Consider the following 576,716-nt stretch of genomic DNA (forward strand, 5'->3'; position numbering starts at 1 on the left):
TATAAACATTAGAGGCTCTGGTAGAAACCCGTTTACAAAGTATGTATTCTTCCCAATTAATATTTCCAAATTAATAAAGTCTTTTTGTTTATTTGTAAATGGGCTACCAGAGCCTTTAATTCAGTAGCATAATTAAATGATTTAACTATTTCTGTAGTTTATAGGGATGGGTGGGGAAGGGTGGGATTTCTGTCCCCGTGCAACTCTCTATACATAACTTCATGCTTTTTAGGATGGGGCCAGAGAGCTCAACATACATTAAGAAAAGTGCTGGCCTCTGTCTGTATAATCTCTTTACTGTATTTCCAGACAATATAAGGTTCTTTTTGGTTTGCTTATGCTGCTATAATTTTTTATACTAACAATAAAAGTGGGACTGGAGACTGCCAACATTTCATATCTTTCCTATTCTCCCTGAGCCAGAATTTTTCACCTAATCACTCCCCAGCCAGCATCTCCTACTCTCTCCATGAAGCTGCAGCTTTGCCTCGAGCGGCTTGCTAAATACACAGTCTGCTCACCAGGACCCAGACCAGTCTTATCATGACATTTTATTGGTTCTGCTGCGGCACAGTGGGCCAATCTCAAACGACCTCATAGTTCCTAAGGTCATTTGTGATTGGCCTGTTGTGCTGCAGCAGAACCAATGAAAAAAAATCTGCAAACTATGTTACAGAATACCGCCCAAAATAACTCATTTGCAAAAGAAACTAGCTCAAAAACCCACCACCCGCCCGAGACCTTTATTTCCCGCCATGGGGCTTTAAAAGTAACCCAAATGGGTGGGAAAACTGCCCAACTGGCAGTACTGTTTGGCGCTGGAGAGTGGTAGGAGAGAGCAAGGAACAAGAGTAGGGTTACCATATTTGTGAAGACAAAAAAGAAAATACATGGCCATAACCCTAAGCTATTCCCCTGGCCACACCCTTAGTCCACTCTTAGCTTTGCCCCTTCCCTAGGCAGTTGCCTGCTGTGTGCAATCAGGGCTGTAGCAAGCTATAATTGCACCTCATTCTTTCTTGTACTGCCCCCATCCAGTAGCATACCAAGGGGGGGGGAGGTCCACCCCAGGTGCAAGCCCTGAGGGGGTGCTCCCGGCCTTGGCGTTCAGTCCCCCCCCCCCCGAAGGACCGCTCGTCCCCCCTGGCCTCCCCGCACCACCTACGAAGCAGCCCACAGCGGGATTGCGATGCCAGCGATCCCTGCGCTGCTTCGGCGCTGCTTCCTCCGCCATGGTCCCGCCCCTCCTCTGACATCAGAGAAGGGGCGGGACCGCGGTGGAGGAAGCAGCTCTGAAGCAGCGCATGGATCGCTGGCATCGCGATCCCGCTGCGGGCTGCTTCGTAGGTGGTGCGGGGAGGCCAGGGGGGCGAGCGGTCCTTCGGGGTGCGTCGGGGCATCAGGCCTTCAGGGTGGGGCGGGAAGGCAGGCAGGCAGGCCTTCAAGGGGAAGGGGGGTGACAGGCAGGAAGGCCTTCAAGGGGGGGGACAGGCCATCAAAGGGGGGATAGGCAGGCAGGCCTTCAAAGGGGGGAGGACAGGAAGGCAGGCTTTCAAGGGAGGGACAGGCCTTCAAGGGGGGAGGACAGGCAGGCAGGCTTTCAAGGGAGGGACAGGCCTTCAAGGGGGGGGACAGGCAGGCCTTCATGGGGGGGACAGGCCTTCGGGGGGTGCAGGCCTTCAAGGGGGGACAGGCCTCGATGGGGGGATAGGCCTTCAAGGGGATCAGGCAGGCAGGCCTTCAAGGGGGGGAGACAGGCAGGCAGGCTTTCAAGGGAGGGACAGGCCTTCAAGGGGGGGACAGGCAGGCCTTCATGGGGGGGACAGGCCTTCGGGGGGTGCAGGCCTTCAAGGGGGGACAGGCCTCGATGGGGGGATAGGCCTTCAAGGGGATCAGGCAGGCCTTCAAGGGGGGGGAGACAGGCAGGCAGGCTTTCAAGGGGGGTGCAGGCCTTCGGGGGGTGCAGGCCTTCAGGGGTGGGATGCAGACCTTTAAGGGGGGGACAGGCCTTCAGGGAGGGGGGGCCCTGCTGTAGAAATACATGGAGGGAATGGGGGGTTCAAAGAGACGCGCATATGCAGGACTTTGAGTGGGAAGAAATAATGGGTCTGAAAATAGAGAAGAGGGAGAGAGATGATGGACCATGGTTTTTAGAGAGGGAAGGAACAGAAAGGGAGAGAAGTTGGACACAAGGGATGGTGTGGAGGGGGGATAGAGATACTGGATAGGAGGGTAGTTGGGAAAAGAAAGGGAGAGATGGTGGACCCTGGGGTGGTGGGGAAGGAGGGAGAGATGCTGGATGAAAGGGTAGTTAAGAAAAGATGGATCTGTGGAGGGAGATGAAAAAAGGAAAGAAACCAGACTTCCTGGGGAGAGAAGGGAAACGGGGAGGACAGAGATGGCAGATGGATGGTTAGCATGAAGGAAGAAGGAGACCCTGGCAAACAAGTTATGAGAAGACAACCAGAGCCTTGGACCAACAAGATTTGAAAAATAACCAGACAACAAAAGGTAGAAAAACTAATTTTATTTTCTGTTTTGTGATTACAATATGTCAGATTTGAAATGTGTATCCTGCCAGAACTGGTGTTAGACCGCAAACATGAGCTAGGATTTAACAGAGAGGAAAAGTCCTTTTTGTTTCTTTATTTTATTTACACCACAGCGCCAGTGTGGTTAGGAGAAGCCAAAGGGGGGTGAAAAAGCTATAAAATAAACCCACCAGGATGTTTGAAAAAAAAAAAAAAAACAACCAAACACCCAATTGGGCAGGAAAGTTGAATCGAAAAACCAATTCAATAGGCTGAATCGAATCAAAATTTATTTATTTATTTATTTTTTCTTGAATCGGGCAGCACTAGTTTGCGCTACTGTCTTAGACTTTAGGACCTGGGATTGGGGAGAGATGGCATCCTCAGTACTTTATAATGCAAGTGAAACGAAGATTTGGTCAGATTTTTGAAGGGTCTGTAGAAGAAAAATATTGTATAGGCCGGGGACATGAGATAGCAGGAAACGGGAACTTTTCTTCCTTCTATTTTTGTGAATGGCAAGGCTGAGGATGTCAGAGAGTTCAGTTAAAATATGTGCTATATAAGAAAATATAATAATGTGTTTTATAAAGTTTATAAGCATTGCTGGCCTACCCGGTGAGGTGTTCCTAATGGTGGTGGTGGTGGTGGTGGCAGCGTGTCAATGTGTTGAGAGGAAGAGGTGGTCTGGGAAATTTTGCTGAGCAAACTCTGGGCCCATTTCCACCCCCCAGTTAGTCCACTCCACTCAACTGGTTCACACACTGAGTGGGTCTTTGGGTGTTGTGCCTGGGTAGTTGTTTTGGGATCTCTTCCAGTGGTTTGTCAGTATCTCCTTGTATCTCCTTGTGGTCCAAGGAAGGAAACTTTGTTAACCTTAGAACTGACCTTCAGAATATGTTTGTAACAGCGCTGCTTGTGTGGCATTAGGCTATGTAGTGATCGAAAGAAAAAAACAGACCTTTGCACATTTTTGCACTATATGGTGGATGTATGAGGAGATTCACATTTCCTGCACAGCTAAGTCCTTGTGAAGTTACCTTGTTCTTTCTGTATTTGACATCTAGCAAGGTCTCTGTTTGGAAGGAAAGATCTAAGCTTAAAAATGAAGTGGCCAGAAGTTATGGTAAAAGCAGATAGCGTTGCTGATTTTAAGAAAGGTTTGGACAAATTCCTGGAGGAAAAGTCCATAGTCATTAAGACATGGGGGAAGTGTCTGCTTGCCCTGGATCCGGAGCATGGAATGTTGCTACTCTTTGGGTTTTGACCAGGTACTAGTGTCCTGGATGGGAATGGGCTACTGGGCATGATGGACCATTGGTCTGACCCAGTTAGGCTATTCTTATGTTATGTTCTCATCTGTAGGGGCCTTTGTTTTCACTTCTTATTTTAATGTATTTTTTTTTCTGGGAACTTTTCAGTGTTTTTTAGAATGGGAACAAAAATGGAAGAGAATTAATGTGTGTAGAATGGGGGGGGGGTTACTAATTTCTTCAGCTAAATAATTAAATCCACCTCAACCAGACATAGGAGAACTCATGCACCATTCACACACCCTCCAACCAAAATCGTCAAAAGAAAAAAAACTGTTCAACAACCTCCTAACACTCGACCCCCAACTCTACAACCTATTGACCTCGACCACAAACTACAAAACCTTCAAAAAAGAAATAAAAACCCTTCTATTCAAAACACACATAAAACCGAACTAACACAATCAGAACTGTCCCAAGCATCACCTGCAACTACTCTTCTGATGTCATGACAATTCAGACATAATTTATGTTATGTTTGGAATAATGGTTACATATAAGAGGTTCAATAAAAGAAAATTTTCAGTGCCTGTTTCTATTATGACCATTTATTTTTCATGGTTATTACAAAAAATATTTTTTTTACATGGGGGGGTGTCAAAAAATGATGGGCCCCGGGTGCCACATACCCTAGGTATGCCACTACCCCCACCCTCTTCCCAGTTGTGAGTTTTGTACTTTATTCAAAATTAAAAATGCAATCCTTTTTTCTGCTTTTCTAATCATGTTGGTCTCGGTCTCTGCTTTCCTCTTTCTTCTCTTAACTCTCATACTGGGGTTTTGTATTCATTTGTCATTTTTCTCTCTCCTCCTGGCTTCTTCATCTCCTCTACTACATCCATCTCTAACATTGGGTTTTTTCCTGTGTTCTTCAGTTTATTTTTCTCTCTGTCTTCATTGATTCTTACTCTATATTCTTCAATTTCCCTCTTTTTACTGTCTACCTACAGTTTTCTCTCTCTTGTCTCACACCACACTTCTCATTTCCCTTCCTCTTATTCCCCAGTCTTTCACTAACTCTACCCTATATCCCCTTCCATCCAACATGTCCTTTCTCTCCCCCCATGCCCTCGTCACCTCGTGCTTAGATTACTGCAACTTGCTACTCTCAGGTCTTCCCCTTCAATATGTCCAGAATTCAGCTGCATGACTCGTATTCCGTGAAAGACACTATACTCACGTTACCTCTCTTCTAAAGTCACTTCATTGGCTTCCTTCCCATCCATTTCTGAATACAATTCAAACTCTTCTTACTGACTTACAAATGTATTCATTCAGCTGCCCCTCACTATCTCTCTTTACTTATCTCCCCCTATGTTCCCCCCCCTCTGAGCTCTGCTCAGCTGATAAGTCCCTCATATCTATGCCCTTCTCCTCTTCTGCCAACTCCAGACTCTGTCCCTTCTATCTTGCTGCACTGTATGCCTGGAACAAACTGCCTGAATCCCTACAACATGCTCCGTTGCTGGTAGTGTTCAAGTCCAAGTTAAAAGTCCACCTCTTTGAGAGAGTGCTTTCAACTCCTAACTCCTCTCACCTTGGGTTCTGCATCCACACAAACACCCGGTCCCTCCAGCCTCTGAAGTGGCAGCGGTCCTGACCCTCCAACACCCCCCCTCCCTTCCTCACCTACTTGAAGTAGCAGTGGCAGCCGGTTAGCAGAGGCAGTGCTGTAAACATCACTTTTGATGCGGCAAAGGAAAGGCTCTGCCGAGGCTGATCGTGAGCAGCCTGTTTACAGCGCTGCCACTGCTGCCCTGTGGTGGGGGGGGGGAGTGCAGAAATGTGTGTGAGGAGAGGATCCAGCAGGGTGAAGAGCAGGGGAGGAGAGATGGATATGCTGGACCCCATAAATTGGGTGGGGGCAGGGACGGTTTTAGACATGCTGGGGCCAAGGGCAGAAATTAAGGAGGGGGGCCCCTGATCTCTTTTCCTCCCTGCAACCCCCACCCCCATCTCCCCATCTGCTATTAGTACCACACATAATACAATTTTAAATGGCTTCTTCGCAACAAAACTCAGACAGACCTTTACCAAATAGAGAACAAGGGATCACAAATAGAAACTGAACTGGGAACTCCCAAGAAATTATATTTACAACAATAGAGAAATAAAAACAGATATGCACATCTTTTAGTACTGAACACACAGGGGTCCTGGGTGCAGAGCCACCAAAAATGAGCCACCCCCTTGTTATGGCTGTTGGGGATCCCGAAGCCCTGCCGGTTGAAGACCACCTCCTCCAGTCTGGCAACCAGAAATCTCCAAACTCTGTAGTTAACAAGAATAGTCCCTGAGCTGCCACCAGCTGCAGAGCTTGGAGAGCTCTGGCCGTTTGAACTGGAGGAAACTGGGATCCCCACAAGCTTAAGTATTTATTTGCATTTGGGCAAGGAGTGTGAGAGAGGACAGGAAGAAAATTTAGTTCCCACCTACTTTGGGCTCAGGGCCACTGCTCACCCTCACCCTTTACTCCCCCATCAGCTGTCTGATAAGCCACTGGATACAATATAAAGATCTCTGATGCGCATATCCCAAAGCTAACTTATTCCAGGCAATAAATTTAAAATAAAACACTTTCTTCTACCTTTGTTGTCTGCACGATGGACTGTGGTAAAAGGGAAAGACATGCCAGACAGTGGGGAGCATGGAAAGGAGAGAAACACTGGATCAAAGGAGGTGGGAGAGAAAAAAAAATGCATCTCTACCTACCAGAAGGGGGGGGGAGGTGGAGGAATGTGTTGACCCCACATTCCATCCCTCCCCCCTCCAAATTTAAGGCTGTAATCCCTTCCTCCCATCATCCATCCCTCTCTCCCAACCCCGTTTCATAAATTTGTTTTTCTGGTCACCCACCACCTGTGGCCTGCATTTTCCCATCTCTCTCATCCCTCCCCCACCCCCATCTCTGGGCTGACTTAAAACACCTCCAGGAGGCCCCGCAGTCCAGACATTTATTTCCCTTTAGTCCATCTCCCTCGCTTCCCCTCACCTTCCCAATCTTTGAATATCCAAATGCAATGGCATACCTAGTATATTTGATACCCAGGTTGATCATTTTTTTAACATCCCCCTCCTCTATATAAAAAATATATTTTTAGTAATAATCCATGAGTCACACAACAAGGGTACACCCAGGAAAAGGCAGCATCAAACACTGCAGTGAGCACTAGAACATCAATACACCCATTATAAAACTAAAGCCAGATTAAAACAGATCGATCCTGCACAATCAGTGCTAAAAGAAAAGAGTCTTTTTCATACATACAGAGCACAGATACACCCTCACCCAGTATGAAATAAGTAATCACAAACTAAAAATAAAAATATGTAGATAAAGGTTAAACTGAACTGCCAAGAAGCCAAACTCTTTATATAGTGAAACACCACAGAAACATAGCCCCCTAATACTCTATAAAATATAAATATAGCAGATGTAAATTTGAAAAAACTAATAAATTACAATCACCACTTTACAAATAGAAATAAAACAAAAATTTAAAATAAGAATATACCATTTTATTGGACTAATCCATTTTTCAATTAATTTTCAGAAGCCATAGCCTCCTTCTTCATGTCAGTATAGTATACTGCTGTTACAGTATCATATTCTGACCTGAGAAAAGGGGGTTTGGTCTCTGAAAGTTAGTTTAAAAAATGTATTAAAATTAGTCCAATAAAAATATTACCTTATTTTCTGTTTATAAAAGTTTTATCAATACAACTACAATACTATTTTATTCTAAAGCAACAAAAAAATCTTTTTTCTATCTTTTGTCATTTCTGCTTTAATCATCTTATCTTCACTCTCTTCTTTCTATCCAGCATCTGTCCTCTTTCTCTCTCTCTCTCTCTACCCCTAGAGGTTTTCATGTGGTTTGCCAAGTTTTAATATTATTTTAATATTAATAAAGTCCATCTCGGGAACATCATTTCTCCACATTGTTTTTTAGCTCTGTCACCTCTCCATTTTTCTTTCACCGCCCTCTCCCCTATGCTCTGCCATCTCTCCTCCTTTCTTTCCTTCCCATCCCACGGTCTGGCATCTCTGTCTTCCTTTCCCCCTTCCTTCTTCCTTTTCTCTTGGTTTGGCATACCTTCCTCTTTCCCTTCCCTTCATGCCTTGGCATACATTCCTCCTTCCATCCATGCCCTGGCATCTCTTCCTCCCTTCCCTCCATGCCCTGGCATCTCTTCTTCCCTCCCATCCCTCCATGCCTTGGCATCTCCTTTCATTCATTCCTTCCCATCCCTCCATGCCCTGGCATCTTCCTTCCTCATCTTCCTTCTCCCCCTCTCTATCTCCCTCCAGTTGGGTGCAGCAGTTCTCCCCCCCCCCCTCTGCTCCCTTTCCTCCTTCTGTCACCTCGTCCCCGGTCGGCAGTGCAGCCCCTAAGTGGGTGCTCCAAGGTCTTTCGTCATGAACTTCTTTGGGCAGCAGCATTCAATATTTGCTGCTGTTGCCGGCTTCGGGCCTTCTTCTCTGTCAGCTCCTGCCTTCATGGAAACAGGAAGTATTCAGGACCCGGCAGAGAGGAAGGCCCAAAGCTGGCAACAGCAGCGAATTGTAAACACTGTTGCTGCCCGAAGATGTTAATGACGTCAGGCCTTGGAGCACTCGGGGCAGGCTGCTTCTCCTCCCCCCCCCCAGTACACCACTATCCAAAATGTTACTTTTCAGTGGGGTCCCAACACAGCAGCCGTTCTCACAAGCTGCCCCAAAGCTTTCCCTCTGCTGAAACTTCCCGTTTCCAACAGGGCAGATTGCCGCATAGGGAAAGCTTCGGGGCAGCTGCTGGCAGCTTGTAAGAAATGGCTACAGTGTCGGGGCCCCACTGAAAAGTAACATTTAGCTGTTTAATGAAGATTGGGAAGGTGAGGGGAAGCGAGGGAGATAGAGAGAAGGGGAAGAAAAGTTCGGACTGCGGGGCCCAGTTTGCCTTCCCCTAACGCTGGCCTTGGGGGGTGGGGGAGGAAGAGAGTTCTCGCCGATCTCATGCCTTCTGTCTGTGTGTGTACGAGGTGGGAGGGAGAAGAGGAGAGAGGAAGTTCCAGCGCAGCATCAGGTAACCAGCTGGCACATGTTGATGAGGCTGTGTGTCTGCACGATGACTGCGACAGCTGGGTCCTCTGGAGCAGTGCAGCGCTGATTTTTAATTTTTGCTCTCCTGCTGCTTCCCCCCTCCCCCGCCACTGCCGTCACCCCCCGCAACGTTAAAACCCGGACAAATGAAGCCTTCTGAGGTCAAATTCAAAATCCACCTGGATGCCCTGAGTCATCTCCAAAAGGAGGACATGTCCGGGGAAATCCTAAGCAAGAGGAGGAGCTAGGCTCCATGAAGTCACTTGAGTGGCAATCGCATTGGCAAGTAGTGCTGTGAGCCTGTTGAGTACACAGGACAGCAAGAGATGACCTCAAATTGCAGGGAAAGAAGCAGTAGGAACGACCTTCACTTTTTGTAGCTGTTCTCTCTTTCCTTTCGGATTGGGTATCCTATTTGGCTGGTAAGAAATTTCCTCTTTGATTTTTGTTTGGTGTGTATTACTTTCTTTCCTCGCTCTTCTTTGTGTGCTCTTTTCTACTTGCATCAAACACTGAAATCCATATCTGGTCAAAATATTTAGCTGCCACAATGTGGGACTGAACACCATGGCTTCTCTATAAATAGAAGCATGAGCCAAGAATTCCAGGATGTTTTCTTTTTCTTTTATTCTTTCTTGCTAATACGGTTTTTCTATTCCCCTTTACTTTTTGTTGTCTTCCTTTTTATTCTTCCCCATAATATATTGTAAATCTTTCCTTCCTTTTATAGCCAAATTGTATTTGTTTTGCCATGGTTGATTTTCCCTGTTTATCCTTATTGATTTTATAATTTTTAACCCTTTTCATTGTAAACAGCTTTGGTTATAAAGGAGTAGGACTGAAAAATGAGGGAAAGTGTGACTGCGAAGAATCTGTTATCAGCTGAGGAAAAGGAATGGCAAATTTTACATAATGGTAGGCAGTCCTGGCAGGGGGGTGGGGGACACTGCTTGAAGGAACACATGAGCAGCAGAACAGCACTAAAAATTTCACTAGTGTATGTTTCTATATACCTGGTGAGAACAGTCTCATAAATAAAGCTTCCTTTTGAAAATCTGGGCTGGAGTGAAGAAGTTAAATGAAGAGAAATTTTCAGCCCAGGGAATTTACAATGTTAGTTGGGTGAATTCCTATCCTTATGTATTATCCATTACTGTTTACTATCTTATAAATTGATGTAGTTCTATCCCCTCTCCCTCTTGTCTCAGTATGTCTGTTTAGTTATATTTTATGAAATACCCCTTTTTTAATTATATGTACTCCGCTTAGAAATTCGATAAATAAATCCGATAAACAAATTTTAAATACAACTTTGAAAACTTTGAACACTGTTGTAAATTCTTTCAGAAGCATCAAAAAAAGCTACAATATTTTATATTGATCTTTCCATTTGTGAACATTTTTTTCACAAGTAAAGCTTTGTAAATGTATATCTTGGACACATTTACCCATAAATCTCACTCTTTCAAGTAGTCCATGTTTGGAATTTCTGGTTTGTATTGGAGAAAATAGAGAATGAAAATGTCTTGGCCAGCTTCTGATTTTCAGCCCACTGCTGTACATCTGCTAAATTATCCAGGTCCAGGAGGAAGACTGGCAGTTCTGTTCTTGAATTTACATCCCAATTCAGTGTTATATATGTAGTCCCTGATACTACAAATTGCAATCAACACTTCAGGTCCCATAATGTACCAGGATAAAGTTGCAGAAATCCAGGACTGGCTCAGAATTTCCCTCCTGGAACTGGGTGATTTGATAGCTGATGTATTTCCTGTTGGAAAATGCATGTAAGATGGATTTCAGTTTTGGACATTGTGAGCTAGATATCTCTATTCCGATTGGACATCCTTTTGAAAATAACCACCTGTGTTATTATGTAATAACTGAACTACACCCCCTATTCCCCTCCTCTGCAATTTTAGACATTTTCCATGCTGATCCCTACTCAGACTTTTGAAGAGGTAATTCAGGAGTATGAAAACAAATATCTAGATGTCAGGTTCAGTCTGGGTTTTATTTTTTCAAAAAAACTAAGAACACTATGGGGCTCATTTTCGAAGAGAAAAGTGTCAGGTGTGTGTTTTTGTCTGCAAAATATCTAAATCGTTATTTTCAAAACACATTTTTAGTCAGTTTTCTCTGCAGTTTATATGCAGTGCTTCTAAATCTCAAGGGGGGGTGTTGGAGGCATGTTTTGGGTGGGACTAGGGCGGGCTTATGATTTCTATGTTGTTTTGCAATAATGGAACATTATAGCAAACATTCAGGGCAAAAATTGGATGCTTGAGACTAGACCTTTTTTAGTAGCGAGTAAATGCCAAAATTGTGCCCAAATTGACCAGTAGATGAATTAAGGCATATGCCCCCCATCTTACTACCTCTGTAGTTATTGACCCACTCCTACCCCCCAAAGTTGCAAAAGAAATAGTACATATCAGCCTGTACGACAGCTTCAGATGTTATGGCCAGTCCTATTAGAACAGCAAGCAGGTTCCTGGAATAGTCTAGTGGCTGATGCAGTAGACTGCAGAGAAGGAACCCAGGCCTGTATTTCACTCTAACTAGTACACTTGTGGAAAGTGTAAGCCCTCCAAAACCTACTGTGTCTACATATACAGTAGGGGACACTGCAGGCATTAGAACATAAGAATAGCCTTACTGGGTCAGACCAATGGTCGATCAAGCCCAGTAGCATGTTCTCACGGTGGCCAATCCAGGTCATTAGTATTTGGCCAAAACCCATGGTGTAGCAATATTCCATGCTACCGATACAGGACAAGCAGTGGCTTTCCCCTTGTCTTTCTCAATAACAGACAATGGACTTTTCCTCCAGGAACTTGTCCAAACCTTTCTTAAAACCAGCTACACTATCTGCTTTTACCACATCACCTGGCAACGCGTTCCAGAGCTTCACTATTCTCTGAGTGAAAAAAAATTTCTTCCAATTGGTTTTAAAAGTATTTCCCTGTAACTAGTCTTTGTAATTTTTGACAGAGTGAAAAATCAATCCACTTGTACTCGTTCTACTCCACTCAGAATTTTGTAGACTTCAAACATATCTATATTTCACCTCAGCCGTCTCTTTTCCAAGCTGAAGAGCCCTAACTGTTTAAATCTTTCCTCATACGAGAGGAATTCCATCCCCTTTACCATCTTGGTCGCTCTTCTTTGAACCTTTTCTAGTGCCACTATATCTTTCTTGAGATAAGGAGACCAGAATTGAACGCAGTACTCCAGATGAGGTTGCACCATGGAATGATACAAAGGCATTATAACATTCTTAGTCTTGTTAACCATCCCTTTTTTAATATTTCCTAGCATCCTATTTGCTTTTTTGGCTGCTGCCACACATTGGGCGGAAGATTTCATTATATTGTCTACGATGACACCCAGATCCTTTTCTTGGGTGCTAATCTCCAAGGTGGACCCTAGCATCCAGTAACTGTGATTCAGGTTATTCTTCCTAATGTATATCACTTTGCATTTGTCCACATTAAATTTCATTTGCCACTTGGACGCCCAGTTTTTCACAATCCGCATGCGTTTTAACAACTTTGAACAGTTTAGTGTCATCTGCAAATTTAATCACCTCACTCGTCATTCCAGTTTCCAGATCATTTATAAATAAGTTAAATAGCATCGGTCCCAGTACAGACCCCTGTGACACTCCACTGTTTACTCTACTCCATTAAGAAAAATGACCATTTAACCCTCCTCTCTGTTTTCTATCCGATAACCAATTCCTAATCCACAACTGAACTTTGCCACCTATCTCATGACACTTTAATTTTCTCAGGAGCCTCTCATGAGGAACTTTTATCAAAAGCTTTCTGAAAATCTAGATACACTATATCAACCGACTCACCTTTATCCACATGTTTATTCACATCTTCAAAGAAGTCAAGCAAATTTATGAGGCAAGATCTCCCTTGGCTGAACCCATGTTGTCTCCGTCTCATTAATTCATTAGGGCTATTGTGGTGTAAAGTTGGGTCCACTAGATTTTGTGTGGGTTTTGGAGGTTCCCATAGAATATATGGAGGTAATGATGAGATGTGTACCTCAGACCTTTTATGTAAAGTCCACTGCAATACCCCCAAGGGTGCCCCTTTGCTCTTCTGGGATATCTGTGTGGCCAGGTTAATAAGAATACTGTACATTTTAATGGCTTGTTTTTTGTGTATTTTTCCCTTGGACTTTTTTTTAATGGTCCTTAAAGATAGATGCAGTGAGCTCAAAAACATCTAGCAAAATGTCCATTTTGGTTTGAAAATGGATATTTTCTGTACAGGAATTTTGATTGTTTTTCCCCAAATGTCCAAAATCAGATTTAGACATCATATTGAAAATACCCCTGTATATTGCACAGAATTCTTAGAGCTGGATATACAAAATAAAATACTTACCATCCAGATTCAGTTGGAATAATACCAAGGTACCTATCTCAATATAGTGTCCATGTAAAATGCTAAAAAAACAAACAAGCCCTATATTGTAATTGTCAGAAAGTAAAAGATATTATTTTAACCAAAAGATGAAATTATATTAATAAATGGATACTTAAATTTTTTTCAAATCTATTCTTATAAAATCTAAATACCCAGTCTTTAATATAACTACTACATATTTGAAATGAACATGGTTATTAAGAGTGGCTATAAAATATGTTGTGCTTAAGGGTATATTACTGTAAAACAATCATAAAAATGTGAATAAAACTCCAAATCCACTGTGAAGGAGTGCCGAAATATGATGGCACATAAAGGCCAAATGGTCCATCCAGTCTGTCCAGCCAAATTAACCATTATTTCTTCCTCCTCCTAAGAGATCTCGCATACCTATCCCACGCTTTCTTGAATTCAGACACAGTCTGTCTCTACCACCTCTTCCGGGAGATTATTCCTCGCATCTACCACCCTTTATGTAAAAAAAAGTATTTTCTTAGATTAGTCCTAAGCCTTTCACCTCTTTTTTTTTTTTTTTTTAATTTGTTACAGTTACATAACAAAAATACAAGTATATCAACTTCAAACATAGCATACAAATGCTCAAAAAGTCCAAGGCAATAATTTGTCAATGATCAAGTCCACATTAATTGGCCAAAAGTGCCAGAGCTTAAAAAAAAAAAGGAAAAATTTTTGAGTTTTCAAAAAGTTACATGAGAACAAAGAACTATAACAGAACATCGTTGATCTTCACAGTACAGCAGTACAGATATCAGTATAGAGTGTATAAGTACAATATATATGTGCATGCTTACAATTTGATACAGAGGAGACAAGAAGAGTTGCTATAAGTTGAAAAAAGATCATTAAACACTATTTAGCAGTGATTGCAGATACATTTGTAAAGGAGACCAATGTTTATTGAAGAAAGTCGTGTTTGCAAATCTTGTTGCAAGGGTCAATTCATACTTATAATACTGTATAACTAATTGCCACCAATGGTGGTGAGGAGAGAGAGTTAGCCGATTTCCAGTTAGAAAGAATATTTTTAAATGCTATGGAGAGAAGAGCATCTAGGAGTTTAGTATGATTATCATTTATAACTACTCCTGGAGCTTGAGATTTGAATATTATTGTGGAGAGAAAGATATCAAGTTGAATATAAAAAATTTTCATAATGATCTCTCACACTTCTTTCCAGTATTGTAGTACATATGTGCATACATATATCATATAAAGTAATGAGCCAGCAGCTTGTCCACAGTCCCAACAATTGTTGCTCTGGAGAAGATCTGCCAATGAAAGTTTATGGGGAGTCCACAGGGCTTTATGATACAAGAAAAACATGGATTAAGACATGTTAGCGGAGTCTAGTGGCTGTGCAGATTTCTTCCAAACTACAGACCAATCTTGTTTGCCTAAAGAAAAACCACAATCTTTTTCCCAAATGTGTTGTAGACTCTCAACAGATAAGGTATCTGCAGGCATTAGCATTTTGTATAAATTTGAGGCCGTGTGACCATTGTGTAATAGAATATGGTGGCTTGAGTTGAAATAGAGGGGAAATGGGTGTGGAAAACTTGTTAAAGATTTTTGTGATGCAATTGAGAATTTGTCTCTTAAACCGGAAAAAGGAATTAGTTTTCGCAGGGGTTAGGACATCTTGAAGTCGAAGAATACCTTTGTCAATCCATTCCTTCCAGAGGAATGGAGTTCTGTTAATAAATATGCTAGAGTTGAACCAAAGATAGGAATATGTGGACGTGTGAAAAGGAAATTCAAACGACTTATCAAATTCTTGTAAATATTGATATGTAGAAAGTTTTTAATGAATGAGGTCGTTGCTGACAAGAGTGTATTTAAGGGGATAGGTTGAGATAGTTTTTCCTCTAGTGAGTACCAAGAAGGGGTGTAGTCAGAGTGCTCAGTGAAGTAATGAAGGCTTTATGGTAACTAATAAAGCCAGGAAAGAATACCCCTTCTTGTTCTCTCTTCAGTTTTAGCTTTTTCAAAGCCAATCTGGGTTATTTTAGTTTCCATAAAAAAGCTGAGAGAATACGATCTATGCTTTTATAGACGGAGACATGGAATAGCACAGGGATCATGAGTAAAATGTAATTTATTTTTGGCGCAATCAACATTTTTATTGTTTCTAACCGACCCCACCAGGTTAGATTGAGTGGATGCCAAGGGTGGGTTATTGTTTTAATGGATGAGATCAGTTTATCACTATTAATGGCAATTGTATCAGTTAGGGAGTGAGAAAGTTCTATGCCAAGATACTTAAGCTGGTTCAGCACCCATTCCAGCCCATGTGAAGTGGCTGAAGCAGAATGGGCGAGCAAATTTTGAGGTAGGGATTCCGTTTTTGTTGGTTTATTTTGTACTGAGAGAAAAATAGAGAATTCTTCCATAGTGTTCAAAATCACAGGGATTGACATGACAGGATCCGAAACATACAAAAGGACGTCATCTGCATATGCGGATAATTTGATATCGAGAGTCCCTTAAAATCTGCATTCATTCGTAGTGCAATAAGTAATGGTTCAAGAGCAAGGTTAAATAAGTATGGACAAAGGGGGCAAACCTGATGAGTACCTCGTAAATGAAAAGGAGGAGATAGGAATTGTTCACTATAATTGTCGCAGATGGATTAGTGTAGAGGGTTTGTATCATTTTGATGAGATTAATCGGAGCATCAAACCATTTAAGAACTAAAAAAAGGTATTTCCATTCCCTTTGCTACCGGAGTCCTTGCATCTGATGTAACTCCCGGTTTTGCAAAACCAGAAGTTACATCCAAGGACGCCGGTGGCAGAGGGAAATCCTGAACAGGTTTCTGGTGCAGATCGGCAGCAGCAAGGCTCTCTCCTCTCCTCCCTAGCCAGGCAAAAGTGGCGGTAGCGAATGCAATTCACTATCCTGCCACTACTCTGGGCGTTTTCTCTCCATTCGGCCACCCAAGTGGAAACAGGAAGTTTTCACTGAGGGCGGGCTGCAGTGGAGACAAGACGCAAGGAGTGGTGGCAGGAGTGGATCGCTACCGCCACCAGCAGACCTCTTTCCAGATGCATCCCGGGAAAGGTGCGGGGGTGTGGTGGTGGTGGGGTTTAGGAGTGCCATAAAAAATAAAAAAAGGTAGATGAGGGGAGATGGGGAGTTGGTGGACTGGAGGAGAGATGGGGAGAAGATAGATGGGAGAAATTAACTTGGTGGAGGGGGAGATGGACTTGGGGGAGATCATGGAGAGGGGAAATGGGGGAAGGATAGAAGAAATAAGGATCTAAAAACAGGAGAGGGAGAGAGATGGTCGACAATGGGATTTAGGGAGGGAAGAAACAGAAAGGGAGAGAAGTTGGACACAAGGGATGGTGTGGAGGGGGATAGAGATACTGGATAGGAGGGTAGTTGGGAAGAGAAAGGGAGACATGGTAGACCCTGGGGTGGTGGGGAAGGAGAGAGAGATGAAGGATGAAAGGGTAATTCAGAAAAGGTGGATCTGTGGATAGAAACGAAAAAAAATAAAAGATACCAGCCTCCGGGGGAGGGAAGGAAAACGAAAGGGGAGGACAGAGATGGCAGATGGATGGTTAGCATGGAGAAAGAAGAAAGAAGGAGACCCTGGCAAGCAAGTTATCAAAAGACAACTAGAGCCGGGGACCGATAAGATCTGAATAATGATCAGACAATAAAAGGTAGAAAAAATAATTTTATTTTCTATTTTGTGGTGTTAGACCACAACCGTGAGCTAGGATTTAAGAGAGAGAGGAAAACTCTTTTTTGTTTATTTTGTTTACACCACAGCGCCAGTGTGGGTAGGAGAGGGCAAAAGTGGTGAAGAGGCTATAAATTAAACCCACCAGGATATTTGAAAAAAACATCCACTTGGGCTTGAAAATTGAATCGAAAAATCAATTCAGTAGGCTGAATCGAATCAAATTTTTTTTCCTGAATCTGGCAACACTAATAAGGATTGGTGAAATGCTCGATGAGGTCACTGATTGTAATAGGGAGTGGGAAACAAAAATATAATCTATATGAGAAAAACAATGATGAGGAATAGAGTGGTGGGTATACTCTCGAGCATCGGGATATTGAAGTCTCCAGGGATCCGCTAGAATTAATTGCTATAACATGGAGTGAAGAGCAGATGTGGATCTCTGTTGAGAGAGCTTATGTTTAGATTGTCTATCCAGGACATGGTCTACTAAAGTATTTAAATCTCCAGTTACTATTAGTGGGTGGGGTTCAAGCTCTTGGATCTTGGTGATAAAATTGAGAAAAAATTCTGGAGAGTCTGAGTTGGGAGCATATATATTTACCAACAATAAGATGACATCATTCAATATAACTTGTGCTATTATCCATCTGCCCTCTGGGTCTATAAATTGTTGTAGAATTTGAACATTAAGGCCCTGATTCTGTATAGGACACCCAGGAGAGGTGTCCTATACAGAATTGGTCCTACACTAAACCCCGATTCTGTAACCGGCGTCCATGGTACAGACGCCGGTTAGAGAATAGGGTTAAATTAGACGCGGCCGCTATTCTTATGGCAGCGAGGGATCTCCCTGCTGCAATAAGTATAGCGGCCACGGCCGCCTGTCCCCAGGCTAGGCACCTTAGGATTAGTGGGGCCTTAGGATTAGTGGGGATGGGCAGCCCGCTATGCCTAAGGCCTGATTGGTCCAGGCTTCTAGAGCCTGGGCTAATCAGGCCTTAGATTTAGCGAGGATGGGCCGGGAAGGGGCGGGACCGTCTCATTTCCACGAGGTGGGCCTGTCGGCTGGACGGCAGCAAGACCCGTTCAGCCGACCAACATTTAAAGGTTAGTTGGGGGAGGGAGGTTAGTTTGGGGGGGGGTCGTCGGGCTTTCCGGCAGGAGGATTGGGCATCCTCCTGCCGGCGATTACCAGTTTGGGGGGAGGGGGGGTTCCAGGGGGGTTCTGGCAGGAGGATCGGGCATCCTCCTGCCGGCGATTACCAGTTTGGGGGGGGAGGGGGGTTCCAGGGGGGTTCCTGCAGGAGGATTGGGTATCCTGCTGCCGGTGATGGGACAGGCAGCTGCAGCCGCTATACTTATTGCAGCAGGGAGATCCCTTGCTGCCATAAGTATAGCGACCGTGTCTACTTACAATGTAGACCAGCATTTTGCTGGCCTACATTTTAAGCATCTCTTCCTCTACTAGGGAGATGCGTAGGACCGCCTAGGTTCACCTAAGGCCTGCATAAGGCCCTTAGGCGAGCTTAGGCGTCTTGCGGGCCTCCCTAGGCTCCCGGAGGCGCCTTAAATATAGGCGGCCTACCTGGGGAGCATTTTTTAAAAAAACGTGCATCCCGATTGGCTGATTAGACAGCTGTAGGAGGCCTACAGCTGCCTAAAATCAGGACGCACTTTGTAGAATCAGGGCCTAAGTGATTTGTGGAAGAGAATAGAAACTCCACCTTTTCTACCTTTAGAGGGAGAATCAATACATGTTTTAATCCATTTGCTTGTTTTGGTGAGATAGGAGTATCTGGCACATGGGTTTCTTGTAGGTGCAAATTTCTTAAGATGAATTAGAATTTTTTTTCCTTTTAATGGGATTTTTAAGACCATTTACATTCCAAGATATAATGTTGATGTGTGAACGATTCAAATTAGTCATTAGAGCTGCTTAATGAGGATTTGTGAAAGTTGTTATTGATGTTGTTATGTCAATAATGTATAAGCACGACAAACGCATATAAGGAGCATTTAATATCGTAGTGTACTTGTGAGTCTCAAAACAAATGGTAACAGGAACACCAAAGATTCCAACCTCTAGGGAGAACTATGCAATGAAGTCAGTAACTGAGAACAGAGAATGGAACACACAAGCCATTCCCTCTGGCTATAAGACTAGAATGAGTGAATTTGAGCACCTAGGAAACATAGAGATGATATATGCATAAATAATATTAAGAGAGGGTGTAACTTTGGCGAGATATTATGATGCTTAAATCATTTGAGAGCATGATAAGAGAAATGCTTATAAGATAAGCAGTTGGGAGAACTAGTTTGAGCTACTGGTGATAAAAAGGGATAGATTCCATACAAATATAAGGAAGTTCTTCTTCACTCAGAGAGTGGTAGAAAACTGGAACGCTCTTCCGGAGTCTGTCGTAAGGGAAAACACCCTCCAGGGATTCAAGACAAAGTTAGACAAGTTCCTGCTGAACCAGAACGTACGCAGGTAGGGCTAGTCTCAGTTAGGGCGCTGGTCTTTGACCAAGGGCAGCCGCGTGAGCGGACTGCTGGGCACGATGGACCACTGGTCTGACCCAACAGCAGCAATTCTTATGTTCTTAAATAGAAGAGAGTGTTGAGTTTATATGCAGTGTGGGTGTAGTCAATAAAAATTATGTAGTTCAGACAAGTCACAAGGTTTCTACATCTAGAAGTGGAGAATGGTCTCCACTTTTTCTATCCTGGTGGGGTAGAATAACAGCCGTCAAAATGACTTTGGCCCCTCAAATCAATTACATTCTCTCTATGCTTCCTCTTCTATGCCGGAAGTCATTTTTTCAATGGCTAAATAGGAAGCTATCTGAATTCATTTGGAACAAGAAAAAACCTCGAATTGCTCTCGCCAAGCTGAAAGCCTCTAAGATTAATGGTGGTCTTAATTTTCCGGATTTTTATCATTATTATATTGCTTCACTAGCTAAATATGGTGCTTACTGGCTCACTGACTCCCTGTTCCAAGATCCTCCTGCCTGGTTTGAAATGGAGAGCTTTTTATGCATGCCTTTACACACCTCCTGCCTACTAACAGTGTCAATACCCAGACACTTGAGAAGGTACTCTTTGCTGAGTTCAACGCAACATGCTCTTCATCTTCTAGATAAATTGGCTGAGATCTCAGTTTATGATAGTCCACTCATGTCCCTTTGGAATAACTTTAAAATTCAAAACCATGGCAAATCCCTTTCATGGAAAAGATGGCAGCGGGCGGGTCTATGGTTTGCCCATCAATTGTCTACTCCAAATCTGTCTGTTCCTTTTGATATTATTTGCTCTACATATTCGCTGCCTCCTTCTGTTTATTCACAATGGCTCTCACTCACTGAAACACTGTCTTCTATGCATATACGTTTTGACTTCATGACTTCCACTCATACTATTCGTCATTGGTCTATACTGTCTCTACTTAAAGGCAAGGCGATATCTCTTTTCTACAGTATTTTAAGAGATCATTCCTTCACTTTTACACCCCAATCTATGAAACACTGGGAAACTATACTCACTATTCCGCTTTCTGACATTGATTGGGAACTTTTCTGGTCTTCAACAAATTGCCCACTTTTATCTTCTAGAGTCTCACAATCAATGTTCTTTATTATGTGGCATGCAGTATGGACTCTATTTCGCATGTGGAAAGCCAATTTAAAACAAGACTCTGTTTGCTGGAACTGTTTAACCCTTTCAGGACCATAAGGATCGTAGGCCAATTTTTGTGGTTTTGACGACATTTTTATGGTAAAAAGGGCTTGCAAATGCCAAAAAATTGATTTTTTTTTGTGAAATATCATTATTTTTTTTTTTTTTTTAAATCACACTTCTGGCTTATGGACAGTGTGGCAAGTGAATCTTCTCGTCAATCTGGCAACGACGCTAATGAATGAATGTCGGAACCAGTTTGTTTACATAAAGGCAGTATCATATGGAATCCGTACATATCAAATTTAGAACTGTAGACTATCCCAATCAAAATTTATAGGATTTTAAAGTTATGGGACAAATATGTCCCTTGGTCCTGAAAGGGTTAAAAGATGTAGGAACTCTCGACCACATGCTTTTTCACTGTACACAGGTCCGATCCTTTTGGACTCGCATTTGGAGCACCATACAATCTATTACTAACTGCTCGGAAGAGATCTCTATGGACATTGTAATCCTTCGCTCTCAACATCCCTGCTTTGCACAATCAAATTGTCCTCCTAAACTCATTGATACCATGTTTGTGACTGCTCTCATGCACATTCTGAAAAACTGGAAATCATCTTCGTTATTAGACTATACTTTTTGGTGGAACTCTCTGTGTATGTACCATAGATTTGAATCATATGCATATGAGAAAAAAATTACATCCAGAACCCTCACGAACTTGAAGTTTAACAAATCACCTTGGTCATTCCTAGATACCTATGTACGTTCTGCTTCGTAGACACTCCTGTCTTCCTTTTCTTTATTTTTCTTTCATCTTTCTCCCTTTTTTCTGTTGTTCTCCCTCACTTTCTTCTTATATTCTCTTCACATGCAGTTCTAATAGTAGGAACCTTTCTCACTGTTATGTTCCTCTATAGTTAAATATAGATTTATATGCTCTTTATACAGAAAGCTTTATTTTGACTTCATGTATTTGAACTGCTTCCTGTATTTTCTAAAAATACTCAATAAAAAACTATTGAACTCAAAAAAAAAAAAAGAAGTGGAGAATGAAGAGGAGGTGCACTTAGTTACTTATAGCTGAGAAAGCAGTTTGTGGGGTGGATGGCCAGTATATTGGTTAGTAAGCATCATGTATATACTATATATGAAAATCATGCTTTTCAATTATACAGTACTAATAAAGACAAGTATAAAAAATGTTATTTTCACATATTATCTTTGTAATTATCTTTTTATGTTTCAGTTATTTTCCATATGTTGTTTTTTGTAGATCCTTTATTTTGTTTGTACTCACCCTTTTCCAAGTGATATAGGTGTAGACTAGAGCAGCGGTCTCAAACATGTGGCCCGCGGGCCACATGTGGCTCTCCAGGTGTTATTTGCGGCCCGCGGTCTAGATGCGATCAACAGCATTTCTCTTTGCCTTTCCCTTTCTTTTGGAGCAACAGTGTGTCTGGCCAGCTCGTTCCGTTCAAAGCCGCGGGTTGGCGGCTCCTCGTGCTATCCACTCCTGCATCGGAAGCCTCTCTGATGTCACAACATAGAGCATAGAGAAGGTGGAGAGGGACAGATTCTTTAGACTAGCAGGGGCAACTAAAACAAGAGGTCACTCAGAAAAACTGAGATGAGACAGATTCAAAACGAATGCAAGAAAGTTCTTCTTCACTCAACGGGTGGTAGACACCTGGAACGCGCTTCCCGGAGAGGTGATAAGCCAGAGTACAATTCTGGGGCTCAAAAAGGGACTGGATGACTTCCTGAAAGCGAAGGGAATAACGGGGTACAGATAGAGGTTTATCTCACAGGACACTGAGCAAATAGGGTATGGACTTTTTAGGTTAGGTAGGGAACATTTTCAGGTTATGGACCTGGAGGGCCGCCGCGGGAGTGGACTGCCGGGCGCGATGGACCCCTGGTCTGACCCGGCAGGGGCAATGCTTATGTTCTTATGGAGGGCCGCAGAAAAATACTATTTTTTCTGCGGCCCTCCAAGTACCTACAAATCCAAAATGTGGCCCCGCAAAGGGTTTGAGTTTGAGATCACTGGTGTAGAGTGAGAACAAAAGTACAGGAGTGTAATGTACAATTAACTATTCCAATAGTTAGAATGAGAGAAAAAAAAAGGTAACCATAAGTATATTTTAGAACATCAATTCTGACTGACAATGCTATGTTTTGGCATACATAGAGGGATCAGAAACCAGAAAGGCTATTCCAGGAACCTGTCACAGGTAAACTCTGTTTATCAAGATAATAAGGACATAAGATACTGTAGATGCTTGATTCTCTACTGCAAAGTGTACCAGTGAAAGTTAATTTTAACATCTAGGCAGGAAGAAAGATGTAGCACATTCTTTAAATCATCAATTATCCTCTCCAGCAAATAAATAAAAATTTTTAAGAAACTATCTGCAAAGGTCTATCTCTAAGAAAATCTTCTAACTGGGCTGGATCCAGAAACACATAATTGTCACTTGCAAATGAAACAAGGCATTTACAGGGGAATTTTTAAGAAGAAGGTCACACCTATCACTAAAATGTGCCTTTAATGTGCTCATTAAACTGGTTCCAGCTGGTTTAGCGTGCATATATATTAGCAGCGGATTATCAAAACGGCTAATCGTGGTCTTTTCCGAGTCTCCTAGCAGTCTCCAATACTGTGCAAATGTAGTACAACAAGGCCATTAATATTAAAATGAGCACTCTGAATGATTCTCTGGCATCACCTAGTGATTCCCTAACCTCGTTCTGCCACATGAGCATTTTTTTAAAAAAACATGCATCCCGATTGGCTGATTAGACAGCTGTAGGAGGCCTACAGCTGCTTAAAATCGGGACGCACTTTGTAGAATCAGGGCCTAAGTGATTTGTGGAAGAGAATAGAAACTCCACCTTTTCTACCTTTAGAGGGAGAATCAATACATGTTTTAATCCATTTGCTTGTTTTGGTGAGATAGGAGGTATCATAGTCTTACTTTCTGATCAGTGCCTGAGTGCTGATTGGCTCAGGCACTGTAAGGAAAGTAAGGTTTGACAACTCAGAACCCCCCCATGTAAATTTTTTTAAAAAACAAATCGAAGTTTGGTAGGAGATATGCTCACTCTATCCCATTGCGTCGCACAGTCCACCGACACTACTACCCACCCTCCTCCCCACAGAGGAAGAGTTGCCTACTCTCTCCTGCTGCATCGCACAATCCTCCGATACTACTACCCACTAGTGCTGCCCGATTCAGGAAAAACAATTTTGATTCGATTCAGCCTATTTAATCGATTTTTCGATTTGATTTTCCTGCCCAATTGGGTGGGGTTTTTTTCAAAACATCCTGGTGGGTTTATTTTATAGCCTCTTCACCCTCTTTTCCTTCTCCTAACCACACTGGCGCTGTGGTGTAAACAGAATAAACAAACAAAAAAGACTTTTTCTGTCTCTGTTAAATCCTAGCTCACGTTTGCGGTCTAACACCAGCTCTGGCAGGATACACATTTCAAATCTGACATATTGTAATCACAAAACAGAAAATAAAATTAGTTTTTCTACCTTTTGTTGTCTGGTCATTATTCAAATCTTGTTGGTCCCAGGCTCTAGTTGTCATCTGATAACTTGCTTGCCAGGGTCTCCTTCTTTCTTCTTTCATCCATCTTCTATCTCTGTCCTCCCCTTCTGTTTCCCTTCCCTCCCCCGGAGGTCTGGCATCTTTCTTTTTTTTTTGTCTTCATCCACAGATCCACCTTTTCTCAACTACCCTTTCATCCAGCATCTCTCCCTCCTTCTCCACCATCCCAGGGTCCACCATCTCTCCCTTTCTTTTCCCAACTACCCGCCTATCCAGTATCTCTGGATCTTTGCAAGCTGCCATAGGTCTTCGGAGCTGTTTCCTCTGCCGCGATCCTGCCTCTGACATCAGAGGAGGGGTGAGACCGCGGTAGAGTTAAGACAGCTCCGAAGAACTATGGCTGCTTGCAAAGATCGCTAGCATTGTGATCTTCTCTGCAGGCTACTGATTATTAGGTAAATGGTGTGCGGGAGGCCAGAGGGGAAGCCGGACACCAGCACTTCCCGACTGACTCTCGCCCTCTAAAGCAGGTGAGGCAGCGGCAGGCCAGCAAGAGGCAGCGCTACCACTTCTGCTTTAGGGAGCGAGCGGGGAAGGTCTGTTACCGAATCGGGAGGCTGATTGTTGTTGTTGTTTTAAATCGATTTGAATCGATTCACCAGAAGTGAATCGATTCGAATCGTGAATTAGGCAGCATTGCTACCCACCTCCACCTCGCAGTGTTGCACAATCCCTTGACACTTGTACCCACCCCCCTACCTTACAGCGGGAGAGATGCCCACTCTCTTGTGTTGCACAATCCTCTGACTCTACTACCCACCCACCCTGCAGCGAGAGAGATGCCCATACTCTTCTGCCACACAATCCCCTGACACTACTACCCACACCCCAACCCACAGTGGGAGTGATGCCCACTCCCTCCTGCTGTCGCTCAACCCCCCCGTGCTCCCAACATCCCCTCCAAACCTTATTCAAGAAGTCCGGCCGGAAAGACGCCTACTCGCTCCGTCCGCCAGGCCTTCCTTTTACAAAATCTATGTTGCCTTCGGTCCTGTAATCCACCGGATTCCAGAAACTTCACCATTTTCTGTTTTAAAAGCGTTTCCATTAATTTGCTTACCACAGAAGTCTGTAATTCCCTACTTATTGGCCTGTAATTCCCTACTTCTTCCTTCCACTTTTGTGGAGAGGACCCACATCCACCCTTTTCCAGTCCTCCAGTACAACTCCCGACTAGAGAAGCATTGAAAAGGTCAGTAAGTGGAGCCACCAGAACTTCCACAAGTTCCTTCAACACCCTTGGATGTACACCATCCGGCCCCATCACTTTGCCTACCTTTAGCTAACTCCTTATGAACACAATCTTCTGAAAATCTATCAGGGTCTGCCACGTCTCCATCACTATTCACTAGTGCTGGCCGATTCAGGAAAAAAAATTTCGATTCGATTCAGCCTATTGAATTGGTTTTTCGATTCGATTCGATTTTCCTGCCCAATTGGGTGTTTGTTTGTTTTTCAAACATCCTGGTGGGTTTATTTTATAGCCTCGTCACCCTCTTTTCCTTCTCCTAACCACACTGGCGCTGTGGTGTAAACAGAATAAACAAACAAAAAAGACTTTTCCTCTCTCTCTTAAATCCTAGCTCACATTTGCGGTCTAACACCAGCTCTGGCAGGATACATGTTTCAAATCTGACATATTGTAATCACAAAACAGAAAATAAAATTAGTTTTTTTACCTTTTGTTGTCTGGTCATTATTCAAATCTTGTTGGTTCCAGGCTCTGGTTGTCTTCTGATAACTTGCTTGCCAGGGTCTCCTTCTTTTTTCTTTCTCTGTGCTAACCATCCATCTGCCATATCTGTCCTCCCCTTTTATTTCCCTTCCCTTCCCAGGAGATCTGACAGCTTTCTTTTTTTCGTCTCCCTCCACAGATCCACCTTTTCTTAACTATCCTTTCATCCAGCATCTCTCCCTTTTTCCCAACCACCCTAGGGCCCACCATCTCTCCCTTTCTTTTCCCAACTACCCTCCTATCCAGTATCTCTACCCCCATCCATACCATCCCTTGAGTCCAACTTCTCTCCCTTTCTGTTCCTTCCCTCCCTAAATCCCATTGTCCATCATCCCTCTTCCTCTGCTCTATTTTCAGACCCATTTTTCTCCCCCCCCCCCCCACCATAGTCCGGCATATGCACGTATCTTTGAACCCAACCTTCCCTCGTTGAGAAATGTAAAGTATTGCATTTTGGAAACAGAAACCCGAGGTACAACTATACGATGGGAGGGATATTATTGAATGAGAGCAACCAAGAAAGGGACTTGGGGGTAATGGTGGACATGACAATGAAGCCGACTGCACAGTGCGCAACAGCCGCTAAGAAAGCAAATTGAATGCTAGGCATAATCAAGAAGGGTATTACAACAAGGACAAAAGAAGTTATCCTGCCATTGTATCGGGCGATGGTGCGCCCGCATCTGGAATACTGCGTCCAATATTGGTCTCCGTACCTTAGGAAGGATATGGCGTTACTCGAGAGGGTTCAGAGGAGAGCGACACGCTTGATAAAAGGGATGGAAAACCTCTCATACGCTGAGAGATTGGAGAAACTGGGTCTCTTTTCCCTGGAGAAGAGGAGACTTAGAGGGGATATGATAGAGACTTATAAGATCATGAAGGGCATAGAGAGAGTAGAGAAGGACAGATTCTTCAAACTTTCGAAAAATAAAAGAACAAGAGGACACTTGGAAAAGTTGAAAGGGGACAGATTTAAAACGAATGCTAGGAAGTTCTTCTTTACCCAACGAGTGGTGGACACCTGGAATGCGCTTCCAGAGGGAGTAATAGGGCAGAGTACAGTACAGGGGTTTAAGAAAGGATTGGACAATTTCCTGCTGGAAAAGGGGATAGAGGGGTATAAATAGAGGATTACTGCACAGGTCCTGGACCTGTTGGGCCGCCGCGTGAGCGGACTGCTGGGCATGATGGACCTCAGGTCTGACCCAGCAGAGGCATTGCTTATGTTCTTATGTTCCCTCCCTGCTTCCCTCCGTGTATTTCTACATTAGGGCCCCCCTCCCCTGGTCTGTCCCCCCTGAAGGCCTGTGCCACTATCCATGAAGGCCTGTCCTCCCCCTTGAAGGCCTGCCCCCCCTTGAAGGCCTGCATCTCCCCCCCAAAGGCCTGCCTGCCTGTCCCCCCTGAAGGCCTGTCCCACCCCCCCACCCTGAAGGCCTGCCTGCCTGTCCCTTCCTTGAAGGTCTGTCCCCCCCTAAGGGCCTGCACCTCCCCCTGAAGGCCTTTCCTCCCCCCCTTGAAGGCCTGCATGTCCCCCCTGAAGGCCTACAACCCACCCCTGAAGGCCTACACTCCACCCCTGGAGGCCTGCACCCCCCGGAAGGCTACACCCCCCCCCCCGAAGGACTGCACCCCCCCCCTGAAGGCCTGTATGTTCCCCCTGGCCTCCCGGAATCAATTTTCCTAATTTTAGCAGCCTGCAATAAGATCACTGGCGCTAGCGATCTTTGCAAGCTGCCGTACGGCTTCAGAGCTCTCTTCTCTCTGCCACGGTCCTGCCCCTCCTCTGACATCAGAGAAGGGGCGGGACCGCGGCAGAGAGAAGAGAGCTCTGAAGCCGTATGGCAGCTTGCAAAGATCGCTAGCGCCAGCGATCTTATTGCAGTCTGCTGAAATTAGGAAAATTGATTCCGGGAGGCCAGTAGGGAAGATGGACAGCACAGCAGCGGGAGGCCAGCGGGTAAGCCACTTCCCGACTAACCCTCCCCACTCGTCCTCTAAAGCAGGAGCGGCAGGCCAGCAAGAGGCAGCACTGCTGCTCCTGCTTTAGGGGAGAGGGTCAGTCAAAGAATCAGGAGGCCAATTTTTTTGTCTTGGTGAATCGATTCGAATCGAATCGGGCAGCACTACTATTCACTTTTGTCTTCTGTGGTCCCACTTCTGACACTTCAGCTGTGAACACAGAACAGAAATATTTGTTAAGCAATTCAGCCTTTTATTTATTAGCTTCTACATATTTCTCCCCTTAACCTTTGAGTCTCAGAATGGCACTTTTGCACTTCTTCCTGTCACTGATATTATCTAAAAAAATGTCTTGTTTCCCTGTTTTATCGTATCAGCTATTTTTTCTTCCATTTTCATCTTTGCTTTCCTAACTACTCGATTAGCCTCTTTTAACTATTCCAGATATTTTTGCCTGTCTTCCTTTTTCTGCGATCTTTTGTAGCTTATGAAAGCTAACCTCTTATTCCTTACCTTGTCAGCTACTACTTTTAAGAACGGCCTTATTTTCCTCTTACTTTTACTTGCCTCACAAAAAGGTCTAGCACACTTACAATATCTGCTTTGTTTTACCCACTGCATTTCTACTCTTTTAAGACGTTCCCATCCAGACAACAATTATTTGACATAATACCCCATCTGAACAAAGTTCATTTTTTTAATGTCTAGAACCTTTACTTTTGAAAGAGCCCTCTCTATACCAATATTAAACCGTACTATGCAGTGATCACTTGATGCCAGATAATCACCCACTGTAATATAAAAAAAACTTTCCCCTCTTGTAAGTACCAAGTCCATTATGACCCCATTCATGTGGGTTCCATTACCAACTGCTGGAACAGTTCTCCTTGTAGAGAATCCAGGATCTCCCTACTTTTAGATGACCATGCAAAAGGGATACCCCAATCAACATCTGGCATGTTAAAATCACCTATTAGTAAAACTTCCCCTTTTTCTAGATATATTATGAATATGTATTATTAAATCTCTGTCCACTTATTCTGTCTGTGAAGTAGGCCTGTATATCACACCAATGTAAATATATTAATCATTCCCTCTTTACAAATTGATCCAAAGTGCCTTTCTTTGCCCTGCAGATCCAACAATTGTGTTGCTTTAATAAGATCTTTAACATATAATTCTACTCCCCCTCCTTTTCGTCCTATCCTGTCTGTCCTGAACAGATTATAGCCCAGTATAACTACATCCTAGTCATGGGTCTCAGTGAACCATGTCTCTATGATCACGACTATATACAACTCATCTTTTTCCATAACAGCTTCTAGATCCAGAATCTTGTTTTGCATACTCGAACATTTGTATATACTGCTTTCCAGACATATAGGCCTGGATTCTATAAACGGTGTCCCGATTGTAGGCAGCAGTAGGTGTCCTATTGCTGTCTAACCAGCCAATTGGGATGTATGTATTTTTTTTTTTCAGTTCAAAAGTTTTATTGGTTTTGTAATAAAGTAAAAAGCATACAACAAGATCGAAGGATGCATAATACAATATAGTGAATAGACATATTATAGCACGATTACATCCAAAGATCAAGAACAAGAAAAAAGGGAAAGAAATCATACAAAAAGTGAAACATGGCTCATCAAATATCTATAAGCTCTAGAAAAATATAACGTAGAGCCATAAGAGTAACAATAACTCTAGCAGTCCAAACTGGATGTCAATAGAAAAGAACAGACAAGTAGCAGCAGGAAAAAGCAGTTAGAAAAGGGAAAAAGAAGATGGTGACACGAATAACTGATCATAGTCCGAGGCTGATTAACCAGTAGTTTGATATGGCAGTATTGAGTACTCCAACAGCGGGGACCACATTTTGTTAAATCAGTCAAGTGCAGCTATACGTTCAAATTTAGCTATCAAGCATACTGAATTCCACCAGATACCACGTTCCGCGTTAGCTAAATTTTCCAATTAGATAGGATAATTTTAATAGCTATCAAAAGCAACAAGTGGAGTAAGTTATTTGCATCGTCAGAGAGCCCTAGGTGGCCAAGTTCATCCCCAAGTATCAGTATGGAAAAATTAAGGGGCGATGATATTTGTAATATCGTGCAGATGTCGAGCCAAACTGCCCTCCAAAAGTCTTGCAATAGTGGGCATTCTAGCAGCATATGACGTACAGAACCAGTGTCTTGACTACAGGACCAACATTTGCTCTCTGTATTAGTATTAAGTTTAGCTAATTTCTGTGGAGTCCAATACGCTCTGTGCATCAGAAAGAAAAACGTCTGTCTGTATGTAGAAGAACGACATACTTTTCGAGCTCCTGGTCCAAATATTAGGCCACACATCAGTAGCGATTTCCACATCCACATCCCGCGACCAACTGGACTCAAGAACTGTTAATTGCTGGATTTTCTCTGATCTTATCCACCTATACCACTGAGATGCTGCTTTACGATGTTGTGACACAGTGGAACTAACTTGAAGAATATCAGGGGTTGCGGCTAGCAAGGACTTATTTTTTAGTACAATCTTCAATGAATGTTGTAGTTGAAGCCATTGGCAGTGACAAGTATGTGGTAAATTGTAGAGCGATGCTAGCGTATGAAAAGGAATCCACTCAACTCCATCCAATAATTGGTGAATTCTCCATATGCCCGCTTGCTGCCAGCGCTTCCAAGCAATAGAGGTATTCTGTATTTTAATATCAGGATTGTGCCAGATTGGCGCATGAAGAGTCGACAGCAAAGGAACTTGTAATGAACTTTCAATGATGTGGACAACTTGTTTCATGGAGGTGAATATGTGATTGTTAGCACATGTTATCTTGTCTATCTTAAGAAAAGGTAGTGAGGGCAAGGAGAAGAGACCATATTTCTCTTCTTCGAATTGACACCAGATAGTGTTGAGATCAGGTGAAACATCGTGAAGAAACCAAAGAACAGCTTGAGGAAGGCACAATGACAGTCGTAAAAGTCCGGAAAATTCACTCCTCCATCCGCTTTACTATTCCTCAACTTCTTCAAGGCAATCCTCGGAGTACTTTTTTTCCAAAGAAACTGAGACAGTGCCGTATCTACCTTTTTGTAGAAGGAAACCGGCAAGAAGAACGGAAGCATGCTTAGAGTGTAAATAATCTTGGGTGTGAGAGTCATCTTGATAGCATCCAATCTCCCCCACCAAGTAAGATTCAGAGGCGACCATTGAAGAGTGAGCGACTGAATCAGTTTCAATATGTGGGACATGTTTAGTTCAATAGTTTGGTCTATCGTGTTTCCAAATTGAACTCCAAGGTATTTTAATTTATGTTTCTACCACTGAAAATTGAAAGCCGCAACATCTGATTTCAGGGTGAATTTATTTAAGGGCATAAGTTCCGTTTTGGAAGTGTTAAGTTTGTAGCCAGATTCCTGCGCATAGTTCTCAATAGTTGACATCTGGAGCGCCAAGGAAGCAGGTGTAGTGTATAAGAGAACGTCATCCGCATAAGCGGAATATTTAACTTCGGTGAAACCACACTTGATTCCTACAATATCAGTATTGTGACGTATGGTGAGTAAAAGGGGTTCTAAAGCCAGATTAAAAAGTAATGGTGATAATGGACATCCTTGCCTCATGCCTCTCGTGGGATGAAATGAAGAGGAAAATGTCCCATTAATTCTTACATTAGTAGTAGGGGCAGAATACAAAACTCTGATCATTTTAATGAATTCCTGCCCAATTCCAAACCATTGCAGGATATCGAACATAAAGTCCCATTCAACTCTGTCAAATGCTTTCTCTGCATCTAAAGCCAAGGCTAGCATCGGTATATTGCTGTGAGTAGCACATTGAATTACATTAGCGAACATTCTGGTATTATCACTAGAGAGTCTTCCGGTCATAAAGCCATTTTGTTCTATCCCGATCAATTTATGCAGTATATTTTGCAATCTAGTGGCCAAAATCTTAGCATATATCTTAGCATCCACTTTGATTAGTGATAGAGGACGATAGTTGGATACATGTGGTGGATCTTTTCCAGGTTTAGGGAGAACAATTATGCTCGCCTCTGTGAAGGAGCCAGATACACTACCCGACTCTATGAAGTATTCGTATAAGGCAAGTAAATGAGGAATCAACAAATCTTGAAAAGTGCTATAGAATTCCGAGGTTAGACCATCCGGCCCAGGTGATTTATTTTTTGCCATGGATTTGAGTGCAAGCCGGATGTCATCCATCGAGATAGGTACAGAAAGAGCACTGTTATCCTCTGTCGTGATAGTGGGGTGTGGCAGATTCTGATTCAGCATAGTCAACGGGGGCACTAAAGCTCTCTCAGAGGTATAAAGGCATTGATAGAATTGCTGAAAGCAGGCATTGCCAGCTTTTCTGCTGAGGATCAAGTTATAATTCAGACGAGCTTGGTGTAATTTTGATAGTATTCATGTCTGATGGGCTGGCTTGATGACATATTTCTAGATCCTTAATCTGTTTGACACAATCATTAAGTTGTTTGTCTAGATCACAGGTGTCAAAGTCGGTCCTCGAGGGCCGGAATCCAGTCGAGTTTTCAGGATTTCCCCAATGACTATGCATGAGATCTATGTGCATGCACTGATTTCAATGCATATTCATTGGGGAAATCCTGAAAACCCGACTGGATTACGGCCCTCGAGGAGGGACTTTGACACCCCTGGTCTAGATCTTTCTTTTTGGATGCCTGAAAAAATATGATGACACCCCTGATATAAGCTTTAAACGCATCCCATAAACACGTCCAGGATGTATCCTCAGGCTTGTTAAAGAGAAAGAATTCAGGAATAGTCTTGCGTATGTGCTCTATGAAGATAGAATCCAAAAGAAGAGAGTTATTAAATCTCCAAGCGTTGTTTTTGTTGCTGATATTGAGATCTGACAAGGTTAATTCAATATAAGCATGTACCCCTCTTCTCAAGTTTTTTTTATATTTCATGAACGCCAATTCTTCTGCCTTTATTTTTTTCCTCCACTAGTTTGGAGAACCATATTGGTTTCCTTTTTCTCTTGTTTTTATTTATTTTCTTCACATAAATGTCAGTAGCTCTATTTATTGCACCTTTCAACTTGGACCACAGTTTTTCTACTTCCCTTATTTCTTCCCATCGAATCAACTCTTTTCTTCAGGTACACTCCCATGGTACTAAAGTCCATATGTTTTAAATCCAAGACTTTGAGTTTTGTGTGGCAATCCTTCATTTTGGCTGCTATATGATGATTGCTACGTCCCAGGTTGGCCCCCACTTGGACATTAGAGATACTTTCTCCATTTATAAGCACCAGATCCAGTATCACTTTTTTCCCTCATGAGTTTTGTTACCATTAGAGCTAAAATCACCCAGCAACTTCACCTCCTAAACTAAACTAAACCTTAGGTTTGTATACCGCATCATCTCAACATTCGCAAAGCTTGACACGGTTAACAAGGGTTAAGGTAGAAAGGAACTCCCAACTTTTGAATATCCATATTCAGATCTTTGTCAATTTGCTGCGATCGAGTCAGAGATCTGTGGACAAACACCCAAGTGGATAGAAGTTCCATCTTTTCTTTTCAAAACAATCCATATTGCTTCTTCCTTTCCTCAGGTCCCCTGCATTTCAGTCACTTGGATATCTGTCTTTACATAGAGAGCTACTCCTTCACCTTTTCGACCATCTCTATCCTTCCTAAAAAAATTATAGCCCGGGATGTTGGTGTCCCATCCATGGGAATCAGTGAATCATGTTTCTGTGATAGCAATGTTATCAAGTTTGCTTCTAACATCAGGGCTTGCAGATCCTGATTTTTGTTGCTTAGACTGTAAGCATTTGTGGTCATTGCTTTCCAGCTACTATTCTGCAGCAATCTCAAATTTTGCATAGTTTTTAATTTCAGCTCATTTCCTGTTACATTGCTAGGAAGTGAATTGCTAATGTTGTTTTCTTTGCTATCTATATCCTCATCAAATCTTGTCTTTTGCTGGGGATGACCACGGGAAGTAATCTCTATATATATGCCACCCCCACCTTCTAGTTTAAATGCCTAGAAACATATTGCCTGAATTTCTCAGCTAGGATTCTTTTTCCTGCGATGGTAAGGTTTAGCCCATCATTACAATTATAGTCTCTTGTTTTTCCATGTATTGCCCCATCCTCCTAAAGCCTTCTTGATGACACCAGGCTTTGAGTTACTTATTGAAGTTCTCAGTATTTTGTACTCTTTCCACACCCTTTCCATAAGTAGGCAGTACTTCTAAAAAAGCTACAGTCTTTACAAAAGGTTTCAACCCCTCCCTCAGCAGAATCTGTGCTGCAGTTAGGTTATTGTTGGCTAGGTCATTTGTTCCAAGGTGGATAACAACATCGGGGTTCAAAATCTTTGCTTCTTCCCTAATTACAGTCAGTATTTGTCTGGTATTCCTGGTAGTTGATGATCCTGGAAGGCATGTTACTTCTTTGAATTCCTTGTCCTGTGTTCCAAGGTTAATCTCTCTGATGATAGAATCCCCTAGCAGTAATGCTTTTCTGATTTGAGCTTTTTATATGTGCTTTGGGGATGCTTTCCGTCATAAGTTATCTTCACTGGTTCTAGTTCCTTGGTTCTTTTATCTTCAGAATCACACTGCTCTAATGGAGCATAGGGATTCTTTAGAGGTAACAATTGTGAAGGTGGATGTTTGTGTCACATGCCGTAGTCTACCTAAGCCTACTGTGATTCATTTATTCCTGGGTTGTTTTATTCTTTGGGGGAGTGGTGGTAAATTGGTATATTTGTATGGGGTGATTGTAGCTGCTTTAATTACCTCCAATTCTTGCTTAAGTTTACAGAGCTCCTCTTTGATACTATCAAGTTGAAGACAGATGGGGCAAGCCTTGAGTCTCCAGATGGTGTACCTGGGAACTAAAGCACCACAATGATTGCACAGTATAGAGGTGCAATTCCATCTGTGTAGAGGTATTCAGTGATTTACTTACCTGAGTGCTTATACCCGACCATGTGCCTCAGGCCGCGCCCCCAGGTGGGACCTAAGGCTCCAGGGCCTATTCTGATTGGCCCACGCGCCTTAGGCCCCACCAGTAGGCGGAGCTTTAGGACGGATGGGCCAATCCGGCCTCATTCCTTCGTTGGCTGCCTGCCGGACAGGCGGGTTTGGCTCCCGTCTGTCCGGCCAACTACCAAAGGTACGGGGAAGGGGGGTGGGGGGGTCGTGGGGGTCGCCAGGGGGGTCGCGGGTCGGCTGGGGGAGCGGTCGGAGGTTCTTGGGGGGGGCGGTCGTTGGGGGGGAGGGGGGTTTGCGTCGAGGGCAGGAGGGCCTGGGATCCCTCCTGCCCGTAATGTAGTGCGGGGTGGGGTTAGGGGGTCGCCGTGGCCAGGAGGGTTTGGGCTCCCTTCTGGCCCAACTACCAAAGGTACGGGGAAGGGGGGTGGGGGGGTCGTGGGGGTCGCCAGGGGGGGTCGCGGGTCGGCTGGGGGGGCGGTCGGAGGTTCTTGGGGGGGGGCGGTCGTTGGGGGGAGGGGGGTTTGCGTCGAGGGCAGGAGGGCCTGGGATCCCTCCTGCCCGTAATGTAGTGCGGGGTGGGGTTAGGGGGTCGCCGTGGCCAGGAGGATTTGGGCTCCCTCCTGGCCCGATATTGTTGGGGAGTCGGCGGTCCTTCGGGGGGAGGGATGTATCGGACGTCGGGGGGGGGCATCAGGCTTTCAGGATGGGGACAGACCATCAAGGGGGGACAGTGCACGGAAGTCAGGGGGGGGTGAACGGAGAGTCGGGACAGCGCACGGAGAGGCGGGGCAGTGCACGGAAGTCAGGGGGGGGGTGAACGGAGAGTCGGGACAGCGCACGGAGAGGCGGGGCAGTGCACGGAAGTCAGGGGGGTGTGAACGGAGAGTCGGGACAGCGCACGGAAATTCAGGGCAGTGCACGGAAGTCAGGGGGGGGTGAACGGAGAGTCGGGACAGCGCACGGAGAGGCGGGGCAGTGCACGGAAGTCAGGGGGGGTGAACGGAGAGTCGGGACAGCGCACGGAGAGGCGGGGCAGTGCACGGAAGTCAGGGGGGTGAACGGAGAGTCGGGCAGCATGCGCGGTATAATCGTGAGCGCGTTATACCAAAGTTTTTGTGCTTATCATCGTGATTTCTGCGCGCTATACACGTGTGCGCGTTTTATACGGGTGCGTGTTATTTGCGTGAAAATACGGTACTTACCTGAGGCTTTGATCACCCTGCCTAATTTAAAGCCTTCTTCAGTAGATTAGCTATCCTGCCGCCGAAGACACTTCTTCCCATCTTTGATAGATGGATACCATCTATGGATACCAGCCTTTGGAAAATCATCCCAAGCCAAAACACTCTCAACAACACAATCTACGTAGCGAGCTTCTCTTCCCTGTCTTTACGCTGTTCAGGGAAGATGGACGCAAATACTACCTCTGCATCTGACTGCTTCACCTTCTCTCCCAGAGTTATTAAGTCACTTTTGATGCTTTTGCAGGGGTACCTGGCAGTATCATTAGTGCCAATGTGGATGAGCAATGTGGATAATAGTCATCAGGCTTGATGAGTCTCGGCAAGCTCTCCGTAACATCTTGGATTTTGACACTAGGCAGACAGCATACCTCCCAAGACGCATGTCTGGTCTGCAGATGGATGCTTCTGTACTCTTCAGAAGGGAATTACCAATCACCTCTACATTAATTGTCATGGGTCCAGTAATTTGGGGGATTTCAAGCTTTGAGCCTTCCTCTCCCTGTGATTCTCTCATCTCCTACACTTCCAGGGCTGCATACCGGTTCTTCAGTTCAAGGGCGGGTGGAGTCACAGTACCAATCTTGCAGGTTTTCCATAATCTGAGTCCAGCTGTCTTCCCTCAGCACAGCCTCTTCTTTCCCACTGCTAGAAATCTTTGATGCCTTATGAACCATTTCACCTTTCACTCTCATGGATGCTTCTTAGTCTTGCCACCTCCTCCTCATTTCCTTTACTTTCTTCATGAGAGATTCAAGTTGAAGACAGCTTGCACATGGAACCACTCCCTCTGCTTGGGTAACATTTTCTGTCTGCATAGACACTGAAGCTTTAACCTGAGCATCAGCTTTGGTGACACAATGTTTCTTTTTTTTATATATTTATATATATATATATATATTTATTTATTTATTGAAAAATAATACAATTACAAAACATCTAGCTTATACAGTTACATACAATGCAATATATTAATACATTATATATCTTACTTATAAGAAATACTGACAGTTTCCAAATTATCAATGATATCTAATATACTTCAGCCCTCCCTCCTTCCCCCTGCCCCCAACCTTGGTGGAAGGATGTGTGCAGGCGATTCATAAAATATAGGAAAAAGATTATATAATAAGGATAAATGGAACTATCATTCTGAGAATTAGTCCAAGTTTCATATGCACTCCAAATAATGTTATAACTCTGTATCTAGTTTCTCCGGAGAGCAGTTAATTTAGACATCTGCTGTATATATTGAACTTTAGCCAATAATACTCGTAACACTGGTAGATCTGATTGTTTCCAGGCAGATGCCAGGACAAGTCATCCTGCTGTCATTATCATACATATCCATTTCTGATGTTTCAAAGGCAGGGTATCTAACCCCTTATTCAACAGGCAGCACTCCATGGTTTATGGATCAAAATACCTAGTACTGCCTCAATAAAGGAAATTACTTTGTCCCAATAATTCTGTGCTTTAATACAATACCACCAAATATGATCAAAAGTATCTACTTCTGCACATCCTCTCCAACATTTATCCGATCCATTCCCATACATAGCTTGCAATCGTGCTGGTGTATACCACCAACAAAAAAACATCTTATATCCATTCTCTATCATATTACTAGCTATAGTACCATATAAAAGAGAGTGCAGTATTTTAGTCCATTCCTTATCAGAGTATGATTTACCTATTATCTTTTCCCGACGTCTATATTTAAGAGGGGGATGAAGATGCTCCAATTGTGCATTATATAATCTAGTGATGCTTCCTCTCCTACTCTCTTTTATCATAGCCTTCCCTAACTCCAACTGTTGAGCAGTAGCTAATTCTTTAAGAACCACTTTTCTAATAAAACTTTCAATTTGTCTATAATGAAACAAATCACTTGGTGCAAGACCATATTCTTCTGTGAATAGTTCAAAGGGGACAATTTTCTCGTCCTCTAACAATTGGCCTAATGTTTTGAGACCTTTTTTCCCCCAAAGTTGAAAGGCCACTTCAACTTCTCCTGGAGTAAAGTTAGGCATATATATAATAGCTGCCCCATAAAATAGTTTTTATTTCCATAACATCGCCTACGTACCTGAATCCACAGATTAAGAGCATGTCGTATTACAGATTAGCTATCCTGCCGCCGAAGACACTTCTTCCTATCTTTGATAGATGGATACCATCCCTACCCAGCAGCCTTTGGAAAATCATCCCAAGCCAAAACACTCTCAACAACACAATCTACATAGCGAGCGTCTCTTCCCTGCCTTTACGCTCTTCAGGGAAGATGGACGCAAATACTACCTCTGCATCTGACTGCTTCACCTTCTCTCCCAGAGCTATTAAGTCACTTTTGATGCTTTTGCAGGGGTACCTGGCAGTATCATTAGTGCCAATGTGGATGAGCAATGTGGATAATAGTCATCAGGCTTGATGAGTCTCAGCAAGCTCTCCGTAACATCTTGGATTTTGACACTAGGCAGACAGCATACCTCCCAAGACGTCATGTCTGGTCTGCAGATGGATGCTTCTGTACTCTTCAGAAAGGAATTGCCAATCACCTCTACATTAATTGTCATGGGTCCAGTAATTTGGGGGATTTGAAGCCAAGGTATCGACCATAATGGAAGCGCACCCAATATCTCCTGTGCCATACATACCCAAGATTTTCCCCTATCCCATACAAATTCATTAAATTTTGTAATTGGACTGCTTGATAATAGTATTGAAATTGTGGTACTGCCATTCCTCCCAATTTTCTAGGTTGGTACATCATTGCTTGAGAAACCCTTGGAGTTTTATGCTGCCAAATAAAAGCGAACATCTTCCGCTCTAATTGTAAAAAAAATTTTTGGGATAAGAGGATTGGTAGGGCTGAAAAAAGGTATAACAATCTCAGGAGCACCACCATCTTTATTGTTTGTACTCTGCCCAGCCAGGAAATATTTAGATGTTTCCATCTCTCAATAACCTGCTGCCAAATAAAAGCGAACATCTTCCGCTCTAATTGTAAGAAAAATTTTTGGGATAAGAGGATTGGTAGGGCTGAAAAAAGGTATAACAATCTCAGGAGCACCACCATCTTTATTGTTTGTACTCTGCCCAGCCAGGAAATATTTAGATGTTTCCATCTCTCAATAACCTGCCATATCACTTTCAAAAGAGGGGGATAGTTAGCGGCATATAACAATTCCACATGGTTCGTTAAATTAATCCCCAAATATCGTAATGATAGTTGTGCCTATTTAAAAGAATAATTACTAGAAATCCATCTACGATCTAAATCTGACAGAGTAAGATCCAGAATTTCTGACTTAGACATATTTATCCGTAATCCTGACATCTGTCCATAAGAACATAAGAATTGTCGCTGTTGGGTCAGACCATCGTACCCAGCAGTCCACTAATGCGGCGGCCCTAACTGAGACTAGCCCTACCTGCATACATTCTAGTTCAGCAGGAACTTGTCTAAATTTGTCTTGAATCCCAGATTCCAGAAGAGCATTCCAGTTTTCTACCATTCTCTAAGTGAAGAAGAACTTCCTTACGTTCGTACGGAATCTATCCTCTTTCAATTTTAGAGAGTGCCCTCTCGTTCTCCCTACCTTGGATAGGATGAACAACCTGTCTTTATCTACTAAGTCTATTCCCTTCAGTACCTTGAATGTTTCGATCATGTCCCCTCTCAATTCCTCTGTTCGAGGGAGAAAAGGCAGAAGGCAGAGAGGAGGTAAGGAGACTTCAGGAGCGAGGCAGGAGATAAAAGGCAGGGAATTAGAAGCGAGCCAGAGCAGGGGCAGCGGCGAGAGTTAGCTCCGCCCACCCCAAGCGTCAGCGAGGTCAGAGCCCGAACTCCCCCTTGATAGGGGCGGAGCCAACGGTGCGAGGCACACGCTGACCTGAACACCGGCTAAGAAGCAGGCAGAAGGCAGAGAGGAGGTAAGGAGACTTCAGGAGCGAGGCAGGAGATAAAAGGCAGGGAATTAGAAGCGAGCCAGAGCAGGGGCAGCGGCGAGAGTTAGCTCCGCCCACCCCAAGCGTCAGCGAGGTCAGAGCCCGAACTCCCCCTTGATAGGGGCGGAGCCAATGGCACGCAGCCATTCAGCGTGCAGCGAAGGCGAGCAGCAAAGGCGCTCGCCTTAACGAGAGCGCCTTTGCGAAGGGCCGTCGCTACACCCAGGGACACCAGGGAAGGACAACAAGAAGGCATAGAGAGGACACTAGCAACAGGCAGAGAGAAAGAGAGAGAGGACACCAGCAGTAGGCAGAAAGAGAGGACACAAAGCAGTTACAGAGGGCACTTACAGGTCACACATAATCTGTTAACTGTTATCTTAAAGTAGGAACAACAATGGAAGTAGAGGGAAGGCAGAAGATGAGCTTTCCAGTGTTCTGCACAGACTGTCATATGTATGACTACCTCCCCTCGGGGAGACAGTCATATATATGCGGTCGGTGTCAGGAGCTGAAAAGCTTGAAGAAAGAAGTCAAGCGACTTGAAGACAAGATACAAAAGCTAGAAGGACTTTACACCACCGAGGACCCAACCGGGACAGCTGAGGACTTCATGAGTGAGAGACACATTGAGGAGGAAGTCAAGGAACTCGAGAAATTCATTGAGGAAGCATACAGGAAAAGGGTGGAAGAGAACGACCTTCAGATGAAAGATGGAAAACACCAACATGGAAGGGAGAACAGGAAGCAGATGACTTCATAGAAGACACCCACAGAGGAATACCACATGAGAGAGAAGAACTGACTATTCGATGCCCAGAAGAAAGAGTGCAGCACACCGAGGACATTGACCTGAGACCGAAGCGAAAAATGAAGAAGGGAAAGTCAGCGATCCTAGTGGGAGACTCAATCCTGAGGCATGTGGACAGCCACATAGCAGGAGGGAGAGAGGATCGACTGGTGACCTGCCTCCCGGGAGCGAGAACAAAGGACATCGTAGACAAAATTGGGAAGATCCTGGAAGGAGCGGAGACAGAAGAGACCGCAGTAGTGATCCACATCGGGACGAATGATGTCAGTAGGAGAGACTACAGGAGAAGCACGCTGATAGTACAGTTCAAGATCCTGGGAACGAAGCTGAAGATGAGGACCCAGAAGATAGCGTTCTCAGAGATCCTACCGGTACCGAGGGCGGATGTCAAGAGGCAGGAGGAACTACAATCAATAAATGCGTGGATGAGGAAATGGTGTGAAGAAGAAGGTTTCTACTTCGTGAGAAACTGGACAATGTTCTGGGGCAAGAGCAAGCTCTACAGGAGAGATGGACTGCACCTGAGCACGGCGGGAACTAGACTTCTAGCAAATAACGTCAGGAGAGGAATAGAACAGACTTTAAACTAAGAAGAAGGGGAAAGCCGACAGTTGACCAAGTGTCAATGATTCGGAAGAAAGTATCCCATGAAGATACTGAGGGGAAAAATGACTGGGAAGAAACAAGGGACAAATTACAGGAGTCAACTAACCCAGAAGAGGAGGTTAGGAAGATTGTAACAAAAGAAAAGAAACCAAGGACCGAAGCACAAGGAAAGGAAATGAAGATAAAGAAATACCAGGATCTAAATTGCGTATATACTAATGCAAGGAGCCTAAGAAATAAAATGGGGGAATTAGAAGTCATGGCCAATGCAGAGGACATAGACATCATTGGAGTCGCTGAAACATGGTGGAATGAAGAAAACAAATGGGATACAGCACTGCCGGGGTACAAGCTCTATCGCAGGGACAGATCAGGCCAGAAGGGTGGTGGAATAGCCCTATACATAAAAGAAAGCATACAATCGACAAGAATGGACACAGCAGAGATGACCAACAAGCTGGAATCGCTATGGGTTAAAATACCGGGAAGGAAAGGGCCTGAAATAAAGCTGGGCCTATACTATCATCCACCCGGCAAACTGGAGATATCGATGAAGAAATGGAAGCCGAGATGAAGCGAGAATGTAAAAGCAGTAACACGGTTATTATGGGAGACTTCAACTACCCCGAGATAGACTGGAGTCTTGGAAGCTCAAGATGCGCTAGGGAGACAGAATTTCTGGAGGCTACACAAGATTGCTTCATGGAGCAGCTTGTTAGAGAACCTACGAGAGGAAATGCCACTCTGGATTTAATCCTAAATGGGTTAAGAGGACCTGCAAAGGAAGTAGAAGTAGTGGGACCGTTGGGAAACAGCGATCACAATATGATCAAGTTCAAGGTTGAGGTTGGAATACCGAAAGGAAAGAGAACCATAGCGACAATCTTTAACTTCAGAAAAGAAAACTACGAAGCAATGAGGGAAATGGTAAGGAAGAAACTTAGGAACACTTCCAGGAACTGGAAAGCGGTAGAAAATGCCTGGTCTTTTTTCAGGGACATGGTGAGCGAGGCGCAAAATCTGTATATCCCCAGATTCAGAAAGGGGTGCAAAAAGAGTCGAACAAAAGACCCAGCGTGGATAACTAAAATAGTGAAGGAAGCGATAGGAAATAAGAAAAATTCATTCAAGAAATGGAAAAAGGACAAAACTGAGGAGAACTGGAAAGAGCACAGGAAGGATCAAAAGGAATGTCACCGTGTGGTTCGAAAAGCCAAAAGAGAGTATGAAGAGAGGCTAGCCAGGGAAGCACGGAATTTCAAACCGTTCTTTAGATATGTTAAAGGGAAGCAGCCGGCTAGGGAGGAGGTGGGACTGCTGGACGACAGAGACAGGAAGGGTGTGGTGAAGGAGGAGAAAGAAGTAGCAGAAAGACTTAACGTGTTCTTTTCGTCCGTATTTACAAATAAAGACACATCCAACATACCGGAACCCAATCAATTCTTCAATGGAGATCAAGCAGAAAAATTAACATCCATGGAAGTGAGCCTTGAAGATGTACGCAGGCAGATTGAAAAATTAAAAACTGACAAATCCCCGGGTCCGGATGGAATCCATGCAAGGGTTCTGAAGGAACTAAAGGAGGAAATAGTGGAACTACTGCAGCAAATTTACAATCTATCCCTGAAAATGGGCGTGATCCCGGAGGAGTGGAAGATAGCCAACGTTACACCTATCTTTAAAAAGGGATCAAGAGGAGACCCGGGAAACTACAGACCGGTGAGTCTGACCTCTGTTCCGGGGAAAATGGCGGAAGCACTGATTAAAGAAAACATCGATGATCATTTTGAAAGAAATGAACTTCTGATAACCAGCCAACATGGTTTCTGCAAGGGGAGATCGTGCCTAACGAACTTATTGCACTTCTTCGAAGGAATTAACAAACGGATGGACAAAGGAGACCCCCATAGACATCATATATCTAGATTTCCAAAAAGCCTTTGACAAGGTGCCCCATGAACGCCTACTCCGGAAACTGAAGAACCATGGGGTGGAAGGAGACGTACATAGATGGATCAGAAATTGGTTGGCGGGTAGGACACAGAGGGTAGGAGTGAAGGGCCATTACTCGGACTGGAGGAGGGTAACGAGTGGGGTCCCGCAGGGCTCGGTGCTCGGGCCGCTGCTATTTAATATATTCATAAATGATCTAGAATCAGGGACAAAGTGTGAGATAATAAAATTTGCAGACGACACCAAACTATTTAGTCGAGCTCGGACTAAAGAGGATTGCGAAGAATTGCAAAGAGATTTGAACAAACTAGGAGAATGGGCGACGAGATGGCAGATGAAGTTCAATGTTGAGAAATGTAAAGTATTACATGTGGGAACTAGAAATCCGAGGTACAACTATATGATGGGAGGGATATTAGTGAAAGAGAGTACCCAAGAAAGGGACTTGGGGGTAATGGTAGACATGACAATGAAGCCAACGGCACAGTGCGCAGCGGCCGCTAAGAGAGCGAATAGAATGCTAGGTAAAATCAAGAAGGGTATTACTACCAGAACGAAAGAAGTTATTCTGCCGTTGTATCGGGCGATGGTGCGCCCGCATCTGGAGTACTGCGTCCAATATTGGTCGCCGTACCTTAAGAAAGACATGGCGTTACTAGAGAGGGTTCAGAGGAGGGCGACACGTCTGATAAAAGGGATGGAAAATCTTTCATACGCTGAGAGATTGGAGAAACTGGGCTCTTTTCCTTGGAGAAGAGGAGACTTAGAGGGGATATGATAGAGACTTACAAGATCTTGAAGGGCATAGAGAGAGTAGAGAGGGACAGATTCTTCAAACTTTCGAAAAATAAAAGAACAAGAGGGCATTCAGAGAAGTTGAAAGGGGACAGATTCAAAACAAATGCTAGGAAGTTCTTCTTTACTCAACGTGTGGTAGACACCTGGAATGCGCTTCCAGAGGACGTAATAGGGCAGAGTATGGTATTGGGGTTTAAGAAAGGATTGGACATTTTCCTACTAGAAAAGGGGATAGAAGGGTATAGATAGGTCCTGGACCTGTTGGGCCGCCGCGTGAGCGGACTGCTGGGCGCGATGGACCTCGGGTCTGACCCAGCGGAGGCAATGCTTATGTTCTTATGTTCTCTAGTCTTTCACTGTACGGCAACTCCTCCAGCCCCTTAGTCACTTTTCTCCAGACCCTTTCGAGTAGTACCATGTCCTTCTTCATATACGGCGACCAGTGCTGGACGCAGTACTCTAGGTGAGGGCGCACCATGGCCCAGTACAGTGGCATGATAACCTTCTCCGATCTGTTCGTGATCCACTTCTTTATCATTCCTAGCATTCTGTTCGCCCTTTTCGCCGCCGCTGCACATTGCATGGACGGCTTCATCAACTTGTCGATCATAACTCCCAAGTCTCTTTCCTGGGAGGTCTCTCCATGTACCGCCCCGGACATCCTGTATTCGTGCATGAGATTTTTGTTACCTACATGCATCACTTTACACTTATCCATGTTGAACCTCATCTGCCATGTTGATGCCCATTCCTCGAACATGATTATGTCACGCTGCAGATCTTCGCAGTCCCCCTGTGTCTTCACTACTCTGAATAACTACGTATCGTCTGCAAATTTAATCACCTCACTTGTTGTATCAATGTCTAGATCATTTATAAAGATGTTGAAGAACACGGGTCCAAGCACTGAGCCCTGCGGCACCCCACTGGTGACGCTCTTCCAGTCCAAGTAATGTCCATTTACCCCCACTCTCTGTTTCCTATGATCCAGCCAGTTTTTAATCCACATGAGTATTTCACCCTCGATTCCATGGCTCGCAATTTTCCGAAGTAGTTGTTCATGCGGAACCTTGTCAAACGCCTTCTGTAAAGACTGTTATTTTTATTTTTATTTATTCATTTTCAAGATTACATTAAGTGTTAAAATATATTCAATCATATAAATAATGAATACATCACTTAGAAATAATCATTGGCATAACTGTTATAACTTCTACTATAGCTTTCAACGAGGTGGAGGGATCCCGTATTGTAAAAAGAATATCGTCTGCAAATAGTAGTATTTTTGTCTCCAACCTACCACATCTTATACCAAAAATATTTGAATTTTGTTTCACCAGTTGTGCAAAAGGCTCCATAACTAATGCAAAGAGAACAGGTGACAAAGCACAATCTTGGCAGGTCCCCCTCCCCAAAGTAAAGTATTCAGTATATCCTCCATTGATACTGATTGAAGTTAAGGGGGCCGAATATAACAATCGAAGCCTGTGTAAGAAGGTTCCAGATATTCCCATCTTTTCTAATACATGAAATATAGGGCACCAGACCCTATCAAATGCCTTCTTGGCATCAATACCCAGAATAAGGGTTGAATTATTTCCACCACTAGCTTGATACAATATATGACACACTCGGTGGATATTGTCAAAAGTCTGACGACCTCGTACAAATCCAGATTGATCATCTGCTACTAGAAGTGGCATATATGTTTGTATTTAGCTAAAATCTTTGTAAGCAGTTTATAATCCACATCTAGTAGTGAGATGGGTCTATAAGAGGAACAGGATATCGGATCTTTGCCTGGTTTTAGTATCAAGGTTATACCCGCTAAGCGCCAAGAATATGGCAATTCCTGTCTAGTAAAGTGTTGAAAAATTGCAACAAAGGGGGAATCAAAATCGTTTGAAATCCCATATAGAATATAGCAGTAAAGCCATCATCCTGGTGATTTTCCCAAAGGCATATCTTTAATAGCCCATGTTAATTCTTCCACTGTTATGGGAAGGGTAGGTTCCTGAGTTTCTCCAGAGGTGAGGTTAGGTAACTGTATAGGATCCAGATAAGCAAGGATATCAGCTTCTTCCATTATATGTTCAGGTTAATATAACTGTTGATAGAAATGAATAAAAGCTTGCTGAATCTGGCCTAAAGTAGTACAATCTCCAGTCGGGCCCTGGACACGGGTGATAAGATTGCAGAGTTGTCTTTTTTTTTTTTTGCTTATGGGCCTGGATTCTACACGCTCTGTTATTTGTTTCAAAATATTCCTGGCGTAACCATTGGAGTCTAATACTTATTATCTCTAAATCTAATGCCTGTAGATCTAACTTAAGTTGTTGTAATTTTAATTCTTTTTCAGGGGGTAAACAATTCCATTCTAATATATAAATCTGATCTCGCAGATCCCAAATCATAAGCCTATGTGTTCTCTGAGCATGTGCCCCCAGGGCAATAATTTTACCCCGCATTACCACTTTTAAACATTCCCAGAGAGTCAACATAAGAACATAAGAAGTGCCATCTCTGGATCAGACCTTCGGTCCATCAAGTCCGGCGATCCGCACACACGGAGGCCCTCCCAGATGTACACCTGGCATAATTTGTAGTCAAAAAGTATACAAGCTGAATATCCAAAAAACTCAAAAAAATAACCAACAAATATTCAGAATAAAGCTGCTAATAGTGGAAGGAAACAGGCTGAAAGGCAAGTAACTAACATGGAGAAAAAGACCTCAGTGTTTCAAGGAAACAACCAAGAAACTATATGTTCAGTTATAAACTGCCATACAAAACACATCCCTGGTCAAAAAACTCCATGGAAAAGATTCATAAAGATACAGTTTAAAATACACAAGTTAAACTGCAAAAAAATAGCAAAAAACTGTAAAAACTTGCACTTATCTTCCATTCATCTCCCACAAGCAGTGGAAATAAATATCCGTTGCTTCAATATGGAACCAGACACACTTTTCAAAGAATGAACTCAGTATTCCCGACAGGCCCTGTTTCGCCAAGTGGCTGCGTCAGGGGAATATCTTTAGAAAGAGAGCAACTGCTTCAAAAAATCTTCCCGGGAAAATGGCAAGTTTTTACAGTTTTTTGCTGTTTTTTTGCAGTTTAACTTGTGTATTTTAAACTGTATCTTTATGGATCTTTTCCATGGAGTTTTTTGACCTGGGATGTGTTTTGTATGGCAGTTTATAACTGAACATATAGTTTCTTGGTTGTTTCCTTGAAACACTGAGGTTTTTCCACTATTATCAGCTTTATTCTGAATATTTGTTGGTTATTTTTTTGAATAATTTGTAGTCACCCATATCCTTCTATGCCCCTCATAAGGAGATGTGCATCTAGTTTGCTTTTAAATCCTGAGGTGTCTCCTGTATCATTAAATTGTAAGTATTCTCCCAAATCCTTACCCAATTGTTGCACATGTACAGATTCTAACAGGATACTATCATCTAATTATTTCCTTCCAGATTGGGCAGATTGCATCACTAAATTAAAACAGATTGGAGCATGATCAGACCATATCCTAGTTTCTATAGAAGAGGAATTAACAGCCCCCATCAAATCTTTCCCCACCAGCCAGAGCTCGATTCTTGAATATGAAGAATGGACATCTGAATAAAAAGTATAATCGATCTCTGTTGGATGTTGATGTCTCCATAGAAAACCAAAAAAACTCTGTGGAGTGACAATGTTCCTAATAAAATCCCATGACTCCATGAGTAGACGTAGTTGACGTCATTCAATTTTACCAAAATTCACTCCAGTGTTAGAATTATCCATCTTCACATTTAAAGTAAGACAGAAGTCACCTCCTACTATAATTTTGCCTTCTGCACATTGTGTCAGTATGTCCCTTACTTTATTATAAAAAACACCTTGATTTGCATTAGGGGCATACAAATTTAACAGAGTGTATAATTGACCCTCCATAAATATTTTTAAAAGTAAGAACTGGCCTTCTTTATCACGAACCACCTCTTTAACATCTACTGGTTAGCAAATACAATAGCAACTCCATTAGTTTTAGATTTCAGTTTGTTAGAAGCAAAATAAATTTCTTTATAACGAGCATGATGAAAATATTTCTCATGAGTTGGTAATAAGTACGTTTCTTGTAGGAAACCAATTGCCATCTTAACTCTACTGGCCTCCTGAAAATATAGTTGTCATTTTCGCTGAGAGTTCAATCCCTGGACATTCAAGGACATAAAAACTCGTTCAGCCATATATTAAACATGGAATTGCCATAAATATACTCCATATTATATATTTTCCCCCAATTACTTATCATATCCAAACAATTTTCCCACCAATCATATCTCATCAATACCTCTCTGCACACATCCTCCCACCCATTTACCCCCTAATCCCCCTATCCCACCCTCTTCCCCTTCTCCCCTCTCTCCTACCCCTTCCCTCCTCTCCTGTCCTCTATCTCTGAACCCAGATCCAGTCTCTAGTCGATAAGATCAGGTACCAAATTCATTTCCAGACATCAGAGTCGAAGAAGGTTAACCCTAACCCGGTTCTCCACAACTTTTCCTATTATCTACCCCTTTGCAGCATCTTATCTTTGTTTTATCTAACAATTATAAAATTATTAATATCCTCGATTCTTCTCATTATTATTATAAACTCTTTTGAGGAGTTTTTTTTTTAAATTATTCTGGTTGTCTCTGTAGTCTCTTTTTTTGATCCACTCTGTCATCTCTGGCTCAGCTATCCTGTAGATGGAGGTTATGATGGATTCTTCTGCTGTTTTTCTTCCTCAGTAGTCCAAAGTTTGGCCTGTATAAGTAACTGTTGAGCCTCCAATGCTGATGTAACTTTATGTTGTTTGCCTTCTAGCACAAAAGAAATCCCAAAAGGATAATACCATTTATAACGATATCTGCAAACAATTCCACTTTTGCGTTATTCCACATAAAATAGCCAATTCTCCGAGCTGCTTGTAGCACTCTCTCTTTCTGTGGATATCTCATAAAACATACTATTATGTCTCTTAGCCTCTCCACTTTACGTGGTCCCAGAGCTCGATGTATCCGTTCGAATTTCATAGTTGGGAGTTCTGCTTCTGGATTTTCCATTTGTAGAAACTTATGGCATATAGACTGTATAAGGGCTGTCGGGTCTTTAAGGTCTTCCAATTCAGGAATCCCATGGAATCTCAGATTATTTTGCCTTGCTCTATTTTCTCTGTCCTCAACTTGAGAAGTAACTCATCTATTAAAAGATTTATTTGTTTGCAGTGTTGTTGAATTTCCGTTATCTTTTGTTCATACGAAATAACCCATTCTTCAAATTATTGGAGGCTCTGACTCATATCATCCATTTTTTTATGTAAGCCATCAATATTTACATTAATATCTGATGTGAATACTGCTAATGAGAGTTTAATGTTGTAAATACCCTTTACTAGCCAATACTGAATTTGCTTGTGGAGAATCTAATAATAATAATAACAGCTTATATACCGCAATACCGTGAAGTTCTATGCGGTTTACAGAAGATTAAGCAAAGGTAACAAATTGATTGGCTTTAAGAGGGGAGGAAGAAAGAGAATTAATAGGACAGGAAATTCATTGTTGAGGAGAGAGTGATCAATAGGATAAGTTAATCACTATAGAGGGGAGAGAAAAGAGAGGATCAGTTGTCTAGATGCTTTAGGAACAAGTGTGTTTTTAGATTTTTCCTAAATTCCTCATAAGTAGTGGGCGAAAGCAATTGTTCTAATGTCTCTAATGTTTCTTTTCCAAGTATAGTTGACTCCTCTTTTTCCTGTGTTAGGTTTTGATTCGAAGCTGGCATTTCTGTTACATCTGGCATTTCTGTTATATTTAAAAAATCATTGATACCATACTGGGATAAAAAATTGGACTAATTTGAAAAAGAACGTGGTATTAGCCATACTCTAAGAAATAAACAAATAAACAAAATATATATATATACATATATATATATATATATATTTTGTTTATTTCTTAGTCACCTAATTTCTTCCGGGAAAGTAAGATTTTAAAAATCTATTATTTTATTATAATCGAGTCTTTTCATTAACAATCATCATAGAAAAAAGAGAAGAAAGCTCTTCCTGTCCCGGCTTATACCATCTGAGATCTCCGCAGAAGTTCCTCAGGGATAATTCTCCTTCAACACTGCGTTTACCACCTCAAAGCAATCTTGCCTTTTCTTTTCTTTCCTGCAATAGGTTGTCAGGGCTTGAACATGTCTCCTCTCCTGCTCTTCTCCTAGCCCAACTCAGCCCAAATGCCCCCACCGCTGGGAAATCGATTAAGAGTCCTTCCACTTTAGCAAAATGCCGCCAGCAAGGAGGGTCCTGCCACTCTGTGGGGCTGCTACCGGCTCCCTCTGCAGTCCACTCGCTCCCAATGGGTGCACTCTTCCCGCAATGACACTCGCACTCGTCTCCGCCCCGGCAGAGCACATCGCAGTCCACTGGATACAGGACACCCTCTGCTCCTATGCTCCTCTCTGCCCTCAGCTGGGCCTGGCAAAGTCCATTTGAGGGAAAGTACCCTCCTCCACTGCTCGCTGTCACAGCATGAACACCGCGGGGTAGCCACTCCTCTCCACCCTTAGCAGAACCCGTCGCAATCCGCTGGATACAGGGCGCCCTCTTCCTTGGTCCGTGCACTCCCCCTCACAGCTAATTTGATCGTTGCTAAGGCACCACAGAGACAATTCCACCCACCCCTCTGATGTCAGCCAGGTACTGATCAGGAGTTTCACCTTAAAAGGGGAGGAGCCAACAGTGCTCAGCTGTTCGGCACATGTCAAAGGCGTGCATTAAAGGCGCTCGCCTTAGCGAGAGTGCCTTTGTGAAGGGCCTTCAGAAGGGGCAAGTCACTGCTCGAGCAGCAGAGAGGACACCAGCAGCAGACACAGAGGACACCAGCCGCTATGGAAGCAACAGACAGAAGCAGGAAGATGAGCTACCCAGTTTTCTGCACCGTCTGCCATATGTATGACTACCTCCCCTCTGAGAGGTGGTCTTATATATGCACTCGATGCGGAGAACTGGAGAGCCTGAAGAAATAAGTTAGACTCCTAGAGGGCAGAATACTGGAACTAGAAGCATTTTGAGAAGTGGAGAAGCAGGACAGAGATGCAGAGAACGTCAAAACAGAGGAAACCATTGAATATGAAGTCCAGAAGCTGGAGAAGTTCATCGAGGAGGCATAGAGGGAGGTCGAGGAAAATCACCAGCAACAGTGGAACTGCCGAGATACACCTACAGGGAGTGAGAATCACCCGGAGAACAGCCACAAGGAAGAAATGGATGACACAGCAGTGAGATCTGGAAGCAGTGGAGTGAACCCACAAGATGATGAGTCCAGTGCAAGCCAATGCCAGGATGATGGATGATGGAAGTGCATGGAGGACATGGACCTACAGCTGGAGAGATGGCCACACACCAGGGAAATGGACCTGCGCCTAGAGAGGCAAGAGAAGACATAGTGAGCCGCATCGACAGGATCATCAACAGCGTGGAAGAGGAAGATACAGCGGTGGTAATCCATATGGGGACAAATAACGTGAGCAACAGGAAATACAGCAGGGAAGTACTGAAGAACCAGTTCCAGATGCAAGGAAAGAAGCTGGTTAAAAGCGCTGCTTTCACTGAGCCCCAAACCCATATTCCCAAGTGTGCTTGAATGCATGTGAGGTGGAGCTCCGTTTTTCTCACACGCTAATCTTCATTCTAAGCACTGTACTAATGCATATATGACTGTAAATAATCTGTTCCGTTTAGGCGTTATTTGTGCTGCAATTCTTTAATACATATTTGATATTTGTTTTCTACTTGAAAACTTTCCAAATCTTTAGGCATTCCTTTGCTTAAACTTATTTGAGTTCATCCTGATATGATACCTAATGAAGCACAGACAGCTCAGTCAAGCAGCTGTAGCTCTATGGGTTAGGAGCCAGCCTGTGCTCCTAACATCCAGAGGTTGTGGGTTCTACACCCAGCACATCTTTTAATTGTGGCATATTACTTTGAAGGTGCAGATTGATGAGGTCACAATGAGGTCAGTTTTGTGCAACTGAAGACCTCCATTTTGCAATGAGGGAAGCTGGAATGTTAAGGTGTGTATCTGTTTATTCTCTTTTTAAGTGCTGATAATGTGTGCTGGTTTTTCTTTGCTTTCAAAAGAGAGCCGATTGCAGTGCTGTTTGTTGTTCACTTTTGTTTCCTTGCATCCTAACAGTTCTCAGAAGTGGTGGAATTTGCTGTTTCTCCTCAGCATTCTGCAGCCACAGGTGCATGAGATACTTTCATTTACTCCTAACTACAAGCCATTCTAGTAGGAATGTGTTTCTTTTGATGCAATATAGGCATTGGCCAACAGCTATGAGTTAAATCAAACTTTAGAGGGCTTGGACAGGTGTTGAAGAATGATCCAGTTAGGGGGGGGATGTTTTTGGTGGGGGAGGGTGTTCAGCATGAGAGAGAACAGGTTGCATTAAATATTAGACAATGGGCTGCACATAATAAAAGCTGAAGCAAAATATTGATATGTAAAGGCAAGGCTAAAGAGTTACCAGGTGTCCTGGCTGAGAAATGAATATAACCTATTTGCTAACCTTACTCAAGACTTGAACCCCCTGATGTATGGAAGATGAAAAGCAATGCCTTAAGGCATAGAGCTATAGAGGTACCTTTGTTTAGAGCATAGAGCTTCATATCAAAGCTTAGAGATGTGAAGGAAATGACTACAACGTCACTACAGCTGTATATTGCAAAACCACATCCAATTAGATTTGAATCCTAACGGTTCCATATCTGCAACTCTCCATGCAAGAAATTCGATTTCCGTTTTGGAGCCATGTTGTAAGGTGAAGATATCTTTTCAGGCTACTTGTAGAACACGTTCAAACACCCCCCCATAGGATAGCCAATGAGGTGTGATGGGCGTGGTTAGGAAGCGGGCCAAGGAACCGCACCCGAACGGTGCCCAATAGGCATTGAGAAACTTTTCCTGCCCTACTGACATCAGACGCTAATTAGGCGTGCATGGATATAAGAAGGTCCAGGTGAGCAGTGTTTCTTTTCTATTCTGTCCTATTCCTTATGCAGATGTTTGAGACTTTACTCTGTCTTAGTCTTTTACTTTTTTTTTTTCCTATCTCTGCCTCCCATTTCTCTCTATTCCACAGAGCCATTAACAAGCTACATGTCATTCTAATATGTTGTTTTATCTTTTCTAGAAGCAGCTCAGATAGTAAGTCCAGGTGAGAATTATATTTTGTAAGCTACTTAGGTGTCCTTATGATAGAACTAAAGAAACCAACCAGCAAAAACTGACTTCTCTTTATGGGCTTTCATTGTGTGCAATTGTTTATAATAGTTATTTTATTTCTGATATCTCTTACTCTCCATTCCACAGGGCTGACAAAAATGACTGAGAAGACTGATAAAGACCATGCTGGTAGATATTTTGCTGGTAGAAATATGGATATGTAAGTAAAATGGATGTGTTCATACATCTGAGAGGGTTTACTCATAGAGCTAAAGTTAATTCTTTGTAGAATCAAATTACAGGCAAGTTAAAATCAGGTGAGGAATGGTTCTGTGTACTAACTCATTGATAAGAATAGGTTGGGTGTGTTGGGGGGGGGGAACACTGCCATTCAGTGGACATCCAATCAGTGTACATGGTTCAGGTGGAAAATTCCTAATGAGTGGCTAATGGCTGCCATTTTTAATAAGGAGTCTAAAGGTATGTTAGCACCTCTGTTACTTCTAGGTGTGTGTTCTGCCACAACTTCAGTTTTTAATTTTGGAGACATAGGTCTTTGTTAACAGTTTCTCTCTATTCTTCATTTCAGGTTAACTATGCTCATCAGCTCAGCACACCAGCTTGCACCTAGCCAAACAGTTGTAGGTGAGAATGATATATGGTAACCTTTATTTGCTTACTCTACTATTCTTCACTTGAGTCACTCTTCTGATGAGTGAAATAAATGTTTCACACTTCTATTGTTCTCTTCACACAGGTATCCTTGATGACTTTCAGGAACAATAGTAAATTGATAATGTTGGCCTCATAGAACAAGTTTCAAGTTTCAAGTTTCAAGTTTTATTGTATTTTGATTAAACGCTTAATCCAAATTCTAAGCGATTTACAAATTACTAAAATTACAAATATTGAGGGAAAAATACATTAAAAGACAGACAATACATTCGCAAACAAGATACATGAGGAATAATATGGGGAAGAGTTACAATATATTTGAAGAGTAAGAAACAAATAAGGGAAGCACAAAAGGGGAAAGGGAAAGACTTAAAGCTTCAATGAAGCTTATGAATAAATATTATACTGTGATAAAAATTAGAAGATTAATTAGCAAAAACATTCCTGCTGTTATATGCACACAAACTTTTTGTTTTCAGTTAGTCTATTCCTTCACATGAGTTCTAAACAGTAGCAGTGGAGGATTACAGGTGATATTAACCCACACCATCAGCGAGTTAAGGCTATTGCTTTAACAACTCTACCACGGTGACATCTAAGCAGCTCAACATAAATGAGGTTAACACATTGCTTCAGGGAAGGGAGGACAGATATGGACCTTGGGGGTTGAACCCCCTGTTTGTGAACCTTGTGTAAACCAGCTTCTCCTCTTTTCTGTTTTCAGGTGTCTTAGACAGGCAACTGCAGTATTGTCAGATGGAGTTTTGTATTACTGAGAGCAGTGCAGCTGTGAGCATCTTTGTGGTTTCCACACCTGCTTAACCAAAATAGTGCAGCTCAAGAACCAGGAGGATAGATTGAGGTATGTGGCCTTTACTTCCATCACCTTCCGTGAAAGGAAGAAAAACCCACATGTCTCATTTGGATTCTCCTGGTGTGGAGCCAACTCTTAGTAGCAGTAACCCTATTCCTTAACAACAAATCTACCACAGTGACTTATATTCTCTTCCTTATGTAGCCATTTACTTTGGAACAGGGACTGCCTTATTTTGCACATCATAGCTGAGATGTCGTCATCTACCTACAGTTGCATATACCCTTGCATTCACTTACTTTTTTCCTAGATTCTGCAATGATTTGACATCAGAGTGGCTAGCAGGTAATAGAATGAATGACAGACCCCAATAAAGATTGTCAAACTTTCTATATGTCACCTTGTTATATTGAAAAGGGCCCATTCAGCAGTCCCTCCTGAACCCCTATCTACCTTGGGACTCTGTCCACTAAACTGCTGATGCTACAAGGTTAAAACCACACAGGAAAGTTTAAACTATAAAAAAAATTTTTATTCCAATAGAAAACTTTTTTAAAAATGTAAACTTTAGAAAAAAATAACTATTTACATAACACATAATGCAGGGAAAGAGGGTGGGTGCCCCCCAAGAGCAGCTTGAGCTACCTCAGGCGAGGGGGGCGGAAGAGGTGCAGTTATTGAGAGGGTGTATGGCTGCTGGCACCATGCCCTCTTTCGGCTACCAGCCGCAAGAGGGCATGTTCCATCCTCTCAACACACCCTCTCAATACCTGCACCTCTTCCAAGATGGAAGAGTAGGCCTCCATCTCCCTGCCTGCCCCCTCCTGAGGCTGGTCGGGCTGCTCCTGGGGGGGAACAGCAAGGAAAGGGGGTGGGATGGGAACAGGAAGGGCAGGAGAGTGAGGGGAAGGGCTATGGGTGGGGGAAGGGGAAGGTCCAACAGGGGATGGTGGTGGTGGTCCTGGAGGTAGTGGTAGGGCAGGCGGTGGGGGTCCAGGGGGCAGTGGTGGGGCAGGCAGTCCAGGGGGCAGTGGTGGGGCAGGCGGTGGAGGACCAGGGGGCAGTGGTGGAGGTCCAGGGGGCAGTGGTGGGGCAGGCGGTGTGGGTGGTCCTGAGGGCTGCCAGGCCTCTTGCTCCTCCTCCTCCTCCATCTCCTCCGCTGAGGACCAGGGTGGGGCTCCCTCCATTATTTGCGGGGCTTCCTGAGGGGGTGCCTGCGCTGCTGCTTGACAAGAGAGAAATAGGATCCAGTCAGATATGTCCACAACACTTTTGAACATGACATTCTTTACTACGTTATTTTCTTCAAATGCTAATAACAGGATGCAAAGCATCTACTCCACTGTAAACATCAAAATGTAGCGTAAGTAAGTGAGGCAAGTAGAACACCATAACGCCATTGTGACATGATATCACAATAGCAGCTTTACTGCAGATTTTATGATAAAGAATGGTTTACAGCTACTCAAGCATTTTCATCTATTTATTCTGGTAGGCTGATCACAAAGAAACACACGCTGGATTCATTACTCACCGGCTTCAGTGCCCAATTCCTCCCTCACCCCCTCATGGAAGGCCCGCTCCTGGCGCCTCAGCAGCCGCCCCCTTTTCCTGAGATCCTCAACCTGGATAATAGAGAGAGAGAGAAAGAACAGAGAGGGAGGGATATGATGAGTGCCATCTAGCACTGTGGCATAACATGTTTACTTAAGTATTGACCTCTATAAGCACATAAAAATGGAGTATACTGCCCTCCAAGAGCCCCTATCCGCTTTGCTGCCTGCCTCCACCCCCTTCTGCCACATGTTTTACATGAATGTATTCACGTACTCCAGCATTTTCCCCTTTCTGTGCTGGAGGCATCGCTATCTCTCTACTGTACCTGGGACAGTGGGGGGGGGTTGAGGTGACATGGGCAGCATCACAAGGAGGAGTGTGGGATTGAACTCACAACCCCAGGGTGCTGAGACTGTAGCCTATCAGCACTGCCCCACATTACAGCATGTCCTGGTGAGCTTACAATCATGCAGCAGGGGCAATAAAATAGTTTGGTCAGAAGGAGCAGCGTGGCTTGAAACCCCTGACGTCAGGGTACTGACGCTGTCACTTTAAACGTCATGCCACTATCTCCCTAGACCAGCAGATTGATACAGGAAAGGTGAAGGTATTTGTTTTCCTTTGGCAAAGTTGATTTCAAGATGTTTCTATTACAAATGCGAAGCTTGTGACCCAAAAATTAGTTGTGTGCATGTTGTGAATGGAATAAATGCCTTCTAGGAGCTGAATTTGTCATTTGAAATCCTACTACTGCTCCTTTGGGATGTGCTTTAATTTCAGTATTCAATGTAAAAGATTTATTATGCACAATTGTAGTTTTTAAAAGGAATCAAGATTTACCCAGAAAAACATGACAATTTGATTGAGACAGGTTTCCATCATCATTACATTTGACATGATTATTTGTGAGGGCCTGACTTGGAATACTTACTTCCCTGGGATATGAGGCTCTTTGATTGTACTGCCGGGTCAGGCGGGTCCAGGACTCTCTATATTGCAGGTATGTCCTGCGATGTCCCGGTATCACAAAATAACGGTGCTCGCGCACCAAAAACAGCCTTGCCAGGAGTTTACTGTCAGCAGTGCTGAAGTTGGGCTGTCTCCTGGCAGCCATTTTAGGAGAAATAACTGCGTATGAAGAACGGGTGATTCTATGACGTCACAACGCAAAACAACGCGATGACGTTTATGTGCCGCTTGGGCGTGCTTGCAGCGGCCGACCCGCGCTACATCACACTGTTGATTACATCCTAAACCACGCCGATATCGCTGTTATACAAAAAAGTATAGCAGAACGCTTTGAAATTTACCATGTAAACCTAATGAAACTTCACCTCCCCCAAACACAATGACAAGTTTAGCTTAGCTATGCATGTTTGGGTGGGTGGAAAAAAAAAGAATATTATGTCTTTGGTAACCTTAGTCAGGACTTGAACCCCTGACCTTTGGAAGATACATGCAGTGCTTTTAAGCACTGAGCTATGTTGGGGATTTGGGAATAGGAGTCTCCAGAAATGGCTTTACGTACAAGCTATGACGTCAGACGCTACTTTATGGTTAGGGTTAGGGCTAGAGTTAAGTAGCTCAGTAGCTCAGTGAATAAAACGCGCTGTACTAATCATCCATAGGTTGTGAGTTCAACTCCTGGCTTGTCTTTTACTTGATTATAACATGAGGGGTTTATGCTGCAGGAGTGTGTTGTTGGGGTGTTGTAGGGGTGTCTAGGATGACAGAGGACAGTCACTTGCGTTTTCAACAACGCATTTGAATTTCTTAAGATGAAACCTTAGTGAGCCGGGGGAGGGAGGTCACCGCAGCCTCGCGCCTCAGATGAAAAGGTTCATTTTTTAGGGACCGTGTAAGCTGATCTGGGACAGTCTTCAGCGACTCGGAGCCCTCCTCCCGGCTGGGCAGAAGGAGGAGGCTTTGGCGGTGGTGGTTTGGTGGTGAGTGAGGGGGGGAAGGGGGAGTCGCCTGGCTGCTGCATCTGCACTCCTGCTAGCCACAGACCTACTGATCACAGAGCAGAGATCACAGAAGCACGCAGGTATGTGCGCATGCGCGGCTAGGGTTTTATTATATAGGATATACACCTATCGCATCTCATTTTCATCACAAACACATTAGCGAGACTATACATAATACATTACAAAGTTGAGCTTGGGTTTGATAAAATAAACAGCATAATTTTTACTTTGTATTACATTTATTGAACCATACTTAAGAATATGGGTGTTGCATCCGTGACAACAGTGCTTTACACCATTGAGCTACCAGTCTTTTGCCTCAACTGACTGTGATATGATAGCTAAGTAGAGTATACTTTAGCACATCACTAAGGTATGCTATGACAGGGGAACCAGAGACACAGGTGTAGGTCAGTGAGTAAAAGCACTATATCGATCATCTGTAGGTTGTGAGTTCAACTCCCGGCTTGTCTTTTACTTGTGGCATATCTACATTCCAGGTGCACCTTGATGATGTCACAATGAGATCAGCATTGTGCTGCTTGCTACTTCCTCTTCCTGTGAACTGGAAGCCACATTCAGGTTTAATCTGTGTTTTGTTTCTTGTTGTGAAGAATGAGCTGATTGTTGCAATGTTTTAAGACCAGGAGAGTGTTCTTTCGAGCAAGATATCACTTCTAAACTATCCTTTCTGAAATAATGTCTCTGGAAAATTGAGAGAAAGCTTATTGGATGACTTAGGGTGCCTTTCCTGCCAGTCTTTGTGGAAGTTAAACAAAGTTTATAAAAAGTCTATATGGTGTTCAAAGTCCTATCCTTTCCACTTCTAATAGGAGGTGAGTATGACATTCCTGTACAGCTTTCTGTGTAGCACACATCTACCGGTTCCCACCTTCCATACTGATAATGTAAGTTCAACACCCACTCGGTACGTTTCATCTTCTAGTTCTCCTTTGAAACATAACATATTTTTTTTTCCTTGTATTAATGGTAAACTGTACAATTCTGATATCCTAGAGGAAAAAGATACAACACAGAAGTGTTCTCTGCTAGATTAACTAATATATAGTTTACAAAATGGTATACTGTGTTTTAGTTATGGTTTTCATCATCCTATACTTACAATGCTGAATGTGTGATAATGAAGAGTATAAATAAAGTATAATTTAAAAAAACAAAAACAAAACAAAACCGTACCCACGTCTAAAACCTGCGTCTAATTTGCGCGAAGAGGTTGTAGGGACGTCTACCGCACGCCTAAATACCGTTAATTGCCAATTACGTTTACCGGACGTCTAAAGCACGCCTAAGTTAGACGTACTAATAGAGAATTTACCCCTAAATATTTTTTTCTGCGGCCCTCCAAGTACCCACCAATACAAAATGTGGCCCTGCAAAGAGTTTGAGTTTAAGACCACTGGTCTAGAGGAAGTCTACTAAAATGATATTTGGTCTTCATCATAAGGCATATGGGGGACAAACTTAAAGATCTCAATCTGTATACTTTGGAGGAAAAGCAGGAAAGGGGAGATTTGATTGAGACAATTAAATACATACATGGCGTTAATGTGCATGAGTCGAGTCTCTCATTTGAAAGAAAGTTCTGGGCATAGGATGAAGTTGAGAGGTGATAGGCTAGGAGTAATATAAGAAAATACTTTTTTTATAGAAAGGGTGGTGGATGTGTGTTCCGCCACTAATTTCTGACAAGTAGGATGATCAGTGACACTCAGAAAAGCACACAGACAATATAAAGCATAAACAATAACACTTTATTATACACATATAAGAATTAAATATAAAATAGCATCACCTTGACCCCATATAACGACCATCTTCACCATTGGGAATCCCTGCAATAGATAGATGGGTAGACCAAAGGACTGTCCCGTGAGACGTGGACAAACGTCATGGATTCTGATGTCAGGGTCAGAATCCCGGTCTTATATAGGATGCACACTGTGGAGTTCATAGTAAAAGCATAAACAGCTGGTCCTGCTGTTACAATTAGTCCTGCCCTTTTGTTCTGTGTTTTGACAACACCCAGGTCAGGATGTCAGAAGGAGGTGTTTGCAGAAAACCGACTTTCCATCTGGTTTCACTCTCCCTTTGATGTGGTTTTGTCAACATTCAGGTCCCATCTGGCATTACTGTCCTTTTGAGGTTATGAATGAGGTGTTTGCAGAGATTGTTTTCCCATGAGACTGGTTTCACTGTCCCTTTGAAGATCAAGGAGGTTAGGATGTTTACTGTCCCTTTGAGGCTGTTTGGGCAATTCCTAGGTCAAAAAGGTCAAGTTAGCAGATACTTGTCACTGTCCCCTTCCTTTTGATATAGTCTTTAGTTATTTGAGCAGCTTGCCTGCAAAGGAAGTCAGGTTCTCAAATGAGCAAACTTTACTGCCCCTTTGAGATCAAGGTAACGCTCATGATACGAAGGTCAGATAAGCAGACTTGAGGAGACATATCAGTAATATTCTGAACATGTCAGTAAGTAATATGCTGAACATGTCAGTAATATGCTGAGGTATAACATTCCACTCCTGGATACTCAAGTCTGCTTCTCCAAATTAAGAAGTCCTCCGAATTAGGGGAGAGAGTGTCCGACAATTAAGAAATGTTAACATAAAGATAGCTAAACAAATTTATAGAGTACAAAATGAAGAAACACCTTTTATGCCATATCACTGCCTCTAGTAATAGCATCCCACCCATGGAGTGCAGTGGTAGTTTCAATATGATCTGCCACAGAATGCAAGTTAGTATTTCAATTACATTATTTGCTCACTGCAACACACTAACATTCTGTAAACATACTGAAAAGGGAGCTTGACTAGCAGGAATCACAAGTTTAACAGTACTAAGGAAACATTGTTTCATTTCAAAATTTACACCATTTTCTATCTAAGGGTACAGAATGTGATGTGGTTTTTAAATCAATGCGATAAAGTTAATTCTTTGTGATATCATTAACGACATGTAACATTAACTGATCATATCGTAGCATTAGTTCATAATTATATACAGTATTTGGCACCCATTCACCTTCCCTTCTAAATACATCTGCTACTCTGGAGCCAAAATATGCTTGTTTGCCAGCCAGTATTTCAGAAACAATAGTATTTATTCTACTTTTAAGCAAAGGTAAAATGGGAAAATTAATTTTCCCTTCATAAATTATTTTCTTATGTGCTAAACCTGGTATTCTTGCATTCCCTAATATTTCTTGCTAATTAGGCATTTTACTTGAAAGTATCACGTATAGGGAATCATGGAAATTAATAATCTTATTAATATTATATTTGTGCTCTTACTCATGGCTTACATACATTTAGGGTAGCTTCATAGTCACCATCGATCACTGCAGTTATCTGGTATCCTGTTTTTCTTAGCAGCTTTGGTTAGGGTCTGGCTATGCTCCAGTTTCAATAGGCTTGCTATGCTACTCACATGCCTTCACTCATGTAAGATTCACGAGCACCGCCCCCAGAGACCAGCCCTAATGTGAATCACTTCTATTCCCAAGTCGGTGTCACATAATAGCTTCATGGCACTGTATGTCTGGTTGCGTGTCATCATCTTCTCGAGCTGGTGAAATTTTCTCTTAACCCAGCATGTTAGCCAAATCATCAGAATGAGAGAGCAGAGCTGACCAATTTTATCACAAAAGGATGAAAGTCTATATGGAATAACATTTCCCAGTACGTGATTTTTCAAGGAAAATATTTCCTCATGACTATTTAGCTTCAATGCTTTAGTTACAATAAACACCCCTAGTGGTAAAAGAGAAGATAAGAGAAAAAGGAGAAAAACCACTTTATGTACAGAAGGTGAGAACATGTGACACAATACTTGTGTGTAAAGTAGTATTTGTGTGAGATGAGAGAAACAATACTAATGCACTTAAAGGTCTTCTGTAGGACATTCAGAAAATACACCTTTTTATGTTCTGGACATAATTATTATGTCATTTAAGAGAGACCATACACACGTACAGAATGTGATAACATTTGACACAATACTTGTGTGTAAGGTAGTATTTGTGTGAGATAAGAGAAACAACACTAATGCACTTAAAGGTATTCTGTAGGACATTCAGAAAATACACCTTTTTATGTTCTGGACATAATTATTATGTCATTTAAGAGAGACCATACACACGTACAGAATGTGATGCCAAAATAACTTATGTCAGAGATGTGCACTGCACTGTATATACCTGGTAAGTTAAATAAAGAGAGACCATTTTTTTTAATTTTATTTAGCAAATATCAAATACCAATGAACACCATTTTACCAGGTATAAAGCTTTCTAATTATTTCTCTTCAGATATCCTTTTATAATATAACCCCTAACTAAATTATCATTGGGCTGTATAGAAACATAGAAAGATGACGGCAGAAAAGGGCCAAGGCCCATCAAGTCTGCCCACTCTATAGACCATTTGCCCTGACCCACGTAGGGATCCCACATGGGCGTCCCCTTTATTCCTAAAATCTGGCACGCTGCTGGCCTCGATTACCTGTGAGCCATAGCATAAAATCATTGTGAGCATGGTTTTCATAAGATACTTTCTGGTATGTGGGGGAATCCTTTTTTTTTTTTTGGAAAGGGATATGGTACCATTTGGACTAATAGAAGGGGTGGAATAACTTCTGGAAATGGCCAATGTGCAATGTTGGGGTACCCCTTAAGCTAAAACAGACAACACATAACAGAAACAGACAAACACAGAGCTCCGGCATGCTTTCTTCCATCGGTAATGATTCAGGGTTGAATTTAATCTGTAAATAAGCACACTATTAATCAAAAGAGTCACAAACAAATGTGGTATCCATTGGATTCCCACTATCAGGTCACATTGCTGGAAGTATTTTAAATGTGGCACAGTGAAATTGGTTCTCCGGACCATGTCTGGATACTAAGCTTCTAAAAGAAAGAGAGATAGAAACTTAAGTTAATTGCTCCATATAGTTTTACTGGTCTTCTTTTCTATTTTTCTTCCATTTCAAAGCTCTGTCACACAATCGTAAGAGAATGCAAGCAGGGAAGTATTAATCTATAAAATATACAAGAGAGGTTTACGTGCAGGTACAGTGGTTCACAATATTAGTGTTTGAGGTAAAAGACACATTTGCAAAATTACTTGGAGTGCAACTTCCTTATACTATCTAACAAAACTTTATTCATTATAAAGATCACTTAGCAATATTTCTACTTTTTTATTGTCCTATTTCTACATTTTTATGGTCCAACCTACCCCATATGTTACCCCAGATGTGAAATATGTTGCCTCCAAAATCCAAAAAGGCCCAAGTCTGTTTTTTACTTTGGGGAGAAGGGAAGTTTAGCTTTCTCTATCACCTCTCGGCATCCTTTTGCCCACTTTCTGCTTTAATCTTGTGATAGAAAGTGGGACTATGTAAGTATTTTTGTGATAGTCTGGTATATGTATATTGCCTCCCTTGCCAAGTGAATGCAAATTGTTCTGGGCATTGCTCCACTATAGGAATAGTAAAAATGCATTGGTTCATGTTTACAATTTTTGTGGAGATCGGTACTACTATTGGTTTCCCCACCACTACTGATCTCATAGGAATGTCTGGCAATTTACCAAAACTATAGATTCCATCGGAAAGCTATCATGTTAACCCTTTTTGGATATCTGGCAAGGAATCCCATAGATTAATACAGTATATTCCCAAATTGGTAATTGTCCAATTTTAAAATTTGTAAAATTTTTTCTTCCTGCTTGTATAATTTTCCCCCCAATCCTGATATTTATATTCCTACACCCCAGCGTCCACTACAGCTTGTACCTGTTGCTCCCCAGGTTTCTACTAAATATTTATCTCTACCTGCGGACACTGTTCTAATTTGGTCCAGGCACACACTGAGGCTCGGCATTCACATTATTGATCCTCCCAACACTTCCACCCTTTTAAATCAGGATAAAGAATGGAAGCAGTTTCCTCAGGGGGAGCCGTTGGCACCCAAATATCCTCCCTCTCTCCTTTGTTCACTTGTGCTTGAGGCATAGATTTCTTTCCCAGTCCTCTACTTTTGTACATTCCCCATAATGTCCTTGTATCTTTTCCATCTATTTCTTCCCTCTTTACACCATCTTTTATTAATGCCAAAAACATATTCCTCCGAGACACCCGCTTAGCCCTGTTTGAATTTGATTGTCCTGTTCTCTTTTTATCAAAAGTATTTTGAGGTCCCCAGTCCCCCCGATCTCCTAACTGTCGGACCGCTTCTAAGGCTTCCAAAATAGTCCTGTCTATTTGATTGATCAACAAAGTTATCATTATCTGTTTGTATGCCGGTGCAGCATACTTAATAATTTTATTTCTCATCGACTCAGTAAAAGGTAATGACATATATGTGTCAGCGTGACCTATTACTAAGGCTGCCTTCATAGACTCCTCCTTAATTCTCATTTGAGCATCTTTTAATGTATACCAAATCTTATCATTTGAGGGCCAATCAGATTCAAGTGGATATCGCCTCGTGACACCCCTACTAATTATCTCTAATAAAGACCATTGGGCAATTTTTGCAGGATAAGGATCCTCCCGCACGCATGTTGCACTGCTACTTCTTGACTAATTTGAACAAATTTAGGGGCATTACATTACATTACATTACATTAGGGATTTCTATTCCGCCTGTGCCTTGCGGTTCTAGGCGGATTACATTATAGAAGATATCTGGACATTTCCAGTAGAATTACATTTCAGGATAGGAGTATATTACAGTAACAGTAAAGAGTTATGATACTTCAAGTTCACAGAAGATAATACTTGTCACATAAGTTATTACATATAACAGAAGATAGTGTATTTTGCAGAGGTAATACATGGCAACTCGATCGTTTAAATCGGGTGTAAAGTAGAAGAGTTACATTACATTTTAGGTCACAGACAAAGAGATAGTATAGATGGGTGTTTCCGAAGTCGTTGGTTGGGAACTCATTGGGTGGTGGTTAGAGTGATGGGAGATATTTTTTGAACAGTAGTGTTTTTATTTTTTTGCGGAACTCTTTTATGTCTGTTGTTTTGGTCAGTAATTTTGAGATGTCAGAGTCTATTTTAGCTGCCTGTGTCCCCAGGAGGTTGTCGTATAGTTTCTTACGACAAGTTCCGTTGAGTGGTGGATAGGTGAAAAGGTTCTGTGTTCTCCTTCTTCTTGGTGGTTGATAGTGATGGAAACGATTAATTAGGTAATTGGGTGCCGTGCCATGGGTTACTTTGAAAATGAGACAGTAGAGTTTGAATTGTGTTCTTGCTTTTATTGGTAGCCAGTGAGATTCTAGGTATGCATTGGTAATGTGGTCGTATTTGCTGAGTGAGTATATGAGTCTGAGGGCTGTGTTCTGGATGGTCTGTAGTTTTTTTATTGTGTTGGTCGGGCAAGGTAGGTAGAGGCTGTTGCAATAGTCGACAATACTTAGCACAAGGGATTGGACAATGATCCTGAATTGGTCTTTGTTAAAGAATTTCCTGATTTTTCTTAAATTTCGCATTGTGAAGAATGCTTTTTGGGTGACTTTTAGGATTTGTGTTTGCATTGTGCAACATCTGTCTAAATGTATTCCTAGGATTTTAAGGGAGTTCTGTATAGGGTACTTGATTGAGTTTACTTCCAGTTCTGTTAGGGATGGTTTTTTGTCCTTCTCTAGTAATAAGAATTTGGTTTTGTCAGAGTTCAACTTCAACTTGTGATCTGTCATCCATTTATCCACTGTTTCTAATGTAGTTTTCAAGCGTTCTGTGGAGATTGGGTTGTGTATGTCGAATGGAAGGAGGATGGTTATATCGTCTGCGTAGCTGAAAGAAGTAATATTTTGGGTGTCTAGGGTGGTGCCTAGGGAGGATATGAATAGGTTGAAAAGTGTGGGAGAGAGGGGAGAGCCTTGTGGTACTCCACATGGATTGGACCATGATTCTGATAGAATGTCTTTAGATTTGACTCTGTATGTTCTAGTTTTAAGGAAGCCTTGGAACCAGTTATGAACTTTACCTGAAATTCCTATTGCGTCTAGTTTTTGGAGAAGAATGGAGTGGTCCACTAGATCGAATGCAGCTGAGAGATCAAATTGGATGATTAGCAGTCTATTTCCTTGGCTGAGGTGACTTCGAGCTATATCTAGTAGAGATACCAGGAGAGTTTCTGTACTGTAGTTGGTTCTGAATCCGGATTGGGATGGATGTAGGATATTGTGGGCTTCAAGGTAAGTGGACATTTGTTGTGCAACTAGTCCTTCTATTATTTTGACGTATGTTGGGATAGAAGCGATTGGTCTGTAATTTGATGGGTTATTTGTTAGACCTTTGGGATCCTTCAGTATAGGCGTGATTATAATTTCTCCGAGCTCTGGTGGGAACTGGCCTTCCCTGAGTGTGGTTTGTAGCCATAATGTATAGCTAGCTTTGAAGTTTATGGAAGCTGTTGCTAGTAGGTATGGTGGGCAGTTATTCAGGTCACATGATGATTTGCAATATTTTTTGTATAGCCTGTCCAGTTCAGTCCACTGGGTTGTAGGGAAGTCGGTCCAGAACCTGTCCGCTGATATTGCTTCATCTGATGTGGGTTTTGTTAGAATCTTGTCTGTGTTGTTTTGTGAGTTGTTGAATGTTGTTCTAATTGAGATGATTTTATTTTTGAAGTGGTCTGCTAACTGAGAGGCTGTAGGTGTTAGGTTTTCCTGGGTGGCTAGACAAGGTTTAGTGTCGGTAAGGTTTCTTACTAGGTTGAACAGTTTTTTTGTGTCTGGTTTGTCGGTGCCTATGAGGTTGGAGTAATAGTCTTTGCGTTTTTCCTTCAATTTGATTTTGTATTGTTTGATTTGGATTTTCCATTCTGTTTTAGTAATTTCTTGTTTTTGTTTTATCCATGCCCTTTCTAGTTGTCTACATTTCCTTTTTAGTTGTAGGAGTTCAGTGTCAAACCATTTATCTGATTGTCTGTGTATTTTGTTTTTTTCTTTTAGTGGTGCTAGTTTGTTCAAGGTCGATTCGCTGAGAGAACGCCAGGTGTTTATGAATTCACTAGGGTTGCTGGAGTCTATTTCTGGGTCCACTGCGTTCCAGAATGTGTTCGGTTCGATTTTCTGTCTGGTCATGGAGCTTGTTTTGAGGGGAGTGGGTTTATTTTTGTTATGTACCCAGTTGATAGTGAAGTTGTATTTAAAGTGGTCCGACCATAGGGTGGGTTGCCAGGTGCCGTTGGTGATTTGGATGTTTTGTGAATTGAGGTTTGGGGGATGAGTATGCTGCAATATCGAGCTGATGACCTTTTTCATGTGTTGGTTCCGGATTGAGGATCTGGTACGATAGAGTACTGAGGTAAGATATAATATCTACTACTTGTTTTGAGGTGTGGTCTTCTAGATGGAGGTTTAAATCACCAAGGATCAGATTGTTTGTAGAGGAAAGAGAATTCTGGAGGATGAACTCTTCTAGCTCGTGTTTAGTGTTGTTCCATTTTCCTGGGGTGATGTAGCATAGAAGGCAGTTTAGATTTCCTGTAAGGGTGGTGTCAGAGAGTTGGCAGGCTAGAAGGTCTAAATGGGGGGTGGAGTGCTTGGCTAGGACTTTGATGTTGAAGTTGTTTTTTGCTATAATTGCTAGCCCTCCTCCTCTTCTGTTAGCTCGGCATATTAGTTCAATTTTGTATCCTTTGGGGCAGATTTCAGTAATGTGAGGGTCTGTGTCGGATATGAGCCAGGTTTCAGTAAGGAAGAGGCATCCTAAGTTGTCTTTGATTAGCCAGTCTTTGATTAGTTCTGTTTTTGGACCTACTGATCGTATATTTAAGTATGAACATGCTATTTGTGAGATTTTTGTGAATGGGAAGGGGGTAGGAGCTATGTTTGATTGTATTTTTTGTGATGTCTGAGGTCTTTGAGAGCTTATCTTGGGTTTTGGGCATCTGTGGCATCTAACATAATCCCTGCTGTGCCCAGCTCCTGCACCCGAACTACCCACTGTATTAGTGGTTCTCCAGGCTGCTGTGTAAAGCGTGCCATCATATCCATGATTTCATGTGGAGTAACATCCTCCCTAACATTATCTCTAGTTAGATTTTCTCCTGTTTGCAGATTTCCCTGTAATCTTTGTCTCCTCACAGGCTCTGCTTCTAAACTTTCTGCCTGTTCTCCTTTAACACATATAGCCTCCTCACTGTTATTAGAATTTGAATCCCAAATATTCCCATCCCGTTTGTTTGGATTCCAATCATTCGGCAGATGATAAATTAAGATTTTAACTTTTCTGTAACTCACTTTCCACCTCCGTTTCTTGTATTTATATCGTGCATATTGCATAGCTGACTGTTCTATTACATTTTGATAGGTGTCTACCTTATCCATTAACAACTTATTCTGACATTGTAGCATTGTAATGGCATGCTGTTGTTTATTCCTTTTCTTTTCCAGCTCTTCTAATTTCAATTGTAATTCCTGTAATTCATGCAAATTCCTCCAGTCTGACAAAATCATCCTTCCTTGTCTAGAAATTACTTCTTGCTCTTCTCCTTTTGAGATTTTCACCTTTTGTAAGGAGGCACATAATTCATGTGGATCCCCACTTCCAAAAGTACAGGATTCACACAATCCTGCTTCTACAGACCACTCAGTGGCCATTAATTTTCCCATAATTTCATTCCCATTTGGAATGGAGGGATTGGGAGCCTGCTCCTCAACCCCTTGTTGCCTAGTTAGCTTTCCTGACGTCATTAGATCAACCCCACTTCTGGTGCCAATTTGTTCCGCCACTAATTTCTGACAAGTGGGATGATCAGTGACACTCAGAAAAGCACACAGACAATATAAAGCATAAACAATAACACTTTATTATACACATATAAGAATTAAATATAAAATAGCATCACCTTGACCCCATATAACGACCATCTTCACCATTGGGAATCCCTGCAATAGATAGATGGGTAGACCAAAGGACTGTCCCGTGAGACGTGGCCAAACGTCATGGATTCTGATGTCAGAGTCAGAATCCCGGTCTTATATAGGATGCACACTGCGGAGTTCATAGTAAAAGCATAAACAGCTGGTCCTGCTGTTACAATTAGTCCTGCCCTTTTGTTCTGTGTTTTGACAACACCCAGGTCAGGATGTCAGAAGGAGGTGTTTGCAGAAAACCGGCTTTCCATCTGGTTTCACTCTCCCTTTGATGTGGTTTTGTCAACATTCAGGTCCCATCTGGCATTACTGTCCTTTTGAGGTTATGAATGAGGTGTTTGCAGAGATTGTTTTCCCATGAGACTGGTTTCACTGTCCCTTTGAAGATCAAGGAGGTTAGGATGTTTACTGTCCCTTTGAGGCTGTTTGGGCAATTCCTAGGTCAAAAAGGTCAAGTTAGCAGATACTTGTCACTGTCCCCTTCCTTTTGATATAGTCTTTAGTTATTTGAGCAGCTTGCCTGCAAAGGAAGTCAGGTTCTCAAATGAGCAAACTTTACTGCCCCTTTGAGATCAAGGTAACGCTCATGATATGAAGGTCAGATAAGCAGACTTGAGGAGACATATCAGTAATATTCTGAACATGTCAGTAAGTAATATGCTGAACATGTCAGTAATATGCTGAGGTATAACAATGTGTGGAATGGTTTCCTGTAGGAGGTGGTGGAGACAAGAGACTGAATTCAAGAAAGCCTGGGGTAAGGACGTGGGATCACTTAGAGAAAGGAACAGATAATGGTTACTGCGAATGGATGGACCATTTGGCCTTTATCTTCCATCATGCTTCTATGTTTGTTCCGCTCTTTTGTAAAATATGTAAACAAAAACTGAATCATAAAGAAGTCAGGCTCTGCATAATACCATAGAAACAGTGGTGCATATCTCCTAATACTGTACAAAATATAATGATAGCATATGTACATTTGAAACAAGAGAAATAACAAATCACTTTACAAATTAACAAAAATAAAACAAAAAATGGAAAATAAGATATTGGTAATACCATTTTATTGGACTAATACATTTTTAAATTAGCTTTCAGAGGTCAAAACCTCTTTCCTTAGGTCAGTAAAGTATACTGCTGTTACAGTATCCTTTCCTGACCTGAGTAAGAATTTGGTCTCTGAAAGTTAGTCAAAAATGTATTAAAATTAGTCCAATAAAATGTCCAAAACAGCTACAATACTACTTTATCCTAAAGCAATAAAATAAAAAAATAGAATTTTTTTTTCTACCTTTGTCATGTGGTTTCTGCTTTCCTCATCTTGTCATTCTCGTCCTTCCATCTACTGTCTGCCCCTTCCAGAAACCCTGTATCACCTTGCCATCTCTCCTCCTGCCCCCCCCCCCTTCTTTGGTCTGGCATCCATCAACTTCCCTTTGTTTCCTGCATGGTCTGGCATCTCTTTCCTTCCATCTCTACTTCCCTCCCCCCTGTGGTTTTTAGCATCTCTCTCTTCTCATTTCCTCCACTCATATCTGCTATCGCTGTCTCCGTCCCCGTTCTTTGGCATCTCTCTCTCTCCTCTCTCTTCCCTTTCCTTTTCTTTTCAGGTCTTCCTTCTCTATTTTTTGCCTCCTTCTAAATTAAATTCTTACTCTTCAGTCCTCAGTTTCCCTCTTTTCACTGTGTCTACTCATAGTTTGCCACTCCTTTCCTTCACCCCTCTACTATCTCACTAACTCTATCTTCTTCCTCCCCATCCAGCATGTGGGAAAGCAGCAGCAGTGGTTAGGAGGTGAGGGCCCCACCTCCTCACCACTGCTGCTGCTTTCTCATATGCACTTGACACTGATGGCACAAGTTCTCCCCACTTCCATCATCTGACCTGTTCTCCCCATTTCTATTATCTGCCTCTTCTCTCTCTCCACCCCAGGTAATTCCATCACATTATCCTGCCCCCTTCCCCCCATCCAGCATGTTTAAAAACAGCAATGGTGAGGGCCCCTCACCTCACCGCTGCTGTTACTTTCCCATATGCACCTGACGACAGCACAAGTTCTCCCCACTTCCATCATCTGCCCCTTATCCCCACTTCCATTATCTGCCCTGTCCCCTTCTCTCCCTTAAGTTCTCCCCACTTCTATCATCTTCCGACTGCCAGTGCCACTGTCTCTCTCAGTCTAACTGCTTCTTTGAATTGCACAGCCCTACAGGTGCAATCACACTGTGCCCCTAACTTGAGTTTAAATTCTACACTGGGATTTCTCAGGTAGCTGGGCTCTGACCAACTTGCCATCTACTTCACTTCCGATCAGTAAATACATGATACCCAGCCTTAGATTGTGGGAGTAAAGATGACTGGTGAAGTCTGCTAAGAAACTATCAAGCAAATGGTAGCCCCCCAGAAATTATAGGTGTCCTGCATGGTTCAAACCATAAATCAGGCCCCACTTACTTGGTTTTGCTACTCTCAGTGCCAGACCAAGGCCCAAGCAGCACTCCCAGCTCCACCCCAGGCCCATCTCCCTTCCTTCCCCTCACCTTCGCACTGGTCAGTCACCAGTACTCACCTTTCTGATGGTTTTTTTGGGGGGTTTTTTTTTTTCAAAAGAAGATGTGCCCCGGCATCGATGTGGTGCTCCTGTTGCTCAGTCAAAGCTGCCCTCTGATTTGCCTCTCCCCACCCGCTTGATACCAAAACCCCACTATGTATCAACGAACTTAGTTACCCTATTCAGTCCACCATGAAGATATTGGGTGTAACTCTGGATCAATGCCTAACCATGAAAGACTTGGTGGACTCCGTAATCAGAAAGGGTTTTTTCACCCTCTGGAAACTTAGATCTGTTAAATCCTACTTCGATATGTCAGCATTCAGAATCCTAGTACAATCCCTCGTACTAAGTTAACTTGACTATTGCAACATCGCCTATTTAGCAATCTTCCAAAAGAACATGCGACGTCTTTGAATTATGCAAAATGCAGCTGTCAGACTTATCTTCGGGCTAAAGAAATTCGATCACATGACACCTTATTACCGGCAGCTGCACTGGCTGCCGATGGAAGCACGCGTAAAGTTTAAATTCTCCTGCATCTGTTTCAAAGTACTTTATGGACTAGCCCCCAAATACATAACGGACCTTTTCTCCTTTTCCACTAACAGACACAGGAGAAGCACACATTCAATCTTCATTTCCCCTCCAGTTAGAGGTTGCAAACTGAAAAAACACCATGAACACCTTCTCTCACACCAAGCAGCCGTATGGGGTAAAGACCTAGACTAATTACTTTCGCCCACTACTTACAAGGAATTCAGGAAGCACCTAAAAACATACATGTTCCTGAAATACCTAGACAACTGACCTGTTCCTCTCTCTCTCCTCAATAACGGTCCTCCTGACCTCTTACTCACTTCTTCTTTCCCCACTTAAGTCCAACTATTCTGTACCTTTTTAATCTTTTGTAAACCGCATAGAACTTCACGGTATTGCGGTATATAAACTGTTATTATTATTATTATTTGAACCACCCAGGCAGAAGCAGGAAGCTGCATCAGAGGGGAAGCTTTGAACAAGAAATCTAAAACTGGTCTAAAAGACATTTGGAGCATTGAGATAAACCAGCAGATTTCTGCTATTCAATGGCCATAGATTTGGACTTGGAGGATGAGATATACTGCATCAGCTTCTATGAGACAAACTTGTTTTTTTCTGTTACATAGAGTTTTCTGGACCCAGTTCATTTGCAGAAGTTAGATAGTTCTAAGTCTAATAGATGCTGGCACTGTCATCTTGTAATAAGGACACTGGATCATTTGTTGTTCTATTGCCCTTTGATATTCAATTTTTGGAAATTGATATGGAGACATTAATAACATACTGGAATCATTGATTCCATTAACCTATGATGTTGTAATCTGTGGGACATTGTTGCATACTAAACCCCTATTAGACCGGTACAAAAGCTGGCTTTTCATCATTATGACCGGGATTGCCATGCAAATGGTTACTCAGAATTGGAAAAGCTGGGATCGGCTTAATTTTTCCTTTTGGTGGGCGAATTTATGTTTATGTTATAAATATGAGAAAATGACTCAGATATGTTGGGGCACAATAAGTTATTCAGATTAGTTTGGGGTCCATTAACGACTTTTGTTACTTCGGTTTAGTTGTCTCTTACCTTTAATTTTCTGTTGATTTGCACACACATTCGGGGAAGGGTGGGAGGGGGGATATCTCTTTTGTTTTATTCCTCGATTGGATATATTGAAAGGGAGGGGAGGGGGAAATCCATTTTGTATTGTTACTGATTGATTTTAAGTGCTGATTCTGATTATTAATGTATGTATAATTTTATGCACTTTGTATTAGCATTGAAAATTTAATAAAGATTTTTTTTTTAAAAAAGGGTATCACATTCTCACCCTTCTTCAGCTGAGTCAGCGTCCGATGGTGATGAAGCAATTCCTCTTCAGGGCTACAAGCTTTGCAGTGTACCCCTTGGTTCTAGTATAAGTAAGGTCCAAATCCTTGTTCTTCCACAGCAGTAGGATTCTCCGTCTAATAAAAGCCAGAATGACCAGCTGCAGAATTCTTCCTGGTGCAGATCTTAGCACATAAAGAGACAAAAACCAGGAAATCTCTTTATTTTCTTCCTTCTCCCAAAACCAAACCCAAACTGAGCAGCCTGGTGCAGATTCTTTCCAGTCACGCCCAGGTGGCAACATGGGTCATTCAGAATTCATCCAGCTGGCCATGGTTGGTCACACTTAATGAGGGTGAATGGGCTTCTAGATGGACCCTTCTTATCAGGACTGATACAGAATGTCTCACCAAGATGATAACAAGATAAACATCACTGCAATGCCTGTAAAGCTCACTCCACAGTTTCTCAAGAGTTAGGCTGGCACCCGCTGCAGGTAGCTGACCTTGTCTTGAACAAAACAGCTTGTTTACAAGTAGCAGGTAGGATTCATGATATCTGCTTCAAAAAAGGTGCTTCATGGCCTAACAAGGTCTCTAGCCTTCAAAGGGCGATGCAGGGATACCCCTAAGCCCCTCTGTCTTTAATATCCTCAATCTTTCACGTCCCACTGCAATTGTTTCTGATGTTTTCAAACATGCCATAGTTATACCACTCCTCAAAAAACCCTCATTGGACCCTACCTGCCCTTCCAACTATCGTCCCGTCTCCCTCCTTTTCTTATCCAAGCTACTTGAACATGCTGTTTTTCTGTTACTGTCTTGACTTTTTCATCTCAAGCTATTCTTGACCCATTTTAATCAGGCTTTCGCTCTCTGCATTCTATGGAAACTGCTCTTGCTAAAGTCTCCAATTACCTGTTCCTGGCCAGATTCTTGATCAATCTGCTGCTTTTGACCCTATTGACCACTACCTACTCCTTGATACACTGTCCTCATTTGGATTTCAGGGCTCTTCTTTCTTGGTCTTCTTATCTTTCCCATTGCACTTTTAGGGCCGGATTCTATAACCAGCACCGATATCAGTGGCCACCTTAAAAGCGGCTGCCAATCACGTGTTAATCACACATCGGAGAAGACCAATCACACATCAGTGCGAGTTTCAGAATTGCGCATGTGTGAAAGATAGGCACTGGAAATGTAGGCCTACATTTCTAGCACCTATATCTGTGAATCGCACCTATGTAGGCACTTTGGGTCACCTAACGCCACTTTTGACATTTGGCAGCCGTGTAGATGTGATTCTGGTGCCTTTGATTTAGGCACCATTTTTTGCCATTTCTAACAGCATTTTTCAAATTAACTTAGGCGCCGATGGGCCTAAACTGATGCCTAAGTTTAGGCGCCTGTTAGTCTATGCAATGGTAGATCCTTCTCCACTGTGATCCCACTATCATTCGGTGTACCTCAGGGCTCTGTTTTAGGAGCTCTTCTTTTTTTCCATCCATACTCATTCCCTCAGTGCTCTCTTCCTATGGTTTTCAGTATCACCTCTATGCTGTTGACTCCCAGATCTACCTGTCTACACCAGAAATATCTAAAAGAATCCAGGCCCAAATCAGACTGCTTGTCCAACACTGCCGCCTGGATGTGTCGTTGCCATATCTGAATAAATTCAAGTAAACCGTTCTGAGCTCCCCTGGGAGAATGGTATAAAAAATTGAATAAATAAATTTAAAACTGAACATGGCCAAGACTAAGTTTCTTATCTTTCCACTTAAACTCACCTCTCCTCTTTTCTCATTCTCTGTTTCTGTGAATAACACTCTCATCCTCCCTGTCTTGTCAGCTTACAACTTTGAAGTCATCTTTGACTTGTCTCTTTCTCTGTACAAATCCAACAGACCGCTAAAGCCTGTCATTCCTTTCCTTTTTGAGCAAACTACCAAACCCCCTATCCACGCTCTTATCACCTTTCTTCTAAGTTACTGCAACTTTCTTCTCACAGGTCTTCCATTAAACCATCTCTCACCTATTCAATCCATTTAATGTGTGCTGCATGACATATTCCACCAGTGTCGCTATACTCACATTACCCTTCTCAAATCACTTCATTGTCTCTCTATTCATTTCCACATACAGTAGTTAAAACTCCTCTTATTGACTTACAAGTGCATTCACTCTGCAGCTCCTCAGTATCTCTCTTCTCTTATCTCTCCCTATACTCCTCCCCAGAAACTGTTCAACTGGTAAGTGTCTCTTATCTGTACCCTTCTCCTCTACTGCCAGCTCCAGACTCCGTCTCTTCTATCTTGCTGCACCGTATGCCTGGAACAGACTGCCCGAGTCAGTACATCTTCTGTCTCTGGCAGTATTCAAATCTAGGCTAAAAGCCCACTTTTTCAAGGCTGCTTTTAACTCCTAACTCCCACTCAGTTATAAAGTACCCACGTCTGGTTTATCATTCCCTCTGTGAAAAATTCCCTAACCCCTATTTATTTTTGACTCTGTCTCATTGGAACATGATGTAGATCAAGCTGATTTAAATCTACTACATATTGTTATAACTGTTGCCATAAAATCAATATTGACCAACTGGAAAGAGAATTCATTTCTCAGGCCCTTATTCTATAAATTGCACCTAAAACATAGATGCTGAGCATATGCACAGCATATGTCAATCTTAATAAGTTAGGCACCATTTATAGAACTGCACCTAGCGATGCCTAAAGTAGACTTAGGTGCACCCTATTTATGCCAGTGTTTTCTTGGCCTAAATATCGACACCTAAGTCCATTTTAGGCACCTTCATGCAAAACATACCCATGATCGCCCCTAATCATAACAAACTTTCTGATAGGTACCTTGGACTAGGAATCCACCTGAAATAGGTAGGTGTCTACCACCCAATTTTAATTCAAGCCAATTTTTAAGTACTAATTGCTTATTATGGGCAACAATTAACCTTTTTAAATAATTACCCTTCCCCCTTTACTAAGCTGCAATAGAGTTTTCTACTGCGGCCCGAAGTGCTAAATGCTACAACGCTCATATGAATTCTATGAGCATCGGAGCATTTAGCACTCAGAGCTGTGGTAGAAATCTCTAGTGTGGCTTAGTAAAAGGGGAGTAAGTTAAGTGCCTAGACTGAAGGCGCGCTGTTCTAGGCACCTAACCATAGGCATCTTTTATAGAATCAGAGCCTCAATGTACATTTATGGTGGCAATCAGTTCTACAGATCCACAAATTAACACTGTCTATTACAGATAAGTTTGGAACAGTCCAGAATTTTTCAAAAAGGTGGTCTAGTCTAGATAAATGCATGTATGCCAGTTAACTATGATACTTGTGCTGTATCTGATCACTCTCAAAATGTTTTTTTTTTCTTGTTATAAGATGCTGTTGTAACATCTGTATACCAAGCAATATATTCTGCCAACATTCATTGTGTGTTGTCATTTTGGTATGAAATGTTCTTTGTTCTATATATTCTAAAATGTTTCTAATAAAAAAAATTCATGGACAAAAAAAAAATGCAACTGATGAAAACTTTCTGATTTCAGTGATTATATTGGTTTATAAAATTTTTCAAAACTGTATTTATGTAATAAGGAATGTCCTCATGCAAAACCCAATGAATTAACGTTTTGCATAGTCTCTAGGTTATATAATAGTTTCTAACATTTTGCCCAGTACTGGGCCACCTAAAAACTGGTGTAAATTCTGCTGCCCAACTTTTGGCATATGGGCAAGGAAATGGCATTATTCTGTAATTCAATACACAAGTTTTTGGAACAACCCTGCCATGCCCACTTTTGAGTTGCATGGTAGAGGATTTAGGCACGTGGGTCTATAGAATAGCATCCAGGAAGGTGCACATGTAAATATAATGTTAATAAACTGCAATAATTGATTTTTAAAATCAATTTATTGCAATTAATTGGCTCATGAATCAATTCAAAGATTTGCATATATTTTATCAGTGTCCAAATTGCCAGGAGGTAAGTCTGTTACTGGAGCAGTGCATTCTACATATTCATATACAAAAGCGTAGCTTGGTTTTTAGTGCCAGCTGTGGCGGTAACAGCTCTGATGCTATGAGCGTCATTGCTGTTACCTTAACGGCCGGCACTAAAAACGCTAGTGCAGCTTTGTTAAAGGAGGGAGTTAAAGAAGAAAAGAAAAAAATAACTGACCTGTTTAATCTACTTGGCTTCGTTCTTAGAGTGACCATATTTAAGCCAATAAAGATGTATAAGGGACAAAACAATCTACAATGTGTTATGTAAGTTAAATTTTGTTGGTAACCCCAAATAGAAACTGATCTTTGAGGTAGAATAAGGACAAACCCTAAACCAGAATATATGTCTCTTTCAGTCTGTTTGGCCTTCCAAGAACTAATACAGTTGTACCACAAAGAATTGTAACAATTTTTGGCCTATTCTCAAATCCAGTCATCATTCACAATTTAAACTTAGGTTCAGTGTACTTTCTACATGAAAACAAACTCATACTATGATCTCCATATCTCAAATACCAATAAATATGGAAAATCTGAGATGTTAGCACAGATTCCATTATGTACCCTTAAAGTAAGATGTAAATGTTATAATGCCATTGTATCATTCTTTGGTACTTCCACACTTCAAATAATGTGTGCAGTTCTGGTCACCGTATCTCAAAAAAAATATAGTGGAATTGGAAAAGGTACAGAAAAGGGTGACAAAAATGATAAAAGGGATGGGATGTCTTCCCTAAGAGGAAAGGCTAAAGTGGCTAGGGCTCTTCAGCTTGGAGAAGAGACAGCTCGGGGGAGATTTGATAGAGATCTATAAAATACTGACTGGAGTGGAAAGGATAGATGTGAATCGCTTGTATACTGTTTCCAAAAGTACTAGGACGAAGGGGGGCATACAATGAAGCTACTAATTAGTAGAATTGAAAAAAAAAAACAATGTAGAAAATATTTATTTACCCAATGTGTAATTAAACTCTGGAATTTGTTGCCAGAGAATGTGGTGAAATCGGTTGGCATAGCAGGGTTTAAAAAGGGTTTGGATAATTTCCTAAAGGAAAAATCCATAGGCCATTATTGAGATAGCTTGGGGAAATCTGCTGCTTATTCCTAGGATAAGCAGCATAAAATCTGTTTTAGTACTTGGGACCTCTGCTGGCCATTGTTAGAAACAGGATGCTGTGCTTGATGGCCTTCGGTCTGTCCCAGTATAGCAATTCTTATGTTATATATAATAATCCCACAAAGGGTTTTCCTGAGCTGATATACCCATTAGTCATAGTTCATACATAGCATCAGCAAAAGTTTTGCTTTCAAGTGTGTCAGACATATCTATTAACAGATCTTGTTTTTCTGTTCATTTACAGATTTCCATTTCATATACATCTGTGAGAGCAGGAAGACAGATTTATCTAGAATGTCATATAGACACGAACTAGAAAAATACCGGGATCTGGATGAGGATGAAATCCTAAGTACATTAACAGAAGAGGAGTTGAGAACATTAGAAAATGAATTGGAAGAGCTGGATCCTGATGTTAGTCCTGGCTGTCTTGAGGGTCATGTTTTACATTAGAAAAACAATTGTTTGATAGATGCTTTTGTGATTTATCATGGGCCACTGATATAATTTCATCTCCATTTTCTGTTGCAGTCATTTTTGTCTAATTTTTGTTTTCCAGGGAGCAATTTTACATCTGTATTTTACAGTCAGCAATAATTAAACATCTAGCCAATACAAGCGCTATTCAGTGCTATTTAGCCAGCTAGGAAAGTCTCCTGTGTTCTGCTAAGTATGACTGATTCACCAAAAGTGATCAGAAATTTATGTGCAGAAACTCATTGTGGAGCCCCACCCTGAAGGCCTGATGCCCCGACCCACCCCGAAGGACCGCTCGCGCCCCAACCCTGAAGGACCGCTCATCCCCCTGGCCTCCCTGCACCACCTACGGTAGAGAAGCAGCACACAGCGGGATCGCAATGCCAGCGATCCCTGCGCTGCTTTGGCGCTGCTTCCTCCGCCGTGGTCCCACCCTTCTTCTGACATCAGAAGAGGGGCGAGACCGTGGCGGAGGAAGCAGCGCCGAAGCAGCGCAGGGATCACTGGCATCGCGATCCCGATGCAGGCTGCTTCTCCACCGCAAATGGTGCAGGGGGGCTGGGGGGAGAATCCAGACGTCGGGGGGGAACCGGACACCAACGGCTTCAAGGCCGGGAGCACCCCCTCAGGGCTTGCACCCGGGGCGGACCGCCCCCCCTGCCTCCCCTTGGTACGCCACTACTTAACCCTATTTTACCATCTAATAGGCAGTCAGATCTGTATACCGAATCTCTCACCCCAGTACCAGCACTTTATTGTAATGCTAGATCTGTATGCAATGAGCAACAGATTATTAAGAATTTACTTTTAGATACCGACCCTGACTTAATGTTTATTACTGAGACTTGGTTGGATCAGAGCAACTCTTTTACCCAAAATGAGCTCTGTCTGTATGGTTTTAATAGTATTTTTACCTCTAGGAGGGATAAGCAGGGTGGGAGATTAGGATTGAGCTATAGATCATTTTTCAATGTCCTTTTGACTGATAAGGCTAGCTATCCTAAACTGGAATATATGATAGTATCACTTAGTGATGAGCTATCTCAAGAACCTTTAGGAATTTTCTTGTTATACCACTCTCCTGTGCTCTGGAAGGACTCTATAGACTTATTTCTCATATTATTTCTGATGCTCTATTAAAGTACTCAAGGCTGTTGATAATTGGTGATGTTAACTTATATTTAGATGACATCACAAACAAAGACACTTTACATTTTATCTCCTTTTTGAATTCACTTAATCTATCACTACCTACAAAAGCTACTACACATGAAAAAGGCCATATGTTAGATTTTATTAGTTTTATGGATTATATGCACCAACAAACTAGGTTAGATGAGGTTCACTGGCGGAGAGTTCCTTGGTCAGATCATTTTCTTGGGGAATTCTGTCTCCCAATTTTTATGTCCCCTATTAATACTTATGTACAGCAGAAACAAACTATAACTATTAGGAAAAAGATCAGCTCAGAGTTTTTCTGGTTCAATCTACTAAAAGTACTACCTTGCATATCTTCTGATAAGCTGTCAGAAAATCTAAGGAAAGACTGGAAGGGATTATCAGAAAGTACCTTTCAAGCTCTCTCCCCTTTAACAACCAAATCAGTGAGCTTTGCAAGGAAGGCGCCCTGGTTTTCATCTTATCGAGTATTAAAACAGGAATGTAAAAGATTGGAATGGAAGTGGAAAAAAACTAATTCAGAATCTGACAAGAAGATTTGGAGAGTTAACATTAATAAATATAATTTAGAAATTAGAATTGCAAGAAAAAATTACTATGGGGTTAGGATAGCTAGTTCAGATAATCAAAGTAAAATACCCTTTTTAAGCTCTGGCATTCATTAACCTTAGTGAGCATAAATTCAGAACAAAACTGTATTCCAACTGCAGAGGAGTTAGCAAAATTTTTTTAATAGTAAAATTACACTCAGAGATACATTTCCGGTTGTAAACCCTGACGACTTCCTTTCAAGTCCCAATAGGCTGACGGTAATTCCAGTGGATCGTTTATGGAACCTTTGATCCTGTCTCAGAAACTTATGTTTCAAAATTATGTGAAGAGTTGAAAAAATGCAGTTGTAAATTGGACCCATTTCCTTGTTATCTTTTCAGGGATACTCCTTTACAAGCTATTATATGGCTGACTTCATTATTAAATCATTTTCTTGAAAATGGTTACTTTTCGTTGAGTATACCCCTTTTGACAAAAATGATGGAGTCAATTATTTCTAGCCTACTTTCCAACTACTTGGAGAAATTTTCTATTTTGTTACCATTTCAACATGGGTTTAGACCAAACTTTAGTACGGAGACTCTCCTATTATCGTTAATCTCAAAGATTCAAAATTTACAGATACAAAATAAATGTGCGGTATTGTTGCAATTTGATCTATAGGCTGCGTTTGTCATTCATCATGACATCCTGATTCGTATGTTATCAGATATTGGTTTAAACCAGGGGTGTCCAACCTGCGGCCCAAGGGCCACATGTGGCCCCGTGAAATATTTTGTGCAGCCTTGGTCAAGGGCGATGCAGTGTTTTCCTCTGCTGCCCCCGGGTGTTTACCGTCATGCTGGCTCCCTCCTCTGTCTTGCTTCAGCGTTTGCGCATTTGTGCGGCCCCAGAAACATTTTTTTCAGCCAATGTGGCCCAGGGAAGCCAAAAAGTTGGACACACCTGGTTTAAACCAAGTTGTACTGAATTGGTTTAGTAGATTCCTCTCATTGCGATCTTATGAGGTATATTGGAGGGTGAGACTTCCTCCACTTGGAAATCCACAGGGCTCTCCGCTGTCGTCAACTTATTTAATGTATATATGACTTTTCTGAAAAATTTTTGCCTTTCATCAGCAGAGACTATATATACCTATACAGACGATATTTTCATTTTATTAGAAGTTGATCCTGATCTTAACAACTTGGTCCCTAGTATAGACTGCTGCATTTCTAAACTTCAACTTTGGGCTTTGTCTATTCAAATGAAACTGAACGCTGCCAAAACCAAATTGCTTTGGATTGGGCCAAAATTAGAAAACCTCCCTTCCTCTGTTACATTAAAAACAGGTATCACATTACATATAGATTTTTCATCTAGAATCCTAGGTATCATCTTGGACTCATCACTTATATTTCATGAACAGATAAGTTCCTTGACAAAAAGTGTTTTTTTTAGTCTGCGCATGTTGAGGAAGGTCAGACCACTATTCCATCAAGAACATTTCTCAGTATTGGTACAATCCACTGTGCTTTCTCAGCTAGATTATTGTAACTCAGTTTATCTGGGTATTAAGCAGAGCAGTTTAAAATGGCTTCAGTTAATACAGAATACTGTAGCTAAGTTCATTTTTGGGAAACGAAAGTATGATCATGTTTCCCCTTTGTTGATAAAGCTTCACTGGCTCCCAGTTTGTTTTAGGATCCAGTTTAAATGTTCAAGCTTCTCTATGGAATATTTGATCCTTTTGTCCCCTTATGTTGGAATACCCTTAGAGTTTTCCATTTGAGAAACACATAAAGATATTCCTTTAAGGGAATTAAATCTGCTGGGAAGCTCAGTCGATCTTTTGTTTTCAAGCTTGTAGAGATCTGGAATGAATAACGTGACCATTTATTTTTTTCATCAAAACGGGACATCTATTAATATTCAGTCCCGCCCCAATCCCGCCCTAGCCCCACCTCAATCCGGCCTAGCCCCACCCCAATCCCACTCTAGCCCCGCCCCTAATTTCTTCCATTCATTTTTCATGTTCACACAATATCTTATTTCATAATGTTAACCATAAAATTTAAAAAAACACAAAGCACCCTATACGAAGAGAAAATGTTAATTATCATTTATATTTGGGGGGTTTTCAAAGATGTCACCTCAGTAACTATAGAAAAATAGATAAATATAGTGCAAAATATAGACAGCAAATATAAATTCTCAAAACTGACACATTTTGATCACTAAATTGAAAATAAAATCATTTTTCCTACCTTTGCTGTCTGGTGATTTCATGAGTCTCTGGTTGCGTTTCCTTCTGACTGTGCATCCTTTTCTTTCATTTCTTTCTGCACTCAGGTCCAACAATTGTCCCTTTCGATATCCTCCCTCCTTCCTTCCTATGTCTCTAGTGCACCCAGTGCCTCCTTCCTATGTTCTTAGTGCCCCAGCGCCTCCTTCCTATGTCCTTAGTGTCCCCAGCGCCTCCTTCCTATGTCCTTAGTGTCCCTTTCTATGTCCTTAGTGCCCCCAGCGCCTCCTTCCTATGTCCTTATTGCCCCTTTCTATGTCCTTAGTGCCCCAGAGCCTCCTTCCTATGTCCTTAGTGTCCCCAGTGCCTCCTTCCTATGTCCTTAGTGCCCCCAGATCCAGTGTCAGTTCTCCTTTGTACCTGTGTTCCTGGTCTCCCTCTCTCTCCCTCCTCTGTTATGATCTTGCCTCTCTCTGCTCTTCCTCAGGGGCTCTCCCCCTCTGTCTGCACCTCCCAAAGTCCTGCTTCTGCCTCCTGTCTTTCTCCTTTGGTCCAGGCCTTTATCTCTCTAGTCTTTCTTCTACTTACAATCCCCCTACCTTCTCTGCCTCTTTCTATCCTTTCTTCATTCCTCCTTCCTATGTCCCCCTCACTGCCTTCCAGCCTTTGTCCCATCCCTTCCCAAAAAGCCTGCCGACCTACCTCCCCCAAAGCCAGCCTACCTCCCCCAAAGCCAGCCTGCCTGTCTCCCTCCCCCAGAGCCAGCCTGCCTACCTCCCCCAAAGTCAGCCTGACTCCCCCTAAGTCAGCCAGTCTGCCTGCCTTACTCCCCCAGAACCAGCCTGCCTGCCTTCCTCCCCCAAAGCTAGCCTGCCTGCCTGCCTCCCCCAAAGCCTGCCTACCTACCTACCTCCCCCAAAGCCTGCCTGCCTGCCTCTCCCAGAGCCAGCCTGCCTGCCTACCTCTCCCAAAGCTAACCTGCCTGCCTACCTCCCCCAAAACCTGCCTACCTACCTACCTCCCCTAAAGCCTGCCTGCCTGCCTGCCTGCCTACCTACCTCTCTGCTGCGCAAAAGCCAGCTTGCCTGCCTACCTTGGGAAAAAAAAAAAGCCTCCCTCCAGGCCCGACTTAAACTTCACTCTAATCCACCGCCGCTGCTCCTCTGCTTACCTTCCTGCCTAACCGCGCCCAGAAGCCTTCTTCCCAACGTCAATTCTAACGTCGGAGAGGATGTTCGGGCCAGCCTGGTTTTTGCAGCCCAAACGTATGACTTTGCATTTTTTAGCACTAAATTTTAGCTGCCATCCTAATGAGTTTTCCAATGTGTTACTAGAATTATCTGTTTTGGTTAAAGAACATTTTAGCGCATATCTCCACGTTAGTCCACCCCCAACCTCTTCAATGGCAAAGAACTATGGCCCTCTTCTATCAAACTGTGATAGCAGTTTCTAGCTCGGGGAGCTGCGCTGAATGGCCCATACTGCTCCTGATCTCAATGAGCATCGGGAGAAGCGCCCATTCAGCATGGCTCGCCGCACCATAAACTGCTATCGCAGTTTAATAGAAGAGGGCCTATGTATTTATTTGCATCAGTGAGAAGGGTTTGGAAATGGATCTGTAAATTTCACTCGGTGGACTATTGCTGCACTCCATTCCTACCTATTCATCACAATGGGGTGTTCCCTGCCAGGATGTGATAGCCCAGAGTTCTTGACATGGGAGAGGAAAGGCATCAAATATCTTTTCCAAATATTAACAGATGAGGGCACAATGAAACCTTTTCAGACACTGAAAGAGGAATTCCAACTTATGACCAGTGACCTTTTTGCGTACTTTCAGTTGCATCATTATATCAACACATTTGAGTTGGCCTACTTGACCTCAGAGACCCATGAACTGTCATCATCAGCATATATGTTGGGTGCTCAGATGCAGGTTCCATTGCGATTTCACCACATGCACCTTAAAGAACACTCATCACCGACTGAATACTTTCAGATCTTGAATTGTTGGACTAAAGACTTGGGATTTCCAGTGCCTGAAGATCTTATTGAGAATGCATTGGGAATGCTGAAATCGCTTCACTGTAATATGACTCTATGGGAAATACAATGCAAGATTATATTACATCTTTACATTGCGCTCCGGAAAGCATCTTAACTTCAGATCACTGCAACAGGGTCTTGTTTTAAATGCAGTCATCTGAATGCATCATTAGGACACATGTTCTGGACATGCCCACTCATAGCGACTTTTTAGAGTCACATCTTTGCCTTCATATCCAACATTTGGAGGTCTCTGGTCAAGCCCAAGTTCCACTATATTTTTGGAAGCTTCTCGGAGACCAAACCACTCAAGAAAGAATTGAAGAAATTTATCAAATGGGTATGTATAGATCAGCTCTGGCCTGTTTTCGCACACTATGGGAGATCTATAGACCTAGAAGAACTTTGAGGTCAGAGGGAGGTATGAAATTAACAGCAATTAAGGAAATGGGAATGCACTATACAACTACAAAAATGAAAATGTTTTTTGATTGCTGGTATGCATTTATGGAATAATCTCCATGGACACTTAAGACTAGGTATTGATTGTGCAACCTTAAAGAAATTATTAAAGACACAATTGTTTGTTGATGCCTACATGTAGTTTGGATGGGAAATCCCCTATGCTGGATTGGGTACTCAGCCAGTATGTTTGAATGTGAAGGTAGAGATTGTTGATTTTATGTCTATGTGTTGTTATGGTTTTATTTTTATGAATGTTTGATATTGGAAACCACTTAGATATTAGGCATTATATACATTTTTTTAAATAAATAAATAAATACATTTTACTTGGGATTTCACCAGCTACTCCTTTTCTACAAACTTGGAGACCTAACATGATAAACCTGCTACCCATGGAGCAATGCTTGGTACCAAACTTCCAATTACAAAAGGGGAAATAGTTTCAAGTGACTTGGGATCCTTTTTGGTCCACTTTGTAGTCAGCACCAAGCAACAGAATACTGAACATTTGAGGCCTCTTGTCTAAGTAGTAGCACTCTCACATTGAATGCATACGTTTAATGGATGAGTATTGCTGCTTGGAACATTGTTAGATGTTTACATGTCTGTGCCCTATAATGCCCCAAATCCTGTCCTCTTTTCAGATAGATTATTGTAGTTCTATAAATTACTTATTCAAATAGCCTTGAATTTAAGAAAGCACTTATGCAATCTTCCCTACTGCCAACCATATATAAATGCTTTTGAATATCAACCTCACAGGGTAAAAAGAGTTTTCTCTTTTTATTTCTAAAATAAATACTGAACATAAACCATGCTTAAAGTTAGGTGTGATTTATTGAATAGCACTTATGGCCAAAAACATGGTACAAATTCCTGCACCTTTATTCTATAACTATATACGTAACTTAAAGGAACTCCCCTGATCCACCCATGAACCACCCATTTCTGTGCTCCTTTTTTGACACATGCCAAAATTTACACATGTGGAGGTGCATTTAAAAAAAAAGTCTAAGTCCAACTTGGACATTTCTAGCTAAACATCCAAAGTTGGAGGAACAAAAATGGCCATTTTCAAATAGCAAACTGCTGGACGTCCAAATATAATATTTTTATGAAAATAGTTTACTTAGATGTCTTGGCCACCAGGATGTCTAACTTTATACCCCATATTCTACCATAAATGTAGTGGTTAAAGTGGCTTATGGACCTACTATGGTTCACTAATCTATGGTTCACTAGCCCACCTACCAGGCTACTTGAGACACCTTTGTGCAGCTCTACTAGACTTCCCCTTAGCAGATGCTGCTGTTTTAGAGACAGGTATGTACCTTTTTGTTCTCATATTGTTGTGTGGTGGAAGGGGGTCATTGAGCAGTGGGGGGGGGGGGGGGTCTTACATTGATACATTCAGTGGTCATCTGGTCAATTTGGGTACCTTTGTGGCACTTAGATGCTTCTAAAACAGGTCTAGTTTCAAACGTATAAGTTCCATCCAGGATGTCTTGCAAAATGTGTGATTACTGCTACAAGACATTCATGTCTAACCCGCCCTTAGGAATGCCCAAACCCTGCCGATAGCATGCTTCCACCACACCCATCTCGTGCTCTGGATGAACAGAGGCTGGGACACCTCGCCAGATGTACATTAAGACAGTTTCGATTATCGGCACCTGAATGTCCTGGCAATTAGGATGTCCAACTGCTGATTTAGGATGCTTTTTGGACATCTATGTTTTTTGATTATGAGCCGGTTAGTATAATTAATTCTAACTAGTGCCAATAATTGCTTATTAAAATGCCAGTTATTGGAGCTAATTAGCTTGCAATTCAATTAAATTTGGTTTTAAATCCGGTATATACCCAAATTTGCACATGTAATTTTCAGTGCTTATTATAGAATTAGCGGGTTAGGCATAAAGGTTCGCGGGGAGAACCGGGAAACTACAGACCGGTGAGTCTGACCTTGGTACTGAGAAAGATGGTAGAGGCGCTGACAAAGGACTGCATCATTGATCACCTAGACGGACACAATCTGATGAGGACCAACCAGCATGGCTTCAGCAAAGGAAGATCTTGGTTGACAAATTTGTTGCACTTCTTTGAGGGAGTAAACAGGCAGATAGACAAGGGTGACCCGGTCGACATTGTATATCTGGATTTTCAGAAGGTATTCGACATAGTCCCGCATGAACAACTACTTTGAAAAATTGTGAGCCATGGAATCGAGGGTGAAATACGGGGATTAAAAACAGGTTGGCGGATAGGAAACAGAGAGTGGGGATAAATGGACAATACTCAGACTGGAAAAGCTTCATGAGTAAAGTGCCGCAAGGTTCAGTGCTTGGACCCGTGCTCTTCAACATATTTATAAACAACCTGGAAATTGGTACGACAAGCGAAGTGATTAAATTTGCAGACAATACAAAGTTATTCAGAGTAGTGAGGATGCAGAAGGAATGCAAAGACCTGCAATGTGACATAAACATGCTCGAGAAATGGGTCGCGACATGGCAAATGAGGTTTAACATGGATAAGTGTAAGGTGATGCATGTCGGTAAGAAAAATCTTATACACGAATACAAGATGTCCGGTGCAGTACGTGGAGAGAACCCCCAGGAAAGAGATTTGGGAGTAGTGGTCAACAAGTCAATGAAACCGTCTGTGCAATGTACAGCGGCGGCAAAAAGGGTGAACAGAATGCTAGCAATGATTAAGAAGAGGATCACAAACAGATCAGAGAAGGTTATCATGCCGCTGTACCAGGCCATGGTATGCCCCCCACCTGGAATACTGCCGTACATGATGAAGGACACGGTATTACTCGAGACGGTCCAGAGAAGAGTGACTAAAATGGTTAAGGGACTGGAGGAGTTGCCATACAGTGAGCGATTAGAGAAACTGGGCCTCTTTTCCCTTGAAAAGAGGAGACTGAGAGGGGACAATGAAGGGAATAGACTTAGTAGATAAAGACAGGTTGTTCACCCTCTCCAAGGTGGAGAGAATGAGAGGGCACTCTCTAAAGTTAAAAGGGGACAGATTCACCCAGAGAGTGGTAGAAAACTGGAACGCTCTTCTGGAGGCTGTTATAGGGGAAAACACCCTCCAGGGATTCAAGACAAAGTTAGAAAAGTTCCTGCTGAACCAGAACATATGCAGGTAAGGCTAGACTCAAGGCCACGGACTGCTGGGCACGATGAACCACTGGTCTGACCCAGCAGCGGCAATTCTTATGTTCACATAGGACTATACAATCACTTTTTGCTGACGGTTGCTTTTAATACATTTTAACTGGGGGGGCGTGGCTTGGAGCGCGCACGATATGGCAGCTTAACCGCGGCGCTCCTTAGTCCCAGGCAACAAACTGAAAAAAATAAACTGTTTATTTTGCTCACCCGACCTGAAAATAACAAAAATCAACGTCGGAGATGGCAGCGATACGGCAAGGAAAGAATGAAAAACCTTCTACATCGGGAGTTTCGGCGAAAAGGTCGAAGGTCACTCCCGTGTCACCGTCGAGTGTACCAATTCCGCTTGAAGCTGAAGAATTTAGTGAAAAATCTGATATCATGGCGGAATTATTTAATATCAAACTAATGCTAACTGATAATGCTAACAAAATATCAGAAGTAAAGGAAGAGCTGATCAATCTAAAACAGGAGATCCAAACTGACAGACAGAGAATGTCTGTGATAGAGGAGAGAATCTGGCAGTTGGAAACTATCACACAAAAATATGAAGAGGAAAAGAAAGATGTTACTACCTTAAAAAATCAACTAATTGATATGGAGAATAGAGGAAAAAGAAAGAACATTAGAATCCTTGGTTTAGCTGAAAATCTTGAAGGTGGGGACCCCATTCAGTTTCTGGAAAATCTTTTGCCTAAACTGCTGCAGCTAAATTCTAAATGGCCGTTAGAGATAGAACGTGCCCACAGAATCCCCACAAGAAAACCAACAAACCAGACAGCTCCTAGACCTCTGATCTTCAAAGTATTAAGATACCAACAAGCATTTGAGATCTTAAAACTGGCAAAAGCAAATAAAAACCTAAACTATAAAGGATCTAAATTGATTTTGGTCCCTGACTTTGCTAAATATACTGCAAACATAAGGAAACAATTCCTTACATTCAGACAGCAATTAAAAGAAAAGGGTTACATGTATGGTCTATACTATCCGTCCACAATGAGAATTTCTACTGGGAATAAATCTATCTACTTTCAAGATCCTGCAAAACTGAAAGAATTTTTGACACAAGAAGAACCAATGTCTACTTGATAAAACAATATAAAGGAAATTTTATCTAATAAAAGTAGATGGAAACAAAAAGAAGAAAAGAAGAGGAACCAATGTATATTTAAAATCAGAATAAAAGGAAAGTATCATCTGAAGATAGAAACACATACAAGACTTTGCACTTTCTACAAGCACATACATTTGAATGCTAAAATGCAGCTTTCCAGTAATGCGGATGAGACTACACATCTGAAGATAGAAGATAGAAAATGCAAGATAAAACAAGAAAATAGAACATGATTAAAAAGAAAGAAGAAGACAATGATTACTAACAGAATGAATTATTTTTAAATGTTTCAAAATCTTTGATTTAAGTAATATTATAATATATTATTATGAATTAAATTATTTTAAGATTTTATTCCATCCAAATTTTAAAAAAAACAAAACATTTTATAATTTTTAATTAAATTATTATTGATATATTGGTTGTTATGATATATATTATCTTTATAATATATATCAAATTATTTATAGAATTATTGCTTTCATATTTATTATTGCTAATATTAATTGGGAAAAAAAAAAAAATTTTTGGAATTGTTTTAATGAGTGGGAAATCATTATAATTTAGACATTAATTATAGAATTTTATAGATATAAATATATATTTTATTTAATAATCTATTCATATTATAATGAATGATGAAACTTTAAAATGTTAAGAATGAATTTATTGAAATTTCTAACACTATCTTAATAAGAACTGATATATTTAATTTATATAAACGAATATTTGATATATGCGAAATAGAGCTATATATATATATATATTGAATTATTATAGGGGTAACATATTAGTTATATCTAAGATTCAAAATATTAATATTAATTGATATGAATTATAATATACAATGGAATTATTAATGAAGGGAAAATGAATAATAAGGTGGGTAAGAAATATCGAATATATCCAATCAAAGATTATATTTAAAATAATATATGAATGATTAGTTGCCTAGGGGAAGGGAATTAGGTTTTGCATGACCAATGTGTGTTCCAGGTCAAACATTGATAATGGGAGGGTGGGGTGGGAAAATAAAGGGTGGGAATGGGGATCAATATATATTAATTGTGCTAGGATCTAATCATGTATATTATTATAGAATATTGGTTAAAATTTAATTATAAATAAGATGGATATTAAAATTTATTCTATGAATGTCAATGGTTTAAATCATCCTATTAAGAAGAAGAAAATATTATCGTTCCTTAAAAATCAAAATGCGGACATCTACTTCATTCAAGAGACGCATCTTTCTGAAATTGAATCTAAAAAACTATCTGGGGGTTGGATTTCTAAATGTTTATTTGCACCGGCTTTAAAGAAAAAAGCTGGAGTGGCTATTCTGATAAACAAAAAATGTAATGCGAATTTCAAATTAATAAATTATGACCCCTTAGGTAGATGGGTGCATATCAAAATGGATCTGGGAAATACTACCATGGATTTATTCAATTTATATGCTCCTAATACGAATCAAATGGAGTTTTTCAAACAAATTCAACAATTACTTTTACCACTGGCTACATCTAATTTAATAGTAGCAGGAGATTTCAATGCTGTAATGGATCCAATTTTGGATAAAAAAACAAGTAGAATTATGAAATCATTAGGTTTAGATAATTTGATTCAATCTTGTGACTTAGTAGATATATGGCGTATCCTTCATTTTAATGATCAGGAATTTTATTTTTGTTCTCAGGTCCACAAATCCTTTTCACGAATTGATTATATATTTGTTTCTAATAACTTAGCGCAGCGTGTGTTAAAAGCAGTTATAGATCCTATTATAATTTCGGATCATGCTGGTGTGTGGATTAATCTTCAAAATTATGATATTGAACATTTCAATTCAATTTGGAGATTTAATAATACTTTTTTAGCGGATTCAAATTTCCTCGAAGAATTTAAATTAAAAATACAAGAATTTTTTCAAATTAATGATTCGGATAATATTAATGTTGAAATTTTATGGGATGCTTTTAAAGCAACAATGAGAGGAAATATTATTTCATATTCAGCATATATTAATAAACAACATAAAAAACAGTTTCTTGAATTAGAAAAACAAATTAAGATATTAGAAAATAAATTAATTGAAAAATGGGAAAATAATACATTACAAGATTTATTAAAACTAAAAGTTAAATATAATGAGATTTCTTCTCAATTTGTGAGAAAAGATTTATTCAATAGACAAGTTCAATTTTACGGAAATTCAAATAAAGCTGGGAAATTATTAGCAAATTTTCTTAAAGCAAAAAAAAGAAAATCCAAGATTATTGCAATAAAAGATATACAAGGTAATACACACACTAACAATAAAGACATTTTAAGACAGTTTCTTGATTTTTATAAAGATTTATATTCTTCTGAATCTTATGAAAATAAAGAACCAGATGGAATTAATTTTTTAAATTCATTTATTGGACCAAATGTTCCAGATCACATAAAAAGAAGTTTAGAAGAACCTATATCTTTAAAAGAAATAGAATCAGCATTGAGGTCTCTTAGAGTTGGATCCGCTCCGGGTGGTGATGGTTATACGGTTGAATTTTATAAATCATTTCAAAACATTATTTTACCATATCTATTAAAATTGTATCAATATCAAATGAAAAATGGAAATATATCAGGTACTATGGCAGATTCACTAATTATTGTCTTACCAAAACCAAACAAAGATCCTACCTTGGTTTCAAATTACAGGCCTATTTCTTTATTAAATGTAGATGGTAAATTAATTTCTAAAGTACTAGCAATAAGATTGGCAAAAGCTCTTCCTTTCATTATTGATGTACATCAAACAGGATTTATTGCTAAAAGACATTCATCACACAACACTAGACTAGCATTTCACTCTTTAAATTTAGCAAAAGATATGAATGATCCAACTTTTATGCTATCTTTAGATGCAGAAAAAGCATTTGATAGAGTAGAATGGAAATTTATGTATCAAGCTCTAGAATGGTTTGGAATAGGACCCGATTTTATTAAAATGATTCAGACTTTGTATAGCTCTCCTGGTGCAAGATTATATATAAATAACAATTTATCAGATAGATTTAACTTGCAAAGGGGAGTTAGACAAGGATGTCCTTTGTCCCCCTTACTTTTTGATATTGTTTTAGAACCCTTGTTAATTGCAATTAATCAAACTAAGGAGATAAAGGGAATCCCATTTTCTTACTGGGAATATAAACTTTCTGCATATGCAGATGATATCTTATTATATTTGAGAGAACCGGGGAATACTATTCCAAGTTTACTTAATCTTCTAGAGGAATTTGGAAAATTTTCTGGATATAAAATTAATTGGAGTAAATCAGAAATTCTTCCAATTAATGTTCACTGCACCAAAGGATTATTTGATTCATATTCATTTATTTGGAAAGAAGAAGGATTAAAATATTTAGGAATTATGATCAAAAATACAATTGATGATACAGTCAAAGAAAATGAAAAACTTTTATTGAAAAAAATTACAGAAATGTGTGAACAATGGAATCCTTTACATCTTTCATGGTGGGGAAGAGTTCAAACAATTAAAATGATGATATTGCCTGTGGTTTGTTATCAAATGAGTATGATACCAATATTTTTTCAGGGGTCCTTTTATAAAAAATTAAACAATATTATTACAAAATTTGTTTGGTTTGGGAAAAGACCCAGAATTGCTTTAGTATCTTTACAAAGACCAATTACGGAGGGAGGGGTAAATTTTCCAAATTTTTATAGGTACCATCAAGCCTATATTCTAAGACAGGGTATGTATTGGATCCTCCCAGATCTCATGGAGAATGTACCAGATTGGCTATATTTAGAATGGCGGCTCCTGTTCCCATTACATTTAGATCATTTAATTAGTATAACAATGCCTAGAAGATACAAAGATAACAGAATATTATTAGACACTTGGAAAACATTAAGATATATAAGTAACCTATCACCAGATCCAATTTGTAAATCACTAAATCAATCTATTTGGGTAAACTCCAGGATCAAAATTGGCGGATTTAAGATCGTCTGGAAACAATGGATAAGTGCAGGTATACGAACATTAAATGATGTTATTTCAGAAGGTTCACTGCTTAGTTTTTCACAATTGCAAAATAAATTTGGCTTAAATAAATCACAATATTTTAAATGGATGCAATTGAAGCAGGCCATTCAGGTAGGGTTCCCTGAATGGAAAAATCTTAATACTCAATATAGTCTGCAGGTTTTATGTTTCCAGGCGGATTTCTTGGGTCACCAAGCCGCAAAATGGTACAAATTGATATATGGATTTTTAAATAAAAAAAAGAAAACTGGTCTTAGGGATATTTGGAGTATTGAGATTGGACAGACAATTTCTGTGTCTCAATGGCCACGATTCTGGTCCTGGAGATTAAAATCTACAAAGTCAGCATCTATGAGTCAAACATGGATGTTTTTATTACATAGAGTGTTATGGACCCCTACGCGCCTGCAAAAGATAGATAATACTAGATCCAATAGATGCTGGCATTGTAAAATAGAAATAGGGACGTTAGATCACTTAATTTTTTTTTGTCCCTGTGTAAATGCCTTTTGGAAACTAATTTGGCCCCAAATTATTAAATTACTAGAAAATCATGTAGGACTCTCATATGACACCATACTATTTGGAACTGCAATGAGAACTCAGAGTCCGATCTCAGCAAATAATAACAAATTACTATTAATATTGACAGGAGTCGCCATACAACAAATCACTCAAAATTGGAAAGACTATACCAAATTAAATTATACGTTCTGGTGGAACTCTGTCTGTTATATATATAAAATGGAAAAAATACTAGCATTACAAAATGGGAATCTTCATAATTTCAAGAAAATTTGGCAACCATTGACTAATTATTCTAATGATTAGACTTCTTAGCACAATTGCAGTACTTATATAGGAATGGGGTGGGTTATTGTATAATTTTTGGAAATAATATTTGTAAAAATGGGGAGGGATTTATAACTTCTGATTATATATAATTTATAATATATACTGTTTATAAATTAAGTTTTATTAATGACAGATACAATGATATATAGCAATTAATTATATTACTTGTGAATCAATTATTGTAAAGATGAAAATTAATAAATAAAAATTAAAAAAAAAAAAAAAATACATTTTAACTGACTTTTCAGCTACTGGCTTGCTCTTTTGGCTGCTTTTTTCTTCTTAAGAACATAAGAACATAAGCAATGCCTCTGCTGGGTCAGACCTGAGGTCCATCATGCCCAGTAGTCCGCTCACGCGGTGGCCCAACAGGTCCAGGACCTGTGCAGTAATCCTCTATTTATACCCCTCTATCCCCTTTTCCAGCAGGAAATTGTCCAATCCTTTCTTAAACCCCTGTACTGTACTCTGCTCTATTACGCCCTCTGGAAGCGCATTCCAGGTGTCCACCACTCGTTGGGTAAAGAAGAACTTCCTAGCATTCGTTTTAAATCTGTCCCCTTTCAACTTTTCCAAGTGTCCTCTTGTTCTTTTATTTTTCGAAAGTTTGAAGAATCTGTCCTTCTCTACTCTCTCTATGCCCTTCATGATCTTATAAGTCTCTATCATATCCCCTCTAAGTCTCCTCTTCTCCAGGGAAAAGAGAACAGTTTCTCCAATCTCTCAGCGTATGAGAGGTTTTCCATCCCTTTTATCAAGCGTGTCGCTCTCCTCTGAACCCTCTCGAGTAACGCCATATCCTTCCTAAGGTACGGAGACCAATATTGGACGCAGTATTCCAGATGCGGGCGCACCATCGCCCGATACAATGGCAGGAATAACTTTATTGTGCCTCTCTTTTCTTTTTGACTTTTCATTTAAATTTGCATAACTGTCCAGGGAGAAATAAGAACATAAGCAATGCCTCTGCTGGGTCAGACCTGAGGTCCATCGTGCCCAGCAGTCTGCTCACGCGACGGCACAACAGGTCCAGGACCTGTACAGTAATCCTCTATCTATACCCCTCTATCCCCTTTTCCAGCAGGAAATTGTCCAATCCCTTCTTGAACCCCAGTACCATTTTCCTAAAGACCTAAACCATCTTTTAACATCAAAGAATGGTTTATTTATTTATTTGGATTTATTAACCACCTTTATGAAGAGATTCACCCAAGGTGGTAAACAGCAAGTAGAAATCAATCAGTAAAAATGTCCATTCAAGAAATCTGAGGAATGTACATTGATGTCTTGGTATTGTTTTTTCTAGAATGCATTATTACCTGCTGGATTAAGACAGAAGGATCAAACCAAAAAAACACCAACTGGTCCATTTAAACGAGATGACCTATTGGATCACTTAGAAAAGCAGGCCAAAGAATTGAAAGACAAAGAAGACTTGGTACCATACACGGGAGAAAAAAGAGGTATCCTTCCATCTGTCAAACTATATGTATTCAGTGCCAAACAACAGTGCACAAATCATCTATGAAGCTGCCATACTTCATAGCTAACCTTTTGTTAGGTCTGTTAACTGAGACAATTGATAATCATGTACCAAAATCATCTTGAGAACTCCACAGCCAATTGGGTTTTCAAGATTTCAACATTAATATATATGAGAGAAATTTGCATACACCGAAGGGAAGATTAATTTATATATTCTTTATTGAAAATCAATGAGGAAGTTGAGAAAAATCTGCCTATTCCAATCAGGTTTTTGTAATTGGTAGTGGGATATATCTTGCAGCATCACTGGAATAAAAGGGTAAACTAGAGAGGCCAATTGAACTTTTATCTCCTGTCATCTACAGTGTTTCTAGGCTTCTGTATTCTTAACCTAGAAGTTCTTACAGGACATCTCTTAAAAGGGCAGGCATCTTTTAACTGTAAAAGGTAACTAGAGCATCTCCCAAGTCATAAGCCTGTCTAGGTCCCTTCCAAAACTGAAACCTCCACCTGATTTCCCAACATGAAGAGATTCCCTATTGGTAAAGCTTCCCCAGGAAGTCTCTTCATCCCGTCCAAAAAACCCATCCTCCTCAAGTCAAGATTCCATCACTCTCCCAAAGGCCTTCCCCATAGGCAGCAGAATGCTTTTTTTGTTTGGGGGCCCCGCAAGCTCTGCCCAAGACCCCGCCCCCATAATAGTACTAATTGTAATACTATTTTTTCCATTCATTTTTTATATATACACACAATATAATCTTATTAACAATACATAATGGTTAACTACTAAATTAAACTACACAAAGCACACTGTATGTTTCTCAACATTAATTTCTACCAGAACACCTGGCCTTGGTCACACATGCAGATCACAGAAAACCCCTATGCAAATACAGGACCAGAAACTAAAGTACTATATAGAAACAAAATCCTAAAATGCAAGACTCTGCATGCAGTACAACCCCCAGAAAAATAGAAACAAATGTATTTCTTCATGAACAGTGCAAAATATAGACAGCAGATGTAATTTCTCAAAACTGACACACTAAATTGACATTACTAAATTGAAAATAAAATCATTTCCCCTACCTTTGTTGCCTGGTGATTTTGGTTTTCAAACCATCTTTCCCGGTCTCTGGCTGCACGTCCTTCTATCTGTGCTCTTAACTGTGTATCCAGGGCCACCTTATCCATTTGCTGTATTTCTCTCCTTTACTTTCTGCCATACATCCATCTTTTGGTAAAGTCAGGGATAATAAGTAACAAAAGGAAGTCAGAAAAACGTATATCAGAAAACACAGAAACTGACTTCTTATTAAGAATGCTGCCTGCAGAGAGTGATCAAAAACAGTTTTTTGAGCGCTCAGAGATATGAAACTCCAAAGGGTGAACTAATGAAAGCCACCCTGCACAAGGAGTTCACCTTCCAGTCATAGCAACTTCTTGAAACATTGATCACTCTCTGAGCCTAGATGTTAAAGTCATGTTGATCCAATTCAAACTGCAGTAAAGCTTTTCTTCTAACAACAGTATATGAAATGCATAAGTCACTGAGATGACAGTTAAATTGCTGATCACTTAGCTTTGTAAAAGTTCTTTAGGGGGTCCCAACGTGGCCCCGTTTCGAGTTCTGCTTCAGGAGACCTGATAATGAGTATTAACAACACTTAGTGCTGTAAAATTCAATTAACTTCGTGGTATGCACTCGCGTCTGCAGAGTAAAAATAAATATTTGACTCATAACGAGTATAAACCAAACTTGCAAATACATGTTATAAATGCTAAGTTGTAATGATATAAGGCAAACCATGAGGAGGCAAGCACTAAAAATAATGGTACATACCGCTGCTGAGCTTCTAAAGATTCCAATGGACAGGAGAACGCTGTCTGCCGCTACATATTTTAAAGGTGTAAGAGGAGGAGCCTCAACACGCCATACCGTGATGACGTCTAGATTGAAATATGATGTTGGTGGAAACTGATATTGTGAATGAATAAGGGAACAGGGAAAAAATCAAAGGAACGCCAGCCACTCAATTTCATTATTAAGTCTGTGGGGGTGCAGTGTGTTAAGAGTATAGATCCACTTCTGTTCTTTTCTCCACAAAGTTTGTGCAGAGTTTCCTCCTCTAGTGGTAACCACTGAATCTAAAACAGAGCATTTAAGAGCAGCTAGATCATGTTTATGCTCAAGCCAATGAGAAACGAGTGGGGCTTCCTGAGTACCAGACCGTATTCTGCTGATGTGTTCTCCCAATCTGGTCTTAATGCTGCGGGTGGTGCATCCAACATAGTACAAGTGACATGGGCATTGAATTATATAAACAACTTGCTTGGAGTTACAATCAGTTGCAGGACAGTTGTGCGGAATAGTAATATTTAATTGCATTTGCATATCTTAAACCAAATCTCCACCTCAAGACACAGAAGAACCTCGAACCCTTTCGCCTTCCCCCCACTCAAAGGCACACAATGCAAGAAAATGTTTGACAACCTTCTGGCAACACAAGCAGCAAAAATCAACCATTCCATCTCCAATCTTATGACAATATCAGACAACTTCAAAACATTCAGAAAAGAAATCAAAACCCTGCTTTTCAAAAAATTCATCCAAATATCTTAACCCCTCCTCTTTTACCTCCAGAAGATTCACCTACCTTCAGATAACCTTCCCCCAAATTACCCACCTTAACACCTTCCAATTAAACAAATACCATAAATAGATTGTAACTCTAACTGCATTCCATATGTATTTTTCATACAATTCTTCACTGTCAGTTTAATTTCCATCCTATAAGGTCACATAGAATTTTTCTTTTATCAACTATCTTTATTTTCTCTTCTTTATTAATTTCCAGGTACTTTAGTTAGATTGTGAGCCTTCGGGACAGTAAGGGAATTTTTTAAGTACCTTCTTACTTCTCATTTATAATCTTAATGTATATTTTCTTCAAACCGCTTAGAACCTAACGGATGTAGCGGTATATAAGAAATAAATTACATTACATTTGTTGTAACGTGACACTGTGCGGGCACATTTTGCAATGTCCACAGGGGCTGTGTGCCCCTGACACATACATCCATCTTTAGCATTAACTTTTAACATTCAGCTTTCTTCCATATTTCTACTTTCTTCTCAAAATCTACTTTTCCATGCCTTCCCATCTATCCAAGAGTACCACCTCCTCCCTCTTTCTTCTCCCATACTCCCATCTATCCATAAGAAGCATTTCTTCTTATCTCTTCCCTGTCGCACCCATCGCTGTGCACCATCTCCTCCCTCTGTCTCCCCTTCCCCTCCATCCCTATGCACCATCTCATCCCTCAACCATGGTCAGACAACTCTTTCTTCCCTCTTCCCCCCCTCATATTTGTCTGGCATCTTTCTCCTCTCCTTCCCATAGCCTGGAATCTCTCTCCTCTCCCATGGTCTGGCATTTCTCTCTCCTTCCCTTCCTGAGGTCTAACATCTCTCTCTTCTCTCTTCTCCTGTCTGCGGTCTGGCATCTCTCTCTCACCTCCTTCCCTTCCATTTTGTGATCTGGTATCTCTCTCTCTCTCTTTCTCTACTTCCCATTCCAGTGGTCTGACATCTTTCCCTTCTTTGGGTTATCTCTCCTCCCTCCCAGTGTAACATTTCTCCCACCTTCCTCTCCACCACTATCATGTCCAACAATTCTCCCTCTTTCTTCTTTTCCTCATATACATCATCTCTTTCTCTCTCATGCCACACACCTATGTCCAACAATTCTCTGTTCCTTTTCCTTCCCCCACTGACAGCATTTCTTTCTCTCCCTTCTCACTACTCCATCAATGTAACGTCTCTTTTCCTCCTTTCCTAACCTCCTTAGCCCATGCATTTGTCCATCCCAACCCTCTCCCAGTATGTGCAGTATCTGTCTTTCCCAAACCATTGAGCATCTTTCCTCCCTGTCTTCCCAACTCCCTACTCCCTGCACTCAGCCCCCCTCCCTCCTCCACCAGACTCTAAACTCAGCCCCCTCCCTCCTCTGCCAGACTCTGCACCCCATCCCCCCCGATCAGGCTCTGCACCCAGCCCCCTTCTTTCCTCCCTCCCCTGTCTGGATCTGTACCCAGCCCCTGTCAGACTCTAGATCCAGCCCCCCATCAGACACTGTTCCCTCCCTTCCTCCCATCAGACTCTGCACCCAGCCCCCTTCCCTTTCTCGCTTGCTCTACACTCTGCCCCATCCTCCTCCTCTGGCCTGATGATCCAGAGGTGCAGTGGGCAGGAGCGAGCTTTCCTTGCTGTTGCTCCTGCCCCACAGCTAGCCCGGTTGGTCCCAGCTGGTTTCTTCTGCCACTGAGTGTAAGCGGCAGTGAGCAAGAGTGCACTTTGGCATTCCTACTTGGCACTCAGCGGCTTCTTTGACTGGCTCCAGCGAATTCTTGCCACTAAGTGCCGCTCATTCTTGCCTGCTCATTGCTGCTCAGCAGCAGAAGAAGCCAGCCACGACCAACCGGGTTAGCAGCAAGGCAGGAGCATGAGCAAGGAAAGCATGCGCTTGCCCGTTGCACCTCTGGGCCACCAGGGATAAAAGTAAGTGGCAATTTTTGGGGAGGCCACGGCCCCTGTGGTCCCTCCCGTTCTGACACCTATGGCCTTTCCCCAGCCTTCTATTATAGAATCCCTGGCATCCTGCCTGCCAGCCTTTGCCAAACTCACCGCTGCTGGGGATCCCATGCCCTCCTTCCTGCCTGCTCCCCTCCACCAAAGCTGACCTGGAAGGCTTCCCTACGATGTCAGAGCTGACGTCGGAAGGAAGCCTTCCGGGTCAGCGGGGGATCCCAGTTACCTCCTTGCAGGTGGGCTGCTGCTCCTTCCTGCCTTCAGCGGCACTTGTTGCAGGGATGTGGGCAGGCGCTGCATGTGGCTGATGGAGAGAAGGCTTGTGATCAACCACGTGCAGCGGCTGCCTGTGTTCCTGCAACAAGTGCTACTGAAGATAGAAAGGAGCAGCCCATCTTGATGGCCCTGAAGGAAGCGAGTGTGGCCCTGGAGCAAGCAAGTAGGGAGAGAGGGGACATGATCTGCGAGAAAGGGGGGTGGGGAAGGAGCGCGTTAGGACATGGGAGGGGTACAATTTTGGGACAAAGGCTGGAAGGCAGGGAGAGGGGGCATGAACTCAGGACACAGAAGGAAGGGAGGGGGCATGGACTTGGAACACAAGGGAGGGAAGAAGGGGCATTAACTTGGGACATAGGAGGGAAGGAATAGAAAGAGAGAATTGTTGGGCATGAGTGTGTGAGTGAGAGGGAAAGAGAAGGAGAAAGGAAGAAAGAGGAAAATTGGGCATAGAGAGAGGAGTGAGGTAGAGGTGCATGGGGAAGAGGATGAGAGGGAGAAATGTTGGATATGATAGATATGGTGGACAGATTGAAGGGGATGCAAGGGGGAGGAATGTTGGACATAGTAATGGAGGGAGAAATGTGGCATTGTGCTGGAGAGGGGTGATAGGAGGAATGGGTATTGGGGCTGGTGGGCAGTGATGAAAAATGCTGCACATGATCTGGGTGATGAGTGTGGGAGAAATGTTGCCAATAGGGGTGGAGGAGAGAGGAAGAAATGTTGGGCTCATGGAGGGACAAAGAGATATATTGGTTGGGGAAGGGAATGAGGTCCGGAGGAGAGGAGCGTGCAGGAGGCAGAAAGAAATAAATATTGGATTAACAGTCAGAAAGAAGTGCAACCAGAGACTCATGAAATCACCAGACAACAAAGGTAGGAAAAATGAAGTTATTTTAAATTTAGTGATCGAAATGTGTCAGTTTTGAGAATTTATATCTGCTTTCTATGTTTTGCACTATATTTGTCTATTTTTCTATAGTTGTTACTGAGGTGACATTGCATATTTTAAAGTCATCTGCCTTCACCTCTTTGGAAAAAAACCCCCATATAAATGATGCTTAACATTTTTTCTGCATACAGTTTGCTTTGTGTTTTTTTAAATTTTGTGGTTACCATTATGTATTAATAAGATTATATTGTGTGTATATGAAAAATGAATGGAAGAAATTGCATTACAATTGGTACTTTTATTATGGGGTGGGGTCTGGAGCGGAGCTTGGGCGGAGGTACTCTGGCTTGAAGAAGTTGAGAAACACTGGTTTACAACATGCATGAAATCCTTTTCCAGCACCAAAACTCAAATGAGTCAATCTTCTTTCTTTCTTGTTTCCGTAGTGTCCAGCTTTTGTATCCTTAATTGACCACTGAGATATCTAGTATGTGAACAAGTCTGATCTTCGTTTGGAGTGTTATTTCCTTGCGTTTGAATACTTTGTTGAATACGTTGAAGAGAGACCAAGTGCTAGTTGCTTCTTTGTTTATGAAAGAGCCCAGGAGATTGAAATCTTTTACAACTTCTATTCTATCGACTTCAAACTCAAAATCTTCATTTTCCATGTTCATGATCTTCATCTCTTTTATGTTCAGTTCTAATCTTTGACTTTTCTCAGTAGATACAGCATGTCGTCTTTACTGCTGGTGATAAGTGTTGTATATTTTGGCCACCAACTTTGAAACTGACACTCTCTTCTTCAAAATTTGCCTTTCTGAAGATAGCTTTGCCCTTAAGGTTGAACAAGTAAGGTGACAAGATGCATCCTTGCCTGATTCCACATTTTATTGATAACCAATCAGTATTGCCATATTCAGTTTTCACTGCAGCTTCTTGATTTTCATAGAGGCTCTTTATTAGCTGAGTATAACATAACATAATGTAAATATTTATTTATATACCACAAATGCCTTTCAGTTTGAGGCAGTTTACAAAGGAAAAACTGAAGGGAGGCAGAGAACTACAACATATGAGGGAATATAAAAAATGATATGGAACATATAGAGGGAGATATAGCAGAGTTGTATAAGCAGGGGGGGGGATCAATTAAGACTGGAATGTCCTGTTTGGGGAGAAGTAGATCGAACCAGTTGACTCCATTCAGGATCTTTGGAAACTGCTTGGTAGGGTAGTAGTCTAGTGATGAATCTGTTATGGGTGTAACCTTTAATTGAAGGTTAGGCAAAGAATGATTGAGGTCAAGTGGATCATCCAGGTCTGGAAAATGAAAACTGGTGAGATAGTTGGGCAATAGACCATTTAGAGGTTTATAGAAGAGACAACCAAGTTTGAAAAGTACTTGGATTTCGATTTAATTTTCAACCAATGAAGTTTATGATAGAAAGGTGTGTTATGGTTGAATTTTTTTAGGTTGAATATGAGCTTTACAGCAGTGTTTTGAATAATACATAGTTTCTAGAAGTGTTTGCATAGTCCTGCCAAGTAGATGATGTTACTGTAATCCAGGATGCTAAGGACTAGTGATTGGACTGAGAATGAAAGAAACATAGAGTATGACGGCAGAAAAGGGCCATCGGCCCAACAAGTCTGCCCACTCGAATAACCCTCCCCCTAAACGTTCCCTCAAAGTGACCCCACATGTTTGTCCCATTTTTTCTTAAAATCGAGCACGTTGTTGGTCTCAACTACCTGAAGTGGTAAATCATTCCAACGATCAACCACCCTTTCGGTGAAGAAATACTTCCTAATTTCACCATGAAATCTCCCACTCTTGATTTTTAACGGATGCCCTCTTGTAGTCGTAGGTCCTTTGAGGAAAAAGATGTCTTCTACCTCAATACAGCCAGTAACATATTTGAATGTCTCTATCATATCACTCCTCTCTCTGCGTTCCTTGAGAGTGTATAGTTGCAACTTACCTAGGCGTTCTTCATATGAAGATCCTTGAGTCCTGAGACCATCCTTGTGGCCATTCGCTGAACTGAATCCATTCTCAGTGTGGCCTCCAAAATTGAACACAATATTCCAGATGGGGTCTCACCATAGACCTGTACAACGGCATTATAACTTCAGGCTTTCGGCTGACAAAACTTCTTTGGATACAACCCAGCATTTGTCTAACCTTGGATGAAGCTTTCTCCACTTGATTGGCAGTCTTCATATCTTCACTAATGAATACTCCCAGGTCCCGTTCTGCAACAGTTCTTGCTAAGATCTCACCATTTAGGCTGTAAGTTCTGCGTGGGTTTCCACTACCAAGGTGTATAACCTTGCACTTTTTGGCATTAAAACTCAGTTAAATATGCTATATACCTCTTTTAAATATTGTCATTTATGGTTTTATTACTAGAGATAAATTTCTCGTCCGAATCACATTTCTTTGGCATCTGCAGTAAATCATTCTTCTCTTGGGTTCCTTGAAAAAGACCTTCGAAACATGGTCCATGTCGGGACCTGTAAATACTTTTTCAAGCTAAGTGAAAACATTTTTTCCTTCGTTGCCAATGAAAAATCTAACTATTAGTACCTACGAGCATTTTGCCTTAGTCAGCATTTTTCACACTAAAGTCATACACTGTGATGGGACGGTGTGGCCGGCTATAGGAGTCTCGGCTCTTGGTTGGTTCACACATTTTCTGAGTGTATGTGAAGATTATATAAATGTATTTCATATATTTATACTTGAGATCTAATATATACTGAGAAGTCTTGTTTGCATTTTTATTATTTTTTTTATTAAAACTCAGTTGCCAAATATTAGACCATTTTTCCAGTAAAAGTAGGTCCTGCATCATAGTGTCAGGCACAGTTACTCTGCCCACTACATTTGCACAGTTTAGCGTCATCGGCAAATAACGCAATTTTGCCTCGAAGTCCTGAGGCAGGTCCTGTACAAAGATATTAAATAGGATTGGACCCAAGCCCGAGTCCTGCGGCACTCCACTGATCACTTCCGACGTTTCGGAGGGAGTACCATTTACCACAACCCTTTGAAGTCTGCCACTGAGCCAGTCTTTAGAACATAAGAACATAAGAATTGCCGCTGCTGGGTCAGACCAGTGGTCCATTGCGCCCAGCAGTCCGCTCACGCGGCGGCCCCCAGGTCAAAGACCTGTGCCCTAACCGAGACCAGCCCTCCTTCTGACATGCATTCATTCTGGTTCAGCAAGAACTTGTCCAACCTTATCTTGAATCCCTGGAGCGTGTTTTCCCTTATAACAGACTCTGGGATAGCATTCCAGTTCTCCACCACTTTTTGGGTGAAGAAGAACTTCCTTACATTCGTATGGAATCTATCCCCTTTTAACTTCAGAGAGTGCCCTCTCGTTCTCTCTACCTTGGAGAGGGTGAACAACCTATCTTTATCCACTATGTCTATTCCCTTCATTATCTTGAATGTTTCGATCATGTCTCCTCTCAGTCTCCTCTTTTCAAGGGAGAACAGGCCCAGCTTCTCTAATCTCTCACCGTACGGCAACTCCCCCAACCCCTTAACCATTTTAGTCGCTCTTCTCTGGACCCTTTCGAGTAGTACCATGTCCTTCTTCATGTATGGCGACCAGTGCTGGATGCAGTATTCCAGGTGAGGGCGTACCATAGCCCGGTACAACGGCATGATAACCCTCTCTGACCTGTTCATGATCCCCTTCTTAATCATTCCTAGCATTCTGTTCGCCCTTTTTGCTGCTGCTGCGCATTGTGCAGATGGCCTCATTGACTTGTCGACCAGTACTCCCAGGTCTCTTTCCTGGGAGGTCTCTCCTAGTACTGCCCCGGACATCTTGTATTCGTGTGTGGGATTTTTGATACCAACATGTATTACCTTACACTTAAAATATAAATAAATTGGAGAAATAAATAATAATAAACAATTCACCAATTAAATAATGTATCAACTAAAGTAAATTGAATCTTATATTATTTAACTAAATAAAATGCAATAAAGTTTATATTGAAATTAGAGTGCTCAGTGTGATATCTCATTCAAAACCAGCAGGTTTGTAGAATTAAGATGTATTGTAACTGCATCATTGCACTCACCTGCCTACCAACCCTTCAAAAAACTTATTAAATCTGAACTGATCAAGCTGACTTATATAGATATAGCATTGAAAAAAGTACTTAGCTTGATCCAGATGAAAACAATTAACAGATAAAGTCCATTATCCTAGGATACGTCTTCTCAAGATGAAAATAGAGGTATGTATTCTCTTCAATTGCAAGCAGGAGCTGACATTCGTACAATGAGTTGTTCCATTTTCATATAGCTGGTTTTAAAACTATAAAGAAGTGAGTCCCCAAAACAAAACAAAAAAACTGCTCGAACTCATTTAACAACAATCACCATGTGACCAAAGTTCCTCATCGTGAAAGGATAAAATGTCCAACATTTCCTCAACACTGATCGTGTTTCACCAAAAATTCAGCTTCTCACTTTGAAATTCTTTGGTGACGTGTTCCTTCCATTAGGAGACCTGAAGTTTTCTTTTTTCCTCCTGATGATGCAATTTTTGGTGAAACACGATCGGTGTTGAGGAAATGTTGGACATTTTATCCTTTCATGATGAGGAACTTTGGTCACATGGTGATTGTTGTTAAATGAGTTCGAGCAGTTTTTTTGTTTTGTTTTGGGGACTCACTTCTTTATAGTTTTAAAACCAGCTATATGAAAATGGAACAGCTCATTGTATGAATGTCAGCTCCTGCTTGCAATTGAAGAGAATACATACCTCTATTTTCATCTTGAGAAGACGTATCCTAGGATAATGGACTTTATCTGTTAATTGTTTTCATCTGGATCAAGCTAAGTACTTTTTTCAATGCTATATCTATATAAGTCAGCTTGATCAGTTCAGATTTAATAAGTTTTTGAAGGGTTGGTAGGTAGGTGAGTGCAATGATGCAGTTACAATACATCTTAATTCTACAAACCTGCTGGTTTTGAATGAGATATCACACTGAGCACTCTAATTTCAATATAAACTTTATTGCATTTTATTTAGTTAAATAATATATGATTCAATTTACTTTAGTTGATACATTACCTTACACTTATCCACATTGAACCTCATTTGCCATGTCGCTGCCCATTTCTCGAGCGTGGTTATGTCACATTGCAGATTCTCACAATCCCCCTGCGTTCTCACTACTCTGTATAGCTTCGTATCGTCTGCAAATTTAATCACTTCACTCGTCGTACCCATTTCCAGATCGTTTAATGATGAAGAGCACAGGTCCAAGTACCGAGCCCTGTGGCACCCCACTGATGACATTCTTCCAGTCCGAGTATTGTCCATTTACTCCCACTCTCTGTTTCCTATTTGCTAGCCAGTTTTTAATCCACCTGAGTATTTCACCCTCTATTCCATGGCTCTCAATTTTTCAAAGTAGTCGTTCGTGCGGAACCTTGTCAAACGCCTTCTGAAAATCCAGATATACAATGTCGACCGGGTCTCCCTTGTCTGTCTGCTTGTTTACCCCCTCGAAGAAGTGCAGCAAATTCGTCAAGCAAGATCGTCCTTTGCTGAAGCCGTGCTGACTGGTCCTCATCAGTTTGTGTCCGTCAAGGTGATCAATGATGCGGTCTTTTATCAGCGTCTCTATCATCTTTCCCAGTACCGAAGTCAGACTCACCGGTCTGTAGTTTCCCAGATCTCCTCTAGAACCTTTTTTGAAGATTGGCGTAACATTCGCCACCTTCCAGTCTTCTGGAATCCTTCCCGATCTAATTGACAGATTGGCTATTAGTTGAAGCAGTTCAGCTGTAGTCCCTTTCAGTTCTTTAATGACCCTTGGATGGATGCTATCCGGTCCTGGGGATTTGTCGCTCTTAAGCCTATCAATCTGCCTGCATACTTTTTCTAGACTAACTGTCAACCTTGTCAGTTTCCCGTCTTCACCTCCAGTGTATAGCCTGTCGGGTTCCGGTATGTTGTGTATGTCCTCTTTGGTGAATACAGACGCAAAAAATGTGTTAAGTTTATCGGCGATGGCTTTGTCCTCCTTTAGCACTCTCTTTATTCTATTATCATCCAACGGTCCCACCACTTCCTTTGCGGGTCATTTCCCCTTAATGTATCGAAAGAAAGGCTTGAAGTTTTTCGCCTCCTTCGCTATTTTTTCCTCGTAGTCTCTTTTGGCCCTTTTTACTGCTTTATGACAATTGCGTTGATGCTGTTTGTGCTTTTTCCAGTTTTCATTCATTTTTGACCTTTTCCATTCCTTAAACGAAGTCTTTAACCCATGCAGTCAATGTTTCTCCTAATCCCAACGAACTCATCTTGTTCAATAACCTACGGTGTGGAACACTATCAAAAGCCTTACTGAAGTCTAAATACACGACATCCAGGGACTCTCCCTTATCTAGCTTTTTCGTTACCCAGTCAAAGAAGCTAATTAGATTGGATTGGCAGGACCTTCCCTTTGTAAAATTGTGCTGGTGGGGATCCCTCAGCCCCCCGTTGTTTAGAATCGTATCTAATTTGTGTTTAATCAATGTTTCCATAAGTTTACACACTATTGATGTGAGATTGACCGGTCTGTTATTTACAGTCTCTGACCTGCAACCCTTTTTGTGGAGCGGAATGACGTCAGCTGTTTTCTGGTCCAATGGGACTTTTCCCGTGCTTAGGGAAAGATTGAAGAGCGCAACTAATGGCTCCGCCAGGACATCTTTCAATTCCCTAAGCACTCTGGGGTGTAGTTTATCTGGTCCCATGGCTTTGTTCACCTTGAGCCTTGATAGTTCTTGGTAGACGCTGCTGGCGGTAAATTCAAAGTTCCGGAATGGGTCTTCTGAGCTTTCCCTTGTCTGCAGCTGTGGACTGAAACCTAGTGCCTCACAGGTAAAGACCGAGCAGAAGTATCTAAGCTTCCAGAGCATACAGAATCCTTTGCGTGTGACATGGTTGATTTGGGTAGACATGGACAGTTGTCTATCTAGATCAGGGGTGTCAAACTCAGTCATATTAAGGGGCCGAAATCCAAAACACAGGCTAAGTCGTGGGCCAGACCTTGCCCAATCTCCGCCCCAGACCCCACCCCATAATAGTACTAATTGTAACACTATTTTTTCCATTCATTTTTCACATATACATACAATATGATCTTATTAACAACACATAATGGTTAACCACAAAATCAACATTCATTCCTACCAAAACACAAATAACCCCTATGCAAATATGTGACCAGAAACTAATAGTACTAATATATGCAAATGAAACCCTAAGATTTAAGACTCTGCATGCAGTACAACCCCAGAGAAAAAGAAACAAATGCATTTCTTCCTGAACAGTGCAAAATATAGACAGCAGATGTAAATTCTCAAAATTGACACAATTCAATCACTAAATTGAAAATAAAATCATTCCCCCTACCTTTGTTGTTTCCCTCCCTCCATGCTGTGCCTCCACTAGGTGCCTCCCTCCGGTGGGTGTCTTACCTTCTGGCCGGCTCTTGTGGTGCGGCGTTTTAATTGCCACCTCTGGTGTTATCTTTTGGCAGGCTCCCTCCTCCTCACTGCCGCAGTGTGCACAAAGCCATGGGTGGTGGCCAGAAGATAACACCAGGGGCACAATGAAAATGCCACATTGCACCGTGGGCCGCATAAAACAGCCAGGCGGGCCGAATTCAGCCCAAGGGCCTCAAGTTTGACACCTGTGATCTAGATGCATGCCCAGGATTCTGATTGTGAGTGAGATGGGAAAGATGGTTCCCCTTAAGGATATGGAGTTTATCAAAGAATTGGAGGCTGTGACTAGAAATAATTTTGTTTTCTCAGTGTTCAATTTTAATTTGAAGTGGGACATCCAATTTTCTATTGTAGAGAGGATAGTGTCTATGGGTGTCAAGCATGTGACAGGGAGGACAATTGTAATGGGAGACATTCAGACTACTCCAATTAAACAAATACCATAAATAGATTGTAACCTACCCTCTCTAACTGCATTCCATATGTATTTTTCATACAGTTCTTCACTGTCAGTTTAATCTCCATCCTATAAATTCACATAGAATTTTTCTTTTTTCAACCATCTTTATTTTCTCTTCTTTATTAATTTCCAGGTACTTTAGTTAGATTGTGAGCCTTCGGGACAGTAAGGGAATTTTTTAAGTACCTTCTTACTTCTCATTTATAATCTTAATGTATATTTTCTTCAAACCGCTTAGAACCTAACGGATGTAGCGGTATATAAGAAATAAATTACATTACATTACTACTGAGTTGATCTCCTAGGGAAGGTAGACTTTGAAGAGCAAGGGCGATAACGGGGAGCCACAGTCACTGTTCCATGATATAGATAGTGTTTCTCCAATCTTGACTTGGTAGCTGCAAGATTTCAGGAAGCCTTTGAACCAGTTCAATACTTTTCCAGATAGTCCATAGGCATCTAGGCAGAATAGAAGCAGGTCATGATCTATAAGGTTGAAAGCGCTGCTGAGGTCCAGTTGGAGAACAAGTGCATTTAGACCCTTGCTTAATATGTTGTATAAATCAGTGATAAGAGATACAATAACCGTCTCAGTACTGAATGATTGTCTAAAGCCTGATTAGCAGTCATGGAGTAAAATGTTCCAAATGATTCATTCATTGGATTTGCACTACTCCTTCCATTAGTTTTATGAAAAGAGAGATTAGTGCAATATGTCTGTAATTGGTAGGCTGAGAGATGGTACTTTTTTATCTTTTACGATGGGTCTGATAATGATGTGCCTTTTATTTGCAGGAAAAGTTCCTTTGTTTAGCGAGTCTGTTAACCAGAAGTAGAAATCAGCCAGGAACTTGTCTGAGGCTTTAGACATTAGGGCAGGTGGAAAGGGATCAATGTGCGAATATGTTTGGGCATATTTTTTAAATAGGAAATTGAATTGAGACCAAGTTGGGTTGGTGAAGGAACTCCAGATCATGTCAACTCGGGAAGCAGGGATTCTTGAGTTCAGTATCTTAATTAGGTCAGTGAAGTGGTTTGTGTTAAGGGAAGCTCTTGCGGTTTGAATTTTGGATTGAAAATGGAGGGCGTTGGCAGAGGGAGAGCTGTCGTGGAAGGGGTTGGTTAGAGGTGTGACATTAGTCAGATTGTTAACTAGTCTAAATAGCTCCTTTAAGTCAAGGCCAAGTACCCAATTCCAAGTCTATAAATATCAGAGCATGATCAGGTATGGCCATCGGACCAATAATAGAAGAGAGTACTAGGGAAAACAAGGATTGAGACACAAGAATATAATCAATTCGAGACCAAGTGAAAATGAGAGAGGTGTGTGTAGTCTCGTTTAGTGGGGTGTAATAATCTTCAACTATATCTAATGTAGAACATAAATAAGGAATTCCCTTATGAGGAATAGAGGTCTGCTGCCCTGGCGAAGACCTGTCCAAAGAAGGATCTAATATTTGATTCAAATCTCTAGCCAAAATAAGGGGACCAGTTTCAAAATTCAAAGTAATTTGAACTAAAGAATGAAAAAAAGGCATGTTCATATATCGTGGGAGCATAAACCACCAATATTTTAAAAGAAAGGGAACTCAGATTCACCTGCAACAAAAGAAAACGACCATAAGAATCCTTAGCCAGAAGTTTAGTATGGCATTGTAAGCGTTTACTAAGTAAAATGGCTACTCCTCCCTTTTTACAATTAGTTGAAGAACAATAGACCTCTCCCACCCAACCAGTTTTAAGCTTCATATGTTCTATAGCAGACAACTTTTTTTCTTGTAAATAGGCTATGTCTATCTCCTGACGCTGGATATAAGAGAGTAATTTAGCATATTTAATAGTTGAATTTACCCCTGATAGATTCCAAGATACTCTCAATGAGGAAGATGATTTAACCACCATCATCCCAGACAAAAAAAAATGTGTAATTTGCAATGAAATAAAGCAAAAACATTTGGGGGCCCAGCCCTCTCCCAGATGTACATATATCTCAAAGTCATGTAAGCAAAAAATAAAGGGGTATGGCAAAGTAAAAGCCAAGAAATAAAAAGGGGTAAATTAAACAACAAAAAATCATGCATATAAGCCATATAAACAGCCAAACCCACAAATATGCAGTCCTGGACACCCTCCCAACCTTCCCAATTTCTAAATCCTCCCACCCACCCCCCATTACCCCCCCCCCCCCACAGCTTCTCTGATCTCCTTACTAAATTCATAGGAAATCAGGGAATTCTAGTCACCAAAATGTATCCTGTCCCCCAGGTCCCAACCGGCCAACATAGATTTCTCAAGGACCATAAACAAAAGCTCAAACTTTGAAAAATAAATATAATAAACATCTGAAAACCTGGCTTTTCTCAAAAAATGTAAGTCTCCCTCCAACTTAGGAATCAAGGAAACTCTTATATCTTGGCATCCCAAGTCCTCTAAATTTTCTTCACACTTCTACCTCTAACTCTCTGTTGTAGTTCCTTCCTATTTCTCCTACTGTAAACCGCGTCGAGCTCTACGAACGTGGAGATGATGCGGTATACAAACCTAAGGATTAGATTAGATTAGATTAGATTAGATAATAAAGCCTCTCATTCCATTTTAAGTACATATAAACCATTTAATATCGCCAAAAGGTTCTTAGTATTTTTATTAGCTTTTATCTTTATATAACCATATATAAACATACATATATACATATATGCGCACATTAATAGATCAATAAATCTATTAATAACTATATAAATAACAAGTAAATATATAAATAAAAATATAAATAATTTACAGTTTTGCAATAGATAAATAGATCAATTAATAATTAATAATTGATCAACAATGGAACAAATAGATAAATAATCGGACAAATAAATAGACAAATAGATAAAAATAGCCTCTTATAATAAAACAAATAAAGCAGAAAGCAAAAAACAAGCACTCCGTAGAATCGTGCTCCGCAATCCCGGTACACATTCTGTCTCACCAGATTGTCTTGTTCCCCCGCATTCAGAGTGCCAGCACCCTCCATAACCCTTCCCTGTAAAGGAGGATTGGAATAGCAATCTCCACTCACAAGGTCCGCACTTGCAGAGGCATTGCTAAAAAGCATATTCCCCCCCTTGGTGCACTCCCTATATCCTCACCCTTCCCTCCACTGTCACCTTTATGTTAATTCTGCTGGTAATTATGTGGAGTATTCCTACAACATTAATAACACATATAATAGTTCCAGTCTGTCATCCACTTGCTGCCCTGCACTAGAGTTCCACCAGGTCCCATGACATTTTCTCCTGCTCACTCTGTTTCCCATCAGCCTTCATTTAAGATATTTCCCAAATCTCTGCATTAAAGCCTCCTGCATGTCTCCACCCAGTTTATTCACTTACAGCACCAGTCATTTCTTTATTTAAATAATCTCAACTAAAAAGAAGTTTCATAAAAAACAGAATATATAAAAGAAACAAAGAAATATAAAAATATAAAAATAAAATAGTTATAATGGTTAATAAAAATAATCCACTTCAGTGAAAATACAGTACTATGCACTTCCGGTTGTACTCAGGAACTCGATGTTTATTGAGATGAGGGCAGAGAGTTCAAATACTCCCCAGCTGCTGCAGGAAAATCAAATACCTGCCAGCCAGCATTAGTGAAGATTTTCAGAGTTGCCGAGTAAGCCAGTGTAAAATATTGCTTACGCTTTACCAGGTCAGTGCAAATTTGTGAATTGACTACGCTTTTCTGCTACAGAAGCAGAGTAGTCTTGGAACAAGCGTATCTTAACTTCTTCAAAGATAAGTGAGTCCAGATGTTGTCGGTACTGTTGAAATAGGGCCATTTTGTGGACATAATTGTGAATTTTTGCTATTACCACTCGAGGACATTGTTGTTGTACATCAAACTTGTGACCCACCTGGTGTCCTTTTTCCAGGCGAAGGGGCCCAATTCCAGATGGTAGTAGGAGTTTCTCATGTAGGTATTTTTCCAGTTGTACCAATAGATGAGAATCTAAAATAGTCTCAGGGAGACCTATGAAGCGGACATTGTCTCTGTGGGAACGGTTTTCTAAATCTTCAATTTTAGCTCCCTGCAAGTGAAGCTGCTCTCGCAGAATTGCCATTGATTCTACAGTCACTTGTGTTGTATTTTCAACCTCTGCCACATGGACCTCCAACTCCCCAGTGCGACGAGAAAGATCTGACAATAGGGACTCTACCCCAGAAATCTGGTCAGATTGAATCTAGACTGCAATGCTTTTATTGCCGATATAAAATGAGGCACCAAAGCCTGCACCACTGTAGTTATAATCTCCTGCACAGAACTGACTGATGAACTGTCAGAATCAGCCATATAAACAGCTTGTTCCTGAGTCTTTTCATGATCTTTCTCTCGTGGTAATTGCTTTGAACTCATCATAGATTTTTATTAAATTCTATATAATGTAACAAACAGCCTATGGAAGATCAAATTCAGGCAAATTTCAGAGTTAAAAGGAAAGATGAGGCCCAGGGACAGGAGCTCAGCTCAGACACATCCAGCTGAACTTACCAACATTCTGGAACTCCCTATACTTGTATTTTAAAAACTCACTTTATTTTGGATTGTCAACAATAGCAAATTCCATAAATGAGACACCTGAGTAAAGAGATTGTTTGGAGTTACTATATCAAGTGGGCAAAATCTAAATTAATGCATTTACAGGATTCAAAGAGCATTTCAGTCAACTGTTTGAAGGCTGAAATGTCAGCCTTTGGGGCCGCGTGTTGGAAACCACTGCCCTAAACTGTATGATTTCAGGGTTTCCATAGTGAACATGCATACAGGGGAAGCAGAGTTTGCAAATCTTGTCTCATGATATTCATTATGAACATTTTGGAAAAGAGACTGGCCAAGATGTACTCCAAGACCGGCTTCAGAAACAGTTAGGCCTCTTTTTACAAAGCTGGAGTAGTGATGCTGCTGCGGTAAATGTGCCAAAGTCCATTCAGTTCCTATGGGCTTTAGTGCATTTACCACAGCTTCATCGCTGCCATGGCTTTGTAAAAGGGAAGTCTGGAAGAGAGATGAATGCAAAAAAAAAAAAAAGAATCATGTTCCCATCCAACTTATCCATGAATAGTGAGAATGATTGAAAGAAGTCTGAAACTGAATGATAAAATATAAGAACATAAGAACATAAGCAGTGCCTCCGCCGGGTCAGACCATAGGTCCATCCTGCCCGGCAGTCCGCTCCCGCGGCGGCCCAAACAGGTCACGACCTGTCTGCATCACCAGAAGGGGCTCCCTTGCCACCTTGGTTTCTCATTTAAGTCCTATCTTCCCATCGTAGTCCTAACCCTCCGGTCTTGCACATGTACGACCTGTTGGGTTTCTATACTTATTACCTGGTTAGCTTTCTATACCTGTGTTACATCCCAGCATCTCTCTCAGTATCCCACGATCCCTTTATCCCTCAGGAATCCGTCCAATCCCTGTTTGAATCCCTGTACCGTACTCTACCTGATCACTTCCTCCGGTAGCGCATTCCATGTGTCCACGACCCTTTGGGTGAAAAAAAACTTCCTTGCATTTGTTTTGAACCTATCTCCCTTCAGTTTCTCCGAATGCCCCCTCGTACTTGTTGTCCCCTTCAGTCTGAAGAATCTGTCCCTATCCACCCTCTCTATGCCCCTCATGATCTTGAAGGTCTCTATCATATCTCCCCTGAGCCTCCTTTTTTCCAGAGAGAAGAGCCCCAGCCTATCTAATCTCTCGGCGTATGGGCAGTGTTCCAGCCCCTTTACCAGTTTCGTTGCTCTCCTTTGGACTCTCTCAAGTACCGCCATGTCCTTCTTGAGGTGCGGCGACCAGTACTGAACGCAGTATTCCAGATGTGGACGCACCATCGCTCGATACAATGGCATGATGACTTCCCGCGTCCTGGTTGTTATGCCCCTCTTTATGATGCCCAGCATCCTGTTGGCTTTTTTCGAGGCTGCTGCGCACTGTGCAGATGGCTTCAGTGATGCATCCACCAGCACACCCAAGTCTCTCTCAAGTCTGCTGTCTCCCAACAATGCCCCCCCCAATTTGTAGTTGAACAACTGGTTCTTTTTCCCTATATGCATGACCTTGCATTTTTCCACGTTAAAGCGCATTTGCCATTTGTTTGCCCAGTCTTCCAGCTTGTCCAGGTCCCTTTGCAGGTCCTCACACTCCTCCCTGGACCTAACTCTACCGCACAGTTTGGTATCGTCTGCAAATTTTATAACCTCGCACTTTGCCTCCTTTTCCAGGTCATTGATAAATATGTTGAAGAGTAACGGCCCCAGCACCGATCCCTGCGGCACACCGCTCGTGACTCCCTGCCAGTCAGAATATTGGCCCTTCACTCCGACCCTTTGCAGTCTACCCGACAACCAGTGCTTGATCCATCTGTGCACATCCCCTCCAACCCCGTGGTTCCACAGCTTCCTAAGCAGCCTTTCGTGTGGCACCTTGTCGAAAGCCTTTTGAAAATCGAGGTAAATGATGTCTATAGGTTCCCCATTGTCCACCCGACTGCTTATTCCCTCGAAGAAGTACAGAAGGTTCGTTAAGCATGACCTTCCCTTACAGAATCCATGCTGGCTTGTTCTCAGTAGGCCATTTCTCTCGATGTGCTCGCAAATACTGTCCTTGATCATAGCTTCCACCATCTTCCCTGTAATTGAAGTCAGGCTCACCGGCCTGTAGTTCCCGGGGTCACCCCTCGATCCCTTCTTGAAGGATGTTATTTTGAATGTAATAAACAGCTGTCCTGCCTCATACACCAATCTTCAGGGATAAAGAATTATGAGAAAAATAAAAAATAGCAGAAAATAATGTTCTAACAGACAAGAGAATGTTGTAAATACCAAACCCCTACAGTTTATCATTTACAAGATATCAAACTGGCAGGAAATCCACATATTCCAAAAGAAAAAAAGTCATCGGAGCAGAAATGGTGGTAGAAGGAACAAGAAGCTTTATTAAATATAAAATTTTAAAATGTGCCCTGCAAGGACTGCATTATCATATAGCATAAACCATTCACTTCACCATAGGCAATACAGAACCACTGAACTGCCAGAAGTGACTCCCCTGGAGTTTGAAGATTATGGATTGTCTATGGTGAAGTGAAAGATTTATGCCATAGAGTAATGTTTTGCCCCTGAAACATTCTTTGACAGGTGAAACAGAGCCACATCAGACACACTTTTTAATTTTATATTTAATAAAACTTCTTGCTCCTTCTTCCTCCGTGCCTGCTCCAATTCTTTCCATTTACAAGGTATGACATTGCACTGCTAGCAAAAGAAAAAAAAATGAGTTCTTCATCTTGTTATTGTTTCTGCTACAGGAAACAGCTGTGGATAATTAGCTTCATTTTATTTTTTAGGAAAAGCATGGGTCCCCAAGCAGCAGCCTATTGATCCTGTTCTAGAAAATGTGACTCTAGAGCCGGAGCTGGAGGAAGCCCTAGCGAATGCTTCTGACGCAGAACTTTGTGACATTGCAGGTAAGTTAGTACTGGAAGCTTTAATTAAAGGAAGTTCTGTATTTCTCCTCTTGCAGCAGTTTGCTATTAATGGCTTGTACTGAAAAATGTTATGCTAAAATTTGTTAATCAGATGGAGTGGAGGAGTAGCCCAATGGCTAGTATAGTGAACTGAGGTCGTGGGAAACTAGATTTAGTTCCTACTACAGTTCCTTGTGACCCTGGGCAAATCACTTACTCCTCCATTGCACCAGGTAGAAAAACATAAATTGTGAACCCACCAGGGACAGAGAAATTACCTGCATATAAAGTGTACAGCACTGTATATGTTGAGTGGCACTATAGAAATAATAAGTAATAATAATAATAATAACAGTTTATATACCACAGGACCGTGAAGTTCTATGCGGTTTACAATGATTAGAAATGTTACAGATTGAGTGAATAAACAAAGATACAGATTGAATGAATAAACAAAGTACAGATTTAGCGACAGGTGGTTCTTGCGCTCGGTTGTTAAGGACTAAGATTGAATAGGTTGGTTTCCTAAGTATTTCAGGAATAGATGTGTTTTCAGGCGTTTCCTGAATTCTCCATAGGTAGTAGGCACAAGCAATTGTTCAAGGTCTTTACCCCATAATGCTGCTTGATGTGCGAGAAGATGTTGATGATGACTTTTAAATTTACAACCTCTAACCGGTGGAGAAACGAAGTTCAGGTGTGAGCTTCGCTTGTGTCTGTTGGTTGAGAAAGAAAAAAGGTCTGTTATGTATTTAGGGGCTAAGCCATAGAGTATCTGGAAGCAAAAACAACCAAACTTGAATTTCACATGTGCCTCCATCGGTAGCCAGTGTAAAAGTCAATAGGAAGGTGTCGCATGATCAAACTTCTTCAGTCCACAAAGTAGTCTAACTGCTGTATTTTGAACTAGTTGCAATCGCCACATATATTTCTGGGGGAGTGCCAAGTAGGCGATGTTACAATAATCGAGTTGACTCAGAATAAGGGATTGTACTAGAATTCGAAATGATGAGGCATCGAAGTAAGCTCTGATGGACCGAAGTTTCCAGAGGGTGTGAAAGATTTTTCTGATCAAGGAGTAACACAAAGGGACCTATTTTTTGCTTATTTTATAAAGATAATATAGGCAGCTTTGTCCCTTTATAGAAGATAAATAGTCAGAACCAGACCAAACACCTCTCAGATTGCCTCACACATCTTTTTACCTGCTCTGAAAAAGGTGCATGTGTTCATGTCTTCCAGATGTACCTATGCATTTTTATAAAATATGCAGGTACATTACAGTTCTACCCAAAGTATGCCTGAGAACACCTGTGTGACGTACAGATATAAATATGTGCAGTCCTTTCAATGTGTGAACAAAGCTATGCAATTTTATAAAAACCTATTTCCACATGTAAAATAGGCATGTCATGTGAAAAAAAGAAAGCTTGATGAAATTATTATCCCTATGGATGCTCATTTTGTGACTCAACTTGTGAATCAAATATACGCATAAGTTGCAGTAGTTTTCAAAGGGAAAATATGCATGTACTTTGAAAATCATCTCATCAAAAAAATGACCAGACATTTACAGGTTCTATTTAGTTCTCACAGAATTTTCAAGGAAATTCCCATTCATACTTTTGAAAATCAGAAGTATTCAAGAAGTCATAACCCTACCTCCCAGCTTCATATCTTGGAATACTTCAGCTTAAAAACATAAGAACATAAGAATAGCCTTACTGAGTCTTACCAATAAGAACATAAGAATTGCTGCTGCTGGGTCAGACCAGTGGTCCATCATGCCCAGCAGTCCGCTTATGCAGTAGCCCTCTGATCAAAGACCAGTGCTCTAACTGAGACTAGCCCTACTAGCATACGCTCTTGTTCACCAGGAACTTGTCTAACTTTTTCTTGAATCCCTGGAGGGTGTTTTCCACTGTGACAGACTCCAGAAGAGCATTCCAGTTTTCTACCACTCTCTGGGTGAAGAAGAACTTCCTTACGTTCGTACGGAATCTATCCCCTTTCAAATTTAGAGAGTGCCTTCTCGTTCTCCTTACCTTGGAGAGGGTGAACAACCTGTCCTTATCTACTAAGTCTATCCCCTTCAGTACCTTGAATGTTTCGATCATATCCCCTCTCAATCTCCTCTGTTCAAGGGAGAAGAGGCCCAGTTTCTCTAATCTTTTGCTGTACGACAGCTCCTCCAACCCCTTAACCATCTTAGTCGCTCTTCTCTGGACCCTTTCAAGTAGTACCGTGTCATTCTTCATGTACGGTGACCAGTGCTGGATGTAGCACTCCAGGCGAGGGCGCACCATCATCCGGTACAGCGGCATGATAACCTTCTCCGATCTGTTCGTGATCCCCTTTTTTATCATTCCTAGCATTCTGTTAGCCCTTTTTGCTGCCGCCGCACATTGTGTAGACGGCTTCATCGACTTGTAGATCAGAACTCCCAAGTCCCTTTCCTGGGGGGTTTCTCCAAGTAAATATCTTCTTCATACTAAAACAAATAAAAGAGTACATATTATAATAGTATTATAATAACTTATATTAATTAATTAATTAACTCAAATATACTGTATCAATTCAATATACTATAGTATATTATATCCTCATGAGTAATTCTATATCCAATTAGATTACAATATATTAATTAAATATAATATATATAATATAATTAAAATATATCATCTCAAACAAAATTAGCTTAATTTAATAAGTTATATCTTATTCTTAATACAATATGGCCTATATTTTGAATAGTGCGTCTAATGTTAGGTGTGCTTTAGACGCCCGATTTAAGTAGATAATAAGCTATTTAATTGTCTTAACAAGCGTTAATTGGAATTTAGACATCGGTTAGACGTCCATAGCTCGCAGGCGCAACCTAGATGCAGACGTAGCACTTAGACGTGTCCAACCTTGAGACGTGGGCGTAATCTGGGCGTGGTTAATGATAGGCACAACTTAGACGCTAGTTAGGTGCTCCAGTGCGTCTAACTAGCATCTAACATATAAGTGAACGAAAAGCTGGTCTAACTGTAGTATTTTCTTCATTTCAACGCAGTTTCAGCTTTCATCCCGCTGATTCCTTTAGACGCAAGTTAAGCGTGCTTGTTGCTTCCGTCATGATATTCCTATAGTGACTTTGAATATGGGTTGTTTCTTCTTTTTTCTCCCTCCTAATAGATTTAATAAGCCACCATATCAATAGAGCACATAAATATAAGCATATTGCATGGGAAACATAGTACTTTTCTGCCCAAACAGTTTGCTCATTACACCACCTCTGGTTTTCCAGCTTAAAAAGAACCCCTTTTTTTTCTCAATAAACAGTCCTGCAATCAGCTCTTTCTTGAGAGCAAAGAAAGAAGATGAGACATATATCATTATTGCACACATTACTTCATTTCTCAGTGCTTAAAAAGAGAAAAACCAGATACAGACCTTAACATGCATTTTCCTTCATTGCAAAATAGCTGACCTCATTGTGAGATCATCAAGCTGCACCTTCAAGGTAGTATGCCACAATTAAAAGATGTGCTGGGTGTTGAACTCCCAACCTCCGTATGATTAGGACAGGATTTTAATCCATAGAGCTACATCAGCTTCTACTCAGGTGGATCTCACTGCCCTTCATATCATACTTGACTGACCTGCCTATGTTTCATATGCTTAGGAAGGATATTACAATTACCCTAAAGAAAGCATTTGTGGCGCATTAGGTTAACGTGCCTTGCCCGTCTTCTCAAGCCCCCCGGTTCAAATCCCACCTTCACTCATTTTAACAGCTTCCTATTAGCTGTTATATGAGGGTCTAGATGGGGGGACTTTGGCATTTTTATGAGTGCATTTCCTTTTCCATGCACAAATATATTTTCTCTGTCCCATGGCTAAGACATCCTAATCTGTCATGGGAGCAAACTTCTCCTTTGCCAGGAAGATGCCATTTGTGGCGCACCAGGTTAATGCGTCTTGTCCGTCTTCTCAAGCCCCCCAGTTCAAATCCCACCTTCACTCATTTTAACAGCTTCCTATTAGCTCTCAAAGGAGCATATATATATGGTGGACTTTGCTGTGTTTCAACAGCATTCTGCAATTTGCGATCACTTTTATTTACATCCTGCCATGGCTAACATACCCTAAGCTGTCATGGGAGGAAATCTCTCCCCTGTCTGAAAGAAGCCATTAGTGGCTCACCAAGTTAATGTGCCTTGTCGAGGTCTGTCTTCTCAAGCACCCTGGTTCAAATCCCATCCTCATCTTCCCTCTTTTTAATAGCATCCTAACAGCTCACATAAGTGGTAGAATTTGCTGTTTTTCATCAGCATTCTGCGGGCACAGTTGCATGAGATACGTTCATTTGCTCTCAACTAAAAGCCCTTCTAGTAGGAATGCATTTCTTTTGATGCAATATAGGCACAGGGCAACAGCTATAAGAGTTAAAGAAAACTTCAGAGGGCTTGGACAGGTGTTGAAGGACGATACATGTGTTGAGATGGATCCTAGAGACATTAGTATTGGTAAATGCAGTTTGGCTTGAGAGTTTGGGGGGGGGGTGTTGGGGTGGGGGAGGGGGTTTAGGATGAGAGATAACAGGTTGCATTATAAATTAGACAATGGCTGCAGATAATAAAAGGTGAAGCAAAATATTTATAAGCAAAGGCATGGGTAAAGGGTTTCTAGGTTTCCTGGGTGAAAAATAAAAATAAACTATTCACTAACCTCACTCAAGACTTGAACCCCTGAGGTATGGAAGATAAAAGCAGTGCCTTAAGGAATAGAGCTATAGAGGGAACTTTGTTTAGAATATAGAGCTTCGTATCAAAGCTGAGAGATGTGAAGGAAAGGATTAAAAAGTCACTACAGGTGTATTTGGCAAAATGACATCCAAAGCACGTCCAATCAGATTTGAATAATTTTGGCGGGAAGTTCTAACGGTTCCTATGACGTCAGACGCTAATTAGGCGTGCATAGTATATAGAAGGCTTTGCCACACCAATTTTTGCCTTTTAAGACCCCCCATGTGAGTTGGTGATTGTGGTGTTCCATTTCCTCTATGATGAAACTTTGTGCTATCTCGCTGTTGTCCTTTGTACTCCCTTCTGCCTTTGCCACTCCTCCCCACCCCCATTATCTGTATTTGTTTTGTCTATGGATTTTTCTGGGTGTTGGTGTGAGCAATTGTTGAGAACTTTGCTTTTGTGATAAGTGTTGAGGGGAATCAATTGTTAGAGAAAAGAAGGGGCCAGGCCAGGTTAGACACAGATGGCCACACCCACCACTCTCTCTGCTTTCATAATGTCATAGTCTGCCCCTGCAATGTCTCCACCTCCATTTTCCATGTCAGCAAAGTACATCAAAAAGAAAGAGCAGAGGGGGCCCACAGCTTTCAATTAACTCCAAGTGAAAAGGATGTGAACCTGTGTTTAGACATGGGAAAAATGTTATGGACCAAGGCGGCTACTGCATCAAATGGGATAGATATTTATGATTTTCTTAAGTTGAATGCAGGAGAGGTGTCTAGAAATGGCCAGACTTGGGGAATGGGGGAGTGACGGGGACCAGAAACAGAGGTTAGGGGAGAGAGAGAGATGCTGGAGAGTGGTCTGGAATGAGAGTGGATGTCATGGAGGCAAGGAGAGATCTGGGATGGGAGGGCATTTAGGAACAGAAAGGGTGAAAAGCTGACACTGGGGATGGAAGGAGGATAGGGAGAAACGCTAGGTTTTGAGGTGGAAAGGAAAGATGCCATGAAGGTTTCCCCCCCTCATTGGTATGCATCAAGGAGAAGAACAGAAAATAGAGGGACAGATGTTGATGCATGGGGAGCTAGGTTGTGAAAGGTGGGATAAGAAGATTGTAAGGGATAGCCCTAATATGAGTATGCATGAGAGACCAGCATCTAATGGAGGTGTCAGGCATCCAATCTACCCTCATGCATATCCATTAGGGGTATCCTCAAAACCTAACTGGCCTGGTGGTGGTTCATGACAAGGTTGGGACAGACCTCTGTAAAGCATACGATACAGCAATGTAGCTCTGTGAAGCACCTAACGAATAAAATATATGCAGAAACATAAACACACTGCCAGCTATATATGTTTAATTTATTTGCTTGATTTTATTGTAGAACAAATATCCATTGGCCTGCCGTTTTACATAATAGATGGAAAATGCATAATATAGGGTGCAAATAGATGGCACAGTTTCCACCTCTGTGAAGTGAGACAAATGTCCAGGATGCAAATAGATGGCATTGTTTCCACCTCCAAGGCAAATGTCCAGGGTGCAAATAGATGGTACTGTTTCCACCGCTTGCTATTGGAGTGGTGAATGAAGGTGGCAACATGGCTCCTGGAGAGTTGCGGATCCTTGAAAGGTTGTAGTAGTTATTATCCAACTATGATGCCCTCGATGGGAGTTGAAGCTGATGAGGATTGGCACTCAGGCCAGGAGGATATCTGGATGAAAGATCTGCAGTGACTGAACCGTGATATAGATGCTGTGGCGTGTACATACAGAGGAGGTCCAGCGGAGCCATAGGGTCCATGCGGCATGACTGGCCTGGGAGTGTTAAAAGGACATAGTGGGTCCTAATGGGGGCCCTTTCCTTTTCCCTTTCCCCAGCCACGGCTCCGACCCCGGGCACGGGCACCAGGCCTGCCTGGTGGGGGCCTGGCTGGAGAAGGGCTGGGAGGTGGCTTGAGCTCCAAGATCCCCAGGGGAGTGAGTCTGGGTGATGAGCTGGGGGAGAAGGTGTCTAAGAATGCCACACATGTCCTCCAGAGCACGGCGTGTCCCAGCCTACTCGGCTCGTATCGCAGCCTGCTCGGCTTGTGTTGCAGCCTGCTCTGCTACCAGAGAGGCCAAGTGCTGGTTCATAGTTTGGGCCTCGCTGGCGAGGACACATGTGGATTTTTAATCTCAGCCACCTCCCTAATGAGCAAGCCCTGTCTATGGTGGATGTTGTTCCCAACCTCCACCATTAGATGGGCGTGCTCATTAGGGGGGCCTCCAGCTCATCACCCTGATGGAAATCCACCTCCCCCGGGCTCCAACCTCACCCACCTCTTCGTCCCCCTCCAACTCTTCTCCCGCCTCTCCTGCCCTGTTGTCATCGTGGGAATGAAGGGGGGGGGGGTGTTGGTGCAGGTTCAATTTCAGTGTTTTGAGGAGGAGGGGCGGCACACGATGGCCTGGCCTCTTCCTCCTTCTCCTCTTCCCCTTCATCCCTATCAGCAGCAGAAGGAGGATGGGATGCCTCTGCAAAAAGACAAGAAAATACACATTGGTATCAGTTGAAAGCGGTAACATCTGATAGCCTCATTTGAATTGCATCTGGTCATTTACAAGGTATCATGCAGGCTAAGATATAGAACATTGGCAACTTATTCTAAATGTTAGGCTGGCAAGAGTATCAAAACAGGCAATGGCTTTTATTGTATTACTATGAGTTGCATTGGTTGTATAGCACTGTTGTAGTTTAGAAAATTTATAAAATATGAGTTAAAAAACAAAAGGCAATGGCTTCTATGAAAAATGTTTTTACCTTGGCGCCCCAGGGAAGTATCAATGCCTCCCACAACAGGTGCTATTCCAGGACCCACTATGTCCATCACCTCACTCTCCAGGACAGTCAGTTGGAGGTTGCTGCAAGGACACTGCGCATCGATCAGTTCTTGCTTCCACCATACCTCTCTCCACAGGGCAAGCCACCGTTTTTTCAGAGCCTCTATATCACGGCCCTGATGGTGAACTGCATCCATGTCACTGCAGATCCTCCTCCAGATAGCCTGCTGGCCTTCTGTGCCAATGCTATCAGCTTCCCTCCCAAAGAGGGCATCATAGTTGGCCCCGACTTGGGCCACAAGGATCTGCAACTCTCCAGGCAGAAAATTAGATTTCCTCTTCGGAGCCATGTTGCAAAGTGTGGCCAGCTTTCCAAGCTACTTATAGAACACTTTCACACACACTCCCATAGGACACCCAATGAGGTGTGCTGGGTGTGGTTAGTAGGCGGAACAAACTGCGGGCCCTCAATGCCAGCCAATAGTCGTCGTTAACGCTTCCCGCCAAAACAAGTTACTTAATTGTTCTCCTTATATCTCTCACATCTCTCTCTGTTCCACAGGGCTGACAAAATGAGTGATAATAAATAAAGTCTAGGTGTGTTAGTTGCAACAGCACCGATGCTGTTAGAAACTTTGGTGCCAGCAAAATGGATATGTAAGTAATATGAATGTGCTCACAAACTTGAGAGGTTTTACTCATAGAGCTAAATCTAATTCTTTGTAGAGTCAAATTGCAGGCAGGTTAAAATCAGTAGAGGAATGGTTCTGTGTAATAACTCATTGATAACAATAGCTCAGGTGCATTGGGGGAGGGAAGGGAGGGAAACACTTCCTTTCAGTGGACATGGTTCAGGTGGAAAACTCCTAATTGGTGCCTAATGGGTTAGGCATCCTTATTATAAAAAGGGGTTAGCTGCAGCTGCCTTTTCTAATAAGGAGTCCAAAAGTATGTTCCTGCTTCTGTTAAGTCTAGGTGTTATTTGGAGACTGTGATGTGACATTCTGCCACAACTTCAGTGTTTCATTTTGGATACATAGATCTTTCTAACATGTTCCTCTGTACTCTTCATTTCAAGTTGACTAAGCTCATCACCCCAATGTGTTTGCCAGAGGCTAGAAGAGCAGCTCAGCACACCAACTTGCACCTGGGCAAAGAGTTAAGTGAGAATGATATATGGTACCCTTTGTTATGTTACTCTAGTATCCTTCACTTGACTGTTATAACTATACCTGAAGTACACCTGACTAGCTCTTCTGATGAATAAAAGGAATATTCACAATCCTAACATGTGAAACACTTATTTTTCTCTTCCCTCAAATGAGCTCTAAACAGGTGCTGAAGAATTTATCACAATTTTATGTAATAGACCTGGAGCAGTGTGGATTACAAGTGATTTGGTGAGTTTTGAACCCACACCATCAGCGCGTTAAGGCTGTTGCTCTAACCACTACGCCACAGTGAGATCTAACTAGTGTGCCACCCCATATTATTAATGTAAGCTAACCAGCTCAACATAAAGGGGGGTTAACACATTGCTTCAGGGAATGGAGGGCAGATTTAGACCTTGGGGTTGAACCTCCTGTTTCTGAAGCTATATATCAGTGGTTCCCAAACCTGTCCTGGGGGACCCCCAGCCAGTCAGGTTTTCAAGAAATCCCTAATGAATATGCATGAGAGAGATTTGCATATAATGGAAGTGACAGGTATGCAAATCTCTCTCATGCATATTCATTAGGGATATCTTGAAAACCTGACTGGCTGGGGAGTCCCCCAGGACAGGTTTGGGAACCACTGCTATATATATAGATATAGATATAGATATGGTAAACCCTAGGAACATCTCCAATGTGTAAATCGGCTTCTCCTCTTTTCCATTGTCAGGTGTCCTGGACAACCAAGTGTAGTTCTTGCTGCGGTATTGTCAGATCCAGTTTTATCTTGCTGAGACCTGTACAGCCGTGAGCATCTTTGTGGTTTATAGGGAAGTACGTTCCTGTTTCCATACCTGGTTTACCAAAACAGTGCAGGCTGCCTTTTTTTAGGGTGTAGTTACCATACAGCTCCAGAACCAGGAGGATAGATTGAGAAATGTGGGCTTTACTTCCATCGCCTTCAGTGGAAGGAAGAAAAACCCACATGTCTCATTTGGGCATCCTCCTGTTCCTAGCAATAGCCCTTTTCTTCAACAACAATTCTACCACAGTGTCTTATTTTCTTTTCCTGATGTAGGCATCTGCTTTGGAACCAGGAGTGGCTTACTTTGCAGATCATAGCTGGGATCTCATATCGTATACCTACAGTTGCATACCGTTACACTCGCTTGCTTCTTTCCTGGATTCTGCAATGATTCTACATCAGAGTGGCTAGCAGATAATAGAATGACAGACACCAATAAAGATTGTTAAACTTTCTATATGTCACCTTGTTATTTTGAAAAGGAATGGCAGTACCTCATGAACTCTATCTACCTTGCACTCTGTCCACTAAACTGAAGATGGTACAAAGATAAAACCACACAGGAAAGTTATAAACAAATATAAACTCTTTTAATTTTAAAAACATTTAATTTTTTTTTTAACTATTTACAAACATGTAACTCAGGGAAAGAGAGGGTGGATGCCTCCCCAAGGGCAGCTTGAGCTACCTCAGGAGAGGGGGCGGAAGAGGTGCAGTTATGGAGAGGGTTCATGGCTGCTGGAACCATGCCCTCTTTCAGCTATCAGCCGAAAGAGGGCATGTTGTAGCCTCTCCAAGCACCCTCTCAACAACTGCACCTCCTCCCAGACCTGCCTGGCTGCCCCCCTCCTGCGGCTGGTTGGGCTGCTCCTGAGGGGGGGGACAGCAAGGAAAGGGGTTGGGAAGGGATCAGGAACAGGAAGGGCAGGAGAATGAGGGGAAGGGCTATGGATGGGGGAAGGGGAAAGTCCGACAGGGGATGGTAGTCCGACTGGGGGAAGTGGGGGAGGTGGTCCCTGTGGCAGTGGTGGGGCAGGTGGGGGTGGCCCTGGGGGCGGTGGTCCTGGGGGCCGCCACAGGGTATCTGGCCCCGATTCCTCCTCCTCTTCTTCTTCCTCCTCCTCCTCCACAGAGGACCAAGGTGGGGCTCCCTCCATGACTTCCGGGGCCCAGGTGGAGTTGCTTCTGCCACCTCCTGAGGAGGTGTCTGCACTGCTGCTTGACAAGAGGGAAAGAGGATACAGTCAGGTATGTAAACAACACTTTTGAACATGACATTATTTACTACTTTTTTTTTACTTCAAATGCTAATAACAGGACCCACAAAGCACGTACTCTACTGTAAACATCAAAATGTAGCGTAAGTAAGTGAGGCAAGTAGAAGACCATAAAGCCATTGTGACATAACAGAGGAGGATGACTGTTCTGATATCACAATAGCAGCTTTTCCACAGATTTTATGAATAAGAATGGTTTTCAGCTACTCAAGCATTTTCATGTATTTATTCTGGTAGACTGATCACAAAGAGCCACACTCTGGACTCATTACTCACTGGCTTCAGCGCGCATTTCCTCCCTCGCCCCCCCAAGGAAGGCCTGCTCATGGCGCCTCAGCAGCCAACCCCGTTTCCTGAGATCCTCAACCTGGATAATAGAGAGAGAGAGAAAGAAAAGAGAGGGAGGGATATGATGAGTGCCATGTAGTACTGTGGCATAACACGTTTACTTAAGTATTGACCTCTATAATCGCATAAAAATGGAGTGAAAGATATGCTGGCCTCCAAGAGCCCCTATTATCTTTGATGGCTGCCTCCACCCCCTCCTGCCACATGTTTTACATCAATGTATTCACGTACTCCAGCATTTTCCCCTTTCGGTGCTGGTGGCCTCCCTATCTATCTATCTACTGTACCTGGGACAATGGGTGGGGGGGGGGGTAGGAATTAAGTAACTTGGCTAGCATCACAAGGAGCAGTGTAGGTTTGAACCCACAACCCCAGGGTGCTGAGGCTGTAGCCTTTCAGCACTACCCCACATTAATGTTTGCATGACTTTATTAATCTAGTCAAGCAATATTTCCTGTCCTAGGGTACTGATGCTGTCACTTTAAACGTTATGCAACTATCTCCCTAAACCTGCAGATTGATACATAGATATGGCAAAGGAAAGTTGTAGGTACTTCAAAGGATATAGGAGCACTTTAATATATTTTATTTCCTTTGGCAAAGTTGATTTCAAGATGTTTCCATTACAAATGCCATGTTGTAAATGGGAAAGATGTGCTATAGGAGCTGAGGTTGTCATTTGAAATCCTACTACTGCTCCTGTGGAAAGTGCTGTAATGTTTAATATTCAATGTGAAAGATTTATTTGGCACAATTGCAGTTTTAAAAATGAATCAAAAGTTACCAAAAAAAAATGATCAATTTGATTGATACTGGTTTACATCATCATTACTTTTTACATTATTATTTGAGAGAGCCTGACTAAGAATACTTACTTCCCTGGGACAGGACGCTCGGCGATTGTGGCGCTGAGTCAGGCAGGTCCAGGACTGGTGGAACTGGAGTTAGGGCCTCCGGTGGCCAGGCACCACAAAATAATGGTGCTCATGCACCAAGAACAGCCTGGCCAGGAGTTTGGTGTCAGCTGTTGAAAAATTTGGCTGTCTCCTGGCAGCCATTTTAGGAGAAGTAACTGCGTATGAAGAACGGGTGATTCTATGACGTCACAATGCAAAAAACGCGATGACGTTTTTTGTGCCGCTTGGGCGTGCTTGCGGCGTCCGCTCCATGAACTTTGTATATTACATACTTTACCACGCCGAAACCGCAGTTATAAAATCAAATATAGCACAACGTTTAGAATGAACCTTAGCATGTAAACCTGATGGGACTTCAACTCCCCCCATGTATTGAAGTTCACACAATCTACATTTGATCAAATACAATGACAATAAATTAAGAGTGGGAAGTAATAGGCATAATCTCAGGAGATTCACACATATTTTAGCATAGCAAGTTAAGGCACTTTCGTGCGGCAGCTCTCCAATTCAAGTCTCAGTCTCACCTGCATTTCTTTTAACAACCCTATCCCTAATCCTAACCCTAACCCGCGTTCATGTAAAAGCCCATATATCGTCTAATCAGATTTGAATGTGTTGGCGGGAAGTTCTAATGGCGCCTATGACGTCAGACGCTAATTAGGCGTGCGTAGTATATATAGGGCTCTAAAACAGCATATTTTTGTCTCCTTTAGACTCCTGTGCGTTCGTTCTTCTGGTGCTTGATTTGTGATATTGTGACTTTGTGCTGTGATCTCACTGTTTCTCCTTTCCCCCATCTTCTCCCTTTTGTTGTGTACTTGTCAGTTGGTGTCTTTGGTTGGTGTTGGTTTGAGAGATGGCTGACTACTTTGAGTTTGTCTTACGTGTGGATGCCCGCCATAGATTGTTGCACAGAGGAAGGGGTCTGGCTCCGGCCCTGGGGCGTGGCCAGATTAGAGGCCCAGGCCCCTAGGGTATATAGGCCCAGGGCGAACTTCCTTGATATGACAGATGAGCGGTGTATTGGTCTCTTTCGATTTAATCGGGAGACCATAGTTCATCTGTGTGACCAACTGCAGGAGGATTTGGAGCACACCACTCTTAGGGGACATCCCCTTCCGGTTTATGTACAAGTAACTATAGCCCTGGGGTTTTTGGCTATAGGAACCTTCCAAAGACCCCTGGGAGCTGGGGCTGACATCAGTCAACCATCTGTATCCAGGATCATCAATAAGTTTTTGGATGTCTTTTTAAGGCATACTGCTATGTATATACAGTTTCCGATGAGTGAGACAGAGCGGCAACGGACAATGAGGAGTTTTGATCAACTGGCACGTTTCCCCTCAGTCCTGGGAGCTATAGACTGTACACATGTAGCCCTCAGACCACCTGCTGAGACTGAAAGGCAATTTAGGAACCGGAGGGCATATCATTCGATGAATATGCAGGTGGTCTATAGTGCTACCATGGAGGTGATAGATGTGTGTGCCAGCTTCCCAGGGTCCTGCCACGACGCTTATATCCTGGCCCACTCTGGCCTAGGTGGCAGGTTCCAGAGGGGAGAAATCCACAGTGGATGGCTGGTTGGTGAGTTAATATACTACTGCAAATAAAGCTTTGCTACATTAACCACCTTTCTCTCATTTTACCACAGTGTCATCGCAAACTTTGGAGGATGATGCAGAGCAATGGACAACAGATATGTGCCTCTTTTCTAATATTGTTTCTTCTTGCAGGTGATCGTGCCTATCCCCTGAGAGCGTGGTTGATGACCCCAGTTGTGCATCCCCAACAGCCGGTGGAAGTGCGGTCTAACCGGGCTCTGAATACCACAAGGGCCATCGTTGAACGTGTGTTTGGGTTGCTCAAGTCCCGCTTTAGATGTCTACACCGCTCAGGAGGGCAACTGCTCTGCAGCCCCGACAAGGTGTCCAAGATGTTTGTTGCGTGCTGCATGCTACATAACCTAGCGATGAGAAGAAGGATTGCCAGACCCAACTGAGCCGGTCCAAGACGGTGACGAGGACATCCAACCTAGACAGAGGCCGCTACCTGAGCAAGAGGAGCGTAGGAGAGGGCAGGTGGTCAGGGACAACCTAATAAGAGCCCATTTCTTGGGATAATGGTGAGTATATTTATGTGAATCCCAAAAAGCTTCTCTCTCTGTCTCATGTGACTGAATGTGATCATGCCTCTTTCTCTAGGCAGCAATTAAAGCTCAGATGTCCCTGACCACCAAAGCAAGAAGTAATTGGTAGCAGCTCAAGTATTAAAGGTGGAATAATAGGTGAGAATCGAATGTAGCTATGTTTGTTTTTGGCCTGATTCACTATGTTGCTCCTGTATATCATTCCATTAGCAGGCTTTATGATGAATTGACCACATTTCAAATAGCTAACAGCTTTCATACTCTTGTTGCAGGTTGGATGTCCAAGACTTTCATCGTCACCATACAAGGGCATCGTAAAGTGCTTCTTGATGGCCTGGTAAGAGCTAGCAGTTTAGGACCTCTCGGTTTTTTGGTTTTTTTTACCAGCAAGTCCTAAATCAACGCATGCTGGTGTTAGTTTAGCATATGTGTTGATTAAACATCCACTTAGTTTTAAGTATAAATCACATCTATAGTTCTAAAAGCCCTCTCTCAATGAACGTCTTTGGGAAGCTCAGAGAAAGCTGATTGGATGACCTATACTGCTAAAATCTTAAACTACGGCTATCAGAAGCCTATTTGGTGCTCAGCTTTCCACTTCTTACAGGAGTTAATGATGGTATTGGTCTACAAGTTTCTGTGTAGCATAAGACTAAAGCTCCCCCCTTTTCCATGCTCATAATTCAAGTTCAACTGAAGCTATAGGGTAACTGTAGGTGTTCTGACAGTTTGAGGTGGGGGACTTTTCCAATGTATTAACATGCTTCCCCTCTTTGCAGGTGTTTGGGCCCAGCTAACCTCCTCCTGTGGCTAGCATCTCATCGTGAAGCTATTCCTGTGATATGGGCGGATCCTGTGACCTATTCCTGATACTTGTGCATAGGTAGGTACGAAACATTTGTGCTCACTTCCACTAACCTTCAACATTCCAAAATGTGTGTAGGTTCCTAGCTCTCATATGGACTCTGTAACAAGGAGGATGGCATTTATTTCCCTTGCTTTCAATGGCAGAAACCTCTGGCTTTTATTCTCTGACCTCCTTACTTCCCTTTCTTCCAGTGCAACGAAGAACATCCTACATCTCTGAATCCATCTTCCTTTACCTACAACCTGCCTTATCTTACCGGGGGTCCATGAGGAAACTTTAATAATTCAAGCGCACTGACATTTTACCCTTTCCTCCTTTAGGCTGGCAGTTGATTTGGACCTAGGAGTGGCTTACTCTGTAAACCGGTGTAGCTGTGATCCATCTCATCGAACTGCAGTTGCATGATGTTACACTTGCACACCGCTTTCCTGGACTGTGCAAGGATTGAACATTTGAGTGTCAATGAAATGACATGATATTCTACAATAAAAATCTTAAACCATTTATGGATCTTGTGATTACTTACCAAAGGAGTGCCAGGGCCCATTCTGATACACTGAGTAGTGCACAGGCATTAGTGTTTCCTTAAGTACCGCTGAAAATTGATCAATGTTATCACACTGATCTTTGTCTTAACTAGTGTTTAATGAGGGCCAGGTTGCAAAGGAAAAAAGTGGGGTAGCAAACAAGGTAGGTGTGCTATTGGGGGGAACTAGGGGTTGTTATGTCTCCCATTTGCTCACCAGTTCAATGATACTACCTCAGAGCCTGAAAATAGCATAATTAAGAAGATGGCATTACTAGAGAGAATGGACAAGGTGGTATTGTTCCATCTTGTGGTTTGTAGGGAAATATTTTCCTTTTTACACACTTGGGTTTCACGTCTCTTCCCTTCCACACATAGCCTTCTGCTTACATTGCATATCATCTCACCTCATCTAGCTACAGTTGTATAACATTACTCTCGCCTGCTGCATTCTTAGATTATACATCCGAGAAAACCACACAGGAAACATATAAACCTGTATAAACTTTTTTTAAATAAAATCTTTAAAATATATATTAAAAACAAAGTGCCAAAGTGAAATTATAGGTACATATGTGTAATCAGACAGGCACTTCAATATTTTACATCTTTTGTCTTTTATATTTTTCTTGCAAAGTGGATTTCAACAGGTTTCTATTATAAAAGAGCTGTTTGGTAACACATGCATGTGGCACAAAGATTAAAAGCAACAAATTGTGAAAGAACGTGATGAAGGATTAGAGGTTGTAAGTTAAAATCCTACTCTGCCACCTTTGGGGGGGGGGTATTTGTAAAAAGAACTATTTTGTACAAGTTTATATACACAAACTAATTTAACATTATTCTTAGTGATCACCTGAATATGAATAATGATGTTCCTTAGGGTGGAGTCCTCTGTGGTAAAATAAGGATTTCTCCTGGTGCCATTTTCTCTTAATAAAATGTGTTATAAAACCAGTGGCGTACCAAGGGGGGGGGCGGGGGGGGGCGGTCCGCCCCGGGTACCAAGCCCTGAGGGGGTGCTCCCGGTCCGGTCCAGTTACCCCCCCCTGCGCCGGGTGTCGCGTCTGGAAACAGCCTGCAGCAAGATCGCGATGCCAGAGATCTTTGACTGCTTCGACTGTTTCCTCCGCCACGGTCCTGCCCCTCCTCTGATGTCAGAGGAGGGGCGGGACCGCGGCGGAGGAAACAGCCGAAGCAGGCAAAAATCTCTGGCATCGCGCGATCTTGTTGCAGGCTGTTTCCCCAGGGCAGTAGCGTACCAAGGGGGGCGAGGGGGAGGTCCATCCCGGGTGCCGCCTTAGGGGGGGGTGCACAGCTGGCCCGGTCCCTATCGCGCTCCTACCCTCCCAGCGAAAGCAGCATCGGCGCCATTATCGAAAAAGGTAATGGCGCCAGGCCTTGGAGCACCAAGGCAGACCGCTTCTCCCCCCTCCCAGCCGAAACCCCGCTGACCATCCTATCTCTCTCCCCCCCCCAAGTGAACCTTTCTGACCCTCCCAGCGAAAGCAGCAAACCTCCCTCCAGTAGCGTCGGCTTTATCCTCCCTCTGCCGCATCACTGATGACGTCATCAGTAACGCGGCAGAGGGAGGAGAAAGCCGCGAAGGAGGTTTGCTGCTCTCGCTGGGAAGGTCGGAAAGGTTCACGGGGGGGGGGAGATAGGAGGGTCAGCGGGGGTTCGGCGGGGAGGGGGGAGAAGCGGACTGCCTCGGTGCTCCATTACCTTCTTCGGGCAGCAGCAGCGTTTACAATTCGCTGCTGTTGCCGGCTTCAGGCCTTGTTCTCTGCCGGGTCCTGCCTACTTCCAGTTTTCATGAAGACAGGACCCGACAGAGAGGAAGGCCTGAAGCGGGCAACATCAGTGAATTGTGAATGCTGCTGCTGCCCGATGAAGTTCAGGACATCGGGGAAGGAGCAGGGAGAAATCGGCTGCTGGCTTGGGGGTGAGGGTAGGGAAAGAATCGTGGAAGTGGAGAAATCGGCACGATGGCTTTGTGCAGGCTAGGGGGGGAGAGAAAGAAAGGAAAAAATAAAGAGGGGGGGCCAGGGGGAGAGAGAAAGAAAGGCAGAAAGAAAGAGGGGGACCAAGGGGAGAGAAAGAAAGGCAGAAATAAAGAGGGGGACCAAGGGGAGAGAAAGAAAGGCAGAAATAAAGAGGGGGTCAAGGGGGAGAGAAAGAAAGGCAGAAAGAAAGAGGGGGGCCAGGAGGAGAGAGAAAGAAAGGCAGAAATAAAGAGGGGAGCCAGGGGGAGAGAGAAAGAAGAAGGATCAGAAGAAGGACCAGAGACTCATGAAATCACCAGACAAAAAAGTAGGAAAAATGATTTTATTTTCAACTTAGTGATCAAAATGTGTCCGTTTTGAAAATTTATATCTGCTGTCTATATTTTGCACTATGGCCCCCTTTTACTAAACCGCAATAGAGTTTTTTAGCGCAGGGAGCCTATGAGCGTCGAGAGCAGCGTGGGGCATTCAGCGCAGCTCCCTACGCTAAAAACCGCTATCGCAGTTTAGTAAAAAGGGAGGGGGAATATTTGTCTATTTTTGTATAGTTGTTACTGAGGTGACATTGCATAAAGTCATCTGCCTTGACCTCTTTGAAAACCCGCGGAATATAAATGATAATTAACATTTTCTCTGCGTACAGCGTGCTTTGTGTTTTTAAAATTTTATTGTTGGTAGATCATTTTGACTTGGCCACAAAGGTAAGGGGGAGGGAGGGAGGGGAACTGCTGAAAGACATCTAATAATCCTTGCAGGCTTGACTGCAGGGAATTATTTTTGTAAAATCATGTTTTGTTATGTGACTGGCATTATCTAGACTTTAATTTCTATGAATGAATAGAATGAAAATGATATAAAATTACTTGCTTGTTTTTATGTGCGTGCGCTGAAGGAAAGTGGAGAGAGAGTGGGCTGAGGATGCTGAAGGGAAATGGGGAAGAGAGTGGGGAGAAGACGCTGATTTATAAATTGACAATTGTACAGAATATTGTTTCTTTTTATACTTTAATATAAACAATTCAAGGCTTGTGTGGATGGAATCAGGTGGTTTGCGGGGATGGGGACCGAGCTTACGGGGATTAGTCCAATAAAATTGTATTTTTTTATATCTCATTATTTGTTTTATTTTTATTTGTTAATTTATAAAGTGGTGATTGTTATGTATCAGTTTTTTCAAATTTACATCTACTGTCTTTATATTTTGCACTGTATTAGAGGACATGTGTTACTGTTTTTTGTGGTGTTGCATTGTATCCAGGGTCTGGTTTCTTGGCGGATCAGTTTAACTTTTGTCTACATATTTCTATTTTTAGTTTGTGATTATTCCATTTTGGGCGAGGGTGTATCTCTGTTCTGTGTGTATGAAAAAGACATAGTTTTCAGTTGGCATTGACTACAGGACCAATTGACTGTGCGGGATCTGGCTTGTTTAGTTTTACAATGTATGTGTTGGTGTTCTAGTGCTCACTGCAGTGTTTAAGATGCAGCCTTTTCCTAGGTACACTCTTGTGGTGCGATATGTAGATTGGTACTAAAAATCATATTTTTCATATAGATGGGGGGGGTGTCAAAAAATGATGGGCCCTGGGTGCCACATACCCTAAGTACGCCACTGCCTGCAACTACTCCATATGTACTTCTAATCTCATGACAATTTAGACATAATTTATGTTTTGTTATGTTTGGAATAATGGTTACATATATGAGGTTCAATAAAAGAAAATTTTCACTGCCTGTTTCTATTCTGACCATTTATTCCATTTCATGGTTATTGCAAAAAAAAAAAAAAAAAATTTTTACATGGGGGGGGGGGGGGTGTCAAAAAATGATGGGCCCCGGGTGCCACATACCCTAGGTACGCCACTGTATAAAACAAACAAAAAAACAAAAGGTGAATGTATGATGTCAGAACGTTAAAACAGCATGATGGCGAACAGCTTTAGGACACAGATAAGAAGAAAAATCACTACTGGCGCCTATAATTTGCATACGATGCCTATGCGGGAAGATCCACTATGATGTTCATATGACATGAAAAGGCTGCCGATATATCGCATATGACGCCTAAACGGAAAGGTACAATTGAAGAATAGCTTCAATTTTATTCCTCATTCAGTAGCCCAGTGGTTAGAATGAAGGTTAGCGTGGAATGGGTTCGACTCCCTCAAGTCCTTCAGCTGACACAGTACTCATTTTAATAACACTTACAAGATACAGAGAAATTCCATCTAATTTTCATCTCAAACAGTACAAAATAGGGGGATCACCGCTAGGGGTGAGCAACCTTGAAAGAGACCTGGGAGTGATGGTAGACACAACCTTGAAGGCGTCGGCACAGTGTGCGAAAGCCTCAAAGAAAGCAAACAAAATGTTCAGTATCATTAAGAAAGGTATCACGACCAGGACGAAGGAAGTCATCCTGCCACTGTATTGTGCAATGGTGCGCCCGCACCTGGAGTACTGTGTCCAGTACTGGTCGCCGTACCTCAAGAAGGACATGGCGGTACTTGAGAGAGTCCAGAGAAGAGCAACTAAGCTAATAAAGGGTATGGAGGACCTCTCATATAACATAGAAACATAGTAGATGACGGCAGATAAAGACCCGAAAAGTCCATCCAGTCTGCCCAACCTAATTCAATTTAAATTTATTTTTTTTTCTTCTTAGCTATTTCTGGGCAAGAATCCAAAGCTTTACCCGGTACTGTGCTTGGGTTCCAACTGCCGAAATCTCTGTTAAGACTTACTCCAGCCCATCTACACTCTCCCAGCCATTGAAGCCCTCCCCTGCCCATCCTCCACCAAACAGCCATACACAGACACAGACCATGCAAGTTTGCCCATTAACTGGCCTAGTTCAATATTTAATATTATTTTCTGATTCTAAATCTTCTGTGTTCATCCCACGCTTCTTTGAACTCAGTCACAGTTTTACTCTCCACCACCTCTCTCGGGAGCGCATTCCAGGCATCCACTACCCTCTCCGTAAAGTAGAATTTCCTAACATTGCCCCTGAATCTACCACCCCTCAACCTCAAATTATGTCCTCTGGTTTTACCATTTTCCTTTCTCTGGAAAAGATTTTGTTCTACGTTAATACCCTTCAAGTATTTGAACGTCTGAATCATATCTCCCCTGTCTCTCCTTTCCTCTAGGGTATACATATTCAGGGCTTCCAGTCTCTCTTCATACGTCTTCTGGCGCAAGCCTCCTATCATTTTCGTCGCCCTCCTCTGGACCACCTCAAGTCTTCTTACGTCTTTCGCCAGATATGGTCTCCAAAACTGAACACAATACTCCAAGTGGGGCCTCACCAATGACCTGTACAGGGGCATCAACACCTTCTTCCTTCTACTGACTACACCTCTCTTTATACAGCCCAGCATCCTTCTGGCAGCAGCCACTGCCTTGTCATACTGTTTTTTCACCTTTAGATCTTCGGACACTATCACCCCAATGTCCCTCTCCCCATCCGTGCATATCAGCTTCTCTCCTCCCAGCATATACGGTTCCTTCCTATTATTAATCCCCAAATGCATTACTCTGCATTTCTTTGCATTGAATTTTAGTTGCCAGGCATTAGACCATTCCTCTAACTTTTGCAGATCCTTTTTCATATTTTCCACTCTCTCTTCGGTGTCTACTCTGTTACAAATCTTGGTATCATCTGCAAAAAGGCACACTTTTCCTTCTATCCCTTCAGCAATGTCACTCACAAATATATTGAACAGGATTGGCCCCAGCACCGAACCCTGAGGGACTCCACTAGTCACCTTTCCTTCCTTCGAGCGACTTCCATTAACCACCACCCTCTGGCGTCTGTCCGACAGCCAGTTTCTGACCCAGTTCACCACTTTGGGTCCTAACTTCAGCCCTTCAAGTTTGTTCAACAGCATCCTATGAGGAACTGTATCAAAAGCTTTGCTGAAATCCAAGTAAATTACATCTAGCATATGTCCTCGATCCAGCTCTCTGGTCACCCAATCAAAACCAATTAGATTCAAGGAAGTAAACTATCCTTTCTTTCAGCAAAATTCCATTATTTTTCCAACAACTGAAGTGAGGCTCACCGGCCTGTAGTTTCCTGCTTCATCCCTGTGACCACTTTTATGAATAGGGACCACATCCGCTCTCCTCCAATCCCCAGGAATCACTCCCATCTCCAGAGATTTGTTGAACAAGTCTTTAATAGGACTCGACAGAACCTCTCTGAGATCCCTTAGTATCCTGGGATGGATCCCGTCTGGTCCCATCGCTTTGTCCACCTTCAGTTTTTCAAGTTGCTCATAAACACCCTCCTCTGTAAACGGCACAGAATCTACTCCATTTTCTCATGTAACTTTGCTAGACAATTTCAGTCCTTCTCCAGGATTTTCTTCTGTGAACACAGAACAGAAGTATTTGTTTAGCACCTTCGCTTTCTCCACATCACTTTCCACATCTTGGTTCCCAGCATCTTTTAGCCTAGCAATTCCATTTTTCATCTTCCTCCTTTCACTAATATATCTGAAAAAATTTTTGTCTCCCTTTTTTACATTTTTAGCCATTTGTTCTTCCGCCTATGCTTTCGCCAGACGTATCTCTCTCTTGGCTTCTTTCAGTTTCACCCTGTAGTCCTTTCTGCTCTCCTCTTCTTATTTTTTTTTATATTTCACGAACGCCAACTCTTTTGCCTTTATTTTCTCAGCCACTAGGTTGGAGAACCATATCGGCTTCCTTTTTCTCTTGTTTTTATTGATTTTCTTCACATAAAAGTCCGTAGCCATTTTTATCACTCCTTTCAGCTTAGACCACTGTCTTTCCACTTCTCTTATGTCCTCCCATCCTAACAGCTATTTCTTCAGGTACTTTCCCATAGCATTAAAGTCCGTACGTTTGAAATCTAGGACTTTAAGTATCGTGCGGCCGCTCTCCACTTTAGCCGTTATATCAAACCAAACCGTTTGATGATCGCTACTTCCCAGGTGAGCACCCACTCGAACATTAGAGATACTCTCTCCATTTATGAGGACCAGATCCAATATCGCTTTTTCCCTTGTGGGTTCCGTCACCATTTGTCTGAGCAGAGCCTCTTGAAAGGCATCCACAATCTCCCTACTTCTTTCTGATTCCGCAAACGGAACATTCCAGTCCGCATCCGGCAAGTTGAAATCTCCCAACAGCAGAACCTCCTCTTTCCTTCCAAACTTTTAGATATCCACAATCAGATCCTTATCAATTTGCTACGATTGAGTCGGAGGTCTGTAGACTATACCCACATAGATAGAAGTTCCATCTTCTCTTTTCAGAGCAATCCATATTGCTTCTTTCTCTCCCCAGGTCCCTTGCATTTCGGTCGCTTGGATATTGATCTTTACATAGAGAGCTACTCCTCCACCTTTTTGACCATCTCTGTCCTTCCTAAAAAGATTATATCCCGGTATGTTTGCATCCCATCCATGTGATTCACTGAACCATGTCTCTGTGATAGCGACAATATATAGATCTGCCTCTAACATCAGGGCTTGCAGATCATGAACTTTGTTGCTTAGACTGCGAGCATTTGTGGTCATCGCTTTCCAGCTATTTTTCAGTGATAATCTCCTTTTTCGTATGGATTTTTGTTTCGTTTCACTTTCCGTTGCAATACTAAGAAATGAGTTGCTGATATTGCTTATGTTGCAGTCTTTACTACTATCACATCTTTTCTTTTGCCGGGGGTGGTCTCTATAATTGTCCTTCGTACATACACCACCCCCACCTTCTAGTTTAAATGCCTAGAAAAATATTGTCTAAATTTCTCTGCAAGGTTTCTTTTTCCTGCTGTAGTAATATGTAGCCCATCAGTGCAATATAGCTTCTTGTCCTTCCATGTATTTCCCCATCCTCCTATGTACCTGAAGCCTTCTTGATGACACCAGGCTTTGAGCCATCTATTAAAGTCCTCTGTGTTTTTCACTCTTTGCTCCCCCTTTCCATATGCAGGCAGTATTTCAGAAAAAGCTGAAGTGTTTACAAAAGGTTTCACGCCCTCACCAAGCTCCCAAAAAGCTTTCTGTGCTGCAAGTGTGGAGTTGTTGGCCAGGTCATTTGTTCCCAGATGGATGACAACATCAGTGTTAAAATCCTTAGTTTCTTCCTTAATTATAGTCTGTATTTGCCTGGAACGCGTGGTAGCTGAGGATCCTGGAAGACATTTCACTATTTTGGTCTCCTCGCCTTGTGTTCCAAGGTTAATGCCTCTGATGATGGAATCCCCCAACAGTAATAGTTTTCTGTTTTTGGCCTTTATATTTGTGCTTAGGGTGTGCTTGCTCTCTTGAGTTACCTTCATTGGTTCCAGTCCCACTTCCCTTCTGTTTTCTTGAGTATCGCAGTGCACTAGTGGAGCGAAGGAATTCTGTAGAGGTAATATTTGTGAAGGTGGATGTTTCTGTGTTACATGTTGCAGTCTTCCTGAGCCTACTGTGACCCATTTATTCCTGGGCTGTTTTATTCTTTGAGGTAGAGGTGGTAAGTTGGTATGATTTTGTGGCGTGATGAAAACTGCTTTAATTGTATTCAATTCCTGTTTAAGTTTGCAGAGCTCCTCCTTAATACTAGCAAGTTGAAGACAGATGGGGCAAGCCTTAAGCCTCCAAATAGTATGTCTTGGAATTAAAGCGCCACAGTGATTGCATAGAATAAAGGTCATCTTGATTGGTTGTGAAGTGACTTGATTTGAGTAGTCCTGATTATTTGGGTCTCTATATATGGTGGGACTATAAGTCTTACCCTTATTCCTATGAAGAGGAAGAGGAAATAAGATTTAACAGAGGAAAGAGAAGGGTTTATTTTTTTGTGCTTTTTTGTTTTTTTTAAATTAAGAAACAGGGAGGAAAAGAGAAATTAAGCAGATATAATGCTGAAAACCAGTGAAAAGAGCAGAATATGAAATGTTGAGCAATTTATCTTATTGAAGTTCACAGGACAGCCTTGTTCACAGAATATGAAGTAAACCTCAAAACACCATTCCATCAATAAAAGAACAGAGTAAAACATTTCCATATCTTAGGACATTTGATTATGCTGTTGATTTATAAAATCCTATAAGTTATCAGTATCTTGGTAATGAACTGTTTTGTTGTTATAGGTAATTCGCATTACTAATGGATATAACAAGCCATATTTCGCTCCCATCTCTCGTAGTTGTGGTCTAAGTTGCAGGAATTGCTTCCTTACAGACGCTGTTTCTTTAGCAAAGCTTAGCTGCCGATATCTCCATAACTTGCTGAAATCACAGGAGCCTAAATATAAGCAGTCTGGGGTTAATAATAAAAAATTTAAAAAACGTCTAAAAAGTGTCCTAAATGGCTACTTGGACGATCAAAAAGCCTGATCGTCCAACTACCCATAACCAAAGCTGGTTTTTAGACATATCTAAAAACATCTTAGGCCTTTCCCCTGCCACTAAACGCACAGAGAGAAAAGAGGTGTGTTTAGAGGAGGGGAAAGGGCGGGCGGGAGGTGGGCCGACCTACACCTAGGCGTACAACAGGTATAACCAAAACATTAACAGGTTGCCTAGTCGGCACTTAGACCTTTTTGACTTATATAAAGTCAAACCAAGTCTAAGTGCCGAAAAAGGGGCCGCTGAGCTGATGGCCGCTGGCGCCATCAGTTCAGTGGCCAGGCAACCTACCCACCGCAAGCATTGCGGCAGGAGAGATGCCTCATCTCCCCTACCGTGATGCCATCCTCTACCCGAACTGCCGTGACCCTATTCTGATTAGCCCAGGCGCCTTAGGCCCCACCTGTGGGCGGGGCTTTGGGACGGCTGGGCCAATCCGGGCCCATTCTGGCATTGGCTGCCTGCCAGACAGGCGGGTTTGGCAACCGTCCATCTGGCCAACTTTAAAAGGTACGGGGAAGGGGGTGGGGTTGGGGGGGTCGTGGGGTCGGCCGTGGGGGTCGTGGGTTGGTAGGGGGGCGATAGGGGGTTCTGGGGAGGTGGTCATTGGGGGGAGGGGGGTTACGTCGAGGGCAGGAGGGCCTGGGATCCCTCCTGCCCGTAATGTAGTGGGTGGGGAATAGGGGGTCACCGGGGCCAGGAGGGCTTGGGCTCCCTCTTGCCCCGATGTTGTCGGGGGGGGGGGGGTCATGGTTGGATGGGGCATGAGGGCTTGAGCTCCCTCTTGCCCCAATGTTGTTGGGGGGGTCACGGTTCGACAAGGCAGGAGGGCCTGGGCACCCTCCTGCCTGGATCGTTGTGGGAGGGTTCTGTAACCGGTGTTGTTTTTGACAGACACCGGTTACAGAATCCAGCTTTTAGGTGAAAGATTGGCTCCTCCTTCGCCTAAAAGCCCTTCTGTTGGACGTTTGGGGCTTAGGCGTTTTTTTGGTTCATTATGGCCAAAAAGTGTAGATGTCCTGGGGGTGTACTTTTAGACGTAGTGGTGATCTGGGCATTTAGTAGAGGCAGGCCATAATCAAAACAAGGACGTTTGTTTTGGTTATGGACACTTTCCCTGCTTCTGCTTTGAACGTTTAAGGACTTAGGCCAAAAGGGGTCTTAGATGTTTTTTTTTATTATGCCCCTCCACTGGGTCCACTCTGTTTATTCAGGGAGCACATTGAAATTTGGTGGGCCCTCTCTGTTTCTATCAGAAAGATGGATTTGAGGGAAAGTATTTTTGGAATAAAATCCGCCAGAAATTCAATTGAGTTAGACCAGACATAGGCAACTCTAGTCCTCGAGGACCGGAATCCAATCGGGCTTTTAGGATTTTCCCAATGAATATGCATGAGATCTATTTGCATGCACTGCTTTCAATGCATATTCATTGGGGAAATCCTGAAAACCCGATTGGATTCCAGCCCTCGAGGACCGGAGTTGCCCATGTCTGGGTTAGACTCTTCAACTCCCTCTGGAACACCCAATAGATGGATGTTATTATGCCTACTGTGATTATTGGCTTCCTCCAACTCTTTGGTTAAATGTGTGACAGTTTTGTGGTCAGAGCGGCATTGATTTAAAATGTCTTTGATGCCAGCCACACGCTGCTCCAACTGCTCTGTACGTGTATTACACACTGCCAGTTGCTGAGATAAACTGGAGACTTCTGAACCAAATTAAGTTTTATCATATTGTCTTGAAGTATTTCTTTTATTGTGTGTAGCTCTGCCATTATTTGTTCTAACAAATCTGTTGAGTCTTTTGGGAGCGGCACTTTTGATGGCATTGGGCGATTTGGCTTAGACCTCTTAGCCTTTCCCGCTACTGCAAAGGCTGTGTCCAGTCTAGTTTGTCTCCCAGATGCCATAGCAAACTTTTAAATAATGTAGTTATCCTACACAGGGGAGAAATATGCTCCGGCTTTTGAAAAAAAAGAACGATAATGCAGGGTGGGAGAGGAGCTGTGCATTCACGTGTCCATCTTGTCCGGCAGCCAAGTTCTGCCCCCCCCCCCTATACAGACACTTCAAATTGTAGCCTTGCAACTACAGGCTTTTAAAAAAAAAAGGAAAATTTGAGTCTTTTACTCTGCCGTCCTCTTAAACCCTCCTGGCTTTCTTTCACCATTATTGGAACCTCTCTACTGGGACTCCCTAAATATCTTGTTTCAATAGTATCCTCCAAGGATACCTCTCACCGAACCATCCGCTCCTGGGCGACTGTCAGCTTTCCCCCACATCTCAGTTTAAAAGCTGTTCTATCTCCTTTTTAAACATTAGCACCAGCAGCCTGGTTGCATCCCGGTTAAGGTGGAGTCTGGTCTTTCAGAACAAGCTCCCCCTTTCCCAGAAGGTTGCCCAGTTCCTAACAAATCTAAATCCCTCATCCCTGCACCATTGTCTCAACCACGCATTGAGACTTCGGAGCTCTACCTACTTCTTGGGTCCTGTGTGTGGAACTGGGAGCATTTCTGAAAATGCAAACCTGGAGGATCTAGATTTCAGCTTTCTACCTAAGAGCCTAAATGTGGCCTTCAGAACCTCCCTCCTACATTTCCCTATGTCACTGGTAACTACATGTACCAGGACAGCTGGCTCCTCCACAGCACTATCTAAAATCTTATCTATGTGATGCATGAGATCTGCCACCTTCACACCAGGCAATTCTCACGCCCACCAGCCACCCAGCTATCTACATGCCTAATAATTGAATCACCAACTACAACTGCTGTCCTAACTTTTCCCTCCTAGGCAGAAGCCCCCAGAGACACATCGTTGGTGTGAGAGGATATTGCATCCCCTGGTGGGTGGGTCCTAGCTACAGGATTATTTCCTACTTCACCAGGGTATGGTCTCTTTCTAGTAGACCTATCTCCTCCAAAGCAGCACAGGGGCTACCAGACTGGAGGTGGGACTTCTCTACAACATCCCTGTAGGTCTCCTCTATGTATCCCTCAGCTCCTCCAAGTCTGCTATTCCAATCTCAAGGGAATGTACTCATTCTCTGAGAACTAGGAGCTCTTTGCAGCAAGCACACACATATAACTTCTCGCCAACCGGGAGAAAGTCATACAGGTGATACTCAATGCAAAATACTGGATAGCAACCCTCTTGCTGCTGGACTGTTGTCTGTATCTTGTTATTGAGCTAATTAATTAACCTTATTAAGCTACTAGGAATATATTAGACTAGTATAGAGAGCCTTAGGATTTTATTAAAAGTTTGTTCCTTTAAGATCTAAACTGTCTTTAGAAAGGAACCTACAATTGAGCTTTCCTCCCCAAAGCTCTTTAGAAGGGAACCTACAATTGAGCTTTATCAAAGCTCAATTTATCAAAGCTCAGAGAAAAATAATGTATACTTACCCAAATATATGTTTTCTACTTTTCTCCTCTCAGAAAGAGAATGTTCTCTTCCCTCCTTCTCTAACAGACAGATAGTAGTTCACAGGTTGCTGTGAAAACTATCTTTAATGCAGATCCTCTACAACCTCCCTCTTAGAACCAGGTTTAAGTCAGCATTCCTCCCCTCAAGGGTCACCAGTGGAATCTGATCTCTTAAGAAAGTCCTCAGAGTTCAGTGAACATCAGGTGAGTTATTACAAGTATTTTTTAGGACTGTTTGTTGGGGTCAGAGCAATGGGATGTGATATACTGCCTTTCTGTGATACAATGAAAGCAATTTACATTTATTATATGCAGATACTTTTTTTTCCCTATTAGGCTCTTAATCTAAGTGTTGTACCTGAGGCAATGCAGGATTTCCTAAGTTACAGAGTTACAAGGAGCTGCAGTGGGCAGTTCCCCAGGTTCCCAATCACTGCACTGACCACTAGGCCACTTCTCCAGCTAGAAGGCTAAGTGGCACAGTAAATCTACTCACACTCCACACTTCTTTCACACAATAATGTAGTCCAGACCCCAGTGTGTGTTAACTCCAACCAAATATCTACTTAACTTCGGAGATGAAAGATATCAAGTATTAGTGTAAAATATTCTTCTAAAAATACTGTAGTATAGTAACATAACATAGTAAATGATGGCAGATAAAGACCTGAATGGTCCATCCAGTCTGCCCATAAGTTATACTCATTAAAAAATATATGATTAGATTAACTTGTTTCTTCTTTGATATTTCTGGGCCATATGTAATAGTTTCAGTTACTTCTGGATGTTGGTTCACTAAAGGTGTATTAAAGATTTGCTGTAGAAAGCTCTTTCTAGTTTTAGAAGGTATTGCTTTCAGGTAGATGGATATTATTTCTTGGTATATTATCCTGTTAGAGTCTCCCTTCCCTACTGAGAACACCCTTCTGGATTCTCTGCCCTTGTGCTCTGCTTAGAGAGATGGTACTCACACTTCTCTTCTTATTTTCTCCTGTAAAAGTAGTGTGGAGATCTGGTCCCCTCTCCAAATTCTACTTGGACTCAATTCAGCAGCTTTGTAGGTTCTGCCAGATTCCCACCTCCTTCCTTCCTCTTTGCACTGGCTGTGTTATTCAGTCACCAGCTCCCCCTTGCATTGAGAGATGCACTGGCTGAAGGAGCAGAAAGCCAAAGCTCAAATTCGCCCCGATACCTCCAGCAACACCAGGCTTTCCTAACAGCCTCTTCCTTCCTGCCCAAAACTTCTGTGACCCATAGGCGCTGGAATGGGGGGCCACAGCGACCGTAGCCTCCCCAAAAATTTGATCCCTGGTGGTCCAGGGAGCAGCAGCCAGGAGTAAGCTTTCCACGCTCCTGCCTGCTGATAACCCGGTTGGTGGCAGCTGATTTCTGCTGCCAATGAGCAGCAACCAGCAGGAGCACACTTTGACGCTGCCTGTTCGATGCTCAGTGCCTTCTTTGCGCACACAAATCCAAATTATTGCTAATAATTTATTGGTGGTAATTGGCTCATTATGCAATTAAATTGTGCACGCAAATTGGGCGTGTGTGATTTTGAGCTCTTTATATAGAATCTGGGAGATAGTACACTTAAAATATTTTATAGGGGTTGAAAGCAATTCTTTCTATATGGATAGGGCCTATGGGACCAAATTATGGTCATTGGAGAGCACAAATGTTATTTTTAGTGCTAATGGAGGCTATGTCTATTTCTGACTGAGATATTTTGAAGCCATTTTTAGAAACATTGATTCCAGCTGCTCGCAGTCGTGTTTTTTTAGGAAAGCCTTAATTTGGTAATTTTTTTTAAAAGTTCAATATGTTTATTAATGTTTTCAACAAAACATAAAACAGTATAGTATTCAAGCAGTTACAAATCCAGTAATGAGAAACAGTTGTTGATCTAATCTAAGCATGTAAAATGTAGCAACATATAACCAGAAGAAAAGAAACACATCAGACGACAGCCTCTGTTTAAATATATACTTATATGCCTATATAGAGTAATCAATATAGAACATGGGGTAGTTCAATTAATCTTTAACTATGAGGATTGCAGTGAGTCGCAATACATTGCCAACGGATTCCAGGTCTTATTAAACTTCAAGATATGTCCAAATTTCACAGTGTGATACCTTTCATATCTTGCTACCATACCAGGCACTGTGAGATAAATTGGTTGTTTTTTTCCAATTAACCAGTATAGACTTGATAGTGATTAGTAACAAACATTGTAGAAATTTTCTCGTGTACTCATCAACGGTAGAAATGAGACCATGTTTGCCATACACTTGTACGTCAACTTGTACGTCAACTCAACTTGTACTCCACTAATCTTCTGTAAACCGCATAGAACTTAACGGTATTGCGGTATATAAACTGTTATTATTATTATTATTATTATACACAACTATAGCCAAGGTAATGCTCTCTGTGATTCCAGTTATCTTTTTGTGTCCCATGTAGAAAGCCAATATGCTTGAGTTAAAGAACAGTAGAAAATCATATGATCAAGTGTTCCCCACAGCAGCATGACAAGACCAATATGTGTTTTGACTCGCTTTTGGCAATTTTGATAGTTTGTACGGTGTCTAGTATGCCCTGTTCAGCAGAAGCTGGAGAAGTTCATCGAGGGACGAGCAACAGTGGGACTATCAGCCAGCACCAGATACACCTACAGGGAATGAGGATTGCCAGGAGAACAGCCACAAGGAAGAAATGGGTGACACAGCTATGAGCTCTGGAAGCAGTGGAGTGAACCCACAAGAAGATGAGTCCGGTTAAAGCCAACATCAGGATGAGGGATGATGGAAGTGCACGGAGGACCCGGACCTATGGTTGGAGAAATGGCTACACACCAGGGACACAGACCTGTGCCTAGAGAGGCAAGAAAAGATATAGAGGACAGGAATTGTTGTGGGGGACTCCATCATCAGACAAGTCGACTGCCACATAGCAGGAGGAAGGCAGGATCGGCTGGTGACCTGCCTACCGGGAGCTAAGGTAGCAGACATAGTGAGCCGCATCGATAGGATCATCAACAGTGTGGAAGAGGAAGATCCGGCGGTGGTGATCCATGTGGGAACTAACAACATGAGCAACAGGAATTACAGCAGGAAAGTACTGAAGGACCAGTTCCGGATGCTAGGAAAGAATCTGAAGACCAGAACGCAGAGGATAGCGTTCTCAGAGATCCTGCCGGTACACAGGGCTGATGAGAAGAGGCAGACGGAGCTGCAAGAAGTCAACGCGTGGATGTGACACTGGTGTGAAGAAGAAGGATTTCACTTTGTGCGCAACTGGACGAAGTTCTGGGGGAAGAACTAGCTATTCAGGAAGGATGGACTCCACCTCAGCAGAGACGGAACAAAGCTTCTTGCAAGCAACATCAGGAGAGAGATTAAGAAGTTTTTAAACTAGGAAGAAGGGAAAAGCCGACAGTCGATGGTTCGGGAACCAGTATACCCAGAGGATACTGTGCAAGAAGTTAGCAGGGAAGACTCAGCGGATCATGGACAGGACAGAAATCTGGATGGATCAAATGGGATGCAAGAGGGAAGAAAGTGCAAGAAAGTAACATGCTACAAACTCAAATCTATATACACGAATGCAGGGAGTTTAAGGAACAAGATGGATGAACTATGGCACAAAAAGATAACCTTGACATCATCAGCATCACGGAAACATGGTGGAATGAGGAAAACGTCTGGGAAACTGTGCTACCAGGATACAAGCTATACTGCAGAGACAGAGTGAGTTAAAAAGGTGGAGGCATTGCCCTGTACGTCAAAGAGGGAATAGAGTCTGCTGTAGAGAACATGCCGGAACCGAAGAATAAGTTAGAATCTCTATGGGTCAAAATTCCGGGAACAAATGAGAAAGAAATGAAGAACGGCATCTACTACCGACTCCCAGGGCAGTCCGAAGAAATTGTTGAAGAAATGACGACTGAGATTAAATACAACTGCAAGGGAGGAAATGCAATTATCATGGGTGACTTCAATTGCCCAGGGATAGGCTGGAACCTAGACACCTCTGGCTGCAGTAGGGAGACCAAGTTCCTGGATACAGTGGGCGATTGCTTCCTGGAACAACTTGTCAAGGAAAACACGGAGAGGAAATGCAATTCTAGACTTACTTTTAAATGGACTTCGAGGACCGGTGCAAGATGTAGAAGTAGAAGGGACGCTGGGAAGCAGTGATCATAATATGATCTGCTTCAACCTGGACACGGGGTGAAACAACAATCCAGAATGATGGCCACTTCCAAAAAGGGAATTAAGAAGGGATGAGATTCATTGTGAGGAAGAAGATTAAGAAAAGGATACTTGCTGTAAAAACACTGGAGCAAGCATGGTCCCTTTTCAAGGACACAGTCACCAAGGCACAAAATCTATATATACCCCTTATCAACAAGGGATCAAAGAGGAAAAAGGAAAAGGCGTGGCTCACTGTAGTGGTGAAAGAAGCGATCAGAGACAAGAAGATTTCTTTTAAAGTATGGAAAAGGTCAAAAACGGACGAAAACTGGAAAAAGCACAAGCAACATCAACACAGGTGCCATAAGGCGGTAAGAGGGGCCAAAAGAGACTATGAGGAAAGAATTGCCAAGGAGGCAAAAAACTTCAAGCTGTTTTTCGATATATTAAGGGGAAACGACCTGAGAAGGAAGTGATGGGGCTGTTGGATGACCATGGAATAAAGGGAGTGCTAAAGGAGGACAAAGCCATAGCCGGCAAACTGAACACGTTTTTTGCATCTTTACTAACAGAAGAGGATATATGCAACATACCGGAGGCTGACAGGCTATACCTAGGAAACGAAGATGGGAAACTGACTGGGTTGACGGTCAGTCTAGAAGAGGTATGCAGGCAGATTGACAGGCTTAAAAACGACAAATCCCCGGGACCGGATGGTATCTATCCAAGGGTAATCAAGGAACTGAAAGGGGTTATATATAATATATATATATATATATATATATATATATATATATATATATATAATAATATTATATATAATAACCAATCTGTCGGTCAAATTGGGAAGGATTCCGGAAGACTGGAAAGTGGCGAATGTTACGCCGATCTTCAAGAAAGGTTCGAGGGGAGATCCGGGAAACCACAGGCCGGTGAGTCTGACCTCGGTACCGGGAAAGATGGTAGAGGTGCTGATAAAGGATTGCATCGTTGACCATCTTGACGGACACAACCAGCCAGCACAGCTTCAGCAAAGGAAGATCTTGCTTGACAAACTTGCTGCACTTTTTCAAGGGAGTTAACAGGCAGATAGACAAAGGTGACCCAGTCGACATTGTATATCTGGATTTTCAGAAGGCGTTTGACAAGGTCCCACATGAACGATTACTTCAAAAAATTGCGAGCCATGGGTTTGAGGGTGAAATACACACGTGGATCAAAAACTGGTTGGTAGATAGAAAACAAAGAGTGGGGGTAAATGGACAATACTCGGACTGGAAAAGCGGAGTGCCGCAGGGTTCGGTGCTTGGGCCTATGCTCTTCAACATATTTATGAACAACCTGGAAATTGGAACAACGAGCAAGGTGATTAAATTTGCAGATGATACAAAGTTATTCAGAGTAGTAAAGACGCAGGAGGATTGTGAAGACCTGCAATGTGACATACACACGCTCGAGAAACGGGCTGCGACATGGCAAATGAAGTTTAACGTGGACAGGTGTAAGGTGATGCATGTTGGTAACAAAAATCTCCTACACGAATACAGGATGACTGGTGTAGTACTCGGAGAGACACCCCAGGAGAGAGACTTGGGAGTACTGGTCGACAAGTCGATGAAGCTGTCCGCAAAATGTGCGGTGGCGGCGAAAAGGACAAACAGAATGCTTGGAATGATTAAGAAGAGCATCACGAACAGATGAGAGAAGGTTATCATGCCGCTGTACCGGGCCATGGTACGACCTCACCTGGAATGCTGTGTCCAGCACTGGTCGGCGTACTTGAAGAAGGACACAGTACTACTCGAAAGGGTCCAGAGAAGAGCGACTAAAATGGTTAAGGGGCTGGAGGAGTTGTCATACAGTGAGAGATTAGAGAAACTGGGCTTCTTCTCCCTTGAAAAGAGGAGACTGAGAGGGGACATGATTGAAACCTTCAAGATAATGAAGGGAATAAACTTAGTAGATAAAGACAGGTTGTTCACCCTCTCCAAGGTAGGGAGAACAAGAGGGCACTCTCTAAAGTTAAAAGGGGATAGATTCCGTACAAACGTAAGGAAGTTCTTTTTCACCCAAAGAGTGGTGGAAAACTGGAATGCTCTTGTTTAGGCTGTTGTAGGGGAAAACACCCTCCAGGGATTCAAGACAAAGTTAGACAAGTTCCTGCAGAACTGGAACGTACGCAGGTAGGGCTGGTCTCGGTTAGGGCGCTGGTCTTTGATCTAAGGGCCACCACGGGAGCGGACTGCTGGGCACAATGGACCTCTGGTCTGACCCAGCAGTGGCAATTCTTATGTTGTTATGTAGAAAAAAGGCCATCTGGGAAATAGAGGCCGCATGTAAATCATGAGTGTACTCTGACCATATTTTACTCCACAGCTCAGTATCGATCAGTCTCCCAGTATCCACACCCCAAATATCTCGGATTGCATCCAATGGTGTGAATTTTTCCTTGATAATAAAGGTATACCAAGCGGCGGCTTTTCCTTTTCTGCGCAGTGTAATACTGTCAGCCAGTGATGTCAGGATCGACTTTTTCAATTGGAGCAAAGGTACATCAATGAGTGCCTTGATGGAGTGACAAAGTTGAAGCCACCTAAATTGCTGTGTATTCGATAGTTGGTAAACATCTTGCAGTTGTTGAAAGGTTAGCCAACGTTGATTGACATATAGTTGACTAAGTGACCAGATACCAGCTTTCCACCACAAGGGCCAGTTAACCGGTTTCCCCTGAATCAAAATTTTTGGGTTATTCCACAAACATAGATGTAGAGACTCATTAGATTTAATCTCCGCCATACTTTCTATTTCAGCAAGTGCAAGTTTAGTGGAATTAGCTGGTTCTTTTCTGAGTCCAGGAGTAATAACAGCATTATGTAAATCCATATTTTGCATTTAACATTGCTCCAATGGCAACCATGAAGGCCTAGGTGTTGTAGTCTGATCCTGTAGCCAAAGAATGCCATGTCTTAATATGAATGCAGTATGATAGTCATAAAAACTGGGAAATTTCCATTCATGAATTCACCTTTCAATTTTTTGAGACTTATTCGAGGAGTGGTATGGTTCCAGAGAAATTTGGTGAGGACAGAGTCCAATTTCTTGTAAGTAGCTGACTTAAGGTACACCGGTAGCATGCTGAGTATATAATTCACTCTTGGAGCCACCTTCATCTTTATAGTGCTGAGTCTGCCCCACCATGATAATCGCAGGGGGTGACCATTTCGTAGTGAGTTCAGTAACTGTTTTCATTATGTACTCGGCATTGTATTCTACAGTTTCCTCAATGGTTGGTCCAAAATATACTCCTAGATATTTGATTTTATTTCCTGCCCATTTCAGTCCCAATTCTTTTGTTTCGCCATAAGTTTCAGGGCAGTTGAGCGCCATTACCTCTGACTTAGATCTTTAGGGAAAATGCTTGAGTACCTGATTGTAAAAACCGCTTAGATAACCTTGATAGGCGGTATATAAAATCCTAATAAAACTTGAAACTTGAAAACTTTCAATTCATAGCCCGAGAAAGACGAATAGACAGATATTGTGTCCAATATCTGTGGAATGGAGTCAGGTGTGACATACAGAAGCACATTTTCAGTGAATGCGGATACTTGTATTTCATTCTCACCACATGCTACTCCTGCAATGCTTGTATGTGTTCTTAACGCTACCAGAAGCGGTTCCAATGCAAGATTAAATAAAAGTGGTGATAATGGGCAATCTTGCCTCGTCCCACGTGTTTTTCGAAAAGGAGCAGAGTACATACCATTAATAGATAATCTGGTACTGGGTGAGGTGTAGAGCACTTTAACTTTCTTGATAAAGTCCTGAGAAAATCCGTACCAATGCATCACCTGAAAGAGGCACTTGAGTATTATCACTAGCAAGCCTGCCTGACATAAATCCATTTTGTTCAGGCAGAATAATTCCAGGTAGAACTTATTGTAGTTGGATTGTAATGATCTTTGCAAATATCTTCGCATCAGCATTAAGAGACAAAGATCTATAATTTGCAATCTGTAATGGATCCTTGTTTAGTTTAGGAATTACTATGATGGTGGCCTCTGTGAAAGAACCATACACGTTGCCCGAATCAATTAGGTAATTGTAGAAGAGAAGCAATTGGGGGACCAGTTGTTCTTGAAAAGATTGGTAAAACTTAGATGTAAGGCCATCCGGTCCAGGAGCCTTTGATTTAGCGATGTCTGCGATGGCCTTTCTGATATCTTCATCCGTGATATTGGCAGTCAAATCCTCAGCCTCTTCTTCCATTAAGGAGTGATGCTTGAGCATATCCAAAAATTGATGTGCATCTGTATCTGGTGTGACTTCCATAGAATACAGGTGCAAGTAGAACTTCCAAAAGTGATCTAAGATGTCATCATGGTTTGTTAGTATAGTGACAAACTAAAGGCAGTAAAGTCAACGAGTTCTAAGAGTGGTATTCTGGCAAAAGATGTGTGAACAGGGTAACAAACTAGAACATAAGAATTTCCATCTCCGGATCAGACCCTGGGTCCATCAAGTCCGGTGATCTGCACATGCGGAGGCCCCGCCAGGTGTACTCTGGCATAGTTTTAGTCCCCATATCACTGTATGCTTCTCAAGGGAGATGTGCATCTAATTTACCCAGCCAGCTTTGATTGTTCTCCTTCATGTTTTTGATGCTTTCAGCTCTTCAATCCTAATGGGTTCCTGACGAAGGGATACCTTGTCAGTGAAACTGGGCTTGGTTGAACCCTGCCTGAAGAATAACTTTTTGAATCAGTCACTCTTTGGACTTTTCGCTATTGGGAGTATTTTGTCCACTCTTCAATCCAAGCTAAATTTGAGTTTATTTTCTTTTGGAGTTGGCTGGGGGGTTCTCAGAGTGGTATTTTGGCTTTAATTGACTTATTTGTGTGACTTATTAATTATTCACTGCACTATTTTTCACCAATTTTGGTTAGGCACATGTGAGATATCCAATAATGGTGTGCAGGTAGGGGCTTTCTGCCTCTGCCCTAGTGTGTTAAGCGCTGGAGGTTCTCCTTCCCTCACTAATCCTTCACACTGAGGATATCCCGTTTCATAATTATAATATTTGATTTTTATATATATATTCATTGAGGGTTTGTTACCCTGTTCACACATCTTTTTGCCAGAATACTACTCTCAGAACTCGTTGACTTTACTGCCTTTAGTTTGTCTCTTGTTAGTTTAGTGCCATCGTTGGAAGCTATTGCTGGAATATTCATATGTTCTCTTTTCTTTTTTAGATAATTTGCTAGGCTGTGACCACATTTGTTAGCCTCCATGTAGTAGTTGAGTTCTATGTAAATATTTGTTGAGTGGCAGACTTACTTAGCTCCATATTGTACTTGTATTGAAGTGCTCTTAATTGTTGAAGTGTTCGCATGTTCAAGGTGCATTGACTGTGCGCCAGTTCTAGTGATTTAATCTCCCCTTCGATTGCCAGGAAATCAGCCCTGTTTTTTTTTCTTTATATGGGCAGTATAGGAAATGATAATACCCCGTATATATGCTTTAAAAGCATTCCATACTGTGATGCAGCTGGTATCCTCAGGTTTCTTTATTGAAAAGTATTCCGTAATAGCCTGTTTAATATGTGATGAGAATTCTTCGTCCTGTAAAAGACAATTATTAAACCTCCAGTGACCACGGGAAGGGGGGGGGGTGAGCTGAATATGCGTTTGAAGCTCCAGTAAGACAGAGGCATGATCAGACACACTAATTCCTTTTATATCTGTGCGGTTAACATATTGAATCAGGGATTGATTAATGAGAAAAAAGTCTATACGGGAGTAAGAATTATGTGGAGCTGAGTAGAAAGTGTAATCAAGATCTTCTGTGTGTGTTACTCTCCATGGATGTATCAATCTAAAATGTGAGATGAGGTCTTGCAGTTGAAACCATGCTTTCGACTTCTTGTAGGTAAAAGTGGACTTCCTATCTTTAATGTGGTCTTATATTAAATTAAAGTCACCTCCAACAATACAGTGCAAGTCTCTACAATCATTTAAGAGGTCAGCCATGTCTCTACAATCATTTAAGAGGTAATACCGGGGGTCATCAATTTTTGGACCATATATATTCATAATTATATACTTTTGACCCTCAATTTCCAACACCACTTGTATCCAGCGTCCTTGGTCATCAGTAAGCTGTGATAAGAGTTTAATATCAGATCACTTCCTAATAACCAGCATCACTCCATTTTTCCCATGATGATATAACTGGGAGTGCCCACGGAAAAGAGATTTTACTGGATTCAGACATAGTGAGGTGTGTTTCCTGCAGCAGTAGTACGTCTGCATGAAATTCGGATATATAATTCAGCATTTTCTTTCGTTTTAGTGCATTATTGAACCCTTTGACATTCAAGGTCAGACAAGTCAAAGACATGAGTGCAGCGAGAGGAGTTGTGCCCCATATACAAGGATAACTTTAGGCATATATATCAACAATACATCATCATAACACACAAAAAAAAGGCTGTCGTCTGTGAACTCCTACCTAACCTTAACCATAACTCATTATAAAAAGTAATAAGTGGAACAAGGGTCAGTTAGACCACAGGTAATGAAAAAAAATCAAAGGGATATGGCGAGAAATATTATAATAGAAGAATAAGATCATCGACATCATCTTCATGGTGTGTGCGCCAATTTACAGTCATAAAATCTGTCATATAACCATACAGATAAAATTTTGAAGCTCAGTTACATAGTCTGTGAGGACACACCAAGGAGTAAGAAACAGAAAAGAAGAGAGAAAGAAAAGAATGTTCAAATCTGAATTCAAGTTTAGATAAGTATACTGACATAAACAGGTAATCATATATGCATATCCTGACCATCAGGAATCATGCTGAAAAAGACAGGAGAAATCAAGCTGTTTGATGGCTCGTCAGTTAGCAGGCATTGTCAATAGCAGTGGGCGCCAGTGTTCAAGGTAGTCTGCTAATTCCAAAGGATTGGTGAAGTCTTTTGTGCAATTGTTGTATGTGACTCTCATTTTCACAGGATACGTCATCCCAAACTTCGTTCCAAGTGATTTTAATTTTGGGCAGTTTGTTTGCTTAAGTCCGGCACAAAAAAGCAGCGAGTGACCTTTAAATTTAATTGGAGCCTTCAGTCGGGCCTGTTGCATTATCTGGATCACTTGATTGTATCGCAGCAGTTTGATTATAACCGGGCAAGGATACTTGTCATTTCGAGAGAACTGGGATGGCACCCGATGTGCCCGTTCTATTTTGAACGCCTGTTGAAATTCTAAGTCAAGAATTTTGGGTAGCGTAGTCTCCAAGAATTTCAAAATGTTTCTCCCTTCACGTGCTTCAGTTAGGCCCAGAATACGGAAGTTACTGCGACGCGCCCGATTGTTAGCGTCTTCGACTTCAGTTCTAGCCACTCAATCCTCTTGGTCCGCTTTTGAAGCGTTCAAATGTTTTCCGAATTCACGGAGACACTCTGCTCTGCTTTTTTCATGCATTGGTTCATGTCGGTAAGTTCGGCTTTAAACATGGTGAGTTCCGTTCTCATCTCTTCTACCTCGTGTTTAGTTTCCATTATTAGGGCACGCAGACCGTGCATTTCTTCTAATAACGTTGAGGCTGTGTCTTCCTCAAGTTTTTGTGACGGTTTTACGGGCAAAACCGGGTCAATATTCCGGCGCTTTCCAGATTTGTTGGTAGCCATAGTTGTTATCTGTAAGGAGGTATGTTAATTGAGTCGATCTAGTGGTAAAATATTGTTGATTTTGAGGCTTTTAAAGGAGATTCTCGCCGGAGCTCTGATTTCAGACAACCATGCCGTGTGGTGCTCACTAGCGCCTCCTTTTTTATTATGCAGTACTGGAAGGGGATATAGGTAGATATTATTTACTTATTTGTGTATTTATTTTTCAATTCTTATATTTACATATTTATTTCTTTGGAAATTGAATGGGTAGGGATGGGACATGGGATGGTAGGATAGAGATTGGTAGTTGAAATTGCAATTGATTAAATCTAATCTTTGATGGGGGATCCAAGATGGCTGCTGCAAGCAAGACGCATTGAGCTGTTCGCATTGGGATAGCGACTTTAGCCAAAAAAATTTCCTTTGCGTCGCACACTTACCATTATGCTTAAGAGAAGAGGACGGAGTGTGGCTGCTGCCTTGTGGCGTCCCGAAGTTCCTCCTCTTGGCAATATTAGAGGAATTCCTGAGGCGAATGCAGGAGATCTCGCGGGCATTGGATGGCAGCCTGCTGAGGACACAGGGAGGTGAACCTGCAGTAGCTCCTCTTGGGCATGATGTTACGCTGAGCCCCAATGTAAGGGCGCCGCCCTCACAACCTCAGGTCACCAGCTCTCCCAGGGGTGGAGAAACCCTGGAGTCCATGGTATTCTCTTCCTCAGAGGCAAGTTTGGATCCAGAAGGTCTGGAGGTTGGGGCTCACAGTCAAGGAGCCCTAATGGATATACCTGGGGATAATTCAACTTTACAGGGGGGCGATGGCCAGGAGGCATGCTCCGAAGAACATCCACAGAATGGTGAGCACTCTACTATATTTCAAGCTTCAATTTCTTTGGTTAAACCTGCTGAAGTAACCTTAGATTCCTTATGGGATCTTATTGCTGGCTTTGCGAAGTCTATTACCCCTAAATTTCAATATCTGGAAGGGAAAATTACAGAACATACCAAAGAACTGAATGATTTTAGAAAGGAAATGATTAATTCAAATGCATCTATACAGAAATTTGAAAAGGAAATCTGCATGTCTAAACAACTTCAAGAGACTTTAATTAAAGATAATACCAACTTGAGAAGGAAAGTTGAAATGCTTGAGAACAATTCTAGTAGTAACAATTTAAGGTTAATTAATTTTCCTAGGCTTGAGATGGTAAGTCCCAGAGATATGCTTAAGAGATACTTAGTGGAAATTTTTGAAGTATCGGAGGAAATGTTACCACCATTTTCATGTGTTTATTATTTACCTGTTAAAGCTCGTGAAGAGCAGCAAAAAAATTTGTTCAACAAACGTTAAATGTTTCAGGACTATTAGAGACCTCTGACAAAGACTTAGCATCACCAGCAACTTTGATTATAACTGTTGCTCTTCCGTTAGATAAAACATGGTTGTTAAGACTTTTCTTTAAAAACAGACAAAAATTTTTTCTTGGTTGTAAAATACAGATGTTCCCTGATCTTACACGGGAGATGCAGAAGTGCCGCCAAGAATATCTTCTTTTGAAACCTGGGGTTACATCTTTTGAGGCTACCTTTTATTTGAGACATCCATGTAAATGTATTGTGTGTTACCGCTCTGTTAAGTATGTGTTCTTTGAACCATCTCAATTGACTACTTTTGTGGCAATGTCTCATCTGGACAGAGGAAAATCTTGAACCTATAATTTGTTTAAATATGGGACCTCACTTTCAGTGCTATAGCTTCCAGCATCTTGCTTTAAAATATTGTATTTTTCCTTTTGTTATGTTTTTGCTGTTTCTAAAACTTGGATCTAGAGAAAGGATTTGAGAGGACTTGAGCATAAATAGTTAATCAATGTTTTCTTTATTGGATGTATAATTAACTATATGTTACTATTATTGCTTTCTGTACAAATGTTATGCTTGAATCTTAAATTGAAAATCAATAAAGATTTAATTATAACTATAAAAAAAATCTGATCTTTGATGTTTGTTAAATGATTTTCTTTTATTTCTATTTTTTATTTTATATTCCTTATATTCAATAAAAATAATTTAAGTTAAAATATTTTAGCTCCTTATGATTGCAAAACTTCAAACAGTTTGATAAGTACATAGGGGCTTATACTCGTCAGGCTGCCAAAAGTTAGATGGTGGTGGTACTGCTGCCTAACTTAATTGTTTTAATTGGTGATAAATGATGCGGTAATTAAATGCAATTTAAACATGATTAATTAAAAAAAAAATAGCTGCTGTAATGCAGGGATTCCTCAAAATGGCCAAGTACTGTTGAATTCACTAAGGGCTCCTTTTACTAAGCTGTGATAGCGGTTTTAACGCGCGCAGAATTGCCACACACGCTAGACGCTAATGCCAGCATTGAGCTGGCATTAGTTGTAGCCACGTAGTGCGGAGTTAGCGCGCGCTAATTTTCTGCGCATGCCAAAAACGCTAGCGCAGCTTAGTAAAAGAAGGGGTAACTGCCACTGGCTGTGATTCTGAAGTGACCCTAGGTGCCAAAAATGTAGGCCTCTGAAACTCTGGCCTACATTTCCAGCACCAAGGGTCCTACCAAGCTGCAATTCTGGAAGCGGTGCCTGTTGGTGATTGACACCCTGCGGGTGCTCATTTTGTAATCGCCTGTCATGGCAGGTGCCACTTCCAGAATCAGCCCCTTATAGACTCTGTGATTTCACTTATCTGCTACAAACATTTTTTTGCCTTAAAATTTGATACATGAGTGTGGCCCCCTTTATGAGTTTGTAACTTTGTATTTCTCTGTCAACCATGAATAATTTTAACATAATTGTATTGTAATTATGTCCCTGTATAAGACTCTGGTGAGACCTTATTTAGAATATTGTGTATAATTCTAGAGAATGCACCTTCAAAAAGATATAAAAAGAATGGAATCAGTCCAGAGGAAGGCTACTAAAATGTTGCATGGGGATAGACTTAAAGATCTCAGTCTGTATACTTCGGAGGAAAGGCGAGAGAGGGGAGAGATATGATAGAAACGTTTAAATACCTATGTGGCATAAATGCCCATAAGCCGAGTCTCATTTGAAAGGAAGCTCTGGAATGAGAGGGCATAGGATGAATCTAGGTGATAGGCTCAGGAATAATCTAAGGAAATACTTTTTAACAGCAAGGATAGTGGATGCATGGAATAGTCTCCCAGTAGAGGTGGTGGAGACAAAGACTGTCTGAATTCAAGAAAAAGTGGAATCTTTTATGGAGAAGAGGAAGATAGTGGATGCTGCGGATGGGCCATTTGGCCTTTCTCTTCCATTATATTTCTCTTTCTATAGTCGATGTCTTTCATACCTCATTTTAGTGTGAAAATTTTGAAAGCCAAAGATCTGTGTTAGAGTTATTGGCATAAATGGAATGCGTGAGGCTTATTGAGTTTATTGATCCCAGTGGATTAAAAAAAATTTTGTTTTTGTTTTGGGGTGTTACATTCTTTCATTGCTGAATTTGCTTTAGTCAGGTTTCGGGTATGAACATAAGAATTGCAGCTGCTGGGTCAGACCAGTGGTCCATCATGCCCAGCAGTCCGCTCACGCGGCGGTCCTATGGTCAAGGACCAGCGCCCTAACTGAGACTAGTCCTACCAGCATACGTCCTTGTTCAGCAGGAACTTGTTTAACTTTGTCTTGAATCCCTGGAGGGTGTTTTCCCCTATGATAGACTCCGGAAGAGCGTTCCAGTTTTCTACCACTCTCTGGGTGAAGAAGAACTTCCTTACGTTTGTACAAATTCTAGCCCCTTTCAACTTTAGAAAGTGCCCTCTCGTTCTCCTTGGAGAGGGTGAACAACCTGTACTTATCTACTAATTCTATTCCCTTCAGTACCTTGAATGTTTCGATCATGTCCCCTCTCAATCTCCTCTGTTCGAGGGAGAAGGGGCCCAGTTTCTCTAATCTTTCGCTGTACGGCAGCTCCTCCAACCCTTTAACCATCTTAGTCACTCTTTTCTGGACCCTTTTGAGTAGTACCGTGTCCTTCTTCATGTACGGTGACCAGTGCTGAAGGCAGTACTCCAGGTGAAGGTGCACCATGACCCAGTACAGCGGCATGATAACCTTTTTCTAACTGTTCGTGATCCCCTTCTTTATCATTCCTAGTATTCTGTTCTATTGCTGTGTTCTATTGCAAGTATGCCTATTTTTAACATCTAATCTATTCTTCCATTTGTGCGTTGCACATACCTATACACACTCAAGAAGACAGATCAAGGAGGAAGGGGGAAAGTAGTAGAGAAGGGGGGTATGGAGAAATTAGAGAGGGGACCCAGAAGTAGGGGGAGTTATACAGAAACTAAGACAAGTAAATGTCAAAGAGGTGAGTCTTCAGGTTTCTTCTGAATCTAGTGTAGTTTGTCTCTGCCCTGATAACTTCTGATAGATCATTCCAGGTTTTTACACCCAGATAAGTTAGCATAGAGTGGAAAATTCGCATGTAGTGGAGGTTTTTGTGGATGGTAGATTTAGTTGGATTCTGTTAAGGATTCTTTTTGATGTCGACCAAACATTAGAGAATAATTGGATGAGAGGGGCTGCTGAGCTTCCATATAGAATCTGGTGTAGGATACAAGACGATTTGAAAATTATTCGGGATGATATTGGAAGCCAGTGTAATTGCCTGATAAAGGTTATGATTGAGTCAAATTTCTTTAATTTGTAGATTAGTCTGACTTTCTGTGTTCTGGATGAGCTGTAGTTTGTGGATGAGAGAAGTGTTGATGCCAAGGTAGGCGGAGAGGAAATGAATAGTCCAGTTGAGGTAGGACCATCATCTGAATGATCAGAGCAAAGTGGTGTGGGTGGAAATATGATCTTGTGAGTTGCAGTTGACGCATAATGTAGATGGTCTTTTTCCAAAGGTTAGATATTTGTGGTTCCATTGTGAGAGTGTCATCTAAGATGCAGCCTAGTACCTTGGTGGATTTTTCCATTATGAGAGTAATGCCTGATGGAAGAATGAGGTTAGGTATGATATTCATGCTGCATTGTACACTTAGTTATTTTTCCTTACTCAGAAAGAAAATAAAAACAAATCAGATGTTTTAATATGCTTTATTTCCTTTCTATGCTCTTTTGCCGCCCCAACTTACTCCTTCCCAATCCTTATAACACCTGAAAAATAGCTGGTGGGGTGTTTCTCATGATGTTTGTACCACCTCCTACAATACTAGTGAAAACTTTTATATCTAGTTAACACTGTGTCCCTTTTCAGCTTATTATTTACCCTTTAAACACGATGAGATTTTTATAGGATATGGGTAAAGCATTTGATATACTGTCTTTCTGTGGTACAATCAAAGTGGTTTACATATATTATATGCAGGTATTTTCTCTGCCCCTAGTAGGCTCACAATCTACATTTTTATACCTGGGACGGCGAAGGGTTAAGTGACTTAACCCAGAATCACAAGGAGCTGCAATGTGAATCAAACCCTGGTTCTCAGTCCACTGTACTATTGGAGCTAGTAATTAGACTGGTTAATTTAAGAAATGCCATCTCCCTAATAGTTCATTATAGAATTGTTTTTACATACATATTCATAATGGGAAATTATAGGATACCACAGACGGATTCCATTTTCCCCCAAGCCTAGGAATTTCTCTGACCTTTGTCCTATTTCATTTCCTCTCATAGCTATCCTTGGCATGCATACACTGATGAGTAACCAGCAGTACTATGAGGCCCTTGCAAGCAGCACAATTGTGAACAAGGAAGGCCTAAACAGTAAGTACAAATTCAGATTGCATATAACCAACCTTAATTGCTTTACAGCTTGTTAGCAGATGAACATAGTTTTACTAGTTTCAAGTTTATTAGGTATTTATATACCACCTATCGGTTTTACAATCAGGTACTCAAGTATTTTCCCTATCTGTCCCAGTGTGCTAACAATCTATCTAACATACCTGGGGCTATGGAGGACTGAGTGACTTGCCCAGGGTCACAAGGAGCAGCACAGGGTTTGAACCCACAATCCCAGGGTGCCGAGGCTGTAGCTTCATCCACTGTGCCACACACTCCTGCTAAAGAAAATTTGAATTTAATAAAAGCTAAAACTGCTTTTGCAGAACAGTAAATGTGTAGAATAGCCTTCTAAGTGAGAAAATGAGAATAAAAAAGTGGGTTCAAGAGATCGAGGAAATCAGGGTTATAAAAATGCTGACCACTAGGGGCTAAATTTGAGCTGGATATTTAATGCTGGGTAGGATTAACAGATGTCTGGATTTACTCGGACGTATCCTCTTTTTAGAGGGCATGTCCAAGTGTCCGGATGGCTTTTCAAAACTTGGTACTTTGGTCCCAAATTTGGTCTACCGTTTGTGATATCTTACCTGTAGTGGATGCTCTTGACTACTCCTTTGTTGTTATGGGTGGGGCAGCTCTGACATCATCCCTTGATAAGGATGGCACTAAACTTCTGCATTGTATGTTGCTAATTGCTATAAAAACTATATTTTCTCAATGGAAGGACTTTTCCGCTCTTAATTACCATGAATGGTGGAATACGATCTGTCTTTAGATTGTGAGCCTTTGGGACAGTAAGGGAACTTCCAAGTACCTATCTTTATTCATTTTATTTATTGTATCTTTTAATGTATCATTTTTGTAAACCGCTTAGAACCTCACGGAATTAGCGGTATATAAGAATTAAATTAAAATTTAAAAAAATAAATAAATAAATACGAAAAACTGATTGCTGTGAATGACGGATCAGCCCACTCTTCTTTTCATCGAATGTGGTCTCATATATTATCATATGCTGCAAAGTCCTCAAAATATTGTATCCTTCAGCACTAATTATTGATCATATTCATATATTACTGCTGCATTCATAAGGTTTCCTGCTTATCTGATATCTGTTGTCTGATTAATGTACACTTGTAAATGTGAAAACGTAACAGTTCTTGTTGTTCTACTGTTTTCTCTTTTTGTATTTCTTTTCTTACAAAATCTTAATAAAACTTATTGGAAACACAAAAAAAAAACAACTTGGTACTTTGTCCGAGTTTTAAAAAGCAAATTGTGTTGGGAGCATGCGTTTGACATCATTATGTTGCATCTGCGCATATGCGGATGCCCTCCCAACCGAGATGAGCAGGCTGAGGGAAGTAGGGCTAGGGGCATGGGTATAATAGGGTGAGGATGGATGGAACTGGGTGGGTGTATGGGTGTATGGGTCCGGATTTTACATATGTAAAATCTGGTAAACCTAATGCTGGGCCTAATATGGGTGATATAAAGAGGGAAAGAAGATGAGCCTAATAGGGGCACTAGTATATAAATGGACATTCAGCAAAGTAAAACTGCTGTTTGTGTGGTTGTACTTGTCTGAAGCACCTGGGCAATAACATGATAGTGTCCTGGCAGTCATGGCTGATATTCAGTGGCACAGTCTGATTAATTGCTAGTGGGAGATCCACTTAGCAGAACTTACCTGGGTAGAAACTTTATTACCAGTCTAAATCCTGTTGAATATTGACCTGAGTATGTCATTTGAAGAAAGAAACAAACTCATAGGATCTAACCCTTGGGAAAGTGTGTGTGTGTGGGGAGGAAGATTGTCTATTATGGAGGGTCTTGGTACTGCAGTAAGATGGAATGTTGTTGAACAGTCTTAGATGAGCTATGTTCAGTGGTTAATGATGACCTTCTCTTGTTTGTAGAGGCCTGTGAATTATATTTTATATCTAATGTAAATCATATTTATTAAATTTCAAATACAAACAAAATAGTAAAAGAAACATTTCAAATACAAACACAAAATCATTTCAAATACAAAAACAAAATTTACAGAGTAAATAAACATTATAAAAGCAAATATACCCAATTCCTTCCCCTTTTTCCCCCCCTTTTAGAACTGTAATTACATATTAAATATAATATATTTTATATCTAATAGGGATAAATACATAACATCTGATATTCAGTGGTGATATTCAGTAGCATTATCTGGATAGCACAGAGTTAGGAGTTACCCAGAGACCATCAATATTCAGCATTGGTATCCAGATAAGACAGAAAAAAGCTGTCCTACGTTAGCTGGGTGGTTATCCGAATAAAAATGCTGAGAAAGAGAGAGGAATTCTATGGGCTTAAGGATTTATTGTAGCTTAGCAAAGGAAGGAAACATAAGAATGTGGTAGATATATTTTCTTAGCAGCAGAGTTGTTACAAAATCTTATCCTTTATAAACTAATATATTTTCCCTAACAAATCCTAAACAGAAAGTATCACAAAGTGGAATGGAACCTACACCTCAAGGAGAATGGACCCTTAAACTCTCTGCTCTCTCTGCCCTTACTGAATATATTTACTCTGGTGCTGCTTTTTCAAAATTATACATTGCTACGGACAAAAAAGTGCATCGTATTGATGTCTGCTAACAAACAACCATGTTCTGAACAACTTAATAATGGCTGTTCAGTATCAAAATGCCTAGTTACAGTAAAGATAACAGAATATTAGCTGATACATGGAAAATATTGCGTTATGCAAGTAATTTAACAACTATTACAATTCACAAATCTACAAATCAATCTATATGGCTAAACTCCAAGATTCAAATTGGCGGAGAAAGGCTCGCCTGGAAGCATTGGATGATAGCAGGAATACATTTATTAGATGATGTTATTTCTAATGGTAAAATGCTTGAATTTTCACAGTTGCAACATAAATTTGGCCTTAATAAATCAGAAAGTTTTAAATGGTTGCAACTGAAGCAGGCCATTCAGGCGGGGTTCCTTGACTGGAAAAACCTTAATAATCAATTTAGTATGGAGTTCTTATGTTTTCAGGCGGACTTCTTAGGACACCAGGCCGCCCAGTAGTATAAATTGCTAACTGGATTTATTAAAAAGAAACCAAATACTGGTCTGAGAGACATTTGGAGTATTGAGATTGAGCACCAAATTACTGCGTCTCAATGGCCACGAATTTGGACTTGGAGGATGAGATGTACAGTGTCGGCATCTATGAGACAAACTTGGTTTTTTCTGTTACATAGAGCATTATGGACCCCTGTTCGGTTACAAAAATTGGATAGCTCTAAGTCTAATAAATGTTGGCACTGTCATCTCAAAGCAGGGACTTTAGATCATTTATTATTCTATTGACCATTTATTATGAATTTCTGGAAATCAATTTGGGACCAAATTAATTGTTTATTAGATAACCCAGTGGCATTATCATATGATACTGTGCTATTTGGTATGGCAATGAAAGCAAAAAGTCAGATTTCTACAAATAACAAATTATTACTTAAAATGAGTGGGGTTGCCATTCAACAAATTAAGTATAATTGGAAAAATTGGAGTAGATTAAATTATAATTTCTGGTGGAATTCCTTATGTCATGTTTATAAAATGGAGAGATTTATTGCAATACAGTGGGGGTTTTTCAGGAAATTTCAAGATGTATGGGAGCCATTTACAAACTATTGTACTGATTAGATGACATTTTATTTTTATTTTTTTCCCCCTTAAATTTACAAGTTCAATTATGAGGGGGAGGGGAGGGTAAATTCATTGTTACATATTGTATAAGGTATTGATTATATGATAAGAGAGGGTGGGAAGGGTGGGAGATAAGAGCATATCATTTGTACCATTGATGATGATTGTTATATTTATTGTTAATTTCTTTGGATATATTGTTACACTTATTGTAAATTTGAAAATGAATAAAGAATTAAAAAAAAAAAAAAAAGGCTGCAACAATGGAAAAATATTAGACAAGATTTTCCAATGCCACTCATGTTGGCTGCTAGCTGGGAATTAGACGATCTTATTGATCCCATGATGACCAAACTTTCATTGATTAAGATGTTGATTCAAACTAGTGCACAAAATATAGTTGAACTGCAATCAAATATGACCAAACTTACAATACAAATTAGTGAATGTAATGAATGTACTACACTTACATGCATTTTGAAATTAGAGGATGAGGCCTTCAAATGGCGCCAGAATCACAAGCAACTGCAAATACTGACCTGGAGGACACAAACAACAGGAACAGATGGTGCAATATAAGAATATTAGGCTTTCCAAAAGGCATTGAAACTCAGAATCCTGTTAAATTTATTGAGGATTTTCTGCCTAAACTTTTACACATTTCTTTCTCAAGGCCATTTGAAGTCAAAAGACCATACCACATTCCTGCGCATAGACTGGACAACATGGTAGGCCTTTGCCCTTTTATTCTTAAGATTTTGAGATTTCCTCAGGTGATGGAGATTCTAACAAAAACAAGAAACATAAAAGATTTAACTTGGATTTAACCCAAATTACCATTATGCAAGGCTTTGCTCCCATACAGCTCAGATGTGTAAACAATTTTTTGCCATGAGACAACAAAACAAATCGGTGAGCAGTATGTACTGTTCTACCCTGCTACACTTAGGGCTCCTTTTACTAAGCTGTAATAGCATTTTTGGCGCATGCAGAATTTTAGTGTGCGTTAAACCCGTGCTATGCGGCTAGAACTAACATCAGCTCAATGCTGGCGTTAGGGTCTAGTGCACGCGGCAATTCAGTGTGCACTTAAACCGCTATCGCAGCTTAGTAAGAGGAGCCCTTAAAGTTACACATCTGAGATCCAAAATGGCTGCACGAGGAGTTGTTTGAGCTTCACTCTCCCTGAAGCTCCTTAAAAATATCTTTGCTTATTTTCAATTCCTTTACCTGGTTTGCAATGCCGAAGAGGAGGGGACGCAGCGCTGCTGAAGCCTCGCAGCGCTCCAGAACGGCCGTCTTCGGTAACATCGAGGAGCTGATGAGGAGAATGCAGGGCACGCCGACAGCTTCGGGGAGTTCCCCGCAGGAGACGCATGGTGGAGGTGCATCTATGTCGCTCTCCATGGGGCCGGAGACATCGTTAAGCCCCAAAGTAAGAGCACCTCCCCCACGCCCTCAGTTGACCAGTTCCCCGCGAGAGGAGGTACTTCCAGAAGTCGGAGTTCACCTCCTCTCGGAGGCTAAGGAGAATAACAGGGGGACTGTGTTGCAGGACTCCCTGCCGGAGCAGAGGAGTCTGAGCGAGGAGACTGAGGAGGAAGCGGTGGTGGGGGATGAGAGAATTCGACAGACTGCAATAGGAGATACGCTGCCAGAGGGTGTGCTAACCAAGTTAAAATTACAACCTTTTCAAATTGAGAAGCCCCGAGAGGTTACATTAGACTCTCTGTGGGATCTTGTAGCCAATTTGGCAAGATCCATAAACCTGCAATTACAACAACTAGAAAAGAAATTTAATAACCATGAAATTGAGATTAAAAATTTAAAGATTGGACTTGAGGACTCAAAAACTTCAGTACAGAATGTACATCAAGAATTAAAAGTCTCCCAACAAATTACTGAGGCATTAATTAAAGACAATACTAACCTAAGAAGGAAGATGGAGGCAATGGAAAACTTTTCTCATAATAATAACCTCAGACTGATAAATTTCCCTAGGGTTTCTATGATAGCCCCAAGGGAAATGCTGAAACGTTACATGACGGAAGTATTGGAGCTTCCTGAAGAGTCATTACCACCATTTACGCAGGTCTATTATCTTCCAAATAAGTCTCAAGACCAACAACAACAACAGAAATTGGGACCTGATTTAATGAACATATCTAATATTTTGGAAATGTCTGATAGAGAATTAGTGACCCCAGCCACTTTACTTTTGACAGTAGCTCTCACACCAGATAAAAACTGGTTGCTGAGACTTTTCTTTAAAAATAAACAAAAATAATTTTTAGGTTGTAAAATTCAGATGTTCCCAGATTTGGCTAAGGATACGCAGAGAAGGAGATGAGAATTTTTGTTAAGGAAACCTGGTGTTATATCTCTGGGGGTGACCTTTTACTTGCGACATCCATGTAAATGTGTTATTAATTATCATTCTCATAAATATGTTTTCTTTGAGCCATCTCAACTGACAGCCTTTCTCTCAACTGCATCTCTGGAGAAAGAAAGTGCTTAGTTTAAGAAAGGGTGCTTTAACCTCATTTGACTAGTTATTGCTTGGTTTACATATAATTACTTTGATTCGCCTATTACCCTTCTTGGATCTGATTGAGGACTTGAGTAGAAATTTATGCTTATATTTGATATTCTTTTATATAAGTTTTCATTTGTATTAATTTCTTGCTGAATTTCCTTTCTGTACAAGTTGTATGCTTGATTATATTGAAAAAATTCAATAAATATTAAATTTTTTAAAAAAAGTTACACATCTGAATAAGACCCAGAATTATGATGATCCAAAAAAACTCAAAATTTATCTTAAAGCTTTCTTAAGAGGCTGGCTTGAGTCTTCCTTCTCTCCTATTAATATGAAAAATCTCAGGATGAGTATATAGCTTTAATCGCTGTTTATATAGTCAAATAGAAATTTCACTCGAATGCTTTCTATGGATAATCTTGTTTTGTTTTATGTTTGATGGATCGGTGTTATGCTTATGTAACATACCTGTTTTATTATAGACTACAGAGAATGCTGAAGTTATATAAGAAACAATTTAATTTCATAGGGTAAGGAATGTGTGATACTTGCAGGCATGGTAGATGGGATTAGTCTCTGGCTTCTTTGTCCTATTCAAGCAGCCTATCTGCTTGATAAACAATCTAGTCTGGCTGGATGCTTAATGTATGTGAATTCTGTGCAGGAGCACAGAATTCTGCATCAACATTCCAGAGTCAGATAATTTCCCATAGGCCTTTGCTGACATTAGTTCTGCCAACTGAAAATGCTGATTGCTAGCAATAGCTATGCTGACATCGGGGTTTGAACCTACAACCTCGGCCTGCTGAGGCTGTAGCTCTAACCACTGCATCACACACTCAGCTTATATCCTCTTGATTCACAAGCAGTCATTTCTCTAGGATAAATATCAAAGGTATCTTCAACATTTGTCCAGTTCCTCTGCTGTTTCCTCTGCTCCTTTGGCTCTGTGTTCCTCAACCAAAGCACATGAAAAAAAATATATCTATATACTAAACCGTCTGTTTTGGGGTGTAAAGAGGACTCTTCTTTGATAATAATGGAAAAAGATGTTTAATAATGCATTAATCAAAGCACATGATATAAATAAATATATTGCATACTAAACCTTATTCCCAAAGTTTAAGAAAATAAGAAGAGAAACCATACTCACAGTGGATGTAGCTCAGAACAAGTGGACATGTTTGACGCACAATCTTGACATCATCAATATGCACCTAGATGGCAGATTGTCAAGTTTCAAGTTTAATAAGATTTGTTATCTACGCAATATCATATATTTCAATGCGTATTATAATTTTCCAATGCATACCAAAAAAAAAAAAAACGGTGGACAAAATCTGACATTGCATACGAATCATGTATGTTCTAATACAAACTGATACAAACTGATACAGAAAGGGTAAAAGGGATGGACTACAGTCTTTAATTAAAAAAAAAAAGAAACATTTAGGGAGGAACATATAGGATGGGATCACATAAAATTCATTAGGATCTGAAGATTTTATGTTTGGGAAGTTAAGCTGTCTATGTATTAAATGCATCCTTATACAGGAAGCTTTTTAAGAAGCGCTTGAATTTTTCTAAGGATGGTTAATTACATAGGTACAGTGGTAAGTTGTTCCACAGCTGAGGAGCTAAGACTGAGAAAATGGTAGATCTCCTGGTCCCTATTATTTTTAGAGAAGGAATAGTTAGTAATTTTGTTGTATTGTCACTAAAAAGCAAATAATAATATGTGCTGGGGTACCTGACCATACTAGGGATTTTAACCCACCACCTTGGGAAGATGGAAGAAGTGCCTTTAACCACTGAGCCTTCTTTTAGATACAGGTTTCTGCCATGTAAGATGGATTCCTTAGGCGATCAGAGTAAAAATAAGTTTCCCTCTGGACCCTGAAAATCCAGAGTGTAAATGTAAATGGTAAAGTCCACAACCCATACTCTCTTTTGAGACCAAAAAGAAGCTGTTGAGGTATTGGGGGGGGGGAGGGGAAGAAAAAGGGTGGGGGTTGTGCAGATTTAAACCCACAGCCTGTAGAAGATGGAAGAAGTGCCTTTAACCACTGAGCCACAGGAGCTTCTGTTTAGGCAGGGGTTCCTATTGTGTAGTGACATTCTGCCATCTAGGTGCATATTGATGATGTCACAATGATGTCAAGATTGTGCATCAGACATGTCCACTTGCTCTGAACCATAAACATTGTGAGTAGGGTTTCTCTTCTTAAACTTTGGGAATGTTTTAGTATGCAATACATTTGTTCATGTGCTTTGCTTGAGTAATGCATTATTAAATCTTTTTTTTTCAATTATATATACCATATTTTTTTTCCATAGTACACACCTGACCATAAGATGCACCATAGATTTAGAGTAGGAAAACAAGAAAAAAAAAAACATTCTGAAGCAAATTGTGTACTAACATATACCAGGCTCTGCACCCAGCTCCCCTTACTTCCTGCCAGGCTCTACACCCAACCTCACACTCTTTGCCAGGCTTTGCACCCTATACACCCTCCCCTACTAATTGTAATGCAAATTTTTCCTTTCATTTTTCATATACACACAGCAGATATAATTTCTCAAAACTGACACATTTCGATCACTAAATTGAAAATAAAATAGTTTTTCCTACCTTCTGACTGTGCATTCAACATTTCTTTCACAATCCAGCCCCATCCCCTTTGGGTCCAGGTCTCTATCTCTTTTCCCTCTGCTTACCCTCCCCAGATCCAGTGCCGGTTCTCCTTTGCACCTACCACCACCTTTGTTCCAGGTCTCCCTCTCTCTCCCTCCTCTGTTATGATCTTGCATGTCTGTGTTCTTCCTCAGGGTCTCTCACCTTCTGTCTCTTCTGTTTGCACCTCCCATTATCCAGCATCTGCCTCCTGTCTTTCCCCTTTAGTCCAGGCCTCCCTCTCTCTATATATATATCTTTCTTCTGCTTACACGCCCCCTCAATGTCCAGCATTTGCTCTCCTTCCAGGTCTTGCTCTGCTTCTCTCTCTCTCCTTCCTTCCTCCCTCCCTCCCTTGTCCAGAATCTTTTCACCTTTTTGCAGTCTCTCTGTCTTCCCTCTATACACCCACAAGTCCAACATCTGCCACCTCTCTTTTGCCTCACCTTTGTTTCAACATCTGCCCCCTCTGTTTTGCCTCCCTCTCTCTATCTTCCTTCTGCTAACATTTTGAGTCCTCCCCTGACTACCCCTCTAGTCCAGCATCTGCCCTATCTTCAAGTCTATTTCCCGCCCTTCCTCGAGGTCCTTTTCTATCTCTCTTCACACACCCCTCCCGGTGTCCAGATCCAGTGTCCCGCCAGGCCCATGCGATGGGTGTGACCTTATCTCCGCTGCTTCCTGCAGTCGTTGTCTCCGGCTCCGAGACAGTGCTGGATTGATCTGGGATGGATGGCAGAGCCCTCACAGTGCAGGGCTGCAGCTTCTGCCCAGGTCTGAATGCATGCTTCGGAGATGGCAGGCTCTCATCGCCTCCCCAACAGTTGCTCTTTTTTGCTTGCTACCTGGGGCAGGAGATCGGGGGAGACACAGCTCTCCCTTTCTGTCTTCCCTGTCACCAGGTGTTTCTGATGTTTCCTGTTATTGATCAGCCCACTGATGCTGAAGATTTTTCTAATAACTATTTAGGTCGAGAGGTTGTTTTCTGCACTGTGACTACTGCTAAGCTAATTATGGCAGCCTGCAGAGTGAACTTAGGAGGCTGCTGTTGTCCTCCGCAGCACATTTCCTCTACTGCAGTCCCACCCCTCCTCTGACGGAGGCCAATGACAGCCTGCTAGGTTCACTCTGCAGGCTGCCATAATTAGCTCAGCAGTGGTCACAGCACGGAAGATGACCTCTCTCGCTGGGTGCAGGAAGCAGCTTGGAGGGCCCTGTGGGATGCTGGATCTGGACAGCCATAATTAGCTTTAATGGGGGGAATCCAGAGGACACTGAGGGGGAAGCCAAGAAAGACAGTTGGGTGCTCACCGACGCTAGGGAGAGCTGTATTTGATGTGGGCATTTAAAAAGGTACGACGGGGTGGGGTGCTTAAAAAACAGATATCTTAGCTGCATAAGACACACTGACATTTCCACCCATTTTTGGGTGGAAAAAAGTGCGTCTTATGGAGCGAAAAATATGGCGGATATTGTTGGTGCTAGAGAAGGCACAGACGGAACGGACCTCCTCCCTACTCATAAGTTTGATGCCGAAAAGACTTTTGATAGGGTGCAATAGCAGCATTTGCAGAGCTTAAAGCTTATGGGGTGGGGCCCTTTTTTAATAACATGGTTCAGATGCTGTATAGCGACCCTGCAGCTCGGATATGGATCAGTGGAGCGTACTCTGCACCCTTTAACATTCATCGAGAGAGTAGACAGGGTTGCCAATTGTCGCCCTTATTGTTTGTTCTTTCTTTAGACCCCTTGATTTGCGAACTTCAGGCAAATGTGGAGATTACTGGATTACCTCTGGGGGATAGTCATTTTAAGATAGCAGCCTTTCCGGATGGTCTGTTAGTGTTTCTATCTAATCCAACTCAGTCATTGTCCATCATTGGAGAATTTAAGGGAGTATGGCAATTTTTCGGGTTTTACCTTGAATCTTGGAAAGTCTGAAGCTTTAGCTTCTTCAACGACTTTCTGTTGAAATGGGCGGAGGGCTCATTTCGTTATTTAGGTATCCTGTTAACTATGGATGTGTCCAAATTGTATTGAATTAATATTGATAAATTGCTGGTGGAGACACATTCCAGATTTGAGCGTTGGAAATGGTTGTCGTTATCTTTGATGGGTCGTTTTATCTTTGATGGGTCGTTTTCATCTCTTCCATATGATTTTGTTTCACAAGTGGCTGTATGTTCTTCAGGCGCTTTCCCTCTACATGTTGAAGAAGAATATTCGTATTCTTCATTCTTTGTTGGGGGGGTTTGGGGGGTGGAAGCCCAAAATTTGATGGGCCCTCCCGGGGGGCAGTTGGGTTGGGGGGGTTGGATATATCGGATCTCCACCTTTATGATCAAGCTTGTATTTTGCATCATATGTATGATTGGGTTCTGGACTCTGATCTTTTTACCGATGTGACTTTTGAGAAGGATTATTTTTATCCTCCTCATTTATTATACCTTTTGCACGCTCATCTCAAGGATGCCTCTCGGTCCACCTAGGGTAGCGTGTTATTCCGTCCTCTGTGGACGGTTTGGAACCAAGTCCTTGCCTATTGGGGGCAAGATCCACGCCTTAGTGTGTTTCTACCCTTGGTAGGTAGCGCTACCTTTCCCCCGGGATTTACTCCTTCCATATTTAGTCAGTGGTGCAGTAAGGGCATTTTCCAATTATGTCATGTTTTGCAGGAAGGAGGCACCTTACTCTCTTACGATGAACTATTGACCAGGGGGATCCCTGTTCAGAGGGCATCTTTTGCCTATCGCCAGCTTCAACATTAGTGGGATCCCTCCCAGTGGCTTTTCTCTCCTGGGATTTTGGGGTATGTTTTGAAGCATTCTTGGAAGTCCCAGAAGAGACCACAGTATCTGCCTCATACTTTCACAAAGGCTTGCTTGTTCAACAACCCCTTGGGGATTTTTCTGGGATTTTACAACATTGGCAGCGGGATCTTGCTTGGCCCCTGACTCTTTGGGTGCTGATGAAGGCCCTTAAAGGTATACCAGGGGTGATGGGCAGTGCTGAATTACAGGAATCTTCCAAACTTCTCTGACTCACTATTATCGAGAAATCATCCAGTACTTAGACGCTCAAAAGCAGCTATGTGGGAGTTCAGATTCCACCATTTCATTCTAAATTGGTAGTAGTGGTGTTCATTATTCCCTTCATAGCTTAACGTTTATAACCTTTCCAAAATAGTTATTATTTTATAGCTTAATATTGTATTATATTATTCTTTATAACAAGATAACTTATCTTATGTCGTTGTTGGTTCCCAATCCAGATGCGTTTTGCTTATCTTTATCAAGGTTGGGGGAACTATAAGACAAAACCAAAAGACATACTTTAGTCATCAATCTTAAAATCACTACTACCAATTTCGAATGAAATGGTGGAATCTGAACTCCCACATAGCTGCTTTTGAGCGTCTAAGTATTGAATTACAGGAATGTCATTATCGCACTATGCTGCGTGCTTATGTCCCCCAGAGCCAGGCCTATCTTATGGGCTGTGTAGCTACCCAGATCTGTCTCAAATGCAGGGCTGTGGTGAATACTTATGTACATTGTCTGTGGGTGTGTTCAACCTTTCAGAGCTTTTAGCAGGAAATGACCCGTTTTTTGAGTATTGTCTTAAATGCCTACGTTTCTCTTTCTGTATCTGCTATGTTATTTTGTTATTTCACCTCATCTTCTCTGTATTCGGCTCGGGAATGTTTGTTTCTGAGCAAATGTTATATTTGGGGGGGAAAAGTGTATTATGAACCATTGCCTGTCTAATCAACCTCCTTCCATTTGGAACTGGAGGTATAAACTGCATATTTTGGTACAGTGGGAAGCAGTGGCGTACCTAGCATATGTGACAACCGGGGCTCATCGTTTTTTGACCCCCCCCCCCCCATCTATATGAAAAATATGATTTTTAGTAACAATCCACATATCACACAACAAGAGTGTACCTAGGAAAGGCAGCATCTTAAACACTGCAGTGAGCACTAGAACACCAACACATACATTATAAAACTGAACAAGCCATATCCTGCACAGTCAATTGATCCTATACAGTCGATGCTATCAGAAAGTTATGTCCCTTTCATATACACAGACAGATACACCCTCGCCCAATATGGAATAATCACAAACTAAAAATAGAAATATGTAGACAAAAGTTAAACTGAACTGCCAAGAAACCAGACTCTGCATACAATGCAACACCACAACACCACAAAAACAGTAATACATGTCCTCTGATACTGTGCAAAATATAAAGACAGTAGATGTAAATTTGAAAAAACTGATACATAACAATCACCACTTTACAAATTAACAAATAAAAATAAAACAAATAATGAGAAATAAGAAAATACAATTTTATTGGACTAATCCCCGTAAGCTCGGTCCCCATCCCCACAAACCACCAGATTCCATCCACACAAGCCTTGAATTGTTTTATATTGAACTTATTACATATTAAAATATAAAAAGAAACAATATTCTGTACAATTGTCAATTTATAAATCAGCGTCTTCTCCACACATTTCTGGATAGAACTTTTATGTACCAAGCAAATAAACAACAACACTGGCTAGACAACTACATTAATGGAGCTAGACTGACCTACGACGCTTTTAGAAAAGTCATAAAAACTGCCTTATTCGACAGATATATCACCTAAACAGTAATTACACCAAACACATGTTCCATTGCTTCTTCCATAATATGTCCCCTCTGAAATTCTTAACAAACTGTACATTGTAATTCACTGCATTTCTTTTAAATTTCTACTTACTATAATTTCACTGACTATTCTACATATTGTAACTTCGCTGATTGTCCAGCTCTCTTCAATGTAAACCGCCTAGAAGTCGCAAGATTATGGCGGTATAGAAGAATAAAGTTATTATTATTATTATTATTCCCAATTTCCCTTCAGCGTCCTCAGCCCACTCTCTCTCCACTTTCCTTCAATGCATGCACATAAAAACAAGCAAGTAATTTTATATCATTTTCATTCTATTCATTCATAGAAATTAAAGTCTAAATAATTCCATCACATAACAAAACACGATTTTACAAAAATAATTCCCTGCACAGTCAAGCCTACAAGGATTACTAGATGTCTTTCAGCAGCTCCTCTCCCTCCCTCCCCCTTACCTTCGTGGCCAAGTCAAAATGATCTACCAACAATAAAATTTTAAAAACACAAAACATACTGTACGCAGAGAAAATGTTAATTATCATTTATATTTTGTGGGTTTTTAAAGAGGTCAAGGCAGATGACTTTATGCAATGTCACCTCAGTAACAACTATGCAAAAATAGACAAATATACCCCCTCCCTTTTTATTATACTGCGATAACGTTTTTTAGCGCAGGGAGCTGCGCTGAATGCCCCACGTTGCTCTCAACTTTCATAGGCTCCCTGCGCTAAAAACCGCTATTGCGGTTTAGTAAAAGGGGGCCATAGTGCAAAATATAGACAGCATATATAAATTCTCAAAACGGACACATTTTGATCACTAAATTGAAAATAAAATCATTATTCTTACCTTTGTTTGGTAATTTCATCAGTCTCTGGTAGCACTTTATTCACTGACTGTGCATCCAATATTTCTTCCCTTCTTTCAGCCTCCTGAATGCTTCCTCTCCTCCAGACCTCATTCCCTCCCCAACTTTTTCTTTGTTTCATCCTGTCCCCTTCTTTCTTTCTCTCTCCATGCCCCCTTTCTTTCTGTATGTCTGTCTTTCTCTCTCTCTGTGCCCCATTTCTTTCTTTCACCCTGCCCCCTTCTTTCTCTCTCCATGCCCCCTTTCTTTCTCTGTCTGTCTTTCTCCGTGCCCCATTTCTTTCTTTCTTTCACCCTACCCCCTTCTTTCTTTCTCTCTCCCCATGCCCCCTTTCTTTCTCTGTTTGTCTTTCTCTCTCTCTCTCTCTCCGTGCCCCATTTCTTTCACCCTGCCCCCTTCTTTCTCTCTCCATGCCCCCTTTCTTTGTCTGTCTTTCTCTCTCTCTCCGTGCCCCATTTCTTTCTTTCTTTCACCTTGCCCCCTTCTTTCTTTCTCTCACCCCATGCCCCTTTATTTCTCTGTTTGTCTTTCTCTCTCTCTCTCTCCGTGCCCCATTTCTTTCTTTCTTTCACCCTACCCCCTTCTTTCTTTCTCTCTCCATGCTCCCTTTCTTTCTCTATGTCTGTCTTTCTTTCTCTCTCCCCATGCCCCATTTTTTTCTTTCTTTCTTTGTTTCACCCTTTCCCCTTTCTTTCTTTCTGGCTTCCTGTCCCCCCCCTTTCTTTCTTTCTGGCTCCCTGTCTCCCCCCTTTTCTTTCTTTCTCCCTGCCCTCCCCCATGCCACCGCCATTGGGAAACATGCTGCTGCCACCTCCGTCAGGGAAAGGCTGCCACTGGCCATCAGGAACAGGCCGGCACTGAGTTCGCCCTGCTTCTCTTCCCCGCGAGGCCAACTAACTCTGACGTCAATTCTAACAGGCAGTGATTGGCTGGCCCAGAATGTACTCTTTGACGTCAGAATTGATGTCAGGCGGCGAGAGTTGGTCGGCCTGTGGAGAAGAGAAGCAGGGAGGAAGAACTCGGCACCGGCCTGTTTCAAAGGCGGCTGTGGCAGCCTTTCCCCAGCGGCAGCCTATTTCCCGGTGGGTGGCCAGCTGTGCACCCCCTTGGGGCGGACCGTCCCCCCTTGGTATGCCACTGGTGGGAAGCACAGGCGGTGGCTGGTTCCTGGAAACGCCGCAGTCTTTCTTCAAGTGTAGACTCCCTATTTGTATGTCTTGCACCTGAGAGGCCGCAGTTTGAGTCTGAATGTTCTCTGATTTCCTGGTTTATTGTCTGTTTTACTTCCTATGTGCTTATTGATAATTTTGTCAGGAGGTGGAGGGGTGGGAGGGGTCATATTGTTCTTGTATATTTTGTTTATTTAGCTGTTTACACTTGTTTTCAAAACTTAATAAAAATGTTTGAGACTAATATCGGACAGTGAATCTCCCTTTCGGGAGGAATAATTTGATTTGTAAGCAAATAGCCTGTTTCCAAATTTTTAGATGGTAGATAGTATATTTTATTTAAAGGTGAAATTAATTCTAAGGAAAAATTCAGGTCTTCTACCAAAAAAGTTTTTGAAGACTTCAACAGGAGACATTGTTTGAATTTTTGGACAATTTAGAACTGTAAGGGGCTCATAATCGAAAGAGAAAAACGTCCAAAAACCAGCCTAAGTCGGCACATGGACGAACATTTCTCAAAAACGTCCAAGTGCCGATAATAAAAATGGGTTTTGGACGTATTTAAAAATGACCTAGGCCTTCATAGTCCCGCTCAATGTCCAAAGCTAAACGGGGCGTTTCGGGAGTAGTGTCGAGGGCGGGAGTTGGGCGGGACGTGGGCCTGCTTAGACTTAGTCGTACAGCATGTATAACCCAAAGTTTAATAACAGAGCCTAGACGGAACTTGGACGTTGTGACTTAGACCATGTAAAACATGGTCTAAGTCACAAAAATCCACCTAAACTCACCAGATAAGCACAGAAAACACATAACACAGACCCCCACACACTACCCCAGTGATCACCAACCCCCCCCATAAAAGTTTTATTCACAACTTTAAATTTCAGCCTCTAGACCATCATCACCTGGCTGCCTGGCATAGGAAAGCCTAGTCGTCCAGCCCAGAGGCAGCTTAAATCATCTTGGGGGTGGGTTAGGGACCCATAGAGAGGAGGACCCATGCCCATAAGCCCCTGTAATCACTGCATTGATGCATAAACATGTGCACTGCCCTATACACCCCTAAACCCTTTTTTACTGGCATATAAGTGGCTCCTGCAGCCATAAGGGCTATTGAGGTTGTAGATAAGTGGGTCTGGGGGATTCTGGAGGTGGTTTTTGGGGTGCTCACCATAACCTATAAGGGAGCTGTAGAGAGGAAAAGACATGGCACCCTTTTTGTGAAGTTCACAGCAGTGCCCTGTAAGGCATGCCTGGGTGTGCAGTCCATCACTTTGCAGACCCCTCCCACATCCCACGCTTGTTCTAGGCGTTTTGGACTTGGACGGAAAGTTGGACGGAAATGTGGTTTTAGCGGCTTGGACGATCAGATCGGCAGGACGTATAATTAGACGATTTTCGAAAGTAAAAAAAAGTTGGACGTATCTTTCGAAAATGTGTCTTAGGCTCTTTATAACTTTGGACGACTTGCGAGATGGACGTAAATGGACTTAGATGTCCCTTTCGATTATGCCCCTGTAAGGTTGAGATGTCTATTATAGTTCTCAATTTGCTCAATCTTCTGTGAGAATAGAGGTGAACAAAGTACTGGAAAATCAAGTGACACTAACATACTAACATACAAGTGGCACTTTAATGAGAGGTAAAATTCAAATATCATCTCACAATAACAGACTTCTCTTTATTATGACAGGGGTTGCCATACAGCTTATTTTAAAGAATTAGAAAAACTGGTATTGATTAAACTATACCTTTTGGTGGGAGTCTCTGTGTCATGTCTTTAAAATGGAACGTATTATGGCTATACAACTGGGACATTATAAGAAGTTTCTGGATATTTGGGAGCCATTGACAAAATACTGCAAAGAATGATTGTTGTTGATTTTGCCCCTTGATCTTGCATGTCCAGGGTGGGGGGTGGGAGGGGGAGTTGGAAAGTATTTTTAATCTTTAATTTGAGTGCAATTTTTTGAATATGAAGATGGGGGTGTTATATGTATTTGTCATAGATTACAATTTGATTGAATTTAGGTGCTATTATAGTGTAATATGATTGTATATTCTGTTGCACTTATTTTTTATTTCAAAATGAATAAAGATATTTAAAAAAAAGAGAATAGAGTTCTGATCTTTAATGATGGTAGAAACAGAGTCCTTTGATAAAGTTGTTTCCTTTTCTATCATTTCCTTACAGTCTTGCTTAACTTTCTCAATAGCTAAGGAGAAAATATCTACTTTCGCTACGACTACCTCCACGTCCTACGTCATTTTTTCCACTGTCGCACCCATCTTCTGTATTGCAGCAAGAAGAGTTTCCAATGTAGTTGCAGACCTTGCTGCCGGGTTTCCTGCTCCTTCGGCGTTCTTCTGCTATTGCTGACCTCCAGCAGTTGAAGCTCGCCCAAACTCAGCTCCAGGGTTGTTTTCTCCTCTCTCCTGGGGCTGGAATCTCCACTCTGAGCCTCTGCTGGACATAGAGGTGTGGATATCTTTGTGAAGGTGCGGCCTCCTGAATTGTACACAATATTCTAAAATAGATCTCATCAAAGTCTTATACAGGGGCATCAATACCTCCTTTTTCATACTGGCCATACCTCTCCCTATGCAACCTAACATTCTAGCTTTCACTGTTACCTTTTCAACCTGTTTGGCCATCTTAAGATCATCACATACAATCACTCCAAGTCCCGCCCTTCTGTCGTGCACATAAGTTCTTCATCCCCTAAACTGTACCGTTCCCTCGGGTTTTTGTAGCCCAAATGCATGACCTTGTATTTCTTTAGCATTACATTTTAGCTGCCAAATTTCAGACTAATCGTCATGCTTCGCCAGGTCTTTCTTCATGTTATTCATACCATCCGGTGTGTCTACTCTATTGCAGATTTTGGTATCATCTGCAAAGAGGCAAATCTTACCCGACAACCCTTCAGCTATATCGTTTATAAAAATGTTAAAAAGAACAGGCCCAAGAGCAAAATCTTGAGGCACACCACAGGTAACATCCCTTTCCTCAAAGCGATCTCCATTGATCAGTCGCATTCCACTAAAACCAGTTCTTATTTATTTAGCCCATCCTCCCAAAGGAGCCCAGAACAGGTTACAGGAATACATTCATATTATGGGTAGGACAAATTATAGTGAGACATAGACTTTATAGCATGGACAAGGGTATAGATTACAGCAATTACAGTATAGATATAACATTTAGACTTACAAATACAGACTTAGTGGACAAATGGGGGGTTTAAATTGCAGAATTTTCAGTGTAGATATACTAAGAAGTAAAATAGGTTTTCTTTGCAGGTGGGTGCATCTTTGTTGTCAGAGAATGTGGTAGTAATTCAGGTTATATTTGGGGTGGCATGCAAATTTTAGCGAGATTTCGTTTGGTATATTAGGTGGTGTCTTTGGGATTCCATCCATCCGGGGTGTAAACATGGGTCTTCAAGGAGCTGGGTTTGTAAAGAGGAAAGTTTTCACGGCTTTTCTGAAGTTCCAAAGACGGTCTAGTGATCTTATGGATGAGGGGATGACATGCCACATTCTGGGTATGTAATGAGAATTTGAGCATCTTTGGGCTGTCACAGTGATCAGTTGGAGATGTAATTTTGAAGTTTTGATGCTATGTAGTTTGGTGTCATTTTGTGGAAAGTCTTGAAAGCTAGCACTAAGGCTTTAAAGGCGCTTCATTTTTGGATAGGTAGCCAGTGCATGGATGTTAGTGCAGGGGTGACATAATCGTGGAAACCCAAATTTTTAAAGAGTCGGATTGCGGCGTTTTGCACACCTTGTAGACGGAAGATTGTTTTTGCTGGTTAGCCCACTAGTAGAGCGTTGCAGTAATCTAAGCGGGATAGTAAAAACACGTATAGTAGCTAGGCGAAATTATTTTCTGAAAAGTAAGCACAGATGCATTTTAGTTGGCGGAGGTAGTAGAAGGATGAAGATACTAAAATTGATACATCATCTGAGAGTGACAGATTTGAGTCGAGAGTCACTCCTAGGCTGCGGACTTTGTTTATGGCTGTAAGGGTGTCATTTCCCCAGGAAAGAGATGGGCAGGGTTATGCGCAGGAGTCTTTATGTATCCAGAGAAGTTCTGTTTTTGACACATTGAGCTGTAGTTTATTTGCAGTCATCCAGTTTTTTATTTCTGTTAGGCTGCAGTGCAGTTTTTCCATTTGTACATCTCGGTGTTAACCTAGGGGAAGGTAGAGCTTTATGTCGTCTGCGTATGAGTGTATTTTGATTTGGTGTTTTTCTGCAATGTCGAGTTCTGGAGTGGGGATAGTAGTGCACCCTGAGGGACTCCGTAGTCGAGAGGTTTTTGGCTCTGATAAAGAGGGTTCCAATAATACTTTCTGAGACCTTTTGTGTAAGAAGGAGGAGAACCATGCCAGTATGACATCATGGATTCCAATGGAGTGTAGTCTGGATAGGAGGCGTGAGTGATCGATGGTATTGAAGGCGGTGCTCAGGTCTAATAGGACCAGCAGAGCATCTTTCCCCTCATCAAGGATTTTCCAACAGTCATCTACGATATCTAGAAGCTCCATTTCAGTGCTGTGGTGTTTCCTGAATCCTGATTGGAAGTTGGAGAGGGTGGTGTTTGTTTCCATGAAGTCTCGTAGTTGTGCGAGTACAATCTTTTCTAGTATTTTTGAGATGAATGGGAGCTTTGAGACTGGCTTATAGCTACTTGGATTGTTTGGGTCCATGGTGGGTTTTTTTAAGACTGGTCTTACTACAGAAGATTTCCAGCTCTGTGGTATTATACCAGATTGTAGGGACTCATTAATTAGAGGTAAGATGGAGTTCAGGAAGGATTTGCTGGTAGCTAGAAGTGTGGTGGATAGGCAAGGGTCCAGGATTGATGTTGGGTGTAGGGAGACTACTATGCTTTTTAGGTCAACAATGGAAACTGGTATGAAGCTGTCTACGGAGTCTATCTTGTGTAGGTTGTTATTTTGTATAGTATTTGGGATGCTTGGAAGAGCTTTGGCTTCTAAGTCCAAGGATTCTCGTATCTTTGATATCTTGTCATGGAAGAAATTTGCGAGGGATTCACTGTCTAAATTTGATTGTTGGATGTGGTGTGGTCCTTGGGAGGAGGTGAAAAGGTTTTTTGACAGCGAGAAGATAGCCTTTGATCTGTTGGGGATTTTGAAATATGCCTTTTTTGTTTTGAGTGTTGCTAGTTTATAATCTTTCAAGAGGCTTTTCCAGGTGGATTTGTCCTCGGCGTTGTTTTGCACCAGGATTTTTCCTTTTTCCTGACTTTCCTTTTCTGTTCTCTCAGGCTTTCTGTGAACCAGGGTGATGAGAAAGATCTTGTGTATGTTTTGACTTTTTTGACTCTTACTAATTTCTCATACAGTGACTTTACGCCAGCTTGCCATGCCTGTACCTTTTCCTCTAGTGCATTGGTCGTGGAACTTGTGAGTCGGTCTATTTTGGAGATGCCAATGGAAAAATCGTGAGGGTTGACCGACTTTGGGTTGAGTGTGGTTGCTTTTTTGTGACGCTGGATTTTCTATGGGCCCTTTGGTCTTGATGTGTAGGTTGAACGAGATAACATGGTGGTCAGTCCAGGGGACCTGAGAAATTGTTAGCAGGGTTGGTTGTTGCGAGTGGTGGGCCTTTGGAGATGAAGATCAGATCTAGAGTGTTCCCTGAGGAGTGGGTGGGAGAGTGGACTTGTTGGATGAAACCTAGGTCAGACAGTGTTTTTGTGAATGCACCGGTGATATCTGGGTATTCAGCAAAGTTAAAGTCTCCTAAGATGATAATTTATTTGTGGTTGACTGAGAGGTCACTTATAATGGTTCTTAGTTCGTCTAATACAAACATAGGGGAGGAGGGGGCTCTGTAGATTAATATGAATATGGTTTTTTTGTCATGGCCTGTAGAGAAAATGAGGCCGTCCAGGTCTTCTAGTGAGCTGGAGTTTATGTGTCTTGGGTTTAGTTTGGATTGCACCCAGAGTGGCCCCGTCGTTGTCTTTTAGCCATATTTCAGTCACTAGGAGGAGATCCCATCTGTTGTCTGTTATGGCATCTAGAAGGATGAGGTCTTTGCCATTTATGGATCTGGCGTTAACTAGAGCTGGATGGAGTTTGTTTTCGGTAGTTCTGTATTAGAGAATGACACGGGGAAAAAATCTGTCCCCGTCAATGCACTGTCCCCGGCCCACCATCCTCTGCACCGCCCCATCACTGCTGTTCCCTTCACCGCCCCGTCACCATCACCGCCATCCCTTTCACCGCCCCGTTACCGCCACTGCCATCCCATTCACCGCCCCGTCACCGTCCCCGCAGCATCCATATAAGCCTTAGTACTGCAATATTTAGCTTATTCCTTTCTTATAAATCAAAGATCTGGCTGCTGAACTAGAGAAAGAGATGTTCAGCTGGCAGGGCTTTTTTTTATAAATTTTTATCAACACAACTAATATACTACTTTATCCTAAAGCATAAAATAAATAAATAAATAAATAGAATTTTTTTTTCTACCTTTGTTGTCTGGTTTCTGCTTTTCACATCTTCTCATTCAATTCCTTCCATCCACTGTGTGTCTTCTCTCTGCGTCTTCCATTTGCTGTTACTGTGCCTCTCCCTTCACCCCCCCCCCCATTGGTCTAGCACCCATCTTCTTCCCTCCGCTCCCCCATAGTCTGGCATCTGTCTTCTTCCCTTCCAGCGTCTTCTCCCCAGTCTGCCTTCTACATTTCCCTTCAGAGTCTGTTCCTCTCTACCCACTTTCAATGTCTGTTCTATTCCTTTGCACCACCACCCTTCCCTCCCTCCTTTACCATCTGTTCCTTTCTACCACCCTTCTTTCATATCTGCTGTAATACCTCAATTAAATACAACTTAATTAAAAAAGTGATGTGGTCTGCATGTCAGTGTGGAAGGCCACACTTCCCTGCTGCACCCTTCCCCCCCCCTCAGGTGACTGGGTTGTTCAGTTGCAAATCTCTCCCCAGAGATGCAGTCACAATCACACTCTGGCTGTCTAGAGCAGCATCAGATCAGGGAATAGCGTGTGTAGTACTCATATATCACCAGTAGGGGTAGCACTTCTGGGCTTTTTGCTTTTGGAGTTCAGGTTGCCTTTAACTATAAAGAATTTGTAGAACATATTTTGTTTGTGCAAAACAATCAAGTGAGACTTAAATATTTGGTGATCAGATTGCTGTAATAAAGTCATGTTTAGGATCCTTCTGCTGATGTTGCTACTGTGATACTGTTTCACGTTACTTCGGTGTGATAAATGGTGAACACAATGCCTCTACTTGTACTTTTGGGTAGCATAAATCTGCCTTTTTAAGCTATCGTGTCAGTGGATTGCTCAGATCCTCTACTTAGGTTTTGTTCTTAGGTGAGGCATCAAGGATCGCGCAGTCCCCGCAGCCCCCACTCGCCCGCCTGCTCAATCGATCGTTTAACCAGCTTCCTCTCTCCACCTCACCTTAGTTTGCAGGCTTTCTTTTTCGGCGACCCGCACATTTTCAAAGAGCCGCGCACGAGCGGCTGCTCAAAGTTAGTTCAATCTTCTGCTCTGCTGCAACTTCCTGTTTCCGGTTGTGTCAGAGCAGAAGATTGAATACTGAGCAGCCGCGTGTGCGGGTCGCTGAAAAAGAAAGCCGGAAAACTAAGGTGAGGTGGAGAGAGGAAGCTGGTTAAACGATCGATCGGGCGGGCGGGTGGGGGCTGCGGGGACCGTGCGATCCTTGATGCCTCACTGCGGAGACAAGACCATTCACCGCTCCACGGGGCGGTGAATGGCCTTGTCCCCGCAGCGACTGCTATTTTTCATTCCCTGTTTTGGCGGGTTACCCGCGGCTAAACGCAGCTAGCCGCGGGTCACCGTCACCGTGTCATTCTCTATTCTGTATTTGATGGGATTTTTATAAGGTTGGAAGTTCTGACTGTTGTTTGCCTCATGCGAGAGCGGTTTGTCAGGTCTCCATAGCGTCCCTGGCCTGTGATGACAGGGATGTGGAGAGCCATTATGGGAAATATAAGTGTGATAGCTCGAGAAATGGGCTGCAACATGGCAGATGAGGTTTAACATGGATAAGTGTAAGATGATGCATGTTGGTAACAAAAATCTTTGCACGAATACAGGATGTCCGGGGCGGTACTTGGAGAGACCCCCCCAGGAAAGAGACTTGGGAGTACTGGTCAACAAGACAATGAAGCAGTCCGTGCAATGTGTGGCAGCGGCGAAAAGGGCAAACAGAATGCTGGGAATGATTAAGAAGGGGATCACAAACAGATCAGAGAGGGTTGTCATGCCGCTGTACCAGGCCATAGTGCGCCCTCACCTGGAGTACTGCATCCAGCACTGGTCGCCATACATGAAGAAGGCCATTGTACTACTCGAAAGGGTCCAGAGAAGAGCAACTAAAATGGTAAAGGGGCTGGAGGAGTTGCCCTACAGTGAGAGATTAGAGAAACTGGGCCTCTTCTCCCTTGAAAAAAGGAGACTGAGAAGGGGACATGATAGAAACATTGAAGATACTGACTATTCACCTTCTCCAAGGTAGGGAGAACGAGAGGGCACTCTCTAAAGTTGAAAGAGGATAGATTCTGTACAAACGTAAGTTCTTCACCCAGAGAGTGGTGGAAAACTGGAACGCTCTTCCGGAGGCTGTTATATGGGAAAACACCCTCCAGGAATTTAAGACAAAGTTGGATGGGTTCCTGTTGAACCAACACGTAAGCAGGTAGGGCTGGTCTCAGGGCACTGGTCTTTGACCTGGGGGCCACCGTGGGAGCGGACTGCTGGGCATGATGGACCACTGGTCTGACCTAGCAGCGGCAAATTCTTATGTTCTTATGATAGGGGTCAGTGTATTTGACTGTCTAGGGGTCTTATGGGGTTCCGGCATGGTTGGGGCTTGTCCTGCTTGTCCCGCATAAAGGAACGCGCCAAGGGCCCTTGCTCGGCAGCGCTTTAAAGGGCTGGAAAAAATGGCTGGCTCTGGGAAGAAAAGGGCGAGGCTTCACACCAAAGATAGAAGTTTGCGATTGATCTGCTCAGTGCTGGCTCCAGGAAGAAAGAGACAGGGCTTCCCACCGAAAAAAAGTTTCCGAGGGGTCCGCTCTGCTCTTTACAGTGAGGGGAAGACAGGCCTATTTTTCCCTCACTGTGCTGAAGAGCCACACGCTGGGTAACAAAGCCCTTTAGAGGGCTGAAGAAAGATGGCTGGCTCCGGGCAAGAAAGGGCACTCAGTTTATTTATTAGACATCTATGTGGAACACTGTCAAAGGCTTTGCTAAAATCTAAATACCCCACATCTAGCACACATCCTCTATCCAATTCCCTGGTCACCCGGTCAAAGAAATTGAGCAGATTTGTCTGACAAGACCTACCTCTAATGAATCCATGTTGCCCCCAGTCCTTTAATCCACAGGATTCCATAAACTTGACAATTCTCTGTTTTAAAAGTGTTTCCATTAATTTGCTTACCACAGAAGTCAGACTTACCGGCCTGTAATTCCCCGCTTCTTCCTTCCACTTTTGTCGAGAGAGACAAAATCTACCCTTCTCCAGTCCTCCAGTATCACTCCCGACACTAGAGACTTGTTGAAAAGGTCAGTCAGTGGAGCTACCTGAACTTCCCTAAGTTCCTTCAGCACCCTCGAATGTACACCATCCAGCCCCATCACTTTGTCTACTTTTATTTTAGCTAGCTCCTCACGGTCACAACCTTCTGAAAATCGATTAGGGTCTATTACTCCTCCATCCCTATTCACGTTTGTCTTCTGCGGTTCTGTTCCTAGCACTTCAGCCATGAACACAGAACAGAAATATTTGTTAAGCAATTCGGCCTTTTACTAAACTAAACTAAACTAAACCTTGGGTTTGTATACTGCATCATCTCTACATTCGCAAAGCTCGACACGGTTAACAAGGGTTAGGGTAGAAAGGAACTCCAGTGAAAGGAAAAGACAAAATGAAGAGAAAATTTAGGACAGAGTAACCAGAGAGAGGAAGAGTTACATTTTTAAAAATAACCAGGTTTTCAGATGTTTATGGAAGATTTGGAGGGAGCTCAGATTCCTAAGAGGGGAGGTAAGATTGTTCCAGAGCTCAGTGATTCTGAAAGGGAGGGAGCAACCTAGTTTTCCTACGAGGGAAACGCCTTTTCGAGAGGGAAAGGAAAGTTTCAGTTTTTGGGTAGATCTGGTGGAATTGGGGTTGGAGGAATTCCAAGAAAGAGGAATAAAAGGGGGGAGAATGCCGTGTAGGATCTTGAAAGTAAGGCAGGCACATTTGAAGTGGACTCTGGAGATTATCGGGAGCCAGTGGAGCTTTGACAAAAGTGGTGAGACGTGGTCGAATTTGCTTTTTGCGAAGATAAACTTAGCAGCGGCATTTTGAATCCGCTGGAGTCTTTGAAGGTTTTTCTTTGTTAGGCTTAGGTAGATAGAGTTGCAATAGTCCAGTCTGGAAAGGATGGTGGATTGGACAAGGACTTCTACATATTCCTCCCCTTCACCTTTGAGTCTCACAATGCCACTTTTGCACTTCTTCCAATCACTAATATATCTAAAAAATGTCTTGTTTCCTCATTTTACCGTGTCAGCTATTTTTTCATCCATTTGCATATTTGCTTTCCTGACTTTACGACCAACCTCTCTTAACTTTTCCAGATATTTTTGCCTGTCTTCCTCTTTCTGCGATCTTTTGTAGTTTATGAAAGCTAACCTCTTATTCCTTACCTTCTCAGCTACTACTTTTGAGAACCAAAGCTGCCTTCTTTTCTTCTTACGTTTACTTACTTGCTTCACTAAAAGGTTTGTCACCCTTACAATCGCTCCTTTCAGTTTTGCTCACCGCATTTCCACTCTTTCCAGACGTTCCCATCCAGACAATAATTCCTTGATGTAAAGCCCCATCCAAACAAAGTTAGTTTTTTTAATGTCTAGAACCTTTGTTTTTGAATTCAATGCAACTAAAATTCAATGCAAGAAATGCAGAGTAATGGTAAAACCAGAGGACATAATTTGAAGTTGAGGGGGTGGTAGATTCAGGGGCAATGTTAGGAAATTCTACTTTACGGAGAGGGTAGTGGATGCCTGGAATGCGCTCCTGTGAGAGGTGGTGGAGAGTAAAATTGTGACTGAGTTCAAAGAAGCGTGGGATGAACACAGAGGATTTAGAATCAGAAAATAATATTAAATATTGAACTAAGGCCAGTACTAGGCAGACTTGCATGGTCTGTGTCTGTATATGGCCGTTTGGTGGAGGATGGGCTGGGGAGGGCTTCAATGGCTGGGAGGTGTAGATGGGCTGGAGTAAGTCTTAACAGAGATTTCGGCAGTTGGAACCCAAGCACAATACAGGGTAAAGCTTTGGATTCTTGCCCAGAAATAGCTAAGATGAAAAAATTTAAAAATTTAAATTGAATCAGGTTGGACAGACTGGATGGACCATTTGGGTCTTTATCTGCCGTCATCTACTATGTTACTATTTAATTTTTTGTAAAAGGACCCCTGAAAAAACAACGGTAACATACCCATTTGGTAACAAACTACAGGCAGAATCATCATCTTAACTGTTTAGACTCTCCCCCACCAAGACAGATTCCAATGCTCACACATTTCTGTGACCTTCAGCAATAAAGATTTTTCATTTACTTTCATAGTTTCTTTCAGTGTACTTTTTATCCAAATACCTAAATATTTTATACCCTCTTCCTTCCAAAGAAAAGGGAATGTATCAAATAATCCTTTTGTATGATATACATTTAGTGGAAGAACCTCTGATTTGCTCCAGTTTATTTTATAACCAGAGAATTTTCCGAATCTATCAATCAGATCCAGTAAATGTGGAATGGTGGTTTTAGGATTCCTCAAATGAAGCAATATGTCATCTGCATAAGCAGAGACCTTGTATTCCCGACCTGTATAAGGAATACCCTGAATCTCCCTTGCCTGTTGAATAGCCAAAAGCAAGGGTTCCAATACAATGTCAAAAAGCAAAGGAGATAACGGACACCCTTGTCTAACTCTCCTTCTAAGACAAAAATGTTCAGAAAACATATTATTAATGCATAATCTTACATAAGGGGAAATATACAAGGTTTGAATCATTTGTATAAATCCAGAACCAATACCAAACCAATCCATTGCTTGATACATGAAGTTCCATTTCACACGATCAAAAGCCTTCTCTGCATTCAAGGATACAGAGAAAGCCGGATCTTTTATAGCTTTTGTTAGATTTAACATGTGAAAAGCCAGTCTGGTGTTATTAGAAGAATGTCTCTGAGCAACGAACCCTGTTTGGTACATACCAATAATATAAGGGAGAGCCTTGGCCCAGTGGCGTACCAAGGGGGGGGTGTGGGGGGCGGTCCGCCCCGGGTGCCAAGCTCTGAGGGGGTGCTCCCGGTCCCTCCCCCTCCCCTGCGTCCGGTTCAGCCCCGACGTCTCGCATCTGGATTCCTCCCCGCACCATTTACCTGAAGCAGCCTGCAGCAAGATCGCAATCCCAGCGATCTTTGCACTGCTTCGGCTGTTTCCTTCGCCACGGTCCTGCCCTCCTCTGATGTCAGAGGAGGGGCGGGACCGCGGCAGAGGAAACAGAGCCAAAACAGCACAAAGATTGTTGGGATCGCGATCTTGCTGCAGGCTGCTTCAGGTAAATGGTGCAGGCAAGCTGGGCGGATGAGCGGTCCTTCGAGGTGGTGGGAGGGCGAGTGGTTCTGCGGAGGGGGGGGGGTGCAGGCCTTCAGGGTGGGGCAGGCAGGCAGGCCGGCCTTGGGGGGGAAGGAGACAGGCCTTCAGGGGGACAGGCCTTCAAGGAAGGGACAGGCAGGCAGGCCTTCAAGGGGGGGGGGGACAGGAAGGCCTTCGAGGGAGGGTGCAGGCCTTCAAGGGGGGGTGCAGGCCTTCAAGGGGAGGACAGGCCCTCAAGGGGGGGACAGGCTTTCGAGGAGGGGTGCAGGCCTTCGAGAGGCAGTGCAGGCCTTCAAGGGGGGGTGCAGGCCTTCAAGGGGAGGTGCAGGCCTTCAAGGGGGGGACAGGCCTTCGAGGGGGGGACAGGCCTTCGAGAGGGGGTGCAGGCCTTCAAGGGGGGAGACAGGCCTTCGAGGGGGGGTGCAGGCCTTCAAGGGGGGGAGACAGGCCTTCAAGATGGGGTGCAGGCCTTCAAGGGGGGCAGGCCTTCAAGGGGGGTGCAGGCCTTCAAGGGGGGGGTGCAGGCCTTCGAGGGGGGGTGCAGGCCTTCGAGGGGGGGTGCAGGCCTTCGAGGGGGGGTGCAGGCCTTCAAGGGGGGGACAGGCCTTCGAGGGGGTGCAGGCCTTCAAGAGGGGGTGCAGGCCTTCAAGGGGGGGTGCAGGCCTTCAAGGGGGGACAGGCCTTCGAGAGGGGGGTGCAGGCCTTCAAGGGGGGGGGACAGGCCTTCAAGAGGGGGGTGCAGGCCTTAAAGGGGGGTGCAGGCCTTCAAGGGGGGGGACAGGCCTTCAAGATGGGGTGCAGGCCTTCAAGGGGGGGCAGGCCTTCGAGGGGGGGTGCAGGCCTTCAAGGGGGTGGGACAGGCATTTGGGGGAGTGCAGGCCTTAAAGGGGGGGAGAGGCCTTCAGGGGTGGGATGCAGACCTTTAAGGGGGGGACAGGCCTTCAGGGGAGGGGGCCCTGGTGCAGAAGTTCACGGAGGGAAGGGGGTGGGGTTCAAAGAGAAGTGCATATGCCGGACTTTGAGTGGGAAGAAATAATGGGTATGAAAATAGAGGAGAGGGAGAGAGATGATGGACCATGGGTTTTAGGGAGGGTAGGAACAGAAAGGGAGAGAAGTTGGACACAAGGGATGTTGTGGAGGGGGGAATAGAGATACTGGTTAGGAGGGTAGTTGGGAAAAGAAAAAGAGAGATGATGGACCCTGGGGTGGTCAGGAAGGAGGGAGAGATGCTGGATGAAAGGGTAGTTAAGAAAAGGTGGATCTGTGGAGGGAGACAAAAAAAAGGAAAGATGCCAGACATCCGGGGGAGAGAAGGGAAACGGGGAGGACAGAGATGGCAGATGGATGGTTAGCATGCAGAAAGAAGGAAGAAGGAGACCCTGGCAAGCAAGTTATCAGAGGACAACCAGAGCCTTGGACCAACAAGATTTGAAAAATAACCAGACAACAAAAGGTAGAAAAACTAATTTTATTTTCTGTTTTGTGATTACAATATGTCAGATTTGAAATGTGTATCCTGCCAGAGCTGGTGTTAGACCGCAAACGTGAGCTAGGATTTAACAGAGAGAGGAAAAGCCCTCTTTGTTTCTTTATTTTATTTACACCACAGCACCAGTGTGGTTAGGAGAAGCCAAAGGGGGGTGAAAAAGCTATAAAATAAACCCACCAGGATGTTTGAAAAAAACATCCAATTGGGCATTAAAATCGAATTAATAAACCAATTCAATAGACTGAATCGAAAATTTTTTTCCTGAATCTGGCAGCACTAGTTTGTGATACTGTCGTAGACTTTAGGACCTAGGATTGGGGAGAGATGGCATCCTCAGTACTTTATAATGCAAGTGAAACGAGGATTTGGTCAGACTTTTGAAGGATCTGCAGAAGAAAAATATTGTATAGGCCTGGGACATGAGACAGCAGGAAATGGGAACTTTTCTTCCTTCTATTTTTGTGAATGGAAAGGCTGAGGATGTCAGAGTTCAGTTAAAATATGTGCTTTATAAGAAAATATAATAATGTGTTTTATAAAATTTATAAGCATTGCTGGCCTACCCGGTGAGGTGTTCCTAGTGGTGGAGGCAGCGTGTCAATGGGTTGAGAGGAAGAGGTGGTCTGGGAAATTCTGCTGAGCAAACTCCAGGCCCATTTCCACCCCCCAGTTAGTCCACTCCACTCAACTGGTTCACACACTGAGTGGGTCTTTGGGTGTTGTGCCTGGGTAGTTGTTTTGGGATCTCTTCCAGTAGTTTGTCAGTATCTCCTTGTGGTTGAAGGAAGGAAACTTTGTTAACCTTAGCATTGACCTTCAGAATATGTTTGTAACAGCTCTGCTTGTGTGGCATTAGGCTATGTAGTGATCGAAAGAAAAAAACATTTCCTGTACAGCTAAGTCCGTGTGAAGTTACCTTGTGCTGTATTTGACATCTAGCAAGGTCTCTGTTTGGAAGGAAAGATCTAAACTTAAAAATGAAGTGGCCAGAAGTTATGATAAAAGCAGATAGTGTAGCTGGTTTTAAGAAAGATTTGAACAAATTCCTGGAGGAAAAGTCCATAGTCTGTTATTAAGACAAGGGGGAAGTGTCTGCTTGCCCTGGATCGGTAGCATGGAATGTTGCTATTCTTTGGATTTTGACCAGGTATTAGTGACCTGGATTGGCTACCATGATAATGGGCTACTGGGCATGATGGACCATTGGTCTGACCCAGTTAGGCTATTCTTATGTTATGTTCTCATCTGTAGGGGCCTTTGTTTTCACTTCTTATTTTAATGTATTTTTTTTTTGGGGAACTTATCAGTGTTTTTTTTATAATGGGAACAAAAATGGAAGAGAATTAATGTGTGTGGAATGGGGGGGGGTAACTAATTTCTTCAGCTAAATAATTCAATCCACCTCAACCAGACATAGGAGAACTCACGTATCATTCACACACCCTCCAACCAAAAACGTCAAAAGAAAAAAACTGTTCAACAACCTCCTAGTCATTCGAGCTGCAACACTCGACCCCCAATTGTACAACCTATTGACCTTGACCACAGACTACAAAACCTTCAAAAAAGAAATAAAAACCCTTCTATTGAAAAAACACATAAAACCGAATTAACACAATCAGAACTGTCCCAAGCATCACCTGCAACTACTCCATATGCACTTCTGATGTCATGACAATTCAGACATAATTTATGTTATGTTATGTTATGTTATGTTTGGAATAATAGTTACTGTCTTAGATTTTAGGACCTGGGCTTGGGGAGAGATGGCATCCTCAGTACTTTATAATGCAAGTGAAACGAGGATTTGGTCAGACTTTTGAAGGGTCTGCAGAAGAAAAATATTGTATAGGCTGGGGACATGAGACAGCAGGAAATGGGAACTTTTCTTCCTTCTATTTTTGTGAATGGCAAGGCTGAGGATGTCAGAGAGTTCAGTTAAAATATGTGCTTTATAAGAAAATATAATAATGTGTTTTATAAAGTTTATAAGCATTGCTGGCCTACCCGGTGAGATGTTCCTAATGGTGGTTGTGGTGGTGGCAGCGTGTCAATGTGTTGAGAGGAAGAGGTGGTCTGGGATATTCTGCTGAGCAAACTTCGGGCCCATTTCCACCCCCTAATTAGTCCACTCCACTCAACTGGTTCACACACTGAGTGGGTCTTTGGGTGTTGTTCCTGGGTAGTTGTTTTGGGATCTCTTCCAGTGGTTTGTCAGTATCTCCTTCTGTTCCAAGGAAGGAAACTTTGTTAACCTTAGCATTGACATAAGAACATAAGCAGTGCCTCCGCCGGGTCAGACCATAGGTCCATCATGCCCAGCAGTCCGCTCCCGCGGCGGCCCAAACAGGTCACCTGTCTGAATCACCAGAAGGGGCCCCCTTGCCACCCTGGTTTCCCATTGAAGTCCTATCTTCCCATCGAAGTCCTAACCCTCCGGTTTTGCACATGCACGACCTGGTCGGGTTTCTATACTTATTTCCTGGATACTTCTCTCAGTATCCCACGATCCCTTTATCCCTCAGGAATCCGTCCAATCCCTGTTTGAATCCCTGTACCGTACCTTCAGAATATGTTTGTAACAGCGCTGCTTGTAATGTAATGTAATATATGAGGTTCAATAAAAAAAAATTTTCACTGCCTGTTTCTATTCTGACCATTTATTCTGTTTCATGGTCATTACAAAAAAAAATTTTTTAAATGGGGGGGGGGGGGTGTCAAAAAAATGATGGGCCCCAGGTGCCACATACCCTAGGTACGCCACTGCTTTGGCCAAGTGTAAAGCCAATAACTTAGCCAAAAGTTTTCCATCTACATTAATCAAAGAAATAGGCTTGTAATTTGAAACCAACTTAGGATCTTTATTTGGATTCGGTAAAACTATAGTTAAAGATTCTGCCATAGTACCTAAAACGCAACCTTTAGTCAGTTGAACCTGATATAAATTTAATAGATGAGGTAATAGGATAGTTTGAAATGATTTGTAAAACTCTACAGTGAACCCATCACCACCTGGAGCGGATCCAACTCTAAAGGACTTCAACTCTGCTTGTAGTTCTTTCATTGATATAGGCGCATCAAGAGTTCCTTTTATATGCTCAAGAATTTTAGGTCCCTTAATTAACTTCATGAACTCTAAACCCTCAAGTTCTTTATTTGAATAAAGCTCAGAAGAATATAAAGCTTTATATTTCAAAAATTGTTTTAAGATATTTCCAATTTGAAAATGAGTTTCCCCATTCTTATCTGTAATAGCCACAATTTTTACTTTACTTATTTTAGCTTTAAGGTAATTAGCTAATACTCTTCCCGCTTTATTCGAGTTTCCATTTATTCGAGCCTGTTGAGAAAACAACTCTTTCCTAGCCATTTGAGAGGAAGTCTCATTGTATTTGTATTTAGCTTTTAAGAGGGCCTGCAATGTATTTTGTTCCCATTGCAAGGCCAATTGTGATTCTAAGTCCTTAACATTTTGTTCCAAATTAGAGAATTCCAATTTAAGTTGTTTCATAACATGCACCGAATATGAGATAATTTGCCCTCTCAAGGTAGCTTTGAAAGCATCCCATAGTGTTTTTAAAGAGATTTCCTCTGAAGCATTGATTTGAAAATATTCATTGATTTTTAATTGAAATTCTTCAATAAAGTTAGAATCTGCAAGCAATGTATAATTGAACCTCCATACAGGTCTATTACAATCTTGTTCCTCAAATTTTAATTCAATCCAAACTCCAGCATGATGAAATTCTGGACACCTATTCTGTGAATCACACATAGCCTTTAGCAGTGGCGTACCAAGGGGGGGGGGGGCGGTCCACCCCAGGTGCAGCCTTAGGAGGGGTGCACAGCCGGCCAGGTCTGGAAAATTCTACCGGGCCGATCAGCCTTCCTCGCCCCGTCAATTCTGCCGTTGAAGAGGAAGTTTGGACTAGCCAATCGCTGCCTAGCTTGGCGGAACTTCCTCTCCGAAGGCAGAATTGACGTTGGGGAGAGGAATGCTGGTCGGCCCAACGCAGGGAAGACAGGGAAGGAGAGCTTGGGGCAGCAGCGGATTTGGGGCATATTACCCGATGGCGGTGACTTGGGGGGCTATTCCCCAATGGTGGCGGCAATGGCTTGGGGGAGGGCAAGGAGAAAGAAAGAAAGGGGGCAGGCAGGGAGACAGAAGGAAAGAAGGGAAACAGAGAAAAAGAAAGGGGGCATGAAGAGAGAAAAAGAAGGAGGCAGGGAGAAAGAAAGGGCAGGGATAGAGGAAGAAAAAGTCGGGGGAGGAAATGAGGTGTGGAGGAGAGGAAGCATACAGGCTGAAAGAAGGGAAGAAAGATTGGATGCACAGTCAGAAGAAGAAAGTGCAACAGAGACTCATGAAATCACTAGACAAGGTAGGAAAAATGACTTTATTTTCAATTTAGTGATAAAAATGTGTCTGAATTTATATCTGCAGTCTATATTTTACACTATAGCCCCCTTTTACTAAACCACAATAGCGTTTTTTAGCGCAGGGAGCCTATGAGCGTCAAGAGCTGCCCTGGGCATTCAGCGCAGCTCCCTGCGCTAAAAACTGCTATTGTGCTTTAGTAAAAAGGGACAGGGTATATTTGTCTATTTTTGTATGGTTGTTACTGAGGTGACAGTGCATAGAGTCATCTGCCTTGATAATTAACATTAACATTTTCTCAGCGTACAGTGTGCTTTGTGTTTTTTTTTTAAATTTTATTGTTGATAGATCATTTTGACTTGGTCATTTTAAAAGTAGCTCGCAAGCCCAAAAAGTGTGGGCACCCCTGAGCTAGAGTGTTGAAGCTGCATGTTTCTGCCGCAAAGGTCATCTCTGACGCAACCAGAAGTTGCATCAGAGACGACCTTTACGGCAGCCATATGCAACTACAACACTCCGGCTGCTGTAAGAAGGCAGTTTAGACATCACCGGCCACAGGGCAGGGAGGTTTGTCGGACCGGGTCTGTTGTCCGGGGGGGTGGGAGAAAATGCTACGAAGGTAAGGGGCAGGGAGGGAGAAAGGGAGGAAAGGTGGGGTGGAGAGGAAAACAGGGTAAAACAGAGGGGGGGAGAAGGACGCTGAAATCACATGGGGAAGACAGAGGGGGGAGATGGACGCTGAAAGCACATGGGGAAGACAGAGTGGGAAGAAGATGCTGAATGGAAATGGGGAACAGAGAGTGGGGAGAAGACACTGAAGGGAAAAGGGGAAGAGAGAGTTGGGGGAAGATGCTGGCAGGGAAGAAGACAGAGATGCCAGACTATGGGGGGAGCGGAGGGAAGAAGATGGGTGCCAGACCAATTTGGAAGGGGGGGAGAAAGGGATAGGCACAGTAACAGAGCAAATGGAAGATGCAGAGAGAAGAGAGACAGTGGATGGAAGGAAGAGAGTAACAAGAAGATGAGGAAAGCAGAAACCAGAGAAGACAAAGGTAGAACAAAAATTTTCTATTTATTTATTGCTTTAGGAGACATGTGTCACTGTCTCTGTGGTGTTGCATTGTATGCAGAGTCCAGCTTCTTGCTGGTTCAATTTAACCTTTGTCTATGTATTTCTATTTTATCCTCCCTTTTTCAAAACTGTGGAGCATTTTTTAGCGCCAGCTGTGGTGGTAGCAGCTCTGATGCTCAGAATTCTATGAGCATCAGAGCTGTTACCACCGTGGCTAAAAACCACACTACAGTTTTGTAAAAGGGGGAGGGGTTAGTTTGTGATGACATATTCCATACTAGGCGAATGTGTTTTCTGTGTTCTGTGTGTTCGAAAGACATGGTTTTCTGTTAGGATTGATGGTGTAGGATTGATCTGTACTAGTCTGGCTTGTTTAGTTTTACAATGGGTGTATTGATGTTGTACTGCTCACTGCAGTATGTAAGATGCTGCCTTTTCCTAGATATTCATGTGTGACATGTGGCTTGTTACTAAAAATCATGTTTTTCGTACAGATGGGGGGGGTGCCAAAAAATGATGGGCCCGGGTGTCACATATGCTAGGTACGCCACTGGCCTTTAGACATCTAACATCCAATTATTGCTTGTTAAAGCCATTAATTATGCTTATTATTCAATCTATTTGGATGCCTAACTTGTTGGACTTCCACATTCTGGCCCCCATATCTTTAGGCATCTTTCATAGAATTTTATAGAATTTGCCCCTAGTATTGTGGCAAGAACTAAATATGGAATATCTTTTATGCAATGCTACAAGTGGCTACAAATAAGACATTTGCTCAAAATGCACTTTGGTAATATTCTTCCCAACAATGAATACCCATGATTGCTACTTTGAGAGAACAAATATATATAATACATCATGAAGTATCTAACTGGTATAAAATCATCAACAAATATACAGCTAAACCTATTCTATAAAACCTTACTAATGCCTGGTCTCTGAGTCTATAAACTACAGTGGATGAAGAAATGTGGAACTATTTTTGGAAAATGTATATAAAAATGTGCAGAGCTGCTTCTATCAGGCAATTGTTGTTTTATTGCACATAAAATTATTTGGATTCCTGTAAAGATTAATAAAATTTTCAAGGATACTAATATCTGTTGGTCTTGTTTTGCAGCTATAGGAACATTAGATCATATTCTTTTCTTTTGCCCTACAGTGCAAGTTTTTTGGTCAGAAGTCTTGTGTCACATATAAACTTTATTACAAACTACCAAACTGCTCCTATATTCTGGAGTGATTTGTAATATATTCTCTATGAATAATACCTTTACAGAGGAGAATAAACATTTAGGGCTCCTTTTACAAAGGTGCGCTAGGGCCTTAACGCGTAGAATAGCACGCGCTAGCCGCTACTGCCTCCTTTTTTAGCAGGCGCCTTTGCGAAGCACCTGAGTGAGGCACCCGCACAGGCAGCCTCCGATACCAGCTTCCAGATCACACAACCTAGCCCAGACCACAGACACAACCACGGATCTCCACTACAGTCACAGACACGGCAGCCCGACAAAGACACAGCCGGCTCAACCCAAAAAGGAACTCCTTCCCACGAGACAGACCCAACAGCACCGACTCTCTAGACTCCCGGTCTCACGGTTATAGACCTGATAACCCAACCGGATAAGTATTATTGCTACTTAATACTCTGTTGTATAATCCTGCTAGACCTGTACAGACAGTAGCGCTACACAGCTCTCAGCACATTATCACCACACAACAGTTGCTAACAAACCTCTATTAACCATTATATACAACATAACAATACCTAAACCCGTAACCCCTCTACTGCATTGTTACTGTATTGGTCTTCAACCCGTAAACTGCACTGTATCGCTTTGGAAATTGTTCTGGACTGTATTGAATTTATACTGTATATCATTTCACTGTACTATAGGATATTATACAGGAATCTACTTTACCGATCTCGACCTGCGAATCTAGTACTCACCAATTAGTACCTACCTCTCTGCACTAATCCTGACCATCCAAGCAAAAACACAAGATTTAAAAAAAAAAAAAACCCCACACTGAGCCACCCTCCTCCCTTTTTTATCCCCCTACAATCGCCTGCAGGAAACTCCCAAACCATTCCCACTGTGGTTGGACGAGCCCTTCACAATAGCCAGGCCAATCACACACCAATGCGCAGCACTACTTCTACTCTACCTGTTCACCTCCAGGCTCTGCAACGCAGACAACTCCAATGCATCCCCCATTCCCATCCACTTCACGCTGCACCGATCGGTAAAACCCAGAACCCCTACATACATTCTCGACTCCACACAAGACCACCCTCACGCCTATTCGCCCAATATCCCCCCTCACCCCTACAAACCGACCAAGCCCCACACAAAAAAACCAAGAACCCTAAAAAAACTTGCTTACTCCCACTACTCCCCACTCGACCACACCAACCATCAGTCCCTACTTGGCTTTTACCTAAACATCAGATCAATGAGGAATAAATCCACTCTGATCAAAGATTGGCTGACTGAAACTAACCCCGACTTTGTCCTTCTCACAGAAACCTGGTTGCTATCAGACAAAGACATCATCATTAAAGATTGTCTACCACCAGGATTCAAGATTCTCTCCCTAGCCAGAACATGGGGAAGAGGAGGAGGACTAGCAATAATCTTCCGAGACCACCTCAACGCTTCCATTCTTAACACAACCTCTTCGCCCAACTCTGAAATTCTAACCATCGCCCTAGCCTCAAAATCACTGCCCTCCTCATTAACCATCACTTTATTTTACATACCCCCCAAAAAATGGACCACAACCAAAGAAGACTTCGCTGAATCACTACTTACCAATTCTTTAACAAGCCCCTACAACCTACTATGCGGGGACAACAACATACACCTCGAGCAAACTGACCAACCAGAAATCTCGGATTTTTGGTCACTGCTCTCCCAACTAGGCTATGACAAACACCCCCCTATCAAAACCCACCAAAGAGGACATCAGTTAGACCTGGTAACTCTATCCTCCAAGGAACAGGCCAACTCCACTTTTTATTGGAAACAAAGCAACTGGTCAGACTCCCTTTGGTCCGACCACCGTCTATGTACCTTCACCATTGGATGCCAACACAAACCCCCTAAAAGCGGCAAAACAAGAATCATCAAAACCCACACTACCAGAGGAAAGATTGACCCTACGGAATTTTGGTCCCATTTCGAAATTAACACCAATCCAATAGAAGAAACGGAACAAATCATGACCTCCTGGATCCAAAATAGTACCAACATACTAAACGAGATTGCCCCCATAAAAACCCGCAGAATAAGAACCCCTAACCAAGAGGGCTGGTTCGATCCTGAACTGCTGTTATGCAAGAAGGATCTCAGAAAAGCAGAAAGACAATGGCAAAAATCCGGAACCCTAGAACACAGATTGGCCTGAAGACAAAAATTAAAAAAAGTACAAAAACCTCACTAATGAAAAAAGAAAAAACTTCTACTCCCACAAAATCGGTAATATTAAAACCAATAGCAGTAATCTCTTCAAACTGGTTAACAACCTATACAACATAGAGACCTTCACAAACTTACATGAAGAATCCACCAACACCCTTGCCGACTTCTTCAACACCAAGATCCAAAAATTAAGAACAACACTACCCGCCAGTCCCAATCCCCTCGAGCTCTTCTCCATCCTCCCAGACTTTAATTTATCAAACCCAGACCCTGGAGCCAGAGTTGACCTTAGCTGGAAACAATTTGCAATAACCGATTGGCAAACCTTCAATACCTACTACAACAAGTATACACACTCCTATTGCCATTTGGACACATGCCCACCAAATATCATGAAAACTGCCCCCCCCCCCCCCACTTTAAAGCAAAAATGATGACATGGGTTAATTACCTATTATCCACAGGAAACTTCCCGTCTGAGCAAGATCATATTATGATTACCCCAATTATAAAAAACACGAAAGAACCTCCTAATTCCCCATCTAACTACAGACCGATTGCCAGCATCCCCCTATTTACCAAAATAGCGGAAGGGATGGTAAAGGCGGAACTTTCCGCATACCTAGAAAAATTCAACATTCTATGCGACAACCAATCAGGCTTTCGTGCGGACCATAGCCTGATTGGCCATCATAGCCTCCCTTCTCGACCACCTCCACACGCTCTTTAGTCAGGGCTCAAGTGTCCTGATCATACAACTCGACCTGAGCAGTGCTTTTGACCTGGTCGACCACACCATTCTCCTTGAATGCCTAGCTCACATTGGCATCTCAGATCAGGTCCTCAACTGGTTTCAGGGGTTCCTACAAAATAGATCCTACAAGGTATTCAAGAATAACTTGTTCTCTAACTGCTGGGACAACACCTTCGGTGTCCCGCAGGGCTCCCCCCTATCCCCCATCCTATTCAACATATACCTAGCCTCCCTAGGTAAACTCTTACACAACCTCAAGCTCAAATTCTTCATTTATGCAGACGACATCACAATAGCCATCCCACTAACCAACTTCTCACAAGAACTACTCGACCACATTACAAACATTCTCAACCAGATTGAACTCTGGATGCTTTCATTCAGACTGAAATTAAACTCCGACAAATCAAAATTCTTCCTAGCCTCCCCCAAAGATAAAATCAATGAAACTACAATTCAACTAAAAGGAATGACCTTCCCCCTAGAAGCGACCTTAAAAATCCTGGTAGTCACGCTGGACAAAAACCTATCCCTAGAAAACCATACCAACCTCATCGTTAGGAAAAGCTTCTCTGTACTTTGGAAACTACGCACCATAAAAAAATACTTCAATGACACTTCATTCCGCCTACTTGCATAATCTTCCATCCTCAGCATTCTAGACTTCTGCAACATCATTTTCCTTAACGCCACAAAGAAAACTACCAGACTAAAAATAATCCAAAATACCGCCGTGCGCCTCATCTTTGGCCTAAAGAAATGGGAACACGTCACCCCTTTCTACCACCAACTACACTGGCTACCATTCGATTCTAGAGTTCTTTTTAAATTCGCATGCTTCTGCTACAAATCGGTAAACGGTTCCTCACCAAGTTACATCAACACCCACTTTAACCTCTATTGCAACAACAAGAAATCACGTAGAATTCAGCTGTTCGCCTTCCCTTCGCTAAAACACTGTCATCTCAAGAGATTCCTCAATAAAACTTTCGCCTTCCAAGCAGCCAAGCTGAACCCATGGCTAGCCCAAATGATACTCGAGGCCCCCACTTACCTTGCCTTCAGAAAACTGCTCAAAACTTACCTATTCAGCAAACACGACCCTTAATTATCCCCTCACCCCACATAACACCTCCCTCACCCCTGCTCCTCTCCTCCTTCACCAGACCTTGCCTTTTTTCCTACTCTCTACATCCTTTGTCTAGTTCGATCTAAGCTGCAATTTCTGATAAATTGTTGTAAATCTACCCTTCATTGCAGACTGTTGTAAATTGTTGTAAATCTGCTTGTCAATGCAGGTCATTTTCTAATTGATGTAAACCGCCTAGAACTCGCTGGGTATGGCGGTATATAAGAATAAAATTATTATTATTATTATTTTGGCTAGCGTGTGCTAATCCAGTGCATGCGATAAAACCGCTAGCGTACCTTCATAAAAGGAGCCCTTAATTTTTTTTTTCTAACTAACTAAAATCTTGGAAATGTACTCATGATCTTAGTTTTCACATGTGATGGTAATGTGTTGGTTTTATATTTAAATATGAAGCAAATATAGCATCACAACATGGTCGAAAAGGACGTTTTGAGAGGATTTGGGAATCTGTTAAACCCTATACTAGCTTATAAGATATTACTATAACTTTGAAGGGTGGTTTCCTTGACTAGGATGACCTTATGTCGTGTTCTATGTTTTTATTTTTCTTGATTATCGAATTGGTTTTGCTTATGTATTATTTGGAACATTTGAGTTGTATATTTTCTATACTGTTAATATACTGTATTTGCCTCCAAATCAAAAATGTTCGTTCTTCTAATGTTGTATATTTTTCTTATGTATATTGTGAAAAATCACTAAAAATTACTGAACTTAAGAAAGTATCACAAAGTTTGCCATGCATGTTCAACATCAAAGGAACTTTTTTCTGACTGATCCAAGCCAAGAAAGAAAAGAAAATTAAAGTCTCACAACCTTCTGGCAAAGAAACAATGTCAGCTCCTGTTCTACATCCAGGAAGTGATAGCTTCTCCAGAGACGAGCCAGGATGTATTTCCTATGCTGGCTCCACATATATTTATTTATTTTGATTTCTATCCCGTTCTCCCAGAAGCTCAGAATGGGTTACAAGTAGACATTCACAATCATTGAAAACAGATTAGTCATGACAACAAATAGGTTACAGTAGACAATAACGGAGTTTATTCTAGAGACCAGACTGGTCATAGCGAAGAGTACTAGAAGTATATTGAGGAGGCAGTTTTTAATGGCCCGATTGGCAAAAGAGGAAGGTCTTTACTGTTCTGCGGAAGGTCATTAGTGAGTCTAGCGACCTGATCTGTGTGGTTCCATAGTTGAGGTAGGAAATGGCTGTAGGATCTTTTGTACACCATACTCATTTGGAGGGATCGTATAAGCATAAGGATAAAACCATGATGACAAATAAAGGGGTGGGTAACAAATACATTACATGTAAAGACTAATAGGATAATAACCAACTATGAACAGTCTATAACCAACTATGAACAGTAGCAGAAATTCTAAAAAATATATATAATATGTTGTCACAACGTTGTATTTTCTGTGATCTTATAGCACACATTTGATGTATTTTATTTTTGCTTTATTGTCTCATTATCTTATTAGACCCTATGACCTGGCTGCCCTGAGTAGGCCAACTCTTACTATTGGAATCTAAGTGGGGTTGGGCCTGGCTAGTACCTGGATGGGAGACCACTTGGGAATACCAGGTGCTGTAGGCTGAGGGGTCCATAGTGGAGCCACACATTGCATAAGAGAAGGCAATGGCAAACTACTCCTGTACTCTACCATGAAATATCACAGGGTGGATTCCTCACTGTGCATATTTATTTATTAAATTTTCTATACCATTCTTCCAGGGGAGTTCAGAACAGTTTACATGAATTTATTTAGGTACTCAAGCATTTTTCCCTGCCTGTGACGTTGGGCTCACAATCTATCTAATGTACCTGGGGCAATTGGGGGATTGAATGATGCTGTCTTTCATTTTAGCTCCTGCATTGTGGCTGCTGAACACTACACTTTGAAGCTTTATTTGTAGAAAAGTAGTTTGGAGATATCTTTTTCATCCAGACATGCGCTTTACCATTAAGTGCCCAATGCTTGGGACCCCCTGAGGAAGGCTATTATAGCTGAAACAAGGACTGTGTTGGGTCTGCACTGTTGTTGTTTCATGTGGATGAGCCTGTATCCTATAGATATTCAATAAACGATTGGGTCTGCACCACTGTTTCTTCATGTAGATAAGTGTGTATCCTACAAGAATTCAATAAAAATGTGCATCAAGAACATCAATTCCACCGTATTCTTTTTTTCTCTATAAAACATGGAGTAGAATGTTTAACTCTCTGTTAAAGGTTTCTATTGCTAGTACCTTAGTGAAAAATGGCTAAAAAATTCGGTATTACACATTGTGAAATTACAAAGAATGTGTGGTTCAGATGAAGAGCAGTGCTGGCATCAGTGTGGGGAATAAGGGACCTTACTGCATATCTGTTTTGGGGATCAATCTGGCTACAGAGATTTTGGGGACATTGATGCATAAACAGTTGGACAAGCTTCCTTTATGCCCCCCCCCCCCCCGGGGCTATGGACTAAGAAGCGATGTCTACTGGCACATGTTGTTACAGAAGGTGCATGGTCCTAGCCTCAGTTTGGAAGCAACCAGTTATACCCTCAAAAGCACATATAATCACCAAGCTGTAACACATTTACCTAATGACAAAGTTGACTGTATTCCAACGCAACCGATTCATGTCTTTTCTAAAAACTTGAAAACCTTTTCAGGTTTGGCAACAAGCAAAATGGGAGCTTTTGGATTAATGGACAGATTGAATAGGCTGTCTACCTACTGGGATGATGGGGAGATGAGCTGCTTTGGTTTATGTACTTGGCCCTTCTCTTATCTTGAAACTACAACCCATCTATGGATTTGAGGGGAGGGGTGGGGGGTTGAGTTCTAGAGGGACTGTTTGGGGGACAATGTTTTGATCTTGGTTGGTTGATGCCTTGAACTTGGTTACTCTATTTTGTTTAAAAATGAAAAATAAAGTGTAAAATAAATAATTATTGGGACTGAATTTAAAGTGTATCTCTATGTTGAATCACATGATTATCCCATATCCTGCTGATGTTCAGCAATACATGATTTTTACTTAACTCAGTGACTATTTTGTGCTAGTGAGAGTAGATGCAGATCCCTCTCTGTTGTATTGTGTAGCATGAGGTTGTCATTTGTCTCTCATCTAGGTGTTATTAAACCCACACAATATAAACCAGTTCCTGATGAAGAACCTAATTCAACAGATGTAGAAGAAACCCTAGAAAGAGTAAAGAGAAATGATCCTGACATCAAAGAAGTCAACCTTAATAATATCAGGGTATGTACCAGTATTACTTTCTGTTACAATTGGAGCAGAGAATGCAGTGTGATGGTGTAGTACCTGACAGGTCATAGTACTTAAGTAAAAGTAAAGGTAAATGTATAATTTGATACCTAAGTAAAAGTAAAAAATATAATTAAACCCATTAAAAGTGTGTTTGAGTAAAAGTAAAAAAAAGTGTCTGAAATAGTGCTTTTTTTAGTGAAAGTAAAAAATACTGTGACTATAAATGTTTGTGTGTTTATTAAATTTATATACCACTAATTGCAGTTGTATCGTAGCAGTAAACACAGTAAATTTAATTTATAATCAAACACTTAACAGAACACTGATTGAGAATCTGTAGCTCAAGTTGCCAGTAGAAATATACACATGACATCAACAAAGTATGAGCTCAGACTAGGGGATACTCAATGAAGTTATATAGAAATACCTTTAAAACAAATAGGAGGAACTATTTTTTTTCACTCAACAAGGAGTTAAGTTCTGAAAAATGATGTTATTAGCTTGAATATTTAAGTTCTGGTTCTGTTCCACTGTTTTAAGCTGCCATATAAATTGTGTCGCTGCAGCAAGCTTGTTTTTCCCCTGAAGCAGCCGTTTTTCATGGCAAAATTAGGTTTCTTGTCATTGGGATCTTTTGGGAGTCAGAAAATGGTCATTGGAAGGATTTGAAGCATCTACAGCAATCTTTGGTGATACCAGACGTTACATGTTTGTGCACATCGGCGGCTGTCGTTTCATTTAGAGTCTCTCAGAGACATTCAAAGTGGAGATTTTTTTGCCTTTGATAAGAGTAGGCAGCTTTATTTTACATGTTGTAAAGTGCTGCCGGAATACAGTCTTGAGGCTTTTTTCTTCATGTAAGTGTGATTCTTTTTTTTTTTTTATCTCTATTTAAATTTTAAACTTTTCACATATTTATCAGTCAAATAAGAACAAATACAGTGTTAACAGAAATATTCCTTACAAGAATTAACTTCTTAAGGAAATTTAAACAATGAAATAATAAATCACAAAGTATGATTAGTCCTCAATAATTGGAGGAGGAGCTGTAAATAAACTGAAAAATTAAGAGGTAACTTTTAACAAAGAAAAATAATATGGAGCTAGTAGGTGTCAGACCATAACCTCTCTGAGCTTATACTGGGATGAAACAGGTTCACGTAGTAGTTAAAGGTTGCCCTTGGGCAGAAATAGATCTAGAGAGCTGTTGTGGTTTTTAGAAAACATATCGACTCCGCCCCTCTCCCGAACCCGACAAATAAAGCCGCCGCACCCCCCGGAGAGCGGCCTTCTTCACTTGGCCCCCGCACTGTTGCTAGCGGGGAGCCGAGGCAGCGAGAGCCTGCAGGAGAGGAGCGTGCGAGCCCAGCTCCGCCCCTCTCCCGAACCCGACAAATAAAGCCGCCGCACCCCCCGGAGAGCGGCCTTCTTCACTTGGCCCCCGCACTGTTGCTAACGGGGAGCCGAGGCAGCGAGAGCCTGCAGGAGAGGAGCGTGCGAGCCCAGCTCCGCCCCTCTCCCGAACCCGACAAATAAAGCCGCCGCACCAACGGCGTGCAGCCGTTCGGCGTGCCGTCGAAGGCGCATGTCTAAGGCGCGTGCGCCTTAGCACGCGCCTTTGCAAGCGACTGCGAGCGACGCCAGTCAGTCCGACCCCCCCAACTGGATCACAGCAATACATAGTGTTATTTACACTGCACCGCCTCATCCGTTAGAACCCAGAAAAGTTAACACTGTACTGCACTGCCTTATTGTTTACTGTATTACCTACTGCTTACATTGTTTACATTGTACTGTACTGCCTACTGCACCGCGCGCACATGCTTAAATTGTTCAGCCTGTTTAACTTTACATCGATCTATTGCATTGCTGCAACCTGCTTAACTTTGTACTGCCTAACGCACCGCTGTAACCTGCACAACTCTGTACTGTATTACCTACTGTTTACATTGTTTACATTGTACTGTACTGCCTACTGCACCGCGTGCACACGCTTAAATTGTTCAGCCTGTTTAACTTTACATCGATCTATTGCATTGCTGCAACCTGCTTAACTTTGTACTGCCTTTGGCACCGCTGTAACCGGCTCAGCTTTATATTGTCCACTGCGCCGCTGAAACCTGCCAAACTTTGCATCACACACCCCCCTCAGCCCCCCTCCGACTACTACCATACCCCACGCTCTTCCCCCCCCACGAGCGTGTCACCATGGCAAGGCCAAACACCCCTCAATGCGTAGCACTACTCCTACTATATCTCATCACCCTCAGGATCTGCTCTGCTGACCCATCACACACAACCACCATCCCTGTCCACTTCTCCCTATATCGCCCTTCAAAACCCAAAGTACCCACGCTCACACCCCACACCCCACATTCTCACCTAATACGGCTCCCAAATCCTCCACCCCCCCGCAAACCCACCAAACCCAGCTCAAAAAAACCTAGAACACTAAAAAAACTGGCCTACTCCCACTACGCCCCAGCCAACCACCCAAACCACCAGAACCTACTAGGCTTTTACCTAAACATTAGATCCATGAGGAACAAAGCCATTCTAATCAGAGACTGGCTGACGGATACCAACCCCGACTTCATCCTACTCACCGAAACCTGGCTACTATCAGACAAGGATATTATAATCAAAGATTGCCTACCCGCAGGATACAAGATCCTCTCCCTAGCCAGAACTCGGGGAAGAGGAGGAGGCCTAGCAATAATCTTCAGAGATCAGCTTAATTGTACGGCACTCAACACCAAATCCTCTCCCAACGCAGAAATATTAGCCATCTCACTCACCTCTAAATCCCTTGCCTCCTCGCTAACTATCACTCTATTCTACATCCCACCCCAAAAATGGTCCCTAGCCAAAGAGGACCTCGCTGACTCCTTATTAACTAATTATCTAACAAGTCCTTACAACCTTCTATGCGGAGACATCAACATCCACCTTGAGCAAGCGGACCAACCAGAAGTTGCCGACTTCTGGTCACTCACCTCCCAACTAGGCTTCTTCAAACCCCCCCCCAACCAAAACTCACCAAAAGGGCCATCAGCTAGACCTGGTCACATTCTCCTCCAACGAGCCGACCGACCCAAAAATATACTGGAAACAAGCCAACTGGACAGACTCCCTATGGTCTGACCACAGACTATGCGACTTTTCCTTAGGTTGCCAACAAAAACATTCAAGAAACAACAAAACAAGAAACATCACAACCCACACTACTAGAGGAAAGATAGACCCAGAGGAATTCTGGTCTCGCTATGACACCCACATAAAACAAGACGAAGAAATAGATCAACTCATGTCCGCCTGGATCACTGACAGCACTAACATTCTAAATGAAATAGCCCCTTCAAAAACCCGCCACATCAGAACCACAAATCAGGAGGGATGGTTCGACACAGAGCTGTTACTGTTAAAGAGGGACCTCAGAAAGTCAGAAAGACTATGGATAAAGTCAGGAACCCAGGAACTCAGAACTGCCTGGAGACTCAAACTAAAAACCTACAAAAACCTTACCAAGGAAAAACGGAAAAAATTCTACTCACACTTAATTGGAAACATCACATCCAACAGCAGCAACCTCTTCAAACTCGTCAATAACCTTTACAACATTGAAACACTCACTAACAACCAGGAAGATTCAACACTAACCGCCAACACCCTAGCGGATTTCTTCAACTCCAAGATCCTAAAACTAAGATCAGCACTACCCACCAAGACCAATCCCCTGGAGCTCTTTCCCATCCTCCCTGACATCGACATAGCTAAACCAGACCAAGGGTCTAGATCCGACCTAAACTGGAACCAACTTACCACAATCGACTGGAAAACCTTCAACAAATATTATAACAAATACACCAAATCCTTCTGCAAACTAGATACTTGCCCCCCAAATGTGATGAAAACGGCTCCGATCTACTTCAAAGCTAACATGCTACTATGGGTCAACTCCCTACTATCCGCAGGAAACTTCCTTCCAGAACAAGGACATATCTTAATAACCCCAATCATAAAAAGCATAAAGGACTCTTCCAACGCACCTTCCAATTACAGACCAATAGCTAACATACCACTATTCACCAAAATCGCGGAAGGGGCAGTAAAAGCAGAACTCTCCGCATACCTGGAAAAATTCAATATCCTAAGCGACAATCAATCGGGCTTCCGCACGGACCACAGCACAGAGACCATCATCTCCTCCTTACTAGACCACCTGCACATACTCTTCAGTCGGGGCTCCAGCGCCCTGATCTTACAATTTGATCTAAGCAGTGCGTTTGACCTAGTTGACCACACTATTCTCCTGGAATGCCTGGCCCACATTGGAATCTCCGACCGGGTACTCAGCTGGTTCCAAGGGTTCCTACGAAACAGATCCTACAGGGTACACAAAAATGACAACTTCTCCTACAGCTGGGTGAACTCCTGCGGTGTACCACAAGGCTCCCCCTTATCCCCCACCCTGTTCAATATCTACCTCGCCTCCCTCAGTAACCTCCTTCACAAACTTAAGCTCAAATTCTTCATCTATGCAGATGACATCACAATTGTCATTCCTCTAACCAGTCTATCCCAGGATCTTCTCAACTACATAACTAGCATACTCAGCCAGATAGAACTCTGGATGCTCTCCTTCAAACTAAAGCTCAACCCAGACAAAACAAAATTCTTTCTAGCCACCCCCAAAGACAAAATCAAAGACACCACAATCCAGGTGAAAGGATTGGTTTTCCCACTCGAACAAACATTAAAAATACTAGGAGTCACGCTTGACAAACATCTATCCCTAGAAAATCACACAGACCTCACTGTCAAGAAAGGCCTTTCAGCACTCTGGAAACTCCGTACCATAAAGAAATACTTCGATGACACTGCATTTCGACTATTAGTTCAATCCTCTATCCTCAGCATACTGGATTATTGCAATATCATTTACCTAAGCTCCACAAAGAAAATCACCAGAAGACTAAAACTGATTCAAAACACAGCTGTCCGCCTCATTTTCGGCCTGAACAAATGGGAACACATCACCCCCTTCTACCACCAACTGCACTGGCTACCCTTCGAATCCCGAGTCCTCTTCAAGTTCGCCTGCATCTGTTACAAGACAGTATTTGGTCTCTCACCAAAATACCTCTCCCCACATTTCAACATGTATTGCACCAACAAGAAATCCCGCAGAATCCAGTTGTTTACCTTCCCCTCCATAAAATCATGCCAGCTCAAAAGATTCATCAACAAAACCTTCGCCTTCCAGGCGGCCAAGCTGAACCCTTGGCTAGCCCAAATGATGCTAGAGGCCCCGACCTACCTAGACTTCAGAAAACTTCTCAAAACACACCTCTTCTGCGAACAAGACCCTTAATCCTTACTCCCCGCATACACTCCAACCCCCCCCACCCCCACCTCCCTCTCCCTCCCCCTCCTCTGGTTTCCCACTCCCTCCATTTTATCTTCTAACCCAACTATGATAAACCTGTGCTAAAACTACTTTGCCTCCTTCCACGCTACCTGCAATTCCGACAAAATTTTTGTAAATCCGGGTTCAGACCGGATCCTAATGTAACGGATGTAAACCGCCTAGAACTCTTTGGGTATGGCGGGATATAAGAACCTAATAATAATAATAATAATAATAATAATAACACATTTACAGGGATACCTCAAGACAAATGTGCCCAACTGCAATGCCTGGGGTCTCAATATGAGGAATTGTTTCCTTCTCTTTTGTATAGTATGAGATACAAAAGTATATATCCTTACAATTATTGGACATGAAAGGAACATCTTTATATTTGAATGACCTAGAGGCGGGAACCAAGTGTGAGGTCATTAAATTTGCAGATGACACCAAACTATACAGCAGGGCTCAAACCAGGGAAGACTGCGAAGATCTCCAAAAGGATCTAACGCAGCTGGAAAAGTGGGCCGAAAAATGGCAAATGAGCTTCAACATAGGGAAATGCAAGGTCATGCACGTGGGGAGAAAGAACCCGATGTTCACATACAGAATGGGGGGAACACCGCTAGGGGTCAGTAACCTGGAGAGAGACCTGGGAGTGATGGTAGACGCAACACTGAAGGCATCGGCGCAGTACGCCACAGCCTCAAAGAAAGCAAACAGAATGTTGGGTATCATTAAAAAGGGTATTACGACCAGGACGAAGGAAGTCATCATGCCGCTGTATCGTGCAATGGTGCGGCCGCATCTGGAGTACTGTGTCCAGTACTGGTCGCCGTACCTCAAGAAGGACATGGCAGTACTTGAGGGAGTACAGAGAAGAGCAACTAAACTGATAAAGTGAATGGAAAATCTCCCATATACCGACAGATTGAAGCAGTTGGGACTTTTCTCACTGGAAAAGCGGAGACTTAGAGGAGACATGATAGAAACCTTCAAGATCCTGAAGGGCATAGAAAAAGTAGACAGGGACAGATTTTTCAATTTAAGGGGCACCACAAGTACAAGGGGGCACTCAGAGAAATTGAAAGGGGACAGGTTTAGAACAAACGCTAGGAAGTTCTTTTTCACTCAGAGGGTGGTGGATACATGGAACATGCTTCCAGAGGCTGTTGTAGACAAGAAAACATTAAATGGTTTCAAAGAAGGTTTGGATAGATTCCTAGAAGAAAAAGGGATTGAAGGGTATAGATAGGTATAGACCACTACTCAGGCAATGGGCCTGATTGGCCGCCGCGGGAGCGGACCGCTGGGCAGGATGGACCTATGGTCTGCCTCAGCGGAGGCAACTTCTTATGTTCTTATAGCGAACTGTACCAGCAATGTAGCTGTACCCTGCACTTCAATTTCCAACCTCTCTAAGAAATTAGTTAAATCCAAACTATCAGCAGATAAATTCTGCTGGTTAGGATTTTGAGATTTAACTCTCCTAGGAAGGTAATAAATTTTTGAGAGAGGTGGATATGAAGTTTCTGGAACCTTAAAAACTTCAGTTAAGTATTTTTTTAAACGTCATGAGCTGATAGAGGAAACATTTTTGGAAAGTTTATAATCGGAAGATTACATTTCTCCAGCATTTCTACCTTTTTTTAAAAAAAATTCTTTATTAATTTTCCAAACTTACCAAAAAGTGCATACAAATAGGAATCCTCTACAATAAAACCCTAAGCACGCATGCACAATTACAATGCTGTGATCCCTGCCGCCGTGATGTGTACTAGAGAATGACACGGTGGCGGTTACCCGCGGCTAGCCTCGTTTAGCCGCGGGTAACCCGCCAAAATGGGGAATAAAAAATAGTGGCCTCTGCGGGGACGGGGACAAGGCCATTCACCGCCCCGTGGAGCGGTGAATGGACTTGTCTCCACAGTGAGGCAATCAAGGATCATGTGGACCCCACCCGGCCATCTCCCTCCCTCCACCTCATCTTTGAACTGAAGAGCACTGTTCCTCAACTGTCGGTCCGCGCGGAAAAAAAAAAAAGCCTCTCCTTTTCCCCTGCTCTCAGTTGCTAAAGCCAACAGGAAGTCTTTCCGACGTCAATTCTGACGTCGGAGAGGACATTCTGGGCCAGCCAATCGCTGCCTGGCTGGCCCAGAACGTCCTCTCCGACTTCAGAATTGAGTCGGAAAGAAGACTTCCGGCTTTTTAGCAGCTGCAGTATGGCGGTAAGAGAAGGGGAAAAGGAGGGAGGCTTTTTTTTTTTTTTGAACGGCAGGGAAGCAGCAGGCTGGCTTTGGCTAGGGAGGGAGAAAGGTAGGCAGGCAGGCAGGCTTCGGGGGTGGGAGGTGGGACAAAGTGTGGAAGGCAGTGAGAGGGACATGGGAAGGAGGCACTAGGGGCACTAAAGACAGGAAGGGGCACTAAGGACATGGGAAGGAGGCACTGGGGCAGTAAAGACAGGAAGGGGCACTAAGGACTTGGGAAGGAGGCACTGGGGCAGTAAAGACAGGAAGGGGCACTAAGGACTTGGGAAGGAGGCACTGGGGCACTAAAGACATGGGAAGGAGGCACTGGGGGCACTAAAGACAGGAAGGGGCACTAAGGACATGGGAAGGAGGCACTGGGGCACTAAAGACATGGAAAGGAGGCACTGGGGCACTAAAGACAGGAAGAGGCACTAAGGACATGGGAAGGAGGCACTGGGGGCACTAAAGACATGGGAAGGAGGCACCGGGGGCACTAAGGACATAGGAAGGAGAGAGGGAGGGAATAGAAAGAGACAATTCTTGGGCCTGAGTACAGAAAGAAAGAAATGAAAGAAAGGATATACAGACAGAAGGAAACACAACCAGAGACTCATGAAATTAATCACCAGACAGCAAAGGTAGGAAAAATGATTTTATTTTCAATTTAGTGATCAAAATGTGTCAGTTGTGAGAATTTATAACTGCTGTCTATATTTTGCACTATATTTGTCTATTTTTCTATAGTTACTGAGGTGTCTGAGCTTGCGGAGATGGGGCGGAAACAGGGTTTTAAAATTTTAGTCCTAGTAGTTTGCCGGTCCACAAAATAATTCTTTTATTTCTGCCGGTCCACGGGTGTAAAAAGGTTGAAAAATACTGATGTAGAGTATGCCGGCTTTCTTTTTCGCCCAGCCTCACGCGCGGCTGCTCGAGTTGATCAATCTTCTCCTCTCTTGCAACTTCCTGTTTCCGGTTCCGTCAGAGGAGAATATTGAACAAATGAGCAGCCGCACGTGCGGCTGGGTGAAAAAGAAAGCTGGCATACTCTACAACAGTGTTTTTCAACCTTTTAACACCCGTGGCCCGGCAGAAATAAAAGAATTATTTTGTGGACCGGCAAACTACTAGGACTAAAATTAAAAATCCCCATTTACGCCCCATCTCCGCGAGCTCGATCCCCGCAAACCATCTGATCCCATCTGCACAAGCCGCAGTTATGATTTTATATTGAACGTATTTTATTAAAGTATAAAAAGAAACAATATTCTGAACAATTGTGATTTTATAAATACAAATATACAGAGCACGGACCAACAAAACCCCTGTTTCCCCTCCCCTTCACATATATCCCTTCTACTATCAAGAAAACTGAACAAGCCAAGTTATTATAGAATGCTACATAGAAATATCATGTTAACAGAATATTGCAGTCCCCAGTTATGTCTCTAGCAGGATATATATTTCAAATCTGATATATTCTAATGACAAAATAGAAATAAAATTATTTTTTTCTACCTTTTGTTGTCTCTGGTTTCTGCTTTCATCTTCTTTTCACTCTTTTCCTTCCAGCGTCTGCCCTGTCTCTTCAATCCATTATCTGCGCATTCCATTCAATGTCTGCCCTCTCCCCCTTCCATATGTATCTGACTTCTTTCTATACCCCTCTCCCCTGTCCATCCAGCCTGTGCCTCCTCTCTCCTTTTTACATCATTCATTCCAGCATCACTGCCTTCTTCATTTTTATCTCTCCTACACCAGATCTAGCATCTTTATCCCACTCTCATTTCTCTGCTGACCCCCTTTCCAGCATCAATGTCTCTCTACTTTCTCATTCCTCTCTCTCCCCTTTCCCTCATCTGATCTCTCCATTCCACCCTGACCCCCTTCCCCTCCTGTAATCTCCCTGCCAGCTGTTTCCTTCCTTTTTTCCTTCTCCCTTCCCTCCTTCCTTTTTTCCTTCTCCCTTCCCTCCTCCCTCTATCCAACATTAACTCTCTTCCCATCCCTTTCCCTTCTCCCATCCCAGCAGCATCTCTCCTAACTCCCTCCAAGTCCAGTAACAGCTCTCCCTTTATCCAGCAGCTTCCCAGCCTCCTACAGTGTCTTCCTCCCCTTCCAGCAGCTCTCAGTACTTGCCTGCAGGAAGTTGCCGGTAAATCACTGCCCTGGCAAATAGGAGAGCTGGTGGGAGGGGAGACAGCCACTGTGAAGGCTCCCCAGGATCTTGCTCGCACACGCTGACCATCTCCCTCCACCTGCACCTGTATCTGCAGCTCTCTCCGTTCCAGTTGCAAATTCCTCACGGCCCCCTTCAGCAACTCGGCAGGGGCGGCGATCAAGACAGGCTGCTGACGTCGGGACCTTCACTCTCTGAGTCCCGCCTATTTTGTTTCAAATTCCTGTTTCCTAACAGGTGAGACTCACAGAGGGAAGGCCCCGACGTCGGCAGCCTGTCTTGATTGCCTGAGGCTGGCAGGAACCGCAGTCGGGAGGAACCGGAGGCGGCAGGAAATTTAACTGCCGACTTGATCTCGCCGGCAGAAATTTTCTGTGGACCGGCACCAGTCCGCGGACCGGCGGTTGAAGAACAGTGCTCTACAGTACATCTAAGGTGAGGTGGAGGGAGGGAGATGGCGGAACGCTGCAATTGGTCGGGTATCTGCTGTTTTTGTATCACTGCCTGCCTGTGCTCATGTTCCAGATCCTCCTGCATTTTTAGTGTGCACAATTGACCTGATTCGAGCTATATGGGGACACGCCATTGCAAGGGAGGACAAGTCAATTGATTTATTTTATGTTCTGTTTTTACTACAGGGCAGAGGCACTGAAACAGATTCTCAGTGCAGTAGTAGTAGTAGTGGCAGGACTCTCTTCTGTCTTCATAGTGTTTCGCAGTACTAAGGCTTATATGGATGCTGCGGGGACGGTGAAGGGGCGGTGAATGGGATGGCAGTGGTGGTGACGGGGCGGTGAAAGGGATGGCAGTGACGGTGACGGGACGGTGAAGGGAACGGCGGTGACGGGGCGGTGCAGAGGATGGTGGGCCGGTGACGGGGAAAGATTTTTTCCCTGTGTCATTCTCTAATGTGTACCTCTGTGGCCGTATTCCATTTGCGGTATGTGTGGTGGCTTGTAGTGGCTTGCGGTGCGTGCAGCAGTTTGAACGGCGGTATGTCGGTGGTTTGTCTCCTGATAGCTGGCGTCTAGAACAATGGCAGGAGGGTGTCGTGCAGATGCTGCGAGGTGTCCCATGCTAGTAAAAATTCTGCTACTACTGCACAGGAAAGTGGTGGGGGAGAGGGAAAGGGGCTGTTTTGGGGGGAGGGGTGTGCTGGGGGGCAGACAGCAATCATGCTTTACTCTGGGGGGGAGACAGAAGGGGGCTACGGAGAGACAGGCAGGCATGGCGCAACAGAGAAATACAGGCAGGCAGGGGGCCAGGGAGAGAGAGACAGAGAAACAGACAGGGGGCCAGGGAGAAACACAGATAGAAAGAATGACAAACAGACAGAGGGCCAGAGAGACAAACAGATAGCAGCCAAAGAGACAGAGATACAAAGAAAAAAAAAGACAGACAGCGGCCAAGGAGATACAGAGAAAGAAAGAAAGACAGACAGGGGGCCAGGGAGAGACACAGACCGAAAGAATGACAGACAGGAGGCCAGAGAGACAGATAGAAAGAAATACAGACAGCCAGCGGCCAAGGAGAGAGAGAGATAGAGAGAAAAAAAAAAACAACACACCAGAAAGACAGCCAGTGGCCAAGGAGAGAGAGAGAGACAAAGAAAAAAAAAAACCCAGACAGACAGCAGCCAAGGAGAGAGAGACAGACAGACAGGGGGGCCAGGGAGAGACACAGACAGAAAGAATGACAGACAGACAGGGGGCCAGAGAGACAGACAGAAAGAAATACAGACAGACAGACAGCGGCCAAGGAGAGAGAGAGAGAGAACCCCCCCTCCCAGATAGACAGAGGCCAAGGAGAGAGAGGAAGAAAAATGACAGATAGCGACCAAGGAGAGAGAGACAAAAAAAAAACAACAGACAAACAGCCAGCGGCCAAAAAGAGAGAGAGGAAAAAAAAAGACAACCAGCGGCCAAGGAGAGTGAAAGAAAGAAAAAAAGACAGACAGACAGCTCACACAGTAAGTTTTCATTAAATTTTGTGATCTGTTAAATCCACACATCTATTCTAGCACCTGTTAATCTAACAGGCTTAAACACTAGTACAGATATAAACAATTAACAGCACTTATATTTGCACAAATATTAAAAATGAAATACCCTATACCCTCCTCCCTCCCTTACCCTCCCCTATCTGGATGTGGGTGGAAAATTAAGAAATTCCAAGAATTAAAGATCTTATCAATTAATCACTCTACAATTTAATAAATGTTTCCAACGGACCCCTGACTTCTTTAAACTTTTTATTGTTTCCCACCTGTTCTGCATTCATTCTCTCATACCTGTAATATAAGCACAATGTTTCCCACCAAAAGGAAAGGTTTAACTTGTCATAATTTTTCCATTTCCTGGTTACCATTTGCATAACAACCCCCATCATAATCAAAAGAAGTCTGCTTTTATGTTTGTCGACTGGATTCTTAGGTCTCAATAGTGTTCCAAATAAAACCTCCTCATATGTCAATGGCATAGAAACACCGAGTATCATATTAATCTTTCCCCATATTGATTTCCAGAAATTGAGTATCAAGGGACAATAAAACAACAAGTGATCCAGTGTCCCTACTTCAAGATGACAGTGCCAGCATCTATTAGACAAAGAGGGATCTATTAGACAAAGAGGGATTGGATGGATTCTTGAAGGATAGGGGGATTGAGGTATACAGATAGGCAGTGGCATACCTAGGGTATGTGGCACCCGGGGCCCATCATTTTTTGACACTCCCCCCATGTAAAAAAATATTTTTTGTAATAACCATGAAAAATAAATGGTCATAATAGGAACAGGCACTGAAAATTTTCTTTTATTGAACCTCATATATGTAACCATTATTCCAAACATAACATAAATTATGCCTGAATTGTCATGACATCAGAAGTACATATGGAGTAGTTGCAGGTGATGCTTGGGACAGTTCTGATTGTGTTAGTCCGGTTTTATGTGTTTTTTGAATAGAAGGGTTTTTATTTCTTTTTTGAAGGTTTTGTAGTTTGTGGTCGAGGTCAATAGGTTGTAGAGTTGGGGGTCGAGTGTTAGGAGGTTGTCGAACAGTTTTTTTTCTTTTGAAGATTTTGGTTGGAGGGTGTGTGAATGGTGCGTAAGTTCTCCTATGTCTGGTTGAGGTGGATTTAATTATTTAGCTGAAGAAATTAGTAACTCCCCCCCATTCCACACACATTAATTCTCTTCCATTTTTGTTCCCATTCTAAAAAACACTGATAAGTTCCCAGAAAAAAAATACATTAAAATAAGAAGTGAAAACAAAGGCCCCTACAGATGAGAACATAACATAAGAATAGCCTAACTGGGTCAGACCAATGGTCCATCATGCCCAGTAGCCCATTCTCATGGTAACCAATCCAGGTCACTAGTACCTGGTCAAAACCCAAAGAGTAGCAACATTCCATGCTACCGATCCAGGGCAAGCAGACACTTCCCCCATGTCTTAATAACAGACTATGGACTTTTCCTCCAGGAATTTGTCCAAACCTTTCTTAAAATCAGCAACGCTATCTGCTTTTACCATAACTTCTGGCCACTTCATTTTTAAGCTTAGATCTTTCCTTCCAAACAGAGACCTTGATAGATGTCAAATACAGAAAGAACAAGGTAACTTCACAAGGACTTAGGAAATGTGTAGGAAATGTGAATCTCCTCATACACCCACCATATAGTGCAAAAATGTGCAAAGGTCTGTTTTTTTCTTTCGATCACTAAATAGCCTAATGCCACACAAGCAGCGTTGTTACAAACATATTCTGAAGGTCAATGCTAAGGTTAACAAAGTTTCCTTCCTTGGACCACAAGGAGATACTGACAAACCACTGGAAGAAATCCCAAAACAACTAACCAGGCACAACACCCAAAGACCCACTCAGTGTGTGAACCAGTTGAGTGGAGTGGACTAACTGGGGGGTGGAAATGGGCCCAGAGTTTGCTCAGCAGAATTTCCCAGACCATCTCTTCCTCTCAACACATTGACATGCTGCCGCCACCACCACAAGCATTAGGAACACCTCACCGGGTAGGCCAGCAATGCTTATAAACACATTATTATATTTTCTTATAAAGCACATATTTTAACTGAACTCTCTGACATCCTCAGCCTTGCCATTCACAAAAATAGAAGGAAGAAAAGTTCCCGTTTCCTGCTGTCTCATGTCCCCGGCCTATACAATATTTTTCTTCTGCAGACCCTTCAAAAGTCTGACCAAATCCTCGTTTCACTTGCATTATAAAGTACTGAGGATGCCATCTCTCCCCAATCCCAGGTCCTAAAGTCTAAGACAGTAGCGCAAACTAGTGCTGCCCGATTCAAGAAAAAAAAAAAAAATTTTTGATTTGATTCAGCCTATTGAATTGGTTTTACGATTCAATTTTTTTTCAAACATCCTGGTGGGTTTATTTTAAAGCTTTTTCACCCCCTTTGGCTTCTCCTAACCACACTGGCGCTGTGGTGTAAGTAAAATAAAGAAACAAAAAGGACTTTTCCTCTCTGTTAAATCCTAGCTCACGTTTGTGGTCTAACACCAGCTCTGGCAGGATACACATTTCAAATCTGACATATTGTAATCACAAAACAGAAAATAAAATTAGTTTTTCTACCTTTTGTTGTCTGATTATTTTTCAAATCTTGTTGGTCCAAGGCTCTGGTTGTCTTCTCATAACTTCCTTGCCAGGGTCTCCTTCTTCCTTCTTTCTGCATGCTAACTATCCATCTGCCATCTCTTTCCTCCCCGTTTCCCTTCCCTCCCCAGGAGGTCTGGCATCTTTCCTTTTTTCCGTCTCCCTCCACAGATCCATCTTTTCTTAACTACCCTTTCATCCAGCATCTCTCCCTTTCTTTTCCCAACTACCCTCCTATCTAGTATCTTTATCTCCCCCCACACCATCCCTTGTGTCCAACTTCTCTCCCTTTCTTTTCTTTTCCTTCCCTCTCTAAAAACCATGATCCATCATCTCTCTCCCTCTTCTCTATTTTCAGACCCATTATTTCTTCCCACCCAAAGTCCGGCATATGCGCATCTCTTTGAACCCCCCCATTCCCTCCATGTATTTCTACACCAGGGCCCCCCTCCCTGAAGGCCTGTCCCCCCCTTAAAGGTCTGCATCCCACCCCTGAAGGCCTGCACCCCCCCAAAGGCCTGCACTCTCCCCGAAGGCCTGCACCCCCTTGAAGGCCTGTCTGCCTGCCTGTTCCCCCCTTGAAGGCCTGCCTGCCTGATCCCCTTGAAGGCCTATCCTCCCTTGAAGGCCTGCACCCCCCGAAGGCCTGTCCCCCCCCTTGAAGGCCTGCCTGTCCTCCCCCCCTTGAAGGGCTGTCCCTCCCTTGAAAGCCTGCCTGCCTGTCCCCCCCTTGAAGGCCTGTCCCTCCCTTGAAAGCCTGCCTGCCTGCCCCCCTGAAGTCCTGTCCCCCCTTTGAAGGCCTGCCTGCCTGTCCCCCCTTTGAAGGCCTGTCCCCCCCCCTTGAAGGCCTGCCTGCCTGTCACCCCCCTCCCCCTTGAAGGTCTGCCTGCTTGCCTGCCCGCCCCACCTTGAAGGCCTGATGCCCCAACCCACCCCGAAGGACCGCTCGCCCCCCTGGCTTCCCCGCACCACCTACGAAGCAGCTCGCAGCAGGATCGCAATGCCAGCGATCCCTGCGCTGCTTCGGAGCTGCTTCCTCCACCGTGGTCCCGCCCCTCCTCTGATGTCAGAGGAGGGGCGGGACCGCGGCGGAGGAAGCAGCGCCGAAGCAGCGCAGGGATCGCTGGCATCGCGATCCTGCTGCGGGCTGCTTCGTAGGTGGTGCGGGGAGGCCAGGGGGGCGAGCGGTCCTTCGGGGGGGGGGGACTGAACGCCAAGGCCGGGAGCACCCCCTCAGGGCTTACACCCAGGTCAGACCTCCCCCCCTTGGTACGCTACTGCAGATAGGGGTAGATAAGAGTATGGAAAGAGTATAGACAGGTCATGGATCTGATGGGCCGCCGCGGGTGCGGACTGCTGGGCACGATGGACCTCTGGTCTGACCCAGCGGAGGCAAATTCTTGTGTTCTTGTGAACTATTCAACTTTTGCAAACAAACTGGGATCCAAAAAATTCTATATAACAAAAAAACCCAAGTTTGTCTCATAGATGCTGACGCTGTACATCTCATCCTCTAAGTCTAAATCCGTGGTCATTTAGTAGCAGAAATCTGTTGCTTTATCTCAATGCTCTAAATGTCTTTTAGCTTGTTTTTTGTTTTTTTAGCCTGATATTCAGATATTAATTTGTACTACTTGGAGGCCTGATGCCCTTGCAAATCTATCTAGACACATAGGCCTGGCAAGCTGTACTGATTTTTTTAAGTTGTGCCAGTCAGGGAACCCTTTCTGAATTGCCTGTTTCAACTGCAACCATTTATACCTTTGAGACTTTGATATGCCAAATGATTGTTGCAATTGTAATAAATTTACCATTTTCCCATTTGAAATCACATCATCTAGAATACATTTACCTGCCTGCAACCAATGTTTCCAGAGGATTTAAGACTTTCTGATTTGTACCATAGGAATTAACACAAAGATTGTTGTACTGGAGTAGGAGTTAAGGTGTTTATAAATTTTAATGTATTCCAGGTGGAAAGAAGAATAACAATATCCTTGTATATTCTCGGAAGTTTGATACTCAAAATATGGCTAAGACGTAATGGGGCCAAAAAATGACTTTCCAGTATCAACTAATCTGGCAGATTCTCCATGAGTTCAGGAAAGATCCAATACATACCCTGATGCAAAATAAAGGCTTGATGATACCTGTAAAAATTTGGAAAATTAACCCCTCCTGCCGATTTGCAAAGATACTAAAGCAATTCTAGCAGTTTTACTCAGCCAAAGAAATTTTGTAAGAATCCCATTTAGTTTTTTATAAAAGGAACTTTGAAAATAAACTAGCAGCATACTCATTTGGTAACAAACTACAGGCAAGATCATCATTTTGACGGTTTGGACTCTCCCCCACCAAGAAAGATGTAATAGATTCCAATGCTCACACATTTCTTTGACTTTCAACAATAAAGATTTTTCATTTACTGTCATTGTATCTTCCAATGTTTTTTGAATAATTATACTCAAATATTTTATTCCCTCTTCCTTCCAAAGGAATGGGAATGGATCAAATAAAACTTTTACACAATGTACAGTCAATGGAAGCACCTCTGATTTTCTCCAATTTATCTTATATTCAGAAAATTTTCCAAAACAATCAATCAATTCCAGTAAATGAGGGATGGTTGATTTAAGATTTTTCAAATGAAGCAAAATATCATCTGCATAAGCTGAGACTTTATACTCTCGACATGCATATGGTATTCCCTGTATCTCCTTTGCCTGCTGAATAACCAATAAGAGTTCCAAAACAATATAAAAAAGCAAAGGAGATAAGGGGCATCCTTGTCTAACTCCCCTTTTCAGACAAAAACATTCAAAGAATGTATTATTAATATATAGTCTGGCTGAGGGGGGACTATACAAAGTTTGAATCATTTGAATAAATCCGGAACCTATTCCAAACCAATCCATTACTTGGTACATAAAAGTCAATTTCTACACGATCAAAGACCTTCTCTGCATCTAAGGAAACAGAGAAAGCCGGACCATCTGTTGTTTTTGCTAAAGTAAGCATATGAAGTGCCAATCTGGTGTTATTTGCAGAATGTTTTTGAGCAATGAAACCCATTTGGTGCATTCCAGTCATATAAGGGAGAGCCTTGGCTAACCTCAGAGCCAATACTTTAGCCAGAATTTTTCCATCCACATTAATTAAAGAAATTGGCCTGTAGTTTGAAACCAACATGGAATCTCTATTTGGCTTCGGCAAAACAATTGTTAAAGCTTCTGCCATAGTACCTGATATCTAACCCTTCGTCAGTTGTGATTGATAGAATTTAAAAAGATATAGTTTTAAACAGATATCTTTTCAAACAGTATAGTTTGAAAAGATTTGAAAAACTCCACTGTGAATCCATCACTACCTGGAGCGGATCCAGCACTGAGAGACTTCAATGCTGACTGGAGTTCTGTAAATGATATAGGCGCCTCAAGTTTTTCTTTTATATGCGTCAGAGGAGTGCCAGCGCCCGAGCTCCCCCCTTTAAAAGGAGGCGAGCCAGGCGCGAAGCACTACTCAGCCGCGAGAGCCGCGTGCGAGAGAAGAGAAGGCAAGCGAGGGAGAGACACAAGGGAGAAGGTGATAAGAAAGGGAGAAGGGAGAAGGCAGGCAGCTTGGGGTAGTGGCGAGAGGAAGCTCTGCCCACCCCCACCGCGTCAGAGGAGCATCAGCGCCCGGGCTCCTCCCCTTAAAAGGAGGCAAGCCAACGGTGCACAGCCGTTCGGCGCGCGGCAGAGACGCTCAACTTAGTGAGAGCGCCTTTGCGAAGGGCCTTAAGAAGGGCTGAGTTGTCAGCTCGAAGACACTTAGGAAGCAGCAAGGTAAGAACAGACCTACAAGTTAGAAGGCAGCAAGGTAAGAACAGACTAACAAGGTAGAAGGCAGCAAGGTAAGAACAGACTAACAAGGTAGAAGGCAGCAAGGTTAGAACAGACTAACAAGTTAGAAGGCAGCAAGGTAAGAACAGACTAACAAGGTAGAAGGCAGCAAGGTAAGAACAGACTAACAAGGTAGAAGGCAGCAAGGTAAGAACAGACTAACAAGCTAGAAGACGGACTGAACTAACAAGCTAGAGGGCAGTCAAACTAGCACACAGCTAGCAATAGAAAACACCCAGCAGAGACACATAGCCAGCAGCAGATAGCGCCCAGCAGAAACACACAGCCAGACCACCAAAGACGAGCTCAGCAATGGCAGGGAAGACTAGAAGCACCAAGACTGCAATCAAAATCAGTGCTCCGGCTGCCGAAGAGATCCAGATGAAGACCACAGTCTCCGTGCAGACCGAAGCAGACCCCCCCCCCACACCTAACAGACGACAGAGGTCTCTGTGCAGACCGAAGCTGAGCCCCAGCTGAAGACTTCAGTCTCTGTGCAAACAGAAGAGCACACCCAGCAACAGCCCAACAGAGACATCCTGCAAGAACTGACGAATTTGAGGGAAGAAGTGCGGCGGCTAAGAAGTATCCGGGAGAATGAGGTGTTCATTGATGAAGTCCTCCAAGAACTGTCTCAAGACTCCGAGCCAGTGCACGAAGGCAGATCCATCTTCAAGACACCTGAACCGACCAGGCTTGCAGCATTGGAAGTAACAACTGGGGTACAAGAAGAGACTCGAGACGATGGCACCTGGCAACTAGTAACCTCTACAAGCAAACACAGAAGGTGGTCCTCCTCTTCGTTATCTTCATGCAAGCACAGCAACTCACACTGACACCACAAATCACTCTGAGCAACAGATTTCAACTCCTACAAGAAGGACCCGCCAACAGAACTCAGGAGGATATTCAGGAGGACATCCAGGAGTCGACCCCAACTCAAGCAGCAACAAATCAGCACCCCTCCAAGAAGCGCAGAGTGGTTGTTATAGGGGACTCTCTTCTGCGGGGAACCGAGGGACTGGTATGCAGACCAGATCTACAATCAAGAGAGATCTACTGTCTACCAGGAGCCAGGATCCGAGATGTGACCACCTGCGTAGGAAAAATTATCAAGCCCCTAGACCACTACCCGATGCCCCTCATCCATGTTGGGACAAATGACACAGCCAGGAACTCACCAGAGAAGATACTGGAAGACTTTAGAGCCCTAGGGGTGAAGCTGAAGCAGATGGAAGCACAGGTAGTTTTCTCCTCCATCCTACCAGTAAGAGACAAGGGAAGAGCTAGAGAAGAACAGATCCAGAGAACAAACGAATGGCTACGGGGATGATGCAAAGAAATGAACTTTGGCTTTTTGGACCATGGAGAGACGCTGCAGGGACTGCAGGGACCAGATGGGCTACACCTAACCAGAAGAGGGAAGAACGTCCTGGGAAGACGTCTAGCTCACCTGCTCTGGAAAGCTTTAAACTAGGTGAGCTGGGGGAGGGGACCCACTCTCACACTAGTAGGGTAAGTAACTCCATCTTGGAGCCTGAGGTAAGTAATCACGCGAGTGCTGCAAGGGTTATTGAAAGGGGCACAAGCAACACTAAAAGCAACAAAGGCATAATTGAAAGGGACAAACTATCTAGGAAAGAATACACTCCATGCAAACAGAAAGAATGGATGGCCTTGTATGCTAATGCCCGTAGGTTGGGCAATAAAATCCTGGAACTGGAAACAGAAATAAGAAACGCTGACCTGGATGTGGTGGCTATCTCAGAAAATGGTTCTCGGAGTCCCACGGATGTGATATGGTTATACCAGGATACAACTTTGTCACGACGGAAAAGGCAAATCAGGAGGAGGAGTAGCTCTATACATTAGAGAGGATATCAAAGTTACTAAAATCACAGACATCAAGTATACGGGAGAATCCCTCTGGGTGAACCTTGCCAGGGACAATAACAAATGCCTGTATCTTGGTGTTGTGTACAGACTGCCAAGACAAAAAGATGATGCGGACCAAGAACTAATCAAAGACATTGAGACCATCACACTGCGAGGAGAGACAGTGCTGTTGGGAGACTTCAATATGCCTGATGTGGACTGGAACAAACTTTACGCCACAACCAGCGGCAGTAAGAGGCTACTAACCTCTATACGAGGAGCACACCTCAAACAGATGGTTAGAACCCACCAGGGATCAGGTGATCCTGGACCTGCTGCTCACCAACGGGGACAGTGTCACAGAGGTGTCGGTGGGAGAGGCTTTGGCTTCCAGCGACCACAACATGGTGTGGTTCCACCTGAAGAAGGGAACCACTAGGTCAAATACTTCGACTAAAGTCCTAAATTTTAAAGGAACTAACTTTCAGCGCATGGGGGACTATGTGTACAAAGCGCTACAAAACCAAAGCACCCTTCAAGAAGCAACCAACATATACATATAAACCGTGAGCAAACGGCGCAGAAAAAATAGACCACAATGGTTCTCTGCTGAGATCTCAGATCTAGTAAAGCAAAAGAAAAAAGTATTCGTAACCTACAAACAATCACAGAAAGGGTTCCCTGATTGGCATAATTTGAAAAATTATTATAGCTTGCAGTTTCTCTCCTTTCAGACAAATATGGTAGGACATCAGGCCGCCAGGTGGTATAAATTAATTTCTGAATTTGTGAATAAGAAACCCCAAAACGAGCTTAGAGACATTTGGAGAATCGATATTAAGCAATATATTTCTGCATCTCGATGGCCACGCATTTGGTCTTGGAGAATAAAGTGTACAGCGTCAGCATCTATGAGACAAACTTGGTTTTTCTGTTACATCGTTCTTATTGGACTCCAGTTAAATTGAATAAGTTAGATAATTCTAGGTTTAATAGATGCTGGCACTGTCAACTAGACGTAGGTACTTTGGATCATTTACTGTTTTATTGTCCTATGATTCTGAGCTTTTGGAAGTCGATTTGGGGACATATTAATAATATTTTAGATTCTGAGATTCCTTTAACTTATGAAGTAGTGATTTGTGGGACTATATTGTATGTTAAAGATAGGAGGCGATTGTTTTTAATTATGACAGGTACAGTTATACAATTGATTATGCGAAACTGGAAAAATTGGGACCGTCTAAATTTCACATTCTGATGGGCAAATTTATGTCTAATTTATAAATATGAGAAAATAAATGCTGATTTGTCAGAGAATATAAAAATTTTAAAATTAATATGGGGCCCATTGATGTCGTTTGTAGAATTATTATAGTTTTGAATTTGTTGATATATCAAATGCACATCCAGGGGGAGGGGGTGTATGGATTTTTCTTTGAATTTAATTTTTGAATTTTTTTTATTGATTGATGGGGTGGGTTGGATTGGTTTGGGTTTTGAATAATTAAATATTTATATAGGTGCTTACTATTTCCTTATAAAGATGAAAAATATACCATTTGCACTTTTTGAAGAATCTAATATAATAAAATGCTAGGCCGCGCATGCGCACTAAAAAAAACGTGTTCCCTGATCCGTCGCGAAAACACGAGTGCGCATGTTTTACGTCATCACCTACTCTCCACCTCGCGCCACCTATCACTGTCATCAACTGCTCTCCACCGATCACTGTTCCTCCTGCACCATGCCACGCCAGGCATGTCCGCAGCCGGCCTCGAGCTCCTGGGGGCCGGCGGCGCTGTGCTGAGGTCCCGCCTCCCGCTTCCGCACTACACGGCGCCGCCAGACCCGGCCCTACACTGAGATCCGTGATCGGGTTGCCATGGAAACCCCACCGCAGCCTCGCAGCTAGGTAGGGGGACAACAATCGCGCTTATGTTCAAGCCGCCGCCACGACTCCCCTCTCGAACCGCACCAGGATCGAGAGAGGAGCTGCGGCGGGGGCTTGAGCATAAGCGCCATTGTTGTCCCCCTACCTAGCCGCGAGGCTGCGGCGGCCTTCCTCACCCGGCTCACATTGAATCCAAGTAAACAACCGGGGCTGCCTAAAGAAACAAAGTTTCACGGTGCTTGGCCCGCAAAACAATTCCTGCCGTTGCCGAAATTTGGCCCACCGTTCCTTCCCTTCCTCCATCAGGTACAGTTCACCTCCGCCTATGTTAAAAAGAGCTGCTTTGAAATTGGAGCCCTGCCGCCACCGTAACACATTCCCTCTGCCGCGGTCCCATATGTCAGAGAAGGGGCGGGACCAAGGCAGAGGGGAACGTGCTACAGCAGTGGCAGGCCTCCGATTTCGACGCGGCTCCTTTTAACATTGGTGGATTCACTGCAACTGATGGAGGGAGGGAAGGAAAGGTGGTTGGGCGCTGTTGAGCCCTTCTTTAGCCTTAGACCCTCTCCTAACTGCTCCCTCCTGTCTCAGACCACTGGAGCACCTGATGGAGGGAGGGAAGGAAAGGTGGTTGTGTGCTGCTGAGCCCCTCTTTGCCCTCAGACCCTGTCCTAACTGCTCCCTCCTGTCTCAGACCACTGGGGGGAGGTGCCTGTCTTCAGCTGCAGGGATGGAGGGAGGGAAGAAGAAAGAAGGGGCCCTGGCAAGCGAGTTATCAAAAGCCAACCATAGCCTGGGACCCCTACATGATATGAATAATGACCAGACAACAAAAGGTAAGAAAAATAATTTTATTTTCTGTTTTGTGATTACAATATGTCAGATTTGAAATGTGTCTTGAGGGAGGCTTCCGTCGCGGCTTTGGACAAAGGGGTACCATTTTCGTGGGAGCCAGCCTTCGGAGAGGCTTGGGATGCGGGGACGGATGCGGGAGGGGCTGCCGCTGCGAAGGGCTTTGGTGGGGGAGCCAGCCAGACCACAAGTGTGGGGACGTTGTAAGCGCGGATTGGTCAAGGAGCCGCCGCTGCTGAAGCTTTGAAATTGCTCTCCCACCGTCACTCCCTCCCGCCCCGGCTCTGCCTCTGCCCCTGCCCAGGTTCAAAAGCAGGAGACATCTAGCACCCGTTAATCTAACGGGCTTAAACACTAGTATGAATATATTTCATTAATAACTATATAATAATTTTTGATGGGAAAATGTGTTGATCTATTTATATATTTTAAGGATTTTAAGTGATGTATAAAGTGTAAAATGAATTTTTCTTGTATTCACTTAATGAAAGTGTTAAAAAATAAAGATATTTTTTTAAAAAACCAAAACAATCGCAAAAGCCGGAAACTAAAGAAGCCTATCTGACAAAATCTAGAAAGGTTAAGACGGCAGTCAGGGAGGCCAAACTCCAGATGGAAGAAAATATAGCAAGACAGGTTAAAAAAGGAGATAAATCCTTTTTTAAATACGTTAGCGACAGGAAGAAGAACTCAAGTGGTATTGTGCGCCTAAAAAAACCTGACGGTAACTTCATAGACTCAGACAAAGCAGAACTACTCAATAACTACTTCTGCTCAGTCTTCACCTGTGAAGTGCCAGGATCCGAACCTCAGCTGCAGACAAAGGGGTGCTCGGAGGACCCATTCAGGGATTTTGCATTTACCGTGGACAATGTCTACTACGAGCTATCAAAGCTAAAAGTGAACAAAGCTATAGGCCCGGATAATCTACACCCCAGAGTACTTCGGGAATTGAGATATGCCCTAGCAGAACCGTTAGCCGAGCTTTTTAATCTTTTCCTAAGCAAGGGAAAAGTTCCCTTGGACTGGAAAACTGCCAATGTTATTCCGCTCCACAAAAAGGGATGCAGATCAGAGGCCGAAAATTACAGACCAGTGAGCCTCACATCAATAGTATGTAAACTTATGGAAACATTGATCAAAAACAGACTGGATACGTTTCTGGATAACGAAAGACTAAGGGATCCCCACCAGCATGGCTTTACAAAGGGAAGGTCTTGTCAATACAATCTGATAAATTTCTTTGACTGGGTAACAAAAAAACTGGATAAGGGAGAGTCCCTGGACATCGTGTATTTGGACTTCAGTAAGGCTTTTGATAGTGTCCCATACCGGAGGTTACTAAACAAGATGAACACGATGGGCCTTGAAGAAACACTAACGACATGGGTAGAAGACTGGCTTAGCGGCAGACTTCAAAGGGTGATGGTAAACGGTACTTCCTAAAAAACGGCGGAAGTGACCAGTGGTGTACCGCAGGGCTCGGTCTTGGACCCGATACTATTCAATATCAACATTATTCGCTGATGACACTAAATTATGCAACGTTGTGGGTAGCGCAGCAGAACCTGACGGCGCAACCATGCCCGACACGATGGAACAGGACCTGCTTTTACTAGAACAGTGGTCCAGTACTTGGCAGCTGAATTTTAATGCCAAGAAATGTAATGCATCTTGGTAGCGGAAATCCATGCAGAACGTACACCCTGAATGGTGAAAACCTAACAAGAACTGCAACAGAACAGGACTTGGGAGTAATCATCCGGGAAGATATGAAAGTTGCCAATCAGGTGGAGAAAGCTTCAGCAAAGGCTAGACAAATGCTGGGATGCATTAGAAGAAGCTTTATCGGCCGAAAGCCTGAAGTTATACTGCCATTATACATATCCATGATGAGACCTCACCTGGAGTACTGTGTTCAGTTTTGGAGGCCACATTATCAAAAGGATGTGAAGAGAATGGAGTCGATTCAGCAAATGGCCACTAGGATGGTCTCAGGACTCAAAGATCTCCCATACGAAGAATGTCTGAACAGGCTACGCTTATATTCTCTCGAAGAGCGCAGAGAAAGGGGAGACATGATAGAACCATTCAAATACATCACGGGCCACATTGAAGTGGAAGAAGAAATCTTTTATCTTATGGGTCCCACGGTGACAAGAGGGCACTCGCTAAAACTTAGGGGGGAAGATTTCATGGGAACACCAGGAAATACTTCTTCACCGAAAGGGTAATTGATAAATGGAATGGTTTTCCACGCCAGGTAGTTGAGGCCAGTACAACGCTCGACTTCAAGGGACGATGGGACCATCAGGTGGGGTTGCTCCAGAGGAATGCTTAAAAGACGGTTTCTCGAGGAGGGAGGGTACTTGAGTGGGCAGGCTTGATGGGCCGTCAGCACGTTTCTGTCATTATACTCTATGTTTCTATTAATTTTTGGCCCATTAATTAAATTTAAGAATTCTCTTCCTTCATTTTATTTGTTTGAATAGAGCTCAGAGGAGTATAAAGCTTTATAATAATCCAGAAATTGATTTAAAACACCCACAATGTGGGTAGAAATTTTACCTTTTTCATCAGTAATAGCTGCAATCTTTACTTTTCTCTTTTTAGCTTTAAGATAATATGCCAATACTCTTCCTGCTTTATTCGCATTCCCATAATACACCGCTTGCTGACAAAACAAATCTTTCCTAGACAATTGCGAGCAAATCTCATTATATTTATATTTAGCTTTTAACAGGGCATTCAAAGTTCCTTGTTCCCATTTTAAAGCCAATTGTGATTCTAAAACCGAAATAATCTGCCCTCATAGAGTTGCCTTAAAAGCATCCCAAAGAATTTCCAAAGAGATTTCCTCTGAAGTATTGAGTTGAAAATACTCATTCATTTTTACTTGAATTTCCTCAAGAAAGTTTGAGTCTGCAAGCAGTGTATTATTGAACCTCCATACAGATCTATTAGAATCTTCTTCAGTGTACTGATAGTCTATCCAAATTCTAGCATGATCCGACAAAATGATTGGATCTATGCTGGCTTTTGTAACCTGTTGAATTAAGTGATCAGAAACAAAAAAATAATCAATTCTTGAGAATGGTTTATGAACTTGGGAACAAAACGTAAATTCTCGAGCATTAAAATAAAAAATTCACCATATATCCTTTAATCCACAAGTCTGCACAAGATTATCCAGACCTAATGATTTTAAATGTCTACTTGGTTGTTTATCCATTATTGGATATATTACAGCATTGAAGTCTCCAGCTACAATTAAGTTAGACATAGCCAGTGTCAGAATGGTTTGTTGGTGCTTTTTAAAGAAATCCGCAATAATATTAAGAAGCATCAAGGTATCTTTTCCTGAAGTCATATTAACATTGGATCAGCCCGAAAGTTATCAAAGTTAGTAGAGATCTTATTAATCAGGATTGCCACACCTGCCTTTTTGCCCACTGCTGAAGCAAGAAAACAATATTTTATCCAGCCGCCCTCCAATTTGGCCACCTCTGCTGCTGATAGATGAGTCTCCTCTATAAAATAAATATCTGCTTCTGGCTTTTCAGGAAATTAAGAACCTTTTTCCTCTTGATGGGGTGATTGAATCCATTTACATTTAATGAGTATAACTTGAAAGCCATTTCATTTTATATATAGATACTATCAAATAGGAAAATAATATATTTTGTGCTGAAATTTTAACTAATCTTTCCACACACATCCAGGATCATAAACTAAAAGCCCCCCTCCCTCCCCTAACCCACCCCTTTAAGTACTCAAAAACTTGGATGCGCGCATACAGACAAGCAATTACCTTCTTCCCCTAAGCACCATAATTCCTCCCCCAAATTAATCCTCCCCATTTAATAAATAATACTAAATAAATTATAATGCCCAACTCTGTTAAACTATAACACAATTCAAATTATATGAATAAGCCTTGGATATTCAAATGAACAGCTTACATTATAGTTTAATCTGTACTCCAGAAAGACTATTGTATTTTATATCTTTACAATATAGATTTAAAACAATTATTACTTTTTAAAAAATGTAATTCTGACGTTTAGCATATCAGAACAATATTTGCAATAACCTATATACAACAGATACCAGGTACCACTGGCATATGAGTGTTTTGTGGTTGAATAGCGTCTTGCAATAGAAGATAATGAAATGAAAGAACCGGATGGTGAGTTTCTACAAGTCACTTGCAGACCGATTCTGTCTCCATCTAATAATCCTCATTAGACCATAAATAGCTTAAAAATAAATCTTAAATTAAAGAAACAATGACCCTCAAAACCACACAAGGCAAATTATATGCTAAATTCCTATTTGAATATTAGTTATATCTTCATTTTCATTTTTTAAATTTTTTTATTGGAATTTTGACATATGAAATATAATATTAATTAAATAAAAATACCAAAAGGAAATTTTACAGTACAAATGATACATACATATTAACTACAGATGCATAAAGGACTAACAAGCATCCATGTAATCTACTTTAATATAATATGAAGCCATATGAAAGCAATTCCTATGGAGACGAAAAAGTAAGGTATAACAGCACAAATTAATCTAAACTAACAACCCAGTTGAAATGTATCTAAAATTCAGGTCTAAGAAGAGGCATTTGTTATTTGCACCCATATTTTATTAGTTTTATAGCTCTTATTAGTGAAGGAATTAGCTTTGCATTCATAACTATGAATCATCAAGACCGTAGCCTACCAAAAAGAGATATTAATAGTTGGGCAGATTTCCAGTGTGATAGAATCATTTGTAAAGTAATAGCTATTAGAGCAGGGGTATCCAACCTGCGGCCCAACAAGGAGTTTTGTGCGGCCCAGCTTCTCCCTTCATCCCTTCTGTGCCTCCCTCCAGCGGGTAGTTTTCTGGCCGGCTCACTTGCTGCAGTTGTCCACGGGAGGTGTCGGCTCCTTGTGTGTGATCTGCGGCTGTGTCAGAAGCGTTTCTTCCGACATCATGACATCAGAGAGAAGGCTGCCAAATCAGCAGTGAATCGCATGCGAGGAGCCAATGCCACCTGCAGATGACTGCAGCAAGGAAACCAGCCAGAAAATAAATACTCACCGGAAGGTACAGAAGGAGGGGAACACTTCCAGCACAGGAGTGGATCGCTGACGGTCATAAAATAAATACTTCCAGCACAGCCATGGATCGCGTGAGGAGCCAGCCACCATCGCCCGCAGCTTTCACCAGGAAAACAATTGCAGCATGGGAGCCTGCCAGAAGGGAGGGAGAAGGTCATATTGGGATTCAAGATGGAGGAAGCACAAACTTTGGACAAATGATGAAGGAAGGAGGGGGAGGGTGCATGAACCATAGGATTGAAGAATGGAGGGAGTTAGGGGGAGGGAACAGAAAGGGAGAATTGGATGTCTGAGAGAGGGAAAGAGATGGTGCACATGGTGAGATGAAGAAAGAGGAGAACTGTTGAGCAGACAGAGGAAGGAGGAGGAGAGAGAGAATTATTGGACATGGTGGAGGGAGAGGTGTGAGGTAGAGATGCATGGGCGTGGAGAGGAGGGGGGAGAATATGCTGGGCCAAGGAAGCCTCCTGGACTTTTTTTTTAAGTACAGAGGGGGAGGGTATTAAAAGAAGTGCTAGATTGGGCATGGAGGGACAGCTTATGGGGCCAGAAACAGAGGACAGAGAGACAGATGGTGGGCAATGGTCTGAAGGGAGAGAAGTTGGACCTGGGGTGATGTGGAGGAAGAGGGAGATACTTGAAGGGAGAACTGTTGGGAAGAAAAAGGGAGAAATGGTAGACCTGGGGGGGAGGCAGGCAGGCAGGAGGAGAGATGGAGTGGGGGAAAGTTGGGAAGAGAAATGGAGAGAAGTTGGATCTGGGGATGCAAGGGAGGTAGGGAGAAATTTTAGGCCTGTGGATGGAAGGCAGAGAGATGCAGCATTTCTCTTTTTTTCCTCCATTTCATTGTTCAGCATCAAGGGGGGAGGGAAGAAGAAAAATAGAAAAGAGAAGGAGCAAAATGTTGGACCATGGGGATAGAGGAGGAGAGATGGACCCATGGGAGGGCAGGAGGGAAGAGAGCTGGGATAAGAAAGGGGATGGAAAGAAAGGGAGGGGGAGTTATAGCCTGACCAGTGGAGAGAGGGAGGGGGATTCTGAAAGTGGTGAGCCATGTGAATGAGGTCAAAAGGGAGATGACAAGATGAGTGAGAGAGCAGTGAGTACAGTGGTAGAAATGTGGTAATATGGAGTAGATAGCAGGAAATAAGAGGCTGGGAAAGGAATGAGATGGGAAATGGGAGAGCTAGGGACTGAGAGAAGATGGAAAATTGAGAGGTAGCTGAACATTTAAAAAGAAGGGTGAGAAAGAAGGCAAGATTTGAGTGGACAGAGGCAAAAAAGAAAAGAAAAAGTTAAGAAAGCTGAAAGGGAAAAATCAATACGTTGGAGACAAGCATAAGGAGGAAATGGAACAAGAGAGGAGAAAAAAATGAACAGCAGAAAGAGAATTAGTTGAAGATAGACAAAAAGCAGAAAGAGAAACTGGGACCAAGATGATGGAAAAACAAAATATACAGATAAGGTAGAAAATTTTTTTTATTTTGAATTTATTACCTGCAATATGCTAGCTTTGAGATATGTGCATCACAATTATTTTTGTATTCAGTTGCATAGTCATATACAGCTGATTTAGGGGAGTGACTGGAACCCAAAATTAATGGATGGGCACCAAAGTTTCTCCCTGCCTGAGTGCAATTTACAAATACTTGAGCTATTGGGGATTCCCACGCCCTGCCACCTGAAGACATCTTCCTCCAGTCTGACAACCCAAAATCACTAAGCTTTGCAGCCAATAGCAATATCCTCAAGCTGCCACTGCTTTCATGCATGCATGAAAGCCAAGGTGGGGGTGCAGGGAGGATGGAAGGCAGCAGCTCTGCAATATTGCTGCCAGCTACAGAATTTGGGAAGTTGGAGGGGAGGAGGTAGCTGTCAGTTGGTGAGGCTTGGGGATCCCTACTAGCTATAGCAGGGGATATGTTTATTTTGAGGGAGCCTAAGCTCAAAGTGGGAGGCCCAGAAAAGCAGTAATATTTACCCTGACTGAACGATCCTCCACGTACGCCGCTAACAGCTGATGCAGCATCCCCACTCTGATGAGGCTAGCGGTGCATGTGGAGGATCACTCAGTCAGGGTAAGCATTATTGCTTTTTTGGGTTCCTCTCCACAGTGTCCCTTTAATGAAGGTTGATTATTAGATACGTACATCTATATTAGGGACCTGCTCAGCCTTTTTTTTGCTCATCAGCTAATGTTAGTGCGGCCGCAGAAAATTTGTTTTTCGGCCAATGCGGCCCAGGGAAGCCAAAAGGTTGGACACCCCTGGAGTACACCAAGACTTTCTGTAGAGGCTGCAGCTCATTTCCAAAACATCAAACTTCAGGATTTTTCCATTCACAGTTGCTCTCTGAATAAGATCGCTGTGGGAGGCTCATATCAAATATAAAAGTGCTACTTTGCTTCCAAGGCAGAGCACATTTGTAGGGCATATTCTGACATTAATGGGTCAATTTTGAGCATAGAAATAATGAGCCTGATATTCAGTCAGCAGCAGTGAGCATTTTGCTTACTGCCAACCAGTGGCGTACCTAGGGTATGTGGCACCCGGGGCCCATCATTTTTTGACAGCCCCCCATGTAAAAAAATATTTTTTTGTAATGACCATGAAATGGAATAAATGGTCAGAGTAGAAACAGGCAGTGAAAATTTTCTTATATTGAACCTCATATATGTAACCATTATTCCAAACATACCATAACATAACATAAATTATGTCTGAATTGTCATGACATCAGAAGTACATATGGAGTAGTTGCAGGTGATGCTTGGGACAGTTCTGATTGTGTTAGTTCAGTTTTATGTGTTTTTTTAATAGAAGGGTTTTTATTTCTTTTTGAAGGTTTTGTAGTCCGTGGTCGAGGTCAATAGGTTGTAGATTTGGGGGTCGAGTGTTGCAGCTCGAATGGCTAGGAGGTTGTTGAACAGTTTTTTTCTTTTGACGTTTTTGGTTGGAGGGTGTGTGAATGGTGCGTGAGTTCTCCTATGTCTGTTTGAGGTGGATTGAATTATTTAGCTGAAGAAATTAGTTACCCCCTCATCCCACACACATTAATTCTCTTCCATTTTTGTTCCCATTATAAAAAACACTGATAAGTTCCCAGAAAAAGAATACATTAAAATAAGAAGTGAAAACAAAGGCCCCTACAGATGAGAACATAACATAAGAAAAGCCTAACTGGGTCAGACCAATGGTCCATCATGCCCAGTAGCTCATTCTCATGGTAGCCAATCCAGGACACTAATACCTGTTCAAAACCCAAAGAGTAGCAACATTCCATACTACCGATCCAGGGCAAGCAGACACTTCCCCCATGTCTTAATAACAGATTATGGACTTTTCCTCAGGAATTTGTCCAAATCTTTCTTAAAACCAGCTACACTATCTGCTTTTATCATAACTTCTGGCCACTTCATTTTTAAGTTTAGATCTTTCCTTTCAAACAGAGACCTTGCAAGATGTCAAATACAGCACAAGGTAACTTCACATGGACTTAGCTGTGCAGGAAATGTGAATTTCCTCATACACCCACCATATAGTGCAAAAATGTGCAAAGGTCTGTTTTTTTCTTTCGATCACTACATAGCCTAATGCCACACAAGCAGCGCTGTTACAAAAATATTCTGTAGGTCAATGCTAAGGGTAACAAAGTTTCCTTCCTTGGACCAGAAGGAGATACTGATAAACCACTGGAAGAGATCCCAAAACAACCCCCAAAGACCCACTCAGTGTGTGAACCAGTTGAGTGGAGTGGACTAACTGGGGGGTGGAAATGGGCCCGGAGTTTGCTCAGCAGAATTTCCCAGACCACCTCTTCCTCTCAACACATTGACAAGCTGCCACCACCACCACTAGGAACACCTCACTGGGTAGGCCAGCTATGCTATAAACTTTATAAAACACATTATTATATTTTCTTATAAAGCACATATTTTAACTGAACTCTCTGACATCCTCAGCCTTTCCATTCACAAAAATAGAAGGAAGAAAAGTTCCCGTTTCCTGCTGTCTCATGTCCCCGGCTATACAATATTTTTTTCTGCAGACCCTTCAAAAGTCTGACCAAATCCTCGTTTCACTTGCATTATAAAGTACTGAGGATGCCATCTCTCCCCAATCCCAGGTCCTAAAGTCTAAGACCGTAGCGCAAACTAATGCTGCCAGATTCAGGAAAAAAAATTTCGATTCGATTCAGCCTATTGAATTGGTTTTTCAATTCAATTTTCCTGCCCAGTTGGGTGATTTTTTTCAAAAATCCTGGTGGGTTTTATAGCTTTTTCACCCCCTTTGGCTTCTCCTAACCACACTGGCACTGTGGTGTAAATAAAATAAAGAAACGAAAAGGACTTTTCCTCTCTCTGTTAAATCCTAGCTTACGTTTGCAGTCCAACACCAGCTCTAGCAGGATACACATTTCAAATCTGACATATTGTAATCACAAAACAGAAAATAAAATTAATTTTTCTACCTTTTGTTGTCTGGTTATATTTCAAATCTTGTTGGTCCAAGGCTCTGGTTTTCTTCTGATAACTTGCTTGCCAGGGTCTCCTTCTTTCTTCTTTCTGCATGCTAACCATCCATCTGCCAACTCTGTCCTCCCTTTCTATTTCCCTTCCCTCCCCAGGAAGTCTGGTATCTTTCCATTTTTTCATCTCCCTCCACAGATCCACCTTTTCTTAACTACCCTTTCATCCGGCATCTCTCCCTCCTTTCCCACCACCCCAGAGTCCACCATCTCTCCCTTTCTTTTCCCAATTACCCTCCTATCCAGTATCTCTATCCCTCCTCCACACCATCCCTTGTGTCCAATTTCTCTCCCTTTCTGTTCCTTCCCTCCCTAAATCCCATGGTCCATCATCTCTCTCCCTCTCCTCTATTTTCAGTCCCATTATTTCTTCCCCCCCCCAAAGTTTGGCATATGCACGTCTCTTTGAAACACCCTTCCCTCCATGTACTTCTTTTTTTTTTTAAACATATGTTTATTGACAGCGAGAGAAAATACACCGCCCAGCAGGGCGCAACAGTAACCGGTTGAAAAGACAAATAACAGTCCAACACTCAGAACAGGCATCAACAATAGCAATACGTCCCCCAAGGTACCCCCCCATGCATGTAATAGGCAAAAACAGAGCAAGACAAAAAGAGCATTGAGGGCGTAAGTTGAGAGGAACATTCGAAAAGGAAAGTCACCCGTCTGGAGCAGCGATCTCCCGCCTTTTTCCATAAAAAGAACCCCCAAAAAAACCCACGCGACACTCAGATCATCAAGCGCACTCAGCATCATCCATTCGTACAAACCATTCACTCATATCCCAGGAAACACCCTCCCCCCCTCCCCTCCCCCCCCATCCCAGGGCACTAAAGTATAGAAAGGGAAAGCAAAAAAAAAAAAGAGAGAGAAAAAGAAGGCTATAAAGAGTCAGGTAAAGGAGGCAAAACCCCAAGGGCCAGCCAAAAAACGGAGAATCAGTTCCCTGCTAAAAAGGCCCCCGATCCCCCTCTCGTGCGTTCGACGGCACCAGGTCCCGCAGTCTCGTCCATAATCCAGCGTAATGTTGCTTAAGCACGCTCGTTGTTCTTGCTTGGGATCGAATTTCAAACAGGGCTACCTCTCGAAGCCGGCACCGCCAATGCGGCAGCGGAGGGGGCTCCTCAGACATCCAGTATGTCAAGATCAGTTTCTTTACTACTAAAATAGCATTATAGAGAAACCTGCATTGGGGCGTGGTGAAACCCTGGTCCTGGAGGGGTGTCTGCAGACCCAGGAGTATGAACCCATAGTCCCATTCCACAGTGCGCTGCACCACCTGTTCCAACAAGGGGAGGGCTTCCCTCCACACATCCAGTCGTGGGCACTCCAAAAAGGAATGTATGTATGTTCCGGCACTGCTCTTGCATTTAATACAAAGACCGCTCTCCCATATTCCCATTCGCGCTCCCCTCTGTGCCGTGAAGTAAGCCCTATGAAGGATCTTATATTGGAGTTCCTGGAAGTCTGCTGATTTAGTGTAGGAATATAATGTTGTAAAGCAGGCGATGAATTGTGACTCAGAAATATCCTGCCCCAAGCCTCGTTCCCAGGATGTACGCACCGGTGTAAGTACCGACGTGACAAGAGACAACTTAAGGACACGATACCAGCGCGCCAGGGAATTTAGCGCGGGCCGAGTGGCCGAGAACAAGATATCCAGAGGGCCCCTGACCCAGGCCCCCGCCACTCCCCTACGTTCCGTCTCCCAGTAGTGACGAACCTGAAAATAAGAAAACATATAGCTCGAGGGAAGGCCCCACGCGTCCCGGACCTGCTGAAAGGAGGGAAATCCAGTCGGTGACAGGTCAAGTACGTTTTCCATCAACCTACAACCCTGGGCCGACCAGTGCTGAAACACAGATCGCCCCCTGCCCGGTGGGAACCTGTGGTTGCCCTCCAGGCGTACAAAAGGAGATATGTCCGGTGATAGGTGCTGTCGTCGCCTCCACCAACGCCAAGCCAGTCTGAACGGGCGCAGAAAACGAGAACAAACCGTATAACGCCTCCCAGGATCATCATGTCGATGTATGAGGTTCATAAATTGAAAGGGGGCACTCCAGCTCGCCAACCATCCACGAGGGGAGTAGCGGGGGCACTCACTATAGTCTTCGTGAATCCAACGGAGGAGGGAGGCAACATTATAAAGCCGAATATCCGGGACATTAAGTCCCCCCAGTGATTTATCCAAGATAAGCTTGGCCATCGCTATCCGAGGAGTGCGAGACCTCCAAACAAATCGAGAGATAGTAGATTTAAAAACAAGTTCATCCCTCCTGGTGAGCCAAAGTGGCATGGCCTGCAATGGATACAAGAGCTTCGGTACCAGACTCATTTTCACTAAGGCCACCCGACCCAGAATCCCCAGCGGCAGGTCCTGCCAAGCTTGGCACAGTTTTGCGATGGCCTCAAGGGGCCGGCGGATATTTGCGTTGTAAAGCGTGGGAAGATCAGTGCTGAGGTATATGCCGAGGTATCTCATTGGTTTAGTCGTGGGTGCGATAGGTAACACCGCGTGCCAGGTCTCCGCCCGGCCCCCAGCCAGTAGCAGAAGTTCCGATTTACTACAATTAACTTGTAATCCCGACAGTGCTCCAAAGGCTCGAATCACCTCCAGAGCTCTGGGCAGATGCACGGAAACATGATCCAAGTAGAGTAAGATGTCATCAGCAAACAGGCTGATCTTGCATTCCTGTCCCCGTACCGCAACTCCCTGAATTGTCTCATCCTGCCGGATTTTCGCCGCAAGGGGTTCGATAGCCAGTAGGAAGAGGAGCGGTGAGAGCGGGCACCCCTGTCTAGTTCCTCTCTGTAGACCGAAATCCTCCGTCAAACCCCCATTGATCAGTAGGCTCGCCCTGGGGTTGTGATATAGGGCAGAAGCCCAGGCCAGAAAAGCACCCCGAAATCCGCCCCGCCGTAGGACCCAAAAGAGATAATCCCAAGAGATGCTATCGAATGCTTTCTCCATATCCAGTCCCGCCACCGCCTCTTGACCCCCCCTGCCTACCCTGTCATGAATCGCTCCCAAGACCTTCATTAAGTTCATAGAAGCGTATCGACCCGGCACAAACCCAACCTGATCTGGGTGAATGAGATCGGGAAGAAGGCCATTCAAACGTCTCGCCAAAGTCGCAGCCAGAAGCTTAATATCCTGATCTAGTAGGGAGATTGGGCGGAACGACCCCACCAGATCCGGGTCCTTGCCCGGCTTAGGGAGTAGAACTATATGAGCCATGTTATCCGGAAAGGAGCCCCCTGATGTTGCCACTTCGTTATACATTGCACTCAGGGGCTTCGCCACCAGATCTTCTAGAATGCGGTAGTATTCGGGCCCAAACCCATCCGGGCCAGGCGCCTTTGCCAATTTAAGGGACCGAATGGTGACACGGAGTTCAGCCTCGGAAATCGGCAGGCTCAAAGATGCAGCCTGATCCTCCTCCAGGCGAGGTAATGATAACCCCCTGAAAAAATCCTGAAGGGCCATCTCATCTAGCGGTCTCTTACCGTATAGAGCTTCATAGTACTTAACAAATTGTTCCGCAATTTGTCTCTCCCCTTCATGTCGAGTGCCCCCAGCATCGCGGATTGCCGTAATAATTTGACGTTTCTTATAAGGTCTCACTAGGTTCGCCAGAAGTCTCCCCGTCTTCCCTCCCCATCTATGCAGATTATACCGTTGAAACGCAAGGGTCTGCTCCGCTCTTTGATGAAGTAGAGTCTCAATACGGTCACGTATAGTCTTGTATTCCTGTCGCTCCTTATCCGAGAGAGAGGAGATATGGGCCCTGCGAAAACCATGCAGCTGTCTCGTGAGTGAGAGAAGCTCAGCGCCCCGGGCCTTGCGTGTAGCCGCAGTGTATGCAATCACATGCCCCCTCAGGACTGCCTTGGAAGCATACCAATAAGATATTGGTCCAATATCTGGGGTGTCATTTGTAGCCTGGTAATCCGCCCAACGTGCCCGAAGATACGTCCGGAATTCCCGGTCTTGGTACAGGTGTAAAGCCATTTTCCAAGAGGAGGCCTTCCTGCCAGCTGCCAGTGTCAGTGTAAGATCCACAGTAGCATGATCCGAGATCGTGGAATCCACTATCTCCGATCTAGTAGCCCTGGAAAACAGCCGTTGGTCTAGTAGTATATAATCCAGGCGGGCATATACCTTATGTACATGAGAGTAAAAAGTAAACTCCGAGTCACATGGGTGTAGTGTCCGCCATACATCCACCAGACCTAAATGCTGCATCAGGAAGCCCACCCCTTTATTATCGTGATCCCTCAGACTGCTCCTGGGAGGTCTGCAATCCACCCCCGGGTCTGCAGTGATATTCATGTCCCCCCCCAGGACCACCTGATAATCCGGGTAAGCCGAAATTAGAGAGAGAACAGAGGAGAAAAATTTATGACAGTAAGAGTTGGAGGCGTACAAATTACAGAGTAACAATTTTAAACCCCAAAGTTCCCCCAGCACAAGTACATATCTCCCCTCCCGATCGGTCAATTGTTTATGCAAGGTAAAAGGTAGTCTCTTGTGCAACAGTATCGCCACCCCGCGTTTCCTGCCCCCGGAGGAAGAGGAGTAAACATCCCCAACCCAATTTCTTCGCAACTTAGAGTGTTCGATCTGAGTGAGGTGGGTCTCTTGCAGGAACGCTACTTCCGCATTCAAATGTCGCAAGCTGGTAAGAATACGGGATCTCTTTACCGGGGACCTGATGCCATCGACATTAAAGGTTACAACTCTTAAATCAGCCATAACAGTGAGAGAGTAGCTCTATGCAGCACAACAATCCAGAAGGAAACACCCCTCCCAAAGAGTATAAACTCATCCATTCTCCACCAGCCAAATACATATTCGTCCAATACAAAAAGAGTAAGTGGGCCCAGGCGAAGCCTCCCAGCTAAGCTTCGCTGTCCCTGATATCTCAGTGCCCTCCAGACCCACCCCCCAGACCCCCACCCTTCCCCCCTGCTCACTCATCCCATACACAACCACACTCTCCCATTCACTCCCCCCCCCCTAAACTCTCCCTCCACCCTTCCCCCCCCATTCCTGCCCCCCAGGCTGATCCCATCCCATCAGCATACAAACCCATACAGTTCCCCCAACCTGCCCGGAGCCCTCCCCCCCCCCACCCACTGAACAATACTCCTAACATATAGTCCCCGCAGTGAATGCAAAAGCAGGAAGTTAAACACAAACAGTGAACAGTGAATAGGTGATACCAAGAAGTCCAAGAAAGTGCTCCAGAGCTGCCGCATGCCCCTTCGTAAGGAGTCCCCTCCAGCCAGGGCGGCCCGCACCAAGATCAAAGAGAGTCAATCAAAGGTTAGTGTAGCCGGCGGAGATACAGGAGTCCACTGGAAAGACGCAAGCACCACTGCCCCTCAATGCCAAGCGCGTATCACTCAGGCACTCCAGCCGCTCTGATTCGGGAAACATATCCAAGTCGAGGAAAGGAGCTCCACCACTGCAATGGCGGCTTGGTCCCACGGGTCTGCTGAACGCTCAGGGGATAAAGTCAATAGGACTCCAGCACAGCTCCCAGGAGTACTGAGCCGCATCTGCAGGTGAGCCGCAAAGCAGCCACTTCCGGTTTAGGGTAACATTAGGCAGGTAAAGTTGCCAGAAACGCCCTGGCCTCCTCTCCGCTGTTAAAGGTGAGAGTTTTGCCCTCGTGCCAGACTCGGAGCTTCGCCGGATAGACCAGCGCGAATTTAACTCCTCTGTTGTGAAGGTCAGTGCAGGAGGGCGCCATAAGCTTGCGTTGGGCCGCCACCCGCACAGAGTAATCATTGAATATAAGCACTCGGGATCCGTTGTAATCCAAGGTGCCCGCCTTTCGGAAGGCCCGGAGTATGAGTTCTTTTTCCCTCCAGTTAGAGTAGCGGGCTATGGCGGTCCTCGCCCTACCCCCCTCCAGAGGTCGATTTCCAATGCGGTGCGCCCGTTCGCAGGCGAAGGCCTCCGCTCCCCCCGTCAGATTCAAGGTCTCAGGGAGCCATTTGCTGAAAATCATGTAGAGGTCCTGGTCACTCACCGTCTCCGGGAGCCCGACCAGCCGCAGGTTGTTCCGTCGGCTCCTATTCTCCTGCTCCTCTAGGGCCGCCTGCAACTCCCGAGACGTCCGCGTGAGTTCTTCCACCTGGGCCGTCAGCGTCACACACGTGTCCTCCTGGTCGGACACGCGCTGCTCTACCTCTGTTAGGCGTTGGCTGTGGGAATCGAATTTCTCGTGCATTTCATCCACCGCTGATTGAATTTTATTCAGTTTATCTGCCAGCGCCGCCGTGACCGACCGCGTGATGTCTGTGATCCAGTCGCCAGCGGGGATAGTGAACGTGGCCTGCTCCGCCGCCATCTTGGAGGGGGTAAGAGAGGATCTGTCCCGGGCGCCTTTCGTCGCTTTTATGGGCATGCCCCGTGCCGCAACAGTCGCTCCCGTGGACCAGGAAGGGAAAAAGCAGTCTGTTGGTCCCCGGCCCACCTGCTCGGTTCTGCCTTGGGGACGCTGAAAGGCCTGTAGTGCCCGTCACTGTGAGCGGGGGTACGGTGAGAGCTCTCCGGCGCGCGACCACCCAGGCAGGCAGCACCACGTGGCCCCCCCCCGCCTCTGCTTTCTCCCCCGAAGATGAGCACAAAACTGGGTGGAGATCCCCTTCCTACCTGCTCGTTTCTGCCGCGGGTACTCAATATAATCAGTATGTGTGCCGGGCTTAGCGGGGGTGAGGCCGGGTGTGTCCGCCACGCGGCCCTCCAGGCAGGCAGCACCACGTGACCCTCTCGACGCCGCAGTCGCCCCCAAGGACCAGGGATAGAGAGGCGGAGTGTCAGTCCCCGTTCCGCCTGCTCGTTTCTGCCGTGGGGTCTGAAAATCTTCGGCAGGAGCGCCGAGGCTAGCGGGGATGAGGCCAAAGTTCACCGCCACGCGGCCGTCCAAGCTGGCAACACCACGGGACCCCCCCCGCCGCCGCAGTCACTCCCGATGAGCAAAAAAGTAACAAATAGAAAAGCGGGGTGTCAGTCCCTGTCCCGCCCGCTCGTTTCCGCCGCGGGGACACGAAGGAGTCGGTAGTTTGGCCGGTTTTATCAAGGGTGAGGCAGGAGCTCTCCGGCGTGCGACCGCTCAAGCAGGCAGCATCACGTGACCCCCCCCTCCATGTACTTCTAAACCAGGGTCTCCCCCTTAAAGGTCTGCCTGTCCCCCCTTAAAGGTCTGCCTGTCCCCCCTTGAAGGCCTGCACCCCCCTTGAAGGCCTGTCCCCCCCCTGAAGGTCTGCACCCCCCCCGAAGGCCTGTCCCACCCCCTTGTAGGCCTATCCCACCCCCTTGTAGGCCTGTCCCCCCCTTGAAGGCCTGCCTGCACACCCCCCGAAGGCCTGTCCCCCCCTTGAAGGCCTGTCCCCCCTTGAAGGCCTGCCTGTCACCCCCTCCCCCTTGAAAGCCTGCCTGCCTGCCCGCCCGCCCCACCCTGAAGGCCTGATGCCCCGACCCACCCCGAAGGACCGCTCGCCCCCCTGGCCTCCCCGCACCACCTATGAAGCAGCCTGCAGCAGGATCGCGATGTCAGCGATCCCTGCGCTTGTTCGGCGCTGCTTCCTGCACCGCGGTCCCGCCCCTCCTCTGGCATCAGAGGTGGGGTGGGACCGCGGTGCAGGAAGCAGCGCCCAAGCAGCTCAGGGATCGCTGACATCGTGATCCTGCTGCGGGCTGCTTCATAGGTGGTGCAGGAAGGTCAGTGGGGCAAGCGGTCCTTCAGGGAGGGGTAGGGGGGACTGAACGGCAAGGCCGGGAGCACCCCCTCAGGGCTGGCACCCGGGGCGGATCCTCCCCCCTTAGTACGCTACTGCTGCCAACAGATTATTCCCAGATATTCAGCACCAAATCCTATCTGGACTTCAGCTTTAAATATCCAGTTATTTTTTAGCTAGCTAACACATAGCCATTTGATTTGATATTCAGCACTTAAGCGGCTATGGGGGTAGCGCATGAAGATATGACAGAATTTTATGTGGTCTTATTTATGTGCTAAACCTTGCCACTTGAGGTCTGAATATTAACACTTAAGCAGTCAAGTGCTGACTCCATTCCCAGAACGCCCCCTATGTAGCCAGCTGTGAGTTAGGTGCTAAGTACAAAGTTCAACAACATTAGCTGGTTAAGTGCTGCTGGAAATTAGCAGCTAGCTCCAACCAAGTGAATTAATTAGTCAGTAGCCAGCTAAATTGCTTTGAATATCAGTTGAAATGATATTATGGTAACTTTTATTTTTCAGCAGAACATTCCTATACCAATGTTAAAATCCTATGCAGAAGCTATGAAGAATAATAGCTATATCAAAACGTTTAGCATAGTGGGGACAAGAAGCAGTGACCCTGTGGCTTTTGTAAGTAGCTTTTCCTATTCTGCTTAGTATTTTATTTTAATATGATATTCATTTATCTTAAAATGTGTGCACATCACCTTTTTTTAAGTATGTGTCAAGTCAAGGCATAATTCATATTTAGGAAAATCAAGGACTATTATATATTTGTCGATGCTAAAAGCCCAGCTGCTGCCGGCCCCTGTTGTGCTCACTGTTGCCTAATGATAGTTATCAGTTATTACATTATGTTACATTAGTATTTATGGATTGCTAATATACCCCAGAAGGAGTTCAATGTGATTTACAATTTAGAAAAGCCTGGTCATATCCAGGGATTGCATTCCCTCTTCCATATTTTCAGGGGTTAGGGGCACAGCCCCCAAACGAATAAGAGAAACGTTAAGGCTGATTCTGAATCACCCCGCCTTCCTCCTGAATCTTTCCACACTTTACTTTTAAAGCCTGGTGGTCTAGCGGTGAAGCTTAGCAAGAGCAATCTTCCTACACTCCCTCCCCGTACAGAGCCGTGAACAAATAAGATCCTGCTGTAGTCTCGCGAGACCACGGGAACTCAAGGCAGCCATTTTTGTTCATGGCTCTGCATGGGGCAGGAGCATAGGAAGATCACTCTTGCCCCACTTCACCATTAGCCACCAGGCTTTAAAAGTAAGGTGTGGAGAAGTCCAGGAAGCGGGAGGAAGGCAAGGTGATTTAGAGACATACTAATAACTGAATCTACGAATCCTAAACCCGTGAATAAGGAGGGGGGTGTATATTACTTCATTAGGGTTCATGACAGAGATAACTTGGTTTATGTTCGTGTTGGCGTATGATTATGGCATATGGTTTGGAGAGAAGATAGGCTATATCAGGTATTGTAGTCTTGATATTATGGGTTCTGGTGTGGGTGTCTCTTTCCAGGTTTGTAGGAAGCTTGGTCATCTATCGAGATAGGAGAGGTGGTTTGTGTCTTTTTTTGGTTTCTGGTGGTTGTAGCCTGTTGTTTGTAGGGGGAGTAAGGTATTTTCCTAATAGATAGGTATTGTATAATGTGGTAAAACATAATAAAGTGTTTTACAGTATAACATAAAAATAATCACCAAATGTACAACAAAAATAAACTTACCTTCAGATGAGCAAGATAGAAAAGCCTAAGATAAAAGACACCTTAAAAGAGAGACCGTGCTAGTAGCAGTATAGGACTCTGTCCTTAAACACTAGGCAAACAGTCAAGATGTGCTGCTGGGGTTCCTAGACCTAGTCCAACACACGCTGCTAAAATCACATTGCAGAGAAGTAGGCCTCGAGGGAAGAGCTGTGGCATGGATAGAATCATTTCTATCTAAAAGACGAATGAGAGTAAAATGGCAAGGGAATACTGGGAAGAAACTGTCATAGGGGTTCCGCGACGGTCCGCCATATCACCCATGCTATTCAAAATTTTCCTCCAATCCGCTTGGAAAATTTATCAGAAACCTGGGATGGGAATGCTACATTTACGCAGATAACATCCAATTGATCATACCGCTGAAGAAATGGGACGCGATGACCAAACACACAATTGAGATGGGCCTAGAGAAAATCTTTGGATGGTTTCAAGCAAACGGACTAGTAGCCAACAAAGAAAAGGCAGAACTACTACTCATAAACAAATGGGGAGGAAACGACCCTGGTTTCCACTTAACATTAATCAGCAATACTGTAGAACTGTCCAAGAATGGGATAAGAAATCTAGGTGTCTGGCTGGACCCGAGCTTAGACATGACAACGCAGATCCAACGGATGGTCAAAAACGCTTATGGCAAACTCTACTGGGTTAGAGGACTGAAACCCTACCTTTCCCACTGAGCAATGTCCAATGTAGTAATATCCCTGGTACTCACAATCTTTAATTACTGCAATGCAACCTTCCTGGGTTTACTAAAATACATAATCAGGTAGATCCAAACCATACAAAATGCTGCAGCTAGGTTTCTACTAGGTAAAATGAGACAGACGAGTGCCACCCCGCTACTGAAGGAGTTACACTGGCTCCTGATTGAGAGCAGGGTGAAATTCAAAATCCTATTACTGATGCACAAAACTGTTCACCTTTCAGAACCGCAATACCAAGCAGCCAGACTAAATAACCATACGCCCTGGCATGCTCTGTGCTCGAGCCAAGAGTCCTTTCTACAAATACCTTCCTTCAAAGACATCAAATACAGAAGCACCAGGGCAAGAATGTTCTCAGTAATGGCACCGATGTGGTGGAATACCCTACTGAAGGAATTAAAGTTTGAAAAGAACACTGGAAAATTCAAGAAAGGAATAAAGACAATCCTTTTCTCAAACTACTTCAACTGAAACTATGAAGTTGACAGAGAAAGGAAACCAGATCTTTCAGGGATGCATGTAACTAGATTATGTTTACTTGAAATGGCCAACCTCCTTAAGAGGTCACCCTGGACCGAAGCCTGACGTTTGAAGATCATACTAATGCTGAAGTCAAAAAATGCTTTCTCACCTTATGGAAACTTCACACCATTAAACAATACTTCAATTCCTTCTCCTTTTGACTGCTGGTTCAATCCCTGATCTTAAGTATCTTAGACCAGTGTTTTTCAACCGCTGTTCCGCGGCACACTAGTGTGCCGCGAGATGTTGCCTGGTGTGCCGTACGGTCAGGGCCGCCATCAGGGCAGTACCACCAGTCTAGGGAGAGGGGCGGTCCGCCCCACGTGGACAGGAGAGAGCTGGACGGGGGACCCGCGGAGTTCAATACATCTCGAGCCGCGAGGCTCGTCTTCTGTTCCTGCCTGCCCTGCAGCTAACATATAGCCGATCGCAAGCGTTCCCCGATGTCAGCGCTGACGTCGGAGGGAGGGCTTAAGCAAAGCCTGCCCTCCGACGTCAGCGCTGACGTCGGAGAATACTTCCGTTCGGCTATTTGTGCGCGGCAGGGCAGGCAGGAAGCAGAAGACAAGCCTTGCGGCTTGAGCTTCGTTTTGCTGAGAAAGTTGCAAAGATGGGCTGGGAGGCAAACACGGAACACAAAAGGGGGGAGGGAGTGCGTTTTGGACACAAGGCATGAACTTGGGAGAGAGGAAGGGAGGGAAAGAGATGCTGAGGTGGGGGAGGGAATGCGTTTTTGGACACAGAAGAAATGGACTTGGGAGAGAGGAAGGGAGGGAGAGAGGAAGGGAGGGAAAGAGATGCTGAGGTGGAGGAGGGAATGCGTTTTTGGACACAGAAGAAATGGACTTGGGAGAGAGGAAGGGAGGGAAAGAGATGCTGAGGTGGGGGAGGGAATGCGTTTTTGGACACAGAAGAAATGGACTTGGGAGAGAGGAAGGGAGGGAAAGAGATGCTGAGGTGGGGGAGGGAATGAGTGTTTGGACACAGAAGGCATGGACTTTGGAGAGAGGAAGGGAGGGAAAGAGATGGTTGTGTACACGGGGAATAGAAGAAAGGAGAATTTTTGGTCATAGGGAGGGAGTGAGGTACAGATAGTGGCATACCAGGGTGGGGGGGGCGGTCTGCCCCACCCCGGGTTTACGTCCCAAGGGGGTGCACAGCTGGCCACCCTCCAGTGTTGTCCCTAGGCCGGCAAACTGCGGCTCTTTAGCCACTTGAGTGCCACCGCCGCCAACGGTGTTGTTGGCGGTGGCAGCATTATAAAATACTTTCTTTGTGTTTATTTGATTCCTATTCAAGAGAATTACTTTATATATAGTCAATATAGGCACAGAGTTAAATTTTTTAACATTTTCTAATGGTGGTGTGCCTCGTGATTTTTTTCATGAAACAAGTGTGCCTTTGCCCAAAAAAGGTTGAAAAACACTGTCTTAGACTACTGCAACATTATATACTAAGGATCTCTCAAAAAAACCACCAAACGACTGAGAGTCATCCAAAATGCTGCAGTCCATCTCATTTATGGCCTCAAGAAATCAGACCATGTAAGCCCATATTACAGAAAACTACACTGGCTGCCTGTGGAAGCAAGAGTCTTTTTAAAGTTTGCTTGCCTTTGCTTTAAAACCATGACAGTCTCATCCCCAGCCTCTCTGTCCCAACAATTTGAATTCCCAGGCACAACTAACACATGCAGTACCTAGTTGTTCGCTTTTCCATCCCTAAAGGGCTGCACATACAAGAGATACCTCGACAGAACACTATCTTTCCAAGCAGGCAAATGGAATAAATGTTTAAGCAACTTCATCTCAAACGCACTTTCGTACCAAACGTTCAGAAAGTCAATAAAAACCTATCTTTTTGACAAATTTCTCTGACTCCACCTCAACCTGATGTACTCCCAATACACTTCCAGATAAACCTGACTAAACTTAACAAGCCAATGTAAATTTGAAAGTTTGCTGTAATGTCGCTGTCTGTATACAATCTCTTCCCTTGTAAACCGCTTAGAACAGTTTGTGGTATGGCGGTATATAAAAATAAAGTTATTATTACTATTATTATTATTATTATTAGTTGAAATGGCCAACCTCCTTAAGAGGTATGTAAAAGTATATAGTGTATTTAGCGGCAATAGTAAACCTAGTACTTGTATTACATGTGTATATACATAGGACAACTGATTTAGTATAAACATGTGCATACAAGTAGGATGATGAATTATTGGCATAACCATGCCAGTATTAATAACTCGGTAACACCACCACAGAGCTCTGTGTATTTCAGTATAGAACCCATGCATTGTAACATCTCACAACTCCTTATGGTAACATCTCTACAGAAGCTAATATATCATATCACCTTTACAGAAGCTCGTGTAGTGTAGCGCCTTTGCAGAGGCTCTGAATTGACTTCCCAGTCATTAGTAGTGGTATAGAAGCTCTCAATAATCATAATCATTATATATAATAATGCTTTGGATAGTGTCTAGTGATCATCTAAGAAGCTGGTACAGTTTCAAATACATAATGGGTTCTGCTGGAATGTTCCAAGCAATATAAAAACAATTTTTTTTTTTTAGGTATAATATTTCTTTATTGGGCAAAACATAAACAGAACAAGAAAGAGCAAAAGCACATCCGCAAAAGCCATATCGGCCACCCCAACAGGGTAGGCTATAAACATAAAACAACAATACAGCAAAAAGCAGATGTCAAGATGTCAGACATGCCCAATACATGAGTTTATAATGCCCCAACAACCTACCCCATCAAGAACAAAGCAACCAAATAGCATAGTACAGAGACGAAAAAAACCAGCATCCCAACCCTCCCAATCCTCCCCCCTCAGACCTGTGTGGTAGTCAATCAAAATTAGAAAAGATGGAAAAGAGACAAAACCAAGGAAAAGCACACCCTAGAAAAGTAGAGGAAAAAGAAACAACAAAAGAAGGTGGAGCTCCCCGTCAGAAGCAGGAAAGAAAAACCCACAAGGGCAAACTGCGCACTGCGAGGGGCAGCACCCAACCCCCCTACAGGGCCTCACCTCCCAAAAAGTTAGCAATTTAATAACAGACTCCTCTCCCAATGCGGAAGGGACAGCCAGTACCCCTCCCACACATCCTGAAATTTAGATCAAAGGTTCTCATCATGAGTCCCCGCTACTCTTCGTTCCACAAGAGCTAAGTCATAGAGGGACAAATGCCATTGAGAGAAGGAGGGAGCATGCGGAGCCCGCCAGGAAACCAAAATGGCTTTCTTAGCCAAAAGGAGAGCCTTGGACACCAGCAACCGCTGCCCAACAAATCCTTGGGGAAAAGCAGCTCCATCATAAAAAAGGGGAACATTAGGGGCAAAGGCAGGCAATGAAGGCTATAAGGAGGACAGAAAAGCCAACACTTGCAGCCAAAAAGCCCGTACCAGAGGGTAGGCCCAGAACATATGACCCAGGGTCACAATGCTCACAGGGCACTTAGGGCAGCAGGCAAGCAGAGCAAATCCAGCACGATGAGCCCTCTGTGGAGAAATAAACATTCTATGTAAAAATGTATATTCCTGCTCCCTATGGAGCATGTTGAAGGAGAGAGTACGCAGAAGAGTAAAACAATGAGAAATCAATGTTTGTGGAATGGTGCACCCCAGATCAGCGCTCCATGCCCCAGCCAACAAAGCGGCACGCTCAGTCGACAAGGGAAACTGCAAAGTGGTGACAAAGAATCGAAGACGCGGAACCTGGTCCTCCCACAAGTCCAGACAGTGACCAAGACTCTGTGCCACCGAAGGACGTAAGGAGGTCCTATCAAGACTGAGAATGTAATGTCGGAGTTGCATCCACTTGATCTAACCAAAGGCATCCACTCAATCTAACCCAGCGGTCTCAAACACGCGGCCCAAGGGCCGCATGTAGCTCTCCAGGTTTTATTTGCGGCCCGCGGTCTGGACGCAATCATTCTCTTCGTTTTGGAGCAGCAGCGTGTCTGGCCGGCTCGTTCCGTTCAAAGCCGAGGGTTGGCGGCTCCTTGAGCTATCCACGGAAGAGCCGGCCAGACACGCTGCTGCTCCAGTGGCGTACCAAGGGGGGTGGTCCACTGTTCTCCCTAGAGTGCGGCTCGCGGTTCGTCTAGAGCAGTGGTGCCCAACCTGCTTCCCTTCCCTTCTCACCGCTGCCATCGGGGAACAGGCCGGCACCGTGTTCTTTGATCTCCCTGCTTCTCTTACGCCCGACGTCAATTCTGACGTCGAGAGGACGTTCTGGCTAGCCAATCGCTGCCTGGCTGCCCGGAACGTCCTTTCCAACGTTAGAATTGACGTCGGGCGGCGAGAGTTGGTCGGCCCCGTGGAGAAGAGAAGCAGGGAGATCTTGGCCTGTTCCCGAGGGCAGCAGCAGCAGCCTATTCCCCGGCGGCGGTGGCATGGGGGAGGGCAGGAAGGAAGGAAGAAAGAAAGAAGGGGGGACAGGAAGTCAGAAACAAAGCAAAAAATGGGACACGAAATCAGAGAAAGACAGACATAGAGAAAGAAAGAAAAAGTTGGGGGAGGGAATGAGGTCTGGAGGAGAGGAAGCAGGGAAAGAAGGGAAGAAATATTGGATGCACAGTCAGAAGAATAAAGTGCAACCAGAGACTGATGAAATTACCAAACAAAGGTAGGAAAATGATTTTATTTTCAATTTAGTGATTGAAATGTGCCAGTTTTGAGAAAGAAAAGATATTAAACTTTAAATGTGAGTGCTGCAGAAAAAAATAGAGTACTTGGAGGGCCGCAGAAAAAATAGTTAATGTCTTATTAAAGAAATGACAATTTTGCATGAGGTAAAACTCTTCATAGTTTATATATCTTTCCTTTTAATTGTTAAAGGAAAGTTTTATAAACTATAAAGAGTTTAACCTCATGCAGAATTGTCATTTCTTTAATAAGACATTAACTATTTTTTCTGCGGCCCTCCAAGTACCTACAAATCCAAAATGTGGCCCCGCAAAGGGTTTGAGTTTGAGACCACTGATCTAACCCGTATAAAGACACCAGCTCATCAGTAGAAAGAATGTTCCCTGGTCGGTAAGGGCATCCCCCACCCTACGAATCCCATGGGCATGCCAAAACTGAAAAACTCGAGTATCTCTACCCGGGCTAAATTGTAAATTCCCCACTAGGGGTAACATCAATGGGTCGCAAATGTTTACAAAGCATTTTCCAAATGAGTCACATATAGGACCAACCACGTGTCTCCGCTGAGAAGAATTCAACTGTGCAGAGGGGGCATGCAACACAAACAAACCAGAGAGAAGCAGTAGAAAGTCCCCGTCCACCGAAAAAGTCAAATAGGAAGAGCTCTCCAGATAACAATCCCGCACCTGTCGCATGCCACATGCCAAATTATATGCTCTGAGATCTAATAAACCGAAACCTCCCTGCGTCTCAGGCAACATCAAAATGCAAAGGGGCAACCGAGGTCTCATACCCGCCACAGAAAAACCCTCAAGGCACGGTAGAACACCTCCAGATCCATGCGGCGAAGCCAGATCGGTAGGGTCTGGAGCAGATAGAGCCACCGAGGAACAATCATCATATTATATAAAAAGATGCGACCCACCAGGGACATTGGCAGGGAACCCAATAAACATAGGCTCTCGAAAGATGTGCAAAGCAAAGGTCTCACATTGATCTCATAAAGGCGCGCCAGGGAGGAGGGTATGTAGGAACCCAAATATTTTACCTGTTGAGAGGCCTCTTTCAAAGGGAAATCGGACCACAAGAAAGGTATGCGTTAGAGAATGACACGGTGGCGGTTTACAGGGAACGAAAAGTAGCAGTCGCTGCAGCGACGGGGACAAGGCCATTCACCGCCCCGTGGAGCGGTGAATGGTCTTGTCCCCGCAGTGAGGCATGAAAGATCGCGCGGTCCCCGCAGCCCACACCTGCCTGCCCAATCGATCCTAGTGATTAGCCAGCTCTCTCCCTTCTCCTCACCTTAGTTTGTAGGTTTTCTTTTTCGGCGACCCACACGCTATCAAAGAGCCGCGCACCCGCTGCTGCTCAGTTTCGATCTTCTGCTCTGACGCAACTGGAAACAGGAAGTTGCAGCAGAGCAGAAGATTGAACACTGAGCAGCCGCGTGTGCGCGGCTCTTTGGGAAAGCGTGCAGGTCGCCGAAAAAGAAAGCCTGCAAACTAAGGTGAGGAGAAGGGAGAGAGCTGGCTAAACACTAGGATCGATTGGGCAGGCGGGTGGGGGCTGCGGGGATCGTGCGATCGCCCGTGTTCCCAGCTCAAACTGGAAGGAGGGAGTGAAAGGGAAAAGGATTCTGGGCCAAGGGGATGAAGACGGAAAGAAAAACCCACAGCAGGAAAGAAAGGGAAGGACAGGCAGGTGAGCCAGATGCTAGAAGCAGGGGGGGGGAAAGAAAGAGGGAAAAAAGCTAGATGAGGTTGAAAAGAAGACACACTGGTATGGAAGAGGAAGATAGGGGAAATCTGGGCACAGGAAGGTAACAGAAAGAGGGGAAATTATGTGCATGGGGCATAGGGACAGAGACATAAAGGGGACATGCCATGGGGATGGTATATGGACACAGGGGGGGGCAATGGCAGATACATAGGGGAGATATTAGAAATGGGGAAAATAGGAGCACAGAAGCGAGATGGTTTGTGGGGATGGGACAGGGACCGAGCTCGCAGGCTCCCAGTGGCTTGCACAAATTACATTGTAACGTGCCATGAAAATAAGAGGGAGGAAGGTAGATAGGCCACGCGAGAGGAGCTGAAGGATGGTAGAAAGGAACAGATGGTAAAGGAGGGAGGGAAGGGTGGTGGTGGAAGGACAGACATTGAAGGAGGGTGGAGAGGAACACCCTGAAGGGAAATGTGGAAGACAGAGTGGGAAGAAGACAGATGCCAGACTATGGGGGAGCGGAGGGAAGAAGATGGGTGCTAGACCAATTGGGGGGGGTGAAGGGAGAGGTACAGTAACAGCAAATGGAAGATGCAGAGAGAAGACACACAGTGGATGGAAGGAATTGAATGAGAAGATGAGGAAAGCAGAAACTAGACAACAAAGGTAGAAATAAAAATTATATTTATTTATTTATTTTTTGCTTTAGGATAAAGTAGTATATTAGTTGTGTTGATAAAAATTTATAAACAAAGCCCTGCCAGCTGAACATCTCTTTCTCTAGTTCAGCGGCAGGAACTTTGATTTATAAGAAAGGAATAAGCTAAATATTACAGTACTAAGACTTATATGGATGCAGCGGTGACGGTGACGGGGCGGTGAATGGGATGGCGGTGACGGGGTGGTGAATGGGATGGCGGTGACAGTGACGGGACGGTGAAGGGAACGGCGGTGACGGGGCGGTGCAGAGGATGGTGGGCCAGAGACGGGGCGGTGATGGGGACAGATTTTTTCCCCGTGTCATTCTCTAGTATGTGTAAATGTAGGGGCAGCGCTTCAGATTTAGAAACATTGAGTTTAAGACCCGATAATGCCCCGAACTGCCTAAATAACTCCAACAATAAAGAAAGATTTGAGACTGGATCAGTTAAAAGAACCATAATATCATCCGCAAACGCCATACAACACAAAGAAGAACCCCCCATCTCCACTCCGGTAAGCAAGGGATGGGTGCATATTTGAATTAGTGAGGGTTCCAAAAATAAAATATAAAGTAGGGGAAACAAGGAGCAACCCTGCCGGGTACCCCTCTACAACGAAAAAACCGGAGAAGATACCCCATTGACCAACACAGTGGCCACAGGGTTAGAATAAAGGGCACGCAGTGCCCTCATGTAGAACCCATCTATCCCATAGCGTTGTAACAACGGAAACAGAAAGGCGCACTCAACTTGGTCAAAGGCCTTTTCGGAATCAAAACTAATAACCAATGCAGGCAACCTCCGAGAATCACAATGAGCAAGAGCTATCAATAACTTCCGAACATTGTGGCCCGCCTGACGGCCCTTCACAAAACCCACTTGATCCTCCCCCACCAGAGAAGGAACAACCGGAGCCAACTGGTTAGCTAAAATCCTAGCCAAGATTTTAAGATTCACATTAATCAACGATATGGGCCGGTAGGATTCCACCAGGAGATGATCCTTATTTGGTTTAGGCAGTACGGTAATCAACGCCTGATTCGAACTAGATGGAAAATGTCCCCCATCGACGGCCCTTTCATAGTACAGTCTCAACGGATATGCCACATGGCCCTGCAAAAGACGATAAAATTCCACACTAAAGCCATCCGGACCCAGAGATTTACAAAGAGGTAAGTGTTTAATAACCCCCAAAACTTCCTCCCTAGTAATAGGGGAAGCAAGGCTCATACTGTCAGTCTCTGAGAGCCTTGGCAAGGGCAGAGAGTCCAAATATGCCTGAATCAGATGGTCTTGATTCACCACCTCCGCAGAGTAGAGAGATCTATAAAAGTTGACAAAAAGCTGTTCAAGTTGGGACTGAGCTGTTATCAACCGCCCCCTCGGGTCTCGAAGAGAGGTGATTGAAGAAGGACCCCTTTGCGCCCTTGTCAGCTGAGACAACATTCTGCCTGGCCGATTACCAAAACGATGCAGCCGGTACTGGTAATAAAAAATAGATTTTTGGGCTCTTTCATGTAATAGGGCATGGAGCGCTGACTGTGCCACATGGAAATCATGCTTATGAGACAAAGTGGGGGAACGAAGAGCTAAGAGTCTGCTCTCCTGCACCCTACGTTCAAGGGCCAAAATCTTGGTCGCCATCATTTTTTTCTTGCGGCACTGTAAGCTAATACTGCCCCACATATCATTGTCTTGGCGGCCTCCCAAAAAAGAACTCCGTTGTCTGCATGTGCCCCATTGAACTCCACATAATCCCACCACTGCTTCTCTAAATACTGTTTGAAATCAGAGTCAGAGTAGAGCTTCACCGGGAATCACCAGCGCCCACCTCCACCAGGGGGACCATCCGCAAGATTTACATCCATCCATACTAGAGTGTGATCAGAAAGAACCAACGCACCTATCTCGGCCTTATGGACCGCATAGAAGGAGGAGCGCAAAAGAAAGATATAATCTATTCTGGATGAAGAATCCTGCACTTTAGTAGTATGAGTATAGTCCCTCTCTCCAGGATGAAGTGTTCTCCAAACATCTACCAGATCTAAAGCATTCATCCAAGCATTAAGCCCATTATCCGAGGAGCGAGAGGACCACCTGGTGGAATCTATGGCTGGATCCAGAATAGAGTTAAAATCCCCCAGAAAGATTTTATGAACCTCAGGGATCGGAGGCAGCGACATGAGAACTCCCAAAAGCTTTTTATAGAAGGACCGTTAGGCGCTATTGGGAGCGTACAATGACATCAAAAGAACTGGTCGTTGATGCAGAGTGCCCTGGACAAGTACATAGTGACTCTCCAGATCCAAGAGGACCCTGGACTTAATAAAGGGTACTGATTTATGGATCAGCAAAGCCACCCTGGCCTTAGCCTTAGGGTAAGATGCAAAATAACATTGACCCACCCAGGACTGTCTAAGTTTACCATGTTCTTTCTCAGTAAGCTTAGTCTCCTGCAGTCCCACAACGTCAGCCTGATGTCGAGCTAGATGTTGCAAAATTTTTGTTCTCTTAATCAGAGAATTAATTCCCGACACATTCCACGTCACACAACGCACACCCCGTTTAGGTGTCATCCAGGGCAATAAACCAAAAATACCATCAAAGCAGAAGAGTAGAAAACTCCTGCCGAGAGTCCCTACCCTCCTCCCGGAAGCCAACCAGCCAAAAGACACTCAAACATAGCCCACCAACAACCACACAGATCCAAACCCCCCTCCCCTCCACCCACAAGCCCCCCCACCCCCAACACCCCCTCCTAATCTCCCACACACCCCAGATACCACCACTCCAGAGAAGGGACTCCAAATGGCCCAAGCCCGCCCCCACCCCCTCAGCCTCCCACACACAGAAACCCCTCACCCCAGAAAGAGAAGAAAACCAGAGTTCACCTAGGCCAGAAGCACACACAAAACAAAGCAAGATCAAAAGCAAAACAAAATAAACCCCCAAACAGGGGCCGCATCAAGCACAGGCAATAAACAGATTAGAAAGTCCATGGTGGCCCTGCAGAAGGGCATCCCTCACTTCACAGGAACCCCCACTCGGGCACGTGGAGAGCCACAAAGATCAGTCACCGCTCTTCAAGTGCTAGGCGCCAGATCTGGAAACCAGAGAAGAACTTACGCTTGGGCTGTAGCGCTGGTATCGAACAAGAATGGAGAATGGATGGCCATTGTAGAGCATTCGCAGCTTTGCTGTGAATTGCAGCGTGAAGCACAGCTTTTTCTCAGTGAGATGTTTGCAATCCGACGAGAAACCCCGACGGAGAGAGGCCAACTGCGCAGAATAATCCTGGAAGAGCAGGATACGATGGTTCTGGAATTGGAGATCTTGTTTTTGGCGATAGTTCTTTAAAAGCAGATCCTTAAGGGCAAAATTCAGGATGCGAATAATCACCACCCGAGGCCTGAGCATGCCCTCCTGCCTTCTGCCCAACCGATGCGCTCGTTCTATGCGCAAGGGGCCCAAGCCATGTGCAGCCAGTAGCTCAGTCGCCAGCCATTTTTCCAACGTGGACAGCAGATCCGCATCCAGCACAGTTTCAGGTATTCCTACTAAATGCAAGTTGTTCCGTCTGGAGCGATTCTCCAGATCATCCAGTTTTTCCTCACAACTGAACACCTTACTCCGCAAATGCTTGAGCTCCTCCTGCACTGTGGTGAGAGAATCCTCCGCGGAGCCAACTCGTTGCTCAATTTCAGTGACTCGGGTATTGAATTCCGCTACAGTTGTAGTAAGTGTCGCCAAGGAATCATGCACTTTATCAATTCGGGTGCCCAGAGCAGACACTACCGCTTTAGTTAAGCAAGCGATCATATCATCGCTCATAGGTTCAGCCGCGTCGATCAAGCCCGCCATTTTCCCCTCAGCTCCGGGCCCCGATTTCAGGCGTTCACGCTCTTTTTTACCCGATTTTGATGCCATAGCCATACAGTCTTTCTGCACAAACCTGTCCATAAGCCCGTAACAAACAGGAAAGGGGTGCTTGGGGTTGAGAATAGTCGCCGAATATAGTACAAGGAGGCCAAAGCAGAGGGAGAACTGCGGAGCTCAGGGAAAAGATGTCTTCCCTGCTCTCTGCATGGCCACGCCCCTATAAAAACAATTTAAAAAGTTGGTGAGATTGCACAAAAAACACACATCACTTACAGTTGTCTTTGTTCAGTCTCATAAATACGATACTTGTACCAACAAACGAACAGCTAGTTACTACTGTGAACTACCTCATTAGTGCGTGTGAAGTTATGACAAATGCCTGCATCAGTAACATCAATTCAACTCATGAAAACACCAAAGAGATCCAGAAATAGCATATGAGCAAATTGAATAATAAAAGAAAAATAAACAATTTAAATTAAATCATTAAATTATAGAGAGTGTATGTATGCGCACACTGGATGGAACCATTCGGGTCTTTATCTGCCGTCATTTACTATGTTACTATATACAATTATATAGATAGAAAACTTATGTGACATACTATCGGATAAATGAAAACAGTGTAACATGCAGTCAAGCACAAAGCACAAGTAATGACATAGGTTGGCCAGGTAGAGTCCTAAAGAACATGGGAACAAAAAAGAAGAAAACAATCAAAGGGAAAAGCAGAGCACTTGGAATAAACTTGACTAATTCAGGCTTTTTAATGATTTGTTTGTTTGAATTTTTATATTATTTCATAGCTTATGAACCATTGTAATGGTAAAGGTTAATTCTGAAAACAGTCTTCTCTCTGTCTTTGCAGTCTTCCATGTTTGTATTTGTTTCATTTGGTTCTGGCTACTTTTATCATTTGCTTTTATAGAACAGGTATATGTTTGTTTGTTTTTTTGTAGAACTGTCATACACATCCTGGTAGAATATTATCCCAGGACAAGCAGGCATGATATTCTCACATGTGGGTGACGTCATCTACGGAGCCCCGGCGCGGACAGCTTTTCAAGCAAACTTGATTGAAGTTTCAAGTTTGCACACTGCACCACGCATGTGCGTGCCTTCTCGCCCACTAGAGGGCGCATCCCACCTCGTGGTCCTCAGTTCAAATTTTTCCGCGGAGCAAGAAAGCCCTGTGGATCTGAGCTCCAGTGTTTTTGCCTTCTAGCTGCCGCGTTTAGTTTATTTTTCCCTTCGAATTAGTTCGCGGTGCTGTTTTCCTTTCGTTTCTTTTCAAAAAAAAAAAAAAAAAAAGTCTTTCGTTTTTTGTCGGGCTCCGGGGGCTCCCGGAAGCCGCGGCCGCGGGACGTCGGGACGTTCCCGGCCTTCTTCTTTTTCTTCGTGGATGTCCCGTCCTGTTACGGGATTCAAAAAGTGCAGCCGGTGTGAGAGGTTGCTTTCCATCACTGACCCTCACCGGTGGTGCATTGTCTGTCTTGGGCCCGAACATCCGACAGACTCGTGTGATCGCTGTGCTACCTTCCAAAACAGGGCCCTCCGTCGCCGTAAGGCAAGAATGGCCGAATTGTTCGCCGTCGACGCGCCGCCTAAGGCCTCGACGTCGGCCCCGGCTTCGGCCCCGGCCTTGACCTCGGCCTCGGCGTCCTCGGGGGCCTCGGCCTCGCCTCGGCCCTCTTCCTCGAAGGCGTCGTCAGTGAAGCAAGCTTCGGGTAAGTCCTCTGTTCCATCCCCTTCAGCAAAGAAGCCATCCTCGAGTCAGGCCAAGGCGGGTGGGTCGACCCCGGCCCCGCATCGGACCTCGACTCCGCACACCCCGAGGGAATACTCGAGACCGAGGTCGCCCTCCAGGGAGTGTGCCCCGGACTCGGAACTCCCCACCTTCGTGGGGATTCCGGCCTTCCAGGATCTCCTCCGAGCTCTGATCTCATCGGAGCTGTCGGGAGCCCTGGAAGTGTTGCAGCGTGCTGCGGTCCCGACGACCTCGGCCTGGGCGCCTTCGGTCTCGGAGGCCCCGGCCTCGGCTCCCTCGGGAGCCCCGGCCTCAGCGACCTCGGTCTCGGGTACTGGGGCCCCGTTCACCTCGGTCTCGGCCCCGCCCCGGACCTCGACCTCGGGGGAACCCCCTGAGCGGAGTGTAAGGCCCAAAGAAAAGTTGCGCAGAGTGCGCCGTCTTTCCTCCTCTTCCTCCGGGTCTTCCAGACACGCCTCGCCCTCGACGCGACCTCGGATGGGGCGTCGATCGAGGAAGTCTAAGCGGCCCCGAGGCTCGCCTCGGCGCGACCGTTCCTCGTCGTTCGGGGGCGAGGCGCTGCAGGTGTCGGAGTTGCGCCTCGACAACCCGAGGCTCCTCCGCTCACCCCATGGGAAGTCTTCCCGGGCCGCCTCGCCGAGGAAACGGGAGAGTGTCCCACGAACCCCGGGGTCCTCACCCAAGGGTTCTGCGAGGAGGATAACTTCCCCTTCCCCCTCGAGGGCCCTCGAGAGGGGATCCTGGGATTCGGGATCGATTAGGGATCCTCATTATTCCCATGAGGCCTCCCCCCCTCTCCTCGGTGGGGCGGTCGAGAACCCCCTCTCCCCAGGCTAGGCCGTCCTCATTTTCATCCTTCGTTCAGGACATGGCCCAAGCCCTGGGGATTGACCTGATGGTAGGCTCTCGGTATTCCAAAGAATTTTTGGAGGAACAGGACCTCCCCACTCTTCCTAGGGAGGTGCCTAGACTCCCTCTCAACAGTGTCCTTCTGCAAACCTGGCTGAAGAACTTGTCAAACCCTCTTACAGTCACGTCTGTGCCTTCAAAAATGGAATCGAAATATAGGACGATTCCCCCTAAAGGGTTCGATAAGGCGCAGCTCTCACACCAGTCTCTTCTGGTGGAGTCTGCTCTTAAAAAATCACAGCCCTCACGGGTTTCTGCGGCGGTTCCACCAGGCAGGGAGGGGCGGACCCTGGACAAGTTTGGCCGTCGCCTCTATTCAAATTCCCTGATGGCCACCAGGGTTCTAAATTACGCCTTCACCTTTTCCTCCTATTTGCGTGGTATGGTGAAGGACCTTCCTCAATATCGAAACTCGTTACCGGACTCCCAAAGAGCAGGATTCGACAAGTTTATGTCCAACCTGTCTCAATTGCGGTTGTACCTATTCCATGCAGTGTACGACGCCTTTGAGCTGGTTTCGAGGGTGTCGGCCCTCGCGGTGGCCATGCGCCGCTTGGCCTGGCTTCGCACCCTCGACATGGACCCAAACCTGCAGGAACGCCTGGCAGACTTGCCTTGTGTGGGGTCCGAGTTATTCGACGAGTCATTGGATGCGGCGACCAAGCGCTTGTCGGAACAGGAGCGCTCTCTAGCATCCCTGGTCCGCCCCAAACCTAGGCCCCCGCCGCAGAAACCCTTTCGGCCTCCACCGCGCCGATACCCTCAGAAGTCGACCCCGGCTTTCTCGAGACCGCCTCCGAGACGTCCGTCTCAGCGAGGCAGAGGGGGACAACCCCAAGCCCCGGCGCAGGGCCCTTCTAAGCCAGCGCCTTCCTTTTGACGGGCTGAGCGGACGGGGCGGGTTCCCCTCCGCACTTTCACAGGAACCCCTTCCTATCGGGGGCCGTCTTCGGTCCTTCCGGGAGGCATGGACCGGGATTACCTCAGACGCTTGGGTGCTCCGGATCGTCTCCGAGGGCTACTCGCTCAACTTTGTGTCCTCGCCGCCGGACAGTCCCCCAAGTTTAGTCCCCTGCAACCGTTCGCAGCTACCGACCCTTATAACCGAAGCCAAAGCCCTCTTGAAGCTTCGGGCGGTCGAGCCGGTCCCCAAGGACCAGTGGGGTACGGGGTTTTACTCCCGCTACTTCTTGGTCCCAAAAAAGACCGGGGACCTGCGCCCCATACTGGACCTCAGGAAGCTCAACAAATTCCTGGCCCGGGAGAAGTTTCGAATGCTATCTCTCCCGGTTCTGTATCCCCTCTTGGAGGAAGGGGACTGGATGTGCTCCCTCGACCTGAAGGAAGCATACACCCATGTTCCGGTGCACCCCGCCTGTCGAAGATTCTTACGATTCCAGGTGGGGGACCTCCACCTCCAGTACAGGGTACTGCCCTTCGGCCTGGCCGCGTCCCCACGAGTATTCACGAAGTGCATGGTGGTGGTTGCAGCAGCCCTCAGGTCGCGTGGACTTCACGTGTTCCCTTACCTGGACGATTGGCTCATCAAAGCCCCGACCAAGGAGGGGGTTATCTCAGCGACCCGACAGTCTATTGCCTTCCTGCAAACTCTCGGGTTCGAGATAAACTTTCCAAAGTCTCAGTTGAGGCCGTCGCAGTCTCTTCAATTCATAGGTGCGGTGCTGGACACGGTGCGCCTACGCTCCTACCTGCCGACCCAGCGGTTGGAAGCCCTGGTACGGATGAGCCACCAGGTCTCTCAACGGTCGAAGGTGTCGGCCAAGCGCATGATGATGCTGCTGGGCCATATGGCCTCGACGGTACATGTCACGCCGTTTGCGAGGCTACATCTGAGGATCCCTCAGTGGACCCTCGCGTCCCAGTGGCGTCAGGAGTGCGACCCGGTGTCTCGCCTCATTTCGGTGACTCCGCCCTTGCGGAAATCGCTGCGTTGGTGGACAGACTCTTCAAATCTGTCCATGGGGCTATTGTTCCGCACTCCGCCTTTTCGCAAGGTCCTGACCACGGACTCCTCGGAGTACGCGTGGGGAGCCCACCTCGACGGTCTGCGCACGCAGGGCCTGTGGTCGGCAGAAGACCGTCAGTGTCATATCAACGTGCTAGAGCTGCGGGCCATCTTCCTAGCACTTCGAGCCTTCGTTCACATATTGCAGGACCAGGTGGTCCTCGTCCGCACGGACAATCAGGTGGCAATGTATTATGTGAACAAGCAGGGAGGAACGGGGTCATGGCCCCTCTGCTCCGAAGCTCTTCGCCTCTGGGAGTGGGCGGCCTCCCGGAACATCTTCCTCCGGGCGGTCTACATCCAAGGAGAACGGAATTGCCTGGCGGACAAACTCAGTCGACTTCTGCAACCGCACGAGTGGACTCTACACTCAGCAGTTCTACGCGAGGTTTTCGCTCGCTGGGGAACGCCACAGGTGGATCTGTTTGCCTCTCCGGAGACACACAAACTACCACTATATTGTTCTCGGATGTACTCGCAGGACCGTCTGGAAGCGGATGCCTTCCTACTCGACTGGGAAGGGAGGTTCCTGTACGCATTCCCTCCGTTCCCTCTGATCATGCGAACGTTGGTACACCTAAAATCGTCCACGGCCACGATGATTCTCATAGCACCTCGGTGGCCGCGTCAGCACTGGTTCTCCCTGCTGCTCCAGCTCAGTGCCAGGGAGCCTCTCCCCCTGCCTGTCTCTCCTTCTCTGCTGTCTCAGAGTCAAGGATCCATGTTACATCCCAATCTGCAGTCATTGCACCTGACAGCCTGGTTTCTTGTTCCCTGACTCCTCCGGACCTGTCTCAATCGGTGAAGGAGGTGTTGGAAGCCTCCCGCAAGATCTCGACGAGGCTTTGCTATGCGCAGAAATGGACCAGGTTTTCCACCTGGTGTTCGTCTTTTCACCTGGATCCGGTATCAGTCCCGGTATCCTCGGTTTTAGAATATCTATTTCATTTGTCGCGCTCCGGCTTGAAAACCACTTCGGTGCGGGTTCATCTCAGTGCGATTTCTGCTTTCCACCAACCTCTGGAGGGACGCCCCCTGTCACTCCACCCCTTGGTGACACGCTTCATGAAAGGGTTACTCAGGGTTTGCCCCCCTCTTAAGCCTCCGTCTGTCGTGTGGAACCTGAATGTAGTTCTGGCTCAACTGATGAAACCCCCCTTTGAGCCACTCAACAAGTCCCTCTTGAAATTTCTGACTTGGAAGGCGGTGTTTCTGATTGCCCTCACCTCCGCCAGGCGGATTGGGGAGTTGCAAGCCTTGGTTGCGGACCCTCCTTTCACTGTCTTTCATCACGACAAGGTGGTTCTCCGCACCCATCCTAAGTTTTTACCTAAAATTGTTTCGGACTTCCACATCAATCAGTCCATTGTCCTTCCTGTGTTCTTCCCGAAGCCCCACTCCCATCCTGGCGAGACGGCGCTTCACACGCTTGACTGTAAGAGGGCGTTGGCATATTATCTTCAACGCACCAGGTCTCATCGGAAGGTTCCTCAATTGTTTTTGTCCTTCGATCCCAATCGATTAGGGCATCCAGTTTCCAAGCGCACTCTGTCTAACTGGTTGGCCGCTTGCATCTCCTTTTGCTACGCTCAGGCTGGCCTTCCTCCCCCGGGTCGAGTCACGGGGCACAAGGTCCGAGCAATGGCAGCTTCGATAGCCTTTCTCCGATCCACTCCGATGGAGGAAATATGTAAGGCTGCCACTTGGTCTTCGGTTCATACATTCACCTCTCATTACTGTCTGGACACTCTATCCAGGAGTGACGGCCGGTTTGGCCAGTCAGTTTTGCAAAATCTGTTTTCCTAAATTGCCATCCTCCCACCTGCCCTGTTTTGGTTAGCTTGGAGGTCACCCACATGTGAGAATATCATGCCTGCTTGTCCTGGGATAAAGCACAGTTACTTACCGTAACAGGTGTTATCCAGGGACAGCAGGCATATATTCTCACAACCCGCCCGCCTCCCCGGGGATGGCTTCCTTGCTAGTTATGGAACTGAGGACCACGAGGTGGGATGCGCCCTCTAGTGGGCGAGAAGGCACGCACATGCGTGGTGCAGTGTGCAAACTTGAAACTTCAATCAAGTTTGCTTGAAAAGCTGTCCGCGCCGGGGCTCCGTAGATGACGTCACCCACATGTGAGAATATATGCCTGCTGTCCCTGGATAACACCTGTTACGGTAAGTAACTGTGCTTTACCTGCACTGTGCTTAAGGAAATGGTGTGCAATTTTATACAAATATTTTATATATATATATACACAGTGGAACCTTGGTTTACGAGCATAATTCGTTCCAGAAGCATGCTCGTAAACCAATTTACTCGTATATCAAAGTGAGTTTCCCCATAGAAAGTAAGGTAAACTCGCTTGATTCATTCCACCTCCCATCCCCCCTGGCCACCGGCGCTGCCCCACCCCACCACATCCCCAAAGACCCCCCACCCGCAAATGCCCCCCCCCCCGTGAATCAGCATCGCCCACTCTCTCGTATGAACTGACATCCCCCGCCCAAACTGAAAGCTTACCCCCCAATGTGGCACTGGCATGCAGCACCAACCCACAAGAGGTGCCGGTGCCCGAAGATCGTGTCTCTCCTCCGACTGGTCCTTGAGAATCTCGGAGAAAGGCAGGAGCCAGAAGGCCTTGAGCATGCGCAGATGCTCAAGGCCCAGTCGGAGGAGAGGCATGATCTTCAGGCACTGGTACCAGCACCTCCTGTGAGTTGGTGCTGTATGCCGGTGCCACATTGGGGGGTAAGCTTTCAGTTTGGGCGGGCAGGGAATGCCAGTTCGCACAGGGGGCAGGCGTTCACGAGGGGGGACGATGCCAGTTTGCGGGCGGGGGGGGGCGATGCCAGTTAATGGGCGGGGGGACTCGCAAATTGAGTCAATGCTCGGTTTGCGAGTCACGATTTGCAAGAATGTTTTGCTCGTCTTGCAAAACTAAACTAAACTAAACCTTAGGTTTGTATACCGCATCATCTCTACATTCACAGAGCTCAACACGGTTAACAAGAATTAGGGTAGAAAGGAACTCCAGTGGAGGGAAAGATGAAGAGGAAATTTAGAGGACTAGAATAAACAGAGAGGGAGGCAGAGTTACATTTTTGAGAATAACCAGGTTTTCAGATGTTTATGGAAGAGTTGGAGGGAGCTCAGATTCCTAAGAGGGGAGGTAAGGTTGTTCCAGAGCTCAGTGATTCTAAAAGGGAGGGGGGAACCTAGTTTTCCTACAAGGGAGACGCCTTTTAGAGAGGGAAAGGAAAGTTTCGGTTTTGGGTGGATCTGGTGGAATTAGGGTTAGAGGAATTCCAAGAAAGAGGAATAAAGGGGGGGAGGATGCCGTTTAGGATCTTGAAAGTAAGGCAGGCACATTTGAAGTGGACTCTGGAGATTATCGGAAGCCAGTGGAGCTTGGACAAAAGCGGTGAGACATGATCGAATTTGCTTTTTGCGAAGATAAGCTTAGCAGCGGCATTCTGAATCCGCTGGAGTCTTTGAAGGTTTTTCTTTGTTAGGCTTAGGTAGATAGAGTTGCAATAGTCCAGTCTGGAAAGGATGGTGGATTGGACAAGGACGGCAAAGTGTTTTTGATGGAAACAGATTCTCACTTTCCTCAGCATGTGAAGGCTGAAGAACCATTTTTTTATTAGGGAGCTGACGTGATCATTGAAGGAAAGTGTAGAGTCAGTGATGACTCCCAGAATTTTACTTGAGTATTCAAGATGCAGAGTGGGGCCAGAGGACAGAGGGATGGAGGTGGGCAGTTAGTCCAATTTTGGGCCGAGTCAGAGAAGTTTTGTTTTGGATTCGTTCAGTTTCATCTGCACAGTGTGGGCCCAGGATTGAAGGTTCGATATACATGAGGATATGTTCGCAGAGAGGTTGGTGAGGTTCCGGTCGGTCTCAAGGAGGACAAAGATATCATCTGCGTAAGTGTAAAGTGTTTCAAGGGGGGAGAGATGGAGGAGTTTAAGGGAGGACATAAATGTTGAAAAGGATAGGAGAGAGAGATGAGCCTTGTGGGACTCCACAGATTGGGTTCCAGGGGGAGGAAGAAGTGTCCTTCATGTTGACTGTGTAGGAGCGGGAGCGTAAGAACTTCGAGAACCAGTCAAGGACTGTGGAGTTAATGCCTATCTCGGTGAGTTGGTAAAGTAGGATATCAAGATGGACGACATCAAAAGCTGCAGAGAGGTCGAATTGAAGAAGGATGGCGAACTTGTTGCGAGAATGGAGATGTTGAACTTTTGAGATTAAGGAGGTCAGAAGGGATTAAGGAGGTGCTGAAGTTAGGACGGAAGCCATATTGGTGGGGTAGCAGAATGGTGAATTTTTCAAGGTAGGAAGATAGTTGAGTGGATATGATGGATTCTAGCACCTTGGTAAGGAGAGGAATGTTTGCTATTGGACAGTAGCTGGATGGCGTAGAGGGGTCTAGATCAGGTTTTTTCAGTAGTGGGGTTAAAGAGATATGGCCCATTTCTGGGGAGAATAGGCCCGAATGGAGGGCAGAATTTATGAGAATGGTAAGAGATGAGATGGCCTGAGGGGGAGTGTTCTCGTAAAGGTAGGCGGGGAATGGATCCAAGGTACAATTGCAGGATTTCAGTTTGAGGCAGAGATTATGGACCAGGGATTCAGAGACAAGTTCGAAAGAATACCAGGATCTGTCAACTAGGATAGGGTAGGAGTCTGTAAGGATAGGGTTGGGGTCGATTGGAATCAGAGATTTGTAGGAGATTGCAGGAGGGAAGGAGCGCCTCAAGGTGGAGACCTTATCGCTGAAGAATTTTGCCAGAGACTCGGCTGAGGGGGAGGAGGGGAGGATGGAGGCATTTTTGGAGATTAAGGAACACCAGATGTTAAATAATGTGCTACTCTGGTTGTTGGATTTGGAGATTTTGGCACCCTAGAAGTTTTTCCTTGCTTTTTTTAGAACAGTATTGTAGAATTTAATATTGACCCTCCAGGAGTGTCTGTCTGTAGGGGATTTAAATTTTTTCCATTTTCGTTCCAGAGCTCGGCATTTCTGTTTCAATTCTCATGCCTTGCGGGAATAGGAGATGGTTTTAGTGGAGAGAGGGGCGAGGGAATGGAAAGTGGACTCGGAGAGGGTGACCCAGTTTTGCCAGTTTGTTTCTGGTTCTGCAGGTTTAGGGATGGGGGAGAATTTGTCAAGAAAGTTGGTCCAGAACAGATTGCTCGAGATTTTTTTGCGGAAGGTAATAGAATTTGAGGTGAGGATGGGGGCCCAAAATGTGACATGAAGATTGGGAGGCAGAAAGTCCCTAGGAAATGGTTGGATCAGGAGACGATTTCCCAGCGAATGTCAGTAGTTGAGGTTTTGTGAGTAGTGAGATCCAGAAAACTGATGAGGTCTAGTGTGTGGCCTTTTTCGTGGGTAGGGGAGAGAGTGGGAGGGGGAAAGCCTAAAGAAGCTATTAAATTCGGATGCGTCCTTGCTGGTGACATCGTCAAGGTGGAGATTGATGTCTCCGATGATCAGTAATCTTTGAAATTTGAGGAAGGCGTTTGTTATGGTTTCAAAGACGAGTTCGGAGGAATTGTTCCAAGGGGTAGGTGGGCGGTAAAGGAGCAGGATACCCAGTGGATGAGGGTGGTATTCATCGTTAACTGAGGCTAGCATGTATTCTAATGAGGAGAGGCTGCCCTTTTCAAGGAGCTGGACATCGAAGAATGATTTGAAAAGGAGAGCCAGGCCGCCTCCTTTTCGGTTAGTTCTGGGAGAGAAGAGGCCTTGGTAGCCGTGGGAGCAAAGTTTGTTTTGAGTAAATTGGTCATCTTTTGTGATCCAAGATTCTGTGATGAATAGGAATCCGGGGTCTGAATCCTCGAGTAGGTCCTTCAAGATTTGAATCTTATTACAAGTGGATCGGGCATTGCAATAAAGTGTCGGGACTGGGGTGAGAGAATCAGAGGCAGGGTCAGAGAGAGTGGAAGCAGGGACAGGTTTTAGAGAGGCGTGGTTGACTTTACGAGAGTTTTTATAGGATGGGTGGTGTTTGGAGCGTATCAGCATGGGAATTCTGAGGCCAGGGCAGGTACTGCGGGCATTTGTAGGGTCGAGGAGGTTGGGGGAAGGGGGTGTCAGGCAGGGAGAGAGTTTGAGAGAAGAGCAGAGTAGGAGAAGAAGGAGCCAAGAAGGTGGCTTCATGATGAGAGTTGGGGGACCTATATGCTAGATGGGCCTGTTTGGGGCGTGTGAGAGTAGGTTAAAGATAGAGGAACGGCTAGATAATGACGTACTAGTTATCGGCACAAACAATATTAGAATAAAACTAGTAGAGCGTTTCTAAATTGGAAAAATTCTGAAATTGATCTAGTGGAAGGGCAGTGAATATAATCCGGCTATTGATTCAGTGCTCAAATTAGCATAGACTGTTAGATACAATAGGTATTTAACAGATTGTTTAAGAATCGACAACAATTATCAAATATTAAGAAAAACAGCAAGCATTTAACAAATTATAAGATTCAACAAGTATTTAACACAATTTTTTGTTTGCTTTTGACTGAGGTTTGACAGTATATGTATGTAAAATGCCTTTTATAAAATTATCTCCCTACATGCTATGACAAGTAGGCCATTATTCCCTCTAAGGTGGGCGGCTGTGCATCTTGTCTTAAGGAGTTGTGCAGCATTTATAACCTGCCATGCAGCTAATACACCAGGATCTGCTCTACCTATCACCGTTGCAGCTCCTTAGTAACAAAACAAAGGACAGCCATTGTGGAACCGCACTGTGCATACTTGCAGCTCCCAGTCCTGCTACTCTGACACCACTTCCTGTTTTGTGGCAGAGCAGGCAGCCACAAGTATACACAGTGTGGCCCGGTGATAGCTGTACTTTGTTTTGCTATTGATTCTGCTGAACCAGAACTGGAGCAACATCAGCAGTGGGGATGTCGGGTAGTGGGGAGGGGGGGGGGGGTTGGGAAAGAGGTCACACACTAATTGGAAGGATCAGAAGATAGGCTTGATGCTAGAAGGGAGGGACTGACAGATGCTGGATATAAGGGTCAGAGAGAAGGAAAAGATCCTAGAAGGAAGAATCAGAGAACATGGATATATGCTGGATGTAAGCATTAGCGAGAAGGAACAGACACTGGAAGGAAGAGTTGAGGGACCAGATGCTGGATATAAGAGGAGAAGAGGCAGAAGCTGGATGGAAGGAAAGAGAGAGAGGGGGACACACTGGATGGAAGGGGGAGAGAGGATGCATATGTTAGATCAGGGGTGCCCACACTTTTTTGACTTGCGAGCTACTTTTAAAATGACCAAGTCAAAATGATCTACCAACAATAAAATTTTAAAAAAACACAACGCATACTATACGCATAGAATTGTTAATTATCATTCCTATTCTGGGGTTTTTTCAAAGAGGTCAAAGCAGATGACTCTATTCTCTGTCACCTCAGTAACAACCATACAAAAATAGACAAATACCCACCCCTCCCTCCCTTTTTACTAAACCACAATAGCATTTTTTAGCGCAGGGAGCTGCGCTGAATGCCCTGCGCTGCTCTCGACGCTCATAGGCTCCCTGCGCTAAAAACCACTATTGTGGTTTAGTAAAAGGGGACCATATTGTAAAATATAGACAGCAGATATAAATTCAGACACATTTTGATCACTAAATTTAAAATAAAATAATTTTTCCTACCTTGTCTGGTGATTTCACGAGTTTCTGGTTGCACTTTCTTCTTCTGACTGTGCATCAAATCTTTCTTTCAGCCTGTATGCTTCCTCTCCTTCAAACCTCATTCCCTCCCCCAACTTTTTCTTCCTCTCTCCCTGCCCTTTCTTTCTTTCTCTCTTCATGCCCCTTTTCTTTTTTTTCCTGTTTCTCTTCTTTCCTTCTGTCTCCCTGCCTGCGCCCCTTTCTTTTTTTCTCCCTGCCCTTCCCCAAGCCACTGCCACTGCCGCTGCCATCGGGGAACAGGACCCAAAGCCGCCGCCGCCGCACCATGCTTTCTCTGCTTCAGGCCGATCAATCTTCCTCTCCCCGACGTCAATTCTACCGTCGGAGAGGAAGTTCCGCCCAGCCAGGCAGCGATTGGCTGGCCCGAACTTCCTCTCCGACGGCAGAATTGATGTCGGGGAGAGGAAGATTGATCGGCCCGATAGATCGCCAAGGCAAAGGGAGTCCTGGATGATCGACTCACTTTGCCTTGGCGAGCTACCGGTCGATCGCGATCGACCTGTTAGGCACCCCTGTGTTAGATCATAGGCATAGTTTGTTTAATGGGGCCAAAGAGTGAGGCTTGACACATTAGTATATCAATTACATACACACGTATTCATTATAGTTATTCAAAATACACACACACCATACTAAATTACTGAATATGAAGCCAGCATATCAAAACAGTGGAGGTATTTTTTCAACTGAAATGAGCCAGCACCATGGGAAATTTCCCTCATTATTCTCCATCTCACAGTCGCATAAATTGGCAAAGGGAGAGTGTGCTTTCCCTCTCCCCCTTCCTTAAGCCTGACACCAGTACCCTCCCCTTTTCTTCTCCAAATCCCAGCTCTTTCTCCTTTCATCCCTCCTTACCAGCACTTCCCCTTACCATGCACATGGATAGAAAAACATAACACCCCTACCTCAAACAGGCATAACATTTTCCTCTTGGCCCCCTCCACTGATAGCATTTACCCCCAGGGGCAACTCATAACAATCTGCTACCTAAGGCAAGCGATGAGTTGGTACCCCCCCAAGGCACCCAAAAGAAGGCTTCCTGAAAACTGATCAGGAAGGAGGGTGAGGAGCAACCCTCACATTAAACACTAGGTAGGCAGTTGCCTGAAGAAAAAAAAGAATGCAATTTATATATTCTCAAGCAATACAAAAAAAAGAATACCTGCCAATATTGTTAATAATCAACAAAAATTGTCTGAGAGGGGGTGTGCTGACATCATCAACCAAGATAGCCGCTTGAACACTGGGTTCCTCGCCACTCTAACAGCAATAATTTGCATCTTACCGTGTGGTTGACAGTTTTCATTAGCTAGTGTGGTTCATTGGCTCATACCCGGGATGGCCCCGGGTATGGCCCATTAAGGACTATGCATTTCAAACGCATGTGGGAGATCGCCTGAAATCAGCTGTGACCCAGCCATGTGCAGGCGCGTCTCCGGACTCTCCTTCTCAGCCGTCTGGCAGGCTAGCAATCTCTCCTGCTGAGGACACCATGTCCGAACTCTGGGGTATGTTCCAGGAGATACAAGCTGACCTGTGGGAGGTTCGTGTTGATTTAACTACTTTAGCAGCGGACCTCCGTGGGGAAATCACGGAGTTGGGGAGATGGGTGGAGGAGTCTGAGGGCCATATCGAGGAACAACATGCAGATTTCCTTCACCTGGATGCCTCGCACAAAGATCATTTGCAAACTCAGCTTTATTTATTTGATAAGATCGAAGATCTTGAGAACTGCAGTCAGCGGTCCAACATCCATATCCGGGGCCTACCAGAGTCGGCGGAGTTTATGGACTGCGCGGCAGTGGTTTGCCGGATCACTAGCTCCCTGCTGTTTGAGGGTTCTTCAGTGGTGGCCTCAGGGGATATCCGCTTGGATCAAGCACATAGGGCCTTGCAGAAACCGTGCGATAACAGGCCCTGCGACATCATCACCTTTTTCCAGGATTACACCATTAAGGAAGCAGTCATGCAGAAAGCTCGACTACAGCCGTCACACCGGTGGGAAGACCAGGATATTGAGCTTTACCATGACCTGGCGGCGGTCACCCTACATAGGAGAGCGGATTTGAGACCTGTTCTGCAGCATCTTCGCGCCAAGGTGATTCGCTGTCGCTGGTGCCATCCCTTCACCCTTCTGTTTCATCTAGATGGGGATCTACGAATTGTGCGCACCTTGGCGAATGCTATCCAGATTTTTCCTGGGGTAGATTTTGGGACCCTGACTACCTCGGCTGGCAGCACTACCCCAGTTTCTCATCTGGTGGGCAAGAGGAGATCTCAGCCGAGTTACTAGGGGCCGTGGTCAGCCTATGCACCAAGCTCCAGCCCTACCTGGCTGGTGACTCTGTCTAACTTTCTTTTGCTTTTGTGGCTCTTGATACTCCTTGTGGGTGTCTGCTTGATTTTATGTTTAGTTACCTTGGTTGGGGTGTCTTATATTGGACAGTTGAGCTCCATTCAGGGTTGCGGCTTGATTGAGGGCTGGGCAATTGGGATTGGGCTTTGGGGGGTATGCTATGTTTCCTACTGGAGTGATGGGGGAACATGGAGGTTTACTTTTGGGCCTCCTACAGGGGGACTTTCAGTTTTTTCTTGGTTTTATGGGGAGCGCGGGTTCTCAGCACCTCCCCTTTTTCTGGGATTTTCCGCCTAAGGGTGTGATATTTCCTGTATGCTGTTATCCAGGAGGTGGGTGCAGGGTGGGGGTGGTATAAGAGGTGGGGATGGTGGGGGAGGTTTTGGTATGCTTATTTAATGGTTCTTAGGCTTTTTAGGTTTTATGAGATTTTTGTTGTTTTTTTTCCCCTGAGAGTTGGGGGGCAATAGTTGGCTTTTCTTTTTTGCTGTTTGCATATGGGATCCCCTGTGGATACTGAGGGACACCAGTGTGACTTTCTATGTTAATGGTTTGAATGTGCCTACTGTATAGGGAACTGAGGCATCTTAGGGCTAATGTAGTTTTTCTTCAAGAAACACATTTGTTATCCAGACATGAATATCTAATGTATAACCCTAAATTCCCTATTATGTATTTTGCTTCTAATGTTCAAGAAAATATAAAAAAAACAAAAAACACGGGGCCTGGGTATTCTGTTGGCCTCCTCTTTTCCAGGGGAGGTCCTCAGTGTGATACATGACCCTGCAGGACGTTATCTGTTGTTATGGGTGACAGTGGGTCACCAGATTTACACCTTGGTCAATATATATGCCCCTAACGTAGGTCAGGGGGCCTTTTTTGATAAAATCAGTGAGGTGCTGGGCTGTTCTGCTCAATGCCTTTTACTGCTGGGTGGGGATTTTAATTTGACTCCTCATGCAGCTTTGGACAACTCCATCACAGAGGGTCCCTCGGCTCATAGGGAACGAGAGCATCTTCTCTCTCTAATCACTAAGTGGGGGCTGGTAGACTTGTGGCGGCATACGCATCCACAGGAGCGAGATTTTATATTTCACTGTCCACTCCAGGACTTGGGCTGCCTTCCTGAATCGTTGCACTGATAAGTAAGGAGAGCCGCTGGGAGGAGAGAAAGCATGCTGTCGGAGGCTCCCCATGACTACAGCTCGTCGATCTTGCCAGTCCTGCACGGACCAGCAGGAAATTGGAGATGTTGATCTCACCGGTCCTGTGTGGACCGGCAGGAATTTTCTGCGGACCGGCACCAGTCCGTGGACCGGCGGTTGAAGAACAGTGATATATAGTATATAGGAATAGGCTTTTACAAATATAGAGCATAAATTGGATTTCAAGCTGCTTCGGTGTGTGTATAAGGAAAATGTGCCTCTCCTTCTGAAAATGGCTGAGAAGGGTCTCTGTGTGGGTGTGTATGTGTGAAGAGGCTGTAGGAGAAAGAAAGAAGGGGCAGTGGGCTGAAGCCTGTCATCATTTATAGATCTGAGATTGTTCTAAAAATGGCATCTTCCAGTATCTTCCTCTGTCGCAATTTAATATTTGTATGAAATAATAACCCTTGATCGACAAGGCGGTGTGACTCTTGTGGAGACCTGATGGATGGAGTCAGTCTGTCTGGGACCCTTTGTTCTACTCAAGCACCTGTCATTATCATGTCTTTTGAAGGGCTTTGCAGGATACTCTCAAACATTAGGCTTAAAAAATGTAGATTGAAAGGAGCCATTCAGTATATCTGCAAGCATTCCCAGGGTCAGATTGTTCAATATAATATCCAGGAAACCATTGCTTGCATTTTGGATATGCCAGCACACAGTAGTTTAATGCTCACAAATATCTCCTCTGATACGTGTATGTTTTGCTCCATATCTCTCTTGTGTTTTTACAGGTCCTAGCAGATATGCTAAAAGTCAATGGTACGCTGACAAGTCTTAATGTGGAATCTAATTTTATCAGTGGTTCTGGCATATTGGCTTTAATTGAAGCACTTCAATATAACACCTCATTAATAGAATTAAAAATTGACAATCAGGTAAGAAGTGTAGAAATACTGGCTTATCAGTGCATTAGTTTGATTTTTCTTTTTAGATGTTTTAGTAATTGAAACTATTGTGGCTCAAGACTGAAGCTAAAATAGGACAGTTATTCTGACCTCATTGGTGGTGTCCAATAAAATAAGCAGGCAAGACCACAGCAAAGGAGATGAAGACCAAATAGGTTAAGTTGGATCATACAAAAGTTGAATGATACAAAAAGACTCAACATGATTCGTGCATCGTGATATGTGTGTGTGTGGGTTGGGGGGGAGGAGGGAGGGAGGACCCAAATGTAAACGCTGGTGTATAGGTGCCAGAGACCCACTGCTGGAAAAAAGAATCAGCATCCATCAGAGGTGTGCTTGAAGTCTGTTATCAACTGATGCTCACATAGTTCATCTTCAGTGTATCAGAATAATCAGAGGGGATCTTCTTTGCTCATCTCTTAACCTGAAACTAAAGATATGATTGAAAAGTGTTATATGTACCGTATTTTCACATAGATAACGCTCACCCGTGTAAAACGCGCACACGGGTATAGCGCGCAAAAAACACATATTTATGTACATAAATTTTTATATACCGCGCACACCCGTATACCGCGCATGCTGCCCGACTCTCCTTCCGCCCGCCCCGACTCTCCTCTGGAGACCCTGACTCTGTTTTCGCCCACCCCGACTCTCCTTTCCTCCTTGAAGTCCTGTCCCTACCCTGAAAGCCTGATGCCCCCCCACCCCCCGACGTCCGATTCACCCCCCCGCAGGACCGCTCGCACCCCCACCCCGAAGGACCGCTCGCACGCACCCGCACCCCCACCCTGAAGGACCGCTCGCACCCCCACCCCGAAGGAGCGCTGCACTCCCACCCCGAAGGACCGCTCGCACCCCCACCCGAAGAACTGCTCGCACTCCCACAGCCTCACCCCCCTCCCCCATGGAGAAGCTGTCTACCTTGTTTCCGGATGCCAGCGAGCCCAGCTGTTTCCTCTGCCGGCGGTCCCGCCCCTTCTCTGAGCCCTGCTGTGCTGCTTTTTCTTCCGGCGGTCCCGCCCTTTCTCTGACATCAGAGAAAGGGCGGGATAGCCTGAAGAGGAAGCAGCGTAGCACAGGGCTCTGAGAAGGGGCAGGACCGCCGGCAGAGGAAGCAGCTGGGCTGGCATCCGGAAACAAGGTAGACAGCTTCTCCATGGGGGAGGGGGGGAGGCTGTGGGGGTGCGAGCGGTCCTTCGGGTGGGGGTGCGAGCGGTCCTTCGGGGTGGGAGTGCGAGCGCTCCTTCGGGGTGGGAGTGCGAGCGCTCCTTCCGGGTGATGAATCGGGCGTCGGGGGGGGGGGGAAACTATGTAAAAAAATTTTTGTACAACGCGCTCACGCGTATAACGCGCAAGGGTATGCGCGGTTTGTAAAAACCACATATAACGCGCGCGTTATATGCGAGAAAATACGGTATTTATCTTTGAGTAATACTGATCTCTGTTAATTATGGTCTTAATTTAATAGAGTCAGCCTCTAGGCAACAAGGTAGAAATGGAGATTGCAAGCATGTTGGAAAAGAACACCTCTCTCTTGAAATTTGGCTATCATTTTACTCAACAAGGTCCAAGACTTCGAGCATCAAATGCTATGATGAACAACAATGATCTTGGTAAGTTAGCTCAAAAACTGTACTAGCCAATTCCGATTTTAATTCTACACATTTCTTTTTTTATTTTCAATTAGATTGAAATTAGAACTCCAGAAACAAGCTCTCTTTAGCACAATGCAAGAACTATAGCGAGCATTGGCAGTAAATTTGAGATACTGAGATCATACTCTACATTTATTTATTTTATTTCATGGTACTTTCTATAACATCTTTAACTGCCATGTTGCAAATCAAAGTGGTTTATCATCTAAAACTCACCTAAAAGGAAAGGAACTACGAAATCTATGACAGGAAAGCATGGTCACTCAACCATTAACAGAAAGCACACACAATATTTTTATTCAGGTAATGACAGCCAATATCAACCACAGTAGTTCAGTCATGTTCATTAAATGCCCTTTGAAAGAGCCCAGTCTTCAACTTTGTACCAAACAGTTTTATCAAGGTTTCTCCTCTAATAGACAAAGGCACAGAATTGCAGGTTGCAGGTGCCATACAGAAAAAAGCATTATGACATATACTTTCTAAATGGGCAACACAGGGGCCAGGTAAACCCAGCCAATGAACATCAAGAGATCTAAGAATTTGTCCTGGAGCACATGGAATAGTGACAGATAGCATGGGTAACCACAATGGAAAGCCTTGGATGTTAGGAGAAATTTGAAGACAATACAAGATTCCACATACCCTGGCATAGGAATGAGGTTTATTCCTGTCATAGTATATGCTAAACTCTGTTGGATTCTATGCCTCCAGTTTGTTACAGTCCCTTCTAATTGATTAAATGCGTCATATGATAATAAAGGCATTACGAGCACCAAAGTGCTATATGCCACTTTCCAAAGGAGAAAATCCAGAGTTTTATTGGAAATCTGCCAGTAGGCTGATGATGCTGTGGAAATACATTATTCTGCATATTGTCCAGTTGCAAAGGCAGGCACAAGCCCCTGATATTCATCTGCCAGCAGTCAGCATTTTTTAAAAAACACTTACCATAACCAGCTGATTTAGTTCACAATATTCAGTGCCAGGCCACGTCTGGACCCTGGCACTGAATACTGGGGGCTTAGGCTGGGTGGCTTGGATGCCCAGAGCTTATGCAGGCCTAGCTAATATTCAGCTAGGGCCACATAAGTATTTTTCTCTTCTTTTTTTCTAAACTCTTGCACCCCCTCCCCCCCCCCACCCCAACAATGCCTCTTCTCTCCTCCCCCAGCCAAAGGCAATACACCACCATACCTGCCCATCTCTTCTTCCTGGGTCTACCTGCATACTTGGTAGTCCAGCAGGAGTCTTTGGGGGCAGAAGTGCAACCCCCTTGCTATTGCCCCCTCAAAGTGGCCTTTCAAAATGGCTGCTATAGTACCAAGAGCTGCTGCAAGAGTCATGGCAGCCATTTTGAAAGGCTGCTGTGCTCCTGCCCCTGAAAGCTCCCGTTAGACCACAGGTATGCATGTAAACCCTACCTATACATCTTTGTTATTTTAAAATACTCTACAACAACATCCAGGACTCTTGAAAGAGCTTCAGGAAAAAATGTAATCTGCTTTATTCCATCAACTGGAACAAGACGTTGCCACCAGATAGAACATGATAACCTTCCACGTGCCACAGTGATTAAAACAAAAAGCAATGAGTCTTATTCACAAAAGTATCATCTCCCATTCTGTGCCTATAGAGAAATAGAGGTATACAGGCAGATCGATAGGCTTAAGAGCGATAAATCCTTGGGACCGGATGGCATCCATCCGAGGGTCATCAAGGAATTGAAAGGGACCATAGCTGAACTGCTTCAACTAACAGCCAATCTGTCGATCAAAACAGGAAAGATTCTGGAGGACTGGAAGGTGGCAAATGTTACGCCGATATTCAAAAAAGGTCCGAAGGGAGACCTGGGAAACTACAGACCGGTGAGTCTGACCTCGGTACCGGGAAAGATGGTAGAGGACCGCATCATTGATCACCTTGACGGACATGGTCTGATGAGGACCAGCCAGCACGGTTTCAGCAAAGGCATATCTTGTTTGACAAATTTGCTGCACTTCTTCGAGGGAGTAAACAGGCAGATAGACAAGGGCAACCCGGTCGACATTGTATCCCCACCATGAATCCATCCTTCTGGATCCTTCTCCTCCTACTCTGCTCACCCCTCTATCCTTCCCTCTGTCTGAAACCTCCCTCCCCCAACCTACTCGACCCCGCAAACACCAATACCATCTGCCCCGGACTCAGAATCCCCACACTGATACGCACCAGAAATTCCCCTCCCAAGAAAAACCCCCGAAAAGTCAACCAAGATTCCCTAAAGCCCCTACCCCCTGCCAATCCTCTCAACACTGTCCCAGACTCTCTCACCCCAGTCCCGACACTTTATTGCAACGCCAGATCCGCGTGCAACAAGACCCAAATCTTGAAAGACCTTCTAGACGAGCTTGACCCTGGATTTCTGTGCATCACAGAAACATGGATCGCCAAAGACGACCTATTCACACAAAACGAACTTCTCCCCCACGGTTACCAAGGCCTCTTTTCTCCCAGACCCAATCGAAAAGGAGGTGGCCTGGCACTCCTCTACAAATCTTTCTTCGACGTCCAGCTCCTTGAGACGGGCACCCATCCTCCTCTAGAATATTTGCTTGCTTCAGTCAATGACGAACTCCGCACCCACCCATTGGGCATCCTATTACTATACCGGCCACCCACCCCTTGGGCAAAATCTTCAAATCTCGTCTATGAGACCATAACAAATGCCTTCCTTAAATTCCAAAGACTTCTGATTGTTGGTGATATCAATCTCCACCTCGACGACACAAATAACAATGACACATCCGAATTCAACAACTTCCTTACCTCTCTTGGCTTTCCCTCACCCACCCCATCCCAAACCCACGAAAAAGGGCATACTCTAGACTTCACCACCTTCATTGATCTTACCACCTTCAAAACCTCAACCGACGACACTCGCTGGGAACAAGTCCCTTGGTCAGACCACTTCTTAGGGACTACCTGTCTCCCCGTCTTCATGTCACATCTTGACTCCCCACCCCACTCCTCTCATTCCATAACCTACCGCAAAAAAACCTCGAGCAACCTATTCTGGTCCAAATTTCTCAACAAACTCTCCTCCAACCCTAGACCTATAGACCCCGAATCACATTGGCACAACTGGACCATCCTCTCCGAGTCCACCTACCACTCCCTTGCCCCATTAACCACCAAAACCATCTCCTATCCCCGAAAGGCCCCCTGGTACCTACCCCTTCACAGAGAATTGAAACAGAAGTGTCGCGCTTTGGAGCGCAAATGGAAAAAATCCAAATCCCCCTCTGATAGACAGACCTGGAGGGCTAATATTAAATTTTACAATTCAACATTAAAAAAAGCCAGGAAAAACTTCTTTGGAGACAAGATCTCCAGATCCAACAACCAGATCAGTGCGCTGTTCAACATCTGGCGCTCCCTAACTATAAAAAAGGACCCGTCTTTGCTTCCACCATCTCTATCAGCCGAGGCCCTTGCAAATTTCTTTAATGAAAAGATTACCACCCTAAGACGCTCCTTCCCCCCCTCAGTCTCCTACAATTCCCTGACCTCTACTGTTCCCAACTATACCTTACCGGTATCCATTCCTGCCGACAGATCCTGGACCACCTTCGAGCTTGTCTCTGAACTGCAAGTCTCCAAACTCTGCCTCAAACTAAAAACTTGCAAGTGCATTTTGGATCCTTTCCCCTCCTACCTATTCGAGAATATCCCTACACAGGCCATTGCTTCCCTCACCGAACTTATAAACTCTGCCCTAACATCAGGCCTTTTCTCCCCCGACATGGGACACATTTCACTGTCCCCTCTACTGAAAAAGGCCGACCTCGATCCCTCCATTCCATCAAATTACCGGCCTATAGCAAATATCCCTCTCCTAACCAAGCTATTAGAATCCATCATATCCACCCAACTCTCATCCTACCTAGAACGATTCTCTATCCTCCTACCCCACCAATTCGGCTTCAGACCCAACTTTAGCACCGAATCCCTCTTGGCCTCACTAATCTCTAAGGTGCAACAACTCCATTCTCGCAACAAATTTGCTGTTCTTCTTCAATTCGACCTCTCCGCAGCCTTCGATGTCGTTCACCACGACATCCTACTCTTCCAACTCTCCGAAATAGGCATAAGCTCCACAGTTCTGGATTGGTTCTCGAAATTCCTACGCTTCCGCTCCTACACCGTTAACACTAACGGTTCCTCATCCCCCGCCTGGAAGCCAAAATGTGGAGTCCCTCAAGGCTCACCCCTCTCCCCTATCCTTTTCAACATCTACATGTCCTCTCTGAAACTCCTTCATTTATCCCCACTAGAAACTCTCTACTCCTACGCCGACGACATCCTCATCCTCCTCGAAACCGACTCGAACCTCTCGAACCTCGCTGAGAACATTTCCACATGTATTACGAACCTCCAATCCTGGGCCCAATCTGTACAAATGAAACTGAATGAGTCCAAAACCAAACTACTTTGGCTCGGCCCAACCTTAGACCATTTACCCACCTCCATCCCTCTATCTTCCGGCCCCACTCTTCAGCTTGAGTTCTCAAGCAAAGTCCTTGGCATCATCTTAGATTCCTCTCTCTCCTTCAACGATCACCTCAACTCCCTAGTAAAAAAATGCTTCTTTAGCCTCCATATGTTGAGGAAAGTAAGATCCTGCTTTCATCACTCTCATTTCGCCATCCTCGTTCAATCCACCATCCTTTCTAGACTGGACTACTGCAACTCCATCTATATAAGCCTGACAAAGAAAAACCTCCATAGACTTCAGCTAATTCAAAACGCCGCGGCCAAGCTTATCTTCGCAAAAGGCAAGTTCGACCACGTTTCCCCACTCCTCTCCAAGCTTCACTGGCTCCCAGTTTACTCCAGAGTCCTCTATAAATGTGCCTGCATAGCCTTCAAGATTCTACATGGCGTCCTTCCTCCTGTTATCCCACTCTTCTGGAACTCCTCAAACCCGCTCTCGACTAGATCCTCCCAAAAACTGAAACTATCTTTCCCTTCTATAAAAGGTATATCCCGCGCAGGAAAACTTGGAACATCCCTCCCCTTCAGAACCACAGAACTCTGGAACAACCTTTCATCCCCGCTCAGAAATTCTAGCTCCTTCCAATCCTTCCGCAAACACTTGAAAACTTGGCTCTTTTCAAAAACCTAATCACCTCCCGTGCTCTAGTATCCTGTCCCCCTCTATCTCCTCAGTCCCTCTCCTATATCCTTTCCTTGTAGTTCCTTTCCTCTCAACCTCTGTAAACCGTGCCGAGCTCTGCGCACGCGGAGATGGTGCGGTATACAAACCTAAGGTTTAGTTTAGTTTAGTTTAGTTATCTGGACTTTCAGAAGGCGTTCGACAAGGTTCTGCATGAACAACTACTTCAGAAAATTGCGAGCCATGGAATTGAAGGAGAAATACGTGGATTAAAAACTGGCTGGAGCATAGGAAACAGAGAGTGGGGGGTAAATGGGCAATACTCGGACTGGAAGAGTGGGGTGCCGCAGGGCTCGGTGCTTGGACCTGTACTCTTCAACATCTTTATAAACGATCTTGACATAGGTACGACGAGCGAGGTGATTAAATTTGTGGACGACACAAAGTTATTCAGAGTAGTGAAGATGGGAAGATCTACAATGTGACATAATCAGGCTCGAGGAATGGGCATCAACATGGCAGATGAGGTTCAACATGGATAAGTGTAAAGTGATGCATGTCGGTAACAAAAATCTCAAGGACGAGTACTTGGAGAGACCTCTCAGGAAAGGGACTTGGGAGTTCTGATCGACAAGTCGATGAAGCCATCTATGCAATGTGCGGCGGCAGCGAAAATGGCAAACAGAATGCTAGGAATGATAAAGAAGGGTATAACGAACAGATCGGAGAAGGTTATCATGCCGCTGTACCGGGCCATGGTGTGCCCCCCACCTGGAGTACTGCGTACAGCACTGATCGCCGTACATGAAGAAGGACACGGTACTACTCGAGAGGGTCCAGAGAAGAGTGACTAAGATGGTTAAGGGGCTGAAGGAGCTGCCATACAGCGAAAGATTAGAGAAACTGGGTCTCTTCTCCCTCGAACAGAGGAGATTGAGAGGGGACATGATCGAAACATTCAAGGTACTGAAGGGGATAGACTTAGTAGATAAGGACAGGTTGTTCACCCTCTCCAAGGTAGGGAGAATGAAAGGGCACTCTTTAAAGTTGAAAAGGGATAGATTCCATACAAATGTAAGGAACTTCTTCATCCAGAGAGTGGTGGAAAACTGGAACACTCTCCCGAAGGCTTTCATAGGGGAAAACACCCTCCAGGGATTCAAGACAAAGTTAGACAAGTTCCTACTGAACAAGGACGTACACTGGTAGGGCTAGTCTCAGTTAGGGCACTGGTCTTTGACCAAAAGGGCTGCCGAGCATGATGGACCAGTGGTCTGACCCATTAGCGGCATTTCTTATGTTCTTACTACAGGCCAGTAAGGCTCGCTTTGGTGGTTGGAAAAATAATGGAAGCTCTGCTGAAGGAAAGAATAGTAAACTGCCTGGAATCAAATGGGTTACAAGATTCAAGGCAACATGCCTTCACCCAGGAGAAATTATGCCAAACAGATCTCATTGATTCTTTAATTGGATGGCCAGATAATTGGATAGAGGATGTGAGCTAGATGTGGCCTAAAGACTTTGACATAGTTCCTCATAGAAGGCTCATCAATAAACTTAGCAGGCTAAAATTAGGACCCAAGGTGGTGACCTAGATTAGAAATTGGTTGACTGACATATAACAGAAAGAGGGAGCAAGGAAAAAAAAGATGAGCAGTGGCATGCCTCAGGGATTGGCACTGGGGCCTGTTTTGTTCAATATATTTGTGAGTGTTATTTCTGAAGCATTAGAAAAAAAAGTGTCTTTTTGCATATGCCACTGAGATTTGCAACAGAGTAGGCATTCCGGAGGGAATAGAAAGCATGAGAAGAGATTGCAAACATTTGAAGAATGATCTAATATTCAGCAGTTAAAATTTAATGCAAAGAAGTGCAGTAAAAATTCAAAATAGATGTATGTGCTAGGGGGTGAGAAGCTGATATGCATGGACTGGGAGAGAGACCTTAGGATGATAGGGTCTGATTCTGTATAGGACGCCAGTCTCGGCAGCCACCTAAGAAGCGGCTGAGAATCTCATGTCAATCACGCACCGACGTCCTATGCAGAATCTCGTCTACCTTAAGGAACAGATACCTTACCCCCATTCTCTAACCAGTGCCCATGTCAACAGGTGCCGGTTAGAGAATTGCGCCTACCTGATCGCAAAGATATGTGGCTCAGCTACCTATCTTTGCCAAAGGTTCCCTTTCCATCAGCAAATTGTAGCATGGGAATCCCTGAGCAGCTGAGCTGGCAGGACTCCCTGAAACTTCAGCTCCAGGGAGTCCTGCTGGCTCAGCTGATTGAGGGAAAAATAGAGGACCCCTTGACACCCACACCCAAGATCGGCAGGAGGGATACCCACTACCTTCTGCCTGACACCCCCTAATGATCAGCAGGAGGGATGCCCCCTCCCTCCTGCCTGATATCCCCAATGATTGGCAGAAGGGATGCCCACTCCCTCCTGCCTGACACCCCTCACCCTCCATCCCCCAGGATTGGCTGGAAGGATGCCCACTCTCTCCTGCCGCTGGGCCCCCTCAATCCCCCAACACCCCACTCCGAACCCCTGAACCTCTAAACATCCCACCCTAACACAACATGCTGATACCCCCAATACCCCATCCAACCTGATACCCCCAACCACTAACATCCCCAACATCCCCTATACTTGTTGATGGAGACCAGCAAGAGGAATGCCTCTTCAAAATGGTGAGTTTTTTCTTCCTGGTATATCCTGGGATGTACTAGGGAGGGGTCTAAGGCTCCTATTGGCCCAGGAACCTAAAGGTCTGCACGGGAATGGGGATCACAGGAATCCCGTGGGGATCCCTCCTAGTTCAACAGGACTCCCACATGGACCCCTCCCAGGCCCACGGGACTCCCATGGGGACCCCTCCAAGGCCGAAGGGACTCCCATAGTGAAGGAACCAGGGTTCCCATTCTGAGGCCTACCTGTCGATCCAATTGAAACTTTCAAGATAAGAATAGTCCAGGTCTGGCACTGCAGTGGGAACAGCCATACTGAGCAGTGAGCTCAGCACATTGGTGCTCTTTGTGCCTATGTGCTAAATTTACTGTGTTGCTGCTGATTGGTCGGGTGGTGTCACGTGCAAGGAAGGATGTAAGACTGAAAGTTCAGAGGGAGTCCACTATCTCTGCACATGCTCTGAAGGTGCAAACAAAACTTCCCAAAGCCCATTAACTGCTGAGAAGCTACTCAAAAGTGGAAAGCCATAAAGGTAGTAGCAAGTTCCAGCATGCCCACAGTCTGAACACTGACACAGCCCTCACTGAAGTTCGCCGGTCTTCCGGATTGTACAGATTGCTATAGTGAAATAATGGATGTGGTGATAAGGGCTGAAGACGTAAAGAGAGAAGTGCAGGACGTGTTGTGTCAGCGGCTGGAGCAAGCATCATGTCTGCCGTTTACGTATTGGACTTAAAAGGCAAGGTGAGTAGGGCGAGGAAGGGATAGAGACGAGGGGCGATCCTGGAGTTCGACTGAGGTTTGAGGAACGCTTGGGAGGCCCCCATCCGCTGTTTTGTGGTGCCCTTTATGATCTATTAATTATTTTCACTTAACAGGGAAAAGTGGGTGGTTATTAGGCTAACAGTCACCTTTATGATATTATTATTATTTAAATGATGGCAATGACTGGTTGATCCATTCAGTAATGCTATGTATGAATCTGTGGAGTGCTTCCTTATTTGCGATTTTTGCTACTTGTAAGCGAATGGGATTTATACCACATTTTGTGGTTACTATCAAAGCAGTTAGTACTTATTTGTATCTGGGACAGTGGAAAGTTAAGTGACTTTCCCAGAGTCACAAGGAGATATAGTGGGAATCAAACCTACTTCCCCTGGATCTCAGGCCTCTGCACTATTAGGCTACTCTTTGACCTGTCTGACACTATTTGGCCATATTGTTGAAGCTCTTAAAGCAGTTGACTAAGAAGCCTGCAAAAGCATTATTTTTGTCTTTGACATCTGTTGTCATTTGATTTTTGTACACCCTTTTGGCAAGGTTGCATCATTTGAATATGTCAAAAGGTAACCATTCTATTTTGTGAAATAATAATTGCACCAACAAAATGATAGACCATTCAATAAAGAATGTGGGGGGACCAAGGAAAATGCTTTTTCTTACTGCTTGCTCTCCGTATTGTTAGGTGTTTTCTATTTAGTCACTGTCATTACAAAGTCATGGAGAAGATGATACTCACTCCATATCTCAAGATGGAAAGTCCTGTTTCAGAGATTACCTCTGTATCTTGTTCTCGAGCATGTGGAACAAGTCCACTAACAGAACACACATAGCCTTGTGTTTCCTGCACAGATTAATATTGGATTATAAACTGATGCTCTCATTCTTCTTCACATTATCCTCCCCCAATAACTAATGTTCCTTTAAGGAGGGTGGTACAGGTTTTTGTATCAAGTGCAGTCTAGTATGGTGTGTGTGTGGGGGGGGGGGACTGTGTATACAGGCAGTCCCTGAGTTACAGAGTTTGCTGCTCTTTATGGGACAGGTAACTTTTATGGGGGACAGAGGCAGTTCCAATCCCCTGTTGCTCCTTTTCAGGCCGGTTCCACAGTCCAAATGGGATCTAGGGCCTCCCAAGGCAGTTTCATGGCAGCCATTTTGAGAGTGGACACTTCATCACATATTCAAATTAAATGAATTCCAATTATATGCACAGAAAACTTGTGGCAAATGAGGGGGGGGGGGACCATGGTAGCACACATCCATACCTGGTTTTTGTACCTAAATATGAGCCTTGCTAAAAAAAATTTATGGATAAAATTATGAAGTTCATATTTAGGTGTAGAACAGTGTTTTTCATCATCTGACTTCATCACATGCAAAAAGCTAAATGTACTCAAATTATATGTGCAGGAAACTGAGCAAAGATATTTACATTTAAAATAGTACATATATGGAGCCTAAGAAACAAAATGGGAGAATTAGAAGCCATGGCCATTGCAGAGAACATAGACATCATTGGAATCTCCGAAACATGGTGGAATGAGGAAAGCAGATGGGATACAGCACTGCCGGGGTACAAACTCTATCGCCAAGACAGATTAGTACAGAAAGGCGGTGGAATAGCACTATACATAAAAGAAAGCATACAATCGACAAGAATGGACACAGCAGAGACGGCCAACAAGCTAGAATCGCTATGGGTTAAAATACCAGGAAGGAAAGGGCCTGAAATAAAGATAGGTCTATACTATCGTCCACCCGGACAAACCGGAGAAATCGATGAAGAAATGGAAGCCGAGATGAAGCGAGAATGCAAAAGCGGTAACACAGTTATTATGGGAGACTTCAACTACCCTGGGATAGACTGGAGTCTTGGAAGCTCAAGATGCGCTAGGGAGGCAGACTTTCTGGAGGCTGTACAAGATTGCTTCATGGAGCAGCTTGTTAGAGAACCGACGAGAGGAAATGCCACTCTGGATCTAATCCTAAATGGGCTAAGGGGACCTGCAAAGGAAGTGGAAGTAGTGGGACCGTTGGGAAACAGCGATCATAATATGATCAAGTTCAAGGTGGAAATAGGAATACTGAAAGGAAAGAGAACCATAGCGACAACTTTTAACTTCAGGAAGGGAAACTACGAAGCAATGAGAGGAATGGTAAAGAAGAAACTTAGGAACACTTCCAAAAAATGGCATACGGTAGAACATGCCTGGTCCTTTTTCAAGAATACAGTGAGCGAGGCGCAAAATCTGTATATCCCCAAATTCAGAAAAGGGTGCAACAAGAGTTGAACAAAAGACCCAGCGTGGATAACTAAAATAGTGAAGGAAGCGATAGGCAATAAGAAAAACTCATTCAGAAAATGGAAGAAGGACAAATCTGAGGGAAACTGAAAAGATCACAGAAAGTATCAAAAAGAATGTCATCGTGTGGTTCGAAAAGCCAAAAAAGAGTATGAAGAGAGGCTAGCCAGGGAAGCACGAAATTTCAAGCCGTTCTTTAGATATATTAAAGGGAAACAGCCGGCTAGGGAGGAGGTGGGACCACTGGACGAAGGAGACCGGAAGGGAGCGGTGAAGGAAGAGAAAGAGGTCGCAGAAAGACTTAACATGTTCTTTTCATCGGTATTTACAAGCGAAGACACAACCAACATACCGGAACCTGAACAAATCTTCAAGGGAAATCAAGCACAAAAGTTAACATCCATGGAAGTGAGCCTTGATTAGGTGCGCAGGCAGATAGAAAAACTAAAAACTGACAAATCGCCGGGTCCGGATGGAATCCATCCAAGGGTTCTAAAGGAACTAAAGGAGGAAATAGCGGAACTACTGCAGCAAATTTGCAACCTATCTCTGAAAACAGGTGTGATTCCGGAGGATTGGAAGATAGCCAACGTTACGCCCATCTTTAAAAAGGGATCAAGAGGGGACCCGGGAAACTACAGACCGGTGAGTCTGACCTCGGTTCCGGGGAAAATGGCGGAAGCACTGATAAAAGAAAACATCGATGAACATTTTGAAAGAAACGAACTTCTAAAAACCAGCCAACATGGTTTCTGCAGGGGAAGATCGTGCCTGACTAACTTACTGCACTTCTTCGAAGGAATTAACAAACAAATGGACAGAGGAGACCCCATAGACATCATATACCTAGATTTCCAGAAAGCCTTTGACAAGGTGCCTCATGAACGTCTACTCCGGAAACTGAAGAACCATGGGGTGGACGGAGACGTGCATAGATGGATCAGAAACTGGTTAGAAGGTAGGAAACAGAGGGTAGGGGTGAAGGGCCACTACTCAGACTGGAGAAAGGTCACGAGTGGTGTTCCGCAGGGCTCGGTGCTCGGGCCACTGCTTTTTAACATATTCATAAATGATCTAGAAACAGGGACGAAGTGTGAGATAATAAAATTTGCGGACGACACCAAACTATTTAGTAGAGCTCGGACAAAGGAGGACTGCGAAGAATTGCAAAGAGACTTGGACAAACTAGGGGAATGGGCAGAGAGATGGCAGATGAAATTCAATGTTGGGAAGTGTAAAGTATTGCATTTGGGAAGCAAAAACTCGAGGTATAATTATGTGATGGGAGGGATGTTTTTGAATGAGAGTACCCAAGAAAGGGACTTGGGGGTGATGGTGGACATGACAATGAAGCCGACAGCACAGTGCGCAGCTGCCGCTAAGAGAGCGAATAGAATGCTAGGTATAATCAAGAAAGGTATTACAACCAGAACGAAAGAAGTTATCCTGCCGCTGTATCGTGCAATGGTGCTTCCACATCTTGAGTACTGCGTCCAGTATTGGTCACTGTACCTTAAGAAGGATATGGCATTGCTCGAGAGAGTTCAGAGGAGAGCGACACGACTGATTAAGGGGATGGAAAGCCTTTCATACGCTGAGAGATTGGAAAAACTGGGACTCTTTTCCCTAGAAAAGAGAAGATTAAGAGGGGATATGATAGAGACTTACAAGATCATGAAGGGCATAGAGAGAGTAGAGAGGGACAGATTCTTCAAACTTTCAGAAAATAAAAAAACAAGAGGGCATTCGGAAAAGTTGAAAGGAGGCAAATTCAAAACTAATGCTAGGAAGTTCTTCTTTACACAACGTGTGGTGGACGCCTGGAATACAATTCCAGAGGAAGTTATAGGGCAGAGTACAGTACTGGGGTTTAAGAAAGGTTTGGACAAATTCCTGCTGGAAAAGGGGATAGAGGGGTATAGATAGAAATTTACTGCACAGGTCCTGGACCTCTTGGGCCGTCGCATGAGCGGACTGCTGGGCGCGATGGACCTCGGGTCTGACCCAGCGGAGGCATTTCTTATGTTCTTATATCACTTGTACACAGAGGGGATGAAAGATCAAAACCATGATAGTTCATTGCTGGCAGGCAATTACATACAGTAGCACATATCCCAGTTGGGTTGGCAAGAAAGTGAAGTAGCATCTGGAAGACCTGTGTAACTAAAATAGGAAAGAGAATCAGCAGTATGTATGTAGTGACTCACGAGGCTAATATTTAGGTGCTGGCACTTTTGGTTTCCTTTGGACATACACATAAAGGGCCCCTTTTACAAAGCTGATGCAGCGACTTTCTTGTGGCAAATACATTGAAACCCATTCAGTTCCTATGGGCTTCAGTGCATTTGCTTTGGGAGAATCACTATTGCGTCTTTGTAAAAGGGGCCCAAAGAAGCAGCCATTATTAGTGTGTTCTCCCTATGTACATATAATTTAAATGCATTTAGCTCGAATATATGATGAGGTATTGTCTGATGAAGTGTCAGATGATGAACTGTCCATACAGCAAACAACATACATTACAGCTGTAATGCGCCTTGATAACTATGTGCATAAAACCTCTGAATTAATGCATGCAAAATTGATTTGGATGTATTTTAATAAATGTTATGCATGTCAAATGTTACATCATTTAATTTTTGAAATGAAACAAAATCTGAAAAGCAAGTTAATCTGAAAACAAACCAAAAATCTTTCTTGTGCATGCCCCTAATAGTATGGTAAAGGGGAGATGCTGAGGATGGAGGAAACCTGGAATCCATTCTCGAACAAGCAACTAAACCTCATGATTTGGGGCCATTTAAAGAAAATCAGGATATCAGTTTATTCTCTAAAAATCCATCGTCTCTCCTGCTTTGCTAACTGTAAGCTAAGTAGACATCCGAATGGTTACTTTCTATGTAACCTGCAATTTTGGAGGGGGGTGGGGCCTGAGTCCAAAGGGGAGGTGGTCCGAGGCTCCTCCACTGCTCCTAGGCCTGCAGCCACCACCAGCCTCAACTTTCATACCTGCATTTTAATTCTTTTATTTAGATGTACTTTAATTTCTATATTTTCCCCCTCCCCATTTCCTCTCCCTCCTTGATTTCTAAGGTTTTTCTTCAGTTACTCATTTCATTCTCTAAGCATTTCCTTTAGATTTTCTATCCTGCTGTCATCTTTCTTTTGCTTATGTTACAGGTTCCATTTCTTTTGTTTTCAATTTTTCTTGTTTCCCTTTATATTACTTATACCTTTTCATTCTTTTGTCTCCCTTCTGCTCTTATTACTTGCCTCCCCAGAGATTCTGTCTCCCCACCTTCACTCTTCAGCTCTCTTCTGTTTCTCCGCCACTCTATCCTTGCTTATCTTCGCCATACCATCCGCTATAATAAAACCCTTAGCGCACATGTATACTTAAATCTTCATGGCTCCATGCCTCCATGGTGCCGTGCCCCCGCATGCACATTACAAAGAGCCTGTGTCACTTTGCACACGGCGGTTTCCCCAGTAACGGTTGTGTTGCTTTCCTCAACGACTATTGGTTTTTTTCATGCGGCGGATTACCCTGTAAGGAGCCTCTGGTTGTTGCGTGTTATAGCCTGTAGTTGTTGCCGTTCACTGTGCAGTTTTTTACACGCCAGTTTCCCCAAATGAAAAAAAAGGCAGTTTCCAAAACTTAAAAAAGGAGCCTCCTTCGGGACCTGTCCCATCTGTCTCCGAAATAAAATAAACATGCAAGTTTGCCCAGCTAACAAGAGAAGCCTGCTTTGGGACCTGTACCCAGTGGCGTACCTAGGGTATGTGGCACCCGGGGCCCATCATTTTTTGACACCCCCCCCCCCCCATGTAAAAATTTTTTTTTTTTTTTTTTTGCAATAACCATGAAATGGAATAAATGGTCAGAATAGAAACAGGCAGTGAAAATTTTCTTTTATTGAACCTCATATATGTAACCATTATTCCAAACATAACAAAACATAAATTATGTCTAAATTGTCATGACATTAGAAGTACATATGGAGTAGTTGCAGGCAGTGGCGTACTTAGGGTATGTGGCACCCAGGGCCCATCATTTTTTGACACCCCCCCCCATCTATATGAAAAATATGATTTTTAGTACCAATCTACATATCGCACCACAAGAGTGTACCTAGGAAAAGGCTGCATCTTAAACACTGCAGTGAGCACTAGAACACCAACACATACATTGTAAAACTAAACAAGCCAGATCCCGCACAGTCAATTGGTCCTGTAGTCAATGCCAACTGAAAACTATGTCTTTTTCATACACACAGAACAGAGATACACCCTCGCCCAAAATGGAATAATCACAAACTAAAAATAGAAATATGTAGACAAAAGTTAAACTGATCCGCCAAGAAACCAGACCCTGGATACAATGCAACACCACAAAAAACAGTAACACATGTCCTCTAATACAGTGCAAAATATAAAGACAGTAGATGTAAATTTGAAAAAACTGATACATAACAATCACCACTTTATAAATTAACAAATAAAAATAAAACAAATAATGAGATATAAAAAAATACAATTTTATTGGACTAATCCCCGTAAGCTCGGTCCCCATCCCCGCAAACCACCTGATTCCATCCACACAAGCCTTGAATTGTTTATATTAAAGTATAAAAAGAAACAATATTCTGTACAATTGTCAATTTATAAATCAGCGTCTTCTCCCCACTCTCTTCCCCATTTCCCTTCAGCATCCTCAGCCCACTCTCTCTCCACTTTCCTTCAGCGCACGCACATAAAAACAAGCAAGTAATTTTATATCATTTTCATTCTATTCATTCATAGAAATTAAAGTCTAGATAATGCCAGTCACATAACAAAACATGATTTTACAAAAATAATTCCCTGCAGTCAAGCCTGCAAGGATTATTAGATGTCTTTCAGCAGTTCCCCTCCCTCCCTCCCCCTTACCTTTGTGGCCAAGTCAAAATGATCTACCAACAATAAAATTTTAAAAACACAAAGCACGCTGTACGCAGAGAAAATGTTAATTATTATTTATATTCCGCGGGTTTTCAAAGAGGTCAAGGCAGATGACTTTATGCAATGTCACCTCAGTAACAACTATACAAAAATAGACAAATATTCCCCCTCCCTTTTTACTAAACTGCGATAGCGGTTTTTAGTGTAGGGAGCTGCGCTGAATGCCCCACGCTGCTCTCGACGCTCATAGGCTCCCTGCGCTAAAAAAACTCTATTGCGGTTTAGTAAAAGGGGGCCATAGTGCAAAATATAGACAGCAGATATAAATTTTCAAAACGGACACATTTTGATCACTAAGTTGAAAATAAAATCATTTTTCCTACTTTTTTGTCTGGTGATTTCATGAGTCTCTGGTCCTTCTTCTGATCCTTCTTCTTTCTCTCTCCCCCTGGCTCCCCTCTTTATTTCTGCCTTTCTTTCTCTCTCCTCCTGGCCCCCCTCTTTCTTTCTGCCTTTCTTTCTCTCCCCCTTGACCCCCCTCTTTATTTCTGCCTTTCTTTCTCTCCCCTTGGTCCCCCTCTTTCTTTCTGCCTTTCTTTCTCTCTCCCCCTGGCCCTCCTCTTTCTTTCTGCCTTTCTTTCTCTCCCCCTTGACCCCCTCTTTATTTCTGCCTTTCTTTCTCTCCCCTTGGTCCCCCTCTTTATTTCTGCCTTTCTTTCTCTCCCCTTGGTCCCCCTCTTTCTTTCTGCCTTTCTTTCTCTCTCCCCCTGGCCCCCCCTCTTTATTTTTTCCTTTCTTTCTCTCTCCCCCTAGCCTGCACAAAGCCATCGTGCCGATTTCTCCACTTCCACGATTCTTTCCCTACCCTCACCCCCAAGCCAGCAGCCGATTTCTCCCTGCTCCTTCCCCGATGTCCTGAACTTCATCGGGCAGCAGCAGCATTCACAATTCACTGATGTTGCCCGCTTCAGGCCTTCCTCTCTGTCGGGTCCTGTCTTCATGAAAACTGGAAGTAGGCAGGACCCGGCAGAGAACAAGGCCTGAAGCCGGCAACAGCAGCGAATTGTAAACGCTGCTGCTGCCCGAAGAAGGTAATGGAGCACCGAGGCAGTACGCTTCTCCCCCCTCCCAGCCGAACCCCCGCTGACCCTCCTATCTCCCCCCCCCCCCGTGAACCTTTCCGACCTTCCCAGCGAGAGCAGCAAACCTCCTTCGCGGCTTTCTCCTCCCTCTGCCGCGTTACTGATGACGTCATCAGTGATGCGGCAGAGGGAGGATAAAGCCGACGCTACTGGAGGGAGGTTTGCTGCTTTCGCTGGGAGGGTCAGAAAGGTTCACTTGGGGGGGGGGAGAGAGATAGGATGGTCAGCGGGGTTTCGGCTGGGAGGGGGGGGAGAAGCGGTCTGCCTTGGTGCTCCAAGGCCTGGCGCCATTACCTTTTTCGATAATGGCGCCGATGCTGCTTTCGCTGGGAGGGTAGGAGCGCGATAGGGACCGGGCCAGCTGTGCACCCCCCCCTAAGGCGGCACCCGGGATGGACCTCCCCCTCGCCCCCCTTGGTACGCTACTGCCCTGGGGAAACAGCCTGCAACAAGATCGCGCGATGCCAGAGATTTTTGCCTGCTTCGGCTGTTTCCTCCGCCGCGGTCCCGCCCCTCCTCTGACATCAGAGGAGGGGCAGGACCGTGGCGGAGGAAACAGTCGAAGCAGGCAAAGATCTCTGGCATCGCGATCTTGCTGCAGGCTGTTTCCAGACGCGACACCCGGCGCAGGGGGGGGTAACTGGACCGGACCGGGAGCACCCCCTCAGGGCTTGGTACCCGGGGCGGACCTCCCCCCCCCCCTTGGTACGCCACTGCCTGTACCATCTGCCTATGAACCCCCCCCAAAAAAAAAAAAAAAAAAAATAAACATTTTCCACAGCTGACAAGAGGAGCCTGTTTCAGGACCTGCCTCTGAAAAAAAGAAAAACTTCTAATCAATTAAAAAACACACATGGCGATTTCCCAAACTTAAAAAAATAAGCCTGCTTCGGGACCTGCCCCATCTGTCTCTGAAAAAAAGGGACATGTGAACTTTCAGCAGTTTACCCAACTGAAAAAAACTCAACATTTTCCCCAACTGGAAAAAAGAGCTTACTGCAGGACCTGCCCCATCTCTCTTAGAAAAAAAAGAAAAACTTCTAAGATAAGCCTGCTTGGGGAAGGGAGCTATTTTACTTTATTTTGTGGGAAGGGTGTTTGCTGGGGAAGCTGTGAACTACTTACATTACTTTAGGTAAAGGGGTGTGTGTTGGGAAGGAAACAATCTGGCTTCCATTTGGGGAGAGGGATGTGATTTGTTGGGGACAGGAAACGATCTTGGTTTGATGGGGGGGGGAGGGTTTTAATTGGTTGAAAACAATAAACTATCTTGGTTTTTATCTTTGGGGGGAGGGGTATGATTGTTTGGGATCGGGGCGCAATCATGCTTTGCTTTGGGGGTAGGGGTGTGAATATTTTGCTTAAATTTGGGAGAAGTGTGTATGCTGGGGGAGCAGTACTCCTGAAGGAACTGACAGGGGTGAGGTAAAAGAAAGGGAGAAGGGCTACTGCTGGACAGGGGGAGTAGGGAAGGGGTACTACTGGACAGGGGGACATGGGAGGTAAAAGGAAGGGAGAAGAGACAGAAAGAAAGAAAGACTGAAAGACAGCCAGGGAGAGAGACAAACAGAAAGACAGGGGGGCAGGGAGAGAGAAAGACAGACAGTAAGACAGGGGGCCAAGGGAAGAGACAGACAGAAAGAAAGGGGGACAGGGAGAGAGAAAAAAAGATAGACAGAGATAAAGAAAGAAAGAAACACCTCAGTGATCCATTGTGCTAAACGTCTACACATCTATTCTAGCACCTGTTAATGTAACTGACTTAAACACTAGTATTAACATAATACTTATTGCCAGATAAAGACCTGCACGGCCCAACCAGTCTCCTCAACAAGTTGGCCAGAGTTGTATCTGGCACTCCGTGGAAGTTCCACTTTTTCATGATTAATTGGCATACTTGATCATTATCTCTCCCCACCAGCTATGAGGTCATTTAAGTTTTCTTTTAACTGGACTCCATGTTTTTTTCTGTATAAGGATACACTGTGTTTATACTGTACATTATTTAATTCCATCACTGTTTTTGTTTTCACAACCTCCTCTGGTGGGGTGGGAGGGAAGGGCATGCCAGGTATCCACCACCCTGAAGTTGTTCCTGCAACCTCAACTCATGGCCTCTAGTTCTACTGATTCCCTGTTTTACATCAATGCAAATACTTGGGTGTTTTGTTAGATTCAACACTATCATTTAGCCACACATTAAGCTTGTCTTATTGCAAGTTGTTGTTTTTTTTAAATTTCATCTGTTACAGAGATTGAGAGAAATTTTCGGACAGTGATTACTATGTTAATAACTCCAGTGTTGGACTCTTGTAATTCACTATACCTTGGTCTACCAAAATATGTGATACATGCATTACAAATTGTCCAAAATGCTGCATCTCAGATTATTATTCGAGCCCCAAATATGAGCATATAACACTAATTTTGCATAGTCTGCATTGATAATGCCACTGTACAGATCCATGGTGAGACCTCATTTGGAGTATTGTGTTCAATTCTGGAGGCCACACTACCGGAAAGATGTGCGGCGAATTGAGTCAGTTCAGCGAATGGCCACCAGGATGGTCTCGGGGCTCAGGGATCTCACGTATGAAGAAAGGCTAAATAAATTGCAGCTGTACTCACTAGAGGAACGAAGAGAGAGGGGGGACATGATTGAGACGTTCAAATATGTCACGGGCCGTATCGAGGTGGAAGATGATATCTTCTGTCCTATAGGTCATTCGACCACCAGAGGGCATCCGCTGAAAATCAGGGGAGGGAAATTTCGAGGTGATTCCAGGAAATACTTCTTCACAGAAAGGGTGGTCGATCATTGGAACAGTCTACCTCTACAGGTGATTAAGGCCAGCAGCATGTCAGATTTTAAGAGAAAATGGGACATTCACGTGGGATCTCTAAGGGAGTAAAGTCAGGGGGGTGGGTCATTAGAGTGGGCAGACTTGATGGGCTGTAGCCCTTTTCTGCCGTCATATTCTATGTTTCTATGTTTCTAAAGTAAATTGTATAAAGATTTTCTTTCTTATTTATTGTTTGTTTGTCACAATTTTATTATATATGTTTTTATGTAACCTGCTCAGAACTGTGGATGTGACGGGATATAAATGTTTTAAATAAATAAATCTTGGATAAAGATTAGTTTTCATATTAATTCTAGAGAACGATATGGGAACTGTTAACCACAGGAATGGGGGGAAAAAATTGGCCATTTGCCACGGATGCGGGAACAAGGCTTTTCACTGTCCCGTGGAGTGGTAAATAATAATAATAATAATTTATTTTGTATACCGCCATACCCAGGGAGTTCTAGGCGGTTCACAACAGTCAGATGAAAATACATACAGTGTGGTTGGAATTGGAGAACATAGCAACGCAATCAAAGAGGCAAATTAGTCTTACGTTTACAATTTAGGTGAGGGAAGGGCTATATACAGTGCATGCAGTAAGAGAATACATTGAATAAGAGAATGGAATAGATGCATAAAAAGTTAAATGGAGGGAGCAACCATCATAGAGGAGTGGGAAGGGAAGAGGGGAATACGTTACAGAAGAGGTGGGAACCGTTAAAGAGGTGGGGTGCATTAAGGGTTTGGTCTTTTGAAAAGTAGAGTTTTGATCTGTTTTCTAAAGTTGAGATATGATAAGGCATCGAGTATAATTTGGGCGAGCCATGAGTTTAGTTTGGCCGCTTGAAAAGAGAAGGTCCTTTCGAATAATCTTTTGAGTTGACACGATTTCAATGAGGGAAAAGCGAACAGATTTATTCTGCGGGAGCTCTTATTACTGTAGTTCAGGTTGAAGTGAGGATAAAGATAATAAGGTGACATACCAAATATAGTTTTGTAGCAGATGCATGAGAACTTAAACAGAACTCTGGATTTGAATGGCAGCCAGTGCAACTTGTGGTAGAAAGGGGATATGTGTTCCCATTTCTTCAGGCCAAAGATGAGGCGTACAGCGGTATTTTGGACCAGCCTCAGCTTCCTGGTGATTTTCTTGAAGACGCCTAAGTATATGATGTTATAGTACTCCAGGATACTCAGGATAGAAGATTGGACCAACAGGCTAAAAGAGGCGTCATTGAAGTATTTTTTAATGGTGCGTAGTTTCCAAAGTACCGAGATACTTTTCTTAAATACTAGGTAGGTGTGTTTCTCCAGTGTGAGATGCTTGTCTAAAGTGACTCCTAGTATTTTTAAGGATTGCCCATTGACATGTAGTGTGGTTTCCTTGATTTTGTCATTTGGGGCTGCTAAGAAAAATTTAGTTTTTTCCAGGTTTAGCTTTAATTTAAACGCTGCCATCCAAAGTTCGATCTGATTTAGAGTGAAGGATAGAGAGTTTAGTAGCTCTGGAGAAAAGCCGGAGAGCGGAATGACTATGGTGATGTCGTCCACATAGATGAAGAATTTGAGCTTTAGGCTCTGCAGGAGGTTTCCTAGGGAGGCAAGGTAGATGTTGAACAGGGTGGGGGACAAGGGGGAGCCTTGTGGGACCCCATAGGGGTTGTCCCAGCCATAGGAGATAGTGTCGTCCTTAAGCACCTTATAGGTTCTATTTGTCAGGAATCCATGGAACCAATTGAGAACATGACCTGAGATTCCGATAGACATCAAACAATCCAGCAGAATGGTGTGGTCGACCAAGTCAGATGCGCTACTCAGATCGAGTTGCAGAATTAGAGCACATGAGCCTTGGCTGAATAGTAGATGAAGGTAGTCAAGCAGAGAAGCTAAAATTGTTTCAGTACTGTGACCTGAACGGAAACCAGATTGGTTGTCATGTAAGATATTGTGTTTTTCCAAATATGTGGTGAGTTCGTTGTTTATTACCCCCTCTGCTATTTTGGTTACCAGGAGGATATTGGCGATAGGTCTAAAGTTGGATGCAATGTTAAATGGCTCTTTTGCATTTTTTTAAATTGGGGTGGTCAAAATGTGGCCTTGTTCCACAGGGAACTTCCCTGAGGATAGTAGAAAGTTGATCCAAGTCAGCATCTTGGCCTTAAATTTGACTGGGGCCGATTTCATGATATTTGGGGGGCAGGTATCCAGTCTGCAGTAGGAGCTGGCATACTTATTGTAGTATTTAATAAAAGTTTGCCAGTCAATGGATGAGAATATGTTCCAGTTCAGGTCAGCTCTGGAATCGTCGGAATCTATAGCACCAGTGGGTTTTGGCTGGGGCGGTGAGCGAGGATCTTAGTTTTTGTATTTTGGAATTGAAAAAATCAGCCATGCTGTTTGCAGTTAGAGTGGGTTCTTCGGGGGCATCGATAAATGATTCAATATTATATAGATCATTTACCAGCTTAAAAAGGCTGCTACTGTTGGTTGAAGTGTCACCAATTTTGTGGGTGTAGAAGATTTTACGTTTTTCTTTGGTCCGATTTTTGTAGTTTTTTTGTTTTAATCTCCAGGCAACTCTATGCTGTTGCACTCCTGATTTTAGCCATAGTCTTTCTGATTTTCTTAGGTCTCTCTTTATCATCAGCAGCTCTGAATCAAACCAGCCCTCTAGGTTTCTAAGTCTCTTTCTGCGGGTTTTAATGGGCGCCATTTCATTTAGAATATTGGTGCTATCGGTAATCCAGGAGTTCATAAATTGATCGGTTTCTTCATTTTGTTCTGATATGATCTCATAATGGGACTAGAATTCTATGGGGTTTATCTTACCTCTGCTAGTATGGAATTTTTTATTTCTCTTTTTAGGGATATTGTTTGTTGGGCTAGTAGATTTTAATTGGCATTCAAGTTCGAAGTTGCAGAGTCTGTGATCTGACCATAGTGAGTCGGTCCAGTATTCTTGTTTCCAGAAAATTTTGGGGTTAGGTAGTTCTCTAGTGGAGAAGGTAACTAAATCTAACTGATGGCCTCTTTGGTGGGTTGTAGCTGGAGGAGGTTTGAAGTAACCTAGTGAATGGCCTTATCCCCGCAGTAAAGGAGCTACCACAAGTCGCCTCCCTTCCCACCCCTCCTGGCCAACAGCCCCCCTCACAATTGCAGGTCCACATTCCCTCTCCCTCCCTCCAACAGTGCCCTTCCTCTCTAACTCCTGATCATGGGTCAAAACCAACAAAAAAAAAACCCTGCAACTCCCCTGGGTCGGCCCCTTTGCACCTCCTGGGTGAGCCTAGTAGCCTCTTAGAAGCTTTGTCGATAAAGAGGCAACATTGCATGCAGGCCTGCTCCAGGACCTTCTTCCAGCCGAGTCCCTCCTTCTAATGTAACACTGACTGGAAGTTACATTGGAAGGAGGGACTCGGCTTGAAGAAGGTTTCGTGGTTTTGACTTGCAATCAGGAGTGATAGGGAGGGGGCTGCTGGACTTGCAAGGGGGCCTGCTGATGCACCTGCAAATGGGGGAGGGGATACTTTGGGCTGCTGGACCAGCTGGTGGTGAAGGGAGATAGTTGCAGGATCTGGTCAGGGGATGGGGAAGGGAAAGAGGTGCTGGGTGGACTGTGGCTGGAGGGAAGGGAGAGGTGTCAGACCCACACCTGGGCGCTGGAGGGAGGGGGTAGAGGTATTGGACCAATGGGAAGGGAGGGTAGTGCAGGACCTGCAGGGAGGAAAAAAGAGAAGGGAAGGAAAAGAGAAAAGCTGAACCAAGGGGATGAAGGAAGAGTGAGTATAATATTGAACATAGTGGAGGGAGGGAGGAAAGAGAGAGTGTGAGAGACACATTGGTGTAAGGGAGTAAGAGGGGAGAAGCTGGACACAGGGAGATATACAAAAAGAGGGGAGGTGGTGGGTATGGATGGGAGCATAGGAACAGGGACAAAATGGGGAATGCTACATGGGTGTAGTATATGGACATGGGAGGATACATGGACACAGAGAGAAGATGCCTAGATATGGGGAGAATAAGAATGCAGAAGGAAGATGCTGGATGGGGGGCACAGGGATATATAGGAGTGATACTGTACACAGGGGGAGGGGATCAAAGAATGGTGAGACGATGAAGGCAAGAAGATGGGCACAGGGGAAATACTAGAAAGGGACCTATAGGAGACATAGAGAAGGGAGATGCTGAACATGGGGAACAATACATACACAGAGATAGAAGATGGATGGTGAGCATGGAGAAAAAAGAAATGTCAAATGGTCAGGAGACCCTGGCAAGTAAGTTAAGAGAAGACAAAAGAAAATAAAGATTAGCGCCTGAGACCAACATGATTTGAAGAATAAAATGAGACAACAAAAGGTAGAAAAAAAAAACTTTTTCTATTTTGTGATTAGAATATATCAGATTTGAAATATGTATCTTGCTAGAGCTGGTGTTAGAAATAACTGAGGACTGTAAAGCCCAGGCCATGTCTTTAGCTTCCAGCTGGCTTACGGATCTCTCTGACAAGGGGGCAGTTGCTCTAGTTGTACTTCCCTAACACTATTCCTGTCATGTGTGACTGCGATATTCTTTTAGCAAGATTCTGTGTAGCATTCTGTAGTAATTTGGCTTATTCAGTTTGCTCAATAGTGGAGGGGATATTTGTGAAGGGGAGGAGAGGGAGATAGGGGTTTTGTTGATCCTTGCTCTGTATTATTTGTGTTTATAAAATGACAATTGTACAGAATAGTGTTTCTTTTTTAAAAGTATCTTTATTGAGTTTTAAGACATTATGGGGCTCATAATCAAAATTTAAACACGTCTAAAAACCCACCCAAGTCGGCACTTGGATGATCTAAAAGACAGATCATCCAAGTCCAAAGACTTGGATGATCCAAAGACGTGTCCAAAGACTTTCTAGGTCTCCGAGTTCCGCTGTATGCCTAGAGCTATAAGGTTAGGGTAGAATGTGGGCGGGATGTAGGCTGACCTAGACTTAGGGCTAGATTCACTATTCCCACCGATCATGTCCTGACCTGATTCACTAACCTTCCTCCCGAGCGTATCCGCGCCCAATCTGATCCACGCATGTAAATGAGGGGGAACCGCATGCAAATGTAGGCAGGCAGCAATTCACTAAAAAAAAAAAAAAAGAGTAACACTGACTGGGCTGGCTGATCCCAAAACAAGCGACTGCTGAGGACCAGTCGCATATTTCCTTGATGACTCTCCTGCTCCATGCCACCCTGAAATCCCAGCCAACTTCCGCCAGCCCTGCTCTTTGCCCTGCTCTCTGACAGAAGCTCTCTGCTCCCTCCCTGCTCTCCGCTGTGATTCTCCTGCTCCGATTGCCCCAATTCTCCTGCTTGCTGCCCTGCTCTCTGCCCTGACTCGCCACCCCGACTCTCCTGCCCTTCCCCGCAGTGCGAGCCCGTGGTTTTAACCCACGGGTTTAAAGCCGGTTAAAACCACGGGCTTGGGAAGTTAAAAAAAGTTTTTAAAAAAGAAAGTTTAAAGCTCTTTAAGCATGTGCAGACCATCTACAAGCAAAGAAGATGGTCTGCGCATGCGTCGGAATCGCTCTTCAGCGATCCCTGCAGTCGGTTGGGGGTGTGACTCTGAGCACCCCCATTTGCATGAGGCAGCCGGCAACTTCACGGATTGGATCACTAATGGATTGGATTTGTGAGGATAGTGAATCTAGCCCTTAGTCATCCCGCAGGGATAATCAAAGGTTTTACTAGATATCCTGGACGGAACTTAAACCTCTTTTTACATCATCTAACTCACAATGTTTAAGTTCCAAAAAGATATCCAAAATGACCAAATAACCACTGCAGAGACAAAGTAAAGACCCCCACACAGTCCCCCAATGTTCATTGACCTCCTCACAAACCCACAAAGATTGGAATAAAAACATACATACCTGTCTCCAGAACATCAGCACCTGGTATAGGAAAGCCTTGTAGACCTGCACAGAGGTGTCTTAAATAACCTGGGGGTGGGTTAGTGAATATGAGTCTTGTAACTCAAAGCGCAATCTCCTTTCTCTTCTCCTACTTATGCTCTGAATATCGTCGACTGTATAATGCTACTCATTGTGAAACTGTGTAATACACAGACCCTGTAACTCTCCTGTTACTATCACTAGATGTTCAATGCTATACTCTGTAATTCGCTGTCTGTACAGTTTCTCTTCATTGTAAACCGCCTAGAAGTCGCAAGATTGTTGGCGGTATATAAGAATAAAGTTGTTGTTATTATTATTATTATTATTATTATATGCATAAACATACCACTTTATAGGAACAGTGCCTCCACTGACATCGTTTTTTCTACGCTGACACCTTCAGTCTGTGATCAAGACTGTGTGTAGGCTCCGATTCTGAGGCCTTTTCCCGAGTCTATTTCTTATAGAAAAAACGATGTCAGTGGAGGCACTGTTCCTATAAAGTGGTATGTTTATGCATATTGAATAGGTTGAATCCTTTGAACCACTTCGGGTGATTTTTTGGGTGGGTTAGTGAACCATAGAGAGGAGGACCCAGGCCCATAAGCCACTCTAACCACTACATTTATGGTGTAACATGTGCACCCACCAATTCTCCCTCCCCCAAGCCCTTCTCTACTGCCATATAGGTGCCACCTGCAGCCATAAGGGCTATTGGGATTATAGACAGGTGGGTATAGTGGGTTTTGGGGGGGCTCACCATAACTTAAAGGGAGTTCTGGTGAGATGTTTAAGTGGCACCCTTTTTGTGAAGTTCACAGCAGTGCCCTGTAAACTGTCCCACTGCTTTGTTGCAATGTCTGGGTGGCCAGTCCATTGCAAGCTTGGCCCCTCCCATGCCCAAATGGTCTTGTTCTGGGTATTTGGGATTTAGATGAAATTTTGGTCAAAAATGTGGTATAAAGATGGATGTACTGGCGGTCTGGACAAACAGTAGTCTGGACATCCAGATAGATGATTTTTGAAAAAGAAATATTCCAGATGCATTTTCCCACTGCCGACTTTGGACATCTAGCACCATACGACCAAATTCGACTTAGATTTTTGTTTTGATTATGCCCCTCCATGTATAAAGCATAAACAACAAATTATTATAATGGTTTGTTGCATTTTGTATACATTAATGTAATAATCACTGACAAAACAGTATGCATGTTGTCACAAGCCCAGCACTACAGCTAGCGTTGTTCCAGCTAGAAAGCATAGGAACTTAGCCCTGAAGCTGAAGAGAGCTGATCAGTGCAGCAGCTCTCCAACTAGCATGGAGCAGGACTCAGATTCTGGGGAGGTTTTCCAAGAGCAGGAGCCCTGGGAGGAGTTGGGACATTATGAGGACAAAAACTCTTTTAAACCTAGGCCAGCCACTGGTAGGACACAGCCTAAGAAACAGACTCTAGTCTAGCCCCTTTAGGCACACACCTGCTGAGACTAATTGCAGATCAGGAGAAAGCCCAGGGAAAGCTGAAGCCTGCCCCATCCCCCATACAGGCTTGGGCGTGGCTCCCACAGAGAAAGGCAGTTGGAGCAGTGCAAGCCAGGAAGAGACAGGGCTGAGCCAGCAGAGGAAACAGACCCATGTTTAGGTGCTCCAGAAGGTAGGCAAGATAATGAAGTTGAAATGCAGGATTCAGAGGAATCTTTACCTGTAAACCAGCCAGACTGCCTGAGGCCGGAGGAAGCTATGGACATTGCATTGGAACCAGTTGATGACCAGATGGATGAGAGTTAAGTTTTTCCTTTTATTTCTTTTGCTTGGAAAAGCTTTCAACTGTACAGAGTTTTGAAAGAAGGAACTGTGTGTTTGCTGCCTGTTTGGGGAATTTAAGAGACCATTGAAGGGAAAGGCTGCCCTGCCTGAAAAGGACTTTGTATTGTGCTTTTTTTTTTTTTTTTCTGTTTTTGAAAGTTAAAGCCACTGCTTGCTACAGTGGGGATTGTGGGGCAGAATCCACACAAGATTCAAAGGGTTGGGATTGCGGGGCCTTCAAGGCTGTTTTGATAGTGGATTCAGCAATTCCCCATCCCCACCAGCTTACTAGGGTTGCTAGGGGAAGCCTAACTATATTTAGGCAGGCACAGTGAGCTTTGCAGGGACAAGTTGGTTATTACATGGACTGTGGAATACTTACCAATTTTGGATGTTTTTTTTTTTTTTTTAAGAAGCCAGTAAGGTACTTCCTGGACTTACCCTGAGGCAAAGGGTGTGTGTGGTCAGCCATGTGCTGACCAGGCAGCCAGAAGGACTGCACGGCTACTAGCCGGAACAGGTGAACTGTTTGAGGGGTTTTTTTTCCTCCTTATTTTGGATACATGTTTGAACATTGGCTTAATTACCAAATAAAGCCTTCTTTATTTGAACAGTGGCTGGACTGTAGCCTTATTGTGTTTGGGGATCTTTTGCCATTCTGACTATTATTTTCCCAGCAGGGCTTTCACCTTTTGAGGGCACACCAGAATCAGTGATTGCACTCAGCCCGCGACTTGCCTCAGGACCCGGTACCGGCTGCGCGACAATGTACAGAGAATCAGATATTATCATAACAAATGTCCATAGGAGCCCGTGTTTTACAGAAGTGGGTGTGATTTGGGTTTTTTGACGCTATAATATCTTCATATTTTCTTAAGGAACATATATAATTCCACCATTCAGAAAAGTGTAGTTGGGAATTATCTTTGCAAAGACTAACAATTAAGTGAATTGCTAGAGCAATCTTATCAAAGAGTTTCATTAGATCTATTTATACTTTAATAAAATAAGTTCAATATAAAATCATAAATATTCAAGGCTTGTGTGGATGGGATCAGATGGTTTTCAGGGATGGGGACAAACTTTTTCCCTGTGTCATTCTCTAATTAATTCTTTTAAATATTTAAACATCAGTATCATATCACCCCTATTTCTCCTTTTCCTTTAGAGCAGTGTCTTGCAAACTTTTTCTGCCAAGGCACACTAAACTCAGGGCCGCGTCTATTACCTCTGTGCATGCACGGATGTTGGCTGGTGATGTCGCACGCATGTGCGTTGATGTCATCATATCAACGTCCATGTCCTGTAGACATGGCCCTTAGCTCAGGGGCCTTCCAAAACCCGGACAAACTGCCAGATTTTGGAAATTCCTCCATCACCAGGGGGCAGGGAGGAAAGGCACTGGTAGTGACTGACTTGTTTCTTTTGCGGCATACCTGGAATCTCGTCAAGGCACTCAGTTTGCGATACACTGCTCTAGAGTCTTCAAGTTTTTTCTTATATGTCTTTTGGTACAAACCTCAAAGCAGTTTAGAGGAAGGAGACAAAACTGATATAAGTCTTTTGATGTCCTTGTATAGGCCTCACCAGTAACTTGCATTAATACTTTTCTTTTACTGGATATGCAAACTAGCATCCTTCTGATTACAGCCACCACCTAGGGATCTTAAGGCAACAAAACAATCATCCCAAGTTCCCTCTTCCAGTTTGTGTTTTCAGCCACTCACCCCCCCCCCCCCCAGTAAATACAGCATCAGTCTACACATTACATTTTAATCTTTTTAGATCACTTCTCATGTTGTTCGCTCCCTTTGGAGTGGCCACACTGTTGTAAAACTTCATGTTGTCTGCAAAAAGCCAAACTTTTCCTTCTAACTCTTCAGCAATGTCACTCACAAATCAGTCCCAATAGCAATCCTCCACTATTCACTTTCTTCTCCTCCAGCTATCTCTGACATCAATCCTTCCATTTCGGCCTTTTCTCACACATGCCTTTTTATCTACATTTAGTTAGATTTTATTCATCCATCTCTCCCTTCCAGCCCTGCATCATTTTACTCCTATACTTACCTTTCTAGTTCATCCATTTCCACCCATTTCTCATTCATTTGCCGTCCTCCTGTTTGTCTTTCAGCCACTTTCTAGTGCCCCGTTTTGACCCTCTGTAGTTAAGTACTACCTGGTCTCATCTACTTCTCTCATTCCCTCGTCAACCCCAGTTTCTTTGGTTACTCATGTCCTCTCCACTTCTAGTCCCTTTCTTGCATCTTGCCCCTTTATACAAACTCCAATTCTGTATTTTACTGCCACATTTCCTCTTCCTCTCATCCCCCTTAAAGACTTGTCCCTTTCCTTTGTGTCTCACCCTCTTTATAGCCCTATGCCTTTCTTCCCTTTCTCCAGCCTCAGCCCATCTGCCTTCATCTCCTGTATTTATTTTCCCTTTTTATTTTGAGCATCCATCCCGCTGCTCCTTCATCTTTACTTTCCACTGTCCCTGATATATGCCCCCACTCCGTGCTTCTTCTACCTTCTTCCTCCTCCAGTATCAATGCTTTTCTCAAACTGCCAACCCCCAGCATCTGCCCCTTCTCTTAGCTCCAGCGTCAGACACAATTTCCCAAATTAGCCTGGGAGAAGAGAGGGAAGACAAGGTGGCACTCTGCAAACATGAAAACATGGAACATAGCATTTGACAGTAGTTTATGGAACATGCAACTGAGTGTCTATTTATATCATTTTTAAAGAATAAATGCACGGGGCTGCAGATAATGCTGCCCCATTTTTGTCAGTGTCCCTGTGCCATCTCTTTTTCCCTGCTAGCACCAGTGATCTTGTCAGACTTGTTTATAAATGTTTTCTGATCTGATTCTTATTTGCAGCTCGTGTGCAGCGATGTGATGGCCCATTTTATAACATCTCAGCTCTACAACTGGAAGATGTATAAGTACAGAGAGCACTTTTTATACTTCATGTAGCTCTCCAAGCTCTGCTTTGCTGGCAGTGTTTTCTGTTGCCATCTCCTGGTTCTATATAAGCTGTCTTTCCTTTTTCCATTTTCTTTTACACCTCGCTTGATAGTGGTCTTAGGGAATATTCTTTATGGCTTCTTTATTGCACTGCTGTTTCTAAGCTTCAGCCACATCGGTTCTAAAACTATTTATAATGTATATTTTTCCTTACAACAGGTTTAAAAACAGCAAAGGTTATTGCTACAGTTGCATTTTTTACTCTGTAATGGTTTTCTTATTTGCTATTTTTAATAGCACAAAGTCCCTCTTATATTAATAACCATAACTGATTGATGTTATCAATGTGTATCAGCAATTAAACTGGTATACAAATACAATTGTATGACCCCCCCTCCCAAGCAGCAGCATAATGATGCACCTGTGGAGAGCCCACTCAAGTTGTGACCCCCAAATATGGGTTTTGTGACACCATTATTATATTGTGTTACCCCCCTATGATTCATTTTTCAGTGACTAGAAATGTTTAAAGTGAAAACTTTGTAAAATCACACCCAGCCCAATATGAGAGCAGCTCTAAGGAAACAGGACAGAGAGGTAAGAAATCCTAAGGAAAACACATAAGATTCAGTTCAGACAGGGGCCTAAGGTTCAACAAGTATTTTGTAACTAAAGAAGGGAAATATAGGGTCTGAACAGTACATGAGCATCATCTTTGAATAATTCTTATGCTGATCTACTGTAAGATATCACAGCTGCAAAGAATCTGGATTTTTCTAGGATCAATATAGCTAATACTAGAATTACATACAGCAACATCCTTTGCCTGAAACTTTCTTCTGCATTGCCTTTCTAGTGAGGAAGAGGAGGTTTGCAGACTTGGATGGGCCAATTTATCCCAAGTGTCGGAGTGGGGTGTAGTCCACCTTCATCCCCCTCTCCTTCCAGAAGGTGAAGCCAGAGCCTGGGAACAAGACCTTCTTTTATTGATAGTTTGTGCCACATTGTGGAATCCTAAAAGGCAAAAGTGGCTGCACAATGTATTTGTTGTGGATTATTTCCATTTTGCATCATCATTGCACACTAAAATGGTTTTTAACTCATCTAGTGATTTTAGTCAATATGGCCAAGGATGTTTTTCAGAGAGACAGAAAACTCAACCTTGTTGGTTACAGATGTTAAGCAGTCTCGCTAAGGAACAAATTTACCCTAGCAACAGATGAAACTGTCATTATATCGTGTAATGGATTTATTTCCTGTATACTTTTTAAGATTCATGCAGGATTTAGTTGCAAGAACAAGCATCTTAACACAATTTTAGAAGGATAAAAAATGCTTTATTTATACATTCGACCACAAATACATTTTTCAACTTGTCAGATTTTACAAACATCATGGTATACTTTAAGGACTTGTGGATCACAGGTACAGAGTAAACCTTTGCTGAGCTATCTGCTATGAAATTTTTCAAGCTCTGGTTGTCACTCAGGACTCTGACCATTTTGTCCAGCTACTAAAAATAAAAGTTAGGTAGAACATTATACATATGTTACAGTTCACAGTTTCTTAGTAATGATGGTGAACAAGTGAAAATTCAATGCTTAAGATTCAAAATGAAAAGAAACTAAAAACTGTAAAAACCTGAACACTAGCATGCCTCCATTTTGCTAAGGACATTCTTCATGTAACACTTAAAATGTTCAAATACAATATTGTAAGATGATCAGTCTCCATTGACTTTTCATGCAACATTTTTTTGTATATTGTGCATAGGTGTGTTATCACAAGACTTCAGCAATGCAGCCTGTTTCTCAATTAGAAACAGAGGTGCAAACAACAGTTGTATATGTAGTATGAGGATACAGTTCCCACTCAGACAGGATTAAATATTCAGCAGATCACATGTATTGCTCTCTGTTGATTGTTTCTGGTAAGTCTACAATATAGAGATTAGGTTCTTACCTTGATAATATCTTTTCCAGTGATAGAGATAGTATGCTCAAGCGTAGAGTTGTCCATCCATGCTCACGAGCATACTGTAGAAGATGTCAATCGCAGCTTTTCAGCGCCTTGTCCTTCCCCACGGTTTCAGCTGCCACCTTTAATTTGTACCAAAGCTGGTGACAGCCCTACAGAAGAATTTGGGAGAAGGAGGGGTATGGGGAAACCAGGTGTCTGATCTGCTCAAACATTCACTGAATGAGCAGTAATGCAGTTAAAACATTAGGAAGCCTCTGAGTGGAACAATGAATGTAAGAAAAATACAAGTTAAACAAAAAACATAAACAGCCTGAACATTTATGGAGCTCAACAATTCTTCCCTTGTAATCATATACACAGATTCTTCACAATGCAATGGTCTGACTGACAGTAAATTCCTAGCTATGGAGCTGACCATTAAGCTTGAGTCAGAAAGCAGGCGCATCTAATAAATTGCTGGGTGGAGGGGGTTCTGCATCCCTATCTAATGAAAAAGATATTATCAAAGATAAGAATCTAATCTCTTTTTCCAGTGCAATAGGAATAGTATGCTGAACCATAGCAATCCACAAACTTTAGGGTGGGAGAAATGAGTCTGCACATAGTACTAAGGACCTGAAAGTAGCATCCTCCTGTGCTGCTATGTCCACCCTGTAGAATTTGGTGAAAATACAAAGAGAGGACCAGGTGGCCAACCTACAAATCTCTTCAGAAGGCATCGCCCTTGCTTCTGCCGAAGAGGAGGCCACTCCCTTGTCGAATATGCCTGCAATGAGATAGGCAGCTTTTTAACACAACCAATGTATGCAGAGGCTATAGCTCTATGAATCCAGCTAGAGATGGTGGCCTTGGAAGTGGGTCTGCCTTGTCAAGCCTGATTGGTTAATACAAAAAGATGATCTGAAAGATGAAACTCATTGGTCACCTCCAGGTAATGCAATAGGACTCTCCTGACATCCAAAACTTTTAAGACATTGAACATAAGAATTGCTGCTGCTGGATCAGACCAGTGGTCCATCATGCCCAGCAGTCCACTCACACGGCGGTCCTTAGGTCAAAGACCAGTGCCCTAACTGAGACTAGCCTTACCTGCGTATGTTCTGATACAGCAGGAACTTGTTTAACTTTGTCTTGAATCCCTGGAGGGTGTTTTCCCCTATAACAGCCTCTGGAAGAGTATTCCAGTTTTCTACCACTCTTTCTTCTTGGACCCTGTGTGGTGAAATGCTGGCAACCTAACCTCTTGGTTGACATACAACACCAAAATGACTTTCAGGAGGAAGGAAGGAACTGTACGCAAAGACACTCCTGCTTCTGGGATCTTGAGGAATGGCTCTCTGCATGACAGGGCCTGCAATTCTGAGATTCTCCAGGCAGAAGTAATTGCCACCAAAAAGACTGCTTTGACCAACAGATCCATGAGGGAGGCATCCTGTAAGGGCTCATGCAGAGCTCTGCTGAGGCCCTCTAAAACTATAATAAAAGTCCAGGAGGGAAATGAGTCTCAAATCATGGGCCATAGTCTCAAGGCACCTTTCATGAACTTATATCCAAGTGGGTCGCTAATGAAGCTCTCTTCTCTCAACCCCTGAAGCATGAGAGCCCTGCTACTTGGACTCTAAGGGATGCTACTGCCAGTATCTTGTCAAGGCCCTCTTGGAGGAATGCCAGTACTAATGAGATGGGGGCATTGCCCAGCTCTAAATTTTCTCTGGTGCATCAGTGCTGAAATGTCTCCCTTGCTTTAGCATATGCTGACACTGTTGTTGGCTTTTTTTGGGGGGGTTCTAAGAATTGTTTATTGTTTATTCAGTTTTTTGATTAAACGCTTTTTTGAAACTACAAAGCGTTGTACAAGGTTTAAAATAACATTTAAACAAAAAAATATAACAATTAAAACATACTACTTCAGAGTATCCTTTTTGGACTAGCACAGCCTGATCCAAAGCATAAGATGGGCGGAGATCAAAATAACTCTGATTACAGCGGTTTGCGAATTGCAGACTCACTAATTCGCGGTATTCTCTGACCACCTCTTCCTGTACTAAATTCAGGCTACACCAATCAGAAGCTGTGAGTCAAAGCAGCTCCTGATTGGTACAGCCTGACTTTAGTAACAGGAAGAGGCGGTCGGAGCATACCGCAAGTGATTTTGCAGCCCAGCTGCCCTCTCCTGCCTCAAGTGATTTTGCATCCTCTGGCGCCCTAGCTGCCCTCTCCTGCCTTTTAACCGTATTCATGGTTTTTCAAAATTCACCAGGGTTCCTGAAACAGAACTCCCGCAAATTTTTTTTGGGGAGTACTATATTTCATAGAGCGCATCCACTATGTAGTCAACTCCAGCTAATACCAGCTGTGGCAGAGGCTCAGCCACATGCACAGAAAAATGGCGTAAGCCCCCCCCCCTCCTGCTGCATTATTGGACGAATGGAGGGGAGAGGCAACATCAACTTTTTTCAATCGTGCATAAAACATGCTTTGCTCTCCCAAAAACTACTATAATTCAGGTAAATCTTGTAATTTGTTTTTAATGTAAAATTTTATGAAATACACAAGATAAGGGTATCATACACGCGCTCAAGAAGAAACGTTGGCTTTTAACAAGTGCACATGAAACATGCTTGTCTCTCCCAAAAACTCAAAAGAAGCATGATTTTACTACCCTCCACTAAAAATATATAGATACACATTTTTTTTTTCAGCTATCTCAACGCTCCCGATGCCGGGAAACCGCCCACTCCACCAAACTCAGAGGGAACACCAGCGGTCTTACCCTCAAGGTGAGTGAGTCCCACTTCACTTACTCCCCACAACCAACTGGAAGAGGAAACATTCCCAGATCAGAACTCACAAGTGAGCATAGCAGACTCCCTAACACAACAGGACAGAGTGGAAGAAAGATGCTCTCCCCTCCTCTCCTCTCCCCAACCTTCTCTACACCTCCCAGATTCTTGCACCTCACACCAGGTACCAGGCTAAAGAAGATACCCCTCTGCACACAAAAACACAATGTCTCCCGGTTTAACAACAAGTTTACTCATCCATCTACTACTCTTCCTATTCCTAACCAACAGAAAAACAGCAGGGTCCTCAATCCCAACCTTAACAGAATCCTACAGGCATCCTCAACCATCCAGAAAACTCTACCAGAAACCTGATAGACTGCTCCTCATTCAACCATATCAGCATTCCTACCAGCTGGGGAAAAAGACCACCCCCAAAACCAAGATCTTCAGTCCACAATTCTCACCCTCAAACTAAAAATTTCTTCCACCCAAAATGCACCCCCTCTCCCCACACAAACTATACCTCACTAGCCTGTGCATATATGAACATCAGATCAATAAGCACAAAAGCAAACCTTATAAAGGACTGGATAGTTAAAAAACAGTTAAGTTGCTTATTCCTAGCTGAAACCTGGCTAATCTCTGACTTGGATCCCAGCATCACAGAACTCTGCCCGAAGGGTTACAAAATAGAATTGGTCTGCAGAGAAAAAAAAACGAGGAGGAGGTCTAGCCATCATACTCAAAAACAATAGACAAACATTCCACTCCCCATCTAGATCTCCTAGCCTGCCAATTATCCGACGATACACTCATAGGAACTCTAACCTGCATTCTTTGTTACACAACACCAGGAAAATGGAATGCTAACAAACAAGCTCTCGAAGAATTCATTTACCAGAACTCCCTAATATCACCTCATAACCTACTCCTTGGAGACAAACCGCAACCTAGAAGACTACATCTCCAAACAAGTAGAAAATATACTCTTATACCTCAAAGCACTGAACTACCAGATCCTCAACCCCCAACCCACACACGAAAAAGGCCACCAACTAGATGTCGCTGCATACATGTCCCAACACACTCACAATCCCGAAATCCACATCTCAAATGGGGCCTGGCACCCCTCCCTCTGGTCAGATCACTACAAATACACCTTTAACATCAATTGGGCTCAACGCAATAACAAGCAACCCCCTCCCAAAACCTCCTTCAAAACACGCCAAAAATCGAACCCTCCACATTCTGGGACAAAGCAGACCCCGCAATCACCAATATAGCCCCCAACGAATTCATATCACAATAGCGTACTGTAAGCGAAACTATCCTGAATGAGCTAGCTCCTGAAAAATTAAAATTCAGAATCTGCAGACTGTCAGACAAATGGTTCGACACTGAACTTCTCCAACTAAAAAAGCTATGCAGACAACTAGAAAGAGAATGGAAAAAAAAGAGCCTAGAGCACACAAAAATAGCATGGAGAACTCAAATCAACCAATACAAGAACAAACTCAAGGAAAAACGGAAAGCCTACTACTCCAAAATGATAGGCACGGAAACCCTAGACACAAAAAAGCTATTCAATTTAGTAAAGAATCTCACCGACACCAAACCTCACCTAGGTACACAAGGAAACCACCCACCGACAGCTATCCAACTAGCAGACTATTTCAAAAATAAGATCACCAAGATCAGAACCGCATTCAACAATATTCACACTCACTTCGACAAGATAACAACAAACCCTTCAACAGGAGAAACCATCGCCGCAGACAGAAGCTGGACAGTCTTCCCTGTATTACATTGGTTGGATATGAATCGACTCTACAAAAAATACAGCCAAGCTTCTTGCGACCTAAATAACTGCCCCATCTACCTGTTATCAAACTCCTCCACCACATTCATGCTATGGATTCAAACCACATTAACAGAAGGTCAATTCCCTCAAGACCTTGGAGAGATCATAATCACCCCAATCATGAAAGACCACAAAGGCCCAATAGATAATCCCTCCAACTACAGACCAATCGCTTCAATACCAATATACGTTAAAATAATAGAAGGTCTAGTTGCACAATACCTCACCAACTACCTGGAAGACCATAACCTACTTCACCCCTCACAATCAGGATTTCGAACCAACCACAGCACAGAAACACTACTTGTAACACTACTAGACACAGCTCGACAGCAAATTAGCAAAGGCAAAAAGATGATGCTAATCCAACTTGACCTCTCCGCAGCATTTGACCTGGTTGACCACTCCATACTGCTACAAATACTTGATGCCATTGGGATCTCAGGCAAGGTCTATAATTGGTTCCAAGGATTCCTCAAATCAAGAACCTACAGGATAAAGTCCAATAATATCAAATCAGAACCATGGTCCAACCCATGCGGAGTTCTACAAGGATCACCTCTATCACCTACGCTCTTCAACCTCTTTATTTCCTCCCTTGGAGCCACTTTAGATAACTTAAATGTTACATCCTTCAGCTACGCAGACGACATCACCATACTCCTCCTCTTCGACTCCTAGATGCAGTGGAAAAATGGATGGTAGACCACAAACTGAAACTAAATTCAGATAAAACAAAATTCCTTCTGCTTGAAAAGGCCAAAACTCCCACCATTACAGAACTGAAAATTAAAAACAGCAAATACCCAATACAGCCCAAACTCAAACTCCTAGGAGTAACGATAGACAGATGCTGCACAATGCAGTTCCAAATCAATAAAACATCCCAGAAAGCTTTTTTAATTATGAGAAATCTACGTAAAATAAGAAAATTCTTCGACTCAGCACAATTCAGGCTAATTGTCCAATCCCTAGTCTTAAGTCTACTGGACTATTGCAATTCCCTCTATCTACCTTGTCCTGCCAACATGATAAAACAACTTCAGACTATACAAAACACTGCCCTCAGACTGATCTACTCCCTGAGAAAATATGATCATATTACAACTGCCTTCCTAGTCTCTCACTGGCTACCTATGCAAGCACGAATTCAATTCAAATTCTACTATTATTCAAAGCATTAAACGGCTCCACCCCCCCTATCTAAACAACCGCCTAAACCAGATCCTCACCTCAAGACAAAGAAGAACTCCGAACCCTTTTGCCTTCCCTCCACTCAAGGGCACTCAGCGCAAAAAGATGTTTGATAACCTTCTGGCGACGCAAGCAGCAAAACTTAACCACTCCATCTCCAACCTGTTGACGGCAATGGGTGACTTCAAAACTTTTTGAAAAGAAATCAAAACCCTACTTTTCAAAAAATTTATCCAGATATCTTAACCCAACCCTTCCCCCTCCTCCTAGATAAATTCTCTCCAAAACCTCCACTTAAATAATCTCTTCCTCCCCTAAACACCAACCAAGTATTCAGATCCCTGAAATGTAACGTAATCTTATTTGTACTCTTAACTGTAATCTATTTGTTATATCACACAGTAACGTACAGTCAATTTAATATCCAATTTGCAAGTTCTTCCGGAATTAATCCAGCTACCTCTCCTCCCTTGTAACCAAATAAAAGAAACAAAAAACAAAACTGTTGTAACTTCACTGGAAATGTCCAGTTAGCTCTTTTGTAATCCGCCTTGAACTGCAAGGTATAGGCGGAATAGAAGTCCCTAATGTAATGTAATATAATGTAATTAGCCACAGTTAAAATGTAAGTGCTGGCACTGTAACGGCACCCCGGACCAGTCGCTGCTTTTTGTCACCAAAAGCTGACACTGCTCTTTGAAAATGCCTCCACCAGAGGGCTCATTTCAATGTTAAAGATCACATTTGCATGCCATTGTCGGAGACTGTTAGAAACCTCACTAAAGACAGAGATAATCCATTTTGATAATCCATCGCTAAAATGCTTGCAGGCTAAACCACTGGAAAACAATTTAGTGACGGCATTAAAGTTTTGAGAATCCTGTCCTCAGTGTGAGGTTTCTGAGCTCTAAAGAACAAATCTCCAAATGGAAAAAGCTCTATTGCTCAATAAACCAGTTATATACATCTTCAGAAAAGATTTAATAAGGTATTAACCACACATCATCATTGGGTTTACACCTGTTTATGTGTTTAGTGAATGTAAATTAAGTGGAAACAAATCAAATATTAATTTAATCTATATATCTTTCAAAATGTCAATGATCTCAATAAAGTTCACAGTAACAGCCCCTCAATAGCCAGCCAGGACAAAAATCAATAGTGGCAATTGCATAGGATAATTCAAAACACTTGGCTTAATAGTTCAAAAATACAGGTACATTAGATAGATTGTGAGCCCACCGGGACAGACAGGGAAAAATGCTTGAGTACCTGAATAAACTCATGTAAACCGTTCTGAGCTCTCCTGGGAGAACGGTATAGAAAATTGAATAAATAAATAAACTTAGTTCTTTCTTTTTTTTTTTTTTATGAATCTTTGATTTTCAAACTTCAATAATGTAATACAATTGATATATCAGAAAAACTGCACAAAAACACATTATTCGCTATATAATTATTACATTAACAATCATTTCCCCCCTCCCCCAACTTAGTTCTTATAAAGTGAACCATCTCTGTTCAATATTCATAGCATCACAGTCCAACAAATATAAAGTTTCTCTCTTTATTTGAAGATGCCAAAGCCTCGGTTCGATCCAGCTTGGTTTCAGGGCACTATAGCCCCTTCCTCAGGAACCGCCAAACAAATGAGCAAAAGATGCAAAATGCCAAAAAAAAAAAAAAATCACCTTTACTCGTCCCTGGCTAAAGAGAGCTTGTGCTCAAGCTCTTGAACAAATCAAGGAAGTGAGCAAGTGCTGGGCCTGGAACCCTGAACTCCACAAATCTTCAGCAGACTGGCTATACAGGTCCCTGAAGGATACACCTGCCAGCTGCAGATTAAATGTTTGCTCCTTTCCAAGCAGGCACAGAAGTCCTTGAAGCTGCATAAAAAACTGCAAATAAAGCAAAAAAGGTACCCCAAAACAATAAAGAAATAACTGTAGTAGATCAGCAAGACACCTTCATGTTTGCCTTCAGAAGGAAGAACTGAAGAGGGCAGCAGACACCATAGAAAAGGAGGAGGAGCAGAACAGCTTTGATTGACATCTTTTGCAGTATGCTTGTGAGCATAGTAGATGGACAGCCCTATGGTTCAGCATACCATCCCTAATACACTTGAATTTGCATTGCAGTAAGAAACAGAAGAATTGACAGTAAAATGTTTAAAGAAAAGAACAAGGCATGGGCAATTCTAACGTATGAGCATGTGTGTTTTGTTTTATATAAGTTTCAGACACAATCCTTTTAACCAAAGAACTATAATGATCATGGAGCTTCTTTTTATAAACAAGTCCGCACAGAAGCAAACTGCTTTGCTAAAGTAAAAACTGTTTTTTTTTTCCATTCCCCCCTCCATCTTGTGTGGCATTACTGAATGATGATGACCTGTTATTTTTTAACCACTTTATGTATTCCTTTGGAAGTACCAGTACAAATTGTCGTGCCAATAAAGTTTTTGAATCTGACATTAAACACATGATTATAAAATCATTTTTACAGTATACTTATATTTTAATTCAATTATACTTGTTAAAATCAGAACATATCAAAAGCTTATGAGGACAAGTTGTTCTGTTTAAAAACAGAGAATCCATTTCCCCTGCTGTTAAGCACAGAAGAAATCCAGGCATAACAGAAATCACTGGATGTTTGGTGCAATATTACTCCACCTTTTTTTTCCTGTTTATCTAATCTAATCTAATCCTTAGTCTTATATACCTGGTCATTCCCCAAAGGGACTCGATCCGGTTAACAAAGACAAACTTTAAGAGATTGATAGACAGGAAAAAACTGTAGAACAGGAAAAATCAATATACTTATTAACTCACGGATTTTATCAGATATCTGTGAGATATTTCGTAAACAGATAAGTTTTAAGGGTTTTTCTAAGATGTATCAATGAAGAAAGAGTTCTAATATCTGTAGGAAGGTCATTCCAGATTTTCACCATTATGAATACCAATGAATGTTAAAATTTACCTAATGTTTTAATCCCTTTAATAGATGGAAATTGTAATTTATATTTGTGTATATATCTTGTAGACTGAATACGACATGATTTAAAAGAAAGAGGAAGCAATGAGGGAAAAATCCCATATAGGCTCTTAAAAATAATATTTACACACTTAAACTGAACTCTCCAACACATTGGGAGCCAATGTAAAGCCTTCAATAATGGAGAGACATGATCGTATTTATTTTTATTAAAAATTATTTTGGCCGCCATAATCTGGATGAATTGTAATCTCTTCAAATTACCTTTACTCAAACCAGCATAAAGAGAGTTGGCATAATCTAGATAAGCTATTATATAGCCTGAACCAATACAGTGGGGGAAAATTTTCAAATTTTGGCCTACAACATTGCTGTGAACAAGGCTGCCCTGGAACTTCATTCAATAAGATAAGTTGCTCTGCATTTCATATTCTGCTCTTTTCACTGGTTTTCAGCATTATATCTGCTTAATTTCTCTTCTCATCCCTGTTTCTTACTAAAAAATAAAAAATAAAAAAGCACAAAAAAATAAATCCTTCTCTTTCCTCTGTTAAATCTTATTTCCTCTTCCTCTTCATAGGAAAAAGGGTAAGACTTTGTTAACTCTAATTAAATCCTGGTGCCTGTGGCTCAGGGTGACTAAAGTAGGGAAAATCCTGTTATAAATCCTGTGTTTTAGGGTAGCCACTGATTTGTTATAGAACCTGCATTTCTGTTTAAAATACTGTGTTTTAGGTGGTATAGAGCCTATATTTCTGTCTTACTAGTATTCAGCCATTGTTTTCTGCTGATTAGGTGGAGAAGGGAGGGGCTCTGTTTTACTTCTAAGGTTATCTTTGGGACATTGCTGTGAACAAGGCTGCCCTAGAACTTCATTCAATAAGATAAGTTGCTCTGCATTTCATATTCTGCTCTTTTCACTGGTTTTCAGCATTATATCTGCTTAATTTCTCTTCTCATCCCTGTTTCTTACTAAAAAAAATATATATACAGTGGTGCCTCGCATAACGGACGCCTCGCACAGCGAACGCTGCACACAACGGACTTCAGGTCTTGCTTCCCACAACGAACTTCGTTTCACACAACGAAGTCGCCCGAGCTGCATCCTTAACTGCCCTCTCTCGGCGCTACATATTTTAAACCCCCCTGCCGCCGCCACCACCGCATATTTTTAAACCTCCCCCGCCGCCACCGCATATTTTTAAACCTCCCCCCGCCGCCACCGCATATTTTTAAACCTCCCCCCGCCGCCACATATTTTTTTAAAAAAGCCACCACTGCTGCAACTTTCTCACCCGCTCACTCGAACTGGTGGTCTAGCAAATTTCCCAACCAGAAGCGCAGAGATCAAGAGCAAGCCTTCTGTGCTACTGCCTGGGCCTGCGCTGATCTCTGAATGGCTGCAGTCAGCTCTCGCGGGACTCACAAGAACTAATTGCAGCCAGCTCTCGCGGGACTCACAAGAACTAACTGCAGCCATTCGGAGATCGGCATGGGCCCACACAGGCGTGCAGAGGAATTGCTCCTGATCTTTGCGCTTCTGGCCTGTACGCCACTGGCTGGGAAAGATGGGAGGAATTAAAAAAGGTACTGGGGAGTATGTGGGGGGTGATTATAATACACAGCAAGGATCAACAAAACCCCTGTCTCCCCTCCCCTTCACATATATCCCCTCTATATCATGCTAACAGCTCTAACAAGATAAATTTATCTTTTTTTATGTCATCTTAGCATATTTTATGCTACAGAACGAATTATTTTTTTTAACATGTATTGTTATGGGAAAACGCGTTTCACATAACGAACTTTTCGCATAACAAACTTGCTCCTGGAACGAATTAAGTTCGTTGTGTGAGGCACCACTGTATATATAAAAAAGCTTCATAGGAATAAGGGTAAGACTTATAGTCCCACCAACCCCAGGGACCACTTTTCATATATAGAGACCCATATAATCAGGACTTCACAACCAATCAAGATGACCTTTATTCTATGCAATCACTGTGGTGCTTTAATTCCAAGACATACTATTTGGAGGCTTAAGGCTTGCCCCATCTGTCTTCAACTTGCCAGTATTAAGGAGGAGCTCTGCAAACTTAAACAGGAATTGAATACAATTAAAGCAGCTTCCATCGCTCCACAAAATCATACCAACTTACCACCTCTACCTCAAAGAATAAAACAGCCCAGGAATAAATGGGTCACAGTAGGCTCAGGAAGACTGCGACATGTAACTCAGAAACATCCACCTTCACTAATATTACCTCTACAGAATTCCTTCGCTCCACTAATGCACTGCGATACTCAAGAAAACAGAAGGGAGGTGGGACTGGAACCAATGAAGGTAACCAAGAGAACAAGCGCACCCTAAGTACAAATAAAAAAAGCCAAAAACAGAAAACTATTACTGTTGGGGGATTCCATCATCAGAGGCACTAACCTTGGAACACAGGGCGAGGAGACCAAAATAGTGAAATGTCTTCCAGGATCCTCAGCTACCAGGAGTTCCAAGCAAATACTGACTATAATTAAGGAAGAAACTAAGGATTTTAACACTGATGTTGTTATCCATCTGGGAACAAATGACCTGGCCAACAACTCCACACTTGCAGCACAGAAAGCTTTTCGGGAGCTTGGTGAGGGCGTGAAACCTTTTGTAAAGACTTTAGCTTTTTCTGAAATACTGCCTGCATATGGAAAGGGAGAGCAAAGAGTGAAAAACACAGAGGACTTTAATAGATGGCTCAGAGCCTGGTGTCATCAAGAAGGCTTCAGGTACATATGAGGATGGGGAAATACATGGAAGGACAAGAAGCTATATTGCACTGATGGGCTACATATTACTACAGCAGGAAAAAGAAACCTTGCAGAGAAATTTAGACAATGTTTTTCTAGCCATTTAAACTAGAAGGTGGGGGTGGTGTATGTACGAAGGACAATTATAGAGACCACCCCCGGCAAAAGAAAAGATATGATAGTAGTAAAGGCTGCAACATAAGCAATATCAACAACTCATTTCTTAGTATTGCAACGGAAAGTGAAACGACACAAAAATCCATACGAAAAAGGAGATTATCGCTGAAAAATAGCTGGAAAGCGATGACCACAAATGCTCGCAGTCTAAGCAACAAAGTTCATGATCTGCAAGCCCTGATGTTAGAGGCAGATCTAGATATTGTTGCTATCACAGAGACATGGTTCAGTGAATCACATGGATGGGATGCAAACATATCGGGATATAATCTTTTTAGGAAGGACAGAAATGGTCATAAAGGTGGAGGAGTAGCTCTCTATGTAAAGATCAATATCCAAGCGACCGAAATGCAAGGGACCTGGGGAGAGGAAGAAGCGATATGGATTGCTCTGAAAAGAGAAGATGGAACTTCTATCTACGTGGGTGTAGTCTACAGACCTCCGACTCAATCGCAGCAAATTGATAAGGATCTGATTGTGAATATCCAAAAGTGTGGAAGGAAAGAGGAGGTTCTGCTGTTGGGAGATTTCAACTTGCCGGATGCGGACTGGAATGTTCTGTCTGCGGAATCAGAAAGAAGTAGGGAGATTGTGGATGCCTTTCAAGAGGCTCTGCTCAGTCAAATGGTGACGGAACCCACAAGGGAAAAAGCAATATTGGATCTGGTCCTCACAAATGGAGAGAGTATCTCTAATGTTCGAGTGGGTGCTCACCTGGGAAGTAGCGATCATCAAACAGTTTGGTTTGATATAACGGCTAAAGTGGAGAGTGGCCGCACGATACTTAAAGTCCTAGATTTCAAACGTACGGACTTTAATGCAATGGGAAAGTACCTGAAGAAAGAGCTGTTAGGATGGGAGGACATAAGAGAAGTGGAAAGACAGTAGTCTAAGCTGAAAGGAGCGATAAAAATGGCTACGGACCTTTATGTGAAGAAAATCAATAAAAACAAGAGAAAAAGGAAGCCGATATGGTTCTCCAACCTAGTGGCTGAGAAAATAAAGGCGAAAGAGTTGGCGTTCATGAAATATAAAAAAAACCCAAGAAGAGGAGAGCAGAAAGGACTACAGGGTGAAACTGAAAGAAGCCAAGAGAGAGATACGTTTGGCGAAGGCACAGGCGGAAGAACAAATGGCTAAAAATGTAAAAAAGGGAGATAAAAATTTTTTCAGATATATTAGTGAAAGGAGGAAGATAAAAAATGGAATTTCTAGGCTAAAAGATGATGGGAACAAATTTGTGGAGAGTGATGAGGAGAAAGCAAATGTGCTAAACAAATACTTCTGTTCTGTGTTCACAGAAGAAAATCCTGGAGAAGGACCGAGATTGTCTAGCAAAGTTACACGAGAAAATGGAGTAGATTCTGCGCCGTTCACGGAGGAGGGTGTTTATGAGCAACTTGAAAAACTGAAGGTGGACAAAGCGATGGGACCAGACGGGATCCATCCCGGGATACTAAGGGAGCTCAGAGAGGTTCTGGTAAGTCCTATTAAAGACTTGTTCAACAAATCTCTGGAGATGGGAGTGATTCCTGGGGATTGGAGGAGAGCGGATGTGGTCCCTATTCATAAAAGTGGTCACAGGGATGAAGCAGGAAACTACAGGCTGGTGAGCCTCACTTCAGTTGTTGGAAAAATAATGGAAGTGTTGCTGAAAGAAAGGATAGTGTACTTCCTTGAATCTAATGGGTTACAGGATCCGAGGCAACATGGCTTTACAAAAGGTAAATCGTGCCAAACGAACCTGATTGAATTTTTTGATTGGGTGACCAGAGAGCTGGATCGAGGACATATGCTAGATGTAATTTACTTGGATTTCAGCAAAGCCTTTGATACAGTTCCTCATAGGAGGCTGTTGAACAAACTTGAAGGGCTGAAGTTAGGACCCAAAGTGGTGAACTGGGTCAGAAACTGGCTGTCGGACAGACGCCAGAGGGTGGTGGTTAATGGAAGTCGCTCGAAGGAAGGAAAGGTGACTAGTGGAGTCCCTCAGGGTTCGGTGCTGGGGCCAATCCTGTTCAATATGTTTGTGAGTGACATTGCTGAAGGGTTAGAAGGAAAAGTGTGCCTTTTTGCAGATGATACCAAGATTTGTAACAGAGTAGACACCGAAGAGGGAGTGGAAAATATGAAAAAGGATATGCAAAAGTTAGAGGAATGGTCTAATGCCTGGCAACTAAAATTCAATGCAAAGAAATGCAGAGTAATGCATTTGGGGATTAATAATAGGAAGGAACCTTATATGCTGGGAGGAGAGAAGCTGATATGCACGGACGAGGAGAGGGACCTTGGGGTTATAGTGTCCGAAGATCTAAAGGCGAAAAAACAGTGTGACAAGGCAGTGGCTGCTGCCAGAAGGATGCTGGGCTGTATAAAGAGAGGCGTAATCAGTAGAAGGAAGAAGGTGTTGATGCCCCTGTACAGGTCATTGGTGAGGCCCCACTTGGAGTATTGTGTTCAGTTTTGGAGACCGTATCTGGCGAAAGACGTAGGAAGACTTGAGGCGGTCCAGAGGAGGGCAACGAAAATGATAGGAAGCTTGCGCCAGAAGAAGAATGAGGAGAGACTGGAAGCCCTGAATATGTATACCCTAGAGGAAAGGAGAGACAGGGGAGATATGATTCAGACGTTCAAATGCTTGAAGGGTATTAACGTAGAACAAAATCTTTTCCAGAGAAAGGAAAATGGTAAAACCAGAGGACATAATTTGAGGTTGAGGGGTGGTAGATTCAGGGGCAATGTTAGGAAATTCTACTTTACGGAGAGGGTAGTGGATGCCTGGAATGCGCTCCCGAGAGAGGTGGTGGAGAGTAAAACTGTGACTGAGTTCAAAGAAGCGTGGGATGAACACAGAAGATTTAGAATCAGAAAATAATATTAAATATTGAGCTAGGCCAGTTACTGGGCAGATTTGCATGGTCTGTGTCTGTGTATGGCCGTTTGGTGGAGGATGGGCAGGGGAGGGCATCAATGGCTGGGAGGGTGTAGATGGGCTGGAGTAAGTCTTAACAGAGATTTCGGCAGTTGGAACCCAAGCACAGTACCGGGTAAAGCTTTGGATTCTTGCCCAGAAATAGCTAAGAAGAAAAAAAAAAAAAAAATTGAATCAGATTGGGCAGACTGGATGGACCATTCGGGTCTTTATCTGCCGTCATCTACTATGTTACTATATTACTATGTAACCACAGTATGTGTTGACAAAGGACACAAGTCTCTACTACGGAATACTACTTTGATCGTTCCTGTAGTGACTGGACATACTGACCCTTTGTGACTGCTTTCTCCTACACAGCCTGGCTTTGTAGCCAGTCTGAAGCGATCATTATGTTTAATCACCATCTAAATCTCAGCTCTAGTCTCCCCCACCCCTACTGCCCTTCCAAAGGTCAAAATACGAGGGTGATATGACTGATGCAGGTTTACTGTACGGTCAGTGACATCCTGAAAATACTTGGACTTGACCAGAAAAACAATAATTTAGGGGGCCAGGGAGGTGGGATTACTGTTTTTCAATTACCAGGGAGAGAAATGAGCAGCTACTGCAGAAGAGGTTTAAGACAACTCTGCATGAAATGCCTTGTCCACCACATCTGTCTCAAAATGCTATAGGATATGGAGACACACAGACCACCATAGCCTCCCGCCAGGAATAATATGCCACTGTGGTGCTCCTGGCTAAAATGATAGTACTTGGCCTCTTCTGGTAAAAATCTGGTCACAGCAGTGCTCTGAAAACCCATTGCTAAAATGCCCATTATTTCTGTGGTGTGATTAGATATGCACTCTGTACTAGGCCTGCTGAACGCCAGTTCAGCAAAAACAGCCTTCTGCTGCTGGAATTTGTATATAATCAGTAAAGTTTGACTTTTCCAGTCAGAGTTAGTTATTATAATGAAATGACCAGCAGAATAGAGAGCTGTTCACCTAAATGCTTATAGATGAGCTTCTATAGAATAAGTGGAAGATAGCCTGATTCAGGCTTGGGACCCAGGAGTACTGCCTAATCCTGTGTCATCTTTTCACAAACTTTATTTTTGCTTAATAATTAATTAAAGCATACAGATAGAGGTATGGTCAGTCAGTTTGTGTACATCCAAAATGTCACGAGCTAAAGTATGCAGCCAGTCCTGGTTTTCTAACTTCCATGGCAGTACTATTTTATACTCATCTTGCTACATGTCTATAATGGAAACAAAACCAGAACTAGACCTTTATCTTCTCAAGAAATGGACTCTGGCTGCCATAAGATATCAGAATTTCATTCTAAAGATTCCTGTGTCTAGCCTCCCAATCATGTAGTTTTTCTCAACCCTTCTAGAACTGTTTTGTATGCTCCTTGGTGGCCAGGCAATAGGAATTGTGATCAGTTTCCAGCTAGAGCTGAGGCTTCGAGTGCCACTGAGGTGGTACATGTAACATTATGAGGAGGTCTAAGTTGCACTCTGCTTGGGAACTGTCCAAAGGACAGTTCTGATCAGGCAGCAGTAGCCTACACCCATGGCTACTGAAGGTTCCTGCAGGACTTATGTCATGTGAGGGAACAATAATTTAAAACTGGAATATACTGTACATAAGAACATAAGCAGTGCCATCATGCCCATCAGGTCCAGGACCTGCATATTAATCCTCTATCTATACCCTTCAATCCCCTTTTCCTTCAGGAAAACATCTAATCCTTTCTTGAAACCCAATACCGTACTCTGTCCTACGACACCCAGTGCATTCCAGGTGTCCACCACCCTCTGGGTGAAGAAGAACTTCCTAGCATTGATTCTGAATCTGTCCCCTTTTAATTTATCTGAATGCTCTCTCGTTCTTGTAGTCTTCGAAGGTTTGAAGAATCTGTCCCTCTCCACTTTCTCTATCATGTCCCCTCTAAGCCTCCGCTTTTCCAGGGAAAAGAGCCCTAGTTTCTCCAATCTTTCAGCATAGGAAAGGTTTTCCATACCTTTTATCAATCTTGTCGCTGTTTTCTGAACCCTCTCGAGTATCACCATGTCCTTCATAAGGTACGGCGACCAGTATTGGACGCAGTACTCCAGATGCAGGCGCACCATTGCCCGATACAACTGCAAGATAACTTCCTTTGTTCTGGTTGTAATACCTTTCTTGATGATACCTAGCATTCTGTTCGCCTTCTTAGAGGCCGCTGCGCACTGGGCCGATGGTTTCATTCTCTTGTCTACCAGTACCCCTTAGTCTTTTTCTAGGCTACTTTCACCCATTACCAGCCCTCCCATCGTGTAGTTGTACCTCGGGTTTCTGTTTCCTACGTGCAAGACTTTACATTTCTCTACATTGAACTTCATCTGCCATCTCGTCGCCCACTCCCCTAGTTTGTTCAGGTCCCTTTTGTAAATCTTCGCAGTCCTCTTTAGTCCTAGCCCCATTAAATAGTTTGGTGTCGTCTGCAAATTTTATTACTTCACACTTCGTCCCTGTTTCTAGATCATTTATAAATACATTGAATAGCAGCGGTCCAAGCACCGACCACTGCGGAACACCACTCCTGACCCTCCTTCAGTCTGAGTAGTGGCCCTTCACTCCTACCCTCTGCTTCCTACCCGTCAACCAGTTCCTGATCCATCTGTGTACGTCTCCTTCCACCCCATGGTTCTTCAGTTTCTGATGTAGGCATTCATGGGGTACCTTGTCAAAGGTTTTTTGGAAGTCTAAGTATACGATGTCTATGGGGTCCCCTTTGTCCATCTGTTAATTCCTTCAAAGAAGTGCAATAAGTTCGTTAGGCACAATCTTCCCTTGCAGAAGCCATGTTGGCTTGTTTTCATAAGTGTATTCCTTTCTAGTTGCTCCTCGATGCTATCTTTTATCAATGCTTCCGTCATTTTCCCCTGTCTGATAAAAGCCAAATGGTACAGTAAGAAGTAAAAAGGTTTTGCAAAGTGGAATTATCAGAAATATAATTAAATAAAACTAACCCTGGCATCACCCTGAGTTTAGCATTTTAAAGCAGATGATCTATCTGCCTTTAAAACCATAATTAGCACAGAAAGTTCTTGGCTTGGCTTGGGCTTTCAGATCACTTCATTAAATGGGTTCAACTGGTGCTCTCTGCCGCTTATCAGTACACTCACATTCCTTCTTAAATGTCTGTGAAAGGCTTAAGGCCAACTTCTGGTCTTTCTTCTGACACACTGAGCAGCAGGCTGTGAGACCTCTCCCTTGACACATGGAACATGTCAGGACAAGCTGGCAGCAGTGTTGAGTGGAACAGAGTTTATACTGGTCCCATGCAATACCACAGTATTTACATTCTAAACAAGAAAACAAAAATCTTTGATCATGACTGTTATATCATTTTCAGTTAAAACAAAATAATTCATAAATTTAAATAGACAAACTTGCATATACAAATGTAGGTACACACTAGCCACTGGTTTTCAACACCTTCTCAAATTTCCAGACTATCTGTAAGGCATATAGTATAACTGCGTGCAGAATGCACTAATCTCCATGTATGCAGGTTTATCTCATGCATAGTCATAATGATCATAAATGACAACTCTGTGGGTACTTGAGCACCCCCCAATATTGAGCAAACTCCATCAATATGTCTAATGAGGGGCAATGTGTTTTGAATTTAGCATCCCCTATCATTTTGAAAAGTTGATAATGGTTATCCTGAAAAGCAAGCTGGTGAGGTTTGCCTCCAGGATAGGGCTTCCCAATTCTGCCCTGAGGATCCTAGAGCTAGTTGGATTTTCAGAATAGCCACAAAGAATATGAATAAGATAAATTAGCATATTGACAGCTGCATTTAGAATTAGCCCCAGATATGCAATGCTGAGCCATGTCTAGGCACCAGCACTAAATAGCGGGGGCTAAGTTTTGTGGGGCTGCTCACTGGAGCATATGCGAGTCCTGACATAAGAATTGCCGCTGCTGGGTCCATCGTGCCAGGTCTGATTTTGTTTCCATTATAGACATTCCGCTGCTGGGTCCATCGTGTCAGTTCTGGTTTTGTTTCCATTATAGACATTCCGCTGCTGGGTCCATCGTGCCCAGCAGTCCGCTCACACTGCGGCTCTTAGGTCAAAGACCAGTGCCCTGAGTCTAGCCTTACCTGCGTACGTTCTGGTCCAGCAGGAACTTCTCTAACTTTGTCTTGAATCACTGGAGGGTGTTTTACCCCATAACAGCCTTCGGAAGAGTGTTCCAGTTTTCCACCACTCTCTGGGTGAAAAAGAACTTCCTTACATTTGTACAGAATCTATCCCCTTTTAACTTTAGAGAGTGCCCTCTCATTCTCTCTACCTTGGAGAGAGTGAACAACCTGTCTTTATCTACTAAGTCTATTCCCTTCATTATCTTGAATGTTTCGATCCTTAACCATTTTAGTTGCTCTTTTCTGGACCTTTCGAGTAGTACCGTGTTCTTCTTGAACGGCGACTAGTGCTGGACGCAGTATTCCAGGTGGGGACTTACCATGGCCCTGATAACCTTCTCCGATCTGTTCGTGATCTCCTTCTTAATCATTCCTAGCATTCTGTTCACCCTTTTCGTCACCGCTGCGCATTGCGCAGATGGCTTCATTGACTTGTCGACCAGGATTTGCAAGTCTCTTTCCTGGGGGGTCTCTGCAAGTACTGCACCGGACATCCTAGGTTCGTGTACAAGATTTTTGTAAGTTTGTTTTGCCTGTTTACTAAATGTTTCTATTATGATTTTCTCAAACAACAAAAAAAGATGTTTGACAAAAGCAGTCGCAAGGGGCAGGAGCAATTGGGCTTCACTCCTGCCCCCACTGGACCACCATGGATATTAGGTAGGCCTGGGGAGATCTATCTAGATCAATGTATCTCAAACTTTTTTTCACTCTGACAGGGGTCTCAAAGTCCCTCCTTGAGGGCCGCAATCCAGTCGGGTTTTCAGGATTTCCCCAATGAATATGCATGAGATCTATGTGCATGCACTGCTTTCAATGCATATTCATTGGGGAAATCCTAAAAACCCAACTGGATTGTGGCCAAGGAGGGATTTTGAGATCCCTAAATGGAGTAAAGGTTTTTCATGGCACATTATAATTGAAATTATAAAATTGCAAAACCAACAAAAAATTAAATTTGAGTTATTTATTTAAAGTTATTTAAGCTATGTATGGGGTAATTGTAACAGAATAGAATTGCTAATTAATGTGATGGATGAGCTTGTTTTTTGAGTGCAAATTAACTCAAAACACAGCCCAATAGTCGACAAGCAAACACGCCTTTCATCATCTGCAGTCGTTCTCTTTTTTTCAATTTAATTTCTATCAGAGCTGAAAATCCAAGTTCGCAAAGATAAGAAGATCCAGACTGCAAGAAAGGCTAGTTGCGGGTAACCCACCGAAATGGGGTGAGGGAGAAGTGCTCACTGCAGGTACGGGGACAAGGCCATCCACCGCTCTGTGGAGCAGTGAATGGCCTTGTCTCCGCACTTAAGGGAGGGAACGTACACGGCCCCCTCCCTCCCTACAAGCTGAATCTATTTATCTCCCTCCCTCCCTCTTACCTTTGTGGTGCGTTTTAAGTTTCCAGAGTAACTTGCTCAAGCCGCCGGAGCTTGCCTGCAGTCGCGTGCGTCTGTGAGAGGAAGCTTCTCCTCTGACACAACTTCCGATTGCATCAGAGGAGAAGGTTCTGCCCACAAACGCATGCAACTGCAGGCAGGCTTCGGCAGCTTAAGCAAGTTACTCTGGAAACTTAAAATGTGCTGCAAAAGTAAGGGAGGGAGGGTGATGCTCGGACCGTGCAAGGGGTGCTGAAGGGCAGTGAGGTGGCGAGAGGGAAGGGTGGTGGTGGAAAGGAAAGGAACAGATGCTGAAGGGGGATGGAGAGGAACATATGCTGAAAGGAAACAGGGAACAGAGTGGGGAGAAGATGCTGAAGGGAAATGGGGAAGACAGAGTGGGGAGAAGACACTGGAAGGGAAGAAGACAGAGATACCAGACTATGGGGGGAGCGGAGGGAAGAAGATGGATGTCGGACCAAATGAGGGGGGGGGGGTGAATGGAGAGGCACAGTAACAGAGCAAATGGAAGACGCAGAGAGAAGACTGACAGTGGAAGGAAGGAATTAAATGAGAAGATGAGGAAAGAAGAAACCAGACAATAAAGTTAGAAAATAAAAATTTCTTTTTTTTTTTTCTTTTAGGATAAAGTAGTGTATTAGTTGTGTTGATAAAAATTTATAAACAAAGCCCTACCAGCTGAACATCTCTTTCTCTAGTTCAGCAGCCAGAGCTTTGATTTATAAGGAAGGAATAAGCTAAATATTGCAGTACTGAGGCTTATATGGATGCTGCGGGGATAGTAGTTGTGGGGATGGGGCAAGCACAGTAATCGCGGGGACAGGGCGGGGACAGTGGTTTCAGGGATGTTGTGGAGACAGTGGTCGCGGGGACGGGGTGGTGACAGGGATGGTGATCGTGGGGACGGGGCGGTTACAGGGACAAATTCTCTACTTTGTTGCTCAAGTTAAGATAACTACTGTATAAAAAATAAAATTACTTGTCATTAGTTTTCAAGGTCAAAGAATTATGCTTGTCTGGGTGGATGGTCATAACATTGACAGACTCTTGCGTACACGATATACATGTCATCTATTCTAGTGTATACTTACGTAGAGAATTTTTAAAACTAAAGGAAAATTCTGGAATCTCTCATGGCACACTTAGAATCTCTTTCGGGCATCTAGATCAAGAGGGGTTGGGGATTATGACCATACCTGCAGGGAAAAGGGGGCAGACAAAGGAGGGCTTCATCAGAGGGTATGGAAAAAAAAGTTATGCAGGTCTTGACCGAGGCTGGGATCCACAAACCAAACCCAGCCTGGACAGCTTTTAGGACTTCTCAGTTAAGCGTTGCTGAATATTGGTGGTTGGGCAGCCCTAGATAATTTAAGTGGGCCAGAGTCTCAGAGGGGGTGGCAATAAAGAGGCTGATTCTGTAACAGGACCTCTTTGAGGAGTCCAGTAAGGTGCCTATTTTATAAAGGCAACACTGGCACTTTTGCTCCCAGAACCAGATTCAGGTTCAATTTATTCTTGACATACCGCAAAATCATAAAATATTTAAGTGATTTACATAAAAACAAGGGGGGGGGACACAATTATCAAGGTAAGACAAAGACAAAAAGAGATGATATGAGCAAATGTTACAAACTCTAAATCAGGGAAAGGGACATGGGGTGGGAGAAAACCAAAAAGGTAATATACTGCATTAAAATTAAGACTTTTTCATGGGGTCAGTCTAAAATATGCAGAAAACTTTGGGTAAACAGATGGTTATGGTTATCTTTATTTGTGTTTTGAAACTATTTTTAAAAATTTGGAAGGATGATTCAGTCTTATGTGAAAGGGGGAGGGTATTCCATAGAGGGGAAGCAACAGTATAAAGCCATACATGATAAAAACATAACAGTAAGTAATTACTGTTGTGATGTATGAAGAGTTCAGCAAGAAGCATATGAGGCTAGAAGATTAAACAGACAATCTCAACTGCATACTTCACTTGCAGGCTGTTCTTGAACTTTTGCACTGCCATGTACCAGAATCGCCTGTCTCTAGATTACTTGCTGGCTGTGGAAGGTGGCGTCTGTAGCAAGTTCCATCTCTCTAACTGCTGCCTTAACCTTGATAATGATGGTACCGTGCTCAAGGAAGATGTGGACCGCATCACCACACTGGCTCATGTTCCTCTCCGACTCTGGCGTGGCCTCCCTGCTGACTGACTCTTTCGCTCTTGGCTGCCTGCCTTGCCTGGTTCCTGTGATTCCATGATATTGTCAACTCTGCTGTTCATCGCTCTACTGCAGCCCCGGTCCCTACCACAGACCCCCCCCCCCGACCTTCTCGGAAGCTTTGACCCCCATGTCTATATTGCTGCTCTTGGTGTCCCAAGAGGGGTTAAACACCTTCTTATTGAAATATATATCATAGGACATATCTGGAATATCTCTCCCTCCAAGCTCATGCTGTGCACTTATGACGTCATTTTCATGACTTAAGAGGGGATTGAAGGGGCATATATTCTTTGTAAGTTTTTCTATTCCTGCTTGTGTAACAGGAACTGCTGATTTATCATTTTGCCAAGAAAAACCCCCCACAAGGCCTTTTCTTTTTGTGTTCTGAGTTCTGTGTCTCCATTTTGTTCTGTAGTTAACTTGTTTTAATAAGAAACATTTGTTGCAAAAGAAACATTGCTAGACCTTAGACAGACAGTATTATATGCCATAATTACCCCCCCTTATGTTTGCTACCTTTTTCTAGTTGCTTTTATGTATCCTGTTACCATATATGGTCGTTCCTACAGTCATATGCTGAGAAAACTGACCCATGTGAAATGCTATATATATGTTGCAGTACTCTGAATAAAAGAGATATATATCCCTTGGCATATTGGCATGTGCGTTTGTTTGTGTATGTAACAGCAGGTCAGCAGAACGAGGCTAATACAAATTGGGACCTGGTCGTTTCAAGAACGGCTTGATGTTTTTCGCCTCTTTGGCTATTTTTTCCTCATAGTCTTTTTTGGCCCCTCTTACTGCCTTATGGCATCTTCTTTGATCCTGTTTGTGCTTTTTCCAGTTTTGTCCGTTTTTGACCTTTTCCATTTCTTACACTAAGTCTTCTTGTCTCTGATCACTTCCTTCACCGCTACAGTGAGCCACACCGGTTCCTTGTTCTTTTTCCTCTTAGATCCCTTGTTGATACGCGGTATAAATAGATTTTGCATCTAGGTGACTGTGTCCTTAAAAAGGGACCATGCTTGCTCTAGTGGTTGAGGCAAGTAGCGTGCTCAACTTCAAGAGTCGATGGGACAAACAGGTGGGAGTACTACAGAGTTATGCTCAAACGATAGATACTCCAGGGAAGAAGGGTTCTTGAGTAGGCAGACTAGTTGGGAGGATTTTTGAGTGGGCAGACTTGTTGGGCCATCAGCCCTTTTCTGCCATCATATTCTATGTTTCTATCCTCTTCTTAATCGTCTTCCCCACCATGAGTCTCATCCCTTCGTAATCCCCTTTTCGGAAGTTCAGTGCAGTGGCCGTCATTCTGGATTGATGTTTTGCCTCTGTGTCCAGGTCGAAGCGGATCTTATTGTGATCACTGGTTCCCAGCATCCCCTCTACTTCTACATCTTGCACCAATCCTCGTAGTCCATTTAGAATTAAATCCAAAATTGCATTTCCTCTCGTATTTTCCTTGACAAGTTGTTCTAGGAAGCAATCGCCCACAGCATCCAGGAACTTGGTCTCCCTACCGCAGCCGGTGGTGCCTAGGTTCCATTCTATCCCCGGATAATTGAAGTCACCCATGATAACTGCGTTGCCTCCCTTGCAGTTGCGTTTAATCTCATCCGTTATCTCTCCATTAATTTTTTCTGGCTGCCCTGGTGGTTGGTAGTAGATCTCAATCTTCGTTTCCATTCCATTTGTTCCCGGAATTTTTACCCATAGATACTCTAACTTATTCTTCATTTCCGGTGTGTTCTCTCCGATAGACTCAATTCCCTCTTTGACATAAAGGGCAATGCCTCCACCTTTTTGACCCATTGTCTCTGTGGTATGGCTTGTATCCCGGCAGCACAGTGTCCCAGATGTTTTCCTCATTCCACCATGATTCTGTGACGCCGATGATGTCAAGGTTATCTTTTAGTGCCACAGCTTCTAATTCACCCATCTTATTCCTTAGGCTCCTTGCGTTCTGTGACAAACCCAAGCCCGTTTCAGGGTTTTCCTATGAAAAACCCAAGTCCAGTCTGGGTTTTGCCACAAGGATTAGGAAGAGATACAGTATACCCCATTGTAAAAGAGCTGACCAGGTAGAAGCCTCGTCTGTGGATTTAGCTGACTACTGCTCAGATCTGGAAGTGGAGTCAGATGAGGCAGAGCAGGAAAGGCTTAAACAGAAAAGCTACACACAAGTTAGACAGGTGCCCAAGTCTGTTAGAGGATTACCGAGGCTGAGTGGGAGTGCCCCTTCCCAGCTTAAAACGGGACAGTTGAAAACTCAAAGGGAGGAAGCAGCCTGGAGGCAAACAGGAGAGATTCAACCACTCTCTCCACACCCCGAGGAGGCTGGAGACTGGCAAATGTTGGACACGGAGGAGCTTACTGCTGACCTAGGGAGTGAAGAAGGAACCCCAGGAGAACCCATGGAAATCCAGGAGAGTCTGGTAGGACTGGAGGAGGTGCCCATGGACATTGATAAGCAGTAAGGGGATGTGTATTGCCTGTGTCCACAGTAGGGAAGCTATCAGTTATGCCAGTGATAGTTTGAAGGGGAGTTGTATGTTTCTCCCTTCTGATAATGAACTATTAGTTGCTGCTTGAAAGCTTGAGTTGTAAAGCTAGCAAACATTTTGGCATTTTTGTTCTCTCTAATAGCAGCCAAGCTAAGCTGAGAGCGTTCTTCCTTACAGCTGTGCATAATTGATTACTTGAATGGCACAGCAGGGAGCTGTGCTGAGAGCCTGCACGTTCCCAGAGCTGAGTGTACCTTTTAAATTCTGTGCTAAAGAAGAAAATATGTGTTACAGAACTACAGTATGTGATAAGCCACGTTAGGCTGTGAAAACCAGGTTACATGCTGGCCAGGTTTCTTGTTGCACAGTTTTGTTAAAGTTTGTTTTCTGTACTGGATTTTTTTATACCTTGGAAATGCCACAGCTGCTGGAGCTGAAGCAGCTCAGTGAAAGTTATTAAATCCAAACTGCCCTGGTGAACAGGACTGTTTATAGATTAGCTAACAAAGTCCAAAGGCAGGGGAACGGTATGTTAAGGTGGGACACACCCAAAAACCTGGACACTGGATTTCTTTGAAAGTTTTGCTCTGTTTGAACAGCTTGTGTTTTGCCTCATAGTTTTGAGGACTTGTTTTTGAAGTCTGCTGAGCTGAAGCATATTTCTTTTGTTTAGTGCGATCAGTGAACATAATAAAACCTTTGTTTGATTACATGCTGCATCAGTCTTTTGCCTTGCATGCCCTTATTAGGCTGTTCATAAGCCAAGCGAAGTCCTGAAGGGTCCTTCGGTAGTGAGGGACACGTTGGGCCAGAGTCTTGTGTCACGATCCCGGGGCTCGCAATGCAGGGCCAGAGCGCGGGTGTGACAGTTCGTGTACATACACTTGAGTTTGTGGCCTGTTACTTTCTTGCATTTCCTTCCCTCTTGTGTCCCTTTCAATCTGTCAGGATTTCTGTCTTACCTATGATCCTGTGAGTTTTCCCCGCTATCTTCCTGCATGGTATCCTCTGGGTATACCGGTTCCCGACCCATCGACTCTCTGTCGACTGTCGGCTTTCCCCTTCTTCCTGGTTTAAAAACTTCTCAATTTCTCTCTTGATGTTGCTTGCAAGTAGCCTTGTTCCGTCTCCGCTGAGGTGGAGTCCATCCTTCCTGAATAGCTTGCTCTTTTCCCAGAATGTCGTCCAGTTGCGCATGAAGTGGAATCCTTCTTCTTCACACCAGCCTCATCCATGCATTGACTGCTTGCAGCTCTGTCTGACTTTTCTCGTCGGCCTTGGGTAACGGCAGGATCTCTGAGAACACTACCCTCGGCATTCTGGTCTTCAGCTTTCTTTCTAGCATCCAGAAGTGGTCGTTCAGTCCTACCCTGCTGTAGGTCCTGTTGCTCACATTGTTTGTCCCCACATGAATCACCACTGCCGTATCTTCCTCTTCCATGCTGTTGATGATCCTGTCGATTCAGATCTATGAGGCTTAGTCCTTTGCAAGTAGAAAGCTAAAGTACACTTACAGTCCAGAGTACATGAAGGACACGGTACTACTCAAAAGGGTCCAGAGGAGAGCAACTAAGATGGTTAAAGGGCTGGAGAAGTTGCCGTACAGTGAAAGATTAGAGAAACTGGGCGTCTTCTCCCTCGAACAGAGGAGATTGAGAGGGGACATGATTGAAACATTCAAGGTACTGAAGGGAATAGACTTAGTAGATAAGGACAGGTTGTTCACTCTCTCCAAGGTAGGGAGAACGAGAGGGCACTCTCTAAAATTGAAAGGAGATAGATTCCGTATAAACGTAAGGAAGTTCTTCTTCACCCAGAGAGTGGTAGAAAACTGGAACGCTCTTTTGGAGTCTGTCATAGGGGAAAACACCCTCCAGGGATTCAAGACAAAGTTTATACAAGTTCCTGCTGAACCAGAACGTATGCAGATAGGGCTAGTCTCAGTTAGGGCGCTAGTCTTTGACCAGAGGGCCGCCGCGTGAGCGGACTTCTGGGCATAATGGACCACTGGTCTGACTCAGCAGCAGCAATTCTTATGTTCTTATCTTGAGAATGAGGCTTTGGTAAAAACACTGGAAGTACAATGGATTGATTGAGATGAAATTCTGAAACCACTTTAGATAAGAATTTAGGATGAGTACGGAGGACCACCTTGTCATGATGGAATACTGTGAAAGACGGGTCCGCTTCTAAAGCTTGAAGCTCACTGACTCTGTGAGCAGATGTGAGAGCAATGAGAAAAACCACTTTCCAAGTGAGATATTTGAGATGAGCCGAAGTCATTGGTTCAAAAGGGTTCATCAATTGAGCAAGAACAACATTGAGATCCCAAATCACTGGAGGTGGTTTGAGAGATGGTTTGATATTGAAAAGTCCTTTCATAAATCTGGAAACCACAGGATGAGCAGAGAGGGGTTTCCCTTCGATAGGCTGATGAAAAACAGCAATTGCACTGAGATGAACTCGAATAGATGTGGATTTGAGGCCTGATTGAGATAAATGCAAAAGGTAATCCAAAACTGAAGACAAGGAGGTAGATTGAGGCTCCTTGTGATGAATGGTGCACCAAGCAGAAAATCTAGTCCATTTCTGGTTGTAACACTGCCTAGTGGTAGGCTTCCTGGAAGCTTCTAGCATGTCCTTTACAGATGGCAGTTAGGTTGAGAGGTACCAAGTTGTCAGGTGTAGAGACTGCAGGTTGGGATGAAGCAGAGATCCCTGACTCTGTGTAAGCAGAGACGATAAAACTGGTAGAATTACTGGCTCCCTGCTGCTGAAGAAGTAGAAGGGAGAACCACAGTTGTCTAGGCCACTGAGGAGCTATCAGAATCATGGTGGCATGGTCGTGTTTGAGTTTGACGAGTGTCTTGAGAATGAGAGGAAATGGAGGAAATGCATACAGCAACTGATTCATCCATTCCAGAAGAAAAACATCTGCCTTGAGGCTGTGAGGAGAGTAAATCCTGGAGCAGAACTGAGGCAGTTTGTTGTTGTGGGGAGACACAAAGAGATCTATTGGCGGAGTCCCCCACTGAGAAATTGAGAATTGAGTGTCCATTCCTGAGGTTGCAGAAGACGACTCAATTTGTCCGCCAGACAGTTTTTCTCGTCTTGAATGTAGACCGCTTTTAGAAAAGTGTTGTGAAGGATGCCAAATTCCAAACCTTCTGAACTTCCTGGCATAGAGGGAGAGATCCTGTTCCTCCCTGCTTGTTGATGTAGTACATGGCAACTTGGTTGTCTGTATGAATGAGATTTATTTGATCGTGAAAAAGATGTTGAAAAGCTTTGAGAACATTGAAGATCGCTCTGAGTTCCAACGGATTGATGTGACACTGTTGATCCGTGCTGGACCAATGGCCTTGAGTACGGAGTCCATCGAGATGAGCCCCCCAAGTGTAGGTCGAGGAATCTGTAGTGAGGACCTTCTGATGAGGCGGCGTTTGAAACAGTAAACCTCTGGAGAGATTGGAAGAGAGCATCCATCAGTAGAGAGACTGTCTCAACAAAGGAGTCACTGTAATGTGCTGAGAGAGTGGGTCGAAAGTTTGCGCCCACTGAGATGCCAGGGTCCACTGAGGAATTCTGAGATGAAGTCTGGTAAAAGGAGTCACATGAACGGTCGAAGCCATGTAACCTAGGAGAACCATCATGTGTCTTGCTGAAATCGAAGATAGGGAAGACACTTGTTGGCAGAGTTGAATGAGAGCATCCTGATGTTGTTGAGGAAGGAATGCTCTAAGTTGCACAGTGTCCAGCACAACTATGATGAACTGTAAAGTCTGAGAAGGCTGCAGCTGGGACTTGGGAAAATTGATTTCAAAGCCCAAACTTTGGAGGAACCACGCAGTCTGTTGGGTTGCTACAATAACCCCATGAGATGTTGATTCTTTGATGAGCCAATCATCCAGGTACGGGAACACCTGAAGACCAGTGAGTCTTCCCTATTTTCCTGCATGGTATCCTCTGGGTATACTGTTTCCCGAACCATCGATTCTTGGTCGACTGTCGGCTTTCCCTGACTTCCTAATTTAAAGACTTCTCAATTTCTCTCTTGATGTTGCTTGCAAGTAGCCTCATTCCATGTCCACTGAGGTGGAGTCCATCCTTCCTGTATAGCTTGCTCTTCCCCCAGAACGTCGTCCAGTTGCACACAAAGTGGAATCCTTCTTCCTCACACCAGCGCCTCATGAAGAGGGCCATTGAGAAGGCTTTAAACTAAAGGTCAGGGGAAAGCCGACAGGTATGGGTGCTGCTGGATGGGGGGGGAGTTAAAAGGAAAGGAGAAGACCTACTGCTGGACAAGGGGAGCAGGGAAGAGGTGCTGCTGGACAGGGGGGAGGTAAAATGAAGGGAGAAGGCCTACTGCTGGACTGGAGCAGGGAAGAGGTTCTTCTGGATAGGGAGGAGGTAAAACAAAGGGAGAAGGGCTGCTGCTGGACAGGGGGAGCAGGGAAGAGGTGCTTCTGGACAGGGAGAGGTAAAAGGAAGGGAGAAGGCCTACTGCTGGACAGGAGCAGGGAAGAGGTTCTTCTGGATAGGGGGGAGGTAAAACAAAAGGAGAAGGGCTGCTGCTGGACAGGGGGAGCAGGGAATGGGTGCTGATGGACAGGGGGGGAGGTAAAACGAAGGGAGAAGGGCTGCTGCTGGACAGGGGAGCAGGGAAGGAGTGCTGCTGGATAGGGGAAAGGTAAAATGAAGGGAGAAGGCCTACTGCTTGACAGGGGAGCAGGGAAGAGGTGCTGCTGGACACAGGGGAGGTAAAAGGAAGGGAGAAGAGCTACTGCTGGACAGGGGAAGCAGGCAAGGGTGGTGACAGCCGAGGAAAGAGAGAGACAGAAAGAAAGAAAGACAGACAGACAGCGGCCAAGGAGAGAGAGAGACAGAAAGAAAGAGAGACAGACAGAAAGAAAGCGGCCAGAGAGAGAAAGAAAGAAAGACAGACACACACATCTGTTCTAGCACCCGTTAATGTAATGGGCTTAAAGACTAGTGAATAAATAAATCTGAATAATTAGTTTCAATAAGATTGACCAGGTTACTAAAATTCACCTTCTAAATTCAACGTATTGCTGTTCTTGGGTTTTTTTCTCTGCCTGATAAGCTATCCTATTTTTACTGCCCTCTGGTTGCCATCCCTGCAGGGAGTCCCCACGCTGACGTCTTCTTCGCTGCAGGTCAGCCCACAAAGGAAGAGAAGAGCATGCCATAAGGAGTATAGCAGTAGCTGTGGCAGTCAAAAAAGAGAGGAGGTCTGTTGTTAAGGTATTCCGGAATCCTGGAAAATCCTGCTTGCTTTTTTTTTTTAAACTAGGATCTCTGTACAAGCCAATGAGGATTCTGGAAATCCTGGTTTTACCTTGTTCCGTTTTCGGGATATGCCTAAAGGGCAGGAATTAGAAACATTTGTATATACAGTCTCAAATATACACAAGTATTCTAAGCGCCACCACAGTTGTTTTTTTTTAAACCCAAGCAACCTTTATTGGTGCTAGTCCAGTACTTTTGTAGTTAATGCCATTATTTTGTCCTATTCGTGTGAGAACAGCGCTGTCCAGTTAAGGAGCTGCAACTGCAGAACGAGCTGAAAGTCGACAGAATCGTATTACATTTTGAAGGCGGGTCCCGGTCACGCCGTAGGCCTCTCATGGGCCCACCGCTGTTAAGAGCCGGCAAGGGCGCCTTGCTTTCTTTTCGTGCCGTCGTCAGCGGTGTGAGCGCAGCCATGCAGCAGCTACAGAAAGTGTTGGTGACGCGGCGGATCCCGCAGGAGGGGCTTCGAGTACTGACCGAGGCCGCAGTGTAAGGAGAACCACGCGTTCCTGGGCCATTGGCTTTTTACCCTGTACAAATGTACTGTATGTTTTTTCCCTGATCCAAAAAGGGTTGCCAGTGTTTTTTAATACTGTATAGAGTTTGGAGAGAGAACGCGAGAGCGAACAAATTCAGTTATTGTTGGTGTTGCCTGTTCTCTGGGAGGCCTTTCGATAAATCCACGAAGAATTGTTTTCTGAAGTTGCTCTTGAGCCTCATACTATGACCTCTTGTTCTAGTATTTATTTGTCGATGTCTCAGTGATTTTTAGGTTTGAAGCACCTCAGTACAGAAAGATTTAATCTGACCAAGAGTTTCTGATAGTGCACTTACTGCAAAGGTTCTGTGTCACTCTTAATAAAACATCTAGTGTTGACTTAGTTGATCCAGTCAGTGGATGTTGAAGGCCTAATATACAGTTTGTAAACGCAGGGCCGGATTAACGGTTAGGCCCAGTAGGCACTTGCCTAGGGCCCGAAACTGACTCAGCTTTCCAATTCTTTTTTTTTTTTTTGGGGGGGGGGCAACGAGCCCTCACCCCGGCATTGACGGGAACACAGGGCCTCCGGCATCAATGTCAACCTAGGAGGGGCCCCCTGGCATCGGCGCAACTGGTAGGTTGCTAGCTACCTGATCCCCGCCACCACAATTTCCTCTCTACAGGGGTGTCCAACCCGCGTCTCCGCTTGAGTGCGATACGGCATTTTCCTCTGCTGTCCAGGTGTTTAGCTTCATGCAAGCTCCCTCCTCCATCTTGCTGCAGTGTTCGCTCAAAGCCGCGGGCTGTGGCTTCTACGAGCCTCCTGCGGCTGACCCAGAAGCGTTCCCTCTGATGTCGCAACATGGGGCATGATGGGGCGGGGCAGGTGGTTTGGGCAGGGGGCCCAGTGGACTAGGGGCCCTCAACGAATTAATCCTGCCCTTTGTAAACCACTTTGATTGTAACCTCAGAAAGGGAACATGGTAAAAAACCAGGATCTCTAGGATCCTTATTGATTTGTATTGAGATCCTGGTAAAAAGCAGGATTTTCCAGGATCCTGGTCCACCTTAATAGCAGACCTCTTTTTTTTGATTGCCACAGTTGCTGCTATGCATTTACTTGGGTCCTCTGCAACTCCATCTTCTCCTTCTCTGCCGGTCCCGCCCCTTATGACATGCTCTTCCTCTCTGGGCAGACCGGCAGAGAAGGACTCCCTTTAGTTTAGAATGACAACCAGAGGGGCAGTAAAAATAGGCTTGCAACGCTGTCTTCTCTTTCTCTGCCGGTCCCGCCCCTTATGACATGTTCTTCTCTTTCTGTGTGGGCGGATCAGCAGAGAAGGAGAAGACGTCAGCGTGGGGACTTCCTGCAGAATGACAGCCAGAGGGACAGTAAAAATAGGGGTCCCATAAAAACATAAGAAGTTGCCTCTGCTGAGGCAGACCAGAGGTCCATCTTGCCCAGCGGTCCGCTCCCGCGGCGGCCCATCAGGCCTAATTGCCTGAACAGTGTCCCTGACATTTTGTAACTGCCTCTAATCCTATCCCTATAACCTATCTCTACTCCTATCTGTACCCCTCAATTCCTTTGTCCTCCAGGTACCTATCCAACCCTTCTTTGAAGCCCTGTATCGTGCTCCTTTCTTATCACATCCTCTGGTAGCGCGTTTCATGTATCCACCACCCTCTGGGTGAAAAAGAACTTCCTGGCGTTTGTTGTAAACCTTCCCCCCTTTCAATTTCTCTGAGTGCCCCCTTGTACTTGTGGTTCCCCATAATTGGAAAAATCTGTCCCTGTCTACTCTTTCGATGCCCTTCATGATCTTAAAGGTTTCTATCATGTCTCCTCTAAGTCTCCGCTTTTCCAGGGAGAAAAGCCCCAGCTTTTTCAGTCTGTCAGTATATGAGAGGTCCTCCATACCCTTTATTAGCTTAGTTGCTCTTCTCTGGACTCCCTCAAGTACCGCCATGTCCTTCTTGAGGTACGGCGACCAGTACTGGACACAGTACTCCAGGTGCGGGCGCACCATTGCACGATACAGTGGCAGGATGACTTCCTTTGTCCTGGTCGTGATACCTTTCTTAATGATGCCCAACATTTTATTTGCCTTCCTTGAGGCTGTGGCGCACTGCACCGACGCCTTCAATGATGTGTCTACCATCACTCCCAGGTCTCTTTCAAGGTTACTCACCCCTAGCGGTGATCCCCCCATTTTGTAAGTGAACATCGGGTTCTTTTTTCCTACATGCATGACCTTGCATTTCCCTATGTTGAAGCTCATTTGCCACTTTTTGGCCCATTCTTCCAGCGCTCTCAGATCTTTTTGGAGATCTTTGCAGTCCTCCGTGTTTTCAACCCTGCTGTATAGTTTGGTGTCATCCGCAAATTTAATAACCTCACATTTTGTTCCTGCCTCCAGGTCATTAATAAATATATTGAACAGGAGCGGTCCCAGCACCGACCCCTGCGGAACTCCGCTCGTGACCCATTGCCAGTCTGAGTAATGACCCTTTATTCCAACCCTCTGTTTCCTGTCCGCCAGCCAGTTTTTGATCCATCGGTGGACCTCCCCTTGCACCCCGTGGTTCCATAGCTTCCTTAGCAGTCTTTCGTGTGGTACCTTGTCGAAGGCTTTTTGGAAGTCAAGGTAAATGATATCTATAGATTCCCCTTTATCCACCTGGCTGTTTACCCCCTCAAAGAAGTATAATAAGTTTGTGAGGCATGACTTGCCCTTGCAGAAGCCATGTTGGCTCGGCTTTAGCTGCCCAGTGTTTTCTATGTGTTCCCAGATGCTGTCTTTAATCAGCGCTTCCATCATCTTTCCCGGAATCGAGGTCAAGCTCACCGGCCTGTAGTTTCCTGGGTCTCCCCTTGAGCCTTTCTTGAAGATGGGCGTGACATTTGCTATTTTCCAGTCTTCCGGAATCTCTCCAGTTTTTAAGGATAGGTTGCATATTTGTCGAAGTGGCTCCGCTATTTCGTTCCTTAGTTCCTTGAGTACCCTTGGGTGAATGCCGTCCGGACCTGGCGATTTGTCGCTCTTTAGCCTGTCTATCTGCCTGAGAACATCCACCTTGCTCACCTCTAGTTGGACCAGATTTTCATCCTGATCTCCTTTTACGATCTCCTCGGGTTCCGGAATGTTGGTTGTGTCCTCCCTCGTGAAAACTGAAGTGAAGAACTTGTTTAACCTGTCAGCTATCTTCTTTTCCTCTTTTACCACTCCCTTTCTGTCTCCATCATCCAAGGGTCCCACTTCCTCCCTTGCTGGTTGCTTCCTCTTGACGTACCTGAAGAATGATTTGAAGTTTGTTGCTTCCCCCGCCAGTCTCTCTTCATATTCTCTTTTTGCTTGCCACTCGGTGACACTCCTTTTGGTGTTTTTTGTGCTCCTTTTGGTTGTCCTCTGATTGGTCTTTTTTCCATTTTTTGAATGATGCCTTCTTGTCACTTATCGCCTTTTTCACTGCATTTGTTATCCACACTGGGTTTTTTGTTCTATTTTTTTTGCACCCTTTCCTGAACTTGGGGACGCACAGGTTTTGTGCTTCGTGCACCGTGCCCTTGAGTAAGGTCCAGGCTTTTTCTACGGACTCCATCCTCCTTGCGGTGTCGTTGAGTATCTTTCCCACCATTTCCCTCATGGCATCATAATTCCCTTTTTTGAAGTTCAGTGCTGTCGTTGTAGTTCTTTTCACCTTTGATGATCCAATTTCTAGCCTGTACTGGATCGTGTTGTGATCGCTGTTTCCTAGTGGGGCTAGTACCGCCACCTCTTTAGCGGGTCCCCCTAGTCCGGTGAAGATTAGGTCAAGAGTGGCATCTCCCCATGTTGGTTCTGTGACCAGCTGTTCCATGAAACAGTCCCTCGTGACCTCCAGGAATTTGGTCTGCCTCATGCAGTTTGAGTGCCCTATACGCCAGTCTATTCCCGGATAGTTGAAGTCCCCCATCACCACCACACTTCCGCTTTTGCATATCTGCCCCAGTTCAGCCTCCAGATCCTGGTCGATTTCTTCCGTTTGTCCCGGTGGGCGATAGTAGAGACCCAATTTTATGTCTGCTCCAGTTCCTCCGGATAGCTTAACCCATAGTGATTCCAAGTCATCCGCCCTTGCTGTTGTTTCCATCCTGGTTGAAGGTATGGAATCCTTTATATATAGCGCTATTCCTCCACCCTTTTTGTGTGACCTATCTCTCCTGTAAAGTTTGAACCCTGGTAAAGCCACATCCCATGTATTGTCATCAGTCCACCACGTTTCTGTGACTCCAATTATGTCTAAGCCCTTTTTGTTGGCTAAGACTTCCAGCTCTCCCATTTTAGTTCTTAGGCTCCTAGCATTTATGTATAGGCACTGTAAGTCCCGGTTGTTCGCCTTTCTTGCTGGTTTTCCTCGTGGTTTGGCGCTCCTGGCGACCCCCTCATGAGTTGCCAGTCCCCAAGCCTCGTCTCGGTCATCCTCCTCCTGTGGTGTGTCTGTTTTGTCCTCAGCCTGTTTCCCCATTTTTGGTTGTCCCTCTGGATTCCGTTGTTCTCTGTTAGTCCTGTTTGCCAATTTCATTTGTGCCCTAGACCCCTGCAATTTGTCCTTAGGTCCTTCTTCAAAAAATTCCCACTCAGTCCTGAGCCCTCTTTTACAGTGTCCTTGTTCAATGTCCTTGGCCCTGGGCCTCTGCATTGCATCCTTAGGTCCTTTTCCCAAAATTTCCCACTCAGTCCCGATCCCTTTTTTACAATGTCCTTGCTCAATGTCCTTGGCCCTGGGCCCCTGTATTGCATCTTTAGGTCCTTTTTCCAAAAATTCCCATTCAGTCCCGAGCCCTCTTACAATGTCCTTGCTCAGTATCCTTATTTGATACTTTTGTCCGATGTGTCTCATCGACTGTTGGCTTTCCCCTCTTCCTCAGTTTAAAGCCAAATCTATGACGCTCTGGACGTTGCGTGCCAGCATCCTCGTCCCAGTCGAGAGAACATAGTCACATGTGAGAAGTTCAATCTCAGGTCCCTTATAGACAGCACAGACAAATCGCCATGATGAACAGAATGCAGTTTTGACAAGGGGACATAAGCATGAATAGTACCCACGAAACTTGCAGGAGCCAACCCATTCAAACACAGATTTGCCATCGCAAGCAACCTGAAATGCATTTGATCTTCTAATTTCAGCCAGGATAGCTTCACATAGTATTCAGTAACATGCTCAATCCTTTCCAAACGAGAAAGGGTTCTAACCATTGAATTCTGTACAACCTGTAATGCACTCAACAGGGTTCCTGGCAAACCCAGCACAAGATTACAATAGTCCAAGCAAGATAGGACCATAGACTGCAAAATGACCCTGAACATACCAGGAGACAAGTATGGCCGAATTCTATTGAAAAGGCGTAATCTGAAAAAAATCTTCTTTATCGAATCCTGGACATGATTTTTGAAAGTCAAATTCGAATCCACCACAATACCCAAATACTTTACCTCATCACAGAGCTGTATTTGGGTGCCCCAGAGCCGTACAAACCCAGGAGTATCCTGCACCTGCGGCCTCTGGATTAACATCATTTTCATTTTTTGCACATTTAGTTTCAATCTACTACTCTCCATATATTCCTTCACACTCGCCATCACTATATGCAGACGTTCCTACATTTCTTTTATGATCCCAGATGTACCCTCAACAGCATGCCTAGCTGATCTTAACTGGCATTTGTTTAAATTGGTTGATTGGGCCCAGTTTAAAACTTTATATTCAAAATATGAATAATTTGGTAAATGGAGAATTTCCAAAAATAGAGGACATATAATAATTATACCACTTGTTAAAAACCCCCCCAAATTCTATTTCTGAGATCAGTAATTACAGAACAGTTGCCTCAGTACCATTATTTGTGAAATTAATGAAGGGAATTGTTTATCAACAACCGTTGAATTATTTGAATCTGTATCCTTTTTTGCATGAATCTCGAATCAGGATTTTGACTCTTATAGTACTGAAACTTTAATTATCTCTCTTTTGAATCATCTGTATGCTTTGTTTAGCAAGGGAACAGGAGCACTTCTTTTGCAGTTTGATTTAAATTGCACCTTCAATCTTGTGGATCACAACATCTTGCTTAGATGTTTGGATACCATGGGGATTGCTGGGAAGGTATTCCAGTGGTTTCAGGACTTCTTAAAATCCCATACATATCAAGTGCATTTCAATGGATCTTATTCCAATAAATGGAGTAACCCATGTGGTGCTCCACAGGGTTCTCCACTCTCTCTGGTACTTTTTAATATTTATCTTGATTCTTTAGGACAGAGACTATCCTCTCTTAGGCCCAGATTCACTAAAGATAGCGATTCAATCATGGCCGATTTCTGGCTGATTTTGAAACAGCGATTGATTCACTATCTTTTTTGCATACAAATGATTTGCACGGAAGAGCCCTGACAGTAGTGACAGGAGAAGCAGACTCCTGTCACTGCTGTCAGGGCTTATGCTGGGGTGTTTTTTTTTTCCCCTTCATTTTTTAATGGCAGAGATATTTTGCGTGTATTACACATGCAAAATATCTTGCCAATAAAAAAAAAAAAGCCCACCCCCCAAAAATGGCAGGAGGGATGCCCACTCCCTCCTTCCACCAGCTTCTCCACCCTATGCTGCACTCCTGCGCAATTATGGCAGGAGGAATGCCATCTCCCTCCTGCCGTCGGGACCCCCCCCGCCATCGACCCGTGCTCATCCCCCTCCCCTGTACCTTTTAAAAGTCTACATCTCCAGCGATGGGAGCAGGAGGAACCACAAAGTCCTCCTGCTCTTGCTCCTCCGCTCGCCAGAATGCGAATGCAGGTCTTAGGCCCCACGCCAGTAGATCATGTGATGCATAGGGAGGGGCCTAAGGCCCCGATTGGCTCAGGCGCCTTAGGCTTCTCCCTTGGCAGGGGCTTGAGGCATCTGAGCCAATCAGGGACTTCCTTAGGGCTGAGCAGGGTGGGGGCTAAGGCTCGCATTTGCATCACGCCAGGAGGAGGAGCAGGAGTACTTTGCGGTTCCTCCTGCTCCCATCGCTGGAGATGGAAACTTTTAAAGGTACGGGAGATGGGGGTGGGCACTGGTCGATGGCGGTGGGGGGGGGTCTCGACGGCTGGAGGGAGTTGGCATCCGTCCTGCCATATTCGCATGGAGGGGGGCAGCGTTGGGTAAGTTTGGGGGGTCCCAACGGCAGGAGGGAGTTGCCATCCCTCCTGCCATGTTCATGCGGGCAGGGAGGGCAGTGTTGGGTGGAACGGCTGGTGGCAGGAGGGACTGGGCATTCCTCCTGCCATTTTGGGTTGCGGTGGGAAGCGCGTTTGTCTTGGGGGCAGTGGTTTTATGTCAGGCTTGCCTGTCTTTTATTCATTTTTTAATGGGGCAGATATTTGCGTGTGTAACACACACAAAATATCTGTGCCATGGAAAAAAAAATGAATAGAAAAAAGACAGGCAGGTCTGTCAAAAAACGGAAGACCTGTTGGTAACACAGTTACCGACAGATCTGCAGCAGTCAGGTTTTAGGATAGTAAAACCCAATTCAAAATAGCCAAGCAATTCTTAGTGAATCAATCACTTGGCTATTTTGCATGGGGTTTTACTAATTTGCATGGGTGGATTGGAGAGGAGAGGAGATTCATTGGGTAGCAGTTTAGTGAACTGGGTCGGGTAACAGGAACAATCGCAAAACCAGTTACAGGATCGGTAGGTTTAGTGAATCTAAGCCTTAGTCTGAAAACCTATAGTTATGCGGACAATATTACTATCGCCATTACTATTATAGTTTTAGTCTTTCAGCCTCTCTAAATACAATTCAAGAAAGTATACAGATATATGCTGTGAACAACTGGATGAGGGAATACAAATTAAAACTTAACTTGGAGAAAACTAAGTTCTTTTATGCCTCTCCTTCCAAAAAGACAATAGAAAATAAATCTGACATTGAGCAGGGTTACTTATGCTATTGACTTGGAAATTAAAATTCTAGGTTTTCTTTTGAACAGGAACTCCATGAAACCTTTACTTCTGTTCTGATTAAGAAATGCTTTTTTATTTTATGGAAGTTGCACATGATTAAGTCTTATTTCAGCCGTACATCATTTAAAATATTGGTTCAGTCCCTGGTACTTAGTACATTAGATTATTGCATCTCTGCCCATCTTGCAGGTCAATGGTCAAACTTAGATAGATTACACAAAATTCAGAATGCAGCAGTGTGTCTGATTTTTAATTTAAAGAAATCTGATCATGTCACCCTGTATTATAGAGAGCTCCACTGGCTTCCATTTGAGGCCAGGGTACTGTTTAAATTTGTAATACTTTGCTACAAAGCTTTACATGACCAATTTACGTTTTTCAATGTAGATTGCCCTTTACAGGTTACTTCATTGTTTGTGCTTCCTTCTGTGTGAGTCTGTGTCTACAAGAAGTTCTTACATTGAATGATTGCATATCGGGCAGCTAGCTGGGATACTGAGCTTCGTAATTTGTTCGCTTCTTCAGGTTCATATATGCACTTTCGAAAGTTACTGAAATCTACTTTATTTGTAAGATTCTTAGGGAGTTAATGTCCATGATGGTTCTTTTGTAAATCACTGTTGTACAGTCTCTTGGCTATATAAACTGCATCGATCTGGAAGGTTTTGCAGTCTAGAAATGTACTGTAATGTAATGCATTAAAAACCAAGGAGTCATTAACTATTCCCCAGCTATGCTTTTTAAAAAATAAAGTTTCCATGTGTTGTGCAGGGATACTCTGCATCAGGTCTGTGTCAGCATAGAAAGGCTAGTTGAGAAGACCGAGTGTCTAGTTATACCCCCTCTCTTATTCCAATCTGACCACCTTGCTTCCCCATATCTAGTAACCAACCAACCTCCCTCCCTCTCCTTGATGCAACAAACGTCATCTCCCAACAGTAAATAATACAGATCTCTTGTGGTCTAGTGGGCCCACCTACCCAATCTGAGCCCAGCCCCCACCCCCAACACAAAACTCTTGGCAGTCTAATGGCTCCCTCCAGTTTAAAGACCCTGAATTTTTGGGTAATTTGGCTCTGATTAGTTAAGGAAAATATCAAAGAACCTATGGACAACAAAAGCCAGCCTCCAGATCAGAAGCAGAAAGGAAGAGGGAAGAGAGCTCAAGCCTTACAGAGCCTGTAGTTACTGTTTCAAGAGATGAGAGTATAAAGTTGAGATAGTGAACACACTTAGGCCCCGATTCTGCAAACTGTGCCTAACTTTAGGCATAGTTTAGACATCCTTGGAGTGCAAGTTGTGCTCTGTGTTACTTAGACGTGATATAGGTGTCAGATATGCGTCTCCAATAATATATTTTTTTCACTTGTAGGCACCAGATGGACATCCCTACAATGTTTTTAGTTATATGTAAAAATGTGTGTTTTACCGATAATGATCCATCATTTCAGGATTGTAAGCTTTAACATAATATAAACACAGTATACCATCTTTAAAAGGATATTTATAATATATTATTTTCAGTGGGACTTGAACTGGGAACATCAGAGTGAATCTTGAAAAAATGTGACATGCTAATATGCTAACCTTAATCCTAATCCGCTGTGCTAGACAATGAGCCATATAATAATAGCAATTCTGGTTTTATTATACTGTTCCATATAGGCAGTTAATTCTGCTAGCATAGATGCCAGGACGTAGTTTAGGCTTCAGAAAGACATTAGTAGGATAGATGTTATTTAGGCAGCCCTGTAGGTCCTCCGTTGAGCTTTGTTTGAGCGTCAGATAGACGTTTCTTTGAATGGGGTTTTGTCAGATTTTGGACGTTTCCAAAGTGATCTTCTAAATACAGTTCAGGGATTTTATTCTGTCATTCAGCCACCACATAAACAGGACACAGCCATACAAGCATATTGAATTTAAAACTACTTAAAGAAGCAATGCTATTAGCTAATTACAGTACACAAAAATCACAGATTTAGGTTTCAAGCTCCAAATAACACCTCCTTTCTCACTAAACTTTGCTCCAATCAGCTCATTCTTTAAAGCAAAGACAGCCCATAACTTCATTTGGCAAAGCTTAAAAACAGAATAAAACCCATAACAGACCTGAATGTGGCTTCTAGTTAATTGCAAAGGGAGGTGTGCAGCTGCACAATGCTGACCTCATTGTGAGATCATCAAGGTGCACCTGCAAGGTAGAATGCCACAAGTAAAAGACGGGCTGGGAGTTGAACTCACAAGCTCTGCAAGATCAGCACAGAGCTTTTACTCATTGAGCTACACCACCTTCTACTCCAGTTTCTCTGACTCCCCTGTCATATCATAGCTTAGTGATCTGCTAAAGTATCATCTGCTTAGCTATCATATCACAGTTAGCTGAGACAAAAGACTGGTAGCTCAATGGCTAAAAACACTGCTTTCATTGTCCCAAAAGCCAGAATCTCAAGTACTATTGATTGAATGTGACATGGAGTCAAATACTGCTGTTTTTATCAATTTCAAACTCCACTTTTGGAATTGATTGCTTCTAGTATTGCTAATGTTGTGCTGTTTGAGATGAAAATTAGATTTGATTGGTCTGTAGTTTGTAATTTTTATTAAAATGAATATTGTGTCAGCTGAAATGCATGAGGGAGTCGAACCCACACCAGGCTCACATGCCAACCTTCATTCTAACCACTGTGCTACACAATGAGCCATAAAATCAGCAGTTCAGGTTTGATTATACTATTCCGTTTAGGCATCGTTACAGCTGTAGCTACAGTATGCTTGCGGTTCCATAGCGGAGCACCAGAAGCACACTGTAACAGCTGCAGTTAAGCATATCTTAAGCTGTCACGGTAGGAAACCTCTCCCCTGACTGAAAGAAGCCATTACTGGCTCACCAAGTTAAGGCACCTTGTTCATCCTCTTCAGCTTTCATATAATCTCATTTTCCCAAATATTATGCTGGTTGCAGGCTGTGAGGCAGGAGACATGCTAGCCCCCCCCCCCCCCCCCCGAAACATAGCACAGCTACCCTGTTTGCCACCCCCTAAGGGCCTCCCCACTTCTCTCTTTTGCAGCCTGGGCCTCATGAACACTAGATAAGACAAAGGTCAATGTGACAAAGTTGTGCTTATTAAGGAAACACTAATGCCCAGCTGCTACTCAATGTAAATAAGCACAAGGTGAAAAATGGTTTAAGATTTTTATTGTAGAACATCTAGAATCATTGCATAGTCCAGGAAAGCAGCTTGCAGGCAACTGCAGTTTGATGAGATGGATGACAGGTATGCAGAGTAAGCCACTGTGATAGAATTGTTAAGGTCCCATAATCTTTTAGTAGGAGAAGGCAGGCTGTAGATAAAGGAAGATGGATTGAGACAAATTAAGAGTTTATTGGTGAGTTTTAGGCTGTCTTTTGCAAAGGCGTGCTAAATCAACACATGCACTGTTAACGCGTCCATAGGATAACATGTAAGCGTTAAACATTTAGCACATGCTAATGGTGCCCTAAACGGCACCGCTTTAAATGTGTGGTAAATGTTATCCTATGGACGCATTAACAGCGCATGCGTTGATTTAGCGCACCTTTGTAAAAGAGCCTAAAACTCAGAAAATCATCAATAACTACACCCTTCTGAAGGAAAAAAAAGTGAAACGTTAGTATTGTGAAAATGTATATAATTCATCACAGGGCAAACAAAGGTTGCAGCACATTCTCACCTATTCTTTCTGTTTTGGTATTTGAGATGCTGGCTCTGTGACCAGGTGCAAACTGGTGTGCCGAACCCAGTTTTAACAGGCCTGCTCTGGCCTCTGGGAAACACAAGGGGAGTCATTAGCCACTCTGGGAACCTGAAATCAGGAGAAAAGGGGGGAAATGTTAGAAAGACATCTGTGGCAAAAATAAAAAGCAGAAGTGGGAGAATATGTCAGCACAGTCTCAAAATAACAGCTAGAATGAACAGAAGCACAAACTGTTCCCTTTTTATAATAAGGATGCCTAACAATTATGACTCTAAAATTATTTACCTTTAGCTCTATGAGAAAAAGCACTGCTATGGGTTACACATATTCATGTAACTTGCATATCCATTTTCCTGGCACCAAAGTTTCAAACAGCATGGATGTGTTTTCAGCCAACACACCTGGAACCAATTTTTATCATCATTAATTCTCAGAACTGTTAATGACCCTATGGAATGGAGAGAGTTGTGGCAGAAATCAGGGGGATAAAAAGTTAATGGAGACTCACCATAAGCAATAACACAAAATGGAAGTCCAAAAGAAGAAATCAGTTTTTCCTGAGCTTTTTTCTAATAAAGACATCTAAGTAGCTAGCAATATATTATTCTCACCTGAATTTGGTATCTGAGCTGCTAGCAAGGAGTTCCTTGCATAGGTGCAGCATAGTCACCTGAAAAGATGAAAAAGGTTAGAAAAACAACAAAATTGCAAATTACTATAGCTGCTAATGGTCCTGTATAATGGAGAGAGTTGTGGTAGATATAGGAAAGAAAAGGTTAAAAGATAATCAAGAAAGGTAAGGTCTCAGAAATCGGCATAAGCAATAACATAGAATAGGAGTCCTAAAAGAGAAAACGCTGCTCTGATGGACCTTCTTATATTAAGCACGCCTAAGTGGCATTTGACGTCATAGGCAACATTAGGACTTCCCACCAGAAAACTTTCAAATCTGATTGGGCATGCTTTGGGTGTTGTTCGGCCAAACACACCTGTACTGACTCTTAATCATTTCCTTCACTTCTCAAGGCTTTTACAAGAAGCCATTTCTCATCTGCTTAGTCTGTAGAGGTACTGTTACCAAATTCTAAATGAAGTTCCCTCTATAGCTCTGCCTTAAAGCACTGCTTTTATCTTCCATACGTCAGGGGTTCAAGTCTTGAGTGCGGTTAGCAAATATTTTATATTCATTTTTCTACCAGAAAACCTTCAAACTCTTTGGCCATTCCTTTGCTTAAACATATTTGGGTTGAGCTTTAAAATGATCTGCAGCAATTCTCAGATGTCTAAACCGGCCTGTTCTCTCATCCTAAACTCCTTCCCCACTCCAACACCCCCCCGCAATTCTAAAGCGAAGCTGAATTTATCAATAGAATACATCTCAAAACATGTACCTTCCTTCAACACTTGTTCAAGCCCTCTGAAGTTTTAGTATACTCTTTTACCTGTTGCCCTGTGTAGATATTGCATAAAAAGAAATACATTCCTACCCCAATGGCTTGTAGTTGAGAGCAGATGAATGTATCTGATGCACCTGTGCCTGCAAACTGCAGAATGCTGATGAAAAACACCAAACTCCACCATATATACTCCTATGAGAGCTAATAGCAAGCTGTTGGGATGCTGTTAAAACGAATGAAGGTGAGGGTGGAATTTGAACCGGTGAGCTGGAGAAGATAGATAAGATGAAACAAGGCGCTTTAACTTGGTGAGCCACAAATGGCTTCTTTCAGTCACTGGAGAGGTTTCTTACCATGAGAACAAATTGCACAATGCTGTTGAAAAACAGCAAAGTCTACCATATATACTCCTATGAGAGCTTAGGAAGCAGTTAAAATGAGTGAAGTTGAGGGTGGGATTTGAACTGGTGAAGATTGACAAGGTGCAACAAGGTGCATTAACTTGGTGAACCAGAAATGCTTTCTTTGTGGTGACTGTGATATTCCTAAGCAGATGATACAGGCAGGTCAGTGAGCTATGATTTGACAGGGGAGTCAGAGAAACTGGAATGGAAGGTGGTGTAGCTCAATGTGCTGATCTTGCAGAAGTTGTGAGTTCAACTTCTAATCGCATCTTTTAATTGTGGCATTCTACCTTGCAGGTGCACCTTGATGATCTCACAATGAGGTCAGCATTGTGCAGCTGCACAGCTCCATTTTGCAATGAGGAAAAATGCATGTTAAGGGCTGTGTCTGGTTTTTCTATTTTTAAATTTTGAGAAATGAAGAAATGTGTGCAATATTTATATCTTTTTCATGTTTTTTCTTTGCTTTCAAGAAATTGCTGATTGCAGCATAGTTAGTGAGAAAAAAGGGGTTCTTTTTAAGCAGGAAAGCCAAAGGTGCTATAATTAGTAAATCATATTGCTGCTTGGGCAGAAAAGTACTATATTTTGCATGCAATGTTTGTATTGATGTGCCCTATTGATATGGTGGCTTATTAAATCTATTAGGAGGGGAAAAAAGAGGAAAAAACAGATTCCTGAAGTTATGTAGAAAATATCATTTTGGAAGCCCAAAGCACATCTATGTTCCGCCCATAGAAACTCGCGTTAAGCCCAAGCAGAAACCACACTTAGACCAGCTTTTCATTCGCCTACAATTTCCGTGATGTTTAGACACGGTCTGCTGCCTAACTAGCGTTTATCTGGGACCTATCCTTGACCACGCTCATGTTACGCCCACGACTACATTCTTAAGATGCAACTTTTCCAAAAACTCGTGTCTACATTCTGAGAATGTCTACCTCGCCAAACAATGTGTCCCGATGCGCCTGAACGTCCCACATGGTAGTGTCTGACAAAGGAATGCAGAGAAGACCAGATTGAAGCCTTACAAATATCCACTGGAGGCACAAGAGAAGACTCAACTCAAGAAGCTGCCTGACCCCGAGTGGAATGAGCCTTGAGGAATTCCGGAAAAGGTTTTTTTCTGAATAATATATGCGGAAGCAATAGTCTCCTTAATCCACCGAGCAATGGTAGCATTAGAAACGCCATCCCCCTTAAGAGGACCGGCTAAGAGGACAAAGAGATGATCTGATTTCCTGAACTCCTGGGTCCGCTGCACATACGAACGAAGGACCCGACAGACATCTAGCTTGTGCAGCCGTCTCTGCTTGGAAGACCCCTCCCGACTTCCTAGCACTGGGAGGACAACCAACTGATTGACATGAAAAGGAGAGACCACTTTAGGTAAAAAGGAAGGAACGGGCCACAACACCACCCGCTCCCTTGAAAACTCCAGGAAGGGAGACCTACAAGAGAAAGACTGCAGCTCAGAAACACGTCGAGCAGAAGTAATAGCCACCAAAAAGACCATTATAAAAGTTGGGTCTTTCAACGAGCAGGCACCCAAGGCTCAAAAAGTGGGCACACCAGCATGGACAAGACCAGATTAAGATCCCAAGATGGAACAGACAGTTGAACAGGAGGCCTCAGCAACTTGGCTGCCCACAAGAAGCGAACGACATCAGAAATGGCAGTCAAACGCTGACCTCGCAGCAACCCATGAAAGGCGGACAAGGAAGCAAGCTGGACCCAGAGAGAAGACCATGCCAGGCCCCTGTCCAGGACATCTTGCAAGAACTCCAAGATGCTAGACAGTGAAGCACAAAAAGAGACCACTCCATGTGTGGCACACCACTCCGCAAAGAGACGCCAAACCCGCACATAAGTCTAAGAAGTGGAAACCCAAGAGAGTGATTGCTTTATCTGAATACCCCTTCTTACCTAGGCATGCCCTTTCAAGAGCCAAGTCGTAAGACAAAAGGAACTCGGATAGAACATCGGAATGGGGCCCTGAGTCAGAAGGTCGGTCGCGAGAGGCAGTGGCATTGGATCCAGCACCATATGACGAAGCAGTCCGAGGCCACCAGGATCACGAGATGCAGAACTCTGTCCACTAATATGTACAGAAGACCCTCCGTCGACCTGACCATCTCTGAGATGACTGAAGAAACGGGGTGCTTTGGCATTGACACTTGTGGCCATCAGGTCCATGAGGGGTTGACCCCAAGTCTGCACTATTAACTGGAAGGCAGCGGGACTGAGATACCACTCTCTGGGATCTATCACGTGATGAACATTCTCCACCCCTGCTATGTCCAGAAGATGAGACTCTGCCCAGATCTTGAGCAGAGCTGCCTCTTGTGCCACCAGAGAACTCTTGGTGCCCCTGACGACTGACAGGCCACCGCCGTGGCATTGTCCTAGAGAACCCGGACGACTTGCCCATCAAGAAGCTAACACCGCCAGACGGATGGCTCTGGTCTCCAGAACATTGATCGACCAGGCCATCTCCTCCTCCGGGGACCAGCTGTCCTGCGCAGAGCAACCCAGACTCTAAGCTCCCTAACCGAGGAGACTGGCGTCTGTGAGAAGCACTGTCCACTGAGGCTGATCCAGACTCACCCCTTGGACTAGATGGGAGGTCTGAAGCCACCAGCGAAGACCGCAGTAAGCCAACCTCGGAGAGGAACAGGTAAGTCCAGACTGTGCCTCTGAGGCGACCACCTCCAAAGAAAGGCATACTGAAGTGGACGCATGTGGGTTCAAGCCCACCTCACCACGTCTAGGGAAGCCACCATTGACCCTGGAATGTTTTTCTTTTAATTTCCTCTTGTATTTATTTATGCCCTTCTGCCAAGATGATTTATCCTCCTTTGATTTAGTTTATGCCAGTGTCGCTCGAGCTGTCTTACCGATAGTTTATGTTTCAGTAATTCTGAATTATACCATGATTCAGTTTTTTGTTTTGTTTTTTAACTTTTTCTTTTAGTAATAAGATGTTTAGAGGCTTTGTCATCCAATATAGAACTAATATTAACCCATTGATCCAGAAAGTTTTCCGGGGGAACATTTTGATGAATTAGTTCATAATGGTTCCAAAATTCTACTGGATTAACAAATCCCCTAGAGAGAGTCTTGCTTTAGGAGTAAGTTTCTTTGTAACAGATGAGGATATCCAACTTAGGTTGAAATAACAAATTATTGGTTACCAAAGCTCATCTGTAATATTAATACTAGAAAATTGGATGTTTTTCTTAATTGAGAAACTAATGAAATCAAGTTGGTGCCCCAACTGATGGGCTACCTTTGGCTCCGGGATAGAGTAATTCAAAGAAGCTAAAAATTATTTCAGATCAGAGACTGAATTTTCAGTCTGTGCTGAAATCCTACCTGTATTGCTGTCCTATGATAAACCTATATTATGCTCACATGAACCATTTTGGATGTTTTCTCTATGGGTGCCTCTTTTTCTAACAATTCTGCATGCTTGATCCAAATCATCTATTTAGTTGTACAGATGGCCACTGCTGACTTGTTCTAGAAGCATTTTTCTTGTGCAAACAGTATATAATTCCTTATGGATGGGTTAAGCACCTCAACTTGCGATTTGCTTGCAAGAGACATCAATCATTTTCTTCTCTCCAGGCAGCGCCCCATCTCCTCATTCTTAACTTCTGTAAATTGAGTTGAGAAGATGTCTTTTCATCTGCTTTGTATTAGATTTTTTATTTTTGAAATTTAAATCCATTCTTGTTTGTGGCTTCCCTGTGCTAAGAGGTTCTCTGTAGTTCTGGGACAGCTCTGCCTGGGAGAAGGGCCAGACATTGGGGACTGAAGCCAGGAGGGTCAAATTGTTTAAAAGAAGCACCTGCCTAAAAGGCCTTCTCTAACGCTTGGAGCTCAGGAATAGGTTCCCTGGGAGCCGTTTTCGCCCCTGTGGAGTCATGTGTGTGCGCGCAGGCTGATCTGACTCTGCGACTGGCTGAGAGCCTTGGTGGAAGTCAGCTGTAATCCCCTTCCCTGAAGAATTGTGTGAGTGGTTGAAAGTCTCAGGTTTTTGGAATCTGAATACAAGGCAGCCTGAAAAGACAAGCTGCTGGAGCTTCCCTTGCTTGTCTGAGAAAGAAATCCCTTCTCTGTTTCTAGCTGCAGTGAGAAGCTGATGCAGGCACAGCACATGACAGATGAGTACATCTCATTACTGTCTATGGGAAAATCAGGGTGGGTCTGAAGTCAACAAAACTATAGGTTTCTCAGGGTGTCTCAAGAGTCCCCTACCTCTAAAATTCTATTTTAAGCAATTTTGAACTTTTGGTTTTTCTCCCACAGGCAGTTTTTTGGGCAGTAAAATGCTGCGGCGGTGGCCAGAGTGGACTTCCTGATTTTATTTCTAAAGCATCCTTCTGCCTCAAATTGCTTTGATTTTAACAATAATTGATTATTATGGACTTCTAAGTGAGTTTGGACTAGTGCTGCCCAATTTCTGATTCAAATCAATTCACCGATTCACTTCGGGTGAATCGATTTGAATTGATTCGTTTAAAAAAACAAACAAACATACCGATTCACGTCGACCCCCCCCCCTCTTGCGATCGATCTATTTTTGCAAATCCATTCGAGCTTTCCCTCTGCCAGAGTCCTTCCATCTAATGTAACTTCCTCTTTTGCAAAACTGGAAGTTACATCAGAAGAAAGGACTTTGACAAAGGGAGCACCGAGCGGACCTCTGTGCGCAGATCGGGGGGGTGGGGGGAGGAGGGTTAAATGCCAATGCAAATTCATGTTTCGCCCTCACCAGGCTATTTCAAGGCAGATTCCCCCTAAATAAGAATATAAAAAAATAGATTAGTACTTAAAGTTAGCATAACAAATATGTATATTGCATGTGCATATCTTATGCATACTTCTATAAATTCTGCAGTATGGGAGTGCTCTAATTGCAATATGGCTATGGTGCTTTTTAGCCTTTCAAAACGTCACGGTCACATAAACATCTAATCTAATTCTTAGTCTTATATACCAAATCATCTCCTAAAAATAGGAGCTCGATTCGGTTTACATAATTAGATCCCAAAGAAAGATCCGTTAACATTCATTGGAGCTATAGCCTAAAAAGCAATTAAACGTAGTGGTTTTTAAGGTGTTGTAAAAGATCTGAAGAGATAAACACGATCTAATTTGAGGAGGCAGTATGAAAAGGAGTGTAAATTTTTACTAATGGACTTGATTCCTCTTAATGATGGAAAAGAGAGCTTCTACATATGAGCTTATACATATCATGCCTGAAGATCTCATGGTGTTTAGAGATAAAGACATCAAAATAGTCCATGTAAAATTTTAAAGACTATACGGGCACATTTAAATTGAACTCCCAATTGAAACGGAAGCCAGTGTAATTTCCTCAACAGAGGTGACACGTGATCAAATTTTTTTCTTTCCAAAAATCAGTCTGGCTGCAGCATTTTGATTCATTTGCAGCCATTTCTTGTTTCCTTTATGTAATCCCACATAAATGGAATTACAGTAATCCAGTTGTGCCAAGAAAATGGTTTGAACCAATACTGCAAAATGATCTTGATGGAACAGATGATGAACTTTTCTCAGCGTGTGAAGACTAAAAAAACATTTTTTGGTAAGATTATTTACCTGGCATTGAAAAGATAGAGAAGAATCCAAAACAACACCCAATACTCTAGAACAGGGTCTCCAAAATTTTTGCCACGAGGGCCACATTGGGTACTTCAGCACTTTTTAGTGGCTGTAATAAAAAAAAAAAAAAAGATAAATAACGAGTTTAATTGAAAGCAGAAAATTTTATAAAGTAATTGCAAAGTTCGTGAGATTAAATTATCGTACATTAATGATGACGAACACTACCAGCAAATTGTCATATTTTCATCACCATTAATGTAAATGATGGAATTGTTTTTATGTTTTTAAAATCGTATTAAACTGAGGTTCAAATTTTGAAATGCTTTTTTTTTCTTTTTTGTAAATCTTTATTAAATTTCCAAACTACCATAGTGCAAACAAACAATTTCAATAAACATAAATTTACATAAATGAACATTAAACTTATAGACATTAATAACTATTCCCCCCCCAAATAATCAGAAAAAGTACATACCTACAGGAAACCCTCCATATATTCCCCGAATAAAATTCCAATGCAAATTCCTCCCCCCTCCCACCCACCCTGGATGTGTATGCTTAAGGGTCGATAAAATAAAATCAGTTATCATTCCTTACAGAACTTAGTCAATGGTTCCCAAACATCCATACATTTCTTATTCCGTCCCTGTTGTACAGCCATTGAACGTTCCATTTTAAAAGTATAACAGAGAGATTCCCACCAGAAAGTGTAATTTAATCTATCACAGTTCTTCCAATTCCTCAAAATAAGTTGTATGGCAACTCCTGTCATTATAAAGAGAAGTTTGTTATTTCGAGCATATATTTGGCTTTTAGCCCTCATTAACGTACCAAATAGAATGGTATCGTACGTCTCAGTGCTACTGGATTTTCTAATACAGTATATTGTTCACTTGATCCCAAATAGATCTCCAAAATTTAAGTATCAAGGGAAAATCCTATATAATAAAACCCTAGCCGCGCATGTGCACTTACCTGCGTGCTTCCGTGATCTGTGATCAGTAGGTCCGTGGCCAGCAGGAGTGCGTATGCGGCGGCCAGACAAATCGGAAAGTGGAGAAACACAGCACAGCCGGCGACTCCCCCCTCCCGCCCTCACTCACAGCCAAAACCACCACCGCCAAAGCCTACTCCTTCTCGCCGGCTCACCCGCGTTTAAATTCATAGAAAAGCGCTGCACCACGCTAACACTGGCCTCGCCATCTTCTGTCCACTGCGGCCCACCCTCTCTGACTACTTCCTGTTTCCGCTAGGGTTGGCCGCAGTGGATAGAAGACGCTGAAGCCAGCGGTAGTGCGGTGCAGCGCTTTTCTCTGAATTTAAACGCGGCGGCTGGGAAGGGGGTGGCGGGAAATACTGCTGCTGCACAAGGAAGGCCAGGAAATGCTGCTGCTGTACAGGAAAGGCCGGGAAATGCTGCACAGGGAAGTGTCTGTGTATGTATGTGGGGGGGGGAGAAATGCTGCTTCTGCACAGGGAAGACCGGGATATGCTGCTGCTGCACAAGGAAGGGTGGGAAATGCTGCTGCTGCTGCACAGGGAAGTTTGTGTGTGTGGGGGGGGAAATGCTTCTGCACAGGGAAGGCCGGGAAATGCTGCTGCTGCACAGGGAAGTGTGTGTGTGTGGGGAAATGTTGCTTCTACACAGGGAAGGCCGGGAAATGCTGCTGCTACACAGGGTAGTGTGTGTGGGGGGGAGGAGGGAGAAATGCTGCTGCTGCCCATGGAAGGGTGGGAAATGCTGCTGCTGCAGAGGGAAGGATGGTAGGGAAATGCTGCTGCTGCTGCACAGGGAAGTGGAGGGGACGGCGAGGGAAAGGGGGCGTGGGAGCAATCTTGGTTTGCTTTGGGGGAGGGGAGACAGAAGGGGGCCATGGAGAGATAGAAAGACAGGCAGGCAGCACATTAAAACGAAAGACAGACACACAGAAAGACAGCAGGCAGGGAGAGAGACAGAATGAAAGAAAGACAGACAGGGTGCCAGAGAGAGAACCAGAAAGAAAGAAGGACAGACAGCGGGAGGGAGAAAGACAGAAAGAAAGGAAGAGAGAGACAGGGGCAGGGAGAGACACAGAAAGTAAGAAAGAAAGACAGACAGAGGGAACTGCTTGTCTTTTGGATCGGGACGCCGGAGGAGACCTTTGACGCTGCCCCGTGTTGCCCACAGCAGCGGCTGGGCCCGGAGGTGGAATCGGGCAGGCACTTTGGAAGACGGACCCTTGACGTCATTGGGTCCGTCTTCCCTGGCTCTGAAATCCTTTAAATTCAAGACTGCTGCTGCGGTTGCGGCCGCAGCTGCGCACCCTAAGGGGCAGGTATCGCCCCTTTGGAGCCCCTTGGAGCAACGTGGAGCCAGGGAGCAGGAGTTCAGGTTGTATAACTTTAATCTGTTATTATGGGTAAAAGGAAAATTAAGCCTAAGAGCTTAACACCTTCTGTTTCTGGTCCTATGGACAGACATTTGACATTTCCTACAGAAATTCCATCATAACCTTTACTTGACATGAATTTTCCCACATCAGGAGCATCGTTGAGCCCCCTCGAAAGGACACCCCCCTTCATCCAGTATCTGGTGGTAGCGGGAATATCACTCCCGCTATTTCTACTGGATTAGTGGTATCGTCTACTCAGACAAGTAAACTAGCTTTTACTGAAATACCTAAACCACTTGAATTTTCAGGTGTAGTAGAGGATCAACCACAAGCAGTGGAAAAACAAAGATATTACCCTTAAAGATTTGTGGTTAGGCATTTCTAGAGTTGAACAGTTTCTCAGAGAATCAGTGAAACAAATATTGGATTATTCACATTCTGTGTCTCAAAAGTTTGAGAATGTGGATTCTAACTTAAGTTGTTTGGATAAAAGATTAGGCGTGGTTGGAACTCAAAGTAATACATTGCAAGCTGTCTCAGTATCTGCTGTTAAGGATTCTACGGTGTTACACTCTAAAATGGAAATGTTGGAAAATATGCATAGAGCGAGGAATCTCTGCTTGGTTAATTTCCCAGTGACTCATTTGTTATCTCTTGAAATACTGTTAAGGAAATTTTTTAAAGAAATACTGGGATTACCCAATGCGGAAAATTTCCCAATAAATAATTGTTATTATTCCGCAAAAGAAAATACAATCCGACCAGGAGACGGACCACCTGGTAACAGACGAAATCAATCTGACAGAGTTTTTGGAAGACACTACTACCTCTCACCCAGAAGAAGGAGAACACAGAACCTTTTCACCTACCCAACTCTCAACGGTACTCGACGTCAGAAACTTTACGACAACCTTCTGGGGACACAGGCAGCTAAAATTGACACTGACATCTCAAAACTACTGACCAAAACAACAGACATAAAAGAGTTCCGAAAAGAAATAAAAACACTACTGTTCAAAAAATATCTCCCATCACTCTAACCTATCTAATGAGTTCCCAATCAATGCCTTTGGGAACACCCACCTATAGTACCTCTTTGTCTGTGATCTAGAATGTACTGCAACTCTTTTACTTTCCGCACGATGTAACTTGATTCAGATGATATGTACTATCCTCTATGATATTGAAGTATCATAATTCTTTACTGTTCCTGTAACTTTCTCTTATCCTGTAATGTAATTCTACTGGAAATGCCCAGATATCTTCTAAAATTGTAATCCGCCTAGAACCGCAAGGCACAGGCGGAATAGAAATCCCTAATGTAATGTAATGTAATGTTATCCAGAGTAGGTCCACCATGGTAATAACATGCATGAGTGAGATAGATAAAATGCTGATAATGAAACTTTACTTTAAAAATAGGTTGACTAAATTTTGTGGAGATGTGGTTAGAATTTTTCCTGATGTCTCAAGAGCTACGCAACTAAGAAGGAAAGAATTTCTGAAATTAAGAACAAGAGTTTTAGCTCTTGAGGTATCTTTTTACCTAAAATTTCCATGCAAATGTCTTGTTAAAATACAATACTAGGTTGGTATGTTCAAAAATGGATGGTTTATCTGAAATACCTCAGCCCCACCACTCCACCGCTATGTTTGCTTCAAAACAGCGGGAGATTTACGTGGCACCTCATCATAGGTATTAAATTATCTAAATGCTGTGATAATTATACAATGTTAATATCTTTTTTGTGAACTAATATATTATTTTATGTGGTGTATATACTTAACTTTTAACCACACAGCTGGACCTGGGAGTCTGACCCGACATGTTTCGCACAAACAGTGCTGTCTCAAGGGTCTCCCGAGGCCGCCGATGTGTGAGTCGGATGACATCGGCGGCCTCGGGAGACCCTTGAGACAGCACTGTTTGTGCGAAACATGTCGGGTCAGACTCCCAGGTCCAGCTGTGTGGTTAAAAGTTAAGTATATACACCACATAAAATAATATATTAGTTCACAAAAAAGATATTAACATTGTATAATTATCACAGCATTTAGATAATTTAATACCTATGATGAGGTGCCACGTAAATCTCCCGCTGTTTTGAAGCAAACATAGCGGTGGAGTGGTGGGGCTGAGGTATTTCAGATAAACCATCCATTTTTGAACATACCAACCTAGTATTGTTTTCCCTTTATCATTATTGAAGTAGGGTTGGAGTTAGAATTAATAACTAATACACTGGTATTGGACTAAAGTTGATAAAATACAAGACATTGAATATGTATTTTGGGATCCTATTCAATTGCAACAATTTCTAATAGCTCGAGAACAGAAATGAGTTGTTGTTTTTTTTTCTTTTGCCTTTAAATGATTCATCACTGAGAAAATGGTAGGATGTTAGAGTCCCAAATAGTAGGGAATGGTTAAGATTCATATGAATCAAGAACCAATTTCTTAGTTTTCCTTTAATTATGTTGTTGAAAAGTAGCATGTCTTCCCATTATTGTGAGCTTGAAAAGGATTGTTTTGTGCTGTATAAGTATTGTTAAAACTTTGTGTAAGAAACCTTTTTTTCCTTGGTATCATTTGATATTGTTAATTATTAAATTTATAAAAAAAAAAAAAAAAAAAAAAGACAGACAGACATATATTCTAGCACCCGTTAATGTAACGGGCTTAAACACTAGTAGTATAATAAATGATCTAAAGTCCCAGCTTCAAGATGACAATGCCAGCATCTATACTTTGAACTATCTAATTACAAGTAGCAACTTCAAATGTTCATCAAATAAATTTGCCCTGTATTTTGACTTGATATCTTTCATTCAGGAAAAAGTTTAGTCGCAAAGATACGTTGTCCCAAAAATGGAGATAAATTTACAAGCAAATTTCTTCAAATTTGGAACTGCTCAGAGTTCAAAAATTTATAAAAATCGATCAAGTTTTCTTCCTTGTATATATCTTTAGTACTTTCATTTGTCTGAAGTTCAATAATTTCCATTTGAATTTGACTTGGGACATCAGCAACATCACAGTCAAACAGATTTTGAAACAATCTAATTTCCCTAGCATTGGCATCCAAATCGCTTCTGAAATTGTTGTTTAAGATCTGAAATAACTAAATTTGCAAACGAGAAAGGAAATTCTGCTTTACCCTTTGTATGCAATTCTGCACAGTATGGCATATGAGCAAAGTTATATCTTTCACCTGGCCTTCCAGAAGTATCAACATTGCTCTGAATGCCTTGATACGAGTTAATAGTCACAAACTAAGTTATTTGCACCCTGCAACTTTAAATTCAAATTGTTCATGTGGTTCACCAGATCTGCAAAAAATGCCAATTTCTAAAGCCACTTGGTATCTGATAAAAGTGGTTCATAATGGATTTTCTTGGTAAGAATTATATCAATTTCATTCCTGAGATGAAAGAAACGTGAAAGAACATTTCCACAGCTAAGCCATCGAACTGCAGTATAATATGTCAAGTTAACAAACTCGGAATCACATTCCTTGAGAAAAGACCGAAACTGACAATGATTTAAGTGCATGAGAGCGAATGAAATTTACCATAGAAATAACAGGTTTCAAGACACAGCTCATATCAACGTATTTTCCACAAAGTGATTATGGGTGGATAACACAGTGAAGAAACTTTGGTTTTGATATTCCTGCATCCTCACAAGCTTTTGAGATTTGTCCAACCAAACCCAAATTTATACGAGACATGTTTTTTCCTCCATCAACTGTCACACACTGCAGACAATTGCAATCCAAATTATATTCTGTTAGTGTTTTTTAAAATTTCTTTGAAGATATCTTCTCCTGTTTTAGTGCTATGCATGCTGTGAGGAAACACTAATTCCTGGTTGACATTAAGGGCTCCTTTTACTAAGGTGCGCTAGCATTTTTATCGTGCGCAAACCCCTGCGCTAAATGAAAAAACTAACGCCAGCTCTATGATGGCGTTAATGTCTAGTGCGTGCTAAAACCGCTAGCGCAGCTTAGTAAAAGGAGCCCTAAGTTCATCGTCGATACCATGAAAATATACTACGAGTTGCAAGGTATTACAAACATCAAGATTCATCCAGCGAGAGAGAATACCGATTAAAACATTATGCTTAGCCTACAACTGGCTGGATAATATTTCCCATATTTTCAACCTGACGAGCCATAGTATTTGGCACAAGACTTATCATTTTAAAAAGATTAAGTTTTTCTAGGCATATCTCAGCCACTTCTTACATCATACATTCTTTGATGGTATTTCCTCTTTTAGCCAACACATAAGCAACCTTGCATCTTACCAAGGTTAAGGCTTCATTTTCTGAGATTGCTTTCATCAATAAGTCTTGCTGAGAACGCAGACAATGACATAATGATTCAAATTTATCTGAATGCTCCTTTTCTTTAAATTAGGAAAATGTTGAAGCATGTTTTGTTTCATAGTGGTTGTGTATATTGTATTCTTTCAACACAGCAACAGTGTCTTTACAAATGAGACATATGGCTTTATCCTTTGACTTAGATTGTATCAAGAAGTAATTTATGCCTCATTCTTCATTAAACACACGACATTCATGATCAATTTTTCTTTTCTTTTTCCCTTCCATGTTAAAATCACGAGAACTCCATACAAGCAAATATGTAAATATGCACCTTTAAATATAAATTTATGCAATTACAAATTGAGTATTACACTACACCACTGCAAGTATTCTTATGGACAATTAACCGTAACGATAATGGCTAGTAACTAACTTCCAGATTCAGTTTAAAGATTAGTCACAGCGCCAAAGCTACCTACAATGCTGCAAATTGACACTGTCGATCGAGGCCGAACAAGTATGAAGAAATACTGCAAAGTATACAATTACGATTCAGTATTAAATAAAGTTGTGAATAATATTAACATAATATGGAATATCAATATATTTTGAACACAATTTTAATTAATTCATTTGAAATCTATCAACACCCTGTGTAGTTTTGTTTTTTCTTTTTGCAGCTTCTCATTGGAAAATTAGTCCAATTGGCGCATTTCCATACAATTCTTCCACAGGCTGGATAAAATCATATCATATGGGCTGTACTTTGGAGATCCCTACTCTAGAAGATGATTCTATATGCAAAATATCACCAGAATTAAGGATAACTGAAGATGGCAAATTGCCAATTTCTGGGCCAAACCATAATAATTTTATCTTTGTTGCGTTAAGCTTCATATGAGCCTGAAGTGATCACGATTGCAATTTAGATATACAAGTGTTTATATTAGCTGTAAAGTTGCTCAAATTAGGATCAACTTCTAGCAGGATAAAGATATCAGCATAAGTGAACATCTTCTCAATGGAACTTAATTTATAGTGTTTTAATGTGGTCATATAAATGTTGAAAAGAATCGGAGACAATGAAGAGCCCTGTGGGACACCACAATTTGGTGTCCATGCAGCAGATGTCTTACCTTCAAAGTTTACCACATAAGAGCGTAATGTAAGAAATCCTTTAAACCAGTTTAGAACTTTTTCTTCTAATCCTATATCTGTGAGTAATTGAATCAAGATATCATGGCTGACTACATCAAAAGCAGCGGAAAGGTCAAATTGTAGTAAAATGATTGTGAGATAGTATGCTTTGAACCATGAAAATCGGAGCAACTTAATAAAGTTTCAGCACTGAAATTGGGCGAAAACCATGTTGAGATGGTAAATGAATAGAGAATTTATCTAAATACAGTGAATCCTCGATTATCTGGACCTCGTTTATCTGTACTTTGGATGAAATGTACAACAGAGAACAGCCCAAAATGAGGAGGAATGAAAAAAATAGAGAGGAGGGACAAAAGGAGTAAAACAGGTTGAGTCTGCAAAGGCCAATTGAATATCCGAGACTCAGTGAAAAAGCAGACAAGCCAGATTTTAACTGCAATTTTGAATTTGGAACGAGAGAATTGATCACCAATGTAAAGTAGAAATGAGCTCCAAAATATGCAAAAATCCAGCCATCAGGGACTGGGAAGATCGATATCTGAAAAAGTATATATGGATGGCTATGCGCCTTGCTTCTTCACATAGTCAGCGCCCAGGAGAAGGAGGGAAGGTATGTACCAAGGCTCCCTGAAATGACGTTCTTGTGCCGTTCTGCCTCATTCCTTCTCCCACTGTAGAAACTATTCCAGTGGAGAGAGGATGAGCTGCCTGACAAAAGAAGTCTATGTTGAAAACCTGCTTATTAGTTTCAGCAGCTCAGACAGGGATACCAGAGCAAGCTAACCTTCGCTCTTTGTGCCTGTCCCTTGGAACCTGAGAAATGTAATATGATTGGCTGCGTTTTGAGTGAGGAGGTTGCAGTCAAGATGGTGAGCACTGTATTTGATAACTTTATTGCGATCTGTTTTCATCTACTGTTTCTATGTAACGGGCAGCTACTTGGTATATATTCGGATTTTATGGACACCCCTCCATTAAATTGAGGGTTTACTGTAGTTGGATAGTGGTTTGGAAATAATAGTCTCAATCTTCTTTGTTAATAATGGAATACTGTTGGATTCAAGTCAGTGCCTCTCATCCAATGATCTCATCCTGGCTCAGATAAGCGTCATCTACTCGATATCTTTATTTAATCCACAGGGTTTACTGCTTTTAGTTTAAATATCCAAAATTGTTCCCTGTAGTTTAAACATTTTTGTGTATTACCTCCCAACCTCTCTCTTTCCACAATTTCAAGAATCTGCTAGCTGAGGGCCAAGAGCATAAGAATAGCCTTACTGGGTCAGACTAACGGTCCATCAAGCTGTACAAGTGCTGGTTCTGGTTGCATACAGGTAGGTGGATTTTTCACCACCGTTATTGTTGCCCTGTTGGATAGTTTGTTTATTAGCTCTTATTTACTATTGCAGAGCAGATCAAAATTATCTGGATCGGGGAGGTCCATGAGCCCCCCTCCCCCCTCTTTTCATTTTCTCTCTCAGTGGTTATCATTTGTTTTGGTACAGACTAGTGCTGCCAGATTCAGGAAAAAATATTTCGATTCGATTCAACCTATTGAATCGATTTTTGATTCAATTCAATTTTCCTGCACAATTGGGTGTTTTTTCCAAACATCCTGGTGAGTTTATTTTATAGCCTCTTTACCCTATCCTACCCACACTGGTGCTGTGGTGTAAACAAAATAAACAAACAAAAAAGACTTTTCCTCTCTCTGTTAAATCCTAGCTCAGCTCTAGCAGGATACAAATTTCAAATCTGACACATTATAATCACAAAACAGAAAATAATTTTTTTTTTTTAAACTTTTTGGTCATTTTTCAAATCATGTTGGTCCCAAGCTCTGCAACAAACGTCTTCTGATAACTTGCTTGCCAGGGTCTTTTGCCCAGATTCACCATCTCTCCTTTTCTCAACTACCCTGTCATCTAGCATCTCTCCCTCCTTCCCCACCAGCTCTCCCTTTTTCTTTCTAACAGCCCTCCTATCCAGTATCTCTGTCCCTACCTACCATCCCTTGTGTCCAACTTCTCTTCCTTTCTGTTCCTTCCCTCCATAAATTGTCCACATCTCTCTCCCTCTCCTGTTTTTAGATCCTTATTTCTTCTATCCTTCCCCCCATCTCCCCTCTCCATGATCTCCCCCAAGTCCATCTCCTCCCTCCACCAAGTTCATTTCTCCCATCTATCTTCTCCCCATCTCTCCTCCAGTCCACCAACTCCCCATCTCTTCTCTCCCTCCATTTCCCTTTTTTATTTTTTATTTTATGGTACACAAAATATTTATTGTGGTGTAGCACAATTATTAAAGAAAAGAAAAAGGCTTTTTAGCCAGAAAAGAAAAAGGCTTTACACTATCTCTCTAAGGCACATAAATGTGAGACACATCGGTGTGGCTGGGACAAGGACATTTCCTTGTTAGGGTTAGCCAGTGTGCCACTCTCCTGCCACCACCCACTGGAACTTCCCAATCCCCACAACCTGTGACACCCCCTCTCTAGATCCCCCTACATCAGTAGACCTCCCCAAACATGTAGACCTCCTGGCACTCCTAAGCCCCCACCACCACAGCCCCCACCACCACCATCACACCCCTGCACCTTTCCCAAAGAGAGTCCAGCAGGAGGAATGCATCTGGGAAGAGGTCTGCTGGTGGCGGTAGCGATCCATTCCTGCCACCACTCCTTACGTCTTCTTTCCATTGCGGCCCACCCTCAATGAAAACTTCCTGTTTCCGCTTGGGCGGCTGAATGGAGAGAAGATGCCCAGAGTAGCGGCAGAGTAGTGAATTGCATTCGCTACTGCCGTTTTTGCCTGGCCAGGGAGGAGAGGAGAGAGCCTTGCTGCTGCCGATCTGCACCAGAAATTCGTTCAGGATTTCCCTCTGCCACCGGAGTCCTTGCTCCGATGTAACTTCTGGTTTTGCAAAACCGGAAGTTACATCAGAAGCAAGGACTCCGGTAGCAGAGAGAAAGCCCTAACGGGTCTCAAGCAAGGGGGGCCAACGAATCAGTAAGTCCGATTTTCTTCAATAATAAACAGATTCGAATCGATTCACCCAAAGTGAATCTGAGAATTGATTCGAATCACAAATCGGGCAGCACTAGTACAGACTACAGACTGAGGAGAGGGGGCGCTGCCTGGATAGACAAGGGGCGGAAAGAAGAAAATGATTGATGTCTTCTGCAAGAAGTTTGCAAGTTGAGATGCTTTACCAATCCATAGGGAATAGTATGCTTTTCTTAATCTCAAGATTATTGAGGTAAGAACCTAATCCTTCCATATGGACACAGCATGGCAGCCCTCTATTGGGTTCTCTGTTTTGTTCGCAGTTTAATTGTGATTATTCTGTTTCATTAGCTGTGATATTAAACAATGGAATTCGGATGAGCCTATACCACGAGCAGAACTACTGAAGGGAGTTGTTGGTGCACATGGACTTCTCTGTCTCTTGTCTGATAAAGTGGACAAAGAAGTTTTAGATGAAGCAGGTGAGTGTACATTTAATGCAGGCCTATGTCATTTTTATTTTTTTATTTTTTCAGCCCATCCAAGAACTCTGCTCTACCTGTTTTTCCCTGTATACTTATTCTGACCTGTTCTACTTCGGGAACTCTTATCCCTCTTGATTTGTCAGTCCTTATCCAAGGCTTAACTAATCCTAGGTCCCAGGTCACCATGGCAGCTAGAAATTACCCTCTGGTGCCTGGGATGTCCTTGTCCTGTTCTTGAAAGTAACCATTTGCCTAAAGTAGGTGACTGCAGCACTCCCAACCCCACACTGCTCAGCATTGGGAGGTAGAGTTGTGGCTGGATATGATAAGAGTGCGAATGGACAATGAATACTCCACAAAAAATCAAGAATGTAAAAACAGATTTGTTTATTCCAAAACAAAGGGACAAACATCAACTGTGGACCACAAAATATAGGCTTCAGATTTGCAGTTCAGGATAAACTTATATTCCATGGAATTATAACAAAAAAGGGTTCAAACAACACAATCAGGATGTTCAAGTTTGGTCAGCACTGAATTGAATACAGTTCCTTGTGTCTGGACTTTAACAAGGTAAGTAACACAGTCCTCTTCACCAGAGCAGTAATACTTTGACTTTGCAGGCTTCACACACAGTTCATGCAAAAAAATAGGGTCAGCAGTACTTGGTTTCTCAATGAACAGAAAAACAAACTTATAACAGACTGCGCAGTGCAGCAGGTATAAATTTCACATGGTTTTACTGTATTATACCATGCATATTTTCCCTTGGAAATGTTGCTGCAGTTTCTATGTACAGCTGAGAGGGAAGGCAACGTAATTGCTCAGCATGGTAACAATCCAGGAAACCATTCACACGTTTGCTGATAACCCACACTTCACTGCTTTAAATGCAACCTTCAAGTTTAGCTTGCAAGGAGAGATCCTAACTTACTTCAAAGAAGGACTACAGTTTAGCTGGCAGCACAGAGATATAAGCAGCAAAACCCAACTCTTATGCTCACTGTGTTTCCATGGCTATTGGCTTTCCTGCACCTCTATGGCTTCCTCCTCCGGCTACTCCCAAGGATTCCAGGTAGGAGACAACTCCTCTGCCTCTACCATATGCCAGTCTGTATTATCCGACTCCTCTGGGTGGAGAGAGAGTGACTGACTCTCCCCAGGTTTCCTCTCTCCTATTTGCCTCCCTCCCCTTCCTGTTCTGAGGAGCCACGTTTTATCTTGTGTAGAGCCACTCCCCCTCTGAATAGGTGGGGGAAGGGCTTTCCACACACCAGCCTGCTCCCTATTATTACAGGCAGGCTTCTTTCTAGTCCTAATTCTCCTAGGCACAGGTTGCTCAAAAGGTATCAAACTTCTTACAGTGGTAGGGACAGGTTTGCACTGGGCACAGCTTTCCTGCCTAACCTTTTCCTGCCCTGCCTCTTCTGACTTCACTTCATTGTCTGAGCAGTAGTCAGCTAGATCTATTAATTGGCCGGCCACCTGGTCAGCTCTCCTACACCTAGGCTCAGTGTTTTCTCCTGATACCTTGGGGCAAAACCTGAGATGGATTTGGGTTTGTTATGGGCAAAATCCAAAACTGACTTGGGTTTATTACAACACGAATACAGGATGTCCGGTGCTGTACTTGGAGAGTCCCCTCAGGAAAGAGACTTGGGAGTACTGGTCGACAGGTCAATGAAGCCTTCTGCGCAATGTGCGGCGGAGGTGAAAAGGGCGAACAGAATGCTAGGAATGATTAAGAAGGGGATTACGAACAGATTGGAGAAGGTTACCATGCTGCTGTATCGGGCCATGATACGCCCCCCACCTGGAATACTGTATCTAGCACTGGTCGCCGTACATGAAGGACATGGTACTACTCGAGAGGGTCCAGAGAAGAGCGACTAAAATGATTAAGGGACTTAAGGATTTGCCATATAGTGAGAGATTAGAGAAACTGGGCCTCTTCTCCCTTGAAAAGAGGAGACTGAGAGGTGACATGATCGAAACATTCAAGATAATGAAGGGAATAGACTTAGTAGATAAAGACAGGTTGTTCAAGAGGATAGATTCCGTACAAACGTAAGGAAGTTCATCTTCACCCAGAGAGTGGTAGAAAACTGGAATGCTCCTTCGGAGGCTGTTATAGGGGAAAATACCCTCCAGGGATTCAAGACAAAGTTAGACAAGTTCCTGCTGAATCAGAACGTACGCAGATAAGGCTAGACTCAGGGCACTAGTCTTTGACCTAAGGGCCGCCGCGTAAGCGGACTGCTGGTCACGATGGACCACTGGTCTGACCCAGCAGCGGCAATTCTCATGTTCTTATGTTCTTAGAGGAGGTTTGGTTACTCACAAACATTCACTACCTTGGGAAGGATTTAGCTGGTAGATGGTTGATAGGGAAGTGGTAGAAACTAAGGGGATAGGGGCTTTTGACTTCCTAGGTGGTGAGAGATGGTTGAGGGGTAAAGGATTGTTTGGGGGTGGTAGTACCTGACTGGATTGTGTTTGACACATGTGCCTTAGACATAAAAAGGGAAAACAGCCTTAGCAAACAGGGCCCTAACAGAACTGTGGTAGACCTTTCCCCTTCCTCCACCCTACTTTTCAATTTTGTTGGCTCCTAAATTTTTAGGTTGGCTTCTAAATTCAAACATAATTGTTTGAGGCCTGCTTTACCAATTCTCCAAATATGAGGCCAAAATAACAAAAAAACCTAACATTTGTCAAAAAATATATCAAAAGAAAAAACAATTGACAAAAGCGTTAATTTAATTTCTGTCTTCAAAAACAAGCAGCTGTAAAGATGGAAAATATCAGAAAATTAATTAATTAATTAGACAAGACCCTTAGTACTGGGAAAACCGAAAAGCTTTACAGTTTTTTACCTGGTCCGATGACTTATGAATGACAAGCACCAGGTGAATATCTAAATGAGTGCACCCCGTACATCATTAAGTCTTGCTAAAGGATGTTTTCTTTCTTTTTTAATTTCTTTTTTTTTTTTTTTTTTTTAATTTTAGAAATTTTTACATTATTTAACAAGCATATCATCTTGTAAAGAAAGTGCAATTAAGAAAATATAATATTGAACATAACATTTTTTTAATTTCTTTTTTTAAGAGTTTTTTTAATATAATTTTGCTCACAGTGCTCTTTTTTTGATAGAAAGAAATTTAAAATTGCATATAGCAAATCCACAAACTGCTCTATAGATGAATCTTTTGCAGTTATGTTGCAGTTATAAAAAATAAATGAATCAATTGAACAATGAAAAGGTTTTCGAAAACTTATCTGAATCCCCAAGTAATGCTGTCACTTCTTTTCATTGTTCAATTAAGTACATAAGTACATAAGTAGTCGCCTCCGCCGGGGCAGACCAGAGGTCCATCCAGCCCAGCGGTCCGCTCACGCGGCGGCCCATCAGGCATATTGCCTGGTCAGCGGTCCCTGACTAATTTTATTGCCTACCTCTACAGTTATCTCTAAACCTTCCACTGCTCTTATCTGTACCCCTCAATCCCTTTGTCTTCCAGGAACCTATCCAGGTCTTCCTTGAAACCCTGTACTGTGCTATTTCCTATCACGGCCTCCGGAAGGGTGTTCCATGTGTCCACCACAATTTGCTTCATTTATTTTTATAACTGCAACATAACTGCAAGATATTCATCTATAGATCAGTTTGTGGATTTGCTATATGCAATTTTAATTTCTTTCTATCAAAAAAGAGTACTGTCTTTTGCAGTATCATGGGCCCATACTGCATAAAGTGCAGTGGTCGGTGTAAATTTCTTCTTATGTAACAACTTATACCAAGCTGAGGCTTGACCCGGTTGAGAATTAATCAAAGTTGACCACTTCAGTATAGTGGGTGGGTCAGAGGACAGCTTAGTCTGTCTAAGGTAGGTTGAAATACAGTGATGTAATTGTAGCCAATTATAATGTTGAGTTGGTTCCAAGCCATGAGAAGCAGCCAATGTGGAAAAGTCTGTGATTGAATGGTCTGTCATCAATTGTCCAATTGACCATACACCCTTCCTCCGCCAGGATTTCCATTCAATGTATTGTCCCTGTATCTTCAAATGAGGGTTTCGCCAGAAAGAGGAATATATAGTGGCATTCCATCGTAAAGGAGCAAGGTCATCCATTTCGTGAAGGGCAATCTTAGTAGAGGCTAGAATGTTATTATTTCTGGTGTAGGTGTCAGCAGGAGTGAATGAAACATATTTCAGATAATCCTTATCAAAGAGATTATGTTCCAATTTTAGCCAAGCAGGCGCTTGTACAATATCTGTGTCCACAAGCCATTGGGACACTTGTCTGCAAAGGAAGGCCAGATGATATTCGTAGAGACTAGGAAAATTAACCCCACCATTTTCTTTGGTACGTTTCAGCTTTTTTTTACAGCTATTCGAGGTGTTTTGTAGTTCCATAAGAATTGGACCATGGCAGATTCAAATTTTATATACACTGATATCTGGAATAAAAACAGGATCATAGATAATATGTAAGTAACTTTCGGTACAAGGACCATCTTTATGGAGTCTAAACAACCTCACCAGGACAGTTTTAGAGGGGTCCATCTAGTGGTAGTCGAAGAGATGATTTGTGATATATATGAAACATTATATTATCCCAGGACAAGCAGGCAAGATATTCTCACATGTGGGTGACGTCATCTACGGAGCCCCGATGCGGACAGCTTTTCAAGCAAACTTGGCTACGTGGCTACATGGGCCGCGGCCGGTTTCGTTTTCTATGTCCCGGCCTTTGACCGGTTTCAAAAAGTGCACCCGGTGCGAGCGGCTTCTCTCCATCACAGACCCGCATCGCCGGTGCATCATCTGCCTGGGGGCCAACCATCCAACCGATTCTTGCCCCCAGTGCGCTACTTTCCAGAATTGGGCCCTCCGTCGAAGGAAAGCCCGCATGGCGGATCTTTTCACCGCCGACCAGCCATCCACCTCGGCCTCGGCCCCGGCCTTGACCTCGGCCCCGAATACCTCGGCACCACCTCGAGACTCGACCCTGAAGTCCTCGGGCACGCTGAAGTCCTCGGCTCCGGGTAAGTCCCCTCTTCCTTCCTCAGGTTCCGCGCCAGCGAAGAAGCCAGCCTCGAGGACACCGGCGGCGCATGGTGGAAGTTCCATGCCTTCGGCCCCGGCGAAGTCCTCCAAGTCCTCGGGGCAAGCTTCCACCACCCGGGAATACTCAAAATCGAGGTCGCCCTCAGTGGAGTGCACTGCGGCTCTGGACATGCCTTCGATGCTGTCCGTACCCGTTTTTCAGGACATGCTCTGAGCGATGATCTTGTCGGAGCTGTCCGCTGCACTGGCCCACCTCCAACTGGCCCCGACCTCGACCTCGCGTGTGCTGGACCAGCCTGAGCCTCGCGTCGAGCCCCCCTGGGGCAAGGTGCGCCAGCCTCGCCGCATCTCATCCTCGGATTCCTCGCCTAGGCGCTCGAGACGCTCCCCCCACGGACCGCCGCAGGATGAAGCGTCGCTCTAAACTAATCGAGCCCTCGAACCGCCGGACTTCTAAGAAGGCCCAGAGTTCCCCTACTCTACGGGGCCGCTCCCCAACGCCTCGTGCAGGACCGCTGAAAGTGGCGGAGTTATCACTCTCCAACCCTCGGATTCTTCTGACTCCCCCTCGGTCCGGGGCTCCGAACCGAGGTTCCAGGCTTTCGCCAAGGGGGTCGGGGTCCAGGTCTCCGACTCGACATCGGTCGGTACCTCGTACCCCGGCGGCGTCTCCGAGAGGCTCCTCGAGACGACGCAGGTCCTCGACCCCGGAACACTTTCGCAGTGTCTCCCCAGTCTCGGAGCGCGGGTCGGAGCTTGAACCTCGATATTCGAGGGAAACCTCCCCGTCCTTTTCCGCCCGACGGAGGTCTCGTTCACCGTCCCCACACGGGGCTCCGGGAACGTCCCGCCCCTCCTTCACTCGCTTTGTCCAGGACATGGGCCACGCTCTTGACTTAGACCTTCAGTCCGACTCAAGGTATTCTAAGGAGTACCTTGCGGAGCTGGATATGCCGTCGCCGCCCAGAGAGTCCCTTCGCCTACCGGTCAACCCGGTACTCCGGCAGGCTTTCATCAGGAATCTGGAGATCCCCTATATGGTGACGGCTGTCCCCTCCAAAATGGAGTCCAAATACCGTACAGTGCCCTGCCCGGGGTTTGAGCACCCACAGCTCTCGCACCAATCGCTGTTGGTGGAATCTTCCTTAAAAAAGGCTCACCCCTCCCGAGTCTCAGCTGCGGTCCCCCCAGGTCGAGAGGGTCGGACCCTTGACAAGTTCGGCAGGAGACTGTACCAGAACTCTATGATGGCCTCTAGGGTGCAAAATTACACCTTCACCTTCACGTCCTACCTGAAACACCTCATTGGACTGTTGGGAGCCTTTGCGACTGACTTACCGGCCTCCCGTCAAGGAGCGTTTGGCCTGCTTCTGGAGGATTTCTCCAACTTACGCCTCCATTTATTCCATGCGGCCTATGACGGCTTCGAACATTCCTCCAGGGTGGCGGCCTTTGCTATCGCCATGTGTCGCCTGGCTTGGTTGCGCCTGGTCGACAAGGACCCCAACTTACAGGACCGATTGGCTAACCTCACCTGTGTGGGCAAAGAACTTTTTGATGATACCATTGAAGCGGCTACGAAACGCCTCTCTGAGCACAAGCGCTCGTTTGCATCCCTGGTCCGGCCTAAGCCTAAGCCGCCCGCGTCCAGACCGTTCAGGGCCCCTCCGCGCCGCTACCCACAAAAATCTACTCCTGCTTTCTCGCAGCCTCCGCCCCGGCGTCTGCAAGCTCACCACCGGGCTCTGCCCAAGTCCCAGCCACCTGCGGCTGCTAAACCGCCCCCGTCCTTTTAACGGGATACGCGGATGGGGGCTGGCCCCCTCCGCCACAGTTCCAGGCCTCCTCCCCATCGGGGGTCGCCTCAGAGCCTTTTACCCTCGCTGGGAGCAAATCACGTTGGACGCATGGGTCCTTGGCGTGATCTCATCAGGATACTCTCTCAACTTTCGGGAGATTCCTCCAGATAGCCCTCCAAGTATGTGCCCTCCCAATCGGGCCCAGTTACCCCTCCTTCTCTCAGAAGCTCGAGACCTGCTTCGCCTGCGGGCTGTGGAGATGGTTCCCCCCGACCAACGGGGGCAAGGTTTCTACTCCCGTTACTTCCTGGTACCGAAGAAGACGGGAGACCTTCGCCCAATTCTAGACTTGAGACACCTGAACAAATTTCTGGTGTGGGAAAAGTTTAGAATGCTTTCCCTCCCGATTCTCTACCCTCTGATCGACGAGGGCGATTGGCTCTGCTCCCTCGATCTGAAGGAGGCCTACACACATGTTCCAGTGCATCCCGCTCACCGCAGATTCCTGCGTTTTCAAGTGGGAGACCTTCATTTACAATACCGAGTCCTCCCCTTTGGCCTGGCATCGTCACCTCGAGTCTTCACGAAGTGCCTCGTGGTGGTCGCAGCTGCCTTGCGCTCTCAGGGCTTCCAGGTATTCCCCTACCTGGACGACTGGCTGATCAAAGCCCCGTCCAGGGAGGGGGTTATCTCAGCGACCCAACAGACTATTATTTACCTTCAGGGTATGGGGTTCGAGGTAAACTTTCCAAAATCCCAGCTGCACCCCTCTCAGTCCTTACAGTTCATCGGGGCCATGCTGGACACGACTCGCCTCCGTTCCTTCCTTCCCCTTCCGCGTTTGGAGGGGTTAGTAAGTCTGAGTCGACGGATTTCGCAGCTGACCTCGGTCTCAGCACGGCAGATGATGACGTTTCTGGGTCACATGGCCTCTACCGTCCACGTCATACCCTTCGCCCGTCTCCATCTGCGGATCCCTCAATGGACTCTGGCCTCTCAATGGCGTCAGGACTGGAACCCGATCAACCGTCCCGTGCAAGTGACTCCTTCCTTGCAACAATCGCTCCGCTGGTGGGCCGACTCTTCAAATCTTTCCAAAGGTTTGCTCTTTCTCGCCCCTCCACACAGCAAGGTACTCACCACGGACTCGTCGGAGTACGCTTGGGGGGCTCATCTGGATGGCCTACGCACTCAGAGGATGTGGTCAGCAGAGGACCGTCGCTGTCACATCAACGTGCTGGAACTTCGGGCCATCTATCTCGCCGCTGTGGCCTTCCAACATCTTCTCCACGACCGAGTGATTCTCGTCCTTACCGACAACCAGGTGGCAATGTACTATGTAAACAAGCAAGGCAGGACGGGGTCCTGTTCCCTCTGTCAGGAAGCTCTGCACCTCTGGAAGTGGGCAGTTTCCAACAACATCTTCCTTTGAGCGGTGTACATACAAGGAGAGCGGAATTGCCTGGCGGACAGACTCAGCCGCCTCCTCCAGCCGCACGAGTGGTCTCTGCATTCTCAGGCCTTGCGACAGGTGTTCGACAGGTGGGGAACCCCTCAGATAGATCTGTTCGCTTCCCCCCTCAACCACAAACTGCCTCACTTCTGTTCCCGGATGTACTCCCCGGACCGTCTCGAGGCCGACGCCTTCCTCCTGGATTGGGAGGGAAGGTTTCTGTACGCGTTTCCGCCTTTTCCTCTGATTCTGTGGACGCTGGTCCACCTCAAATTGGTGCGAGCCATTCTGATCTTGATTGCCCCTCGGTGGCCGCGCCAGCCTTGGTTTTCCCTTCTACTTCAACTCAGTGTCAGGGATCCTCTGCTTCTGCCTCTGTTTCCCTCTCAGCTATCTCAGAGTCAGGATTCGCTGTTGCATTCCAATCTTCAGTCTCTTCATCTGACTGCTTGGTTTCTTTCCCCCTGACTTCTCTTCCGGTGTCTCAATCAGTCAGGGAGATATTGGAGGCTTCGCGAAAGGCCTCGACTAGAATCTGCTATTCCCAGAAGTGGACTAGATTCTCGTCCTGGTGTTCCTCTCACCGCCAGGACCCGGTGTCGGTCCCTGTGTCTTTGGTTCTGGAGTATTTGCTTCATTTATCTCACTCTGGCCTGAAGACCAACTCCATTTGAGTACATCTTAGTGCGATTGCTGCCTTTCATCAGCTCCTGGAAGGGAAGGCTCTTTCACTCCACCCCTTAGTTTCTCGTTTCATGAAGGGTCTTTTGAATGTTCATCCTCCTCTCAAACCTCCCCCGGTGGTTTGGGATCTCAATGTGGTTCTGGCTCAACTCATGAAACCTCCGTTTGAGCCTCTGGACAAATGTCATCTTAAGTTTCTCACTTGGAAGGTGATTTTCCTGCTTGCACTCACTTCCGCTCAGCGGGTTAGCGAGCTGCAGGCTCTGGTGGCGGACCCGCCTTTCACTGTATTCCAAGGTGGTCCTCCACACTCATCCTAAATTCTTACCTAAAGTGGTGTCTGATTTCCATCTCAATCAGTCCATTGTTTTGCCCGTATTTTTTCCCAAGCCCCACTCTCATCCCGGAGAGGTGGCGCTCCACACTCTTGACTGTAAGAGAGCATTGGCCTTTTACCTTCAACGCACTCAGTCCCATCGGTCAGTTCCACAATTTTATTTGTCCTTCGACCCCAATCGCTTGGGTCGCCCAGTTTCCAAGCGCACCCTGTCCAACTGGTTGGCTGCTTGTATTTCTTTTTGCTACGCTCAGGCTGGTCTCGCGCTTCATGTTCGAGTAACGGGACATAGGGTCCGAGCGATGGCAGCTTCTGTAGCCTTCCTCCGGTCCACGCCCATTGAGGAAATCTGCAAAGCTGCCACTTGGTCTTCGGTTCATACTTTCACCTCCCACTACTGTCTGGATACATTGTCCAGGAGCGATGGCCGTTTTGGCCAATCAGTATTGCGTAATCTGTTTTCCTAAATTGCCAACTTCCCTCCATCCCTCTTCAGTTAGCTTGGAGGTCACCCACATGTGAGAATATCATGCCTGCTTGTTCTGGGATAAAGCACAGTTACTTACCGTAACAGGTGTTATCCAGGGACAGCAGGCATATATTCTCACAACCCGCCCACCTCCCCGAGGTTGGCTTCTTTGCTGGTTACGTGAACTGGAGACCACGAGGAGGGGATGCGCCCTCTAGTGGAGCAGGAAGGCACGCATGCGTGGAGCAGCAGAGCAAACTTAAATCTTCAATCAAGTTTGCTTGAAAAGCTGTCCGCATCGGGGCTCCGTAGATGACGTCACCCACATGTGAGAATATATGCCTGCTGTCCCTGGATAACACCTGTTACGGTAATGTAGAAGGATTTATGGTTCACTTAGCAGTATTATAAACACGTTACGTCTCTGTTAAGTGGTCTAGAGAAAACCATAACCTCTTATTCAAGTCCAAATATCATGGTCTAATTATACGACACAAACCCAGGCTAATGAGAAATATCTTTATTATGAAAATAGAAAAATATAATTCACAAGCCAGCTGCAGAATCTAAAGATTGTTCAAAATATCTAATTACACAAATGAAACTCAGTACATGATTATCACAATCTAATGGTTAGACAATTAAGTAAAACTTCTTGTTAAACACACACACTATTCCTTATAATAATAATCCCTGATTAACAAATGATTATATTATCACCCAGGTAACTTTTCAACCCTTTACCTTTATCAATTGATTCCTATCTAATTCCCAAGCTAATAAAAGTAATTTCCGTATGCTCACCCTTAATTAGCCTCTCCGGCACAATTAGGTGGAAGAGAAAACTTCGTGTCAGCTGGAAGACGTCAGGAATACCGTTGTAAAAGTTACACGTGTTGAAAATCCTTGATGAGGCTATAAATCATCAGCAATAAGTTCCGTTTATCTGTGCTAAGTTCAGAACAGTTTTTAAATGTCCGAATTTCTATCTCTTAGGCAGAGAATCACACGAGGTAACTTACAGGTCTAATTATTGAAAGAAAAAGTTTACAATTAGAACATCTGTGAGCAGATCTGAGCTTCCCCGGACCTTATCACAGACCAACTAATTATTAATTAATTAGCACCTTTCTTTTCTTGAATCTCATCAGATGACTTCCTCGGACCAATCCAGAAACAGAACTTGATGAATAGCCTTTCTGTATAAAGTATCATATATGCTGGAAGACCCAGGGCCGTTAGACAGATAAGAACAGAATAATTTCTTCAAGATTCACACTGTCCCATTATTAAAGCACAGATGAATGCCCTTGAAAAGCAACATTCGGGTACATCCCCATAATGCATCATTCTTCTTACTTCTTGCAAAATTCATGCTGGAAAGTTGCTTGCAGAGAGAGATTCTTGAAACAATGGTTCAGGCTTGATGACATCATAGAGGCCTAACCTTCAGGTGTGAATACAGAAATATCCCTACAGTAAGTAACTGTGCTTTCTTTAGTTTCAGCAAGCGAGGTACCAAAGTAAACTCCCAGATATTTCATTTTTGTTGGAGTATATTTGAGACATTGATCCAAGTGGATGGGAAGAGATCTGGTTGTCCTCTTTCAAGGCTTTGAAATCCTCAGCCGTCTTGCAAACAGTCCTTTTTCTATACCACAGGGCTTACTGGACGCCACACAAATTTTCCAAATTAGACCCTTCCACGTCGAACAAGTGTTGGTCCTGTTTACAAAGTGTTGGCACACTGGATCACATGGTCTTTTACTGCCTTCAACTGCAAGTATACTGGTCAGATATCTGGTTGACAATATGCCAGATTTTTCCCATCTTTGAAAAAGTTATGTTTCCGATTCTCATATATGGAGCAAAGGCCCTCAAAAACCAACTAGATAAATACGAGTCTTCTAATCGCTTAGCTCTACTTCTGATTAACGTTTAAAAAAAAACAAAACAAAAAACCCGACACCCAATTCACAACCTGCTCTTGTTTTATTAGCCTCTACCTCTGATTAATGTTAAAAAAACAAAAAAAACCTGACACCCATTTCACACCCTGCTCTTGTTTTATTAGCCTCTACTAGATACCGTGCTGTCCTCCTGTTCAATCCATATCTCAGACATTAAACAAGTACCTAGACCTCTCCCTAAACTGACGCTAAGCCTCTCCTCTGTTTAGCACATTACTTACATGCGATCCAACCAAGTCCTGCCTCCCAGCCCCAAAGGCTCCCCAAGTCTCACCATGAAGCCTCCCCTCTGGCTCCTTCTCCTCTGCTCATCTCTCAAGACCACCCTCTGCTTGAAACCTCCCTCCCCCATTCTATTGGACTCCTCAAATGTCAGTAATATCTGCCCTGGTCTCAAAATCCCCACACTAAGTCACCCCTTAAAAAAAAAACCCTGCATAGTCAACCATGCCTCTTTAAAGCCTGTGCCCCCCGCCAATCTTCCCAACCACGCCTCTGACTCACCCCAGTCCCGACACTTTACTGCAACGCCAGATCCGCATGCAACAAGATTCAAATTTTGAAGGACCTTCTCGTAGATTTTGACCCTGGATTCCTCTGCATCACGGAGTCCTGAATCACCGAAGAAGATCTATTTACACAAAACGAACTATACCCCCATAGCTACCAAGGCCTCTTCTCACCTAGATTAAACCGAAAAGGAGGCGGTCTGGCTCTCCTCTATAAATTTTTCTTTGATGTCCAGCTCCTTGAAAAGCCACTCCTCACTAGAATATATGCTAGCCTCAGTCAATGATGAACTCCATCTACACCCACTGGGTATCTTATTACTATATCGCCCACCCACCCCTTGGAGCAACTCCTCCGAACTTGTCTTCGACACCATAACAAACGCATTACTTAAGTTTCAAAGACTACTGATCATTGGGGATATCAATCTCCACCTTGACGACACCACCAGCAAAGATGCCTCCGAATTTAATAACTTCCTCACCTCTCTAGGCTTCCCCCCCCCCTGCATCCTCTCCAACCCATGAAAAAGGGCACACACTAGACTTCGTCAGTTTCCTCGATCTTACTGCTTACAAAACTTCAACCGACGACACCCGCTGGGATCACGTCCCCTGGTCCGACCACTTCTTAGGAGCTTTCTGTCTCCCCATTTTCTTGTCGCACCTTGGGACTTCACCCCATACCTCTAATCTCATTACTTTCCGCAAAAAAATTTCAAGCGATCAGTTCTGGACCAAATTTCTTAACCTATTCTCCTCCATGCCTAAGCCTGTAGATTCAGCTACCAACTGGCACAACTGGATTACCCTCTCAGAGTCCACCTACCACTCCCTCGCCCCACTTTCCACTAAAACCATCTCATACTCCCGTAAGGCCCCCTGGTACCTTCCATATCACAGAGAACTGAAACAGAAATGTCGATCTCTGGAACGCATCTGGAAAAAATCTAAATCCCCTATAGATAAACAGACCTGGAGGGTCAATATTAAGCTCTACAATACTATACTCAAAAAAGCAAGGAAGAATTTCTAAGGTGACAAGATCTCCAGATCAAACAACCAGAATAGTGTGCTGTTCAATATATGGCGCTCCTTAACTTCTAAAAACGACTCCTCCATGCTCCCCTCCTCTCTATCAGCTGATGTCCTAGCAAACTTCTTCAACGGAAGGGTCACCACCTTAAGAAGCTCCTTCCCGCCTGCAGTCTCCTACAACTCTCTGGTGTCCACCATTCCCAACCCTACCCCAAATGTCTCTAACCCTATCCCAGTCAATAGATCCTGGACTGCCTTTGAGCAAGTATCCGAATCGCAGGTCCTTAAACTCTGCCAGAAATTTAAATCTTGCAATTGTACCTTGGACCCATTCCCATCCTATCTGTTTGAGAAAATTCCTGCACAGGCCATCTCATCTCTTACCTCATCTCATCTCTAACTTATAAACTCTGCCCTATTATCAGGCCTTTTCTCCCCAGAAATGGGACATATTGCATTGACCCCCCTATTGAAAAAAGCTGACCTGGATCCCTCCACACCATCCAACTATCGCCCAATAGCAAATATTCCTCTCCCAACCAAATTGCTAGAGTCTGTCGTATCCTCCCAACTCTCATCCTACCTTGAAAGATTCTCTTTTCTCCTACCCTATCAATATGGCTTTAGACCCAACTTCAGCACTGAATCCCTTTTGGCCTCGCTAATCTCTAAGGTTCAACAACTTCATTCTCATAATAAATTCGCTGTTCTCCTTCAATTAGACCTTTCTGCAGCTTTCGACGTCCATCATGATATTCTAGTCTTCCAACTCTCCGAGATAGGCATTAGCTCTACAGTCCTTAACTGGTTCTCGAATTTCTTACGTTCCCGTTCTTACACTGTTACCAAGAATGGCACCTCATCCTCCCCATGGAAACCGACATGTGGAGTCCCGCAAGGTTCCCCCCTATCTCCTATTCTTTTCAACATTTATATGTCCTCCCTGAAACTCCTCCACCTATCCCCCCTAGAAATACTTTACACTTATGCCGATGACATCCTGGTCCTCCTCGAGACCGACTCGAACCTCACTAATCTCACAGCGAACATCTCCTCATGCATAACGAATTTCCAATCTTGGGCCCTCACTGTACAAATGAAACTGAATGAGTCCAAAACAAAACTACTTTGGCTCGGCCCTAAATTAGACCAACTTCCCACCTCCATCCCATTGTCCTCGGGCTCCTCACTACAGTTGGAGTTCTCAAGCAAAGTTCTGGGCATCACCATTGATTCCTCACTATCCTTCAATGACCACCTCAATTCCTTGATAAAAAAATGCTTTTTTAGCCTTCACATGCTGAGGAAAATGAGGTCCTGCTTCCATCAAAAACACTTTGCCGTCCTCGTACAAGCCACCATCCTTTCCAGATTGGACTATTGCAACTCTATCTACTTAATGCTAACAAAGAAAAACCTCCATAGACTCCAACTAATCCAGAATACCGCAGCTAAGCTTATCTTCTCAAAAAGTAAATTTAACCATGTCTCACCACTCTTGTCCAAGCTCCACTGGCTCCCTGTAATCTCCAGGGTCCACTTTAAATGTGCCTGCCTAACCTTCAAGATCCTCCACGGCATCCTTCCTCCTTTTATTCCATTATCCTGGAACTCCTCAAATCCAAATTCCATAAGATCCGCCCAGAAACTAAAATTATCCTTCCCCTCTTTAAAAGGCATATCCCATGTTGATAAACTAGGGTCTTCCCTCCACTTCAGAATCACTGAGCTCTGGAATAACCTTACCTCCCCACTTCGCAACTTGAGCTCCCTTCAACTATTCTGTAAGCATCTGAAAACTTGGCTATTTTCTAAAATGTAACTTTTCTTTCCCTCTCTGGTACACTAAGTCCTCTTACCTCTCTTTATACTTACTTCTATAATTCCATTGGAGTTCCGTTCTATCCCAACTCTTGTAAACCATGCCGAGCTCCACGCTGTGGAAAAGGTGCCTTTGTATAGATCCATGGTGAGGCCCCACCTGGAATACTGTATGCAATTCTGGAGGCCGCATTATCGCAAGGATGTGCTGAGACTGGAGTCGGTTCAGAGAATGGCCACCCGGATGGTCTCGGGACTTAAGGATCTCCCGTACGAAGAACGGTTAGACAAATTACAGCTATGCTCGCTCGAGGAGCGCAGAGAGAGGGGGGACATGATCGAGACGTTCAAGTATCTCACGGGCCGCATCGAAGCGGAGGAAGATATCTTCTTTTTCAAGGGACCCACGGCAACAAGAGGGCATCCGTGGAAAATCAGGGGCGGGAAACTACGAGGTGACACCAGGAAATTCTTTTTCACTGAAAGCGTGGTTGATCGCTGGAATAGTCTTCCACAGCAGGTGATTGAGGCCAGCAGCGTGCCTGATTTTAAGGCCAAATGGGATCGGCACAAGGGATCTATTCACAAGGCAAAGGTAGGGGAGGGTCATTAGGGTGGGCAGACTAGATGGGCCGTGGCCCTTATCTGCCGTCTGTTTCTATGTTATATAAACCCAAGGTTTAGTTTAGTTTAGCTAGAATCTAAACTTTTCAAATGTTTTCTGCTTTTTGCATTTATGTATTTACCGTATATACTTGAATATAAGTCGATCCGAATATAAGTCGAGATCCACATTTCCCCCCCCCCCAAAGGAGGAAACATGGTTGACTCAAATATAAGTTGGGCGGCATAATATTCAAGTGCCCCTCCCTGCCAGACACTGCACCCAGCCCCCTTCCTTCCCTCCCAGGCACTGCCCCCAGCCCCCTTACTCCCCTGTCAGGCTTTGCACCCAGCCCCCCTCCCTCTCTGTTAGGCTCTGCACCCAGCCTGCCTCCCTCCCCTGTCGGACTCTGCACTAGAGAGCTGCACGGGAACGGGGACGACGGGAATCCCGCGGGCATCCCGCGGGTTCTCCCTTCGGGTCACGGGGATCCCATGGGGAGGCCCCCTAGGGTCGCGGGGATCCCGTGGGGACGCCTCCAAGGGTTGTGGGGTTCCTGCGGGGCTGGATGTACTCAGTCGCGTGGCTCTTATTTTCCCTACCTGCTCTGCTTGCAGCACAGAGCTGAACGGAAGTCTTCCCGACGTCTGCGCTGACGTCGGAGGGGAGGGAGGGCTTAAACAAAGCCCTCCCTCCCTTCGATGTCAGTGCTGACATCGGGAAGACTTCCGTTCGGCTCTGTGCTGCAGGCAGGGCAGGAAAGGAGAAGGAGAGTAACCTCGCGGCTCGAGTGGAGTACCAAGGGAGGGGGGCGGTCCGCCCCAGGTGCAGCACAGCCGGCCAGGTCCCCTTACTTTTGTGGTGCTTCCCTGATCGACAACAGCCCCGGTCCGACAAACCTCCCTGCCCTGTAGCCGCGAATCTAAATTACCTTCTTACAGCAGCTGTAAGAAGGTAATTTAGATCCGCGGCTACAGGGCAGGGAGGTTTGTCTGACCGGGCCTGTTCTGTTGTCGGTTGGGTGGGGAAGTGCCACAAATGTAAGGGGTAGGGAGGGAGGAAAGGTGGAGTGGAGAAGAAAAGATGCTTAAGGTAAATGGGTAAAACTGAGGGGGGAGAAGGACGCTGAAAGCACTGGGGAAGACAAAGGGGTGGAGAAGGATGCTGAAAGGCCATGGGGAAGACGGGGGTGGGGAGGGGTGGTGGGAGAAGGACGCTGAAAGGACATGGGGAAGACAGAGGGGGGAGAAGGACACTGAAAGCACATGTGGAAGACAGAGGGGGGAGGAGGACATTGACAGGACATGGGGAAGATGGGGGGAGAAGGACGCTGAAAGGAAATGGGGAAGAGAGAGTGGGGAGAAGACGCTGGCAGGGAAGAAGACAGATGCGAGTCTATGGGGGGAGCGGAGGGAAGAAGATGTGTGCCAGACCAATTTGGAAGGGAGGAGAAAAGGGGGAGGCACAGTAACAGAGCAAATGAAAGACGCAGAGGGAAGAGAGACAGTGGATGGAAGGAATTGAATGAGAACATGAGGAAAGCAGAAACCAGGCAACAAAGGTAGGAAAATAATTTATTTCGGTTTTTTTTTGTTTTGTTTTTTTTTTTGCTTCAGGATAAAGTAGTATATTAGTTGTGTTGATAAAAATTTATAAACATTAGAGGCTCTGGTAGAAACCCGTTTACAAAGTATGTATTCTTCCCAATTAATATTTCCAAATTAATAAAGTCTTTTTGCTTATTTGTAAATGGGTTTCTACCAGAGCCTTTAATTCAGTAGCATAATTAAATGAAATAACTATTTCTGAAGTTTATAGGGACGGGCGGGGATGGAGGGGATTCCTTACGGGGACGGGCAGGGATGGAGGGGGAGGAGGTGTAGCACTATATACTAAAGATGACATTAAAGTCACCAGAATTGCAGATGTCAGGTACACAGGGGAATCCCTTTGGGTAAATTTGGCCAGGGGGAAAGACAAATGCCTGTATCTAGGCGTAATATACAGTCCCCAAGACAACAGGAGGACCTGGATATGGAATTGATTGGAGACATAGAGAATATCACCTGCGAGGGGATACAGTACTGTTAGGTGACTTCAATATGCCTGATGTGGATTGGAACACACTTTCCTCTGCATCCAGCAGCAGCAGGAGGCTATTGAACTCTATGAAGGGAGCAAGACTGAAACAACTGGTACTGGAGCCAACAAGGGAGCAGGCAATACTGGATCTGTTACTTACCAATGGCGAAAGTGTCACAGAGGTCTCAGTGGGCGAAGCGTTGGCCTCCAGTGACCATAATATGGTATGGTTCAATCTCAAAAAGGGGTTCGCCAAATCTAACACATTGACCAAGGTCCTAAGCTTCAAGGACGCCAACTTCGAGGGCATGGGGGAATTCATCCATCAAGCGCTACAAAACCAAGCGGTAACAGATAACGTAGAAGAAATGTGGTCAGCTCTGAAAGATACCATACAGGAGGCAACCAACCGATATATAAAATCAGTAAGTAAACGGCGAAGGAACAATAGGCCACAGTGGTTCTCTGCGGAGATCTCGGGCCTCATAAAAGAGAAGAAAAGGGCGTTCATTTATTACAAACAATCAGGGAATCAGGACTCGAGAGAAGACTACCTGGCCAAGGCAAGAGCCGTCAAAACAGCAGTTAGAGAGGCCAAATTCCGAAACGAGGAGACGTTAGCGAAGAACATCAAGAAGGGCGATAAATCCTTTTACAGGTATATTAGCGACAGAAACACAGGCGGGATAGTACGCCTCAGGAAACCAGACGGGAACTATATAGAAGCGGACTCGGAAAAGGCTGTACTTTTAAACGAATACTTCTGTTCGGTCTTCACCCGCGAGGAGCCGGGATCTGGCCCTCTGCTACAGACAAGGAATAGTCCAGTAGACCCATTTAGTAGCTTCGAGTTTACGCCAGGCAGTGTCTACTGTGAGCTGTCTAAACTCAAGGTTAACAAAGCGATGGGGCCAGACAACTTACACCCCAGGGTGCTCAGGGAGTTAAGTGATGTCTTGGCGGAACCACTGTCCGCGCTTTTCAATCTCTCCCTTAGTACGGGTATAGTCCCGTTGGACTGGAAAACGGCTAACGTCATCCCACTCCACAAAAAAGGTTGCAGAATGGAGGCTGCAAACTATAGACCGGTGAGTCTCACATCAATAGTGAGCAAGCTGATGGAAACTCTAATCAAACGTCAATTGGATACGATCCTGGACGAGGAGAATCTACGGGATCCCCGTCAACATGGATTTACTATGGGGAGATCCTGCCAATCCAACCTGATCAGCTTCTTTGACTGGGTGACGAGGAAGCTGGATGTTGGGGAGCCCCTGGACATTGTGTACTTAGACTTCAGCAAAGCTTTCGATAGCGTACCACATCGCAGGCTGTTGAGCAAAATGAGTTCTATAGGATTGGGTGACACTTTGACAAAATGGGTTGAGAACTGGCTTGGAGGCAGGCGTCAGCGGGTGGTGGTGAATGGCACCCCCTCTGAAATGACGGAGGTGATCAGTGGAGTGCCGCAGGGCTCGGTCTTGGGCCCGATCCTGTTCAATATCTTTATAAGAGACTTGGCAGAAGGGCTTCGAGGTAAAATAACGTTATTCGCAGATGACGCCAAACTATGCAATGTAGTAGAAAGGAGTGCAACGGTCAAAAACTCAATGTCCGACAATATGAAGCACGACCTACTCCTATTGGAGCGCTGGTCTAGGATCTGGCAACTAGGTTTCAATGCCAAAAAATGCAAAGTCATGCACCTTGGCAGCCAAAATCCATGCAAAACTTACACCCTTAATGGCGAGATCCTAGCAAGGACTGTAGCAGAACGGGACTTAGGGGTGATCATCAGTGAAGATATGAAGACTGCCAATCAAGTGGAACAGGCTTCATCTAAGGCTAGACAAATTATAGGGTGTATACGTAGGGGTTTCGTCAATCATAAGCGTGAAGTCATTATGCCATTGTATAGATCCATGGTGAGACCCCATCTGGAATACTGTGTACAATTCTGGAGGCCTCATTACCGCAAAGATGTGCTGAGACTGGAGTCGGTCCAGCGAATGGCCACCCGGATGGTCTCAGGACTCAAGGACCTCCCGTACGAGGAACGGCTGGATAGGTTGCGGCTATACTCTCTCGAGGAACGCAGAGAGAGGGGAGACATGATCGAGACGTTCAAATATCTCACGGGCCGTATCGAGGTGGAAGAAGATATCTTCTTTTTCAAAGGTCCCACGGCTACAAGAGGGCATCCATGGAAACTCAGGGGAGGTAAGCTGCATGGTGACACCAGAAAGTACTTTTTCACCGAGAGAGTGGTGGATCGCTGGAATGGCCTTCCACTTCAGGTGATTGAGGCCAGCAGCGTGCCCGATTTTAAGACAAAATGGGATCGACATGTGGGTTCTCTTCACAGAGAAAGGTAGGAGAGGGTCATTGAGGTGGGCAGACTGGATGGGCCGTGGCCCTTATCTGCCGTCTATTTCTATGTTTCTATGAGGGGATTCCTCGCGGGGACGGGTGGGATTCCTCACGGGGACGGGTGGGACTTTGGCAGGGACGGGTGGGATTTCTGTCCCCGTGCAACTCTACTCTGCACCCAGCCCACTCCCTACCCTCATACCTCCTTTGCGATCCCTGGTGGTCCAGAGGTGCAGCAGGCAGGAGCGAGCTTTCCATGCTTCTGCCCTGCTGCTAACCCAGTCAGTGGTGGTTGGTGTGAGATCGAGTCTCTTCAGCCTCTGTGCGGTACTGAGCAGGAGCGCCAAGAGCGGCTTCTTGACTAGCTCCCGCAAATTCTCATTAGAGCCAGTCAGGAAGCCGCTAAGTACAGAGCAGCAAAGCCAAAGAGTGCTCCTGCTCGGTGCCACTCAGTGGCTGAAGAAACCCGATTTCGCAGCAGCCACCACTGACCAAGTTAGCAGTGGGGCAGGAGCATGGAAAGCTCCCTCCTGTCCACTGCACTTCTGGACCACCAGGGATCAGCAGAGGAAGTACAAGGGCATGGAGGGAGGATAGGGTATAGGGCCTGGTGGCGGCCTGCAATAATTCTGGGAGGGGGGTCACTGGCCTGAATATAAACCGGGATCCCCATTTTTGGGCCAATTTTTTGCCCCAAAATCCTGTTTTATATTCGAGTATATATGATACCTGGTGCTTGTCATCCATGGGTTGGCCTGGGTAAAAACTGTAAAGTTTTTTTTTTTTTCAGTTTTCCCAGTACTGAGGTCTTGTCTAATTAATTAATTTTCTGATATTTTCCATCTTCACAGCCGCTTGCTTTTGAAGATAAATATTAAATTAACGCTTTTGCCAATTGTTTTTTCTTTTTTTAAAAAAAATCATTTCTCCATCTTTAAATTCCATAAGAACATAAGAATTGCCGCTGCTGGGTCAGACCAGCGGTCCATGTGCCAAGCAGTCTGCTCACACGGCAGCCCTTAGATCAAAGACCAGTGCCCTGTTTGAGTCCAGCCTTACCTGCGTATGTTCTGGTCCAGCAGGAACTTATCTAACCTTTTCTCAAATCCCTGAAGGGTGCTTTCCCCTATAACAGCCTCTGGAAGAGCGTTCCAGATTTCTACCACTCTGGGTGAAGAAGAACTTCCTTACATTTGTACAGAATCTATCCCCTTTTAACTTTAGCAAGTGCCCTCTCGTTCTCTTCACCTTGGAGAGGGTAAACAATCTCTTTCTCTACTAAGTCAATTCCCTTCAATATCTTGAATGTTTCGATCATATCCCCTCTCAGTCTTCTCTTTTCAGGGGAGAAGAGGCCCAGTTTCTCTAGCCTCTCGTTGTATGGCAACTCCTCTAGTCCCTTAACCAATTTTTTTCGCTCTTCTCTGGACCCTTTCGAGTAGTACTATATCCTTTTTCATGTACAACGACCAATGTTGGACGCAGTATTCCAGGTGGGGGCGTACCATGACTCGGTACAGTGGCATGATAACCTTCTCAGATCTGTTTGTGATCCCCTTCTTAACCATTCCTAGCATTCTGTTGACCTTTTTCATCGCCGCCGCGCTTTGCGCGGATGGTTTCATTGACTTGTACTCCCAAGTCTCTTTCCTGGGGGCTCTCTCTGAGTATAACACCAGACATCTTGTAGTCGTGCATATTATTTCTGTTACCAACATGCATCACCTTGCACTTATCCATATTGAACCTCATTTGCCATTTCGCTGCCCATTCCTGGAGTGTGTTTGTCTCTTAAAAAAACAGATTTCTGGGGCATGGCTTGAAAGCGCAATTGAATGGATGGGTAATTGTGAGGCTCCTCATACCCAGGCATACATTCATGATTTTTTAGTCAATTTTATATTACATTATATTAGGGATTTCTATTCTGCCATTACCTTGTGGTTCAAGGCAGATTACAAATGGATTGTCATAAGAACATAAGAATTTCCACGGCTGAGTCAGACCAGTGGTCCATCATGCCCAGCAGTCCGCTCACACAGTTGCCCTCTGGTCTAAGACCAGCACCCTAACTGAGACTAGCCCTACCAGCGCACTCTCTTGTTCAACAGAAACTTGTCTAACTTTGTCTTCAATCCTTGGAGGGTGTTTTCCCCTATAATAGCCTCTGGAAGGGCGTTCCAGCTTTCTACCACTCTCTGGGTGAAGAAGAACTTCCTTACGTTTGTACGGAATCTATCCCCTTTCAACTTGTTCTCCCTACCTTGGAGAGGGTGAACAACCTATCCTTATCTACTAAGTCTATCCCCTTCAGTACCTTGAATGTTTCGATAATGTCCCTTCTCAATCTCCTCTGTTTGAGAGAGAAGAGGCCCGGGTTCTCTAATCTTTCGCTGTACGGCAGCTCCTCCAGCCTCTTAACCATCTTAGTCGCTCTTCTCTGGACCCTTTCGAGTAGTACTGTGTCCTTCTTCAGGTACGGCGACCAGTGCTGGATGCAGTACTCCAGGTGGCGTACCATGGCACGGTACAGTGGCATGATAACCTTCTCTAATCTGTTCGTGATCCCCTTCTTTATCATTCCTAGCATTCTGTTTGCCCTTTTTGCTGCTACCGCACATTGTGTGGACGGCTTCATTGACTTGTCGATCAGAACTCCCAAGTCCCTTTCCTGGAAGGTCTCTCCAAGTACCGCCCCGGACATCCTGTATTCGTGCATGAGATTTTTGTTACCAACATGCATCACTTTACACTTATCCACGTTGAACCTCATCTGCCATGTCGATGCCCATTCCTCGAGCTTGATTATGTTATGTTGCAGATCTTCGCAATCCCCCTGCGTCTTTACTACTCTGAATAACTTCGTATCATCCGCAAATTTAATCACCTCGCTCGTCGTACCTATGTCCAGATCATTTATAAAGATGTTAAAGAGCACAGGTCCAAGCACCGAGCCCTGCGACACCCCACTGGTGAAGCTCTTCCAGTCCGAATATTGTCCATTTACCCCCACTCTCTGTTTCCTATGCTCCAGCCAGTTTTTAATCCACGTGAGTATTTCACCCTCAATTCCATGGCTTGCAATTTTCCGAAGTAGTCGTTCATGCGGAACCTTGTCGAACGCCTTCTGAAAATCCAGATATACAATGTCGACTGAATCGCCCTTGTCTTTCTGTCTGTCCCTTCAAAGAAGTGCAGCAAGTTCGTCAAACACGATCTGCCTTTGCTAAAACCGTGCTGACTGGTCCTCATCGGCCCGTTTCCGTCAAGGTGATCAATGATGCTGTCCTTTATCAGTGACTCTATACCATATTTCCCGGTACAGAGGTCTAGACTCACCAGTCTAGTTCCCCGGATCTCCCCTCAAACCTTTCTTGAAGATCGGTGTAACATTCACTACCTTCCAGTCTTCCAGAATCTTTCCCGATTTGATCGACAGATTGGCTATTAGTTGAAGCAGTTCAGCTATGGTCCCTTTCAGTTCCTTGATGACCCTCAGATGGATGCCATCCGATCCTGGGGATTTATCGCTCTTAAGCCTATCAGTCTGCCTACATATCTCCTCTAGACTGACTGTCAATCCTGTCAGCTTTCCGTCTTCATTTCCAGCATATAGCCTGATGGGTTCCTGTATGCTGTGTACATTTTCTTCGGTAAATACAGATGCAAAAAATGTGTTCAGTTTGTCAGCGATTGCTTTGTCCTCCTTTAGTGCTCCCTTTATTCCATGGTCATCCAAAGGTCCCACCACTTCCTTTGTGGGTCGTTTCCCCATAATATATCGAAAGAACGGCTTGAAGTTCTTCGCCTCCTTGGCTATTTTTTCCTCGTAGTCTCTTTTGGCCCCTTTTACCGCCTTATGGCACCTGCGTTGATGTTGTTTGTGCTTGTTCCAGTTTTCATCTGTTTTTGACCTTTGCCATTCCTTAAATGAAGTTTTCTTGTCTCTGATCGCTTCCTTCACCTCTACAGTGAGCCACGCCGATTCTTTGTTCTTTTTCCTCTTGGATCCCTTGTTGATACGCGGTATATATATATTTTGCGCCTCAGTAACTGTGTCCTTAAAAAGGGACCAAGCTTGCTCTAGCATTTTTACAGTGCTTATCCTCTTCTTAATCTTTTTCCCTACCATGAGTCTCATCCCTTCGTAATTCCCTTTTCGGAAGTTCAATGCCGTGGCTGTCGTTTTGGACCGATGTTTCTCCCCTGCGTCCAGATCACTGCTTCCCAGCGTCCCTTCTACTTCTACATCTTGTGCTGGTCCTCGCAGGCCCTTTAGAATTAAGTCCAGAATTGCATTTCCTCTAGTATTTTCCTTGACAAGTTGTTCCAGGAAGCAATCGCCTACAGCATCCAAGAACTTGGTCTCTCTAATGCAGCAAGAGATGCCTAGTAGAGAATGACACGGTGGCGGTTTACCCGCGGCCACCGCATTTTAGCCGCGGGTCACCCGCCGAAAACGGGGAAGAAAACTAGCAGTCGCTGCGGCGACGGGGACAAGGCCATTCACTGCCCGCGGGGCGGTGAATGGTCTTGTCCCCGCAGTGAGGCATGAAGGATCGCGCGGTCCCCTCAGCTCACACCCGCCTGCCCAATCGATTCTAGTGTTTAGCCAGCTCTCTCCCTTCTCCTCACCTTAGTTTGTAGATTTTCTTTTTCGGCGACCCGCACGCTATCAGAGAGCCGCGCACCCGCTGCTGCTCAGTTTCGATCTTCTGCTCTGACGCAACCGGAAACAGGAAGTTGCAGCAGAGCAGAAGATTGAACATTGAGCAGCCGCGCGTGCGCGGCTCTTTGGGAAAGCGTGCAGGTCGCCGAAAAAGAAAACCTATAAACTAAGGTGAGGAGAAGGGAGAGAGCTGGCTAAACACTAGGATCGATTGGGCAGGCAGGTAGTGGCTGCGGGGACCGTGCGATCGCTAGTGTTCCCGGCTCAAATTGGAAGGAGGGAGTGAAAGGGAAAAGGATTCTGGGCCAAGGGGTTGAAGTCGGAAAGAAAAACCCACAGCAGGAAAGAAAGGGAAGGACTGGCAGGTGAGCCAGATGCTAGAAGCAGGGGGGGGAAAAAAGCTAGATGGGGTTGAAAAGAAGAGACACACTGGTATGGAAGAGGAAGATAGGGGAAATCTGGACACAGGAAGGTAACAGAAAGAGGGGAAATTATGTGCATGGGGCATAGGGACAGAGACATAAAGGGGACATGCCATGGGGATGGTATATGGACACAGGGGGGGCAATGACAGATACATAGGGGAGATATTAGAAATGGAGAAAATAGGAGCACAGAAGCGAGATGGTTTGTGGGGATGGGACAGGGACCGAGCTTGCAGGCTCCAGTGGCTTGCACAAATTACATTGTAACGTGCCATGAAAATAAGAGGAAGGAAGGTAGATAGGCCACACGAGAGGAGCTGAAGGGTAGTAGAAAGGAACAGATGGTAAAGGAGGGAGGGAAGGGTGGTGGTGGAAAGGAATAGAACAGACATTGAAGGAGGGTGGAGAGGAACAGACCCCCAAGGGAAATGTGGAAGACAGAGTGGGAAGAAGACAGATGCCAGACTATGCGGGAGCGGAGGGAAGAAGATGGGTGCTAGACCAATTGGGGGGGGGGGTTAAGGGAGAGGCACAGTAACAGCAAATGGAAGACGCAGAGAGAAGACACACAGTAGATGGAAGGAATTCAATGAGAAGATGTGGAAAGCAGAAACCAGACAACAAAGGTAGAAAAAAAAATTATATTTATTTATTTATTTTTTGCTTTAGGATAAAATAGTATATTAGTTGTGTTGATAAAAATTTATAAACAAAGCCCTGCCAGCTGAACATCTCTTTCTCTAGTTCAGCAGCAGGAACTTTGATTTATAAGAAAGGAATAAGCTAAATATTACAGTACTAAGGCTTATATGGATGCAGCGGGGACGGTGACGGGGCGGTGAATGGGATGGCAGTGGCGGTGACGGGGCGGTGAAAGGGGTGACGGTGACGGGGCGGTGAAGGGAACAGCGGTGACGGGGCGGTGCAGAGGATGGTGGGCCGGTGACGGGGCGGTGACGGGGACAGATTTTTTCCCCGTGTCATTTTCTAATGCCTAGGTTCCAGTCTATTCCCGGATAGTTGAAGTCACCCATGATAACTGTGTTGCCTCCCTTGCAGTTGCGTTTAATCTTGTCTGTCATTTCTCCATCAATTTCTTTGGACTGCCCTGGGGGTCGGTAGTAGATGCCAATCTTCGTTTCCAGGCCATTTGTTCCTGAAATTTTGACCCATAGAGACTCTAACTTATCCGTCAGTTGTGGCATGTTCTCTCCAGCAGATTCAATTTCCTCTTTGACGTATATGGCAATGCCCCCACCTTTTTGAACCACTCTGTCTCTGCGGTATAGTTTGTATCCCGGTAGCACAGTGTCCCAGACGTTTTCCTCAGTCTACCAACTTGTGGTAGCAGGAGGATATTAACGTCCATGAAGGGAGTACAGCTCAAACAAATGGTACTAAAGCCCACTAGGGCCCAGGCCATCCTGGACCTGGTACTTATGAACGGGGAAAGCGTCACGGAGGTCTCGGTGGGAGAAACGCTGGCAACCAGTGACCATAACATGGTATGGTTCAACCTTAGGAAGGGCTTCCCTAGATCACAAACAAAAACGAGAGTACTCAATTTCCGGGGCACTGACTTCGCAAGCATGGGTGATTTCATCCACCAGACGCTGCAGGTTCAAGAAGTAACAGATGATGTGGAAGCTATGTGGTCAACCCTGAAAATGACACTACCCGAGGCAACTATCCGCTACATAAAAATTGGTAAATAAACAACAAAGAAAGAAGAAACCCCAATGGTTCACTGATGAGGCCCGTACCTAGTCAAGGAAAAGAAAAGAGCATTTCTTTCATACAAATGCACCGGGGAGAAAGAAGCTAACATTGAATACAGGACAAGGTCTGCAGCGATCAAAACAGCAATCAGGGAGGCCAAACTTCGAGTGGAAGAAACTCTAGCAAAGAACATTAAGAAAGGGGACAAATCCTTCTTCAGGTATATTAGTGACAGGCAAAAGAACACAAACGGGATAGCACGCCTTAGAACAGCAGACAGGAATTATGTGGAAACAGATTCCGAAAAAGCCAAACTACTGAATGATTACTTCTGCTCAGTCTTTACCTGCGAGACACCTGGGCACGGGCCACAGCTGGAAGCAAAGCCAAGCAAGGAAGACCCATTTCAGAATTTTGAGTTCACACCAGCTGATGCTTACAGCGAACTGTCAAGACTCAAGGTGAGCAAAGCCATGGGACCAGACAAATTGCACCCAAGAGTGCTCAGAGAGCTGTGCGATGTCCTGGCGGAACCGTTAACCATGCTCTTCAATCTCTCCCTAAGTACGGGGAGAGTCACCCTGGACTGGAAAACAGCTAACATCGTTCCTCTGCACAAAAAGGATTGCAGAGCGGAGGCTGCGAATTACAGACCAGTGAGTCTCACATCAATAGTGTGTAAACTCATGGAAACACTACTTAAATGTAAATTAGACACGATTTTGGATGAGGGGAATCTAAGGGATTCTAGTCAACATGGATTCACTAAGGGTAGGTCATGCCAATCCAATCTTATCAGCTTCTTTGATTGGGTAACAGGAAAGCTAGACTCGGGAGAGTCTCTGGACATAGTGTACTTGGATTTCAGTAAAGCTTTTGACAGCGTCCCACACCGTAGACTATTAAGCAAGATGAAATCGATGGGGTTAGGTGAGACACTAATTGCATGGGTCAATGATTGGCTGAGTGGAAGACTTCAGAGGGTGGTGGTCAACGGCACCCTCTCTGAGACATCGGAGGTGACCAGCGAAGTGCCACAGGGCTCAGTCCTGGGTCCATTCCTTTTTAACATATTCATAAGGGACTTGACCCGAGGGCTTCAGGGTAAAGTAACAATATTCGCCGATGACGCCAAACTATGTAATATAGTAAGTGAAAGCAATCTGCAGGATAGTATGACGCAGGATCTGCTTACGTTGGAAAATTGGTCCTCGACATGGCAGCTGGGCTTCAACGCTAAGAAATGTAATGTTATGCATCTCGGCAGCGGAAATCCATGCAAAACTTACACCTTAAATGGAGAAACACTAGCTAGGACTTCAGAAGAAAGAGACTTGGGAGTAATCATCAGTGCAGACATGAAGGCCGCCAAACAAGTAGAGAAGGCCTCATCCAAGGCAAGGCAACTGATGGGATGTATCAATAGAAGCTTCGTTAGCTGCAAACCTGAAGTCATAATGCCACTGTACAGAACCATGGTGAGACCTCATCTGGAATACTGTGTGCAATTCTGGAGGCCACATTACCGTAAAGACGTGCTTAGAGTTGAGTCGGTTCAGCGGATGGCCAGTAGGATGATCTCAGGGCTCAAGAGTCTCTCGTACGAAGAAAGACTAAACAAATTGCAGCTCTACACTTTAGAGCACAGGTGTCGAAGTCGGTCCTCGAGGGCCGCAATCCAGTCGGGTTTTCAGAATTTCCCCAATGAATATGCATTGAAAGCAGTGCATGCACATAGATCTCATGCATATTCATTGGGGAAATCTTGAAAACCCGACTGGATTGCGGCCCTCGAGGATCGACTTTGACACCCCTGCTTTAGAGGAACGCAGGGAAAGGGGGGACATGATTGAGACATTTAAATACATTACGGGACGTGTCGAGGTGGAAGAAGACATCTTTCTCAAAGGACCCTCGGTCACAAGGGGGCATCCGCTCAAACTCAGAGGAGGGAAATTTAATGGTGACATAAGGAAGTATTTCTTCACAGAAAGGGTTGTAGATCACTGGAACAAGCTTCCAGTGCAGGTGATCAAGGCCACCAGCGTGCTTGACTTTAAGAATAAATGGGACATCCTCGTGGGATCCCTACGAGGGTCGAGTTAAGGAACTAGTCATTAGTACTCAGACTTAATGGGGTGGGTCAGTAGAGTGGGCAGACTTGATGGGCTATAGCCCTTTTCTGCCGTCATTTTTCTATGTTTCTATGTTTCCGTGATGCCTATGATGTCAACGTTATCTTTTTGTGCTATGGCTTCTAATTCACCCATCTTATTTGTAAGGCTCCTTGTGTTTGTGTACATACACATGAGTTTGCAGCTTTTTTCTTTCTTGCATTTCCTTCCCTCTTGTGTCCTTTTCGATCTCTCTTGCTTGTAATCCGGTGAGTCTTTCCCTCTATCTTCTTGCACGGTATCCTCTGGGTATACCGGTTCCCAAACCATCGACTCTCTCTGTCGACTGTCTGGAGATTAGAAGTATATAGTGAGTAGTTGTACATTTCTTTGAGTTGTTAAGGATTACATCTGAGTTGTCATGATATTGGAAGTTCATATGTAGTAGTTGCAGGTGATGCTTGGGACATTTCTCATAAACAAGCATTTTTAAGTTGATTTATGGCTTCCACTAAACAAACAAAGTTGGAAACTGCTTTTTCAGCTGGAGGGAAAGCAAAAAGGCTGAAACCAGATCTCCCGACGCCATCTAAGGTTCCCCTACCTGCCAACACTGCCAATTCTATGGATCTGCTAGAGGAACTTCGAGCCATCAAGCTGCTGTTAAAATAAAATGCACAGAATCTGGTAACTGTACATGATGAGGTGTCTAACCTGGCAAAACAGATGGAGGTGGCGAACAATTGCTTAGAGCAGCTGGAGACTCGGGTCGAAAAAGTGGAAATGGGGCAGTTGCAGTGCAGGAAGGAACACAGAGTTTTACAGAAAATGGAAAAACAAATGGAGGAGTATGAGAATCGATCTTGACGAAACAACATGAGGATCCTAGGTTTATCGTAGGGAGTGGAAGGGAAAGATTATGTTTCTGTTTTAGAGGATCTACTCCCTAAATTGCTTCCCCTCTCTGTTAAATACCCATTAGAGATAGAGCGAGCATATAGGATTCCAACCAAGAAGCTTAACGGTCAGATGAGGCCCAGAAAGTTAATCTTTAGGGTGTTGCGCTTCCAACAAGCCTTAGAAATTCTGTACCTCGCAAAAGAAAATAGACAAAATACAAGGAGTCAAACATAATTATAGTGCCGGATTTTGCCAGGAAACCGGCGAATACAAGAAAGCAATTTTTGATGCTGAGGCCACAATTACAATAGCTTGGGGCAATATATAGCCTTTTTTATCCGGCAATCATGAGGGTTACACACGATAATCGTACCACTCAATATGAAGATCTGATTAAGCTGAGGGAATATATTTCTCGGCAAATAGAACCAATGTCTTAAGAGGATGACTGTATATAGGCTTGAGTGGCTTACTATGATTTGCAATGGTTCTATTTTGTAAAAGGAAAATATAAATATAAAGTGTTTACATTACATTCAATATATTAAATTGATTTGATTTTTATAGGTACCACCAAGCCTATATTTTACGCCAAGGTATGCATTGGGTCCTCCCAGAACTCATGGAAAAACTCCCTGACTGGTTGTGGTTAGAATGGCAACTCATGTCTCCATTGCGTCTGTGCCATGTACTCAGTATCAAAATGCCTAGCTACAGTAAAGATAATAGCATACTAGCAGATACATGGAAAACATTGCGATATGTAAGCAACTTAACAACTATTCCAATTTATAAATCTACAAAACAATGTATATGGGTAAACTCCAAAATCCAAATTGGCGGAGAGAGACTAGTCTGGAAGCACTGGATGGTAGCAGGAATACGAATATTGGATGATGTTATTTCTAATGGTACTATGCTTGAATTTTCACAGTTGCAACATAAATTTGGTCTTAAAAACTCAGAAAATTTTAGATGGTTGCAACTGAAGCATGCCATTCAGGCGGGGTTCCCTGATTGGAAAAACCTTAATAATCATTATAGTATGGAGTTTCTGTGTTTTCAGACAGACTTCTTGGGTCACCAGGCCGCCCAGTGGTACAAAGTGTTAAGTGAATTTAATAAAAAGAAATTAAAAACTGGTTTAAAAGATATTTGGAGCATTGAGATTAAGCATGAAATTACTGTATCTCAGTGGCCACGAATATGGTCTTGGAGGATGAAATGTACGATGTCGGCATCTATGAGACAAACTTGGTTTTTTTTGTTGCATAGTGCGTTGTGGACCCCTTCTAGGTTACAAAAATTAGATAGTTCTTTGTCTAATAGATGTTGGCATTGTCATCTGGAAGTAGGAACTTTAGATCATTTATTGTTTCATTGTCCATGTATTATGAATTTTTGGAAATCAATTTGGGACCAAATTAATAATTTATTAGATAACCCAGTGGCATTATCCTATGATACTGTGATATTTGGTATGGAAATGAGAGCAAAAAGTCAGATTTCTGCGAATAATAATAAATTACTACTTATAATGACTGATGTTGCCATTCAGCAAATTACATATAATTGGAAGGATTGGAGGAGATTAAATTACAACTTCTGGTGGAATTCTTTATGCCATATCTATAAAATGGAAAGGTTTATTGCATTACAACGGGGATGTTTTAAGAAGTTTCAGGATGTGTGGAAACCATTAACAAAGTATTGTAAAGATTAATTTGAAATTGTTTCCCTTATATTTATCAACTTAAGGTATAGGGAGGGGGGAATTTTATTATTATATGTTTTATATGATAATGGAATATATGGGTGGGAGGGATGGAAAAGGGAAAGGGATAAGAATTTATGAAATGTATCAATGTTTGTTTGTAAGTGATGTATTTATTGTTAATGTGAATGAATATATTTAACACTTAATGTAATTTTGAAAATGAATAAAGAATAAAAAAAAAAAATTGATTTGATTTGATTTTAATTCAGCAGTTTAGAAATTGTGTCTTTAGAACAGAATATAGGCACAGTGTTTGAATGGGAACCATCAGGCACGCGACAGTCTTGGGTTCTGAAAAGAGTGGCTGCTATCAGATGATTGAGTTTGTTAAACTTTTTCGAGGGTTGAAGACAAATAGCGAAGGTTGGGTTGTCCCAGACTGATGAGAAGGATATTTGATTTTCTGCCGCTGAATTAAAAGGATTAAAGCAGCAAAAGGAATACATGAGGGTCAGATTCAGAAGATTTGCAAGGATTCAATGTATGGAGAGGTCTTATGTCTTGCACTTTCAACGACATACATGATTTAGTATGAAAAATAAGGCACTACTATTTGAAGACACTTACAATACAAAAATTTGAATTGGAAAGAATGGATGAGCAACTCTGTTGGAAAGCGATTCGGCAAATCAAAATTCTGAAAAGGTCTTCTGCTATAATATGATGCTTATATTCTCAATTCATATAGGCTTTTAGAGGCGTAATCGTAATATAATATACATACTGAAGAAAGGAATAATTTGAACTCGATGTTATAATTTTTAATTATTCATAAGTATCATTTTACTAGATAATTAATATGGTAACATGGTAAAAACCATATTTTAATTTTACATAGTTCATGTTTAGGCATTTTATCTGCTTACTTTAGGTCATGAAGTTTTTGGATGCAGATAACAGTTTACGTCCTTTTTAATAATTAAGGGCTCCTTTTACGAAGCCGTGTTAGCGGTTTAACACGCGTAATAGCGCGTGCTAAACTGCCGGCCATGCTAGCCGCTACCACCTCCTCTTGAGCAGGCGGTAGTTTTTTGGCTAGTGTGGGGGTTAGTGCATGATAAAAAGTTGCGTGTGAAAAAGCTGCTAACGCGGCTTAGTAAAAGGAGCCCTAAATGTTTTACCTGTTTTCTATTATACTTTTCATATTTATATTGAGAAGCATTCATTGGTTACATTTAGGTTTCTTTGGAAAATTGTTATTTATCAGGTTTTATTTTATGTGAGGTCATTGAATATAGGTGCTTGGAATTGGATATTTGGGAAGTTTATTTGTTTTATGCATTTCATGTTATCTTAATTTATGTCATATGATTCTTTTGAGGGAAATGATTTTAATAGTTAAAAGGCAATATATGTTTGATAGATGGGGGTATGTGGCATGATTATTAACTTCTTATCTTAATAGTGTACTGGAATAGTATATGTACATTACTTATAGGCCATTTAATCAATTATAATGGTGAGATTATAAGAGGGGTCTATTTGGTGTAGGGGTTTTTCTTCTTTCTGAATTTATATGGACTGCTATCAATCTAATTTAATTGATGGAAATATAAAGGATTATTCTTATGATTTTAAAATGTTTATACTTTTATATTTAAATTAATTATTTAAAATGTCTATTTAATTTACTTTTCAGCCTCCTTTTGCAATTAATTAGTTATGATACTCTATGCTATTACTCTGGAGCTATAATTCGCTATGGGTTACTATGGGGCTGCATTTTGCTAAGTAATTTGTGAGTTGCCTGGAAGGAGCTTCCGATTGCTGGTCTAGATGTGCATTCTCAAGCAATCATATTATTTATGGGGGTAGGGTGGTGGTAGGGGAGTAGGGAATCTTTGGGGGGGTTTGGATGTGAATAGTATAATGGATACACCTCATGTCAAAATTATTGACAGCTATCAAAGATAAAGATCGACCAATCAGCGGTCACTTCTGGGTTAAGCCACGCCTCTTCTCTACCCACACCACACCCACTTTAGGCATTTCCTGAAATCTCCATAAGTAGTAGACGTAAGCAGTTATTCTAGATCTTTACCCCATAATGCTGTCTGGTGTGAGAGGAGATGTTGATGACGTCTTTTGAATTTATATCTTCTAACCAGAGGGGAAACAAAATTTAAGTGTGAACTTCTCTTATATCTGTTGGTTGAGAAAGAGAAAAAGTCAGTTATGTATTTAGGGGCTAAACCAAATAGTACCTTGTAACAGAAACTACCAAACTTGAACTTCACATGTGCCTCCATCGGCAGTCTTTAACAATCTGGGAAAAAAATCCCTGTTCCTATTGTCCTCTGTTAAAAAGGCAGAGTTTTAACACTTTTTAAAACAAATTTAGACTGAAGTTAACAGAGCTGACTGGGACAGGGTAGAGATAAAGGCATCTTTATTGAAGTATATTTATTATGATCCAAATGTGGCAAGCAGCTATGGAGGCATTAGCCCTCTACTACAAGATGCTAAAAAGAGCGATATTACAGTCCGAAGTCAAAACGCATGGAGGGGAATAATCAAAAAAAGTGTCTAAGTCCCCTTTTGGCCTAAGTCCTTAAATGTTCAACGCAGAAGCAGGGAAAGTGTCCATAACCAAACCAAACATTCTTGTTTTGATTATGGCCTTCCTCTGCCTAAATGCCCAATCTCCACTACGTCTACAAGTACATCTACACGACGTCTACACTTTTTAGCAATAATGAAACAAAAAACGCCTAAGCCCCAAACGTCCAACACAAGGGCTTTTAGGCGAAGGAGGAGCCAGTCCTTCGCCTAAAAGCTGGACTCTGTAACCGGTGTATGTCAAAAACAACACCGGTTACAGAATCCCCCCCACAACCATCCAGGCAGGAGAGTGCCCAAGCCCTCCTGCCATGTCAAACCGTGACCCCCCCCCCCCCCTCCCGACAACATCGGGGCAAAAGGGAGCTCAAGCCAGCCAACTGCGGCACCCCCGACATTGGGGCAAGAGGGAGCCCAAGCCCTCTTGCCCCGCCGATTAACATCGGGCCAGGAGAGAGCCCAAGCTCTCCTGGCCCCAGCGACCACCCCCTCGTGATTCGTTCGGGCCAGGAGGGAGCCCAAGCCCTTCTGGCCCCGGCGACCACCCCCCTGCGACTCATTCGGGCTAGGAGGGATCCCAGGCCCTCCTGCCCTCGACGCAACCCCCCTCCCCCCAACAACCGCCCACCCCAGAACCCCCGATCGCCCCCCCCCAGCTGACCTGCGACCCCCCCCGGTCGACTCCACGACCCCCCCCCTTCCCTGTACCTGTTTTCCAGTTGGCCAGACAGACGGGTGCCAAACCCGCATGACCGGCAGGCAGCCACCGGCAGAATGGGGCTGGATTGGCCCAGCTGTCCCAAAGCCACGCCCACAGGTGGGGCCTAAGGCGCTTGGGCCAATCAGAATAGGCCCGGGAGCCTTAGGCCCCTCCTGGCCTCAGGCCCTCAAATTTTTTGCAGATTTGGAAAACAGTCTACGGCTGTAACATCAAGTATCTCTTAAAGAAAGGAGACCATAAGAACATAAACAGTGCCTCTGCTGGGTCAGACCTGAGGTCCATCGTGCCCAGCAGTCCGCTCACCTGGCGGCCCAACAGGTCCAGGATCTGTGCAGTAATCCTCTATCTATACCCCTCTATCCCCTTTTCCAGCAGGAAATTGTCCAATCCTTTCTTGAACCCCAGTACCGTACTCTGCCCTATTACGCTCTCTGGAAGCACATTCCAGGTGTCCACCACACGGGTAAAGAAAAATTTCTTAGCATTCGTTTTGAATCTGTCCCCTTTCAACTTTTCTGAATGCCCTCTTGTTCTTTTATTATTTGAAAGTTTGAAGAATCTGTCCCTCTCTACTCTCTCTATGCCCTTCATGATCTTGTAAGTCTGTATCATATCCCCTCTAAGTCTCCTCTTCTCCAGGGAAAAGAGACCCAGTTTCTCCAATCTCTCAACGTATGAAAGCTTTTCCATCCCCTTTATCAGACGCGTTGCTCTCCTCTGAACCCTCTCAAGTAACGCCATCTCCTTCTTAAGGTGCGGCGACCAATATTGGACGCAGTACTCCAGATGCGGACGCACCATCACCTGATACAATAGCAGGATAACTTCTTTCGTTCTGGTTGTAATACCCTTCTTGATTATGCCTAGCATTCTGTTTGCCTTCTTAGCAGCCGCTGCACACTTTGCCGTCGGCTTCATTGTCATGTCCACCATTACCCCCAAGTCCCTTTCTTGGGTACTCTCATTTAATAACATCCCTCCCATCGTATAGTTGTACCTCTGGTTTCTGTTTCCCACATGTAATACTTTACATTTCTCAACGTTGAACTTCATCTGCCATCTCGTCACCCATTCCCCTAGTTTGTTCAAGTCCCTTTGCAATTCTTCGCAGTCCTCTTTAGTCCGAGCTCCACTAAATAGTTTGGTGTCATCCGCAAATTTTATTATCTCACACTTCATCACTGTTTCTAGATCATTTATGAATATATTAAATAGCAGCGGCCCGAGCACCGAGCCCTGCGGTACCCCACTTGTGACCCTCCTCCAGTCCGAGTAGTGGCCCTTCACTACTACCCTCTGTTTCCTACCCGCCAACCAGTTTCTGATCCATATATGTACGTCTCCTTCCACCCCATGGTTCTTCAGTTTCTGCAGTAGGCGTTCATGGGACACCTTGTCAAAGGCTTTATGGAAATCTAGATATATGATGTCAAAAGTTAAAGGAAAATTTAAGAAAGGTTACGAGCAAACATGGACAGATGAAGTATCTATAATAAAATATGTTTTAAACAGGGCAACATACAAGATACAGGGCATTCGGAAAAATTAAAAGGGGACAGATTCAGAACCAAGTTCTTCTTCACCCAACGGGTGGTGGACACCTGGAATGTGCTTCCAGAAGGCGTGATAGGACAGGGTATTGGAGTTCAAGAAGAGTTTGGACAATTTTCTGAAGGAAAAGGGGATAGAAGGGTATAGACAGAGGATTAAATACAGGTTTCTGAACCTGATGAGCCGCCGCGTGAGCGGACGGCTGGGCATGATGGACCTCTGGTCTGACCCAGCAGAGGCACTGCTTATGTTCTTATGGGTGTCCAACCTTTTGGCTTCCCTGGGCTGCATTGGCTGAAAAAAATGTTTCTGGAGCCGCACAAACGCTACAGCAGGACAGAGGAGGGAGCCGGCAAGACGGTAAACACTTGGGAGCAGCAGAGGAAAACACTGCATCGCCCTCGACTGGAACTGCACAAAATACTTCACGGGGCTGCATGCGGCCCTCGGGCCGCAGGTTGGACACCCCTGCTTTACAAGGTTATTTTTATCCTGAAGAATTACTAAAAGTCAAGCCGCTACAGGACAGAATATACCATATCGAAAAGGTTCTAAACATAAAAGGAAGGGGTTAACTTTTCCTATAAATTTTCGTCTGCTGCCGCGGAGGGACCGGGAGCTACTTGCCTGCCTGAGGACGCTGGAGGATCGTTCAGCTGCCCCGACCAGCCCGCTGTAGCAGCAGTGTTTTGAGTGCAATCAGACAGGCATTCTTGAAGACGGACCCCTGACGTCACTGGGTCCGTCTTCCGTGCCTCTGCTCTTTTCCTATAAATTTTCGTCTGCTGCCGCGGAGGCGGCCGCAGGGCAACGTGGAGCTGTGGACCAGGCAATCAGGTCGTATAAGTTAACTGATTATTGGGAAAAGGAAAGTCAAACCTAAAAGTTCGACACCTGTTGTTTTAGGTCCTATGGATAGACACTTAGTAACATAGTAGATGACGGCAGATAAAGACCCGAATGGTCCATCCAGTCTGCCCAACCTGATTCAATTTAAATTTTTTTTTTTTTCTTCTTAGCTATTTCTGGGCGAGAATCCAAAGCTTTACCCGGTACTGTGCTTGGGTTCCAACTGCCGAAATCTCTGTTAAGACTTACTCCAGCCCATCTACACCCTCCCAGCCATTGAAGCCCTCCCCTGCCCATCCTCCTCCAAACGGCCATGCACAGACACAGACCGTACAAGTCTGCCCAGTAACTGGCCTAGTTCAATCTTTAATATTATTTTCTGATTCTAAATCTTCTGTGTTCATCCCACGCTTCTTTGAACTCAGTCACAGTTTTACTCTCCACCACCTCTCTCGGGAGCGCATTCCAGGCATCCACCACCCTCTCCGTAAAGTAGAATTTCCTAACATTGACCCTGAATCTACCACCCCTCAACCTCAAATTATGTCCTCTGGTTTTACCATTTTCCTTTCTCTGGAAAAGATTTTGTTCTACGTTAATACCCTTTAAGTATTTGAACGTCTGAATCATATCTCCCCTGTCTCTCCTTTCCTCTAGGGTATACATATTCAGGGCTTCCAGTCTCTCCTCATACGTCTTCTGGCGCAAGCCTCCTATCATTTTCGTTGCCCTCCTCTGGACCGCCTCAAGTCTTCTTACGTCTTTCGCCAGATACGGTCTCCAAAACTGAACACAATACTCCAAGTGGGGCCTCACCAATGACCTGTACAGGGGCATCAACACCTTCTTCCTTCTACTGACTACGCCTCTCTTTATACAGCCCAGAATCCTTCTGGCAGCAGCCACTGCCTTGTCACACTGTTTTTTCGCCTTTAGATCTTCGGACACTATCACCCCAAGGTCCCTCTCCCCGTCCGTGCATATCAGCTTCTCTCCTCCCAGCATATACGGTTCCTTCCTATTATTAATCCCCAAATGCATTACTCTGCATTTCTTTGCATTGAATTTTAGTTGCCAGGCATTAGACCATTCCTCTAACTTTTGCAGATCCTTTTTCATATTTTCCACTCCCTCTTCGGTGTCTACTCTGTTACAAATCTTGGTATCATCTGCAAAAAGGCACACTTTTCCTTCTAACCCTTCAGCAATGTCACTTACATACATATTGAACAGGATTGGCCCCAGCACCGAACCCTGAGGGACTCCACTAGTCACCTTTCCTTCCTTCGAGTGACTTCCATTAACCACCACCCTCTGGCGTCTGACCGACAGTCAGTTTCTGACCCAGTTCACCACTTTGGGTCCTAACTTCAGCCGTTCAAGTTTGTTCAACAGCCTCCTATGAGGAACTGTATCAAAGGCTTTGCTGAAATCCAAGTAAATTACATCTAGCATATGTCCTCGATCCAGCTCTCTGGTCACCCAATCAAAAAATTCAATCAGGTTCGTTTGGCACGATTTACCTTTTGTAAAGCCATGTTGCCTCGGATCCTGTAACCCATTAGATTCAAGGAAATACACTATCCTTTCTTTCAGCAACACTTCCATTATTTTTCCAACAACTGAAGTGAGGCTCACCGGCCTGTAGTTTCCTGCTTCATCCCTGTGACCACTTTTATGAATAGGGACCAAATCCGCCCTCCTCCAATCCCCAGGAATCACTCCCGTCTCCAGAGATTTGTTGAACAAGTCTTTAATAGGACTCGCCAGAACCTCTCTGAGTTCCCTTAGTATCCTGGGATGGATCCCATCTGGTCCCATCGCTTTGTCCACCTTCAGTTTTTCAAGTTGCTCATAAACACCCTCCTCCGTGAACGGCGCAGAATCTACTCCATTTTCTCGTGTAACTTTGCCGGACAATCTCGGTCCTTCTCCAGGATTTTCTTCTGTGAACACAGAACAGAAGTATTTGTTTAGCACATTTGCTTTCTCCTCATCACTCTCCACATATTTGTTCCCAGCATCTTTTAGCCTAGCAATTCCATTTTTTATCTTCCTCCTTTCACTAATATATCTGAAAAAAATTTTTATCTCCCTTTTTTACATTTTTAGCCATTTGTTCTTCCGCCTGTGCCTTCGCCAAACATATCTCTCTCTTGGCTTCTTTCAGTTTCACCCTGTAGTCCTTTCTGCTCTCCTCTTCTTGGGTTTTTTTTATATTTCATGAACGCCAACTCTTTCGCCTTTATTTTCTCAGCCACTAGGTTGGAGAACCATATCGGCTTCCTTTTTCTCTTGTTTTTATTGATTTTCTTCACATAAAGGTCCGTAGCCATTTTTATCGCTCCTTTCAGCTTAGACCACTGTCTTTCCACTTCTCTTATGTCCTCCCATCCTAACAGCTCTTTCTTCAGGTACTTTCCCATTGCATTAAAGTCCGTATGTTTGAAATCTAGGACTTTAAGTATCGTGCGGCCGCTCTCCACTTTAGCGTTATATCAAACCAAACCGTTTGATGATCGCTACTACCCAGGTGAGCACCCACTCGAACATTAGAGATACTCTCTCCATTTGTGAGGACCAGATCCAATATCGCTTTTTCCCTTGTGGGTTCCGTCACCATTTGTCTGAGCAGAGCCTCTTGAAAGGCATCCACAATCTCCCTACTTCTTTCCGATTCCGCAGACGGAACATTCCAGTCCGCATCCGGCAGGTTGAAATCTCCCAACAGCAGAACCTCCTCTTTCCTTCCAAACTTTTGGATATCCACAATCAGATCCTTATCAATTTGCTGCGATTGAGTCGGAGGTCTGTAGACTACACCCACGTAGATAGAAGTTCCATCTTCTCTTTTCAGAGCAATCCATATCGCTTCTTCCTCTCCCCAGGTCCCTTGCATTTCGGTCGCTTGGATATTGATCTTTACATAGAGAGCTACTCCTCCACCTTTATGACCATCTCTGTCCTTCCTAAAAAGATTATATCCCGGTATGTTTGCATCCCATCCATGTGATTCACTGAACCATGTCTCTGTGATAGCAACAATATCTAGATCTGCCTCTAATATCAGGGCTTGCAGATCATGAACTTTGTTGCTTAGACTGCGAGCATTTGTGGTCATCACTTTCCAGCTATTTTTCAGCGATAATCTCCTTTTTCGTATGGATTTTTGTGTCGTTTCACTTTCCGTTGCAATACTAAGAAATGAGTTGCTGATATTGCTTATGTTGCAGCCTTTACTACTATCACATCTTTTCTTTTGCCGGGGGTGGTCTTTTTCCTTAGAGACTCCAGCACAAAATTTACCTGATCTGAACTCTCCCGTATCCGGAGCATCGATGAGTCCTCTAGAAAGGACACCCCCCCTTCATCCAATATCTGGTGTAAGTGGGAATATAACTCCCACTATTTCCAATGGCCCTGTGGTATCATCCACTTCAATAAGTAAATTGATTTTTACTGATATACCTAAACCACTTGAGTTTACCAGTGTAGTGGATGAACAACCACAAGCAGTGGAAAAACAAGATATCACTTTAAAAGATTTATGGTTAGGTATTTCTAGAGTTGAGGGGTTTCTCAGAGAATCAATGAAACAAACATCTGATTACTCACAGTCTGTGGTTCAAAAGTTTGTGAATGTGGATGCCAATTTAAATGGTTTGGAAACTAGATTAGGTCTGATTGAAACTCAAAGTAACACATTGCAAGCTGTTTCACTATCTGCAGTTAAAGATTCTACGTTATTGCATTTAAAAATGGAAATGTTAGAAAATATGCATCGGGGAAAGAATCTCCGCTTGGTTAATTTCCCCGTGACTCATTTGTTATTACCAGAAATATTGTTAAGAAAATATTTCAAAGAAATATTGGGATTACCCAATGTGGATAGCTTTCCAATAAATAATTGTTATCATATTCCCCAGAAGAAAAAGGAAACTACAGGATGTGGATCATCTGGTAACAGATGAAGTTAATTTAACAGAGTTTCTAGAAGATTCTCAAGATGTTATCCAGACTCAGTCCACAATGATACTAACATGAATGAGTGAGACAGATAAAATGTTAATGAAACTTTATTTCAAAAATAGACTGACCAAGTTCTGTGGGGATTTGGTTAGCATATTTCCTGATGTCTCAAGAGCTACTCAGTTTAGAAGAAAAGAATTTCTGAAATTGAGAACTAGAGTATTGGCACTTGAGGCATCTTTTTATTTAAAGTTTCCTTGTAAATGTCTGGTTAAGATACAAGATACTGAATTTGCTTTTTGGGATCCCATTCAATTGCAACAATTTTTATTAGCTCGTGAACAGAAGTGAGATTTCTTTTCTTTCATTTTTCAATGAGAAATTAGGTTAGGAATGTACATGTCCTAATTTAGTAGGGAATAATTTGGGTTCATTGGAATTCAACCCATTTCTTTGTTTTCCTTTAAAACTAAGTTAGTAAATAAAATAGCAATATGTTTCCCCATTTTGTGGGCTTGTAAAGGATTGTTTTTTTTTTTATTCTTTGTAGCATTAAAAAAGTTTCTATGGAAACCTTTTTTTCCTTGATTTCTTTTGATATTGTAAATGTATTAAATTCAAATTAAAAAAAAAAAAGGAGGGGGTTAAGAAAAAAATTTGTTTCATGAAATGGAAGGGGGTGGGGGGGGGCCTGATAAAGCCAGGGATGTTTAAACATGTCCTGGCCCCCTGGTGTTGTCATAGTGACGTATGCCTAACAAGAACTGAAGCAGAACGTGACCTAGGGGTGATCGTCAGTGAGGACATGAAGGCTGCCAATCAAGTGGAGCAAGCTTCCTCCAAAGCAAGGCAAATCATAGGTTGCATACGCAGGAGTTTCGTCAGCCGTAAGCCTGAAGTCATTATGCCATTGTATAGATCCATGGTGAGACCACACCTGGAGTACTGTGTGCAATTTTGGAGGCCGCATTACCGAAAAGATGTGCTGAGACTAGAGTCGGTCCAGAGAATGGCCACCCGGATGATCGCGGGTCTCAAGGATCTCCCGTACGAGGAAAGGCTGGATAAGTTACAGCTCTACTCACTCGAGGAACGCAGAGAGAGGGGAGACATGATCGAGACGTTCAAGTATCTCACGGGTCGCATCGAAGTGGAAGAGGATATCTTCCTTCTCAAGGGTCCCATGGCAACCAGGGGGCACCCGTGGAAAATCAGGGGAGGGAAACTGCACAGTGACACCAGGAAATTCTTTTTCACTGAAAGAGTGGTTGACCGCTGGAATAATCTTCCACTTCAGGTCACTGAGGCCAGCAGCGTGCCTGATTTTAAAGCCAAATGGGATAGACACGTGGGATCTATTCACTGAGTTAGGTAGGGAAGGGTCATTGCGGTGGGCAGACTAGATGGGCCGTGGCCCTTATCTGCCGTCTATTTCTATGTTATGTTTCTATGTTTCTTTAACAAACAGCTGTTAACATCAGAAATAAAAGTTCTCAAACTGTGAAACAAAATGACTGCCACGAAGGTACATAGCTTGATTAATTTCTTAAAGACCATGATGTAGAAAAAGAGGGTTACTCGATGACAGAAAAACTGTACGAATCAGGCAAAGAAAACATGGACCCCTTTAACACACAGGTAACTGAAAAAAGGCCTACCAAGAGGTCTCGTAACTTTCTTAAAGACTGTAATGCAGAGAAAGAGAGTTACACACAGGCTGAAAAATTGATTGACGCGATGGCAGATACCCGGGGAGCATACACACGAAATAACAGATTCTGAAATACAAGGGTTTCCAGACGCCCAAAAGCTATATAATTCGGACACAGAAAATGAAGTTGCAGGCTATGAACTACCAGAGGATAATACTTCAGATATCAAATTTTATGAAGCCACAGCTGACGCCGAAGCAACAGACATGTTGGAAAAGCCAGGATCTTCCACGGTAAGAGAGAGAGACACACACTTTTCATTGCCAGGGGTCGGTGTTGAAGGGTTTATGAAGCTGGATGTATTCGTGTGTTTTAAAAAGGAAAATTTAATTCTGTATGTTTTTGTTGTTTTTTTGGAGGGAAGTGGCGGATCTTCACAATCACAGAAACCTGTGGACAAGGTGTACATACCGATGATAAATCTATCCTGTTTGTGTTTTTTCTGCTCGTTTCAAAGAGAATCAATGGTGATTGAACGTTAACTAAAATTAAAGACCTGAAGATTCTTGTGATTATGGTTTGTGGGCCAGCATAGGCCTTTCCAAAACATCACTAGAACTTAAATCAGTTATAAAGGTAGCTGTATACTGCATTCTAAATAAATGTTTGCAAGGCGTGAAGGATGAAGATTGTGGAGCCTGCTTAATATGAGCTGGGGAGCAAAAACACCACGATTGCTTGATGTAGGTGCAAAAGGATATACAGCAGAAACTCAGGAAAACTTGTGACATGCTGTGCCTGGAATGTGTGGGAAATGTCACTTTTGTAGGCTATAAAATGAAAATACTGATGCTTTGTAATGAAAGCATTAATATAATCATTGATTTAATCAGAGATATTAAGGCCTCTATAAACGGGCCACGACTACTCAATAGATTGGTCAATTTCATGAGATGGTGAATATGTAGAGATTGTAAATGATTTAATCCGTGACACCGATTATAAATCATTCTTCAAAAGAAATGCTTTTTAAAACTTGTTTTTATTCTTGGCATTGAGGGAAATACAGTATGTAACTGCTTGTTTTGTTTGTTTGTATAAAAGTTTAAAACATTTATTGATGTAAAATAAAGATTTTTTAAAATTACAAATGTGTGTTGTGTTTTAGGAATGGCTAGCCATGTGAATTAACAACCCAAACTAAAACAATAGAAGGTGTGACAGGTATTAAGGAACTAGGCTCTAGGCACGTAGGGGTCATTTTGATATCTAAAATGACTAAACATGACAAACGATATGTATCTGTAGCAGAGGCCATAGACATACAATAAAGCCTTTGTGAATGGATAACTTCTGTAGAGAGTTGTGTGTAAAAATACGCTGTGACAAGACCAGCAAGCATTCTGGTTTTTGTGAATGTTACACCGGACCCCAGATACATCAACCGCTAACATGATGATTAGAAAAGGGGATATCATTTTTTTTCTGTCTCTGAATCTATCATTGCATTTAAAAACAGGAGTGGGAATCTGATGGTAGAAATAAACTATCTCTTACCAGAAAAAAAGACAACAGAGATTGTTAAAAAGTAAGTAACAGTTGATTTATCTGGCACATATGTTTTTTTTTGTTTTTTTTTTAAACCAGCATCTACAAAACATTCTTTTTATGTTATGATTAGACCAAGAAACGGCTGGAGAACCGATATCTTCTACATCAACAAGTTCTAACCAATAACCGGTTCCTTACCGGAAGCCAAAAGATAAATGAAATAGTAGATATCCTGGTTTTGTAAGGAGACTAGTGTTAAAAGAAAAAATTTCTATACTTTTATAATGGTTGATCAAGAAAATGTTAAGCACAGTGAGAACCCCGAAGAAAATGTGTATTAATGGTTATGCTATGTTATAAATTGTAGATCGGGAAAATGTTAGAAAGTCGCAAGCAGATACCGTGAACCCGACAGAAAAGTCTAACAGGAAAAGATCACATAGTGAAAGCTTCTTAGACGGTGAACCAGAGCCCAAAGGTGCTTACCGGAAACCGAATGATAAACGAAATAGTAAGCATTCTGGTTTTATAAGGAGACTAGTGTAAAAAGAAAACGTCATTACTTTTATAATGGTTGATCAAGAAAATGTTAGGCAGTCAGATCCCCAAAGGGGGGGGGGGGGGAAGTATTAACGGCAATGCTGTTTTGTAAATTGTAGATCAAGAAAAGGTAAGAAAGTCACAAGCAGATACCGTGAAGCCGACAGAAAAGTCTAACAGGAAAAAAAACACACAACGAAAGCGTCTCAGAGCTGGAAAGCACAGAAGATGGAGAATGTTATGAAGTTGATAATTATTCTGATAGCAGCAAGGTGTCGGAGGACGGGTCAAATAATGGGGCATTAGGTCCTTCTGAAGATTCAGAACCAATCAGTTATGTCCAGTTTGTGAAAAGATGGGATCGTAAACTGGACAAGTTTCATGGTGTACTTTACTCAGAAGATTTTTGTTTCATTAATTTAGACAGGATAACTTCATTATGTGAGGCTCAAAATGACATACGCCAGGGCATTCAACATATCCTAGACGATGTTAGCAACAGATTTTCATCCAGTGACTACGAACAAGTTCATATACATTCATTGTTTTTTCACAATTTCTTGTTTTCTGGTAAATTAAATCCCGAATTGCTAGATGCTGATGATTTCTTAGACCAGCTTGCTAAACTCATTCAAAGTCACAGAGAAATACAGGTCTGTAATTTATTCCATGTTGTACTTGTAATAAGAAACAAGGGTGGTGGGGCCCGTAGGGTGTTAAAATCTTTTACTGTTTAGCCAGATTTTGCAGAAAAAAGGATGTACTTAATAGATTTGAATAACACAGGCAATAACCGGTGTTTTGCCGATAGTCTTACAGCACTTATGTCGCTGGTAAAACTAACAAATGCTGAAAAGCTATATAAAGATTTGGAGTTGGCGGTACATAAAAAATAAAATAAAAAAAATCATGTTCGATGATGTAGCAGCCATTGAACAACATTTAAAGATAAATATAAGAGTTGTATTTTATACAAACTCGTGGTTTTGCTTTAAAACATCAGATCACGGAGAGCCTTCGACTGCAGTTTTTCAGTTCTCCGCCAGACTTCTTTCTGTCTTTTCCTGTGGCCATTTTATGGCCGCCAGAGCCAGCAAGGTGCAAGCCACGGATCTGGTGGCCATGGAGCCCGTTTCAAGCGGAGACTTGGGCTTTGGGAGATACTCGATCTACTTCAGCATGCCAAAGAAAGACTCTGAAGTTTGCTGGCCTATTCTGGATCTGAAGGCGGTGAATGCATTCCTGCAAGTTCCGCGTTTCTGGATGGAAACGGTTCGTTCCGTTGTGGCAGCAGTGGCGCTGGGGGAGTTTTTGGCTTCCTTGGATCTCACGGAAGCGTACCTCCACATCCTGATTTTTCCGGATCTTTGGATGTTCCTGAGATTTCATGTACTTGGGAGGCACTGCCAGTTCGCTGCGCTACTCTTCGGGCTGGCACTGGCACCCAGATCATTCACCAAAGTCATGGTGGTGGTGGCTGCCCATCTGTGATCGCTGTGTGTGCTAGTACATCCATACCTCGACGACTGGCTGCCTGGCAGTTCGCCAGGTGGTGACTCGACTGGAAAGTCTCGGCTGGATGATCGATCTCAAGAAGGGCCATCTTGAGCCAAAGCTTGGCTTGGAGTACCTGGGAATCTAGTTCCACACGGGCAGGAACAAGGTGTTTTTGCCGGAACCCAGGAAGCTCAAGCTTCGGAGTGCCATTCGGAACATGTTAGCATTTTCAGCCTTGACGGCCTGACAGTATCTGCAGGTCTTGGGTCTCATGGTGGCGACCTTAGATGTGATTTCATGGACAAGAGCTCGCCTACGTCCTCTCCAATTGTCCCTTCTGACTCGGTGGACCTAGGTGTATCTGGTTGGTTTACAATATAAAAATATAAAATGAAAAATAAAAAAAAAGCGGGGTAAAGAAAGATTAGGTTACTCATCTCTGCTAATCTTCCTTCTTGTAAATAGCCTCTGGAAGCATCATCATAGGGTCTTGTAACCTCTCTAGCCTTGGCTGCAGGGCTCAATTAATTTTTGTCTCCTCCCTCTAAGGGCACCTTCCTTGGACACTTCCCATGATGCTCAGTTAGTAGCAAAGCCAGGTAGATCTAGCACAAACAGGAAACACAAGCTGTCTGCCTGCCTGCCTCCCTCCCTCTCCCCAGGTCCACCATTTCTCCCTTTCTCTTCCCAACAGTTCTCCCTTCAAGTATCTTTTTCCCTCTTTCTCCACACTACCCCAGGTCCAACCTCTCTCCCTTCATCTCGCTCTCTTCACAGCACAGCTTGCCTTTCCCTCCAGCGCCAGTCCCTCTCTCCTCACAGCCCAGCGTGTCTTTCCCTCTGGCGCCGGTCCAATGTCGCCGCCAAGCGAAGGAGTCTGCCGGCTTCAGTGATTCGGCAGTGTTGTACATGGCTTCCCCTCCTGCTTTTTGCCTGCCACGTCTGCCTCCAATGACGCGCAACTTCTGTTTCTGCCCGGGTGGACCGCGGCAGATGGAAAGCAGGAGGGGGAGCCATGGACAACACTGCCAAATCGCTGCCAAAGCCAGCAGACTTTTTGACATGACGGTAATGTCAGACCGGCGCGGGAGGGAGGACATGCTGGGCTGTGAGAAGGGGCAGTGAGCATTGCCGCGGGCCACATAAAAAGGCCAGGCGGGTCAGATTCGGCCCGCGAGCCTTGTGTTTGACGCATGTGATCTAGCTCCTTATCGCTACAGTCACTGCCTTGTCACACTGCTTCGTTGCCTTCAGATCCTCAGACACTATTACCCCAAGATCCCTTCCCCATCCATTCATATTAGCCTCTCACCTCCCAGCAGGATATACATCCCCCTCAGATTTCTACATCCAGAGTATTCCTTTTTGTTTTTTATTTCCTGTATCTTGGCGCCATCTACTAGGCTACATTTATATACCCCTGAAGAAGGCTTATATAGCTGAAACACGGATCGTGTTGGGGTCCATCATAAAAAGGCCTGCATATTAGGCCTGCATATTTTTATGTATAAGTTGTATATGTATTAGAACGAGAGCCAGAAGGCCTTGAGCATGCGCAGATGCTCAAGGCCCAGTTCAGGAAGAGGCAGGATCTTTGGGCACCGGCACCTCCTATTGCTTGGTGCTGCATGTCGGTGCCAGATTGGGCGGGTGGGGGATGCCGGTTCACGGGGGGGAATGTGGCAGCGCACCATTGGCCTTAGGGGTTGGGGGTCTTTTGATGGTGGGGTGGGGTAGAGCAGCGCCGGTGGCCAGGGGGAGGGGAGGTGGAACGAATCAAGCGAGTTTCCCTTACTTCCTATGGGAAAACTCGCTTTGATATACGAATAATTTGGTTTACGAGCATGCAAAGTGCTCTCATTTCTACCTTCCTACACTAAATGACATTCAGCGTGTCATACAATCCTTGAACCCCAATGGTTCAAACTCCGATTCCATTCCACCATTCATTCTAAAACATCACTCTTCTATCTTTGGCCCATTTATTCTTAAACTCGTTACCAAAAGTCTTACTACATCAACAATACCATCAGCCTGGAAACATTCTTTAATTTACCCTACAATTAAAAACCATAAAGATAGCACTTCAGATTGCGCTAACTACAGACCTATTTCAAACCTTCCATTTCTTTCAAAATTAACTGAGAAAATAGTATTTAACTAGATATCTGACTTTTTAAATCAAACTCATGCTTTACATCCTAATCAAACTGGTTTTTGTAATAATCATTCAACAGAACTTGCTTTATTAGGCCTTACTACCTCCATAAATACTATCTTGATCAACATAAATCTGTTATTCTTTTTTCTCTAGATCTCTCAGCCGCCTTTGACACAATAGATCACTCATTACTCCTCCATAGACTTGCCACCGTTGGAATCTCCGAACAAATTCTTGGCTGGTTCTTTTCTTATTTTTCAAATCGTACTTCTGTCGTATCCTTTAATAATCCTCAAAAATATATGTGAAACACACAAAATCCTTATGAACTTGGCTACAATACTGGAACTATTGGAGAATTATCGTAAGTGCTTTGAGCGCTTGAGATCCTTACGATAATTCTCCAATAGTTCCAGTTTGGACACTTGGTCTTGTATTGTAGCCAAGTTCATAAGGTATCCTTTAATAATACATCGTCCACTATATTTTAAAACAATTTCAGAGTTCCACAAGGATCAGTTCTCTCCCCTTTACTCTTTAACATTTATCTAGCCCTTTTGCTGACTTTATGTCAATCAATTGGTCTCATTGCATACGCTTACGCAGATGATATTCAAATTATCTATCCCTTAGACACATCTAATACCGATGACATCACTCATCAATTCAAAGCTCAGATTAGCCACTGGCTTAGTGACAATATGCTTTCATTGAATATAACTAAAACCAACTGTCTTCTCTTTCCTTGGAAAGAAAATATTAGTCTAACTTCCCCGATAACTATCAGCAATAACCAATAAAGCTTTTTAGTTCGACCAAAATCTATCCTACCATTCTCAAATCAGTGTAGTTGTTAAGAACTGTTTTTGGAAACTCAGAATGATTAAATCCATATCCAACATTCTTGATTCTCAGTCCTTAACATTTTAATTCACTCCCTCATAATTTCCAAACTCAACTACTGCAACTCCCTGCTCAAAGGAGTCTGCCAAAAAGACATCTGACAATTTCAACTAATCCAAAATACTGCCATAAAAATTATTACAAACAAAAAAAATTTGATCACATTACTCCCCTGTTAAAAAGTTCTCACTGGCTACCTATCCATTACCGTATCACTTACAAAATAGCTCAAATCTCCTACAAAACAATGAAAACCAAGGAATCTGCTTTTATCCATAAATACCTGATTCCACATGATCCTCCAAGAACCTTAAGAACTGCATCACAGCATCTTCTTCATGTCCCATCCCTAAAAATCATTAGTACCCATGGGGCTTCTTCTTTCACAACGATTGCTTTAACAATATGGAATCTGTTACCATTATATTTAAGGTCCAAACAGAATTTAGATAAATTCAAGGGTGGCCTCAAAAACTTCTTATTTAAAGATGCATATGGCTGTTACTGATCTAAGGGACTTTCCTAGCTTATTTTCTATATTAAAATTGATTTTTACCCTTCCCCGTGTTATTGTCCTTAATTGTTCTTTCTTTTAAATTGTATTTCTCCTCACTATCCTATTGTTTCATGTAAGTAAAGTTATGTTATTAACTGGACCCCTTTTTAAATTTTTACTGTAAAACGCATGGAGGGGCATAATTGAAAAGGACATCTAAGTCCGTTTACGTTCAACTCGCAAGTCGTCCAAAGTAAAAAAACAGCCTAGGACACATATTCGAAAAATAGGTCCAAAATTTTTTTTACTTTCGAAAATCGTCTAATTATACGTCCTGCCGATCTGATCGTCCAAGTCGCTAAATCATCCATCTTTATACAACATTTCCTTCCAACTTTTTGTCCAAGTCCAAAATGCCTAGAACAAGCCTTGTTGGACTTGGGAGGGGTCTGCAAAGTGATGGACTGAACACCCAGACATGCCACCTAAATAGTGGGGTACCTTACAGGGCACTGCTGTGAACTTCATAAAAAGGGTGCCATGTCTTCTCCTGACTACAGCTCTCTTATAGGTCATGGTGAGTCCCCCAAACCATCTCTAAAATCCCCTAGACCCACCTATCTACCACCCCAATAGCCCTTATGCCTGCAGGAGCCACTTATATGCCAGAACAAAAGGGTTTTGGGGGTGTATAGGGTAGTGCACATGTTTAAGTATCAATGCAGTGATTACAGGGGCTTATGAGTATGGGTCCTCCTCTCCATGAGTCCCTAACCCACCCCCAAGACGACTTAAGCTGCCTCTGTGCTGGACGACTAAGCTTTCCTATGCCAGGCGGCCAGGTGATAATGGTCTGGAGGCTGAATTTTAAAGGTGGGATTAATATTTTTATGGGGGTGGGGGGGTCGGTGATCACTGGGGTAGTGTGTGGGGATCTGTTTTATGTGTTTGCACTGCTTATCTGGTGAGTTTAGGTGGGTTTTTGTGACAACGTCCAAGTTCCGTCGATCCTGGGCTGTATAACTTTCGTTATACATGTTGTATGACTAAGTCTAAGCCAGCCCACGTCCCGCCCAACTCCCGCCCTCGACACTCCTCCTGAAATGCTCCGTTTATCTTTGGTCATTCAGTGGCACTATGAAGGCCTAGGTCGTTTAGAAATATGTCCAAACCCGTTTTTAGTATCGGCACTTGGACGTATTTGAGAAATGTTCGTCCAAGTGCTGACTTAGGCCAGTTTTTGGATGCATTTCTCTTTCAATTATGAGCCCCTTAGAATTTATGATTAGCGTTTTATCAAATTTTTAATAAACTTGAAACTTACTTCTGGAATGAATTATGCTCGTAAACCAAGGTTCCTCTGTATATGATATATAGAAACTATAATAATAGTATATGAACATAGATGGTATAAATAGGTAATCTAATCCCCAATTTATTAATCACTGTATATCAAAAAAGTTCAAGGCAATTTGCATTCAAATAGGCCATAAAATCTATGGGAAAATAACAAAAACAATCAATAATTAAAATATCATCATAACATGAATATTACAACAAGTCATATAAAAAAGTTTTCATATATACATATATTTAACTCAACAACTTTGTCGAAGCTCGTGTAGTGTAACACCTTTACTGAAGTTCTTGCAAACTGCTCTGAATTGACTCCCCGGTTTTTAGTAGCATTATAGAAGCTTCCAATAAATATAAACATACCATTTAGGCACACCCATTTAAGCCAGGTTTTTCTTGGCCTAAATACCTGTGCCTAAGTTGTGTACACAATGTTGCATATGTCAAAACTATATGCATAACATTAAAAAAATTCCCACAATCTACCCCAAACCACACCCACTTTTAGCTGCACACATCAGACACGACGCATAACACAGATATGTGCCTACCAAGTTGTGCATGCAACTTTCAATTAACATCAATTAAAAGGTATTAATTCACAATTCACAATTAATTCACAAATCTAGCCATTTAGGGCTAGATTCACTAACCTGCCCGAATCGGAACAATCCGTTTCTGATTTGGGCAGGTCCGACGAATTCAGGAACCTAAAATATGCAGATGGGGCGATCGGAGGAACACCCCCATCTGCCTGCATGGATCGCGCATGCACAGACCCGTCTGAGCCGCGACTTTTTTTTAAACTTTAAAATTTTGTGAACCCGTGGGTTTAACCCGCTTCGGGTTAAAACCACGGGCTTGCAGAGGCAGCCAGGGCAGGCATGTTCGGGACCCAACTCTCCTGCTCCTATTTGGCTGCAGTGGCAGCCTCTTCCCTCCTTCCCTTCAGTGCGAGCTCGCAGGTTTAAAGCTGGCGCTGCACTGCAGGGAAGGGTGGCAGGGAGCAGGAGAGTCGGGGTGAGCAGGCAGGAGAGATTGGGGCAGAGCAGGGCGGCATTCACCCCACAAGTTCATTGGAAATCTACAGTGCGGGAGAGTCAGGGCAGGCAGACAGGGGGTTCAGGGCAGGCAGGCAGATGCGTTCGGGGTTGCAGGAGATCGGGGCTGACAGGTTAGAAAGTAGGGTGGCAGTAGGCAGGGCAGTCGCAAAGGGCTTCAGCGACTGGTCGGCCAGCCCTGTTGGTGTTGAGGGTTTTGTTTAGTGAATCGCATCCTTGCCTACTTTGCATGCCGTTGCCCTCATTTTTATACACGGATTGAAGGATGATCGGCAGAGGTAAGTGAATCTAAGCGGTCGCTAAGGAGTCGCAAACCGGTACACGATCGGTTTGCTTTGTGAATCTAGCCCTAAGTTCTCTTAATTAAGTTATGCACATATGACAGCTAAGTGCACTCATGTATGCTCATCGCTATATACCATATATAGGGCTAGATTCACTAAGCAAACCGATCGTGTACCGATTGGTTTGTGATCCGATTTTACTCTGGCCCAATTTACTTACCTCTGTGCCGATCCGATTCTGATCCGTGCATGCAAATGAGGGGAATGGCATGCAAAGTAGGCAGGGACCGCAATTCACTAAAGAAATTTTTGGAACCGACGCACATTGCGCGGATAGCTTCATTGACTTGACCAGTACTCCCAAGTCTCTTTCCTTGGTCTCTCCGAGTACTGCACCGACATCCTGTATTCATGTATAAGATTTTTGTTACTGACATGCATCACCTTACACCAGGGATCTCAAAATCCTTCCTTGAGGGCCATAATCCAGTCGGGTTTTCAGGATTTCCCCAATGAATATGCACTGAAAGCAGTGCATGCACATAGATCTCATGCATATTCATTGGGGAAATCCTGAAAACCTGACTGGATTGTGGCCCTCAAGGAGGGACTTTGAGACCCCTGCCTTACACTTATCTACGTTAAACCTCATTTGCCATGTCGATGCCCATTTCTCGAACGTGTTTATGCCACGTTGCAGGTCTATGCAATCCTTTGTCTTCACTACTCTGAATAACTTTGTATCGTTTGCAAATTTAATCACTTCGCTCATTGTACCAATTTCCAGGTCTTTTATAAATATGTTGAAGAGCACAGGTCCAAGCACTGAACCCTGTAGCACTCCTCTCGTGACGCTTTTCCAGTCCGAGTATTGTCCATTAACCCCCACTCTCTATTTCCTATCTGCCAACCAGTTTTTAATCCACGTGAGTATTTCACCCTCGATTTCATGGCTCGCAATTTTTTTGAAGTAGTTGTTCATACAGAACCTTGTCAAACACCTTCTGAAAATCCAGATATATAATGTTGACCGAGTCACCCTTGCCTATCTGCCTGTTTACTCCCTCGAAGAAGTGCAGCAAGTTCATCAAGCAAGATGATTGCTGAAGCCATGCTGGCTGATCCTCATCAGATTGTGTCCGTCTAGATGATCAATGATGTGGTCCTTTATCAGCGCCTCTACCATCTTTCCTGATTACGAGACCAGACTCACTGGTCTGTAGTTTTTTCTATCTCCTCTCAAACCTTTCTTGAAGATCGGTGTAACATTTGCCACTTTCCAGTCTTCCGGAATCCTTCCTAATTTGATCGACAGATTGGCTATTAGTTCGAGCAGTTCAGCTATAGCCCCTTTCAGTTCCTTGATTACCCTCGGTCCTGTCAGTTTCCCATCTTTGTTTCCAGCATATAGCCTGTCGGCTTCTGGCATGTTGTATATATCCTCTTTGGTAAATACAGATGCAAAAAATGTGTTCAGTTTGTCGGCAATGGCTTTGTCCTCCTTTAGTACTCCCTTTATTCCATGGTCATCCAATGGCCCCACCGCTTCTTTCTTGGGTCGTTTCCCCATAATATATCGAAAGAACGGCTTGAAGTTTTTTGCCTCTATGGCTATTTTTTCCTCATAGTCTCTTTTGGCTCTTACCGCCTTATGACACCTGCTTTGATGTTGTTTGTGCTTTTTCCAGTTTTCGTCTGTTTTTTACCTTTTCCATTCCTTAAACAAAGTCTTCTTCTTTTTGACCGCTTCCTTCACCGCTACAGTGAGCCACGCTGTTTCCTTGTTCTTTTTCCTCTTGGATCCTGTGTTGATACGCGGTGTATATATAGATTTTGCACCTCAGTGACTGTGTCCTTAAAAAGGGAACATGCTTGCTATAGCGTTTTTACAGTGCTTATTCTCTTCTTAATCTCCTTCCTCATCCCCATCGTAATTCCCTTTTTGGAAGTTCAGTGCCATGACCGTTGTTCTTGATCAATATTTTGCCCGTGTTCAGGTTGAAGTGGATCATATTGTGATCACTGCTTCCCAGCGTCCCATCTACTTCTACATCTTGCGTTTGTCCTCGTAGCCCATTTAGAATTAAGTCTAGAATTGCATTTCCTCTCGTATTTTCCTTGACAAGTTGTTCCAGGAAGCAGTCGCCTACAGTATCCAGGAACTTGTCTCCCTACTGCAGCTGGAGGTGCCTAGGTTCCAGTCTATCTACGGATAATTGAAGTCGCCCATGATAACTGCATTGCCTCCCTTGCAGTTGAGTTTAATCTCGTACGTCATTTCTCCATCAAGTTTTTCGGACTGTCCTGGGGGTCAGTAGTAGATGCCAATCTTCCTTTCCGTTCCATTTGTTCCCGGAATTTTGGCCCATAGAGACACTACCTTATTTTTCGTTTCCAGCATGTTCTCTCCGGTAGACTCAATTTCATCTTTGATGTATAGGGCAATACCCCCACCTTTTTGACCTACTTTGTCTCTGCGGTATAGCTTGTATCCCAGTATCACAGTGTCCCAGACGTTTTCCTCGTGAGTTGCGGCCTGTTACTTTCTTGCATTTCCTTCCCTCTTGTGTCTCTTTCAATCCGTCAGGATTTCTGTCTTGCCTATGATCTGGTGAGTCTTCCCTGCAATCTTCCTGCATGGTATCCTCTGGGTATACCATTTCCTGAACCATCGACTCTTGGTCGACTGTCGGCTTTCTCCTTCTTCCTAGTTTAAAAACTTCTCAATTTCTCTCTTGATGTTGTTTGCAAGTAGCCTCATTCCGTCTCCGCTGAGGTGGAGTCCATCTTTCCTGTATAGCTTGCTCTTCCCCCAGAATGTCATCCAGTTGCGCACAAAATGGAATCCTTCTTCCTCACACCAGCACCTCATCCATGCATTGACTGCTTGCAGCTCCGTCTGCCTCTTCTCGTTGGCCCTGGGTACCGGCAGGATCTCTGAGAATGCTACCCTCAGCATTCTGGTCTTTAGCTTCCTTTCTAGCATCCAGAACTGGTCCTTCAGTCCTTCCCTGCTGTAGTTCCTGTTGCTCACGTTGTTTGTCCCCATGTGGATCACCACCGCTGTATCTTCCTCTTCCACGCTGTCAATGATTCTGTCGTTGTGGCTCACTATATCTTCTACCCTGGCTCTGGGTAGGCAGATCACCAGCCGATCCTGTCTTCCTGCTATGTGGCTGTCAACTTGTCTGATGATGGAGTCCCCCCCCGACGATTGCTGTACCTCTGTCTTCTCTTGCCTCTCCAGCCGTAGGTCCGTGTCCTCTGTGCACTTCCATCTTCCCTCATCCTGGCATTGGCTTGCACCTGAGTCGTCTTCCTGTGGGTTCCCTCCGCTGTTTCCAGGTCTTGCTGCTGCGTCACCTATTTCTTCCTTGTGGTTGTTCGCCAGGTGGTCCTCATTCACTGTTGGTGTATCTTGGCAGCTCCACTGTTGTTGGTTATTTTCCACGGCCTCCCTGTATGCTTGCTCGATGAACTTCTCTAACTCCCTGACTTCTTCCTCAATGATTTCCTCTGTCATGAAGTTTTCTGCTTCTCTGTCCTCCTCTTCCACTGCTCAAAGCGCTTCTATTTCCAGTATTCTGCCCTCCAGGAGTCTGATTTGCTTCTTCAGGCCCTCCAGTTCCTCGCATCGAGTGCATACATAAGACTGCCTCCTGGAGGGGAGGTAGTCATACATATGGCAAACGGTGCAGAAAATTGGGTAGCTCAACATCCTGCTTCTGTCTGCTGCATCCCTTGCTGTCCGCTTGCCGGTCTGTTGTCTGAAGTGGCTTCTCCTTGTTTAGGAATCTGTGTAGCATCCTTGGTGTTACTGTGATTTTAAACCTGCTACCCCTGTTGCTTGTGTGTGTCCTCTGTGTCTGATGTGATTGCCCTCTGCTAGTACTGTGTTTGTTTATTTATTGCTTGTCTGTCATGTTGCCCTTGTGGTACTTGCCTATGTAGGTGTCCTTCCTTAGTGCTTCTTCTTTGCAGTGCTCGTCCCTTCTTAAGGCCCTTCGCAAAGGTGAGCACCTTTAATGTTTGCCTTTAACGCGTGCCGAACGGCTGAGCCATTGGCCCCTCCCCTTTTAAGAGAGAGCTCCGGTGGATGACGTCGGGGGTTGGCAGAGCTACCTCTTGCCGATGTCCCCTGTTCTCTTCTCTGCTTTTTTCTCTACCTACTGTTTCAGATAGGTTCCTCTTGCAGAAGATCCAATTTTCCATTACCGTATCATCTTTTCAATTATATTTTAGAATGGATATGTTGGAAGCTTAGAAATATTTTAGCTAAAGAGCAGATGATTTCTTCCAAACAATTCTGAAGGATCCAAAAGTGTTTAAGAAAATGCTATTATCAAAAAAGAAAATAAAAAGGAAAAAATATGTCCTGGCTACTGATGTACGTAGTATAAAAAAATGAGCTCTAACTCAATGGAGAAGATCAAAAAGCAGCAGGAGATATAAAATGTAACCTGTCAGTTGTAGCATGGTTTTTGCTTGCTGTTTTTCATTGACCCACCATGGTTTTTGCTTGTTGTAGCCCCTCATTCTTATTATAAACCACTTTACCTTGGCTATTGGTAAAGGTTTTCATTTCTGTTTTGCAGGGCCAGATCTTAAAGTGATCAGTACTCTGTCTGTGGGGTTTGATCATCTTGCCTTGGAAGATATTAAGAGACGGTGAGTTTTATTTTCATTTGGTTGCCAAGAATGCTTTCCTTTTAGTTTATTAAAATTTTTCTGTCCATGATGATTTTTGCCTCCCATTATTTAGTGAAGATTTTCAAAAGCAGGTACTACAGAAAGGTGTCAGGTTGTTTGTTTTTTTAAGGTCAAACCCAATAAGATCTGATATTGTGTACCTTCAAGGCAAATTAAATTGTTGATGTTAAAGAAAAGTCAGTTGCTGTGATATATTCTTTGTAAAAGTTTACACCCTTGTACAGTTTTCTTTTTAATTTTTATATGCTTTTAATTTGTACAATCAACGATAAAACGTTAAAAAGAAATAAACATGAAAACAAAGAAACAATAGACATCAACAAATATGAATTTCAACTTAATTGGCTATTTGTTAGCTGGCTCAAAAATAACTCAGTATTCAAAGCTGAAGCCCAGACAGGGCTCGGCTTTCAATATCTGGAAAGAACTCAATTGGCAGTGAGCAAAATGCCAGCTGAATATCAGACTCATAATGATTATTCTGTAAGCTGGATCCATTTAGACACATCTGGAAAAACTGAAACTTTACCCCCATAGAGACTTGTATGTTTAGATCGATGATCAAGTTTATTAATATTTTGATATACCGACCATCACAAGTATCTAGTTGGTTTACAATAATAAGAGATAAAAATGATTAAAAAGTTATATATAAAAAACAAAATAAAAATAGGGGGGATAGTGTCGATACAAAGACTTGATTACGAAGGGTATAAGACAGAAGACAAGATTTTTAAATTACATTGTATGAATAAAAATAAAATGAGAAGAGGGGAGGATAAAATGAGAGGAAAAAATGGGGTATCGCTTCCTGGAAGCGTTTTTGTTGTCCCGTTTTTATTTGGGACTTCAGTTGGAATTTTGATAAGCATCTTTAAAGAGAAATGTCTTGAGGAGTGTTTTAAATTTGTTTAAGGAATTTTCAGAACGAAGATTTGATGGCATTGCATTCCAAAGAAAGGGCGCAACAACAGAGAAAATTGTGTTTCTGGTATACTATAAATCTTTGATTGGAGGGACTGTTAATAAGTTCTGGTTAGTGGACCTGAGGGCTCTGGAAGGAGTGTGTGGAATGAGATATTTATCAAGGAAGGCCAGCTGATGAGAAGTCTTGATCTTAAAGGCTAAGAGAAGAATTTTATAATTTGTTCTATGAGAGACTGGTAACCAGTGAGATTGTCGGAGTAGGGGGGTGACATGGTCATATTTTTTAGCTTTATGAATGAGTTTAATCGCTGTAGTTTGAATTAGTTGTATTTGGCGAGTTTCTTTTTGAGTTATTCCATGATAGAGTGAGTTACAGTAATCTATATGTGAAATGATCAGAGAGTGGATTAGGATTTGAATGGAGTAGGGTTCTAGTGCTGAGGTTATGGAGCAAATTAGATGGAGTTTATAAAAACAGTTTTGGGTCATGGAGCTAATTTGATCATGGTAAGTGAGATATTTATCAAAGGTGATTCCTAAGAGTTTGAGTTTGGACTCGATTTGTAAAGGGACAGAATGGATAGATATTTGTCCAACCAGGGAATCATTGTTTTTGATTGGAAATAAAATCCCTCGAGATTTTGCGACATTTAGTGAGAGTGTATTATTTCTAAGCCATATGCTTATTTTATCCAATTTGAGATTAATTTCTAGAATGTCATTGGGATTTGAAGGATTGATAGGGTGCAGGAGCTGAATATCATCAGCATAGGCAAAGGGAGTGAATCCAATGGATTGTGCAAGAGTCAAAAGAGGGGCTAAGAAGACATTAAATAGTAGGGAAGAGAGGATTGAGCCTTGTGGAACACCATAAGTTTGGTAAATGGGGGAAGTAGTAGTTCCTTTAGAGTGGACTTGGAAATTCTGGTCAGCGAAATAAGAAGAAAACCAGAGAAGAGTTGAATCAGTTATTCTGCTGTTTTCAAGATGATTTAAAAGAAAATCGTGGTCTATCATATCAAAAGTGGCCGATAGATCGAGGGAAATCAGGAGAACAGATTTTCTATGGTCATGAAAATAGTAGATGGAAGTAGTAAAGCAGAGCAGAGACAGTTCCCTTGAGTAATTTAAGACAAAATCCAGTTTGGTTTGGGTGAACAGTATTTGTTCATAGAAGTCTGAAATCTGGCGGAAGATAATTTTTTCTGTTAGTTTGGCAATAAAAGGTAAATTAGCAATAGGTCGGTAACTGACACTTTGATTTGCGTCCAGGGTTTGATTTTTTTAGCTTAGGGAAAACTAGGGCTGATTTCCAGAATTTTGAAACAACATTGCTTGAGAGACTTTGAGTAATCATTTCTTGCAGATAAGGGACAAACAAGGAAAAAAAAAATTTAACATCTTAGGAGGCATATTCTCCAACGGGTGTTCATAGATTGAAAAGTTTTCAGTAGTTCAGCTAAAGAAGGAGGTTTGAATTTAGAGAATGTACTAAAAGGGAAGTGATAGTCCTGGTTCAAGGGATCTGCGGGATTAGAGGAGGAACTGATGTTGAAATTTGATCGGATATCTTTTATTTTTTGTCGAAGTAAGTGGCCAGATCAGAAGCTGATGGTTGGTCAGGAGAGGGTAGAGTTTTTTTGTTTTTTTTGGGTGGGGGGAAAGAGATCGAACTATGGCATATAGTGCTGAGGTATTACGAGCTGTTGTAATACAGTTTGAGTAGTACTCTTTTTTTGCAGTTTGTATTGCATGTTTGTAAAGGGTAGCTAATTCTTTATATTGGTGGAGGGAGGAAGAGGAATGTGATTTCCTCCATTTATGTTCTGAAGAGCGGAGTTGAAGACGAAGGAGTTTCAGGTTTTCTGTAAACTATGGTTTCTTTTTAGGGTAAGAGTGATGAATCCTTTTTTGAATGGGGGCTAGTGATTCTATGAGGGGGTGTGTTTTGTCATTCCAGATAGCTGATTGTTCTTCGGAGTCCAGGCAAGCGAATGCTTTCAAATCGAGATGGAAGGAATTTTGTATTGAAGAGGTTGTGATTTTAGAGTAATCTCTGAAATTATAGGTATGTTGGGGGATCAAAACATAGTCTGTAGGTGAGTGAATGGAAAAATTGATAAGAACATGATCTGACCATGGAAGAGGGTGGGTAGTTATATTTTGAAAGAGGTGAGCTAGAGTGTCTGGACCGAATATCATGTCAATGGTGTGTCCTGCTTGATGAGTGAGGAGAGATATTAGAGGAGTTAAAGAGATATCAGAAATTAAAATTAGTAGTTCAGTGGAGTTGGGGTGGTTTGGTTGGTCGAAGTGTATGTTAAAGTCACCTAGTAAGATAGGGTTAAGATGGGAGGTAGAAAAATCCATAATTATGGAGAGAAAATTTGGAGACGGGGGAGGAAGGTAGATAAGATGGAAGTTGAAGGAAGATTTGTTGTGAAGAGTAAAATGTAATGATTCTACTGGTGAGGAATTATGGAAGAAGGTCGATCCAATTTTAAGGGGAAGTGTGTGTAAAATGATGGCTAAACCACCACCTTTTTTGTTTAAACGGAGATGAGTTTGGACTTTATAGTTGCTGGGGCATGCTTGGTTAATATATGCTTCTTCTTCAGTTAGCCAGATCTCTGTTAGACAGAGGATATGTAAATTGTGTAAGAGAATTAGATCATGAATGAGATGGAATTTGTTTTTTTATTGAATGCATGTTTAAAAGGCCGATTTTGGGGTTGGTAACATGATTATTGGGGTTTTTAATAGATGAAAGTTGAGGACAAATGGGGATAGTTTTCAAGTATCTGGGCCGGAAATAAGGAGTTGTCCGAGGGGGAGGGTTTCATTATAGCCTCTTTATCCTGCAAATGATACCAGCAGAGTAGTACATCTTATTTCATCCATTGATAATTCCAGTGTGACTGAAACATCCAGTTCAGCAGATCTTTTCCCAGCTTTGCTCCCTTGAGGCAAATACAACATCTTCTGAATAGGTGGAGATACTGTTCCTAGATATCTAAAAATTGTAGCTAGAAATTTAGTAAGCTTTTGCAGACTGAAAATCAGATTGAGAAAGATTTAGAAATCTATTTCAATTATAGTTTTCCAGATTCTCAGTCTTCCTTAATAATACACTTTTATCCTGAGAAATAGTAGTTATTGTTGATTTTAACTCCAACTGCCGCCACCTCCAAATTAACTTTACCTTCCACTTATTTCAGCTTATCCATAGAAGACAAAGAAATAGCAACAAAAGAGGAGCAAACCTTATCTCCACTTCCAAGCATACATGTTTACTTGCAGAGTGGTTGGAAAGACTTGCATGAGCCATGCAACAGTTTCTACTATTTGGCCTAGCACAGACATCAAGCTCATGGGACAAATTAAACTGTGAGTTCTAGAGAGATGAGCCTTCCCTCCTCCCCCCCACCCCACCGAAAAAGCAATATGACCAAAACGTATTTCTATGGGAAAATAAATTTCAGCTTCTCTAGAAACGTAGAAACATGACGGCAGATAAAAGCCAAGTAACCATTATCTCTTTCTCTCTCTGAGAGATCCCACTTGCCTATCCCAGGCCCTCTTGAATTCAGACATAGTCTCTGTTTCCACCACCTCTTCTGGGAAACTGTTCCACGCATCTACCACCCTTTCCATAAAAAAGTTTTTCCTCAGATTACACCGGAGCCTATCACCTCTTAACTTCATCCTATGCCCTCTCATTGCAGAGTTTCCTTTCAAATGAAAGAGACTCGACTCTTGCACATTTATATTACGTAGGTATTTAAACGTTTCTATCATATCTCCCCTCTCCTGCCTTTCCTCCAAAGTCAACAGATTGAGATCTTTAAGTCTGTCCCCATACGCCTTATTTAGTAGCCATCCTCTGGACCAACTCCATCCTTTTTATATCTTTTTGAAGGTGCGGCCTCCAGAATCGTACACAATATTCTAAATGAGGTCTCACCAGAATCTTAAACAGAGGCATCGATACTTCCTTTTTCTTACTGGCCATACCTCTCCCTATGCAATCTAGCATCCTTCTAGCTTTCGTCGTCACCTTTTCAACCTGTTTGGCCACCTTAAGATCATCACATACAGTCATACCCAAGTCCCGCTCTTCTGTTGTGTACATAAGTTCTTCACCCCCTAAACTGTACCGTTCCCTCTGGATTTTGCAGCCCAAATGCATGACCTTGCATTTCTTAGCATTAAATTTTAGCTGCCAAATTTCAAACCATTCTTCAAGCTTCGTCAGGTGTTTCTTCATGTTATTCACACCATCTGACGTGTCTACTCTATTGCAGATTTTGGTATCTTCCGCAAAGAGGCAAATCTTACCCAACAACCCTTCAGCAATATCAAATATAAAAATGTTAAAAAGAACAGGTCCAAGAACAGAACCTTGAGGCACACAACTGGTAACATCCCTTCCTCAGAGTGACCTCCATTGATTATTACCCTCTGTCGCCTTCCACTCAACCAGGTCCTAACGCAGCCCGTCCTTTTGGAACCCATCCCAAGGGCACTCAGTTTATTTATCAGACGTCTGTGTGGAACACTGTCAAAGACTTTGCAAAAATCTAAATACACCACATCTAGCTCACATCCTCTATCCAATTCTCCAATCACCCAGTCAAAGAAATTGATCAGATTTGTCTGACAAGACCAACCTCTAGTGAATCCAAGTTGCCTCCAGTCCTGTAATCCACAGGATTCCAGAAACGTAACCATTCTCTGTTTTAAAAGCGTTCCCCCATCCCTATTCACGTTTGTCTTCTGCGGTCCCGCTCCTAGCACTTCAGCCGTGAACACAGAACAGAAATATTTGTTAAGCAATTCGGCCTTTTCTTTATCAGCTTCTACATATTCCTCCCCTTCACCTTTGAGTCTCAATGCCACTTTTGCACTTCTTCCTATCACTAATATATCTAAAAAAGTCTTGTCTCCCTGTTTTACCATGTTGTATTTTTTCTTCCATTTGCATCTTTGCTTTCCTGACTACTCCTCCAGCCTCTCTTAACTTTTCCAGATATTTTTGCCTGTCTTCCTTTTTCTGCAATTTTTTGTAGTTTATGAAAGCTAACCTCTTATTCCTTACCTTCTCAGCTACTATTTTTGAGAACCAAAGCGGCCTTCTTTTCCTCTTACATTTACTTACTTGCCTCAGAAAAAGGTTTGTTGCCTTTACAATCACTCCTTTCAGTTTTACCCACTGCAGTTCCACTCCTTCCAGGCGTTCCCACCCATACAACAATTCCTTGACGTAAACCCCCATCTGAACAAAATTAGCTTTTCAAAAGTCTAGAACCTTTACTTTTGAATGAGCCCTCTATATCCATCTTAATATTAAACCGTTCCATGCAGTGATCACTGGATGCCAGATGATCACCCACTGTAACATCAGAAACATTTTCCCTGTTTGTAAGCACTAAGTCCAGTATGACCCCATCCTGTGTAGGTTCCATTTCCAACTGCTGGAAAAGCTCTTCTTGTAGAGAATCCAGAATCTCCCTACTTCTAGAAGACCCCGCAATAGGGATACCCAAATCAATATCCGGCAGATAGAGTGAAATATATGTTTATGTTGATTTGCTGACTTAATCTACTGCCCTTACAGATAGGGTATATCAGAGCAGTTTATGATACTACCAGGAAAATTTAGTCCGAAAAGAAAACCAGTTCAACTAAGAGCAAAGAAGAGAGACCATTTGGATCATCACTCATTCAATTAAACAAGTAACATAAATGCAGCAATATTAAACATACCAAAAAAAATAACTAGAACTCCAGACAGGCAAAAGATTTCCATCATCCTCCTAATTTCCAAAATTACTGTAAGAAAGATTGAAAAAATGGGTTTTCAACCCAGGTTTAAAATTAATGTCTGACATCTTAATACAAAGATAAGAGGGACGATTGTTTTATAACCTGGGAACTAGAAAATAATAAGCCAATTTCCTGGTGGGTCAAACACTGGTTGGCAGGCAGAAGGCAGAGGGTTGGAGTGAAGGGTCACTACTCGGGCTGGAGGAAGGTCACGAGCGGAGTTCCGCAGGGGTCTGTACTCAGACCGCTGCTGTTCAATGTATTTATCAATGACCTGGAAACGGGGACGAAGTGTGAAGTTATCAAATTTGCGGATGACACTAAACTCTGTAGAAGGGTTAGAAATGCGGAAGAGTGTGAGGACCTACAAAGGGACCTAAACAAACTGGAGGAGTGGGCGAATAAATAGCAGATGGACTTCAATGTAGGGAAATGCAAGGTCATGCATATAGGGAGAAAGAACCCGATGTTCAGCTATCAAATGGGGGGATTAGTATTAGAGGGAAGTAACCTTGAAAGAGATTTGGGTGTACTGGTGGACACAACAATGAAGTCAACAGCACAATGCGCAGCAGCCGTGAAGAAGGCAAACAGAATGTTGGGTATTATTAAGAAGGGTATTACGACCAGAACGAGAGAAGTCATCCTGCCGTTGTATCGGGCAATGGTGCGCCCGCACCTGGAGTATTGTGTTAAGTATTGGTCACCGTACCTTAAGAAGGATATGGCAATACTTGAGAGGGTCCAGAGGAGAGCGACACAAATAATTAAGGGCATGGAAAACCTGTCATACACTGAAAGATTGGAGAGACTGGGGCTCTTCTCCCTGGAAAAGCGGAGACTCAGAGGAGACATAATGGAGACCTACAAGATCATGAAGGGCATAGAGAGAGTAGAGAGGGAGAGATTCTTCAAACTTTCAAAACATAAAAGAACAAGAGGGCATTCGGAAAAGTTGGAAGGAGACAGATTCAGAACGAATGCTAGGAAGTTTTTCTTTACCCAGCGTCTGGTGGACACCTGGAATGCGCTTCCAGAGGACGTAATAGGACAGAGTACGGTACTGGAATTCAAGAAAGGATTGGACAATTTCCTGCTGGAAAAAGGGATAGAGGGGTATAGATAGAGGGCTACTGCACAGGTCCTGGACCTGTTGGGCCGCCGTGTGAGCGGACTGCTGGGCATGATGGATCTCGGGTCTGACCCAGTGGAGGCATTGCTTATGTTCTTAAGCCTTCCATGGAGAAAGAAAACCAGGACAATTAGGATTCTGGAACGTGGCTGCAACAGGAATGGCTGTGTAGCTGCTGAGCTCCTCCCTTGGGCACACAAACTGAATATTTATTACACTCTTATCCCCTTCAGACTGACTTTTTTAAATCTCTGATGGCCTCAGGAAAACAACAAAGCTTGGAATCTGCATTTGCTTCTCAGGGGAAAAGCAAAAGATTGAAATCAACTTCTTGGACTTCTTCAAAAGTGCTTTTACCAGGTGAATCTATGGAAGTACTTGAACAACTAGTGGAAGGAATGAAAAATGTGCAAATGATGTTGCAGGATAACTCTCAAAAGTTATAGGATAACTCTCTAAAGTTAACCTCACTTCAGGAAGAACTGACAAATTTAATTCATCAAATACAAATATCCAATTCCAGATTGGACAGTTGCGAGCAGCAAATTTCAGCCTGTGATACACAACTGGTTCAGTCTCAGCTGGATCATAAATCTATCATTACCTTAACAACAAAACTGGAAGATTTGGAAAATCGGGAAACAAGAAATAATATCAGAATTCTGGGACTTCCTGAAAATATTGAGGGGCAAGATATGGTAGGTTTCCTGAAGGATTTTATTCCCAAAGTGCTGTCTGTGAAGGTTTCTCCATCTCTAGAATTTGAGAGGGTTCATAGAATCCCTTCCAAGAAAAATAACACTGCTACTCGCCCCAGACACGTAATTTTTAAGTTTCTATATTCTGGGGCTCTTTTAGGGCTGAATTCTGAACACTGCGAATGTGCGGCAGTCGAGAGGATGCAGACGAATGTTTGATGCCAAGTGGTGGGGACTCAGGATTGGCTTGTGTAGTCTGAGACCTGCTGACATCAAGAGGGATTGTACTTCTGACATGCTTTTTTTTAGCTGTGAAGAGGGAACAGTGACATGCACTCAATGCCCCGGAAACGATTGTGCTTTTCGACGACGCATCGGCGGTGTCCAGTGGAAAAGAGGCATTATTAAAACAAATCTGGATGGGACGCTTGTCGCTCAGATGGATAGTGGAGTAGAGTGAGTGCGTTGCTTGCGCGTTCTTTCGGCGTCTCTGTTCTTTGCATGAGAGGCATGGCGGCAGCCGTTTGGTGAGCGGAGCTGGGTGCCATGGAGCTCAGAGTCGGGAGCCGCTACTGGCTGGGTCGAAAGGTAGGCAACGGTTCCTTCGATGACATCTATCTGGTAACTAACATTGCTGCACGAGCAGGAATTTGTTATCAAATTAGAATATGTTAAACAAAACATCCTCAGCTTCATATAGAAATGTAAAATCTACAAAATGATGCAAGGAGGAGATTAGTCGAATTGAATACCTTCATTCAAAGAATTTCATCCACCATGATGTGAAGCCAGATAACTTTTTGATGAGGCTGGGGAAGAAGAGGAACCTGGTCTACTTCATAGATTTTGGACTGGCAAAGAAATATCGAGATGCTCAAACTCACTAACATATTCCCTATTATGAAAATAAGAACCTAACAGGAACTGCCCGTTATGCATCTATCAATACTCATATTGGAATTGAACAATCTCGCAGGGATGACTTGGAGTCCTTGGGTTAAGTGTTGATGTACTTCAATCTGGGTTCCCTTCCATGGCAAGGACTAAAGGCAGTGACAAGGAGGCAGAAATATGAGTGTATCAGTGAAGAGAAGGGGAAGGAAAGAGAGAGAAAAAAAAAGAAAAAACATAACACCCGTTGAGGTTCTGTGCAAAGGATACCCCTTGGAGTTTGCTACATATCTGAATTTCTGTCGTTCTTTACATTTTGTTGACAGACTCATTGCTATTCACTCAAGAAGAACTGATAGAGCATTGCAACTGCATATTCTGATACCTGCCCCTATATCTGACTTGGTTATGTTAAACGATTATTATAGCGAGAGCAGCTTGGGGAGGTATGAATGGATGAAATGGGTGGTGGTGGTAATTGGAAGGTTGGAAAGTTGAGTAGATAATAGTTATAAGGTCGATAGGGGCGGGTATGAAAGAGGATTAACGGATTGAATGAGTGAGAGTGTTGATTATTCTCTGATTTTAATATTTTTAGTTTACTGTACTTATATAAATTTGACAGATTTCAATTACTTAATATTAGTTATATTCGTACTGTCAATTTATACATTTAAGAGAAAGGGGAGAAAAAGGAAAGGGAAATGGAGGAAACAACCTTTCCTCCCCTCTTCGGAACCTGAACTCTCTCCAACTTTTCCGCAAACATCTGAAGACCTGGCTATTCTCAAAAATCTGATACCTATTCCATCTCTGGTACTCTAAGCCCTCTAAAATCCCTTCATACTTGGGCCTCTAACCTTTCATTGTTAGTTCCTTTCTATCCCATCTCCTGTAAACTGTGCAGAGCTCTACGAATGTGGAGATGATGGGGTATACAAACCTAAGGTTTAGTTTAGTTTAGTTTAGGGAAGAGGAAAGGGGGAAGAGGAAAAAGGGGAAAAAAGTAAATTTTAGTAGATCTAATTCTAATATATTTACATAAAACTGACATAATTTAATTATTTATTTTTAAAAAAAATTTTCAAGAAAGTATAGACCTGTCAGTTCCTTAATTTATAGTGCGCGCTAGCCGAAAATCTACCGCCTGCTCAAAAGGAGGCGGTAGCGGCTAGCGTGCACTATTCCACGCATTAAGGTTCTAGCGCGGCTTTGTTAAAGGAGCCCTAAGATTGCAGTGGAGTATTGTTCAACAAATCATTTTATTTACATTATATACTGTTCAACTGAATTTTGTTTAGGCTTAATAGCATTTTTAGTTTAATTGTGATAAATAATTATAATTGAATTAATTTTATGTGTCAATTGGGGGGATTATTTGAGATGATTTTAGTATGCCTAGAGGTGGACGGTGGTTGCTAGTCGCTATGGGTGCATCCAAGTTTATGTGATACTTATTGGGTTGGGGTTGGGGAGGGAGGAGGGGGATTTTGTTTGGGTAACTGGATGTGGGGGAAAATATTGAAATTTTTTTATGTTCAAAGGGAAATTAAAATTTTATTTGGTAGTAGGTCTTCATCACTTAAAATGGCTTTAAAAATATTTTCACTTAAGAGGAAAAAACACTCAATTTTGTAAAACAGCAGGAGGCGGATATATATTTTATCCAAGAAACTCATTTAGCTGCTAGTGAATCAGCCACGTTAGAAGGGGGGGGTCAAGCATAGTTTTTTTTTGCTCCTGCAGTGGGAAAGAAGGCTGGGGTGGCTATCCAAGTGAATAAAAAATGCTCAGCTGCATTTAATGTAGTTTCAGCAGATCCTATGAGAAAATGGATTCAGGTACACATGAGCTCGGGAAAAGATATTCTGAAGCTTTTTAATATTTATGCCCCTAATTCAAATCAGGCTGAATTTTTCAAAACTCTTCAACAGTTGATTCTCCCACTGGCTTCTTCTAATTTATTAGTAGCTGGGGACTTTAATGCTGTTATGGATCCATTGTTGGACAAACAACCCAGTAAGCTAATAAAATCCATTGGTTTAGATAATTTACTACAGTCCTGTGGTTTGAAAGATATTTGGCAAATTCTTCATTTTAATGCTCGGGAATTTTCTTTCTGCTCCCATGCACATAAATCATTATCAAGAATAGATTACATTTTCATTTCAGACCCATTAATTCAACAGGTTACAAAAGCCAGCATAGACCCAATTTTATCAGATCATGCTGGAGTTTGGATTGAATTTAAATTTCCTGAACAAGATTGTTATAGACCTGTTTGGAGATTCAATAATACATTGCTTGCAGATTCAAACTTTCTTGAGGAATTTCAATTAAAAATGAATGAATATTTTCAACTTAATACCTCAGAGGAAATCTCTTTAGAAGATGAGAAGGGTGAAACTTATTCTCAAATTGAAAATATTTTTAAACAATTTTTGAAATATTATAAAGCTTTATATTCTAAACTTTATTCAAATAAAGAACTTGAGGGTTTAGAATTTTTAAAGTTAATTAAGGGGTCAAAAATCCCCGAGCTTATCAAGGGAAATCTTGAGGCGCCTATATCATTGAAAGAACTTCAGACAGCATTGAAGTCCCTTAGAGTTGGATCCGCTCCAGGAGGTAATGGATTTACTGTGGAGTTTTACAAATCATTCCAAATTATATTATTACCTCATCTTTTAAATGTATATCAGGTTCAACTAACTACAGGTTGTATTTCAGGTACTATGGCAGAATCTTTAACTATTGTTTTACCAAAACCAAATAAAGATCCCATGTTGGTTTCAAATTACAGGCCTATTTCTTTGATTAATGTAGATGGAAAACTTCTGGCTAAGTTATTGGCTTTACACTTGGCCAAGGCTCTCCCTTATATTATTGGTATGCACCAAACTGGTTTCGTTGCTCAAAGACATTCATCAAACAACAGCAGACTGGCTTTTCATATGTTAAATTTAACAAAAGCTATGAAAGATCCGGCCTTCTCTGTATCTTTGGATGCAGAGAAGGCCTTTGATCATGTAGAATGGACCTTTATGTTTCAAGCAATGGATTGGTTTGGTATTGGTTCAGAATTTATACAAATGATTCAAACTTTGTATAGTTCCCCTTCTGCCAGATTATATATGAACTAGTCTTTAAGCCCGTTACATTAACGGGTGCTAGAATAGATGTGTGTGTCTGTCTTTCTCTTTCTCTCTCTCCTTGGCCGCTGTCTGTCTGTTTGTTTGTTTTTTAGCATACCCCTCCTCCTAAGCAGCCCCTTTTCCCTCTCTCCCTGGCCCCCTGTTTTGCCCTGCCTACCTGCTCTGTGGCCCCCTTTCTGTTCCCCCCTCCCAGAGCAAAGCATGATTGCTGCCTACCCCAGCACACCCATCCCCCCAAAGCAGGCCTTTTTCCCTCTTCCCCTGGCCCCCTGTTGTGCCATGGCTGCCTGCTCCATGGCCACCTTCTGTTCCCCCCCTCCCAGAGCAAAGCATGTTTGCTGTCTGGTCCCCAGCACACCCCTCCCCCAAAGCAGACCCCTTTCCCTCTCCCCCTGGGCCGAGTGAGTGGTTAGAGCTATAGCCTCAGCACCCTAAGGTTGTGGGTTCAAATCCCATGCTGGCCCTTGTGACCCTGGATAAGTCACTTAACCCCCCATTGCCCCAGATACATTAGTTTTTTAAAATTTATTTATTAAATTTTCTATGCGTTTCTCCCAAGGGAGCTCAGAACGGTTTACATGAATATATTCATAGATTGTAAGGCCACCAGGACAAATAGGGGAAATACCCTCCCCTGCCCCTCATCATCATTAAATGGTATATAAGACTATTTCTTTGTTGAGATGCCACATACAATTTCAAAAATGACCTCCTTATGCTTATGGAAACTGAATCAGAAAAGGAGCAGTATGCACACTGCAGCAATGGCAAGGTAGAATGTGTTCACCATAGGGAAGAGGAAAACATTATTTTACTGAACAGATTTACAGGAATATGAGCAAACTTGTTCTAGGATCAATTAACATAACTTTGTATGGCCAATAGTTGGAAGACAACTACAGAATACAAATATTCTTACTCCGTATTATACAGTATATGCCGCCTCCCCCTTCCCGCGGTCTCGACAAACCTCTCGCCTCTAGCAGCAGCCGCAGCACTCTACACATGCTGCTTCGCGGCCTTCAACTGCCCTGATTTGGTCTGCCGCGTCTCTTATGATGTCATCAGGGACGCGGTGGAGCAAATCAGGGCAGTAGAAAGCCACGAAGCAGCATGTGTAGAGTGCTGCGGCTGCTGCTAGAGGCGAGAGGTTTGTCGGGACCGTGGGAAGGGGCGGCGGCAAGGGAGTAAGGGTAGCGGCCAGACCGCGTGAAGGGGTTCGTGTGCGCCGGAGGGGATGGGTGCGACGACGACGATCTGCCTTACACAGAAACCGACTCCTCCTGGCAGCTGCACTACCGCGCGGGCCTTAAACCGACAGCCGAGGGCGTCCTGGAGTCCTTTGTAGTGGATGGGGAGTGTGATGGGGCATGGGGCGAGCGAGCGCCTCTCCCCCCAACAACCAACTATGCCGAGCCCTTTTCGGCGTCTGGCCTCTGCCAAATCCCGGGCCTGCTCTCCTTCCCATAAGTGCCGGTCCCTCACTCCCCCGCATGCGCACTCGTTGAAAGCAGCAGGCGCGAGGTGGAGAGCAGGGAGGCTGTGGTGACGTAAAACGCGCGCATGCGCACTCGTGTTTCCGCGACGGATCAGGGAACATGATTTTTGAGTGCGCATGCGCGGCCTAGCATTTTATTATATTAGATAATACTTTTTCAGAATGTTTTTGACTGGAGAGGGGAGTTAGAAAAGGATGTCCATTATCTCCTTTGCTTTTTGATATTGTTTTGGAACCCTTGTTATTGACCATACAACAGGCAAGGGAGATTCAGGATATTCCTTATGCAGATTGGGAATATAAGGTCTCTCTGCTTATGAAGATGACATTTTGCTTTTTTTGAGGAATCCTGGATCTACCATCCCGCATTTACTGGATTTGATTGATCGATTTGGCAAATTTTCTGGATATAAAATAAATTGGAGTAAATTGGAGGTTCTTCCGCTAAATGTACACTGTCCAAAAGGATTATTTGACTCACTCCCTTTTCATTGGAAAGAAGATGGTATGAAATATTTAGGTATTTGGATTCAAAAAACATTGGAAGACACGCTGAAAGTAAATGAAAAATCTTTATTGCTAAAGGTCTCAGAAATGTGTGAGCAATGGAACCCCTTACATCTATTTTGGTGGGGAGAGTTCAAAGAAATTGAATAGTATTTTCACTAAATTTATTTGACTAGGTAAAACTGTTCGAGTTGCTTTAGTATCTTTACAAAAACCAGTTGCGGCGGGTGGGGTAAATTTCCCAAACTTTTATAGGTACCATTAGGCCTATATACTGCATCAGGGTATCTGTTGGATCCATCCTGAGCTCATGGCACATCTTCCGGACTGGCTTTACTTAAAATGGCAACTCAAGTCTCCATTGCATTTGTGTCTTGTTTTAAGTATCAAGTTATCTAGGCTTTATAAGGACAATAGAATTTTAGTTTCCACGTGGCAAACATTAAAATTTATTAATAACCTAACACCTATTCCAATTCATCAATCCACGTGTCAGTCCTTATGGTTGAACTTCAAGATTCAAATTGGCGGTTTTTTTTTAATGAGGACCAAGAGTCCAATAACTTCTCATAACAACAAATACTTTTCATCATGATGGGAGTCGCTATACAACTTATTCTGAAAAACTGGAAAAATTGGGGTAGATTAAACTATGGTTTAGGGTGGGAATCCTTGTGCCAAACTTATAAATTTGAACATATGAGAACAATACAATTGTGACATTATAAAAAATTTAAGGATGTTTGAGACCCATTGACAAAATTTCGATTATTGGATTTAGCCCTTTGATTATATGCATCCAGGATGAGTGGATAGGGGGGGGGTATGTAATTAATTTATTATTGGATTGCAAAGTTGTTTATCTTGTTCATTTGCATTATATTAAATGTTTTTATATTTTTAGGAAGAATGGGTGGGGATGGGGAGGGGGTTATGTATTTATTGTATCATGAGAAGGAATTGAGTGCTGTCTATTGAGTTAATTGATTGATAATATGTTGCACTTTATGCTGGTTTTAAACTGAATAAAGATTTTTTTAAAAAGCAACAGAACAATTAGCATCAATTGATCTTAAAGCACAATTCTGATACATCCCTTCTGAATTCTATACTCAAATGTATCCAATCCATAGCCGCAATCCAGTGTTTGCAAAACTACAACACTTTTCTCACCATATTTTCCTCCTCCTACTGAGAGAAAGAGCCACGTACAGTTTCAATTTCTGCAAGTGATCCATACAGAAGTCTCTCTGATCTGCTCTCTTTTTTTGCTATTTCAAGTTTGTTTTCAGTGACTTCAGTGCCATGTGACCCCTTGTAGTTGTCTTTTGTCAGAGGAAAGGAAGCAGTTCCGCGGAGCCAGACTGTTGCTTCTCAGAGAAACTTCAGTGGATCTGTGAAGCTGGCTTGCTGTGTGCTACCTTGTTTGGGCTCAGGGTCCATCCCTCTGGGAGCTAGCTTGCCTTCTGGCCATGTCAGAGATTTAAGCGCAGGCTGGGTGTATCCTGAGTAACAGCCCTTGGGGTATCAGGATGCAGGCTGCATTTCTAGCCCCAATCTAGTGGAGAGGTTCTGAGGGGGTGGAGGTCTCAGTTGGGGTCCATCCGACTGGCAGGCCAAAGATCTTGGACTTTGGTCCTTTTGGAGATTTTCTGAGGTAGAAAAAAATCCTTTCCTCCATTCAGCTGCAGTGAAAAGAGCTGACAGGTAAGGTACTTCAGTGACTGTGAGTACATCTCCATTATTTCCTATGAGGGAATTAGGGTGGTCTGTTAAACTTATTTCTATATCGCCTGGTAGACTGGTATATTTCCTTTACGGATGGGTATTATACCTCACTGCTACCAGCAGGTGGAGACTGAGATCAAACTTGTATATCAATATAGCTTCCCCTCTACTAATCCAGTCTTCCTCAGTCTCCAGTAGCAGGTGGTAAGGCTAATTTAGGCTCCCCTCTTAGCATTGTTGGAACTTTATTTTTGGACTCCTGGTTCCCCTTTTGTGCCAGATAGAGCTTGGACGGGTCCTGTTTAGGTATCCGTTTGACCTCGGGTGAGTTAAACCCAGCGGGTCTCGTGCTGAGACCCTCTCCTCACCTTCCTCCACCTCCCCATATTTTTGTAGAGGTGCCTCAGCAGGCTGCCAGGCCCCCTGGTTGGCCATCCCTCCAGCTTTGAAAGCCGTGGAGTCTTCTGATTTTTTTTTTTTTTTTTTTTAATCTTGAGGTGTGCCAGTCTACAGGACTCATTTCCCTGTAAAACTGCATGTTTACTTGTGTTTTTCTCAACTAACTGGCACTTTTTCTTTCAGCTAGGGCATTTTTGGCAGAAGCCTCCTCCTTCCTCTCAGTTACCTCATGTGACCTTCCCCCTGTTCTGGGGTCCTTTGCTGGGGCCACCGGGGGTCTTTCCCCCTGAATTTATATTAGCACTTTGTAAATTTTATGTGCTGGTGGCAGGAGATTCTGTGTCTGGGGGTGTCGGTGGGGGGTGTCTCTGTTTACTCTCGACGCCTTCCCTGGCACGGCCCCACACAGCGACGGTTTTGCCCCTCTCTACTCCTCTCATCAAAATGCCCGAGGGTCTCTTGGGATGAGGATTTTTACCTAGAGGAGCAAGATGTTATTGCTGAGGACCTGGACCCTATGGTAGAATTCAAGGATCCTCTTGGGGGGGGTCGGATTTCGCCAGCAAGGGGTTCGAGCACCCTCCAGCTGGCGAAGATGTGTCTGTAGTGCGCATTTTTCAGCGGAACGAGCTTCATGAGCTAATTCTGCAGGACTCCTCGGTTTTGCACTTTGAGGACACAGTGTTGGATCCCCCGTGTACAGTGGACCCCTTGCGTAAGGGGATCTGCTCTGCTTCCCGCTCTTTTCCTAAGCATTAGGATATTCGGGATATTATGCTCGCATAGAGGCAGGTGCCAGAAGCCCCTTTTTGTTTTGTGCACTCCATGGCCTGCCTGTATCCCATTCCTGAAGGGGATAGGGACACTTTGAAGTCACCCGTAGTGGACGCGGTGGTCTTGGCCATTTCTAAGAGGCATCCGTGCCTGTTGAGGGCAGTGCGGCCTTGAAGTCCCTCCTTTAACAGAGTTTTGATGGAACAGCTCTGTCGGTTCAGGCGACGATGTGTGGCGGGCTAGTGGCTCGGGTGTGTTTTCATTGGGCCCAGCATATACTTGACAGTAAATCTGAGACTTGGGACTTGCTAAAGCAAGAAGTTGCCAAAATTGAATTGAGTGCTTCTTTTCTCTCAGATGCCATGTATGACTTCTTGCGAGCTTCTGCCAAGCCTTTGGCCTTTGGAGTGGCAGCACGCCATACATTGTGGCTTCTCACTTGGTCGGTGGCTTCAGAGTCCAAAGCTAAGTTGACAAAGTTTCCTTTTAAGGGATCTTTCTTGTTTGGTGAGGTTCTGGACAGGTTGGTTCAGACTCTCACTGATTCCGGCTGCTGGCTCAAGGTGGTGCTGCTTGTGGCCATGATTTCCGCTGCTTCCACCCTGGTAGAGAGGCTGCCTCTTTTCCATCTTCTGGGCTCTCTAGAGGCAGATTCTTCCAGCGCCAAGGGGCTGGTTGTGCCACCATGTCCCTTGCCGCCCGTCCTGCCCAATGACTCCTTGCCGGCTCCCATCTTGGTTCCGGTGGGCACCCGGTTGCGGGATTTTTATCCAAAGTGGGCAGACATCACATCCGATCAGTAGGTTCTGGAGGTGATTCGGGATGGCTATGCTCTGGAGTTCGCCTGTTCCTTGCCAGACCGGTATTTCGCTTCTCCCTGGCAGATGGCGTGGAAGCAGCAGGCCTTTCGCCAGACCCTTCAAAGATTGTTAGCTCTCCAAGTGGTGGTTTCAGTTCCCCGCAGGAGTGGGGCACAGGTTGGTACTTGATTTATTTTGTGGTGCCAAAGAAAGAAGGGACCTTTTGGCCCATCCTGGATTTGAAAGGGGGCCAACGGGGCTCTTCAAGTGCCATCCTTCCACATGGAAACTCTGCGGTCTGTGATTCTGGTGGTTCAACTGGGGGGGGGGGTTCTGACTTCTCTAGATCTGTCCGAGGCCCCGGGCCTCCCATCATCATTTGCTGCGCTTTGCGATCTTGGGGCACCATTCTCAGTTCTGTGCATTTCCCTTTGGCAGGCGTTCACCGAGGTGATGGTGGTCGTTGTGGCGGCGTTGCAAAAAGAGGGCATTCTTGTTCATCCCTACATGGACGACTGGTTGATTCGAGCCAAGTTGTTCCAGGAGAGCATGTGGCGTTTTTGCAGTCGCTGGGATGGGTAGTTAACCTTGCCAAGAGCTGGTTGTCTCCATCTCAGCGCCTGGAATATCTAGGGGTGCTATTCAACACCTCCTTGGTGAAGGTCTTCCTTCCGGAGGCCTGGTAAGCAACTTGTAATCTCAGATTCGCCTGCTTATGGTGACCTGGTGTCCTCGGGCGCAGGATTTCTTCCAAGTCTTGGGGTCGATGGCAGCTTCCCTCGATGTAGTGAGGTGGTCTTGGGCCCACATGCGTTCTCTTCAGTATGCTCTTCTTCGGAGGTGGTCACCTCAGAGGCACAGTTTGGATCACCCTGTTCCGCTTCCGGGCTTAGCTCCGGGCAGTCTTTGTTGGTGGCTACAGACCCCCCCCATCTTGTACAAGGGGGAGTCTGGATCAGCCGCAGTGGACGGTGCTGCTTATGGATGCCAGTCTTCTCGGTTGGGGGCTCAGTGTCTAGGTCACTCAGCTCAGGGCACCTGGTCCATGGAGGAGGCTTCTTAGTCGATCAGTTTCTTGGATATCAGAACCATCTGTCTGGCGTTGCTAGCCTTCCAGTCCTTTCTGATGGACAAGTCAGTCAGGGTTCTGTCGGACAATGCCACAGCGGTGACCTATGTCAATCATCAGGGTGGCACCAGGAGCACTTTGGTGGCACAGGAGGCGACGCTGCTCATTGTCTGGGTGGAGTCACACCTTCAAAAAATATCAGCATCCCACTTAGCTGGTGTGGAGAATGTTCAAGCGGACTTCCTAAGTCATGTGCTAGATCTCAGAGAGTGGTGTCTTAGCCTGGTGGCTTTTCAGTTGATAGTGCAGTCTTGGGGTCAGCCCCTCATGGACCTGATGGCCACAAGTGTCAACGTCAAAATACCCCACTTCTTCAGTCATCGCAGAGACGGTCAGGCCGGGGGCCTGGATGCTCTGGTTCAACCATGGCCAACGGAGGGGCTGTTGTATGTGTTCCCTCCATGGCCATTAGTGGACAGAGTTCTTCTCTGCATAATTTGCCATTCGGGCCTCGTGGTTCTGGTGGCTCTGGATTGGCTTTCCTTTCTGACGCCCATGGTATGTGGATCTGGTGAGGCATCTGGTGGCGAATTCTCTTTCTCTGCCTCTCTTGGACAGACTTCCAATGTTTGATCTGGGTCCCTTTTGTCTTACGCCTTGGCTCTTGAAAGGGGTCGCCTAGGTAAGTAGGGGTATTCAGATAAATTGATCTCAACTTTCTTGGGGTCCCAGAGGCTTTCCACCTCTCGAGCTTATGTGAGGGTTTGGAATCTATTTGAGGAGTGGTGTGATGCACGTGGAGTGGTCTCTTTTCGCCCTTCCCTGCCTAACCTCTTAGAGTTCTTGCAGGATGGCCTGGACATGGGACTGGCTTGTTTTTCTCTGGGTTCAGCTTGCGGCCTTTCGTGGGTTGTTGAAAGGTCAGCTTTTGACTGCCTTTCCTGATATGATTCGCTTCTTGCAGTTGGCCAAGTTGCTCAGGCCTCCCGTGCGGCCCTCTGTCCCTTCTTGGGATCTGAATCTGGTTCTGTCAGTTCCTGTACGTCCTCCTTTTGAACCGTTGAAGGAACTTACTCTTAAAGCGGTCTTCTTGGTGGCCATTGCTTCAGCTAGACATGTTTCTGAGCTGCAGGCTTTCTCTTATAGGGCTCCCTTCTTGGAGTTTTCTAGGGAGTCGGTTGTCTTGAGGCCTGTTCCTTCCTTTCTGCCAAACCTAGTTTCTCCTTTTCATGTCAATCCATCTGTAGTCCTCCCGGTGTTGGGTAGTCGGGAGGGCTATTCTGAGCAAAGACAGCTGCGCACTTTGGATGTCAGTTGGGTCCTTCGCTCTTATGTGAAATCTAATTGAAATCTAAGCAGCGGGACCAGCCACTAACACCGGGAGCTCATCGACCCGATCCTGCCGGGTGTTTGAGTTCCGCCCCTCCCCCCCGCAGTCCACTGGGGAGAATCAACTGCCTGCTTCTTTTAAATCTAAGCAGAGGGACCAGCCACTAACACCGGGAGCCCATCAACCCGATCCTGCCGGGTGTCTGAGCTCCGCCCCCCCCCCCCCCCCCCCCCGCAGTCCGCTGGGGAGAATCAACTGCCTGCTTGCCTGCTTCTTTTAAATCTAATCAGAGGGACCAGCCACTAACTCCAGGAGCCCATCGACCCGATCCTGCTGGGTGTCTGAGCTCCGCCCCTCCCAAAGTCCGCTAGAAAAAAGAACTGCCTGCTTTTAAATCCAAGCAGCGGGATCAGCCATCGCCAATACTGGGAGCCCATCGACTTGATCCTGCGATTAAGAACTGCCTGCCTGCATATGTAACTGCTAGGCATATGTTACAGTCAGAGACATACAATTGCTAGATGTAGGTTTAACCGCTAGATGCCTGTGTAATTGTTGGAGTCTTGAATTAGGACTGCTTAGGAACTATATAGGCATGTGTTACCATCAGAGACACAAACAATTGTTAAATGCATGAGTAATTGGTAGAGGTATGTGTAATTACTAGAGACTTGCCGTAGATCTGCTTAGGATCTATATCCCCTTTGGGCCACCTTTGAAAATTACCAACCATACAAACCATACAAACAGTAACTCAAGAATTTACAGGGAAACCATTACACTTCGATGAATCTCCTTCTGATTTTACTGATTTGTCTGGTAATTGGCAACATCAAAGATGTTAACTCACTCCACCCACAATTACAATCAATCAACTACCCGGATCTGTCAATTTTACACATCTCTGATCCACAAGAAAACATAACAAATCACATTACTACTATCTCAAATAAAAGAAGACACCAACGAACCCTTAAAAAAAGAATAAGGCAAGTAAAACCCATCAAAACCACTACCGCAACTAAACCTATCACACCCACATCTGTCCCCTGTGCATACCTTAATTCTAGATCTGTCAGGAATAAAGCTTTCCTACTTAAAGATTGGATCATTAACAAACAAATAGCCTGCCTTTTACTAACTGAAACATGGTTACTATCAGAAGATGATCCAATAATAATTGATCTCCTACCAGACAATTTTAAAAGCCTTACGCTAAACCGCGTGGGAAAAAAAGGAGGAGGTTTAGCAATTATTCTTAAAGAAGAATTTGAGTTCGAACTACTTGATTCCAAAATGACCGACCAACTAGAAATTTTAGCCTGTAAAATTGGTAACTGTCATCTAGCAGAATCCCTATCCTGCATTTTATTCTACGTCCCCCCAAAAAGCTGGCCAAAAGCCAAAGAAGACTTCTGTGCATTTGTCCTAAACAATTCAATCGGTCCTTCTTACAATATCATCGCAGGAGACATAAACATACACCTAGATGAAGAGGACAACACAAACGCGAAAGAGTTTAAAAACTTTCTATCCCTACTCAATTACAACCTCCCTCCACCCACACAAACACATGAAAAAGGCCATCAGTTAGATGTGGTAGCCATGTCCACAAAGGATATCCCAGACCCTGCCATCTCTATACGTAAAGGTACCTGGTGTCATGATATCTGGTCTGACCATTTTACTTATTATTTCCAGCTAATCTGGTCTTATCATAAATCTAAAACACGCCCAATAATAAAAAGAGAACATCACACAAGAGGCTATATTAACCCAATAGAATACTGGTCACAATACGAACTGCAATCAGAGATAGAAGAAGGAATCGATTTCTGGGATCACTGGATGACAACCAGCACATCCATTTTAGACAAAATCGCCCCTATACGTAATAGCAAAAGCAATGCAAATAAATATAACAAATGGTTTGACACCGAACTTCTAAAAATGATACAACTAGCTAGACGACTAGAAAGAACTTGGAAAAAAACAGGAGAATTAGCAGACCGTAACAAATAGAGAGCTAACATAAAAATCTACAAACAAATGATAAAAGACAAACGTAAAGCATTCTACTCAATTAAAATCAACTCATCTTGTAATGGCTCACAAGGAATCAATACAAAAGAGCTATTCAACCTGATCACAAATTTATTTGACACCGCTCGCTACACCACATCCACACACAACACTAAGTTGCCCTCTGCAATTGATTTAGCACTGTACTTCGATTCAAAAATTAAAAACCTTAGAATCCATTGTTCAACTAACGACCCTCGTGATCATCTCCCAAGGAAATGATATACCGGCAGACATGATCTGGAGCTCCTTTCAAGATTTAGAGTAGAATAATTACACCTGACTATATAACAAATACTCTAAATCCTATTGCGTTCTGGATTCATGCCCCCCAGAAATCATGAAAGCGGCACCTTTAGAATTTAAACTATCGCTGATGCAATACTTGGCTCACAACCTAAAAACTGGGACGTTTCTCTCTAATAATGGTCACATAATAATAACCCCAATTCTAAAAATTCGAAAAGAATCTTCAGCCCTAATATCCAACTACAGACCAGTAGCATCCATTCCGTTTATTGTAAAAATAATGGAGGGGTTGGTACACATCCAACTGATAGATTATCTTGATCAGTTCTCTCTCCTACATGAAACTCAATTCGGTTTTAGACCGTTATTCAGTACTGAGACAGTAATTGTGGCTATCTTAGACAATCTGCGCCTACTGTTTAGTAAGGGCCTTAATGCCCTGGTTATGCAATTCGATATGAGTTCTGCCTTTGATCTAGTAGACCACGAGAAACTGCTGCAATGCCTAGACGCCATTGGTATCAGGGATGAGGTGCTGAACTGGTTCCGTGGCTTCCTTATATCCCGCACTTATCAGGTACGTTTTAATTATGAGCTTTCAAACACCTGGAGCAATCCATCCGGTGTGCCACAAGGGTCTCCACTATCTCCATTGCTCTTCAACGTCTATATGTCCCCAGCTGGGAATAAAACTATTTAGTTAGGCAGATGACTTTACGATTATCATCCCATTCGCTAATTCTGTCTCTGAAACTATTCCCAAAGCTTCAGAAGCCATAAACATGATGGAGCACTGGATGACAAACTTTAGGCTCAAACTTAATTCAGAAAAAACAACTTTCTTCGTTGCTTCGCCACATCCGCTTGACACCAAATCACCACTATGTATCAATAAATTTAGTTACCCTATCCAGCCCACCATTAAGATACTAGGTGTAACTTTGGATCAATGCCTAACCATGACAGACCAGGTAGACTCCTTAATCAGAAAGGGATTCTTTACTCTCTGGAAACTCAGATCCATTAAAGCTTACTTCGATACATCGGCATTCAGAACCCTAGTCCAATCCCTCGTAAGTCTACTTGACTACTGTAACATCACTTATTTAGCAATTTCCCAAAAGAATATGCAACGTTTACAATTGATGCAAAATGCAGCAGTCAGACTGATCTTTGGGCTGAGGAAGTTTGACCACGTGACACCCTACTACCGGCAGCTGCATTGGCTGCCAATGGCGGCGCGCGTAAAGTTTAAATTTGCCTGCTTCTGCTTTAAAGCACTACATGGACTTGCCCCTAAATACATAACTGACCTTTTCTTCTTCTCAGCCAACAGACACAAAAGAAGCTCACATTCCAATTTAATTTCCCCCCCCCAGTTCGAGGTTGTAAACTGAAAAAACACCATGAACACCTTCTCTCACACCAAGCTGCATCATGGGGTAAAGACCTAGAACAATTGCTTTCGCCCATTACTTATGGGGAATTTAGGAAACGTCTAAAAACACACTTGTTCCTAAAGCATCTAGACACCTGATCCTCTCTTCTCTCTCCCCTCTATAGCGATTAACTTGTCCTTTTGATCACTCTCTCCTCGACAATGAATTTCCTGTCCTATTAATTCTCTTTCTTCCTCCCCTCTTAAAGTCAATTCAATTTGTTACCTTTGCTTAATCTTCTGTAAACCGCATAGAACTTCACGGTATTGCGGTATATAAGCTGTTATTATTATTATTATGTGCAGAGGACCCAGGAGATCAGGACATCAGATCATCTCATTGTCCTTCTAGCCGGTCCTCGTAAGGGGGATGGCACTTCTAAGGCTACTATTGCGCGCTGGATCAAGGAGATTTTTGCTTCTGCTTATCTTCTGAAGAAGAAGCCTGTTCCAGAATTTCTCAATGCTCATTCCACTAGGGGTCAGGCAGCTTCTTGGGCTAAATCTTCTCTAGTGCCTCCAGTGGATATTTGCAAGGCTGCAATCTGGTCTTCTCTGCATTCCTTTGTCAGACACTAGCTGTAGATGTTCAAGCGCATCGGGATGCAGTATTCGGTGCACGTGTTCTGGTGTTGGCCCTTCGGGGGTCCCACTCTTGATGGGTGCTGCTTTGGTACGTCCCATCTGTAAAGGAACTATACCGGTCTACCAGGTGATACAGAAGGAGAAATTAGGTTTTTACCTGCTAACTTTCTTTCTGTTAGCCTGTAGACCGATATAGATCCACACCCTATCTGTCTTTGTGTGCTGATTGCGGGTTTTTGCTCGCGTGCAGATTTTGAATTTTTCTGTGGGTTCTAGTATTTTTCTACGGCCGGGGAGAATTAAGAACAGTGGTGATGCTCAGCTAGCTTAGCTGGTGAGCTATGGGGATGTTTTATTTTCCAAGATAAAGTTCTACACATGTTCCAACAGTTGTTTGCAGATGTTTGTTGTTTCTTTCCACTTCTGTTCGGAGTGTATTTTACTGTTTTCAGTTAAGAATTTTCCTAGGTTCTGCTTGGCTATTCGGCAGACTGGATTAGTAGAAGGGAAGCTACTGATATACAAGTTTTTATCTCAATCTCCACCTGCTGGTAGCAGTGAGGTATAATACCCATCCATAAAGGAACTATACCGGTCTACAGGTTAACAGAAAGAAAATTAGCAGGTAAGAACCTAATTTTTCCTTTTAAGGGATTCTAAGGGTAGGGTTCAGTTTTCCCACCTCCTCAGACCCCCAAATCACAAATTTTTACTTTTGGAACATCTTTATTTTTGCTATTTTTGGTGCAAATTCATTGGCCATCTTGGATTTTTATCAGTCTTTTTTTCAAAGTTTAAATTCTGCGTCAAAACTCGATTTTCAAAATTGGTATGGATGTACTCCTCAGCCCCTAATCTACATGTGTGGATTGCACTGGATGGCTGACGCAAGAGTGTCTGTGTACTGTGTGCCGTGGCGCACTGGGGGAAGGGGCGGGAGTTTCAGGCATTGCCTCCTCTGAGTCCTTGAGGGCTGGGGAGCTGGCATGGCACCTGAGCATCGAGAAGGGGGATTTCTTCTGAACAGTACCAACAGCTCAGCGAGACCTGGCCACTGCCCTAGTCCAGAAATGGTTTGGCTGTTGTGAAGAGCGTATTCTATGGACCCAGCTCTCTTGACGTGGCAGGTGAGTGCGTCTCCTGCAGAAAAGCAAGTTGCTACAGTGCTGAATGTCCCTCTGCGGGGCTTCTCCATGCCGGTCATTACAGATCCGGATTGCCTTCGCTTGCACACTATCCTGTCCTTTCTGCTGCCACTGCTTCCATCCTGGATGATGCGGATAACCTCAGTGGGTCAGTTCAGCAAGATATCTCAGAGAATCCGGATCTGGGTGAGGATCCTTCCATCTGCAGGCTCTTCAAAACTGTTTCTGTCCATCATTTCATCACAGATGCCCTGAAAGAGCTCCATTTGGAATCTCAGCTTTCTACAATGTAGTGTTCGGTCATGAGCCGATATAATGCTCTGACCTCCTTTTCCGGTGCATCCGGAGTTCACGGGCCCGTTTTGGAGCAATGGGATAAGCCCGAGAGTTCTGGGATGTATTTAGGTAATGTGCCTTGTGTGTTAAAACACAGGACCTTAAACCAAATAAGATAATAATCAATATGGATTAAACACAAGTAGAGAGGCATGGCCATATTTGCGAGTGCTATATAAAAAGCACGATTCAGTGGTCTGTAAAGTCTGAAGTTGCTTAAGTTGTGACTTAGGAATGCCTGTGTAAACAGAAATGCAGTAATCTCATTTTGAAATCAAGCGAGCATGCGTGAAGGTATGCATTCGCAAACTACCGTATTTTCACATAGATAACGCGCACCCGTGTAAAACGCGCACACGGGTATAGCGCGCGAAAAACACAAATTTATGTACAGAAATTTTTATACACCGCGCACACCCGTATACCGCGCATGCTGCCCAACTCTCCTTTCACCCGCCCCGACTCTCCTCTGGCCACCCCGACTCTCCTTTCGCCCGCCCCGACTCTCCTCTCCCCCTTGAAGTCCTGTCCCCACCCTGAAAACCTGATGCCCCCCCCCGACGTTCGATTCACCCCCCCTCTCGCAGGACCGCTCGCACCCCCACCCCGAAGGACCGCTCGCATGCACCCGCACCCCCACCCCGAAGGACCGCTCGCACGCACTCCCACCCGCACCCGCACCCCCACCCTGAAAGACCGCTCGCACCCCCACAGCCTCCCGACCCCCCCCCCCATCATGTAGAAGCTCCTACCGGTGTCCTGCTGCTTCCTCTTGGCGGTCCCGACTCCCCGACACGATCGGGGCAATAGGGAGCTCAAGCCCTCTTGCCCCAGCCAACCGCGGCACCCCCGACACGATCGGGGCAAGAGGGAGCTCAAGCCCTCTTGCCCCCCCCGACTCCCCGACACATCGGGCAAAAGGGAGCCCAAGCCCTCTTACCCCGCCGACTCCCCAACCCCCCGACAATATCGGGCCAGGAGGGAGCCCAAGTCCTCCTGGCCCTGGCGACCCCCCCCCCGCTAGTTGTTCGGGCCAGGAGGGAGCCCAAACCCTCCTGGCCACGGCGACCCCCTCCCCCCACCCCGCACTACATTACGGGCAGGAGGGATCCCAGGCCCTCCTGCCCTCGACGCAAACCCCCCTCCCCCCAACGACCGCACCCCCAGCCGACCCACGACCCCCCTGGCAGTCCCCCACGACACCCCCACCCCCCTTCCCCGTACCTTTGTGTAGTTGGCCGGACAGACGGGAGCCAAACCCGCCTATCCGGCAGGCAGCCAACAACGGAATGAGGCCGGATTGGCCCATCCGTCCCAAAGCTCCGCCTTCTGGTGGGGCCTAAGGCGCCTGGGCCAATCAGAATAGGCCCGGGAGCTTTAGGTCCCTCCTGGGGGCGGGGCCTTGGGCACATGGTCGGGTTGGACCCATGTGCCTCAGGTCCCGCCCCCAGATGGGACCTAAGGCTCCCGGGCCTATTCTGATTGGCCCAGGCGCCTTAGGCCCCACCAGTAGGCGGAGCTTTGGGACGGATGGGCCAATCCGGCCTCATTCTGTCGTTGGCTGCCTGCCGGACAGGCGAGTTTGACTCCCGTCTGTTCGGCCAACTACACAAAGGTACGGGGAAGGGGGGTAGGGGGGTCGTGGGGGTCGGCCAGGGGGGTCGCGGTCGGAGGTTCTTGGGGGGGGGCAGTCGTTGGGGGGAGGGGGGTTTGCGTCGAGGGCAGGAGGGCCTGGGATCCCTCCTGCCCGTAATGTAGTGCGGGGTGGGGGTAGGGGGTCGCCGTGACCAGGAGGGTTTGGGCTCCCTCCTGGCCCGAACAACTAGCGGGGGGGGGGGGGGTCGCCAGGGCCAGGAGGACTTGGGCTCCCTCCTGGCCCGATATTGTCGGGGAGTTGGGGAGTCGGCGGGGTAAGAGGGCTTGGACTCCCTTTTGCCCGATGTGTCGGGGAGTCGGGGGGGGGGGGGGGGCAAGAGGGCTTGAGCTCCCTCTTGCCCCGATCGTGTCGGGGGTGCCGCGGTTGGCTGGGGCAAGAGGGCTTGAGCTCCCTCTTGCCCCGATCGTGTCGGGGAGTCGGGACCGCCAAGAGGAAGCAGCAGGACACCAGTAGGAGCTTCTACATGATGGGGGGGTCGGGAGGCTGTGGGGGTGCGATCGGTCTTTCAGGGTGGGGGTGCGGGTGCGTGCGAGCGGTCCTTCGGGGTGGGGGTGCGAGCGGTCCTGCGGGGGGGGGGGTGAATCAGACGTGGGGGGGGGAAACTATGTAAAAAAAAATTTTGTACAACGCGCAAGGGTGTGCGCGGTACGTAAAAACCACGTATAACGCGCGCGTTATATGCGAGAAAATACGGTACATTATCTAAAAATGTAGTTTGCAAAGAGAAAGAAAACCTAATTGCAAAACACAGGAAATCTGAGCTTGAAATGAGAGCTTGGAGTCAAGAAATCTGCCTTGCCCTTTTCTTTTAACAACTACAAGTACTTGACTGTGTGAGAACTTATAAGCCTTAAATTTAAGAGACAATTTTAATTAACCATAAAGTTGGGAAACTTCAAAGGGGCTTTTGCTAAGGTAAGTAAAATGACACTTTTAATGCAAAACTTTAAAAAAAACCAACCCTTAATTTTGTTTGTTCTGCAGAGGAATTCGAGTGGGATACACACCAGATGTACTGACAGATGCCACTGCAGAGCTTTCTGTAGCATTACTCCTAGCCACAAGCCGAAGGCTCCCTGAAGCAGTGCAGGAGGTCAAGAAGTAAGTATGTGAAAAATATTAGGGGTTTGTTTTAGCCCAGCACCTTTAGCTATACCACAGTCTTGTAATTAGAGATTTAATGCCTGTGTGGGGTTGGTGAGGGCAAAGGTAGGGTGGGTGAAGAGTCAAGAAAATAAACCTGCTAGGATGTTAGAAAAAAAATGCCCGATTGGGCGAGAAAGCGAATCAAATTGAAAAATTAATTCAATAGGTCAAATTGAATCAAGAAATGTTTCTCTGAATTGGCAGCACTAGTTCGGAGCAAAGAAGTGGTATTGGCAACTTTAACTCAGTCTTGGACTTTAACTTGCACATTGAGCCTCCTAACAGCCTCTGAGTGGAAGAAGCCTCATGTGATGAAGACCATTCTCAAACCCAGCAAACTTGCAATGGAATTGCTGGGTGGAGATTGATGTATCTCATGCTCAGTGATACTGCCAACCATATGCCATCTTCATCATGCTATAATGGTGTCCGACAATGATCCAACAAGAAGCATTTAATACAGATCTAAGAGGTTGATAGCTAAACTAATGCTGACTGAACATTGCAACTGCATTTAACCTCCGTGTCAAACTCCTTTAGTGTATGCCAAGAAGCAGCAAAGCAGTGTCTGGAAGGAGCTGCGGAGTCTAGTGTAGAGAGTTGCACGGGGACAGAAATCCCACCCGTCCCCGTCAAAGTCTCACCCATCCCAAAGTCCGTCCCCACCCGTCCCCGCGAGAAATCCCCTTTGTCCCCACCCGTCCCTATAAACTTCAGAAATAGTTATTTCATTTAATTATGCTACTGAATTAAAGGCTCTGGTAGAAATCCATTTACAAATAAGCAAAGAAACTTTATTAATTTGGAAATATTAATTGGGAAGAATACATACTTTGTAAACAGGTTTCTACCAGAGTCTCTAATGTTTATAAATTTTTATCAACACAACTAATATACTACTTTATCCTGAAGCAAAAAAAAGAAATATAATTTTTTTCCTACTTTTGTTGCCTGGTTTCTGCTTTCCTCATGTTCTCATTCAATTCCTTCCATCCACTATCTCTCTTCTCTCTGCGTCTTCCATTTGCTCTGTTACTGTCCCTTTCTCCCCCCTTCCAAATTGGTCTGGCACCCATCTTCTTCCCTCCGCTCCTCCCATAGTCCGGCATCTCTGTCTTCTTCCTTGCCAGCGTCTTCGCCCCACTCTCTCTTCCCCATTTCCTGTCAGCGTCCTTCTCCCTCCTCTGTCTTCCCCATTTCCTTTCAGCGTCCTTCTCCCCCCATCTTCCCCATGTCCTTTCAGCATCCTTCTCCCTCCTCTGTCTTCCCCATTTCCTTTCAGCGTCCTTCTCCCCCCATCTTCCCCATGTCCTGTCAGCGTCCCTCTCCCTCTGTCTTCCCCATGTGCTTTCAGTATCCTCCCCCTCTGTCTTCCCCATGTCCTTTCAGCGTCCTTATCCCCCCCGTCTTCCCCATGTCCTTTCAACATCCTTCTCCCTCCTCTGTCTTCCCCATGTCCTTTCAGCGTCCTTCTCCACCCCTTTGTCTTCCTCATGTGCTTTCAGCGTCCTTCTCCCCCCTCAGTTTTATCCATTTCCCTTAAGCGCCTTTTCCTCTCCACTCCACTTTTCTTCCCTTTCTCCCTCCATGCCCCTTACCTTTGTGGCGTTTCCGCGCCTGTTCGACAAACCTCCCTGCCCTGAATCCAGCTGCTGTAAGAAGGTAATTTAGATTCGCGGCTACAGGGCAGGGAGGTTTGTCGGACCGGGCCTGTTGTCGGTCGGTCGGGGGAAAGCGCCACGAAGGTAAGGGGATCTGGCCAGCTCTGCACCCCCCTCTAAGGCTGCCCCGGGGCGGACCCCCTCCTTGGTATGCCACTGCCTTGAATTTTTCCTACCTGCCCTGCCACAGCACACATCCGACCGGAAGTCTTCCCGATGTCAGCGCTGATGTCGGAGGGAGGGAGGGCTTTGCAATTTAATTGTGATTCAAAGCGACTGTGAGCACCGATTTTCTCGCAGAAAGTTAGTCACCATATACAGAATTTGAGAGAAAGTTTAATAAAAAAATAGGCAGCTCTTTCACCAGGCAATATTGAAAAGCTTGTGTGCCTCAGAAGCTGACTGAAACACTAAGATAATGTATAGGGTGTTTAATATACATGGTCGAGTCACATTATTATGACCTCTGATGTCAGGGATGCACAACCAATGAATGAATGCGCATGTCACATGCAGATTGCATGGTTATATAAGGTGGGATAGTCAAACAAAAAAAGGCAAGGGTGGTGGGACTATTATTTGCTTAATAAAGACCTTTGGTTGAAAAGACACCACCCTTGCCTTTTTTTGTTTGACTGTCCTTTCTCGAAGTCAAGGTATTCTTCTGTTGGCCTGTATATAAGGTGGGATGTCAGCAGGTTGCCAATATAACAACTGTGACTGTCATGGGGAAAAAGCATGATTTATCAGACATTGAAAATGCATGATCATTGGCTACCATGCCAAGGGGGGGGGGGGGCAGAATTTTGGAAATGGTGGAGTTTGTAAACTATTCATGGGCAGCTGTAATTAAAGTGTACCGTGAACAGACAAATGAAATCTTTTTGATGACCTGACATGATAACTGAGGGGTAGCTTGAGCCATCGATGCAAGATGTAAACGTCCGTTGCACAGGTAGGTGTAGGTCAATCAGCACACTACCGTGGAGCAACTTGCCATCCAAACAAATCAGGGGGCTTCCAGATGTGTATCCAAACTGAATGTGTAGCGATCCCTGTTGTGAATGGGGCTCCGGAGCAGATGGCATGTTCATTGCAAAACACGGCTGCAATTTGCACAGGAGTACTGTCATTGGACTTGCACCGACTGACAGAGAGGGTTGCCTTCTCTGAAGAGCCACGTTTTGAGCTCTATCAAATGTATGGATGTTGTTGTGTCAGGTGTGAAACTGCCGAGAACAAACACCCAGCAAACGCTGTTGGATGTACACAAGCTGTGGCAGCAGGGTTATGGTCTGGGGAATGTTTTCTTGGAATGGTCTGGTCCTTTAATACCTCTGGAAGGCACTCTCAACCAATATGGGTATCTCTCCATCCTTGCCGATCATAAGGCGTATGGGGACAGACTTAAAGATCGCAATCTGTTTACTTTGGAGGACAGGCGGGAGAAGGGAGATATGTTAGAGACTTTTAAATACCTATGTAATGAAAATTTGCATGAGTCGAGACCTATTTGAAAGGAAACTCTGCAATGAGATGGCATAGGATGAAGTTAAGAGGTGATAGGTTCCAGAGTAATCTAAGGAAATACTTTTTCACAGAAAGGGTGGTAGATGCATGGAACAGTCTCCCAGAAGAAGTGGTGGAGACAGAGACTGTGTCTGAATTCAAAAGGGCCTGGGATAAGCACATGGGATCTCTTGGAGAGAGAAAGAAATAATGGTTACTGAGATGGCAGACTAGATGGGGATTTGGCCTTTATCTGTCATCATGTTTCTAAGTTTCTATGACTCTGGTGAGATCTCATTTAGGATATTATGTACAATTATGGAGACTGCATCTTCAAAAAGATATAAAAAGAATGGAGTCGGTCCAGAGGAGGGCTACTAAAATGGTGCATGATCTTCATCATAAGGCGTATGGGGACAGACTTAAAGATCTCAATATGTATACTTTGGAGGAAAAGCGGGAGAGGGGAGATATGATAGAGACACTTAAATACCTATGTGATGTAAATGCGCATGAGTCAAGTCTCTTTCATTTGACCTAAGGGCCACCGCATGAGAGGACTGCTGGGCATGATGGACCCAGCAGCGGCAATTCTTATGTTTTTATGAAGCTCTGGAATTAGAGGGCATAGGATGAAGTTAAGAGGTGATAGGCTCAGGAATAATCTAAGCAAATTCTTTTTTACAGAAAGAGTGGTAGATGTGTGGAACAGTCTCACGGAGGAAGTGGTGGAGACTAATGCTGCCCGATTCACGATTTGAATCGATTCACCGATTTGAATCAGGTGAATCGATTCTTAAAAAAAAAAAAATAGGCTTCCCGATTCGATGATCGACCCTTCCCCTGTGCCTTCCTAAAGCAGGAGAGGCAGCGCAGCCTCTTGCTGGCTGTCCGCTGCCGCTCCTGCTTGAGGGGGGAGGATGAGTCGGAAAGGCCTGCATGTTCCCCCAGCTTCCCCGCTCTTACCTTAAGCTAATACGGCAGCCTGCAGGATCGCTGGTGCTATAGCGATCCATGCAGCTGTCGTCGTCCTCAGCGGCATGTTCTCTCTGCTACAGTCCAACTCCTCCTCTGACTTCAGGGTCAGGATTGCAGCAGAGGAAACATGCCGCTGAGGACAACGACAGCTGCAGGGATCGCTATAGCACCAGCAATCCTGCAGGCTGACGTATTAGCTTAAGGTAAAAGCGAGGAAGCTGGGGGACCATGCAAACCTTCGCGGTGGGGAGGCAGGCCTGTGCAGAGGGAGGAGGAAGAAGGAGTAAGAGAGGGGAGGGGAGATGCCAGACCTAGGGTGAAGTGAAGGGAATAGAGAGACCAAGCCAAAAAGAGAGGGAGGAAAGCAGAGGACACAGAGGTGCTGGGCTAATGGAGAGAGGGAGAGAGAAATGCAAGACCACAAGAGGAAGGGTACAAGAGGGACAGATACTGATCCAAAGTAGGTGTGCAGGTTGGCAGGAGAGATAGTAGGAGAAAGCCTGTACCCGGGGAAGATGCTGGATATGGGGAGAGACATGAAACAGAGATAAGATGCTGGGCATGGAGGGAGCATAGGAACAGGGACACTACTGAAGAGGAGAATAGGGACAGGGACACAGAAGAGAGATGCTGGATGAAAGGGTAGTTGAGAAAAGGAGAGATGGTGGATCTGTGGATGGTGGGGGTCCATCGCTGCAGCTGCAGGGGGATGGAGATGAAAAAAGGAAAGATGCCAGACCTCGGGGGGAGGAAAGGGAAACAGAAGGGGAGGACAGAGATGAAAGATGGATGGTTAGCACAAAGAAAGAAGAACCTGATCAGAAGACAACCAGAGCCTGGGACCAAAATGATTTAAAAAAATGACCAGACAAAAAAGGTAGGAAAAATAATTTTATTTTCTGTTTTGTGATTACAATATGTCAGATTTGAAATGTGTATCCTTCCAAAGCTGGTGTTAGACCGCGAAAGTGAGCTAGGATTTAACAGAGAAATGTAAAGTATTTTTTGTTTATTTTGTTTACACCATAGGACCAGTGTAAGTAGGAGAGGGCAAAGGGGGTGAAGAGTCTATAAAGGGGTGAAGAGGCTATAAAATAAACCCCTCCAAGATGTTTGAAAAAAAACCTACCCAATTGGGCAGGAAAATTAAATCAAAAATCGATTCAATAGGCTGAATCGAATCAAAATTTTTTTTCCTGAATCGGGCAGCACTAGTGGAGACAGAGACTGTGTCTGAATTCAAGAAGGCATGGGATAGACACATGGGATGTCTTAGAGCAGGGGTGCCCACACTTTTTTGGTTTGCGAGCTACTTTTAAAATGACCAAGTCAAAATGATCGACCAACAATAAAATTTAAAAAAACACAAAGCGCACTGTACGCAGAGAAAATGTTAATTATCATTTATATTCAGGGTTTTTTTTCAAATAGGTCAAGGCAGATGACTTTAAAATATGCAATGTCACCACAGTAACAACTATACAAAAATAGATAAATATACCCCCTCCCTTTTTACTAAACCGCAATAACAGTTTTTAGCGCAGGGAGCTGCGCTGAATGCCCCACGCTGCTCTTGATGCTCATAGGCTCCCTGCGCTAAAATCCGCTACTGCGGTTTAGTAAAAGGAGGCCATAGTGCAAAATATAGACAGCAGATATAAATTCTCAAAATGGACACATTTTGATCACTAAATTTAAAATAAAATCATTTTTCCTACCTTGTTGTCTGATGATTTCATGAGTCTCTGGTTGCACTTTCTTCTTTTGACTGTGCATGCAATATTTCTTCCCTCCTTTCTACCTCCTGCATGCTTCGTCTCCTCCAGACCTCATTCCATTCCCCAACCAACATCTCTGTCCTTTCATGAGTCCAACTTTTTTTTCCTTTCTCCCTGCCTGCCCCTGCCACCCGACATACTCCATTCCTTCCCCCTTTTCCTTCCTCTCTCCTTGCCCCTCCCCTTTCTTTCTTTGTCTCCCTGCCCCCTTTCTTTCTTTTTCTCTCTGTCTGTCTTTGTCTCCCTGCCCCCTTTTCTTACTTTCTTTCTGTCTGCTGTCTTTTTCTGTTTCTCTACCCCCCTTTCATTCTTTTTGTCTCCATGGCCCCCTTTCTTTCTTTCTTTCTGTCTCCCCGTTCTGCCTCCCTCTCTTTCTGTCTCCCCTTTCTTTCTCCCCAAGCCACCACTGGGGCTGTCATCTGGAAACAGGCCCCCAAGCCTCCGCCAACATCTGGGAACAGGCCACCACCAACTTCAGGGAACAGGCCCCCAAACCGTTGCCACCAAGTTCTCCCTGTTTTCTGACACCGCAACAGGCCAACACCCTTCCCCCGACATCAATTCTGACATTGGAGAGGAAGTTCTGGCCCAGCCAAGCAGCGATTGGCTGGCCCAGAACTTCCTCTCCAACATCAGAATTGACGGGGGAAGGGGGGGCTGACTTGCCCGGCGTTTATGTAGTCGCTGCTGGCCTGTTGTGGCATCGAGGAACAGGGAGAACGCAAAGGCAACACGAGTCTATCGCGGAGCCCGGGATGGGCTCCGCGCTCGACTCGCGTTGCCTTTGTGATCGATCTTTGGGGCACCCCTGTCTTAGGAAGAGATAATGATTATTGTCGATGGGAAGACTAGATGGGCCATTTGGCCTTTATCTGCCATCATGGTTCTATAAGAGCCTGAACACCTAACAAGTTTCCTATCTCTGAAGCGTCTTACAAAGGAAGGAACAACGACTTAAAGTATAAAGGGACACCCAATACAGTCTTCAGATACTTTGTTTTCCTAGTATTTGATTTAATAGTTTAGTTTAAATATAAAGTTCACTCTTTGAAAGTCTTGGATCTTTAATTGTGGACTGGAGATTGTTAAAGGAACATATTGTTTGCTTGTTAATTTTTTCTTTCGTAAGATTGAATTTTTGTTCGTATAGCAATCTTTTCTGTACAAGTTTATTAATGCTTGTTAAAATTATGAAAATTCATAAATAAAAATAAAAAAAGAAAGTTGTTTGTAATGATCCTTTATTATTTTTTTCCAGTGGTGGATGGAGATCCTGGGCACCGGAATGGATGTGTGGATATGGACTCTCTGAAAGCACCATAGGAATTATTGGGTTGGGTAGAATAGGTAAATGACTACATATTTTTAGTGCACAGTTCTCTTTAACAGAATGTAATATTTGTTCTTGACTACTACTAGTTACTTTACTAAAACATGCTAAAATATGTGCTTAGTTTTAATATGGGACTTTCCCATCCATGTGTTAGTATGTTCAAGATTTTTTTCTGTAGATCCTAGGCTCATTTTTCATTATCAATTGAAAAAATGCGGGAGCACCTACTACCTCCTATTTTAGAGACACTAAGGGGGAAATTCATCAAGCAGCATTGGGGTTTTAAGTCGGTAATTGATTTAAACAGCCCTATTGCTGCAGGGCCAAAAATATTAAAGCAATGTTTTTCAAATCAATTTTTATTGATGATAAATGTATTACAAAAATAGTTGCATGAAAATGTAATGGATACAACAATAACCAGCTTGTTCCAAAAATAACAGTCATCAATACAGTTTTCAACATTCTATCTCCCACCCAGACCCAAGTCCCCCTACCTTTCACTCCCTAACTAGGAACAACACATCCAGCCCAAGGAAAACACAGTCACAGACTCTCGAATGGCTGGCTTTAGGGTCCTGATTGGCCCAGGCAGTTCAAACCTCGCCCAAAGGAGAGGCTAAGGCTACTGGGCCTGCTCCGGTTGGCCTAGGCACTTCAGCCCCCCCCCCCCCCTGTGGACAGAGTTTGAGTCGCCGGGGCAAGAGGGCTTGGGCTCCCTCTTGCCCCGATCGTAGTCGGGGATTCGGGATCGCCGGGGCAAGAGGGCTTGGGCTCCCTCTTGCTCCGATCGTAGTCAGGGGTTCGCCGGGCAGGAGGGCTTGGGCTCTCTCTTTGCTGGATTGAGTTGTGGGGGAGGGCTGATAGCTGTAGGAGAGATGGCTCATCTCTCCTGTCGTGATGGTGATCGCCTACCCCCCTCTGAACTGCGGCACTTCGGGGTGAGGATCTCTGGCAGCAGAGATGCCGTCTGTCCTGCAGCGATAGTTGCAGTAGATGGTAGGCAGGTTACTGGGGCTGCTGAGCTGCAGCGAACAGCTCAGCGGCCCCTGTTTTGATTTGGTCTAAGTCAAAACGTGTAAGTGCCGACTAGACAACCTGCCTAAACTTTTGGTTTTACCTGCTGTACGCCTATATCTAGGTCGGCTCACCTCTCGCCCACCTCCCGCCCTTTCCCCGGTCCATCTGGCGCGGGGCTGTTCCTCGACGCCCCCTACTCGCCTTAGTCGAACCTCTTCGGTCTCCTGTTCACGGGACTCTGAGGCTCTGGCTTACTATTCCAGGGAAGTTTATCCCTCTTTCTCGGCTGCACCCCGGTCTCGGTCGGAGTCTCCCCAGGAGGATGAATCTTCTTCTCGGACCTCCTCCTTTTCTCGTTTCATCTCTGACATTGGCAGAGCTTTAAACTTGGATCTTCAGGCCAATTCCCACTTTACCCAGGAATACCTGGCGGAAATGGGAGTTGACAATACGCCTCATGAGGCGCTTCGCCTTCCATTGCATCAGGTTTTCCGGCAGATGTTTCTCCGGAACCTGGAGACACCAAAGTTCCTACAAAGTTTGGGCTTCGAAATCAACTTTCCCAAATCCCAACTTCAGCCCTCTCAGAATCTACAGTTCATCGGAGCTGTCCTGGACACTATCCAACTAAGAGCATCCCTTCCGCAAAAACGTCTGGAGGCTTTTCTTCAACTCTGTCATGCAGTGTCTTCCCGCTCTTCAATCTCAGCGAGACACATGATGGTACTACTAGGTCACATGACCTCCACAGTACACGTGACTCCTTTTGCCAGACTTCACATCAGAATTCCTCAGTGGACCCTGGCATCTCAGTGGATGCAAGCTTGCGAACCACTCTCTCGACACATTACAGCCACTCCTTCGTTGAGACAGTCTCTCTGCTGGTGGATGCTCTCTTCCAATCTCTCCAGAGGTTTACTGTTTCAAACGCTCCCTCATCAGAAGGTCCTCACAACAGACTCCTCGACCTACGCATGGGGGGGGCTCATCTCAATGGTCTCCGTACTCAAGGCCACTGGACCAGTATGGATCATCAGTGTCACATCAATCTGTAGGAACTCAGAGTGATCTTCAATGCTCTCAAAGTTTTTCAACATCTTCTTCACGACCAGGTAGTACTCATTCGGACGTACAACCAAGTTGCCATGTACTACGTCAACAAGCAGGGAGGGACAGGATCTCCCTCCCTTTGTTAAGAAGCTCTGAAGGTTTGGGACTAGGCAATCAATCACAACACCTTGCTCAAAGCTGTCTACATCCAAGGGGTGAAAAATTGTTTGGCGGACAAATTGAGTAGTCTTCTGTAACCTCACGAATGGACACTCAATTCCTCACCTCTTCATCACATTTTTTCGCAGTGGGGAATACCTCAGATAGATCTCTTTGCATCTCTCCACAACCACAATCTGCCTCAATTCTGCTCCCGGATATATTCTCCTCATCGCCTCGAGGCAGATGCTTTTCTACTGCAAAGGATGAATCTTTTCTGTATGCATTCCCTCCATTCCCTCTCATTCTCAAGACTTGTCAAGTTGAAGAACGATCATTCCACCATGATTCTGATAGCTCCTCGGTGGCCGAGACAACCTTGGTACTCCTTTCTACTTCAACTCAGCAGCAGGAAGCCATACCTTCTACCAGTTTTTCCGTCTCTGCTTACACAGAGTCAAGGATCTCTACTTCATCCCAACCTGCAGTCTCTACATCTGACAGCTTGGTACCTCTCAACATAACTCCTCTTCAGTTTTCTCAACCTGTAAGAGACATTTTAGAGTCTTCTAGAAAGCCTGCCACTAGACAATGCTACCACAAAAAATGGACTAGATTTTCTACGTGGTGTATCTCTCATGATAAGGAGCCTCAAGATTCTTCCTTATCTTCTGTTCTAGATTATCTTTTGCACTTATCCACCTCTGGCCTCAAGTCTACATTGATCCGAGTCCATCTTAGTGCAATTGCTGCTTTCCATCAGCCTATTGAAGGGAAACTCCTCTCTGCTCATCCGATGGTTTCCAGATTTATGAAAGGACTTTTCATTGTCAAACCTCCTCTCAAACCGCCTCCAGTGGTTTGGGATCTCAATGTTCTTGCTCAATTGATGAAGCCTCCATTTGAACCAATATCTATGGCTCATCTTAAGTATCTTACCTGGAAAGTGATTTTTCTCATTGCCCCCACATCTGCTCAAAGAGTCAGTGAGCTGCAAGCATTAGTTGCTGATCCACCTTTCACAGTTTTCCATCATGACAAGGTGGTCCTCCGTACTCATTCTAAATTCTTACCTAAAGTGGTTTCTGAATTTCATCTCAACAATCTGTTGTACTTCCAGTGTTTTTTCCAAGACATCATTCTCATCCTGGAGAATCAGCTCTTCATACTCTGGACTATAAGCGTGCTTTGGCCTTCTACTTGGAACACACCAAACCACACAGAACTGCTCCTCAACTTTTTGTCTCCTTCGATCCAAACTAATTGGGACATACAATCTCTAAGTGTACCATCTCCAACTGGATGGCTGCTTGTATCTCTGCTATGCCCAGGCTGGACTACAAGTACAGAGTTGAGTCACAGCCTATAAAGTCAGAACCATGGCAGCTTCAGTAGCTTTTCTCAGATCTACACCTATTGAGGAAATATGCAAAGCTGCTACCTGGTCCTCGGTTCATACGTTCACCTCTCACTATTGTCTGGATGTTTTCTCCAGATGGGATGGCCATTTTGGCCAGAGAGTATTACAAAATTTATTCTCCTAAGTTGCCAACGCTCCCACCATCCCATTCTGGTTAGCTTGGAGGTCACCCATATGTTGAGAATAGGCAGCCTGCTTGTCCTGAGATAAAGCACAATTACTTACCGTAACAGTTGTTATCCAGGGACAGCAGGCAGCTATTCTCACAACCCAACCACCTCCCCTGGTTGGCTTCTCTGCTAGCTATCTGAACTGAGGAGACTCGCCCTGTGCTGGGCGGGAATGCACTCGCGCATGCGCAGTGCAGCTGACTCGAAACTTCTACGTTTCTACAAGCAAGTCTGCTTGCGAGGCTGTCCGCATCCGGATCTGTGGATGACGTCACCCATATGTTGAGAATAGCTGCCTGCTGTCCCTGGATAACAACTGTTACGGTTAGTAGCTGCTTTTTGGCATCTGCAATGTTGTACTTGTATTTATTGATTGCAGATCTCCATGCTGTTTTATGTTCAGGTAGTTTGCTTTTTCTCCACTGCTTTTCGAGTTTACGACAGGTTTGTTTCTCTGTTTTTAGTTTCTGTGAACCAAGGAGAGCTTTTTCTGGTTCATGTTTTGCAGTAGAGTATTCAATATGTGGTCAATTGCATTGTTCCTGTCAGTTAGCATTGTGCTGGCATTGGTTGGAGTTGTGTTTAACAATTCAGCAATTTTGTTCCAGAATTGGGAGGGATTGATTTTTCTCCCCTTGTTAGTTTTTTGGTGGGTCCTCTAGTTGTTGAGTTGCCCATATGTACGGATCCAGTCAGTATCTGAGATAAGTTGGGGGGGGGGGGGGCGGGGCGGGCTGGATGCGATGAAGTCTAGGGTGTGTCCTTTTTCATGTGTGGGACCTGAGGGTTTTAGTGCTAAGTCTGAGTTTCGTCAAGGAATCTTTTGAATCTTTAGGTTTTAATATTGTCTTGTAGTTCAAACAGTAAGTTTATGTCATCTACGACTATTAGTCTAGTGAACTGTCAGGTGAGGTTTGAGATTATTTCCTATAATTTGGACATGTCTGTTGGCTGTGCTCCGGGAGGGCAATATGCTAGTAGGAGGCCAATACAGCTGGGAGACGTATTGGATTTGTCTTCTAGCTTGCATACCATATATTCAAGGTCAGGAAGGATTAAGGTGTCAATTAAGATGATGCTGAGGAAGCTATTATAAATAATTGCTAGGCCTCCGCCACACTTACCTAGTCTAGGGGACTGAACAGTTCTGTATCTTGTTGGACAAAGGTGGGACAGGTCTGGGCTGGATTTGTCTTTTAGCCAGGTTTCTGTGAAGGCTGAGATCTTTAGTGGATATCAACTCATTCAAGATTAGTAGTATGTTGTGTACTGACCTGGCATTGATGTAGATGCAGGGTATTGGGGTGGTAGTGTTGATGCTAGTGTGTTGGCGTTCTGTGCAGATATACAGTACTCCCCCGATAATCACGGGAGACAGGAGAGGGCAGCTGTAGAGGCAGGAGAGGGCAGCCGGAGTGCCGGCAAGTGAAGGAAATCACTTGCTGTAGGCTCCAACTGCCTCTTCCTGTACTAAAGTCGGGCCTCACCAATCAGGAGCTGCTTTGACATGCTGCTTTCACTCGCCGTTGCTCCAGCTGCCCTCTCCTTTCTCTCCAGCTGCCCTCTCCTGCCTCCCCTTCGCGGTCAGAAAATACCGTGAATGACCGGAACCACGAACCGCCCACCATGAATTTGCGGGGGAGCTCTGTATTTTATGTTAGAGTTGGCTTTAGTATGTACAGATTTGAGTTTCTTCTTGTGTGTCTATTACCTGTGATTGTGAGGATGGTTTTTTGAGGTAGTGTGCAGTACTCTGTAAAGTAAGGATTTGTTTGCCAAATGGTTCTATAATTTCCAAATGTGTGGTGTGCAGGAAACCATGTGAGGATATTTTCGTTGGTGGGCTGTGTAGGTCTGGTTGCGACTAGACTTATAAGGCCTAGGAGAGATAGGAGTGGTGTGTAGAATTCCTTCATGGTGAAGTGTTTAAGCGGAGCCTGTAGGGCTGGGAAGATGAGTTGGGTGGGTGGTTAGGGACATCTTGTTGATGGTAGAGATTGGTGGAAGGTAATTAGAATAGTGGGGGGTAGAGGACTGTACCTTTCCTGCTGGTGGGTTGTTAATGGTTTTCTGAGGCTGATTGGTTATGGTTCTGTGCTCCTTTTTCAGACCGCACAAAGGGCACTTTGGCGTGGCCCACTGGCGGGAGAGGCCCGCCTTCTCAGCAGCCCTTTAAAGGGCTGGAAGGAAGCTGGCTGGTTCCAAGAAGAAGGGGGGCAGAGCTTCCCGCCAAAGAAAAAACAGCTGGTGCAGTTCTCGGTGCTAACTATCTGTCTTGTAATTTCTCTGGTATGCCCAGAATAATTCTTTTGTAATCTGCATTAAACTGAAAGGTAGTGGCGGAATAGAAGACACTAATGTAATGTAATATAATAGTATTGTGTTCCTAAAATAAAAAGGCCCACAAAGTTGCTAAGAACTTATTTGAGACCTACAACTTTCAGAGGAGGCCCTACTGATGATGTCAAAGAGGAACTGGTCTGTCCTGTTCCCATACAGTAAACAACAGGAACCAATAACCATGTTCTAAGTTACAATATTCCAGAATGAGCTATTGATTAAGGGTTGAATATTCAACTAACAAAAACTTTGGTTGCCTGTTCTCCTATGGCCTATCCAGTAACAGAATCTCAATAGCCCATTCCCTATCTCCCAACCCTGTTAACCCTCCCTTCCCCCTTAACCCAAGTGATAGGATACTGTAGTCTGACCCTCCCTCTACCCCCCCCCCTTAATTTATGGTCTTTGAGTTTGGCAAGAGTCTTGAGAATGAGAGGGAATGGAGGGAACGCATAGAGGAACTGATTCATCCATTCCAGAAAAAGCATCTGCCTCGAGGCAATGAGGAGAGTAGATCCTGGAGCAAAACAGAGGCAGTTTGTGGTTGTGGGGAGACACAAAGAGGTCTATCTGAGGGGTTCTCCACTGAGAAAAAATGTGATGTAGAGGCAAGGAATTGAGTGTCCATTTGTGAGATTGAAGAAGACGACTCAATTTGTCTGCCAAACAGGTTTTTCTCCCCTAGAATGTAGACTGCTTTCAGAAAGGTGTTGCGATTGATTGCCCAGTTCCACACCTTTTGAGCTTTCTGACAAAGAGGGAGAGATCCTTTACCTCCCTGCTTGTTGACGTAGTACATGGCAACTTGATTGTCCGAATGAGGATGACTTGATTGTGGAGAAGATGTTGAAAAGCTTTGAGAGCATTGAAGATCGCTCTGAGTTCCAACAGATTGATGTGACAGCGATGATTGAGATGAGCCCCCACAAGCGTAGGTTGAGAAATCTGTCGTGAGGACCTTCTGATGAGGGGGTGTTTGAAATAGTAAACCTCTGGAGAGATTGGAAGAGAGCATCCACCAGTGGAGAGACTGTCTCAACGAAGGAGTCACTGTAATGTGTTGAGAGTGGGTCGAAAGCCTGAGCCCACTGAGATGCCAGGGTCCACTGAGGAATTCTGAGGTGAAGTCTGGTAAAAGGAGTCACGTGAAGTGTAGAGGCCATGTGACAGAGGAGAACCATCATGTGTCTGGCTGATATTGAAGATAGGGAAGACACTTTCCGGCAAAGTTGAATGAGAGCATCTTGACGCTGTTGAGGAAGTTGCACAGTATCCAGTACAGCTCTGATGAACTGCAAAGTCTGAGAGGGTTGTAGATGGGATTTGGGAAAGTTGATTTCGAAGCCCAAACTTTGGAGGAACCATGTAGTCCATTGGGTCGCTACAATAACCCCTGAAATGTTGAATCTTTGATGAGCCAGTCATTCAGGTACAGAAACACCTGGAGCCCATGGTTGCGCAGAGCTGCTGCTACCACAACGAGGTACTTGGTGAACACTCTGGGAGATGATGCCAGGCCGAATGGTAGCACTCTGTATTGAAAATGAAGATTTCCCACCTGAAATCTGAGGAATTTGCGAGAGGCTGTATGAATGGGAATGAGTGTAAGCGTCTTTGAGATCTAGAGAACGTAACCAATCGTTCTGGTAGGATGGAAGAGGTCTGGAAGTCTTAGCAGTAGAAAGCTTAGGCTTTGGTCTGATGATGGAAGCAAACAATTTCTCATGTTCAGACAAGCTGCCTCGATAGTCATCAAAGAGCTCATTACCCTGACAAGGAATATTGGCCAGACGATCTTCAAGATTCGGGTCCATGTCTACATTGCATAGCCACCAAGAAAGCAGTGACCCTCGAGGAAAGTTCAAATGCATCATACGAGGATTGAAGAAGATGCATGCATAGTTGAACCAGAGTGTGAGTCAGCTGTTGAAACTCTGGAAGACGATATTGTGGAATATATTTGATAAAATCAGGCAAGCTGTTGACCAGATGCTTGAGATTGGAAGTAAAGACAAAGTTGTAATTCAAAACTCTGGTTGCCATAAGAGAATTTTGATACAAACGACGGCCAAACTTGTCCATAGGCCTGCCCTCTCTTCCAGGGGGGGACAGTGGCATAAACCTTGGCAGGGTTGGTTCTTTTCAAAGAAGACACCACTAAAAGGGACTGAAGGGGTAATGGAGACTTATCAAAACCCTTGCAGTGGACCATCCTGTATCAAGATTCCAATTTTGCAGGCACAGCAGGAATAGAATATGATGTCTCAAGGTTTCGTTGGAATGTTTGAGAAAGAAGTCTGTTAATGGATAATTGGAGAGATTCCTTAAGAGGATGAGGATTACCCATTTCTTCCAAATACTCCGTAGAGTACTTGGCATCAGATTCTAAAGTGATGTTGAGATCTTTACTCATCTGGCGGAGGAATGTAGAGAAAGATACTTGCTCTAGAGCAGTGGTTCTAACCCTGTCCTGGAGGACCACCAGGCCAATCAGGTTTTCAGGATAGCCCTAATGAATATGCACGGAGAAGATTTGCATGCCTGTCACTTCCATTATATGCAAAACTCTCTCATGCATATTCATTAAGGCTAGCCTGAAAACCCGATTGGCCTGTTGGTCCTCCAGGACAGAGTTGGGAACCACTGCTCTAGAGGGAGAAGGTGACCTCGAGGCACCTCGCATGGCAGAGAACGAAGGTGAAGCTTCTTGGGAGTATTGATACCTGAGTTCTGAATATGCAGGTATAGATGACTCACTGAGAGAATGGGTAGAGTACCTCACAGGAGAAGGACTTGAGCGGTGAGAGTGTAAAGGCTCTGTAGGTGGTCTTCTCGACTGAGGAGAGGAAGGCCTCGAAGAGTCTCGATGTGTGGATAAATGAGACCTGTCTCAGGATGAGGACCTGTGCCTCGATGTCAGCAGATGATGAGAACTGTGCTTCGAGTCAGACAGATCCTGCTTCAGTGGATGTTGAGGGGTCCTCACCCTGTGCCTCGAAAAGGGCAAGGCCTTATGTGAGGAACGAGGGCTGGAAGTTGGAGATTGACATCGAGACACCAAAAAGGACTCGTCTCCTTGTGTCGAGGTACCTTGAGGCACTCGCAAGGACTCAGCTTCTTGAATAGAGTGTGTAGATTTTGGTCGAGACACTCGCAAAGACTCAACTCCTTGCATAGTGTGTGTAGATTCAGATCAAGGCACTCTTAAGGACTCGGCTCCTTGTACAGAGTAAGTAATTTCAGACTGAGGCACTGCCAAGGACTCGACTCCTTGTGATACTGCTGAGTGCTCAGGCAGAACTGCAGGAAGCAGAGTCGAGGCAGGAGTGTATTTGGCAAGCATGCTACCAAACTCCTGATGCATAATAGCTTGGATCATAGCCTGCAAATGGGGCACCGAGACTTAAGGATCTGATACATTTGCAGCGGCTATAGTCTCCGAGGAAGATGATGAAGAATGATGCTTCGATTTGGAGACATGTTGCTTGGGCAGCTTCATGACTAAGGGTGGCATGTCCGAAGGAGGCTGCTGAAATACCTTACCTGAGGGAGTCAGTGAGGAGAGCTGCTACTCAGGAGAGGATTTGCTCGAAGACGAGGACTTTCCAAACGAGTAAGGTTTAATTAAGGCCGAGGACAAGGTAGGCCTTGGGAGCCCCGTAGAAGACTTGACCAGATTTGAGGTCGAAGTCGAAGCCGGGGTTGGAGTATCCATACCGCTGAAAATCTTCTTTACTTGAACTCAACGACGTTTAAAGACTCGAGGTTAAAGAGTAGCACAGTAAGTACATGACTCCGGACAATGGTCAGGCCCTAAACACTGAACACACCACCTATGTGGGTCAGTGAGGGATATTGCGTGCTGGCAACGGCTACACTTCTTAAAGCCTGTGACCGGTCGGGACATAGAAGGGAAAATAGCCGCGGCCAAGTCGAAGCCCGCAGGCTGAGGCTGAGGGGAAGGCCCCGCCGTGACACGAAAGAAAAAGTTAAATTAAAATTTTAAAAAATAAATAAATAAAAGACACAAAAAAGAAAACACAGCAACACTGTAAGAAAAACAATACACGAGCCGCAGTGAGAGAAGGCACAAAAAGACTGTCTAGCGCAGAGCGTCGAATAGAGGACTTCTCAGCTCCGCGGAAAACTAAGAACTGAGGAGACGTGCCCTAGGTTGGGCGGGAAGACACTTATGCATGTGCGGTGCGGCAGTCGCAAACTTTCTAAAGTTCTACAAGAAAGTCTGCTTGCGAGGCTGTCCACATCGGGGCTCCAAGGATAACGTCACCCACATGTGAGAATATGCTGCCTGCTTGTCCTGGGATAAAGAGTTTTACCTCATACTAAATTGTTATTTCTGTAATAAGACATTAACTACTTTTTATGCGGCCCTCATAGTTAAAGTTTAACATCTTTCCTTTCTCAGAAGTGACACGTTTCAATCACTATATTGAAAATAAAATCATTTTCCCTACCCTTTGTTGTCTGGTGACTTTATTTTTATGTGTTTTTAACTATGTTTACAGGGCCTTCTTGTCCATTAGCTGTTTTTCTCTCCGTCTTCACTTTCTGCTTTGCATCCATCTTTGGCATTAACTTAATATTCAATTTTTCTGCTTTCTTCTCAAAACCTACTTTTCTATGTCTTCCCTTTCCTCCCTATCTCTCCTTCCCTCCCTATTTCCATAGTCTGACATCCCTCTCCTTCCCCCCCCCCAGTGTAACATTTCTCTTTCCTTTCCTCCTTTCTGCCCCTGCAGTCCATCTCCCTTCCCTTCCTCCTTTCTGGCCCCCCACCCAATCCAACATTTCTCCCTCTTTTCCACCAGTCCAACATTTTTTTTTCTTTCTTTCTCCTGCATGCTTCTCCTCTGGTCCTCCTTCCCTCAACCAAATAACATCTCTTTCTCTCTCTCTGTGAGTCCAACTTTTCACTCTCTGCCCTCTCCCCCTTCCCCAGTATAACATTTCTCCTTCCCTCCTTTCTGTCCTCCCCATCCATCTCACCCTCTCCATGAGTCCAACACTTTCTGCTTCCTGCACACTTTCTCTGTCCTGCCTCTTCCCTCAGTGGTATCCCTTATTCCCACCCCCTAACCCAACATGCTCTCTCCCCATGCACCATCTCCCCCTCCCCTGCCAGGACCTTTCCTTTCCCTCCCTTTCTGCCAGGTCCAGCAGCACCTCTTCTCCCTTCCTTTTACCTCCCCCCTGTCCAGCTGTACCCCTTCTCCCTTCCCTGCTCCCTTTGTCCAGCAGTACCCCTTTTCCCTTCCCTGCTCCCCTTGTTCAGCAGTACTCCATCTCCCTTTTTTCCTCCCCTTCTCCCCTGTCCAGCAATACCTGTATTTTGCAGCCACGGTCAGTATGTGATCTCACCATGCGCCATGCTCTCTCCCCATGCACCATCTCCCCTTCCCCTCCATTGTGTAGCACCTTTCCTTTCCCTCCCTTTCTGCCAGGTCCAACAGCACCTATTCTCCTTTCCTTTTACCTCCCCCCTCCCCGTCCAGCATTACCCCTTCTCCCTTCCCTGCTCCTCTTATCAAGCAGTACCCCTTCTCCCTTCCCTGCTCCTCTTGTCCAGCTGTATCCCTTCTCCCTTCACTGCTCCCCTTGATTAGCAGTACCCCATCTCTCTTCCTTCCTCCCCTCCTCCCCTGTCCAGCAATACTTGTATTTTGCAGCTATAGTCAGTACGCGATCTCGCACACTGGGCAGGGAGAGAGGCTCCGGCAAACTCGCGGTCCCCCAGGTGCTATTTTGCAGCCACTTCGGCATCAGCTGCTGCTGTCGCATATGCCAGGACTTCTGCCTTTGTGTATCCGGCAGATATGCGAAGGCAGGAGTCCCAGTATACACAACGACAGCAGAAAGTTGCAAGTCAGCTGGTGCTGGAGTGGCCGCAAAATAGCACCTGGGGGACCGCGAGTTTGAGACCGCTGGACTAAATTGAGTGAAGCTTTATCCAATTCCAAATCTACGCACAAAAGATCACACAGTGCATCACATCTATCTAGAAGAGAAAGCTGCTGCACATCTCAGTGAAGATCAGCTACTGAAAAGCCATCCTCCCCATATTTAACTACAAAATTTTGTATTCGTGTTTCCATAGGGAAGAGCAAACTGTCTATTCAAAGAACAAATATAGTTTGAGCTGCTTATATGTAAAAAGATCACTCATAGTCAGAGTACAGTGTTGCTGTAGGTCCAGCCATGACCTCACTGAGCCATCCGGCTCTAGAATGTTGCGCCATTCGCTGAAAGCCAGTATCTCTTCCTGGTAAAAATTGAAAGCTTCCACATATGGGGAGTTGGGTAGAACTTCTAGGGTTCCCACCCCACAACTTCACCAGATCTATCCAAGCTGCCCGCACCAAGTGTATCAATACACTACTTTTAAGAGCCAATGCAAAGCGATGTTTTAAGTTGCCACCCGTAATGAGATACAAAATGCATATTTTTAATCTCATTACTATGCCTTCCATGTAAATCAGGAAGTTTGCCTGCATTTTGATCCACAGGTGCAAAGAAAAAGGATAAGATTCTGAAGCGGCTGGACATTAGAAGAGTACTTCCCCATTATCTCCATTATTATGAATTTCGGCTGACAGATCATCTTCTTGTATTTACAAATACCAACCGTCGGAGGAAGCCAGCTTCTAAGGCTTCCATTTCACAATGGATTCACATGGCGATTTCTTCAGCATATATCAGTTGTGGGAAACCTTCCCTTATTTCTTTGAGGGCACACTCTAAAGAGTGTGGCCTCTTCATGGACAGAGTCTTGGGTGGTGTCATCTGACGAGATTTGTAAGGTGGCTACATGGTCCACCCTCCATACTTTCACAAAGTTTTACAGGGTGGATGCGGCTTGGCTGGATGCTGCTTATGAATCCTTAGGCCTAGTAGCAGGCTGATCTTCCCTGCCCTGCCCTAGACTCAGGGAACTGCTCTGGTACATTTCAAGGATTGTAGACTGTTGTACCCTTTTCACCAGAAGGGAAGATTAGGTTCTTACCTTGATAATCTTTCTGGTAGAAGGGCACAGTAGTCTTGACAGCCCACCCTGTCAAAATGTTAATTACCTCCTTACTGTCTCGGCCATGTATGTGGTTGCCAGGTGTTTACATTTTCCCTGTCAAGCAGGTCGAAGAGTGATGAGATATTTCATTGCAAGCTACAACTGTTGTAGGCTGCATTCAGGTAGGTGGCTAGTTTGTTCCACCTGGTTTTATATCAAGTTTTTATTTGTATTAATATGTTTTGTTTCACTGATTGTTACAGAGCAGAACAGTATTCATGTTCCAGTTCAATAGGTGAGATTCTAGATCAGTGTTCTTCAACCTTTTTACACCTATGGACTGGTGGAAATAAAATAATTATTTTGTGGACTGGCACTGATCCACAGACCGGCGATTGAAGAACACTGGGCCAAGTTGTGGGTCAAACTCTGCCCATCTCCGCCCGAGGCAGTGCGTCTTTAGCTTCCAGCTGGCTTAGGGCTCTCTCTGACCAAGAGGCAGTTGCCCTAGTTACACTCCCCCTAACACCATTCCTGCCATGTATGACTGCGGTATTCTGTTAGCATGATATTTGTGTAGCATTCTGTAATAATTTGGCTTATTCAGTTTTCTTGATAGTAGAGGGGATATATGTGAAGGGGAGGGGAGACGGGGGTTTTGTTGATCCTTGCCCTCTATTTATATTTATAAAATGACAATTGTACAGAATATTGTTTCTTTTTATACTTTAATAAAATATGTTCAATATAAAATCATAACTATTTGAGGCTTGTGCGGATGGGATCAGGTGGTTAATGGGACCGAGCTCGCGGGGACGGGGCGGCAATGGGGTTTTTAAAAATTTCAGTCTTATTAGTTTGCTGGTCCACAAAATAATTATTTTATTTCTGCCGGTCCATAGGTGTAAAAAGGTTGAAGAACACTGTTCTAGACCATAGGGTTATTTCCCACTACTCGCATAGGTAAGTACATAATCTCATTTTATCTGGGAGATTGCCCTTATCCCTCTTTCCTATTTCTGTTCCTAGTGATTGGTGATTGCTTTGGTACATACAGAAGAGCTACAGCACAGCCCACTGGGGAAGGAGACAGAGTCGAAAAAAGATAGCGGATGCCTTCTGCAATTAAAGAGGAGCTATTGTACCCTTCTATCAGAAAGAAGATTATAGAGTTAAGAACCTACCGTATATACTCAAATATAAACTGACCCAAATATAAACCCAGGTAACTTTTTTTCCCCACAAAAAGATTGACTTGAATATAAACCGGGATGTGTATGTATGTTTAATATTCAAGTGCAATGCTCTGCATCCTGTTCCCCCTCCCTCACTGCTCTGCCAGGCTCTGCATCTACCCCTATCACTCCCTCCCTCTCCTGCCCTGCCAGTCTCTGCACCCAGCCCCACTCCCTCCCTAACATGTTCTGAACCCTGTCTCCCCTCCCTCCCAATGACTTGCAGGCCTCTGACAAGCCTGCTGTGAGACCTAGTGGTCCAGCGGTGGCTAGGACAGGAAGGATCCCTCCCGCCTCCTGTCCCAGCTGATTCTAAGAATTTTTACCTCCCTCCCACCTCGCCAGTGTACCTTTAGTATCCCTGATGGTCAAGCAGTGAACTGTGGCAGGAGTGATCTTCCTTCACTCCTGCCAATTTATGTCTGAGGACAAGCTGCACTATGTGCCTTAAGAAAACTTTCTCCTCAGTGCCACAACTGTGATAATTCTGTAGAGATTTTGGGCACAGCAGATTCCCATGTACACACTGTGTTTTGCCTTTCAGGACAAGCTATTGGGCGCCGCCTGAAGCCATTTGGTGTGAGGAGGTTTTTGTACAGTGGACGGCAGCCTAGGCCAGAGTGTACAACTGAGCTTCAGGCTGAATATGGTAATATTTTAGAAGTAAATTAGATGGACAGGCTCTCCTTTAGCTGCGCAAAAACATTGGGAATCACAAAGTTCATCTTATTGTTCTGTTTGCTTTGATCTTACTGCATTCACTTATTTTGATCTGCCTCGTACTTTTACTGCTTCTTATTTTCACCAGTAACAGTGAAAGATTAGATCACATGGTCACTGAACTTACATGCATGTGATATTACAAAATTGGTATCATATGATTTTAAAATAATATCTGTTTGTTATATACATTGAACTAAGGTGTTTTCAAGTTCTTGTGTTTGTACCTTTCCTTTTACAGTACCTCTTGACATTCTAGCAGAAGAGTCAGACTTTGTCATTGTTTCTTGCTCTCTAAATGCTGAGACAGAAGGAATCTGCAACAAGCATTTCTTCAACAAGATGAAAACAACAGCAGTGTTTGTCAACACAAGCAGGTAAAATCTTGAATGCACAGTCCGATGTGGTGTAGGCATCCTTGAGTTTTTATGCACCTGAGTGTGAAGAAACTAATGTTTGAGCAGGATTGAGTCAAGCAGGCAGGTGGATGATGACATTAAACAGTGCTGGGAAGGAACAGTTCTTCCTCAAAAGTAGTATAAAGTTCTGGACGTTTGCTGCAGTCTTTCACATCCTTCTCAGTTATTTTTTCCACTCAGCCAATTGGCGCAAAAATGAAGTTCTCTCAGCTTGAAGAGTTTCATCAGCTTATGTCTGGTCTCTTATCGTTTTAAGAACTTAAGAATAACCTTACTGGGTCAGACCAATGATCCATCTAGCCCAGTAGCCCATCTTCACGATGGGGCCAATCCAGGACACAAGTGCCTGGCAAAAACCCAAATAGTAGCAACATTCCATTCTACCGATCCAGGGCAGTGACTTCCCCCATGTCTTTCTCAATAACAGACTATGGACTTTTCCAAATCTTTGTTTTAAACCAGCTATGGCAACCACTCTTACCACATTCTCTGGCAACGCATTCCAGAGCTTAATTATTCTCCTGTGTGAAAAAAATATTTCCTCCTATTGGTTTTAAACATATTTCCCTGTAACTTTATTGGAGTCTCCTTAGTCTTTGTAATTCTTGATGGAGTAAAATAATCGATCCATTTTGAGCATTAATGTTCAGTGTTCAATAATCATTTACATAGTAACATAGTAGATGACGGCAGATAAAGACCCGAATGGTCCATCCAGTCTGCCCAACCTGATTAAATTTAAATTTTTAATTTTTTCTTCTTAGCTATTTCTGGGCAAGAATCCAAAGCTTTACCCCGTACTGTGCTTGGGTTCCAACTGCCGAAATCTCTGTTAAGACTTACTCCAGCCCATCTACACCCTCCCAGCCATTGAAGCCCTCCCCAGCCCATCCTCCACCAAACGGCCATATACAGACACAGACCGTGCAAATCTACCCAGTACTGGCCTTAGTTCAATATTTAATATTATTTTCTGATTCTAAATCCTCTGTGTTCATCCCACGCTTCTTTGAACTCAGTCACAGTTTTAGTCTCCACCACCTCTCTCGGGAGCGCATTCCAGGCATCCACTACCCTCTCCGTAAAGTAGAATTTCCTAACATTGCCCCTGAATCTACCACCCCTCAACCTCAAATTATGTCCTCTGGTTTTACCATTTTCCTTTCTCAGGAAAAGATTTTGTTCTACTTTAATACCCTTCAAATATTTTAACGTCTGAATCATATCTTCCCTGTTCCTCCTTTCCTCTAGGGTATACATATTCAGGACTTCCAGTCTCTCCTCATACGTCTTCTGGCGCAAACTTCCTATCATTTTCCTCCTCTGGACTGCCTCAAGTCTTCTTACGTCCTTCGCCAGATACGGTCTCCAAAACTGAACACAATACTCCGATGACCTGTACAGGGGCATCAAAACCTTCTTCCTTCTACTGACTACGCCTTTCTTTATACAGCCCAGCATCCTTCTGGCAGCAGCCACTGCCTTGTCACACTGTTTTTTCGCCTTTAGATCTTCGGACACTATCACCCAAAGGTCCCTCTCCCCGTCTGTGCATTTCAGCTTCTCTCCTCCCAGCATATACGGTTCCTTTCTATTATTAATCCCCAAATGCATTACTCTGCATTTCTTTGCATTGAATTTTAGTTGCCAGGCATTCAACCATTCCTCTAACTTTTGCAAATCCTTTTTCATATTTTCCATTCCCTCTTCGATGTCTACTCTGTTACAAATCTTGGTATCATCTGCAAAAAGGCACACTTTTCCTTCTAACCCTTCAGCAATGTCACTCACAAACATATTGAACAGGATTGGCCCCAGCACCGAACCCTTTCCTTCCTTGGAGCGACTTCCATTAGCCACCACCCTCTGGCGTCTGTCCGACAGCCAGTTTCTGACCCAGTTCACCACTTTGGGTCCTAACTTCAGCCCTTCAAGTTTGTTCAACAGCCTCCTATGAGGAACTGTATCAAAGGCTTTGCTGAAATCCAAGTAAATTACATCTTGCATATTTCCTCGAGTCAGCTCTCTGGTCACCCAATCAAAAAATTCAATCAGGTTCGTTTGGCACGATTTACCTTTTGTAAATCCATGTTGCCTCGGATCCTATAACCCATTAGATTCAAGGAAGTACACTATCCTTTCTTTCAGCAACACTTCCATTATTTTTCCAACAACTGAAGTGAGTGTAGTTTCCTGCTTCAACCCTGTGACCACTTTTATGAATAGGGACCACATCCGCTCTCCTCCAATCCCCAGGAATCACTCCCGTCTCCAGAGATTTGTTGAACAAGTCTTTAATAGGACTTTAATAAGGCAGATCTCTCTGAGCTCCCTTAGTATCCTGGGATGGATCCCGTCTGGTCCCATCGCTTTGTCCACCTTCAGTTTTTCAAGTTGCTCATAAACACCCTCCTCGGTGAATGACGCAGAATCTACTCCATTTTCTCGTGTAACTTTACCAGACAATCTTGGTCCTTCTCCAGGATTTTCTTCTGTGAACACAGAACAGAAGTATTTGTTTAGCACATTTGCTTTCTCCTCATCACTCTCCACATATTGATTCCCAGCATCTTTTAGCCTAGCAATTCCATTTTTCATCTTCCTCCTTTCACTAATATATCTGAAAAAATTTTTGTCTCCCTTTTTTACATTTTTAACCATTTGTTCTTCCGCCTGTGCTTTCGCCAGACGTATCTCTCTCTTGGCTTCTTTCAGTTTCACCCTGTAGTCCTTTCTGCTCTCCTCTTCTTGGGGTTTTTTAAATTTCACGAACGCCAACTCTTTCGCCTTTATTTTCTCAGCCACTAGGTTGGAGAACCATATCGGCTTCCTTTTTCTCTTGTTTTTATTGATTTTCTTCACATAAAGGTCCGTAGCCATTTTTATCGCTCCTTTCAGCTTAGACCACTGTCTTTCCACTTCTCTTATGTCCTCCTATCCTAACAGCTCTTTCTTCAGGTACTCTCCCATTGCGTTAAAGTCCGTACGTTTGAAATCTAGGACTTTAAGTATCGTGCGGCCGCTCTCCACTTTAGCCGTTATATCATCAGAACATAAGAAATGCCTTCACCGGATCAGACCTAAGTCCATCTAGTCCAGCGATCCGCACACGCGGAGGCCCAGTTAGGTGCTCCCTATTGGAAACCCGGATTTCCCATATCCCTCGATATGATTTGCAAGAAGGTGTGCATCCAACTTGCGCTTGAAACCCTGAACACTAGTCTCTGCCACAAGCTCCTCTGGGAGAGCATTCCAAGCGCTCACCACTCGCTGTGTGAAACAGAACTTCCTGACATTTGTCCTGAACCTGCTGCCACACAGTTTCAGGCTATGACCTCTTGTCCGTGTCACATCTGAAAATGTCAGTGATGCTTCTTCCTGGTCTATTATGTGAAATCCATTTAATATTTTAAAAGTCTCTATCAAATCCCCTCTCAATCTTTTTGAGGGTGAACAGTCCAAGTTTTCTGAGGCGTTCTTGGTAGCTCAAATTCTCCATTCCTTTGACTAGTTTAGTGGCTCGCCTCTGCACCCTCTCCAGCAGAGTTATATCCTTCTTGAGGTATGGAGACCAGTGTTGGACACAGTATTCCAAGTGTGGTCTGACCATCGCTCTGTAAAGTGGCATTATGACGTCCTCCGACCTACTCGTGATCCTCTTTTTAATCATGCCCAACAACCTGTTTGCTTTCTTTGCTGCCGCCGCGCATTGAACCGATGGTTTTAGGGTTCTGTCTATCAGGACCCCCAAGTCCCTTTCTTGTTCACATTTGGCTAATGTCACACCCAATATTCTATATTCATGTTCTTTGTTTTTCTTTCCCAGATGCATCACCTTGCATTTGTCTATATTGAAATTCATTTGCCACTTTATCGCCCATTTTTCCAGCTGGTTCAGATCCTTCTGAAGATCCTCGCAGTCCCTTGAAGAGCCAACCCCCTGACATAATTTTGTGTCATCAGCAAACTTGATTATATTGCATGTCGTTTCCTCTTCAAGATCATTTATAAAAATATTGAACAAGATGGGTCCAAGAACCGAGCCCTGGGGCACGCCGCTAGTCACCTTCTCCCAATCCGATAATTTCCCATTTATTATCACCCTCTGTTTTCTGTTCTCTAGCCATTTGCCGATCCATCTGTGCACTTCTCCTCCTATTCCATAACTTAGTAATTTACTCATAAGCCTTGCGTGCGGGACCTTGTCAAACGCTTTCTGGAAGTCCAAATAAATTATGTCCACTGGATCTCCAGTATCGATTTGTTTATTCACCTTGTCAAAAAACTGAAGTAAATTTGTCAAACATGACTTCCCTTTCCTGAATCTGTGTTGACTAGCACTTATTAGGTTGTGCTCTTCCAGGTGTTGTACAATGGTATCCTTAATTAGTGTTTCAATTATCTTCCCAGGAACCGATGTGAGACTCACAGGTCTGTAATTTCCCGGTTCACCTCTTGATCCTTTCTTGAAAATTGGGATGACATTTGCTATCCTCCAGTCATCCGGTATTTGCCCGGTTCTGATTGACATGTTAGCTAAGGATTGTAATAGTTCGCCAATTTCTATCTTAAGTTCCTTTAATACTCTTGGGTGAATTCCGTCCGGTCCAGGGGCTTTGTCACTTTTAAGTCTATCAATCTGAAAATATATCATGTCCAACCCCACATGTACTGATGCTAGGCTCTCCTCTATGCTTCCGGCGAATATCCTCCTTGTTTCTGGCATTGTTGAAGTGTCCTCATTTGTAAAGACAGAGGCAAAGAATGAATTTAACCTATCGGCAACCTGTTTGTCTTCTTTTATTGACCCTTTCCCTCCTTGATCGTTGAGAGGACCCACTACCTGTCTTGCTGGTTTCTTTCCTTTTATATACCTAAAAAAGGGCTTGAAATTTTTGGTTTCTTGCGCTATCTTTTCTTCATAGACTCTTTTGGCATCTTTTACCGCTTTATGACACTTTTTCTGGTCGATTTTGTGGCAGTTCCAGGCCTCCGTTGTTTTTTCACGTTTCCATTTTCTAAATGAGTTCCTCTTATCCCTCACTGCATCCTTCACCTCTTTGGATAACCAAGCTGGTTCTCCTTTGATTTTCTTTCGCCTTTCTTTGGATATTTTCGGTATGTAAAGATTCTGTGCTTCTGTAATGGTGGTTTTCAGTAGAGACCATGCTTGATCAATTGTTTGAATTTCTGCTTTCGCCTTCTTGAGCCTTTTTTTAACCATGGTTCTCATGCTGTCATAATTCCCTTTTTTGAAGTTAAAGGTTGTGGCTTTAGTCTTGATTGGTTTCCCTTTTCCAATGCCAATGGTAAAATTGATCGTATTGTGATCACTTGTCCCCAGCGGGGCCGTAACCTCTACATCTGCTGTCCTTCCAGTAATGCCTTTTATGACCAAGTCCAGGATTGCATTTCCTCTTGTCGGTTCTCCCACCATTTGTTCAAGGAAGCAATCTCCTATCATTTCCAGGAATCTTGTTTCCCTGATGCAGTTTGACGTCCCCATTTTCCAGTTTATCCCCGGAAAGTTGAAGTCCCCCATGATCGTTACATTCCCTGATTTACATCCACGGTTAATTTCCTCCATCATTTCTTTGTCTGTTTCTTCAATCTGTCCCAGGGGTCGATAATAGAGGCCAATTTTGATGTTCGCTTCTTTTTGTCCAGGAATGTTTATCCAGAGGGACTCCAGTTTACCATTTGCTTCCGTCTCCCCTACTCTAATAGATTCTATTTCTTCTTGGACATACAGGGCAATACCCCTCCCTTTTTGCCCAATCCTATCTCTTCTGTATAGTTTATAACCATTTAATGCTGTGTCCCATTCATTCTCTTCATTCCACCATGTTTCTGTTATTCCTATGATATTCAGTTGTTTTCTTTTTGCTAGTTCTTCCAGTTCGCCCATTTTGTTTCCTAAGCTTCTGGCTTTTGTGTACATACATTTGAGATTTGTTTGTGCTAATTTCCTGGATTTAGTGGTCCTCGCTTCCCTTTTTGGATCTATCTGATCTTTCTCGTTTGATGATCGCTACTTCCCTGGTGAGCAACCACTCGAACATTAGAGATACTCTCTCCATTTGTGAGGACCAGATCCAATATCACTTTTTCCTTTGTGGGCTCCGTCACCATTTGTCTGAGCAGAGCCTCTTGAAAGGCATCCACAATCTCCCTACTTCTTTCCGATTCCGCAGACGGAACATTCCAGTCCGCATCCGGCAGGTTGAAATCTACCAACAGCAGAACCTCCTCTTTCCTTCCAAACTTTTGGATATCCACAATCAGATCCTTATCAATTTGCTGCGATTGAGTCGGAGGTCTGTGACTACACCCATGTAGATAGAAGTTCCATCTTCTCTTTTCAGAGTGATTCATATCGCTTCTTCCTCTCCCCAGGTCCCTTGCATTTCAGTTGCTTGGATATTGATCTTTACATAGAGAGCTACTCCTCCACATTTTTGACCATCTCTGTCCTTCCTAAAAAGATTATATCCTGGTATGTTTGCATCCCATCCATGTGATTCACTGAACCATGTCTCTGTGATAGTGACAATATCTAGATCTGCCTCTAACATCAGGGCTTGCAGATCATGAACTTTGTTGCTTAGACTGTGAGCATTTGTGGTCATCGCTTTCCAGCTATTTTTCAGCGATAATCTCCTTTTTCGTATGGATTTTTGTTTCGTTTCACTTTCCGTTGCAATACTAAGAAATGAGTTGCTGATATTGTTTATGTTGGAGTCTTTACTACTATCACATCTTTTCTTTTGCCGGGGGTGGTCTCTATAATTGTCCTTTGTACATACACCACCCCACCTTCTAGTTTAAATGCCTAGAAAAATATTGTCTAAATTTCTCTGCAAGGTTTCTTTTTCCTGCTGTAGTAATATGTAGCCCATCAGTGCAGTATAGCTTCTTGTCCTTCCATGTATTTCCCCATCCTCCTATGTACCTGAAGCCTTCTTGATGACACCAGGCTTTGAGCCATCTATTAAAGTCCTCTGTATTTTTCACTCTTTGCTCTCCCTTTCCATATGCAGGCAGTATTTCAGAAAAAGCTAAAGTCTTTACAAAAAGTTTCACGCCCTCACCAAAGCTCCCGAAAAGCTTTCTGTGTTCCAAGTGTGGAGTTGTGGGCCAGGTCATTTGTTCCCAGATGGATAACAACATCAGTGTTAAAATCCTTAGTTTCTTCCTTAATTATAGTCTGTATTTGCCTGGAACTCATGGTAGCTGAGGATCCTGGAAGACATTTCACTATTTTGGTCTCCTCGCCTTGTGTTCCAAGTTTAATGCCTCTGATGATGAAATCCCCCAACAGTAATAGTTTTCTGTTTTTGGCTTTTTTATTTGTGCTTAGGGTGCGCTTGTTCTCTTGAGTTACCTTCATTGGTTCCAGTCCCACCTCCCTTCTGTTTTCTTGAGTATCGCAGTGCACTAGTGGAGCAAAGGAATTCTGTAGAGGTAATATTTGTGAAGGTGGATGTTTCTGTGTTACATGTCGCAGTCTTCTTGAGCCTACTGTGACCCATTTATTCCTGGGCTGTTTTATTCTTTGAGGTAGTTGGTATGATTTTGTGAGTGATGGAAGCTGCTTTAATTGTATTCAATTCCTGTTTAAATTTGCTTTAAGTTTGTTTAAGTTAACTTATTACCTGACATAACATGGATGCGGTCAGGTATCCTGCAGTCAGTGCTAATTTTTTGGGGGGTGGGAGGGGCATGTCTTGAGCAGAGAGTGGGCATTCTTATTCTAACCATTAGCACACCCTACCATGTGAGCCTTTACCATCTTCAAAATAGGTCACAGTAAGTGCTGACATAGTTAATATTTTTAATGGGCACATGCTAATGACAATATTAACATAGACCAGTGGCATACCTATTTTGGTGGCCACCCAGGGTGGGGTAGAGCACCTTCTTTCATCCAGGTGGGGGGGGTGTGCAAGGGGCAGTTGTGGAATTGCAGTCCACATGCATGTGGTTACTGATTCTGCCAGTCCCGAGCTCTGGAACAGGAAGTTGATGTTAGAAGGGGCAGGGCTGGCAGAGCTGATGGCTGCATGCATGTGGACCATGGCCCAGTAATAGCTCCACCCATCCCTAACTCCCTGCACCCAGGCCGGAACATGCCCTCCACCTGCCCTTGATTACCGGGAGCATATGACCATTAATACAAAAAACACTAAAAAGCCATTTTAACAGTTGCAATAAAAATAGCCCTACCACATGGGAAATACCCATGTAAGGGTGTACTAAAGACATACACAGCTTAATAAATGTGCCCTTTGGTTTCTTTTTATTTATCAGTTTAGTATTTCAATCAAGTGTATCTTATTTCTACTGTAGACACTCAGTTAACCGGCACCCATGGAGATTGATAAATGTAGTTTTTGGTTGCTTGAGAGTTACCGTACTATTAAAAATAGGCCTAACTATTATATGTCTACAGAAACAAAAATGTTTACGGTTGCTGGGTTATCTTTGTGAAATAACTTGACTGGTCAAATCAGATTATGTGTGGAATACTCCATTTTATTTTTTTTTTTAAATAAATCTTTATTAAGTTTCAAACAATCATAGTGCACAATCCGCTATATACACAAATAATAGTACAACAAAAGCACTTTTAACTAATAGATGTACTTAACAATCACTTTAACCCTCACACCCCAAAATTAATAATCCATTACAAATAATCAAGTTAGAATTATCCTGTGAATCCCCTCCTATCCCCTGGATGTGTATAATGAAATGACCAATAATAAAATCAATCTGTACAATAACTTATCAATGGTTCCCAAACCCTCAAAAATTTTTTATAATTACCATGTTGTACAGCCAACACCCGCTCCATTTTAAAAATATGACACAACGATTCCCACCAAAAACTGTAACTCAACCTGTCCCAGTTTTTCCAATTTCTCAAAATCAGTTGCATAGCAACCCCTGCCATTATCAAAAGAAGTTTATTATTGTGAGATGAAATTTGACTTTTAGCTCTCAACATTGTACCAAATAACACCGTGTCATATGTTAAAGCTACAGGATTCTCCAATAATTTATTTATTTGATCCCAAATATATTTCCAGGGACATTGGATCATTTGCTGTTTTACTGTCCATTGATACAAAAATTTTGGAAATCTATTTGGGAACACTCCATTTCTAAAAAACTGCTTAACACCAAGCTGTTCATGGATATGATAATTATTCCTCTGAAACTGTTTTGCTTTCCCTTAATTACAGATGATGGGCATCTGTTAAAGGTATCGCAAAGGGTATTTTCTTATATTATTAACCAGATGTGTGCTGATTTTGAATTGCAATGCTTTAGTGTATGTGTAATTTTGTTTCTATATATGTAACTTTGGAAACGGCTGAGATTTTTGACGGTATAGAAATTTTTTTTTTTTAAATTTATTCATTTTAAAGCCATAAGTAAGTGCAAATTATAATACAATCATATAACTATAAAAACACTTAAATACAATTACAATTATAATTATATCCAAAAACTACACTCAAATGTCGATCTAGGCGCCTAACAGTAAGCGCTTTTTATAGAATCAGAGCCCTCAAGTGTATGTGCTTTAAGTGCTTTATTGCTATTACAGAATACTAATTTAAGTCCATAGTTATGTACATAACTTTAGGCACGAACACATTGATATGTTAGCTCTATGGCAAGTATAAATGCTCATACCTAAATGCTGCAGTTATACCTAACTGTCAGTATTCGCAAAGCTTAGCATGTAAGTACTTGGGATACCCCTTGGGACAACCATGACCTTTCCATATCCATATCCTCTTCCCATATCCATATCCCTGCAGTTAGCAGCTTTCTGCCACGCTTTGAACTGCTTGTGGTATAGCGGTATACAAAAATAAAGTTCCAACCTGCCCTCCCACCCACCCACACTAGACGTGTATGACCAAAAGGCGTGGAGGGGCATAATCGAAAGGGACGTCTTAAGTCCGTTTACGTCCATCTCGCAAGTCATCCAAAGTAAAAAAACAGCTTAAGACACATTTTCAAACTTTTTTTCGTTTTGAAAATCGTCTAAATCGTCTAAAATCGTTTTTGAAAATCGTCCTGCTGATCTGATCCTCCAAGCCACTAAATCGTCCATCTTTATACCACATTTTTGATCAACTTTCCGTCCAAGTCCAAAACGCCTAGAACAAGCCCTGTTGGACGTGGGAGGGGTCTGCAAAGTGATGGACTGCACACCCAGACATGCCACCTAAATAGTGGGGTAACTTACAGGGCACTGCTGTGAACTTCACAAAAAGGGTACTATGGCTTCTCTTCACTAAAGCTCCCATATTCGTCATGGTGAGCCCCCAAAACTACCTCCAGAATCCTGTAGATCCACTTATCTACCACCCCAATAGCCCTTATGGCTGCAGGAGCCACTTATATGCCAGTAGAAAAGGGTTTTGGGGGTGTATAGGGCAGTGCACATGTTTAAGTATCAATGTAGTGATTACAGGGGCTTATGGGCATGGGTCCTCCTCTCTATGGGTCCCTAACCCACCCCCAAGATAACTTAAGCCGCCTCTGTGCTGGACAACTAGGCTTTCCTATGCCAGGCGGCCAGGTGATGATGGTCTGGAGGCTGAATTTTAAAGGTGTGAGTAATATTTTTATGGGGGTGGGGGTGGGTCAGTGATCACTGGAGTAGTGTGTGGGGGTCTGTATTATGTGTTTTCAGTGTTTTATCTGGTGAGTTTAGATGGGTTTTTGTGACTTAGACCATGTTTTACATGGTCTAAGTCACAACGTCTAAGTTCCGTCGATCGTCAGGTGTATAACTTTCGGTTATACATGCTGTACGACAAGTCTAAGCCAGCCCAAGTCCCGCCCAACTCCCACCCTCGACACTCCTCCCGAAACGCCCCGTTTAGCTTTGGTCGTTCAGCGGCACTATGAAGGCCTAGGTCATTTAGAAATATGTCCAAAACCCATTTTTAGTATCGGCACTTTGGGAAATGTTCGCCCAAGTGCCGACTTAGGCCAGTTTTTGAATGTTCTCTTTCGATTATGAGCCTCATAATCACTAATCACTCTTTGCAAAATTTTGTCAATGGCTCCCAAATCTTCAGAAACTTCTTATAATGTCCCTGATAGCCATATTTTGTTCTATCTTAAAAACGTGACAGAGAGACTCCCACCAAAAGGAATAGTTCAGTCTATACCAGTTTTTCCAATTCCTTAGAATAAACTGCAGTGTTCTCCCAAGAAATTTTTTCCAGCCGGGTGGCATGGGGAAATTTGGTGGTGGGGAAAATTAAATGTGTACTATTTTTATTAGTTTATTATCATTAATTATTTTCCAACCTTTTTTAAGGTTCAACACTTGTGCCAGAATATTTTTATTAAATTTAAAAAGTATCCAATTCAGGATCCTGCAATCCTAACAAAAATTTTAAATAACAATTGTTATGACATAAACCAAGCACCACAAGTATTGTCGCTGTCAGGAAGAAAAGTGAAAACAATTAAAAAAAAATATGGGAAACCTAATGAAGAAAAAGAAAAAAAATATTCCTCGTCATCAACAGCAGATGAATCCAGAAACTAGTAGGATTACATCCATCAAGTTTCAGCTTTGAAGGTACACCTGGGCCCTCCCAGTGTCCCTACCTCACCCTCTTCAAGTTAACACCTGGAAACCTCCCAGGTCCCTTACTCTACTAGATGTGGTGCCTTCTGGACTACAGGGGTTCCTCACAGCTCAGCTGTGCTCACTGGGATCACTAGCCCAATATGAGCTAGTTTGGCTAAATTTGGAAACGACTCTTTGAGCTCTGATGTTGTTGCCATTTTTAGTAAAATTTGTTTTAGATTGAAGTCTTTGTATGATTGACTTCTGATCATTTTTGATGCAACTGTCCATTCTTGCCTGCTACTTTCATATTTTAAAATTGGAGGGCTACCATTTTTGGAGTAATGAGCAAAAAGAATTTCAGCAGACTCGCTTGAATCGTGAGTTTCTGCATTGAAAACTTTTGAAAAGCTGGAAATAATTGGCATGTCAGGGAATCTTGCATCTAGGTGCTTGACAACTGTCTCTAGGTATTTATCATATATTGCAATTTTGAATGCCATTACATCACTCTGTGTATAAACAATGCGGAGATCTGACCATTCTTCTGCCAGACAAAGATGAAGGCTTTGAAAATATCTCCCAGGAGTGTCTTTCAACTGCATGATGGGCAATTTTGTGGCGAGCAAAATTGGCTCAATTTAGGTAAAATTGACATCTTGCCTTTGCCAAGCCTTAGATAAGTTGGACAACAAAGGTAATACATCTGAAAGCATCATCAGAGAGGAAACAAAATTGTACGTTTTAATACATCTGCTTAATCCTTCAGAAGTGAAGTCATTTCGTTCAGTGGCCTCTCTTTCCAGCGCAGCTATGACACTCATCATGCACTGTCGTAGTTACTGTACTGCAGAGGCATGAGACAGCCATCTAGTGTCACTGGCCATTTTCAGCTTAATCTGGGGAATGTTCAGAATATTTTGCATTTCTGTTAAACCAGCCATCCTAACTGAAGAATTTTGGAAGAAATAGAACAGCTGCCTTAAGATGTCATTCAGTTTTGTTAAATAAGGTATGGCAGCTGCTGCTTGGGCACTTGCAAGGGCCAATTGATGGTTTACACAGTGGCATTTGACCAAGAGTCCAGATGCCACACCTTTCTGTTTCTCATTCATAACAGCTGCTCCATCTGACCCTAGTCCAACCAGATTAGCAGTTTTCAAGCCTAGTATGTCCATAGTCTCACTCAGTGTGTTGGTTATAGTCTCCGCTTTGCCATCACTCATATTGCGGGTTGATACAAAACTAATTTTGACCTGTTTAGTGACCTGGCAAACATATTTAATGTAAATAATGAATTGCTTTACAACTGAGATGTCTGTGGTTCCATCACACAGAATACTGAAAAAATTTCAGCATGTTAGACTTTATTTCTGATGCTAAGACATTCAGCAGCTCTTGCATTATTCTTTCTGAGGTGTAATGTGCATTTTTACCAACATTGAGATGTTGTAAAAAGAAACAACCCATTTCTTTACAGTGTTCCAACAGCTTTTCAAACAACGTTGTATGTGGTAACTCATTTTTTGCCAACCAATACATGGATCTTAAAGCTCCCACAAAGGCATCTCTCTGTAAGTTATTTAACATAGATACAGATCTTTCAATTTGACCGATTCCAGTTTGCTCTAGTACACGCTTTCCTAAAAGATCAGAAGAAGACTCAATGTGTGTTTTACTTTTTTCATGGTCCAGCAAGCTTTCTTTTAGAATTTTTGTGCATGGCACATTTACCCAAGGTAACTCCCTCCTTGGGAGGTGTTTGAATATTTCATGCACAATGAGCACCACATACCATTTTCTTTGACCATTAGCCAATCAAACTCTTTAAACCATTGTTTGTTTATGCCGGATAAGCGGTGCTTAGATTTATCAATTGGCAGAGTGTGTGCTGAAAAGATTTCCCCTGATAAGAACATAAGAACATAAGCAATGCCTCTGCTGGGTCAGACCTGAGATCCATACTGCCCAGCAGTCCGCTCACGCGGCGGCCCAACAGGTCCAGGACCTGTGCAGTAATCCTCTATCTATACCCCTCTATCCCCTTTTCCAACAGGAAATTGTCCAATCCTTTCTTAAACCCCAGTACCGTACTCTGCCCTATTACGTCCTCTGGAAGCGCATTCCAGGTGTCCACCACCCGCTGAGTAAAGAAAAACTTCCTAGCATTTGTTTTGAATCTATCCCCTTCCAATTTTTCCGAATGCCCTCTTGTTCTTATATGTTTTGAAAATTTGAAGAATCTATCTCTCTCTACTTTCTCTATGCCCTTCATGATCTTGTAGGCCTCTATCATGTCTCCTCTGAGTCTCCGCTTTTCCAGGGAGAAGAGCTCCAGCCTCTCCAATCTTTCAGTGTATGAAAGGTTTTCCATGCCCTTAATCATTCGTGTCGCTCTCCTCTGGACCCTCTCAAGTACCTTCTTAAGGTACGGTGACCAATACTGAACACAGTACTCCAGGTGCGGGCGCACCATTGCCCGATACAACGGCAGGATGACTTCTTTTGTTCTGGTCGTAATACCATTTTTAATAATACTCAACATTCTGTTTGCCTTCTTCGCGGCTGTTGCGTATTGCGCCGTTGACTTCATTGTTGTATCCACCAGTACACCCAAATCTCTTTCAAGGTTACTTCCCTCTAATACTAGTCCCCCCATTTGGTAGCTGAACATCGGGTTCTTTCTCCCTATATGCATGACCTTGCATTTCCCTACATTGAATTTCATCTGCCATTTATTCGCCCACTCCTCCAGTTTGTTTAGGTCCTTTTGTAGGTCCTCACACTTCCGTAGTTCTAACCCTTCTACAGAGTTTAGTGTCATCCGCAAATTTTATAACTTCACATTTCGTCCCCGTTTCCAGGTCATTAATAAATACATTGAACAGCAGCGGTCCAAGTACAGACCCCTGCGGAACTCCGCTCATGACTTTCCTCCAGCCCGAGTAGTGACCCTTCACTCCAACCCTCTGTCTCCTGCCTGCCAACCAGTGTTTGACCCATCTGTGTACATCCCCTTCCACCCTGTGGTTCCACAGCTTCCTAAGTAGCCGCTCATGGGGTACCTTGTCAAAGGCCTTTTGAAGTCAAGGTAAATGATGTCTACAGGTTCCCCTTTGTCCAACTGGCTGTTTACCCCCTCAAAGAAGTGCAGTAACTTTGTTTGGCATGATCTTCCCTTGCAGAAGCCATGTTGGCTCGCTTTCATCAGCCCATTTTTTTCGATGTGCTCACAGATGCTGTCCTTTATCAGTGCTTCTACCATCTTGCCTGGAACCGATGTCAAACTTACCGGCCTATAGTTTCCTGGGTCTCCTCTTGACCCCTTTTTAAAGATAGGTGTAACATTTGCTATCTTCCAGTCCTCTGGAATCTCTCCAGTTTTCAAGGATAGGTTGCAAACTCGTTGGAGTATTCACGCTATCTCATTTCTTAGTTCTTTTAGTACCCTAGGGTGGATTCCGTCCGGGCCTGGTGATTTGTCGCTTTTCAATCTATCTATCTGTTGGAGGACATCCTCATGGCTCACCTCTATTGCTGACAGTTTTTCTTCTTGATCACCATGGAAGATCACGTCGGGTTCCAGTACACTGGATGTGTCCTCGCTTGTGAAGACTGACGAGAAGAATTTGTTTAACCTGTCAGCTACCTCTTTTTGCTCCTTTATTACTCCCTTTTTGTCTCCATCATCCAACGGTCCTACTTCCTCCCTCGCTGGTTTCTTCCCCTTAACATATCTGAAGAATGATTTGAAGTTTTTTGCCTCCCTGGCCAGTCTCTCTTCGTATTCTCTTTTCGCTCTCCTAACCACTTGATGACATTCTCTTTGGCGTTTCCTGTGTTCATTCCAGTTTTCCCCAGTTTGGTCCTTTTTCCATTTCCGGAATGATTTTTTCTTGTCTCTTATCGCTTTCTTCACCTCAATGTTTATCCATGCGGGGTCTTTTGTTCGGTTTTTTTTGCACCCTTTTCTAAATCTGAGGATGTGCCCTTGAATAGAGACCAGGCTTGCTCTACAGTTTCTGTTTTCCTTGAGCTGTTTCTAAGTTTTCATTGCTCTCATAGCATCATAGTTCCCTTTCTTGAAGTTGAAAGTTGTCACTGTGGTTCTCTTCCCTTTTGCTGTACTTATTCCTAATTTGTACTGGATCATGTTGTGATCGCTGTTTCCTAGTGGTCCTACTACTTCCACTTCTTTTGCAGGTCCCCCTATTCCGTTGAGGATTAGGTCAAGAGTGGCATATCCTCTTGTTGGTTCTTTGACAAGCTGATCCATAAAGCAGTCCCTCACAGCCTCTAAGAATTCTGTTTCCCTCGCACAGTTTGAGTTTCCAATATTCCAGTTTATCCCAGGGTAGTTATAATCTCCCATTACTGTCACATTCCTGTTGTTGCCTTCCCGCCTCAATTCTGCTGCCAGATCTTTGTCGTTTGCTTCCGTTTGTCCAGGTGGATGATAGTATAGACCCAATCTTATGTCAAGGCCACTTTTTCCTGGTAATTTGACCCATAATGACTCCAGTCCTTCCGCCTTTGGTTCTATATCCACTCCGGACGAGGGAATGGTGTCTTTTATGTATAGTGCTATTCCTCCACCCTTCTTGTGGGTCCTGTCTCTTCTATAGAGTTTGTACCCTGGCAGCACTACGTCCCATTGGTTATCCTCGTTCCACCATGTTTCCGTGATTCCAATGATGTTCTTTTTTGGCTATGGCTTCTAATTCTCTCATTTTGGACTTTAGGCTCTTTGCATTAGCGTACAAGCAATTTAAGTCCTGGTCTTTTCTTTTCTCTGCTGGTTTTACATGCGTTTTGCTCCTCTTACCATCCCCTATTTGGGCTGCCAGTCCCTCATTTCTGTTCCTTTCTTCCTCATTTTTTGGTGTATCTTTTTCGTCTGCAACCTGATTTCCTGATCTCTCCTGTTCCTCTAATTTAATCTGTTTGCCCTTTTTGTTGGTCAACAGCTTCTGTTGTTCGTCTCTTGCCTGTTCCCAGCATTTTTCCCGCTCAGTATCTTCTTTGGATACTCTTGTCCGAACCGTCGACCTCAGGTCGACTATCGGCTTTCCCCTTCTTCTCAGTTTAAAGCCTGCTCAATTCCTCTCTTGACATTGTTTGCTAGCAGTCTCGTTCCTGCCTTGCTCAGGTGTAGTCCGTCCCTCCTGAAGAGCTTGTTCTTCCCCAAAAAAGTTGTCCAGTTCCTTACAAAAAGGAATCCTTCTTCTTCGCACCATCTCCTCAACCATGCGTTTATTGCTTGTAGCTCGGTCTGCCTCCTCACGTCTGCCCTCGGTACTGGCAGAATCTCTGAGAATGCTATCTTCGGTGTCCTCAGCTTCAGTTTCCTTCCTAGGATCTTGAACTGTTCAATTAGCGTAGTCCTGCTGTAATTTATCCTGTTGACATCATTTGTTCCCACGTGGATTATCACTGCTGTCTCTTCTATTTCTGCGCCGTCCAGGATCCTCTTGATTCTGTCGGTGATGTCCTTCGTTCTTGCTCCTGGGAGACAGGTCACTAGCCGATCCTCTCTCCCTCCTGCTACGTGACTGTCCACTTCTCTCAGGATTGAGTCTCCCACGACGACTGCAGATTTCCCCTTCTTCAGCTTCCTCACTGATGGACCAGCCTCTGCAATGTCTTTGTCTGAAATAGCCACATCAGCAGTTGACGCTGTACCTTCATTGGTTTATGGCGTCTCTTTTCTGAAATAACTGAGCAGTGTTGTTTTCTGAACACTTTTTTTACTCATGTTGGTAAAATGAAAAGTACCTATGAATAAGACTTTTGAGTGGTAACGTGGGAGCCTATTGGTTATTCAGTGCACACTTACACTACGGCAGGGCAAGATATGAACAAAAAAAGGAATGGCAGATGTGTCACTTTAACAGGAACCAGTGAGTGCTACAAGGATTTTTATTGTTTGCTCGTCTGGGCTTAACCTGCCCCAAACACTCTGTGATGAAAGAAGAGGGAAAGGCACAACCAAGTCTGGCCCTGGACTCTTTTTCCCCCCCTTTCTGGAGGACCTACTGCTATTAAATATTTCTATAGCGCTCTCAGATGTACGCAGCGCTGCAGAGTCACAAAGAGGGAAAAGCACAGCCAAGTCTGGCCCTGGACTCTTTTTCCCCCTTTCTGGAGGACCTACTGCTATTAAATATTTCTATAGGTCTAACAGACAACGCAGGCTACACAGAGTTAAAAGAAAGAAAATAGTCTCTGCTTGAAAGAGCTTACAACTTTTTTTCTCTCTAAAAATACCCTGCTGAAAGCACAAAGGGAAGTTAAAACCATCAACCTAACTCGGCCAAAACTTTCTGCCTGGTCACTCAGCACAGCGGGAAAAAAAGTTCGGTCGTTGCATGGGCGGACCTTTGGAGCGTGGGCGAAAATGTTTTAATAGGTCTATGTTAAAACACTATGCAAATTACCCTTCCCTGCTCATGGTGAAAGAGTAAGGGCGGGGAAGGGATAATTTGCATAGCGTGCTAAGGTGTTGGACCAATCGAAATACAACCCCTTGGTGCGCTATGCAAATTACCCCTTCCCCTCCCGTACTCCACCGTGAGCAGTGGCGTGATTGGTGGAAAATCCTTTGGTCGCTAATGCTGGTTCTTCTGCTCATGCTCAGTTAGACCTGACCTGAGCGGAAGAACAGGCATTATCCGAAGTTTGCGTGCTGAATTAAATGCTGCTGAAGTTCTGGTTCAGGCAGGAAAGGTATGTTCACCTTCAAGTACAAGGTGCAGGCAAACTGGAAGAAGCAGGCGCTTGACAATTCATGTGCGAACCACCACCGAGTCCGATGTCAGATCGCGGTCTCTGCAGCTGCAAAATGGCAGCCGGGCGCTCACTTAAAGTAGCTGGGCGATGCGCCCGGCTGGAACACGCTAGGGAGAACACTGAGCTGTATGGCAACCCCTGTCATTATAAAGAGAAGTTTATTATTGTGAGATGATATTTGGCTTTTAGCTCTCATCATAGTGCCAAATAGCACAGTGTCATATGTTAGTGCCACTGGATTCTCCATTACTTTGTTTACCTGATCCCAAATGGATCTCCAAAATTGAAGTATCAAGGGACAATAAAATAATAAATGATCTAATGTCCCAGGTTCGAGATGACAGAGCCAACACCTATTAGACTTGGAACTATCTAATTTCTGTAAACGAACTGGGGTCCAAACTGCTCTATGTAACAAAAAAAACAAAGTTTGTCTCATAGATGCAGACACCGTACATCTCATTCTCCAAGTCCAGATTCGTGGCCATTGAGACGCAGTAATTTGATGCTTTATCTCAATGCTCCAAATGTCACAAAGACCAGTTTTTGGTTTCTTATTCAAAAATCCAGATATTAATTTATACCACTGAGCGGCCTGGTGACCCAGGAAATCTGCCTGGAAGCACAGGAATGGCAAACTATACTGATTTTTAAGATTTTTCTAGTCAGGGAACCCCTCCTGAATGGCCTTCTTCAAATGCAACCACCTATAACTTTGAGATTTAGCAATGTCAAATTTTTATTGCAATCGTGAAAACTCAAGCAGCTTTCTGTCCGATATTACATCATCTAAAGTATGTATGCCCGCCTTCATCCAGTGTTTCCAGATGACCTCAAACCTGCCAATCTGAATCTTGGGGTTCAATCAAAGGGACTGAGAAATGAATTTATGAATTGGAATATTTGTTAAATTGTTAATAATTTTTAAAGTCTTCCAAGTGTCCATTAAAATTCTATTGTCCTTATACAACCTAGGCATCTTGATACTCAAAACATGACACAATCTCAATGGAGACAGAAGTTGCCATTCCAATCTAAACCAGTCTGGAAGATTTTCCATGAGCTGGGGAGGATCCAATACATACCCTGACGCATTATATAGGCTTGATGGTACCTATAAAAATTTGGAAAATTTACCCCACCCTCCACAATTGGCTTTTGTAAGGATACTAAAGCAATTCTTGCTGCTTTCCCCAGCCAAACAAATTTTGTAAGAATACTATTAAATTTTTTGTAAAAGGACCCCTGAAATAGAAGACAGCCTCACCACAGTTGAAGTGGACTTAGACCAGATATACTATCAGATCGACAAACTTAAAAGTGACAAATCCCCTGGACCGGATGGAATTCACCCGAGAGTCTTAAAGGAATTGAAGGTTGAAATCGGAGAGTTATTGCAAAAACTTGCAAACCTGACAATCAGAACTGGACAGATACCGGATGACTGGAGGATAGCGAACGTCACGCCAATTTTTAAAAAAGGATCGAGAGGGGAACCGGGCAACTATAGGCCTGTGAGTCTTACGTCTGTCCCCGGCAAGATGGTTGAAGCACTGATCAAGAATAGCATAGTCTGGCACTTGGACGCACACGACTTGATGAAACCCAGTCAACATGGATTCAGGAAAGGGAAATCATGTTTGACGAATTTACTCCAATTTTTTGAGACTGTGAACGAGCAAATTGATAGTGGGAAGCCGGTGGACATAATATACTTGGACTTCCAGAAAGCGTTCGACAAAGTTCCACATGAAAGACTTCTCAGGAAACTACAAAGCCATGGCATAGAGGGGGATATACAAAGGTGGATAGGCAAATGGCTGGAAAACCGAAAGCAGAGAGTGGGCATAAATGGGAAGTTCTCCGACTGGGAGAAAGTGACTAGTGGTGTACCACAGGGCTCGGTACTTGGGCCGATCCTTTTTAATATTTATATCAATGACCTGGAGGAAGGAACAACCAGTGAGATCATCAAGTTTGCAGATGATACAAAACTATGCCGGGCAATCAGATCGCAGGAGGATAGAGAGGAACTCCAGAGCGACTTGTGTCGGTTAGAAACATGGGCGGAGAAATGGCAGATGAAGTTCAATGTGGAGAAATGCAAGGTAATGCATTTAGGCAATAAGAATAAGGAATACGAGTATACAATGTCAGGTGCAACTCTGGGGAAGAGTGAACAAGAAAAGGACCTGGGTGTACTGATAGATAGGACCCTGAAGCCGTCGGCACAATGCGCGGCAGCGGCAAAGAAGGCAAATAGAATGTTGGGCATGATAAAGAAAGGAATCTCGAGTAGATCGGAGAAAGTTATAATGCCGCTTTATAGGGCAATGGTCAGACCACACTTGGAATACTGCGTCCAACATTGGTCTCCCTACCTAAAGAAGGATATAAAACTGCTGGAGAGGGTGCAGAGACGAGCAACAAAACTGGTGAAGGGTATGGAGAAACTGGAATACGAGGATAGACTTATAACACTAGGATTGTTCTCCCTAGAGAAAAGGAGACTGCGTGGGGATATGATCGAGACCTTCAAAATACTGAAAGGAATCGACAAAATAGAGCAGAGAAGATTATTTACATTGTCCAATTTGACACGGACTAGAGGACATGAAATGAAGCTAAGGGGGGACAGGTTCAGGACAAATGTCAGGAAGTTCTGCTTCACTCAGAGAGTGGTTGACGCCTGGAATGCCCTCCCAGAGGAGATTATTGCGGAATCGACCGTCCTAGGCTTCAAGAGCAAACTAGATGCATATCTCCTTAAGAGAGGCATATAAAGATATGATGGACTATAAATTACGCCAGGGTACACCTGGCAGGGCCTCCGCGTGCGCGGATCGCCGGACTTGATGGACCAAAGGTCTGATCCGGAGATGGCAGTTCTTATGTTCTTATGTTCTTATGAAAAAACACTGGTAAAATACCTATTTGGTAACAAAACACAGACAAAATCATCATTTTCACCATCTGAACTCTCCCCTAACAAGACAGATGTAATGGGTTCCATTGTTCACACATTTCTGTGACCTTTAGCAATAATGATTTTTCATTTACTTTCATTGTTTCTTCCAGCGTTTTGTAAATCCAAATTCCTAAATACTTTATACCCTCTTCCTTATAAAGAAAGGGAAATAAATCAAACAATCCTTTTTGATCATGTACAAATGAAGAATCTCCTATTTACTCCAATTTATTTTATATCCCGAAAATTTTCCAAATCTTTCAATCAAATCTAGTAAATGTGGAATGGTTGTTTCAGGATTTCTCAAAAGAAGCAATATGTCATCTGCATAAGCAGAGACCTTGTATTCCCGACCTGCATAAGGAATACTCTGGATCTCCTTTGTCTGTTGTATAACCAATAATAAGGGTTCCAAAACAATATCAAACAGCAAAGGAGAAAACGGACATCCTTGTCTAACTCCCCTCTCCAGACAGAAATGCTCCGAAAAGTATTATCTATATAATAAAACCGTAAGCGGCGCATGCGCAGTCTTATCAGCGTGCTTCCGTGATCCGTATGTCCGTGGCCGCCAAGACTGCAGCATGCCCCGCTCTTTCTACGGCCCCACGCGGCACTTCACTACATTTTCGCCAGAGCGGTTTGCCAAGATAGGGGAAGCTGAACAGCTCACTCCCGCCTCTGCTCGACTTCCTGTTCACAACCCCCCCCCCCAAACAACCGCATAGGAAAAACTCACTCCCTGCTCTCCTGCCACGGCGTTTGCTTCCTCTACTCGGCACGGCGCTTTACCCGGCAGACATTGAATAAAAGGTTGCCTCCCCCTGCCGCTCTGAATACCTGACCGCCTAACTTTAAACCCGCGGCTGCAGCTGCTTTGAAGACCTGGCCTGGCCGCCTAACTTTAAAACCACGAGCTAAACAGGTATGTAGTTCTTCCTTTCACCTGAACTCGCCTGCTCCCAGTGGGCCAAGAGAGAGGGGGGAGTGGCTGCCGTGGTGATCTGGCCGACTCCCTGGTGACAGGAGCCGCGGCGGCACATTTAAAGTGAAAAAATAACTGTGGCAAGGGAGCCGGCCAACTGGCAGTTCAAGTTGGAGCTTTGGTCTGGCCTGCTCCCTGCCGTATTGTATTTTTTAGTTGAAAAAAGCGGCGGTGGCTCCTCTCACGATCCCCGCCTGGGTCAGACTTCCGACGCAGGTGGGGATCATGAGAGGAGCCACCGCCGCGTCTTTCAAATAAAAAAATACAATATGGCAAGGCGGGCAGGGAGCAGGCCAGACCAAAGCTCCAACTTGAACTGCCAGTTGGCCGGCTCCCTTGCCACAGTTATTTTTTCACTTTAAAGGTGCCGCCGCGGCTCCTGTCACCAGGGAGTCGGCCAGATCACCACGGCAGCCACTCCCCCCTCTCTCTTGGCCCACTGGGAGCAGGCGAGTGAAGCCCGGTACTTCCGGGTAGCTAAGGGGCGGAGCGCGGCGCGTGCTCAGGGTCCGGGTGGAGAAGCCGGTGCTACAGCCGCTTGCACACATTAGCACTGGCTAACGCAACCCGGGTAAGGGAGGTCAAGTTTGGGAGGATCGCTCAGACTTGGGACTGGCGTTCACCTTCGCCCAGAGGTTTGTCGGCGGTGGGAGGGTCAGGAGCAGGCCAGATCGAGCAGAGCAACGGCACTAAAAGAAGGGGGAGGGGCCAAACGGAGCAGGCCAGATCGTGGTAAGAGAAGGGAAAGGGGGGTGGGGGAAAATGCTGCTACTGCTATACAGGGACTTGGAGGGGAAGGGAAATACCGCTGCTGCTTCTGCACAAGAAAGGGGGGGATAGGAGGGAAATGCTGTTGCTGCTGCATAGGTAAGTGGGATGGAAATGCTGCTGCACAGGAAAATGGGGGAAAATGACAGACAGACAGCGGGAGGGAGGGAGACAGAAAGAAAGAAAGACACAGGGGCAGGGAGAGGAACAGAAAGACAGACAGAGAAAGGGGGCCATGGAGAGAGAAAGAGAGTCAGCGGAAGGGAGACAGACAGACATGTATTCTAGCACCCGTTAATGTAACGGGCTTAATGACTAGTTAATATATAATCTGCTAGAAAGGGAACTATACAAGGTTTGAATTATTTGTATAAATCTAGAACCAATACCAAACCAATCCATTGCTCGATACATAAAGGTCCATTCCACTCGATCAAAGGCCTTCTCCGCATCCAAGGATACAGAGAAGGCTGGATCTTCCATGGCTTTTGTTAAATTTAACATGTGTAAAGACAGCCTGGTGTTATTTGAAGAATGTCTTTGAGCAACAAATCCCTTTTGGTGCATACCAATAATATAAGGGAGAGCCTTGGCCAAGCGCATAGCCAATAACTTAGCCAAAATTTTACCATCAACATTTATCAAAGAAATAGGCCTGTAATTTGAAACCAATGTAGGATTTTTATTTGGCTTCAGCAAAACAATAGTTAGAGATTCTGCCATAGTACCTGTAACGCAACCTTTAGTTGGTTGAACCTGATATATATTTAATAGATGAGGTAATAGGGTACTTTGAATTGATTTGTAAAACTCTACAGTGAAACCATCACCACCTTGAGCAGATCCAACTCTAAGGGACTTCAATGCTGTTTATAATTCTTTCAACGATATAGGCTCCTAAAGACTTCCTTTTATATGCTCAGGAATTTTTGGTCCCTTAATTAATTTTAAAAATTCTAAACCCTCTAGTTCTTTATTTGAATAAGGCTCGGAAGAATACAAAGCTTTATAATATTTCAAAAATTGTTTTAAGATAATTCCAATTTGAGCTTGAGTCTCCCTATTCTCATCTGTGATAGCCACAGTTTTTACTTTCCTTTTTTTAGCTTAAGGTAATTAGCTAATACTCTTCCCGCTTTATTCGAGTTTCCATAATATAGAGCTTGCTGAGAGAACAGCTCTTTCGTAGCCATTTGAGAGGAAAGCTCATTATACTTAAATTTATCTTTTAAGAGGGCCTGCAGAGTAGTTGGGTCCTATTTCAGGGCCAATTGTGCCTCCAATTTTTTAATATTTTGTTCCAAATTAGAAAATTCTTTATTGAGCTATTTCCTAACATGTGCCAAATATGAGATTATTTGCCCTCTCATAGTAGCTTTAAAAGCATCCCATAAGGTTTCCAAAAAAACTTCATCTGAGGCATTTAAATGAAAATATTCAGTAATTTTTGATTGAAATTTCTCAATAAAGTTGTAATCTGCAAGCAATGTATTATTGAATCTCCAGACAGGTCTACTATAATCTTGCTCATCCAATTTCAATTCAATCCAAATTCCCCCATGATCTGACAAAACGATTGGATCTATGGCGGCCTTTGTAACCTGCTGCAATAAATGATGAGAAATTTTTTAAAATAAATAATACTATACCCCATTCTGTACCATACCATAAACTGTTCCAGACAAACTCCCAGACATATGGTAGGCAAAGCATGGGTGTACTCAGATGTGGCATTCCAAGTTTACACTTAAATTTCCACCAGACACTGATTTTATTTTCATTTTTATTTAAAGTATTACAGTATTTCTTAGATTTTTTTTTTCTGGTTGCTTGAGAGTTCTAGTTAATTGAGTTACGATTAACAGAGAGTCTACTGTAATTGCATAAAAATAAGTAAATAAAAAATAATCTCAAACCATTTATCCATGATTTGAATTCACCAACAAGTTTGAAGTACATCCAGACTTGCATAATAAGTTTGAAAGTCTGGAAATTTAGCTACAAATTTTCATCAAGAAGTCTAACTTCTCCAGGTAGCATCACCTGCTACCTGGATAAATGTAATGCTTGCTGGGGCCAAGCAGTGTTTTTCGAGTCATTGTGCAGATAATGCCACTGAAAATCAGTACAGTCCACCCCAGCATGATACAGATTGTGGCATTATTCAGCATCACTATCTGTATAACTTAGGACTACAATAAAGCTTCCCTATGTTATTGAGATAGTTATCGGTATAATGGCATTGAACATTTTCATTACCTAGATCAGTTTTCTTCAACCTTTTGACTCCTATGGACCGGCGGATATAAAATAATTATTTTGTGGACCGGCACCAGTCCTCAGACCGGCAGTTGAAGAACACTGGGCTATGTCGTGCCCATCTCCACCCAATCTCCGCTCCAGACCCTCACCCATAATAGTACTAATTGTAAAACCATTTTTTTCCATTCATTTTTCATATATACACCCAATATAATCATAGTAACAACACATAATGGTTAACCACAAAATTAAAATACACAAAGCATACTGTATGCTTTTCAACATTCATTCCTACCAGAAAACAGATAACCCCATGCAAATGCAGAACCAAAAACTAAAAGTACTAATATTTACAAACAAACCCTAAGATGCAAGACTCTCTAAGCAGTACAACTCCAGAGGAAAGAAACAAATGCATTTCTTCCTGAACAGACAGCAGATGTAAATCGATCACAAAATAAAAACTTCCCCCCTACCGCTGTTATCTCTATCCCTCCATGCTGTGCCTTGCCTTATGGCCTGCCCCCCGATGTTATGTTCGGGCCAGTCCACGGTGCGATCAACGCGGCGTCTTCGGGCCAGCTTTCTGAGTGCTGCATCGCACAAAGCTGTGGGCAGCGGCTCCTCGCGCGCGTTCCATGCCTCATCTGAAAGCCTTCCCTTTGACGTTGCAACGTCAAAGAGAAGGTTTCCAGTTCAGGCGCAGGACACACGTAGGACCCTTTTCCCATGGCTTTGTGCCCTGCAGCAATCAGGGAGCCAGCCCAAAGACGCCGCGTTGATCGCACCGTGGACTGGTGGCTGAAGAACACTGTCTTCTGCCTGATGGACGTGCCGGCCCTGTGGACCGGCAGAAAATGTCTGCGGACCGGCACCAGTCCATGGACCGGCGGTTGAAGAATACTGATCTAGATGACAGCAGCTGTTTCTGCCATACACAGATATTCAATGCTGATATCCAGGTATTGACTGAGATATTAAGGTATATATTTAAATCCTGTGCCTGGTGTTTAAAAGAAATGATAATTATTGAATTTAATTATTGGGCCAGGTGGCTTTAATAATGACCTCTGAGCAGATTTGCAAGTTGTATTTCTATAATGGCCCTTAGTACACGTCTTGTTCTGGTACTGTTCTGATTTTAGTTCTGGTACTAGTTTTATTTTTATTTTTTACTGTAATGCTCCTTAGGGGTGCTGTAGTGAATCAGGAGGATCTGTACCAGGCCTTGGTCAGTGGGCAGATTGCAGCTGCTGGTCTAGATGTGACAGTCCCAGAGCCATTGCCAATGGACCATCCACTCCTCACGCTCAAGAACTGTGGTGAGTTTATTTTTATTGGACAGGGAATGGATGATTTAATATATACTTTTGACATTTTGTATCTTTTTGTTCATGTTCAAATAAGTTATGTGGCAGTCTCTTGATTTACTAGACTTTTTGGAGAACTGTGTTCTGCTTATTCAAATTTTCTGCAGTCAAATGGCATGCACTTTGTTTTGTATGTCAGGTTTCCTACCTTATTCTGGCAGGGTCATTGATCCCAGATCTCCTCTTTCCTTTCTCCCTACCCATGCCAATCCCACTTCTGAAGAGGAAGTGGCGGTGGAATGTCTCAGGGCAAATCCTGCTTTGCTGCCAGGTCAGTGTGTCATTCTGAACTGCGGAATACTACGATGCTCCATGCAGTTCAGGGTGCAAGACTAGGCCTGGGCAGCAGTGAAGCACTGCCAGTGTCATCCTCACACACAGCATGGATCATGAGTAAGAAGATCAGAAGGAGAGGAGCAAAATATTAAATGAAGGGGTTATGGGGAAGGGGACCAGATAAGAATAGAGAGAAGTGTAGAGAAATAGTGATGGGGTAGAAACTAATCTAAAAAATTTAAAGTAGATTTAGCATTTTTAGTAGATTTGATCGCTCATTTGAATGAGTTAAACATGCGTCTTCAAGGTAAAAACCAGCTCGTCAATGCAATGTTTCAAACCATAACAGCATTCCAAATGAAACTGAAATTATGGCAAGATCAAATAAAGGCAAATAATTTTATACATTTCAACACGTTGGCTAAACGCAGTCCTATCAATAACGAAAAATATGCAGCCTTGCTTTTCGATTTGAAAGAAGACTTTGAAACAGATTTGAAGATTTCCGAGATAATCTATAATAATAAAACGCTAAGCGCGCATGCGCACTCTCAACGTGTGTTCCCTGAGATCTGATCTGTCGGGATGTGCCGGCAAGAGTGCGCATGCGCTTTTTTTTAACATCACCACAGCCTCCCTGCTCTCCACCTCGCGCCGCTGAGTGTAGCTGCTTTCAAAACTCCCTGTTGGGAGGGCAGGGATGTGGAAGTGTGAGCTACTGGAGGGCCCGGTAAAGGTCGGAGTCGCTGCTTCCAGATGAGGCCAGTCCGGAATCGGAGCTGGGATTTTATTTTTTTCCTGCTATCACTCTCCTACACGTTTGTCCATTTGAGAAAAATCACCACTTTGGGGGGACGAGGATAACTTTCATTTCGCTTGGAGAGAAACCCAGACCTTTTCGTACCTGGAGAGCCCAGCAAACAGAAGCGATAGACGCCCGAGCAACTTTATAAACCTATCTCGAAACGAGATCTCACCGGATTTAAGGGGGAAGATATTCTTGACGGAGAAACGCGATTCTGCTAACCTGTCTCTAAAGGCTCTGGAAGTAGTTCACAAGTTCTGCGGTTGGTCAGTCTTCGTCTGTCCCAAATCAAATGCCTGGGCGGTACGGAAAGATTGCAGGAGCCCGAGGGTGACGGGTTCGGCACAGTGGCGTACCAAGGCGGGGGGACGGTCCACCACGGGTGCAGCCTTAGGGGGGGTGCACAGCCGGACAGGTCCGGAAAATTCCTGGGCTGCGACGGCACTCAGCGGCATCAGCACCCCCCTCCCTCCGTGATGGCACTCGGCAGCATCGACGCCCCCCCTGCCCCGTGACAGCACTCAAGTTTGGCCTCCTTCTCCCGGCATCAGCAGAACTTCAGATCGGCAACAGGTGCTCAGTCAAAAGCTTCCTCTGACTGAACTGCCTGGGCGGAAACAGGAAGCTGAGTCAGGGGAAGCTTTTGACTGAGCACCTGTTGCCGATCTGAAGTTCTGCTGATGCCGGGAGAAGGAGGCCGAACTTGAGTGCTGTCGCGGGGCAGGGGGGGCGCCGATGCCGCTGAGTGCTGTCGCAGTCCAGGAATTTTCCGGACTGCATGGCGCGTTGCAGAGTGCGATCCTGCCATGGGGACTGTGTGTGGAGACCGCGGGGAGACAGCCAGTGCTCCTGGTCCAGGGCCTCCGGCTATTCCCGCAAGAGAGCAGGTAACAAAACCACGGTCTTGAACGGACAATTCTCCCATCCTTTGATGGAGCAGATCGATCAAGGCTTCATAAGTCGCTTTGCTGCTGCTGCTGCTCTTCCTGATGCTAAATCTGAGCCTGGTGCTGTTTTTATTTCTTCCTCTGAAAAACATTAGCTGTACAACTATGGATTGCTGATTTTTGGTTTGCTGGGTGGTGAGAGAAGATCAGGGGGTGTCAGCTTCAGACCGAGGAATCCCCCCCCCAGTAGTTACTTGGCGTGCAGAATAAGTAATGGCTCTTTTGCAGCTGGAGTTGCGTTATTAGATATGATAATGGAGGTTGGGAATTTAAACATAATTACTCACTTCCCTTATTAAAAGGAGCTGGAGCTAAATAAGCAGATGCGTTAAGAAACAACAGTAAAAAAGAAAGACAGAAAGCGGCTAAGGAGAGAGAGAGAGAGAAAGAAATACAGACAGACACACACACATATATTCTAGCACCCGTTAATGTCACGGGCTATAAGACTAGTAATAAATATTTTGGTTTATTTGCGACTCCATTTTCAGTCTACATTAATGTGTTACCTGAGCTGCAATCTGACATTCAACTGAAAGAAAAATTTGATCACATGTCTTTAATGGACTTTTATAGGTCCTATCTTCCCAGAGAGAAATATCTCTCGCTTCACAATCATGCCTTATTCATGTCATCTCTTTTTGGCAGCACCTACATTTGTGAGCAACTATTTTCAAGAATGAAGCACACTAAAAGTAAAATTAGAACCAAGATATCTGATGAGCACCTTGAGCACTCACTGAAAATTGCAACTACTTCCATCGAACCAGATATTGATAAACTGGTTTATCAAACTCAGTGTCAAAAATCCCACTAGTTTTGTTGCCCTCTGTTCTATTACTTAGACTGGGATAATTTATTAAGATTTGACGAAGTTGTGAGAGCTGAGTTTGGAGAGCCTTGGTGAACCTAATACCCAATAAAGCGCAAAAAGTCATTTATAATAAAAACAAATCTGCAGCTGATTGTGATTTGTGATGGGGCAGTTCTGCAGGTGAGGGGTAGATTTGTTTCAGTGAGATTAAGGTGTTTTTGTAAATAACAGCAACCTATGAAATATTCAGTAACATGGAGCCATCATCATGTTGACCCTAAGCATGTTAATGAATATCTCATTGAAATAAATCTACTCCTCACCTGCAGAACTGCCCCATCACAAATAACAATCAGCTGCAGGAGATTTTTTTTTTATTATAAATAACTTTTTTGCTCTTTATTGGATGTTAAGTTCACCAAGGCTCTCCAAACTCAGCTCTCACACCCTCTTCGAATCTTAATAAATTATGAGTGAGCTAGGAAGGGCCATGAAAGTGACTGAATCTGATTTTTGGAGCCTTTGCTATGTGCAATTAATGACAAGTGAAGACCCACTCAACACAGCAGTGTAATTAAAAACTTCCCAGTTCAAGGAAAACCAAAAGCAGCAAGTAAATTTTCTGGCATTGGAGCTAAGATGTTCAGATGGAAAGAGACATGTTCAGATGGGTGGTTGATTTTCCACATTTTGGATGGCTGCAGACTGAGAAGGAAAGGTAATTTTTAATAACATGAAATTGCCAATTGGCTTGCACCTCAGTTATATATGTTATATCTGTTTTTAAAGGAGACATTACTTAAAAAAAGTAAAAAATATCAAAAATAATTTTAAATGGACACTGTGGAGAGGAACCCAAAAAAGCAGTAATACCCTGACTGAGCGATCCTCCACGTACACAGCTGACAGCTGCTTCAGCATCCTTGCTCTGATGAGGCTCGCCTTTGATGAGGCTTGCCTCTGAAGAAGCTCACTTTAGCTATTAAAGTGAATGGGAGAACCAGGCTTATGCTGTCAGTGGAACATGTGGAGGATCACTCAGTCAGGGTAAGTATTACTGCTTTTTTGGGTTCCTCTCCACAGTGTCCCTTTAATGAAGGTTTATTATTCGATATGTACATTTTTTTATATTAGTAATTGCAAATTTAGGACCTGCTCAGCCTTTTTTTTTTGTTCATCAGCTAGCGTTAGTGTTTGTGCGGCCCCAGACAAATTTTTTTCTTCCAATGCGGCCCAGGAAAACCAGAAGGTTGGACACCCCTGATCTAGACCCTCTTTTAACAGCTAGGAAGTTGTTAAAAGGAGAGAAGCTTGAGAAGATGAACAAGGCGCATTAACCTGGTGAGCCACAAATGATTTCTTTGTGGTGATTGTAATATCATTCCTAAGCATATGATACATAGGCAGGTCAGTCAAGTATGATATGAAAGGGCAGTGAGATCCACCTGAGTAGAAGCTGATGTAGCTCTATGGGTTAAAATCCTGTGCTAATCATTTAGAGGTTGTAAGTTCAACACCCAGCGCATCTTTTAATTGTGGCATACTACCTTGAAGGTGCAGCTTGATGATCTCACAATGAGGTCAGCTTTGTGATGCTGAAGAGCTCCATTTTGGAATGAGGGAAAATGCATGTTAAGATCTGTATCTGGTTTTTCTCTTTTTAAGCGCTGAGAAATGAAGTAATGTGTGCAATAATGATACATTTTTTCATGTTCTTTCTTTGCTCTCAAGAAAGAGCTGATTGCAGCACTGTTTGTTGAGAAAAAAGGGGTTCTTTTTAAGCAAGAAAGCCAAAGGTGGTATAATGAGCAAATTATATTACTGTTTGGGCAGAAAAGTACTATGTTTTCCATGCAATATGTTTATATTGATGTGCTCTATTGATATGGTGGCTTATTAAATCTATTAGGAGGGAGAAAGAGGAACCCCCCCCCATATTCAAACTCACTATAGAAAATATCATTAAGGAAGCGGAATGCACGCCTAACTTGCGTCTATAGGAAGTCGCCAGCTACGAAAGTTGAAAGTACTTTGAAAAACTACACTTAGACCAGCTTTTCTCTCGCCTACATTTGCTACACTGTTTAGACGCGGTATCTAAGTAACACCTATGTAATGCCCACCCTTAACCACGCCCAGGTCAGGCCCCTGTTACACCCATGTCTAGAAACATAGACGCGGCTATTCCCTAAACTCGCGCCTATCTCGTGTATGTGTCCTATGAACATCTTAAGTGACGCATATCCCATCTGTGTCCCAATTAACGCTTGTTAAGGCCCTTAAATCGCTCATTATCCACTTTATTTGGATGTCTAAACCGTGCCGAAAGTTAGGCGCACTTTATAGAATCTATGCCTGGGAGCATTGAGATAAAGCAGTATATTTCTGCGTCTCGATGGCCACGAATTTGGACTTGGAGGATGAGGTGTACAGCATCAGCATCTATGAGGCAAACCTGTTTTTTCTAGTTACATAGATCTTTTTGAACCCCTGTTAAGTTACAAAAGCTAGATAGTTCTAAATCAAATAGATGCTGGCACTGTCATCTAGACATAGGGACACTGGATCATCTGTTGTTCTATTGTCCATTGATGCTCAGTTTTTGGAAGTCCATATGGGGACAGTTTAATGCAATACTTGAGTCATCATAAGAACATAAGCAGTGCCTCTGCTGGGTCAGACCAGGGATCCATCGTGTCCAGCAGTCCGCTCACGCGGCGGCCCAACAGATCCAGGATCTGTGTAGCAATCCTTTATCTATACCCCTCTATCCCCTTTTCCTTCAGAAAATTGTCCAATCCTTTCTTGAACCCCAGGACCATATTCTGTCCTATCACGCTCTCTGGAAGCGCATTCCAAGTGTCCACCACCCGTTGGGTGAAGAAGAACTTCCTAGCATTGGTTTTGAATCTGTCCCCTTTCAACTTTTCTGAATGCCCTCTCGTTTTTGTAGTATTCGAGAGTTTGAAGAATCTATCCCTTTCCACTTTCTCTGTGCCCTTCATGATGTTATAGGTCTCAATCATATCTCCTCTAAGTCTCCGCTTCTTCAGGGAAAAGAGCCCCAGTTTCTCCAATCTTTCAGTGTATGAAAGGTTTTCCATACCTTTTATCAAGCATATGAGATAGTCATATGTGGTACATCATTACATATTAATCCCCCCTAGATCGTTATAAATGTCGTCTTTTCATAATTATGACTGGGGTAGCTATGCAGATGATAACACATAATTGGAAAAATTATGATCGCCTTAACTTTTCTTTTTGGTGGGCAAATTTATTCTCCAGATATAGGAATGAGAAAATAAATACGGATTTGTTAGGACATAGTAATGTATTTAAATTGGTTTTAGACCCATTGACATCTTTTATTACTTCAGGATAGTCGATTTTTGTCTTTAATTTGGTTAGTTCTATGCACATCCAGGGTGGGGGTGGGGTAAAATATTTATTATTTATGATGATTATTTATTGGAAAGGGGGTGGGATAAAATGATTGTGTATGGGTAACTGTAAGATGTATGTGCTTTTAGGCTTTATTGTTTGTTTGTTTATTAATCTATACATTGCACTGTTAAATATTTTCAAACTTAATAAAAAATATATACAAAAAAAAGAAAGAAATTTTGTTAAGACCCATCACTTAAGAAAAAGCTCCAGTGATATTAGAGCTATATGCTGGCATGGGAAAAGTTTCTGTGATCATTAAATCTCATTCTCTCTAAATTGTTTTGTTCTTCTGTCTTATTAGTGATCTTACCTCACATTGGAAGTGCCACCTATGCCACCAGAAACACGATGTCTGTGCTAGCAGCTAACAACCTGCTAGCTGGTTTGAGGGGAGAGCCAATGCCAAGTGAACTACACCTATGACATGGGGCATAATGTAGGTTGAAGATAATATGGATATTATGAATATGCTTCATAACAAGAGGGGAAGGCATACAGAACATGGCTCATAGAATTGTTTCCATCTCCTTTGTATGTGCCTGTAAATGTGATAGCATATATGTACTGAGGCAGTTGCGATGGGGGATAGTTTTTGCAGATAGGGACAGTTTGTCACCACTCTGCAAAAATGCATTCACTGCTGCTACTGTGCAATTTGTGGGATGGTAGGGCAGTTGCAAAGAGTTCTTGGGGGATGGGAGTAGGGTATTTCAAACATTTTATAGGAGATAGAGTTTGTGAAATCAAATTGTGAGATCCACAGTCTCTGAAAAGGAGTAAGCCTTAGTTTTCTTATGCTTTTTGTCATCTCTTAAAAAAGAGATTACTACAGTTTTGAACTAATGCACTTAATACACTGTTTTCTGAACATCAGTGTACTGAACAACTTGTGTGTAGGGTGACAACGTAGCCTTGAAACTCACTTTTATTCCTTGCATTCAACAAAATAATAAGCCTCAGCCACCTGTTATTGGTAGTAGTGAGACAAACACATTAATAGTTATTGATTTATTGTACAATGTTCCCAAAAGAGAAATAGAAGTAGCAATCAGATTGCCTTGATGCTACCTGTAGCACATTTTTTTTCTTTGCTTTGTGAGTTCAGTGATTGGGCAATAATGTAACTTGCATAACTTATGTTTTCTGAAACTATATGAAGTGTGGATTTTTTTAAACATGTAAAATTAGTTATCCGAGGACAAGCAGGCAGCATATTCTCATATGTGGGTGACGTCATCCATGGAACCCCGGCACAGACAGTCAAAAAGTATACTGTTAACTTTAAAAACTTTAAGACCGCCTATACTGTACATGTGCTGGTGCCTTCCCACCTGGCGTCGGCTTGCGAGACCATCAGTTCTTAGTTTTCTGCTGAGCTAAGTTGCTTTTCAGTGTTCTATTTCCAGTTTTTCTCAACCTTTTCAAACCAATTCCCCCTAAGCCTAACAAATACCAACCGAGTACCCCTGGCCAAACTCCGCCCCAGACCTCACCAAACTCCACCCCTGACTCTACCCCCATAATAATACTAATTGTAATGCAATTTCTTCCATCCATTTTTCATATACACACAATATAATCCAGGGATCTCAAAGTCCCTTCTTGAGGGCTGCAATCCAGTCGGGTTTTCAGGATTTCCCCAGTGAATATGCATTGAAAGCAGTGCATGCACATAGATCTCATGCATATTCATTGGGGAAATCCTGAAAACCCGACTGGATTGCGACCCTCAAGGAGGGACTTTGAGACCCCTGATATAATCTTATTAATACTTAATGGTAACCACAAAATTAAAAAAGAAACACAAAGCACACTGTACGTAGAGAAAATGTTATTTATATTTGGGGGGGGTTTCAAAAATGTCAAGGCAGATGACTTTAAAATAGGCAATGTCACCTCAGTAACAGCTGTAGAAAAATAGACAAATATAGTGCAAAATATAGACAGCAAATATAAATTCTCAAAACTGACATATTTTGATCACTGAATTGAAAATAAAATCATTTTTCTTACCTTTGTTGTCTGTTGATTTCATGAGTCTCTGGTTGCACTTCCTTCTGACTGCATCCAATTCTTTCTTTCTGCATGCTTTCTCTCCGCCAAAACTCATTCCATTCCCCAACCAACATCTCTCTGTGTCCCTCCATGAGTCCAACTTTTCTTCCTCTCTCATCCCCCAGATCATTTTTCACCACGGCCCACCAGCCCCATGCCCATTTCTCCTTCTATCACCGTTCACCAATACCATGCCACATCTCTCCCTCCATCACTATGCCCAACATTCCTCCCCCTTGCATCCCCTTCAGTCTATCCCTCTGTTCCCTCTCCACCACCATATCCAACATTTCTCCCTCATCCTTCTATTCCCCATGCATATCTACCTCACTCCTCTCTATGCACAATTTTCCTCTTCCTTTTTCTCCATGTGCACCATCTTTTTCCCCTTTCACTCACACACTCAGGCCCAACAATTGTCCCTTTCTATTCTCCCCCTCCCTCCTTCCTATGTCCCAAGTTTGTACCCCCTTCCCCTCACTGCCTTCCAGCCTTTGTCCCTCCCTCCCTCCCTGCCACGTCAAAGCCTGCCTGCCTCCCTCCCTTCCATGCCAAAGCCTACCTGCATCCCTCCCTCCCTCGCCAAAACCTGCCTACCCACCGCCGATTCCTCCTTCCCACCCCTGTCACGGTCCGCTGCTGCCACTGCTTGCCACAACTCAAGGAAGGGAAGGGCCAGGTGTGTGCAGCGATTGTACGCCACTGGCCCACAAGTCTTCCCCCGATGTCAACTCTGAAGTTGAAGAGAAGGTCCGGGCCAGCCAAGCAGTGATTCTAAGAGCTATCCCACTTGCCTATCCCAGGCTTTCATGAAATCAGACACAGTCTCTGTCTCCACCACCTCTACTGGGAGACTGTTCCATGCATCTACCACCCTTTCTGTAAAAAAGTATTTCCTTAGATTACTCCTGAGCCTATCGCCTCTTAACTTCATTCCATGCCTTCACATTCCAGAGCTTCCTTTCAAATGAAAGACTCGACTCATACGCATTGACATCACTTAGGTATTTAAATGTCTCTCAATAACAATCTTAGTAATAGCAAAAAATTAAAAAAATCACAAAAAAATGCTAAAAGCCAGAGGTGGGCTGGCCTGGAGAGATATCAATTAATATAAAAGTGGAGAAAAAGCCTCAAATATCACATATACAGATAGCAGTCCAAAAGGACATCAAGCTGCCACAGTGCTTGTCATTGGCATAAAAAAACTCCACCCAATTAAATACTTTATCTCAAAACAGGCAACCGCCCACCACTGCACGGATGGAAAAAGGAAATATTTAACTTATCTGAAGTAGAAGAATGGTCGCACTGTCCACCAGCGTTCTAGTTGTTCAGGAAGAACACAAGCCTTACTGCTTGAATTCACCAAACATTCCTCGCTCGCCTCCAACAAGAGCCTTGTTTCACCATTAACTGGCTGCCTCAGGGATTTAATACCAGCTAGCTTTCCTCCATGGCGAATGAAGAATGTTTGGTGAATTCAAGCAGTAAGGCTTGTGTTCGTCCTGAACAACTAAGACGCTGGTGGACAGCGCAACCATTCTTCTACTTTAGCTAAGCTTAATTTTTCCTTTTTCCATCCATGCATGGTGGTGGGCGGTTACCTGTTTTGAGATAAAGTATTTAATCGGGTGGAGTTATTTATGCCAACGACAAGCACTGTGGCAGCTTGAAGTCCTTTTGGACTGCTGTCCGTATATGCGATATTTGAGGCTTTTTCTCCACTTTTGTATTAATTGATATCTCCAGGCCAGCCCACTTCTGGCTTGTAGCATTTTTTGTGATTTTTTTTTTTAATTTAAATGTCTCTATCATATCTCCCCTCTCCTGCTTTCCCTCCAAAGTATACAGATTGAGATCTTTAAGTCTGTCCCCATACGCCTTATGACGAAGACCACGCACCATTTTAGTAGCCTTCCTCTGAACCAGGGGTGGGCAACTCCGGTCCTCGAGGGCTGGAATCCAGTCGGGTTTTCAGGATTTCCCCAATATGTATGAGATTTATGTGCATGCATTGCTTTCAATGCATATTCATCAGGGAAATTCTGAAAACCCGACTGGATTCCGGCCCTCGAGGGCCATAGTTGCCCACCCCTGCTCTGGACTGACTTCATCCTTTTTATATCTTTTTGAAGGTGCACCTCCAGAACTGTACACAATATTCTAAATGAGGTCTCACAAGTCTTATCAATACCTCCTTTTTCTTACTGGCCATACCTCTCCCTATGCACCCTAGCATCCTTCTAGCTTTCGCCGTCACCTTTTCAACCTGTTTGGCCACCTTAAGATCATCACATAAAATCACACCCATGTCCCTTTCTTCTGTTGTGCACATAAGTTCTTCACCCCCTAAACTGTACTGTTCCCTCGGGTTTTTGCAGCCCAAATGCATGACCTTGCATTTCTTAGCATTAAATTTTAGCTGCCAAATTTCAGACCATTCTTCAAGCTTTGCCAGGTCTTTCTTCATGTATTCACACCATCCTGGGTGTCTGCTCTATTGAAGATTTTGGTATCCACAAAGAGGCAAATCTTACCCGACAGCCCTAAAGCAATATCGTTTATAAAAATGTTAAAAAGAACAATCCTTTAGCAAGTTTATTATCTTCCGATTAAGACTCGAGATATTCAACAAGCAATAAACCAAGAACCTATAAACATTTCAGCTATATTAGAATCATCACATAGAGAAATGTCTGTTTCAGCTACTTTATTGTTGATGCTTGCACTTACCACTGATAAGAGTTGACTCGTGAGAATGTTTTATAAACATAGGCAAAAATAATTTCTAGGCTATAAGATACAAATGTTTCCAGATCTAGCAAGGGAGACCCAAAAGCGTAGAAAAGAATTTCTTTTGTTAAAACTTGGTGTTTTGGCTTTAGGGGCAACTTTTTTTCTTAGACATCCTTGTAAATGTGTAATTCATTATAAAACTCAGAAGTATGTTTTCTTTGAACCTCTCCAGCTGACGACTTTCCTGTCCCTGTCCCGATTGGAGAAGGAGAGTTCTCAATAGAATAAATGTCCTTACTCTCTGATAGCTTATGATTTCATAAAAAATATTTTCTTTGGTTAACTCGCATTTGAATCACATTTTGGATCAATTTGAGGACTTGAGAAGATTTATGTTAGTATATTATTACTTATTTAGTTTCAGTGTTATAGTTAATTTTCCTTATCATGAATCCTCTTTCTGTACAAGTTTATCTTAATTGTATAAATTAAAAAAAAAAACCAGTCCTAAGAACAGAACCATGAGGCACACCACTGGTAACATCCCTTTCCTCAGAGCAATCTCCATTGATCACTACCCTCTGTCACCTTCCACTCAACCAGTTCTTGACCCAGGCCATCACTTTGGGACCCATCACTCTGTCAATATTGGTACCATTGCTAACATACCTTTGCTGCTATTAGTACCAGCAATTTCATCATCTAATGTACCTTTGCCATCGACACTGTCACCTAATGTACCTTTGTCAATATTGGTACCAGCACTGCCACCGTCTACTGTACCTTTCCCAACAGTGCTGCTGGCGCCATCACTTTAAATCCATGGAGGCTGCGAATCAAGTATGACTTCTTCACAATAACCTCTTCAGATCATCAGTGCCTAATTACAGCTTCAATTAGAATGCATGAGAAATATGCTCAAACTCAACTCTTCCTGCCTCATATGAGCCTCAACATCCTGATTCACATATGTCTATAGTCTTCTCTTTTTACATTGCATTGACAGCTCTTTTAACTCTGCTAGTTTGCCTCTTCAATCAAGTAGTACTCATTTGATCAGACAACTAAGTTACCATGTACTATGTAACCAATCAAGGAAGCACAAAGTCTCACTCACTATTCCAAAAAGCATTCTAAATCTGGTCCTGGGTGATTCCTCACAACATATTTTAGATAGATGTCTACCTAGTGGGGAAGCAAAACATCTTAGTGGACAAATTGAGCGAACTCCTGCAAACGCATGAATAATCACTCAACAACCATATTCCATCATACATTTTCACACTAGAGTACACCAGAAATGGACCTTTTTACATCCCCCCTCAACAATAAACTTATAATCTTCTGTTCCAAAATCTACTCTACATCATCTGCAGTTGAATGCTTTTTCTGTACTGGAGCAGCAGATTTCTTTGCTTTCCCTCCAATTCAGCAAATTGGGAGAATTCTATTTAAACGTCTTCAGGAGTACACCGACACGATTCTTATAGCCACATCAACTGTGGTTCCCTCTCCTTCTGCAACTCAGTGTAAAGGATGCACACATAGAGGAAGCTGCTAATAAAATAGAAGAGCACAAGCGTGCTCTTTCTGTTTCAACATTCAGGGATTCATCTAACCATCGTCCCACATAACTATATTAAAAGTTGACATCTCAATTATATATGCAGTTGGAACTAGCCAACTTTCAGATTCAAATATGTACACTTCACATTCAACATTTTTCTAGTGTCTCACGCAAAATGAGAGTTCATTCCTTCATCAAATCTTCGTTCATTAACACTCACAATATGATCTCTCTCTCCCAACAATTAGATGCTTTTGTACTATCTTCAGCAGTGTCAGCTCTCAGCCTTGCATTGCTGAGTGTTGGTTGTCCACATCATTTTCTGTTGGTCCAACCAATATCAGCAAAGGCCTATGGAAGATTATATTAAACAGATCTGATCCTGGGTATGTCAGTGCAGACAGAGCTAAGAAAAGACATTGGAATGCCACTAAATTACCATTACTTGAGCTTGACAAAGAACCTTAGCAGAAGGCAGGGAGGATTCAATAAAGGTGCTAAGGTCCAATGCTTAAGGCAAAGAATGACTCCAGCTGCATCTTCTTAAAGACAGATAGTTATTGTCAATCAGAAGCCAGTTGTCACAGAAAGATACTGGAAAATAACAGAAACTCAAGTCTATGAGGGCAAGCTTAGCCCCTGTTTTTCTCTCTTTCACACTTCATACACCTTCACCCATATAGACACACACATCATTCAGATAAAACCTTTTCACACACACCCTCACCCTCCTTTTCTTTCTCTGGACACACACACACACACACACAAATATTCCCTCTCCCTTTTTTTCTCTGGATTCTTGTTTATTTCCCTCTCTTCCCCCACACAGCAACTCGCCTATTCAGAGACACAAAGGAAAACCTGTTTTTTCTTTCTTATTCAAAAAACACCAAAGCAGCTCCAGAAAAGTATTGCATTTCTGTAATATTAAGCTTATTTCTACACAATATATTTTATGCAATCACTCTTGGATGTCATTGTCATTAATTTCACTTCCCGCTGAACCTCTTTGAGGATACTGAACCCAGGACCCCTTGCACATCCACAATAGACTAGCCAATTGTGGAGGCACATCTTTATATCAGCCATCATTGAAGCTTCTAGAAAACCTTCCACACAACATTGCTATGGTTCAAATAGATTCGCTTCACAGTCTGGTATAAGCTCCCCTCCCTAAAACTCATTTGTCCTCTCCCATCGGATCTCTACTATCTTCTACACCTTTCCAATTCTAGTCTCAAAACTTCTTCAGTTAAGATATCATCTCAGTACTATCATTGCTTTGCATACACCATTAGATAAAAGCTGTTATCTAAATATCCTTTGGTATCTACATCCATGAAAGACATTTAACATTCCAATTTGCTGGTGGCTTGGAACCTCAATGTGGTACTTTCCACTATGATGAAGTGTCCATTAACCCACTCTCAATTTCATACCTCAGTCATCTTACATTTGTGTCAGACCTACCTTACATCTTCCTGTCTTCTTCAAAAAACCACATTCTCACCCTGGAGAACCTGCACTCCACTTTGGACTCTTGCTTATTACTTGGATCAATCCAAACCTCACAGAACTTCCAGTCAGCTGTTCTTGTCTTTTGATCCAAATAGACTTGGAACTCCTCTCACCAAAATAACCATCTCTACATAGCTGACAGACAGTATCTCTTTTTCTGTGCCCGGGCTGGGCTAACACTTAAAGGCCACATAATGTTCAAGCAATGGCAACTTCAGTAACTCATCTACATTCCATTCCTATTGAGGACATTTCTAGAGCAGTCGTGATCCTCAATTCATACCTTTATATCCCACTATTGTTTGGATAATCAGACCAGACTGGGTAGTTGGTTTGGTCAAGCAGTTCTACAAAATTTATTCTCTAGTTAGATGCCAACTTCCCTCCAACCTGTGTATTTGCCAGGCTCATGTCAGTTATCAATAACCCTCTTCTCAAAGGCATGACTCTGGTAGTTAGGGGGGTCTGTGAGAATATGCTGCCTGCTTGTCTTCAGATAAAGTATAGTTACTTGCCTGTAGCAGATGTTCAAGTACAGCAAGCAGATATTCTCACAACCCTCCCTTTTCCCATTGTTAGCTTCTTAGCTTTGTTACTGAACTAATAGTCCTGTGAGCCAACATCTGGCGGGAAGTTTTTAAAGTGACAGTACATTTTTTGACTGTTTGTGCTGGGGCTCCGTGGATGACATCACCAAAAGTAAGAACCTTTTCCTGTTGTCCTCAGAAAATACCCGCTATAGATAAGTAACTATGCGTTTTTCCCATAATCCCTCTTGAGCCAGATCAAAAGTATGACTGCATCACTTTTTTTTATTTATTATTAGTGAAAATAAATGTAATACCTCATCCTGTTCAAAAACCATTTGAGGTAAAAATCATAGGAATCTATAACAATTCAATAATTTTCAAAAACCTTCGTCTACTTTTAAAGAATGTAAGCACAGCTCAATACTGTTTCTACAAAAGACAGGTCTCAATATCTCTCTTAAACATGAATGAATATCTGGAGCTGCACTGCTGCATTTCAGTAGTAATGCATTAGCTCATAGGTAAAAAAAATATTTACAATGGAAATAATTCCTGAAATCATAATTTAATAAAGTACCATATTTTTCAGTCTATAAGATGCACCTGACCATAAGATGCACCTACGTGTAGAAGAGGAAAAAAAAATTTGATTGAGAATTTTTTTTCTTGGTTTTTCCTCTACACATAGGTGGGTCTTGTGGTCTGGTGGTAGGCAGCCCCCAGCCCCCTGTACCTTTTTAAAAATGCTGGTGGTCCAGTGCGGTCGCACCAGTAGCTTTCCGCACTGCTGCTAGACAGCTACCTCCTTTGTTGCTGCAGAGCGGTGAATAAGGCAGGAGTGCGAGCTTTTAGTTTCCTGCCTGGTCTTGCGCCGCTCCGTGAATGGCTGATGTCAGTTCTTGCTTTGAGTGTGGCTATAAAAGTACAAAAAGCGATATATAAATCCCAATCCCTTTTCCTTTCCCTTCTCCCCCCTCCTCACCCCTAGTAATGAGGGTAGTTCCTGAATGTACTTGCCTCCCCTCCCCAGTACATCTTAGTCTTCTCAAAATCTTCGCTGGCAGTGAGCAGGAACTCCTCCCCATTGCTTACACCGGCCCCCAAACCCCCTTTTATGTAACTTCCTATTCACGGGACCAGGGAATTGTATCAAAGGGCAGGCTTCAACTGTTAAGAGACCCTGATCACTTCTTGTGAAGAAAAAAAGACTTGAGGTACCAAGGAGGGGTGCATTTAAGAGGTCCTCCACCCTAGGCACCAGCTTCTGTTGCTACGCCACTGATAAAAGCTCTGGTATATCTCATAGGTCTAGACTGGTCTATCAGGATAATAAGGAAGGTGAAATTTGTTCTTGCCTCTTAATTTCCTTTTCTTAAGTCTTGCTAGACCAATCTATGACCTACCCTGAAAGACTGGGTTCCGTAGATTGGTGAATCTTAGTTCTTCTACTTGTCTGTATGTAATCAGTTTTGCAAAGGTAGCCTTTTTTCATGATTCAGCTTGGTTATTTTGTTTGTAACTCTTTGTTTCTTGAGTGGCTTTGATATTAGTATATTAGAATGTTTCTGGTTGCACCACCTATTATACTGATGATGCCTTCAGAATTTTAAAGTCTCTGTCTCCATCTGTCATTTAAGGTACATTACCCATAGGTCTGGATTTATCTAGCAGGACTTAAGCAAAAGGAAATTAAAAGGCAAAAATAAATTTTACCTTTTATGCAAGCACTGGCTTAATTGAAATGTTCAGTGGTCATAGATAATCAAGTCTCTTCTCTGCAGTAGGACTTCCAGTTTCACGTAGTAGCTTATGTAAATTCTGAGCTAGAAGATTCTTTGTAAAATTTTTCTAGATTCTATGGCATCTTTACATTTACATTGTTTTAAATGCATAGAAATAGCTCTACGGAATTATAAACAGTTATTGTATTTGCTTGACTACATTTCAGAAGATTATATCAAAACAATTAATAAAATTGAGGATAAAGAGTAATAAAAATATTGTTTTCCTTATTATATCTATGATACATTTCTATTTTGCCCATCTGTTTTACCTATTACATTTATTTCCAAAGTTAAAAATAGAATGCCTAATAGGTAGGTTGTGTACAACACTATTAGGATACCAAAATAGGAGGAGATGTAGAGGTAGAGAAACATCCATTTTCGAACACGACATCCAAATAATTTTTTTTTCTAAAAATTGCCTACTTTGATGTCTTGGCTGCCAGGACATCTAACTTTATCATTTTTGACCACAAAAATGTCCAAGTTAGAAACGTCCAAATTAGCACCATTTAGACATGGGAAGGGCCATTATTGTAATGGACTAGCCACTTAGACATGACAACAGAGCAGTGGGGCACTTTAGAAGGCACTGCTGTGAACTTCACATAACATAAAGAGTGCCAAATATATATCTCGCCATATACCCCTTATAATTTATGCTGAGCTCTCCAAAACTCCCCCCCCCCCCAAACCTACTATACCCATCTGTCTACTACCCCATTAGCCCTTAGAGCTGCAGGTGGCACCTACGGTATAAGGCAGTAGAGTAGGTTTTGGTGGGCTCATATTTTCCACCATAAATATTGGCTTATGAGTCTGGCTATTCCTCTCTATGGTTCACTAGCCTGCCCACCTGGCTAATTAAGACACCTGTGTGGAGTTCTATGCTTTCCAATACCAGGTGCTGCTGCTCTAGACCCAGGTATGTAGTAATAATAACTTTATTTTTATATACCGTAATACCACAAACAGTTCAGAGCGGTTTACAGAGGAAGAGACTGTATACAGACAGCGATATTACAGAAAACTTTCAAAATTACATTAGCATGGTAAGATTAATCAAATTTTTCCTGAAAGTGTTTTAGAAGTACATCATGGCAGAAGTGGAGTCAGAGAAATTTGTCAAAGAGATAAGTTTTGATTGACTTCCTAAAAGTTTGGTAAGAAAGGGCGTTTGAGATAAAGTTGGTTAAACATTTATTCCATTTGCCTGCTTGGAATGATAATGTTCTATCGAGGAATCTCTTGTAGATACAGCCCTTCAAGGATGAGAAAGCGAACAAGTAGGCACTATGGCCCTGATTCTGTAAACTGTGCCTAACTTTAGGCATCCTTGTGGTGCAAGTGCCAATCAGCATTACTTAGGCGCTACATAGGCATCATATAGATGTCTCTAATGCACAAAGCGTATCTTAGGCGTGTATTAGGCACGCATTCCCAAAAAAACCCATAAAGACGCCATAAAGACGTCCCTACAATGTTATATATAAAAAGGTGTTTTTTACTGATTTGTTATCATTATTTCAGGAATGTAAGCTTTAACATAATTAACCCAAAGTATACCATCATTAAAAGGATAATAAAAACACAGTATACCATGTTTAAAGGGATATTTATAATATATTAGTTTCAGTGGGAGTTGATCTGGAAACATCAGCATGAAAGGGAGGAAGCTTCACTCTTGTGCTACATAGAAACTTGCATAGCAATGGTATCATTAGCTCCTATAAGAAGTGTAAAGCATAGGACTTTGAGCTCCGTATAGGCTTCAAATAGATGTGGTTTAAGCTCCAGAAAGGCTTTATCATCATACATGCTATTTAGGTCATCCAATCAACTTTCTCTGGGCATCCCACAGATGTTATTTGAGAGAGGTTATTAGAAGTGATTCCTTGCTCTAAATAACACTCTCTTTCTCATGAAACATTGCTACAATCAGCTCATTCTTCAAAGCAAACAGAAAGCCCATAACTTCAATTGGCCAAGCTTAAAAATAGAATAAAACACAGAACAGACCTGAATGTGGCTTCCAGTTCATTGCAAATGGAGGTATGCAGCTGCACAATGATGACCTCATTGTGACATCATCAAAGTGCACCTGCAAAGTAGAATGCCACAAGTGAAAGACAGGCCAGGAGTTGAACTCACAACCTCTGGAAGATCAGTACAGCGCTTTTACTCATTGAGGTACAGCACCTTCCACTCCAGTTTCTCTGACTCCCCTGTCATAGCTTAGTGATCTGCTAAGGTAAAATCTGTTTAGCTATCATTTCACAGTGAGCTGAGACAAAAGACTGGTAGCTCAATGGCTTAAAGCACTGCTTTCATTGTCACAAAAGCCAGAATCTCAAGTTGGGTTCAATAAATGTGACATGGAATCAAATACTGCTGTTTTCTATCAAATGTAAACTCAACTTTTGGAATAGATTGTGCTGTTTGAGATGAAAATTAGATGTGATTGGTCTGTAATTTGTCATTTTTATTAAAATGAGTATGTTGTCAGCTGAAGGACATAAGGGAGTCGAACCCAGACCAGGCTCACACCCCAACCTTCATTCTAACCGCTGTGTTACAGAATCAACCATAAAATCACAGCAACTCTAATTGGATTATACTGTTCCGTTTAGGCGTCGTTTGGGCACCCAAAGAATGTTGAATTTGCTGCAGTTCAGCATATCTCAAGCTGTCAGGGTAGGAAACTGAAAGCCACCAAGTTAAGGCACCTGGTTCATCCTCTCCACCTCTCATCTAATCTCATGTTCTCAAATATTATGCTAGTTGCAGGCTGTGAGGCAGGAGACATGCCAGCTACCCTGTTTGCCACCCCATCCCCCCTTTGCAGCCTGGGCCTCATGGAACACTAGATAAGACAAAGGTCAATGTGACCAAGTAGCTGAAGTAGTGCTTATTAAGGAAACACTAATGCCTGGTTGCTACTCAATATAAATAAGCACAAGGTGAAAAATGGTATAAGATTTTTATTGCAGTCCAGGAAAGCAGCATGCAAGTGTAATATCAGGCAACTGCAGTTCGATGAGATGGATGACCGGTATGCAAAGTAAGGCACTCGTAGGTCCAAGTTGTTACTGTGGTAGAATTGGTAAGGTCCCAGAATCTGCTCCTGGTAGGAGAAGGCAGGCTGAAGAAAAAGGAAGATAGATTGAGACAAATTAAGAGTTGATTGGTGAGTTTTAGGCTGTTTTTTACAAAGATACGCCAAATCCACACATGCGCTAACTACTAACGAGTGCATGGGATAACATGCACGCGTTAACCTTTACCACACACTAACGGCGCCTAAATGGTGCCTAAACAGTGCCGCCTCAGCACGCGGTAAAGCGTAACACGTGCATATTGTCCTATGCACGCATTAGTAGTTAGATCATGCGTGGATTTAGCACACCTTTGTAAAAAAAACTCACCAATTGACTGTTTTCTCAGAAAATCTATAATCACATCTTTCTGAAGGAAAAAAAGTGTGAAACATGTTAGTATTGTGAAAATGTAGATAATTCATCACAAGGGCAAACAAAGGTTTCAGTACTTCATTCTCACCTATTCTCTCTGTTTTAGTATTTGAGCTTTGTCCAGGTGTGAGCTGTTGTGCTGAACCCAGTTTGAAAAGACCTGCTCTGGCCTCTGGGAAGCACAAGGGGAGTCATTAGCCACTCCTTGCCGTGAAAGAAGAGGCAGACACCACCTTAACACAGCTGCAGAATCAAACAGATGCTTGAGGACAAATTCCACCCGTTGGTCCTGAGCATCCTGGGGAAAGAAGTGCACTTGATGACCTGTGTCATCAAAGAATCCACCTTCAGTGAAGCAAAGCGCTAGTTAAATACATGAGCATGCATTAGCATGAGCACATTTCAAGGTACCCTCAGGAGTCTCCCAGATGTCCATAAGAATCCAAACGAGGTCAAGATGATCAGGAAAAGAGGCGGTTTGTGGCCTATGGTCACTCATGAAGGAACATACTGCAGTGACAGACTGCAGCTGTACTTCCTAGAGATATTCAGAGAGCAAAAACTCAAGATGTGCATGCTTGAAAAATCTGCACACAGTGGGATCCTCCAAATTTCCAAGTTTTATTAAAATTTGTTATCCCACTTATCAAATTTCTAAGTGGTTTTACAATAACATTTCTAAAAAGGAGGAGATATACTTTTTTGTATAATGACAAATGTTTGTATGTATTTACATGGACACTACAGACTGACAAGAATAATAGGAGGTGGGCGGGGAGAAATACAATTTTGAATATGATAGGAAGACGTAAAAGTCTAATACAAATAGGTGGAGGAAATAACATCTGTTGTAGAGGATGGAAACCGATTGTCAGATGTTATAGATCAAATGCATCTTTAAAGAGGAAAAACTTTAGATTTGATTTAAATCATTCGATGTTGGATTCTTCCCGAAGGTGAGTAGGCAATGAGTTCCATAACTGAGGGGCTGTAGTGGAGAATATTGATGAACTTATGGTGCCATGTATTATCTGCTGTGGTGATGGTACAACTGTGGTGATGTTGATTTTGGGATTGGAGTACTCTATTAGGTGTATAAAGAATTATTAATCTGTTTATGAATTCTGGTTTATTGGAGGTTTTAGACTTGAATGTTAGTAGAATTTTATGTAATGTAATGTAATTTATTTCTTATATACCGCTACATCCGTTAGGTTCTAAGCGGTTTACAGAAAATATACATTAAGATTAGAAATAAGAAAGGTACTTGAAAAATTCCCTTACTGTCCCGAAGGCTCACAATCTAACTAAAGTACCTGGAGGGTAATAGAGAAGTGAAAAGTAGAGTTAGAGGAAAAATAAAAATAAAATAAACATTTTAACAAGACAGCATTGATCTAAATACTTTGGAAGGTAGAAGAGAGGAGAGAAAGGAATAGAAGCAGAAGGGGGAGCCGTTGAACAGTAGAATTCTGGAGAAATTTAAATGATAGAAATAGAACAAAACAAAGACAAAAGGCAAAACAATAGATAAGATTAAAGATAAATCATAAGCTGGAAAGAAAAATAAAATAAAACTTTGTCTTCAATCCACGGTTTCAGCGTCAGTGATGAAGTGGAGCAAGTAAGTGATTTAGTATGAAATTGGCAACCAGAAGGGCGTTACATGGTCGTATTTTTTTGATTTGGTTAATAGTTTGATCGCCGAGTTATGTATTATATATAATCTTAGTTCTTTCTGAGTTATTCCCTTGTAGCGAGTATTACAATAGTCTAGTCTGGATATGATGAGAGAGTGGATAAGAATGTTTAGTGAAGGAGTTTCTAATAAATTTGCTGTAGAGCAAATCATTCGTAATCGATGAAAGCAACTTTGTACCACAGTACTGATGTGATTATTTTTCATCAAGTGTTACACCTAATATTTTTACTGTATGGACTATTTGCATAGGTATTGACTTGAGATATACTGGTGTTGATTTGGAATATGTCTTTGCAGGGAAAGAGCATTATTTTTTATTTGGATGTGTTTAGGGATAACATGTTTTCATCAAACCATAGGCTTATCTGTTCCAATTTCTGGTTGATGTTTTGGATTGCATTTGAGTCATTTGGATCTATGGATGGAGTATCTGTATATCGTTGGCATATGTGTAAATTGTAAAACCAATGAATTGTCCTAGCATCAGTAGGAGGGCAGTAAAGATGTTGAAAAATTGAGGCGATAGAATCGATCCTTGTGGAATACCATAGTTTTGTTGAAGGGGGTCAGATGTGCTTTTATCTTTGATTACTTTGGATGAACGGTCCAAAAAGTAGGAGATGAACCTGTGATTCTTGTTTTGAGTCGTCGTATGAGGAGTGAGTGGTCAATTGTGTTGAATGCGGCAGAAAGATTGAGTGAAATTAGTAAAACTGATTTCCTATGATCAATATCATATAGAATTATAGTAGTTAGTCCAATTAATAAGTGTTCTGTAGAATGGTTAGCTCTAAATCCTGTTTGGTTCGAATGTAGTTCATTAGTTTTTATGATGAATTGAGAGAGTTGACTGAATATTATTTTTTCTGTTATTTTTGCGATAAAGGGGAGATTGAGCAGTCTGTTATTTTACATTTTGAGTCTTTGATTTTTGGATGTATGATAGATTCCTTCCATTTTTGGGGGTAGTCCCAGTTGAGATGCTAGTAGTGATCATGTGATGAATATATTTTCTGAAGATTTTCCTGAAGATCCGCCAGATCTGTCACATCTGTGGCTGCCACAGTGTTCCCCTGCGAAAGCAGTAGCATGGAAAGCATTATCAGGTGCAACCACAGGCACTACTGGTTTACCTGCCGGCACTCAGGAGAGAAGACAGGAGAGAAGACCCTGGGCCACCAGAGCAGGGGTCCCTGTGACTGGCACGGAGACCAGCGGAAGGGAGAAAGACAGAGGCTTTTTAGCCAAGTGTGCGTGATGCAACATATTAAATTCTGAGGAAACCCCATCCTCCATGGTGGGAGCCAACCCTGCACACTAGGTTTGGACTGTTTGGAGGATTTACGAGGTTTATCTTCTCACACGCTTGCGTTTCACCGAAACGTCATCTGTGAACTCCACAGGACCACCTGATGCCATTTTCACGGGAGTCAGGACAGAAGGCTCTAGGAGACTCCTTGGAGGTCGAAGGTACCACTTCCATGCAAGCCTCACACCCCTCGCAGACTACAGTGCACATGGAACATGGTTGTGCATCCAGTAGCCATCCACTGCAAATGAGGCATGAATCCATCCCATCCTGCCCTGGGGAGGCTATCTATCTATGTGATTTTCTTTCAGAAACAAAGCTGGTAAATGTAAAAAATAACTTTCAAATTCAAATCTGGAAAAAATCCAAGATGGCCATCATAAGTGCTGATTTTAACTAAAAATAGCCTGGGGAAACCACAAGAAATCTAAAAAAAAATTGTGATTTTAGGATTATAGGGGTAGGGGCATGTAGGGAAACCAACTAAAAGCCCCTTTTTAAAGACACCCCCACCCCCAATCAAAGATTCAAGCTGTGAGCTTGCACTCACAGAAACGTGCTGACAGGGAAACACTACAGACAGAGCAGAAACAGCTCACAGGGAGATCCTCTGCCTCAACTTGCTAGAAAGCTAGACTTTGAATCTTCTGACTGCCCCACAGGCCTGATGGCTCTGCCACCCTTGGCGTGCCACACAGCACGCCTGGCAGAGGAACGCAGTCTGACCCCAATCCCAGGCACGCCTCCACGGAACCATGCAGCCTGCGCTCGACTCACTAGCGGAAAAACCTGGGGTGAGCTAACTCCCAAAGGAACGGTTCCTGAACCCTTATCTGATGTGTAGGCTGTCCAGAGGGCTTACTGACAAGCAGGTAACCCTCCAGAAGCAGACTTTTCCCAAATGCTTGTGATCTCCTGCAATCGGAGTTCTCCCTGCAGGGAACCTCCACAGCATGAGGGCAAAAACCGCGAACACAAAGACTGAAATTACACGAAATAAACACGAGCAGAAAAGACAAGTTCCTATAGCCTAGCAAGACTGATGTTCACAGGGACAGTGGTGAGGTAAGAGGGGAGAAGCTTAAGTCTCTGAAGTTTGAGGCTTTCTACTGGTTTCAGGGTAAAGTGGATTTATAAGAAAGAAGATTAGCAAAGGTAAGAATCTAATCTTTCGTTAATGTACTTCAAGGTTGGCTGTAGATCCTGTTTGATCTGCTGCAGAATGCAAGTATCTACTGGGTTAAAGAGTAGTTGGTGGGGGAGAGAGATTGGATGAGAGAAGGATGAGAACTGAGACCAGCATCGGAGTCCTCTCCAGCAGGGCACCTGGCCTCTGCTCCACCCCTCCCCCCGAACCAGCAGGAGAGAAAATCTTTTGAAAAAGCACCGTTCCTGCACTGAGACCAGCATCGGAGCCCTCTCCAGCAGGGCACCTGGCCTCTGCTCCACCCCTCCCCCCGAACCAGCAGGAGAGAAAATCTTTTGAAAAAGCACTGTTCCTGCACTGAGACCAGCATCGGAGCCCTCTCCAGCAGGGCACCTGGCCTCTGCTCCACCCCTCCCCCTGAACCAGCAGGGGAGAAAATCTTTATCCCTCCTAGCCACTGCACGAAAGCAGCCTCCATTCTCCTGCTCACCCACCCGAGTTTTGGTCTGTCTCCCCCCCCCCCCCCCAGCCAGCCGGGAAAGGAGAACTTCATGACCCTGCTTAAGCGCCGTTCGTTGGCAGCAAGCCCCCTCCTATAAAATCACTCGGGCTCGGGTTTGACTCCGCTTAAGTTCTACACAATTTTATTTTAGTTCAATTTGTTTAACTTGCTAAGTACTGCCCAATTCCTTTTCTTTCTATCTCCCTCATAGTGCTCGTCGGATCTCCCTTCTTGCTGCATTCAGCAGCATTTTCAAACTGCCCCCCTGCAGCCGGGCGTGTGAACTATCTCCGCCCCTCCCCCGGGTCAGCAAACCACAAATCACACCGAGTGAATGGGCTCACAGACACGTCTTGCGAATACCATCATCTGCCTGTTCTACCCATTGCAGGCACTATAAATTGCATGTACCATAATCTGCACGTTCTATAAACTGCATGTACTGCACATTATAAATTGTTATGATCTGCACCATAGCCTGTTATATCCTGCACAATCTGCTTCTATAACCCGTTATTGCATTTATAGCCTGCTATTGCTTGTAAAATTTGTAACTGCATGTTTAGTCAGTACTGCATGTATAGTATAGTCTACTACTGCTTGCACAGACTTGTTATCACTGTCTCCTATCTAAGCATCATCCCTGTGTCTATCTTACTAGTTCATATGCTTAGCCCCACCTCAGTCTGTATCTCACTACTAGCTACTGTTAACCCCACACCGTCAGCACCTCATCAGCTTTCCAATTGCGTGCAAATTCTCCCTCAGTTTTCGTCCCTCTCCTATTTCTCTCAGTCCTCACCCGACCAAACTCTCCCCCACCTGCCTGGCAAACCCAACCCCCACTCGTGGGTTTCTCCTCATTTCCCAACATGAAATCACCTTTCTGGCTCCTCCTTCTCACTCACCAGCTCTTCTCACTGCCTAAAACCCCACCCCCCACCTCCCCGACTCCACATACTCCAACAGCACCTGCCCTGGCCTTAAAATTCCCATACTAGTACGAACCAGATCCCATCCTTTCACAAAACACCGTGGAGTCAATCACTCCTCCTTAAAACCTATTTATCCTGCCAACCTACCCAACCATATCTCGGACTCTCTCACCCCAGTCCCAATTCTCTACTGTAACGCCAGATCAGCCCAAAACAAAACCCAAATACTAAAAGACTTACTCGGAGATTTTGACCCTGGTTTCCTGTGCATCACAGAAACATGGATCAAAAGAGATGACTCTTTCACAGAAAACGAACTCTGCCCCCCTGGCTACTATGGTCTCTTCTCACCCAGAACCAACCGGAGGGGAGGAGGCCTGGCCCTGCTTTACAAATCATTTTTCAATGTCCAGCTCCTTGAAAAGGGCAGCCATACATCACTAGAATTCTTGCTAGCCTCAGTAAACGACGAACTCCATCCCTACCCATTAGGTATCCTGCTACTTTACCGCCCACCCACCCCCTGGAACAAATCCTCCGAACTCGTCCTAGAGACCATAACAAGGGCCTTCCAAAAATTCCAGAGACTATTGATCATTGGCGATATAACCTCCACCTAGACGATATCACCAACAAGGATGCAACCGATTTCAACAACTTCCTCACCTCCCTCGGTTTCACTGCCCTTCCGCCCACCCCTACCCATGATAAGGGGCATACTCTAGATATCATCTTCCTTGATCTGATGGAACACAAAACTTCTGTTAAAGAAACGCGTTGGGAACATGTCCCCTGGTCTGATCACCTTCTTGGCTCTGTCTGCCTTCCAATTTTCATGTCCCATCTGGGCACTCCTCCCTGAGCCACAAACTATATCACCTACCGCAAAAAAATCACGAGTGAACAGTTCTGGTCCCAATTTCTCAACCAACTCCCTCCTTCTCCTGACCATACCGACCCTGCCTCAAACTGGCACAACTGGGTAACCCTTTCTGAATCCACTTACCGCGCTCTTGCTCCCCTCTGTACTAAACCTATCTTCCACTCCCGCAAAGCTCCCTGGTATCTTCCATATCATAGGGAATTGAAGCAGAAATGTCGAGCACTGGAGCATAAATGGAAAAAAATCGAAATCCCCTTCTGACAGACAATCCTGGAGAGACAATATCAAGTTCTACAACACGGTATTGACAAAAGCAAGAAAAAATTTCTATGGTGACAAAATCACCAGATCAAAAAACCAAACTAGTACACTGTTCAACATCTGGCGTAATTTAACCTCAAAAAATGATTCCATCTCCCCCCTCTCTCCACCATCTGCTAACGACCTAGCCAAATTTTTTAACGATAAGATAATTACCATAAGAAGCTCTTTCCCCCCAACTATCTCCTACAATTCTCTACCTCCCAACGACTCCAACCCTATCTCTGCTGATAGATCCTGGACTGCCTTCGAAATAGCCTCCGAATCCCAGATCTCTAAACTTTGTCTCAAATTGAAATCATGCAAATGTATCCTAGATCCTTTCCCATCCTACCTTTATGATAACATTCCTGCGCAGGCCATCTCCTCCCTCACCAATCTTGTAAATACTGCCCTACTATCTGGCCTGTTCTCTACAGAAATGGGACACATTGCCTTATCCCCTCTTTTGAAAAAAGCTGATCTCGACCACTCCTCACCATCGAACTACCGCCCCATAGCAAATATCCTCCTCCTAACTAAACTGCTTGAGTCCATAGTCGCTACCCAGCTATCTTCTTATCTAGAGAGATTCTCCATTCTCTCCCCCTATCAACATGGCTTTAGACCCAGCTTCAGCACCGAGTCCCTCCTTGTCTCCCTAATATCAAAGGTGCAACAACTACATTCTCGAAACAAATTTGTTGTTCTGTTACAATTCGACCTCTGCTGCTTTTGATGTCGTCCACCACGACATACTACTTTATCAACTTTCCAAGATAGGAATTGATTCCACCATTCTTAATTGGTTTTCAAACTTCCTTCGCTCTCGCTCCTATACTGTCAACTCTAATGGCACCATGTCCACTCCTTGGTCTCCTTCTTGCGGTGTCCCTCAGGGATTACCCTTTTCCCCTATCCTTTTTAATATCTATATATCCTCATTGAAGCTCTTCCAGCTTTCCCCCCTTGAAACAATCTACACATACGCCGATGATATCCTTGTCCTTCTTGAAACAGATCAAAACTTCACCAACCTCCACGATAACATAACATCCTGCATAATGAGACTCCATTCCTGGTCCCTCTCGGTACAGATGAAACTAAATGAATCAAAAACAAAATTACTCTGGCTCAGCCCAAAGTTAGAACACCTGCCCACCCTCTTCGCACTGCCCTCAGGCACTTCCTTACACCTTGAGTTCTCAAGCAAGGTCCTTGGCATCATTATCGATTCCTCTCTCTCTCTCTCAACGACCACCTCAACTCCTTGACAAAATCATGCTTTTTCAGCCTCCACATGCTAAGGAAAGCAAGACCCTTCTTCCGCCAAAAATATTTTGCCGTCCTTGTCCAATCCATCATCCTCTCCAAACTTGACTATTGTAATGCCATTTACCTATGCTTAACAAAAAAAAGCCTCCACAGACTCCAGCTTATTCAGAACACGGCAGCCAAGCTGATTTTTGCAAAACGTAAATCTGACCACGTTTCCCCACTCCTGGCAATCTTCATTGGCTCCCAGTGATTTCCAGAGTCCAATTCAAATGCTCTTGCCTGGCTTTTAAGATTATTCACGGCATCCTTCCTTCCCTAATCCCACTTTTCTTTCAACTCATGCCCTGACTCCACCAGGACCGCCCATAAATTAAAACTATCCTTCCCCTCCCTACATGGTATTCTCCACACAGGTAAACTGGGAAAATCACTTCTTTTCAAAATCACAGGTCTCTGGAATGACCTTACTATCCCGCTGCGGAACCTGAGCTCCCTCCATTTATTCCGCAAGCAACTAAAAACCTGGCTCTTCTCTAACATGTAATTTCTTTTCCCTTACTTTTCCACTCGATTTATAAACTTATGTAAACCTTTTCCTACCCTTTCTCATTTTTAAGTTCTTGTAAACCGTGCCGAGCTCTACTTCAGTGGAGATGATGCGGTATATAAACTTAATGTTTAGTTTAGTTTAGTTTAGAACTGCAGGAGAAAAATCTGCTACCAGCAGGAGAAGAGGGAGAGCCCTGTAGTATGCAATCAGGTATTACTACTGCTTCAACTAAACATTTATATAGCATTGTACAGAGCCATACATGAGATGGCCTGTGCTCTGTGAAGCTTACAGTCTAATAAAATAAGATAAAAATTTAAGGAGACCCAGCAATAAGATTTAGTGCAGGGGTATCAAAGTCCCTCCTCGAGGGCTGCAATCCAGTTGGGTTTTCAGGATTTCCCCAATGAATATGCATGAGATCTATTTGCATGCACTGCTAACATTGGACTAGGACTCGAGCTTGAGTTGATGGCACCTAACAACCTTTGTCACCTGGTTTCTGCTTTCCTCATCTTGTCATTTTCTTCCTTCCATCCACTGTTTGCCCTTTCCAGAAACTCTGACTTCCCCTACCATCTCGCCTCCTGCCCCCCCCCCCCCTCACCCTTTGGTCTGGCATCCATCATCTTCCCTCTGTTCCCCTCATGGTCTGGAATCTCTCCTTCCATTTCTCCTTCCCTCCCCCTTATGGATTTTAGCATCTTTCTCTTCTCATTTCCTCCACTCAGATCTGATATCTGTCTCTTTCCCCATTCTTTGGCATCTCTCTCTCCTCTCTTTTGCCTTTCCTTTTCTTCTCTGGTCTTCCTTCTCTATTTTCTGCCTTTGTCTAAATTAAATTCTTTCTTACTATTCAGTCTTCAGTTTCCCTCTTCACTGTGTCCAATCACAGCTTGCACTCCTTTCCTTCACCCCTCCACTATCTCACTAATTCTATCTTCTTCCCCTCCATCTAGCATGAGGGAAAGTAGCAGTAACCTGATTCAATTTAAATGCTTTTTTTTAACAACTAAGAACATAATCAGATAATTCTCACACAATGTTCTGGAGCATTTGTATGGTTGTTAAGGAAAAGAGTTAAGTTTGCTTTTTTCAATGACCAATATTGTTTTATTTCACTTTTGTTTTAGGGATACACTACAAATGAACAATAAGTTGCTGTTCTCTTGAACCATATTGGTAGACAAGTTTTTTACTCTCCCTTCCAGTTCCAGTGTCTCCTATTTAACTTGTCCCCTATCTTCATCCTTTATGGCTGTTTATCCCTTGGTACATAGCATCAATAAAACTGTCAGCTGATTATTTCTTTCTCAATCCCCGCCTTCCTTTATCTCAATTTAGACTCCCATTCAATTCCCCATCCCCACTCAACTCTTTCTCCTAATGCTTTTCCATAGAGAGAAACACAACAATTATTTTCTCACAGGTCAAATATATACCTAATTAATTCCATGCAAATTAAACAAGTAAGTCTAAAACTATCCAAACCTTGGACACTGTAAATAAGGGTTCAAAAGTAGTTCAGAAGAAAAATAAAGCATGAGCAAAAGTAAACAAGAAATCCCAGGTGTCCTTTTCCAGGATCTAATGCCCCACCACACTCTCAAAAGTATCGTTTTAAAGTCACCAAAATTTCAGCTCCTGCCACTTTCAAACAGCCTTCTATGATACCCTGGCAATCTTCTTGCCTCCTGAAATCACTCCTTAAGCTGCCCTTCTCTAAATTTTCACAGATGCAACAAGTTGCCGAGAACGAAACTTCAGCTCTGGGAATAAGACCAAAAGAAAAGCAGCTGCTGTTCGGCCAAAGCTGCCCCTCTGACACGAACCGCCCATGCGGAAACAGGAAGCTGCGTCAGAGGGGAAGCTTTTGACGGAGGAATGGTTGCTGCCGATGCAGTTCAGCTGGGGAGACAAGCACTGCTTTCTCTGAGGCTCTCCCTGCCCCTCCTCCCCTGTGGCTCTCACTTTAACTTGCTCCAAGCCACACCTCCCCAACCTGGAGAGGGGGGAAGGGAGAAAGCTCCCTCTATAGCTGTGAATGCTCTAATGTCAGCTTCCTGCTGGTTCTCTGCTTTACCGGGACATGCAGCCTTTTAGATTCCAATATTTTGGCTGGACTGCCAACAGGATTAGAATACTGTTACAGCTTGTCTGTGCTCTGACTGGCAATCTCTCTCTGGTTCATCTTCACTAGTGCAATGGAGGTCAGCGCTATCATAATCAGCAGAGCTAACCTGGACAGCTCTCCTGCACAGGGGTTTACTGTTCCTATTACCAAATTCTGGGACAAAGCTTGTATGAGAGCTAAGTTTGTCACAATATTCATTGGGGAAATCCTGAAAACCCAGCTGGATTGCGGCCCTCAAGGAGAGACTTTGACACCCCTGATTTTGTGTAAAGTCTGACTGGGTAAAGCTGCAAACTTTGGCTTCTTATTATAAAACAATTTTTACAAGTTAAGGGTTCCTTTTACTAAACAGCACTAGAGGTTTTTAGCACGGGCCAGAGAGGTAAATGCTATGTTCATATGAGCCTCTAGCACTGTTTAGTAAAATCTAGTATAAGTGGGGAAAAGAGTGACCATTATGAAGTAATTTTAATATAACAGAACATCTATATTTAAAGTTCAAGAAGAAACCTACACTATTATAATATTGTCATCTCTCTAGAATATGCTCCTAGACTATGTGGTACCCTTAGCGGTGATACTTGGGAGCTATACTGCTTTCCCCAATATTAAGGAGCTCGTTTTCAAAGCACTTAGACACATAAAGTACCATAGATACTCATCTCTTAACTGAAGTCGGCATGGGAAATCTTATCCAATATGAATCATATTTCACTATAAGCTATATCGGGGAGCATCTCTTGTAAGATTAGCTTATTAGTTAGAACATTTTAAACTATTGCTTGAATGCTCTTTTTCCTAATGTAGGGCATTATATTTCATTAATCAATACTAATAAAAATGGAGTTGCCTCCAGATGGTATGACCTTATGAGAAGGTCTTCAACTTCTTCATTAACGAGCATGATGAATGCTTGGCATGGAGATTTGAGACTTTCCTGAGGAAGAGACCTGGCTGGAAGTTTGGAAAAATATGTTTAGATCTCGCTCTGCCAGCATTCTTCAATCTCTGTTCTTCCTTATGCATAGAGCACACTGGACTCCAATTAAGGTAGCTAAGATTTCAAATGGACTCTCTATCATGTGTTGGTCTTATAACTCACAGGAAGGCATGCTAACTCATATGATCTATGACTGTTCACATCTATCAGTCTATTGGAGCAAAGTCTGGGAAATCATTTCTACGATCTTGAATATACAAGAACCCTTAAGTTTGCGCATTATCATACTGGATCATCATGGCCTACTGCACATGCTGCCTGATCATAATGCGAGGCTGCTTAACGTCTTGCTATTTTTGGCCCTTAAAAATATCTTACAATGTTGGAAAGACCTATCTAAGGTCAATTATAGTAATTAGTGGAATATGTTATGCCTTACAGTAAAATTTGAAAGTGTCATAGTGGAAAGGCACAAGTCTATGAGCTCATTTATCAAAATCTGGAGTCTGGTCAACTCTTATTGCAATACAGACTGATGGCATGCAGTTTTTGTGCTAGGATATAGATATCTACAACAGAACTTATGCATTATATCATGGCTCGCTATCCATATTTATACGGATTGTTTCTCTGTGCTTTGGATATTGTATATGGTTATGGCTGCAGGTTGTGCTGCCAGTCTCTTTTTAGATAAGTAGGGGTCAGTTTGTTGTATTGCATAGATAATATTTTATGATTCTTTGCTTTGTACAACTTGTCTGTATCTTGCCTTGTTAACATTTATTGTATTTTTGTATTTTATTAAAATCAATAAAAAATCTTTGAACTGAAAAAGTTAAAAAGAGAATATTTTAAACCAAACTTCTAAAATAGCACAAAAAACAAACATAAGAATATAAGTGTTGCCATATTGAGACAGACTGAATATAAGCATTGCCATGCTGAGACAGCTTCATTGGATGCCTCCTAATCCTTGTATTTTTAGAAATTGTAAACAAGCTATTCATGTCTACCAGTTCCACTTCACTCAGTCTTTATAGACCTCTAACAATTATTTTTGTTGTCACAATTCTGGGATGAGAAAGGGGGGAATAAGGGGATTGGAAAGATTTGTATTATTCATATTATTTATGTTGTTGTTATAAAATTATAAATTTTGTAATTTTATTTTTGTATATTTTTGAAAATTTAATAAATATGATTGAAAATAGACCTCTAACATATCACTTTTCAGCTGTTTCTTTTCAAAGTTGGAAGCGCCTGAGCCTCTTTAGCCTTTCCTCATAGGGCAGTCCCTTATCATTTTTATTGCCCTTCTCTGTGCCTTTTCTAAATTTCACTATATCTTTTTTTTTTTTTTTTTTTGAGATGTGATGGCCAAAATCTCAAACTTCTTACATCTTTACAGGACTTTAGGAACAGTTAAAATTACAGCTCAATTTTTAGAATGTGGATACCCAAAAGAAGAAATTAGACAAGCCTATTTGTAGGCACCTGGTAAACTGAGGAGAGGCTTCCTGCAACTTTGAGGCTCCCATTCCAGCTTTTCCTGTTGGCCCAGTGATGCCAGCTATGGGGGCTGGTGTTGGGGATAAGAGTGCTGCAGGCTACTGCGGCTACACTGCAGGGTATAGCTAAAGGTTGTTTTTCTAAGGGGCATTCCAGGCATTTTTGAGCTTCTTTGGCGTCCCAATGGAGCCATGGTAGACAAAATAAATAAATCTGATTTGAAGATCAGCAGTTTCCTCCTATCTATGTAACAACTGGCACTCCTGTGCCTGGTCTCATGGAAAGGCACTTATTGGTTCTGTTGCAATGTTGGTAAAGCACCCACCTTTGGGAAAACCTCCTTGGGAGAAACCCTCTGTGGGGAAAAGTGAGTATACCTATCCTCCTGAACTTAGAGAAGGTCCAGAGTCTACTCCAGTTGAAAAAGTCAACTGGTGTAGACTCTGGACCTTCTCTAAGTTCAGAGAATAGGTATACTCACTTTTCCCCATAGAGGATTTATCCCAAGGAGGTTTTCCCAAAGGTGGGTGCATTACCAACATTGCAACAATTAGAACCACAATTGTACGTAAAGAGACACTTTTAAGCCAGTTGAGTTTCCCCAAGATATTCTAATAGATAATGTAGACATTTGGAAGGCGGTTAAAAGGGCTGAGACAATATTGTGAGGTCCAGTACAATGGCTCTTGTATTCTCTTAGTAAGATTTCTCCAACATAACAGAATTTGAGAGCAAATTGCAGGTTATGGATAGCTCTTTGAAGAAATAGAAGCTTAAATGATTGTATCAACAGACAGGTGTGACAGAGATTAAAAATAGCTTGTTATTAAACAGGAAATTGGAGATGGTTGAGAACCAGGTTAAAGTTAATTAAGATTTTTTAATTTTCCAGTTTGTCACCAGTTATCTGCAGAGATACTGTTGAAGTATTTCAAGGAAGTTCTATCTCTTTCAAATGTTGTTAATGTTATGATTTTAAAATGTTTGTTTGTCTATATTGATTAGATTGTGAGCTCATTTGAGCAGGGACTGTCTCCTTTGTGACTCTATACAGCACTGCATACGTCTGGTAGTGCTCTTGTAGTTGTTGTTCCAGTGCAGTAGGGATGGTATGCTGAACCTTAGGGTAGTCAAGCTGTGTTTGCGAGCATACTGTAGAAAATGTCAGTCACAGCCTTTCAACTTTTCCTCCTTCTTGGTCTCTGCTGCCTCCTTCAGTTTTTCCTTCTGCAGGCGAGCTTGAGGATGTTCTAATCTGCTCCTTTATTGTTTTGTAGTTTGAGGTTTTTACATGACTCAAGGGATGGCTTGGAGAGAAGCAGACTTGCTTGGAAAGGAACAGACTTTAGTCTGCAGCTAGCAGGTGTATCATTCAGGGAACTGTGCAGCCAGGTTGCTGAAGATTTGTGGAGCACAGGGTTCCAGGCCCTCAGCACTTGCTTGCTTCCTTGACTTGATCAGGAGCTTGTGCACAGGTTGTTAGGCATCAATAGCTCACAGTGCCAACTGCAGTTTTGGCTCCTCTCCCCCCCCCCCTCTTTTCTGCATCTGTCGCAGTCTGGGGACAGAGGATCAGTCTGACTATGATTTGACTGGGAGCCCAAAGATTTCAGCATGGCAGCTGACCGATGGCTTTAGACAAAGAATCCTTCAGATCCAGCTACACTTTAAAGGAGCATAAGTAGGCTGCAACACCATTTCCCCAGCATATGGTCTGTGCATACGGGCTGTGACAGTCTATGAGGAAAATCGAGAGGGGGTGTCTTGAATTCTGTTTTGACTAGTTTTGCACATAGATCTTTGGTCCCCCTCCTCTAAAATCCTATTTTTTAAAAAGTTTTTTGGATAGCCCTGAAGCATTTTTAAGCCATTTGGGGAGGGGCCATCGTGGATTTTCCTGATTTTTTTTCTAAGTTCTCAAACTTCTTCAAAGCACCTCATTTTGATCAAAACTGATAGGGATGGAGTCCTCAGACCCTAATATCCCTATATCATGCTTTATTTGCACTGGATGGACGGCTGAAGAGCCACTCGGCATGGGATGGAGGGGCAGGAATTTTGGGCTTAGCCCCTCCACAGGCCTCTAGGGCTGGAGAAAGACAGATGGTCCCCCTGGAGGGAATGAAACATCTTTTGGAGCACCGTAAGGGCACAGATGCTTCACAGCCCTAGAAAAGGCATTTGCTCCACCCTAATGGTCAAGGAGACTTGACCTCCCAGGCCTTTACCCCAGAGTTCATTAATCTCCTCTGGAAGGCATATGCACAAGGCAGAAATCCACCAGTCAGGTCTACAGGCTTTTCATTTCTGTTAAGGCAGTTGGGTAGTTTGGATATTAGAGTATCTCGGTTTGAACCTAGTGGCAGGTATAGTTTTATGTCATTCACAAAGGAGTGGATCTTTATTTTGTATTTTAAGGCAATATCTATTACTGGTCTGATATAGAGTTTGAAAAGTAAAGGGGATAGGAGGGTACCCTGTATTACCCCATATTTTATTGGTTTCGATTGTGATAGAAGAGATCTTAGCCAAACGCTTTGAGTTCTTTGGCTTAAGAATGATAACCAGTGGAGTGAAATTTTGTGGATTCCAATATCTGCGAGTCTGGGAAGGAGGCGGGGATGATCGATGGTGTCAAAGCGGTGCTGAGGTCTAGGAAGAACCAATAGTACATTGTTTCCTTTGTTTAGTATGTTACAGCAGTTGTTGATGATGTCTGCCAGGACTTTCTGTACTGTGGAATTTCCTGAAGCCAGATTGGTAGGAGGAGAGGGCATCTTGTTTGTCAATGAGGGTCTGGATTTGCGATAGTATGGCCTTTTCTAGGATCTTGGAGATGAATGGAAGGTTGGAGACTTGTCTGTAATTGCTGGGATCATTTGGGTCCAAGGTGGGGTTTTTTAAGATAGGTCTTATGATGGCTGATTTCCAGCTTTATGGTACTATTCCTGTTTGAAGGAGGAATTAAGGAAAGGACTGATTTAGTGAAGGCGTTCTTTGTGGACATCAGGAGGTTGGGTGGACACAGATCAAGGATAGGGCTGGAGGGTCATAGTGTGCTCATTGTTTTTTTGTGAGGTCATCGTGAGAAACGGGTTCAAAGTTATTTAGGGTTTCATATTTCGGTTTTCTATCTGGGTAAGAGGTTGTTTGGATTTTGGAATGTGAAATCATGATTTGAGCATATGCAGTAAAATTTTTTCTTGGAAGGTAAAAAGGGTTTCACTGTCTTAAGTCTTAGCAGTTTCCTTGTAAGGGTGTTCCTAGATCTGTTTGGGGTTTGTTGTAGGAGTTTGGTATAATAGGTCTTTTTAGCTTCATGGATAGCTAATTTGTGATCCTCTAATAACTTTTTCCATTGGGTTTTGTCATTTTTATCTTTGGATTTGCACCACTTCCTTTCCACTTTCCTTAGTTCTCTTTTTTCTTATTCTGAGGTTGTTGATAAACCAAGCAGAGGAGAATTTGTGGGTGTTCATTTTTCTTTCTTTGGCTTCAACTAGATTTTCATAGAGGATTTTGACTTATGTGTGCCAGGTTGATGTGGCTTCCTCAATTGATGTGAGGTTAGGCTGATTTGTTTATTTCAGCAATGCCAGTTGAGAGGTTTTTTTTTTTAGGTTAACTGAGTTAGGATTAAGTACTTTCTTGGGTGGGGTTGTGTCTGATTTCAGGATTTGTTGTGGCATTGGTGAGGTTGAATGAGATTAGGTAGTGGTCAGACCAGTGTACTGGTGTGGTGACAAAGTGTGAGATTTGGGTGTTGTGAAATTTGTCTTTTTGTATAAAGACTAGGTCTGGTGTATGGCCAGCAGAGTGAGTGGTTGAGATGATGGTCTGGAAGAAGCTTAGGACAGATAGTGTCGTTATGAAGTCAGCTGGAGCCCCAGTGGTGTTGGGGTAGTCTGAGAAATTGAAGTCGCCAAGGATGATAATCTATTTATGAAAGATAAGTAGCTTGCAGATGATGGATATAAGGTCATCTAGGGCTCTCATAGGGGAGAAGTGAATGAATGCTATGAGTCACATTTTAATACTGGGACTATTTAGAGAAATCCTTTTAATTACATTAAATCCTTTTAAATCTGTATAGCGCTGTATGCGTCTGGTAGCGCTATAGAAATGATTAGTAGTAGTAGTAATTAAATTTATTTTGCTGGGATTAGTTAGCACACATTAGGGAATAGCTGAAGAAGGACACACATAAAGAACACTCATAGGGAGATAAGGTTTTGCCTTATTGGTTTATTTGAGTTAAGTAGATACAGCGAGTTTCAATTCCAGTTGATCCAATTCAAGATCCTGATCCAGCTCCAGTGTTGAGCTCCTTTGCAAGAAAGCAGCGGCGGGCCTGAAATAAAGGTTTTATTTATATTTTCTTTTATAGTGTGCACACTATTATTATTTTGGATATTTTACACAATTTTGGGAAATTGAAAGACTACTTACTAGAAAAGGGTCTAGTGTTATTAGAGACAAAAGCCTGAAAGAGAAAACAGATATTATTGGCTAAAGATTTTATCTTTAAGCACATTGAAGATTGGTGTTACGGAATTTAAGAAATACTTACCTGAGTTGCCTGAGTAATCTCTTGGTGACCTGAAAAGAGAAGGAATTGATAAGGGAATATTTAAGAAGCACTTTATATTTATTCTGGTATTTGTGATTTTATTATGAATGCATTTTAGTGGATGAAAAGTCTTTTTAATTGAATCTGAGTACAGTCAAACCTTGGTTTGCGAGTAACACGGTTTGTGAGTGTTTCGCAAGATGAGCAAAACACTTGAGCAAACTCAGAAAATGAGCATTGACTCGATAAATGAGCACAGCCCATCCTCCAAACCCTTACCTCCAGGGGACACCACCAACCCACGCTGGCACCAGTGCCTTGTCCATGCTGCATCCAGCTCTGCCGAAAACAGGAAGTGCAGTCAAAATCGGGTGGAGCCTGGCAAAGGGCATGGACGCAATGACGGACTGGGAAACAGAGCAATGAGGAGGCTGGGGGTCCTCCATGGGAGAGAGACCTTCGTCCATCTGGAGAGGCAGCGAACAGCAGCAGAGTCCTCCCCGAGAGAACTGGAGGAGCCTTGCGGATAGGTCCGTGGCCGAGGCAGCAGTGGAGGTGTCACTAAAGATACAACTCTGGTAATTAATGAGACAAGTTTGTGAGATGTGGAATGAATTGCCCGAGTTCCCATTAATTCCTATGGGGAAATTTGCTTTGATATACAAGCGTTTTGGATATGAGTTTTCTTCTGGAATGAATTATGCTCGCAAACCAAGGTACCACTGTATTTATGCTTTTTAAAGTCATTTGTGCAATAAAGCTAAACATTTATTTCAAGAAGTTGCCTATTTGAATTTCTGGACAACTCACTTCTCCAAAGCTTTAACTCCTAATCCATACAAGATTCAGTAATTTTTTCAATTTGTGGACATAAGATCCGCTGTAAGTATAGGAAGTACATACGCACTACCTCTGGGGAAATCTGACCTCCTACTAGAATCATGATAGCAGCAGTCTTTGGCTATTGTTGCCGAGGTTAGTGTAAGACTGATCCCTAGCATGCATGGTTGGGATCTTGTGTGGTGACGTTGCTGCCCAACACTCATAGTTTGGTGACAGAGCTTCTGCCTCCCCACAATTTGGCGATGAACTTCTGCGCCTCCCCATGAGGCGGTGATTAAAAATTCCACATACCCACACCTAGAATGACTATTTGAATAAAGTTGGGATTAAGTATGGTAATATCTATAAGGTGAAAATAACTAGGTGACTTACTGGAATGGTGTATCAGGGTGAGGAAGGATCTATACTTCTACTAAAACTAAGTATCTTAATAAAAAATGTGGCCTGCGACTTAGCCTGTGTTTTAGATTTCATCCCCTTATGTGATTGAGTTTGACACCCCTGCAGTAGAGCCTTACAACCTTGTTTCACCTCGGATGGTATATGAACTGTTATTGAACAGTCCTAGCCTTACATCATTAGAGCCTTATAGCCGCCTTTCGCCTCATCTCCTTTTATGTAGGCTTAAAGTTACTGTGACTACAGCACATGAAAAGTGACTGCTGTTCAAAGCTGAACTCAATCTAACTAGCACCCCTTAAAAGTAAAACCTTGGTTTACGAGCATAATTAGTTCCGAAAACATGCTTGTAATCCAAAACACTCGTATATCAAAGCGAATTTCCCCATAAGAAATAATGAAAACTCAGATGATTCGTTCCACAACCCAAAAACTTTAATACAAAATACTATACGTACTTGTATTGCAAGACCTTGCTCATTTAGAACAGTCACTACACTCTAGCAGTGTCAGAGAGAGAAGAACCATCGGCTCACTTGTGATGTGTGCATATTGTATGTACTTGTATTGCAAGTTAAAATTTAATAAAATGTTTTGCTTGTCTTACAAAATACTTGCAAACCAAGTTACTTACAATCCAAGGTTTTACTGTATTACTAAATTAAGGTTGTCTTAGATTTCCATGCCCCAGAGCATACCACTCCACTGTGGCACATTTATCCCTTAGAGCAAGCTCCTTCTATACCCTCCTTCAGATAAGTGCTATCACAGTAGCTGGGTAATGCTGGTGAGTGTGCAGGCATCAGGATCAAGGTAAAGGCTAACCTACAATGTTCATAGATAGTAGCTCAACCACTATCTCCATTTATACTTTTTATTTCTAGAGAATTTCCAGAAATGGATGTGCTGAGCACACACAGGACTAGGAACCAGCTAGGCAGTGATGTAGTTGTCTGCTGTGACATCATCACTGCTCTGTGCCATGCATTCAGTACCAGGTTTGTCTCATCTCCTTTTATATTACCTCCCTTATGTTTAGGTCAGACATTGATCTTTTCTTTCTCATTTCATTTTTATCTTCTCTCTCTCACTTTCCCAGCCCTTCAAAATGACTTAAACTTGACCTTAGATAAGATTATCCACACAGCCAGCTACTCCAGCTAGAACTCAAGTTCCACACACCCATCATAGGGTGCACAAAGTGTGCTCATATAATCCAAATAATAATACACCCAACTTGGGGAGGCAACTGGCAGAACTGAGTGCTGCATTACATTATTCATAGATTTCACCTAGTTGGGTGTATTATTATTTGGATTATATGAGCACACTGTGTGCACCCTATGACGATGTGCGGCTAGATAGTGAGCATATGCTCATAGTATTTAAGCCGATTTAGGGCTAGATTCACTAAGCTCACCGATGAACTTCTGACCACTTAGTGACCCCTTTATGACCTAATTTACCTCCGACCTGATTCACTAACCTCTGTCCTGATCATATTCTGATCCGTGCATGCAAATGAGGGGGAACGGCATTCAAATGCAAGCAGGAAGCGATTCACTAAAATAAAAAAGCAACACTGACTGGGCTGGCTGATCCAAAAATAAGCGACTGCTGAGGACCTTTCCAACTTCCCTGCCTTCTGCCGCCCTGCTGTCTGTCCTGGTTCTCTGCTATTAGCCTCAATCTCCTGCCTGCCCCGACCCTCCTGCCCTTCCACACACTATGAGCCCGTGGTTTTAACCTCGGGCTCATGAAAAAAGCAAGCATCTGATCAGTCACAGTCATCGATGACAACAAGAGTCCCAGGCGCTTCCAAAACCATCGAGGATGTCACTTCCTTCCCAAACCTTCCCCCTACCAAATATTCTTGCAAGTTGTTTTCTTAAAAGAGAGAGAAGAGAAGGTTTCTTTCTGTTTCCTCACTGTATGAATGTTTTCCGGGTTTAGCTGGATCGAAGTTTCCTGTGTTTGTTGCTGAGAAAGAGACAAGACACAACTGCCTTAAGCCATGGAATGACACCGTTACCTCAGCTCTGCAAACTGATCCCCCCTCCCCACACATGATTTGTCCCTTCACCTCCCTCCTCTCCCCCAAAAACAAAAAAATAAAGTTAAAAAAGTCACTGTTCTTAAGCATGCGCAGACCATCTACAGATGGTATGTCAGGATCACTAGAGACCCATCCCGGATCAGGATCACTAGAGACCCATCACTAGAGACCCCATCCCAGTTGGATGGGGTGGAATTACGGTAAGGGCGATTTGTGAATCAGCCCCCTAGACACGGATCTGCCCTTGGTGAATCTAGCCTTAAGTAAACTCTAGAGGTTGGGCTCTTGTAGCCTTCCCATAAGCTTATCACCTCACACTGAGGGTTCACTCAATCAAAAATTATTATTATTATTGTTATTTCTTAAGTTATGTTTATTCACGCTGTGATTACAGTAAAGCTCACTCGGCCATTGGCTATTGCTGCGTTTTTTGGTGTGTTAAGATAATTTGTGACAATCTAGATTGTGATCACCTTATCTGCTATGTAATAGGATTCCTGAAGAAGGTGAGCCAGCTGAAATACAGCCTGTGTTAGGTCCATACCAATCTAGTGTTGCTTTCTTTGTAACTGTGGTGGTCATCCCAATTCAGTATTGTTACTTTTGGAACTGTATGCTTTGGAATAAAGGTCAACTTTAATTCTCCTGATATATCCATGTTGGTCATTCCCACTGAATCTGTGTACATTTGTTTGCTGTGGGAATGTTTGGGTTTATCCTTTTTCTTTTTGATCCAACTCAGTACCATTTATGGAATAGTGCTTAATGCTTATTGTTTGCCATACATAGAGTTTGGTCCCTAACTTTGCTTGTATGCAAAAATTCCCACAATTTATGCTTTTAGAATTATTTGATACTGAACTATTTTAGTTAAATGCAAGTTCTAGCAGTGGTCCTGCCACTGTGCAAACAATCAGCACTTCTTAGGAGTCATCCATCACACTCCCAGAATCCCTAATAGCCTCTGCCAGCCCTGGGTGCCCCAGGTACAAAAATGTAACCTTTAGTTGCATAAAAGACAGGTTTAGTGGCAAGAAATTATTTAGATTCTATTATACATGAGAAGTAGACCCTTGGCAACAAGGGCCTGATTTCATTCCAGAGTGTGTGTGTGAGAGGTCTCAAAAGGCACCTATTTCAAGCTTGATTTCTAAAGGCAATATACAATAGGCATAAAATAGGCTTTCACATGCAAATGCTGATGTATGCATTTGCACCTGCTCTAAAATTGGTGTGTGTACATATACACATATACTCCATGTATGTGCCTGTGTACTTATCAAATAGGCATGTACATTGCACCTCTGCTTTATTTTCTGCCCTGACTAGAGGATCCCCAACTAGACATCTATGCATGGTGGGCATATGAGTATATATACGCATGTAAACAGCCACACAGTGTTTTGAAAGGCCTTAGTCATATAAAACCAGATTCATGCACAAATTCAGATAACTTTATTGGTATGACAATTTTACATGTTTTTCCATTAAAAGATTACCACATATTGTCTATTAAATATTATTTTCCAGGTAATATATAGGTATGTCATTACTGACCACAAGGTGACAGCAGAACCCCATGGATGAAATTAAGAAAGCCCTTCTAATTGTTGCAAACTTCATCTACCAGGACCAACTTTGTAAAAAAGAAGCCATTCAGTTAATACAATGCTTGAAAGGTGATAAAAATATGGGGTGGGGGTAGGGTGAATGATGTTGACTTAAATGGCAACTGCAAATGTTTTGCTTTCATTCAATTTGTGGATGACTACACTTTTAGAACTGTAACACTGAAGTTAATTTTTTTGTGGGGGGCAAGGGAGCAGGTATTTTCTTATTTGGACTATGGCAAGGCCTAGTCAGTTTTAATGACCAGCACGATGTAGTTGAAATATTAACCCCTGATGTAGCCATTGTGGCGAAACAGAAATTTCCCTATCGGGTACAGGATATCTGGGTACTTACAGTGTGGTGGATCTGGAAAGGAAGAATTACTGTTGACAGAGCTGAGTACCTTTTTGATTTTTTGTGCTTTAGTGCCATTTATATTTTCAGTGTTGGGTATTGATTTGCTTGAGTTTTCTCCTAAATGTCAGCCTGATTTTCAGTAAGGAGTGGAATTTTTTTAGACCCATGAAGTTCAACTGAGGTCCTTCTCTACTTCTTTTTTTCTTTTTCTGTTTGTGGCAGTAAGCCTTTGTTTTTTGTAGCCTGCTTTGGTAATATTGCTGGCAAACTGGTAGAATCTCAGGAACCAATAATCTTTAAAATAACTAATAGTGTATATAGTTAATTGAGTGAGTACCCAACCCGACCATGTGCCTCAGGCCGCGCCCCCAGGTGGGACCTAAGGCTCCAGGGCCTATTCTGATTGGCCCACGCGCCTTAGGCCCCACCAGTAGGCGGAGCTTTAGGATGGATGGGCCAATCCGGCCTCATTCCTTCGTTGGCTGCCTGCCGGACAGGCGGGTTTGGCTCCCGTCTGTCCGGCCAACTACCAAAGGTATGGGGAAGGGGGGTGGGGGGGTCGTGGGGGTCACCAGGGGGGTCGCGGGTCGGCTGGGGGGGCGGTCAGAGGTTCTTGGGGGGGGCGGTCGTTGGGGGGAGGGGGGTTTGCGTCGAGGGCAGGAGGGCCTGGGATCCCTCCTGCCCGTAATGTAGTGCGGGGTGGGGTTAGGGGGTCGCCGTGGCCAGGAGGGTTTGGCTCCCTTCTGGCCCAACTACCAAAGATACGGGGAAGGGGGGTGGGGGGGTCGTGGGGGTCGCCAGGGGGGTCGCGGGTCGGCGGGGGGGGGCGGTCGGAGGTTCTTGGGGGGGGGCGGTCGTTGGGGGGAGGGGGGTTTGCGTCGAGGGCAGGAGGGCCTGGGATCCCTCCTGCCCGTAATGTAGTGCGGGGTGGGGTTAGGGGGGTCGCCGTGGCCAGGAGGATTTGGGCTCCCTCCTGGCCCGATATTGTTGGGGAGGTCGGCAGTCCTTCGGGGGGAGGGATGTATCGGACGTCGGGGGGGGGCATCAGGCTTTCAGGATGGGGACAGACCTTCAAGGGGGGACAGTGCACGGAAGTCAGGGGGGGTGAACGGAGAGTCGGGACAGCGCACGGAAAGTCAGGGCGGGCGAAAGGAGCGTCGGGCAGCATGCGCGGTATACCCGTGAGCGCGGTATACCAAAGTTTTTGTACGTATCATCGTGATTTCTGCGCGCTATACCCGTGTGCGTGTTTTATACGGGTGTGCGTTATTTGCGTGAAAATACGGTATGTTATGCAGAATGTTTATTTTGTTTGATTCAATTCCTTCTTTAACATATAGTGCACCCCCTCCCCCTCCAATGTGGTCTGTAGTGGAATGTAAGGCATAGTACAAGAGTCCGCTGGGAAACTGATCATAACATGATCAAATTTGAGCTATCTCAAGTGATGTTGCAAAAGAAATCTACAGTAGCAACATTTAATTTTTAAAAGGGTGACTATGATAAAATGAGGAAAATGGTTAAAAAGAAGCTAAAAGGATGAGTTGCAATAGTTAGGATTGTAAACTAGGTGTAGATGTTATTTAAAAATACCATCATGGAAGCCCAGAGCAGATGTATTCCACATATTAACACAGGTGGAAAGAAGAAAAAACGAGAGCCGGCATGGTTAAAAGATGAAGAGAGTCTATTAGAGCACAAAACACAGCCTTTAAAGAATGGGCAAATGATCCAAATGAAGAAAATAAGAAGAGACATAAGCACTGGCAAGTTAGATGCAAAGTATTGATAAAGAAAGCTAAGAAAGAATATGAAGAGAAACTTGCCAAAGAGGCAAAAACTCATAGTAACAATTTTTTTTAGGTACATCAGAAGAAAAAACCCTGTGAGAGAATCCATGGGACCGTTGGATGAAGAAGGAGCAGCATGGGTGCTCAAGGAGGATAAGGCCATATGAATTCTTTGCTTTGAGCTTTATTGGAGAAGATGTAAGAGATCTACCTGAACCAGAAATGGTTTTTAAGGGTGATAATACGGAGGAACAGAAAGAAATTCTCTGTGAATCTGGAAGATGTACTAAGCCAGATTGAAAAGTTAAAAAGTGATAAATCACCTGGACTGGAAGGTATACATCTCAGGGTATTAAAAGAACTCAAACATAAAATTGCTGACCTGCTGCTAGTGATCTGTAGCCTCTCACTAAAATTGTCTATGGTACCTGAAGATTGGAGGGTGGCCAATGATGCGCCAATTTTTTAAAAGGGTTCCAGGGGAGATCTGGGAAATTATAGACTGGTAAGCCTGACTTTAATGCTGGGTAAAATAGTGGAAAAAATATATACAAAATACAATTGTGGAGCACGTAGACAAATATGATTTAATGGGACAGAGTCAGCATGGATTCAGCCGAGGGAGGTCTTGCCTCACCAATTTGACTTCTTTGAAGGTGTGAATAAATGCAATAAAAGTGAGACAATTGATGTAGTGTATCTAGACTATCAGAAAGCTTTTGACAAAGTTGCTCTTGAGAGGCTCCTGATAAAATAAGAGTCATGGGATAGGAGACAATGTTAAATTGTAGATTAGGAATTGGTTCAGATAGAAAACAGAATGTAGGGTTAAATGGCCATTTTTTCAATGTAAGAGGGTAAATAGAGTGCCACAGGGATCTGTACTGGGACCAGTGCTATTTAACTTATTTGTAAATGATCTGGAAATTGGAATGACGAATGAGGTGGTTAAATTTGCAGATGACAATAAATAGTTCAAAGTTGTTAAAACACATGCAGATTGTGAAAAATTGCAGGCAGACATTAGGAAATTGGAAGACTGAGATGTCCTTTTATGAATCCGCGCTAGCGGTGTTAGTGCATTGGACATTTCATCACGCGCTAATCCCCGCGTCCAGCTAAAAAACTAACACCTGCTCAATGCAGGTGTTAGCGGCTAGCGCGGCAGGCAGTTTAACGCGTAGTATTATGCGCATTAAATCCCTACCGCAGCTTGATAAAAGGACCTCTGAATGTCCAAATGGCAGATGAAATTTAATGTGGGCAAATACAAAATGATGCACATTGGGAAGAATAACCCAAATTATAGTTATCAGATGCTAGGATCCACCATGAGGGTTGGCACCCAAGAAAAAGATCTAGATGTCGTAGACAATACTTTGAAACTTTCCATCCAATTTGCAGGAGCAGCCAAAAAAAAAATCAGATGCTAGGAATTATTTAAAAAGGGATGGTTAACAAGACTAAGAATATTATAATGCCTCTTTATTACTCCATGGTGCGACCTCACCTTGAGCATTGCTTTCAGTTCTGGTTGCCTTATCTCAAGAAAGATATAGTGGAACTAGAAAAGGTTCAAAGAAGAGCAACCCAGATGATAAAGGGGATGGAACTTTACTCGTATGAGGAAAGGCTAAAAAGGTTAGAGTTCTTCAGCTTGGAAAAGAGTCGGCTGAGAGGAGATATGATTGAAGTGGTTTGAGTTTTTTCTTCATCGAAATTGCAAAGACTAGGGATCACTTGATCAAGTTACAGGGAAATACTTTTAAAACTGATAGGAGGAAATATTTTTTCACTCAGAGAATAGTTAAGCTCTGGAACTCATTACCAGTGGTTGTGGTAAGCGCAGTTAATTTTCCTGGAGGAAAAGTCCATAGTCTGTTATTGAGACAGACATGGGGGATGCCCCTGCTTGCCCTGGTTTGGTAGCATGGAATTTTGCTTCTTTTTGTGGTTTTGCCAGGTATTAATGACCTGCTTTGGCCACTGTGAGGATAGGATACTGGACTAGAAGGACCATTGGTCTGATCCTGTATGGCTATTCTTATCTGCTTATGTTCTTATGAGAGTGCTGTAGAAAAGAGCATGGACTAGGGTAGTGCTGAATGGGAGAGCAGAAACAAACAGTAGAAGAAGAGGTTATATGGAGAAAGAGAGGGGGGCACCTTTGAAGGGGGGGGGTAGAAGAATAGAAAGCAGCATCCACAGGAGAGGTTGGAAGGAGAGAGAGAGAAGTACCTGTGGGGAAGGAAGGTTGGATAGAGGAGGGAGAATGAGAAAAGCACTAAAAGGGTACAGAGGATGGGTAGTGGGACCAAGGAAATGGACAAAAAGTGGACAGGGCTATGGGTAGAGTGTAGGTGGGGTCATGTGTCCTTTTTTTTTGTCTTCACAAATATGAAACATGATGGCAGATAAAGGGCAAATGGCCCATCCAGTCTGCCCATCTGCAGTAACCATTATCTCTTTTGCTATCATCCGCAAAGAGACAAATCTTACAAACATTCGCTACTTCCAAGACCACTGTGTCAGTCCTCATAATATCACTTGACTTGACATCTGCTTTTGTTTGTTTTGTTTATTTCTCACCCACCCTTATCCAGGGTGAGTTACATATTAACATACAAAATAAAAATTTACATTTATCATACAAAACACTTCAGAGACACACTATAACAAATTGCATACTTACATATCAAATCAAATTACATATAACATACACATCGCATCAATGACAAATATCATTTAAGGCCCAAACTGGCCAAACCCACACATACATCAAAATATAAAATTCCATAAGTCATACAAGATACCTCAATAACAGACGTCAATAAACCAAATAAAACAAACCAGACCATTCAATACCTCTGTGACCAGAACTCAGCACTGAAGAGTCATCACTTCTCCCTCAGCCATACTCAGACCCTGTATTTCATTTTACAGAACAGATATCTTTTCAGCAGTTTCCTAAAGTTCTGATCATTTTGCCGCTAGAGAAGGTATCCTGGAAGATTGTTCAACTCCCATGGGGCGATGCAGTGAAAGACACTGTTTCTGGAAGAGGAAAGCCTTAACTCCCGCACAGATGGTACATACAGATCACAATGCTCAATTGAGCGGAGCAGTCAAGCCAGCATATGTGGCAAGATGCTCTGGACCAGGTGTTTAGGGGCCATCCTCTGTAAGCACATTAAGACATTCACCAGTAGCTTGTACCTGATCTTATCCTTTAATTTTAGCCAATACAACCAATTTAAACAGAGAGTGCACCACAGAATTTTGGACCACCTGAAGCACCCCCAAGACTGATTCTGGTACTCCCAAGAACACCAGACTGCAATAGTCGAAAACGGATAAAACCATCGACTGTAACACCATCCTAAACAATGTAGCCGCTAAATAAGGTCTCCATTGACCCACCTTACTGCTTAACAGATTGCAGTCCATAGGTATCCCAGGGACCTCACTACAATGGTTCACATCTTATTTTCAGAATCGTAATTACAAAGTTTAAGTTAATAATACCACATCTTCAACAATAACTCAAACCTATGGCGTTCCACAAGGCTTCATTCTCTCTCCCCTCCTTTTCAATATCTTTATGAGTCCTCTTCTTACCATGGCACAATCTATAGGTTTTAGTATCTTCACATATGCTGACAATATCCAACTTCACCCCCTGAACTCTACTACATCAACAGAAATAGAAGAAATCAATAATAAACTTAACAAGATCAGCTCTTGGCTTTGGAAAAACAAGCTTTCCTTAAACATCTCTAAATCCAAGGGCGCATTTTTCTCTACTTTTCCAAAAATAACTCTGAACCATCCAATCAGCATTGATTCATGCACTATCCAACTTGACAATAAAATCAAACTCCTAGGAATTATTATTGATGAAGATCTTAACTTTCATCACCAAATCAGCAATGTCACTCAGAAATACTTTTACAAACTAAGACTCATCCGTTCTGTTCTTTCCTTACTAGATCCCTCCTCTATCAACATTCTGATTCACTCCCTTGTTATCTCCAACACTGACTACTAGAATACCTTGTATCAAGGTATTACACAAAAGGAAATTTGCTGGCTTCAACTATTATACAACACCACAGTCAAACTCATCTATAAAGCTAAAAAATTTGACCATGTGATCCCCCCCTCTCTTGCTTAAAGCTCACTAGCTACCCATTCTTCATTGCATCACTTGCAAAATACTTATGTTAACATTTAAAATCAAGCAGTCCAATTCACCCGCATTTATTGATAAACTTCTTATTCCATATGCCCCTTCCTGGAATCTGCATTCTACTACTCAAAATCTATTTTCTGTTCCCCTCTGTTCATGAAGTATTTCTCGATTCTACCTGCAAAACCATTTTCTCAGTCACTACCCCCATGTTATGGAACACCCTTCCATCAGATTTTAGACAAGAAACATTTCTTGAAAAATTCAAATGTAAACTAAAAACATTCCTTTTTAAATAAGCCTACTTACTCTGATTCCATTCATGTAGAGCCCTAACAGCTTCTACGCCGTTGGCAGTACCGAATTGAAATGTTTCTTTTGAAGCGACCCCTACTCTAGTGTGTTAAAGCCCCTCCATTTCTTCCCTCCCTTTTAAGATTTTATTTTTTTCATTGTATTTAAGCTCTTATCTTTTCCCATTTTTCCTTTTTGTTCCAGTAAGTCTATTTGTTCTATTGCCCCTTCACATTTTACTTTTAAGTTTATGTTTTATCTTAACAATATTCTGATAATTGTAAACCGTTTAGGTATGTTTTTGATAAATGGTATATCAAAGATTAAATAAACTTGAAAACTTTGACAGCCCTTCAGCAATATCGTTTATAAAAATGTTTAAAAGAACAGGCCCAAGAACAGAACGTTAAGACTCACTACTGGTAACATCCCTTTACTCTGAGCGATCTCCATTTATCACTACCCTCTGTCACCTTCCACTAAACCATTTTTTGACCCAGCCCATCACTTTGGGATCCATCCTGAGGGCACTCAGTTTATTTATTAGACGTCTATGTGGAACATTGTCAAAAGCTTTGCTAAAATCTAAATACACCACATCTACACGCTCTCTATCCAATTCAGATTTGTCTGACAAGACCTACCTCTAGTGAATCCATGTTGCCTCCGGTCCTGTAATCCACAGGATTCCAGAAACTTCACCATTTTCAGTTTTAAAAGTGTTTCCTTTAATTTGCTTACCGCAGAAGTCAGACTTACCGGTCTGTAATTCTCTACTTCCTTACTTCTACTTTTGTGGAGAGGGACCACATCCGCTCTTCTCCAGTCCTCTGGTACCACTCCCGATGGAGCCACAAGAACTTCCCTAAGTTCCTTCATCTCCCTAGGATGTATATCATCTGGCCCTATCACTTTGTCTACCTTTATTTTAGCTAGCTCCTCATAAACACAACCGTCTGAAAACTGATCAAGGTCTACCACACCTCCATCCCTATTCATGTTTGTCTTCTGCAGTCCCGCTCCTGGTGCTTCAGCCGTGAATACAGAACAGAAATATTGGTTAAGCAATTCAGCCTTTTCTTTATTAGCTTCCTCATGTTTCTCCACTTCACCTTTGAGTCTCACAATGCCACTTTTGCACTTCTTCCTATCTCTAACATATCTAAAAAAGTCTTGTTTTCTGACTACACGACCAGCCTCTCTTAACCTTTCCAGATATTTTTGCCTGTCTTCCGCTTTCTGTGATTTTTTTGTAGTTTATGAAAGCTAACCTCTTATTCCTTACCTTCTCAGCTACTACGTTTGAGAAACAAAGTGGCCTTCTTTTTCTCTTACTTTTACTTACTTGCCTCACAAAAAGTTTTGTTGCTATTACAATTACTCTTTTCAGATGTTCACTGCATTTCCATTCCTTCCAGATGTTCCCATCAAGACAATTTCTTGATGTAATCCCCCACCCAAACAAAGTTAGTTTTTTAAAAAGTCTAGAGCCTTTGCTTTTGAATGAGCCCTCTCTAAACCCATCTTAATATTAAACTGTCCCATGCAGTGATCACTGGATGCCAGATGAAAACCCACTGTAACATCAGAAACACTTTCCCCGTTTGGAAGCACTAAGGAGTAAATTCTCTATAGTGCGTCTAAACTTAGGCGTGCTTTAGACGCCCAGTAAGCGCAAGTACCAATTAGGGATACTTAGACGTGTCCTAGACGTTTGTATAGACGCTGAGCGCAAGTTAGACGCAGCTTTTGAAACGTCATCTAGACGTCTGTACATGGCCGTTCTTAGACGCCAGATAGACGTCCCTACGATGGTTTATATATATATATATATATATATATATATATATATATATATAAAGAAGTACTCTTTACTGATTTATCATTATTTCAGCATTGTAAGCTTTCACATAATTAACCCTAAGTATAGGATGATTAAAAGGATAATCAAAACACAGTCTATATATTTTTGTAATATATTAGTTTTAGTGGGAGTTGATCTGGGAATATCAGTGAGTATATTGAAAAGGATGACATGCTAACCGCTGTGCTAGACAACGAACTGATTTGATTATGCTACGCCTTATAGGTAGGGAATGGCAGTTAATTCTGCTAGGAGACGGAAAACACTGCTGTGTTGTATCTTTTTCCTTTATGATTTCAGAATTGTAGAGTTTACCATTAATACAAACTAAAAAAATATGTTATGTTTAAAAGGAGAACTAGAAGATGAAACGTACCAAATGGGTGTTGAACTTAAATTATCAGTATGGAAGGTGGGAAACTGTAGATGTATGCTACAGAAAAAGTTGTACAGTAATGTTATACTCACCTCCTATTAGAAGTGGAAAGGATAGGACTTTGAACACCATATAGACTTCTGATAAACTTAGTTTAAGTTCCAGAAAGACTGGCAGGAAAGGCACCCTAAGTCATCCAATGAGCTTTCTCTGGATTTCCCAGAGACATTATTTGAGCGAGGATAGTTTAGAAGTGATATCTTGCTCTAAATAACACTCTCCTGGTCTTAAAACATTGCTACAATCATCTCATTCTTCAGACCAAAGGTAAATCCCATAACTTACACTGTCCCAACTTCAAAAAAAGAATAAAAACACAGATCAGACCTGAATGTGGCTTCTAGTTCATAGGAAGAGGAAGTAGCCAGCACCACAATGCTGACCTCATTGTGACATCATCAAGGTGCACCTGGAAGGTAGATATGCCACAAGTAAAAGACAAGCTGGGAGTTGAACCCACAACCTCCAGAAGATCGGTAAAGCGCTTTTACTCACTGAGCTACAGCACCTTTTACTCCAGTGTCTCTGGCTCCCCTGTCATAGCATACCTTAGTGATGTGCTAAGGTATAATCTGCTTAGCTATCATGTCACAGTTAGTTGAGACAAAAGACTGGTAGCTCAATGGTTTAAAGCACTGCTGTTACGGATGCAAAACCCATATTCTTAGTATGGTTGAATAAATGTAACACGGAGTCAAATTATGCTGTTTTTTTATCAAACGCTAGCTCAACTTTGTAATGTATTGTGTGTAGTATTGCTAATGTGTTTGAGATGAAAATGAGATGCGATAGGTCTGTATCCTATATAATAAAATCCTAGCCGCGCATGCGCACTTACCTGCGTGCTTCCATGATCTCTGATCTGTGTTCAGTAGGTCCATGGCCATCAGGAGTATAAATGCAGTGGCCAGGCAAGTCGTAGACACATGGCATAGCCGACGACTCCCCCCTCCCGCCCTCACTCACCGCCAAAACCACCACCGCCAAAGCCTCCTCCTTCTGCCCAGCCGGGAGGAGGGCTCTGAGCCGCTGAAGGCTGTCCCTGATCAGCTTACACGGTCCCTAAAAAATGAACTTTTTCATCTGAGGCGCGAGGCTGAGGTGACCTTCATCCCCCGGCTCACTAAGGTTCCTTCAGAAATTCAAATGCGTTGTTGAAAAAGCAAGTGACCGGAAAACGCTGGGAGAGAAGTTGAGCGGCCTGATAAAATGACATCGAGGCAGTCCGACTCTGAAGAGGACAATGATTTATCCCGCATTTTCAGTGATGATGAGGTCATTAAAAATGATTTCATTTTCTGATTCTGTGCCCTAAAATCTGAAATGAAAGAGGTACCTATGAGGCTGCTTTGATAGAGATTTGCCAAGAATTGAGTGAGATTGGCAGGACAGTTGAGCAGGTAGAGAATCATGTGGATTTAGTGGAACACCTATCTGACTACTGTTTCCCAACATCAAAAGGACTAGCAGTCAGGGAGAGAGACAGACAGATAGATAGAAAGGGAGACGGAAAGAAAAGAAGAAAGACACAGGGGCAGGGAGAGACACAGAAAGACAGACAAAGGGGGCCAGGGAGAGAGACAGACAGAAAGAAAGACAGCAGGAGGGAGAGACAGACATATAATTCTAGAACCCGGAGAGGGCTTCTTTTAGCTGAGGTGTCTGTCGCTTTTGCCGTTGGGTGAGAGCCATCACTTGTTTGGTTTAGAAAAGTATGCAAGGCTGACAGGCGTGCCATTTCTGCCTTAAAATATCAGCATGAGAATAAGTGGCCACTTCATAACACTTTGGGGAGAGGCATAAAACAAAGGAAGAAGGGCTGCTGTTGGATAAGAGGAACAGTGAAGGGGTGGTGGTGGACACAGGGGAGGTAAAAGGAAGGGAGAATGGACAGGGGAAGCAGGCAAGGGATGGTGGTGGACAGCCAAGGAAAAAGAAAGACAGAAATATAGAAAGCGACTAAGGAGAGAGAGAAAGAAATAAAGACAAACACACACGCATATATTCTAGCACCCATTAATGTAACGGGCTATAAGACTAGTGAAGTATAAATTTGTAAGTATTGTTCTGTTTTACATAGGCGTTGGATGCGAAAAATCGGCATTATTTGCGTTTTGCGATCAGCGTCATTGTGGATCTGTTGTCTCATTAAATCTTCTAAAACCTATATACCTGTGAGGGGTGGGGGGGAAATGTGACATATGTTAGTATTGTGAGAATATACATAACTAGTTTTCTAGGCTGTTACATTAACGGGTGCTAGAATATATGTTTGTGTCTCTTTATTTCTGTCTCTCTTCCTAGCCCCCTTTGTCTGTCTGTCTTCCTGTGTCTCTTTTCTTTCTATCTGCCTTCTATGCAGCAGCATTTCTCTCCCACCACTTCCCTGTTCAGCAGCCACAGCAACAGCATTCCCTCCCCCTCCATTTCCCTTAACCCACAAAACTTCCCTTTGCAGCAGCAGCAGCAGCGTTTCACCTACCCCCCTTTCCCTCATCCTCCCATCTGTCTCTCTCTCCTCACCTCCTCCCCCTGTGGAGCTCTTGCAGCTCCTCCTCGTTCTCCAGCCAGGCCACAGCCATCTGCCGCCGCAGCTTGCCACTGCCAACAGCCACTGCAGTCTGAAGCCACCGACAGCCGTGGCGACCGACATCCGCCTCGAGGGATTCTCTCCGATGCTGCCTGCACTGACGCCAGCTGCCTCAACCCACCTCAAGTCGCCCTGGACCGCTCCTGGCATTTCTGGCACCGCTGCCATCCATGCTGTGCGAGAAGGTGGTCTCCATGAGAATAACAACTAGAATGAACAGAAGCAAAAATAAAACAATTCTCAGCAGCCTGTTCTCTGTCATCCTAGACCCCCCTGCCCCACCCCAACACATACTCCTGCAGCATAAAACCCTAACCCTAACCCTAATGATGAAAACAGCAAAGTCTCCTTTGAGAGCTAATAGGTAGCTGTGAAAAAGATGGATGATAAGAGTGGGAGTTGAACCGGTGACCTTCAGAGGTTGGACCAGGCGTATTAACCTGATGAGCCAGAAATGCTTTCTTTGAGGTAAGTGTGACATGATAGCTAATGAGATGATACATAGGCAGGTCAGTCAAGTATGATATGAAAGAGCAGTGAGATGCATCTCAATAGAAGCTGGTGTAGCTCTATGGGTTAAAAGCCTATGCTAGTCATACAGAGGTTGTGAGTTCTACCCAGCACATCTTTTTAATTGTGGCATACTACCTTCAAGGTGTGGCTTGATGATCTCACAATGAGGTCTGCTAGGAGACAAAACACTGCTGTTTTATATATATTTTCTTCATGATTTCAGAATGGTATACCTTAACATTATAAAAACTAACAACATATGTCATGTTTAAAAGGAGATATATAAGATGAGTTGAACTCAAATTATCAGCATGGAAGTTTCGTTTTCATGCTACACAGAAAGTTGTACAGTAATGTTATAATCAACTCCTATAAGAGGTGGAAAGCATCATCAAGGTGCACCTGGAAGGTAGATATGCCACAAGTAAAACACAAGCTGGGAGTTGAACTCACAACCTCCGGAAGATCAGTACAGCACTTTTACTCACTGAGCTACAGCACCTTTCACTCCAGTGTCTCTGGCTCCCCTGTCATAGCATACCTTAGTGATGTGCTAAGGTATAATCTGCTTAGCTAGCTAGCTATCATCTCACAGTTAGCTAACACAAAAGAGTGGTAGCTCAATGGTTTAGAGCACAGCTTTCACTGACCCCCAAACCCATATTCTCAAGTATGGTTGAATACATGTGATGTGGAGTCCAAAGGTGCTGTTTTGATCAAACGCAAGCTCAATTTTTCTAATGTTTTGCATCTGGTATTGCTAATGTGCTGTTTGAGATGAAAATGAGATGTGATTGGTCTGTATCTTGTAAGTCTTATTAAAAGAAGTAATGTGTAATCTGAAAGACGAATGAATGGAATGTAAATCATTCTCACAGGGTAACTTTCATTAGAATCCATGTGCCATTATAAATTTCACTCTGTTCCGCATAGGCATCGTATGCGGAAAAACGGCATCCTTTGCGTTTTGCGATCAGCGTCATTGCGGATCTATAAGCACGCCTAAGCGGTGCCGAGTGATGTCATGCTGTTTCAGCATTGTGACGTCACAGAATCGCCAATTTTTACAACGCAGTTCATTTTGCAAAACATGGCTGCTAGAAGAAGCCCCAACTTTACCACAGCTGACTCCAGGATCCTAGCAAGCCTGTTCCTCCTGAAGGAACATCATTTTTTTAAGGTGGAAGGTCGGAAGAGAACCTTCCTCCAGTATCGGCTGGGAGCGGCTGACCAGGAGGTACAACAGACTGACATCCTTTCCCAGGAATGTAAGTACAGTTGAACCTTGGATTACGAGCATAATCCATTCCAGGAGCATGCTCGTAATCCAAAATGCTCGTTTATCAAAGCGAGTTTCCCCATAGGAAATAATGGAAACTCGCTTTGATAGGTTCCCACCCTCCCGAGGCCAGCAGGGCTGCTCCCCCCCCACGAGAACCGGCATTGCTCCCCCCGAAGGCCCCCCCTGTGAACCGGCACCCTCCCCCCCGCGATCCGCACTCCTCTGCCACCATCGGGCACCCCCCCCGCCGCGACCTGAGGTCCCCCCAACCCACCCGAACCCTCTTCTTACTTTGCTGTAGCCTCTGCAGCGGCACCAGCACCAGCATGTCCTGAGCGTGGTGCCAGTGCCTGAAGATCTGCTTCCTGTGCTAGGCCTTGAGAGTTCACGTTCGATGTGAACTCTCAGGCCTTGAGCATGCGCACATGCTCAAGGCCCAGAACAGGAAGCAGATCTTCAGGCACCGGCACCACGCACAGGACATGCTGGTGCCGGTGCCGCTGCGGAGGCTACAGCAAAGTAAGAAGAGGGTTCGAGTGGGTTGGGGGAACCTCATGTCACGGCGGGGGGGTGCCCGATGGCAGCGGGGGGGGGGTGCCGGATCGCGGGGGGAGGGTGCGGGTTCGCAGGGGGGGTGCTCGCAAATCGAAGCGCGCTCAGTTTCCGAGGCGCCGATTTTGCGAATGTTTTGCTCGTCTTGCAAAACACTCGCAAACCGGTGCACTCGTAAACCGAGGTACCACTGTATTCATATTCAAGTGATCAAAGAATAAAGTAAAAATACTGTACAGAATATTGTTTTCTTTTTAAACCTCTCCCCCCAAAGGTGGCAGAGTGGGATGTGAATTTACAACCTCCAGTTCTTAATCATGGTCATTCATAAAGTACACCTTTTAATCTTTGTGCCACATGTAAGTGAATCCAAACAGCTCATTTATAGTACAAACTTATTGAAATATTCAAGTGTGCCTGCCTGATTACATATATGTACCTGTAATTTCTCTTTGCCATATGTATACAGCAATATATCCCAGCACACCCTCAGCACCTTGAGCTTGTAAGTTCATAACCATGCTGCTGCTCCTCATCCTAGCCAACCCATTTAATTGGCACACCAGGATAAGAGAAGAAGCCTGAATGCATTTATTTAAACTATTGCCATAATGGTGTACAAACTTAAATTTATTCATGTTGCTTCCTATAGCCCAGGCCGCAGCATTGTGGCCTGCTAACATCCATGTGTGCTCCCTATCCTATTATCACTGAAGGCCAGCAAATCTTGTCACCCATTTTTCTGTGTTATAGAGGTCAAGACATAAATAAGACAGTTAGGTCACACTGCAATATGACACTCATCCTCTCTCTCCCCCTCTCTTTCTCCATTATGCAGATGGAGGACCTACGCAAACATGGCCGGCTCCTGAGATGGGAGGAGCAGGCCTTTCTCCAGGGGGGTGCGGCGTGAACTTGCCACTCAAGCTGGTGAGTAATAATATTGGAAACCATTCAGTGAGCACAGTAGACATAACCTTTTCATGAAATCATCTAATTTAATAAAACCCTAAGCCATGCATGCGCACTCCCACCGCGTAATCCCGTTTTCCATGAGCTGTAGGGCCCCGCAGGTAGGAGTGCGCATGCGCGCTTAGGGTTCTATTTACCATTTGTTGTTCGGTCTAGCCTGCTCCCTGCTCGCCTTATTGTACTTTTTAGTTGAAGGACGCGGCGGCGACGGCTCCTCTCATGATCCCTGCCTGCGTCGGACTTCCAACGCAGGTGGGGATCATGAGAGGAGCCACCGCCACGTCCTTCAACTAAAAAATACAATAGGGGAAGGCGAGCAGGGAGCAGGCCAGACCGAAGCTCCAAATTTAATTGCACGTATGCACATGGATCTCCTCACTGTCTCCCGGATGTTGGCTTGAGGCGGCTGGAGGGCAGATGCGAGGTAAGGGGTGCTGCTGGACAGTGGAAGAGATGGGGGGGAAGAAAAAGGAAGGGTGGCCTCTGCTGGATAGGGGGACAGGAAAGAGGTGCTGCTGAACAGGGGGAGAAAAAAAGGGAGAAGGACTGCTGCTGGATAAGGGGAGCAGTGAAGGGGTGGTGGGTGTACACAGGGAAGGTAAAAGGAAGGGAGAATAGGTGGACAGCCAAAATACAGAAAGCGGCTAAGGAGAGAGAAAGAAATACAGACACACATATATTCTAGCACCCGTTAATGTAACGGGCTATAACACTAGTGTCCAAAGATTTGGCCTCATCAAAAACAATATGCATGAGAGAAATTTGCCTGCACTGCCTTCTTGGTATGCAAATCTCTCGTGCATATCCTGAAAACCTTGTCTACAAGGAGATGTCAAGGACTGCAATTTCCCGCCCTCTCTCTTTCATGGCCAAATGTGGGCAAGGTGTAATAGTAGAAATCTAGTAGAACTCATTGTCTTTTGTCAAGACTTTAAGATTATGTCTCATTCCTCACAAAAAGGCACTGCTTCGGTACAAGTAGAGCTAGCAGCAGGGCTTGCAGACGTCACCGGGTATTGCCTGTCTCCCAAATGTTTATAAAGTTCCTTTTAGGAGGTGCATGTTTTGCAGTTTTATTAATATTTCAAGGAAAGAAAGCAGTAAAAAGAATGCCATGTTCAAAAGTTTACTTCACCTACCTGATGGTATCCTGTTTCCTTCATGTCTAGACGAAGCAGCAGCTGCACCAACACCCGCTGAGAGTCCAGGAGCCGGCCATGAGGTGGCCATGGAGGCTGAGGAGGGGAAGGCTCCGGTGGCAGAGGAAAAGGCCTGGGAGATGGGAGGCTGATGAGGCCAAAGCCCAGGGCGAGGCCTGGATAAGGGCACTGCCCAGAGACCAGCAATCCCACACCCCTTCCCCCTTCCACACCCCTTCCCCCTCCTCTCCACCCCTTCTATTTTTAGACTCCACCCCATCCCCTTTCCTCTCTGGCTCCCCCCCAGAGCAGCATGAACAGCCTCAGGAGGAGGCTGGCCTCCTCCATGCACCCTCAACCTCTCCAACCCAGACAGTTCCAGGATTAGGGGCTGTGTTGGAGAGGTTGAGAATGATAGAGGAAGCCCTGGTCACCCTAATTCAGGAGATCCAGTCATTGAGGGAACGGCTGGCTAGGGTTGAGCATGCCCAGGGACTCCAGGATGGGGAGGGAGGGCATGCGTCCACCCATGTGCCACCGTCCTCTCAATGACTGGCCTATTTGATACCTCTCAAATTCTCCTGAGGTAGCTCAAGCTGCTCTTGGGGGTTCACCTACCCTCTCTTTTCCATCCCTCTTTTCCCCTTTGTATATAGTTTTGTTTTCAAAGTTTTAAAACATATTTTATATTTAATTAAAAAAGTTTATATTGGTTTATAGGTTTCCTGTGTGGGTTTCTCTTTGGAGGTAGTGCTGAATTGGCCTTGCCATTCCCTCTAAAAATAAGAACAAGGTGACTTAGTATTGATATATAGGCCCTGATATGTATAATCTAAAAATATATAAGCACAAGGTGAAAAATGGTATAAGATTTTAATTTGATAGTCCAGGAAAACAGCATGTAAGTGGAATATTAGCAGCTCCAGTTCAATGAGATAGATGAAGAGATAGGAAGATGGATTGAGACAATGAAGAGTTGATTGGTTAATTTCTCTTTGTAAAAGAGAGCTTAACACTCACCCTTGTACCGTTGTCTCATTAAATACCTGTGAAGGGAAAAAAAGTGTAGATAATTAATCACAAGGGCAAAGAAAGGTTGCCTGACATCATTCTCACCTATTTTAGTTGTTGGTACTTGAGCTCTGGCCTCTTGGAAAAACACAAGGCCACACTGTGCTGGGGACAGATAGTTTTGCTCTGGGGGGGAAGACAGAAGAGGACCATGAAGAGACAGTTAGGGAGAGGGAAAGGGGGCTTCTTTGGGCGGGGGGGGGGGGGGGAGACAGAAGGATACAGACAGCAGCCAAGGAGAGAGATAAAGAAACAAAGACACATCTATTCTAGCACCCGTTAATGTAACGGGCTTAAAGACTAGTGACTGCATATAACAGCAGGAATGCATGGCATGATGTTCTATAAGGCCTAAATTATCATCAATTTACTATTGTCCCTGAAAGTCATCAAGGACACCTGTGTGAAGAGAATAAAAAAGAGTGAAACATGTTAGCTTTGTGAACATTTATTTCTCTCATCAGAAGAGTGACTCAGGTGTACCTCAGGTATAGTTCTAACAGTCAAGTGAAGAATAGTAGAGTAAGCAAATAAAGGTTACCATATAGCTTTCTCATCTACAACTGTTTGGCCAGATGCAAGTTGGTGTGCTGAGCTGCTCTTCTGGTCTCTGGCAAACACACTGGGGTGATGAACATAGTCAACCTGAAATTAAGAATAGAGAGAAACATGTTACAAAGACCTATGTCTCCAAAATTAAACACTGAAGTTGTGGCAGAATGTCACATCAGTCTCCAACACACACCTAGAAGTAACAGAAGTGCTAACAGACCTTTGGACTCCTTATTAAAAAAAAAACAGCTACAGCTGACCCCTTTATATAATAAAGATGCCTAATCCATTAGGCACTCATTAGGAGTTTTACACCTGAACCATGTACACTGATTGGATGTCCACTGAATGGCAGTGTCCCCCCCCCCCCCACAACACACCCAACCTATTGTTAACAATAAGTTAGTATAGAGAACCATTCCTCAACTGATTTTAACTTGCCTGTAATTTGGACCTTCTTATACCTACTTAACCACGCCCACCACACCTCATTGGTTGTCCTATGGGTGTGTGTTTGAACGTGTTCTATAGGTAGCTTGAAAAGCTGGCTGCACCTTGCAATTCTATGTTTTAAACAAAGTTCCCTCTATAATTCTGTGCCTTAAGGCACTGCTTTTATCTTCCATACATCAGGGGTTCAAGTCTTGAGTAAGGTTAGCAAATAGTTTATATTAATTTTTCAGGCAGGAAAACTGGTAACTTTTTAGCCATGCCTTTACTTAAATATATTTTGTTTCAGCTTTTATTATCTGCAGCCATTGTCTAATTTTTAATGCAACCTGTTCTCTCTCATGCTCCCCCACCCCAACATCCCCCCACTAACTGTCAAGCCAAACTGCATTTACCAATACTAATGTGTGTAGGATCCATCTCACCACATGTATCATCCTTGAACACCTGTCCAAGCCCTCTGAAGTGTGATTTAACTCATAGCTGTTGGCCAATGCCTATATTGCATCAAAAGAAACACATTCCTACTAGAATGGCTTGTAGTTGGGAGCAAATGAAAGTATCTCATTCACCTGTAGCTGCAGAATGCTGATGAGAAACAGCAAATTCCACCACTTATGAGAGCTGTTAGGATGCTATGAAAAAAAAGGGAAGGTGAGGATGGGATTTGAACCAGGGTGCTTGAGAAGATGGACAAGGCATAATAGAGCACATTAACTAGGTGAGCCACAAATGCCATCTTGCTGACAGAGGAATGGTTTCCTCTCATCACAGCTTAGGATGTCCTAGCCATGGTAAGGAGAAAATAGGTTTGCCTGGAAAAGGAAATGTGCACATTACAGATGGCAAAGTCCACCATGTAGACCCTGTTATAAGAGCTAATAGGAAGCTGTTAGGACCTTATTAAAATGAGCAAAGGTGGGAGTTGAACCAGGGAGCTTGAGAAGATGTACACAGCGCATTAACCTGGTGAGCCAGAAATGCTTTCTTTGTGCTTACTGTGACATGATAGTTAATGAAATGATACATAGGCAGCTCAGTCAAGTATGATATGAAAGGGCGGTGAAATCCATCTAAACAGAAGCTGCTGTAGGTCTATAAGTTAAACTCCTGTGCTAGTCGTACAGAGGTTGTGAGTTCTACACCCAGCACATCTTTTAATTGTGGCATAATACCTTGAAGGTGCTAGATAACAAACCGTACAATAGCAATTTTGATTTGCTTATACCGCTTCTTATAGGCAGTTAGGAGACAAAACACTGCTGTTTTGTATATTTTTTCTTCATGATTTCAGAATTGTATACTTTAATATTATAAAAACTAACAAAGTATGCCATGTTTAAAAGGAGAAATATAAGATGAGTTGAACTCAAATTCTTAGCATGGAAGAGGGGAAAGTTTATTTTTCTGCTACACAGAAAGTTGTACAGTAATGTTATAATCAACTCCTATAAGAAGTGGAAAGCATCATCAAGGTGTACCTGGAAGCTAGAATGCCACAAGTAAAAGACAGGCCAGGAGTTGAATCCACAACCCCCAGAAGATCAGTACAGCACTTTTACTCACTGAGCTAAAGCACATTTCGCTCTAGTGTCTCTGGCTCCCCTGTCATATCATACCTTAGTGAACTGCTAAGGTAAAATCAGCTTAGCTATCATCTCACAGTAGGCTGAGATAAAAGAATGGTAGCTCAATGGTTTAAAGCACTGCTTTCACTGACCCCCAAACCCATATTCCCAAGTATGGTTGAATACATGTGAAGTGGAGTCCAAAAGTGCTGTTCTGATCGAACGCAAGCTCAATTTTTCTAATGTCAAACCCAAAAGTATCATCAGAGATGTGCCAGAGTAAATCAGGGCAGTAGAAGGACCCGAAGCAGCATGTGGAGACTGCTGCACACGCTGCTGGAATCACCAGCTTTGTAATCGGGACCGCGGGAAGGGAAAGGGGGGTAGAGGAAATGCTAATGCAGCTGCACAGAGAACTGGTGTGGGGGGAGGGAAATGGAGGGGGAGGGAATGCTGCTTTGGACAGACAGACAGAGGGAGGAAGGGAGACAGACAGAAAGAAAAGAAGAAAGACACAGGGACAGATGAATGTATCTGATGCACAATGCTGATGAACAACAGCAAAGAGGGATGCTGAGGGTGGGATTTGAACCGGGGAGCATGAGATGATATACATGGAACATTAACATGGTGAGCCAGATATGCTTTCTTTGTGTTGAATGTGACATGATATCTAATGAGATGATACATAGGCAGATCAGTCAAGTATGATATGAAAGGGCGGTGAGATGGAGAAGATGCTGTAGCTCTATGGGTAAATATGCTGTGCTAGTCGTACAGAGATTGTGAGTTCTAATAATAATAATAATAATAATTTTATTTTTATATACCGCCATGCCCATTGAGTTCTAGGCGGTTCACAACAATTACATTAGGATCCGCATTGACATGCCGATTTACAAACAATGTCTTGGATTTACAAACAATGTATTGGATTTACAAACAGTGTATTGGATTTACAACATCTTCAGCCGGACATGGCTGAAGGAGCAGAAGTGGGAAGTAGAGAGGGCAGAAAGCGGTCAATAGAGGGGGGGGGGGGCGGGCCGAATGGGCCGATTTATCACAATTTATTGGATTTACAATAACTTTAGCCGAACTTGGCTGATGAAGAAGGAGGAGGGTAAGTGAGCTGGAAGACAGCGATCAGTAAAGGGGGGAAAGGGTCGGGCGTGTGGCCAGGTAATTCCGGAGAGGAGGCGTTAGGGGGCTTGTTTGTTGAATAGATAAGTTTTGAGTGTTTTTCTGAAGTCAAGGTAAGTGGGAGCCTCGAGAATCATTTGGCCGATCCATGGGTTCATCTTGGCTGCTTGGAAGGTGAAGGTTTTGTCTACACCCAGCGCATCTTTTAATTGTGGCATACTACCTTGAAGGTGCAGCTTGATGATGTCACAATGAGGTCAGCTTTGTGCAGCTGAAGAGCTCCATTTTGCAATGAGGGAAAATGAATGTTAAGGTGTATATCTGTTTTTTCTCTTTTTAAGTGCTGAGAAATGAAGTAATGTGTGCAATAATGATATGTGTTTCCTGTTCTTTCTTTGCTTTCAAAAAAGAGCTGATTGCAGCGCTGTTTGTTGAGAAATAAAGGGGGTTCTTTTTAAATAGAAATGAGTAAATTGAGGTGACCAAGATGGCGACGATGTAGAGGAGCTGCGAGAGACGCTGTTAACAAGCTCCTAGCCTGCATTTTCATTAATACCTTATATCGATGCCTTCTAAAAGGAAAGGGGTGCTTAGGGTCTCTGCCTCGTCGGCCCTGACGTCCACCCCGATTCAGCAGACGATGGACCGTTTCTTCGTGCCTTCTCCGGCACTCACACAGGCTGGAGTGGAGAGCTCGGCGTTGGGCGGTGATGGGAGGGAGTCATTGGCCCTTTCGGGCACTGAGACATCGTTGTCTCCTTCGGCTCCCATGACGCCTCCGTGTCCGGCAACAGCCGAAACGCTGTGGCGAGAGACACACGCTTCCGGAAGTGAAAGCGTGGGGTCTCCTGGCGAGGGCACAGCGTTGTCGGCGGAACGGCAGATGGAAACAACAGCAGAGAGAGGGGATCTTTCCCTCTCCCAGATGGAGGTCTTCATGAATAGCATCTGGCAATTGCTGCAGAGGATGGAAGGAAAAATTGAAAAATCAACTGAAGAGGTAACAAAACTAAATGAGAAACTGGAATTATTGACTGGGTCAGTTGAATCTATGAAGTTAGAGTATACAGGCCAAGCCAAGCAAATGCAGGTGGATATACAACATTTGCAACAATTTAAATTGGCTTCAATTAAAGATAGCTCTATTATTCAGAAATGAGTAAATTATATTATTGTTTGGGCAGAAATGTACTTTGTTATCCATGCAATATAATGTGCTCTATTGATATGGTGTCATTAAATATATTAGGACAGAGAAAAGATGAAAAATACTTATTCAAACTCGCTATTGGAATTATAATTGCAAAAGCACAAAGGACGTCTAAGTCACATCTAATGGGGAGCCGGAATTATGAAAGTTGAAACTGCATTGAAATGAAGCAAAAACCACATTAGACCAGCATTTCCTACACCTACATTGTAGACAATGTTTAGACGCGTCTGCCGCCTAAGTAGCGTCTAAGTAGTGCCTTCTCATAACCACGCCCATGTTACGCCCATGTTACACCCACGTCTACACACTTAGACGCGAGTATGCTTTACTTAGACGTCTCCCCTGTGTCTATCTTTCCTGGACATCTAGCTGACGTCTAGCTACGTCTAACTTTCAATTAACACTTATTAAGACTAAACTAAACTAAACTAAGCCTTAGGTTTATATACTGCATCTTCTCCACTGAAGTGGAGCTCGACACGGTTTACAGAGTTTTAAAAAATATGGGAAGAGAGAAGAGAAAGAGTTCACAAAGCATAAAAAG

The 576,716-nt window shown here is 43.6% G+C and overlaps 2 protein-coding genes, 1 long non-coding RNA gene and 1 pseudogene across 14 annotated transcripts; all 4 read left to right on the plus strand.

Annotated features, from left to right (window-relative positions):
• Positions 1 to 9,223: 9,223 nt before the first annotated feature.
• Positions 9,224 to 314,646, plus strand: TMOD1 (tropomodulin 1). Of its 5 annotated transcripts, XM_033917789.1 has the most exons (11): positions 9,224 to 9,349; positions 79,487 to 79,656; positions 96,712 to 96,868; positions 118,037 to 118,156; positions 164,126 to 164,215; positions 207,985 to 208,115; positions 249,023 to 249,133; positions 279,201 to 279,344; positions 280,846 to 280,990; positions 311,520 to 311,584; positions 312,463 to 314,646. In XM_033917789.1, the coding sequence occupies exons 2-10, from the start codon at positions 79,537 to 79,539 to the stop codon at positions 311,582 to 311,584; spliced, it is 1,083 nt and encodes a 360-aa protein (XP_033773680.1). In that variant the 5' UTR covers positions 9,224 to 9,349; positions 79,487 to 79,536; the 3' UTR covers positions 312,463 to 314,646. The 5 variants fall into 5 exon arrangements, with proteins under 5 accessions (XP_033773680.1, XP_033773664.1, XP_033773689.1 ...); XM_033917773.1 differs by lacking the exon at positions 311,520 to 311,584; XM_033917798.1 differs by lacking the exon at positions 311,520 to 311,584 and having other exon boundaries at positions 249,026 to 249,133.
• LOC117347213 lies at positions 130,506 to 133,608 on the plus strand. Its single transcript, XR_004536747.1, has 5 exons — positions 130,506 to 132,348; positions 132,428 to 132,510; positions 132,645 to 132,709; positions 133,152 to 133,255; positions 133,561 to 133,608. It is a non-coding gene; the product is annotated as an uncharacterized LOC117347213 (long non-coding RNA).
• Positions 314,647 to 344,240: 29,594 nt separating the features above from the next.
• On the plus strand, positions 344,241 to 556,734 carry LOC117347215 (glyoxylate reductase/hydroxypyruvate reductase-like). Of its 8 annotated transcripts, none has more exons than XR_004536753.1 (10): positions 344,241 to 344,448; positions 374,825 to 374,955; positions 432,519 to 432,591; positions 461,844 to 461,960; positions 469,190 to 469,278; positions 484,227 to 484,331; positions 484,644 to 484,779; positions 511,396 to 511,526; positions 551,415 to 551,528; positions 556,418 to 556,734. XR_004536753.1 is itself a non-coding variant. In XM_033917846.1 (10 exons), exons 1-9 carry the CDS (start codon positions 344,294 to 344,296, stop codon positions 518,287 to 518,289), a joined length of 1,059 nt encoding a protein of 352 aa, XP_033773737.1. In that variant the 5' UTR covers positions 344,241 to 344,293; the 3' UTR covers positions 518,290 to 518,302; positions 536,401 to 536,515. The 8 variants fall into 8 exon arrangements, 6 of the variants coding, with proteins under 6 accessions (XP_033773737.1, XP_033773747.1, XP_033773773.1 ...); XR_004536752.1 differs by lacking the exon at positions 556,418 to 556,734 and adding an exon at positions 554,117 to 554,209; XM_033917846.1 differs by lacking the exons at positions 551,415 to 551,528; positions 556,418 to 556,734 and adding exons at positions 518,168 to 518,302; positions 536,401 to 536,515.
• LOC117359026 lies at positions 441,763 to 451,550 on the plus strand (annotated as a pseudogene).
• Positions 556,735 to 576,716: the final 19,982 nt, after the last annotated feature.

The sequence above is a fragment of the Geotrypetes seraphini genome, chromosome 1 (genome assembly GCF_902459505.1).
Source record: "Geotrypetes seraphini chromosome 1, aGeoSer1.1, whole genome shotgun sequence".
Classification (NCBI taxonomy): domain Eukaryota; kingdom Metazoa; phylum Chordata; class Amphibia; order Gymnophiona; family Dermophiidae; genus Geotrypetes; species Geotrypetes seraphini.

What these genes read in the sequence shown, in the direction of transcription:
- LOC117347215 (XM_033917828.1), top strand. Translation starts at nt 344,294, where the DNA reads ATGGGCCCACCGCTGTTAAGAGCCGGCAAGGGCGCCTTGCTTTCTTTT. An exon ending in GCAGTGCAGGAGGTCAAGAA is followed by an intron (nt 461,961 to 469,189) that starts GTAAGTATGTGA and finishes ATTTTTTTCCAG; the next exon opens with TGGTGGATGGAGATCCTGGG. An exon ending in CCTCACGCTCAAGAACTGTG is followed by an intron (nt 511,527 to 536,400) that starts GTGAGTTTATTT and finishes TCTCCCTCATAG; the next exon opens with TGCTCGTCGGATCTCCCTTC.
- TMOD1 (XM_033917789.1), top strand. Translation starts at nt 79,537, where the DNA reads ATGTCATATAGACACGAACTAGAAAAATACCGGGATCTGGATGAGGAT. An exon ending in ATACACGGGAGAAAAAAGAG is followed by an intron (nt 96,869 to 118,036) that starts GTATCCTTCCAT and finishes TTTATTTTTTAG; the next exon opens with GAAAAGCATGGGTCCCCAAG. An exon ending in GCAGTGACCCTGTGGCTTTT is followed by an intron (nt 249,134 to 279,200) that starts GTAAGTAGCTTT and finishes GTGTTTTTACAG; the next exon opens with GTCCTAGCAGATATGCTAAA.